At 40.4% G+C, this 576,716-nt stretch overlaps 1 non-coding gene across 1 annotated transcript; it reads left to right on the top strand.

Moving 5' to 3' along the window:
* Positions 1–152,019: 152,019 nt before the first annotated feature.
* On the top strand, positions 152,020–152,138 carry LOC137500692 (5S ribosomal RNA). The gene has a single exon (XR_011018201.1). It is a non-coding gene; the product is annotated as a 5S ribosomal RNA (ribosomal RNA).
* Positions 152,139–576,716: the final 424,578 nt, after the last annotated feature.

Raw genomic sequence — 576,716 nt, forward strand, 5'->3', positions numbered from 1 at the left:
TCCCACCTCAGCCATCCTGGAAGTGGTTTTCCGTGGTTTCCCACTTCTCCTAACTGAAGGCCACGGCCGCTTCCTTCCCTCTTCCTTGCCTGTCCCATCCAATCTTCCCATCCTTCCACTAGGCCCCTGTTCAGCATAGCAGGTGAGGCCGCCTGGGCGAGTTACTGGTCATTCTCCCCAGTTGTATCCCCGACCCAAAGTCTGAATCTCCAGGACACTGCCCTTGAGGCGGTAGAAGTGGGATCCCTCGCTGAGTCCGAGGGAAAAACCGACCCTGGAGGGTAAACAGATTACGAACGAACGAACCAAGGGAGAAACGTAGAACTATAATTCCAAGCAGTTCCGACAATAGTTGTTAGATAGCGTTAGTGCATCAGTGGAGTCGACACTGGAGTCGAGAGTGTCGGTTGCAGAGGTAGCAGTCTGGACTCTTCGCTACTCCGTTCGCACCCCATTCCTACATGAACGTCATATTCAACTGACAATAACATTCAGAACTACTTTTAATACGTTTGCATACTGAAAATTTCAGGTGGATCTGATAAGAGGGAGATTTTATACGTGACAAAGATCTGAAAAAGGTTTCAGCTAGAAAAAAAAAATTGAAAATTTTAAGAAACATACTCGCCTTAAAATTACCCTGTACTATAAGTTTGTCCTGTTAGGCATAGCGTAGGCCTACTTCAGCGTAAATATATTCCAGCGGGATTATGGAAATCGTAGTCTGAAAGAACCTTGAAGGTAATACTGTCTGATATAGCGAGAGAAAACTATTCCTTTTCGTTCAATAGACAACAATTTCATATTCACCTTACTTTTGGTATGATGGTTACCAAAGCACAAGGAAAAACCTTAGATCACTTTGGAAACAGAATTACGTTGCAATATCTCGAATGCATTCCTTGAATAATTTGAAAGTATAAACAGTACCTAAATGTCATACAACTATCAACATACTAGATAAAGAAGTTCTTTAAAAAAATCATTCAGTGCTATGAATACGAAGTCCGTGGCTTATCATTTACAGGAAACTAACTGTTATAAATTATTTCTATCATTGTAAGTTTTCTGTTTATTTCTTCAACATTTAAAAAAACGAATTTGTTTAAAGTGACACTGACACAGGCAGGTTTTGCGGTGATGGTGGTATGAGAGCGGGATAAGACTGGGAGAGAAGCAACCGTGGCCTGAATTAAGGTACATCCACAGTTTTGGCCTGGTGGGAGCATGGGAAACCACTGCAAACTATTTTCAGAACTGCCAACTGCCATCACTATCTCCGGAATTCAAGTTGAAAACTGAAACATTGTTGCTGAAATAGCACGTAGCCTATTCCCTCGTACAATTCATGTTTTTCTAGTAATCGTGGGTTTACAAAACCTATAAAGCTATGTACTCTTATGTAAGCTGGAAAATATAGAGTGTACAGAAGCACGGAACTGTGTGGTGGGTAGAGTTTTATGTCAGAGTAAATTATACGATCGTCCACCTTGCGTGTAGGTCGTATGTCAGTATAACACCAATGACCATATTTGTGTTCGGTCGACCGCAGCTTTTACCTGTTCGTAAACTCCACTCCGTTGACCAGCGTGGGATGAAGTGTGGGACAGAAGCATTTGAATATCCTGGCAGACATTGTTTCGTATTAGGAAAAATAATGCCAGTGTCTCTTAGAGACTAATAATTATCCGTTCCTCTAATACATTGAAACGAGATCGGAGCTAATGCACATTTCACTCCATCTATCTTTCAGTCGTCATACATCATTCCATCCCAGAATTTCTTTGCCGTACGCTGTTTATTTAACAAAGCTGTAAAGCGTAACTTCGATGGCATTTGACCTTTATATATTTTGCTCTCATTTGATATTGAAATTACATTCATCTCGCCCATCACCAGCATAATTCTTTTTTCAAACAAATTTACTTAATTGACAATCATGTAATCATAATAATGAGTATTATTATTATTATTATTATTATTATTATTATTATTATTATTATTATTATTATTATTTTGCTAGGGGCTTTACGTCGCACCGACACAGATAGGTCTTATGGCGACGATGGGATAGGAAAGGCCTAGGAGTTGGAAGGAAGCGGCCGTGGCCTTAATTAAGGTACAGCCCCAGCATTTGCCTGGTGTGAAAATGGGAAACCACGGAAAACCGTCTTCAGGGCTGCCGATAGTGGGATTCGAACCTACTATCTCCCGGATGCAATCTCACAACCGCGCGCCTCTACGCGCACGGCCCACTCGCCCGGTATATTATTATTATTATTATTATTATTATTATTATTATTATTATTATTATTATTATTATTATTATTATTATTATTATACAGTAATAATAATCACCTCCGATTTGCAAAGAACAATAGCCACGATGATAAAATACACAAAACTGGCAATAGAAATACATCGCCTGTGGAAACCAGAATCAGTCATCGCAGTTCCACTAATGATACCATGTACAGTACTCCTGTTATCCCGAAAAGCTTGCACAGCTCTCTGGCCGCATTAAAGCTGCATCATCACACCTGCCTGGAACTGCATGAAGCCCTCGTCCTGAGTACCTGCCACATTGTGAGGAAGTTTCTAGGAATGACTTTTGCTCTGAGATACACCAAACAGAATGAAGATCCAGACCGCAGTTTCAGTGATAATGAATAACAGATTCCCAAAAGGAGTAGATAAAAACGTGTTCAGGAACATAATTTGTGCACATTTGTTGTATAGATGTATGTTTAAATTATTTCTGTTGTAAATATTTGTAGATAATATCTGTACAGTTTCATAATCAAGAGGGTGAGTTCTTGGTTAGGCCGAGTCAGCCCACTATGTTACCGGCATAAGCCGAGCCTTCCTAAATGGATCATAATAATAATAATAATAATAATAATAATAATAATAATAATAATAATAATAATAATTGTACCAGAAGTACACCTTCGCCGGCTACTTAAACTGCGAGCCTTCTCTATGGCCATCTATGTCAGTGAACACGAACTTTTAAAAAACGTTCTTCTCCGATGGTGAGATGGCTCTACTTTCTGGTGATATCTGAAAAACTAAACTCAAACTAATTGCTGAAGGTATTTTTGTTATCGTAGTTGGTAAACCTTTTCTTCTGAAGATTGCTTTTTTATGTACCGAAGTTGTCAAAACTTCACCTGGTTCCTCCTCTAATGTAACCTGCCTATCACTATGTTCTCTAGCCAATAAAACCAGGGTGTGTGTATGGAAATTTAGCCTATCAGCTCTATGTATTTCAATTTAATCTGGAATTTTCCCCTAAGGAACTATTTAAGGAGAGCACTTGAGGACCATCTTGCCTGACTTCCTCCGGTTATTGAGAGTGCGACTTGACAGAGTTTAGAGAGGGCAGGAAGCAGGGGGTGCGGCCGGCTTTAAGAAGATCCAGCGCTATAAGGTAATGGCAGAATTTATCTAAACATGTGATTGTGCCTGCAGGTATTTCGGGAAGAAAGTTTCAGCAGTTTTCTTAATATCTAATATGTACTACTTTTCTTTGGGCTGCGCAGTCTTCAGGTTCTATTTATATTCCCTACTGGGAAAACTTTTAATGTAAGAGAGCACGAGTGGTGAACCTCGGATCTCTCCCCTTCAACTTTGGATCTGAGTGGCTAAAATTTTCAACTTGTAAATTTTGGAAATCTTGTCCAGGCTTTCAGATGTTCTCCCCCTTTAGTCAACCTTTCTAGTATGAAATTATCCTCTGTATCATTGGCCCTTAAGCTCACTTACGTTCTTGTTTTTTCCAGAATGTTCGTTAAGGAGTGCAAGTGTTTCGCCTCCTTGACTTTGGTTAATGGCCTGTTATGTGTAACTTTTTTCATCCCTAAGGCCCTGTAGTATGAGTAATTATGCCCTGTTTATTTTTTTATAGTTCTTAGGGTAAGCGTTTCTACGTTTTGGTTCCCTTTTGGAACAGTACTTCAACCAAATGTGCAACTGTGTAATAGATTAGCCCACCGTGCGGCAACCAGTGTATGAACACTTTGAAGTGGGGTCACTCTACCGAGTATAACTGAGTTTGTAAATAGCAACTGATTGCTTGATTTTTGGAGCTGAGATACCTATAATATTTTACCTGCTCGGAGCAACTATGCTGTTTCATAACATTGTACCTGTCAGGAGCAAATTATGCTATTTCATATGTAAGTTAACGGCAGGGAGTTCTCGCAATTATTTTGTACCTGATTAAGGACTTCTAAGTCCAATGCATTGTTGGAGCAGACGAGCTCTTCGTTATGTAAATACGCCAAAAACTATATTTCAACTATTCTTTATTATGTCATTGAATTGCTCCATCTGAATTTTAAGAAAAATAAGAAAAAAGTTTCCAAATTTTGTCAAAGTAAAAGTTTTCTCTAAGTGATCCCCTGTCCAGTCATTCAACCCAGGCGCTTCCTATTCCGCTGTGAGCCACGGAATCGCGGTAATAATAATAGTTGGCCGTGCGGTTAGGGGCGCGCAGCTGTGAACTCGCATCTGGGAGATAGTGTGTTCGAACCCCACTATCGGCAGCCCTGAATATGGTTTTCCGTGGTTTCCCATTTCCACGCCATGCAAATGCTGGGACTGTACCGTAATTAAGGCCACGACCGCTTCCTTTACATTCCTAGGCCTTTCCTGTCCCATCGTCGCCATAAGACGTATCTGTGTCGGTGCGACGTAAAGCAAATAGTATAATAATAATAATAATAATAATAATAATAATAATAATAATAATAATAATAATAATAATAATAATAATGGTCTCCGGAGAGTACTGGTGTACGTCTGTCGAGTTACCTTTAGAGTATAGATTCTTTGGTTATTCCCCTCATATTAGCTTCTTACGTAATACAGGGGGTCCATATAATGCATCCTTTCAGTTCATTCACAGGGGAAATAAAGAGTTTCAATCAATCCAAAGAAGTATGCAGCAGGTGTTATACGTCCAATAATATGGCAGCTGATCAAGCACACAGCAATCTCTTGCCATTTCACAAGACATCCCCTCCTAATAGTCGCTGATTTAGCACGCAATTTTATGGCCATAAATATTCGCAAGACACGCATAATGAAAAGAATTCTGCTCCTAAATTAAAACTTGCAAGAGATATGAAAAGTGGTGCGGATGATACCCTATCTGCGATGATTTCTAATAAAGAAACGGCACACACACCCACCTCCGAGCAATCGGAATTAACCTTCGATTTATTGGAGCACTTTATCTCCCCTGTGAATGCATTACCTGTACAGTATACCATGCAGGTCGTAACAGGCTATTTATAGAGGAACATCCAAACAATATGTACCAGCTCCTTCGTCTTCTGAGCGCAAAAGCATATCTGTAATTCTATGCTTTTCCGTGTAGCAGAAAAGAAATTCCCTCATTTTTCGAGCGATCATTCCTTCAGATTTTCCTTCTCATTTATAGTGTCATCTTCACGATTATTCTGAAGAATGTAGGCTAATGACCATGCGAAATTTCAGCTTATAAATCATGACAATAACCTCAACCTCCACTATTTCCAGTAAGCCATTGCTATGACCTTTGAACAAAATTTCGCTGTGCCGTATGTCTCGGACGGTTGAGGCGTTAGCCTTCAGAAGCTAACTTGCCAGGTTCGATTCTGGTCTCAAATACGTCAGATTTGTGACGGTAGATTTACTGGCACGTAAATTAACTCCTGTGAAACTGAATTCTAGAACCTCAGCGTCTCTTAAAACAGAACAAAAAGTAGTTAGCAGGACGCAAAGAAAATAACCATTATTATATTATTGAAGAAAATTTTCACGTGTGATTTCGTAGTTGTTAAACGTGCAAATAACTCTTGAATATCTTCCCTATTATAACCCTTACAGTAACAGTGTTTGAAATACACTTTTTATATAGAACAGACTAATATTTCTGGAGATATTTCGAAATGTGTGCGAACAATGTCATAAAGTAAAAATTCCACGAAACATGAAAATGGGAGAAACAACGTTTCGATGCAGATAAAATCAATGTCGCAATTTTGACACATCTTATTTAGACCCCCTTAATATTGGTACCGCAAATCTATACTAACCCGGCTACCCCGAAACTGATATAGGTACCGCGTTTCGAGAAGTTCTGTTAAGTCGCTTTAGCATGATATTGCAACCAATCAACCAAACAGCAAACAAAGAAAAAATCGAACTTGATTTATTTCGAATTGTTTTGCCTAATTTGAGATAAGGACGAAGTATGGGGCATAGGCCTATATTTTTACTCTGAAGACAAACTAGTTTTCTTAATATGGATATTGTTCATATGCCGCTACTTAGCTCAAACTATGCTATCATATGTTCTTACATTTCTCACGACCAGTTCAATAATTGTGATCCTTCACTCACCGATGAATGGCGTGGGTCGATATTTTCGACAATCTAGAATGCTCGATTTTACTAGTGTCAAAATATTCTATGTCTTTCTAAACAGCGATTTTATGACATTTTCCTGAAATACATTTTGAAGACAACATATGAATATGTAAATCCCGAACATTTGTGTTCCTATGATTTGGAATTCTAAAGATGTAAACGCTATGAAACAGTGACCGTGGCCTCACTGTCAGTTAGACCTGATAATTTGGAGATACTCTCCTTTTCTACTCAGAACCAACATATATTTTCTTTGGGAATAATGTAAAATTTCACCACAGTTCAACGTGTTTTGCAATAAAGTAAGTTGTATTCTTCAACTTAGAATATCCTGAAGGCTCGATGTCTTTTATCCTTTCGGTAACCTGAAGAGTTGTATTAGATTTCTCTTTCCAGCGTTAACTTCTCTTTACGTGTATAGCAACATTCATTATTTCTTTATTCTTTAAATTTATTTAATTTACCAGTTTGAGAAATGCACTTAGTTTTGGTGCATGAAGATACTGTTCATTACACGATACTTGGATTGGAAAGGCTCTACCAACTTTCATTATCCCTGTCCTTCTGAGTTTCTGCAACAATATGGTTTTCTTAGTTTCCTACTTGATCTCAATGCAAGAGTTCTTTATCATTGGTGTTATGGTCATTTAAGGCGTTGTTATATTTGGTGCATGTTTATGATGTTCGACAGTAACTCTTAATATCTTACGTGGCTATTCTATGTGGGTTCTTATTAATTTTTAGTCACGTGTTGCGTTTAATTGACCACTGTTTGTGTATCTTGTACCTTCTATTGACATTGCTTTACTATAATTAAAGCTTACACTTCAGTTGGTGCTGTTATTTGGTAATCCACAGTATGTTCACGGTTAGTAACACGCAGTGGATGTTTCTATTCTCGTAAACTGACTCCCACACGTATGTGCGCTGCAACAGTACATCATCATGCTTCAGTTTTCAGTGTTTACTCCCCTGTTTTTTGAACCTACATACATGAAGATAAAATGAAGTAGGACTGATTCCTGATGGTGTGAACATCTGTGCCTCTATTCCCACTTTATTTTACACTCATTGGATACACTGTGTTGTAACGGCACCTTACGTCCTATCACTAATATAATTATATCATTTTATCCCAATACTAATGCATAATCTTTTTAATATTTTCAAGTAATTGTGTTTGTGTATTCTTTGTCTTATGCAGTCTCAAAGTGAAGGAAAATATTGAAAATAAAAAACAAATTGACACATACTAATTAAAAATATGTTCATGTCCACTAGATTGTATATTTGAAATTATTATTTCCAAAACCGTGTCACCTTTTTTTCCATTTTCTTTTATGTGAGAATATTTAAGTTACAGCGTAGACTCATAGTTCTTTGTAGAAATTCCGCAAGTGTGGTGTATGCAATGGATGTAAATTTGAGAAAGTGATTGAAGGATACTACCCAATGGGGAGGAATTTCAACGTTTCTTGAAAAATGCGTTTAATTGGTATATTACAGACAGGGAGATGAAGTGGAAATGAGGTTCATTTCACAAACATTTATTTTGAACTTTACAGCACCAACTAAAGTTGAATTACCTGAGGAGATGAACAATACAACTTAATATATTATTGCGATAAAAATGTGTTTTTTATGAACGGACCTAAATGTATTGTATAATGAAAATTAATATTCTTCAATGGCTTTTGAAATCCCATAAGCCATGAACTTACGAACAAGGCTACCAAAATAATGCGAGTAACCATATCACTTCTCGTCTACGCCAATTATAACTCCGCTTTTCTCAGTAGGAATGTCTCTCGCCCCTGTTCTTGACTGCACTGATACTCTGAATTAGCTACTGAACATTAAGGCTAAGTACTGAGGCTCGCAGGAGAGGTCGTAACCACCCCTATAAGAAAGATTAATTTAAAAATCGTGCCACATATGCCTTTTATCACACATAATGTATCATAAACCTCATATGGTAAATAACACTGACTCAGTGGAACTCATGTAAAAGTTTTATGCTTATAACACAGGGAGCGGAGGGGGGAACGTCCGATATCTGACAGAATTTTAATACAACCCACATTGTCCAAGTGTAATTTAGTTACCTAAAGCCAACTGTGAAAGTTATGAACTGAATGTATTGACTCAGTAGTAGTCATCCATCTGATGTCTTAGACCAACAACTGACTGACTCCCGCAGCAAATGTGTTAGCATAGAAAACTATAATACTTCACTCCCTTTTGCCCGTTGGGGAATCCACCCCTAAACCCCGAGTTCCTCCTCATTAGAAGTGGTCATTTAGAAAATTACTGTGACAAAACGGTACGTCGTATCGACCAACGGATTATGCTATCATACGGTCCTTACAGTGGCCTACATGTTTGGTCCTATGAAACGTTCACGTCTATTGGCGATTTGTAGCATAGATATAGGTAATAATTTCGATCTGGCGCAAATTCCGTACGTTTTTCGCAAGTTGAGAAATTATTTTCCTCACCTAATGGACATCTACAGTCTAAAACATAGGTGGCGTATCGAGCTACGTTTCAGGTTCGTTGACGTTTTATCGTATCTCCATCGGGTACACCTTAGATTAGTTTAGAAACTTGGATCAGGCTAAAACGTGAGCAGTTTCCACAATTCCTCTCGTTTCATCATACTTTATCAGCAGCTAGAATCATGCAATTTGGCTTGTGAACGGCCCACAGAATTGATAATGAGTCTGCCTAATTTCATGTTTCTATTAGATTTTTAAGTGTGCCAAGCAGTAAAATTAATTATGGAAAATACAGGTAAGTAACGTAAAATCGGAAAATGCAGCTCTATCTAAGGCATAAAGGATCGAAATACGATTAAAAGCCATAAGGCCATAGTTGTAGATCTCTTCACGATGGGTGCCGAATGTCTTCAACGTTTTGCGATATGACCTACCGTTTAGCCATAAAATACCTCGAAACGATGGTCTGCACCGTCATGAAAACTGAATCCATATTTCGAAATTTTTCGGAGGTAAAAATTTAAACATTCAGAATATTTGGACTTTCTCCGTTGGTTGCAGGCCAAGAGCTATAACTTTGCCATCTTCCAATTTTCTAGCGCACATGGGAGGGGGAGAGTAAAATGTAACACTTGAAATTCTTGGAATTATTTCTTAGGTTACGGTATAATAGCTATGAGTTTGCCGAACTTCAAGTTTCTAGCTCATTTGGAAGTGGGTAAACTTCTATGTAAGTGAGTGAGTGAATGAGTGAGTTAGCCTTCTGGCTTTATTTGACAGAGATATTCTTACCAGTGATAGCAAAATAATAATAATAATAATAATAATAATAATAATAATAATAATAATAATAATAATAATAATAATAATAATAATAATAATAATTGCTACCGTGGTTCTGTGGCTCGCAGAGGAATAGGAAGCGCTTGGGTTGAATGGCTGGACAGGGAATCACTTACAGCAAACATTTACTTTACCAAGAAATGTAGATGCCATTTATTTCCTTTCCTAAATTCAGAGAGAGTAATTTGACGGCATAACAAGGAAAAGTTGAAATATTATTTGAGAATATTCACGTTAACAACGATCTCGTCAGCTCCAACAATGCATTGGACTTAGAAATCCTCAATCAAGCACAAGATTCAATGGGAGAAACTCCTAGTCTTTAATTTACTTATGAATGAGCATAATTGCTCCTGACAGGCACGATATTATGAAAGAGCACAGTTGTTTCCGAACAGGTACAGTATTATATGAGTCTAAGCTCCAAGATAGAATAGAGACTAGCCTCAATCAAGTACTTACTGTACATTTTCAATTGCATTAGTAAAGATTCGGTGACCCCAAGTTTGTCTTGTTAATGTACACAAATGGTGCGCTTATCCATTACAAGGTTTCACACTCAGGTTAAGTACTGTTCCTCAAGGGAACTTAAACGTCGACACAGTTACCTGTAGAACCATAAAGAATACTCAGGGGGCATAATTACCCATCCGACAGGCCATTAACAAAAGGTAATGAGGCCACCAACACTCCTTAGAAGAATGTTCTGGAAAATACAACCTAAGTGGGCTTAAGGCCCAATGAAACAGAGGCTAATCCTATACTGAAAAGGGTGATTATAGGGGGGAAATTTAAAACCGAGACAAGATTTCCGAAATTTATAAGTTGAAAACTCTAGTCGCCCAATTCAAAAGTAGAAGGGCAGAGTTTCGAGGATCATCACTCGTACTCCCTCACATTAAAAGTTTTCCCAGTAGGGAATATAAATAGAGTCCGAAGACTGTGCGGAAGGTCCTACATTTCATCCCAGAAAGAAAAGATTACATATTAGATATTAAGAAAACTGCTGAAATCTCCCTCTGTAAACACACGCTGGCACAATTACATGTTTAGGTACATTTTGCCATTGCCTTTTAGCGCTGTATCTTCTTGAAGTCAGCCGCGCCCTGACTCCTGCCCTCTGTAACCTGCGTCAAGTCGCACTCCCAAACACCGGGGCAAATCAGTCAAAACGGCCCTAAAATGCTCTCCTTAAATAGCTCTGTGGGGAAAAGTCCGAGATTTAATTCAAGTCTAGAGCACTGATAAGCTAAATTACCATTCACTCTATCGGGTTCGACTGGCCGGAGAACTCGGTTACAGACATGTGATAGGCAGATTATATTAGAGGTGGAACCAGGTGAAGTGTTGAAACTTCGGCAAATTAAAAGTACAATAACCTGAAAAATGTTTACCACCTACAAGATCTGAAATACATTCAGAAATTAATTTGTGTTTATTCCACTAGAAGTCGATAGAAATTAGATGGCAGAGCCATTTAACCATCGGAGAAGGAAGTTTTAGAAATTTTGAAAAGTTCGAGTTCACTGACATAGATGGCCATAGAGTAGGCGCGCAGATTAAATAGCCGGGGAAGGTGTACCCCTGGTAAAATAATAATAATAATAATAATAATAATAATAATAATAATAATATATTATTATTATTATTATTATTATTATTATTATTATTATTATTATTATTATTATTATACTGTCTCAAATAACATGTGAAGGCATTTCGGCTACCTAGGTGTCAGTCTTGCCGGCCCTGCAGTGTAGGAATAGCGTGCTTACCTCTTATCCGGAGGTCGCGGTTTCAAATCCCGGTCAGGTCAGGGATTTTTCCTTGATCTGGCTGCTGATTCGAGGTCCAGTCAGCCTACGTTATCAAAATGGAGGAGCTGTCTAACGGTGAGTTGGTGGCCGTGGTCTAGAATGCCAATAATAATGGCCCAGAGTTTTCTTCGTGCTGACCAGCAACACCTGATAATCTGCAGGCCTTCGGGCTGACCAGCAGTCGCTTGGTAGCCCATAACCTTTCGAGGCTTTTGCGACATAGTTTTGGGGGTCTTTGGGTGTCAATCCTGTCGTTCTATTTCACTGTACTTTAAACATGGCACAAATCATGGAAATCTATTGGGAGAGTTTCTCCTGCGCTTTAACTTACTACATTGTCGCGTAAACTTTGAACGTGACACTAGAAATCTTTTGCGTTCTGACGTTACGTGATATAGTGTACCAATTAAATTTTCTTTCTTTCGAAATCCGACTAATCCTACCATGTTTGAACTAACAATTTCGAAATACGGACATAAACACTACTACAGATTCACAAGATGGCATCTATTCTAATAAATTACATCATATTTTTAAATCAGTACTTTGAAAAAAACATAATATTATTGGCACACTATGTTTGATAGAGAAATTAACACTGAATCACATTCATAAATATTGTTATTTTATACGCCACATCCATAGTCTTAGGATTAAATCCGAATTATTGGTGTGCATTACTAGAATATTGGTCATGAAAGGCCTAAAAGCCAAAAATGATATTCTTGTGATAGCTGGTAGATACTTCAAAACATGAGGCATCCTTTTAATATCATTTTGTTCACACAACTATTTAACAAAACCTCATCGGGACGTCTGATTTTCTTATTTATGATATCACTAATCAATATACCCGTGCTTCGCTGCGTAATTTTACATTTCCTACAGAATTCTAGGTGAAGTAATGTGCTGGGTTTAGGTAGTTTTCATTGCGATGGCAAACACTCACTCTCCACCTGTCTTTCTTTATCCTCAGAAGTGCTGCCTCTGTGGTTTTCCTAAAGTCTTAAAGAATCTGCAAATGGACATTAGACCAACATGATAATAATGTTAATGTATAAAAGCATTTTTTATTTCTTATTTTTGAAGATACTAATTAAAAGGAAATGATTAATATTTTATTATTGGAATATATGTGGGATAATTGACCTGCGAATAGATATTGTTTGAAATGGTTCCCGAAAGAGCACTTTGTTTCCAAGACCTATCGCTAAAATTTGTCATAACAACTTGCAGAATCCTCAGAATCCTAAGAATGAGGAAGGCTGTGGGTGAACGAGATGCAAAACGATCTCTGTTGTGCAGTGAACCTCCATGTCGTGATAGCTGACCTAGTTTGTTTCGGTTTTTATTTAGTTATTTGTTTAATCTATTCATGTTCCTCACAAATCAAAGGCATTTAAAATAAGATAGTCTTAACGTGGGGCTAGTGTACGGTCCTCATATTGAAGTGGAGTCAGTTGTACACGGTTAACTAATTCGAAACTGAAAATAAATGGCTTTATATAACACAAACATTATTTCGGTACAGGTTCCGCTTAAGAGATAGTGTGACAGTAAAACACAGAAAAGCATACTTTTCTGGAACACTGTAATAATTACGAATAAAATGCTTATAAAAGTTTTCTAGGAAATCCAAACTTTGGTACACTCGCTACTCCATTATTAATAGGACTAATAATACTGAAAGGTATTCCTCTAACTTGCGTAACCTATCAAGCTAACTTTCAGAACTATAAACCAAAAAATTGCTGCACCTGTGACATTTCGCAAATGGGCCTATTTCTTTAAATATTACCGTAATTTAGGAGATATTTGTTCTAATTACGAACTGTTTAACGCCTTATTAATTAGGATGAAATTAGCTTTGCCAGCCGCAAGTCTTTCTACACACCTGTTAGCGTGTGGACAAGCAAAGAGAAGAGACATCGAACGAGACTTTTATATTACTGACGCCATGATAGAAAGAATGTGGACCACTGAGAATCAGACTCAAAGGCTCATAATAACGAGACTTACTACCCAAGGTTTCCAACGTAAGATATGTTCAATTAGAACATTCCACAATCCGAGTGACAAAAATGTGTATGTGTTCTATGTTATCAAAGGTGTACCAAGTATCACCTAACGACGAGCCACATAAACAAAATCTTTTATTGAATACAGTAAGATTTAGTGCCCATTCGTTTTTCCTTTGTGATTCAATAAATGGTGTATATTATTATTATTATTATTATTATTATTATTATTATTATTATTATTATTATTATTATTATTATTATTATTAATAGCGTCATGACAACTATCTACTAAAATTTCGTGCCGAATGGGCTAAGTTACATAAAATTTAACTTTCAGTGGGGACTCCCTTTAAGAATGAAAATTGATAGTTGACTATCCTGTCTCCTAATAAAGTAATTTCAATATAAGTAGGTCGCGTTATTTCCATAAGAAATAAAAACGCAGAACCAGAGTAGTCCAGTAACTTACCTTATAGTACAGTGGCCGCGTTGTTGTCAGTCCAAGCCAGGGAGAACAGTATATCACTGCAAATACCCAAACACCAGTTGTGATTTTCTTCGCTCTTGATACGGTGGAGTCACACTGAGCTCTTATTGGATGGCAGATGGCAATGTAGCGCTCGACAGTAAACGCTATCAGACTGAGGGAAGAGGCATTTATTCCAAGATTTTGGCAGAATACGAAGCCGGCACATCCCACTTCGCCCCAAACCCATTGGTTCCCAACAAGATAATAGCTGAGGATTTCGTTGGGTACTGAGGCCAACAGCACTACGCAGTCCGCCACTGCGAGACTAACCTGAAACGAAAAGAGAGAACGCCTATAGTTATACAACCCCCTTAGCACCAGCAAGTGGTTGAGTATATCGTCGCTGCGCCTGCGAAAACCACTACGTGATAATACTGACCTGCAGCACATAAATCATTAATAGCGAGAATTCCTTGACATCGCTCGCACAGTATTGAATATTAAATGACAGAAGCTCAGCATCTAAAGGTCTCAGCTGAAAATATTCACATAGCGGTTTTCGCAAGCACAATTATTACGATATCATCGGATATTGAAGTCAACAGTCCGCTTCTGCCAGTCTAACAGAAAGAGAGAAAAGCTTACAGTTATGCAACCCACATAACATCCGCTAGTAGATTAGGATCTCTTTTGACACTAACGAGAAGCATGTTCACGTCAGGAAAGCACAGCATTGTTGATATCGGTTAAATTGAATAATGTCTACGAGACACAGCGTAGTCACCGTCATAGTTTATAGAATGACCGAAGCAGAAGATATTCATTATATTTAATTATTTATTTAATGTAGAATCAGAAACAGCATAGCCCGAATTACAAGGATCCGTAATAAATCTCTTGCGTGTAATAGTTACAAGAATTAATCTAACATAGGACATGTACAAAAGGACGCAAATGTAACGAAAATAAATCGCACGGGCCTAATAAAAAGAAAATATTATATTTTGAATATCTGCATAAACGACTTGAAGAAACGAAAATTCTCAAAAATAAAATAGAAGACGCAAAGAATGGAAGATCATGAGTAGAAAATGAGGAACAAGTCACTGCATTGATTACAAAAGTTCTAAATATAACGCTATTTGCTTTACGTCTCAAGGACACGGTTAGGTCTTACGGTGACGATGGGACAGGAACGGCCTAGGAATGAGAAGGACGTGCCCGTGGCCTTCATTCAGGTACAGCCCCAGCATTTGCCTGGTGTGAAAATGGGAAACCACGGAAAAACCATCTTTAGGGCTGCAAACAGTGGGGTTCGAACCCACTATCTCCCGGATGCGAGCCTGTAGCTGCGTGCCCCTAACCGCACGGCAAACTCACCAAGTCTAATAGAACATGAAATCCTTTGATGTACTAATCCAGCTTAGGACGATCTCTTATTTTATATAGTGTGGTGATTCAATATGAGTTCTTCGATAACCATTATATTTCACTAATTTCAGGAAATAACAAGATAAGACAATAAAATTAAATATCTCAGATGAATCTTTTTTTTTAGACAATACGAAATCACCGATTCAGCAAATGTTGTCAAACTATTCTACGTTGTATTAAACAGCATTTTAAATGGATTTGGTAAGATTTTTTCACACAAAAAATGATTTAAATATTTGCTTTGGATCTTGAATGAAACTGACTTGTATATATTGACCATGCATTGTTTTCTTATGTGGACCAGTAAAAACCAAAGCTTGTAAATCACATTTTTGCATTGCTAGCTATGGAGATGTAAAAGTTCTCTTCAACAGGGGCTGCTGTGCAAACTCACTGTCCATAATTCATTTACAGGTTGATAATGTCCATGTCCACAGTAACCTCAGGAAATGTTTTTTCCATAAGACAAACTTACTTATCTGGTAGAAGCCACTTTTATCAGTTCCATTCAGAATATTATCAAGATAACACAGCTCGTGTCGTTCTTGCCAGGATTGCTTGGTATTTTTGAATAATCTGGAAGTATAATTTGGCTATTTCTTCAATATTATGACAAAATGGCTAATCTTGTTCGTGTCAAAGGGTAGAGAGCATTGACCTTAGAAAGTTACTAGAAAAATAAAAAAAAAAAAACGAAAATTTTCCTGGGCTGAGTGATGATATACGACCGTCCCGAAGAAATTCCCTTTTGTTTAAAATACCTGGGACTTTTGAGACGGCCTAGCATCTCTTAAAATAACGATAATCATGAACTGCACAGAAAAACCACTAGGTATGCTTGAGTAGTAAGGAAACTACTATTTACATTTTCATTGGAAAATGGGAACAAAATGTTATCGTCTCAGTGCTGCCTCAACGAGGTGGTAAACCTATGTGCGTTTAACCAGAAGGACAAGAGTTCCGTTTCCAGTCAACAGGTCGAGACATTTTGAAACGAGGCTCCTACTACTCTAGAAGCACATAGACATGAGGCTTAGTCAGCCCGCCACAGAAATGAGTATCAGGTCCATTTATCAAATCTTGTGAATGACGGAAGACACTACCTTCCACTCTCATAGAAGCCCTCATGTTCCATATTTCAGAAGATCTCACTATCCATATTCCCGAGACCCTCATGATCCATATTCCAGAGGTCTTCATGATCCATATGGAGTTAGCTTTGTTTGTTGAATGTTCTCTACCACAGATCAAGATACGGGTGACGTGCACTTCCAGCAAAAAAACCGATCCTCCACACTGTCCTCAAAATGAAAAATTCAGTGAAACCGTCTTTTATTCTGCAGAATTCAGTGCTGCCTTAATGAGATCGAAAATAACTGCATATAGCAATATCGACAAAATTTAATCGATAGTGGAACACGCAACCTCTCTGATATATTTTTTTAAACTTTTAAGAATCCTGATAACCCGTAACATTATCAAAATGTCCAGTTAGTATTATTTATGTTCTGAAATTAACAACAACCATGAACTCCACCGTCATCGTATGCTCACTTAATGACCACAATTATTATAAGCCAGTTCTATTATATATCACACTAGTTTATAAGAAATCTCTGAAATTTTGTATTTTAGAAAGTGCAATGTGTATAGCACTACTGTGAATGGGAGAAATAAGATGTCCAATGGTAATGATTACAAATGGCGGTACCGGACGAGTTGGCCATGCGATTAGGGGCGCACAGCTGTGAGCTTGCATACGGGAGATAGTGGGTTCGAAACCCTGAAGATGGTTTTCCATGGTTTCCCATTTGCACACTAGGCAAATCCTGGGGCTGTACCTTAATTGAGGCCACGGACGCTTCCTTCCCACTCCTAGGCCTTTCCTACCCCATCGTCGCCATAAGACATACCTGTGTCGGTGCGATGTAAAGGAAATAGCAAAATAAACAAGTGACAGAGAGACGTAGGCTATAGTAGTAATGACTTGAGCTCAAATTCACATGACCTGGTACAACCTCACAATATTTGTCTCAGGATTTATGTTTCTTCCGTGCATATATTCTCATTATCTGCGGTTAATCAATAAAAGCCGATCAGTTTCACGATATACTGCACGAGAATTTAGTTTTTGTCTTCATTCCATCACCTCCAATGAGTCCTCACCAACACGCTATAAGAGTACAATTTCATTGACTATTATTCGAAAGTGGCTACACATCTGCTCGTCCTGCTTTTTTTTACTATATACCCATAATATTAAAAGAAGCGTTTAGACAGTTTTGACTGGAGGGAGGAGCATTTGCACGGTGTTGTCATATTCCCGCATTCCTTTCTCTTTCCCCTCTCTTTCGGCTCACTTTTTCATTCGTTCAGACCGCTGTGTTCTGTTGTACGTAACTCGGACTCCAAGCAGCACGAGCCAGCCAGCAGGCTCCTCTCCATGGCAACATCAGTGGGGACGTGCATGTTTCCATGGCAACCATACCCCCTACTCCCTTCTCCCCAACCAGGCAGGCAGTAAACGGACCGCCCTCTAAGAACTGTCAGAACTCATCTTTCAATATGACTACCATGGATATTTGCAAGCTTTTGATATTGTTGTAAGAATAGTTTATCCTTCCTCTGACAATGAGTTTCGCTCCTAAGGAGAGAGATGTAAATTACGGGAGAGCAACATCGATTCCACTGTTACGAATAAAACACTGTTTGCGTTATCGGTCTAAATTCAGAATGGCCCAATAGATGCACACACACGCGCGCCCGCGCACAGTTCTATTCATCCATGAATGAACAAACTCACTAATTGCTGTCTGTTTACAAGTCTCTGCCCTCTTAACAGCAGGAAGTCCAGCTCGTTGGTATTACCTGTGATGGCTGTTATCTTTATTGATAGGGGCTCGCCTTAGTGTCACATTTGCCCCTGCAAGCTCAGCCCCTTCACACACACAGATGTTTGAAAATAGGGCCGCTAACCTCAAACTACAGACGATGACTGTTCCTTGGTTAGACTCTGGACAAACTCCGGTAAATCACACAGTCAAACGCAGTCAACTACTTAATAGTGCCAACTAAACAGAAAAAGCACTACAGTAATCCTCATAGCAACTACAGTTAACACTGCCCCAATTCCGCTCACGCCATCTGTTCTATCCGCTGACTCCGAGACGGTCTAAAGTCCACACACATATGCGCACACACACGAACGCACAGTACTCCAAGGCTGTTTTCACAGTATTCCAGTCCGTACGTGACGATATTCTGACTCCGGCGGGCAACGAAGACAACCAGTACTGCTACCATCAAGGTTCAGTCACTTTCCCCACGTCGGTACACAGACAGTACTCCAAGGCAGTACTCCAACACGACGTTCGATACTCTGACACAACAACAAATCCTCATTCAGACTACTGTGGGACACTGATGACAGCCATCACCGCTGTTGCCCCAGTCTGACGAATGAACTCCAACATTGACTGACCACTCGCGGCTAGCCTCAATTTTACAGCTCGGGATATTCACGATGTGTCATTCATGACAACGCCTAGGTTTTTTACAGACTTCTGAAAAGGTATAGCTTCATCACAGAGCATGAGGTTAGGCTGTTGTATGATGTTTAGCGTATTTAAAAGTCTAGATTGTCCTATTATGATTGCTTGCGTTTTCTTCGGGTTAATTAATAGGCAGTTCTCTTTAGCATACGAGCTAATTGAATTTAAAGTGCAGTTCATATGGTGGATTGCTGTGTTTCAGAAGGACGCACATGTGTAATTGAGTTACAAGATCAGCTCGACAAAAATTGGCTACGAACTCATGTACAGTAAAGTAAGCCTGCACACATCTCCGTGCGTGTTTTCAACAACAGAAATTATGCCGGTAACATAAGTACGCTTCTAACTGGTCTCGTATACGCAAGAAACGGCGTATGTATGACTATTGTGCTGCACGGTAAATAACTCAGTATTCCATTCCAATAATTCCGGACCCGAGTTTCAAGACCGTGTGGACGAGAGCTTCAAGCGGAGCCTCAAGAAGATGCCTGTGATGGACATTCCTGGAGATATCATTTCGAGAGGATCGGGTATAGACAACGTCTTCATCATGCTTGGCTAAATGGCATAGCCGACTGGGTCGCCTAAAATAAGCTAAGTGAACCAAAGTTGTTAGCATGTGATAGGATTAGGGACAGTTACGCAGGAAGTAGCGATTATGTAAATAATAGTTAAGCCCTTTGATAATTAGGGTAAGATTAAGATGACGATGTATGAGCCCATCAGGCCATTGGTCAAGATGATTTTGAAGTCATTGACGTTGTTAAGGTATATAACATATCATTTAGGGATTTGTACTGTGTGTTATAATGGTTTGCGGGTGATTGGGAGCTAGGAGTAACTTAAGGTTGTTTTCTTTTTTATAGTGTTAGGTCAGAATATTCCATACGTATTGTGACTTAGATTCTTGCTGAAAATAGAATCATTTAAAGAAAGCTTATCAGTCTCAGACATGCGGTAGGATAGAAAGATAATGGTAGTGTAGTATCTGCGTGCTGCAAGCGCAGGATTTATCTGCATGTTTTCACTATGATTAAAGTCTGTTGAGATTAGTACCTCGTTGTGAGCGATGTCGTCAAAATTTCTGGCCGAGTTTCACACTGCCAAAGAATAGACTCGAACATGGGTCTCGAGGGCATGAGGTTGCGTCATATGTGTAGAGCGCAGTGTTTTTATGAGAAGGTAGTACGTGATAGTACTTTGGATATTAATTAGACCCAAGAAGCGGTCTGGTAACTGAGACTGATATTTAGAAAGAGAATTGGTTCCTTACTTGTCGTAAGAAGTTGTGTGAAGTCTCAAATATTCGTCAAGATAAGACGGAAGTAAAAGCCCTTGTTTGGTTTCGAGTGCAGAAAGGCGGCTGAGACTAGATCAGTCTCGCGGTTTATTTACGATTTTTTGTGAGTCTGGGAGTCACCCACCCTCCCGTCGGCTGTATCTTTGACATGGTTTCCTCACCCCAGGGGGTGGACAGTCATTTTTAAAAGACGCATGCAACACCATTTCGTTCCTTTACTTTCCTGATAAGATTTATTTATATGACCGAGATTTTTCTTTTCTTTTGCTGTCTATATTTGTGTGTACAGAACGTGTGATATATTTGTGTATTATTTGATTCTATGTTTGATCGTTAGATGGTCTGGTAACCGTGAAGATTACCCAGGGCTTGTGAATTAACGCTCATAAAATTTTAGTGGAATCGTGACACAAGTAACTTCTGTGTTTTTCTTGGTTAGGATTTAAGTGTGATTATTTCTTTATAATTATTTGGTAAATATACCCGAACGCAAGAGAATTTTAGTGGTAAATTTATTTCTGCGGAACGTCACTAATCCTAGCATAACAATTGATGTTTTAGGTCCAAGGGTGTTGCGCACTTAAGGACCAGTTCACTAATTCATCCGTCAGCACATCGACATCGTCACTCAAATTTCTAATGTACGCCGTCTTTGGCACTTTTTCTCGCACCATGAGTGCACCAGATTGTAAGTTACATTATCTTTGATTGTGATTGAAGAATTGACTATGCTTTCATCAATTAAATAGTTCAAATTTCGCAAAGTTTCTCATTTATAATAATACAGTAGTATACCTGTCCTATCAACACTCTCGTCGCATGAATCGGATAGAATTCTCTCCGGCTGCTAGTTCGGTGTATTTCTATTCCTTCGGACAGCTAAGCAGGTAAGTTATGAACCCATTATTTTTTCTGTGATTTATCCATTTACTCATGCCCAAATGGTATAATACCGCGCGCTCGACGGGCTACTGTAAGCCAGATCACCACCCAGTTGAATGTTGGTAGTCAGGAACCCATTTCTACTAGGACTGTATGTAGGCAACCGCACCGCACAGGCTTCACCAGCCGACGACCAACTCGTGTCCCTTTGCTGACACCTCGACACAGAGCTCAATGACGTGCACAGGCCCAAGAACGTCGTCAATGGATCATGGAACAGTGACGGCGTATTGTATTGTCCGATGAATCCCGGTTCCAGTTCTTTCGAGCTGATGGACGTGTGAGAGGCTGACGTATGTCCCATGAAGCTATGGATCCTACGGGTCAATAAGGTTGGGTCCAGGCGGGAGGTGGCTCAGTTCTGGTTTGGGCGGCGTTCTTATGGTCGCAATTTGGTCCCATTGTCCGACTGAAGGGAGCGCTGACAGGTGCGCGTTATGTGGACATTCCTTCAGACCATCTGTATCCCTTTCTGGCCCTAGAGTACCCTGATGGGTATGCAATGCAATTGCGCCATGTCACCGCACTGTGGTGGTAAGCAGGTGGTTGGAGGAGTAATCCAGTGAAGTTACGACCATGGACCTTCTATATCCTCCGATCTTAATCCAATCGAGCATTTATGGAATGCTGTCGATACTGGTGTATGCTCCATGAACCCCGCACTAAGTACACAAGACCAGTTGTGGGTAGCATTGCAAGATGCGTGGGTCCAAATCCCTCCAGAACGTTTCCAACACTTTGTAGAGTCGACGCCTCGCCGTTTTGGGGGTTTGTAGAGGAGCAACGCGTTATTAACATAACGTTCAGTGTCTACCCATGACTTTTGGGCACTCAGTGTGTAAGAAGTTTTATCAGGCTCTATTTACCATTTCCTTCGTTTTACGAGAGTTAAGACCTCACCAAATTTCCCGGCACAACGAAGTGCCTCCTCGTTGGTGACGTGGTCTACCTATGGGATCCTAAATATGCCATATTTTATCATTCAAAGCCCTGCTGTTGGTTCATTGACGGAGCCTTTAGTGCCCTCATTTAAACAACGTAAATAAGTAACATTAACACATCGCGTACATACCGGTAATTCACTTGTTGTGACTGTTATTAAATTAGTAATCATTATATGAATGTATATTTTACTTTTGGGCGCAACTAATGCGATTTTATTGAAATAAGTCACCAAGCCGTCCAGAAAATATGAAGGTCTATCGAAGATTCAGAGTCACATATTAGCCAGAACTGGACTTTAGAGCTTCACGGGCATCTTAAGGAACCAGTTTAATAAACTCAAACATTACTAAAGTGTATGTCATATATTTTTTCTTTCCTTTGATTGCGTAACAATACCTTATCGAACATTCAAGACTACGCTCTATGAGAGAAGATTAGAATATGGTAATTTCTTGCAGGATGTACTCGGTATTTTACCTGTTACAATAGTTTAGCATACAAACCTTTGTCAAGAATTTGTGAAATAAGAAAGACGAAGAATTATTATTGGGTTATTGATAATCGAAAATTAATCTAGTATGATTAAATTTCTGCTTGACGTAAGTATGCCGACTTACATATTTCATTAAATATCTCCATTTTCTTTCATAATATTGAGATCCCCTGAGAATTTCTGGAGAATCTTAGACATGTGAGAAAGTCGTATGCCTGCCAATGATTTATGATACGGTACTGTATGTTATTTTAAATCTCCATTCACTTTTGTAAACAGTTGGCTTGTTTATAGTCTGAATATGTACATCATTTACCGCATATGTGATTCTTCAACAAAATCATTTGGTCAGCGGATGAAAATAAACATACTTAACACAAAGGGAATGGAATCAGTTATTTGAAGTTCGGTAATGAAGGAAATATTAGATTAATGTAGAAGAAGTCATAAAAGTAATGCTTATAAAGGAGATTATTATTTTAAGGGTAAGTACATCTTGATAACCATCCAGCTTTTACTCTAATTACGTAAAAAGGGAATATTCCAAACCCACAGGAAATGAAAGTATAGGAAGGAGGTAGGGTAGAGCCATGAAGGGTGTTAAAATATTGGACTCCCGTGGCTCGTAAATATAATGTATCCCGACCGTAAAAAGGAATATTGAACGGAGGAAGGTCGGTTAGGAGGAAATGAATATAAGAAGCCTTTCGCTAGTAAATAAGAGCTGGCCGTGCGGTTAGAGGCGTGCGGCGGTGAGCTTGCATCCGGGAGATAGTGGGTTGGAATCCCACTGTCCGCAGCTCTAAATATGGTTTTCCGTGGTTTCCCATTTTCACACCAGGTAAATGCTGGGGCTGTACCTTAATTAAGGCCACGACCGCTTCCTTCCCACTCCTAGGTCTTTCCTATTCCATCGTCGCCATACTACCTATCCGTGTCGGTGCGACGTATAGCCACTAGCAAGAAAAAAGGTAAATAAGAGCAAAATCGGACTCTGGTAGGGACTCCATTTTCGCAGTTCGGTGCTACACATTTGAAATCTCATGGTAAATTCCCCCATTAGGTGATCTGTTAGGACAACTAGGGAATAGCGTGGACGTATCGCACTCCTCCAACCTCATGGTTGGTTTTGAGAGAAGTATACAGTATCTGCGTTGCCATTTGGATAATACGGTAGAATAACCAATAATAGAAGTAGAAACGAGCGACTCCTTAAGATTTGAATTTGCTTATCTCGAATATAGATACGCAAAGTAGACCGATGTTTCTCAAGATGTCAGTGTCGAGCGTAGCACTGATTGAAAGTGAAAATTTGTATACACTGGCGGAAAAAATATCCTAACACCATGAAATAAGGAATGTAGAATTTGGATGTTTTGGTAATTAATTTGTCGAGGTAACATATTTAATTGATTAAAGGTACAAGACTACAGGTTAACATTCGCGCGAGAAAAGCCATCGCAAATGTGCCATGCTGCTCCATTAATAACCGGTGTAATCGCCTGACTGTTGAATGCAGGCATGCAAACGTGCATGCATTGTGTCATACAGATGCCGGACGTCAGCTTGTAGGATGGAGTTCCATGCGTGTTGCACTTGCTCGGTCAATGCGGGGACGGTTGATGTCAGTTGTGGATGACGCTGGAATTGTCGTGCAATGATGTCCCATACGGGCTCGATGGGGGACAGATCGTGGAATCGAGCAGGCCAAGGCAACATGTCGACACTCTGTAGAGCACGTTGGATTACAACAGCGGCATGGGGGCGTGCATTATCCTGTTGGAAAACACCCCCGTTAATGCTGTTCATGAATGGCAGCACAACAGATCGAATCACCAGACAGACGTACACATCTGCAGTCAGGGTGCGTTGGATAACCACGAGAGTGCACCTGCTGTCATAATAAATTGCACTCCAGTCCTGAACTCCCGGTGTAGGCCCAGTGTGTCGATGTCGCAGAAGGTAGAATGCAGGCACTCACCTGGCCTCCTTCTAACCAACAAACGGCCGTCACTGGCACCAAGGCAGAACCGACTTTCATCGGGAAACACAACTGACCTCCACTCCATCCTCCAATGAGCTCTCGCTTGACACCACGGAAGTCACAGACGACAGTGGTTTGTGGTAAGTGGAATGCACGCCGCAGGGCGTCTGGTTTGGAGCCATCCTTCAAGTAACCGATTTCGAACAGTTTGTTGCGTCACTGTGGTGCCAGCTGCCGCTAAAATTTCTGCTGCAGACACAGTAATACTCCGAATACGACGATCTTCCCTCTCGGTGGTGCCACGGGGACGTCCGGAGCCCGAATTTCTTGCGAGCGTACCTTCTCGTGATCACTGCTGCCAGCACGCATGCACAGTGGAGACATTCCTGCCAAGTCGTTCTGCAATAGCGCGGAGGGAAAATCCACCTTCATGAAGCCCTATTATACGGCCACGTTACACCGCAGTGAGCTGTTGATGCTGGCCTCTTCATCGCCGTGAAAGCATTCTTCACCCACTCACAACCACTCCGCCCAAGCTCACAGGTAACTAACGCTCTCGCCCAGTACAGCTCCTATTTAAGGCAAACCTGATGTGTAACGTCATAGGGCCGCTACCAGCGCCACGCTAATGCGATTTGCGGAAATTTGAATCAACATCATTCAGATGTATAAACACTCGTACCAAATTTCGTTAATTTAGCACAACACCCTCTTAGTGTTTGGATATTTCTTTCCGCCATTGTATTCATTAATTGAATTTACTTCTTTCTTTCTATCTTTCATTCTTTCTTTCGTTCTTTCTTGCTTCGATGTGCTCAATTACAGAGCGCATTTGAACTTGTTAGCTTGGTCTGACGACTTCCCCTTCTTCCAAAATCTCTTCATGAATTTGCTGTGGTGTTTTCCCTTCTTAGCTTTTTCCACGAATGTGTGATTTGCAGCCAGAATTCCAAAGACTTTGCGATTTTTATGGCGTCGTCTGTGGTGTTATGTATTTATTTATTTATTTATTTATTTATTTATTTATTTATTTATTTATTTATTTATTTATTTATTTATTTATTTATTTATTCTTGTCTTCATGACGTGGTGAAATTAGGGCACCTGGCCTTCTCTTACACTTAACCACACACAATTCTTGATATTTTCAGATACCATGGTAATCAATTACAATTAATGAAAACATGTGTAAGTCAAATAGCGAGTTAGTAATAATTAATTGAAATGGAAAATATACACTAGTGTCCAAAAGTTAAGTAAACGAGGCCATACCGCCTGATAGGAATGTCAGACGGTTGGCTAAATAAACGGAAGCTGACTCACACACACCATAGTCACACAACTTATCCAAAGAAAACAGTGTCAGAAAGGTTCTGAGAGCTAAGGTACACCTTTGACAACAACTAACAAAACTTGGCAATGTCTTCCACAACAAAATATGCTTAATAAGTTGTATGATTACCCCTAACGGCCACACATGCTTCGCAGTGACCTGGAATGCTCTCTATCAGATGTTCCAAGAGGTCTTGTGGCAGTCGATCCCACTCCTCCGAAAGGGCAATGCGAAGGTCTTGGAGGGTCCTTGGTGGAGGCTGACGGGATGCAATTCGCTTCCCCAATGCATCCCTGGCATGTTCTATAGGATTCAGATCTACAGACCTCGCTGGCCAGACCACGCGATGAATGTCTTCCCCAGCCGGAAATTCATCCACCAGAGCAGCGCGGTGCGGTCGGGCATTATCGTCCATTACGAGGAAGTCTGGACCAACCGCACCTCTGAAGAGTCGAACATGTGGTCTCAGTACCTCATCCCTGTATCTCCGAACTTTAACAGTGTTCCTCGTACCATTCATGAAGATGTGTAGGTCCGTACGGTCATTCAACATAATGCCGCCCCACACAATGATGCCACCACCACCATACTGGTTCCGTTCCACGATGTTCCTGTGGTTTTATCGGCTACCCGGTTCTCTACAGATTAATGTTTTGACGGGAATCGTTCTGCAAACTGAAGCGGGATTCATCTATGCAGAGCACATATGGGGCGCAGGCACTGGCTGTGTTTACCTTGCGGTCACGCCGCTAGTCAAACCATTCCTATTCAGAGCGAACACGTAAGGTTGATAGGTGCATATGTCGTGCGATTTGCGGTCTATTTCCTTTTGCCCTGCTTACTCGTAACTTATGCTTAATGTTTGGACACTATTGTATATGTCATGTAGGAAACAAACAATAATAGAAAGATATCTAAATTAAAACCCATAACATTCTGTCGTATTTCCGGGAGGATGAACAACGTTAGAATGAAATGCAATTACATTATCTTCGGACATATTTGACTGGTAGTAGGATTTGTTTGTTTCAACAATGCGACAGGCATAGTGATCCGTATCCGATTCATGACAAATACAGGTGTGACTTTTTGAAAATATACTTAAAGATTATATCGGTTAATAACTAAAGAATACTAGGGAAAGCTATATTTTTCATCTGCATAAAGTGAGAACTGTGGCTCGGCCAAACTCGTGGCTCCTGAGGGTACTAACATCACTGAAAGAGTTGGGTGAATCAGTGGATCTTTTCCACTCACCCCCGTCTAAAATCAGACGTGCCCTTACGACCTCATGAATGTAAGGCAATCTCTGTAAAATATGTAAATATGTGTATGTAAATGTTTCTAGATGTAGTTTAATCATGACAAGTATTTAAGGAGATTCTGTTTTATTTATTTATTTATTTATTTATTTATTTATTTATTTATTTATTTATTTATTTATTTATTCTTGTCCGTTTCACCCACTTTGGGATACGATAGATAAACGATAGTTAGTGAGCCGTGTTTTCCTGTCCTCCCAGTTATTTTTCATCCTTTCATATCTTGTCTTCCTCTCTTCTTCAGATATTCTGGATAGTCGTTTGGGCTTCACCCTGTCCTTAAAACTCTTTACTTTATCTTTGATTATTTTCTTCGCGGATCCATCTACAAGCATCTCTTCTGTAATTTGGAACTCTCATAGGTCCTTCTCAATATCCTTGAACCAGTTCGGCTTAGTTTTCTTATTGCGGAAATAGTGGAAGTATCTTTTAATAATCCTTTTCGGGTCCGTTCTTAGGATGTGGCCATAGAAGTCAATTCTCCTTTTCTTTATTGTGTCGGAAATCCTTTCTATTTTCCTATACTGAGTTTCATTGCTGATGTGTGAAAGATCGTTCTTATGGAATTCGGGGCCTAGAATTTTTCGTAGTATTTTCCTTTACGTAATCTCATATTTTCCATTGGACATAGGTAGTTATAGACAGTGTTTCTGCAGCATAAAGGGCTTCAGGATTGAGTACTGTATTATAATACCTGACCTTGGATTTCCAGGAGAGAGATATTTTGTTATAGGTGTTTTTCGTAAGCTGGAAGGCTGTTTCTATTGTGATTCGTCGAGATTCCATTGCTTTCTTCTCAAGACCATTCTGACTCATCCATTCATCAATGTACTTTTAATCCGTGAAGTTCTCTATTTTTTGTTCCCGCACTTTTAAATATTTTGGAGGATTCTTAATGTTGGTTTTTTTGGCCTTTCCAAAGGCGATTTTGAGACCTTTCTTCTCTGCTTGCTTCAGCAGTTCGAAGGACTGCTCCTTGGTTTACTGCCACGTCTCAGCTAGTGAGGCCATGTCGTCTGGAAAGCTAAACATTTGATCTAGATACCCTCGTTTACCGATCCCAATACAATTCCACCACTGGTTGTCTTATCCAATTCTCTATCTCCTTCAAGGCACAATTGAACAGTATGGAGGACAGTCCGTCACCCTGTTGGGCACCAGTTTGATCTCAAAAGGAGCCGACAGTTCTCCCATGAATTTCACTTTGTAAAATGTATTAGTGAGAGCTTCCCTAATTGAGCTTTGTTGTTTTGTTGTCTAGACCAAATTCTTTGAGTACAGAAAGGATACTTTCGCGTTCTAGTGAGTCATACGCCTTTTGGAAGTCAATAAAGGTGATGAGTGTGAGTACGTTTGTTTTTGCTCTAGATTTCTGGTATGCTATGAGATTTTTAAGGTTCAAGATGTGTTCCGGACAGGATATCCCCTTTCTGAATCCGGCTTGATATTCTCCCGATTGATGATCTAACTGTGGTTCTGTTCTGTTAAGTAAGGCCTTTGATAATATCTTATATGTAATATCCAAACGTGATATGTCTCTATAGTTGTTGGGCTTCATTTTATCCTACTTCTTGTAGATTGGGTACATAAGGGCCATTTTCCATTCTTCTGGAATCCTTTCCTTCACCCAGATTTCTTCAAAAACTTTCTGTAGGGATTCTATTGCTTCCTTGCTGGCATTTTTTCAAGGTTCGGCTGTGATCTGGTTTTCCCCCGATGCTTTGTTGCTTTTACGGCTTGAAATGATATTTTCTAGTTCCTCGAAGGTTGGGCTGTGAGTCGGGATTGGTATTTGATGGGACGTTAAATGTCATTTTCTCGATTGGCGTTTCCATATTCAACCTTCCTTGGTCTACTCTTGTTCTCTTCCGACCTCGACGGTATAAATTTTTAAAGCGTGAGATGTCTTTGAATTTCAAGCCCCTCGTAGCCTTTCGTTTTATATTGCCGATATCTTCATTCTTCGAATTGTTGAAGCTCCTCCACTTTACTTATGTTTAATGTAAAGAGAGGACGACTGCCGAGCTATACTTTCATTCTTTCTTCTTTCTCGGACTCGGACTCAGCGAGGAATCTCACCTCTACCGCCTCAAGGGCTTCTCCTGGAGCGTGAGACTTCAGGTTGGGGGATACAACCGGGCAGGAGGACCAACACCTCACCTGGTCTGCTGAACAGATGCTTTGTGGGAGATGGGACGATCGGAAGGGATAGACCAGAAAGAGGGATGGAAGCGGCCGTCACCTTAAGTTACATACCATCCCAGCATTTGCCTGGAGGAGAAGTGAGGAAACCTCGGAAAACCACTTCGAGAATGGCTGAGGTGGGAAACGAATCCCCCTGTACTCGATAGATCTCCCGAGGCTGAGTGGACTTCATACCATTTTTCAAATTTCATCGCAGAACTGGGAATCGAACCTGGGCCTCCGGGGGTGGCAGCTAATCACATTATTCACCACACTACAGAGGAGGACTGTACTTTCTTTTAAAGCAATAATCACAGCCACCACTCATCCATCCATCTTGCACAACGCAGATAATGTTATGATTACTGATACAAGTACAGAAACAATGAAATCTGGCTTCAAAGGATTTTATCAAGTGCCAAAATCTTTGAATTGCAGACCAGTGGACCAGTGTAAGTACTAGGTAACAAGTTGAAGGGTACAACTTTGAAGCAGTAGACATCTTTTCATATCTTTGCTCAGTTGTTTGTTCAGAAAGTCCATCTCCTTGACTGAATGGTCGGTCTACTGGACTTCGGTTTAAAGTGCTCCGGTTCGATTTCCGGTTGGGTCGGGGATTGTAACTTTGTCTGGTTAACCGTTAACTTGTAAGGTTGTATTCCTGAGACATACATTGTGAGATGAAGTCTCCGAGATCGCTGATGCATCTCCATTACACATATTCACACGTAAGGAACTTAAAACTGCTTGTATTGGTACTTTACTCATCTAATCATCATCATCATCATCTGTTTACCCTCCAGGTTCGGTTTTTCCCTCGGACTCAGCGAGGGATCCCACCTCTACCGCCTCAAGGGCAGTGTCCTGGAGCTTCAGACTCTTCGTCGGGCGATACAACTGGGGAGAATGACCAGTACCTCGCCCAGGCGGCCTCACCTGCTATGCTGAACAGGGGCCTTGCGGGGGATGGGGAAGATTGGAAGGGATAGACAAGGAAGAGGGAAGGAAGCGGCCGTGGCCTTAAGTTAGGTACCATCCCGGCATTTGCCTGGAGGAGAAGTGGGAAACCACGGAAAACCACTTCCAGGATGGCTGAGGTGGGAATCGAACCCATCTCTACTCAGTTGACCTCCCGAGGCTGAGTGGACCCCGTTCCAGCCCTCGTACCACTTTTCAAATTTCGTGGCAGAGCCGGGAAGCGAACCCGGACCTCCGGGGGTGGCAGCTAATCACGCTAACCACTACACCACAGAGGCGGCTACTCATCTAATATGGGTTAAAAATGCAAATAGGCCTACTCTATAAAATCAAAGTGTACGTCTATTATCCTTCCTTTAACTCCTAAGGGAGAATGGCAGAATCTTTTCACTGATCATTAGTATTAAATTCATTTTAGACCAGGCGAGTTGGCCGTGCGCGTAGAGGCGCGCGGCTGTGAGCTTGCATCCGGGAGATAGTAGGTTCGAATCCCACTATCGGCAGCCCTGAAGATGGTTTTCCGTGGTTTCCCATTTTCACACCAGGCAAATGCTGGGGCTGTACCTTAATTAAGGCCACGGCCGCTTCCTTCCAACTCCTAGGCCTTTCCCATCCCATCGTCGCCATAAGATCTATCTGTGTCGGTGCGACGTAAAGCCCCTAGCAAAAAAAAAAAAAAATTTTAGAAAAAGGAACGTTTGCAAAATATCATTATACGGCTAGTATTCAGCAACGAATACGTAATCAACAAATTCATGCCACTAATTGAGTGAAATAGTTAAACACGTTAGATTACTTCATCTTATCAAAAATCACGGTAAGTACAGCATATATATGAATATTGAATTTTCACGACCGCATTGTAATCGAAACAGACTTTCAACGTATTAGGTCGTGTTACGTGCGTGTAGTACGTGTTGAAGAGATGTTAAGTACAGAACAAAAATGGCCAGCCGGACACCAGTGGGATCCGAACCCACAACCTCCCGATTTCGCGTCGGTTGCTCTACCAATTGAGCTATGGTGGCCTAGACCATCTTTGTTCTGTTTGAAAGGATCTGAGCTACAGGTCTGGCACTGCTGCTAGCACACTGTAGAGTGCGTTTAAGTCGTTTAAGTGCCAGACCTGTAGCTCAGATCCTTTCAAACAGAACAAAGTATGGCCTAGGCCACCATAGCTCAATTGGTAGAGCAACCGACGCGAAATCGGGAGGTTGTGGGTTCGGATCCCACTGGTGTCCGGCTGGCCATTTTTGTTCTGTACTTAACTTCTCTTCAACACGTACTACATGTACGTAACACGACCTAATACTTTGAAAGTCTGTTTCGATTACAATGCGGTCGTGAAAATTCAATATTCATTGACATGCCACACAACGGGCGACTTAAACGCACTCTACAGTGTGCTAGCAGCAGTGCCAGACCTGTAGCTCAGATCCTTTCAAACAGAACAAACATGGCCTAGGCCACCATAGCTCAATTGGTAGAGCAACCGACGCGAAATCGGGAGGTTGTGGGTTCGGATCCTACTGGTGTCCGGCTGGCCATTTTTGTTCTGTACTTAACTTCTCTTCAGCCGCCTCTGTGGTGTAGTGGTTAGCGTGATTAGCTGCCACCCCCGGAGGTCCGGGTTCGATTCCCGGCTCTGCCACGAAATTTGAAAAGTGGTACGAGGGCTGGAACGGGGTCCACTCAGCCTCGGGAGGTCAACTGAGTAGAGGTGGGTTCGATTCCCACCTCAGCCATCCTGGAAGTGGTTTTCCGTGGTTTCCCACTTCTCCTCCAGGCGAATGCCGGGATGGTACCTAACTTAAGGCCACGGCCGCTTCCTTCCCTCTTCCTTGCCTATCCCTTCCAATCTTCCCATCCCTCCACAAGGCCCCTGTTCAGCATAACAGGTGAGGCCGCCTGGGCGAGGTACTGGTCATACTCCCCAGTTGTATCCCCCGACCAAGAGTCTGAAGCTCCAGGACACTGCCCTTGAGGCGGTAGAGGTGGGATCCCTCGCTAAGTCCGAGGGAAAAACCGAACCTGGAGGGTAAACAGATGATGATGATGATGATGATGACTTAACTTCTCTTCAACACGTACTACATGTACGTAACACGACCTAATACTTTGAAAGTCTGTTTCGATTACAATGCGGTCGTGAAAATTCAATATTCATTGACATGCCCCACAACGGGCGACTTAAACGCACTCTACAGTGTGCTAGCAGCAGTGCCAGACCTGTAGCTCAGATCCTTTCAAACAGAACAAAGATGGCCTAGGCCACCATAGCTCAATTGGTACAGCAACCGACGCGAAATCGGGAGGTTGTGGGTTCGGTTCCCACTGGTGTCCGTCTGGCCATTTTTGTTCTGTACTTAACATCTCTTCAACACGTACTACATGTACGTAACACGACCTAATACGTTGAAAGTCTGTTTCGATTACAATGCGGTCGTGAAAATTCAATATTCATTGACATGCCCCACAACGGGCGACTTAAACGCACTCTACAGTGTGCTAGCAGCAGTGCCAGACCTGTAGCTCAGATCCTTTCAAACAGAACAAAGATGGCCTAGGCCACCATAGCTCAATTGGTACAGCAACCGACGCGAAATCGGGAGGTTGTGGGTTCGGATCCCACTGGTGTCTGGTTGGCCATTTTTGTTCTGTACTTAACATCTCTTCAACACGTACTACATGTACGTAACACGACCTAATACGTTGAAAGTCTGTTTCGATTACAGCATATATACATTTTTGGCAAAATGTTATGCTTTTGTGTCTTACTTCTTTTTAACGAATGCCTCACGTGATTATTTATATCTATTTCCTCGGTGGTCATGCTCTACTAGAAGTGTTATCTTCACAATTCCCTACCTCATGCTCCTCTTCTTTCCCTGTCGTACCATCACTGATTCACTTTCTGAAATATTGTCACTTCTTGTAATGTGAAATCGTCATCACACTTAATTTCAATATCACCTGGAACATTCTCAAGCCACAGTCTCATATTCGAGATAATATAAACAATTCATGCATGGTCACGGTAGAACGTAAACAGCGCGGTGCGGTCTGTGGAACCGCTCAAAAACTTAATAACAATGGGCTGTGCAATGACGCAATGGCACACGCAAAGAAGGTAGACGAGATAAAAGATAGGACCCAACAACAAAAGGGAATAAATTCGAACCTCACGAGTTGAGGATTAATTCATCTTGCTCGAGGACTAAGTATTTTCCGTTCTTCTTAGTACACATCCCCCATTTACATCGCACTACCAACTAGAAGTGTGCAGCAGTGAATACTTCGCTACACATAGAGTTAGCTCCAGGAAAGGTATCTTGTCGTATAACTTGGCTGAATCCATACAATTTGCCGATCCCGTTAAAGTTGAAAAGGTCCATGAAGGAGTTAAAGTTGTTTCATCAGAAAACAAAGGGTAAACAGATGTAGAAAATCGTATTAAAGTTCGATTCCCGGCCAGATGAGGGATTCTTTACCTGGATCCTAGGGCTGATTCGATGTCCAGTCAGCCTACGTGATTACAATTGCATTCGGGGAGATAGTGACACCAGTCTAGAAAGCCAAGGATAACGAACGACAGAATTAGTCGCGCTGACCATTAGCCACCTCATAATCTGCAGGCCTCCGGACGGAGCAGCGGTCGTTTGGTTGGTCATGGCCCCTTTGGGGCAGTTGCGCCATGGGGTTTAGTTTGTTTTAATAAAGCGTGCACAGCATTGAACTCATTCTTGAGAAGTTAAACTTCATCTCTCAAAACAACGATAAAACAAGTTCTATTGCATCGTAGTGAAACATGTGTACAGACTAAGTGTATTGACCCCCCCGTACGTGGAGGCAGCAGAATAACACCCACGGTACCATCTGCCTGTCGTAAGAGGCGACTAAAAGGGACTCCATGCTCTCTTAACTTGGGAGCGTAGGTTAGAGACCACGGGGTCCTTAGCTGAGTCCTAGCATTGCTTCCACTTACTTATGCCAGACTCCTCACTTTTATCTAACCTATACGACCTCCCTTAGCCAATTCTTGTTATTTTCCAACCCCATGGTACTGGAGCACTCGAGGTCTAGGGACTCTTTCATTTTCACGCCCGTATTGGCCTTTTCCTTTCTATGGCCGATATCTTCATTTTTCGAGGTGTCGGATCTTGTCATTTTTTTCTCTCTTATTAGTGTTATATCGGGAATGGTCGTCTAGTTGTACTTCCTCTTAAAACAATAATCACCACCACCACCACCACCTGAGGCTATGGAGAAGAAACTGTTCAGGAAGGTATTCGTCCCAGTAGAAGGAGAGATGTGGTATAGTGAGAACCAATAAGGACTAAACGTTATTGCTGTTACCTCCCACTAACTACTTTGACGGTTTTGGGTGAATAAAGAAATATATCCGTGTATAAAGTGCCTGATAACTGTAGCGCAGTTTAAATGAAAGATTAAGAATATGAGGACATTTTTTTAAACGATGGAAGAAGGCTCTACCGGAATGTCTCGGTGGTAGAAAAATGAAAAGGCAGATCTGAGGGTTATAGGAGTGAGTAAATTAACGTAGACATGCAGAAGACCGAGTCGCCTGGAGGCCTGTGATCTAGCAAGCCAAGGTCTTCAGAGGACCGTAGTGTCATGGAGTAAGTAAGCAAGTAAGTATTGAAAAATTAACAGGAATTTGTCGGAACGTACCTCACATGGATAGATATATTTACTTGGCCAGTCTCTTCTCTTGCGAATATAATAAAACCACACTATTTCCAATTTCCGTCGATTCGATTACATTTTGACGTGTGTTTTCAGGCCTGTGTATCTCTATAAGCTAGACGTACTCGGTTGATGCTTGTGATGTAAAAAATTAAAAATTTAAGTATCTACTTCACATAAATAGGGGAGAACTTAGCTCGATATGTACCACCATGCAATAAAGAGTTTATATTTTCTCAAAATAGAATCGGTAAATCACTCTTTTTTTTTTCCTTGCACGCCTCAAGAAGTTTACAAGGTAATAATTATGGCTAATAAAACTAGTTCCTCCTGCGATGGTATCTTCTCGAAGCGTCTTTAGAATATCCACTTCCTTCATGTGCTACTATTTCGTTACATCTTTAACCACTGGTGTTGCCCATGATAAATTAAACCCTGCTGATGATCTAGGAAACTTCCAACAAGTATTCACTCGACCAGAAATATAAAATATTTTGGAAAACCTTGTAAAAGTATACATAAATTTCTTCTTAAAATGAGTCATTCTTTTCATTCCAAACAATAACTGTTTCACGGAAAGTCAAATGTTGATATTTTAGGTAACACCCAGGAAGCCCTCGATTCAGACAGAGTTGCATTTGATATTTCCATACACTTGAGTAAATCATTCCTCACGGGTGCTCACTCAGTTATAGAGAACAAATTACACGCCCTACAGTGGTTTATCAGTTAAATAATTCATAGATACTGTTCCAGTTTTCTACCATCAATCTTTGACTACGGTGACAGTTTATTGACTGACCTAACCTGTGAACAAGCAGCAAAACTACAACGTGTACAGAACTCTTGCATTAGATATGCCTTCCAGCTCCGACATGATGCTCATATAACACCATACTACAAAAAGTTGGGATGGCTACATTTAAACGACCGTAGAAAAATGCTCCAAATGACCCTCTCTATCAGTTGCTTTTTTCAAACAGCCCCACCTCTCTATCGTCCAATTTTAGGCTTCTTTCTTCATTCCACGTAATTAACACTCGTTCCGTATCACTACTTGAAATAGCACCGCACGGAACAAATACCTACAGCCATTCATTCCTGGTCTCTGCTTCGAGGTTATGGAATACGATCCCCGAAGATATTAAAAAGTCTTGCTCATCTAGGACATTTAAAACAGCCTACCGTAAATTCCTCCAGAGTACATACAGTTGACTCGAATGAATGAAAGAGTGAATGACGTGTGAATGAAACCAAAAATTACGTGCTAGATTTAAGTTCTTAGGTTGTCCCATTTACTTCTCTCATTTTAGGCTATAGACTGTCCGTAGAAATAGACTACATATTAAAATCGATTTTAGTATACTCAGATTGTAACATACTAATATTAAGTTAATTTATTGTAGCCATATATTTGAATAAGTTTTCCTTTAATCTAGTTGTAGATATATTCTTTAGGTTATAAGTTGATATTTTTTGTTATTATCCACTCTCTATTTATCCTATAATTTTCCATCAGTAGTAATCTTTATTAATTGTATTATTGTTATTCCTTATCTAACTTATCTCAATAACAGAAATTGATTACAATTATATTTTAGATTAATTCTGTAAAAATAAAAGTGTAAGAGAGGGCCAAGAGCCCTAACTTCGCCACTTAATAAATAAATAAATAAATAAATAAATAAATAAATAAATAAATAAATAAATAAATAAATAAATAAATAAATAAATAAATAAATAAATAAATAAATAAATAATCTTCCCCAGACTAGTCAGCCGCTCCCAGGCGTGCTCAGTTCGAACTATGAAAATAACTTTAAAATTACATTCTGGATTTCATTGGGAATATATATCTACTATGGACAAGACAGGGTCAACTAATAGCTATAAATAATACAAGATGAGGCTTAACGTCAGTTTAGAGAAAATCATGTTTATTAAAATAAGGAAGGAAATACGAAAAATGAGGCAAAATCATCAAATATGATAAAATGTACATGACTCAGACCTTTTACAATGCTTGTAGAGTTCATCTTGACGATCAAATATAATTTCCGTACGAGTGTCTTAATTACCATTATAGGCGAGTCGCATTCGGCTGTTTATGCTGGATGATAATTTAACTATATTTTTAAAATATTCATAAATTTCTGTCGAAATGTCGCTTGACAGTTGAGTTTGCCGAACAGAACGCAGATCACATGCGCTGGGTTATTGATTTTCCGTGAGACCTCGACAATGTCATATGTTTTCAAAGCTTTGATAGAAGGTTATCATAGCCTAGCTTTATTTCAAATAAAAGAATAATCGTTTATTGTACAGTTAGTGAAGTGAATTTGCGGGAATGTGCCGCGTGGTTGTGGAATATTGGAAGTAGAAGGTGCATTGATGATAATATGTGTGTCCGACATGTTCGATTTTGGAAACAAGTGCGAATCTAGTGCGATGCTATCCTTACGTAATTGGTCAAACAGTTGTATCATAATGAAAATCTGAATTCTGATTGGTCGAGAACCTGTATCATAATGAAAATCTGAACTTTAATTGGTGGAGAACCTGTATCATAACGAAACTTGAACTATAATGAGCCTTATTAAGATTCAGTTTTCTGGCATATAATATTATATTTCGGCATTGTCGAGCATGAAGTATATTATAATTTAACAAGTGTACGCCGACACACATACGTAACACTAGGGAGATAAATTCTTAAATTTTAGCACTTTAACACTTTGACTTGCGTGCCCGCACAACGCTTCTGGCTGGTTTGTTAATTCTTTCCACTTTGGACGAGTATTTCCCCTTTCCTGCACACTTTACATTCCAGTGGGGGTCCCTAACCTAACGCTTTAATGCGCGTTGGGGCGAAAATAACCAATCTAAGTATACACAAATAAATCTACGCTGAGTGGTGAAACATCCTACTAACATATACACCTTGATAATAAGTAAACTCGTGAACACAAAAGGCTGTGGATCGGAACCACACACTAATAAAAAACACATAAATGGCTAAATATACACAAATCAAAGAACAATAGGCATTACCAAGGAAAAGCATGCCGCATTTGTGCTACTCTGACTCAAACACAGCCTCGATTCAAATAATAATGTGATAAATTTTACGCTTTAAGCAATCACTTCCTATTGAACGTAAGTTCCTGAAATAAATTATATGACACAAAATTCAAGAGAATAACAGAGTAGACTCTTACCATCAACACATAACTCAACGTTGGTCTCTGAAAAGGATTACATGGCACAAATAATCCTGAGCACGGTAATATCATGAAGGACAAGTCAAAACTAAACGTCGCAATATAGAAGTATCGTATACAGCATCAACCGTAGTGACATGGACAAACACCAATAAATTCAACACAAATAGGCCGCTAAAATGAAACTCTCCTCGGTAGAAACACACATCATCCTCGCCTACCACACGACGGAATGACTCAAAAGTGGAGATTAAGTCCCCAAAAATTGCAGCAAATATCAAAATATCCGGGGTCCAACCCTTAACACATGCAGCTCACAAGTCTACCCGAGGCAAGTTACACAAACAAGAAAATCCAGGCCTTTCATAATTAGAAACGCGTCCCCTTACTCATCATCAAACAAAAATACACATATCCTAAAGTTGCCAAAACTGATACAAATATAAATGACGTTGTCTAACTTTCGCTCTGAAGCTACATTTGAAATTTGAAGTCAGTAATTGCAAATTTATCAAAGTTAAATTATGGGCAATTAAATGAAGTCTGAGAGTATTGAGCGACTGTTAGAAGTCCCCACATTATCCAGATACATAATACCTGACTCCGCACCTCCGTATGTACACTTCTTCTCACGACGTTACTACTTCGAAGACTCCTACCGAATAAGTGTGTCTATCGCACGCGCTGGTCACTTTTATTAATTCGCCTCCACAGACGCTGTTATATGCTCATTTAGAACCACCTCTCACTTTAGCAATGCATAGCCAATATCGGAATGATGCTACCTATTCATTGGTTCCAAACATCGCGTGCTCGACGTTTACTTCAAACTCATGTCGTATGGGTTCCTAGCCTCTCGCCGGGCTTCCGAAATTTGGTCCGTTGGTCTAAGCCGTTCACTTACATTATTCCCTTGTTCTAAACCAAAAACGCGCATGTCGGGATGCGTCTTTATTAGGTAATATAGCTTGCAAACAAATATACCCTCGGCTCCAAGCTTCCTGTTGAAACCCATGTGTTGATATGTGCAAGTTACTAAGACTCAATAAAACGAAATATCCACTGTCCTCTCAATAAATGAATGATCAACTAAATGAACATTTCAATAAGGGATCAATACCAACTCCTCCGCCTTTGTGTTGTAGTAGATTAGCTGCCACCCCCCCGAAGCCCGTGTTCGATTCCCGGTTCTGCCGCGAAATTTTAAAAGTGGTACGAGGGCAGGAACGGGGTCCACTCAGCACTCGGGAGGTCAACTGATTAGAGGGTGTTTGATTCCCACCTTAGCCATCCTCGAAGTGGTTTTCCATGGTTTACCACTTAAAGCCACGGCTGTTTCATTCTGCCTTCATTGTCTATCCCTTCCAATTTTACCATACCCCCCAGAAAGACCCTGTTCAGCATATCAGGTTTTTTGACAGTGATTTGAATTACGACTTTCGTGTGCATTCAAATATCACAAGACTTGTTATTTCAATAGTGTATTCTACAGAATTAGACATTATATTCCACTTGTTTCACGTAAGAAGTTATATTGTTCTATATGTATCACATTGAACTGACTTACTTCTTATTTGTGGCGACTGTACATCACATTTAATCAAGGAGCTCCTGCTTTTACTCAATAGGGTGCTGAAAGCTCGTTATGGCATAAATTGCTTCACTAGCTCAAAATGTAATTACACTTCTTCTCCAGTACTCTCTTTGACATTCACCATTAATAATACTGTGTTTTATTACATGTATTTTCAATAACTGTATAAAATTAATCCACCACAGTACTTTAAACATACATAATAGTAGATATTACTACAATATTCATGTTCGCTCTTACAATTAAAAAAATATGGTCTCGTTGGTATAATATATCTGAAGCTACCGTGACCCAGGCGGCAACATGCTGGCCACTCACCTATCGGTTCCATGGTTCAAATCTCGGTCACTCCATGTGAGATATGCACTGGACAAAGAGGAGGCGGGACAGGCTTTTCACAGAGTATTAGCGTTTTCTCTGCCATCTTTCATTCCAGCGACACTCTCTAATATCATTTCATGTCATCTATCAGTCATTAATCATTGTCCCAAGGGGAGTGCGACAGGCTTCGGCAGGCGGCACAATTCCTATCCTCACCGCTAGATGGGGCGTCATTCATTCCATTCCTTATCTGGTCGAATGACTGGAAACAGACTGAGGAAATTTAGTATAATATCTCAGACTTATGTAAATGTAATGCTCTTCCGTTATTGATAAAGAATTGTGTTTCTGTAAGAATATTCAAAATTGTTGCTGTTGTTATTGTTTTTGATGTTGTTGTGGTTCTTTGGGTCATCAGTCCATACGTTGGTTTGTTGCAGCCCTCCACGCACCCTGTCCTGTGCTAATATTTTCACTCCAACTTAACAACTACAGCCTACATCTGCCCTAATCTGCTTTTCATAGTTATACCTTGTTCTACCCCTGCCGTTTTCACCACCTACACTTCCCTTAAAAACTAACTGAACAAGTCCTGGGTCTCTTAAGATGTGCCCTATCATTCTGTCAATTATTCTGGTGAAATTTCATCAAATCGTTCTTCTCTCTCCAAATCGATTAAGTATCTCTTCATTTGTGATTCATTCTACCCATCTCGCCTTCAGAATTATTCTGTAACACCACATTCCAAAAGCTTGTATTATCTTTCTTTCTGAACTTGATATCGTCGAGGAGAACCCACGACCATTGAATTACTAGTCCAAGCTCTTACCGCTACGCCAACAACTGCTCGGCGTGCGCACTAACGTCAGTGGCTTATACGGTGCGTGAGCCGGGTCAACATTTTTATTTTTATTTTTATTTTTATTTTTATTTTTATTTTTATTTTTATTTTTATTTTTATTTTTATTTTTATTTTTATTTTTATTTTTATTTTTATTTTTATTTTTATTTTTATTTTTATTTTTATTTTTATTTTTATTTTTATTTTTAAGGAAGTTGATATTTATGTATATGTGAGTTTTCACCGAGAGACCCAGTGCTGGAACAAAACGATGGATGCACTTTATTCCATGGCAAAAGAAAGGTCATGAATATGCTGGAATACAAGGCTCTCAAGGACATATACAGTGTGTATCATAACCACACCGACAAAAGAGAACAGGTATGCTCTTAGAACAGGTATGCAATCGGATTGGAGAAGAAATTTTTTTCTTTTTCAAGAGAATGAGGTTATTTTATTACTTCCAGGTGCACGATTCAAATTGACGAACGCACCGTATTTGCTGTGCCAGAGCACAAGCCGGTGCCTTGCTTGAGGGAAGAGAAAGGGAGGGAGGGGAGTGGGGGATATGATGGAGACAGACATAATGCTCCGCGCGTATGCACAAGTTTCCTCGTTCGATTTGGACAGGATTTGTCTTGTCTCTTGGAGGCAATATCCACAGTTCTTTTACTAAACAGCCGCAACCGCTCACACACTACAAGAACACACTGTAATTAAGACATAGTTGTCAATCAAGGCATCCACCAGATCGTTTCTCCTCTCATCTGTTTGTCGCAGTAACGTTCTTTATTATTAACATGCTCGAAGATGTTACGCTACCTCCCCACGATTGTGTATTGCTTCACGCACAGCATTGTGTCCGACTCGTTGGCTGAATGGTCAGCGCACTGGTCTTCGGTTCAGAGGGTCCCGGGTTCGATTCCCGGCCGAGTCGGGGATTTTAACCTTTAACCTTAATTGGTTTATTCCTACGAAAATGTTGTGAGATGGACAGCAGGCAATGGTATGTTGATAAACGGGGTTAAAAGTCAGGTTGTGAGTTTTACAAGTAGGAAAAGTCCTCTCAGTTTTAATTACTGCGTTGATGGGGTGAAAGTTCCTTTTGGGGATCATTGTAAGTATCTAGGTGTTGATATAAGGAAAGATCTTCATTGGGGTAATCACATAAATGGATTGTAAATAAAGGGTACAGATCTCTGCACATGGTTATGAGAGTGTTTAGGGGTTGTAGTAAGGATGTAAAGGAGAGGGCATATAAGTCTCTGGTAAGACCCCAACTAGAGTATGGTTCCAGTGTATGGGACCCTCACCAGGATTACCTGATTCAAGAACTGGAAAAAATCCAAAGAAAAGCAGCTCGATTTGTTCTGGGCGATTTCCGACAAAAGAGTAGCGTTACAAAAATGTTGCAATGTTTTGTTGGGAAGAATTGAGAGAAAGAAGAAGAGCTGCTCGACTAAGTGGTATGTTCCGGGCTGTCAGCGGAGAGATGGCGTGGAATGACATTAGTAGACGAATAAGTTTGAATGGCGTTTATAAAAGTAGGAAAGATCACAATATGAAGATAAAGTTGGAATTCAAGAGGACAAACTGGGGCAAATATTCATTTATAGGAAGGGGAGTTAGGGATTGGAATAACTTACCAAGAGAGATGTTCAATAAATTTCCAATTTCTTTGAAATCATTTAGGAAAAGGCTAGGAAAACAACAAATAGGGAATCTGCCACCTGGGCGACTGCCCTAAATGCAGATCAGTATTGACTGATTGATATGTGTTGTGTTTATCATCATTTCATCCTCATCACGACGCAAGGAAACAAGTTCACAACGGTGTAGTAGTGACCTTTGAACTCTGTACAGGACGTGTGGTGTATCGCGCATTACTCTATAACCCACTTCCCACTTCCCCTCCCTTCCATTCCCTCTTCTGACGCATAACAATAGGCAGTGGCTAGCTCTCTGGCATAGCACATACGTCAAGTTCGCCAATTTGAATCGCGTGCCTTGAAGCAACAAAGTAATCTCGGTTCTTAAAAGAAGAATCTCCGAAAATCCGATTGTATCATCGTTCTTAACATAACACTAAGAGCAACCCTGATATTTTGTCGGTACAGTTGTGATCCCCCTGTATGTGAAGATGTGATGCACATACCAATGAGGAGACCGGAGTGCGCGGAACATAAAATATTATATGGCGATGAACCTACCCATAATGAGAATCGAAATAAGAATATTGCTCTGAAAAGGGAGGTAATAATTATTCTCAATGGAAAAAGTATTTGCATACATATAATGAACGTTTTTCACAGGATATATTTATAGGGATTTATTCCAGAATTAGTATAAATTAGAAAGGGAATTTCTGAAGCGAACATTAATTACCTAGCAACAGAAGTGCATCACTACTAGTGAAAGAGAATTATATTTTAGAAAATATTCCATAAAAACCGGCAATGAAGCAAACTATTGTCAGGAAAATTGTTTCGCTCCGACCGTAGCAGAACTTTCGAACATAAAGACTAATCCTAATAATGTGCGCGAGTAATTGTCTGCCCTGCTCATCCATTTGTATTAATCTCCCGGCAGACTAATATTGCACGCATTCACCGTGAGCACAACACACAAATTGAGTTAGTGAAGGACGCTACCTGGACCACCTGTGATCTCATCGAAAAATAAATGGGTTTCTCTCTCGTTCAAGTAAATCAATACGCACTTCATTTCCGAGTTCAGTGAAGTATATTCAGTTACAAGAAAAGTTCCAAATTATACCAGAGGGATAATAATTGAGAATATAAATTAGGACGTGCTATTTTGTTTTACTGCCAATTCAATACCATTAATACTCTTTAAAACTGTACGTTTCATGGCGATCTGGGATGAGCTTCCACAGGAAATATATTACTGGAGCAAAACCCGGCAAACGTTGTCCATCCTGAGTATATTTATTTACTTCAGCATAAATAAAAATGGATGATCTGTGTGTAATTTCGGATCTATCATTCGTTGAACAGAAATGTGGAAAAATGAAAGATAGCTATAAGATGCCGCTTTTGATAGAAATTCATGATATACTATACGCATTTTTAATTAATAATTCACGTGAATGAAGAATATTTTTGACTATTCCATTCGCTATATAATTGAACCAACCTAAATAATTTAAATTCGTGCTAATTTTTAGCGTAACGCGAGTGAATAAACAATATTTTTGGATTTCTGATTTGGTGTACAGATGTACAGATATTTTGGAGTTCCTACACTGGAGCAAGCAACACGTAGTTGACCATGCGAAAAATATGAATTTTCTACATTTAATCTTGCAACGTGCAGTGACTTCACTTCAGCTTTGTTGATTTTCATCGCGAAAGCAAGATGCACAGGAAACTGTAGTCGATTGAATGTGAAGGGAAAATCAGTGGCAATCATTGGAATGAAGGAATCGGCACATACTCTCCTTTACATTTGCCGTTAATTATTGTTGCTTCAATCGCATTCGGCATCGGCCTTTTCACGGAAAGTCTGGTTCCGTTGCAAAACTTCGGTGTGTTGAGATTCTGAAGGAGGAACATTGGTGAACCAACTTTCAACGTCAATATATTCGGTGGCAGTCCAACAGGCTCCAATGAATTGGAAAATTCTACTAGATAATTAACAGCTTGATCCTCCTCTGTAACTTTTTATTTCGTAATTTTCAATTGAATGTTATTATTGATTCGATTGACTTCATCATTATTTGAAGCTAAGATAGCTCGTTCGCATATCCAATCATAATTCGTGAATTTGTTGGCTATGTTTGTATAAATCTTATTTTCAAGACCTTCAACTGTTGAATGAAACTGAGAGAAATTCAGTGGGAATTCATGGTGGCTCAGCCAATGGTGGCAAATGGACTTTGCGTTTGGAGCAACACGTGCCAGGCATTTTCAAAATTCAAAGACGGATGATGGAAGCACAAATTAGACATTGGGCCTATGACAACATCGCGATGCATTCTATAATCGTAGTCCTTATCGTAACTGAACGCCGCTTTCTTGAGATCGATTCTCGTTCTTGATCGACTCTGTCGTGAGCTTTCAGCTTCACGTCATGTGCCGTGCTCTTCGAGTGTTGCAGTAGTTCTTGAAGAAGAAGCTCGCACTCGCAGATTTTCAACTAGTGCGCCTCGCCTTTCAGATGCTTCAGCGGCTCTTGAATTAGAGGCTCTGACCCGTTCAGTTTCCTGGAGTGCGTCACGCTCTTCAGGTGTTTCAGCAGCTCGACTGGCTGACAGGTGTCGCGCACGTCTGGTTGATCTTCCAATGTTGCATTTTCAGTAATTAATGTTTGATGACAGATGAGGCGTCCAAAGATAGTTTAGTTGTATGTGACACAAATCTCATTCGCCAAAGGAAGAATGGAATGTCATTCGCCTATGAACAAAAACAAGAAGAGTTATTCATATCGACGTCCAGCACAGAGTCCTGCAGCGAGGCCCAGCCCATGAGCTGCTTCAGCAGTACACTGCAATGGGCTTTGAAAGGCTCGAACAAACGAAGCCCGTGACGTCATCGCACGGGCCGGTCTGGGCCAGCGCTCTGTCATTCGTACGCTGTGAGCCAAGGACAGCGCTGTGGTAGTTCTATGGGCTGACTGCTTCAATGTGTACACTGTACTGCGTGTCACCGGAGTGCGTTGCAATACGGTCGAGTGGAGCCGATCAAATTTGCTGTGGTTTTTGTTTGACTTCTCCGTCTATCCTGTTATCGGAAACGAATGTGGACTGTAATTCCAAAAGAAAAGAAACCGTGGCAAAAAGTCGTGAAGTAAAAAAAAAAAGAAGCAACAAACGAACTAAAAACCGCACAATACAAGACTTCTGAACCGGATCCTAAACTTAAAAGTCGTATTTGGTTGGTATTCAAGCCTGCAGTTGACGGTGATGGGAAAGACGTTAATTTTGTGTGCTGTACGAACTGCGGTGAACTTTATGTACACACTAGCAGTTACTCGCGGCTTCTCCCGTGGATTTCGTGATTTGATAAAGTAATCGTTCCTCGGTACTGTACTAAAACATTATCTGAAAATCCCTGAAGTATAAAACCTCACTGAAAAACTGAGTTTCATTTACCCCAGAAACTCTTTGTAAACAAAGTTTGTCGTATTGCCTTTTGGGGCTGAGATGACCATGCGACATAGAACTGTACACGTGAGAACGTCTTCTCTCAAGTAAAAAAACCACGTTTCTTTATTTTTAAAGGAGATTACAAATACGTATTTCCACATCTGTATCATCTTCAGGTTTTGAGATATAAGTATCCGCATAAAAATAATCCAACCCCTTTATCAGCCCTTCCTCCACCCCCTCCTACGTGTGTTTTCCAAAAACAAAAAAGACAGACATGTCTCTTTATTTTTAAAATAGATTATAAATACCACTTCACATCTGTAACATGTTCATTTTTGGAGATGTATTGTAGATATGCTCAGGGATTATGTACCGGTATACAAATTTTGGTTGGCAGCTATGCCCAAACGTACACACATAATCGCGCTGCTGTAGAACCCTGGAGCTGGCGTTGCCATGGTTACGGCAGTTCATTTCCTTATCCGATTCCGAGAGCAGGGGTAGTGTGGTGCCAATATCTCCATAACGGTCGGTTTCAGGGCCGTAAAACAACGCACTCCGGTGACACGCAGTACCCTGTACACATTAAAGCAGTTAGCCCATAAAACTACCACAGCCCATAGGGCTTACCGAGATTTGTTCTTTGGGTCAAGGGGCTTAAAATGAGCTTAATGTTGTCCTTGCACGACAAATTCGATATTTCGCCTATATTAGCCTATTCTTTTTATGCCTTCCCTGTCGCCCCCACCTCGAATTGTTTTGAAAATAAAATTCAGCCCATGTCCCTCAGGGATAGTGTATATTTACATTAGTAAAAGGATTTTTAGAATCGGTCCAGTAGTTTCTGAGATTACCCTCCAGATATACACAAACTAACACAATTCGCGCTCTCTCTTTATTATATTAGTGTAGATTAAAGGACTCGGACTGATTTTGTCTTTTTTATGATTAGATAAAAAACGATGAACGAGGTGTGCTTGAATGACGAGCATTCTAATGTTTCCGTGTCCGGCTCCATGGCTAAATGGTTAGCGTGCTGGCCTTTTGTCACAGGGGTCCCGGGTTCGATTCCTGGCAGGGTCGGGAATTTTAACCTTAATTGGTTAATTTCGCTGGCACGGGGGCTGGGTGCATGTGTCGTCTTCATCATCATTTCATCCTCATCACGACGCGCAGGTCGCCTTCAGGAGTCAAATCAAAAGACCTGCATCCGGCGAGCCGAACATGTCCTCGGACACTCCCGGCACTAAAAGCCATACGCCATTTCATCAGACTCCACGACTATGCCACAACCTGCCAAAGTAATGAAATTTTCTTCGTGGACTGACGTTCATGATGCTCCTATTCCAACAGATGAGCTGGAAAGATATTTAAAGCAAAATTGTGGAATGCAAGAAGATAGATATAGCATCCTATTGGAGAACAAATGGACAAAACTATCCAAAATTTCACCAGTTCGCTAAGAAAGTAATATGTATGCAAGCATAATGTTCAGCTTCAGAGATAAATTGCAGTTCAGCGGGCTTCATTATTAACGCACGACAATGCTGATGCTCTTCTTTTCATTCACAGTAATTCCATTCCACCATATTAACAATGACCAATAAACTACGCACGCTAAGTAAAAGCTATGTTCAGGATTGTTTTTGTTGTTGGCAAATTGCACGTCATTTCTGTTTATATTTTATTTTGAGAATGAAGTCCTATGAATATGCTTCGTGTTATTTAGATTCATTTTCAGTTAACTTGATGTCAATTGCAAACGAATATTAGTTTATAATAAATTTTCTGTTTGTTTTCAACTATTATTATTATTATTATTATTATTATTATTATTATTATTATTATTATTATTATTATTATTATTATTATAGTGCAGGAGAAATATCTACCGTTTAATTTCAAAATGCGATTAGCCTACTTTGCAATATGTTAGTAGCGTACGGAATTCGTAGAGTGAATGATCCGAATAGTAGTGTGACGTGAACATTTCGTTGTGCACAGCGCACATGTTATTGTGGAGAACTACTCAAGGTTATTCCACGGAGCCCGCCCAGTGCGGTGGACTGCGGTGGGCCGTATGAGCCCAGTGCTGTGGGCCAGTACGCTGCCGCGTCAGAAAGAGAAAGGCACTGCACGGGCTGGGCTGCCGGAGCCCGTGGGTTCGAAGTGCTGCGCGGTGGGTCTGGCTGCAGGAGTCTGGTCCAGCACTCAACATAATGGAAATGTTATTCCATGTCAAACTCACTCACCAACGTACTAATCATAGTCACAATCACTGTTTGTTATTATTGAGGACTGAGGCATCGATATAAGTCTTGGGATCGATTGAACGGTATAGTTGATGATATGTTGCAGTGCCATCTAGTGGCGAGTTACAACAACATGAATAGAGCGAAAATATTATCCGTGCTCAAATACCTATGCATATTAATTTTCATGGCGGTCGTTTTAATGGTATAGAAGCCTTTTTAGCCGTCTAGTGGATAGTATAAAAACCTCCTCCATGAAAAAATAGATATACACCGGTATGCCAACTTTCATGGTCATCGGTCAAACACTTGATTCTTCTTACAGTGCAATTGCTCTTACACATCGACCCGTACACAACAAAGCATTCTTCAAGGAGCACAAGGTGTGCACTCGCCATGGCCTTCTAGGAACATAGCTGATTACTTTAAGAGTGGAGTTCATACATGATTTGGGAGCCATTTTTGTTGTTAAGTTTTCAGTGGATCATCTGCCTGCTGGCGATACAATAGCGGGTCATCTCTTCGGCCTGTACAGTCACAACCACTATTTCTTATTATTGAGGATTGGGAAGTCGATATGACTTTTACGATCAATTGAACGGTATAGAAGTTGATATGCTGCAGTGCCATTTACTGGCGAGTTACAACAAAGTGGGACGAAAATATTCTCCGTGCTTCATCACTTGTTGCTCCCATGCCGAGGACATCTGGAGGGTCACTATTCCCCTCAGCACTGCGAAATCTATGCATTGGGTACCAATATCGACTTCTTTCGTATTATTTTAGATGGTACTCCCTCCCCTAAGGCTGCTAGTGTGGTCTAGCCCCAACGGTCATTTTTCCATATAGTAACTCATATGTGCATCAAGTTTGATTGAGAGCTATGCTGGAAAATACACACATTCTTCCGTAACCTCGGTCATTTTGCATATTTTCTTTCGCACCCCTCCTCAATTCCATGTTCCCCTGCGGGTGCGGGTGGTGGAATAACACCCACGGTATCCCCTGCTTGACGTGAGAGGCGAATGAAAGGTTCCAGAGGTTCTTAACGTTGGAGCGTGGGTTGGCGACCACGGGTCCCTTAACTCAGTCCTCGCATGGCTTAAACTTACTTGTGTCAAGTTCCTCAATTTTATGTATCCTATCCGTCCTCACTTGGTCGACTCTTGTTCTTTTCTTTCTGTGGCCCTTACCTTAATTTCTCGAAATGTCAGATCTCTTTCATGTTCATTCTGGTTAGTTAATAGAGAATGGTTGCTTAGTTGTACTTTCTCTTGAAACAATAATAACCACCACCAGTACCTCCACCATCATCTCTCAACCCCCCCCCCCCATGCTATTGGGGATAAACTTTGACTTAAACGTAATCTTGAGTGTCATAGTTCATCTCAGTGACCCCGAAACTATGGATACGACGCTAATATCGGTCATTTTCGGTTATATTTACATTTCGCCCTCTCCCCTGTGGGTGGTAGGGACGTCTTGCCCCCACACTATTCATTCCAAGTAGAAAATCATATTTGTACCAAGTTTTGCCCATAAAACATGGCGGCACCTTCCCATCTATCTATATATATATATAATAAGAGTTTTGTATGTACATTGCCCTGAATTTGAAAAGAATGGTATTTCTGTATCGGTCATATCCATAGTAACAAGGAAATGCAGTTTTTACTTTTTCGTAATTTCTGTCTGTCTATATGTATTTATGTACACGCATCACGAGAAAACGGCTGAAGAGAATTTAATGAAAATCGGTATGTGAAGCCGGAGGATGACCCACTACAATCTAGGCTATAAATAATTTTACTCACGCTGAATGAAATGGTAGTTTAGGTGAAGGCCTAAAATTGAATTCTCAAATATTTACATCATTAGTGGTCCTATCGACAAATACTACATAACTAAAGTTATATAGAATTAAATTTCCAATCATTTATATTATACATTGTTACCGTACCGGCTTTGATAACACAGATATTCATGAATTTGTATTTTTGTTTCAAAGTCCATATCAAGGCCGAGCTACGAGAAAATGGGTAAACAGAATTTCATGAAAGTCGGTATATAGAGTCGGGGAATTTGAAACTACTGTCTAAGTTATAAACAATTTTATTCGCCCGGTATGAAATTGTAGTTTAGGGGAAGGCGCCTAAAATTTGATTTTTAAATATCTATGTTATTGGTCCTATCGAAAAGTTCTACATAACAAAAGTTATAGAGAATTCAACATCCTACCATTTATGTTTTATTCAATGTTACCGTACCGACTATGATAAGAGTGGTATTCCAGAGTCAAAGGGAAACGAAATGTGAAGCCCACAATATTGAAAGCGCATAACATTGATAAACAATTTCATTACATTGACCATTGTTTGTGGTTATGTTCTTTGTCTCTTATGCTGCCGCTCAACTCCGATAGATGGGATTACTGCCGCGTACCGAGTATAACAGCCTGACTGAATATTGGCGGGAAATAGCTGGAGAGTTAGAAAACTTTCTTCTTTAGCATGTCATTCCTCTGGTTCATACAGTTTTGATACCGTACTGCTGGTACGTAACTCACTGGTTCATCATAGTATTCCAGCTATTCGATCCCTACTCAGACGCGCTGTTTTGAATGAGCATTGTGCACTCTTAAGGCAGAGGCTTACTTAGTAGTAGCTGTTGTAGTAGTAGTGGTAGTAGTAGTGGTATGACGTGGTCTATAATTACAATTCATAGCACCACAATTCAACAAATAACTCAAAATTCAACTGTGAAAAGAGCCGCTTCTTAAGAAAAGCTTCTTCCATTTCAATTTTATTAAATTCTACATTCATATTATTCCAAATTAACAGTTAAGAGGGATTTCTCCTCTGGCTTGAAGGAAATAGTTGCCTCCAAGTCAGAGAGAATTTTTTCGCCCCCAGTGTAGTGAATTGAGATTTTCTGGCTTACCGGGTACTCCTAGGAAACAGATTAGCAAAAGGGCATAGTTTTTGCCCGGGTACTCTCCACTATTAGACCCCGTCCTGCTGAAAAAAGACAAATAGTGCTCGCGGATCACAGCTGTCTGCGGCCTGGTCATTCGAGCTCTGGAACTTTGTACTGTTAGATCGGCAGCGTAGTACTGTTCGTTAAAAGTGAGAAAATGTGTGGTTTTTCATTCGATCAAGTATTTCATGTGAAATCATTGCTTTAACTCGCGCCATTCCTACTGACATCGTTGTAATGACCTATGTTCATTTCAATTGGGAAAACCACTAAGACAGTCTTTCTGAGGATGTAAAAACACAGGTGGAGAGTGAGTGTCTGCCATTATAATGCAATTCCCCAACCTGAGTGTGACTGATGGTGGACAAGCAGTGTACCATTACAATGAAAATACCCTAACGCGGTCTTCATATGAGAAAAGACGTTTGGTGATTTCTCCGTCGCATTTACAGGGTAACGTTAAGAGCTGTGCAACTTAATACAGCCTTGCTCACAACGTGTACTCTACCTAACCTACAATTCTGTATAGAATGTATAATTCCGTAGCGAAGCACGGGTACAGCAGCTAATCTTCCTATATAAGTTATATCAGTTCTTACCGTACTATGATGATACAGAATAAGTCGTTGTCGCCTAGCGATAGTCTGTCCATCAAGTTCGATCCAGTCTTGGTGCGGCTTTGTAAATAAATTAATACTTAAAATTACTCATTATAACAAAAATACCTATCCGATTTCGTTCAACCTATTTTTTTGAACACTCTCGGAAGTAATAAGAACAATTTGTGAACTTTTCAGCGAAATAGGTCGAGTAGTTTTTGAGTCTATTAATCTCAAATATACCAACATCCACTTTTATAAATATATACAAGATTTTTCTAACAGTACTCTGAGGGTCTTATTGTCCAGAAATAATGAATCGGAGCTCGCTGTAACGTATGTAGTTTCACGAATATGTGTTGCACAGATGCTCAAGTTCATGAAATTGAGCGTTGGTTCAGCGACAGTCGTGGTGATATCAGACGAAAAAAGTTATGCCACGAAAATGTTGCAAACATTGGGCCAGGAAGACTTCAGAGTAGAGATATAAGATGCTCGAATAAGTGGTGTGTTCCCAGCTTTCAGTGAAATTACATTAGAATAATCTTCGTGGGAGCTTTTGAAAGTAGAAAATATAATATGACGATAAAGTTGGAATTCAAGAGGACAAATGGGGGCATATATTCATTTATAAGATGACGAGTAAGGGATTGGAACAATTTATCAAGGGAAATGTTCGACATATTTCCAAGTTCTTTGTAAACATTTATGAAAGGACTAGATAAACAACAGATAGGGAATTTATCACGTCGCTGGCAGCCATAAATACAGATCATGGTTGATTGATTGTTACAAAATAGTGAACAAGTGGCGACGGGAAGAGGTCTACAACATGTTCTGTTTTCTGTGAACAGAAAGCATGGAGGCTTTGAATATTCACTGGAGAATTGTGTCTGTATACGAAGAGCAAGTTAAGTCTGTCAAAACAAGTATGGAAGTAGTGCCGTGAATTTATAGAGAGTCAAAGACAATGAGCAGAATGGCTGCCCATCAACACCGAACGATTCAGTAACGCTACTGATGTGAGAGAAGAGTTGTGTGACGCTGAATAAGCTGAAGGAGTTCAACGAGCAGGGCGCCATTTGATATCGACAAGGAAGGTAAACACTCATTTTGAGTGGCAACAAATTCTTCAACAACTTTGGCGTTTTTCATAAATAAAGAGAGTCGAAACAAAACAATATTCTCTTCTTCAGCCTACATTTACCTGCTAACCTAAAGATATTAGGAAGCCTTATTCTCTTACCCTGGTATACGAGCTGCTCAACTGAGGCAGTATATGCGTGCTTGATTCACCTGAAAGAACGTGATTAGAATGACTCGAAAAAAAATTGTGAAATTCAGAAGCAAGTTTTGAGGGACCCATGGCCCAGGATTCATTCAGACAACTAATACAATTAGCACTGGATAGATTGGAACAGATTGCCGGACTGTAGAGCATTAATCTTCTGGGCTCAACTTGTGGTTTCAATACCAGATCACTACGATGGTATTGAACGTATTCGAAACGCAGCCAGTTGTAAAAGAACTCCTGCGGGACACAATTACGGCTCTTTGTCTTCTCTGGGAACCGTGAAAACCGTAAAAGTAGTTAGCGTTTATAATACTAATAGTAGCATTACTGTATTACTTGCATGCAGCTGTCCACTCTAACCAATTTGTTGCACAGGTTACGGGAAATGAAATCCCTGAACTTCCACTCCTCAATGAAATTACATGGCCTGTAATAGAGGTTAGTTTGGCTTTAGACCATATCATCATAAATATAAAATATTGTTTTCATTACACTCTTCTATATCTTACAATATTCAGTGTGCAAACACCTCTATAACTCTCTACTTACAACTAGATCCCTGGCTTGACATAGTTCTCCACCACTTTCTTTATATCATTAAATACGTAGTCTAATCATAGTCACCTACATTTTCCGCTACTCCTCTTACTCTCCACAGTTGAATCCAATGTTTTTCATGATAACATTCCGTCCTCTATTTTATCTCGTATGACCTGACAATCAAAGTTAAATTACATACGCGCATCTTCATCCATATAATTCATTCCCTAAATTTGGCTTGATCTCTTCATTATGAGTGCCTTCCTGTCATTGTTCGCACCTCTTTATACCATCAAAATGTCCTGTTACTCTCATGTCTGTTACCTGCAGCTCCGTGTACAAGAACCATTACTGGAAATATTAACTGTAATATAAGGAGTGAGCTGCACTTCAGTGAAGTATTTCCGTGTGAACAACGTTGGCCGTTAATACTGGGGCACCCAATTATCTTGGAACCGGATGGGTGGCCACGAGTGACTAAGTCTACAGCTGCGTGGGGGAAGGAAGGAAGGGGAGCCTGTGGAGACTACGTGCTCTGGTGTCTCGCAACGCACTTTGTATAGTGCTTCACTGAGGGGAACAAATATGTGCAAAGTGAAGTGAGAATAAATGGAAAAAATCGGTCTAATTATTCTATTCGTTATCAAATATTTATTTTCGACTCGTATGTCCATACAGAATCCGCTCGTGCTGTTAGGAGATTATTTCAAGAGAAATTCCCAGGTGTTCGATTCCAAATCGTGGGACAATTCCAGATTAGTTAGTAAATTTCATGAGGCTGGAAATATTAATGATGAGAATCGACGAAGGCTACGTACAGTGCCAACAGAAAGTATTTTGAAGACATTGAAAAACGTCTGAGGAATTCTCCTAATATATCTCTTAACCGTAATCATCTTTATTTAGTAATACTATGGTGGGACCTTTATCATCTTTAGTGACTATGATATTATTATTATTAATTTTATTTCTTACATCATGTATTTGTTTGCTAAGGGTCAGATTCGAGGTAGTTTTCAGTTCCTTCGCCAGAAAAGGGAGCTTTTTCTTTATTTCATATTTATGTCTTTATGCACTTCTACGGGGAGTTTTTGAATGTTAGATTCAATTTCCGCGACTGTAGTAATCAGATCGTCGGTTTTTTTCGGGTTAGGCCAATTAAATTTCAGGCCTTTATCAAGGAGGGATAGTTCATTATTTGAAAAGTCGGTATTAGATAAGTTCACCGTTGTAGGAAAATGATTTAAGTCGGTGGAAGGGAGGTTAGTTTTCCAACTGCAAAAGCCTTGCCAAAAATCCATAAAAAGACGTACCTATACGCACTATTATCAACTGCATGAACAGCCCTTCTTACAAAGTTTCAAAATTTTTGCATAATTTTCTCAGTAAACACTTTAAATTCAATAATACAGCCTGTATAAGAAATTCCGTTGCATTTTGTGAAAAATTATCGAAAATTATCGAAATTCAATCTTGAGCATAATCATGTAATGGTATCCTATGATATTACCAATATGTATTCCAATATTCCGGTGAGCAAAACTGTCAAGATTATTAAATCAAACCTTTTAAAACACAGTAACCTTAGCAAATGCGAAATAGAAAATTTCATCAGTCTGTTAGAATTTGTACTTAATAATAACTATTTCACCTTCAATAATAGAATATATCATCAAAAGGGCCTAGCAATGGGTGACCCAATCTCGGGCATTCTAGCTAATATCTTTATGGATGATTTGGAAAATAACAAAATAATCAATAATATTAATGGTCTTCAATTATGGTTAAGGTATGTTGATGACACTTTTGGCATTATAGATACACAAACAAACGATAGTCACAGTGTGCTAACATCCCTTAATGAGCTTGACAATGATGTCAAATTCACTAAGGAAGACGAGATTAATGGTTCTCTAAACTTTTTGGATTTAAACGTTTCAAGAGAGAATAATTTCATTTTTCAAATATTTAGAAAGCCTTCTTGTGCCCCCATCACTATAAGAAAGGATTCCTTACATCCGCAATCTCATAAACAGGCTGTATTTTTTTGTCATGTCTACAGAGCATTAAAAATCCCGCTGACAACTGAAAATCGCAAAAAAAGAACTAAACTATATTAAGGATTTGGCCAGAATTAACGGCTATAATCCCTTAATGATTAATAAAATCATTAACAAGATAAAATTAAAAACCCCAACGAAATTGATTCCGGACAAGCCTAAAAAAAACAAATATGCTCCCTTCACCTACACGAAACAAGGCCTATTTCAAGTTACTAACCCTCTAAAGAAATACGATATTAATATCGCTTATAGAACCCGATATACGAACCGTAATATATTCTTCAATTCAAATATAGTTAAAATTAATCACAATAAATTCTCCAACTCTGGTATCTATAGGCTTAAATGCACCCATTGGGGATTCTCCTATATCGGACAGACTGGACGTAGCTTTTTGACCAGATACCTTGAACACTACAACGCTTCGAAACATAAAACGTATTCCACCATGAGCACCCATATGGAAGAGACTGGCCACAGTTTTACTACAATTGAAAAAGACCTTCAAATCTTGAAATACGTCAATAAAAGTAAACTTATGACAGAGTTTGAGAACATTTACATATTCCTAGACCAGCATTTTAACGGAAATCAAAATTTAAATGATACTTCAGAAATTAAAAGTCCAATAATCGAGAAAATTCCAGAACTACTCTCTCTTTTCAATATAAATAATAATAACTTTACGAGAATCTTTAATTATACAACTGTTAATAATACAACAACTACTACTCTACTACCCTCTCGTGCGACACCCCCTTCACAAATACCCGACCCGCCCAAGGAATCGGTCACCCCTCCTCCTCACATGACTCACTCCCCGCCTCTACGTATACATACATACAACACTAGAAGCAGCAATAAGGTTACTCGCCAGTTTGCTTCACGCAGCCAACGCTAGCGAACACCTCACACTAGTCCTAAGAGTAAGCGTCATTTTTCAACTTTTTTTCCGTTATAACATAACTTCAATTTTCCTCCCTTTTCTTTCATACCAGATTTCTAACTCCAATTGTGCCATAATCTGCTCCATCCATCTCTGGTTTGCTGGAACTCTCCCTACTTTCAAGATTATAGTTACTCTTTAACGAGTCCACCATTAGTGCCCTACGTTGTATACGATTAATTTTACTGCTAGCCTGTAAATACGGACTAGTTCAACTTGTATTTCCTTCTGGCATTGTGTTTGGCTCTCCTACAGAATTCCTAACTACTGGAGTTCACGTCATATCAACCTTAGTTTCGTCGCCATGCGCCTTTTAACTGGTTCAGTTTGACTCGTACTATTCAATAAACTCTATTTCAACTTTTGTTTTTGCTCAATTTAAAGAACTCCATCGTCAATAATTAATCCACGCTTCACGCCGCTTCACGCATTGACATATATTTTAAGGTCCACTATATCTATTTCTTTTTTACTTTAACAACCTCATGATTGTTTTAACTTTACAGACTACCATCGTTCAATGTATTCCACTACAAATACTTGCTGTTAATCTGTACATATTGTTACAATTTCAAGTCTAATGTTATCATTTTACTTTCTATTACGGCATTGTCACTCTTTTAACATTTTTTATCATTTCAGCTCAGGGCCCTGACCTAATCTTTGTAAATTAACGGCTGATGATGTTCGCTATGTCGAACGAAATATGTTCCATTATTTAAGACACCTCATGATTATTTTATAATTCAATGAGTAATGTATTGTGTTGAGTAGGTGGTTGTTAATAAAAGGATTTTATAATTTTAATGAACAAAGATGTTCATAACAATTTTCCTGTAAATTTTGTAATATGAATTGTCTCGAAAAATTTTACTTTACTTTACCATTGTGGAAACATACATATATGGACACGTAAGACACCCCAGAAAACACCCATTTCAACCATTTGTAACCTAGCTCCCTGTGAAACATTGTTCCTACACAATTATCACCTTTTATGTCATTCACTCCTATACATTTCACTAGACAAAAACTGCTATTAAATGTTGTCGTAAGTAACAGAGATAAAAACAAAGTACTATCCAAATATTCGAAATGTAGAGAAGATGAGGAAAGCCATTTACGCACAGGTCATAAAGACCCTTGGAGGAAAGCAAAGGAAAACTTTCACTACCCGCAATCTCGGCATTAAATGGGGTAGAGGTCGTTAGCTGTATGCCTGGTGCCGGGTTGAATTGCTCGTACGGTAGAAGCGCTGTCTTTCTGAGCTCAAACAAGCAGGTTCAGATCCGGTTCCATCCCGTAGTATTTCAAAGTGCTCAAATACGCCAGTCTCGCGTCGCCCTGGATTTAACTGAAAATAAAATAAATCCTGCGGAGTAAAGTTCTGGCACCTCGGCATCTCTATAAATCGTCAAAGTGAGACGTATTTTTATTAACCCGGCCACCGATGACCCCGACAATTATACTGGTACTCATATATTGTGCTGTCTAAATAAAATATCGGAGACATATGCCTCTCCATGAAGATAAATTTTATTTCTAAAATTTCGACTACGTTTTGACGAGGAACCGAACCTACGTCCTCCCTGGTTAATCGAGCACGTCAAATTATCCTTGAAGTATACAACCGCTATAACGTCACAATAATAAAACAGCAGTCTCGAAGACCGAATCTCTCGTCTAGGTCTGTCAACTGCTATTTGGTTAAAACTTCCTTCTCTTCGTGAATGGTGCCCTTTAAATAACTTCTGCCGTGCTGTCAATAGCATAACAATAAAGGATCGTTGCTCACGTCCGTAAATGCGAGGAAACAGAAGCAAGAGACTTAGTGTACACCGAACGTTACACAAAATGTATTCTGATGATGAAGCCAAAGAAAAGACGTACGCCCCAATATATTTCTGTCTACACTGGAGTTACGAGAAACCAGATGGATCCGTTTCTATTGTCAACTCTAAGACGTGCCGCACTTGTAGGATATTGTTGTTTACATCCGAATACGCGAGGAAATGGCAGGCAGACTTAGCTGAGCAACATTCGTAAATATGTGCTATGTACCTCCAAACTTTATCTAGTTGAACTTTAAACATAACGATAGACGAAGTTTTTGTAATATACTGTACTTAGAATGACCATCTCTGTCCCCTCCTTGACAAAGAAAGCATATTTCAAAACCATTAACGAAGAGATCATTACCAAACACGAAGTTATTTCCCTGTCCAAGTTCTTCCATTTATTTCAAAAATAGATATTGGCAATGGGCCTGAAGTCTGTACCCGCATTTCTCTCAAAAGACACATTTGTCCCTAATCCAGACATAATCCGGTACCCAAAGAAGCCTCCTTCTCTGAGCCCTCGATCTTAGATCCTTTGAATTTGTGAAAGACAAAGGCTTCAAGTAATCTGCCAAACGATTTGCTCAAACTGGGAGATTTGTACGGAGTTGTATCTGCTAAGGAAATAGTACCATGAAAATGTACAGTTCCGCGTAGAAACTAATTTGGTAAAGCTCAACATTCATCAGAACGAAACCAAGGAGCGGATGTGAAATCAGTACTCTCCGATACAGAAGGCTGGCCTATTCTTCCCTTTGCATCAGTATCATTCTGAAACAGAAAAAAGGAAAGAGATTAACTATATGGACGCAACTTGACTCATTAAAAAAGAGAGCGAATTGGTAACAGAAATCAAATCGACTGTCTTTCACATACAGAGACATATGGAATAGCCGTGTTGTGAAGATGGAGCCTTTTAATGATGTGCCGATATACAAATGTTACTAGACAAAGAAAGGGGGGATTCATAATGGAAGACTTCAAACAAGGCCTTACCGAACACGTGATATGTTTTTCGAGTTCTTTCAAAGAAGAGACACTGGAAAGTTACAACTGTCCAGCTCTTGATTTGGTTCCCATTTCCCAACAGAAGCTCTTGAAATATTCAAAGGAAACAGAATGCGATTGTGACGCGTTTCTCTGCTTAAACAGAAAAATTCTGATATACATGACATTTTATATGTATAGCTATTAATTCTACTATGTGATGTTTCAGGCTGTCAGAACACTCAAAAGAAGAAGACGTTATCTCATACACCTCAAGCTGGAGGTAAAAATGATCCACAGAACAGTAACATTTCTGTGGGCTCCTAATTTAATTGTACTGTCATCTTAGGAGAAAGTTTCGTTTGCTGTCAAAAGAGATATTTCATAAAGTAACTGTCAATTCACATAGCCTAAATTATAATTAAAGCAATTATAGAACTTTAAGTCATATATTGATGGTAATTTTCAGAAGATAAGACAGAAGGGTCGTCCAAGGAAGGCTGATTATTGACAGTGACTTTGGTGAACGGCTTCCGGTTCTTATAGGAAGAAATGAAATTAGCAGATGTATTTCTGCAGCCATCAGCGCTAATGTTGCAGAAAAACGAGTTATTTTCTTGTGGAGAAAAAACAACAAAAAATTAGAACGATCCTGGCCAAAGAGTTCTTCGTATTCCATCCACCAATACTTCCAGCAAAGAAAATTTATTAAGGCAGACATTGCTATACAAGAGAAAAAAACGATTATCTCCAGAAACAGTGGAACCTTTCTCACTGTGCACAGCCACTGAGTCTAGAATCAAAGTGCGTCTGTACCATTGCTCTTCGTATTTTGCCGGGCTAAATAGCTCAGAGGATAAAGACTGGACTTCTGAGTCAATCTTCAAGGGTTCGATCCCAGCTCACTCCGGTAGCATACGCCATCGTCCGGTCGGTATATTTACTGGTGCGTGAAAGAATTCCTGTGGGACAAAATTCCGACACCTCGGTATCTCTGTAAACCACAAAAGTAGTTAGTGAGACCTAAAACTATTATTATAATATTATTTTTACCTTTACGTTTCGGTAGCTATGAGTTGTCCACCGTATTGTTGTTTACGGTAGCTGTAATATATTCAAGTGGAAGCAGATTTTAAATTTCATAGGAAATAAATTATAATTATATTTCCTGTACGCTATTTCTCAACGATGTACAGTGATAATATTATGTCTATGATTCTCTCCTCAGGTTTATGTATTCGTTAGTTCGTCTTATACGGTCCTGTGCAAAGCTGCAAAAATATATTCCATTTTTGTTCTGCTTTTCTTTATAATTCCAAATGCGAAAAGTGTATTATATCATTTTTTGTTCTTACAATTCTGTGGATCATATTATTGCTCACGATACTTGCAACATATTGAGATGTATATTTCTCAGAATTGTATTCGTTAGCCTCCTCCAGTTAATAAAAACCTACAATGCTGAAATATTCTTTACTATTCAGTTTTCATATTCACAAGTTCCTTTTCAACGTTTGTGTATATCGGAGTAGTTACGAACAACAAGTGCAATTTATCGTTTATGGCGTAAGGTGGGCAATGAGAGAGCCCCGCTACTTTAGCTAACGTTGTGAGTGTGGGTAGAGCCGAGGAGAGCTAACTTCTAATAATTAGTGCTGCAAAGACTAGATAGTGATATGCGGAGTTCAGACGCAAGCAAAGCCAAAGTATGTACCTGGCTGAGTACAATACGTTTACGCAATACAGCCATGTAGTTCGTTTGTCGTTAATTGTTTACGCTGTATTCCTAAACAAGCTTTTATGTTGGCCAACAAAATTTCTCTGAGTATAAGTAAAATGATTACTTAGTTACCACATGCCACATTAAGTAATTTTATTTCCTAAGCATAACCTAATGAAATGGATATAGTAAAACGCATTTACTTAGCACAAGGCATTTGTATACAAAATGACTTATATTGTTTCCTCACCAGTACACTAGTACACTGAATAGAACTAGATATTAGTCATAATAAAACTTTTAAAAGTTTACATTTGTTCTGATAATCGTCCCTTCACTGATTGTAACTTAGAGCCGTACAAGAAGCTGCTAGGCTGTAACCTCCGTCAGAGTGCATACACTGCTCCTTTACCTGCCTGAGCTTGATCACTGCTCACTGAGCCGAATTATGTCCACCTTTGTTTTACTGTTTTGCACAGGGGCGTGAAGTTGCAGTTAAGTATAAGAAAACAAGATGCTTATGTAGGCAGCCACGTTAACGCCGTCAGTGTAGGCTACCGGTGCGCCTTACTAGGGTTGTCGTGTGGCCAGTCCCTGCCCCTTTACGAGAGTCGTTTAGCAACCCGCAAAGTACAGAATGTATTGCGGGTTAGGGTAAGCCTTCGCCTGCAATTCTTGGAGTGATTTTTTTAATGACATGATTTTATTATTACTCAAAGTTGGCTGAACCTTAGAGACCTATCACTGTATTATGATTCACCAATTGGTAATTGCGGAGAGAATAAAAAATGAAGCAAATTGGTCCATTAGAATGGACGGACGGATTTGCCAAACCTGTATTTAGTAAACCCTTAAATATATGGATAATAAGTCCGAAATTATAATCAATAGAGTATCTCGAGATTCGGCTTACATGCCACTTTCCACTGAAGTATATTAACTCGTAATTCTGTCCATTTTTAAAATGCTATGCTATACGAATTGGGGACACATTATTTATATATCAGTCGCTAAGGGGCTACGTGTACTTTTGGGAGATCAGAAGAAATGTGGCTGCAGGCACGAAATATATGTTCTACTTCAATTTGTACGAGTCTTGTTGTCTCATCAGATAATTATTTCTTGTATTTTCTTTTAATGTTAAAAAAATGTTTATCGGAAATACCTACAAGATGTCGTTCGTCGCGGCTAACCGAGTTATATAGCGCCACAGCAAGTAGAGGAGACTTTTCATGTACTGTGAGGAAGGTAGCAGGGGTATATTTTTTGCCAAGGTCATGGACACTGAGGTATTATTCACCCGCTTGCCGAGCGCATTCGTCAGTCCGGCAGTCTCTATAATGTCTGTACGTTTCTTTTTTCTTGCTAGTTGTTTTACGTCGCACTGACACAGATAGGTCTTACGGCGACGATGGGACAGGAAAGGGCTAGGAGTGGGAAGGAAGCGGCCGTGGTCTTAATTAAGGTACAGCCCCAGCATTTGCCTGGTGTGAAAATGGGAAACCACGGAAAACCATTTTCAGGGCTGCCGACAGTGGGGTTCGAACCTACTATCTCCCGAATACTGGATACTGGCCGCACTTAAGCGACTGCAGCTATCGAGCTTGGTGTACGTTTCATAGTCGGAAGTTAAATGCTAAAAGAGTTTTACTTGTGTAATCACACGGTACTTCTTTTTAATTGTTCACGTAGCTCTCAGCTTACAATTGTGAGATAGTGGGTTCTAACCCGACTGTCGACAGTCCTGAAGATGTTTCTCCGGGGCTTCCCGTTTTCACACCAGGTAAATGCTGGGGATGTACCTTATTGAATGCCACGGTCGCTTCCTTTTTACTCCTAAGCCTTTCTTATCCCATCGTCACCATAAGATCTATCTGCATCGATACGCTGAAAGCAAATTTTAAATGGTAAAATTCCCTATCTTTATATATATTCAGTTCTAATATCTGAAAATCGCTCCACTGATTTTCACATTTTGGTGGATATTTATTACCTGTTGTCGATAGTTTGTAACCGTTTAACCTACTTTTATTTACAGCATTGCGATAGTTCGCAATTCGTTTACACATATATACCGTATTACAGTATTGTACATATGTTCAAGGCAATTTGATTTATCAATCAATACTGATCTGCATTTAGGGCAGTCGCCCAGGTGGCAGATCCCCTATCTGTTGCTTTCCTAGCCTTTTTCGAAATGATTTCAAAGAAATTGGAAATTTATTGAACATCTCCCTTGGTAAATTATTCCAATCCCTAACTCCCCTTCCTATAAATGAATATTTGCCCCAGTTTGTCCTCTTGAATTCCAACTTTACCTTCATATTATGATCTTTCCTACTTTTATAAACGCCATTCAAACTTATTCGTCTACTAATGTCATTCCACGCCATCTCTCCGCTGACAGCTCGGAACTTACCACTTAGTCGAGCAGCTCTTCTTCTTTCCCTCAATTCTTCCCAACCCAAACATTGCAACATTTTTGTAACGCTACTCTTTTGTCGGAAATCACTCAGAACAAATCGAGCTGCCATTCTTTGGATTTTTTCCAGTTCTTGAATCAGGTAATCCTGGTGAGGGTCCCATACACTGGAACCATACTCTAGTTGGGGTCTTACCAGAGACTTATACGCACTTTCCTTTACATCCTTACTACAACCCCTAAACACCCTCACAACCATGTGCAGAGATCGGTACCCTTTATTTACAATCCCATTTATGTGATTACCCTAGTGAAGATCTTTTCTTATATTAACACCTAGATACTTACAATGATCCCCAAAAGGAACTTTCACCCCATCAATGCAGTAATTAAAACTGAGAGGACTTTTCCTATTTGTGAAACTCACAACCTGACTTTTAGCCCCGTTTATCAACATACCATTGCCTGCTGTCCATCTCACAACATTTTCGAGGTCACGTTGCAGTTGCTCACAATCTTGTAACTTATTTATCACTCTATAGAGAATAACATCATCCGCAAAAAGCCTTACCTCCGATTCCACTCCTTTATTCATATCATTTATATATATAAGAAAACATAAAGGTCCGATAACACTGCCCTGAGGAACTACCCTCTCAACTATTACAGGGTCAGACAAACCTTCATCTACTCTAACTCTCTGAGATCTATTTCCTAGAAATATAGCAACCCATTCAGTCACTCTTTTGTCTAGTCCAATTTCACTCATTTTTGCCAGTAGTCTCCCATGATCCACCCTATCAAATGCTTTAGACATGTCAATCGCGATACAGTCCATTTGACCTCCAGAATCCAAGATATCTGCTATATCTTGCTGGAATCCTACAAGTTGAGCTTCAGTGGAATAGCCTTTCCTAAAACCGAATTGCCTTCTATCGAACCAGTTATTAATTTCACAAATATGTCTAATATAATCAGAAAGAATGCCTTCCCGAAGCTTACATACAACGCATGTCAAACTTACTGGCCTGTAATTTTCAGCTTTATGTCTATCACCCTTTCCTTTATACACAGGGGCTACTATAGCAACTCTCCATTCATCTGGTATAGCTCCTTCGACCAAACAATAATCAAATAAGTACTTCAGATATGGTACTATATCCCAACCCATTGTCTTTAGTATATCCCCAGAAATCTGATCAATTCCAGCCGCTTTTCTAGTTTTCAACTTTTGTATCTTATTGTAAATGTCATTGTTATCATATGTAAATTTTATTACTTCTTTGGCCCTAGTCTCTTCCTCTATCTCGACATTATCCTTGTAACCAACAATCTTTACATACTGCTGACTGAATACTTCTGCCTTTTGAAGATCCTCACATACACACTCCCCTTGTTCATTAATTATTCCTGGAATGTCCTTCTTGGAACCTGTTTCTGCCTTAAAATACCTATACATACCCTTCCATTTTTCACTAAAATTTGTATGACTGCCAATTATGCTTGCCATCATGTTATCCTTAGCTGCCTTCTTTGCTGGATTCAATTTTCTAGTAAGTTCCTTCAATTTCTCCTTACTTCCACAGCCATTTCTAACTCTATTTCTTTCCAGTCTGCACCTCCTTCTTAGTCTCTTCATTTCTCTATTATAATAAGGTGGGTCTTTACCATTCCTTACCACCCTTAAAGGTACAAACCTGTTTTCGCATTCCTCAACAATTTCTTTAAACCCATCCCAGAGTCTGTTTATATTTTTATTTACCGTTTTCCACCGATCATAGTTACTTTTTAGAAACTGCCTCATACCTGCCTTATCAGCCACATGGTACTACCTAAGAGTCCTACTTTAAAGACCTTCCTTTCTATCACATTTATTTTTAACTACCACAAAAACAGCTTCATGATCACTAATACCATCTATTACTTCAGTTTCCCTATAGAGCTCATCTGGTTTTATCAGCACCACATCCAGGATATTTTTCCCTCTGGTTGGTTCCATCACTTTCTGAATCAGCTGTCCTTCCCATATTAACTTATTTGCCATTTGTTGGTCATGCTTCCTGTCGTTCGCATTTCCTTCCCAATTTACATCTGGCAAATTCAGATCTCCCGCTACAATCACATTTCTTTCCATGTCGTTTCCCACATAGCTGACTATCCTATCAAATAATTCCGAATCCGCATCAGTGCTACCCTTTCCCGATCTGTACACTCCAAATATATCAAGTTGCATATTATCTTTAGAAATGAGCCTTACACCTAGAATTTCATGTGTCTCATCTTTAACTTTTTCGTAGCTTACAAATTCTTCTTTCACCAGAATGAAAACTCCCCCTCCCACCATTCCTATCCTATCTCTACGATACACACTCCAGTGCCGTGAGAAAATTTCTGCATCCATTATATCATTTGTCAGCCATGATTCAACTTCCATTACAATATCTGGTAAATATATATCTATTAAATTAATTCTATTCCTTTCTTTACAATACTTCTACAGTTCAACACTAACAATTTTATGTCATCCCTACTTGATTTCCAGTTCCCTGTTCCCTTATCACCGCTCCCTAGGCCATCCCGTTTCCCTGAATGTACCCCCCTATTAACCTTCCAAACAAATTTCCTAACTTATACGTACCACTGCGGTTTAAATGAAGGCCATCCGAGCGCAGATCCCTATCTCCTACCCACCCATTAGGATCTAGAAATTTCACTCCCAGTTTCCCACATACCCACTCCATAGTCTCATTTAAATCCTCAATCACCCTCCAGTCAGTATCCCTCCTACACAGTATTCCACTAATAACAATCTCCGCTTTCTTAAACTTCACCCGTGCTGCATTTACCGGATCCCACACATCTTCAACTATGTTGGTACTTATATCAGCTTGCCTTACGTTGTTGGTACCAACGTGAAACACTACCACCTTCTCCTTCCCCTCCTCCCTCTCTTCTACTTTCCTCAACATCTGCCTCAACCTAATTCCTGGATAAATTCTACCCTGGTTCCCTTTCCTCCACACACTTTCCCCACGTGTCTAACGATGGAATCCCCCATGACCAGAGCCTCAACCCTACCCACCTCATTTGATCCCCTCCCCACCTGGTCAGCCCTATCTTTCCTGATAGCTGCAGAAGCCACTTCCTCCTCCCTTTTCTCCTTCCCATGACCCTGTTCCACCTGTCTTTTCCTATCCTCTGCTCTACAATTCCCTTTCGTACCTTTTCCCTTCCTCCAACTTCCACGCATCTCAGCAACAGTTCCCTGACCCTCATCTTCCCTCTGTTGTTCTACCTGGAGTGAGTCGTACCGATTTCGCACAGACACCTGTCCTGAATTCTGATCCTGAATAGAGCCCTTGGCCTGCAATCTCCTTCCCCTTGGAACATTAGACCACCTGTCTTCTACAACTCCTCCCTTTCCTTCCCCTCCCTCTTGTACACCTACTGTAACCTGTACATTGTTTGAGGGAGTCCTATCTTCCTTCCTGTCTTCTGTGAGAATCCTAATTATCTCCCTTAAACTTTCCAACTCCTCCCTCATACCCCTCAATGCCTCACCACACCCACAATAAGTACACTCGCGCTCCTTAGCCATTCTTTACGGGGGGGGGGAAATTTTAAATTAAAAAATAAAATAACTTATTTGCAAAAAAAATGAACGGAGGGATATATTGTCTGGGATAGTACACAACAATAAGGTAATTAATATACGACTACACTACAATACTACTTAGTCGTGCTCTATTTTTTTAACTCCTACAACCCCTAACAGGATGAAAACTGCTGTTAATTACTGAATATCGAAAGTAATACGCAAGAACTACACAATTCCAAACTGCAATTAAGCCTATCCTAATTTCAACAATATTTTAGTAAGAGTTTCTACGGATACCTCTACTACACCAGTAGGCCTACTACACAAATATTTTACAATAATAAAATAAGCACACTAAATTCTAATAGGATATTACTCGTATACTACTGTACAGTACACTACAGTAATTTTTAAACTACGTTCAATTGATAGCAATCTGTGACTAGCAGAGTGCTTTCCTGAGCAGTTGAAGGGAATTTCTGGTATTTTTAAATGGCTGATCGATATCTAGCGCCTTCTTATATGCTTCATTCGGATAATTAACGGGAGAAATGTAATTCTAATTGTAACGATATGCTCGGGCTGTATGTTTGTTTATGGGTGATTCTTAAAAACTATAAAGCCAGTCTTGCTTGCCATATACTGTACGTTATGATTACTTGTCTTTCCCCACATAGTGTCTACGCGAAATAACGAAAGGTGTGCAAGAGTGCCACCGCGTTCTTACGCTACATTATTTACTGTCCCCAGAATTTGCCTGGTAGGAGTGAAAGTGGGAAACCACGTAAGTCCATCTACAGGACAGCCGAAGGTGGGATTCAAACCCACGACCTCTCGAATGTAAGTCCACAGCTGGGCTATCCTAACCACATGGCCAACTTGTTCGATGCCTTCTTGTGAATTCAGTGATTCAAATTGACATTATTATTATTATTATTATTATTATTATTATTATTATTATCATTCCGAGGTTTCTGTGGAACAGCAGAGGTGAAATAATGTGCCGGGGTGAATGGATCTAACTACAAAGCAGAGATATGAATTAAAATTTCATTAAAGGTTATATTTTCCAAAATAGCAAAACTTAACAATTTTCACATAGAATTTCAAAATTTAACAAATAACAAGTCAACAGATAATCGACACTCAGGTAAAAGACCAGGAAAAGCAAAGATTTAGAGACAATTTAACAATCTGCGCTTGAAGCCCCAAGTTTTACCATTTCTGAGCTCTCAGCTCACAAACACATATTTACCAAAGGGCAGAAATCCCCTAATAACATGGAGCACTTGCTCCCACCTAGCAATGTCAAGCCTCCTAGAGGCACATTTCCAATACTTAAAAGAGCTGGCCCGCTCTCAGTTTTCCAAGCCTATTAAAGGCAATACCAGGCTTTACACTAAATTGCCATCAAGGCACAACTTACACAAAATGAAACGGGGGTATCTTGTACCCAGCCCACTGGGCCTTAGTAGAAAAATAACAGGTCAAGTAAATGGCCAAAATGCAAAATGAATGAAGGCGTGAATTTGCCCTCCTACATGAAACTTCTTAAAACCTAAGAGGCACTAGGCCGATGAAACAAGGGCTATTCCCAAACTATGGAGGTGACTCGTATAATGAATAAATTTAACACATTAAGGAAGAGTAGAATATCAGTTACCAAAACGTAGTCACCTCAAGACAAAATGAAGGGGAGCTCGAGAGGGTAAAGCACTCTCTATCCCCGATTTACAGTTACAGACATATGCAGTTTTTACATAAAACTGGAAGAAATTTACATGTTTATAGAGATCGGTTAAATGGTAAAGGTTTCGGACCTTCCCCGCGGGTTAAACTGCTGAGCTAGCAAGAAATAAAGATGTTAAGCGGCCATTACCTTACTGAAGAACTGCTGCCTGAAGAAAGAGGCGCTTCCCGCCTCCTGCTACACGTCCATACACTAAGTTAGACGTTGATGAAGTGGCCGAGAGACAAGAAAATCAGCATTTTTTATACCCTCGGGGAAGATTCGAGACCTTTCATGAATAATTAAGACACACCCACAGGCTTTTATTGGCTACAGTACACAGTTACACACAAAATCGAAGAAGAAACACACGATTGGTCAAAAATTAATTACACAAATTCTGGATTGGCTAAGTTCAAAACTGGCGGAAGGAAAGATTAATATTGCCAACCCACAAATGTAAGAACGAAATTTAGTAAGGACAAAAACTTATGAGTACAAAATTTCTTCAAATAAAGTTCCTCCACTTCGCACCAGGGTGCATGATCATAGTTTTTTTTGGTAGAGACATCTATGAGAGAATGTCCACACTTCTTGATAAATAGTAAACAAAAGCAAGTCGAAATTCACACAGTGACATCTTCAGAGCAAAAGTTTAAGTAGGTCCAGTTTTAAGTTCAGTGTTTCTCCTGTAGAGGAGTACTTTAGGGCGGAAAATTCAAATGTGCGGCGTAGAGGTGTACCAGCCGGTACATTTATTATTATTATTAACATTACATTACATACATTATCATTATAGACTGTTATGCCTTTCAGCGTTCAGTCTGCAAGCCTCTGAGAATTTACTAAACGTCGCCACAATCCTCGATTTGCAACTAGTCTTGTGGCCTCATTTAGTTCTATACCTCTCATCTTTAAATCGTTAGAAACCGAGTGTAACCATCGTCGTCTTGGTCTCCCTCTACTTCTCTTACCCTCCATAACAGAGTCCATTATTCTCCTAGGTAACCTATCCTCCTCCATTCGTTTCACATGACCCCACCACCGAAGCCGGTTTATGCGTACAGCTTCATCCATCGAGTTCATTCCTAAATTAGCCTTTAACTCCTCATTTCGAGTATCCTCCTGCCATTGTTCCCACCTGTTTGTACCAGCAATCATTCTTGATACTCTCATGTCTGTTACTTCTAACTTCTGAATAAGATATCCTGAGTCCACCCAGCTTTCGCTCCCGTAAAGCAAAGTTGGTCTGAAAACAGACCGATGTAAAGATAGTTTCGTCTGGGAGCTGACTTCCTTCTTACAGAATACTGTTGATCGCAACTGCGAGCTCACTGCATTAGCTTTACTACACCTTGATTCAATCTCACTTACTATATTACCATCCTGGGAGAACACACAACCTAAATACTTGAAATTATCGACCTGTTCTAGCTTTGTATCACCAATCTGACATTCAATTCTGTTGAATTTCTTACCTACTGACATCAATTTAGTCTTCGAGAGGCTAATTTTCATACCATACTTATTGCACCTATTTTCAAGTTCCAAGATATTAGACTGCAGGCTTTCGGCACAGTCTGCCATTAAGACCAAGTCGTCAGCATAGGCCAAACTGCTTGCTACATTTCCACCTAACTGAATCCCTCCCTGCCATTTTATACCTTTCAGCAGATGATCCATGTAAACTATGAACAGCAAAGGTGAAAGATTACAGCTTTGTCTAACTCCTTTAAGCACCCAGAACCAAGAACTCATTCTACCATCAATTCTCACTGAAGCCCAATTGTCAACATAAATGCCTTTGATTGATTTTAATAATCTACCTTTAATTCCATAGTCCCCCAGTATGGCGAACATCTTTTCCCTCGGTACCCTGTCATATGCTTTCTCTAGATGTACGAAACATAAACACAACTGCCTATTCCTCTCGTAGCATTTTTCAATTACCTGGCGCATACTGAAAATCTGATCCTGACAGCCTCTCTGTGGTCTGAAACTACACTGGTTTCATCCAACTTCCTCTCAACGACTGATCGCACCCTCCCTTCCAAGATGCCAGTGAATACTTTGCCTGGTATACTAATCAATGAGACACCTCGATAGTTGTTGCAATCCTTCCTGTTTCCTTGCTTGTAAATAGGTGCAATTACTGCTTTTGTCCAATCTGAAGGTACCTTACCAACACTCCACGCTAATTTTACTACTCTATGAAGCCATTTCATCCCTGCCTTCCCACTATACTTCACCATTTCAGGTCTAATTTCATCTATTCCTGCTGCCTTATGACAATGGAATTTATTTACTATCCTTTCCACTTCCTCAAGCATAATTTCACCAACATCCCTTTCCTCCTCCCTATGAGCTTGGCTGTTTGCAACACCACCATGATGATTTCCTTTTATATTGAGAAGATGTTCAAAATATTCCCTCCACCTCTCCAGTGATTCCCTGGGATCTATTATGAGTTCACCTGAATTACTCAAAACACTGTTCATTTCCTTTTTCCCACCCTTCCTAAGATTTTTTATTACTGTCCTGAAAGGTTTCCCTGCTGCTTGACCTAACCTTCCCAGGTTATTACCACAATCTTCCCATGACTTCTTTTTGGATTCTACAACTATTTTTTTCGCTCTGTTTCTTTCATCTACGTACCAATCCCTGTCTGCCTCGGCCCTTGTTTGGAGCCATTTCTGATAAGCCTTCTTTTTACGTTTACAGACTGCTCTCACTTCATCATTCCACCAAGATGTTCGCCTTTTCCCATCTTTACACACAGTTGTTCCTAGGCATTCCCTTGCTGTTTCTACTACAGCATCCCTGTATGCCACCCATTCACTTTCTATAACCTAAAGCTGCTTACTGTCTTCTGTTCGAAACTTCTCACTAATCATATCCATGTACTTCTGCCTAATTTCCTCGTCCTGGAGATTTTTTACCCTTATTCATTTGCAGACAGATTTCACTTTCTCTACCCTAGGCCTAGAGATACTTAGTTCACTACAGATCAGATAGTGGTCTGTATCATCGAAAAATCCCCGAAAAACTCTTACATTCCTAACAGATTTCCTGAATTCAAAGTCTGTTAAGATATAGTCTATTATGGATCTGGTACCCCTAGCCTCCCATGTGTAGCGGTGAATAGCCTTATGCTTGAAGAATGTATTCGTAACAGCTAAACCCATACTAGCACAGAAGGGGCTGTACCTTAATTAAGGCCACGACCGTTTCCTTCCAACTCCTAGGCCTTTCCTATCCCATCGTCGCCATAAGACCTATCTGTGTCGGTGCGACGTAAAGCCCCTAGCAAAAAAAAAAAAAAGCTAGCACAGAAGTCCAGCAAACGCTTCCCATTCCCATTAGCTTCCATATCTTCCCCACATTTACCAATCACCCTTTCGTATCCTTCAGTTCTATTCCCAACTCTCGCATTGAAATCGCCCATTAGCACTATTCTATCCTTGCTGTTGACCCTGACCACGATGTCACTCAATGCTTCATAAAACTTGCCAACTTCATCCTCATCTGCACCCTCACACGGTGAATACACGGACACAATTCTTGTCTTAATTCCTCCCACTGACAAATCTATCCACATCATTCGCTCATTTACGTGCCTAACAGAAACTATGTTGCGTGCAATGGTATTCCTGATAAAGAGCCCTACTCCAGACTCTGCCCTTCCCTCTCTAACACCCGTCAAGTACACCTTATAATCTCCTATCTCTTCCTCATTATCTCCCCTTACCCGAATATCACGTACTCCTAGCACATCCAGATGCATCCTCTTTGCTGACTCAGCCAGTTCTACCTTCTTTCTTCCATAAGCCCCATTAATATTGATAGCTCCCCATCGAATTCCATTTCGTTCGCCAAGTTGTTTCCAAGGAGTCCCTCGCCTGTCAAATGGGAGTGGGACTCCATTACTCCCATAGGTCCGAGGCTTGCTTAAGGTGTTCTAAGCTCGGTAAATTCATGAAGCAGGATGCTGCCCTACTTGCACATAGTCCAAGTGAGGATCTCTCCTCTAACGGGTTATGGACCACCGGTGAATTGTATAGTCCTAGCCGCCTGAGCACAAGGAGGGCCACGACTCAGAATATGTCCGAGATGCCCACTCCCATTCCATAGCAACTGGTATCCCGACTCTCAGGACCACTTACTAGGCCACTCAGCCGTTGCCCATGGTTCACGAACTAGGACGTGACTACAGTAACCCACAAACATGAACCATATTATTATTATTATTATTATTATTATTATTATTATTATTATTATTATTATTATTATTATTATTACTTAGAATTAACATACATACATATTCACTATAGACTGTTATGCCTTAAAGCGTGCAGCCTGTAAGCCTCTAATAATTAAGTAAATGTGTCCACAACCCTTTATTTTTGTAACTACACTACTGTAGTTCCATGGCGTCGTTTAGTTCCATTAGAAACTCAATCTAACCATCAACGTTTTGTCTCCCTCTACTTCTCTTACCCTCCTTGACCGTGTCCATTATCCTTCTAGGTAACCTATTATCCTTCATTCGCCTCGCATAGCTCCACCACCAAAGCCGGTTTAAGCATACCGATGCATCCATCGAGTTCATTCCGAACTTACCCTTTATCTCCGATCATGCTCGCCTCATTCAGATCTGTTACTTCTAACTTATTCAGATATCATGAGTCCGCCCAGCATTCACTTCCGTATAGCAGAGATCGTTTGGTTCGCAACTTCACCGATATAAAAACTAATTTCTCCAGAAAAGACTTAATTCTTACAGAATACTATTGATGGCAACAGCGAGATCATTGCATTAACTTTGATTTACATTGATTCAATCTCGTAAATACTTGAAATGATCTAACTGTTTCAGTTTTCATCCCGACATTCAATTCTCTTAGGTTTCTTCCCTACCGACATCATTTTCGTCTTGGAAATGCTGATTTTTCGAAGGATACTCACTGCACATATTTTCAAGTTCCAATATATTAAATTGCAGGCTTTCAGCACATTCAGCCAATAAGATCAAATCTTCGGCATAAGTAAAATTTCTTACTATATGCCACACCTCGACAATAATAATAATAATAATAATAATAATAATAATAATAATAATAATAATAATAAGTGTACCGGGGTACACCATCTCTGGCCTGTTATACTGCGTGCCTTCTATAAGGTCATCTATGTAATCGAACTACCGGGCGAGTTGGCCGTGTGGTTAGGGGCGCGCAGCTGTGAACTCGCATCCGGGAGATAGTGGGTTTGAACCCCACTGTCGGAAGCCCTGAAGAAGGTTTCCCGTGGTTTCCCATTTTCACACCAGACAAATGCTGGGGCTGTACCTTAATTAAGACCACGACCTCTTCCTTCCCATTCCTAGGCCTTTCCTGTCCCATCGTCGCCATAACACCTATCTGCGTCGGTGTGACATAAAGCAAATTGCTAACAACAAGCTGTAATCGAACTTGAACTGTTGTTTTGCAAGATACTTGGATTTTCAACTGCGAGATGTCTCTACCATCGGTCTAAGTGCCCCCTCTGGCGGGATCAACGATAATTAATTCTTACTATTTTTACTATTGGCTAACCTTAAATTTGAAGGTTGTTTTGTTCATGTATTTAAGTTGTCAATCCTTCTGCTGGTTGCTTCTCCAATATCAATCAACCTATCAGAATTTTGTAAATATTTTCTCTAATCAATTAATCAATTATAAACGGGAGTGTGTACAGGAACCTAGTCCATCAGTAAAGAGTTCTAGAATCTTCCCCTCAAAAATACTACAAAAGCTGGGCACTTTAGAGCCGTATTGTCTTTCTTCTTGCTCCATGTAATTGCGTGCGGCGTGTTCTACGGAGGCAGGGGCCGCGAGCGGCGTTTTGGAAGGCCCAGAAACTCAAGTTAATGACAGAATTTTCATAAACATGTGATAGCTCCTGCAGATAGCTTGAGGGGAAGATTTCAACCTCTTTTATTTCGTCTAAATTTCTAAATCTTGTGATTTAAATGTAGATCTTTTAGCCAGTCTGAGGTCTCTGTTCTATTTCCTACAGGGAAATATGTAATGTAAGGGAACATAGAGTTGTTACCCTCTGTTGATACTCATTCTACTTGTATGGGGTGACCAAAGTTTCTAAACCTTTAAAATTCATAACACACTTTTGGTATTAATGTTTCTCATTTAGTCACCCTACTGTAGAATAGGCTTAGCCTCTGTATCATTGGGCCATAAGCCCACTTAGAGTTTTAAGCATTTCTAGAAGGAGTTCAGGTGTTTCGCCACCTTGCATTTTGTTTATGGCTGGTTTTAACCAACCTTTACCTTTTGCAGTAAGGCCACATAGCATGGGCTCTTTTACTCCTGTTTATCTGGCAATTGTTTCTGGCGTGAGGTTCCCTTGAGGAACAGAAAGTGGTAAACGGTTGAGCAATAGATAAACCCACGTCGGGGCTGCCTTATGTAAGTACCTTACATCCTACCACATTGGTGCCTGATTCTTCTGATGTCCTCTCTGTTACTCCTCACGCACACACGGTGCGATGAACATCTTAATTGTAGCTTAAAGTTATCGTTAGCTCCCGCTTGGAGCGCTGTGCCGGCATACAGCGAGCCACCTGGTGACGAACGAGCGTACCACTACAGCCCAACGGCAAAACAACTTTAAATTCAAACCCTCATTATTGTAGAAGAAGTGCTAGGGAACAGTCGAGATTTTCTTCTGAAGACGCGGAGCAAAGTTCTCTGCGAAAAGTAAAGAGTTTCACCTTGTTTTCTCGACACGGCATAAGCGCAAAATCCCATGCCATATCTACAAGTATGGGCTGTGTAAGCATCAATGTTAGCAATATTTTTTGTCTTTGCTCTTAGAGCTCGGATATTTATTTGTTCATTATTTACCATATATACGCGAATACTACCCGCATATTTTTAAAAAAATCGAGGCACGAAATTGTGGTGCGGGTTTTATTTGCGTCAATATTGGATTTCTTTTCAAAATCAGCCTTCCTAAAGTTAGGGTGCGGGGATTATTCGCGTAAATACGGTATTTATTTATTTAGCTCTTCATAAAATTGTGAACTTATTTGTGGCGTTAGGGCTCTTGGCCATCTGAATGAATCTCAGAGCCACGATCCTCTTCAAAATTGTATCTAAATTTTCGATTTCCTAACGGGGATCGAATAGGTGGTATTCCGACAGAACTGAATATAGCTTTATTGCTAATTTCAGCAATTAATCATCAAATTGATTGTGTGACTGTGACTCCCACGTTATCAAGTTTCACGTCTGCTAACTTGATTAATAATATTGTTCAATTTTGCTGGGAATTCCTGTAATAACCTCCGAATCACTGAATATTGATGCAAAATTTCACACAGCTATGATGATCACGATGATCGGACGCTGATCGTAAAAGTGAAATAATCTGATTAAACTTGATACAGTGTACCAAGTATTTGTCAGAGACATACAGTCTTAGTTCAATAATAATCATAATCATTATGATGATAACCGTGTAATAATAATATTATTATTAATGATCTTAATAATAATAATTTTCTGTAGAAAAAAGGATACACAAGATGAAAAGAGCAGACGGTATAACTATAATATCTACAACAAAAAATGTTTATCTATAAACCTCATAATACAACACTACAACACAGTAGTCAAACCGGAATGCCTATACGCGAGTGAATGTCTAGTGCTGAATTACAAGCTAAGCAATTTAGAAATACTGGAAAGGAATATCATACGGAAAATACTCGGTCCGCTAAGAACTACAGAACTCTGGAAATCAAGAAGTAATGATGAAATATAACGGAACATATAAAACATAACAGATACAATGGGGAAGAGGCGATTGATATTTTTTGGACATTTATACAGAATGTATGACAACAGATTAACCAAACAGATCTTCAAATATATTTGGAACAAGAAGTCAACAACAACCTGGATTCATGAAGTCAAGAAAGATTTGCAAAGGAGTAACATAAGGGAAGAAGAAGCAGCAGAGAAGGAGAGAGATTTTTAGAAAGAAATTGTTAAAAATAGAAGGATTCCAACGTCGGGAAGGAAACAGGCTCAAAATGGTCTGAGCAGAGGAAAATGAGGCATTGTGGGCTGATGAATGAGTATTGAAGAAAGAAAAAGAAACAGCAAAGGATGAAAGAATGAAACTGCCACGTGGTCTCTAGAAGACCCTAACGGAGAAATAAATAAATAAATAAATAAATAAATAAATAAATAAATAAATAAATAAATAAATCAACCTGGGAGGAGTCATTATGACTCTGGCAAATGGGAGTGAAATGCGTTGTTGCCAATCATCTGCAACATGAAAATATTGGATTCAGCAAGAGAATCCAACTAGCCTCTTTCACTCCAACTCCAGCACAAAACCTGCAAGAGGTGCCCCTGCTAAGCCGAGCAACCTAGTGGAAGGTTGGGTACCAATCCTAGCGGGAAGTTGGGTCGGCGAACAGATCAGTGCTGGGGGCGTCAAGGCTTACAACCTTGACAGTTAACAAATTGTTACCTGCGGATAACCACACAAAACTTTTTTCTTAACTCTCGCAACATGGAGAAAACGACCAACGGAAAAAGTACCCCAGGTCGTATAAAATCCACCCCCAGTTTTGATGGAGCAAGCAAGCCTTTGGATTCGGGGGAGCTTGCACCTGAGACGAAGAAACGTTTTAAGTTCTTGGCGACCATCAACATTAACTCCCTCCTAGAGACAGGAAAACTAAAACATAGACTAGATGTTTTAACTGAACACAACATCCTGATAACAGCTGTACAAGAGACCAGATTCCTCGATCAAGAAGTGATAGAATCACAAGGTTATCGGATCTACAAAGGGCAGCCTGGTGAAAGAGTGATGAAGAATGTGCCTCACTTGGGGACAGGCTTCATAGTTAGCAACAAAATGATCAACTCCATCATCTCCTTTTCATCTCCAAATGGAAGAACGTCCACTATAGCTTTTAAAACTCCCAACAAAGCATACACAGTTGTTAACTTCCATGCACCTACTAATGACACCAACAGGAAAGAGATTGAAAATGTGGAAACCTTTTGGAGGGTACTCGAAGATACAATGGACCGGATCCCAATGCACCACATAACTATTTTAATGGGCGACTTTAACCCCCAGATTGGCAAAGAGAGAAATTTCAAGAACATAGTTGGAGATTACCCAGCCCACAAGAGGACCAACAGGAATGGAGAAAGGCTGATTGACCTGTGCAGAAATTACAACTTAGTCCTCAAATCTACAGCTTTCAAACACTTCCTAGGAAAGCTATGACTTGGAGATGCCCAAACCCAATGCTTGGGGAATTCCAACTGGACCCTGTAGCCATCAGTAAAATCAACAGCAAAGAAGTGCTGAATGTCAAAGAATTGAGAAGTGCAAACATTGATTCAGACCACTATCATTCTTTGATCAAAAACAATTTCATCCCTCTTAAAAGAAGCAGAGAAAACCACTGCATCAAGTCGCGAATCCCAAGGTTCAACAAGCTGAGACCCTGGCTAAAAACAAAGAAAAAAAAATGATTGGCCCCAACTACAGAAGGCACTAATAGATGCAACGACAACCACCAAATCATTTGCAATTGTTTAAGAAAACAGTAGATATACAAAGATAGGGTATCTGCCACCTAGGCGAATGCCCTAAACATTGATTGATTGATTGATTGATTGATTGATTGATTGATTGATTGATTGATTGATTGATTGATTGATTGATTGATCGATTGATTGATCGATCGATTGATTGATCGATTGATCGATTGATTGATTGATCGATTGATTGATTGATTGATTGATTGATTGATTGATTGATTGATTGATTGATTGATTGATTGATTGATTGATTGATTGATTGATTGATTGATTGATTGATTGATTGATTGATTGATTGATTGATTGATTGATTGATTGATTGATTGATTGATTGATTGATTGATTGATTGATTGATTGATTGATTGATTGATTGATTGATTGATTGATTGATTGTAAATGTCAAGGTTACGAATGGTGTAAGCCCTTACCTTCCATTCATCAAAGAGCCTTTATTGTCTGTAAGGAGATGACTTTCATTAGCTTGTGAATCATGATGACCCATACCGTACAATTTAGGACAAATTAAAGGTTACACATACTGACTGATGTTTATTTTCCTTACTTTCTAAGGGGAAATTTATTATGGTCGCATAAATATCCACAGAATAATCGAAATAATTATCAGTAAACTGCTCAGTTCAATAGACATGTATGACGAAAGTGTACTGAAGGCTGAGTAGATATATCTCGAGGACTTGTGCGCAAGCCTTCGGTAGATGTAATAACGCCACCCCCGCAAAGAGAACAAAGTATTCTATAATAGCGAGAGAATGCTTGTGTATTCTTCCAACGGGAATTTTCCTATTTGTTTGAAAGAGAAGAGTCAATTACTCTAGTATGGCTTCTTACAACAAAGAGAAAGCGTGTGGTGTGTAACACATCATGCCTGTTTATTTCAGATGTGTTCGATAGCATACAGCTTTCAGTAAATAATGTGATCCAAGTTACTTGTAAACATATTGAGCTGCGAGCTTCCATCCGGGAGACAGTGGGTTCAAACTCCATTGTCGGCATCCCTCAAGATGATTTTCCGTGGTTTCCCATTTTCACACCAATCAAATGCTGGGGTTGTATCTGAATTAAAGCCACGGCCACTTCCTTCCCACTCCTAGGCCTCTCCTATCCCATCGTCGCCGTAAGACCTACCTGTGTCGGTGCGACGTAAAGCAAAATTTAAGTTTATTCAGTATAATTGTTCACAAATCAATAATAGCAACCAAATTAGTTCATGACGTCTTGTATACACAAAATGCAGATGTGTCTATACAGATAAAATAGCTGGACGTGAAGTGGATTATTTTTTGCTAGGGGCTTTACGTCGCACCGACACAGTTAGGTCTTATGGCGACGATGGGGCAGTAAAGGGCTAGAAGTCGGAAGGAAGCGTCCGTGGGCTCATTTAAGGTACAGCCCCAGCATTTGCCTGGTGTGGATTAAAACTGTCCGGGTTCATCCAAGCTAATGAACTACTGTCAGCTTTCGCACACACCATTCAAAAAGACAGCACAGTTTCCCTAAATATGTATTCGTTTAGTTTAGGTAAACTAAGTAAGAATCTAAGAGGTCCATACCTCATTTCATTCGATCTTGGCCAAGTTCAACACTAATTATGTTAGATATTCAAAGTTAACATATCTAAGCTACACAATTTAAACATAAAGTCCGAATGAAAATGAAAATAAAAATCCACATCCCGCTTTCAGTAATTCGACCGGGTCAGGAATGAAATGAATGAAGCCTCCAACTAACGGCTGCCGAAGCCTCTAGCACTCCACTGGGGCAATGATTAATGACTGACAGATGAAACGAAAATATATTGGATAGAGCTGCTGGAATATAAGATGACAGAGAAAACTGGAGTACCTGGGAAAAAACCTATCCCGCCTACACTTTGTCCAGCACAAATCTCACATGGAGTGACTAGGATTTGAACTATGGAACCCAGTGATGAGAGACCGATGGGCTGCCACTTGAGCCACGGAGGTTCGTAAAGTCCCAATTTACTTATTTAATTATTCTAATTTACCTCATGTTCAAGGACCCTGAATATCACACACTGACCTCACAACCTGTCTACATCTATTGCAATTTTGTGGTGCTTGGATCCTGTTCTCATGGATTCCAAATTGGCGGAAGCCATTAATTAGCCAAACTTACCAACGCTTTCTGGGTCTCATTGGTGGACATGTTCCTTCGGCTCTCCCTAGCGATCGTGTTTCATACCGGATGTGGTAGAACATGCCAACGACATGTTGAAACTACCGGAGACTTCCAGCTTTCATTCTGTGAATGATATTAGTTTCGTTCAAGAAATAAGACATCTCTCCTATGTCTCCAGCCTCCCTCAGGGCATTTTCTTCGTAGCTTCTCGCCGTGCAAAGGGTCTCGACTTCATATAGTCAAACAGGAACTATATCGGCGTTGTATGCTTTGAGTTTGGTCTTGACCGAATGGTCGATAACGTGCACAATGTCCAGATCTCGTTAAAGCTGTAATATAATGTGGACGTAATTATAACCTGTTGAAACGAATGGAGAATTACAGATAAGTAATAATAATCGGCTGCTACGATGGGCTGTAGGTGTGACCAGGATGGACAGACTCTTAACTGATGTTATTCGCCTATCTAGAGAGTATTAGCTCTCTCGGAACGATTAAAAGAAAGCAGGCATATGGTTCAATCCTGTTGAAGAAAGACCAGACGGGGTTGAAAGGATTTCACTAGAGGGTGATACAGCATCTGGACGACCAAAATTTAGATAGAAAGCTAGAATTCTCAAGGACTTAGAAAAATTCAATGTTGATTTGCTAGGGCCCAAGACAGAAATTTCTAGACTGGAAAATAGCGACCAGAAAAGCCAACCCCACCTGAAAAAGGCGTAGAAGTAGAAGAAGATTTTAATAAGTTGTTTTACGTTTCACCGACACAGATAAGTCTTACGGCGACTGTGGTATAGGAAAGGGCTAGGAGTGGGAAAGAAGCGGCCGTGGCCTTAATTCCAGCAATTGACTGGTGTAAAATGGGAAGCCACAGATTTCCATATTCAGGACTGCCGTCAGCAGGGGTCGAGCGTACTATCTCCCGAGTGCAAGCTCACAGCTCCGCGATCCTGAACATCATGAACTCGCTTAGTAGAAGAATTTTTAAAGTTGCTTTTTACGTCGGACTTGGGACAGAAAAGGGCTAGGAGTAGGAAGGAAGCGACCGTGGCCTTCATTAAGGTACAGCCTCAGCATTTTCCTGGTGTAAAAATTGGAAACCATGGAAACCATCCTCAGGGCTGCCTCCAGTGTGGTTCGAACCCACTATCCCCTGAAAACTGGATACTGGGTGTACTTAAGCGACTGCAGCTATCGAGCTCGGTAGTAGGAGGAGAGAAAGAATATTAATTTTAATATAAAATAAATCAAAGGATATTGTATATGAATATAAAGGCTCCCTTCATGAGCATTGAACACGAAAAGCTATTCAGTGAAGAAATGTAAAGAAACAAAAATGATTAAGTAAGCCACGATTATATCAATCCAACAATTGATGTGGAGAAAGACACTAACGAAACGTCTCGAATGGATAGCAATGAAAGGGCCTTGTGTTAAAACTGTATCACTTTCCTCTGAGAAAATGATAACACCCCACCCCAATCGGTTATTAACACGGTTCATCATCAATATTCACGCATGATTTCGTGGAATCTATTTATATTTCACTTTCATACATTGAATGGTTCAAAACCACGGTGGCAAAATTGCCAATTCTTTTAAATGAAGGAAGTTGTTAATTAAATTTTAATTACTATTATTTACAAAAATGTGTGTTAACAAGAACACAATGTATGCACATTGCAGTTAAGATATCCTTTATTAAATACGGAACAAAATATAAAAGTTATCTAGTTTGTTAATCTTCTTTCTTAATCTGCTTACCCTCCAGGGATGGTTTTTCCCTCGGACTCAGCGAGGGATCCTACCTCTACAGCCTCAAGCACAGTGTCCTTGAGCATGAGACTTTGGGCCAGGGGATACAACTGGTAAGGAGGACCAGTATTTCGCCCACACGGCCTCACCTGCCATGTTGAACAGGGGCCTTCTCGGGGGATGGGAAGATTGGAAGGGATAGGCAAGGAAGAGGGAAGGAAGCGGCCGTGGCCTTAAGTTAGGTAGCGTCCCGGCATTTGATAGGAGGAGAAGTGGGAAACCACGGTAAACCACTTCCAGGATGGCTGAGATGGGAATCTAACCCACCTCTACTCAGTTGACCTCCCGAGGCTGAGTCGACCCCCTTCCAGCCCTCGTACCACTTTTCAAATTTCGTGGCAGAGCCGGGAATCGAACCGGGGCCTCCCGGGGTGGCAGCTAATCACACTAACCACTACACCACAGAGGCGGACTAGTTTGTTAATTCTAATTTAAAAAAGATAGATACCATCACTTCCCACCAAAGTGGATATGGCCCAGTTAGGCTCTAAACGAAAAGTACATATTTATTTATTTATTTATTTATTTATTTATTTATTTATTTATTTATTTATTTATTTATTTATTTATTTATTTATTTATTTATTTATTAGATACAGTCCAAGGAGGGCCATTTTACACTAATAGTTATAATAATAAGTTTAAATAAGTACAAAAGGTAACAAAGATACTGTGACCGTGAGGCCACAAATGAGTGAACAGGTGTTGGTGCGGCTTGTGTCTGCTTGTCGGCGAGATGGGGTGCGCACGACCTTGGCAGGGGCGAGAACGAGTTTTTTTTGTGCAGAGAGCGGCCGACTGGCTAACGGAATAAAAATAAAAAAATGAAGGTTGGTGACTGGAAGAAGGTGGCCAGCGCGTGTCACTCGTAATTGCGAGGGATGATAGGAATGAAATATTTGTAATATCTTTGGTGGCGACGTGCATAATTACGGAAGGCTCAAGGACTAAAGTAAAATAAACTGGATAAAAGAATAGCACATTTGGAGGATATAAATTAAAAACTGAAATTTTGGAATAATTTGCACGACCTTGTGGCTAAGATGGTGATGAAGTTGTAGATTCGTACAGTAGAAGAATTTAGCCCCTCAATTGACTTTACTTCCGTGTATGTGCACCAGACATGACATTTAAGTCATGTGATACGAAGACTCGTTCTCACACACCCTCTGGCGTGTCTTGGATTATCACCTTCAGTCGCTCAGCGTGGAACGTCGCTTCACTCCTGTGCTCTACACGTCTGAAAAGTGGATATAATTTAGAACAGTGCTGTGATCAGACGTCGGATGTGCAGACATTAATCCCTTAAAGTACGTGTCATTTCCAGAATACTGTTACGTGTGTGCTTGGAGCCTACTCTAAAATATTTTGTGTAAGTTTCAGCTTTCTTACGAGTGGACTCGGAAGACGTGGACGTGAATAAATTCCAGAAGAGGACGGAATCTCACATCATGGATTATCAGTGCTTCACCATGAGGTTCTAAACCTTTGACCATCGTTGGCGGCGCCGGGATGCAGATTCTTTCTTCCTGGCATGGCTGATTGAGAACCCAGACTTCCAGACATGAAGATTCATCTATAAGTTAAGTCGATTACGTCTCATTTATATCTGTTCTATGTAGTTTTGTTCTATCCTTTTCTTTTCTTAGTAAGCTATTTTGACACTTTTTTATGGCAGTTTATTTGCTCGAATACGTCATAAAACTGACACATGTGATTATTTAATGACCATGTGGCCATGAATTTGACAGTGAGGGTTCTGACAGAGTTATCCATGTGTTATCGACACCATCTCTGCTTATTGAGTAAATTTCGTCACGAATATGAATTAGTTTATGTTTGATGGATTTAATGGTAGGATATTTCGTCTGTATTTTCTATATTTTCCTTGTATTTTGAACTTCTACTTGTACCTCGTGTCTGAGACCACGTGTCATCGGGATATTGAGTCCGAATTCTATGTGAGAATTTAATGTGAACATGTGCATTGGAAGCATGTGATAATTAATTGGATGTAATTAATCATCGAGACACTTTTAAGTGGATATTATGTATTTGTAGGACGATGGTAGGTCCTGATATTTCACGGCTATATATTTGAGATTAAGATGCGACAGGTTAAAGTCGTTATTGTGGTATATTGTACGTATAGAGTATATGGAATAATTGGCATGAATCTTCGCGAAACTGAGCTTTTCGCATGTTTATGGATTATTCGCGATAAATGCAGTGTAGCCCAATATTAGTGTCTTCGGATGAAGAAAATGAAAGTCCATGTTTATCGATGTACTTTTCATTCGTGGGAATATCCCAAATTTTCTCAAGTAATCCAGTAATTTCAATCTCAAGGTACAGATGAATGTTCGAGAAGGCCTTAGGTCTAAAGAACAAGTCTTCGACGAAATATCTAAATAATGTCTGATTCGTGATTATACCAGCTCATTCGTTGATGTTATTTTTACTCTCATGTGATAACTCAATCTTGCTGTAACTCAATAAATTTGTTAATAGGAGAGTAAAACGGTTGATCGACACTCGTCGACATGTACATAGTGTAGATATTTTCTTCTTAGTACTCACAGTCTTCTCACCAATTTCCGTAGTTAGCTGTAGAAGTAGTGATTTATTAGTATTTAGAGGGTTATTTTTTATGTGTTCTATTCTGAAACATGTGACACTGATATTATCGATTGATAGTGGACAGGATATCCACATGGTTGGCATTATCCCCATTTATTTACGTTTGCAAGCCCGAGAGGCGTTTTATTTAGTTTAATCATTGGTCAAATACTTAACGTTCAATGTAAATTCTCACGAAAGGAGATGTGAGATGACGTGAACAGGTATATCCGACGTCTCGGATTAACTTAGAGAAAACCAAGGCAAATTCAACTTTTCATTTTATCGTTAAGATAACGATTGTAAATTTTATTATTTTGTCATAAGTGTTAACTTTTTGAATCTTGGTTATTTCTTTATTAAATTCGTTCTTACAATTATTGCATTTTTTCCAGATTATCGATGAAGGCTTGGCCCAGACCTCATTTTTCTGAATGAAAATTTTTAATTCAACTTTAAACAAATAACTTAATAACTTTGAAGACGATAAAAAAAAAAATTTTTACAATGTAAATACTCTGTTAGAATGTCAGGGAAACAACTGCCGTGTACCATCCCATTTGTGTGTGCGCCTAGGTTTGTTACATCAAGAGCCAGATTAAATTCCTTAACGTAACGATCATAATCACAATCATAGATTTCAGGATGGCCAATACTGCATTTAATTGAATAAAAGTGTCATATTTGTTTTCTACTTGGAACGCACTCATTTGATGAACCCTATGATAATCCTGCCACATTCATTTATTTTATAAGCCTACAGCCACCGAACTGAGCACCCCTGGGGTGTCTCGTGTTCGATGACTGACTAGGACGGGCACATCTTAGTGGCTTTTCCCATCCGTGGGGCTCGATTTGTGGCTTAAAAATGTGGCTTAATCCATCGTGGAACTTGATTAATTGCTTCTCCACGTGGTTTAAATTGACTTGCTCAAATTATTAATTATTCACGGTTCGGCAGGTTCATTTCAGATATAATGCCATCCCAGTTAGGTAGAATTCTAACAGAGTACGCGGAATTTTCAGAGTATTTTACTTAAGATTATGTGTTTCACATGGAAAAATGAGGGTTAGGAATTTTCTTCGTGAAACTTGAATTTGCCTTATTACAATCAACATGTCTGGGGGAAAGTTTCTGCATTTCGGCGTTTGCTGACACAGGTCACTTTCTGAATAATAGAATGGATCTCGAGGAGATTAGGAAGTTATTAGAGACTCTGACAGTAGAGAGTAGGGGAGCACAGGAAGAGAGTAGGAGAGCACAAGAGGAGAATAAAGAGGAATTTAGGAAGATGCTGGAAGAGAGTAGGAGAGCACAAGACGAGAATAAGGAGGAATTCAGAAAAATGCAGGAAGAAAATAAAGAGGAATTTAGGAAAATTCAGGAAGATAGTAATGAACGATTGAGTCAGAAAATGAACATTATGGGTGCTGCGATACAGGAAGAGGCGAAAAAAGGTCGTGACGAACTATATGCAAAACTGGAGGAAACTAGTTGTCGGATTGACAATATCGTGTTAGAGTGCAGGGAAAATCAGAAAAAAACCCTGGAACAAGTTGTTACTTTGACGAGCCAGATTAAAGAGGATAATAAGGTTATCACCGGGAAGGTCACCGCTCTTCAAAGTGACGTAGTCCTAGTCAGAAACAACATTGAATCTGTGAGGAAGGAGATAGATGTTATAAAGGTAGAGATTTCTACGGCACAAGAAGAGATGTCAGAACAAGTGAAAAATCTTAGAGGAGAGGTCGCAGAAGACTTGAAGAAAATAAAAGAGAAGGTCGACGATGATCTCCGTTCCGTAAAGGACAGTATCTCAGTCAACCAAATGGAGATACAAGATATTTCACTCCAGTTCGATGATATCAAGAGCATGATTGACAAAGACAAGTCGGAAATACTCGAGCAAATTATTAATCTTGCCGGAGATGTCAAGTCCGGGAAACAGAAGATGGAGGAAAATATGGACGCCCTCCAAAAATTAGAAAAGGAAGTAGGATTCTTGAAGTTGCAGGATAGGAGCACTAGGGTCTTAGTGACATCATTAATGGACCGACAGAGTAATGTCGAAGAGGTCGTACAGGCTAAATCTACTGTAACAGAAGGAATATCGCCCATAGCTGAATCGTCTCAGAATATTACCCACATTGAACAACCCACAGTAAATCCCAGTACTACACCGGCACAAAGCGTACCTCAAATCATTAATTTTATCCGAATGAGCGAGGACAGGCCTAGAAAATTCAACAACTTAAACGGGGTCACGCCTAAAAATTTCATTAGGGACCTTGATGAATATATTCGTGAACAGAAGATCCCTACTGAAAAACATCTGCGAACAGCGGAGAAATTTTTAGAGGGAGACGTGCTCAACTGGTACCATGCTTTCCGTTATACGTTTGAAGACTATGAAAGTTTCAAGCGCTTATTCCTACAGAGATACTGGGGAGCGGATCTGCAACAAGCACTACGGTTGGATTTGTATTCACGAAAATATTCCACAGATGGGCAAACGCAGTACGCTAATTACTTCTGTAATCAAGTACGACGAATGAAAGACCTCGACACTCCACCATCTGAAAATGAGTTGGTCCAGGCGATAACAAAGCAGTTTCCTGTGGAAGTACAGCGCTTACTCATTGCTGCTAATGTTCAGACCGCCGTGCAGGCTGAGGCTATTCTCAGACAGCTCGACCACACCATGAATGTCTCAACAGTACCGAAAACTCAAAGGAGCAATACTTATCAGGTCAACGTAATAGACATTCCGAAAAACCGGAATTCGCTTTCAATGCCTGAAAACGGAAATCAGAGTGGACCTAAAGAGTACAAAAACTATCCCAGAGCGTACGATCGTCGATGGGAAGAGAGAAGAATAAGACCCAGAGAGGACAGGATGGAAGATCCGAAGAATGTCCGAAGAAGGGGAAATTACAGGACACGGGACCGACCACAGGACTATAGACGGAATAGGCCCTATGATAGACCTAGATATTATTCAGATCGTAACTACCGGGATTTCAGAGATGAAATGGAGAACCTTCATCGAGAAAGCATGAGGTACATTGAAGAATTAAGGAAGGAAACTGAAAAAGGCTCAAAATGGAAGGACGCCATTCATAATCAAGACACCGATCCAGATGTGATGGGAGCCGAGAGCCCACAGTTCCAGCGACATCGGAATTCACCCCATGATGATAGATTAAATCCTTCGGCACCACAATATCAACCTGAAAATCAGGGCGCCAGAAGAAAGACTCCAATGTGAAGAGATCAAACCATTACTCTCCTATGAACATTTATATTCAATGCCTCGAACCTAAGACTCTACCGTAAAGCAGAAGAGTGAAGAAAAAAAAAAAAGAAAAGACCCAGGTCGGCTATCGAAGAAATACCAGTTTGTGCCGTGCAGAATGATTACCGTTCAGACAGCTGACAGATGCCTGAAATTATAAATATCATGGAAAATTAAACAGTGAAGTGGACAGCATACGGACCACATTTTAAGGAATGAACACGATTGTAAAAATTTTTAACCTTGCTTAAAAATTTTTGTCCCAGTAAGAGGTGGATGTGACCGTGAGGCCACAAATGAGTGAACAGGTGTTGGTGCGGCTTGTGTCTGCTTGTCGGCGAGATGGGGTGCGCACGACCTTGGCAGGGGCGAGAACGAGTTTTTTTTTGTGCAGAGAGCGGCCGACTGGCTAACGGAATAAAAATAAAAAAATGAAGGTTGGTGACTGGAAGAAGGTGGCCAGCGCGTGTCACTCGTAATTGCGAGGGATGATAGGAATGAAATATTTGTAATATCTTTGGTGGCGACGTGCATAATTACGGAAGGCTCAAGGACTAAAGTAAAATAAACTGGATAAAAGAATAGCACATTTGGAGGATATAAATTAAAAACTGAAATTTTGGAATAATTTGCACGACCTTGTGGCTAAGATGGTGATGAAGTTGTAGATTCGTACAGTAGAAGAATTTAGCCCCTCAATTGACTTTACTTCCGTGTATGTGCACCAGACATGACATTTAAGTCATGTGATACGAAGACTCGTTCTCACACACCCTCTGGCGTGTCTTGGATTATCACCTTCAGTCGCTCAGCGTGGAACGTCGCTTCACTCCTGTGCTCTACACGTCTGAAAAGTGGATATAATTTAGAACAGTGCTGTGATCAGACGTCGGATGTGCAGACATTAATCCCTTAAAGTACGTGTCATTTCCAGAATACTGTTACGTGTGTGCTTGGAGCCTACTCTAAAATATTTTGTGTAAGTTTCAGCTTTCTTACGAGTGGACTCGGAAGACGTGGACGTGAATAAATTCCAGAAGAGGACGGAATCTCACATCATGGATTATCAGTGCTTCACCATGAGGTTCTAAACCTTTGACCATCGTTGGCGGCGCCGGGATGCAGATTCTTTCTTCCTGGCATGGCTGATTGAGAACCCAGACTTCCAGACATGAAGATTCATCTATAAGTTAAGTCGATTACGTCTCATTTATATCTGTTCTATGTAGTTTTGTTCTATCCTTTTCTTTTCTTAGTAAGCTATTTTGACACTTTTTTATGGCAGTTTATTTGCTCGAATACGTCATAAAACTGACACATGTGATTATTTAATGACCATGTGGCCATGAATTTGACAGTGAGGGTTCTGACAGAGTTATCCATGTGTTATCGACACCATCTCTGCTTATTGAGTAAATTTCGTCACGAATATGAATTAGTTTATGTTTGATGGATTTAATGGTAGGATATTTCGTCTGTATTTTCTATATTTTCCTTGTATTTTGAACTTCTACTTGTACCTCGTGTCTGAGACCACGTGTCATCGGGATATTGAGTCCGAATTCTATGTGAGAATTTAATGTGAACATGTGCATTGGAAGCATGTGATAATTAATTGGATGTAATTAATCATCGAGACACTTTTAAGTGGATATTATGTATTTGTAGGACGATGGTAGGTCCTGATATTTCACGGCTATATATTTGAGATTAAGATGCGACAGGTTAAAGTCGTTATTGTGGTATATTGTACGTATAGAGTATATGGAATAATTGGCATGAATCTTCGCGAAACTGAGCTTTTCGCATGTTTATGGATTATTCGCGATAAATGCAGTGTAGCCCAATATTAGTGTCTTCGGATGAAGAAAATGAAAGTCCATGTTTATCGATGTACTTTTCATTCGTGGGAATATCCCAAATTTTCTCAAGTAATCCAGTAATTTCAATCTCAAGGTACAGATGAATGTTCGAGAAGGCCTTAGGTCTAAAGAACAAGTCTTCGACGAAATATCTAAATAATGTCTGATTCGTGATTATACCAGCTCATTCGTTGATGTTATTTTTACTCTCATGTGATAACTCAATCTTGCTGTAACTCAATAAATTTGTTAATAGGAGAGTAAAACGGTTGATCGACACTCGTCGACATGTACATAGTGTAGATATTTTCTTCTTAGTACTCACAGTCTTCTCACCAATTTCCGTAGTTAGCTGTAGAAGTAGTGATTTATTAGTATTTAGAGGGTTATTTTTTATGTGTTCTATTCTGAAACATGTGACACTGATATTATCGATTGATAGTGGACAGGATATCCACATGGTTGGCATTATCCCCATTTATTTACGTTTGCAAGCCCGAGAGGCGTTTTATTTAGTTTAATCATTGGTCAAATACTTAACGTTCAATGTAAATTCTCACGAAAGGAGATGTGAGATGACGTGAACAGGTATATCCGACGTCTCGGATTAACTTAGAGAAAACCAAGGCAAATTCAACTTTTCATTTTATCGTTAAGATAACGATTGTAAATTTTATTATTTTGTCATAAGTGTTAACTTTTTGAATCTTGGTTATTTCTTTATTAAATTCGTTCTTACAATTATTGCATTTTTTCCAGATTATCGATGAAGGCTTGGCCCAGACCTCATTTTTCTGAATGAAAATTTTTAATTCAACTTTAAACAAATAACTTAATAACTTTGAAGACGATAAAAAAAAAAATTTTTACAATGTAAATACTCTGTTAGAATGTCAGGGAAACAACTGCCGTGTACCATCCCATTTGTGTGTGCGCCTAGGTTTGTTACATCAAGAGCCAGATTAAATTCCTTAACGTAACGATCATAATCACAATCATAGATTTCAGGATGGCCAATACTGCATTTAATTGAATAAAAGTGTCATATTTGTTTTCTACTTGGAACGCACTCATTTGATGAACCCTATGATAATCCTGCCACATTCATTTATTTTATAAGCCTACAGCCACCGAACTGAGCACCCCTGGGGTGTCTCGTGTTCGATGACTGACTAGGACGGGCACAATACAAACAACAATATTAAGTAACAACAATAAATTAACTATATTAACAGTAACAATGTAGCAACTAGAACATGCTAGCAAACCAGCTCCAGACGATACTGTATTATTCTTCATTTCGCCTACACCACAGCACAAAAATCTACACCACAAATAGGAAAAGTCCTCTCAGTTTTAATTACTGCGTTGATAGTGTGAAAGTTCCTTTTGGTGATCATTGTAAGTACCTAGTGTTAATATAAGGAAAAATATCCATTGGGGTAATCACATAAATGGGATTTTAAATAAAAGGTACACATCTCTGCACATGGTTATAGGGGTTTCTAGAGGTTGCAGTAAGGATAAAAAGGAGACCAGTTCAGACCTCGACTGAGAGTCAACTGGTCTGAAGACGGGGGTAACAATCCGCAAAGCTACGTTTTCAAATCGGAAGATTCAATAATATTGCAAGGCGAAAAAAATTTAACCAATAAATATTTGCATAGGGATTTTTTTTGCTATTTGCTTTACGTTGCATCGACACAGATAGAAAGAAGCGGCCGTGGCCTTAATTAAGGTACAGCCCCGTAATTTGTCTGGTGTGAAAATGGGAAACCACGGAAAACCATCTTCTGGGCTGCTGACAGTGGGACTCGAACCCACTGTCTCCCGGTCACTGGATACTGGCCGCACTTAAGCGACTGCAGCTATCGAGCTCGGTATAGGGAATATTAACCAACTAGGAGTGGTAATTCATGGACACACATACCACGTAAACTTTTATAAGCAGCAGGAGGGGCTGTACGAGCTCTCTGATCTACAAAACTCTTAATTGGACAAGCTGTGGATAGAGGTTCACCGGGGCAACGTTTATTCCCTTTCGTGATGGTGAAACTATTCAAGTTAGAACTCTCTTGCAGTAAATTTCTCGTACTTTCGAAATGGATGTCTGTATAGTTGTACCAAGGCCAGTTCTACCCAAGCAACGATTACAATTCTGTGGAGCACCGAATGAAGAAAGCCGTGTTTAACTCACGATATCAGCAAGGACAGCCTAGGCAGAGATCGAACTCAGCTCCATTTGTCAGCTGAAAGTTTTCTAGTCTATGCAGATAGTAACCTGGAAGTCTGCGTAGTGAGAAATATAAGGCGTAAATGCAGTGTTATGTAATATCTTTCTTGGAATTCAAGTTAAGTACCGTATTTCGTTAACTTGAAACTGAACTAGGGTCAATTCTGGTGTGCAACTTACTAATAACTGTGTTATTTTCCAGTAACAATCTTCGAGTAAGCTGGTACCATGATGAAAATTCAACAAGGTATATACTGAACTCAACTAGCCCAGTATTGACGCCTGAGAGATACAGTGAGGTAATTTGTAGTCTACATGGTCAACTAAATCGGATGCGTAGCCCATGCAGTGAAGCAGACTATCTAAGTCCAACGACGAGGTCATCTGCCAACCTGATAATCTAGGCAAATAGAATCCAGCTCAGACAAACCAAAATTAAGTACCATTTTGTAATTTATTTACATCCTTTCCGTTGATAAAAGTACGATTTCTATAATTTGTATTAAAATAGAAGTACTATTTATTCTTTTCTTACTCTATTTTAGTATTGGTTAAACAGTTTATTTGTGTACGGCGTAGTTGAACAGTCTGTCACAGACACCAGGGTTGGGAAGATGGCAGCACGTCACGAGTTAACCGACTCTGAACGTGGGATGTTCACCAGCGCACGGCGCATGGGTCATAGCATTGCGGAGATTAAACGCGATGTCGGGTTTCCAAGGTCAACAGTGTCAGGGTGGATCTCTCAGCTCAAATCTAGCTTCAGCCATGATCCCAGTAGCTTGCTCCACAAATGTCTTCAGTTCCTCTACTGAATCAACTGACGTGACGCAGTTGTCTACATAAAATGAATTACTCAGTTTCTCCGCCACCTCTCTCTGAGATGGTTTACATTGATACAAATGGTGCTGTATGACAGCCCCCAGAATAAATGGGCTGCAGTTCACCCCCAAAACCACTGTACAGTGTTTCATAACCCTCATCTTCCTCCCCTCGAGATTCTCCCACCAAAGGAACCTCAGAAAATCTCTATCCCGATCATGAACAGAGATCGAACCGATGTTTTTAATGCTAATTGTTGATGCATATAAATGCGATATTTTAATGGTGGATCTGAAGAAAATCCTTCCTAATATCAGAGATCACGCCAATTCTCCCTCGACGGAACTGTAGAAGGACTGGGGGGATTAAATTTAATAGATTCGGCCCTTTAGCCAGACAGTCATTTAATGAAGGTCTTCCCTTCACCTTTCAAGAATCATCAAGCACTGGTCTTATACTTGTTCTCGAGTTCTCTTTGAACACCCCGTGATGAGGTAGATAATGTCCAGGTCCTTGTACTTCGTCTTCTGGAACGATTTGTGTTACTCCTTCCATTAGCCACGTTTGTAACACTTCATAATAGCATTTAAGTTCCTCAATAGCACTGAGTTTTGATGTCGTTGAGATAAATCTCTTCTCTGCTATCCATCAATTATCCAGTAACTCTTCAACGCTATTTATGTAAGGGAACTTCACTTCATACCTTCACCCAGGATCACTTTTCACAGTTTCCTTGAAATGGTTTCGCATGGCGATTTCTACTTCTTCCTTTGTTCTACTTTCACAGGGGTCTGTGACATCCAAGACATCCAAATTCCAAAGATCCGCTAATCGATAGGTGTGGGTTAAAAGCGTAGTTAGCATAGTCTCATGGGTCATAGACTCAGTTTCAGTAATACACTTGCCCATCACAACCCATCCCAGTCTCGTTTACACGGCAGTAAGACCACACTGCAGTTCCTTTATGGTGCCAGTGTACAGTTTTCCAAATGCATCCGCTCCTAGCAGTACTTCAACAGGTGGCTGTCCAACTTCCAGGTCAGTAAGATGAATCCCCTTCGCCTTTAGTTCTTTAAGCCAGCAACCACCTTTAGGGCGGGCGATGCCACCACATATTAGAAGTTGATCCAACATCTGTACCTTACATGAAAAGTCTCCTGTCAAACTCTTCAATCTAATGTTGTAGCGCTTGTGTTTTATTTCTTTCGTCGAACCTCCGCCAAACAGTGCGTGTATCACTGTTTCAGAGTCAACAGCTATACATCCCATCTCCTCCGCAGTTCTCTTCCATATATAGGATCTTTGAGAACCAGTGTCAATGAGTGCTCTTACAGTGCGCAATGTTCCATTGGTCTCAAGGTTCACTAGAAGTGTCTGAAGCACTACTTCTGAACTCGACTGATTTGAGAGCGAAACATTCAGCACTTTTTCTGCTGTCTCTTCTGATGCTCGCTTCTGCTTGGTCTCCAGTTGGGGGCACGCAATCGTATGATGTGTCTTGTAACAAACAATGCAACTTATTTTGTGTTTACAGTCCCTTGCTCAATGCCCTGACTTCAAGCAGACGAAACATCCTTTCTTCTTTCTCAAGATATCTCTCTTTATCTCCAGTGATAATCTCTGTGCCTGGAAGCACTCCTTACTTTCATGAGACTTGTCACAAAATATACAGACAACTCTAGTGTTCTTGTGTTCACAGGAGAGTAGATCCATTGCAGTTGCTGGGGCTTCATCAAGGGGCTTCTCTTTTCTTCTGTTTCTTTGGTCATTGTCTTCACTTAATTTAAATCCAGCATTTGGCAGCCAGATTCTTTCTCCATTTTCTACTTCCTTCCTCAGAAAAAACATCAAATGTTTTAACCGATCTCCATAGACTTGGCTTCCATCATCCTCACGAATTGTTGGCTGATTTCTTAACCAGATCTTCAGACAATCTTCTGGTATGGAGGATTCTACAAGTGAAAATAGCATGGCTGCATACTTGCCCGATGAAATGCCAATAGATCCCAACGCATGCAAGTGAGTTTCTAAGTTATCATACAGCCGAGATAGGTCCCGAGCGTTCTTGTTTTCTGCACCAGCAGCCTTCTTAATTACTAATGACAACAGCTCCCTTATATAACATTCCGTTAAAAGTTCCTCTCTACCAAATCTATTTCGCAGACTTTCAATGGCTTTCTCACAGTTTTTCGCGGTGGCAGGGAAACTATCCACAATCTCTCGTGCTATTGAACCCTCGACAGTTGCTTGAATCTGATACTGGAACTTGCCTTCGTTTTCCATCTCATCGTCCTCATGTATTCTCTTAAACTGGCTCCAAAAGCTTGGAGAGTCCTTAATCTCGCCGCTAAATGTCTTTAATTCTATTTTCGGGAGCTTTAATTTGAGCATTTGGTTGCACCACATTCACAAATTACACCTGATTAGCCTCAGTAAAATTCTCCATCTTCACTCTTGCAGGGACCGTCTTTTCTCTATATTCTTCAACAGTTAAATACTCGGCCTCAAAGTTGGCATTTTCATCCTCTAGCATCAACGAAACGACGTTATCATCTAGGTTTTGTAGGTCAGCTCCTAACCTCTCAACAGTCGTAAACTTCGTCTTCACAACTTCTCTATCGGGAATGTCGCTGTCTATTTCTTCAATAAACTTGTCATAAGTCTTAGTAAAAATTTCTCTTACTGCCTTGCGTCTTTTCACGTCTGTTAACATCTTGCAACTTCCACGTTGTTATAATAATAATGTAAAGATAATTAGACTTGCCGATATCGGCTAAATATCACGTCGGGGTCACCAATAATGTTAGGACAGAAACAAAACTACCCGTTTTATTCTTCCACTGGGTATTTATTGACACTTATTTCACATGTCTTGTCGATTTCTTTTTATAAACAACAGAACAGGGGTTTGTATAAAAAGATCTTAGAATTCCCAGATCCACAGAATAAACACAGCCTGTCATCTAATATCCTAACACCTGCGTTGTTCACAGACGAGTCCGTATTTCCCCTGAGACAGCGTGATGGACGTCACAGTGTATGGAGACGGCGTGGTGAGCAGTACATGTCAAATTTTGTCCAGGAAGGCGACGGATTCGGACAAGGTTCTGTGATGGTGTGGGGTGGTATCAGTATGGATGGCGGTACGGATCTTGTCGTCACCCGTGGTAATCTTACCGCTGCGGGTACATCGAGCAGATACTGCTACAGCATTTGTTGGTTGCTGCGTACGGTGTTGGCCCTTAATTCGTACTCATGCTCGACAATGCCAGGGCTCGTATAGCGCGCATCACCAGAACTGTCTTGCGAGAACTGGACATTCAATATCTTGCCACATATCCCCATGATTTTATAAATTTGATTAAATGTAATAAAATAGTAAAATCGGCCTCACGTATGTACCACGCCCAAGGTACCTCGTGTTTACCTGACTGAACGTACCCGGTAACATATATGTAGAACTTACTACTAAATATCAAACAATACCTCACACGATGTGCTACCTTCCCGGAAACCAGATCTACACTAATTCATAGCTGCACGGCAATTTTGTGCCCGAAGATAGCGGCCGTATTGCATCGCCCAATACCGGGCGAGTTGGCCGTGCGCGTAGAGGCACGCGGTTGTGAGCTTGCATCCGGGAGATAGTAGGTTCGAATCCCACTATCGGCAGCCCTGAAAATGGTTTTCCGTGGTTTCCCATTTTCACACCAGGCAAATGCTGGGGCTGTACCTTAAATAAGGCCACGGCCGCTTCCTTCCTACTCCTAGGCCTTTCCTATCCCATCGTCGCCATAAGACCTATCTGTGTCGGTGCGACGTAAAGCCCATAGGAAAAAAAAAGCATCGCCCAATGACGTAATGCCGGGGTCACAGCCTTGGTGCTACAGATCACTCCATGTTAAGAAAACAGTACTGTTCTTCCCGACCCGCCAGAAGTTCACACACCTCGTCTTACACACCTATAACTCCTCGCTATTAAGAAATATTGTAATGTACTTTCTATTGTATTACGTAAGAAATAAACAAAGATGGGGCATTTATTGCCCGTGCATTATTAAAATAACTACTGAAGCTTTTCTGTTTCATAAATACGTCCGGAGGGAGGAGGCACAAATGCAGGAACAACCATTACTTCGTTGCCTCTCTTCATTTTTCTTCTGTGTCGCTCTGGTACCTGTAATGCGTAATCCGTCACTCTGGTTGTCATTGTTGTCAAGAAGTTGTCTGTGTTGCGTGTGTTTTTACTCTTTATATCATTGCAAACTTGTCTTGTATTGAGTTAGTGTTATGTGATTAATTTAACCTACGTATGCGATTTATTCTTTAACATTAATACAGTGACGTTTTTACATTGTGGATGAGGCCGAGCATGAAACACTAGTAAACTGTGTTTCATTTGCAGCTTATTTCCCACCCGTTTTTTCTTCAATTTAAAAAATTGAGTTTCACAAATTTATATTCCGCTGTTGCCATTAATTCTTTCACGGCCTGTACTTATAGACATGATAGTGTCAAGAAAATAAGTTGAAATTCTTTACGTTTTGCAGAGAACTGTGCTCTGCGTCATCAGAAGAAAATGGCGACTGTCCATGGGAAAGTCTTCTTAAACAATGACTTTTTATAAATTTAGACGTTATAATAGAGGTGGAAATGGTACGTTCACTCGTCACGAGATGGCACCCCGGACGTGGCACAGCACTAGCGTTCGAAGCGGAAGCTGGCCGAACCATAAGAATCAGTCTAAGAGGGTCACGTAACATGTGTACGTAACATATGATATTGACAGGTGTATGACATTGACACAAGCCTGGAATGAAACATCTGGCGATGAGGAACGTAAGTATTTGGAAAACACCGAGACGACAGGAATTACCAGGTATTACACTGGCTATCAATTAAGTAATACCTGGTTGGCAGCCCTTAAGGATTTACCTAAGTAGTTCCAAGGATTTACGTAGATAGTTCCCTTCCCTGTTCCTTCACTATTGTTATTTCATTACGGTGTTTTTCCAAATTCGTACGTTCCTCATCGCCAGATGTTTCATTCCAGGCTTGTGTCAATGTCATACACCTGTCAATATCATATGTTACGTACACATGTTATGTGACCCTCTTAGACTGATTCTGATGGTTCGGTCAGCTTCCGCTTCGAACGTTAGCGTTGTGCCACGTCCGGGGAACCATCTGGTAACGAATGAACGAACCATTTCCACTTCTATTATAACGTCTAAATTTTCAAAAGGTCATTGTTTAAGAAGCCTTTCTCGTGGACAGTCGAGATTTTCTTCTGATGACGCAGAGCACAGTTCTCTGTTTCACCTTATTTTCTTGATGCGGCATAAGCCCAAAAGCCTATACAGTATCACGTTTATGTTCCACAGTTTTCCCATTATGCTGTGAACATCAAAATGATCCCCTATAACATCCTCCCCCAATCACATAGAGTTCATGAATATAAATTTCGGCTTAGTTTCTCCCACCTTTTATCTTGAACTTAAAAATGAGTTTCACCGATGTATGTGCCACTGCTGCTTGTGATGCTGTTGATTAGAGCTGTTCGAGATGTCAACTCTGTTGTAATAAGAGCAATACTAATGATCTACACATACAATGGGACTTCCTCTTTACAGTGAGATGGGTGGTGGTGGTTATTGTTTTAAGAGGAAATACAACTAGATATTGAACACTATTGTCACAGATGTTATCTAGAAATTATTTTGATTTTATTATTGTCATTTTTTTCTAACGATCACCCACTCTAGTACATTTCTAAAATAATAGGCATATTCTACTTTAAAGGAAACAATTTTCGAGGAACTGAAATATCACCTTGCTAGTTGCTAGTTGCTTTACGTCGCACCGACACAGATAGGTCATGGCGACGATGGGACAGGGAAGGGCTAGGAGTGGGAAGGAAGCGGCCGTGGCCTTAATTAAGGTACAGCCCCAGCATTTGCTTGGTGTGAAAATAGGAAATCACGGAAAACCATTTTCAGGGCTGCCGACAGTGGAGTTCAAACCTACTATCTCCCGAATACAGGATACTAATATCACCTTCAATACAGAGATGAAAAGAAGGAAAATTAAGAAGAGCAAGAATTTGATCCACAAATAGAACTGGGAAATTCTGACGAGTGGAAACTAGAAGAAAGAATAGGACATTAATGGTCACATTTAAATTACTTATTCAGGTTTTCCTATTAAATCCAGACCAAGTGATATATTCTGAACTGAGTGCTAACCTACAATTGATAATTAGCCTTGTAATTGTTGCAAACTAAAACCCTACTAGAATAAATAAAACAAGTCTATATTTGTTCGCTCGAATCGCTGCTTTACTTCAGACCGCATTAGCAAGCTAAAGGATTACGTCTCTACCATTGCTGATAATGAAATTACAGTACATCTGCTCGCGAATCTCAAAGAAGACGATAATACCGGAAACGGGATAAATTACAACTTGTTAAAGACAAGTGGCTTCTACCCAATGCGATAACAGATTACGGAGATCCTTTATGGGAGAATTACTAATTACTTCCTTCAGTAATTTGCTAAGTGTTGTATTATGACGACGAGCTCGTATAATCTAAAGTACTAAGAATGTCCTGGGTGCCTTAATTATCATAACGGAGTTCTTCCCCTACAAAGAAGTCTGGATTATTCGTAGATTGTGAGCCAACGCCAAACGGTATGTACAAAGTAAAAATTTCCTAAATCATCATGATGGCCTTCACGCTAATATGAACTAACACATAATCACAACAATCCTTAAAAATGGGTATTCAGGCCATCCTTGAGTACCTAAATACATACTGATGATCATTGTTTAACTACTGTTCTATTGGGCAGAGGAACGCTATACAATTACATTGAATGCAGCAAGTGGTAAACTTGCACAGTTAAGAGTGACCCACTGCCTGCGCGGTAGCAATTTGCGCACGGCGTAGTTGAACAGTCTGTCACAGACACCAGTGTTGGGAAGACGGCAACACGTCGCGGGTTAACCGACTCTGAACGTGGGATGTTCACCGGCGCACGGCGCATGGGTCATAGCATTGCAGAGATTAAACGCGATTTCAGGTTTCCGAGGTCAACAGTGTCAGGGTGGATCTTCAACGTCTCAGAGAGAATGTTACCACCCGCGTAAACCGCTGCAGGCGAAGACCTACGTGTGTTTAACGAACGGACATCACGTCACTTCTGCAGAACCATACTGCGCCCTCGAGGGGCTACTGTGAGTCACAATACCGCCCAGTTGAATGTTGAGGGTCAGGAATCCATTTCCACCAGGACTGTAAGGAGGCAACTGCACCGCATAGGTTTCATCAGCCGACGACCAACTAGTGTCCCTTTTCTGACATCGCGATACAGAGCTCAACGACGTGCATGGTCCCGTGAACATCGGCAATGACTCATGAAACAGTTGCGGCGTATGGTATGGTCCGATGAATCACGGTTCGTGTTGTATCGACCTGAAGGGTGCGTGAGAGTGTGGTGTATGCTGCATGAAGCTAAGGATCCTGTATGTCAACAAGGTTGTGTCCATGTGGGAGGTGGTCTCATGGTCGCAGTTAGGCCCTATTTTTCAGATGCAGGGAGTGCTGACAGGTGCACGTTATGTGATCATTCCTTCCGATCATCTGCATCCCTGCCTGGCCCTAGAGTACCCTGATGGAGATCCCATGTTTCAACAGGACAAGGTGCCATGGAGCACTCTGTGGTTGCAGGAGCACTCCAGTGAAGTTACGACTATGGATTGTTCCTCCAGATCCCCCACTCTTAATCCAAACGAGCATTTATGGGATGCCGTCGATGCTGGTGAAACCCGAACCAAATACAGAAGACCGATTATGAGTAGCAGTGCAAGATAATGAGTCCAGATCCCTGAAGAACGATTCTAACACCTTGTAGAGTCGATACCTCGCCGTACTGCTGCCTTTTTGAGGACTCGCGGAAGAGCAACTCGTTTTTCCATGACGATTGGCCACTCAATGTATTTCCTATCTAATAACGTATCCCTAAACACTCACAAAGTAGTATACTCCAAGTAATTCCCCATTAAAATCGATAAGTACCCTCTTCCGGTTTAATAAGAAGTGCTGGAACTTTATCCACTTGGTTAAATTGATTAGTAAAGCTCATTTCGAATGACAACAAGTTATTACCTTCGGTGGACGATCCCAACCCGATACGAGAGGTTTGAGTGGACTGCATGTCTAACTTTGCACAAACAAATTGCCTGAATGTTGTCCACCTAGATCGTTGTGTAACGAAGTACTGTGCATCATATACACTGAAAATCAGAAAAGCATACAAGTTGCTCTATGTCCCACCGCACAGATAGGTCTTATAGCGATGATGGGATGGGAGAGGACTAGGAGTGGGAAGGAAGCGACCATGGCCTTAATTAAGGTACATCTGCTTGTTGTGAAAATGGGAAACCACGGAAAACCATCTTTAGGACTACCGACAGTCGGGTTCAAACCCACTATCTCCCGAATTCAAGCTCACAGCTGCGCGCTCCTAACCGCAAGGCCAACTCGCTTACAAGAGGATTTGGTCAGCCAGTTTATTGTATATTATTACTCTCGCAATTCTTGTTCCCGTAGATCAGTGCTCCTCAATATTTTGTTGTTCGTGGCATCTTCCCAAGGCACACTAACGTACGAGTTGGCAACAATGCAGGAAACTCTCTTACCCACGCACATCTTTCCTTCAGCAGTAATTTGCTTGTAGACTTTCGGTCGTAATGCCACTTAATCCGTGTATTGAAATGTTTTCTGGTCTAGAAAACCAAAACTAACAGCCGAGAGGATACGTCGCGCTGACCACACGAGACCGCATAATCTTTAGGCATGCCAACTGAACAGCAGTTGCTTGAAAGGACAAGGTCCATCGGAATTGTTGCGCCATGGGGTTAGATTTTGGTTTCTGAAATGTTTTGTGGTCGTTAATTTGGCACGTGATATATGCATTATTGTGTTAGTTGTGTTTCTTGCATCTAGGTTCACTCTGTATGTATGTACGGTATGTATGTATGTATGTATGTATGTATGTATGTATGTATGTACGGTATGTATGAGTCCTCAGCCCAAAGGCTGTTGGGTCCTCAGCAACTCCAGCATCACCTCTCATGTAGCCTATGTGTCATTGAAGAATCTTTCTGTAGAAATGAGAAGTGAGGTAGTTCCCGTTGCTTTCCCCACTGAGTCATAATATGCTATTATACCGAGTGGTACAGCTTTTCCCTCGGACTCAGCGAGGGATCCCACCTCTACCGATTCAAGGGCAGTGCCCTGGAGCTTCAGACTCTGGGTCAGGGATACAACTGGGGAGGATGACCATTACCTCGCCCAGGCGGCCTCACGTGCTATGCTGAACAGGGACCTTGCGGGGGGATGGAAAGATAGGAAGGGATAGACAAGGAAGAGGGAAGGAAGCGACCGTGGCCTTAAGTCAGGTACCATCCCGGCATGTGCCTGGAGGAGAAGAGGGAAACCACGGAAAACCACTTCCAGGATGGCTGAGGTGGGAATCGAACCCACTTCTACTCAGTTGACCTCCCGAGGCTGAGTGGACCCCGTTCCAGCCCTCGTACCAGCTTTCAAATTTCGTGGCAGAGCCGGGAATCGAACCTGGACCTCCGGGGGTGGCAGCTAATCACACTAACCACTACACCACAGAGGCGGACATCATTGTAAACAATCGTGAAAATTCTGTATCGGAGAATGTTATGTACAGAGAATATGATGGCTGAATGACGGGAAGTAGTGTTGATATAAAGCGGGCAAACGACGGCTCTTGATAGCCGAGCGTGCTCGATGTTACAGAAGGAAAGCGGTGCCCTTAGTCGGAGGTTCAAGTCGGATATAGGACGTTTTTATTGTTTCGTTGGTAAATGTTCGCGTGAGTTGCGTTGTTGAAGACAAATCTAAATCATGATCAGTTCACATGTTCCAGGTGCTCTGTTATGTTAATTTGTAAGTAGTTCCTTAAAGAGCTATTTGCAGTGTAATAAGACATTACTGATAGAGGTGCAATGGGGTTGTGTGTGGCAATTCGATTAATGAAGGAAATGTGTCCTCCTCTGTGATGTAGTGTTTAGTATGATTAGCTGCCAACCCCGGAGGCCCGGGTTCGATTCCCGGCTCTGCCACGAAATTTGAAAAAGTGGTATGAGGGCTGGAACCGGGTCCACTCAGCCTCAAAAGGTCAAGAGGTGGGTTCGATTCCCACCCCAGCCATCGTGGAAGCGGTTTTCCGTGGTTTTCCAATTCTCCTCCAGCAAATGCCGGATGGTACCTAACTTAAGGCCACAGCCGCTTCCTTCCCTCTTCCTTGTCTATCCCTTCCAAACTTCCCATCCCCCTCAAGGCCCCTGTTCAACATAGCAGGTGAGGCCACCTGGGTGAGTTACTGGTCCTCCTTCCCAGTTGGATCCCCCGACCCATTGTCTGACGCTCCAGGTCACTGCTCTTGAGGTGGTAGAGATGGGATCCCTCGATGAGTCCTAGGGAAAAACCAACCCTTGAGGGTAAACAGATTAAGAAAGAATGAAAGAAAGAAGGAAATGTTCAAAATGACCACGCCCTTCGTTAATGCATATCTGAGGACGATAGAGGTGAGTCATTCTTGCTTGCTGTAGCGTACGTGGTGGAACCTGCCTGCACTTTGCTGTAATGTGTCCTACGTATGAAGTCCAGTCGTTCTTCGAGTCGAACGTGAGCAGTTGTTTGGTTGACTGGATTTGTCATAATGCTGACAGTAAATGCAGTGCGCTTCATTCGTTGTAGCCGTTTGCCGTATACAAATCGCACTATGTATTCTTTCTTTCTAAATGTGAAAAGTGACTTCAGGGACTTAAGGAAGTTAAACTTTAATAAGTTAAACCTTAAGTACGAATGCCTTAAGAGTATAAAAGTAAAACTAAAAACCTTGTATCTATATTCAAACTCAGAGTCCGTCGGAAAAATCACATTATGGCTGCGATTAGAACCATATAGCCACTCCAGGCGACGAAGAATAGGTCTCGTATCTCTGTGCTAATGGAATAATCTACGCCATCGCTTCGAAACTGATCATGTATGCTACAAGTTCTGAAATCGAATGTGCAGACAGGTTTACCTTGATAAAACACCACAGCGAGCTAAAGAATCATGTCTCTCTTAGCCCAGATAGTTGCAACCATTCCCTACAAGTAGAGTATGTACTTATTCATCATCATCATCATCATCATCATCATCTGTTTACCCTCCAGGTTCGGTTTTTCCCTCGGACTGAGCGAGGGATCCCACCTCTACCGCCCCAAGGGCAGTGTCCTGGAGCTTCAGACTCTTGGTCGGGGGATACAACTGGGGAGTATGACCAGTACCTCGCCCAGGCGGCCTCACCTGCTATGCTGAACAGGGGCCTTGTGGAGGGATGGGAATATTGGATGGGATAGGCAAGGAGGAGGGAAGGAAGCGGCCGTGGCCTTAAGTTAGGTACCATCCCGGCATTCGCCTGGAGGGGAAGTGGGAAACCACGGAAAATCACTTCCAGGATGGCTGAGGTGGGAATCGAACCCACCTCTACTCAGTTGACCTCCGGAGGCTGAGTGGACCCCGTTCCAGCCCTCGTACCACTTTTTCAAATTTCGTGGCAGAGCCGGGAATCGAACCCGGGCCTCCGGGGGTGGCAGCTAATCACGCTAACCACTACACCACAGAGGCGGACATGTACTTATTACTTAGTTAAATGAGTCCAGCATTATGTTTCAGGTGGTAATCACAATGAATTTGTCCGTAGTCTGTGCTTACGTGGCGATAATTATGCCTGTTTATTATAACTACCTTAGAAGAATATCTGAGACTTCAGAAAAGCCAAGTCTTCGTAAAGGATGCCCAGAGGCGTACAAAATAAAAGTTTTAAAAGGCGTGAGTCAGTAAGGTTTCACACCCTCACTGCTCCCTGTAGCTTATCATCGTCCTTCTAAAATGCCTAATTCCGCACAACTACTTGCAGCTTGAACGTCTGTCTCTTACAACTCTGTATTCACGAGGAGAGGGGACGTTCTCGCTTCCTGAAGTTACTGATGTGTTACAGCCTAATGGTCCAGTGTTATGAATTTATTGAACGCTGTAACGGTAGTAATTACATGGAGTAAGCTATCACATGCTCTGCACAGCATTTGTGTGCCATAAATTATAAGTACTGTGAAAAAACGCGTTTCTACCAATTTCGATATGATGAGACTATACAAAGTGGCGGTGAATTGACATGTCTGTAATCGGTCCTAACCTATCAAGTTTTCTATGATACCGTAACAACCATTTTCTGTCGAAAGAAAATGGCGTCTTGAACCAATCAGATCGCAATTCTCTACCGACAGCTAAAGGAGTGGCTATGGTTTCTAGAGTACAGTAACATTTCGCAAAAATGACTGGAGTATTGAACTCCGCTCTACATAAAACAGTACAGTGTTTTTGGGATCGGCCTCACTTATTGCCTCTTGTACCGTTTTCGCATTGTGCGGGGAAGTCTATATCGGACTAACTGTACATAAAATTGCTGTAAGATGTTGCGCAAGATGGGACTAAGAAACATTACATCCGAGCTGGTTGCATACGTTTGGGAAAAAATAGGACTAGCTGTACCACCCGGTGTATCAATTCGACGAGCTCACCGACACTGACACACCAACCAACACATTAACACCATAAACCACAGGGACTGGTTGCTTAAAGAATTGATTTTCGGAGATATGACTGAAGTAGCTGCATCGATAACACAACATCGAATGATGTCTAAAATAAAGACGAAGCAACCATTGTATTCATCTGCTGGCCTCCAATGTACATCAGTCCGTCACCAAGAAAGACGAAGCCACGGTTTTGTTCACCTGTAGACTTTCATTACAGATACACCAGTACATCTCCAACACCGGGCAAGTTGACCGTGCGGTTAGGGGCGCGCAGCTTTGAGTTTGCATTCAGGAGATAGGGGGTTTGTGCCCCACTGTCGACAGCCATGAAGATGGTTTTTCGTGGTTTCCCATTTTCACACCAGGCAAATACTGGGGCTGTACCTCAATTAAGGCCACTTTCGCTTCCTTCCCACTCCTAGTCCTATCCCATCGTCGCCAAAAGAACTATCTGTGTCGGTGCGACGTAAATCCAATTAAAAACCAACAAAGACAAAATCCACGGCTTTGTTTATATTTTGGTCTCCGAATCAGATACAACCACGGTTTTGTTCATTAGTCCATGTCTGTCAAAGAGAAAGCCATAGTTTACTTGCCTCTGTTGGCCTCCAAAGAAAACTTACGTTAATGTGTTGGCCTCCAAAGAAAATAAAGCTACGAATTTCCTTATCAGTTCGTCTTCAACAAAGATGAAGGCATGGTTGTATTTAACCTTTCGTTCCCACCATTCCCGGCTGCAATGCGATACAGGTAATAATAACATGAAAATCGGTGTTATATCTAACCGCGGAAGAAAATATTGACTAACAAACACATCATCAAATAGGAAACTTATAAATTCGGTTCTCAGAAAACTTATTTAAACCGATTCCTACAATTGTTAACATTCCTCCACAAATCAAAGCAACGTCAACAATTAAAGAGAAAATATTGATTAGTTTCGTGGGGTAGACTTTCGTGGTCTTCGCCTAAATGCTTCTAATAGTTCTGTAATTTTTACAGTTTTGCCATAAGCTAAATAAGAAATATGCGAGGGCAGTTTTGGAGATATGCCTGCTCGTTCGTTTGGGTTTAGAATACGTCACGTGGGTGTTAGAAACATGTGAATGCACAGAATTTAAATTTAAAAACATAATCTAGCCTAGGCTGTCCTTTGGTGAATGTTGTTAAATCTCTTTATTTCCAAACTCCATCGATTCGATTACTGCTCTCTGTGTTCTTCAGACTCATCTAAAGTTGGTGCCATGAGAGTTGGAGTCTTGACATTTGAGCGGCGAAAGCAGTAATTACGAAGTAGGCTGCGTTGTCATAGTTACCTCCATTTTCGGCATATCAGCCTTTCATACACGTAGGCCTAATGCAATTCAATGTACTCTGACCCGTTCCTAAGCTTGTGCTAAATACAGCATTTAAGACAGAGCACGCCATTGCCAACGAGATCACTTTCTGAAAATAACCTCAACAAATTCACATGTTAAATACAGAATAGAACTGTACAATTAGTCACTGATTATAACTTATAAGACAAAGAAAGTAACAACAACAATATTCAGAAATAACACGTAAATACCGTACATAAAGCAGCAACGACTAACATATTACCACCCCGGATAATGTCACAAAAGCGACTGAGAGCGAGCCAACACACGTGGCGATCTCTTGTTTAAATTTGACATAGCTGCTATCGTTGCCATAGCAACAGACCGTTTTCGAGCAGCGTTAGTCAACTTTTTCTCGCTAACGGTCAGACTGCAACACTCGTGGGCTTAGTATACGTCCTAGGCTCAACGGGAACAGTAGACGAGGTATTGTTCCCTAAAAGGAATTAGGGATAGAGGTGAGCATGGAAATCTCGGATCGATTCCGGTCAGTATGGAATAAGGAGTGCAGTAGGATGGCTGGACACACAGAGAGAAAGTCATGGTTAAATGAAAACTAATATTCAAGAATATATCACCAAAAATAAACTAAAATATGGAAAATAAAACAATATCACAAATCCCGCATTCATGTAAACATCCATGTAACTATGAGGTTTGGTATGGGGTGACATCTTTCATTTCGAATTATTTGCTCTCACTGTGGCAACTGTTATGACTTATTGTAGAGTTCCTTACCGTCTCCTCTTAACATGAATTTGGAAAGTGATACACAAGTGTTGCGTCGTTAGCATACTGTATTATATAAATTCATACTGCAAATTATATTAACACACAGTCACCTGATGCCATTACATTGACACAAGCACCTCACTTCCTACCCTGTCAAGCGAGTTTATAGTTCTTTCCTACCTGACAGTGAGTAAGCATTGGCCTTGATCATACACTACAAGTGAACAACGGAACATAACCTTCACATTCAGCTTCAACTTTACTTCCTCACCTTTTTTCTTTTAAATAGTACATTCTTCGCCTTCATTAATTCTCGTAATCAGGTAAATGTCCTTTGCCATTTAATTTAAATATATATTAGCCATCAGATCATACATTTTAACAATTCACAATTATTTGAATACAGTTATATCAAAGAATCCTAAATCACAAATACCAATCATCAAAGTCAATGATACTGTAATAGCCTGCATTGAAGTAATACAGAGTTCTGGATGTAATATGACTATTACTCATTTATTATCTAACTTTGTGTCACGACTCTTTTTATATTACCTCACTTGATCTTCGAAAAGGAATGATACTTAACAATATAACTCCACAACGATACTCTGTCATGAGGAAAATATACACATTTGAAAATTCCTGACTTCAACATTAACCAATCATTCCAAGATGAACTGAGAACTAAGCTTAATAAAAATGTTCTGAGGATAAATTTCCACACGTCATCAAACACACGTCATTGATATGCATTCATAAACTATTTATGTACCTTAAATGTATTGAAATAAATGTTTTCAGTATCTCCAATTTTACACTAAATAGTTAAACAGGAAACGACCTTAGCGATATGAATTTTAAGCTGGAATTGCGACAATCTCTTTCGACGTGATTTCACTTGGAATGAAAATTACTTAGATTGACGGATGATCCGTCGCACCACTTGGCCATGGCGGTTCCCACAGTTAAAGCCTCATCTTGGCCGTTGTTGCAGAGTCTTTCACGACATCAATACTACCCCTTAGCTCGCCTCCATGGATTTAAGCTCCCGTTCTGGTGTTGAAAGGAGATGCTGGAGGGTTAGCGGCCAACTTCATGTTCAGGTCAGGTTCAGGCGATAAAGTAGATGGGTCTCCGCGAAGCCTTGTAGGTCTTAATATTATACTTTATCCATGATGAACACTTACACGACGAAATAATCTTGTAGACTCGCATTTCACTTTGAAAAATAATAACTCCTGCTTAGACTTACTTGATATTTAGCACAATGAGTAGAACAAAATAAATGTAACAGAATTTGCATCACCATGCAAAATAACGACCCTTCCGACGAAATAAACACGTAGATCTGCTTTCTACTTTGCAATACAGGATAATCATGCTTAAATGTTATCAAATTTTAATACGATGAACAACGTATGAATCGATATAACCTGACCATGCCCCACGTAATCATGTCCACCTGCCACTCTTTGCCAAATACAACAACACTGCTTTATTAATAGAAAACACCGGATATTTTCACTGATTTGCATGATCTCTCAGCGTTTGACAGTTCATCTCACTTACATTTAAATAACTCACATTTACTAATGTACTGGAACACACTGTCAAAAATGTATTACTCGCAAAACGTTTAATGATGCATCTTTGTACGGGGGTGAGGATTAAGGATTAAGCTAGCCCATTTCCGGTAATACTGCCAACTAAATGGAAATGAAATCTGAATTGAATCGATAGTATGATCCATCGATAGGAATTTTGTAAACCTTTATTATCTTAAGCCAACAACTGTGTTACACACACATTATATAACATTTCTCGATGTGAATCTTGTTCCTATCACGAATATATTGTATATTTTGTCTTTGCTGTGTAAACAACAACAGCACTAGTACGTAAAGCGTACGCCAGATGTCTCACGGCGATTCGTAGTTTGTGTTCAAAGGTTGCCAATACGATTCTCGAAGATTGCCGAGGTCTACCGATTCAGCACTAGGGGGTCCAGGTATCACTAAAAGTTTCGTGAGTAATACATGGGCTTCTACTAGCTTGTAGTACTGTGCTTCGAAATCGCTGTTCAACTTAATTTAACAAATACTTGAAATGGTACTTTACAACACAATGCCACACTTTGTAACCTTTGCGATGTACTACTGTTGTAACGATGATATTCCGGAATGAAGTCCGGCTCCGTGGCTAAATGGTTAGCGTGCTGGCCTTTGGTCACAGGGGTCCCGGGTTCGATTCCCGGAAGGTCGTCTACGGGCGTCAAATCAAAAGACCTGCATCTGGCGAGCCGAATTTATCCTCGGACACTCCCGGCACTAAAAGCCATACGTCATTTCATTTCATTTCCGGAATGAAAAGAGAACTAAGTTCTCCTCTGCGTCCGGTTTATTCCCCTCCATGTTGTCCAAAGACGTCAGGCTGAAATATATACCACTTCCCAGTATTACCGTGTGGTAATACAACGGGATGGAATCATAAATGTGACCATTTCAGTACAGTATGGAGTCAGAAAGGTCTAGGAACACATCCTGCGGAATTGTGATCCGTGTCTCCTGCGCCGTCAGGATTAGTTCGTACACTGTTTGGGGTGAGTGAGAGGGGGTGTTCAGGCATCTACGCACCATGCTCCACACTTGTTCAATACGGCCTAGGTCCTGGGACATGGCGAGTCAATAAAAGTATAACGCCTTGGAGAGCTTCCCTGAAGATGCCGACAGTGCCGGGGTGAGCATTGTCTTGCTGAAATGTCCCATTTCCAATGGTCACCATTAGTGCGACAACCACTCGAATGGCAACTCCGTCCACATACTGCAGGGGAGCCATTGTGCCCTCAACCTTCACTAATGGTGATTTAATGTGAAAGCCAACAGCTACCCAAATTGTAATGTCTGAGACTGGCTCCGTGTATCTCTCGACAACAAGATCGGCGTTGTTCATCTATCCCATACGCCGTCGGATGCGAATGCGACGATCATTACTTGCAAGACAAAAGAACGGTTCTTCACTGATAACGACACTGTGCCATTCATCGGTCCAACCTGACCGTTCCCGACAGCAGAGAGCCTCACACGTCATGTCATAGGTTATCCGGAAACCAGCTTCAAGTACACGAGATCGTAAGGCATCTATATGCAAATGATAATAGAATGCTTGTCGTGCAAAGTACGGTGACACAGTAGCTCGAATTTCCACTGCTGCTGCTCTGGGGTCTGTCCTACCGAGCGTATGTCCCTTCGTTTTACCACTGTAACCTCACGCGTTGGACCGTAGATACAGTATACTTTAGCCAACACGCGTAAGTGCAGCCTCAACTAAGTATCAGTCTCACTCAAACCACCTATTCTGGCCATTTCAGCAGATAACAGTTGTTGATACCCTGCTCCTGCTCGGTCACTAACGAACAATTCTCGTCACTGCACCCCACAGTCTACAGGTCAACTAAGCTCCGCTGTGCTTCTCATACAGGAGGTGGATCGTCCGTTGCCGTTGGGAAGAGCCGTATGAAAAACCCGATTGGCTCAAAACTGGTATCGCCTACATACCTAAGTGGTACCAATCCATATCCAGAAAATCAACATGAATAAGTCATTCCTTTGTGTTGTTGCTATTTCTAATTTTTTAAAATTTATCTCATTATTTTACAAGTGAAATTTTACCTTCCCTTTCAACATCTAAAAGTCCGCATGCGTGACTAGTATACGCAGTCCATTCTGATAAGTAAACTGGTTTCCATCATTTAGTTCTAAGATAGAACAAGAAGAACAGGAACGGAAGCGCTAAACATAAAGCACCTAAAATTATGTAGAGCGTGGCATGATGGAAGGTCAACGGTCTGCCTAGCCAGCTGTTCTCGCGCCAACGATAAAGCAATGGCATTGCAACAAATTGCTAGGAGGGATAGAATTGAGGACTGCATTACGGTAAGTTCCAAATTTCAAGTTTATAAGGATTTAAACGGAAATAAATAGCAATGTTTATACATTTGTAAATATGTTATAATCTGATTTGATATAATCTAATGATGTTCTTTCAGGATCGAAACATTTCATTCTATTGGGAGTGATACACCTGGAATGCATGCATTTTGTAAATTACTCTATATCTATGGAACCATAGCAGGGATTTGAATTAAACTTTGTACACTTATATTAAAAATTCTAGACTTTCATTAAATGTAAAAAGTTTTAAAATTCATTATATACAAGTCTAATAAAATTTGGATATTAAACTATTTTAAAAATATTTCTTCAATGTTACAAATAACAGCATTTCTTCAAAACGTTAAGGGTGATTGGAATAAACTATTTTTTCCTTAAAAATCAACACAAAATTACCCAGGATAGACACCTATAAACTTAGTGGAAGAATAAGTTACCCTTTTATAGATAGGTATTTCAATTGAATAATCTTAACCTGCGAGGACTGGCGCATGGGTGTTTTTGACCCGAGACTTAAATATTAGCCTATAATTCTGATTTGGTCACCCCTCGTTTCATGTCGCCTTCAGGACCTTCCTTCCCGACCTTGAATTAAATCCTGAGAAAGTTCATATGTTATAGCTTTGTCATCACCCGAGTTTTAGTGTGTTACTCTCTGGCGGGTCAGATTTACCCATGGCGCCAGTCCTCGCGTGACTTCACGGTCAAATCAGTGCTTGTCTTCATAGCTGTGTCCATGGACAGGAATAAGGAACAAGAACGTTTAAAACGACTAATTGACGAAGTTTTTAAAGAAGATGAAGAGGAGGAAGAAATCAGTGGACAGGCAAGTGAAAGTGAAGATGACTGTGTGTCAGACAGTGAGCTTAGCAAAAGATTTGCTGAACAATCATCGGCTTACTTTAGTCGGAACGATACGTAAGAATAAAAAAGTAACTCCTCTTAATTTTTTACAAGACAAACACAGACCACAGTATTCAAGTAAATTTGCATTTGATAATCAAGTGACTCTGGTATCACATGTTCCGAGGAAAGGAAAGACCGTGCTGCTCCTATCAACAATGCACCGTGACGCAGCCATTGATGGAGAAACCGGTGACGAATATAAGCCGGAGATGAACACATTTCACAACTGCACAAAGTCGGGCATTGATGTTGTTGACGAGCTTTGTGCAACATACAACGTTGGACGTGTGAGTAACCGCTGGCCACTAATGGTATTTTATGCCAAGCTCATTGTCTACCAATCAAAGAGACCTGATAAGGTAGTTAGACGTGCTTTTCTCAAGCAACTGTCTCAGTAAATGGTCCACGAAAACATGAAAGACCCAGCCGTAATGGAGAACCTTCTTCGTTCACTGAGGTCGAAGATAGCTGGATATGTAGGCATTGAAACTCCGATTACGGGAACTCCAGCTACGAAAGGCCGAACAAAATTTGGGTGTTGCCCTTCCATTGCTGAGAGGAAGGCGAAAACTGAGTGCAACAACTGTGGAATAATGATTTGCAGTCAACACAGTGCTCCCATGTGTCTCCAGTGTGCGGGTATCGCTACCAGCGGGCCTAAATAAAAAGGCACATTTTGGACAGCCATGAATTCTTGAAGAATAATCGTAACGATTTTTAAGCGATTGGAAACGTTCATTGAGACGTGTGCTAAATATTTATGTGAATATTTATTCAAATTGTTGATCCTAAGTGACTGAAATTTAAGATAAATACTTCCTTGCTGATATTAAGGCCTATTTTACTATTCATTAAATTACTGTGGTTATTTCGTATGTTATGTTGAACATATTTTTAAAAATCACATAAAACGATATAAAATAGTTCATTAGAATAGTCTACGTGCAAATCCATTTCTTACGTAATGCATGATGGCTAAAAATAGATTTTAAAAATCCGGGTCAAATACACGCTTTCGCCAGTTTTTTGTGCTATATTTCTTCGCGCCAGTCCTCAAGGGTTAAAATTTAAGAATGTCACATGATATTTTAGATGCACTGAGCATATTTAGCAAAGAGGTTCATCCTCTATAACGTAGAGCCAATAAGGGTAATTTCAAATTTCATGCATTTTGGATTATTAGTTCTTGAATTATTGCGGTTTTTTGCAAAACATTTTAACTTTTGCGAAAATGGATCTAAAAATAGGATATACATTTCCACATACACGTAAAACTAGAAGGCACCTGCTGCATATGAAGTACCCTCTATCTCCATGTTCTTGCCATGTTCTTCCATCCTCAACCTCCCCCATGCCCTTTGTTCCTCCTTTGAAGACTCTCAAAGCCGTTTTTCAGCAAATTTGGCCCGAAGAACATCACATTCAGACAGAGCAGATGTTGCATATTTCCCAACTTTCGTGCCTAAACATTCTAGCACTTCCAGTTTTCTATTACCATCATTAAAAATGACACAGCTTCAGCAGCTGTAATTTTCACAACTTTCCGCCATGAATTTGAATTTTTAGGGCAAATAGTCCATACTTTGTTGTTAAAGAACTCATTACCATTCTGAGTCCGACCTTTCAGATATCTCCTTAGGAGGTCAGTAGCAGCAAAGACTTGGAACATTGGCTTAATTGCCTTCATTACAGCCATTGGAATTGGGTGAGGGTGTTTATATTCCTTCTCAATTCCATTTGCCTGGGCTCGACACCCTCACCATGATCCTGAACTTTTCCGACAACAATAATGTTGAGGGTCAATGTCAGTAAAGTTTTCATATAGACCTCCTCATGTCTTCCAAGTTGTCTTTTATTTTTCCCTGATGCCATTGCCGTTATAACACTGTAGCTTGTCTATGATAGCATCAGTGAGACGACCTGCACCACCAATACCCTTACCATCTTCTAATTTTATGCCAGCCATGTTGTTCTTCTTTTGTCTGAGTCTTACAAACTTGACATGATTTAAAACAAAACCTCGTGGTTGGGGTACAGGCAAATAAAAAACAAGCAAGCCAAGCCCAGACTATCATTCTGTTTCAAAGGATAATTATTAAATGATCCTGATGCCTTGAAGAGTAAGCCATTTTTTTCCAAACCATTATTCCCAAAACAATGAAAATTGGTGAAACGTACACATGCCACGCCCATACAGTTGAGTAAATGCATGAATTTAAATCGAAATATCCCGATGAAAATTGGAAATTTCGCTGTAAAACAGATTTAGGTAAAGAAATTTGTATTCTTTTATTCAAGATCAAAAAAATTAAAAATATTATTATTTCCAGGTTATCAGCCCCATTTATTAAGTTATTTATATGACTTCATTTTCAGGTAGTTTATAAATTTATTTATTCAAAATTAGTTTCGGCAGACTGAAGAACCGATCAGTTGTAAAAGAAATGAAAATACAATTCGCCAAGCAGAACCTGACATGCTTTTCAAGTCTACCGTTTCAAAGTAATTTTCACCCATAAGAATATTAGGAAACTTCATAACAACGTTCGCTTTAACAACAACTCGTAGTCAAAGGCTAGTGAATTACCGATCAGTGTATGAACCTATATTTACTTATAAATAATGTACACAGAAACAACACTCTATGAAATCTTGGACACACATTGAGCTACGGAGCAGCTTTATTTGTAGATATGGCCGGCTGAACTCTGCCAAGCCGCTATAGTAGAACGGTTCGTGGTAGTACGAGGTTTTCAATGAACTGGTGTTGTGCTCGTATAAACAAACAGCAAGCTCACTGAATATTTTTAACATTTGCAGTCAATGATAATAATTATAGTTTTCTTCTGGGAACTTAATTTTTACTAGAAAAGATATAGACAATCATTAATACTCGTATAAGTGGAAAAGCATATTTCCCCTAGAGCACCGTCACCGCGTTGTCCTGCAGAGGAAGCTTGCAGTGGTGCGTCAAGGCCTGAGAGACGGTGTCACCATCCGGGAGGCCCGCCTCCTCCTTCAGGGAAGGAATGGAAACAGTTAAGCTGCCAGTGTCTTGAAAATGTGTGGAAATCCAACTAACGAGCCCACTGCCACACTGGGAAGAAACGCTGGTAATTTCACAATTGAAAATACCTGAGGAGCTTGAGTTTTTTAACAGTTAAAATATTTTGTCGTTGCGCGTAGAAAATCTGCTATGTGATAATATTTTATCCTAGAACTCTGACCAGAAAGGTTCTGTCGTCTGAATAAACTACATCAACGAATTTTCGTTTTAAGTGATATATGTGCTGCGGGATAGTATTTATCTTCTCATTATTGTCACATATCGGTACTTCGAGCGGTACCATGTGCGTTCTTATTCACAAGCATGATATTATGTACTCATCTGTACATGCAGTCTATTATTTAACAGGAGAGGAAAGAAAGATAAGATTAGCCAATGTCCTGCCCCTTGACTGAACAGTCAGCGTAATGGCCACCGGTTCTGACGGATCCGGGTTCGATTCCCACCGGGTCGGGGAATTTACCTTCGTATGGTTCATTACTCCGGACTGGGTGCAAGTGTTCATATTAATACATTTTACTTCATATTGACACAACACACCACATAAGCACGCAATAGTCAATACATTCCACCATAGAAGGTCCACGTCAAGAGGATATCCGGTCGCAAAGCTGAGCTAAATCCGCAACAAATGCTGGCCCCAATAAATTAGGAAAAGATCAGGAAGAAGAATAAGTACAGGAAGAAAAAAGGCGTTTGATAAATATCACTGCTATATATCAGGTGTATGTATCAGACTTCTCAGGTTTCGCTAAGGCTTCGATCACATTGGAGGCACGCTTGTGCAAGTAATTTGGAGGCGCGCGCGTGCGCAAGCGTGCACATATAAACAAAATCTGCAGGACAACGTCAGAAACAAGTGGTGACTTGTCCATCGCCGCTCACACTGCCCGCCATATGCAAGTGCACGCTTGCGCAAGCTTGTTCCGACTCCACTTCGAAACAAAAATATTTGTTTTGTAGTTGCAAGCGTGCGTGATCTCAGTTGATTTCTGACCATCGAGGCTTCTCTTCAGGTGATACACACTTTCGGAAATTAGATTGCCTCTTTATTCTAGGTGTGATTTTGTCCAGTATATAGTAGAAAGTGTCTGGAATCATTCTGAAGTATTCAAAAGACATATCAGGCTCTCTAAGCAAATAGTTGAATATTCGTGCATACTCTCCATCTTCCTCTCTGTCCAAAAAATACTCGTTCACCCACACTTCCCTGATTTCCTGCTCATCCAAAAATAAAAACTTTAAAACACCATTTTCCAAAACAATGTCCTCATCGTCTGACATCTCCATTTCGACTGACATGTTTAGAATAATTAACTTGCACCAAATACTGTGTTTGCTTGCACCTACTAGCATTTAGTGTGAGCACAATGCTGTTCACGGCAGCTTGCGCACGCGCGCGCCAGCAAATTACTTGCACAAGCGTTCCTCCAATGTGATCGAAGACTAAGGGATGACGCCAGCGAACAGTACGCAACGAATTTTCGTTCTATGTGATATATGTGCTGCGGGTCAGTATTTATCCTCTCAACATTGTCGCATAGCGGTATTTCGAGCGGTTCTTGTTTACAAGCATGATATTATGTACTCATCTGTACATGCAGTCTATTATTTAACATATACGTCGGTTTGTTCGTCTGACATTAACCTACTAACACACACAAGATGAGTCCGCTAAACACTAGCGTCTGTCTTGTATCGTTCAGTGACCATGTCGGCGTTTGTGCCTTAACAGGAACATTTGAGGCATGCATTGCATTTCTGATGATGATGATGCTTGTTGTTTAAAGGGGCCTAACATCGAAGGTCATCGGCCCCATTTCATTTCTTATTTAATCAAAAGGAAAATGCTGTGGAATTCATCGTTTTCTGGTAGAAACATATGTCAATACGCTCCATCAATTAGAACATACGAGACATGGTTTAGACAATTTGAAAATGGTGATTTCAATGTGAATGACAGTGCGCGTTCTGGTAGACCACAAAAGTGCGAAGACGAGCAATTGCAGGCTAAACCGTTAATGCACAACGCTATCGCCAACAAAGGATTAATTTAAATCATGCATTAATCGAAAGACGACCGGAATGGGCCAGAAGACACGACATTGTGCCGTCTACCACATCAGAACCAGTGAAGAACACCTTGAAATAGCTCGGATGGGTCATTTTTCCGCACCCGCCGTACTGCCCCGAGCTGCCGCCATGTGACTATCACCTCTTCGCATCAATGGGGAATACGCGCAGGCAGAACAACACTTGAGCAATTTTTAGGATGTTGAAAAATGGCTCGACGAATGATTTGCTGCAAAAAACAAGCAGTTTTTCTGTCGTGCTATTCATAACTTACCTGAAAGATGGGCGAAGTGTGAAGAAGCCGATGGCCAATACTTTTAATAAACAAAAAATGAATTTCACTTGAAAATTACAAGTTTTTTAGCACAAAAACCGGCAAAGATTTATGCATACAACTGGTAGGTCGTGAATGATAGCTAGTTCTTATCAACCGACGTATTAATACAAAACAACACAACAACTGAGCTCTTTACATTAGGCCGTGTGTGAATTCAATATTTCGCCCACAGCTTGCCAGTGGGCCCGTCAGTTGGACTGGCACGTATTTTCATGACCCTATCCAGTAGTGCAGACCGTCTCCATAGTCCGACCTAGTTAGCAAATAAGGTCTAAGGACTGTTAACGCAATAGATAGAAATCATTTTCCACTATCATGTAATTGTATTCTCCACTGAAAAAGCCAAACAAGACTTTCACTGCGACATATCAAAACAGTGGTAACAAAGTGTTTAATATCTCCCTGTGAGAGAATATCGACAACCAGTCTCTGAGTAAACGAATTATCTGTAATTACTTGTTAACAATGAGGAGGGGAAAGCTCGACCACCCTCCAATAACAATAAAAAACAGACTCTTTACAATAACTTGTTAACATTCAGATGAGGGAAGCTGGAATATCTGCCAGTGAGAGAACAGATAGTTCACTTGTTAACTTTCAGATGAGGGAAAGTCGAACATCTTGCACTGAAGGAACATACATTTCACAATAACTTGTTAAAATTCACGTGAGAGAAGCTCAAACATCTGCCGTTAAGAGGACAAACTGTTCACAATTATTAACTTTCAGATGAGGGAATTTATTTATTTATCGTATGATGAATCTATGTACACACATGCATATAGTTCAGGATAAATGTGCGTAGTCACAAGTCCGTACAATACTATAACTCTAGGTCTAGCATTTTGACCCAATCAACTGCTTCATCCGATGTGCGGTGAATGTCCATTAGCGTTCCTTTGAAAGATCGAAATTGGGCAGTCAGCAACAATGTGGTGGATTGACTGAGAAGAGACACCACAATCACAATCTGCAGAGCTAGTCCAACCCCATTTGCACAACAGATAACCACATCTGCCTTGTCCAGTTCTTATTCGATTGATGATTCTCCACTGTCGTCTTGGAAGATCAAATCCTTGTACTCGTTTGGAAGGATTCTCAACTAGATGTTTGTTCACTACTGAAGACAGATGAGGGAAGGTCGAACATCTTACATTGAAAGAACAGACATTTCACAATAACTTGTTAACTTTCAGGTAAGAGAATCTCAAATATCTGGCGTTAAGAGAACAGACTGTTCACGATGACTTGTTAACTTTCATGTGAGGGAAGCTCGAACATCTGCCGTTAGAACAGACTGTTCGCAATAACTTGTTAACTTTCTGATGAGAGAAGCTCAAACATCTGCCGTTAAGAGAACAGACATTTCACAATAACTTGTTAACTTTCAGATGAGGGAAGATCGACCATCTGCCGTTCAGAGAGAAGACTGTTCACAATAACGTGTTAACTATCAGGTGAGGGAAGCTCGAACATCTGCCGTTAAGAGAACAGACAGTTCACAATAACTTGTTAACTATCAGGTGAGGAAAGCTCGAACATCTGCCGTTAAGAGAACAGACATTTCACAATAACTTGTTAACTATCAGGTGAGGAAAGGTCGAACATCTGCCGTTAAGAGAACAGACATTTCACAATAACTTGTTAACTTTCAGATGAGGGAAGAACGAACATCTGCCGTTCAGAGAGAAGACTGTTCACAACAACTTGTTAACTTTCAGATGAGGGAAGAACGAACATCTGCCGTTCAGAGAGAAGACTGTTCACAATAACTTGTTAACTTTCAGATGAGGGAAGAACGAACATCTGCCGTTCAGAGAGAAGACTGTTCACAATAACTTGTTAACTTTTAGATGAGGGAAGATCGAACATCTTACATTGAAAGAGCAGACATTTCACAATAACTTAGTAACTTTCAAGTGAGAGAATCTCAAACATCTGCCGTTAAGAGAACAGAAATTTCACAATAACTTGTTAACTTTCAGATGAGGGAAGATCGAACATATTACATTGAAAGAAGAGACATTTCACAATAACGTGTTAGCTATCAGGTGAGGGAAGCTCGAACATCTTACATTGGAAGAACAGACATTTCAACAATAACTTGTTAACTATCATGTGAGGGAAGCTCGAACATCTGCCGTTAAGAGAACAAAATGTTCACAATAGCTTGTTAACTTTCAGGTGAGGGAAGTTAGAACATCTACCGTTGAGAGAACAGACAGTTCCCAGTAACTCGTTAATATTCAGGTGTATGAAGCTGCCAATGAGAGAACAGATGGTTCGCAAAGTAGTTGTTAACATTCAGGTTAGAGAAGCTCGAACGTCTGACATTGAGAGAACAGACAGTTCACAATAACTTGTCATAACTCAGGTGAGGGAATCTGCAGCATTGGTATTGAGAGAAAAGACAGTTCACAATAACTTATTAATATTCAGTGATGAGCGAAGCTCAAACAATTACCATTGAAAGGACAGACAGTTTACAATAACTCGATATGCTGCCTACCATAGTGCTTTACAAACTACTTGTATGTGACTTAATGTAAGTGTAATGCTCCTAAAAGGAGAGGCAAAAATTGCTGTTAAGGACACGAAGAACTATTTCGCGGGACTGGCTTCTGTGGTGAGGTACATCGCGACGTCCTCTTAATGAGTTCTAAGTTATTTTCACGAGCAACGTTGGTCGGACAAGAAACTATCAATCAATCAATCAATCAATACTGATCTGCATTTAGGGCAGTCGACCAGGTGGCAGATTCCCTATCTGTTGCTTTCCTAGCCTTTTCCGAAATGATTTCAAAGAAATTGGAAATTTATTGAACATCTCCCTTGGTAAGTTATTCCAATCCCTAACTCCCCTTCCTATAAATGAATATTTGCCCCAGTTTGTCCTCTTGAATTCCAACTTTATCTTCATATTGTGATCTTTCCTACTTTTATAGACGCCATTCAAACCTATTCGTCTACTAATGTCATTCCACGCCATCTCTCCGCTGACAGCTCGGAACATACCACTTAGTCGAGCAGCTCTTCTTCTTTCTCTCAATTCTTCCCAACCCAAACATTGCAACATTTTTGTAACGCTACTCTTTTGTCGGAAATCACCAGAGAACAAATCGAGCTGCTTTTCTTTGGATTTTTTCCAGTTCTTGAATCAGGTAATCCTCGTGAGGGTCCCATACACTGGAACCATACTCTAGTTGGGGTCTTACCAGAGACTTATATGCACTCTCCTTTACATCCTTACTACAACCCCTAAACACCCTCATAACCATGTGCAGAGATCGGTACCCTTTATTTACAATCCCATTTATGTGATTACCCCAGTGAAGATCTTTCCTTATATTAACACCTAGATACTTACAATGATCCCCAAAAGGAACTTTCACCCCATCAACGCAGTAATTAAAACTGAGAGGACTTTTCCTATTTGTAAAACTCACAACCTGACTTTTAGCCCCGTTTATCAACATACCATTGCCTGCTGTCCATCTCACAATATTTTCGAGGTCACGTTGCAGTTGCTCACAATCTTGTAACTTATCACTCTATAGACAATAACATCATCCGCAAAAAGCCTTACCTCCGATTCCACTCCTTTACTCATATCATTTATATATATAAGAAAACATAAAGGTCCGATAACACTGCCCTGAGGAACTCCCCTCTCAACTATTACAGGGTCAGACAAAGCTTCACCTACTCTAACTCTCTGAGATCTATTTTCTAGAAATGTAGCAACCCATTCAGTCACTCTTTTGTCTAGTCCAATTGCACTCATTTTTGCCAGTAGTCTCCCATGATCCACCCTATCAAATGCTTTAGACATGTCAATCGCGATACAGTCCATTTGACCTCCAGAATCCAAGATATCTGCTATATCTTGCTGGAATCCTACAAGTTGAGCTTCAGTGGAATAACCTTTCCTAAAACCGAATTGCCTTCTATCGAACTAGTTATTAATTTCACAAACATGTCTAATATAATCAGAAAGAATGCCTTCCCAAAGCTTACAAACAATGCATGTCAAACTTACTGGCCTTTAATTTTCAGCTTTATGTCTATCACCCTTTCCTTTATACACAGGGGCTATTATAGCAACTCTCCATTCATCTGGTATAGCTCCTTCGACCAAACAGTAATCAAATAAGTACTTCAGATATGGTATTATATCCCACCCCATTGTCTTTAGTGTATCCCCAGAAATCTGATCAATTCCAGCCGCTTTTCTAGTTTTCAACTTTTGTATCTTATTGTAAATGTCATTGTTATCATACGTAAATGTTATTACTTCTTTGGCCTTAGTCTCTTCCTCTATCTCGACATTATCCTTGTAACCAACAATCTTTACATACTGCTGACTGAATACTTCTGCCTTTTGAAGATCCTCACATACACACTCCCCTCGTTCATTAATTATTCCTGGAATGTCCTTCTTGGAACCTGTTTCTGCCTTAAAATACCTATACATACCCTTCCATTTTTCACTAAAATTCGTATGACTGCCAATTATGCTTGCCATCATGTTATCCTTAGCTGCCTTCTTTGCTAGATTCAATTTTCTAGTAAGTTCCTTCAATTTCTCCTTACTTCCACAGCCATTTCTAACTCTATTTCTTTCCAGTCTGCACCTCATTCTTAGTCTCTTTCTCCATTATAATAAGGTGGGTCTTTACCATTCATTACCACCCTTAAAGGTACAAACCTGTTTTCGCATTACTCAACAATTTCTTTAAACCCATCCCAGAGTCTGTTTACATTTTTATTTACCGTTTTCCACCGATCATAGTTACTTTTTAGAAACTGCCTCATACCTGCTTTATCAGCCATATGGCACTGCCTAACAGTCCTACTTTTAAGACCTTCCTTTCTATCACATTTATTTTTAACTACCACAAAAACAGCTTCATGATCACTAATACCATCTATTACTTCAGTTTCCCTATAGAGCTCATCTGGTTTTATCAGCACCACATCCAAAATATTTTTCCCTCTGGTTGGTTCCATAACTTTCTGAATCAGCTGTCCTTCCCATATTAACTTATTTGCCATTTGTTGGTCATGCTTCCTGTCGTTCTCATTTCCTTCCCAACTGACATCTGGCAAATTCAGATCTCCCGCTACAATCACATTTCTTTCCATGTCGTTTCCCACATAGCTGACTATCCTATCAAATAATTCCGAATCCGCATCAGTGCTACCCTTTCCCGATCTGTACACTCCAAATATATCAAGTTGCCAATTATCCTTAGAAATGAGCCTTACACCTAGAATTTCATGTGTCTCATCTTTAACTTTTTCGTAGCTTACAAATTCTTCTTTCACCAGAATGAAAACTCCCCCTCCCACCTTTCCTATCCTATCTCTACGATACACACTCCAGTGCCGTAAGAAAATTTCTGCATCCATTATATCATTTCTCAGCCATGATTCAACTCCTATTTCAATATCTGGTAAATATATATCTATTAAATTACTTAATTCTATTCCTTTCTTTACAATACTTCTACAGTTCAACACTAACAATTTTATGTCATCCCTACTTGATTTCCAGTTCCCTGTTCCCTTATCACCGCTCCCTAGGCCAGCCCGTTTCCCTGAATGTACCTCCCTATTACCCTTCCAAACAAATTTCCTAACTTATACGTACCACTGCGGTTTAAATGAAGGCCATCCGAGCGCAGAACCCTTTCTCCTACCCACCCATTAGGATCTAGAAATTTCACTCCCAGTTTCCCACATACCCACTCCATAGTCTCATTTAAATCCCCAATCACCCTCCAGTCAGTATCCCTCCTGCACAGTATTCCACTAATAACAATCTCCGCTTTCTTAAACTTCACCCGTGCTGCATTTACCAGATCCCACACATCTCCAACGATGTTGGTACTTATATCAGCTTGCCTTACGTTGTTGGTACCAACGTGAAACACTACCACCTTCTCCTTCCCCTCCTCCCTCTCTTCTACTTTCCTCAACATTTACCTCAACCTAATTCCTGGATAACATTCTACCCTGGTTCCCTTTCATCCACACACTTTCCCCACGTGTCTAACGATGGAATCCCCCATGACCAGAGCCTCAACCCTACCCACCTCACTTGATCCCCTCTCCTCCTGGTCAGCCCTATCTTTCCTGATAGCTGCAGAAGCTACTTCCTCCTCCCTTTTCTCCTTCCCATGACCCTGTTCCACCTGTCTTTTCCTATCCCCTACTCTACATTTCCCTTTCCTACCTTTTCCCTTCCTCCTACTTCCACGCATCTCAGCAACAGTTCCCTGTCCCTCATCTTCCCTCTGTTGTTCTACTTGGAGTGAGTCGTACCGATTTCGCACAGACACCTGTCCTGAATTCTGATCCTGAATAGAGCCCTTGGCCTGCAATCTCCTTCCCCTTAGAACATTAGACCACCTGTCTTCTACAGCTCCTCCCTTTCCTTCCCCTCCCTCTTGTACACCTACTGTAACCTGTACATTGTTTGAGGGAGTCCTATCTTCCTTCCCGTCTTCTGTGAGAATCCTAATTATCTCCCTCAAACTTTCCAACTCCTCCCTCATACCCCTCAATGCCTCACCACACCCACAATAAGTACACTCGCGCTCCTTAGCCATTCTTTACGGGTGAAAAATTTTAAATTAAAAAAATAAAATAACTTATTTGCAAAACAATAAATGAACGGAGGGATATATTGTCTGGGATAGTACACAACAATAAGGTAATTAATATACGACTACACTACAATACTACTTAGTCGTGCTCTATTATTTTTTTTATTTTTTTATCCTACAACCCCTAACAGGATAAAAGCTGCTGTTAATTACTGAATATCGAAAGTAATACACAAGAACTACACAATTCCAAACTGCAATTAAGCCTATCCTAATTTCAACAATATTTTAGTAAGAGTTTCTACGGATACCTCTACCACACCAGTACTACACAAATATTTTACAATAATAAAATAAGCACACTAAATTCTAATAGGATATTACTCGTATACTACTGTACAGTACACTACAGTAATTTTTAAACTACTTTCAGACGTATCCTAATTACGATACCGGTACCGTACCGTATGTCACTACTAAGCACAACAGAAATGAAATTTGCAAGAACTACTGTACTCAAAGATTACCAACGAAGCTACATGCTTAGACAAATTATTATTAGTATTACGGTCTAATAGATATACACGAAAGATAACACACGAATATAGCACGCAAGATACGGCACTATCTAAATGTACTGTATCTATACTACAATGTATCTACACTACACTACACTGCGTTTGGTTAAATGCTTAAGTATCAAAAGGATTGCCGTACACGAAGAAAAACACGAATATAACTGGCAAGATACTATCTAATATATTATACCTTATCTTCACTACAATTCTACTGAAATGTGGTTATGTGATTATTACAGCTGGTGGATTACTATTATTTTCCCTACTCCACGGGACGGAGAAAAAAAAGTGTCCTTAATTAGGCCTACTGAAAAATACTAATTACTTAGTCTAAGGTTAATTAGAGTTGGGGCATTTACCTTCTACTCCTCCACAGGTTTTAACGGGCTCCGCTTGTCATTTCTTTGTTACGACGTCGATGACAACAAAACAGGGAGTTGTGGCTGTGGTAAGTATTGTTTTAAGACTAAGAAGGGTGAGAAAATCATCGACTTTTAACTCAAATTATAGGAAAATGATTAATGGTAAGACTTTTGGAGGATTAAAGCGTCTTGGTCGTGGAGGACATGAAATAGAAAAACTATGTGGACCTGATAAACCTAACATTATATTGACTCTTAAAAATGAACATAGATTATACGTGCAACATTGAGGTATCAGTGACCGCTTAGTAATAATACTCGTATTACCGGGTGAATTGGCCGTGCGGTTATGGGCACGCAGCTGTGAGCTTGCATCCGGAAGATAGTGGGTTCGAATCCTACTCTCCGCAACCCTGAAGATGGTTTCCCATTTTCGCACCAGGCAAATGATTGGGCTGTACCTTAAATACGGCCACGGTCGCTTCCTTATCACATCGTCGTCATCTGATAAAAGCAAAATGTTAAAAAAAGGATTAGTAATAATTTCGTGTGGCTAATTCTAGCCAAGTACAGTCCTTGTAAAGCAGACCCTCCGATGAGGGTGTGCGGCATCTGCCATATGTAGGTAACTGCGTATTATTTTGGTGGAGGATAGTGTTATGTGTGGTGTGTGAGTTGCAGGGATGTTGGGGACAGCACAAACACCCAGACCCCGAGTTATTGGAATTAACCAATTAAAGTTAAAATCCCCGACCCGGCCGGGAATCGAACCCGCGACCTTGTGAACCGAAGGCCAGTACGCTGATCATTCAGCCAACGAATCGGACAAAAAAAAAAGAAGAAATAATATTATTCTAACCAAACTAAACAAATCCCATGACTTTTATGAGCCTTGGCCAATCAAGTAACCGCTGCTCAGTCCGAAGGCCTGCAGATTACGAGGTAGAGCGTGTTTAGCGTAACAAACACTCTCATTCGTTATTCTTTGCCTTCTAGGCTGGGACTGTTACGGTCCCTCGCCGTCAGACGACTTCTCAGTTGTTCTCATGTAGGCAAAGTAAAATTATAATCAGCCCACAGATCCAGGTGAAAATTCCTGACTTGGCTGGGAATCGAATCCGGGAACACCGGATGAGAGGATGGCACGCTACCTCTAGACCACGTCGCATAAAATGTTATTCCTGAGGATAAAATTAACAACAGGAGTCGAAGCCATTTTTTATTTTTAGAAAAATCAAACCCCATGGTGCAACAGCCCCGAAGGGCCATGGCCTACCAAGCGACCGCTGCTCAGCCCGGACGCTGCAGATTACGAGGTGTCTCGGCCATTATTCTTGGCTTTCTAGACCGGGGCCGCCATCCCACCGTCAGGTGGTTCCTCAATTGTAATCATGTAGGCTGAGTGGACCCCAAACCAGCCCTCAGATCCTGGTAGAAATACCTGACCTGGTCGGGAATCGAACACCAGGCCTCCAGGTAAGAGGCAGGCACGCTACACCTACACTCCGAGGCAGGCATTTAATTTATGAACCTCATTTAAATGATTAAAATCGCATTTTCATTTTACATTTAGCAGAGACTTTATGCTAGTAAATTCTAACACTGCACACCTGCATGTTCAAACTCTGGCTTTGGGAGAAAAAACTGATTTCCATCACTCTGACTCGAATAGTCGTTCATCCAATGTTGAATTTGTGCCTACAGAATTACACGATCTCATGTTGTCAATCAAACGATAACTGTTCGGTATAGGTGCTATAAGGTCGGTCTGTACTTTGTGTCTCTGGACATTCGGTCCACGTAACTGATCATTATCACGGTCACACTGATACTAATGGCGGCCAGACCAACATGGGTGATGGAGCTGCAATAATAATCGCAGCGTGTGACCTTAAGTCCTTCGAGCTGACGGCCCATAGGCGACCTGCATGTCTTTGTGGATGTGGCCCTGTCTTTGATGAATTTTAATGCTAAATACGGACACAAATTCAGCCCCCGAGCCTGAGCATTTAACCAATGAAGGTTAAAACAACCAACACGGCCGGGAATCGTACCCGGGATTCCTAGAACCTAGGGACAACACGCTAACTATTTATGTATGCAGCCGGACAGTGACAGACCTGTTCAAACTACGTAGGCAGAAGTATGTAAGGAAATGGATTAGACTTTAATGTTGAATACATTTCTTAGCAATCAAAGTAGGGGTCTCCATACTAAGAAAAACGTTAAATTAATCAATTTCCTCAATTCTGCCGAAATTTGAAGGGCTGAAGGGCCAGGAAAGGTTTCATATTGTGAGTCTTGGATAGCTCTATCAAATTTTTAAAAAATTGAAAATCCCTTCCGGCCTGAATGCAGTTCTGGAAAAACCGCCTAAAATCGCTTGTTTCTTCAGTAGTAATGAAATGAAATGGCGTATGGCTTTTAGTGCCGGGAGTGTCCGAGGACATGTTCGGCTCGCCAGGTGCAGGTCTATCGATTTGACACCCGTAGGCGACCTGCGCGTCATGATGAGGATGAAATGATGATGAAGACGACACACACACCCAGCCCCCGTGCCAGAGAAATTAACCAATTAAGGTTAAAATTCCCGACCCTGCCGGGAATCGAACCCGGGACCCCTGGGACCAAAGGCCAGCACGCTAACCATTTAGCCATGGAGCCGAACTCTTCAGTAGTTTTCTTTCTATTCAAATCCTAGCCAAATGCCAACGGCCGTAGCCGTGTTGAAACACCGGATCCCGTGAGATCTCCGAAGTTAAGCAACATTGGGCGTGGTCAGGAGTTGGATGGGTTGCCACGCGCTGTTGGTTGGGGGTAAGCGAATGGAGGAGCGGAAAGGAACTGGCCACCGTACCGTACGTAAACTCCGGCTCAGGAACACCTCTGCGGAGGTTCGGACCTGCCTTCGGGCAGAATAACCCTTACCTTACCTAGCCAAATTACCTTATTTACATAATTGTTTCTTTAATCTTTTCCTTGGTTCAGTATCCTCAGGCGTAGTTTGAATTTTAAAATTATCCACACCGACTGTAGTTACAAGGGCTTAAGTGAAACAATGCATTGACTCGCATTCGCGTTTTTAGTGGTAGGAGAAGGCTAACTGCTAATCTAATCGACCGGATAACGATGATTAAGAAAAGGATTGTGTCCGCCTCTGTGGTGTAGTGGTTAGCGTGATTAGCTGCCACCCCCGGAGGTCCGGGTTCGATTCCCGGCTCTGCCACGAAATTTGAAAAGAGGTACGGGGGTTGTAACGGAGTCCACTGAGCCTCGAGTGGTCAACTGAGTAGAGGGGGAATTCGATTCCCATCTCAGCCATCCTCGAAATGGTTTTCCGTAGTTTCCCACTTCTCTTCCAGGCAAATGCTGAGATGGTACCTAACTTAAGACCACGGCCACCTCCTTACATCTTCCTTGTCTATACCTTCCAATCTTCCCAACCTCTCACAACGCCCCTGTTTAGCATAGTATGTGAGGCCGCCTGGGCGAGGTACTGGTTCTCCTTCCCAGTTGTATCCCCGACCTAAGGTATCACCCGCCAGGTCACTGCCCCTGAGGCGGTAGAGGTGGGATCCCGCGCCGAGGGATAAACCAATCCTGGAGGATAAACTTATTAAGAAAGAAAGAACAACGTATGGATACTTTTAAAGCAAGAACCATATACTATGTTTTAAAGTATAGATGTTTCTCACGCACGCGCCTTATAACGTACACATTATTATGTTTTACAATTTGCTCTACGTCGCACCGCCACTGATAGGTTTTTATGGCAACGATGGTATAGGAAAGGACTAGGAATGGGGAGGAAGCGATGGTGGCCTTAATTAAGGTAAAGTCGCAGCATTTTCCTGGTGTTAAAGTGGGAAACCAGGAAAAATCATCTTCAGGGCTAATGAAGGCAAGCTGATACTTACGTGACACAAACCGAGCAGCCACTTCCTCGGTCAGACATTATTCACGCGTGGAGTTTATAACATGGATAGCATTCAAAGCTACAGAATTACATGGACATTTTGAAGTTGACCAAGTGCCCGGATGGACGTTTTATACAGAAAAACCCGGCGAGTTGGCCGTGCGCTTAGGGGCGCGCAGCTGTGATCTTGCATCCGGAAAATAGTGAGTTCGAATCCCACTGTTGGCAACCCCGAAGATGGTTTTCCGTGGTTTCCCGTTTTCACACCAGGCAAATACTGGGACTGTACGTTGCTTAAGTCCACGGCCGCTTCCTTCCCACTCCCAGGCCTTTTCTCTCCCATCGTCGCCGTAAGACCTATCTGTACCGGTGCGGCGTAAAATGAAATGAAATGTATGGCTTTCAGTGCCGGGACATCCCAGGGTGGGTTCGGCTCGCCAGGTGCAGGTCTTTCTATTTGACTCCCGTAGGCGACCTGCGCGTCGTGATGAGGATGAAATGATGATGACAACACCATACACACAGCCCCCGTGCCATTGGAATTAACCAATTAAGGTTAAAATCCCCGACTCGGACGGGAATCGAACCCGGGACCCTCTGAACCGAAGGCCAGGACGCTGACCGTTTAGCCAACGAGTCGGACACCGGTGCGGCGTAAAACGCATTGAAACAAAAGTAAGATGTGAAACGAGGGATTTCAAAAAAAGAATAGGCCTATTAGTCTTCATGTAGAAGCGACCAGAATTTTTTTTATTGAAAGTTGCTTTACGTCGCACCGACACAGATAGGTCTTACGGCGACGATGGACAGGAAAGGGCTAAGAGTTGGAAGGAAGTGGCCGTGGCCGTGGCCTTCGACCAGAAATTACACTGACTGACAGAGCAAATGCAACACCAAGAAGGAGTGGTTCGAAAGGGATGAAAGTTGGGAAAAAAACAGAGACGGCACGGACGAATAATTGATGTTTATTTCAAACCGATATGCAGGTTACACAATGCGCACGGCATCGACTCAGTAGGATGTAGGACCACCGCGATGCACGCAGAAACACGTCGAGGTACAGAGTCAATAAGAGTGCGGATGGTGTCCTGAGGGATGGTTCTCCATTCTCTGTCAACCATTTGCCACAGTTGGTCGTCCGTACGAGGCTGGGGCAGAGTTTGCAAACGGCGTCCAATGAGATCCCACACGTGTTCGATTGGTGAGAGATCCGGAGAGTACGCTGGCCACGGAAGCATCTGTACACCTGGTAGAGCCTGTTGGGAGATGCGAGCAGTGTGTGGGCGGGCATTATCCTGCTGAAACAGAGCATTGGGCAGCCCCTGAAGGTACGGGAGTGCCACCGGCCGCAGCACATGCTGCACGTAGCGGTGGGCATTTAACGTGCCTTGAATACGCACTAGAGGTGACGTGGAATCATACGCAATAGCGCCCCAAACCATGATGCCGCGTTGTCTAGCGGTAGGGCGCTCCACAGTTACTGCCGGATTTGACCTTTCTCCACGCCGACGCCACACTCGTCTGCGGTGACTATCACTGACAGAACAGAAGCGTGACTCATCGGAGAACACGACGTTCCGCCATTCCCTCATCCAAGTCGCTCTAGCCCGGCACCATGCCAGGCGTGCACGTCTATGCTGTGGAGTCAATGGTAGTCTTCTGAGCGGACGCACGCCGGGAGTGCAGGCCTCCTTCAACCAATCGACGGGAAATTGTTCTGGTCGATATTGGAACAGCCAGGGTGTCTTGGACATGCTGAAGAATGGCGGTTGACGTGGCGTGCGGGGCTGCCACCGCTTGGCGGCGGATGCGCCGATCCTCGCGTGCTGACGTCACTCGGGCTGCGCCTGGACCCTTCGCACGTGCCACATGTCCCTGCGCCAACCATCTTCGCCACAGGCGCTGCACCGTGGACACATCCCTATGGGTATCGGCTGCGATTTGACGAAGCGACCAACCTGCCCTTCTCAGCCCGATCACCATACCCCTCGTAAAGTCGTCTGTCTGCTGGAAATGCCTCCGTTGACGGCGGCCTGGCATTCTTAGCTATACACGTGTCCTGTGGCACACGACAACACGTTCTATAACGACTGTCGGCTGAGAAATCACGGTACGAAGTGGGCCATTCGCCAACGCCGTGTCCCATTTATCGTTCGCTACGTGCGCAACACAGCGGCGCATTTCACATCATGAGCATACCTCAGTGACGTCAGTCTACCCTGCAATTGGCATAAAGTTCTGACCACTCCTTCTTGGTGTTGCATTTGCTCTGTCAGTCAGTGTATTTTGAGGCACACTTACTTTTGATTTCCAGATGTAAGCATTTTTCTCCACTCAATAGGCAGTTGCGATCTACTGTTTGGTCAGCCCTGACACAGATGATTAATATAGGGGCCCTTCAGTCTCTGTGGTGTAGCCTATAAACTGTCGATCCCTTCTGACAAAAGGTGAGTGTCAGTTAAGCTGATGAGCTAACGTGCACCAGCTAATAAGATCGGGAAATTCCTTGAGTGCCGATGACATAGAGCACGTTAATTAGATATTGAGTGAAAGGTGACATTCTGTATCACGCTAAAATAGGGAGGAATATTAACATGCTTCAAAAATTTAGCTACGCAATGTATTAAAGTGTTTCATTCTCGTTAATTTGCTCGTTAAAGAATCTAGCTTCAATGTGAGTGACATCGAGAAAGCAGCTCCTAATAGCCGACTGGTCTAGCTCGTTGGTTTTCAGTAGTTCGGTAATAATAATAATAATAATAATAATAATAATAATAATAATAATAATAATAATAATAATAATAATAATAATAGCCGGGCTGAGTGGCTCAGACAGTTGAGGCGCTGGCCTTATGAGCTCAACTTCTCAGGTTCTATCCTGGCTCAGTCCGATGGTATTTGAAAGTGCTTAAATACATCAGCTTCGTGTCGGTAGATGTACTGGCACGTAAAATAACTCTTGTGGGACAAAATTCTGGTACCTCAGCGTCTCCTAAAACCTTCAGAAGTAGCTGGTCGGGCGTAAAAACAAGAACATGTGTCTTCTTCTTCTTCTTCTTCTTCTTCTTCTACTACTACTTCTTCTTATTCTTCTTCTTCTTCTTTACCTGTTTGCCCAACAGGGTCGGTTTTTCCCTCAGCCAGGGATCCCACCTCTACCGCCTCAAGGGCAGTGTCTTGGAGCGTGAGACAATGGGTCGGGGGATACAACTGGGGAGGATGACCAGTACCTCGCCCAGGCGGCCTCACCTGCTGTGCTGAACAGGGGCCTTATGGGGATTGGAAGACTGGAAGGGATAGACAAGGAAGAGGGAAGGAAGTGGCCGTGGCCTTAAGTTAGTTACCATCCCGACATTTGCCTGGAGGAGAAGTGGGAAACCACGGAAATCCACTTCCAGGATGGCTGAGATGAGAATCGAACACACCTCTACTCAGGTGACCTCCCGAGGCTGAGTGGACCCCGTTCCAGAACTCGTACCACTTTTCATATTTCGTGGTAGAGCCGGGAATCGAACCCGGGCCTCCGCGGGTGGCGGCTAATCCGACTAACTACTACACCACAGAGGAGGACAATATTATTAATTATAATAATAACCCAGTGAGTGGCTACGCTGGTTAAGTCGTTTGACAGTCAGCTTGAATTTGCGAGATAGCGAGTTCGAATCTGTCGCGAACCTTGAAGAATGTTTCCCATGGTTTCCCATTTCCACAGCAGGAAAATGCTGTACCGTAAAAAAGGCCACGGCCACTTCCTTCCCTGGCCTAGACCTTTTATATCCTATCGTCACCACAACATCTATATGTATCAGTGCGGCGTAAAACATTATTATTTATATTATAATTAATAATAATAATAATAATAATAATAATATTGTGACCGTTCACCGTTATGCCATGGAGATGTTAGGAGGTCTGGCTAATTATATATGCCGTTTTCCGCAACATCCTGTGACATATAACGCAGTAGTTAGCATTCTGTATGCTTAACCGGGGTATGATCCGCGACGCGCCAGTCCGGAGGGAGCAGTTTCCTTACGCTGTATTGTTAACCTTGAAACCGCGCTCTCTTTCCGAGCGAGTGAGAAGAGATGATAACGCTACGCACGGAGATGGAGGTTTTTTGAGACAGGGCCAAATTAAGGTGTGTTAACCGTTGAAAAATAAATGCCCACTATAAATTCAACACCGCATTCATTAGTACCACTTCACCATAATATACGAAAAAGATGAAGAAGAAGAATACTTCTATATGAGATAATTTTTCTAAATTTATAAATCAGGTCTCATTCGAGCAAATGTATTTTATGCTGACTGTCAATGCATATAAACACAATACTTTAAATATGGATCAGTAATGACGCCTATCATACAGTAGTACGCAGATCAAAGGCGACTACTGAAATCTAACAACATGTGGAAAAAAGTGGGAGATATTGCATGATGAAATATGACGCATGATTTTCCAAAAGGACGCTTTGGAAATTATGAATAACCTACTGATCGCTTTGGTTTCACAGATGTTCAGTAGAAAGTAGAGGTCATGAGCTTTAATTCGATTATTATCACGTCGTTCAAAAACTTCGATTACCGGACAGTCATTTCCAACAGGGGCATATTTCACTTCCCCCCCTGACCATTTTTCCGAAGATTATAAATATAGCCTGGACCGAGACTCTGTATCTCATTCTCATCCGTGTAGCTGCAGTGGTAACACGTTACTTAATTGTCGTCTGTATAGTGGCAGCCCAACATATCAGAAGCGGACTTGGATATCAGTGTATCAAGTGTTGTGCCATTGAAGAAACACATCAATGTGATTTAATATTTTTACGGAATAAGCCGTGTGGTACAAGTTAATGTACATAATTGCCGAATAGAAGCCTTAATTTGGCATTTTAACATCACAATCGTCGAAGATAGTTAATTATGACTGATGGTGCAATCACCAACGGAGGGCAAACGCTTCAGGTTATTTAGCGTGGTGAGACAGTTAATTAATATATGCAGGGGCTAATTATCACTGCTCTTGAGCATTTAAGAACGAGTGACATTTAGCAAAAATTAAATAACTGTTCTTGACAAAATTAATATTCGCATCCTCCAGGGACATTCGTTGTGATAGTCTGTGTGACGGTCAGGGAATGAACAGTGATTTTTACAAACGTATCACTACTTATGTTAATCTGTTTTAACTTAAGAGTGGATCTTGTTACAAGTAGACCCCCTTTGAAAGTGCATAAAACAGTATTTGATAACTCATTCTCCATTTTTCTGTATGTTCGTGAGTGGTCGTCGAACCCAAGACTCGGAGCCTGCAAGAGTCGCGCCTCAGTGCCTGCAATCAGCTTTACAAGGATCGTCCCGAAATTCAACTGAGAAAACAGCCGTTCGAGTCATGGATCGTCGTATGAAGAAGAACCAAGGACTACTAGGAACAATAATATTCATCATGTTCATGTAAAGATCTAAGATGTACCCTAGATGACAGCAAGTCTTACTCACCAAATGTTAAGTACATACTTTAATATACCCTAAACACGAGAGATGCATGCCAGTAATAATAATATTTGTAAATATTATAATGTCATAATTAAATATTAAATATATAGGGAACATTATGCGCGTATGATTGGGAAAGATTTATTGTTATTAGTTAGGATCATCAAGTGATTTTTAAGATAATCATTGATATTTAACAAAATTTATTTGCATAAATTATTATATAGACTTCAAAGTTCTTAGCTTATATGAACTATCTTTGGGAAGAACGGCAAGTTAGCTAGATTTATATTTCTTCGTCTAGTAAAGATCTTCAGAGTAGTTTGGATATAAATGATACTTTGAGATTCGGGTATTTGTAATCCCGGATAATATTAGATAATCATTGGAGTTGATCCAACTCGAGGTGTAATTAATTTATAATTATATATGAAATTGTGAGAATAAAATAACCTGAAATAATGGGGTTTTCTCTGTTAATTAAATGAACGGATTGAGATACGATGCCAAGACATGAGAGGGCAAAGCTGTAACATGTTTTGTTGTTGGAGTGATAAGGAAGAATAAATAATTATAGCTGTTGTGAGACATAAAATTGTGCTGAATATATAGCCAGATAACGAGTAATAAGAAATAATGGCTTTCAAGTCAGTGCATACTTGACAATGAGCCGAGATGATACGTAAGAGAAATGAAAGGGAGAGTGACGGACGATTTATGGTATCCACAACCCAGGACTAGTCACAGCTGTTATTGTGATGAACATGTATATGCTGGTCGACCGTAGGCCGAGCAAACTTTGCAGTCTCTAGCAAAGCGATGTTAACGGGCCAAGCTCTTTTCATTTACCAAAGTAATCTCAATCCCATTCTAATTATACGTTGCAAGTAACACGTATAATTTCCGGATTTTGTGAAGGATAGATCCCTTCTCGTGCTAAGCATTAATTTAGCCTCTGATTGGAGTCAAAAAAAATTACCTTGGAAGCCGAAGCCTGTTGGTTCGAATGATGTTGGAGCGAAGATTTAACCAGATATTATGGCAAGATGTGTTTTGTAAATATATTCGATTTTTTATATATATATGTTTCTATGTGTTTATTATTTCCCATAATGATATGGTGATGGGTTTGATTCCAGCTTTGACTGAGTTTCTTTAATATATAATTTGTTAGGTAAACCCAGGATACGCACATATATGTTCAGCGTGTATGTTCATCGTAAGTGTTCAATGTAAATATACATTTGTCGTGGTCAAATGGATCACATGTTCGATACTCGGCAATGCAATCTCGTGTGTATATCAGATGTGCTTATATTGTGTTATAATTTCTTTTCTTTTCTCCAAATCATGACCGGTAGACAAAGGACACTATTTAATATCCAGTTATGACTAACACATGAAGGATATCTGGTTCTTACCCAGGAGTCTCGAGTTCGATCCTCGGTACCGGAACCATATTTAATATCCATTTGTGACGAGAGTTTAACAAATAAATTCAATATCCATTTTTTAAATATCATGTATCAGTGTATGTTGATCGAATGAATTGGTGTACATCAAGAATTAATTATGCCAAGACAATTTCAAGAAAAGAAGGCATATAATGTATATAATTGTATCAGTTTAATTGTTTCTTTACTCATATGTTGAGATACAACATTATTTGTGTGGTTCATATCAGTATAATAAATATGTTTAGAATATATACTTGAACGGAGATTCTTCTCATTTAACAAATATTAGCATATTCCTCTCATATTATAGAATCCTACTTTCATTATTTTAGATAGTGCCTATTTTGTTTCTTTATCGGACATTTCATTACCCATATTGCTCTACAAATTCAGCCGGTGATCTTATGAAAGTAGGGAGGATGAGACTTCAAGCCTAGTAAGTAACTTCTGGCGGTTCTCATCGAAATGTTCCATCTGTACATCTGTTTGTGAAAACAAATTAAGTAATATTGCCTTGATATACCTAATGTAAGCCTTGTTTTATTGCCCAATTTTTGGGGCCAGTTTCATTTGTCGCCCGATGTGTTCAGAGCTGGTTCATACTTAATTTGGTGCGACGATTAAAGCCCTAACGGTTGCAATATATAAAGTCAACTTTCCCTCACACCTTTATACAGGCATAATCCTTATTAAAACACTGCCATTTCTAACCACATTGGACGATCTCAGCTCTAAGAATTTGTAAAATTATACACCACTCACATAAATACCCTTTTCACTGAAATTCAAAAATCCTCTTGTTAGAAGTAAAGCACTTGAGTGATTGGACAGCTGCGCGGATGAGACATCAGCCCAACCTTACGGGGCAATATATAGAGCCTGAGGACAGAATTGCGTGGCAGGAGGTGGAATGCTGCGATGGCAACCGATCCGTGCCGCTCTACAACACCACTAACAAATGGTCCACTTGCTTGGCATCTCAAACATCGGAGAACATGAGTTAGCTGCAGAGAGTACAGCGCCGTGGGAGGGAAAAGAATCAACTTCCCATTCGCAAGGCTACGTGCCTCTGAAACAATGGCCAAAAAAACTGGCCTCATTTTCTCCCTCTGTGGTTCTACAGATATTGATTCTTCTACCGCTTATAACATGCAAACTGTTAAGCTCAGAGATGTGGAAGAGTCAATTTTTTCAATTGTTCAATTTTTCTACCCTGCCTTCCTTCCATAAGAGATACTGTATTTTGGCGCTTAGATAAGCTATTGATTTTGCTGTCAGAGGATGTCAACACAATTTTCTTCTTCCAAAATGTGAATTGTACATTAAAAAGTCAATTATCTGTATGTAAGGGAATGAATGAATGACAGACCGATAAAATGAAAGGAAATATAAGTATATTAATGAGTAAATTAATGGGTGATAAAAAATTAGTTGTCAACTGGTTGATTGAGAGAATAAACGAGCAGCGAGAAATTATTATGGGTATTTCACACATAACATCTTTATGTATTTATTTATCAAAAAACGTGTATAAGTATATCGTAAATTATATCTAATTTTAACCATAAGTTAAGGAAATGTTTTATTTGTACGAAAGACTCGCCCTTTTTCACGAGTTGATCTGTATTTCTGTTATAACTGATATGAATAACAATAATAATAATACAAACAAAACCAAACCCGATGGCGCAACAGCCCCGAATGGCCATGGCCTACCAAGCGACCGCTGCTCAGCCCGAAGGCATGCAGATTACGAGGTGTTGTGTGGTCATCACGACGAAGCCTCCGACTGTTATTCTCGACTTTCTAGACCGGAGTCGCCATATCACCGTCAGATTGGTCCTCAATTGTAATCAAATACGCTGAATGGACTTCAAACGAGCACTCAGATCCAGGTAAAGATCACTGGCCTGACTGGGAATCGAACCCGGGTACCCGGGAAGGAGGCAGGCACGTCTCCCCTATACCGCAGAGTGGGCAATAATAATAAACATACATACATACATACATCCATACATACGTACATACATCATCATTATACACCGTTATGCCTTTCAGCGTTCAGTCTGCAAGACTCTGTGACTTTACTAAACGTCGCCACAATCCTCTATTTGCAACTAGTGGTGTGGCCTCATTTAGTTCTACAGACCTACCTCTTATCTTTAAATTGTTAGAAACTGAGCCTTGGTCTCCCTCCACTACTCTTATCCTCCATAACAGAGGCCATTATTCTCCTAGATGACCTATCCTCCTCCATTCGCCGCACATGACTACACCACCGAAGCCCGTTTATGGTGTACAACTTCATCTATCGAGTTCATTCTAAATTAGCCTTTATCTCCTCATTCCGAGTACCCTCCTGCCATTGTTTCCACCTGTTTGTACAGCAATCATTCTCGTTGTTTTCATGTCTGTTACTTCTAACTTATGAATAAGATATCCTCAGTCCACCCACCTTTTGCTCCCGTAAAGCAAACTTGGTTGAAAACAAACCGATGTAAAGATATTTTCGTCCGGGAGCAGACTTCCTTCTTACAGAATACTGTTGGTCGCAACTGCGAGCTCACTGCATTAGCTTTAATACACCTTGATTCAATCTCACTTAATATATTACCATCCTGGAAAAACACACATCCTAAATACTTGAAATTACCTATCCGTTCCAGCTTTGTATCACCAATCTGACATTCACTTCTCTTGGATTACTTACCTACTGACATCAATTTAGTCTTCGAAAGGATAATATTCATACCATACTGATTGCACCTATTTTCAAGTTGCAGGATATTAGACTGCAGGCTTTCGGCACAGTCTGCCACTAAGACCAAGTCGTCAGCAGAGGCCAAACTGCTTACTACATTTTCATCTAAATGAATCCCTCCCTGCCACAACAAAGGTGAAAAAGATTACAGCCTTGTCTAACCCCTGTAAGTACCCTGAACCAAGAACTCATTATACCATCAATTCTCACTGCAGCCCAATATTCAAAATAAATGTCTTTGATAGATTTTTAATAATCTACCCTTAATCCCATAGTTCCCCAGTATAGCGAACAGCTTTTCCCTCGGTACCCTGACATATGCTTTCTCTAGATCTACGAAACATTAACACAACTGTCTATTCCTCTCGTGGTATTTTTTAATTGTCTGATGCATACTGAAAATCCCATTCTGACAGTCCCACTGTGATCTGGTTTTCATCCAACTTCCTCTTACCAATGGTCGCACCTCCCCTTCCAAGATCAGTGAATACTTTTCCTGGTATACTAATCAATGAGATACCTCGATAGTTGTTACAATCCTTCCTGTTCCCTTTCTCATAGATAGGTGCATTACTGCTTTTGTTCAATCCGAAGGTACCTTCCCAACATTCCATGCTAATCTTACTACTCTATGAAGCCATTTCGTCCCTGCCTTCCCACTATACTTCGACATTTTAGATCACATTTCATCTATTCCTGCTGCTTTATGGCAATGGAGTTTATTTACCATCTTTTCCCCTTCCTCAACTGTAATTTCACCAACATAACCTTTCTCCTCTCCATAACCTTAGTTGTTCACGATACAACAATGAAGATTTGCTTTCACGTTAAGAAGATGTTCAAAATATTCCCTCCACCTGTACAGTGACTCCCTGGTATCTATTATGAGTTCATCTGAATTACCCAAACACTGTTCATTTCCTTTTTCCTCCCCCTTCCTAAGATTCTTTATTGCTGTCCAGAAATGTTTCCCTGCTGCTTGTCCTCGCCTTTCCAGTTTATTACCAAAATCTTCCCACGACTTCATTTTGGATTCAACAACTATTTCCTTCGCTCTGTTCCTTTCATCTACGTACAATTCCCTGTCTTCATCGGCCCGTGTTTTGAGCCATTTCAGATAGGCCTTCTTTTTACGTTTACAAGCTGCTCTCACTTCATCATTCCACCAAGATGTTAACCTTTCCCCGTCTTTACACACAGTTGTTCCTAGTCATTCCCTTTATGTTTTTTTACTACAGCATCCCTGTATGCCACCCATTCTATTTCTATGTCCTGAAACTGATTACTGTCCACTGTTCGAAATTGCTCACTAATTATATCCATGTACTTCTGTCTAATTTCTTCGTCTTGGATATTTTCTACCCTTATTCGATTGCAGACAGATTTCACTCACTCTACCCTAGGCCTAGAGATACTTAGTTCACTGCAGATCATCTGTTTAGATATAGTTTATTATGGATCTGGTACCCCTAGCCTCCGATGTGTAGAGGTGAATAGCCTTATGCTTGAAGAATATATTCGTACCTGCTAAACCCATACTAGCACAGTAGTCCAGCAAAAACTTCCCATTCCTATTAGCTTCCATATCTTCCCCACATTTACCAATCACCCGTTCGTATCATTCAGTTCTATTTCCAACATTCGCATTAATAATTTCTTGCGGCTATTTCTAGCCGGGTTCAGCCCTTGTAAGGCAGACCTTCCGATGAGGGTGGGCGGCATCTGCCATGTTTAGGTAACTGCGTGTTATTGTTGTGGAGGATAGTGTTATGTGTGGTGTGTGAGTTGCAGGGATGTTGGGGACAACACAAACACCCAGCCCCCGAGCCACTGGAATTGACCAATGAAGGTAAAAATCCCCGAACCAGCCGGGAATCGAACCTGGGACCCTCTGAACCGAAGGTCAGTACGCTGATCATTCATCCAACGAGTCGGACGACTTTTGCATTGAAATCGCCCATTAGAACTCTCCCATTCTTGATGCTGACCCTGACTACGACGTCACTCAAAGCTTCATAAAACTTGTCAACTTTATCCTCATCTGCAACATCACATGGTGAATACACTGATACATATCTCTCTCTAACTACTCCAACTGCCAAATCTACGCACATCATACACCCATTTACGTGGCTAACAGAAAATCTGTTGAATGCAATATTATTCCTGATGTACAGCCCTACTCCAGACTCTGCCCTTCCCTTTTTAACACCCGTCAAGTGCACTTTATAATCTCCTAACTCTTCCTCGTTATCTCCCCTTACCCAAATACCACTTGCACCTAGCACATGAAGGTGCATCGTTTTTGCTGATTCAGCCAGTTCTGCTTTCTTTGTTCCATGAGCCCCATTAACATTAATAGCTCCCCATCGAATTCAATTTCGTTCGCCAAGTTGTTTGCAAGGTGTACCTCGCCTGTCAAATGGGAGTGGGACTCCGTTACTCCCATAGGTCTGAGGCTTGCTTAAAATGTTCTGAGCTCGATAAGTTCATGAAGCATGATGCTAACCTACTTACACATAGTCCAAGTCTAACAGTTTAGGGACAATCGGTGGATTATACAGACCCAGCCGCCTGAACACAAGGAGGGCCATGACTCAGACCATGTCCGAGATGCCCACTCCCATTCCGTAGCAACTGGTATCCGAACTCCCAGGACCACTTACTAGGCCACTTAGCCGTTGGCCATGGTTCACGAACTAGGACGTGACTTCAGTAACTCACACCATGAACGATTAATAATAATAATAATAATAATAATAATAATAATAATAATAATAATAATAATAATAATAATAATAATAATAATAATAATTTCAATACTGATAATAATAATGAATTGAATTGGAATTGATTCAGTTTGATTTTTATACGCAAGGAATCTATCCAATTATAAATATTACGTCTTTTTTTCTTTCTTTCTTTTTCTTTCTTTCTTTTTCTTTCTTAATCTGTTTACTCTCCAGTTTTGGTCTTTTCCTTGGACTCGGCGAGGGCTTCCACCTCTACCGCCTCAAGGACAGTATCCTGGAGCGTGAGACTTTGGTTCGGGGGATAAAATTGGGAAGGAAGATCAGTACCTCGCCCAGGCAGCCTCACCTGCTATGCTGAACAGGGGCCTTGTGAAGGGATGGGTAGTTTGGAAGGGATGGACAAGGAAGAGGGAAGGAAGCGGCCGTGGCCTTAAGTTAGGTATCATCACGGCATTTGCTTGGAGGAGAAGTGAGAAACCACGGAAAACCACTTCGAGGATTGCTGAGGTGGGAATCGAACCCATCTCTACTCAGTTGACCTCCGAGGCTGAGTGGACGCCGTTCCAGCCCTCGTACCACGTTTCATATTTCGTGGCATGGCCGGGAATGGAACCCAGGCCTCCGGGGATGGTAGCTAATCACGCTGACCACTACGCCACAGAGGCGGCATAGATATTACGTCCTGGCGTAAATTTCATTCTGTCACGTAAAATAATTTAACTAAACATTCTGTAACGGTTGAGCGGTTCCTGGCTTTGGAATGTAAAACTAATCTGTGAGCGCTTTTAACTGAAACGACTTCAGTTTCAATGTTACACATAGAATTTCATAACGTCTGGCGTAATTGTATACTGCAGTAATGTGTTTTATGTCCAAGTGTATCACACTTCAGGTAGCGCTTAATAGAGACGGTGTCTGCATCCGTTTTATAGAGTTCAAAGCCCGAGTAACATAAAGAGAACTGCCAACAAAATGTCAAATGAGTGAGCACTTTGAATTAGAGAACGAACTGAAAGCTATCAAAGCATTATTGACGTTGTGTTCCCATCATTCACCTTCCTCCGAAGAACTGAACTTAGCGGATGTTCAGCAGAGAGAAATATCTGATAGCTGTATTTTCCAGGAAGTTTTAAGTATCTAGTTAAAATTTTACAAATGGTGCAGTGCCTTCGTGGCTCAGGCGGCAGCGCAACGGCCTGACACCCCTGAATTCCGTGCTTCAATTCCCAGTCACTCAATGTGAGATTTGTGCATGTCTTAACGGAAGTGGGACAGGTTTTTCTCCGAGTACTCCTGTTTTCCCTGTCATCTTTTATTCCAGCAACACTCTCCAAAATCAGTTCATTTCATCTGGCAGTCATTAATAATTGCCTCAGAAGAGTGCGACAGGCTTCGGCAGCCGGCACATTTATTATCCTCGCCGCTAGATGGGGGCTTCATTCATTCCATTCCTGACCCGGTCGAATGACTGGAGACAGGCTGTGGATTTTCAGTTTCATTATGAAGGGTGTCTGTGTTATTATACATAATATTGTTTTTGGTAGGACAGTAGACAAATAGATTGATATGGTTTAATTTAAGTGGCAAAATTAGGGACACGTGTGCTTGTCTTACACTTGGCCAGGGAAAAAACAAGTAACATAATAGTACATTATGCAACAATAATGACAATAATAAGACACGAGTATGTTTATAAAATTAGCAAAGCTAGTTTTATAATTTCCACACGAGTGTCTAAATTACCATTATAGGCGAGTTGCATACGACTGTTTATGCTCGACAATAATTACAACTCTGTTTTTAAATATTCATAATTTTTTGTCGAGATGTCGCTTGACAGTTGAGTTTACTGAACAGAGCGCAGAGCGCAAGCCCTGGGTTCTTGATTTTCCGTGAGTGGATCAGAGACCTCGACAATGTCATATGCTTTCAAAGCTTTTATAGAAAATTATCATAACCCAGCTTTATTTCAAACACAAATTGTTTATAGTACAGTTGGTGAAGTGAATTTTCGGGAATGTACTGCGTGAATTGTGGAATATTCGAAGTAGAAAGTGCATTGATATTAATATGTGTGTCCAACATGTCTGAATTTGGAAACAAGTGCGAAGCTAGTGCGTTGAGCGCAGGTGCGATGCTATCCTTATCTAATTGGTCAAACAGTTGTCGGAGAACCGGTATGTTAATGAAAATCTGTACTCTGATTGGTGGAGAACCTGTATCATAATTAAACTTGAACTATAATGAGGCTCGTTTAGATTCAGTTTTGTAACATATAATACTTATATTTCGGCATCGTCGAACATTAAATAAAAAATATAAATAAACGGAAAGACGCTGAAACATATTGTTAAAAATTATAATTCATTATGGTGTTAATTTTATATTTTCCCATACTTGCAATGGGCATAATAAATTTATTTCTGACATTAATTTCGCGGTCTTTCTTCAGAGATGACCTCGACACGTGTCGCAAATCTGCCAGTATGACGCCAACTTTTCTCCAGGCTTAATTGCATTTAAATTCACCCTGGGGATTCTATCTTCATGTAATGTTTATTAATAATTTCGATCCTTTATTCCTGGATTAACCATGTCGCCAAAATCTCTCGTTAAGAAGGATTTTCAAAAACTGATAAATTAGTCAGTACTCGATGTCAACCGAAATATCTCGGCATTTCACGAGATGGTGGCTCGCTTGGCACGGTCAGTTCTGTTCCCACGGGAGAGCGAAACTCTTGAAATAAAAAATGGCTACTCTCAAAAAAGTTATTTGTAGCTGAAATAAATATCTGCAATTATTTTTCATCGTAGAATGATGGGTTCAGTATCCCTGATCCGGAATAGCTCTGTCATGCGTGACTGCTACCCTCTGTCGTTTACGTCACAGCACGCAACTGCTTCGAGATCTGTCAAGATGTTTTCTCTCTCTACTGCTTATATCGGCTCATGGACTTACGAGGTCATCACATACCCTGCTCCCGCTTTCCGCCTTTGTTTCCTTCTATTTGTGGTCAGACCTAAGGGAATGGACGAACTGCGTGGTTAAGTGTTTCTCTTCCCTTTATGGGATATCATTTTATTCTAGAGTGTTCCTCAGCGAGTTGGATTTTGCGCAGCCCTCACATATCTTATATGTGCCAACTTTATATTGGATCAATCGTTATTTGAGTGAGCTAAATCATGTGAGACCACGGATTCCTACTCTTCAGGAACATTGGAGAAAGCGTGCCAATGGTTCTTCTTCTTATTAATGAATTAATCTTCACCAAACTAACTACTTTAAAATTCTAGACACATGAATATTGCAGCGAAGTTCCAAACTGATCATATTCTGAATCACCATAAAGTATTTTACCTTTGTACAGCTATCTCTAATAACTACCTACCGATTTGTAAAGAATGTGATTTCGTTCCGTTTCCTGCCGCCTTATATCCACACTTTCCCTATTTTTTAATCTTAGTGTTATTACCTTGCTTGTAATGTATATATATACAGCCATTTCAAACGTAAAATCTTATGCTAAGTCTCGAATAACATTAATTGTTTGAACCCCCGTTATATTCTAAAGCTTACTTCTCTTCAAAGGATTTGGTGAACGGAAGACCTCAACGCTGACCATTCAGCCAAGGAGTCGGTCATAATATAGATCAACTATGAAATGATTTTCCTGCCTGCCTTCTCCAGAACACATGTGTTGGGTAAGTGTTTGATAACTGGGTGCTCATGTAAAGGACTTGGTAACATACAATATACATCAGTAGAAGAGGTTGCACAGTTGAAATTACCACAGAGTTACAATATTAACAGACACGATAATGTGGTAGCCTACATAACAAAGCACTAATTCGCAGAATGCGATACAATCAAAGGTACAATCAGACAGTAACGTGCGTCATCAGAGTCCAAGCTCGACCAATAAACCAAGACAATGATAGCTGGTACGGCAAAATTATGTGAACGAGTCGTTTAGAAAAAGAAATTCAATTTTAAGCCACAATATATTGAATAAAAAGCAAAACAAATACAAGAGGAGCGATACAAAGTAAGCATTTCAATTATACGTACGATAAATAACATGCTGGCTAAAAAAGAAAGAAACCGAAGGACAAATGAATGGGTTATTTTTTTTAAACGCCGTAAGTCAAGAATTGTACGGTTGTGCAAAAAATAATTAAAACTGAATAATTAATTACGTTGAGAACTTATAAATGCTTTTATTGCTTCTAAAATGTAAACCTTGATTCACCATGCCATGTAGATATGTAATTTTCATGTGTAAATTATACAGTTGGTGCATTAAATGTTCATGAATTACGGTATTTCAAAAACTAATGAATATTTTATCAGAACACGGCACGTGTCTCTTTAAATAATATGTTGAATCACAACCTTCATCTACAAAATAATTCCAATCAGTCACTACTGATCTGCATCTAGGGTAGTCGCTCAGGTGGGCAATTCCTTATCTGTTGTTTTCCTAGCCTTTTCTTAAATGTTTGCAAAGAAATTGAGAATTAATTGAACATCTCCCTCGGTAAGTTATTCCAATCCCTAACTCTCCTTTCTATAAATGAATATTTGTCCCGATTTGTCTTCTTGAATTTCAACGTTATCTTTACATGTATTTATTTATTTATTTACTTATTTATTTAATTTATTTCTTTATTTATTTATGAAAATTTATGAAAATTAGCCTCTCGAAGACTAAATTGATGCCAGTAGGTAAGAAATTCAACAGAATTGAATGTCAGATTGGTGATACAAAGCTAGAACAGGTCGATAATTTCAAGTATTTAGGTTGTGTGTTCTCCCAGGATGGTAATATAGTAAGTGAGATTGAATCAAGGTGTAGTAAAGCTAATGCAGTGAGCTCGCAGTTGCGATCAGCAGTATTCTGTAAGAGGGAAGTCAGCTCCCAGACGAAACTATCTTTACATCGGTCTGTTTTCAGACCAACTTTGCTTTACGGGAGCGAAAGCTGGGTGGACTCAGGATATCTTATTCATAAGTTAGAAGTAACAGACATGAACGTAGCAAGAATGATTGTTGGTACAAACAGGTGGGAACAATGGCAGGAGGGTACTCGGAATGAGGAGATAAAGGCTAACTTAGGAATGGACTCGATGGATGAAGCTGTACGCATAAACCGGCTTCGGTGGTGGGGTCATGTGAGGCGAATGGAGGAGGATAGGTTACCTAGGAGAATAATGGACTCTGTTATGGAGGGTAAGAGAAGTAGAGGGAGACCAAGACGACGATGGTTAGACTCGGTTTCTAACGATTTAAAGATAAGAGGTATAGAACTAAATGAGGCCACAACACTAGTTGCAAATCGAGGATTGTGACGACGTTTAGTAAATTCTCAGAGGCTTGCAGACTTAACGCTGAAAGGCATAACAGTCTATAATGATAATGTATGTATGTATGTATTTATTTATTCAGAAGCACAATATACAGCTACACTGAGCAAATTTCACTTGCACTGTCAACATACTATTTAACAACCGTAAAATTTCATAATAAAATACAACAAACATAACAAAATATAACAAGATTAGGTACACAACTTACTAATAACAACTGTCCAAATCGAAAACCATGAGAATGTCCATGTTCACAGCCAAGTCGTCGTGGGTCACGATGACGGTATAATCCCTTCACATCAACTTATTTTTAAGAGACTATTTACACCCCTCGCGAATAGGCTTTTCTTTGATGCTGTATCAAGCTTTTGTCTCCTATTAATATTGTTAAAGAGTGTTGGGAGGCGGATTGGGAAAGATCGTTGAAGTATTGAGTGCCGAGTGTGGGGAATGTGGAGAAGAAATCTTTCAGAGACTATTTACACCCCTCTCGAATATGCTTTTCTTTGATGCTGTATCAAGCTCTTGTATCCTATTAATATTGTTAAAGAGTGTTGGGAGGCTGATTAGGAAAGATCGTTGAAGTATTGAGTGATGAGTGTGGGGAATGGGGAGAAGGTCTTTGGTTCTGGTGGAGCGGGAAGGAACACGGAGAGAGAAGAGTGAGACAAGATATTCCGAGCGGTAATGCCAATTTAAGATCCCGTGGAGGAAACTGAGATCAGCTACCTGTCGCCTGATGTGCAGCGGTGACATATTGATTGCCATCAATACCTGCTGCGTAGACAGATTTCTGAGCTTGGGGTATCTGTTCCTTACAATTGCAGCAAAGAAGGACACTGCTCTGTCTAACTGCTTAGTATTGGAGGAGGAGGCTGTTGTCCAAATCGGAGAGCAGTAGTTTAAGAGAGGTTGAATGATCGTGAGGAAGATGTAAAGAAGAGCAATGGGGTCAGAAATGTCTGTGAGCGATAGAGAATACCTAGTAATTTGATAGCCTTGGTAGTATATGTTTCTATGTGGGTCTTAAATTGTAATTTTTTATCGAATATTATACCTAGGGCACGCTGTTGCGTAACTACGGTGATGGGCTTGTCGAGTAGGTAATATGATGTCGGTAGAGGAGATTTACGTAGTGTTATGGTCATGTGGCTGTATTTTTGTGGATTGAGGATAAGTTTCCAAGTACGGCACCAGTTCGAGAGGGCATTAAGTGAGGACTGTAGCAGAGCTGCATCTGCTGGATTCCTGATTTCCCTAAATATCTTGCAGTCGTCAGCAAAGAGTAGGGTATTCGCTGTTTCGTTGAGTTCGGACGGCAGATCGTCCATAAACAAAGAAAACAGCAAGGGGCTAAGAATAATGCCTTGTGGGACACCGGAGGTGACTGGTAACCATGAGGATGAAGTGCCTGATATCACCACTCCCTGCCAACGATTATGTAAGAAGCCAGCAAGAAGGATCAGAAGACTGCCATGTATATTAAATCGTTCGGAGAATTTATGGAGCAACAGAGTATGGTCTGCAGAATCGAAAGCTTTCGAAATGTCTACGTAGCAGATGTTCAGCTGTGATTTAGCTGCAATGGCGTGTGATGCAAAGCTATGCAGAGTGGCCAGGTTTATGGGCATTGTGATCCTTCCTACTTTTAAAGACACCACTCAAACTTATTCGTCTACTAATGTCATTCCACGCCATCTCTCCGTTGACAGCTCGGAACATACAACTTAGTCGAGCAGCTCGTCTCCTTTGTCCAAAGTCTTCCCAGCTCAAACACTACAACATGTTTATAACGCTACTCTTTTGTCATAAATCACCCAGAACACATCGAGCTGCTTTTCTTTGGATTAATTCGAGTTCTTGGATCAAGTAATCCTGGTGAGGGTCCCATACAATGAACCATACTCTAGTTGGGGTCTTACTAGAGACTTATATGCCCTATCCTTTAAATCCTTACTACAACCCCTAAATACCCTCATGACCATGTACAGAAATCTGTACCCTTTATTTGCATTGCCATTGATATGATTACCCCAATGAAGATATTTCCTTATAATTACACGAAGGTACTTATAGTGATCCCCATTAAGAACTTTCACCCCATCAACGCAGTAATTAAAACTGAGAGGACTTTTCCTATTTGTGAAACAACCTAACTTTTAACCCCGTTTATCATCATACCAATGCCTGCTTTCCATTTCACAACATGGTCGAGATCATTTTGCAGTTTCTCACAATCTTGTAACTTATTTATTACTCTACATAGAATAACATCACCCGAAGAAAGCTTCATCTCTGATTCCACTTCTTTATTCATATCACTTATATATATAATAAAATATAATGGTCCAATATTCCTGCCTTGAGGAATTCCCGTCTTAACTATTACAGGGTTAGATGAAGCTTCGCCTACTCTAATACTATGAGATCTATTTTCTAGAAATATAGCAACCCATTGGGTCACTCTTTGTCTCGTGCAATTGCGCTCATTTTTCCCAGTAGTCTCCCATGATCCACCCTATCAAATGCCATAGACAGGTCAATCGCGATACAGTCCATTTGACCTCCTGAATCCAAGATATCTGCTATATCTTACTGGAATCCTACAAGTTGAGCTTCAGTGGAATAACCTTTCCTAAACCCGAACTGCCTTATATCGAACCAGTTATTAATTTTGCAAACATATCTAATATAATCAGAAAGAAGATTTTCCCAAATTTTACATGCAATCCTATGTCATTTATTAAAAACATCGCTAGAATCTTAAGGAAAATGTTTTTTTTTTATCAATGTACACACAGTAAAGATGATTTTGAAATGAACAAAAAATTTTACCAGTCTCTCTCTCTCTCAGAGATATCTCAGTCATACCGGTTTTCCAGAAACTTTTAATTTCCACTTCATTTGGTATATATCCTTCCGATTTTTTCAAATCCTCCTTTTTCTGTATGATACTTGGAAAATTCTGCTTGCAAGCTCTTTTTTCTTGCATCACAATGGCACTAGGAGTTCTGTTAAGAAGCCTGATGTTTTAGCTTATAAGGCCATCAAAGTACTGGGTAGTATTAACTATACCAAAGTGGTCCCTAGAATACACGAAATAGTTATTTGTAACACCTGAAACTTTACTTTCAAATCCCGAGCCTCTCCCTTCCCACGGAATTCAATGGAGTGGGCAGACTTATAGAACGGTAGAGATCTCCAGAAGTTGTAGTCAAGAATAGTTACGTTCAGAAACCCCGAAAATCAATTGTTTACAGAGTTTCGAAACCATATCAAAAGTTCCCAGTGTCCTCTATTCATTAGACTTGTGGGATTTCTGTATAGAATGATGCAACTTTTTGGCAGCTTTCATTTTCTCTCATAACATGACAGTTACGAAATGAGATACTTAAGAGATTTTACAAATAACCGACTCAAATATTGAAAACTCTTACATCAGACTCGAACACATGATGAATTTTAGCAGTACTTCGTCGTACTTCAAATGAGAAACGAACTGATCGTTCTCACCCCCGAAAACCTGATTGACCCAATTTCCAGATAAGACGAAGTAGATTAGAAGAGTGAACTGCAGGCAAGTATTTGAAGACTACGTTCTGCAGTATGCCATCCTGCAACCACCATGCCGACGTGATGAGGTGATTGTTGAAGATTGATGAATGCCTTAAGCGTCCTCAGGACAGCGGCTTATAAAGCATAGAATTATCTGTCCAAAACATAATTATCTCGACAACACAGCTTCAGGAAATTCCAACCCGAACCATACTCCAAATACTCTTCCAGGGTATCCTACTTTTAACTCGTACTTTCCACTAGCAGGCTGCTAACAATAAGGGATAACAGCCAACGGCCATACCATGTTGAATACACCGGTTCTCGTCCGATCACCGCAGTTAAGCAACATTGGGCGTGGTCAGTACTTGGATGGGTGACCGCTTGGGAACACCACGTGCCGTTGGCTCAATTCCCTTTGTCCGACTCGTTGACTGAACGGTCAGCGTCCTGGCCTTCGGTTCAGAGGGTCCCGGGTTCGATTCCCGGCCGGGTCGGGGATTTTAACCTTAATTGGTTAATTCCAGTGGCACGGGGGCTGGGTGTATGTGTTGTCTTCATCATCATTTCATCCTCATCACGACGCGCAGGTCGCCTACGGGAGTCAAATAGAAAGACCTGCACCTAGCGAGCCGAACCCGTCCTGGGATATCCCGGCACCAATAAGGGATAACACTTTACACAACATTCACTATCCTTGTCCTTCACAGCACAACAAACTACTGAACACCAACACAATACACACAAACTTACACCTAAATTCTACAAATAAATTGTATATATCAGTGATTACTACAAATTAATACAAAAATAGACATTATATGCATATGGTACCCGTTAATTGTAGAAGTATCATGCAGTTACAACACTTACTTATGGTGTGTCTTAGACTGAAGCAGTGAATCAAAAATTCATTAGTTAGAGAGACCGTCTACAGTCTGTACAGTAATAGACGTAGAAAGTACTGCACCCTATTTCCCTTAAAACTTCACGAAATGATCTCAAATTAATTGATCATTTTACAAACCTGAATTGATTTGTCTTTTACGCATAGAACACTCCTTCTTTAGCATCCAAAAACCAGGGTGCCTTAATACGGGTAGAATTTCCTTTCGCGGCTATACAGCAGTGATACGATAATAAATTCTGTCATCCAGCATCTGGATAGCATTCTAAGGCACATTCTACAATTTTCCCTGCAAATGAATGCGTTTATTGTTTAGTGCCTGCGCAAATGTTTGAGTGGGGCGCAAACATCGTCCCATCACATCTCAATGGTATTCAAGTAGTGATACAACAAGTGCTTTAGCAAGGCAGGAAATGATATCCACATCTTCAATGCCTGGTCAGTGCACAGCACCAACTCAATCAAACGACTATGTCTGGAGAGATAAACCGGTGCTGGAGGGTTAAGGGATGAAATAATATTATTAATAATAATGTTATTTGCTTTACGTCTCACTAACTACCTATTCTTATGGTTTTTGGAGACGCCGAGGTGCTGGGATCTATTTCCACAGGAGATTTCTATGTGCCAGTAAATCTACCGACACGAGGCTGACGTATTTGGGCATTTTCAAATACCATTGGATTGAGCCAGGATCGAACCTGCCAAGTTGGGACCAGAAGGCCAGCCCTACAATCGTCTAAGGCACTCAGCTCGACTTGAAACATAATAATAACAATAATAATAATAATAATAATAATAATAATAATAATAATAATAATAATAATAATAATAATAATAAATGATAGATAGTAATAATAACGTTATTTTCTTCACGCCCCACTAACTACTTTTAAGGTTGCTGGAGATGCCAATGTGCCGGAATTTTGTTCCACTGATATTATTTTACGTACCAGTAAATCTATCAATACAAAGCTGGCGTGCCTTAAAATACCATCGGACTGAGCCAGGAGTGAATGCGTTAATTTGAGCTCGAGCGTCTGAGCTACTCAGTCCGCCCACTGCTCTTGAGTGAAGTCATTTAAATTCGGCATCTTTTAGAATACCTGTAAAGTTCTGTTTTAGTCTAGCAGATGACACAGGATCAGCGAATTATTGCTGACTGTTATTTTCGCGTGTAATCAGTGATGACGTGATGCGACATGGAGTCGATCTTACTATCGAAGAGCTGACGCAGTAGCGACTGTCACTGATCCGCAGACGGGGCTGTTTTAAACAACTCCAATAAATTTCGAACATTAAATTTCAGTTAGAATTAATGATAAAACACTACAATACAGTGGTGAAAGCGGAAGGTCCGTACGCAAATGAACATCTAGATTTCAACTATAGTTTAGATAAACTGGAAGTAACAGAAAGGAGAAACATGAAAAAGATCTTCGGACCAATGAATTCGACAGAACAAGGAAAAACAAGAAGTAATAAGGAAATATACCAGAATATAGAAAATTTAATAGAAACAATAATAAAAAAGAGACTGCTATTCTTTGGCCATATCTATAGAATGGATGATAACAGGTAGACAAAATAGATATTCAAGAACACCTGGAAGAAGAAGTCAACCACGGGCTGGATACAAAAGAAGAGGAAACTATAGAAAAAGAGATTTAAAAAAAGAAAATTTAAAGAATGGAAGAATTAAAAAGTCCTTTTCTATTGTGTAGAAGCTAAAGTGTGATAAGCTGCCACCACCCGGAGGCCAGAGCTCGATTCCTGGCTCTGCCGCGAAATTTGAAAAGTTGTACGAGGGCTGGAACGGGGTCCATTCAGTCTCGGGAGGTCAACTGAGTAGAGGGGCTTTCGATTCCCTCGAAGTAGTTTCCCACTTCTCCTGTAGGCAAATGCCAGGATGGTACCTAACTTAAGGTCACGACCGCTTCCTTGTGTATCCCTTCCAATCTTCCCATTCCCCCACAAAGCCCCTCTTCAACTTAGCAGGTTAGGCTGCCTGGGCGATGTACTGGTGCTCCACCCCACTTATATCCCCCGATCCAAATTCTCGTGCTCCAGGACACTACCCTTGAAGCGGTAGCGGTGACGTCCCTCGCTGATTTCGAAGGAAAAGCCAACCCTGGAGGGTAAACGGATTAAGAAAAAAAGAAAGAGAGAACTAAAAGGAAACCCGATCCAAAGTGGTCTGAGGAGAGAAGAATAAAGCATGCTAGAATGAACGGAAGAGGAAGTAACAACAGAAGAGAAGAAGAAGAAGCATTATAATAATTACGAAGAGATAACAACGTATTTTCAGAAGAATATCCCAACTTAAATACGATGAAATGTCGTATGGCTTTTAGTGCCGGGATATCCCAGGACGGGTTTCGCTCGCCAGGTGCAGGTCTTTCTATTTGACACCTATAGGCGACCTGCGCGTCGTGATGAGGATGAAATGATGATGAAGACAACACATACACCCAGCCCCCGTGCCATTGGAATTAACCAATTAAGGTTAAAATCACGGACCCGGCCGGGAATCGAACCTGGGACCCTCTGAACCGAAGGCCAGTACGCTGACCGTTCAGCTAACGAGTCGGACACTTAAATACGATGAATAAAATTCTCTATCCACTCCAATTTAGAATTCCTAATCAAATTTTAAATATTCCTGACATTTATCTAACGATATTATTTTCAAGATGGATAGTGCACCTCAGTCTTGAAATTCCTTGGCAGAATCGTCAGCACCGTGCTCGATAGCTGCAGTGTGGCCAGTATCCAGTATTCGGGAGATAATGGGTTCGAACCCCACTGTCGGCAGCCCTGAAGATGGTTTTCCGTGGTTTACCATCTTCGCACCAAGCAAATTAAGGCCACGGACGCTTCCTTCCCACTCCTAGCTCTTTCATTTCTCATCGTCGCCATAAAACCAATCTGTGTCGGTGCGACGTAAAGCGATTTGGAAAAAAAGAAAAGAATCGTCAGCATAGTGCTCTTCGGTTCAGAAGGCCTCGGGTTCAATTCCTGGCCTGGTCTGAGATCTTAACCATATGATGGTTAATTCCGTTGACTCGGGGACTGAACATTTGTTCTGTTCACAACATCACCTCATTTCACACATAACACTACTGTCCACTACAATAACACAGAGGTTCCTATTCACTGCAGAAGTCGCCCGCCTCCAAGAGCTGCACCTGGCTAGAAATAGGCAATAAAAACTTATATTTTATTACCGTCTTGGACAGATGTGGCATTATAAATGGTGTGTCCACTGCCATAGAGAGACAAAACGCTGGAAATTTTAATGCGAAAGCGTCAAGAGATACAATAATTTCCATACTTTTTGATATTCATTGGCAATTGACAAAATTATTATTATGGTTCCTTGTTGAGCTTGATATTTGAGATACTTTGTTGCCTTGATATTGGTTTTAATTCACATGCACTCATATAGATTTTACGACGACGATGAGACAAGAAAGAATAGGAAGCTTTGTTGTTGTTGTTTTTCAACAAGTTGCTGTACGTCGCACCAACACAGATGTAGGTTTTGTGGCGACGATGGGAGATGAAAGGGCTAGGAGTTGGAAGAAAGAGGCCGCTGCCTTAATGAAGGTACAGCCTCTGCATTTGTCTGGTATGAAAATGGGAAACCACGGAAAACCATCTCCATGGCTGCGACAGTGAGGTTCGAACCCACTATCTCCCCAATACTCGATACTGGCTTCACATACGGGACTGCAGCTATCGAGCTTGGTAGAATAGGAATAGGCCCAACATTTGCTTCGAGTGGAAATAAGGAAGCACGAAAGTGCTTCTTCAGGACTGCCGACAGTAGGGTTAAAACCCGACATCTCTCTTATAACAGCTACACGGATTGAACCGCGCAGCCAATTTACTCGGTGTGTTATTGCTTGAAAACTCTTCAATATCTTTCAGATTACAGTGAAATTCTTAACAAGTTTTGACTTCATGTTTGACACAAATTCTGGCTTCCTTGATGCCACATCTTCTACAGACAATTTAGAAAATTACCCTTTAAAATATAATACAATACTCTGAAATACAATAGTGTGATAAAATTGTTAGTAAAAAGAACTGGTTTGACTTACCAGGTAACAGTTCGTGGAAGTGTGCATATTGCGCGTCCTCTTGACTACGACCACCACCATGATGTTCCCTAGGACACCGATGATCAAAACAACGCCTTGAAAGAAGGTACCTACTATGCGGTATCGGTAAGAGTAATATTCGGGATCTTGCTCCAGAATGGGATAGTCTGAATAAACGTCCAGTGTCACATCAATGCTCGTGTTGGAGCTAGTAATTAGCTCGGAGTTATTCATAGTTCAGACCCGTGCACTAACCACTGTCACACGCTCACCAACTCATTCACCCATTGGAAGTAATAAACTCTAGTCCAAGTAAATTCCGAAACGTAAATATAATTTCATATGAACACCATTACATAAAATTACACATTCCTGTTCACAGAAAGCCTCAATATGGGAATTTTACACTTCCAAATATAAGTCAAAATTATCCATTGAAGGCTCGCAGAATTTTAACCACAAGAGTTCAAGCGTTAATGTAATGATGTTTAACTCAACTCCACTCCTATGTTTCCATGAATCATCAACAATTAGTTTGTTATATAATTTATATTCGATATCGAAAGTTTCTCTCATGAAAAACACTATCCTAAAATTGAAGGACGAAGCACACTCACAGTGTTCGGAGCAAACATTGTTATAAATCTAGAAAATACGTTTCAAGGTGTATGTACTTATTTTAACAAATTAGTAGACTGTAGATTGCTTAGATTGAAATGCCATTGAGAGAAAAGATATGAAGTATAGTTCAGACTCATATTCCTTTGCAATGGTGAGACTTCTTTCTCCACCAAAATACTATCACCCAATATAAGTTCATTAATTCCTGTAGATCACTCTTGAAAGTATTGATCTTTAAATAATTGTCTTGTAGTAATGATCTCAAGTGATTTAACGTACCTGAAATTAGAAACGTTAATTAGTAATTAGTTCATTAGTTAACGAATTTTAAGAGCATTTTTAACTCTAAAACGAAAATTTATTCAGTTTCACACAAATGCCACTAGGCCCACAAAAGTATGAAAGTATGATTTGCTCATTTAAGAACATATGATTTTTAATTCAAAAATTTCGTTCTCTCCAGCATGGTCGCCTCACTTAAGAGGATATAGAAAATCATTAGGCCCGAAATAATAACGATTTGTTAATTAATGAGTTAATTAATTTTTCTTTCTTTCTTTATTAATCTGTTTACCCTCCAGAGTTGCTTTTTTCCCTTGGAGTCAGCGAGGGATCACACCTCTGCCGCCTCACGCACAGTGTCCTGGAGAGTGAGACTTTGGGCCCGGGTATACAACTGGGAAGTAGGACCAGTATCTCGCCCAGGCGGCCTCACCTTCTATGCTGAACAGGGGTCCTGTGGGGGATGGGAAGATTGGAAGTGATAGACAAGGAAGAGGGAAGGACGCGGTCGTGGCCTTGAGTTAGGTACCGTCCCGGCATTTGCCTAGAGGAGAAGTGGGAAACCACGGAAAACCACTTCCAGGATGGCTGAGATGGGAATCGAACCCACCTCTACTCAGTTGACCTCCCGAGGCTGAGTGGACCCCGCTGCAGCCCTCGTACCACTTTTCAAATTTGGTGGCAGAGCCAGGAATCAAACCCGGGCCCACAGGTGTGACAGCTAATCACGCTACCCACTACACCACAGAGGCGGACTATTTATTTATTTATTTATTTATTTATTTATTTATTTATTTATTTATTTATTTATTTATTTTCAAGTCGTGTGGTGGTATAAGGAATGCGTTTCTGCCTTTTAAGCGGAGGACCGAGTTCCATCCCCAGTTCGTCTAAAGATTCTGATTTCCCATTTTCACACCAGGCAAATGCTGGGGCTGTACCTTAATTAAGGCCACGGCCGCTTCCTTCCAACTCCTAGGCCTTTCCTATCCCATCGTCGTCATAAGACCTATCTGTGTCGGTGCGACGTAAAGTCCCTAGCAAAAAAAAAAAATCTGATTCGCGACAGAGGCCTGAGAACCTATTCACTCTGACTTGTGTCCGATAGGAGGGAAAATTCGGTCTAGTGAACGAAATCAAGCAATACGGCTGAAAAATGTCATGCAGACCATACATTTTAAATGCATTTATTTATTTATTGATTTATTTATTTATTTATTTATTTATTTATTTATTTATTTATTTATTTATTTATTTATTTATTTATTTATTTATTTATTTATTTATTCCATGTTTCCACTTATGTGCATGAACTTAAGTGTGTATGTTCGAGTGATTCTATGTACGTGTGTGCATGTATGTTGCATCCTCTAATGTCCTCTAATGGAAAGATGGTCAGATATCCAACACTTTTAGCATCAGTTATTAGTGCAATGGAGCCTCCATGGCCCTGGCGACAGCACGCCGGCCTCTCATCACTGGGTTTCGTGGTTCAAATCCCTGTCACTTCATGTGGAATTTGTGCTGTATAAAACGGAGGTGCGACAGATTTTTCTCCAAGTATTCCAGTTTTCCCTATCATCTTTGATTCCAGCAACACTCTCCAATATAATTTCATTTCATATCTCTCAGTCATTAATCATTGCCCCGTACGATTGCGATAGGCACAGTTCCTATCCTCGCTGCTAGATGGGGGCTTCATTCATTCCATTCCAGACCCTGTCTAATCACTGGAAAGAGGCTGTGGATTTCAAATGAGTGAAATGAGGTTGTGTCCCCCGCTTCTGGTTTCGTAACCGAGCCAGTAGGTATCAGTCTGCCAAACTCACTGACATACATTTACACATTGATCCCCCAAGCTATATTTACATTATCACCTCAGAGATTGGATTCAATTATATTATTGCCGTTGCTCATACGTCAGTCACATTCACATTGTAAAAAATCAGAATGGAACAGGTTGTCGAAGGTAAATGTATTGATCTAGCCCCTATCAGAAGTTCTATACTAATAAAGTGCATCTCTCCACGGTCGAATATTGTCTATTTGTTAATAACTATTTAGTCACCACCGTCAGTTAATTGAAACATTACACTTCTATTTATGGTAAGGATGGAGATTCTATATGTATGAGTTATATCCAGCAGCACATTTGTTATTTTGCACTTTAGTGTAAGGTGTGGAATGAGCAGGATAAATTATTTTTGTTTACGGAATAAGCATCATTCTTTCCTAATCCGCTTATTGTCCAGGGTTGGTTTTTTCCCTGGGACTCAGCGAGGAATCCCACTTCCACCGCCTCAAGGGCGGTGAGCGTGAGACTTTGGGTCGGGGGGATATCCTGGGAAGAAGGACAAGTACCTCACCCAGTTGTCCTAATCTATTATGCTAAACACGGACCTTGGGGGTGGGGATAGGAAGATTGGAAGGGATAGACAAGGAAGAGAGAAAGAAGCAGCCGTGGCCTTAAGTTAGGTGCCATCCCGGCTTTTGACTGGAGTAGAAGAGGGAAACCACGAAAAAAACCCACTTCGAGGATATGGCTGAGGAGGGTATCAAACCACCCACCGCCTCTACTCAGTTGAGCTCCCGAGGCAGAGTGGACCCAGTTCCAGCCGTCGTACCACTTTTCAAATTTCGTGGCACAGCCGGGAATCGAACCCGGGCCTCTGGGGGTGGCAGCTAATCACGCTAACCACTACACCACAGAGGTGGCCACATTTTGATTTCAAATTATTTAATTGTATTAAGTGGCTCATAAAACACTGCCCATTTTGTCGCAGTTACCGAAAAATCGGTAGCAACATTGTTTCTTTAAAAATGGGAATATACTTATGGAACGACTAAGAATCGGGCGATAATTTAGTGATGTGCTTATATCACATAACTGACGAGTAGTTTTGGAGGTATTAAAGGGTTTCATATGTGAAGGCATTAGACAGAAAAGTACTCATCAGATTTGCAAAATATGCATGTCACTGAACTTGTTACTGGATTCTTAATTGTTCTATTGGCTGAAATTAGTATGCGTATGAAATGAAGACGAAATAGACAATGATTTATCAGCCCGTTAATACAATTGAATAATTTCGAAACAGGATGTATATATTATCAACAGATCAGAAAATATTTGAGGTGGATAACATAGCTGAATAACGCTGTATATGCCTTTAGCGTTCAACTGCCTCTGTGGACCAGTCGTACAGCGTCGTCCTCCGAGTCCCAACTCGGCAGAGGTAGTCGGATTTTTCAAGGGTGGCAAAAAGCCCTTTCGACATGCATGTCGTACAATGTCGACATGTAAAAGATCTCTGGTGATACATTTGGTGTTTGCCGGACAAATTGCATTAAAACTAAACCATAGACGCCCAAGAGTGATTCGATTTCCTCTCCCATCTAGTAAGACTAGAGTAAAACGGAACGTCGAAATTGGCGAGTCGACAGCGAAATGGAGTAGAATTAAAATGTCTGCACACGGTAGCTGAGATCATGCGATTTTATTATTATTATTATTATTATTATTATTATTATTATTATTATTATTATTATTATTATTATTATTATTATTATTAGCATTAGCATTCAGTCTGCACTCCTCTACACATTTTTTAACGAATCCACAATCCTCGATTTGTACGAGTAACTCTAGCACTGGGGTCTCGTTTAGTTCCATACCGCTTATCTTTAAATAATTAGAAACCCAGTCTAACCATCGTCGTCTTGGCTTCCCTCAACTTCCCTTACCATCCATCACCGAGGCAATTATTTTCCTAGGTAACCCATCCCACACCATTCGTCTTACATGACCCCAACGCTGAAGCCGGTTGATGCGTACGCTTTCATCCATAGATTTCATTCCTTAGCCTTTATCCACTAATTTCGTGAACCCTCTTGCATTGTTCCCACCTGTTCGTGCAATCTATAACTCTCTCTACTTTCATTTCCGTTACTTCTAACTTATAATTAAGACATCCTGAGTCCACCTAGATTTCACCCCCGGACAGCGAAATTAGTCTGAAAACAGACCGGTGCAAAGAAAGTTTCGTCTGAGAGCTGAATTCTTTCTTTCACAATAGTGTTCATCAGAAATTCGAGCTCACTGCATTAGTTTTAGTGCACATTGAATCAATATCACTTTCAAAACTACCATAGGATAAACAGTCTAAATACTTGAACTCTAGCTGTTTCATTTTTGTATTCTCAACCTGACATTCCATTGTCAGAAGATTGTTTTCGTACTGACATCACTTTAGTCTTGTAGAGGCTAACTTTCATATCAAACTCACTATACCTATGTTCAAGCTCCAAAATATTCAACTGCAGGCTTTCAGCACAGTCTGCCATTAAGGATAAGTCGTCGAATAGGCCAGACTGCTTACTATATTTCCACCTATCTGAATCTTTCCTTGCCACTTTATATCATCCAGTTGACGATTATATCTAACTGCTGTATTGTGTATATGTTGGGTATTCAGCCAGAAGGCTGGTTTGATTTTCCACAGCTCCGCCAACTGCTATAATAGATAGCCTAGGTGACATTGAAGAGGCATTATGGGGAAATGAGGAGTGAGATAGTTTCCCGTTGCCTTTCTCACTGCGCCAGATGTTGCTAATACATATTAGACTGCCAAACCCACTGAAATGCATGCATCAACCGACCCTATGAGCGATATTTTCACACCATTCATAACAGGGACTGGCTGCATAAGGAATCGTATTACTAGAATCGCTCATACCTCAGTCACTTCCATATCGTCTAAGTCAACGATAAGACTGAGAGAGATCAATGAAAGTGAGAAACTTAATCTAGCCCATAGCAGAAGACATAGTGCACATCTCGTCAGCAAAGGCATAAGTTGTTTTAATTTATTTTCTCTCACATACGGTACCGGTATGTATGTTGAGATTGTCACCAGAATTATTTATTACTAAAAATGTAATGTTTATAATCTCGCCATAAGACCTATCTGTGTCAGTGCGACGTAAAGCCCATAGCAAAATAATAATAATAATAATAATAATAATAATAATAATAATAATAATAATAATAATAATAATAACAATAATAATAATAATAATAATAATAATAATGTTTATAATCTGCGAAGTGAATTTTTTTAATGTTCTAGCATATATAGACATTTAATAGCTCCTTTGCTGATCAGTGGTTGATGATGTCAGCCTCTGAATTCCAAGGAGAAGTAGTCGAATTTTTGAAGGGTAGCTAAAAGTTCCTTCGACACTCGATGTCGTAAGATGACGGTGTATAAAAGATGTCTTAACTCATAACTAGAACCCGGATTTTGCTGCAGAAATTCCTGAAACGAATAACATGTATTCTCGAGCCCGCACAAGAGTTATGCTATGAGGTCTGAAGAAACATTAGGGGTACGCATTTCGGAACACCTAGAAGTTATGTTACGCCCACTACATTATGAAAGACCGAGTTGGGCGACACATCCTGCTTACCAAATTAGTTTGCATTCTTACTGTTACAGTAACAAACTCCGAGGTCTACAGATAAAAATGATCATAATATTTCAGGTTCGTCCTAAACTCTAGTTTTTTTAAATGTTGACACACATGAAGGGTTAAATGTATCATAGGTTTCTTATATAATGTGTCTGAAAATTACAGTACTGATTTTTATTGTTCTTTCCCATATCTGTTCTCTAAATTAGTAACATTTTAAAATGTTCTTTTTTTATTTATAATTACGTAGTAATAATTTGGTAAATTTAGAAAAACTTGATACTGCCCTTACAACTAAGAGAAAGGTAGATGCTCATGTTCTTCACTTTCCGACAAACCTTCGGTTTGATAACTGGAAAACATAGTAAATGCGCCGTTATTGAATGATAGCTTGACAAGAAATGCCTTATAACCTTATAAAACATTTTTTGCATTATCGCCTGTCACTAATAGGGTTCTCCTAAAAGCGTGAAAGTAGTTAACGGGGCGTAAAATCAATAGCATTAAGAGGGTTAATGCAACTGTCAATCTCATGGTTCATTTTCTGGAAGGAAATATCTGCTTTAAAGAAGAGTGAAGGAATTTTCCCTACTTGCTTTACTTGTGGGGGTATTTTGATTTTTGGAAAATAAGTATACCCAAGTTTGAAAAGCCGATATAACCAATCGTATCATACAAATACTTTTTTGTAACTACAAACGCTCGATAATAAAGCACAAATGGAATAAATTTCAAGAAACTTCATTAAGTAGTTGGTGAGATATTGAACAAATCCGAAATGTGCATTCGCTGCGTGTATGAAACCACTCTTCAAAATTTCCACATGCATTACCTGAGATTCGAATCGCAGTCGCCTTTATGAGAAGCTAGCACTGGGCTGAGTGACAATGATGATAGGAATGCTGATATTTTGAGCTCCAATTGGTGGGTTCGATTCCAGGTTTTTGAAGGTGACAAAATAAGCCATGCTAGTTTCAGTAGATTTGCAACACTTAAATGAACTCCTGCAGGACAAAATTCCAGTACCTCGGCATCTTCAAAAAAAATATTTAGAGGAATGTAAAAGTTTAATAATAATAATAATAATAATAATAATAATAATAATAATAAATTATATTATTATTAGTATGAGAAGCCAGCTGAACCTGTGGTGTGGGGGTAGCGTGGCTGTCTCTTACCCGAAAGGCCCGAGTTGAATTCCCGGCCAGGTCAAGAAATATTTTCCTGTATCTGAGGGCTGGTTCAGAGGTCCACTCAGCCTACGTGATTACACCTGAGGAGCTATCTGATGTTGATAATGCGGCCCCGGTCTAGAAAGCCAAGAATAACACCCGAGAAGACTTGTCCTGCTGACCACATGACACCTCATAATCTGCAGGCCTTCGCTCTCAGCAGCGGTCGCTCTTTAGGCGATAACCCTTCGGGACATTGCGCCATTAGGTGTGGTTTTGTTTTTTATCATGAGAAGCCAGCGATGGTGTCACTCAAAATAATAATAATAATTTGGGTATTGATTTGACGTCCCACTGACTACTTTTATGGTTTTCGCAGTCCCCGAGGTGCCAGAATTTTGTCCCACAGGAAGTCTCTATCGTGCCAGTAAATCTACCGACATGAGGGTGACGTTTATTAGCACCTTCAAATACCACCGGACTGAGACAGGATCAAACCTGCCAAGCTGGGCTCAGGATGCCAGCGTTCTACCGTCCCAGCTACTCACCCCGGCGGTTTCATACAGGTTTCATTTTAGTGCATTCATCGAAGAGAGTGCGTAGTTTTAGCAACAATTCATGTGGTTCTCTGAGTAACTAAGTTATGTTTCGTCCAAACATAAGTGAAGCTAATTGTTAGCTACCATATAATGTCATTTTCTTCGACAATCCACAAATATTTCACCCTCTAACTATTATATAAATGCATCTATAGAAATTCCGGTCTAGAAATCCAAGAATAACGGCCGAGAGGTTTCGTCGTGCTGACCAAACGACACCTTGTAATATGCAGGCCCTCCAGCTGAGCAGCGGTCGCTTGGTAGCCCAAGGCCCTTCAAGGGCTGTAGTACCATGGGGTTTGGTTTGGTTTTATATATAGAAGTTATAGTGTAGAAATTAATCCAAACAACATTCAAGCACTTCAAGGAGCAATCTTCTCTTCTCAGCTTTGGCATACAATGAGGTAAGTGATTGCCAAAGAAAGTGCTTACTTGCTGTCCTTATAAAATTCCACATTATTCATACTGCTACTTTTGTAATACCGAGTCCAGGTCCATCTTAAAAGACATAGTGTTAGCAGTGCGATGTGTCTTCTTGTATGGATAAAAGTGAGATTTTTCCTTTCCGAACACCTATCTCAGTATTATTCTTAACGTTCGCAATAAATGTGAATGAGGTATGAGCAATCAATGTGAGGAAGTAATTTAGGGGAAACGTTTCATAATTATTCTCAAAACGTGTAATAGTTGCCTTGAATATTATAACTGGAACTCATGACATTTTATGTTCACAATAAATAACTAAAGTCACTGTAACACCATATTTTATTCGGTTGCTCTTTCTTTCTTTCTTTCTTTCTTTCTTTCTTTCTTTCTTTCTTTCCTTAAATCGTTTATCGTCCAGGGTTGGTTTTCCCTCGGACACAGCGAGAGATCTCATCTCTAACGTTCAAGTAAACTGTCCGGGAGTAAGACTTTTGGTCGGGGAATACAACTAGAAAAGAGGACCAGTACCTCCCACAGGTGGCCTCATCTGGTATGCAGAACAGGGGACTTGTGGGGGGATGGGGTGAAGAAGAGGGAAGGCAGTTGTAGTGGCCTTAAGTTAGGTACCATCCCTACATTTTCCTGGAGGAGAAATGGGAAACCACGGAAAACAGCTTCCAGGATGGTTGAGGAGGGAAGAAAACCCCCATCTACTCAGTTTCCCTCTTTAGGCTTAACTGACCCCGTTCCAGACCTCCGTAATATTTTTCAAATTCGTGGCAGAGCCAGGAATCGAACCCGGGCCTCCTGGTGTGGCAGTTAATTACACTAACCACTACACGGCACAGGTAGACTATTCGGTCACTCCCAGTGATAAATTGCGTCAAAGAATGGCTTGCAAGTTTCACTGATAATTTCAAAATATTTGGATTTGCGCAGATTACGAACTGCATGGATGTCAGTTTTGACTTCAGAAATCCCACGTGTATTGACAGAGATTCGATTCGCAGCCATCGTGGTGAAAATCCAGTGACAATGTTACTCGGTTAGGGTATGCATTTCGGGGTCACATTGATTAAGTACAGCGCCTTGCCGGACGAGGAGCGCAACGAAACATGCCTTCGCTCCTCACTTCTAGTACACATCTACTGTGAAACTTGGGCTTTCTATGACACATGTGCTGTAGATCTAATGAGACTTCGAGCTGGGAGCTCAACATACAATACACTACTGTTAACATGTATATATTTCTCACACAGTAAATAGAGAAGTACTGGGTGAATTGGCCGTGCGGTTAGGGGCACGCAGATGTGAACTTGCATCCAGGAGATAGTGGGTTCGAACCCCACTGTCGACAGCCTTGAGTATGGTTTTCCGTGTTTTCCCATTTTCACACCAGGCAAATTCTGGGGCTGTACATTAATTAAGGCCACGAGCGCTTCCTTCTAACTCCTACGCCTTTCCTATCCCATTGTCGCCATAATACCTGTCTGTGTTGGTGCGACGTAAAGCAAAGAGAATAAAATTAGAGAAGTGAAGTACGCCCAGATATGGTTTACGCTAAAGATGAGGAGCGTGTGATATGTGTTTCCAAATCAGGTCACAGCGCTAACTTTTGTGGCTACATTGAGTTTCGTATTTCGTTATCTTTTCCCAACAACCCTAGGGAAATTCTAAATCAATAACTTGCATTGAAATCCTGAGGCATTATAAACGATCTTAGGCCAAGAACCAAGACTTACACATTCACTGACTTCAGAAGATATTAGTCAATTTACACACGAGGCTATTGATCAAACATATTAGCAGCTGTGAAAGGAAACAATAATTAATCAGCTTGCCTCAACTCGCTTCACAAATAATTATAGATAGAGGCCAATGCCTAGCAAATCACATGGTATTTACTACACTCGATATCATCGACAATGCAGAAATTATATTCGAACTCGAAATAGATTTAAAGTTAAATTATGAAAAGAAAAATGAAATTTCGTGGAGAGATTTATTTATTACGAACAGCTAACACGATATGATTAAAAATAAATTAATACTTTAAGTACGGTTTAATTCTTTGAGAAACCAATCGACGTCATTTTGCACTTGATTTTGTCGTTTCACTTGAATTACTTCTAATTATAATCTTTGTGATTTTAAAATATATTTAGACTTGTTTAGTAAAATATATATTTCGATACTTTTGAAAATATATTAACTTCATATTCATAAAAAGTTTAAGTAAAGCTTAACCTTGTCAATGTTTATCTACACCAGTAATATTCCTATTGAATTTCTCACAACATTGCCACAAGTAATAATCGAGCACGCTGTCACAAGTGGGGGCGTAACTGCTTAAATAAAATATTTTACGCAATTTCATTTACGAACATTTCATCTTTCACTTTATTTATTTATTTATTTATTTATTTATTTATTTATTTATTTATTTATTTATTTATTTATTTATTTATTTGATATAAAGAGCTTCTTTGAATTATTTTAGGTATAAAACTGGAATATGTGACTTGTGCCCACTGTTTCCTAACGACTAGGGCGCGGCACAATTATCGTTTCTTATACTTTCGATGTAATGAAACACTCGCATAATGTTGGTGAAGGAAGATATTTCACACACAGTGTATTACTGTACACCCGTTGTTGCTTAATAAATAGCTACAGTGCACTTTCGATATTCAAATATTTAATTCGATTTTTCTCGCACTTGATTATTTACGTGTAAGCACTAGGAAGAACGTACGCTAAAATCAGTAGCGACGGGGAGGGTAGCGTGTGCTCGCGCGGTGGATAGTCGCGGTACACTGACGCCGAGAGGGTTGCGCGCCTGCTAGGAGCGGGCGACGCTGCCTGCAGGTGGTACTACTGAGGTTGGTGCAAACCACACACTGCCCTACATAATCTGTAATTTACGTCCGTCCACAGAACTGCGGGGTGCATTTTCTATGGTCACGAATTGATCTTTTGAGGATGTGCTTCCTTATGTATCAAAGCAAAACAAAGTCACCTCCGTACAGGCCATGAAGGCCCTTGGAGGAGTGGAAGGTAAAGGCTTCCGCCATTGTTAACCTCGGCACGTGATGTGGTAGAGTGGTTAGCTCTACGCCCGGTCGCCTTTGCTCCCGGGAATTAACCTGGTACTCATTTTTGGTGTAGGCTGAGTGAATCTCAGGGCCATATGCACCTCCGGAAGTGGAAAACTCGTTTCTTAAACTTTACGACTTCCTGACGTGGATTCGAACCCACGTCCTTTCGCGCGAACCGAGCACGCCTTTACCGCCTCGGCCAGGCAGCCCCCCTCATATTGCACAAAAGATGGAAATAATTTAAATTACACTTGGAATGTACATATTTTCAAAAGACATCAGTTCACAAACCGCGAATGACGAAAGGAAACCTAAATTTTTACAATTTAGACGATGATTACCGAAAACATGAAAAAGATTGAAGAAAGAGAATACTAAACGATTATCAATTAGAATCAGTAAAAATGATGATTTAAAATGGCTATTGAATCCGTTCAATTGTCCACTATTTTTTTTCCAATGTCGTGTGTTTGATTCGAAGGTTTATTAGGATTTCCGACTTACGCTTGGGAACACTGCTTCTGCTCTAAACAGCAGAAGAATAGCGGACCAGTTTTCTGGGCGAATGTTGTGTCTCTCACTCAGATATGGCATGCTCGGTTCATAAATCCTCTTCCTTTCCTGGTCAACTTCCTTGACCTGGAATAAGTCTCTTTCAAACCGGCTGGTTAGATCAATATTAATAATAGCTGTCCGAGTCTGATAGTGGATGGCAACGATATCTTCTCTTCTATTGGAACCCGTGGAAGAGGTACAGTGTAATTCTTCATAAACACTTCAAATCTCTCAGTGCAGATGGTAAGGTTGCTCTCATTCTGTGATGGCGGGTGTTCCTTAGCAGTTTTCCTTTGTGGCAATATCCTAACACACGACCGAGAGTTTCATTCTCGTCACAGTCCAGATGACAGCAGCCTTATTTTGCTTATAAGACCTATCAGGAACTGAGATTTCCACTTCCGGAGGTGCATATGGCCCTGAGGTTCACTCAGCCTACATCAAAAAATGAGTACCAGGTCAATTCCTGGGGGGCAAAGGCGGCCGGGCGTAGAGCTAACCACTCTACCTCATCACGTGCCACGGTTAACAATGGTGGAAGCCTTTACCTTCCACTCCTCCAAAGGCCTTCATGGCCTGTACGGGGATATATTTGTCTTTGTCTTGTGCAATATGAGTTTCACCAGATTCCGTGAAAATTTACTGAAATATACTAGTGGACACCTCAGAACTCTTAAGCACGAAAATATGAAAACCTCGTTGGCGTATTAAGAAAATACTTCTTAGTTTGTCAATACATGCGCGTCTCTTAAGATGTTATACATTGTGTATGTTGGGTATTCAGCCCTCAATTCTGGTTTAATCCTCCACAGCTCCGTCAAAAGCTGTCATAAATATCTTACGCGTCACTGAAGAGGCGTACTAGGGAAATGAGGAGTGTGATAGTTTCCCGTTGCTTTCTTCACCGAACCACAAATTGCTATTACATATCAGTCTGTCAAGCCCACTGAAATGCATGCACCAACCGACCCTATGAGTGATATTTTCACACCATTCATAACAAGGACTGACTGTATAAGGAATGGTATTACTAGCATCACTCATACCCCAGTCACTTTCATATTGTCAAAGCCAAGGATGAGACTGAGACAGGTCAATGAAAGTAATACATTTATTCTAGCCCATACCACAAGACATAGAGCACTGTAAACACTACATCCTGCCCGCTATCAAGAGAAACTTTGAAATCTAAAGTAAAACAGTTTTTACCTTCTCCTGTAATATTATTTAAACCGGACACATAAGGTTTTCATTTTTAGGTGACGCCATGTCTGCGACATTGGAAATCTGTCTACGTCAGGCCATTATTAAACAGGTAACAAAGTGCTTCGGCAATTGTATTCCAGTACGCATTGAAACTATAGTACGCCTGGGAACAGTTGTCACTCAATCCTTCAAGTTTTACTTGGATAACTTGACGCTGACAATAACACAGTAATCCGCATTGTAATGCAAGACTAAATGGAGGGAGCTTAGGCTAAGGAATAATTAATGTAAGCCATGCTAATGAATCTTAAGTGTTAATTCAGTTCTCAGTGATTTAAGTGCTAAAATTACATCTTTCACCCCCTACATTACTTTGACAATTAGTTACCATAGGAATAACCTCTAGTGACGAATAACTTTCAGCGATTAAATCAGCTTGTATATTTCTTGCAGAAATGTCGGAGTTATCGTGAGTATCTTTGGAAAATTATCAATTACTAGCTGAAACCCGTCAAGACATGACGGTCAAGGGGGTAAATATTTATTGAAGGATTTCCATTTATACGACATTCCTCGTACTTTATATTTTTTTACAATTTTCCTTACGTCACACCGACACATGTAGGTCTTACAGCGACGATGGGATAGGAAATTTTCTATAAGTGATAAGGAAGCGACCGTGGTCTTAATTAAGGTAGAGCCCGAGTATCTGTCTGGTGCGAAAATGGGAAACCACGAAAAACCATCTCAAAGGCTGCCGACAGTGGGGTTCGAACCCACTATCTTCGGAATGCAGGCTCATAGCTACGCAATCCAAACCACGCAGCCACTTGCTCGGCGCATTCCTTGTACAATTAGATTTTTGAACAATTATAAATTTAAAATTTTGCTCTCTTGACATTGCAACATTTAACTGGCCATGGTTGAAAACTGGCTGAGGTAAATGGAGACCACCACGTCCCTTGAGGTTTATTGACCGCGATACACAACGCCAAGCGAACTGGAAATTGATACCTCGTGAAATAAATTGGAAGAGTTTGATCGGATGTTGTTACGTCAATTCGAGGGATTAGATCTCTCTGTCCAGCTTCATCTCCACTTATTATATAAACAACTTTCGTACACACTTCTTAGAATTGGCTTCTATTCTGTTTCTGTTTAGAAGCCATTCGGAAACGTTCTGATTTCTAAGAAGCATAACTACGGCTCCAATTTTTAGAATGGGAACAATTGGAGACAAACCATTAATTCTACGTAATTGAAGAATTATGTAGGAAAATGAAGTAGCTAGCTTTCACCTTCAGTATTTATCTTTTTGCGCTAGTGTATGGTTTTGAACTATCGGATATAAGCCCAATGACTGCGCATGCATGCCTATCCCCTTTCACTTCCCCTATCGTGCCACCTGCTCAGAGCTCTGATGGTTCAGACAGACATGAGGTACTTAAGATCTCATTCGCCAATCAGAATACTACATTTTTCTTTAATAATTTAAAAATGTAGTGAAAGAAATCCTTATACTTTTCAAAGCACTCTGCAGATCTACAGGCCAAGAGCTTTCGTCAGAATGCTTTACGATATCAATCGGTCCTGCCTTTCCATCAAAATCGCTGTAACAAGTAGTGTTTTAAATATAAAGATTCCAATGTTTCGCGCACATGAATCTTCATAACTTGAGGGTAACCTTTTAAAAAATCCAGCTCTTCTTCTTCTAACACTTCTACCCACACTGTTTGGGTCCAGCTGTGAACTGAACTTTTCAAAGAGTCCAATTGGAATTATGTCCATAAAAATACAGATCCACATTATAGTTATATTCATTGTAATCATTTCCATAACGTCCATTTTACACAATTGCCCACTTCACTTTTTGTGATGTCCATTATGCCATTTTTGATTAAGCCTATTAGCTCTGTACTGTAAGTACCAATTGCGTTTACGACATTTTATTTTTCTTAAAGTATACCTTAAAATTGAGACAAGTTGAGCGAATTGTTCCAAAATATGTTACCTATAGAGAAAAAAGGCGAACTTGAGCGACATCTGAAAGGCTTGTCTTATTGGCTGAAGCTTTATCCTAAAGAGTTTGCCAGTGGAAAAAGAAATTTTTGATAATTTGTCTCCGTAACTTGGAACTAATTTACAGTTTTGGTTAATTTTGTACTTTATCTAAATTATATGATTTATCTAAAAAATAATGAATCTTCTATAATGAAACCGTTCATATTTTCAAAGATATAAAATTAACGTATTTCAGTAGCTTTAGGTCTCTGGACATACATTAACTTGACCTGAAAAATCCTGGGTAACAGTGTTACGTATTAGCCGCCTCCTAATTCCTTTCAGTAGTTCCTGGAAGGGATGACTAAGCCAAGCCGAGGTCTACACAGCCTGCCCGATGATATGCTGCGGTCTCGATTCTGTTGTTCCCTTAGTCTGGTTTCACCGTGTACCTTCTGGGGACGGGAATTGTTCCATCTCTAGCCACACCGTGAAATTACTTCATCACTGAGATATAATTATCTGGTGCGGACGTAAGTAAGTTCGCATTGTGATCCATTGAGCAGGAATATTCAGCCTGGGAAGGTCACAATCCGGCATACAGCAGCTAAGGCAGCAAGTTGTCCGTCCATGCCGTAAGTGGCTATGCATATATTTCAGGCGTTCTAAATGGTGACACGAACGGACCGTTGTACCCACAAGATAAATATCAGGCCGCCGCGAACGAAGAGTTGTTGTTTTGGTACTGGATGGTCGAGTGTTTGTGGCTACCGTCAACGTCCCACCGGTGTCCGAGTATCATTGTGTTGGAGTATCGAATACAGAGTACTGTGTGTGTACTGCCTTAGAGTACTGTCTCTGTACCAACGTGGATTGAGTGACTGGAGCTGGAGCTTGAGGGCAGTAGTGCTGGTTGCTCTCTGTGTCCCGCCGGTGTCCGAGTATCGTCGTGTTGGAGTTCGGAGTCCAGTGTACTGTGTGTGTGTGTGTGTGTGTGTGTGTGTGTGTGTGTGTGTGTGTGTGTGTGTGTGTGTGTGTGTGTGTGTGTGTGTGTGTGTGTGTGTGTGTGTGTACTGCCTTGGAGTACTGACTAGAGTACTGTCTATGTACTGGCGTGGGGTGAGTGACTGGATCATGACGGCAATACTGCTGGCTGCTGTCAGTGTCCCAACGATGTCAGAGTATCGTCGTGTTGGAGTACAGATTACAGAGTACTGTGTGTGTGTGTGTACTACCGACGACTGTAGACCGTCGTGGGGTCAGCGTTTGGAACAGTTGATGTGACTAGAATTGGAGCAGTGTTGACTGCCCTTTTAAGAAGTATTGTACCAGTAGCTGTTTAGCTGTCACTGTTAATTAGTTCCCTGTGTAGAGTGGCCACGTTAGCTACTGTGTTGACCGACTTTCTCTGCAGTCGAACCAAGGAACAGTCACCGTGTGTTTTAGGGTTCAACAGCTTTGTGTTCAAATATCTGCGTGCTGCTGAGTTAGGTGAAGGAGTGGAGCGTGCGAGAGAAAATGAAAGATAGTCTGACAATAAGAATTGTCGTCCGTCCAGGTAGACCACCTAACTGTGAGGAGGACAGAGCCTTGTAAATAGACAGCAATAAGTGGAGTTTAGACTTTCATGGTTAAATAGAATGGTGTCGTTATTGGATCTTCCTAGAATTAAAGTAGATATGTAAAACAGTGTTTTATTCGTAACAATATAAATGTCGTCACACGTGCTTGTGGACATAAGTCCTATGGAGTATTAAAAAAGCTGTGAATTTAGTCTACGGACATAAAACTGTGGACTTAACATCTGTGAACAGTAAATTGTCGGTCAGATGCCTTTTCTGACGCCAGTCCTTTGTGGTGGTGTTTACTCGTTAAAGAGGAGGTACACCCGGGCAACCATATTCTATTAACACTAATCAGATAGGAAAAAGGAAGACGTCCAATCCTCCGAAAAATGAAAATATCGGCCAAAGAAAGGCAATAGCCACGAAGGGCGTGAAAATTAAAGATCCCCAAGGCCTCGCAAACCTAATACCGTCTGGATCGGAAAAGAACAAGAGTTGATCAAGGCAGTTCGGGTAGGAAAAGCTGAAGTGAGGAGACCGGCACATGTAAGTGGAACAAAAAGCCTCGCACCGCCAGGGCCCCCATGGTTGTCAACCACGCTCCCAAGCAGAGAATTCTGAGGTCACTTTTAATCAACTGTTACACGAGGCAGGGAATACCGTCGGTGTATTCTGCAGCCCTCACCCACAGGGAGGTGTGTATTCACTGTTGCGTCACTCAGTCACATTCGACTTCCTTTGGGTAATGAAAGGCAAGACCACCGACCTACCATCCTACGTCCCATATCAACGGTTTGGTGTAATTGTTTTCTTCAACTTGCTGTATAATTCGTTCGAAACGTTATCGTCGTTGTGACATGAATTTCCAGTACTTCCGGGGTGAGAAATGGTGGAGTGACTGAGGTGGATATTGAGAGTTTTTGGAAAGTAGTTGTGGCGAAGTGAAGAGCGCCAAAGCACGGGCGTGGGCAGAAGGGAGGATTTTGGGGCTCCTGGAGGGGGAGCGGTGCTTTCTCTTGCATTGTTTAAGGGGGGACTACTACTACTACTAAATGTTTTCATTCCTCGTCTGGAGGGGAGGCGGGCCTCCTAAACGTTGACGCCGTCTCTCAGGCCAGGAGATTTGTATGGGAGACGGAAATGTGCGAATAAGGTGTAAGGGATGTCGGCCGTGGTCTATACTAGCACACTGACGGCGGGCGCCGAACGGAGCCTGCTACGCCATGCAGACCGCATAGTTGAAGCCTCCAACAAAGAAATTACGCTGCTGCACTCAAACCACTGTAACTCGAAATGTATTCAAGTTATCGACCTCAAACTTGGAACATGTACTCACTAGGTTGCTTCGTAGTTTGTACGTTGTGATACTTTTCAAAGCAGTACCGTCTGTGGCTCCATTCAATAGTCTTTCTAAGCACAGTGTAGTATGAATGGCGTATTTGTGTCATTCGTATACTCATTGCTTTCAAGTACGTAAGGATTTCTCTTTACGGCTATTCCTCGTTTCCTGCTAGCCGTTAATCATTAGAAATATTTAATCCATTGTCACTCAGTACCTATTATAACCGGTCTGTACATAATAATTACAATTATCGGTAGCCGTCAGATACTGAATACGGCGTGCCATGTTGACATCAGCACGAGTGCTCCAGGGAATAGCTCTACATATCTGACATTATTTTGATAAATACATGAAAGTTTAAGAAAGAAATATGCGTCTCAATTATTTATATTTCCAAGACTACACCATTTGGAACTCATAACCTCGCCCACAATTTCATCAATAATCAAGAAAGTACAAGGTGCATAAAAGCGAGAGTTCTCATAGCCCGTCACCTACTGTCAGCTGGAAACTACAAGAACTCTCAGTGCTCATCACCCATGTAGCACATCATTTAATGAATCTGCATATAAATATTGAAATAGTTTAGTGGCATATAGGGCACGTTGCCATGGGCGCGCCAGCTTGTACGATGATCCTCGGCACGTAAGAATACCAGTGTATATACGAAGTTACCATGGCTACAACGATCGTACAATTAAAAAAAAGTACATCGACACTAAAATCTACGATCCCTCTACTCCATGATATGATTAAAAGTAGAGCCAACAGGTAGCACAACAAGCTACAAACAATACCCGTGCGTAAAAACAGAGATCTCCAGGGCCCATCGTCAACCGCTGGCCGCTGTATGACGGAGATCTCCAGGGCCGGTCGTCATGTCCTAGAAACTGTTCCGGCATTAGCTTTCGTGCAGGAGGATGGAAAACCATTCTCAGGACAATCTACGATGAGCACCAGCCCTCTCAGTCTCCAGAATACAGAGGCTTAGAGCCACGGTAGAGCCATGTGAACACTTCCTCTGCTCGGTTGGCTGGTCGGAGTGCAGGGCCAGACGAGGCCACTGGTGGGCCGAGACCTTCTCTGTATCTACCGATCTTTAAGGGGAAACTTGGATTGCTGGGCAGGGTAAGTGGGGAAATGGAACTCTATGTTGAGGGTTTACTTCTTGGTTGCAAGGATCTCAGCTACTCAAACCACCGAGTGACCCTGGCTTCTGGGCTGTTGTTTTAGGTCAATTAGATTTGGGGGAGGGGGGAAGGTCGGATCGGGCGAGTATATGACTTGGTTAGTACTGGGGATGAATTTGGCTAGCAATGCTAGCAGTTTTGCTCGTAGGAAGCTGTGACCTTGGAAAGTTTGCGGCTGGTTGGTGATTGTCGGTTTGGCATTATTTAAGGTGTGGTAGATGCGGAGACTTGAAAGGTGGAGGGGTGTTTTACCGGCTGCCTGAAATGCTGCTTTTACTGTGCGGTTATTGCCTTCTTTACGTAGGAACACCCAGGGAAAGAGGCAGCAGTTTTCACACTTTGACTGGTCCCCAGGCAGTGTGCAAACAGTCTGGCTATGGTTTACACAACGTATGTTCTAAAAGATTTACAATAGGTTTCTGAATGGTTCATTTGAAACATTAAATGATTAATGTTGTACTGGGTCGTCACAGGCGTGGTCGGGGGCGTGTTTGAGGAGGTAATATAAGGGTATGTCAGGCCTTGAATATTTTGCTGGCCGAGGAATTTGAAAGCACGTGTTCCGTTTGTGTGGGGACTTTTGTCATTTGAACCTTTGTGGGGTTTGTTTGTTCTTCGGCAGTGTTTAGATATTGTGGCTAGTGGAACTTTGGTAGGTGGTATTTGTAATGGATTGCTTGTTGTTTGAGAGAATTTAGATAAGATCACCGGGTTTGAATACATTTTCTGAGTGTAATGCCATTGCAAGGATGGTGAACTGCCGGTACCGTAAAGGGCAGGCCGGTTTTGATGAGATCTTGGGTTAATTTTTGGATACGCTATTTTTATTTGGAAAAATAAAAGTCTTGATTTTTCTGTTTCGTCAATAAAATTGAGATATATGCGCTGTTCGTAGATGACGTTGCTCAAGTATTTCTTGTTGGTTTCTGATAGCAGGAGGGAATACGGTAATGATGTCGACATTGTATACAACGAGTTGAGATGCTTCGGATGAGACCTTGAAGTGAAGGGAGTTTTCTTATGATTTGGGCTTTGTGGGAGAGGGAGAGCTGGGGTTGTTAGGGGCAGGGTTCTTCGTCTACTCAATTTACCTATGTGATCCTGACTTCTGGGTATGGATGGGTTAATGTGAGATGAGTGGCGGAGTTTGGGAGTAGTAGGTGGTTGGGAGGAATGCGTTTGAAGTATTGGATGGTCAAACGCATTTGCGAGCCGGGCATTATGTTGCCTATGTCGTGACAGGGCTAGTTTTTTGATTGTTTAACGCCACAGACTATCCCAGGACACTAAGCAGTCAGATAAAATTTGCCTTGTCGCCATTGTAGTGGCAGTTGAAGTCGCAGTACCTTTGTAGTAGTGTTGGAGTGGAAGCGGAGGGCGTTCCGGTATTCAGGGCTGCTTGCTCTGGCTGCTCGGGGCTGGACATATCTTAACTGGGTGCGGATCTCTCTCCGAGGTGCTTTATGGACTGGGTGGTCGGCAAGTGATGGTACTACTGCAAGTATGCGTGTTTCTGTGGTATGGCAGTGCGCTGTGTTGAGTGAATATGACGAGGAATTTATTTAGACAACCACTAACACCCAGTTCCCATGCCCCAAGCCGTAGGAATTAACCATTTGCAGTTAAAATCTCCAGTTCGATCGGGAATTGAACCCGGGGCCCTCTATACTGAAAAACAGGGCGCTAACCATTCAGCCAAGTAGTAGTATGCCTCTCGAAACCCAATAATTCATGTTTATTCTTCAGAAAAAAGGATTTGTTCACTGACCGGCTCCTTATTGTGCGAAGTTATCAATGACGTCGATGCTATGAAGGAATATTGAGGAGCAATTTAACACGAATGTAAAACATATCAAACGACAGTTTTGGAAGAGTAACAGGTGTTTCCCCCTATAACACCTATGCTTAAGCAAGAAAAAAGGTGAATAAGGTTTGAAAACTGGATTGAAAGTTAAATAATTGAATTTTAAATTACTTTTCCTGTAAGTTAGGCTTTGATCCAACTTCGTTTCCTTATTGTCTGTAGCGTTCAATTGTGAGATAAGGTCTTCATTTAACTTTCAAATTAGAACTGTTTCTTAATTAAGCAGCAAGAATGCACCGTCCGACCTTATTACACAGGAGTAATTATAAATAACTTCATACTGTCGAGAGCCCACTTCTTTGGTATTATAAGTTTCATCTCGGTGGCAAAATTCTTACAAGAAATAAAGTAAACATTATTCTGGAAAACTTTACTATGAAATGCCTAATCCGGGTTATAAAGAGTACAACCTTGGGGACATCGAGGTCATAGGGCCCATGCTGGGTGCAACTACCGGTCACCTACTTACGACGCTTTGGTGTGCCGAATTTGATCACTGTGAGCTGGAGCATACAAATGTTGAAAGCCTCGATATCGAGCATGAGACATCACCTCTATGCCTTAATTAAATTCATTAAAGTAATTTTGCTGCTGCTTCTTTGTGACCAAGTATTATTTCCTCTATATTATCAATAGAATTCTTGTTCTTTTTTCCTCTGTATTTTAATTAGATTAGATACTAAATTTATATTGTATGATATTCTTTCTCGTTTAGGTAACCTCAGCCATTCGATGAAGAATGAATATTATTATTATTAAACTACAATGGGTCGATTGGAGAAACGATGGCTAGTTTTAAGCCTTAGACAACGTCTACCTAAACAAAGTCTGAGTTGAGCACGGGCTTCCATTGCATAAACATTGTTCAGCAGGTGTTTAACTAGACATCGTTTGAAGTTTCAATATTGGTTCGAAAATGGAGACAGAAGTATCCTTCACGTAACTCTTTGCTTGTCGCAACCAATGAAATTCGTCGGTGCGCGCACCGAACGCTAGTCAGCTGCTGTCTTCCTACACATTACTCAAATATGGCTAAGCATGAGCATAACTTGCCCGCAGATAAGAATATCGCTTTCGGTGGAAATTAAATCTCATAATATTATCGACACTAAAGCAGCACGTCACCGCACGAGGAAATGTAGCTTTGATTATAGTTACGGTGAGTGTAATGAACTCGTAAATAGCTTCGGCGAAGGGAAGAAGAAACAATACTACTGTGTAAGTGAATACGTTATACGGGCCATATAGATGGAGATCATAGGTTCAAAACGTATCATCGGCAGCCCTGAAGATTTTTTCCATAGTTTCCTTATTTTTACACCAGGCAAATACTAGGGCTGCTATTTTGGCCAAGGCTCTTCTTCTGCAGTTCTCCTCTTTAATCAATAATCACCACTATCACCACCATTTCCCTTTTCCTATCTCATAGTTGCCGAAAGCTTATCTGAATAATCGCGACGATTGTAGAAACCCACATACAACCTACTTTCTAGTTGTCACTATTATGTGTGCTTACTTGGCATTAAATATAAGTGAATCTCTCCCGTTTGATATATGTGACAGCCCTCTGACGATTGAGACAAGTAATTCTGACATGTAGCCTATGTAGTCGAAGTGATTTATAATTCCATGGAAATGATCCCATGTATAAGAACATATATCGATTGGCAAGAATTGTATTGAAGTTACCGGACTGCCCGTTTGTCAGTCTCAAGAAACAAGTCTCTTGAATAGCGAAATCGTATTTTAAGCTGAACCCCCTCGTAAAGAGGCCGTCGAACTAAACTTTCTTCCTGGAATCGCCTCAACATGATAATACAAATTACATGTTTCACAGTACATAAGCTCTGATTGTGATTCACTTCTCACATTTGTGGTTAAACAGTGTTCTCGGCAGTGTTTAAACTTGGCCGGTTGAACATCGGTTTTAGACAGTGTCTAAGTAATAAATAACGTATCTGTAATGCGATGGCCATACCTAGACATTGTTTAACCGTAGACATCGTCTAAACACAGTTTCTGCAATCGGCCCAATATATCCTGGTTACCTAGCAACCGTGCAGGCTATGTCTTATAGCTGGCGGTCATCTGAAGTTGACAGCCGGTGATGGATGACCGAGACCGAGAGAACATATTTATGGTCATTTGACTTTCGTAAAGGGAAAAGTGTGTTGCTCTTTATGGAAATGTACGTAATGTAATACGTTCCATGAGAACTACGGTAGGTATAGATAAATTAATTCTGCTAAACAAATATTTTATTTTATTTTCAAAATCTTCCTCCACTCGGAGGCTGCCAAAGACAAAGAATACACAAACAATTTCATTCAAAAATGAAAAAGTAAGTAAATTATGTCTTAGTCTGGGGAATATATGTGGTGTCTGAGTATCAACAGAGAACCCCTGAGCGCTTTCAGCCCCTGGTCGATGAACTCCTTGGTACTGATGTTAAAGGTCTTCATCAGTTCTATCGTCTTCTTAGGGACTGTCCCTCTCGCACCGATTATGAGACCTCATCATGTAGGTAACCACAAGATTTATCAAAATACATTTCAAGTAGGTTTATAAATACCCTGCTATTTTCTCATTTTTAAGTATTTCACTACCTCCTAATGAAGCGAAAAGCGACATCCTGTGATAAATAGCCACGGTTAAACAGAATACGTTTGTTTAACAATCTCACTCAGATCTTGTGGCCTATAAAATCAACAATATAACTGCAAACTTTTGTAATAATGAAATAGAAATAGAACACTTCACAACAAAATTTTGTAGGCAGCACATCATCTCCATCAGCACGGGCCAAACAAAGAATGCCTCAGGTAACTCTTTTTTACTCTCATAGATTACTCTTTTTCCATACATCTGAGCAGCAAGAGTTACGAGTATGATATCAGGGGAAATCAAGTTGACACTTGCCGACGTAGATCATAGCAGTAGTTGTATCATAACATGCTTAGCTCCTTCACAGATATCTGTGGGCAGCTGGCATCGTTAAGGGCAGGATGCAGACAATAATAAAGGTTTCAGAACGAAACCAATATTACAGTCTAGTGAGGGAAAAAGAGTAACTGTTCAGGTTAGCTTTGAAAAATCAGACGTAGTATGAAAACATTCGGTCTGAGTGATCGTTAAGGTAGCTGAGTGACATCTTGGCCAGCTTCTGATCAAAGAATTTTTGGTTCGAATCCCGGCCATTGTATATGATATTTTGAAATTAAAAACCACGTCCCTGTTGTTCGTATTCCTCGTAAAAGAGTAGAAACAATAGCTATGCTCTAAGGAGGTGGTGGTGGTGATTTTTGTTTCAAGAGGAAGTATAACTGGGCAACCATAATGTATTAACATTAATCAGAATGGAAAAATTCGAATGGGTCTGACACTTCAAAAAAGGAAGGCATCGGCTATAGAAAGACAGGGGCGACGAAAGGCGTGAAAGTGAAAGACTCCCTAGGCTTCGAAATCCTAAAATGAACAAGAGTTTCCTAAGGGAGGTCAGATACGATAGATAAAAATGAGAAGCCTGGCACAAGTAAGTGGAAGCAATGATAGGACTCAGCTAAGGGCCCCATGGTCGATAACACACACACACACACACACACACACACACACACACACACACACACTCAAGTTAAGAGCCGCTGCGGCTCCTCTTAGTCTCCTCGGACGACACGCAGGGGATACTGTGGGTATTATTCTACCGCCCCCACCCACAGGTTCTTGACTATGCTCAGATTAAGCTATAAACTCCCATACGTTTGAATTAAAATCTAGAGCAAAGTAACATTAAAAATCTGTCACATCTATATCCACTACGGTCAGTCAATTTTGAAATGGTTTTCTGAAATTTTCGGTTTTTACTCCAGTATGCCTGTTTAGGACTGCTGATAAAATTACCCAGTGATTTGATTCATAACTCTGTAGTGTATGGGACCCTAAACAGGATTACTTGATTCGAGAAGTGGAATGGATTGAAAGGAAAACAATACGATTCGTTCTGATTTCCGAGAAAAGGAGTAATGTTACGAAAATATTGCGAGACTCTGAAGTAAGGAGAAGAGCTGCTCGATTAAGTGGTATGTTCCGAGATACTAGTGGAGAGATGGCATGGATTGGCATTATTAGACGAATAAAATTGAGATCTAATTGGAATTCAAGAGCACAAATTTGGACAAATACGACTTTATAGGAAGAGAGAAGAATTACCGAACTGGAATTATGTTCGATAAATTTTCAAGTTCTTTAAGAAAAGTCAAGCTAAACAATTTGATAGGAAACCTGCCACCAGAATGACTGCCCTAAATGCAGATCAATGATTGATTGATTGATTGATTGATTGATTGATTGATTGATTGATTGATTGATTGATTGATTGATTGATTGATTGATTGATTGATTGATTGATTGATTGATTGATTGACATTTCAAATTTTCTATTTGAATATTGTTAAATATAGAAGAGGAAACACATAAGAAAAAAATGTTCATATTTTGCATGGCATATAAGACGAAGCGTCCGCCTCTGTGGTGTAGTGGTTAGCGTGATTAGCTGCCACCCCCGGAGGCCCGGGTTCGATTCCCGGCTCTGCCACGAAATTTGAAAAGTGGTACGCGGGCTGGAACGGGGTCCACTCAGCCTCGGGAGGTCAACTGAGTAGAGGTGGGTTCGATTCCCACCTCAGCCATCCTGGAAGTGGTTTTCCGTGGTTTCCCACTTCTCCTCCAGGCGAATGCCGGGATGGTACCTAACTTAAGGCCACGGCCGCTTCCTTCCCTCTTCCTTGTCTATCCCTTCCAATCTTCCCATCCCTCCACAAGGCCCCTGTTCAGCATAGCAGGTGAGGCCGCCTGGGCGAGGTACTGGTCATACTCCCCAGTTGTATCCCCCGACCAAGAGTCTGAAGCTCCAGGACACTGCCCTTGGGGCGGTAGAGGTGGGATCCCTCGCTCAGTCCGAGGGAAAAACCGAATCTGGAGGGTAAACAGATGATGATGATGATGATGATGATATAAGACGAAGCAGGTATTTTGCACAGTGGAAAGAAGCGAGAAAATACTCGAAAATTCTTCATTGAATAATACGTAACTCATCAGCTCCAAACACCATGAAGGGACAAATCGATCTAATAGGTGTCACGGAAGTCAAGGCTGCTGTGAAGGAAATGAAGGTATGAAATGCTACTGGTCAACTCCACCTTGAGACAGAGCTGTGGTTCCCAGTATGCTAGTTAATATTCCTGTTGAACCGAATTTTGAAAGACTAGAAACAGAGCATCGCTATGCCATCTTCAACCACCTAGTGCCCGATCTGACTTGAAAGCGAAATGACGGAAAATGACCAAAAATCGTGTTCAATTTGTAAAGTTCAGCAGCACAATTACTGCTCATAGCAGTGAAACACCGTGAAAAATAAGTTCCCTTGATGTAAAAGAAGCAAAGCGAAGTCTTCTCCATGCAGGCCATGAAGTCCCTAGGATGGGTGGAAGGTAAAGGCTTCCACTATCCGTAACCTCATCACTTGATGGGGTAGAGTGGTTAGCTCTACGCTGGCCACCTTTGCCCCCAGGAATGAACCTGGTATTCAGTTTTGAGTGTAGACTGAGTGAATCTCAGAGCCATGCGCACCTCCTGAAGTGGAAATCTCGTTTCTTAAATTTTACGACTTCCTGATGGGGATTCGAACCCACGCCCTTCCGGGCGAAAATAGCAAGCCTTTACCACCTCGTCCAGGCAGCCCCTAGTTCCCTTTCTGTACGAGTTGTAAAGTCTCGGCCTGCGGGTCTCATGGTAGTGGGTTTGAAGCCAGCAGTGACAGTCGGATTTTTGAAGGATGGGAAAAAGTCCATTGTACCGGGTGTATCCGTGATGATGTTACAAATGTTCAGGGATGATGAAGGAATGCTAATGGATCAATTTGAGATAAGGAACCGTAGTCCAAGGTCCGCCTCTGTGGTGTAGTGGTTAGCGTGATTAGCTGCCACCCCCGGAGGTCCGGGTTCGTTTCCCGGCTCCGCCACGAAATTTGCAAAGTGGTATGAGGGCTGGAACGGGGTCCATTCAGCCTCGGGAGGTCAAATAAGTAAACTTGGGTTCGATTCCCACCTCAGCAATCCTGTAAGTTGTTTTCCGTGGTTTCCCACTTCTCCTCCAGACAAATTCCGGGATGGTACCTAACTTAAACCCACGGCCGCTACCTTCCCTCTTCCTTGCCTATCCCTTCCTATCTTCTCAGACCCCACCAAGGCCCTTGTTCAGCATAGGAGGTGAGGCCGCCTGGGCGAGGTACTGATCATCTTCCCAGTTGTATCCCTCGACCCTATGTCTCACGCTCCAGGATACTGCCCTTGAGGCGGTAGAGGTGGGATCCTTCACTGAGTCCGAGGAAAAAACAAACCCTGGAGGGTAAGTAGATTAAGAAAGAAAGAAAGAAACAAAGAAAGAAAGTCCGGAAACCTTCGAGTCAAAAGTTATTAATAATCGAAGTTGTTTAACGTCCGTCCACTCTTAACAGAAGCCGGGGTGTCGGAATATCGTCTCACAATATTTCTTTAACGTGTGGGTCCATGTGAAAAGTCTTGTAAGTGTACACTTGCCGAGACTGAAGAGGATCACTTGGTAAGAATTCTCGCTGCCTGCGACGCTGTTCCAACGACGACGGGGATATTCGAACGGGCACGACAGAACTTTGTGTGACGATGCCATGCCTGCATTGACGTAGGGGGACGCCAGTTCGAACACTGGTTGTAAATGGAGCAGCTTGTGAAACTTGTGCAGGTAAACGAACATAAATGAGTAGAATTTTGTTTAAATTTTTCCTTGATCGTTTCCGGAATATGGTTCCTCGTCTCAAAGTGATCCATTTTCCGCCCTACATCATCTCTGAAAGTTTGTAACTGAATCACCTATACACTCTGTATACAGGGTGAAGCGTAATTCGCGCACTTGGGCGTCGCAGCGCGACTCCTCACATGCCAGCAATAAAAAAATGTCTCTTACAAAATTTCGTCTTGCGAGTATATCCGGTAGAAAACGGACGTTGAAAAGTAGCAATCTGGCAACACTGTAACCATATGTAGGGTAACTACCGCTCTCAGCACATGCTTGTCGTGCTGTACAGTTGATGCAGTGGGTAGAGTTTTTGGTTGGCATGCAGGAGGTCGATGGTTCGATCCTGGGTTGAGGCGCATTTTTTATTTGCTGATTTCCATCTGACATTACCTACTGTAATACAGTAAGACACCGTTTCTGAGGTGACATGTATCCTACATTTACAACATTTTGTAACGCTGAAACAACAAATACCTGGTTAGACTAATAAGAAATAGACAGCTGAAACAAACAGGTTTCACATCTAGTAGATGAAGTGGTGCGAATAAATTCACGCTCAGGACGTGGAAAGGGCGCCTTTCAAAGCTGACCAATGAAAACGATTGTTCGTCCATTTCAAGGATCGTAGTATGTAAGTGCAAATGGTTTCTAGAGGACCCACTGCAATCGCTGTTGACGATTAAGATGCCAGATACCATACCACCTGGACTATATTTACGAAAGAAAAAACATACGCCTGAACCCAGAATCGACCACTCGACCTCCTGCATGGTAACCCAAAACTCTATCCACTGCACCAACTGTACAGTACGACTAACTCCTGTTGACAGAGGTAGTTACCATACATGTGGTTACAGTGTTGCCAGATTACTACTCTTCAACGTCGTTTTTCTGCCGGATATACTCGCAAGATGAAATTTTGTAAGAGACATTTTTTTATTGCTGGCATGTGAGGAGTCGCGCTGCGACGCCCAAGTGCGCGAATTACGCTTCACCCTGTATATCACATCGTTCAATGTCTGCAAGTTAAAGCTCTCTGGTGACACTTTTAGTGTTTTCCCAAAAAGTGAAGTATAATTCTCAGCCATAGATCACCCCGCCCAGTTTGTACAGCATGGATGGTATCAAATCAAAATTAAGGAGGCTGATCCCATACGTCGACTATTCAGCCCGAAGGCTGGTTCGATCATCAACAGCTCTGCCATCACTTGTTGCAGATGGCCCGTCCCTGAAGTGGCATACTAGGGAAATGAGAAGTAACCTAGTTTCCCGTTGCTTTCCTCACCAAGCCAGCACTTGCTATTACATATCAGTCAGCCAAGCCCACAGAATTGATTTATTCCATATTATCTCCTGACCGAGATAAAATGTTGGTATGACAGAGGGAAATCATCATCGTTGTCATCAGAGTTTATCTCACCTAGTGACAGGGTCCAGCATTTCGCTTCGCTATCTCCTTTACATTCTGTCGTGGACATAAGATTTATCTGTATCGGTGCTACGTACAGCAAGTTGTATTATTTTAACGCTGCATGTCCTCGGAATAATAATTATAATTTCGTGTGGCTATTTCTAGCCGAGTGCAGCCCTTGTAAGGCAGACCCTCCAATGAGGGTGGGCGGCATCTGCCATGTGTAGGGAACTGCATGCTATTGTGGTGGAGGATAGTGTTAAGTACGGTGTGTGAGTTGCAGGGATGTTGGGGACAGCACAAACACCCAGCTCCCGGGCCACTGGAATTAACCAATGAAGGTTAAAATCCCCGACCCGGCCGGGAATCGAACCCGGGATCCTCTAAACCGAAGGCCAGTACGCTGACCTTTCAGCCAACGAGTCATGTCCTCGGAATGAAACCTAAGAAACGATATAAGTAGCTATGGGTTGATACATCACACAACGGCATGAAGGAAATAAATATACATCATGAAATGACCCACGACAGAGTGAAAAAGGAGATAGTGAAGTCACATACTGGGCTCTGTCACTAAGCAGGATAAACGCTGATGACAACGATGATGATTTCTCTCTGCCATACCAGCATTCATCCCGGTCGGGAGACAATATGGAAATTTTGATCCTCGATAATGCTCTAAGTGAATTCTTACAAACCAAAGAACGAAGATTTTTTCTATCTGTTGCTATCTAACCTAAAAATGAATGGATTGAGAACTAATAGATATGGGTGACGGAAGGTTTCCTTAAAGCATTGTCTTATAAATTATTATAGTTTTGCTTATACAAGTGTGGTAACTCCATACCTAGGTTGATGCTTTCATGGCCGGTGTTGATAAACATGATAATTTTTTGAGCCTTTTGCGCGTCGAACGAAACAAACAGGGATTCTATAAAACAAAAATAATATCTTTAAAACGGCAAAAATCCACGAGATTATCATGTCTACCTTCATAACTCTTAATGAGAATAAACAGCTTTCTTGTAGAACGTCTAGATCTCCCAGAGAAATGAAATGTCTGACAGGAATCTCATGAGAAAGATGAGTGTTGCAGCGGCACTGAAGTTCACCACAAGTTCCTTCAAATCTCTGCTGCATATCTTAGCACATTTTGTCAAAAGTAACAGATATGGTTCAGCAACACATAATACTAAAAGCTGAAATCGTTACACTTAAATAAAGCGTCCAGTAATATTTTGCATATTCTAATTTAAAGGCCTTTTATTTTGCTATGTGTATGTACGTACGTTATATCAGGGGCGATCTAAAAGTTTCCATTCGACGGCCTATATTCCTGAATCGGAATGCCAAGTAGGAAAAACCGCCGTAAGCATAGAGGCACTCATCACACCGACGCATCAGGCTGAATATCCCGGTGTGGTAAAACACCACGTCCTGCTGCGAGAAGAACTCCGTAACCGCCTGCTGCACATCCTCATCCGAGAGGAAGCGTCGACCATTCAGGGCCGTTTTGAGGGGACTGAAGGCGTGATAATCGCATGGGTAGAGATCAGGAATATAGACATCATCCACCACCTGCTAGTTGTTGTCCATAATGGATGAGTCTGGCCTCACAGATCGACCAGCGTCTTGTGAGAAAAACGCGACAGACATGCTGCCTCACACACAGTCTGCATTCTCTGATGGATGTCCACCGGTGTTTGTCCTTCGGCAGCCAAGAACAGAATAAGAGCACGTTGGTCCTGTTTGGACGCATTTGGTAATAACGTCGCCATATTTCACGAGGCAACATTTAACGCAGGTAATTCGGAATAACACGACTGACACAAGCCCTTTGACGACATGTCCGTGCTTATATACCCGCATGGGAGTCACGCTTCGTTGCATGTCCGCTGCAGCAACACTCTCAGACGGAAACACCTTATACATTAAGAAGTGTACATAGAGAGAAAAACAACGTCCAGTTACAAATACAAAAGAAACAGAATTGGTTTGAATACAAAATCATCGCTCATTGCGTGGCAGATTGATAACGCGTATAGCCACCTCAAGCCCTGAGGTATGCTTGAATACGACGAGGCATACTCTGCACCAAAGATTCGGACATGTTTTGAGACAGATTATCCCTTGAACTGTCAGTTACTGGGAGTTAGGAGGAGGATTAGGATGGTGCACAACATTTCTCTTCAGTTCATGACATGCATATTTAGTACAGTTCATGCCTGAAGAATTCGCCATTCGCTGTATGCCATGGGCTTCAACGACATCATTGATCACTCTGGCTTGATGGACACCAGCGTTACCTTCCACCAGTGATAACCCTTCGGCCACAGTGGCGGCAAATCCTTTAACTAGAGATTGAGGGATTTTATCTCTGTGCACCAAATCAGTCATGTTTAAGAATTAGAGACGTACGTCAACTAAATATGATCCCAACTCACAACATAACGGAATCCCCTTGTTGCTGATGGTGCTCCAGGATGAAAGGCTCGTTCCATTTCAGATTCCAGATTCTAATGCTCCTGTTGTATGGGTGCGAGCTTAATGGTGATATCATCAGAATAGAACGTACACTTCCACTGTTTCTCATATCATGTGACCTGAGAGTGGTTGCCCATCTTTCACGAGCTTCCCTGTGATGTGATTCAAGAGGAGCTTTTGGCAAAAGTGTTTAAAACAATACCAATCCTCTCTGTGAGTTGATTTGAGTGGGTATTCCGACCATTGTCGACCGGAACCGTTCATGTCTCCCTGAACAGTTTCCAAACTCTGGATACATCACTCTAACTAACACTGCAACATGAGCGGTGACATCCACTTCTTGCCATCCTTCTTGCAGCATTCCCACACTCCTTTGAATGTCGTCAGTAGCAGGAATGAGTACTCTTGCCATGTTTCCTTCAGTCCTACACATGTTCTCCGTATACCACCAACATTATAAGTATCCATTTTTAAACGTATTTTACCAAATCAGCCTCTTACAATACATATGTATAACGTATACTGTTGAGATACACTCTAAAATTCATCGTCATGGTTCCTTACGATAAAATATGACAAGCACTGTTCATATTTTAACTTTATTTTTTATATTGTCAGTTCATTAAGCATTCCTTATCACATTAGCACCTTAGACTGCTGGGGATGTACTTTAATTAATCCCACGGCCATACCCTTCCCACTCCTAGGCCTTTCCTATCCCAACGTCGCCATAAAACCTATCTGTGTTGGTGCGACGTGAAGCAAATAGCACCTTATACTGATTTAATAATTACAATATTCAAACACTTTTACGCCATGATTTAAAACTGGTATAAGAATGAACCAAAAACTGTTGACATCCTCTGATTACACGTACAGTATATACCCATCTTCCCATCCGTATATTTTGCTGAAATGTTTTTAAGTTCAATTGTCTTGGTTTCCGTCGGTGTTCCAAAAGGAAGTGAATGATTGCTGCAGTTAGCCAGACAACTTGGTAGTTGACCATGGCCGGGATGAATGCATATTCTAAGATGTGATTTGGAGTCATTTGAAGTATTTTACATATTTTTGCGAACGAATCCCGCACTTACACAAGACAACACGATGTTTTAATGTATCTCAACCTTAAACTGACAGAAGAGATAAATGCCTGCTAAGAGACAGGTATCGAACTTCAACTGGCTTTACCGTCACATTTGAGGTACCATGACAGATACTGTGTGAAAACTTAATATTCAGAATTTATTTTGAGCACTGTGAAAGAGCCCATAGGTATATGTAGGGTAGGGGCTTCCACCCTCGTTTCCCACGTTTAGACAATGGTAAGTACACGGTGTCATCAATTTGAGCTACAATACATTCCTGAATTATTTTATGCACGGAGTCAATAATGCTAGCTAGCCACGTCGTGTAACGGTAGAGTGAATGCGTCTTAGTACTGTAGACTGCTCCGGGTCCGATTCCCAACCAGTCCGGGAATTTTAATTCAGGACTGAGAGCTTGAACGGGGATGACTCAGGCTCGTTAAATTAACTGAGGAGTTGTCTAATTCGAGAGACAACGGAGCGGATTCTTGCTTGCTGCTTGTTGTTTAAAGGGGCTAACATCTAAGGTCATCGACCCGTGGATTCTTGAACGCCAGTAGTACAACTGAGCTGCTGGCAAACTAACTGGAGGCAGTCTTGTTTGGCAGCAGACGTCTCAGCAAGCCAATGCTCTCAATGGACCATTGTGCCACGGTTATTTTTTTGTTTTCTGTTTTTGGTTCGTATAAACTCAATAAGATTTTGTATCACTACCTGCAGAATTTCAGTCCGTGCTTGTTGTAGTCGCTCTTCAGTAGAGGGTGTTCGGGGAGGATCGGGCGAGTCATTTACCCTTTACGTTCCACAAGTACTCAACAAGGTTTATTTCCGGTGAATGAGTAGGATATTGTGCAATGTAATAACAAGAATTAAACTGAAGAAAAATTAAAATCCACAGCCTGTTTCCAGTCATTCTACTGGGTCAGGAATGGAATGAATGAACCCCTCATCTAACGGCAAGGATAGGAATTGTGCAGGCTGCCGAAGCCTGTCCCACTCCTCTGAAATGAAATGATATTGGAGAGTGTTGCTGGAAAGAATTGTGTCAGAGAAAACCGGAGTACCCGGAGAAAAACCTCTCCCGACTCCACTTTTTCCAGCACAATTCTCACATGGAGTGACCGGGATATGAACCAAGGAACCCAGCGGTGAGAGGCCGGCATGCTACCGCCTGAACCACGGAGGCTCAATTGTATTGAAGAACGCTGTCAATATGCTATCGAGTAGCTATATTGTCCTTAATCACCAATTGTGACTTAATATTAAAGCACGTAGCTTCCCACATCATAATGCCTAATTTTGGTTTCGTGTGCCTTTCAACAATAAGATCGAATCTCCTCCCCATTCTTTTACACGCTCGGAAGAATATATCGATCGTGGCTAAAATATCAAAGGACGAGTGACCGTTAATATCACATTGACTTATTGCTGTCCTTTTTCTCACGGAACTACGATTCTACTTCCTTTGAAGAATAAATTGAATTACAGGATGAATTATTCTTTAAATATCTAAACCACTAGATGTCGACGCACAAACCGCATATCTAAGTGCTGTTATGTCTTTTATGCTTTTATGATTTGGGGCTGATCTGTCATCACTAAAAGCTAAACTATGCTCTTCATTGGCCAGCAAAATGTTTCTCGACATCAAGCTGACGCGTCGATCTTGTAGGGTCGATCGAACACTTACTGCAGGAACACGCGCTTGTAAGTCAACTGCACGGTTAAGAATAGTTCTCTCATCTGACGTTGCTGAAATGTGCGCTGATGTTGTTCGGAAGTCTTTAGTCCGACTCATTGGCTGAATAGTCAGTGTTGAGGCCTTCGGTTCAGAGGGTCCCGGGTTCGATTCCCGGCCGGTTCGTGGATTTTAATCGTGTCTGATTAATTCTTCTGACCCGGGGACTGAATGTGTGTGTTTGTCCCAACACTTTCCCCTTCATATTCAGACAGCATACTACAATATCAACCCCCACAGAAACACGCAATTGTGATTACATCCTAATCCACAGGGCCAAGTCCACTTTTGCGGCACAGTTCACGAATGCCAGTGAGAAAAGCAGTAGAAGGAAAAGAAGAAGTTGTTCGGAAGTCTTTCCAGTCCATTCGAATTATGTATCGATCCTTGCAACTCTTGTTTGCTAGATTTGTCCTGTACCATGTCTACAAGCAAGTGTGACAGCATATGTCACAACTACCATTCGCGTTGTTCCGTAGACACATGAAAATCGATGCTCTCGGAAGACATGATTATATGCACTGCAGCTAAAGTGCCCGTTCTTATTTATATAATGAACTGTCGGCATACTGTTGAGAAAATAAATGCAGCTGGTTTCTGTATTATAATATTTGTAGGTCTGCATAGTTCAAGTCTCCGGCGCACCCTTCATCTGTCAGAATTTAAGAGCAGGTATAATTTTGGTTCGCTTGTTGAAATAAAAATAAAATGAATACGTATTTACTTTGAATTACATTCCATTGTAATGAAGATACATCTAAGAGCAGTATAGAATTGCAGTGTAGTTCTTTCAGTAGAAAGTATATTGCTTGCATTTTTTGTGTAATTATATCGTAGTAAGGGAAGATTTCTCTAGTAATTTGATTCTAAATAAATTCCTATTGTTTCAGTTAAACTGCCGTTATTAGTACAGGCTTAAGAGCAGTTCAGAATTGTAGAGTAGCTATTTTATTAGATATTATCTCGCTTTCTTTATTGTTGTAAAGTCCATGTGAAGTCCTCTTGATAAGCTCACCGGACAAAACATTAGTCACACGTGGAGAAATCATTACAAGCATGATAATACCATTTAACTCCATCTCTGGCTTCGATAACCACCTGGAAGTGAGTTCACAAGGTTATTAAGATACGCTACATCCAGTTTAGTCACTCGTTGAGGATTTGATAGCGCAAATCTACGAAATTGGCGGGGGGGGGGGGGTGTTGATATCGGCGTTTTACCCGCTGTTCCAACATGTACCACAGATTTTCGATGGGGTTCAACTCAGGTGATTTTGCAGTCCAATCGAGATGTAATAGGATGGGGGAGTGTTCATAAATCCAGTCACATATGCGTCTAGCCCGATCAACTTTACTGTTGTCACCTTGAAAAATCGGGGTATCAATAGCATACTCACCATGCATATGTTGGCTAAAAGAATGTTTAAATAAACATGCTGGTTCGTGTTAGTGGTCACCTCAGTGAAATGGGCCCAATCCATGATACGAAAAACATCCCCAGAATATCGTAGACCCACCTCCGGCTTGTACCTGACTTTGCACACACCCAGGATCAAATGCTTCCTTTGGCCTTCGGTAAACTCGGCGACGTGCGTCATTGGAATACAGGCAAAACAGTGATTCGTTAGACCATACTACGTTCCACCAGTCCGTTACCGTCCACGTTTGATGATTTCTAGCCCATTGAAAACGTGCACGTTTTAGTGTCTGTGTGAGCAATGGCGTTTAGCAAGGTGATCGACTCCAAATGTTCCCGTCACAATTTTCTCTCGCTAACAGGACCCCCACTCACTGACTGCAACAATTCCTGTCGAGTTTGGAAGAGATTTTGATTCACAAGTCGTGAAACGCGTCTCCGATTCCGCTTAGTCAAGATCTTTCTCCGACCAGAAATCTGACGTACTTGTATTTCGTGGCCACGTGTATTGCACCACTGCTTGTAGACACGTTAAACAGTCCACTGCGAAACACCAACAAATCCAGCAACTTCACGCAGACCCAACCCCAAACATGATTGCCACACTGTCACATTCTTACATCTACCCAAGTTGACGAACATTGTCTCACTGATCCCTACTGCCTTATGCTCACGAAGAGCCAGTGCGCGTGCGCCACCTGTACAGGCTTAACGTTTCATCAATCATCAATCAATCAATCAATACTGATCTGCATTTAGGGCAGTCGCCCAGGTGGCAGATTCCCTATCTGTTGCTTTCCTAGCCTTTTCCGAAATGATTTCAAAGAAATTGGAAATTTATTGAACGTCTCCCTTGGTAAGTTATTCCAATCCCTAACTCCCCTTCCTATAAATGAATATTTGCCCCAGTTTGTCCTCTTGAATTCCAACTTTATCTTCATATTGTGATCTTTCCTACTTTTATAGACGCCATTCAAACTTATTCGTCTACTAATGTCATTCCACGCCATCTCTCCGCTGACAGCTCCGAACATACCACTTAGTCGAGCAGCTCTTCTTCTTTCTCTCAATTCTTCCCAACCCAAATATTGCAACATTTTTGTAACGCTACTCTTTTGTCGGAAATCACCCAGAACAAATCGAGCTGCTTTTCTTTGGATCTTTTCATCTGTGCTTGTGCACTAGAGTTTCGTCCAGTGAGTTTCTTTCAACATTTAACGGTAGATTTCGACTTCTGTTTGCGCGTTGTATTAATAACAATCTGTCTATATTTAGACTGATACTTTCACAGCCCGTAATTGTAGCCCTAGTAACAAGATTTTGGAGTTTTGCCATGTCAAAAAAAAAGCACTGTGAAATTCTTTACGTCTTTCAGTTTTTTACCTTCTTTTCTGACACGGCTAAAGCCCAAAAGCTGAATAGTCTACAATCTGCCTGTATATTTACGAATTTGGTGTAATTACACATTTCTATAGTTAGCGTCCGGCTCCATGCTGGCCTTTGGTAACAGGGTTCCCGGGTTCGATTCCCCGCAGGGTCAGGAATTTTAACCATAATCGGTTAATTTCGCTGGCATGGGGGCTGGGTGTATGTGTCGTCTTCATCATCATTTCATCCTCATCATGAGACGCAGGTCGCCTACGGGGGTAAAATCAAAAGACCTGCACCTGGCGAGCCGAACATGTCCTCGGACACTCCCACACTAAAATCCATACGCCATTTCATTTCTATAGTTAACCTTCTGTCCTTTATTTTATACAGGGAGTATAATTTAAGACTTCGTAGCGAAGTACCGAGGCATAGGAGGGCAGAGAAGCGGTGACAGCGAGCGCAGTGCCCGCAATGACGAGCGGACGTAGTCGTCTCTAAGAAGCGGCATGTTTATGCCAATAGAAACCAAACGAAACTGAACTTACCAGCTACACACATGCCCAGGACTAGTAAATGTGTACATAAATACATACATAAACCAGTAAATGAAACTGAACTCGCCACTGAATGAGTCCGGTAAGATCATAAATGTAATAATATTTTTGTAGTACGTGCAGACGAATCCGAAATACCAGTTTCCTGACCTACTCTCCGAAGTAACCTATGCCAGTAGTAGTATAATACAGGGATTCGGCGGCCTCCTCCTCCTCCCGCGGGAAATTTGAATTCTGGCGAGAAATTTGAATTTTGGCGGGAAATTTGAATTTTGGCGCGAGATTTGAATTTGTAAACAAAGCCACGTGCTTTTTGACAGCTGTCATCGACAACAACGCATCGCTAACCTCACTGCTGCCATCTTGACGGGCCTAAACCTCAGTAGTGCCAACTTAACCTAACTACCGTGAGGTAAACAAAGCCACATGTTTTTTGACAGCCACGTGCTTTTTGACAGCTGTCATCGACAACAACGCATCGCTAACCTCAGTACTGCCATCTTGACGGGCCTAAACCTCAGTAGTACAAACTTGACCTAACTAGCGCGAGGTAAACAAAGCCACGTGTTTTTTAACAGCCACGTGCTTTTTAACAGACAACAACGCATCGCTAACCTCAGTACTGCATCTTGACGGGCCTAAACCTCAGTAGTACCAACTTAACCTAACTAGCGCGTGGTAAACAAAGCCACGTGCTTTTTGACAGCCACGTGCTTTCTTGACAGCTGTCATCCGCCATCTTTAAACCACAGAGCACTGTGCTGCCCTCTTTATCGTAGTAGATGTAAATTCGTCACCTGTCATCGGCAGTGCTGCCATCTTGGCGGGCCTAAACCTTAGTGCTACCAACTTAACCTCACTAGCGTGAGATAAACAAATCCACGTACAGCTGTCATCCTCCATCTTTAATCCATAGAGCACAGTGCTGCCCTCTTTAGCTACTTACCTTTGAAATGTGGTGGCGGATAATTTGAAAAATGCTTTTTTGACAGCAGCCATCTTTGAGCACCGTGCTGCCCTCTTTAGCTACTTACCTTTGAAATGTGGTGGCGGTAAATTCCACGTGCTTTACAAACCTATATGCTTTTCTGACAGCTGTCATCCGCCATCTTTAATCCGGAGAGAACAGTGCTGCAATCTTTAGTTGAAATGTGGTGGCGACAAATTCCACGTGCTCTTGTTTGGAAACAAATCAACATGCTTTTTTGACAGCTGTCAACCGCCATCTTTAATCACCGTGCTGCCCTCTTTAGCTACTTACCTTTGAAATGTGGTGGCGGTAAATTCCACGTGCTTTACAAACCTATATGCTTTTCTGACAGCTGTCATCCGCCATCTTTAATCCGGAGAGACCTGGCGAGTTGGCCGTGCGCGTAGAGGCTTGCGGCTGTGAGCTTGCATCCGGGAGATAGTAGGTTCGAATCCCACTATCGGCAGCCCTGAAAATGGTTTTCCGTGATTTCCCATTTTCACACCAGGCAAATGCTGGGGCTGTACCTTAATTAAGGCCACGGCCGCTTCCTTCCAACTCCTAGGCCTTTCCTGTCCCATCGTCGCCATAAGACCTATCTGTGTCGGCGCGACGTAAAGCCCCTAGCAAAAAAAATAATAATCCGGAGAGAACAGTGCAGCCCTCTATGTGGTGGCGGTAAATTCCACGTGCTCTTGTTTGGAAACAAATCAACATGCTTTTTGACAGCTGTCAACCACCATCTTTAATCACCGTGCTGCCCTCTTTAGCTACTTACCTTTAAAATGTGGTGGTGGTAAATTGTATGCGCTCTTGTTTTGAAACAAACCGGCAATTTTGTTAGCTGTCATCCGCTCGCATACCCGCAGTGATGCATGTTTAGACTTGAACACACACATACTACTGTTCAAAACTTATTACAACTTGAACTGCATACTAGTGTTCGATGTTGTTGAACACTGCATTGTATAACTAGAATCGAGCACTGTTTAGAAAGAAAAACAAAATATCTTCTCAACATACTTACTAACTGCTCTTCTACCTCTATCAAGCTACATCTCTATCGAGCGTGCATTGCAAAAGCAAGAGTATTGCAAGTTTAGACTTGAACACATACTACCGTTTATAGTTCGATGTTGTTGAACACTGTATTGCAATCAGACACTGTTTAGAAAAAGAAAAAGAATTCTCTTCTCAACATGAGCTAGACAATAACATACTTACGAATCTGCTCAACACCTTCATTCTTGCTTTTCTTCTTTGAGTAATAAACAAAAACTCTATCTTGCAAATAAGGAGCGGGAGAAAGGTAATACCTAATCTAAAATAAGAGAATATGCCAATTCTACATTATTTATTTACATCTTGTATGTACAAATTTTATCTCGAATCATTTTACCCTAGTGATGTTTGCGTACTTCTCGATGCAATTCTTGTATGTACAAGTTTAAACTTGCCGTACTACGCTCTCAGCGTACCTCTCCCTACAATATGTACAGTGAATTGTGATGTAAGACAGCGTAACGTAAGTACACACCTCTAGCATAATGTTTACACACACATCTGCTTTATGTAAAATAGTACCTATCAATACTACTATGCCCCCAGGCTAGGTTGGTAGAATTGGAATGGCAAACCGTTTGCAATCATCACTATTAAGGGCTACCTTACTAATTAAATGAGTGTACAACTGGTGCTTCTTGCTTCTAATGACGGACATTTGCTTATGCAAAACAGGTGGATTACTTTTAATGCAATTGTTATAGTTTTCAAAACTTAGCTGATTCTGAACGACATTCTTTTTAACCCCCTTCAATCGCTTTATTTGTAATTCATTTAAGAGTTTTATGCAATATGACTTGGATTTAGTACCTACAAATGAATCGATAATATTCCCAGCACATTCATCTTTCATTTTACCTAGAACCTTTTTGTTCACTAGCGGTAGATGATATTGATTATTTGCAGGATAGTTACTTGTATCAAACCTACCCAAGTCTGGCTTTATATCATTGTAATAGTCATCAGTTTTGATTTGATAAATATACGAATCGGTATCTGTGTAGAGCAATTGCGCATTATGCGCGTACTTCTTCATCATATAATCGTAATGGAATTCATACATGAGTGTTTTAGCCAATTCAAGTACTGCAAAGCCGACGTAGGTAGGTTTGTCATACTTAACCTTAACACGATTCATCTGTATAATAACTAAATTCTCATGTATGATGGTGCAGCTGTGGAAATTTGGTTTACTTATTAAATAGTTAGCACCATACCTTTTCTTAATATTTTCCCAGTTTGTAATCAATTTCACATCAACGCGTTTGTCAACATTTTCCATAGTCTTACCAAACACACTGTTATTCATGAGCTTGTAGAAATCTTTTTCAAACTCGTTAACCGCATTCGTTCTTAAATTATTGTTCAGATCGATATATGGCTTTAGCCATGGTGACTGATTAAATTCTAGTACGCGATGAATTTTGGATAACTTCAAACCTTGCTGCAAACACTGTTTTAAATTTCGGTAATGAATGATATACTTAGATTTATCGCACAAATTAGCAATGAGCATTTTCGTCGTTGATGCGATGTACGGGGGCTTCATATTTTCAGGGCAGAACGGTAAGTCATTATGAGAAGTGTGTAACTCTTTAGGATACTGTAAGTCAACTTCTAGGAAATAGCCTTTATCAGCTTCATCGCCTAGGGCGTGTAGCTGTAAACCATCAATTTCGCACTGCGTTAGCCAGCGGAAACCACTCACCGGTAGATGCTGACTCATCGCCCACCCATACTAATTATTAGCATCGAGATAAACGATATACTGAGATTCCTGACTAGAATCGAAACTCGGCATGTACTTATTATTTGCCTTGGAATACCGCCCGCTGCACTGACTTAGACCGCCTGGAATAGATGATTTTATAAAGTGCACCATATCAATATCGGTTGGCAGTTCCAAATTCACCTGCGTGTATTTTAACATCGCGTCCCAACTTAACCCAGGTGCGGTGAAATACTGACATGGGTCAAGGCTGTAGGTTTTCTTGCAAACACAGCGAAAATTTTCAAAAACATCAGCTAACAAAAGTACATCTGTCTTTAAATATAAATCGGAGTATTCACCCAGCGTTTGAATGTGGAACTGCTCCCAGATATGTTGTGCATGTAAATAGTCATCATCACTAATATCTGCTGAATTCAGCGAGCTGTAAAAGGATTGTTTCGATGGTAAGGCACGTTCTTCGAGGCGTTCTAAGCAGTCAAGATATTCATAACAAAAAACACCCTTACGCCGAAGTAAATTAAACTACGCTTCTTCGGGAAAAAGGCGTCGAATTTCCGTAAATTGTTCAGGCTGTAAATGACTAGAAAGTTTATCGAGTCTACTCGCCATAAAGCGAAAAGAGTCAAGGAATCTCAGTTTTATAGAATGCTCAGCATCTACTTTTACAGACTTTGCAAACGCAATGTACCGCTCTTTATTCTGAGGGATTATATCTACTTTTTCATCTGAAGCTCCAAATTGTGAAATGATGAAATGAGAGTCGTAACCAGATAAGTTATGAAAAATTACAGGGATAAATTTAGGAACTCTATACTTAAGATTACAGCTATAATGAGCGGCACATCTGTAGAAACCAGTTAAATGATCATGATCAAAAACTTTAGGGTCATTTTCGGAAAATTCCCCATCACAAATGCTACACTTTGTAGCACGTTCATGATCATTTAACTGAATTTCGGTGAGTGACTTCATAGGAATATTACTATTTAGAATACGACCAAGACGAACTGCATCACTTTCAAGTCTTTCTAAAAATACTTTAGCAGCATCATGTCCTCGATACAGCTCTAACTTGTTAAGCGTACTATCGTAACTACACTTGATGTAATACGCGAAGCTATACGGGACATGCATGTGCGTAGTATTAGTGAAAGAGTTGTCAGGATTAGGTAAGCATGTGTTGCATGGCGTGAGGATGGCTTCAAAGTCTGCATAAATCACGAACGGTACCCACGTCTGCTTGTGAAAATTTGTAAATTTTAAAACATTATTGCCTGTAGTAGGTATCTCTGTACGTACATGATTGCAGTCATTCTTGGAATGCTTCGTTAACTGATCTTCAGTTCTAAAAAAAGCAAGCATCCATCACATAGCCACTTTTTACACCTTTCTTTGGATAACTGACTACCAACAAGTCTACTCAGATTTTTAATCCAGCAAAAGTGGCTATTTTCACTGTTTTCAATATAGAGTAAGTTAACATGAGTACTCTTCTTATGACATGTATAATACAGAGGACCTACTACAGACTTTTCTCTACACCATACACATTAATGCTAATGTTATTTAGTTCCTCAAAGCGCTTAATATCCTTTATCTGCACAGGAAATTCTATACTATCGAAATTTAGTTGCGTTGAATAGTGTGGATACGATGATGTTCTCTTAGCTACGTCTGATTTCGCAGGATTTAAAGCCGACATCACCGCCCATGCAAAACATGCTTCATCATTGTTTTGGATGTTTACAACAGCTTCTTTTCGCTGAATCCATGTCGGCAGCTCGATGTACGATGAACCTCGCATGGGATTGTACTTATTGATGTTAACTTCTAGATACATTATTTCAACTAAAGCCCACCCTGATTCCTTTTCCTGAAATTCCTCGCTCTTAGTTGAAATAATGTTAGAGACATCCCTAAGTACATCACCAAAATTAGTCGACTCACTTATGACAAAATTCTTCGTATTAAATGATTTAATGTCCGTTATTTCGGATTCATCCGTGCTTTTAATGTACAAGGCGAAAAGTTCAAAATTAACTTTAAATAAATTATGATTGGACAAAGATTTAGCAAGAAGCTGTTGTACATCCGGTTGAAGGCAATTTAAAAAGTTTGAAGTGCTCTGAAACTTTTGGCTTGTGCGAATTCTGTAACTAGCAATCCTACTTTTAAATGCTGTATTAATTTCCTCGATGTTTGCGTTACTACCACTTCTACACGCATTATTTTTATGTGCATTACTCCGTAAGTGTCCCTGAAAATGCGAAGATGGTACATCAGTGTTACAGTGCTCGCAGTGAATAGTTTGAAGTTCATGATTTTTCCTAGGTTTTTACTACTAGTACTTTCTACAGCTACATCAGTAGCTGCACGCTTTTTCCCTACTACTACCTGAGGGCAAGTAGATATTTGATGTACCTCTACTAAGTGAGCCTCGTATCGCTCTACGTTAGCGAAATACACACTACAAACTTTACATAAAGCAGATGTTATGCTAGGGTGTTTTGATTTCATATGGCGCATGAAGTTATCTCGCCTTGTAAACGTTACATTACATTCCTCACAGCAGGGGAACATCTGAAAAGAGAACAACCAATAGAGATTAGGCGAAAGTTACGATGTTCGGAAGAAACCAAGTTTCAACGTATAGAGGTCGGACATGGCTGTGAGTTTGAAATTATAAGATTAACCTCTTCTATAGCATGAGGATTTAAGAGAACGACTATTTATCAATAGACTAAAGTTACGATGTTCGGAAGAAACCAAGTTTCAATGTATAGAGGTCGGACAATGCTGTGAGTTTGAAATTATAAGATTAATCTCGTCTATAGCATGAGGATTGAAGAGAATAGCTATTTATGATTAGCTTAAAGTTAAAATGTTTGGAAGAAACCAAGTTTCAACGTATAGAGGTCGGACATGGCTCTGAGTTTGAAATTATAAGATTAACCTCTTCTATAGCATGAGGATTGAAGAGAACGACTATTTATAAATAGACTAAAGTTACGATGTTCGGAAGAAACCAAGTTTCAGCCTGTTGAGGTCAGACATAGCTATGTGTGTGTTTGAAATTATAAAATTAACCTCGTCTATAGCATGAGGATTGAAGAGAACGACTATTTATCAATAGTCTAAAGTTACGATGTTTTAGAAGAAACCAAGTTTCAGCCTGTTGAGGTCAGACATAGCTATGTGTGTGTTTGAAATTATAAAATTAACCTCGTCTATAGTATGAGGATTGAAGAGTACGACTATTTATCAATAGATCAAAGTTACGATGTTTTAGAAGAAACCAAGTTTCGCCCTGTTGAGGACAGACATAGCTATGTGTGTGTTTGAAATTATAAAATTAACCTCGTCTATAGTATGAGGATTGAAGAGAACGACTATTTATCAATAGATCAAAGTTACGATGTTTTAGAAGAAACCAAGTTTCGGCCTGTTGAGGTCAGACATAGCTATGTGTGTGTTTGAAATTATAAAATTAACCTCGTCTATAGCATGAGGATTGAAGAGAACGACTATTTATCAATAGACTAAAGTTACGATGTTTTAGAAGAAACCAAGTTGCGGCCTGTTGAGGTCAGACATAGCTATGTGTGTGTTTGAAATTATAAAATTAACCTCGTCTATAGCATGAGGATTGAAGAGAACGACGATTTATCAATAGACTAAAGTTACGATGTTTTAGAAGAAACCATGTTTCAGCCTGCTGAGGTCAGACATAGCTATGTGTGTGTTTGAAATTATAAAATTAACCTCGTCTATAGCATGAGGATTGAAGAGAACGACGATTTATCAATAGACTAAAGTTACGATGTTTTAGAAGAAACCAAGTTTCAGCCTGCTGAGGTCAGACATAGCTATGTGTGTGTTTGAAATTATAAAATTAACCTCGTCTATAGCATGAGGATTGAAGAGAACGACTATTTATCAATAGACTAAAGTTACGATGTTTTAGAAGAAACCAAGTTTCAGCCTGCTGAGGTCAGACATAGCTATGTGTGTGTTTGAAATTATAAAATTAACCTCGTCTATAGCATGAGGATTGAAGAGAACGACTATTTATCAATAGACTAAAGTTACGATGTTTTAGAAGAAACCAAGTTTCAGCCTGCTGAGGTCAGACAGAGCTATGTGCGTGTTTGAAATTATAAAATTAACCTCGTCTATAGCATGAGGATTAAAGAAAATGACTATTTATCAATAGACTAAAGTTACGATGTTTTAGAAGAAACCAAGTTTCAACGAATAGAGGTCAGACATACCTTAAAATCTTCGCGCTGCAAACTGTTACTCGGATGAATAAAATGCGTGCGTTCAAGCCTGAAACTCGAATGATAATATTCTTGTCGCACCTAAAAAAGAAGAAACATATATGAATGTAGTGTAGGGTACATCAGCTAGCCTAGCTATCTTTACAACTCAAAGTTCGAAAACATACCTTAAAAATGTACGTGTTGCAGACTGTTACTCGGATGAATAAAATGCGTACTTTCAAGCCTGAAACTCGAATGTTAATATTCTGGTCGTACCTAAAAAGAAAAGAACAAACATATATGAATGTAGTGTAGGGTACATCAGCTAACCTAGCTATCTTTACAACTCAAAGTTCGAAAACATACCTTAAAAATGCATGTGCTGCAGACTGTTACTCGGATAAATAAAATGCGTACGTTCAAGCCTGAAACTCGAATGATAATATTCTGGTCGTACCTAAAAAGAAAAGAACAAACATATATGAATGTAGTGTAGGGTACATCTGCTAACCTAGCTATCTTTACAACTCAAAGTTCGAAAACATACCTTAAAAATGCACGTGCTGCAGACTGTTACTCGGATGAATAAAATGCGTACTTTCAAGCCTGTAACTCGAACGGTACCTAAAAAAAAGAAAAGAACAAACATATATGAATGTAGATGTCTATTACCTAGCGTAGAAGTTGCTTTGCAAACAGTAACTAACAGTTCTAGCTTACCTTAAGATAAAGGCTGAAGAATAATATTCACAGCAGACAGTACTTAGACGGGAGATGTGTACGTGATAAACGCATACAGAGAACTGTGAGCGCTTCACGCAGACTGCAGCGAGTCAATATGCTGCTTGTTACCAAGCGGATGTGAAAGTCGCTGACAACTGCAGTACAGTTGGAACTAAATGTTTATGCAACAAGAGCTCTCCTGAAGGTCTTACACTGAGTCCTGCAGGCTGACATATTTAAGCCGGGATCGAACCTGCTGTTGATGCCGAGGGGTCAGAATTTAAGAGTTCTGCAGCGGATCGAGCCTTGGAAAGTTAGCGCGCGATCCTCGACCTCTGGACTTAAACGGGAGGGTACTAAGCTACATCCGCGGTATTCCTTACCTGTAGGCACTTAAAAGTATTGAACTAAAACTACATTTAGCTAGAACATGTAATTACACGTTATGACGATCGCGCAGACCCCCCGCCTAGCATTTGCTATTTTTACGGCTTCCAACAGTAGGAGTTCGAACCCGCTATCTTCCGAAGTAGCGAGAATGATTGAAGAGTGTTGAGGGTGATTCATTTGTCGGATGGAGGTGATAAGCCTTGTGCAGGCTTCTTCGGTAGGAGTAGGCTATGTGCCGGTACCGGGACGTCTAGTTATAAAACCCGCTACAACTGATTTGTCGCGTATACTGCGATTTAAAATCCTAGTCAGGAAGGGTAACCGGTCGTAAAACTATGGTGTATGATCTAAGAGGCGGGGTGTGCAAAAAAGCCAGCATTAAGTAAGGGCTGTTGATGGGGGCGTTAAACCTTGTGCAGACTCCTTCGAAAATGATTGTGAGTACAAGAGTGTTGAGAGTGATTCATCTGTCGGATGGAGGTGTTAAGCCTTGTGCGGGCTTCTTCGGTAGGAGTAGGCTATGTGCCGGTACTAGGATATCTAGTTATAAAACCCGCTATAACAAATTTATCGCGTATACTGCGATTTAAAATCCTAGTCAGGAAGGGTAACCGGTCGTAAAACTATGGTGTATGATCTAAGAGGCGGGGTGTGCAAAAAGCCAACATTAAGTAAGGGCCGTTGATGGGGGTGTTAAACCTTGTGCAAGCTTCCCCGAAACTGATTGTGAGTACAAGAGTGTTGAGGGTGATTCATTTGTCGGATGGAGGCGTTAAGCTGTGTGCAGGCTTCTTCGGTAGGAGTAGGCTATGTGCTGGCACCGAGTTTTACCCTCTCCCTACGGTAGTATATTACATTCTTAGGTAGTTTCGAGGTTGTGCGAAAAAAAGCCAGTATTAAGTAAGGGCTGTTGATGGAGGGGTGTTAAACCTTGTACAGGCTCCTTCAGCAGGAGTAGCCTGCATACCGGCACCGTGCATGTTCTTTCGATAGGGGTAGGCTATATGCTGGTACTGTGTTTTAACCTCTCTGTACAATCATGATATTTTATGTTAGGAACTTACACGGGCTAAATGCTACTCAGCTAAGAAGACGTTCCGTGAGTTACAAGTCGCTCATCAGCACACCGTGTCTTCGTTCAAGGTTAGTGCAGCCGGAAGATGCGTGTACAATTTCAGCCAACACATGCATTCCGCCCCTCGCTCTGAATGACTGCGCCGATACAACTTCAAAGACTGTAGAACAAAAAAATGTAACCCATAGCCTACAGTTTGGTTTAGTGTGCTTGCCTCTCACCCGGCAGTCTCGGGTTCGATTCTCTTGGGAATAAAAATATGTTTTACAGATTTTAAATCGCAAGAATTTGTTTTTAAGACTAGTTTCCCTTCCTTCCTGACGCAAAACTGGCAGTATCTAGCCTCTTACATCATACACTATTGTTATCGACCGGTTGCCCTTCCTGACGTCAAAGAACTCGGATTAAGAATCTGTTTACCGGGCGAGTTGGCCGTGCGCGTAGAGGCGCGCGGCTTTGAGCTTGCATCCGGGAGATAGTAGGTTCGAATCCCACTATCGGCAGCCCTGAAAATGGTTTTTCGTGGTTTCTCATTTTCACACCAGACAAATGCTGGGGCTGTACCTTAATTAAGGCCACGGCCGCTTCCTTCCAACTCCTAGGCCTTTCCTATCCCATCGTCGTCATAAGACCTATCTGTGTCGGTGCGACGTAAAGCCCCTAGCAAAAAAAAAAAGAATCTGTTTTACAACTACTTGCCCTTTCTAACACGAGAATCGGGGTTTTACAGCTAGATGCCCTTCTTAGATTTTAAATCGCTGTATCATGAACTATTGTTTTACAGCCGGATGCCCTTCCTGACGCAAAACTAAGATTTTAAATCGCAAGAATTTGTTTTAAGACTAGTTGCCCTTCCTGACGCAAAACTGGCAATATCTAGCCTCTTACATCATACACTATTGTTTTCGACCGGTTGCCCTTCCTGACGTCAAAGAACTGGGTTTAAGAATCTGTTTTACAACTAGTTACCCTTTCTAACACGAGAATCGGGGATTTACAGCTAGATGCTCTTCTTAGTGCTGGAACTAAGATTTTAAATCGCTGTATCACGAACTATTGTTTTACAGCCGGATGCCCTTCCTGACGCAAAACTAAGATTTTAAATCGCAAGAATTGGTTTTATGACTAGTTGTCCTTCCTGGCGCAAAACTGGCAGTATCTAGCCTCTTACATCATACACTATTGTTTTCGACCGGTTGCCCTTCCTGACGTCAAAGAACTCGGATTAAGAATCTGTTTTACAACTAGATGCTCTTCTTAACATGAGAATCGGGGTTTTACAGCTAGATGCACTTCTTAGATTTTAAATCGCTGTATCACGAACTATTGTTTTACAGCCGTATGCCCTTCCTGACGCAAAACTAAGATTTTAAATCGCAAGAATTTGTTTTAAGACTAGTTGCCCCTCCTGATGCAAAACTGGCAGTATCTAGCCTCTTACATCATACACTATTGTTTTCGACCGGTTGCCCTTCCTGACGTCAAAGAACTCGGATTAAGAATCTGTTTTACAACTACTTGCCCTTTCTAACACGAGAATCGGGGTTTTACAGCTAGATGCTCTTCTTAGATTTTAAAAAGCAGTATCTAGCCTCTTACATCATACACTATTGTTTCACGGTATGGCCGGTTGCCCTTCCTGACGCTGAAAGACCGGGATTTAGCCAGTTACCCTTCCTGATGTAACAAGACTAGGATTTATTTTTTTAGACTGCACGTAGCTAGAAATAGCCACACGAAATTATTATATAGAAAGAGAATTGCTAGGCGGATGACAGCTGTCAGAAAAAAGCACGTGAGTTTGTAAAGCACGTGGAATTTGCCACCGCCACAAAGAGGGCAGCACGGTGATTAAAGATGGCGGTTGACAGCTGTCAAAAAAGCATGTTGATTTGTTTCCAAACAAGAGCACGTGGAAATTGCCACCACCACATTTCAACTAAAGATTGCAGCACTGTTCTCTCTGGATTAAAGATGGCGGATGACAGCTGTCAGAAAAGCATATAGGTTTGTAAAGCACGTGGAATTTACCTCTACCACATTTAAAAGGCAAGTAGCTAAAGAGGGCAGCACGGTGATTAAAGATGGCTGCTGTCAAAAAAGCATGTTGATTTGTTTCCAAACAAGAGCACGTGGAATTTGCCGCCACCACATAGAGGGCAGCACTGTTCTCTCCGGATTAAAGATGGCGGATGACAGCTGTCAGAAAAGCATATAGGTTTGTAAAGCACGTGGAATTTACACCACCACCATTCCAAAGGTAAGTAGCTAAAGAGGGCAGCACGGTGATTAAAGATGGCGGTTGACAGCTGTCCAAAAAGCATGTTGATTTGTTTCCAAACAAGAGCACGTTGAATTTGCCGCCACCACATTTCAACTAAAGATTGCAGCACTGTTCTCTCCGGATTAAAGATGGCGGATGACAGCTGTCAGAAAAGCACATAGGTTTGTAAAGCACGTGGAATTTACCGCCACCACATTTCAAAGGTAAGTAGCTAAAGAGGGCAGCACGGTGCTCAAAGATGGCTGCTGTCAAAAAGCATTTTTCAAATTATCCGCCACCACATTTCAAAGGTAAGTAGCTAAAGAGGGCAGCACTGTGCTCTATGGATTAAAGATGGCGGATGACAGTTGCACGTGGATTTGTTTATCTCACGCTAGTGAGGTTAAGTTGGTAGCACTAAGGTTTAGGCCCGCCAAGATGGCAGCACTGCCGATGACAGGTGACGAATTTACATCTACTACGATAAAGAGGGCAGCACAGTGCTCTGTGGTTTAAAGATGGCGGATGACAGCTGTCAAAAAAGCACGTGGCTTTGATTACCACGCGCTAGTTAGGTTAAGTTGGTACTACTGAGGTTTAGGCCCGTCAAGATGGCAGTACTGAGGTTAGCGATGCGTTGTTGTCTGTCAAGAAGCACGTGGCTGTCAAAAAACACGTGGCTTTGTTTACCTCACGCTAGTTAGGTTAAGTTGGCACTACTGAGGTTTAGGCCCGTCAAGATGGCAGCAGTGAGGTTAGCGATGCGTAACGTTTTTATGGTAATCTGGGACCTGGAAACTGTCACGGAATTTCCGAAAGCACTCTTGAACTTGTTCATCCTTTTGTGCCAATAACAGTCGTACAGCAATATCTTCTGCACTTTAGAATACATAACCATCGCGATGATACCTTCATAACACCCATTTAAAGTCCAATAGTTACTAATGAAATGCTGCGTCAGCTGTCAAGAATTCTCATCACGCCGATCTTGACACAAGCCATATGGCGCTCGCTTAGGGATTCCCGCGGCCTGCGACCAGAAGAGCGAAGTCTTAAATTATACATCTGCCTGTAGTTATGATACAACTAAGTAGCATTGCAGTGTAGTTAATTTATCAGTTAGTATCTTCCTTGCTTCACTGTCGTGAAATCCTTTTTAAATATTTCTTTTCTTTGATATATATTCACAGAGTGTGGTATTTTATTTCTGTTGACATTTTCATATTATCTCATATTACGGTGACGAAGAGAAAAGAATTGCTGAGATAGATGTAGGGACTGCGGGTGTGAGTGGGCTTAAAGGAACATGAGAGAAGAAACCGCGTGTTGGAAAGAGGTAATAAGACTTTTAACAGAGGACAGGAATGAAGGTAGGTATTCCTCTGTCAATGTACAGGGTACGATAGGAAAATAAGAGGGGATAAGTTGTGGAAGATAGGTGATCTAGTGTTATATTGGGAAGGAAAATTAGGGCTAAGAGTTCTCAACAGGGAGGCGACTAACAGGGGCCTCATGGTCTCTCAACTTGGGAGCGTGGGTTGGTGACCATGGGGCCCTTAGCTGAGTCCTTGCATTGCTTCCGCTTACTTGTGCCAGGCTCCTCACTTTCATCTATCCGACTTCCCTTGGTCAACTCTTGTTCTATTCTGGCCCCGACGGAATAAGACCATTCGAATTCTAGGGAGTCTTTCATTTTCTCGCCCTTCGTTGCCCTTGCCCTTCTTTGGCCGATACCTTCATTTTTGAAGTGCCGGATCCTTTCAATTTTTTTCTCTGATTAGTGTTCTTTAGAGGATGGTTGCCCATTTGCACTTCCTCTTAAAACAACAATCACTACCTACACCACCATAGGGATGTGTTCAGGTAAATTATCGGAGAAGAATCGGTATGAGTCACTATTAATAGTAAAGCAGAGAGAACGTGGGGAACAGAGAGGTGTTAGAGAGGAGGAGCGAAGCAAGAAGAAACAGAACGGTAGGAAAGGGAAACGGAGCGTAGATAATAGGAAGAGGGAGGCGAAGAAGGGTCATGAGAGGGGCGAAAGGTAGGAGGACGTACGTTCTGCAACCGTCAGGGAAGTTAAAGGAGAAGCGGAGAGGAAGGGATCTAATGGGATATTGGGGTTTCGAGTCTGGTCATGAGCGACTTTATTATTAGGCCTGTGGGAAAAAGGTGTGGAGAAAAGAGAAGTAGGGTAGAGGAATTAAGTTAAAGCAGATGTATAGGAAGGTTGAAGGGAAGGATGAGGGTAAGGAAACGGTGGTAGTTTTTCACATTGGAACAAACAACATTAGACAAGCAACATAGTTTGGAATGTATGGGATCTGGTTATGACAGCATGGGAGAAGTATAATGATGATCATGATGATGCTTGTCGTTTAAATGGCTCTAAATTGTAGGTTATCGGTCCCAGATAAGTTTAAAGGAGCCCCCGATCTTACCGAGGTATTTTCATTCTGTTACACAAAGGACGTCAAAAATACATTTGTAATAATAATGTTATGGTTTTACGTTCCACTAACTACTTTGAACGGTTTTCGGAGACGCCGAGGTGCCAGAAATTTGCCTTGTAGAAGTTCTTTTACGTGCCAGTAAAACTACCAACACGAGGCGGACGTATTTGAGCACCTTCAAATACCACCGGACTGAGGAAGGATCCAACCTGCCAAGTTGGGGTTAGAAGGCCAGCGCCTCAACCGTCTGAGCCACTCAGACCGGCAAAATATATTTTTAATACGCGTATCTTCAGCTGAAGTTTTCGAAGGAAAGCCTCCCTTACTTGGGCTGGTATGAATTCAGTCCAGATTTATTTGTCGTTGCCTTGAGCTCCTTCTCCAGGGCTACATTCGTATTATTTAGAAATGTTTAGATCTTCTTCAGATTCAAATAAAATAACAAAACTCTCTGACCCTGTAAATTTGTAAATGTGTTTCCTGTCGAGCCTTTATAACGTATCCTGTATGAGGATATATTTTTAGTGTCATTATTATGTTTACAGCTTTTCCCCAGTTACGCTTCTCCTTCAATTTTAACAACTGCTCTAAATTTATCTTTCATTGCCAATTATCATCTGTTCTATATAAAACTTTAAAACGAAGGAAACAAGAAGGAACAATATTCTACTCAAACTATTCGGTATACAAGTTCAGGGAATGTAACCCGAGATTGTGAGAACATCTGCTGTTATATCGATCTGCTATTAACTTGCAGGGTGTGCATGCCCCGACTGATGAAGTTTTTATCACAATACGCACATAAACACTCTCCAAAATGATATTATAGCAACTACCACCATCGCGTTAGAAATCAAAGCATCCGCTCTAGAAGTAAGCGACAGTCATACAATCTGAGAAGATCTCCTTACAAGCATTACGATGGAAAGAGAAATGGTCATCTCATGTTCAAACAGGCGGTGCCGGAGAACCCTGCTCAAGCTCTACCTGGAATGTAATTTCCAAGGAATGTCTGCAGCGAACTAAACCATGTTAAAATTAGTGTTGGAAGAGGTAAAAGTGAACTACGTTCGTGGAGAATTTCAGACATTCCAGAGTGTGACCGTGAATCTGCGAAACAAACTGTGAGTCCCAACATTATAGAGTGTCTCCCAACTAGTTTCACTAGAGAATGGGAAAAAAGTATTGCGTGCCATTCCTACAACAATTAAAAAGTTAAACCACCCAACTGTAAATATCTAGTCTTCCTGAGTATTCTATGCCTATACATTTGTAGATACGTTTCCTCCGAACTTTTTTAATCACTTGCCGACGTATCCTTTATGGAAATTGACTATGTTTATAACGTTTTCATTATTTTTACTGCAGTCTTCCAGCTAGGTTCTAGCGTCTTCTTAATTTTTGTTTTGCCATTTTTTGCATGTATAACTATTTTCTTCATTGTTAGTTATTTTGTGATCAGTTGTAAAAATATATTGTTTATTCACCTACAATCATGCTGATTGCCATACGGTAAATAAATAATAATTAAACAATTAACCAACCAATCAACCAAACAATCACTGTGAGCTTGCATCCGGAAGATAGTGGGTTCGAGCCCCACTGTCGACAGGCCTGAAGATGATTTTCTGTATTTTCCCATGTTCACACCAGGCAAATGCTAGGACTGTACATTAATTAAGGCCATGGCCACTTCCTTCCTATTGCATCCGGGAGATAGTAGGTTCGAATCCCACTATCGGCAGCCCTGAAGATGTTTTTCCGTGGTTTCCCATTTTCACACCAGGCAAATGCTGGGGCTGTACCTTAATTAAGGCCACGACCGCTTCCTTCCAACTCCTAGGCCTTTCCTATCCCATCGTCGCCATAAGACCTATCTGTGTCGGTGCGACGTAAAGCCCCTAGCAAAAAAAAAACTTCCTTCCTAGTCCTAGCCCTTTCCTATCCTTTCGTCGCCATAAGACCTATCTGTGTCGGTGTGACGTAAAGCAAATAGAAAGGATCAATCAATCAATCAATCAATCAATCAATCAATAATCAGTGATCCGCATTTAGGGCTGTCACCCGGGTGGAAAATTTCCTATCAATTGCTTTCCTAGTCTTTTGTTAAAGGTTTTCGAAGAACTTGGAAATTTATCGACCATTTCCTTTGATAAATTATTCCAATCCATTATTCCTGGTGTGAAAATCGGAAAACTACGGAAGACCATCTTCAGGGCTGCCAACTGTCGAATTCTAACACACTCTCCAAAATTCAAGCTCATAGCTGCGTGACCCTAACTGCACGGCCAACTCGCTAGGTTATGTATGTATTATTATTTTATTTAAATTGTACATGTGTAATCCAGGGGTGGTAGATGGAGAAAGGGCAAGCTCCCCCACATATACAGAAGAGCCTCCATTCTGACATATATATGTTTATCTTAACTCTACTGAATATTTAACAATTTTAAATAAAAATATTTATACTTCAAACACTGTAACCTTAGTGTAATAATTATTTTAATTTATTCGATAGGTATTAAAAATCCGGGCTAAGTTGCTTCTGACCTCAATTTGGCAGGTTCGGTCCGGGCTCAGACCGGTGATATTTGAAGTTGCTCAAATACATCACTCTCGTGTCGGCAGATTCACTGGAACGTAAAAAAACTCTTGCGGGACAAAATTCCGGCATCTCGGTGTCTCTGAAAATGGTAAAAATAGTTTGTGGGACGTAAAGCTAATAAGCATTAAATTATTAAAAGTAACAAGACCCAGTCATTCGTACACACTCTAGCTCGTTCAATACATCTCCCACACGCGCACGTATCCACATTCAGCTATACTTGCACACGCCATTTTTTAAATACAAGTTATGTAAATCATACATGGATGTCTATTCACACATCCTTTTTATTTACTGCCTGGCTGAAGTGAGAAATAAAAAGCCGTTTTACTTCAGGTAGTAGAAGGCTCCATAGCCAAGCATTACGTGAGTAAAGTCCACTTAAATATGAGGTTATTCTGGAGAAGTGGGGAACAATGGTAACGCCGTAGCCTCTCTTAACACCGTGGTGATTAACCGCAACAGGAGCCACAATGGAGCACAATTGCTGCCATAAATCTGAAAAATGTCAAACCCACATTGACTAAATTGTTATAATAATGTTATGGGCTTTTCGTCCCACTAACTACTTTTACGATTTTTCGGAGACGCCGAGGTGCTGGAAGTTTGTCCCAAAGGGGCTTTCTTTCTTTCTTTCTTTCTTTCTTTCTTTCTTTCTTTCTTTCTTTCCTTCTTTTTTAATCCGTTTATCCGCCAGGGTTGGTTTTCCTAGGGATTCAGCGAGGGATCCCACCTCTACCGCCTCAAGGGCAGTGTCGTGGAGCGTAAGACTTTGTGTCGGTGGGATACAACTGCGGAGGAGTACCAGTGCCCCGTCCAGGCTGCCTCAGCTGCTACACTGAACAAGGGCATTGTGGGGGGATGGGAAAATTGGAAGGGATAGACAAAGAAGAGTGAAAAAATCGGCCGTGGCCTTAAGTGGAGGAGAAGCGGGAAATCACGGGAAACCACTTCGAGGGTGGCTGAGGTGGGAATCGAACCCCCTCACTACTCATTTGACCTCCCGAGGCTGAGTCGATCCCTTTCCAGCACTCCTATCACTTTTCAAATTACGTGGCAGAGCCGGGAATCGAACCCAGACCTCCGGAGGTGGCAGCCAATCACACTAACCCCAACACCACAGATTCGGACAGGAGTTCCTTTGCGTGCCAGTAAATTACCGACACGAGGCTGACGTGTTTGAGCACCTTCAAATAAAATCGGTTTGAGCCAGGATCGAACCTGCCATATTAGAGTCAGAAAGCCACCGCCTCATCCGCCTGAGTCACTCAGCACGGCTCACTAGATAATTCATTTCGACAATACGTATTGTACATCAACACTTGCAGTCGTGACCCCTATACACACACCCATTCGACAATTTTGAAACAAACATTGAAATTGATAACCCTATAATGCTCACCGGGGTGGTATGACACCTCGGACGAAACCATCTTATTCCTTACAGTTTTTAGTAAAGTAGATTTGTGTCCTCCCCCCAAGGTGGTGGGACTCTTTTCAGACACACCCCCAATGGAGGTACCATTTTAACTATATACCAGCCCTCCAGCCATTCTCAAATCTCTGAAAGTGCCGGGAAAAGAACCGGAGCCACCGAGGTCGGCAGCTAATAGTGCTAACCATTACGCTACGGAGGCAGCCTGTACTTAAATGAAACAGAAGCACGTAGCCCTCATCATGCTGCTATTCTCTCAAAAATGACTGATCTTTGCATCAATTAGGAACCAAATAGAACTTGCCTGGTGCTGGCCACTGTGTGAGGCTGTTGGGCATCGCTCCCTGGTGAGTATAAGCGTGTGCTAAGTGTGTGTTGTCCGAATGCATGGCTAAGCCGTCAACTTGCTGACGTTTAGTTCAAGGGGCGAGTTTGATTCCCGTCCAAGTCGGGGATTTTAACTTTCATTAGTTAATTCTCTGGCTTGGCCGCTTTAGCATTAGATTTTATCTTAGGTAGGGACCCATTCTCACAGACACGCAGATACGGCGTCAACTCCAAGGACCTGGACCATGTCTCTCCTGAGGCCACACACCATTAATTAGTGATGATTGAATTTTAGAACATGGCCATTTCTGAAGTGGATGTGTGGGTTAATGATTTTGTTAATAAAATTCTGTCTACAGACAATGAGAATGAGAGTACCGGGCGACTTAGCCGTGTGGTTATGGGCACGCAGCTGTGAGCTTCAGCGCGGGAGATAGTGGGTTTTCCGTGGTTTCGCATTTTTACACCAGAAAATGCCGGAACTGTACCTTAATTAAGGCCATGGCAGCTACATTCGCACTCCTAGCCCTTTCCTCGACCTATCTGCGTCGGTGCGACGTAAAGCAAGTTGTAAAAAAAATTAAGAATGATGATAATGCAAAAGAACACGTTGAGCTCGTATCGGATTTCACATCTGAAGATAGTGCTTCAGAAGATGGTTGTGATGATATGTTTGGCCCTGGACCAGTAAACAGAGGAAAAAGTGCTCAAATATCATCGCTTAAACCCCATTCTCCTCACTCCGTCAGGTGTAAGAACGCCTGCTTTTATATGCGTTTGCAACTTTCTGGAGAAAAAGGTGAAGAAAGATTGATTAAAATTGAAAACGAGACGTGGTAGGTTGTGTTCTGTCCGATGCATATATGTTTTTCTTAGATTTTTCGTTATTATATCTTTATGTGTCCGCCTCTGTGTGTAGTGGTTAGCGTGATTAGCTGCCACCCCCGGAGGCCCGGGTTCGATTCCCGGCTCTGCCACGAAATTTGAAAAGTGGTACGAGGGCTGGAACGGGGTCCACTCAGCCTCGGGAGGTCAACTGAGTAGAGGTGGGTTCGATTCCCACCTCAGCCATCCTCGAAGTGGTTTTCCGTGGTTTCCCACTTCTCCTCCAGGCGAATGCCGGGATGGTACCTAACTTAAGGCCACGGCCGCTTCCTTCCCTCTTCCTTGCCTATCCCTTCCAATCTTCCCATCCCTCCACAAGGCCCCTGTTCAGCATAGCAGGTGAGGCCACCTGGGCGAGGTACGGGTCATTCTCCCCAGTTGTATCCCCCGACCAAGAGTATGAAGCTCCAGGACACTGCCCTTGAGGCGGTAGAGGTGGGATCCCTCGCTGAGTCCGAGGGAAAAACCGAACCTGGAGGGTAAACAGATGATGATGATGATGATGATGATGATGATATCTTTATGTACTTAAATTATGCACCATTAAGGATTTTTCCAAATAAAAATGTATTTTTATTTTCCTGACCAGTTGTTGATACGAATACTCATTGCTCCTACTACCCATAAAAGTGAACTTTATATCTTCTTCTTTTGGGCAGTGTTTTAACTTGTTACACATTGAGATATCCGATTACCTAAAAACACTACAGCAAGAATTAATTGCAGCATAGTGGGAGTTGTGGATGGGGTAAAGTAACGAGAAGAATCCGTGGGGTGAAGCGAACAGTGTTGATCTCCAAAATAAGGTGAGCTGTCTAGCGTTAAGTTTGTAAAATATTGTACATACACAGCAACGCCATGTGATAAATAGGGTCTTAATAACCTGTGTGATGGACAGGCAGCTGTAGCATAAATAGAACATTGTTCTGGTCTCTCGAAATGCATTAGCATTGCCCGACTCTAAGCGGAAGGAGTTCACCAAAACACAATAGAGAACCTCCTGCGTCTGCTATATGTATTGTTCCAGAGGACGGGACTGTCAGCTGAACAATGCTAGTGACCGAGCTCAGCACACAGTTTCATAGCCTTACTCGTCTACGTTTTACAGTACTTTCTCTTCGAGAATAAACGACGTATATTTGTATATTGATCATAGCAGTGAACAACACACATATATACATAGGGCGTACATAGATCCATACATAAATACCACTGCTACTACCAATAATAATAATAATAATAATAATAATAATAATAATAATAATAATAATAATAATAATAATAATAATATTAAAAGAAACCTTTACGAACCCTTAAGGATTTGGGACCAAAAAAAAAGAAAAAACGGAGTGGAAATAGATTGCTTAGCATTCGCTGATAATATAGCCTGGATGACAGAAAATTTCGAAAGTGCAAGAGAACAGATCAATGTGTTGAAGGAAGTAGCAGAACAAACAGGATTACAAATTTCCTTTCAAAAGAAAGAAGTAATGTCGAACATCAAAGATGATACGGCACAACTAAACACCAAATATGCAACGATAAACTGTATGAATAAATTTAAATACCTTGGGAAATGGATCCAAAAAAAATGGACTTGACGAAGAGGCCATAGCAGCAAGAATCAATAAAATAGAAGTCACTTTCCAAACCACCCGCACATATAAAACAAAAAGTACTTTTCTCTGAACACAAAAATTCGTCACTACAACACTGTCATCAAACCAGTATCGCTGTATGCATCTAAATGCCTTATCCCGTCCGACAAATGTTTGCTTGCGGATTTAGAGAGGAAAGAAAGAAAGATCCTACACACCATACTGGGCCCAAACTACGAAAATGGCATCTACATTAGAAAATCCAGGCAATAAATGTACTCTAAAATAGAGAAGATCACGGACACAATGCGTAAAGGCAGATTTTGCTTCTGCGGTCATATACGACGAATGATAGACTGTCGATGGACGAAACCAATCTTCAGTATATTTTACTCAAAAGCAAAAACGGCAATGCCATGGTACGTTAATGTCATGAAGGAGCTTTAATAAGTGGGCATACAAGCAGAAGATGCACAAGACCGAAATCTTTTCAGAGCAGCCATCAAGACTTTTGGGACTTTCCGGGACGAAAAACGGGCAAGTGGTGCGAAATGGACAGAAAAATGTCTTGCTAAACACAGTGAGCTAATGAAGACGATGTGGATCAAGTAAAAAAAAAAAAAAAATGGACAAATGCCAGAATGTAAAGTGAGGCTTATCGTGGTCCCTAGTTGCCCGATTAGTGAAGTTGAATAATAATAATAATAATAATAATAATAATAATAATAATAATAATAATAAAAATAATAATAATTGTACCGGGTGGTACACCACCACGCCGCTAATTCAAATATTGCACCAGTGGAAACTCCTCTACAGGAGAAAGCCTGAACTTTAACAAACTGAATTAACTCAACGGTTTTTCGGAAGATGTCACTACTGTAAATTTGGTAATTTTGAAGTGTTCTGAACTGTGTCTATTTTGATTTCTGTTTGTTTGCTCCGTATCAAGAAGTTTGGACATTCTCTAACAGATGTCTCTACCAAAACTTTGATAACGCACTCTGGTGTAAAGGAATGAACTTTCTTGAAGAAATTTAGCATTCATAAGTTTTGTTTTTACTAAATTTTGTTCTGTGGTTGGCAACAGTTATCCTTCTTTCCGCCTGTTTTGAATTTAACCAATAACTAATTTTTGTAATTAATTTCTGACCAATAGTGTCTTTCCTTCTCGATGTTGATGTGTAACTTTTGGCGACCCAATAAAATTGAGGGGGTGTGTCTACTCATTCTTGAAAGGTTTCGAATTCTCCACGAGGGTATAAAACTGCTGATTTTCTTGTCTCGGTGCCACTTCTGTAACATCTTTCTTAGTGTGTGGATATGTATAAGGGGGCGGGAAGAGCCTCTTTCTCCAAGCAGCAGTTCATCTACAAGGTAATGGCCTGTTAACATCTTCATTTCTTGCTAGCTCAGCAGTTTAACTCTCGGGGAGGGTTCGAAACCTTTAGTATGTAACCTACCCTTTTAAAATGTAAATTATTTTCTGTCTATCTACAAATTACAAATCTATAAAGCGGGGATAGAGAGTGCTTCTCCCTCTCGAACTCCTCTTCATTTTGAATTTGAGGTGACTATGTTTTCGTAACCGTTTTTCTCTTCCTTCTTAAAGTCTTAAACTTATTTTGCCGACTAGTCACCTCCATAGATTGGGATTAGCCCCTGTATCATCGGCCTAGCGCCACATAGGTTTTTAGACAAAAACGTGGTGTAGAAGTGCAAGTTATCGCCTCCATTCATTTTGTATTTTAGGCCATTTTTCTTAACCTATTTATTTTCTTCATGCGAAGGCCCCGTAGGTTGGGTATTAATTACCCCTGTTTCCTCGTGTGCCTTAAGGGCAGATATAGATGAAGTTTTTGGTAGCCTTTGATAGGCTTGTAAAATCGAGAGCGGGACAGCTCTTTATAGTGTTGTGGTAATAGTGCCTTAGAGAGGCTTGAGATGTAAAATTGGGAGCTAATGCTCCATGTAATTACGGGTGTTCTGCCCTTTGGTATCTTGTTATCGTGAGCTGAGAGCTCAGAAATTATTATTGGGGCTCGAAGCCCAGATCTTGTAATTACCCCCTAAATCTTGTGATTTCTTTGTATCTAATTTTGGCTTGTTGTTGACTTGTTAAGTTTACAAATTCTATGTCATCATTGTTAAGTTTTGAAAATATAACCTTTGTTAAAGTTTTAAATTAACTTTAATTTTGTAGTTGAGACCTATTCCCGCCCGCACCTTCTTTCACCTCTAACTACCACGGATAACTCCGTAACAATAATAATAATAATAATAATAATAATAATAATAATAATAATAATAATAATAATAATAATAATAATAATAATAATAATAATAATAATAATAGGCGAGACTCAGCAAAATCGACAGCACTGCTAAATCCAGAGTAACTTAAGTAAGTCTTTATTGTGGATATACGCGAGCGTGAAGACAAGGGCTCAACGGCATACTGCCTAAATTAAACATGTTGTACTCTGATGGTAAAGGTTGTAAATTGTTAAGGAGATCTAATTAGGATTCCTTCATTTTTTTATTTTGCTCGAGTACTTATACAGTCTACTTAGAGAGAGACTGGTCCCCACCGTCGGCTGTTCTGACAGTGGGTTTTCCGTTGTTTTCCATTCTCTTCCGCCAACCCTCTTGCCTTCTCCGTACATCCCCTTCACCGCTCCATATCTGCTTGCCCTGAGAGAAGCCGTCACATGAGAGACCCACCGTATCCCTTCAGTGAAGATAATGGAAACAATTTGTAGTATTCGTAGTAGTCCTCGTAATTATTATTATTATTATTATTATTATTATTATTATTATTATTATTATTATTATTATTATTATTATTATTATTATTATTATTATTATTATTATTATTATTATTATTATTTCGTGTGCCTATTTCTAGTCTGGTGCAACCACCGTAATGCAGACTGTGCAGCGAGGGTGGGCAGCATCTGTCGTGTATGGGAACTCCGTGATTTTATAATGGTGGATATTTTTGTGAATGGTGTGCGAGTTACAGGAATGTTGGGGAAAATGATCCAGTCTCCGAGCCAGGAAAAATAACTATTTCCGACCCGGTCCGGACTCGAACTCGGGACCCTCTAAACTGAAGGTGACTAAGCTGGCCATTCAGCCAAGGAGGCGGCGAACAGTATTATTAGTAGTGTCCGGTTATAACTCGAGAATCGCTGAACGAATCTTAATGCAGTTTTTGCTCTTGCCCAGAAGGTACCCCGACGAAGTTTCCTGTACAGGCCTATACAGTTCTGAACTTTGATGAAAGAAAGCTGAGCAGTACTATTTTTACGAAATAACCTTAAAAAAATACTCCAGGTGAAAAAGGTACCCACTTACGCTCCTTACGCTCTTAGCGTTTTTTTAAAGCAGAAACCTTACGCTTGGTACGGAAATATCATTTCTTAATTCGAGAACCGTTAAATAGATTTTTATGCAGTTTCCGTTGTTGCCAAGAATATCTCTCGAGGAAGGCTTCTGTATATTGAACAATGAACTCTATTGAAAGGAAACTAAGCACAATTTATGCGAAAGAACCGTAAGCACCCGATACAATTTCTTGACTAATGCCACCTAAGCCGCTTGAGATATCCGCAAATTATAGACGTAAGAACTAAGAGCATAGAAAGTTCTGCGAGGAAGTCCCGGGGACCATGTACTGTACCTAACACTGAAAGGTATCCACTATAAGAGGTTTAATATATTTTATTAATAGAAACCGGCTTACCTCGAAAACTACTGGAAAGACTTTTATGCGGTTTTCACTGTTGCCTACAAGATCTTCCAACTGCACCTGTCCGCGGCCTATACTAGGAACTGTCGGGACATTCTCCTTCAGCTCCACCCTTACCAATGCTTCACTCATACAAAACACACTGTGGGGCGTTGGACACTAATTCATGCACAATTCCACGGAATAAATTCGTGATTAACCCTTCATCACAGAAGACAAAAGTAAATCAAACTATTAAAAAACTTCACCACATTGAAACACGCATATTGCGTCACCTACACGTTATCACAGATATCAAAATACATGCTGAAAAATTATAGTTACAAAGTTAAGTTTTGTATATTACTGTGATACTTCTGATTTTCATACTTAGGAATATCATGGAATGTACTTATCATTTGCTGTGTGTAACCATGCTGTCATTTGTGGATACCCATATGGATTTAGACCTCCATCACTCGTTAGCAGGTAGTCCTAGGTTCATCTTCGGGGTTGAATCCATGGAGTCTTGATCTGCAATCTCCTACTGTTGGAAGTTTTGTGTGGACCTTGACTGGAATAATTCAGGCACACTGGCGCGTTCTGGTTGAGTGGAATCCTGGGTTCGACGAGCACTCACACACATGTGAACAAGGGAGGAATTGGTTATTGAGGCACTGTCTATATGTCTTCGAATAACATGATATTGATAGACCCACTCATACACTCAAATGGAATACCCGAGTAGCGGCTGCAGTCCATGAAGATCACTACTCGATTCCCTTACATTACAAAGCGACACAGTTACTGGATTTATTTGTTCCTACGTGAGCGTCACTTTTTCATTAAGGAGAACTTTCTGGCTAGTCTAACAACTTTTACTTGTTAGGATTATTGTCTCCTATACTACACATGCCTTAATCCAGGTACAATAATTATTTGTATCCTATAGTGTATACGTCGTGACGATAACTGAAATATTACCCGTTCTTCGAAACATGACCATGTGAGCCGTAACTGATATTGCCTCTCTGCCTTCCCTTGATATATTGGGATTAGAACTGCATGTATCAAGACACCGCAGTTATTATTTTACAGAAGAAAAATGTGATTGTATTAGGAACGTGTATCGGGTTAACGAAGAGTAGACTTCCGTCTAACACAATATCGAACGACAATGATTAACACTTGATAGCAATGAGTAGCACTGGTTAGCAATGAACGAATGAGTAACACTGTTTGACACACTGGATACTGGACGAATGAGATAACCAATGAGTAACTAAGGGCTATCCTGGTATCCTTTTATAGGAAATGCGGGTCGCCGACGATGGAGATGGTAAGCTCCGCACACAGAGGACAAATCGTTCCGCTGATGATGATCCTTCAGGGTCGTATAAATATTCATTTTGTAGATCTTGACTCCCTGTTTTCACTGATCTACTTGTAAATCGCATCGCCGAATCTCTGGTAATCTCAAAAGTTTTCTTTCGGATTTCAGCGCGCGAAGAGGTTGAGGCCGGGGAATCCCATATTTCTGTCAAGATAAGCCCTCCCGACAGATGGTTCCCATAACGGATATCTGTCTAATGTGCGTCATTAGTACTGCGCTCGTTAAGTCATACCTTGCCTTACATCATCAAATATTGTAAATCGTGCTGATTTCAATGAGTCCTTACTTGTAAATTTTTAACGTTTGTACCGAAATCGTATTATAATAATAATTATTATTATTATTATTATTATTATTATTATTATTATTATTATTATTATTATTATTATTATTATTATTATAACTTGACGTGAAGAATTTGTGAGTTGATATTCATGAATATGCAGGAAAATCGCTGTTAATATCTAGTTCTCAAGTAAGGACCCTATAAAGTTAACTTCGCCTCCTGACATAGGCAGTATCTCGGATCGGGCATAAAATGCTTGTTACAATTAAATATGTCGTAGATTGACGCGGAAAACGGCATATACGTCTTGCTGGACCTAACAATATGCCTATTAACTAGGTGTTGAATGGTTACACAACAAAGGATTTCATGTTTTAAATTTTGAGTTGTGTTTAAAGCAAGCTGTGTATGCACACTTTCTGCAAAACAACTCGATAAAAGTGACGGAACGCGAACATTTCCTCGGCTCATGCTGCCTAAAGCGTTGATGATATCCACAAACTATATGGGCAGGAATTCACAGCATAAAGTGTTCTACAGAGAAGTCACGGAAACCACATACCCATCTACAGTACAAAAGGTCGCTCACAATAACCGTTTTCAACATTACCGTGTATCACCTTAACGCTGGTTAAACCGTGAAGAGTATCCTATCTGTATGTTGAGAATACGATGTTTGGCAGCACTGATTTAACGCCACATGAGAACTTATTGACATTCAAAGTTTTTCAGTTGGCATTACACTCCCTCTGTACCTTGAAAGAATCAAGATTGCTTTTCGAAGGAGCAGACGTGTTTCTCACACTTCCAAAAAAACAAGTTGTAAACTATGTACTTGTAAAGTGTGTGTAAATTACACGTATTTAAATGTTTTGTGCAAGTACTGTTAAAGTGTATCAATGTCGTTGATTCAGTGTTTTGTGTCTGTCCATGTAGGGCAGTCTGGTACTCCAATTAATTGACACTTGTGCAAATGCTCCTATGGAAATAATACTTCGTGCGTGTTCGGGTATAGTTTGTTTCATCGGTAGCTACGTAACACTGTGTGAATCAGAATTATCGAGTACGAAATATTCTACGTAAAATTCCGTGAGATCACATATTTATCAGGAAGCTTCGAACTAAATAGCTACTTGTGAATCTAATTAGCTTGCTAATCTCTTTCTCAAAACGATAATAGGAGCTGAATCATTGTTTACATTCAAGTGAAGTTGAGAAGAAAACCAAACCTAGAGTACTCGTTCATTCTAATCATGTATGGTATTCGAATTTTTGCCTTAATACTGAGGATTTAGTCGAGTGTCTCTACATGTGGAGTCACTCAAAAACAAGGAATGAGCGCATGGTAGTGTATAAGTTCCTCGCAAGTGCACCTTTCTCAGAAGCAGGAGAACCAGTAGATACAAGGGGCGTACTATATTATTTTACACTTTAATCTTTGGACGTCTGGGTATGGTTCACATTTCACTTTTGAAAGTGGTGACGTATAACTTGTGTCTCATTCCGCCGTTTGGTAGCAGCACACGCACAGAGGCCAACGAATGCATTCGTCATAGCCATTTCATATAAACACTGTCAGCGTAGAAACAGACAACATGGAAACAACCGTCCGGGACAGCGCTATATGACTTGGTTCCTATGGAAGGAAGGCGTGTCCACTGCAGAAATTCATCGGTGCTTGGTGGCAGTCTGTGGAGAACATGTGCTGTCGCGAAAAACAGTTTACAACTGGGTGGAAGGTTGGAAATCAGTGCGCACATAGGTGGACAGGGGAACCAGTTCTGTAAAGAATGTGACAGTGTCAACACCAGCCAACATTGCCCGGGTCAAACAGGCCATTCAAGGAAACAAATGCACCACATTTACCGAAATGGAGGTAGCCACAGGAATTAGCCGAAACACCTTGCAGTGGATCGTGCACGGCCACTTACAGTTGAGGAAGGTGTCATCCACCTGGGATCCTAGACTCTTGTCTGCAGACGAAAAGCAGAGGCGTGTGGACGTGTGCAGAGAACTTCTGCAACGCCATGATCAAGATCCAGCTGACTTCATGGCTAGACTTGTGACTGGCGATGAAACATGGCTCCATTACCGAAAGCCGAGAGACCACCGCTGCCATTGATCAAATAGTATTCACGGTGCTGACACACCCACCATACTCTCCCGACTTGGCACCAAGTGATCATCACCTGTTCGGGAATATGAAGAAACCTCTGCGTGGTCGCCGTTTTTCGGATTTTGTAGAACTGGACACAGTTGTCAAAGCATGTGTACGCACCAGTCCGAAAGAATGGCTTCAGTAACGCCTGGAGAGACTGACATATCGATGCAAAGTGCATACAGTTACAAGGAGATTATGTTAAGAAGATAGACGTAACAACTGATGTGTAATGAACTTCATTTAGGTAGAAAAAATAAAGTGTAAATAAATATAGTACGTCCCTTCGTATAATGTTTGTTGTGAAGATCGACGGGGTTTGTAGAATATCTGGTGGGGACATAGGTCCGTTGTCATTATAATCCATAGTGCAGGCATATTGAGCCTCGGGAGGCCACAACCCGTCCTACAGCAGTGATGACTCAGGTGTCCTTACACTGGAATGGTTGAGAGTAAAGCCGGCAACTTATCCGTCCAAACCGTTAAGTGGCCATTAATAGCCATGCATACCTTCCAGGCATTCTAAATGGTAATACGAGCGGACTTTTATCACCGCCTGATAATAAAAATTAAGTCTGATATAATATTAAACGCGAGGAACAAACAATGTCATGTGATCATTCTTGTTTAAAGCGACTATACATACTTACATATTATATAGCCTACACAAAATTGTATTTCCGTCAGCACAGGCAGGACATTCCAGAAATACTTTTCTTAAATCTTAAGTTAAGTGTATAATAATAAAATTCTTTTCACCACTAGTTTTATATTTCGATTTTATTTTTTTATTTTTTGCAATTTTGCTTTACGTCGCACCGACACAGATATGTCTTATGGCGACTATGGGATAGGGAAGGCCGAGGAATTGGAAGGAAGCGGCCGTGGCCTTAATTAAGGCACAGCCCCGGCATTTGCCTGGTGTGAAAATGGGAAACCACGGAAAACCATCTTCAGGGCTGCCGACAGTGGGGCTCGAACCCATTTCGATTTGTAGAAGTATTACGCCGAATTTACGGACGTGGAATGAATTATGTGTGTTTTATTTATTAATGATTTAAGCTAACTAGGAAGTGCTTAAAGTTACTATTTTTTAGATACTTGCCTTGCCCCCAATACCTCTTGAGTCCTTTGAAAGAGATTTGCAAGATATAAAAACCTTTGGTAGAGGAGAATTAACCATTTTACAACATTTAGGGTACTGGAACATCAGTATCACAAATCCCAGAGGAAGTTATGTCTTTTTTCTTTATTTCATTGAGCCACATGCTTCCAGTCCTGTAACTTTTGATGAGTGAGAGATCATCATTGTAAGCCTGCTGCTATCCAATATCAGAAGGTGCCCGTAAAACTACGTTCCATTCTAGTGTTAGCCGTTTCCTACTGTTGGTACAATTCATAGTTCGTTTTTGGTGGGGTAGGTTCCACCCTAGAGCACTTTTGACCCATGAATATTCCGGATGATACGTCTTTCGACTGTTTCCAGGTCGTCCGTGGTGCCTTTCCTGTTAATCAGTAAGATTTCTATAGCGTATAAGTGCAGTTCTTCGAAATACACTTCTTGTTGCGGTTTTAGGACAGTTGGTATGCTGGGTTGAGTTTGACACATCTGTCTAAGAAGGAGGCTACGTCTGTACCATTCGCTAATATACTGAAGTAGATTTACTTTTCGAATCTTTCCATAGATGGTCGTCAAAGGGGCTTTCCCGGAGTGCTTACTCTCGAAGATTTTAAAATGGATGAACGAGAAGACTACGTTCGAAATTAAGATATTATTCAGTAAAAATGGAAAATACACAACACACGAGTAAGATCATGAAATTTATGAAGGTAGTGCTGTCTGTGTTTGAAACATACTCAGAACAGAAATTTATATTGCTCATTTAATACTTAGGGGACTTTTTCTCCTCCAGGCTGAGATAGAGTATTCAGATGCGTATTGATACTTCCTAAAAATTATTTAAGTCATACTCCATATTGACTTGCCAAAATACCGAAATAGAGAAGGACGTTTCAACACGACCCTGTAAGACCAGGTCTATTGCAGACTTTGAAGTTTTTAATCTACTTCCTACCACTGCAGCTTATCATCTCGTGATGAATTTCTGCTCCTTAAAATTGTTTTCTGATCTTTCACTTTCATGTGCTATATTTTGTTAAGAGTGAAGCGCTTCTTTTTCATTGTCGACTCAGTTAATACAACTTTTATGTTTTCCAGTCTGTACAATCACGAATTATACCGAGACTGAGTTGCAAAGGGCAAAAAGGAATGTCATTTCACGCTACAACGCATGTCTGAAGACTAATGGAGAATATTTCTAGCGTTTGGTGTAATGTAGTAAGTAGTTTGATATATTATTTTAAACTTAATTATTCCCTAGCATTTGATGGCTTTACTACAGAAAGGTGCACAGTTAGGAAGTTTACGATACCCGGCAGGTGTCGTGTGTGACAGCCCCGAATTCGTTAGCAAACATCACCCTGTATATGAGAAAACTTTTCTAGGCTTGTAGGCATTCGTCAAATTGAAAATTTATTTCCTAAACGAACCAAATCCAAAAGTCAAATTTTATAAAAAGAGATGAAAAACTCTGTAAGATTTCATCTGAAAATTCATTTCAAGGCTTTTATTATGTTCAGATAGATTAACTGCGTTAGTATGCAAAGTATCCATGTTCGACCCCTTGGCTGAATGGTCAGCGTTGAGGCCTACGATTCAGAGGGTACCGGGTTCGATTCCCTGCCGCGTTGGGGCTTTTAATATCGTCTGATTAATTATTTCCGCCCGGGGACTGGTGTTCGCGTTTGTTCCAAAAGCACATCCTCATATTCAGACAACACACCACACTATCAATCAAAAGGGGGACACATGGGGACAAGATTTTTCTAACGTTATAAGTAAGTGAAAATTAATGAAATCTTACTTGGAATGCATTTCAGAGGATAGATGTGTTCATTGCGATATCCAAGATTCCACCATCTCACTCTCAGAAGTATATTTACTTTTATAACCTAATGAAGAGTATTACACGTCATTTTCATTGCTGAAGTAGCTACTTGCATTTCTATTGGCCAACGTAAAGAGGTACGTGATCTCATTCCCGTCAATTTTGATAATCATAATCCGTTACCAACCCCAGCTTAATAAAAGCGCAAGGAAATGACCCCAGATCCCCCTTGCTTGTCCCTGTATAACTGGAATTGTCCAGGTCCTATCGTAACCGTCCGCACGAATACAATAGACCAATGGTGTAACAATAATCATCACTACCACCTATCGAAGCACCACTCACTCTCATTAGTTCCTAAGTAGAGAGGTTGGCAGCACTGAGCACCACTTGATAACATCCTTCCCGAGAAGAGCGTGTAAACAAACGACAGTCGTTCCGCGCGTGTGAAAGTCTTGTCTCCAGGGATAAAGTATTGATCAATCAAAGGAACACGCAAGAGTAATTACATCCCTCCATAAAAGACTGGCATCAGAAAGGGCATCTTACTGTAAAACAGGGCCCAATACACATATATGTGTGTAACATAGTCTCACCCGCGACCCCACAGATGTGGGAAAAGCGGCAGAAGATGAAGTATGAAAAGTAATTCTGGTAAAATGTTTGCTCTGTAACGAGAGGATTGTACGAAGGTGAATTTCGATTTGATTTTTGTATATTCGCGAAGGTCATTTTAAGCTGACAAAGTTAGTGGAGGTCTACTTTTCCGCTGGCCCTTTTTAAGGGGGCATTTGGAAGCCCCAAATTGGCGGTGCGCGCCCTGAATTGTATGCACAGTAACAGCGCTCACAGTCAGCGGCTGTCTTGCCTCGCCTTCCCTCTCCACTGGTTCGCTTCTCCATTGTCCCCACCACATACGGCTACCTACAGTTGTGTACACGGGATAATGGTTAAGAGTGACGTTAGTTGGGATAGTTTAGTTACAAAGATGAATTCATTATGGAATAAATAAAAAGTAAAAATGATTTACAAGTCACTACTTAACATAAAATAATACATAATAAAATATCATCTGCATCATGACATTCAAAATGTTCAAGAAATGGCTTCATTCTAACACAGCCTGGCGTTGGTTCATTGTTAATGCCATGATAGTGAAAATCTAACACAAAATTTGAATAACAAAGCACAAGAAAACAATGTGCGCACCTTATAAACGAACAATTGGTACAATCATTTCCAGCACACATTTTATCAGACAAATCATTAAAATTAGTTTCTAAACAGTATGAAATTGCGGTATATTAACAATAATGTAATAACCTAGCATATTTCAGTATTGGTACAAAACAATCAGCTTGTAATTGGTTATGGGCTAGCATTTGAATAGTTATAATGAAAAGTCTGTTTTTGGGTCTTAATTTTGACTGGCCGTGTAAATTCCTTATTCGGCAAATGTTTTCTATTCGACGGACTATACATTTTAGTTGTCGGAAGAGTCCAAGATCACACGGCTGACAAATATGCGTAGTTCCTTTCGAAATGTATTCAATTTGTACATGTTTGTTCGTCAGAGGTTCAAGCTGTGCATTTCTTCCCTGGCCACTAAATGACTCTACCAGAAGAAGATTTCTTCCGTATGCCTGCAATTGAGGATGTAAAATGTTTTGGAACCAGTCACCTACATGCTCTCTCCCCATTTTTCCGGAAGATGAACAATCAATGAAAACATATTTAAAGGCATCCATATAGGCTTTGACACTTTCTTGTACCCTATGCCCAAACTTTCTATTAATTTCTTGGGAAAAGGTCAAGAACAAACGTCCTATTTCTCCGGCTTTGGAAATATGAATTGCACTGTGTGGCAGTACGTAAAACTATTTCGGCAAACAAGCCTAGCAAGAACGTCCTTAGCACCACGAAAATCACGACTTCTCTCTGTTGCCATTTCGTACTCGATTCGGGACTAGTACAAATTCCAAATATTGGCATCCGGGATCTCATTCTCTTCTTGAAATTCATTAATGAATGTTAGAAACATTTTAGCTACCACATGTCGTGCTTTTTCGTCTGTTTTAAACGTTTTACTGACTAGTTTGGTTACTTTTGGGAACCGAATTTTCAAACGCCTTTTAAGGTTTGTCAAGTAGGATTCGGTCTGGAGAGTGTTTGGTGCAATACAACTCTCTACCCTCACAAATCCAACGCTCATTGTCCGATTTTGTGACATTTAAATAACGCATCCTTGCCTTGGTGAACTCTTCTTTCACATAAGCTCGAACCATTGCACATTTCCTTATTTCTCTATTGCGTTCAACGTGGTTGACGGTTCCATAATTTTTTCCCCGAATCTTCTTGTACTTCCGTAAAGCGTACATACTGTAGGTCTTCGTTCCTTTATTTTTTGATACATTTCCAACAATATTTCGGAACCATAATATTCCACTGACTTGCAGGCACTTCCTCGGTCATCACAAGATATGTTATCTTCATTAAACTCATCACCATGTTTGCGTTTTGTCAGTAATGTTGTCCCCTCCTCAACACCATCTTTGTCTTTTGAATCGACGAAAACGGCTTCTTCCTCCTGAATAATTTCGCATTTTTCCTCCAAAATTGCACAACCCTTGCCTTTATTTGTATGTACATGATTTGCTCTTTATCAGAAAGCTATGTAGCTTCGTGAATATTAACAGCGTAGGCATTAGTAACAGCTGCAATAATGTTGCAAGCGGTCATAACAAAGCAAAGAATCCAGTGTGATCGCCTGTATGTGGAATAGCCATCAGTCGTGGAGAACTTGACCGTATGGAAAAGGACTCGCAATCCCATATATACATCTGTAGATAGTAGGGATAGTGGAGAACCGAACGAGTGGAGAGGGAAGGCGAGGCAAGATAGCCGCTTGCTGTGAGCACTGACGTGTACAGGCATGTACTCTACAATTCATGGCGCGCACCGCCAACTTTGAGCTCCCAAATGCCCCCTTAAAAAGGACCAGCGAAAAATTAGACCTCTACTACCTAACCTTCACGAATATGTAAAAATAAAATGGAAATCCATCGTCCGATTTCGTACCGTTCCCTCGTAAGCAATATTTATTTATTTATTTATTTATTTATTTATTTATTTATTTATTTATTTATTTACTTATTTATTTATTTATTTTTCAAATGGAGAATTTAGGGCGCGTGCCCCTCTCTTACATTTAACCGAGAAAACAGAAAATAGGATGGATTTAGTGCTTTTTGGCACTGAAACCCTAAATACTCCCACTGCAGTAATAAAAAAGTAACTTTACTTAAATATACATTGATCAAAATTAAGTTACATAGAGTGAAGACACAGATTAGTTCAATATGATTAAATGAACATAAGAATTTAAATTAAAGAAAGTGTTCAGTTGCTGCAGGTCAAGGGCCCTGGAATTGGTTCCTCATTGGCTGAAAGAACACATTATGTTTTGACCAATGCACCCCGTGGCACTTGCTACATACGACATGGATTCGAACCGTTTTGACATTTTCTTATTATGGAGCTTCCTACCAACGTATAGAGTGGGTACCAATTCTGTGCGTGTTCTACTTCACCAAGGTGGCGTCCAAGTTCGCGACCAAGACGGCCGCCGAGATTGCAAAATTTTCTATCGTTCCTAACCTAACGGAACAAAAATTCCCCTCGCACGTGAATAGTATATTCTTGCCATCAAGATGGTGAAGTTGGGGCACTAATACAGTGGAAATTCTGAAACACAAGATGACGTCAGTGGCATACCGCCCCTCCGGGATCCTTAACTGCTCCGTACCCTACACCTCTTCTCTTGGTAAACGTGATACTATTCTAAAGTGGATGGAACTAAGTTTTACGGTTGGATGCATTTCCCTGTTTGGGTTAATGAATCCTAACTAGCTTGGTCTCTGTATCCAGGAAGAAATAAATCCGTACATAGAGGGGAAAAAGCTCTAGGACGCGCTGTTTCCCAGATATTTACCCCTTGGCCACACTTAACACAAAAATATGTATAGCTCTAAAACCGATGAACGTACGAACATGATTATTTTACCTAAAATTAAGTCTGGAGGTGCTCTTTCAGATGAGGGAGTAATAGGGATTGCAGGGAGTGAGAACCACTTAAGAGGGGGAAATTATGTCAATATATGAGATTTAGTATGTACAAGCATAAAAATCGTATTGAGAACCGAAATTTGATGTTTTTCGGCTATAGCACATTGTTCTACTGTTAACACACAGATAGTTATAGCTCTTAAACTGTTTAACCTATTGAATTTGGAGACAGAGTGACTGTTCGGTGCGATTGCATATCGTTTCGCATTGTCGCCTCCCTGCCCCAGTAGGCAGTGTACAGTTTGTTCTGCAAGAATTGACTACTATGGGAACCCCGTAGAAAGAGAAGATGAAATTGTACCAAGAATACAAGCAGCTGTCCAGGTCGCTCGTGACAAACCACACATCCTGAACAGTGTCCAACGGCCACTACTACACAGTTGTGAACTGCGCATCGAGGTAGGAGGAGGTGCACATTTAACATCTACTGTAATCAAACCATTAGGTGCACTGTTTCCTTCGTTCAGTATTTCATTCCATTTGCAATGTAGTCAGTGAAGGAGTACACAATCGTGGGGAGGTAGCGTTACATCTTCGAGCAGGTTAATAATAAGGAACGATACTGCGACAAACAGACGAGAGGAGAAACGATCTAGTGCATGGCTCGGCTGTCACGTGTATTGCACACTGCCTACTGGGCTGCGAAACTTGTGCCTTCGCACCGTTAAACAGTTTTTATGATTAAAATACAAATCCCTACGTTTTGACGTATTGTTTCCAATCAAGCTATTTTCACTCTCTCGCACCCTTTTCACCCCCCTCTAATAAAAGAGCACCTCGAGACTTAATTTTAACTAAAAGAAACATGTTTGTACGTTCAACAGTAATTATAAATATTTTTGTGTTAAGGGTGGGAAAATAGTAAATATCTCGGAAACATTACGGTCTAGAGCTGTTTTCGCCTCTCTGTACGGAATTATTTCTTCATGAACACGAACAGACACCAATAAACAACCCTCAAGCTAATCAGTATCCATGAACCGAAACCGGGAATGGCATCCAACAGTAAAACTGAGCTTCATCCACCTTAGAACGTTTGCCAGTGTATCGGAGGGAGCAGTTAAGGGACACAGAGTGGTCGGGATGCGACTGTCATCTTGTGGTTTATAACTCGCACTGTGTTAGTGCCCCAACGTGCCACCAGGTGCCACCATCATCGCCACCTTGGTGGCAAGAAATTGTTATTCACGTGCGAGGGGAATGTTTCTCCCGTCGGATTATGAGCGAGAGAAATTTTTGCAGTCATATTGGCAGCGCTGGTCCTCCATATTGGTCCTCACACTATATGTCTACTTATGTTTTCCATCACCGTCTCAATTTTGTTTTCGTTTTTTGATTTTTTGATTTGGTACCTTTTGGAAATAACTTTCTCAATTGTGTTCCTAACTATCAACATTTCACAGGACACTGTTCGCGGGGTTTTAAGTTCCATGCTCTCCGAAGGTCAGTAGTAGAATGCAATTGCCACAGCGAGGTCGAAATCTTACCTCATATCCTTGGCTTCTGCTCACACAGTATGTGTGTGTATGTATGTTCAGTCCTCAGCCCTAAGGCTGGTTGGATCCTCAACAGCCCCGCCATCAGCTGTCATAGATGGCCTAGGCATCACTGAAGAGGCGTACTAGGTATATGAGGAGTGAGGTAGTCTCCCGTTGCTTTCCTCACCGAGCCAGAAGTTGCTATTACATATCAGTCTGCCAAGCCCACTGAAATGCATGCACCAACCGACCCTATGAACAACATTTTCAAACCACGCATAGCAGTCTCTGGCTGCATAATGTATGGCATTACTAGCGTCGCTCATACCTCAGTCACTTTCATATTGTCAAAGCCAAGGATAAGACAGAGACAGACCAAGGAAAGTAACAAAATCTCTAAATAATGTACGACATCTCACCATACTTCATATGTATTATAAGAAGGACAACGCGAATTTGGACATGTCGCTCAGGAAGCACGAGGCGGGTAGACATATCGCCTGCAAGCCTGGATCGGGAAAAGAAAACATATTTTATTAGATCAAACGGTCCGTTTCGAAGTCGGCTGTATCCAGCCCTACGAAGACGTTCAACAGAAGAAAGTATAAGTTTGAAGAAATTGAGGTTGTCGGCCTGATGATCGGAGCCTGCAGAACGACAATATTCCATTTCGTGAACTTCTGTCGTGCCTTTAGTCGGCCCCGCAGTGTAGTGGTAGCATTCCTGCCTCTTACCCGGAGGCACCGGGTTCGATTCCCGGCCAGGTCAGGAATATTCACCTGGACCTGAGGGCAGGTTCGAGGTCCACTCAGACCTCGTGAGTACAATTGAGGAGCTATCTGACAGTGAGATGGCGGCCCTGGAAAAGAAAGCCAAGAATAACGGCCGAGAGGATTCGTCGTGCTGACCACACGACACATAATAATCTGCAGGCCTTCGTGCTGAGCAGCGGTCGCTTTGTAGGCCACGGCCCTTCGGGGCTGTATTACTATGGAGTTTGTCGCGCCTTTGGGTTCTTTAAACAAGTGATAATGAATATTTTCTCATCCGCCATTAGGGAATCAGTAGCCATCTTGCGTAACAATCTCTAAAGATTACAAGTAGTCTGTATCATATCCCTGTTTAATATATACTATTTTTGGCACTTCAGCTCCTAGGTAAATATTCCTTTAGATTTTCGGATTTCGACTCTTTAAACTGTCCTTTGTATGTGTATTTAATTTATCTATTTCCAATTATATTTAGGAAAAATAAGTTCTCCAAAAATCATTTCTATTCTTATTCATTTTTATAATTACATATTGTATGTGTTATGTTTAAGTTTTGTCAAATTGGCAGCAAGGAAGCAAGAAACGAATGAATGAATGAATGAATGAATGAATGAATGAATGAATGAATTAAGAAAGAAAGAAAGATATCGTCCGCCTCTGTGGTGTAGTGGTTAGTGTTATTAACTGCCACCCCCGGGGACTCGGGTTCGATTCTCGGCTCTGCAACGAAATTTGAAAAGTGGAGGGCTGGAACGGGGTCCACTCAGCCTCGGGAGTTGAAAAGAGTATAGGTGGGTTCGATTCCCACCTCAGTCATCCTGGAAGTGGTTTTCAGTGGTTTCCCACTTCTCCTCCAGGCAAATGCCGGGATGGTACCTAACTTAGGACCACGGCCGCTTCCTTCCCTCTTCCTTGTCTATCCCTTCCAATCTTCCCATTCCCCTGCAAGGCCCCTGTTCAGCATAACAGGCGAAGCCGCCTGGGCGAGGTACTGGTTATCCTCCCCAGTTGTTTCCCCCGACCCAGAGTCTGAAGCTCCAGGACACTGTCCTTGAGGCGGTAGAGGTGGGATCCCTCGCTGAGTCCGAGGGAGAAATCAACCCTGGAGGGTAAGCAGATAAGGGAGAAGAATAAAGATATCAACAAATAAATAATAGGCTGTGCACTCCTAGCGCGCAGTGTGTCCCCAAAAAATGTGTTAAGTTGGGAGGTGAATAGTAAACCCCAGAACGACATGAAACATCCCTATGTATATACGTCCTATAGTCGGTCATTATCGAGTTATACCTGTTTATTTTGCCAGCTTGAATGAAGGGGATATTTCATATTCCGTCTGTCCCAAAATCATAGTCGCTTTTCTTCAACGGGTGTATTTGTTCCAGAAACATAGGGGAGGGAAAACGTAAATACAGGCCTTGATCTGAGAAAGGTTACGGAACATATTAAATGCAACGTGAACTGTGGGTTGCATCCAGGTCATTAACTAGGCTCATTTACTTATCGGGATGCTCAGTGCGGAACGTGCTTTAGTCAAGTACATTGGTTATATGAGCGATCTATGTTCACTTGTCTACGGCTTACTACTTTGTTATATTTTTGTCATTGGAGTAGAGTGGTGTTTACACAATGGGAAAAACAACGAATATTATAGGAGACGATAAACAGCGGACTTGCTTCGTTCTAGCAAACATGGTGCCTGCCAAAGAAGTCTGATAAAAGAAAATGTTTTGAAATTTTCTGTGAGTAGAAGGTCAATTATTGAGCGAATTTGGAGGCAAGGCGAAAATTCCTTATCGGGACGCCATCGTTGTTGATGTTCCCTCTAAAATTAAAGAAAAAGTGGGCAGGAAGAAAAGTGTATAAACTAGGACAAACTGCAGAAAATTCCACTCCATAGAAGGAAACCTATCAGATCTCTGGCCAGCGGTTTGGGCATACAAGATCAAGGAAGGAGAAATAAGACATTTATCGGCTCTGAAACAAACACTCAACATACTGTGTGAACATAAACATCTGCTGTTATGGTTGCCAATGCTGTAACCAATAGTATCTGCACGTAGGGTAAGATTCCAGGACATGCTTGATTGGATTTACATTGGTGGAAAGTGTACTTATACGACGGAGGCGACAGGAAGATTATTTCCAAGTGGAGTGCGGTAGAAGAAGTGAACAGCATGATCTAAAGACGAACTGAAGCAACATTTATAAAACAATCCCGAAATTGAAAACTTAATAAACTGTGCTAATTTAAAATTCAAGACAAAAATTATTCACCGCTGTTTTCAGTTGATGTTAAGTAGTCATGTGTTTATGAAGGGATTCTGTATTCACAGGGAGAGAATATAAAGTTTAAACACGAACACGTTGAAATATTCAATGTTATTAAATAAACTTTCCGCATGTTCTGAAGTGATAAATGTAAGATAATTTGTGCCATTTGTGTATGTATGAATGTGCTGATATTTATTTTGAATTAGAATAGCGCTCTTTTGATGGAGTAATATAGTTCTTTTGCAATTCCTTCTTTCTTTACCTATGACTTCCCATTTTTTTTATTCTTTCATGATGAAAAATGTTCCCTTTAAAACCGGTCTCCAGTAAGTTTGCATGTACTGAACAGGATAAATGTGCTATTCAGTATAACATGTACATATCCAGCTTCATATGTTATTGAGAGACCTCCTACGCAAATGTATTGTATACATATACGTATATATAAATGTGTGTACAATTTTCTTTTTTTTAACATTTTATTCACAGGGTTCTACGTCACATGACAGTGACAAGGCATGCAAAGACCAGTCATAAAATTAACTTTAATGAACCTTCCTAACTACATGAAGAACACCTCCAGAATTCGATTTCTCGAACTCCTCTGTGGCTACTTCCTGATGGACGCAGTGTTTTACGTCTGTAGCTTGGCTGAGACCGAAGTCTCAGTCTTATTTATGGCTGGGACAGTGTCATTCATAGTATTAATTTGCATAAGTCTATACAGAGATTCCTCCACGTGATAGACCCAATGATAAAAGTGAGTAAGTAACGAAAACCAAGCAAAAGAAGGAAAACAAACAAGAAATGAAAGACGTACAATGGTAACTCGCACACCTAGAACAAAGCAATGTTGAACTCAAAATTAGAAATTTAGAAAATGACAACACTGCAACCCAAAAGAAAGGCTAACAACCTGCCTCTCCTATCCTGATTGAATAAAGAAGACTTAAGCTACTTAGATTCCATACTCGCTCATCAAGCGTCAGAGCAGCGCAGCCCTTGTCCTTGAGCACTCCATTGTTTCTCGACAAGACTGCTCCCTCCTTATCGTGGCCTGTCACACTATACAAAGACTTGCTGAATCAATCTTATCATTCCTCCATTCTGCTGAGTTCGTGCCTTCATTCCCTTCAACTTTCAATTTACTGCCTTCGACAACTTAAGATATTACACACACTGTACTAACTACCTATGTCTACAAATCTCTGGTTCTCTCGGTTACATTTTATTATTCTCCCTTTCACCTCTTTATACAGCGTTTACTCACTGCCTCTAAAAACTTACATATATTCCAAGGTTTTTTCCCACCAAGATTTTTTCCCACTCTTTCACTATCCAATTTATGATCTTCTATTCGTTACCCGGCTGTTTCATGGCTTTCAGTTGTTCCTCACTCATGTATTTCTCTCTCTCCAATCGAGTTCCCTTGCACACTATTAACAAGTGAAACATTTTTCACCGCACAAGATATATATCGAATTGTCTTTCAATCTTGTCCATCCCTTATTCATATATATACCCGTCATTCACCAAATTAGTCCTCATCTCACTAACCTATTCACATTTCCTACTCTTATATTAACTACTACTGCCACTGGTTTTTGTGGTTTGCTTATAACTGCATAGCCTTTGGTGGTGCTATTTGAGGATTCAACCAGCCTCTGGGCTGATGACGTAAGAGACAGAAACATGGTTATGGTCGCTCTTCTCCTGCAGTCATCCTCCAGCTCCTGTGCTTGAACATTTTTAATCCTTTTTAAGTATTCCTCGAACACACTGCATTCCTCCTTTTCCACTCCTTCTCCCAATATTTCCCTAAACCCAACCTCTCAATAACACTTTTAACCTCATCAATCCAGTAATTACCATACGTACTCTTAATGTGGTATTGGTAAGCCGTCTGCAGGAGTAAGCCACCCCCACCCATTTTCAATCTTCTCCAATAACTCAACACTCTCTTTATAATATAGACCTCTATGTACTCATTATACATGAGTCTAGCCGCTATATTAGAAGGGTAATTGGGAAGGCCCATCACAACTTTACTAAATCTACTGACTATCTGCTTTAGTGTAATACGATCCTTTTTAACTCCCCAAATTTCTACTCCATATAACACCTTACTTAATATCACTGATTTAATCGCCATTCTCTGGATATTATAATCTATACCCGGGAATTTATTTTCCAATTCTCTTATAGCTGAAACAGATGCCAACCCCCTCCACTTTGCTTGTTTAATTTGATGGGATCGTTTACCATTCCCGCTTATACCACGCCCAAATACTCTACTTTATCAGTCTCGTCTATTACCTCTCCATTTATCACCCATTCCTCCTTTGTCCTCCTTTTCCTATTTTTCCTGCATACCACCACCTTTGTCTTAATACTATTTACTCTCAGAGACCATTTACTGGCATACTCCGAAACCTCATTTATACTGCTTGAAACCCACCCCCCGTCAGCGTCATCAATAAGACGTCATCTGTAAATATCAAACCTGAAATTTCTAGTTCTCCTAATACAGGACAAGCCCACGCCTCCTTCACACGCCCGTCTAATATGTCATTTATAAATAAAAACAAAGAATTGGAGATAGTTTAAACCTTGTTTTAACCTATATTTGATTCAATTAAACCACTTACAACTCCTTCCTCTATTCTAATGCTACAATACACTTCCTCATATATGGCCTCAATCGCGCGTCTCATCTTGTTTGAAATTCCCACCCTACCCAACCTCTCAACCAGCACCTTCCTACTCAGTGTGTCAAAAGCCTTTTCAAAATCCACCGCTGCTATGTACACATTTCTTCCTTCCTTCCTTCCTTCCTTCCTTCCTTCCTTCCTTCCTTCCTTCCTTCCTTCCTCACATATTTATCAATTATTAAGTGTCATTACATTATCCATCGTCCTCCGTCCTTTCCTAAAACTACTCTGGTAAATCGATAAAACTCTTCCGCCCAGTTTTTCAACCTGTTCACTAATATTCTCGCATACACCTTACTCAACGCATCTAGTAAAGTCATGCCTATGTAGTTACTAGGATTGTTCCTTATTCCTTTCTTTTTATAAATAGTACATATAATAACTTTTTGCCACTCCTTCGGGAATTTGGTACCTTCGAACACCTTGTTAAAAAAATTCACTCTCCCTCATAAGGCTATTTTTGGCGCTTCTTTCCAAAAGACATTTTGTTATTCCGTTCCCACCCCCTGCTGTCCTATTTTTCGCTTTGCCTAACACTTCCAACACCTCTTCCGTTGTTATTTCTTTATCCAATTCAAAACTCCCTACTGTTATCTCCCTCACGATTACCTCAGCTCCTCTCTCTTCCTTCCACCCATCCTTCCCTCCTAACAATTTACGAAAATATTCCACCCATGTTTCATAGTCAATTTTGGGTTTTACATAATTCTTCTCTCCCCTGTTAATTTTGTTGATTCACTCCCATACCATTTCTCCTTGCTTGTTTTACACTCCCTGTTAATCGCCTGTGTTTGTTCCTTCTTCCATAACTTTTCACTTTGTATTATTTTCCCTTGTACTCCCTCCCCAGTATACAAAAAATTCCCTCTCTTCCCTCCCTCCATGCTTCTTGATCTCCCTTAGCACCCTCATGGCTACTTTCCTTAATTCTTCCTTTTCCGCTCTGTATCTTTTAACGTATGGTACCCTCTTGATGGGGTATACTAGTAGCTCTACGGCACTGTCAACATTATTACATCTCAAGGCTACTTCACACTCTACATTTTTTATTTTTTAAATGCTATTTTCGAGGCGTCGACCTATAGAGATCTTTTGATCCTACCTGCACCATGTGATATGCGTGTAATTGGAATGAAGGAAGTGTAGAGTGTTGAATATCAGGAAAGGAACCTTAGGGACGACACAAACACTCAGTCCTCAGGCCAGGGATATTAATCATTTGCAATTAAAAACCCTGAACTAGCCGGGAATCGAACCCAGGGCCGCTGGGTGACAGGCGGATGCGTTGCCCCTACACCGCGGGGCCGGACCACACTCGACATTAATAATTTTGAATTCCTTTTGTAAATACTTATGTAGTTTCACTTTCACCTCCTCTGTCCATTTATATTTCGTGATTCTCATACCCTTTTCTCTACCCCTCATTCCTTGTCCCAACCTATCCCCATGCTCCATTTTCCTCAAGTTTATAAATACCGGGGATGGTGCGATTGAGCCCAGTCCACAACCTCAATATTATTTATTCCTTTCAACATATCCTCTGAGCTGATTACAAAGTCAATCACACTCCCTCCTTGCCTCGTAATGTAGGTCAACTTCCCCTCCCTATCCCCAGTCCACCATCCATTCAGAATGTACATATTACCTACCGAGCATAGTTCCAGCAGTTTCTGCCCATAACCATTTCTTCCTATACATTCACTCCGTCTCTCACCCCTTACTATTTCCTTCCCCTTTTGCAATATATTAAACTTAAGCCTCCTACTCTTGCATTCCAGTCATCCATCAATATCATCCCAGCTTCTTCGTAATTCTCACTGATCCCACTAATTTCCTCTATCAGCTCCTCGAAGAAACAATCATTTGCATATACCGATCCTCGAGGGTGGTTATATAAAAATCCTTTTTCCTCTCCACCACTTAGCTTAAACCTAATCCAAATCACCTCCTCCATCTCATTTTCTAATACTTCAATCATATCGCATATTTCTTCTTTTATTAGTAATGCTATTCCGCCTGGATTTCTTCCCCTCAACCCCTGTTTTCTTTTCGTCATGTTCCTTACCACAAACCGCTTCCACGATAAACTCTTCCCTACGTCCAGCCATGTCTCCAAAAGGACCACAATATCAAAACTCTCCACTACTTCTACCACCTCTCCGTTACCCAATTTACTTATCACCCCTTCAATATTTACAAAACCTATTTTCCAACTTAGCTATTTATTGCCCTCTCCGTCCTCTCCCCTCCCTCCCTTATACTTGGATCCTTCTGTTATATGGGCCGCTTTACTTCTTGCTACCCTCTCTCCTTCTCTTTCGGCTCCCATATCCTCTTTTCTGACCATGTTAGCACTCTCTTTACCAGCTTTCTCGTCCTGCCCTTTATTTTTCTTACCCCACAAGTCTTTGGACTTAGGCTTCTTCCCTTCCCCTACCCAGTCTTTCCCGGCGTCTTCTTTCTTCTCCTTCCACTGCTCCGCTTTCCTGCGTCAGCACCATACCCTCCTCACTCGGTTTTTTCCCCTTTACCCCTTCCTCCTCTGTGCACTGGACTTCGGTCACTTAGTCACTATTACTCACTGCTTCGTCAACACAATCTGCACTTGTCTCGACATTCCTTTCACATTCACCAGCCGATTGTTTGCCAACCTGCTGATGTTTGTCGTCCATTTCCTGTAGCTTGTTCAACGCTCACACACGTGACCACCTACTGTTTCCAGCTACCAACTGCTGACATCTAATATATACTCTCAGGTCTTGCTGTCCAGCTGCCCATAAATGTTTCCATAACATTCTAAATTCTTCACTTGCTTCACTACCAATATCGCTCTTCAACCACATTTCTTCCCATTTTAACTTTTCTGCATTCCTGAGCACAATATCCACCATCAGGGTGTATAATAGCGACACTTTAATAGGCATATTTCCCTTCCTTCTCTCTCCACCGAGCTCGATAGCTGCAGTCGCTTAAGTGCGGCCAGTATCCAGTAATCGGGAGATAGTGGGTTCGAGCCCCACTGTCGGCAGCCCTGAAGATAGTTTTCCGTGGTTTCCCATTTTCACACCAGGCAAATGCCGGGGCTGTACCTTAATTAAGACCACGGCCGCTTCCTTCCAATTCCTAGGCCTTCCCTACCCCATCGTCGCCATAAGACATATCTGTGTCGGTGCGACGTAAAGCAAATAGCAAAAAAAGAGAAAAAGGCCTTCCTTCTCCATACTCTATACACATCGTCTATGTCCCCCTCACTTATTCCTTCTTTCCTGATTACCATTAGCTCCTTCCCTCTTCAGCTTTACCAGCTCCTCTTCAAGGTTTTTCATCATCTTCCTCAGTATTTCTATCTCTTGTTCATTGCTCTCCGCCTCCAACTTTAGTTCTTTCATCTCCTCTTTGATACACTGTTTATATTCTTAGCCTGGTTCATTATAAACTCCCTTACTTGCTCGGTCTGACATGCCTCCTTCACCACCTCCTTTATTGCCTCAATTTCTTCCCATCCAAGAGCGCCCACAGGGCCTGGACTTAGATTTGTCTCCACTCCCCCTATCGTTAGCAACACTACCACAAGCAGCGCTGCCAATATCCCCTCCTTCATATCTTTCGTCTTGGTAATCTTTACCTGTTTACTCCTCCGTCTGTTCTGCCAACTTCCTATCCGCAGCCCTATGTTGTTGCAAGGTGTTCCCCATTCCTCAGCATTCACTCAGCACATCCGTTCTCTCTGCCTGCTCAATCAAGACTGCTGCTGCGACAGTACGTAAGCTTCTGAGTTATGGACCGAGTAAGGAAATTAAGAGCAAGATTACTGCCGACCAAAACATTATGTATAATCGAGTTTGGAGGTTATTCGTGGAATACCAATGTAGACTTCAAATTTTTCATTTATATTTTGATATTTATTATCGCAGGTGAAATGCAAAATAGTGCCCGTGTTTAAGCGTGTGTCACCACGTGTCAAATTAACAACATTGTTTCTCAGAAACACCTCATCTGATCGAATCCAAATTTAACATAATATACATTGGGGTATTTTAAATATTTGTTATGAAAATCCTCATCCTGCTTCCAGTCATTCGACCGGCTCAGGAATGGAGGAACTGTGCCAGCTGCTGAAGCCTGTCATACTGCTCTGAGAAAATGATTATGACTGGCAGATGAAATGAAATGCTATTGGAGAATATTTCTGGAATGAAAGATGGCAGGGACAACTGGAGTACCCGGAGAAAAGCCAGTCCCGCCTCCGCTTGGTCCAGCACAAATCTCGCATGGAGTGAGCGGGATTTGAAACATGGACCCCTGTGATGAGAGGCTGCCGCCTGAGCCACGAAGGTTCGTTTAATGGCTTATAAATTCCAGAATTTTACGTTTCCAAGGAAATATTTGTTATCATTTGTGTAAGATAATTTCTTCTCCGCTCTGAGCGGTTGGAAAAATGCGTTTCTGGTCGCGTTGGTATCTTTATACATCCAATGGTTATGCTGTATGACTGTGAAATACGTAAAAGTATTCACCCATGTTTATATCAGTATGCGTTCGTATTGTGTAGAACAGGGCCTCTCACACGCCCAAACTCTCACGCGTGCAGAGCACGGTGCATAGGCTCTGTGCACTGTGCATCGGTACGCTTCGCCTCAACTCGGCTTGACTCGGATGGTGTAGTGTGCTGAGAGCGACGAAGCGTTTGCTGGTAGACGACGTGTTTATCAGTGAAATAGATAAGCGCACGACAACAACATAATAATGGAGCAACCTGTTTCGAAGAAAGCAAAGACTTCCGAAAGTCCATTTCAATCGAACTGGGAACTTCCGTATTTTTTTTGTTTGTTTGTCGTGACGATAACGCCAAATGCTTAATCTGTGGGACGATAATTACGTGCGTAAGAAAATCGTCTATTGAAAGACACTACAACAGACTACATTCGGAAAATTATTGTGAAATCATAGGAGACGTCAGAGAGAAAGAATTAAGGAAGTTGAAACAGCTTGAAGAAGAGCATTCTACATCCACAAATGAGGTTTGTTCTGGTTACGGGTTCTGCATTTCTTAAAAATTATGTTTACATTCCTCTCAAACATGTATGTGTATTTCTAATTCACTTTTTTAATTTTTTTAATAACACTGGTAACCTTGTCCCATACAACTGTGCGTCTCCGCTCACCACACGTAAACATTTCGCAGTGGGGGAGAAACAGCAGTGAAGGTGAGGAACGCGGAGACGGGCCGAACGGGGAGACAGGTGTAGGGAGAGAGGAGTGGGGGGGTCTGCACTCTGGTCAACCAAGCGAAGTCGTCTTTTGCACCGTGCACAGTGCATGCACCACGCGCATGCACCCTGAGAGGCCCTGGTGTAGAATGATACGGATCAGTGGCTGGCCGGTGCAGGGAAAGTCATGCTACGTTGCCGCGATGGCGCGGGGCACCGTGCCGTGCCACACTTCGCTCGGAGTTGTACTACCCATTACAAGTTTCAAGTACTGTGAAATTTCCTTTGCCGATTGCTTAAAAGTAGTTTTCCCGGTGTTTAATCATTACTTGTGATTAACGCTCAAACACAGCCTTTCCTATGAGGGCTTTGGGCACCTAATAGTAGCTTTAAAAATAACTTATTTTACATTTTATATTTTTAATTTACATTTGAATTTTGTTGTTTTATGTTGTGATTCTGAAAGCGATTGGCATGAACTGTAAGTTGACTAAAACCACTGTACAGGATGGTCGGAAACAACTCAAACCGGACATATGAGCGTTACAGTGTTGGTCATCATCATCATCATCACTTCCCTTTATCCAGCTGTAGCCGGGTAGGGGCAAATATGGTTCCTCTCCACTTTCTTCGGTCTTTCCACCACTCCTCCTCCAACACTGTGTCCCAGTCCAGGTTTCTTTCTATAATGCTGCGTTGGATGGTATCCTTCCATCTCAATCGTGGTCGTCCACGGCCTCTCCTTCCTTGGATTTGCATTTTCATCACCTTTTTTTGGCACTCTTTCGTCGCTCATTCGCTTTATGTGCCCAAACCATCTTAGTCGGCTCTTCTCTATTCTATCATTCATTTTTTTCCACTCCAATTGCTTCCCGGATTTTCTCATTCCTTATTTTGTCTCTTCTACTCTTCTGTATCATACTCCTCAAAAACTTCATTTCGGCTGCCTGTATTCGACTCTCATCCTTCCTTATCATTGTCCAAGTTTCTGCCCCGTAAGTTGTTATGGGTACGTAATACATCTTGTACATAGTATCCTTTGCTTCCATTGTCACATCTTTGTCCCATAACATGTTTCTTACACTATGACAGAAACAACTTCCAGCTTGAATCCTTTTACTAATCTCAGCATCCAGTCGAGCATTCTCCATTAATTTACTCCTCAAATATTTAAACGTTTCCACTACTTCCAGGGGCTTGTCTGCAAGTCTAATCTGACCTTTCCCTTCTTTCTCCCCTCTAGTCATAACAAGAGTTTTACTCTTTTCTACACTTATTTTCAATCCACATTCTTCGATCTTCCCATTCACCACATTCAACTGTTCTTGAACCTTCCTGTCGTCTTCTCCCCAAATCACAATATCATCTGCAAATAACATCATGTTCCTTTCTCTTCCTCCATATGCTGCTTTTGCAGTTCTCATGATGTCATCCTTGACTATTGTAAACAGGATTGGCGACAGAACACTTCCCTGTCTCAGCCCACTAGTTATTTTGAACCAACTTGTCCTGCCAACTTGTGTTTGCACGCAAATACAACATTCCTTATACAATGCCATGATCATTTTTATTAATCCCTGTCCAATTCCTTTTTGCACCAGACTGTCCCAAACTTTCGTCCTGGGGACACTGTCATATGCCTTTTCAAAGTCAATGAATGTCATCACCATATCATTTCCGTACTCCCAATGCTTTTCCATTAGTTGTCTCATAATGAAAATGGGCTCTATGGTTGACTTTCCACTTCTGAAACCAAACGGATTTTCCTGTATCTGATTCTCAACTCTCAACCTTATTCTACTTTCCAGTATACTTTCCATTATCTTAGCAACATGGGATATTAGAGTAATTCGCCTTTTGGACATACTGATGAATAATTTGAAGAAAATAATTCGGTGTCATGCACAGTTCTTATTTTATCTGCTGCTGAATTTAGCCAATCAGATCGCTTCGCGGGCGAATTCCAATGGGCTCTGCGAGGCGGTGTTGCTAAATCTGCACGTGGATTAACACCGGATTGAGAGCTATGCCGAGAAATCAGCCTCCAATACGAACACACCACACTTGCTATGACACGATCCGGTCAGCTCGGAGCTACGTATTTAAATCCCTCCCATGGCAAAGGTTTAGTTTCTTCCGCTGGATATACTCCTTCACTAGAAAAATGAAAATCCACAGCCTGTTTCCAGTAATCTGACCGGGTCAGGAATGGAATGAATGAAGCCCCATCTAGCGGCTACGATAGGAAATGTGCCGACTGCCGAAGCCTGTCACATTCCTCTGGGACAGTGATGAAATGTGTTAATAGAGAGTGCTGCTGAAATGAAAGATGGCAGGGAAAACCGGAGTACCCGGAGAAAAACCTGTCCTGCCCCCGCTTTGTCCAGCACAAATCTCACATGAAGCAACATGGATTTGAACCACGGTATCCAGCGCTGAGAGGCTGGCGCGCTGCCGCCTGAGCCATGGAGGCTATTCCTTCGCTAGCTGTGTTGTTCCAGCTATTCTGATGGATTATTTGAGTATATTTTATCCGGATGTTAACTGCTGGGTAAGTTTAATTTAACCAAATATAGCTACATATGAACGAAATACGTTGTCACTGTACCTTCTGTCTGTGAATAATTATAGGCAAGAACTTTTTAAAATAATTTTATTAAACTTGCTGACTGCAAATATTTCTATTCCCATTTCAAGGTTCGGCAATGTCTCGTATCATTTCGCGGTCTCTTCTGCTTTAATAATAACAATAGGTTCTATTACCGTTAGGATGCACAGCGCTTCATTGGACATAGTTTGAAAACCTTAAAAGCAGCATGGAGATGTGCTGTTTTCGCAGACTAATCTCTTTACGAGTTGTAATGGAAGAAATAAAATTTAGTTTGAAGCACATAGACAGAAAAGTGCTTTCCTGTATGCATAGCTCCTGCCGTCCAACAGGGTAGAGAGGTGATTATTATAAGGGAAGTTTAAAATTGTTCACGGGTTTTACGACTGTGCGCAGTATTGTCAAACGCTAGAAGTGCTGCTCGCTCCGTCACTGACAAAGCATACTTGGTAAAAAATTTATTCTTCAGCAAGATAACGCGCCGACACAGATGAGAAACCACTTTAAAAAGGGTTTGACCATGGTATCGAAACTCTTTCCTTGCCACCACCCAATCCAGAGTTAAGCTCAATAGAGTACAATTACTACAATTTGAGCGAAATTGTAACCAAAGGACCTGGTTGAATTGAAGTACCATAACACCCTGCTATGAAAAGAAAGAAAAATGGCTAAAACTCACTGACTCCATGTGTGACCTTTTAAATCCCGGCTCCATGGATAAATGGTTAGCGTGCTGGCCTTTGGTCACAGCAGTCCCGGGTTCGATTACCGGCAGAGTCGGGAATTTTAACTGTAATTGGTTAATTCCCTGGCACGGGGACTGGGTGTATGTGTCGTCTTCATCATCATCATCATCATCATGCGCAGGTCGCCTACGGGAGTAAAACCAAAAGGCCTGCACCTGGTGAGCGGAGGTCCTCGACACATCCTGGCACTAAAAGCCATACGCCATTTCATTTCATCTTTTAAATTAGTGCAGAAAGGCCAAAGCTGGACCTGTTGACTACTGATAAGTAACTTGTTAAGGAGGTCATATGACGCTGTTGATGATGATTCGCCGTGGATGGTATTAGACTGGAATGGTTAGGCACCGGCCCCGCTTTTCTCCTTCTCCCTTCCTACTACCGTATATAACATCATTAATTTCATCTCACTCACTACTGTTATGAGGTTGACGTCAGGGAGAGCATTCGATCATAAAGGCAGATACAAAGATTAATCGCAATTAATACACGACCCAGTGGAGAAACAGGTTAAGGGTTGGACATACATTATTTTTAGCACTCTCAGACTTCTGTAGAACTGTCATTGTTAAATTCGTGCGTCGCCTCGCCGGTGGCAAGTTTGTACGTATCGTTGAATGGATTATGTTAAGTTACAGTGTTTCCACAAATTAATTTCTCGTGGTTTGAATTTCGACTGATATTTTGTATTTTCTTCACAGTACTGATGTTTTCAAATTCCTCTAATTTCCATGTAATCTTTCGTTTATAGATGCCTTCTCCTAAATGCATTTGTTCTTTTCCTCATACTGATGATGTCTTCAGAGACCCAGAAAACGGAGAGCGTATGAATCTCTTTACCTGGTAATCTTCTTAATTTGAAGGAGAGACTGCATACTGTCCTTAATGACGCACAACATTTATATGCAGCACCTTCACTGTCGTTATGTGTTAATGAAGATAGGGATCTATTCAGATATTCTTTGTCAACTCCCACATCTTCATTATGAAATTCTTTTGCAATCGTTTGTGTTAGTTTATCATCAAAGGTTTTATAAATCTCTTACTTCTCAACGCGCAGTATCTAATACCGTAATATTCAACGTCTTTCTTGTTGCAACCACCTTGACTTATATAAAAAATATCGTGATCACAGCAGCATTGATCCTCACCGCTTCATTAAGGTAGTAAGCAACTGAGTGACGGAGGACTGTACCGCTATTGACCTCATGCAAGGCTTTTGATAAGGTAGATCATGGGAGACATGGGAGACTAGACAAATGAGTGCCTGAATGGGTGACAAAATTCTTTGAAAGTATAACTCAGAGAATTAGGGTGCGTGAAGCATTATCTGAATCTGTAATAATTGACAAGAGAGGTGGGGCCACAGGGCAGTATTATTTGACCTTTATGTTTTCTTATATATACGAGAAAAACTAGTAAAGAACTGGAAAGACCAGATAAGGCTATATGCGGGTGATGTCATGAGTAGCAGGATTGTGAGTGACTGCAGGGGGGCCAAGAGATTCTTGTGAGCTGGACAGTGGTTCATGTTTTTGGGTTACTGTAGTCACGTCCTAGTTCGTGAACCATGGGCAACGGCTGAGTGGCCTAGTAAGTGGTCCTGAGAGTCGGGATACCAGTTGCTATGGAATGGGAGTGGGCATCTCGGACATATTCTGAGTCATGGCCCTCCTTGTGCTCAGGCGGCTAGGACTATATAATTCACCGCTGGTCCATAACCCGTTAGAGGAGAGATCCTCAATTGGACTATGCGCAAGTAGGGTAGCATTCTGCTTCATGAATTTACCGAGCACAGAACACTTTTTTTGCTAGGGGCTTTACGTCGCACCGACACAGATAGGTCTTATGGCGACGATGGGATAGGAAAGGCCTAGGAGTTGGAAGGAAGCGGCCGTGGCCTTAATTAAGGTACAGCCCCAGTATTTGCCTGGTGTGAAAATGGGAAACCACGGAAAACCATCTTCAGGGCTGCCGATAGTGGGATTCGAACCTACTATCTCCCGGATGCAAGCTCACAGCCGCGCGCCTCTACGCGCACGGCCAACTCGCCCGGTCAGAACATTGTAAGCAAGCCTCGGACCTCTGGGAGTAATGGAGTCCCACTCCCATTTGACAGGCGAGGGACTCCTTGGAAACAACTTGGCGAACGAAATGGAATTCAATGGGGAGCTATCAATAATAATGGGACTTATGGAAGAAAGAAAGTAGAACTGGCTGAGTCAGCAAAGAGGATGCATCTGGAAGTGCTAGGAGTAAGTGATATTCGGGTAAGGGGAGATAACTAGGAAGAGATAGGACATTATAAAGTGTACTTGACGGGTGTTAGAAAGGGAAGGGCAGAGTCTGGGGTAGGGCTTTTTATCAGGAATACCATTGCACGCAACATAGTCATAGTTTCTGTTATCACGTAAATGAGCGAATGATGTGGGTAGATTTGTCAGTTGGAGGAATCAGGACTAGAATTGTGTCCGTGTATTCACCATGTGAGGGTGAAGATGAGGATGAGGTTGACAAGTTTTATGAAGCATTGAGTGACATCGTGGTCAAGGTCAACAGCAAGGATAGAATAGTGCGAATGGGCAATTTCAATGCGAGAGTTGGGAATAGAACTGAAGGATACGAAAGGGTGATTGGTAAATGTGGGGAAGATATGGAAGCTAATGGGAATGGGAAGCGTCTGCTGGAATTCTGTGCTAGTATGGGTTTAGCTGTTACGAATACATTCTTCAAGCGTAAGGCTATTCACCGCTACACTTGGGAGGCTAGGGGTACCAGATCCATAATAGACTATATCTTAACAGACTTTGAATTCAGGAAATCTGTTACGAATGTACGAGTTTTTCGCGGATTTTTCGATGATACAGACCATTATCTGATCTGTAGTGAACTAAGTATCTCTAGGCCTATGGTAGAGAAAGTGAAATCTGTCTGCAAACGAATAAGGGTTGAAAATATCCAGGACGAGAAAATTAGACAGAAGTACATGGATATGATTAGTGAGAAGTTTCAAACAGTAGACAGTAAGCAGGTTCAGGATATAGAAAGTGAATGGGTGGCATACAGGGATGCTATAGTAGAAACAGCAAGGCAATGCCTAGGAACAACTGTGTGTAAAGATGGGAAAAGGCGAACATCTTGGTGGATGAAGTGAGAGCAGCCTGTAAACGTAAAAAGAAGGCTTATCAGAAATGGCTCCAAACAAGGGCCGAGGCAGACAGGGATTTGTACGTAGATGAAAGAAACAGCGAAACAAATAGTTATTGAATCCAAAAAGAAGTCATGGGAAGATTTTGGTAATAACCTGGAAAGGCTAGGTCAAGCAGCAGGGAAACCTTACTGGACAGAAATAAAGAATTTTAGGAAGGGAGGGAAAAAGGAAATGAACAGTGTTTTGAGTAGTTCATGTGAACTCATAATAGATCCCAGGGAATCACTGGAGAAGTGGAGAGAATATTTTGAACATCATCTCAATGTAAAAGGAAATCATCCTGGTGGTGTTGCAAACAGCCAAGCTCATGGGGAGGAGGAAAATGATGTTGGTGAAGGTATGCTTGAGGAAGTGGAAAGGATGGTGAATAAACTCCATTGTCATAAGGCAGCAGGAATAGATGAAATTAGACCTGAAATGGTGAAGTATAGTGGGAAGGCAGGGATGAAATGGCTTCATAGAGTAGTAACATTAGCGTGGAGTGTTGGTAAGGTACCTTCAGATTGGACAAAAGCAGTAATTGCACCTAGGTATCTATAAGCAAGGGAACAGGAAGGATTGCAACAACTATCGAGGTATCTCATTGATTAGTATACCAGACAAAGTATTCACTGGCATCTTGGAAGGGAGGGTGCGATCAGTCGTTGAGAGGAAGTTGGATGAAAACCAGTGTGGTTTCAGACCACAAAGAGGCTGTCAGGATCATATTTTCAGTATGCGGCAGGTAATTGAAAAATGCTACGAGAGGAATAGGCAGTTGTGTTTATGTTTCGTAGATCTAGAGAAAGCATATGACAGGGTACCGAGGGAAAAGATGTTCACTGTACTGGAGGACTATGGAATTAAAGGTAGATTATTAAAATCAATCAAAGGCATTTATGTTGACAATCGGGCTTCAGTGAGAATTGATGGTAGAATGAGTTCTTGGTTCAGGGTACTTACAGGAGTTAGACAAGGCTGTAATCTTTCACCTTTGCTGTTCGTAGTTTACATGGATCATCTGCTGAAAGGTATAAAATGCCAGGGAGGGATTCAGTTAGGTGGAAATGTAGTAAGCAGTTTGGCCTATGCTGACGACTTGGTCTTAATGGCAGACTGTGCCGAAAGCCTGCAGTCTAATATCTTGGAACTTGAAAATATGTGCAATGAGTATGGTATGAAAATTAGCCTCTCGAAGATTAAATTGATGTCAGTAGGTAAGAAATTCAAGAGAATTGAATGTCAGATTGGTGATACAAAGCTAGAAGAGGTCGATAATTTCAAGTATTTAGGTTGTGTGTTCTCCCAGGATGGTAATATAGTAAGTGAGATTGAATCAAGGTGTAGTAAAGCTAATGCAGTGAACTCGAAGTTGCGATCAGAAGTATTCTGTAAGAAGGAAGTCAGCTCCCAGACGAAGCTATCTTTACATCGGTCTGTTTCATTATGAAATTCTTTTGCAATCGTTTGTGTTAGTTTATCATTAAAGTTTTTATAAATCTCTTACTTCTCAATTCGCAGTATCTAATACTGTAATATTCAACGCCTTTCTTGTTGCAACCACCTTGACTTACGGGAGTGAAAGCTGGGCGGACTCAGGATATCTTATTCATAAGTTATAAGTAACAGACATGAAAGTAGCAAGAATGATTGCTGGTACAAATAGGTGGAAACAATGGCAGGAGGGTACTCGGATTGAGGAGATAAAGGCTAATTTAGAAATGAACTAATGAACTCTATGGATGAAGCTGTACGCATGAACCGGCTTCGGTGGTAGGGTCATGTGAGGTGAATGGAGGAGGATAGGTTACCTAGGAGAATAATGGACTCTGTTATAGAGGTTAAGAGAAGTAGAGGGAGGTCAAGACGACGATGGCTAGACTCGGTTTCTAACGATTTAAATATAAGAGGTATAGAACTAAATGAGGCCACAACACTAGTTGCAAATCGAGGATTGTGTCGATGTTTAGTAAATTCACAGAGGCTTGCAGACTGAACGCTGAATGGCATCACAGTCTATAATGATAATGTATGTATGTATGTATGTATGTATGTATGTATGTATGTATGTATGTATGTATGTATGTATGTATGTATGTATGTATGTATGTATGTATGTATGTATTGCACCCATAAGCGAATTTACGGAATTAATTTATGAATTAAAAGTTGAATATTTCGCATATTGGAATACTACAGTAGGCTGTGAGAGCTAGCAGTCACAAAGCAACATTCTGGCGCCAGTCAGTCGGCAAGGAAATCCTCGAAACTCTTCTGAGAGCACGAACAGCTTATAGACCGACCTGAGTGCTAACGTCCAATAAATTTTATGGTACCGCCTAGGAGTGGCAACTTTCTACTTGGTTCTCACGAGAAAATCACGCGTTGAGGCCTGACCCACTTAGAAGGACAAAGAGACAACGATAACACCCACCAACCCTTGGGAGAAAATGGAAGCATCCATGCTGCGAAGAGCGCGAAAGTCTCAGCCAATCACAAAATTCCAAATTTGAATGTCCTGTCATAGCGGGAATCTACAGTCAGTATTTCGCTATTTGGAGCCCGGAGTAGTTGTGGAAAAACAGTGTCCTGACTTCCTAATAATATTTGAAAATTTATCGGTGCGAAGGTGTGGTTAATTATTGGCTAATTAATAAAATTTTAACTTCACACGGAAGAGTAGTATCGCCCAGGAATTGAACTGTCATGGCGGGAAGAAGCCATTCGCTGGAAGAAAATAACGCCGGTGACGCGCGTCGTCGTGTGGATTACCCTGTGATCGTTTCCCACGGCGCAATATAACAAGTAAGTCAGACCGAAATTAGGAAGATTTTGTACATAATTTTTGAACTTTAACCTACGGATGTATGATAAAGCGCTCCCAAGTGCTAGATTATTACTACGCCACATCCCTTCCACAGAACTATTTTCAAGGTGGGGGGAGAACTGATTACAAAAACAGCGAGCAGAGTGGTGATTCTTCAGTGTGTGTTCACTGTGGGTTAGTGTGTTCAGTGTGTTTAGAGTGTGTCAACTAATTCAGTTAGTCAGCTTTCAAATTCAGTCTGGTTTGAACTGTATTTTTATGAATTCTGAGTCTGGTAGGAACGCGATCAGAGACACTTGTTGGCATTCCGAGTGAGCCATGTATTTTTACTTGGGAGAGTAACATTTCAGGAGAAATGAACACTTTAACAAACTTTATTTTATTTTGAATTCATGCAGAGATAACAGGCAATAGCTATATTTTTCAACACTTGCCTTAAATGAACTTACGTTAACAGCCGAGAGGGACAATGTAACAGGTCGCAACACGTGACAGCATAAAGTTTTTCTGATCCACGTGTAGTTTGGACTTTTGTGGAAAGCTACTTTATTCTTTCACTTTTGGGAGGACGATCAGTATAAATTTCTCCACACATCATTGGAAACTGTAATTTTAGCTTGCTTTTCATCACTTACAATAAGCTGTTATGGCAAGCGAGATGTTTTCGGAGAGAAATTAGTTAAAGCAGACAGGGAGGAGAATGACTTTTCATTAATGGAAGGCCACGATGTTAAAGACCTTGAGTAAACTGTTATGTTCCGAAGAGGTGAACAACCGGTAAGCTGTGAGTAAACAAACTGAGAGGGGTGTGGGGACCAGCAGGAGGCATCAGGCAGGTAGCGGAGAGAAAAATTTCGACTTCACGTCAGATGTTATGCACTGCTGTTGTATAATCTTCACCGAAGTGCTTGAAATGCGAGTGTTTATGTAAATGTGAACGTATGTAACGCCATGATAAAAATGTATCAAGTTTGCGTGTGTGAAAATTTGGAATACCACATCAGCTTCAAGATGGAATTCTAATTCACCATGACGGAGCCCGGAGGGTGATCCAACATGCCTCCAGCACCCAGGTATGAGCAACAACAAAAATAATGTGTAAATAAATATGTAGGACTGTGACTAATCGATGATCAAGTGTAGCTTAGACTGTTAGATAGGATTGTAAATAATTCACATAATAATAATAATAATAATAATAATAATAATAATAATAATAATAATAATATAATTTTTGCAATTTTAGCTGGGGTTATTTTGCGCACTTTCTTTACGTAGATGTGTTTGCATAATTATTATGGATCATTTGTAGTAAGTCACTCTGACAGTTTAAGATGCTATATTATTAGATCTCAATGAGTGTAATGCCGATTTTTATAATAATAATAATAATAATAATAATAATAATAATAATAATAATCATGTTATTATAATGTTGGTTATGTGCGATATTTCTGTTGGAGTTTTGATTTTTGTAGACGCCGCCTTGTTGATTTTTAATGCTTTTCCTACTTGCACATTTAGCTTGTTTTATGTTGTAGAATCATCATTCAGATGACCGTTTCCGGTAGTCGTTATACCGTGTATTTTGCGACGATTTTGGTGGACGCGAGTACTTATTTCTGTGTGTAGTTGCCGTTACACATTTTTCAATAGCCGTGTTTTTTTTTTGAGAGGCAATCTCGTCATTTTAGTAAACAGTTAGTGACAGGAAGCCATTGATGAGTCAGCTCTGATATTTTGTAACAAGTGAAGCAGAGAATGATCTAGAGATCGAGCTAAGTGAATAATATCCCTGATGATCTACGTTAATAATGGAAATGTGATATTTGGACCATGTCATGAACTGTCGTAAGAAATAGAGATGTGCACGACAGATATTTCGCCCGCCGGATACGACCGAGGCCGTATTATGAGGTACTACGTCGAGAATAATGATGGGTAAATAGAATTGAGAGATGAATAATTTAACCAAGAGTGTTAAATACGTAACGACATGGATTATGGATGTAGGCAGAAGCCTGTATTTTGTTTCAAATGATTCCAGGGAAAGTAGATGCTCGGCATATATGCTAATTAAAGTACGAGGTACATGTGAGCAGAGGGACGAATCAATGTGTATTTTGATAGTCATGTAGAGTCATGGATGACATGGAATAGCAGTAATTATTGTCCATAAAGGTTAAATAGTGTCATGGCCAGACATTTGTCGTCTGAGGTTAGAGATTGCCGTCAAATTCACAATAGTCTTTTTACTCGTAGCGGGGAAAGAGTTCTTTAGACTCCGATATTTGCGCAGTTATTCTTATTAATTTTCAGCAGGAAGCGATGTTGGGATCTAGATTTGTTTATTTATTATTCTTTCTTCATGTACCTTTGTGTTACCGTTTATTTGTGGGATCATACGTGAATTATTTGCATTTGATTTGATGTAAATAGATAGGTGTAGTTAGGCTAGTTTGATTTCTGTATTTCTTTTGTTGGAGCAGTGTTTCTCCATTAACAAGTTTAATTATGTAAATAAGATTTCATGTGTTAGGATAAGAGATCATCGATTAGTTCATAGTAGTAGTGGTATGCTCATACCAGACATTCAGTAATTACCAAACCTTTAAAATCCACTACATTTTAAATTAGGAAATGAAGCGATCTTTAATCAACCAGTTGTATAAAAACTGCCGCAATGAAGGAGGTAAATGAGATGGGGTCTGCCTCCATCTAGTGGTGGTACCACAAGATATGAGTTCGTAATGAAATGCAGTCAGCGGCAAATTAAGTAAAATTTAAATGTACAAGGATCGCTTTCATTTGAAATGTAAACATGGGGCACTTGGCCTGATTATTTATATTTTAAAGAGGTCCAGGCTATCACAGTCATGCAAGTGAAGTTTAAATAATTAGATGAGTAAATGTAACACTCAGGTTCATGTTTCAATAATTTCCTTTTCAACCATGAGTAGTTTTGAATGTGGCAGTGGTTACGTGGTAAATGAAGTACGATGTTCATGGCTGTTTTCTTTGAATTTTGTCTTATTTTTGTTACACATGGTTAGTGCAGTCCACGATTATTTTAAAGTTGGGCGTTTTCCCAACTAAGTCACATGTGTTAAATGTTTGATAAACACCTCTGAGTCAGTGTTGATTTGATGACGTAACTAATTAATTAATTAATTATTCAACTACACTAATTTATTTTGAGAGACATTCTTCTATGTAGTACAATTCTGTATTTCAAGTGAGGTGGTATTTACTGACCAGAGTTTTGAATTTATTCACGTCATCGTCTTGAAGACAGTGTCAACATAACCTGGAATATTTTTTTAAAATTTGATCGACTTTCAGTCAGTTTTATTAGGCAGATAATTGAGTTATTGTAAGGTAGATCTTAAATCTTTCTTTTAAATTTTAATTTCATTTCACCTTGCTTATTTTTCACCAGTTTATTTTTCAATTTTTGGCACTTTGCACTTTGTTCAATAAATCAGTTTGTTATTTAAATTTTAATTCAGTCTTTGGGTACCGTCATTTATAGTTAGTTTACCCCATCTTTTCATTTCCTCACTCCCTGATCGACGTGTGGCCTATCTTCGGGGATATCATCGGACGGTCCGCGACTGAGGAAGAAGAGCCTACATGCAGCGATGAGTATCATTTAAATGTCATTTATTACAGGAGCAGCCGGCGCACAGAAGAAGGAAGAAGTTCACCGCATTTGTTGCCTTGAGAAGGGCACAGTATGTATGTATGTATGTATGTATGTATGGACAGTGGATAATGGTACGATGGTAGAGACGGGATGAAAAGTTAAGTTGTGTCACCAAGAGCAGAAGTCCTCCCAGTTTCAATTGCTGTGTAAATGGGGTGATAGTATCTCATGGGGAGCACTGTAAGTACCTGTGTTAATAAATTAATGATATTCATTTGGGTAATCATAGCTCATTAACTGTTGTTGCCGGTCCCAATCCCGGATAAAGGAGGAGGGTTGATTTCAGGAAGGACATCCGGTCATAAAAAACAACTGTCAAAAACAAAATGGATGGATATTTCTCAAAGTAAATGTTTCAGAGTAATAATCTTCCAATCGGATCTCCGGGGAAGATGTCTTGTGAGGAATTCAACGAAAGAACAGGAAGGTTAGAAAGTAGGAGTGAAGTGCAAAATCGAAATTAGAGTTGGAATTTTAAATAGAGGGGCTATGAAGGGAAAGAGCAGAGAGAAAGTAGATATGATGCAATGAAGGAAGGTGAATGTCCTGTGCATACAAGAGACTAGGTGAAAGGGCGATAAAGAAAAACCATTGGCAGAAGATTGTAAGTTGTTCTACAGCAGTGCGGACAAAGAATCAAGAAATGGAGTGAGGATTATCTTGGATAAAGTTTTGAAGGAGGAAGTCTATGAAGTTAGCAGAATCAATGACAGAATTATGAGTGTAAAGCTGGTTATTGGAGGAGGCCTTGTCACAGTTTTGATTGTATATGCTCCTCAGTCAGGATGTTCTGAGCAAGAGAAGGACGAATTTTGGAAGATCCTACATAGCGTAACAATGGAAATACCAGACAATGAAAGGGTGATAATTGGTGGAGATTTGAATGGACATGTTGGTGAGAGGAAAAGTGGTGAAGTAGAGTTCATGGTGGATGGAGTTACGGAGAAAGGAATGCAGAAGTGGACAGGATTGTGGAATATGCAGTAACTTTAGACCTAACGATTGCTAATACCAACTTCAGTCGGTTAAGAGAACGACTTGTAAGAGTGAAGAGCATAAAGTCAGTTAGATTACTTATTGTACAGAAGGAAACACTGCAAGAAAATGAGGAACACCAAGGTCATATCCAGTGAAAGTGTGGCAGTTCAACACAAAGTTGTAGTGGCCGATTATGAGATGATAGTGGGAAAAGGACGTAAATATGTCAAGCAAGGAGAAGAAATATTCAAGTGGTGGAAACTGAAAGAAGAGGGGCTACGTGAATAATTCAAGGAAAAGTGTTAATGGAACTGAGAGTATCAGAGGATGTTCAGGAGTGGTGGAGTATCAATAGCAGTGTTATAAAGAAAGCTAGAGAATACGTTTTAGATGTAGCATCAGGAAAGGGACCGCCAGAAGGTAAGGAGGCATGGTGGTGGAATGAGGAGGTTCAGAAAGTGATGAGATTGAAGAAGGATGGTAGGAAACAACGGGAAGACAGGAAGACTGGGAAGCCTATCAGACTGCAAAGAAGAAAAACGAAAGAGCTGTGGCAAAAGCTAAGGCGGAGGCAGTGAAGGAGGCGTATGTAGAGCTGGAAAGAAGTCATGATAATAGGCAACTAATAAGGATTGCCACGGCAAGATATAAAGCGTCCAAGGACGCAGATGAAGGTTGAGTTAGGAGTAGTAATACACGATCAGGAGAAAATACTGAAAAGATGGCTGGAGCACTTTGAAAGACTATTGAATGAGGAAAATGTGAGAGAGATGCACGGGAATGGAGAGGAAAATGACTGAGTGATCCAAGGTATAAGTAGGGAAGAAGTGGAAAACGCAGTAAAGAAAATGAAAAATAGAAAGGCATTCGGGGCTGATCAACTTCCAATAGAAGTATTGAAAAACCTGGGAGAACAGGGCATTGATATTCTCTGGGATTTAATGGAGGCGATATGGGAAAGATAAATAATGCCACATGAATGGAGAAATAGTATACTTGTTCTCATATATAAGGGAAAGGTGATATTCAAAACTGTGGCAGTTACAGAGGGGTAAAGCTGATGTCACACACAATGAAGACTTGGGAAAGGAACATTGAGGCGAGGTTAAGTTTAGAAACCGAAGTTTGTGAAGAACAGTTTGGATTTATGCCAGGAAGAGGAATGAACGACGTAATATTTTCACTAAGGCAACTGATAGAGAAACACAGAGAGGTATAGGCTGATCTAAATATGGCTTTCATTGATCTGGAGAAGGCGTATGACAGAGTGACCAGACAAGAGCTATGGAGAAGTATGAGAAGTAAAGGCCTACCAGAAAAGTATGTGAAAGTGGTGAAAGAGATATATGAAGGTGTGACGACAGAAGTTAGGAGCAGTGTAGGTACAACGAACGAATTTCCAGTGAGAGTAGGACTACATCACGGATCTGATGATCTGATATCAGCCCATATCTCTTTGACCTGGTAATGGATGTGTTGGTTAAAGATGTAAAGAAGGCGGCGCCATGGAGCATCATGTGTGCCGACGATGTACTTTGCAAACCGACCCGAGGGAAGCTACAAGAGGAGCTTGAAGAGTGGAGGAAAGCTCCAGAAGGAAGAGGAATGAGGATCAGCAGGGTGTAAACGGAATATATGTGTACTAAAGAAGCACAAGGTCTATGTATTAACTAGCAAGAAGAAGAGCTAACATTCGTCAGGAAGTTTAGATATCTTGATTCATACGTATAAAGTGATGGAGGTCTGGAGACTGAAATACAACAAAGGGTAAATAATGGATGGATGAATTGAAAGAAATTGAGTCGAGTACTGTGTGATAAGGAGGTCACTTGCAGGACGAAAGGAAAGCTCTATAAATCTGTGGTGAGACCTGCGTTGCTTTAGTGTAGAAACTTGGCCGATCACCAAAGCTCAAGAGAGAAAGATGGAAGTGGCAGAAATGAGAATGTTAAGATGGATGAGTGGAGTTACAAGATAGAGTAAGGAATGATTACATCAGAGGATCAGTGACAGTGGGACCCATAGGAAAGAATGTTCAAGAAGGTAGGATAAGGTGGTGTGGACATGTGCAGAGAAGAGGGGAGGAGTGCGTGGGGAAAATAATTGGAAACCTGGATATTGAAGGGCCAAGGAAGAGAGGAATACCAAACATGAGATGGAAAGACAAGGTAGAAGGGGATCTAAGAGAAAAGGGTTGGAAGAAGCATTGGATAGATATTTATGGAAGAGAAGAATCCACCAAAGCAACGCTGATGCTACGTGATGTGGGAAAAGGCTGAGGTAAAGAAGGAGATTAATTGGGGTAATCATATTAACGAGGTTGATAAGAAAGGTTATAGATCTACTGACATGGTTAAAAGGGTATTGAGGGGTTGTAGTAAGGATGTCAAGGAGAGGGCGTATAAATTTCTGGTAAGACCCCAATTAGAGCATGGTTCCAGTGTATGGACGCAGCTAGGACTATTTGATCCAAGAATTAGAAAGGAAAGCAGGAAGATTTGTTCTGGGTGATTTCCAACATAGGAGTAGAGTTAAGAAAATATTGCCAGCTTTGAGTTGCGAAGACTTGGGAGTAAGGAGATCGACTAATTGGTATGTTCCGAGTTGTCAGTGGAGAAAACGCGCGGAATTACGTTAGTAGACGAATAAACATTAGTGGAGCTTTTGAAAGTTCAAATATCCAATTGCACCCGTCATTCCTGGCATGCTCAGCTGGAGAGCGAGAGTCTCAAGGGTGGACCGTTCTCTGTCTGGCTTTGCATAGTTTTGAAGGAAGGGAAAGAGACAAGGACTAGCGACAATAATACAAAATGATTTAAACAACAGGTTTTGACAATTATTTACAACTAGCACTCAGTAACAATCAACAAATTAACATTAAATAAATCTTGATGGTAGTTTAAGATTAAAAATCTTCTCATCCAGTTCCCTTAGATACAGCATTTAACTTCTCCGACTCTTTTGAAGTTGAATTACGCTGTAAGTATACACATTTATATTAGCCTACTTCTGGCTCAACGAAACAAAAAAAATCTATATTGGGAGGACCTCCTCTTAATAATACCGTAATTAGTTACAAGTTGGAAACAAAACAAATCTCAATGAGCTATCTGACTCATAAATGATTTTAAGCATTTAAATTATTAGATCTATTCCTTCAAAATGAAATTTTAAATTTTCTAAGTAATTGAAATAAATTATCGCGTCAAGATTTTACAAGAAAAAATATTTAAACACGTTGTTTTACTCGTGGATAATCTTACATTACATCGTCTCATTCCTCAAACGTGAGATCCATTGAACTAGACTTGAAAATTTATTCTGTCTCTGTCAGACTTATTTCCATCAAATTGTACTCGTACAATAATTATTTCCATGAAACTTCCTTCAATATTTGACTGAAAAACACGTGAAGTTAAGTTTTAACATCTGACGCCTTGAGAAAATTAACATTGCAAGCTTTACAATAACAGTGAACTTTGTCCAGACGCATGAAATAATCCCTCCTTATTCACTGGTGTCGGATTGACCTTATCTCAATTTTAAAATAAAATTTACCAAAGATTTAACTTCCAATAAATCAAATCAACACAAACAACGATGTTGATAACCTAGACCCAACAAGCTGAACATGTGGCCAGGTCCAAACCACATTTCAAAGAAATATCACAAGTCACTGAGATTCCTACAACACGCACACACACAACACACAAAGACACACGAGAATTATTTACATTATTTACAACAAATTCCAGACTTTGGATTTTATATTTTGATTTTAACCCTAAGCACATGGAATATCACGATGACGGTATCGGTAAAAAAATCCATTCACAATTCTCAGAATTGTGATGCAATCTGGGTGATCACTTAGTCAAAGATGATGAAAATTTCACAACGTTGATCATAACAACATCAGCGGTTGATATCTGGAAGAATTTTTGTCTACAGATACGCACATAATACAGGTCAAACATTAGCATTCGCATTCATAGTTCATGAGTCACGACATTATTATTACTCACATCTACAATACATTCATCAATCAACACGTGGTCCACATTTGAAGAAATTGCGTTTCACCACATAGGTACTCTTCAAATAAAAATTCAATAAATGAATTCAATAATTCAATAAATACAGTAAACTACCCGTCGGGATTCTGCCATATTCCAGACTCACAAATTTTCCTAATTGAGCGCACATTAACATCTTACAACAAGATCAAGCAATATTTAAACTCATGACCCTTATTCATTCATTTAACCCAAGCTGGAATTTTTTAATTATTATTATTATTAGATATGCTAGATATTAAATTTACGTAATCCAGAGTTCGACAATAAGCCAGATGAAACTAACACGCGTCAAATCCAACAAGAAAATTTATATTGAAATTCAGCGTAAAAAACATGCCGTAAATCTGTCCCACATGGTTTCCACATTGAAAATATTTTCAAAATTAAATTATTCTTTATCGATGAGGACAGTGATTTTTAAATAATACTGGACTACTAAATGGGACATTTAGAGTAATCACAGAAGACACACACGCATCCTAGCTACTCTAATAGAATCCAATATAATCATTCACACACAACGTGACAACACTACCATATCCCATGTGAAAGAAGAATGAAAATATTAACTACTTCTGCAAATCTGGAAGAAATACTACCACTAATGCTTAGTAGGCATTATTTCTACAAATATGAACAGATAAAACATTAGAAAAGGGTAATTAAATGTGTGATTAAACTGGATCTCTGCCGATGATCTGGAATTACTGGATCACATGTTGTTGGTTATTTTATTCCGTCGTTGTCTCCCCATGGTAGATGTCGCCTACATTTTAGTACATCATCGCAGCAGCGAAGTCCAATGCAGAAATACTGTAGGTTTCCTCTTCAGATCGCTGAAACATCTGGACAAGCTCCAATAACCACGTGGCGATCCTCTTCTTTCTTCTAGTACGGTGAAGGCTGAAACTGACACAAATTTTTAGGAGATATTCTACACACAAATACGTCAAGTTTTAGAGATGAACACGTAACTTAGCTTGCAAAAATCTGCCAGACTCGTTAACTATTGTACTATAAGAAGGTAGTTGATTTGTAGTGCCGTCGAGTAGAACTATTGCAGAGCCCAGTGACAGAGTGCCTGCGTCGTAAAATCCCAGAAGAATGTACGTAAGAGCAGATAAGTACGAGAGCGAATAATTAAGAGACGAATAATATAGAGAGCGTTCCTTCTGAAAACTTGAGTATTTAAGCATTTCTCAAGGTGGGTGTGTCTTCATATCGACTCGTAATTGACCGTTGTCTTACACCTGATAGGTCATTACAATTCTCGAAAGTACTCTCACTCGAAGATTCTGGCACGCATAATTCACCTTGCGGTGGCCTTGAAAGATTCCACTGGGTCATGTGACACAACTGAATGGTCGATCAGGAAAACAATACTTCGCTCTCCGCTGGTGAGAACCGGTTCCGTACATGCGAACACGTCTCTGTAACCCAGGGCTGGAAATATATCACCGGTGCTATTGAAATAATAGCATAATAAAAATCTCCCGGTCTATTATGCCATGGTCCACTCCTCTCGTTTCTTCCAGACGTTTCGACTACTGCTGCGGTAGTCATCTTCTGTGGCGCTTCCTCCATTCGCCTCACATGACCCCACCACCGAAGCCGGTTTATGCGTACAGCTTTATCCATCGAGATAATTCGTAAATTAGCCTTTATTTCGTCAATTCAATTTCCCCCAATCATTTGTCTCTTGGTTCCTAAACCAAACCAGCAAGAGTTACTTTGATATAATATTTTCGTTTTATACTGTAAATCTGAAATATTTAATTCCAACTGTAGGTTATGAATAATAACCGCATTTAAATTTGTCGTCATGGGAGTATCCTAATGGCACTCCAGTTTGTACCTATCCAGAGAGGACGACCAGTTTAGAACATCAACCCGATGAAATAACGTGTCTCTCAGGATCAATGTCTCGTCGTTTAACTCCAGGAGTGCTCATTCTCTCGATTCAATTTCCTTTCCCGTCCATTCCAATTTCCAGCGGTCACAGGCAGTGTAGTCACAAATCAACGTTTCCAATCTGTTTGGGCCCCAGTAATGACACCTTCAATTATGTTCTCAACACTAACAGTCTCTACCTTCATCGTATTAGTGTTTTGTTGTATACAGAGTTTGATGTGTAAAGAATGACAAATTCAATCACCATGTTACGTGATTTTAGTATACCGACCTACATTTTCCAGATATAGGTGAAGCGGGAGAAATACACTGAGTGGCCAAAAGTAACGGGAAAGCGTGTCCAATTAGAAAATGTACCGTGTATGAGTCCTGAGCTTTGAGACTACCTGCGGCGGACCTGAGCAATCTGTCACGGATACCAGTGTCACGAAGATGACAAAAAGTCGCGAGTTAACCGACTATGAACGCGGGATTGCGAATTTGGGTTTCCGAAGTCAACAGTGTCGAAGGTGCATCTTCAATATCGCAGAGAGAATGTTACAACCCGCGTAAACCACCACACGGGAATACCATCACGTCTCTTCTGCAGAACCATACAGGGCGCTCGACGGGCTACTGTGAGTCAGATCACCGCCCAGTTGAATTTGGGAATCAGGAACCCATTTCTGCTAGAACTGTAAGGAGGCAACTGCACCTCATGAGCTTCACCAGCCGACGACCAACTCGTGTCCCTTTGCTGATAACTCGACACAGAGCTCAATGACGTGTATGGGCCCGCGAACATCGGCAATGGACCCTGGAACAGCGTGTGATATGGTGCGATGAATTTCGGTTCCAGTTGTATCGATCTGATGAGAGCGTGGCGTATGACCCATGAAGCTATGGATCCTGCGTATCAACAAGGCTGTGTCCAAGAGGGAGGTGGCGCAGTTATGGTCTGGGCGGCGTTCTCATGGTCGCAATTAGGCCCCATTGTCCGGCTGCAGGGAGCGTTGACAGGTGCACGTTATGTGGACGTTCATTCAGACCATCTGCATCCCTTTCTGGTCCTATAGTACCCTGATGGAGATGCCAAGTTTCAACAGTACAATGCGCCACGTCACCGCTCCGTGGTGGCACGCAGGTTGTTGGAGGGGCACTCCAGTGAAGTTGCGACCATGGATTGGCACTCCACATCCCCCGATCTTAATCCAATCGAGCATTCAAGGGATGTTTTCGATGCTGGTGTAAGCCCACACCAACTACACAAGACCAACTGTAGGTAGCACTGCTAGATGCGTGGGTCCAGATAACGATTCCAACACCTTGTAGAGTCGATGTCTCGCAGTACTGCTGCCGTTTTGAGGCTCGCGGAGTTCAACTCGTTATTAACATCACAGTCAGTGTCTTCCCATTACGTTTGGCCCCTCAGTGCATATATCCCATAGGACTGTCTCCCAGGACGAACCATTAAATATCATTAAAGTTGAGATCTGCCTAACTGAGGAAGTAACAGCATGTTTGGCTTACCTGTAAGGTCAGGCCTTCACTTCTGGGGAGATATATGACCTTGAAATTCATTCAGTGTTCAACAGTAGAAAGAAACACTTTCATTATTTCTCACCTAGAGCCGAGGTTACAAACAACGGAAACAGTTACCTTCTACACTTTCGTTAACATTAATGGCCTGTACGGAGAGATTTTCCTTAAGCATGTTATATTCATTCACTTACATGTCCTACAGGAAAATTATAAATGCTATATTAAAAAAGCAAGGAAATCCAAAGTGGAAGAACTTTCTATGTTGGTACGTTTTATACCCGTCTCCTACAACCACGGAGACTGTAGCTCCGGGGGAGGCTATTGTTTATCGTAATATTACTTTTCGATACATGTAGTTTACGAGCAGTAGTATTCTATAGCATAATTTAAAATTTGCAGTAAAAGCACAAATAAAGAATAAAGAGCCCGGAAAACATCATTAATCAAAATTTAACACTTGTAAGTGATTTACAAATTGAACAGAGGAAGAAAGGCCTAAAAAGGAGTGTTAAAAACACTATTGTAAGAACTGAAATATCTTGGACATGCTATAGGGGTTCGTCAGATTGCCCGGAAACATGACCCTTCCAAAAGGTCAACACAGTATACAGCTGATTTACGTTACCTGTTTTTCTCATATCCTTTTCATCTATAACATTTATCTCTGATTTCACGTGTCTCTAACCTGTCTTTAATAAGGTTTACCCATCCCATTTCTTCGGAACATTTTACATTTATTTTCATGTCTACTTTGTCTGTATGCTTTACTTTTGTGTACTCCCATTAAGAAATCACAGAAACCTTGTCCTTCACTTCTCTTTTTGTTACATTTTCTACATTTGTCCTCATTTTCCCAATTACATTAAAATTCCCCGAATGATCTTTTATTTTTACACTGTGAAGCAATTTGTTGCTTTTCAATATCCTTAACTCTTAGAACTTGCTTTTATAAATTCCTTCCCAGTAGTACCCCATTCCTACCGTTTCTAAAGTGGTCCATACACCATCCACCCAGCACCCTTGGTTCTGATATCTCATTTGTTGTTGGTAGGCTGTCTGTAACACGTCTCCACCTGATCCCAGCTTCAGTCCTAGCGAATTCATGATTATGTGTTTAACAATATCTGCCTGTAGTTTTACATCATTGTACATCATTCCCACTCCACAGTTAGCCGTACAACTGAGTATTCTCATCAGTATTTTAGCTTTGTTGCTGGCAACATCCCACACCTCAGGAATATCAGCAGCTGTTGCAGTCTTCTTTAGTTCAAATGAGAAACTGCTAGTAAGGTGTTTAAATATCTTGGAGATATGAACTCTGTTTTATTCTGATCAATAAATAAATGTCGTGTGGCTACTTCTAGCCGGGTGCAGCCCTTGTAAGGCAGACCCTGCGATGAGTGTGGGCGACATCTGCCATGCGTAGGTAACTGCGTGTTATTATGGTGGAAGGTAGTGTTATGTGTGGTGTGTGAGTTTCAGGGATGTTGGACAGCATACACACCCAGCCCCCGTTCCATTGGAATTAACCAATGAAGGTTACAATCCCCGACCCGGCCGGGAATCGAACCCTGGACCCGCTGAACGAAGGCCAGTACGCTGACCATTCAGCCAACGAGTCGGACATTCTGATCAATGAGTTGTTTCCTTTAACGTAGGACACTCATACGTTGATTTCAATGGGACAACATAGGCTTCTGTAGAATCTTGTCACGTTAAAGTCAGTCACGTTAATAACTGTTGCTCGAAGTTCTGATCTTCTCAGAATGTAAATTTCTGAACTTGTCTGGTTTTGTTTATCAACCCTTCAATTATTAATCGTGAATAGGCAGTAATAGGTTAGAGTTCAAACTAATTCGTCCCTTAGGTGGTGTTATCTAGGCCTTTTTTTCATAGTGTAACGAGCGCAACATAACCTTCAGGAGTTTCTAAGAGGATGAGCCCCTAATGTTTATGCAAGCCTCCTAACACGATTGTTAACCGGGTTAGTATATACTTGTAACATTCAGGAGTAAGTTTGCTTTCTAACATATTATTGGCTAAACTTCTGGTCTCTAATCATAAATATATTACGTCTATTATGTATTAGAAATATACGTTAGTCCTAATAGAACGTACAGTAGATATAAGCTTGTTAAGTCCAAGTAAAGAAGAGTATCGGGTTATATTCTACTGTATAGCTCTCCCACAGGAACCGGCTATCCCTCGCGTTACAGAAGTGAATCAGATCTTAGTAGTAAATAAGGATAGTCATTTGTTTCGATTGTAGCACTGTTAACGACGAGTTGGCCGTGCGGCTACAGCCACTTTCTTCCCACCGTCGCCATAAGACCTATCTGCGCCGGTGCGACGTAAAGCAACTTGTAAGAAAATACTGTTAACCATTGCGAGTGTAAAGTATACCGGTATAATAGCGTGCACCTCCATTGCAATCCTAAGTCTACAAAAATGAGAAGAAAATCGGAGGAAAAATATTCGCAATCAGTTGACTTATATCCAAAACTGGCGACCGCATGCATTCAGGATTCACCGGGCTTATCGGGGAACTACTAGGGCGTCAGCGACACATGGTGGACATCGTTACCATTAGCCGTATAGCGTATGCGAGCACTCTGACATGATCGTAGCTACCATAAACAATTGCTAACTCAGAGTGCGCGAAATAAGTCAACTGATAAGCTACCTTTCGTTTATCTACAGCATTAGTCCATTCTAAACACGGTCAGGACAAATAATAAGTGTCTGTGAAAATAAAACAGCAATACGAGTAATGATTATGTAATAGTAATTTAAACATCATACTAGCTTAACCCCTGGTAGGTAGTTGATATATCCTAAATGACAAGTGAAAGTTCTTCTCAAAAGGAGCTAGTAAAGTCGAACAATAAATTATTATAAATAAATATTTTCATTTCCTTTTTTTTGCTATAGGCTTTACGTCGCACCGACACAGATAGGTCTTATGGCGACGATGGGATAGGAAAGGCCTAGGAGCTGGAAGGAAGCGGCCGTGGCCTTAATTAAGGTACAGCCCCAGCATTTGCCTGGTGTGAAAATGGGAAACCACAGAAAACCATCTTCAGGGCTGCCGATAGTGGGATTCGAACTTACTATCTCCCGGATGCAAGCTCACAGCCGCGCGCCTCTACGCGCACGGCCAACTCGCCCGGTATTTTTATTTCAATGCTTGTGTATTTCCATCGTTATAAAAAACTGTTCAAAATATTATGAAATTTTCATTCTTAATAATTAATAATGTTGCAAATTGTCAGAGACCTTAAAACTCCTCAGAGATGTAGCGCATTTTTCCACTGACTAAATTCATTTAAACTAGTCCTCGCAGATATCTACAATTAATTTTTATTTATTTATTTATTTATTTATTTATTTATTTATTTATTCATTTATTTATTTATTTATTTATTTATTACAATAATTTAACGTCATCAAGCCCGCCATCATCCGACATACTGTGAAATGTATGAGACTCCTGTTGTTCATGCCACTCGTTAGCTCTCGCTCCCCTTATTGTTCTAGTATCCACGGATAAAGGCTGTCTTTTATCATTTTGTCTTGTTGCCTCATTTTATACAACCTTCCAGTCCTTTCTGAACAACCTACTCACATGTGTAGGACAGGAACATACTTCCTTCTTGTTTTATATTTCCCACTAGACAGCTCAAAATTCTACAATACATTTTGTGTAGGCTTTGCTCTCTCAGTTTAAATAACTGCCAAGGAGCTGTAGAATATAGTTGTGAAATAATGATGAATCGGGTGGCTGTCTACTTAAATCCCCCTAGAGAGTAAACTATTTATAGTACGCGTACCAAAGTCGGTACGAATTATGTGCAGATTATTGGCTACAAGACTGGGTTGATCAGGGGAATGTTCGCACATGTGCTGATATTAAGAGAAGCATATCAATGGAGATATCAGGCATACCCATGGAGAGGCTCCGTGTAGCCATGCAGCAAGCTATCGCACATTTTCAGACTACCCTGGGCACAGATGGGTGTCACTTCGTGCGCATTTTACAGTGTAGAATATAGGTCCATACAAACCAGGCACATTGTACGATATGGCAACGCATTAAAAGTGTTCAATTCGAATTGCTCACTCATTTTTCTTCCCACATTTCCTGTTCATGCGAAATACCAGGGAAATGTTTGACCTGTATCTTAATTAAGCCACGGTCACTTCCTTTCCACTCCTAGCCCAACGTCACCATAAAACCTATCTGTGTCGGTGCGACGTAAAGCAGACTGAAAGAATGTAAAAAGTTGAATAAATGAAGTAGAGAATATGATGTAATTTAACAGTTAATTAAGCTATATAATCGTAGTGTACGTCTTCTTACACCGTCAACAGGGTGTACTTTCACTTTCTGTTCGAATCCCTGTTAATGGGTAATGCTGTGTAAATTATATCAGGCATGCAGCCCCACAAGAAGAAATCTTTCTACTCGAATTTCTCCACACACTAACAGCATACCTACCAACTCAACATTACCATAATGTCCCTCCTAGACTCAGCAAACAATAACATGCAACTAGAACTTTAACTGATACTCTACTATGAACGAAGCAAGAAAATTTACAAATGCTCCTCTCCTTGCATGCAACGCTTTAATCTTCACCTCAATAGTCGTAAACAGATTTGCTTTCTTCGAATATGAATCTACAGCATTCGGATTAAATAAAAAGTAGACCGTCCCACTGCAGAAGTAAAGCAGAGAACTCTCCAACACATCGGGAGATTGGACTGAAAATCTACTTTTCCGGAGCATTTGTCACTTTAGGCCACCCCAATAACCGAGCTGTATGTATCTAAAACACGCCGTTCAGAGTTCATTCACATTCTTCTGATGGCTAAGTATTCGCTCTAATGCGCCCGTAAATACACTAAAAATGGTGACATAGTATGATTTCAGACTTTCAATAAAATCACAGGTCACTAATAAAGAATATGAAGTTCAATATTCATTATAATAGGGTGGCCTACGACTAGGCAATGAAGCGTGTTTGAAAAAATTCCATTCACTCGAGAAATACTTGCGGATTTTGAATATAATTACGAGTGTCTGCTGCTGGTATCTGAATCTAGGTGTAGCGCCAAATTTTTCAGTGTCTCATTTTCATATGAGAAGCTTACAGAAATAACAAGAAACTCTATTATCGTTAGCTAATGAACTACACTGACTGAGCAAATGTCATGGAATAGCGGAGCACTGATGCGCAGGTGTGATGACTGCGCACCACATGCCCCTTGTGCCAGCGGCAGTTGTATAGGAGACCTTGTAAGCAGTGGCTGTGCATGTGACAGGTGTAACATGGAAAGTCGTCGTGAGCTAACACCGTTCGAACGGGGTATGGTGGTCGGTGCCCGACGGATGGGAAATGCGATTTCGGAAGTGGTGCGGGAATTCGGCTTCACACGATCAACCGTGTCCAGAGTGTATCGTGCATAGTTGAAGCGGGTATCACCGTCCACAACAGACGAACGACCGGCCGTCCAGCCACCCTCGATGACCGTGATCGGCGACATCTGAGACGGATTGTCAATAGTGACAGACGGGCAACCGTGCAATAAATCACGGCTCAATTCAACACAGGCCGAGCTAGTCACGTCTCCCAGAGGACAATCCGCAGGAACATGGGTTCTATGGGGTACGGGAGCCGGCGCCGCACACGGGTGGCACTGTTAACCCAACGTCATCGGGCAAACCGACGCGCATTTGTCGCCAGTCACCAGAGATGGACACCGGAACAATGGCGTAACGTGATATGGTCGGACGAATCACGATTTCAACTGCATCATGCCGATGGGAGGCACCGTGTATGGCGCAGACCACTTGAAGCGAGGGATCCCGCCTGCCTCGAAGGTGTGGTCCAGGGCGTTGGTGTCTCTGTTATGGTCTGGGGTGCATTTTCCTGGTATGGAATGGGCCCCCTAGTTATTCTGGAAGAGAATTTGAATGGCACGCGGTATGTTCAACTGCTCGGAGACCATCTGCACCCATTTTTGTCCTTCCAGCGCCCTGACGGTTCTGCGGTGTTTCAAGATGATAATGCGCCACCACATCGCTCCCACGTCGCCCGGGAATGGTTCCAGGAACATGCAGCGGAGGTCCAACGACTGCCATGGCCACCCAGAAGCCCCGATATGAACCCTATCGAGCATATCTGGGATGTTCTGGAACGCAGGCTCCGTGTCTTGGATCCTGCACCCACGAACAGACCTGCATTGGCGGCCGCTCTGCAAACGGTTTGATGTCAGCTGCGTCCAGAGGACTACCAGGGACTTGTCGACTCACTTCCACGGCATCTCACTGCAGTTCGCAGGGCCAGAGGAGGCCCCACACGCTATTAGATGACTATCCCATGGCATTTGCTACGTCAGTGTACATTACTATTAAAACTGAAATATATCCTGCCATTAAAGCGCAGGAAATAAGAGATTAATTATACAGTACTGTCCCCTTTTCCGGGGTCGCTCAGTCGGCGGAGCGAGAGTCCCAAAATGGTGGACCGTTCGCAGGGCCAACTTTACTATTGCGGGACCGACCTTCAGAAAATTTATTTTTACAGGGCCATAAGTGACTGGATAGGTGACATAACGTATAACGTGGAATAAAAATCAGAACAAAATAACAACACTATTTATTAAAATATAGAAAAAAAGAACCCAGTCTGGACAATGCAGGGAAAAAATATATATAATATCTCCATAAACATAATTCAAATCAACTGCTTCTCGTTAGCAAAAATGAATGTAAGTCCTCGGCATGCTTAGAGGTTCCATTAGATTCAGTTACATCTTCAATGAAACTTTTTTTTTTTTTTTGCTATTTGCTATTTGCTTTACGTCGCACCGACACAGATATGTCTTATGGCGACGATAGGAAAGGCCTAGGAAGTGGAAGGAAGCGGCCGTGGCCTTCATTAAGGTACAGCCCCGACATTTGCCTGGTGTGAAAATGGGAAACCACGGAAAACCATCTTCAGGGCTGTCGACAGCGGGGCTCGAACCCACTATCTCCCGATTACTGGATACTGACCGCACTTAAGCGACTGCAGCTATCGAGCTCGGTCAATGAAACTCCACCCGAAGTCATGCTCTGTAACATTTGACCATTCACAAAATTAGTGATAATGTCGTAATGAACAAGATCAAAATGCTACATTAAACATGAAATTATCGTATTCCCTTATTTCATTAATCTTTATAAATTATTATTCCTCATCATAAGAGCTTGGATAGCTTTCCATTAATTAATTCTTTCCAAATTCACTTGGAATTTATCTTTACAAATTTCATTTTGGCACCTTTTGGAAATTCATTACAAAATTCTGTAACACATTTGGAAATTCTTCTATAAATTATTTTAGCACATTTTTGGAAAATTCTTCTATAAATTTCATTGGCATATTTTTGGATAATTGTTTGGCATATTTCCCCTCTCTCGCAGATTTCGCTCGACGGTATTCTTTTTATACATCATATGAAACGATTTCTCACTGACTAATACACTGTGGATAGACAGAGCATCACGTAGCACCACGCGCAATCAACAATAACATCATTGGATAATAAATCACAAAAAATCACTAAAAGAATAAACATTCATGGAAATACAGGGATAAACTGTCGCGCAATAACATAATCTCCCCCAACTGACTATCAGCAGATTTTATCACACTGTCTAAAATAGTATATTTTTTTATTATTATTTTATTTATTTTTTATTATTATTATTATGTCTCCCTTTTGAATTTGGTTGAAGACACTCACAGTATTAACCGATCATAGTAAAGATTCACCATGATTAGTGTTAAACGACAATATAGGATGAGTAATAGACTAATCTCGAAGAAATAATCATCATCACCATCGGTTAAAAACTTCGAAGAACGCGCTCATAACCCTCAGGGAAAAGAAAATAGTAATCGAGTCATACGTTACACAATACCAGTTGTTGAGCGAAGAAAAACAATTATTATTCCCTAAACACTATTTTATCACCATAAATCACTATAATCATCACGACTGACATGCACCCTAGTGGTCCCATATCGTCAATTATCATCATAAAAATCCATCATCACAATACTCGCTCATTTTTAATCCTCAACAACCATTCATAATTTCCGACTCTTCATTATTATTATTATTTCCCCGATCATTGCTCCTGGAAGCGTCTTCTCGAAGAGCTGCCTACTGTTCACAGCAATCACAATCCCTTCTAAGATCAAATTTTATTTCACAAACCAGTTATTCATTAAAACTTCGATTTAATTGTAGTTTTAATTTTATATATTTAATTTCATCCTCGTCGTCATGATTATTATGAAGCCACATTTTATTCTTATTATTATTACTATGATTATTATTAGGCTTCATTCCCCCATAATTCCTTTTGAAGACCTTAATTGTTCGTGACCTTGTGAATTTCGCCGGCTACTGGGGTTATTCCTCACTGAATCAAATATCAGTATTCCAAGAGAATGCAAAAGAAGAAAAAAAATTGAAACTAATGAATCAATGAATCCATGACTACTCGACCATCACCACCACTTAAATACAGACATTTCTAAAGAAACTACATTTCATTAAATAAGAATACAATCTAACTAGCCATCTACGGAAAGAGAAGAAATGTGACAAAAGTACTTATTTTTCCGATGTAAATTTCCGGCGTCTGGACGTAGCTATAGATGTCGGTTCCTCTTCTTCACTATGGTAGCTTGTAGACGAACAAATTCATCGTGCTGGCGTACACACGTTGGCTTAACACATCATGACCCTGGAGAAGTACAATAGCGTTGCATCACTCCAGCAATGTTTCAGAAAATTCCAGGATTTCCTTCTGGTTCGCTCCGTGATCACGGCTGGTCTTCGCGGAGACCGCTGAAACTGAAATTGTGTATTAAAAATAGGATCCACACTTGTTGTATATCACTAGATTGTCTTACGGCACTTAACTGGCGCAATGATGTACACTTAGGTTCAGTTCTACCAAAAGCTTCGAATTTCGAGCATATTTACCAGTCTACAGTACATCTTTGAGCTGACGGAACATTATATTACTGGTAAAACGGTGTTCATAGGCCAGGTTTATTCTCGAATGTTCTCTTTAGATGGTCATCCCCCCTTGTAGTTCTTACTGGAACATTCTACAAGTTTCTGCCGCAACACTCGGCATAATGAGCGCACTGACTGTCCGTAGTTTAGAAAGTTCCACCCGGGAAAATGTGCGGCTGTAATAATATCGCACTATACTGAGTTGAGTTTACGAAAGGTTGAATTAGCACTCATTAATAACAGTCGTCGTGCAATACAAGAAATAGACAGTTATTACCACTGTTTGCTAACTCTTCTGGAGAATACTGTTCGCTGCCCTTCCTGTAACTATGCAAACATTCGTCTTCTCTCTAGAGGCTAAACTGTTCGATTTTTTTTCTAAAGACTGTACTGTTCGACTTTCTTCCAGAGACCGTACTGTTCGACTTTTTTTCAGAAACTCGGCTTCGACTTCTTTCTATAAAGATCCTCCGACCATCCAACACCTTCATTGATTTTCATTGGCTGTCGACTATCCTGCAACGTGATTCGTCCTTCAAACTTGCGAGTGGATTTCTCGGCAATGTCGCTCCCCTCTTGGCTATCGGCGCGCTAGGTGACGTAACCTCGTGACGTGGCGACCTTCACCGGCCTGCTGACCCAGTTCTCACTCGCCCGCAGCAGAACGGCACGTTAATCAGCTGATGCTCGCTCGCTCGTAAACCAATATTTCATTACAAAATTTCACCAACTTCCCCAAATTCAATAAAACACCATTTGAACGGGTACAGTACAAATAAAGTTACTCTTTTCTTTCTTGAAATGAAAATTTGCCCTGATATTTTCTTCATTGATGCAAAATGTTGGAAACATTGTAGGTGGTCCGGTATGGCGTTCCCTAGTAGTGTGGAAAAGAAATTAACGTTGCGAGAGGAGAGAAAAAATGAATGAAGTCATCTCCGCAGAGTGGTGCAATTTAGCGGGGACATTTAGAGTTGTTACGAGATAGGGGGTTTGCTGATCCTGTACAACACCCAAGCTGGTGGTGATTACTGTTTTAAGAGGAAGTACAACTAGGCAACCATCCTCTATATAACGCTAATGGGAGAGAGAAAAATGGAAGGGATCCGACACTTCGAAAAATGAAGTTATCGGTCAAAGGAAAACAAGGGCAAGGAAGGGCGTGAAAATGAAAGACGGGCCGATGACTTTCGATGTTAGGCCCCTTTAAACAACAAGCATCAATAAGCAATATGAACGACTCCCTAGGCCTCGAGAACCTAATAAGGACCGATACTGGTGAGCGGGCTACTTCAGGCTACGTATGAGCTTAGGCCTACCGCTTGGGAGTTGCCATAGGAAAGCAAACCCCCTGAGTTTGATTGGAAGCCGGTAGCGTTTGTTGGTCCATTACGAAGCATTAGTACGTCGAACGACCAAAGATGGTCGTTTTTGTTACATATTTTAGAATATGTGTTAGGTTTTTGTCCGACTCATTTGCTGAATGGTCAGCGTTGAGGCCTTCGGTTCAGAGGGCCTCAGGTTCGAGTCCCGGCCGGCTCGGGGATTTTAATCGCCTTTGATAAATTCTATTGGCCCGAGGACTGGGTGTTTGTGTTTGTCACAACACTTTCCTCTTCATATTCAGACAATACACTACACTACCAACCACCACAGAAATAAGTAATAGTAATTACATCCCACCATAAGGTTGGAGTCAGGAAGGGCACCCGGCTGTAAAATGGGGCCAAATCCACACGAGTGACACAGATCGCACCGCCGACCCCACAGGTGTGGGAAAAATCTCTAGAAAAGTAAGAAGGAGGAAAATATGTGTTAGGTTTATTAAATTATATAATTAGAAGAGAAGACGACAAAAGAAGTGTAAAGTTAAAGGGACTTGTGCTACACTGCAACAATAACCACGCACTGGCCCTGATAATTACACACCTAAAGTTTCCACGCCTATATCTCTAATGCTAAACGTAGGAAATAGTGTAGTTACACTTAAAGAAAGAATGTTAGTGCTGTTATCTCGAAGACACTGATACATTGTAAATATACTGCAAGTTCGATTATGAGCCCTGGTAACATTACTGAACGTTAAATCAGAGTCTTAACATGTTTAGCGGCTTACGAGAAATGTTAGATGAACATGACTCACCCTGCTAATAACCCACTGATTTCTACTTTAACTGAAAACACCATCTGACGTCAGCTGAAGTAGTTAAACTGATCGTTGATGCAGGAAATAAAACACTTTAACGTGTTTTTGTTATTACAAGGATGATGCTGTAGGCATAAAACGGTTTCGATCGTGGGGTCATGTGAGATGAATGAAGGAGGAGAGTTTACCTAGTAAAATAATGGATTCTGTTATGGAAAATAAGAGAAGTAGAGCAAGACCAAGACGACGATGGTTAGATTATTTCTAACGATTTAACCCGCCAATGCACGGGTTGGGTCTGTGAGACCCATGGACTGGTATTTCCAACATTTTCTGATAGACGGTGATAGCTGCATGCTTCCGGCTTCTGCTACCTTCCTTTTATCACCGGTGTAGTATTCCTGCAGACGAACATGGAATTGGTTGCTTTAGTACGTGAGCAGTGGTAAGTTAAAGTGCTCTGTGGGCCTGTGAGACCCAACCCGTGCAGTCGTGTAAGTTTTTTTATCATAAGCATTTTAGTCCTTCCATGTTAACCGTGTACATAAAGAAGATTATAGGGTGATTATATCTTAGCGTTTTGTCCAAATCCGTGGTTTAGCTAGCCTGGCTGTCTTTCACCTTAGTTCCTAGGGTTTTAAGTACAGAGATGAGACTGAAAATGGGTTGACCTGTTCTAATCAGTTCGTTTCTTCGTAGGTCTAAGAAAAAGGAGAGTTATGATGTCAGCAGTCCACGTGATATGGAACGAGTTGCCGCATTATTGGAAGAACCATTATCAGATGATGAAATTTACTGTGGTTTTCCTCTCGTCGATGCACAGCGATGATAAAAATGAGTAAAGTATAGAAGGAAAGAGGAAGCCTGTAATAGTCACATTCTATAATACAGCTAAGGGTGGTGTATGCTGTGTAGACGAAAGGACAGCTCGAAACACCAGACGTTGGACAATGGTGGTCTTTTATGCATTGCTGAATATTACAGGCTTTAACGCATATTTAATATTCAGAGTCAACAACCCTAACTCTCCAGACGCAAGGAACGGAATATTTTTTTTGAAGAAACTCTTGTTTCTTCTAACTGAAGAACAAATAAGAGAAAGAGCTGTCTCAAGATATCTTCCTAAGAGCATTCGCGATACTGCAAGAAGGATATCTGGGTTGACGGCAGAAGCAGGATGTGAAAATATAGAAAATAAAAGAGGACGTCGTGCATACTGTAAAGTCAGAAAAGACCCGCTACTCGTGCTGTTTGTGCAGAAAGTTAATGTATCTTGAACTCTCCGTATTTGTGTGCAGTGAATGTAAAGCTGAAATGTGAATGTTCCAGTGAACATTCTGGATCGTGAAGATTAGGTTATGATGATTTGATAAATTTTGACTTGATAAGTTCTGAATTTTGTGATCAAATATAATATTGTGTGTAAATTTGCAGTGGTTAGAGAATTGCTTTGTAAGTGTTAATCATCAATGGTTTTGTGACAGTAATGTGTTTATAATGTTTGGGGAATAGGAGAGAATGAATATTGAAAATAAAAATATATTAGCATACTATAAAAAAAAGAAATATGATGATGGGTCTGTGAGACCCAACCCGTTCACTCATGTAACTTTTTGTGACCCGTGCACTGGCGGGTTAAAGATAAGAGGTATAGAACTAATAGAGGCCACAGAACTGTCTACAAAAACAGGATTGTGACTGCGGTTAGTAAATTCACAGAGCCTTGCAGACTGAACGCTGAAAAGTATAACAGTCTATAATGAAGATATATGTATTTCTAGTAAATTCAATGTAGTTAAATCGCTTGTAACCATAAGGGCTCTTAACTGTAGTTGAAAGTTCTCCATCAGAATTTCAGTTATGATTTATAGACTCTTCAAAATTATAGATTTTCTTTATGTTACTAGTTGAGTAATTGAATATCAAAGACGTTCATATGTATTCTTAGTAAATTGCAGGAAGGTAATTTTCCCGTTCTAATATAAATAATGATTACTGCTCTTCCGTATGACCAATGATCGACTAAGAAAATCTGGATTTTCACAAATTCAAAGACAACAAAGTAGAGATAGGTAGTTCAAAATAAATTGAAATAAATGTATGCAAGGGAAGAAACAACGAAAGGGATAAATTTAGACAGATGGTGAAAAGGTACCCTGCTGACCAATATTCTGATGGTGATTTCTTTTCGACCAACGGGATTCGAACTAGCTAAGCACGGTGTCAGATCATACAGACGACCATCCCTATCAGGTCCGGATGAAATTAAATAAATAAGTGTAAAATTATCTACTTTACAATCCATCTTAGACGTTGCTTGTTTCTACATCCTATGGTTTATCCAAGAGAATCTTCATTAAGTGGTGGTGATTGTTGCTTCAAGAGGAAGTACAACTAGGCAAGCATCCTCTATATAACACTAATCAGAGGGAAAGAATGGAAGGGATCCGACTCTTTGAAAATGAAGTTATCGCCCAAAGAAAGACAAGGGCCACAAGGGGCGCGAAAATGAGACCCCATAGGCTTCGCAAACATAATACCGTCGGGGTCGGATAAGAACAAGGGTTGACGAAGGGAAGTCGGAAAGGATAGATGAAACTGAGGAGCCTGGCACAAGTAAGCGGAATCAATGCCAAGACTCAGTTAAGTGCACAGCGGTCGCCAATCCACGCTCCAGAGTTCAGAGCCCCTGAGGCCCTTTTTAGTCGCCTCTTACGACAGGCAAAGGATACAGTGTGTGTTATTCTAAAACCTCCACCCACAGGAGATAATCTCCATTGATCGTTATGAAATTTCGAAACAGTACTACTACTCCCCTGTCCGCTGAACGGACTTATTACTGCTTACAGCATCACCTCAACCCCCTTCATAGCATCCACGTTCGGAGCAAAGGAACAGGGTTCAGCCCAAACGTAGCCACCGGAGGTAACGGACGATTAGCAGCTAAGGTTAAGTACAGAAAACTTTCCCAAAGTTTAAGGTGACAGTAGAGCACTACTAAAATCATAATTTGTCTCACTCGTTCATAATATCGACAGTAAAAAAAAACAAAAAAATGTTGACACGTTTACGCAACGTAAACAATATGGTACATATATAGCCTACACATGATTTACAGCGATTTAGAATCTGAGGTTTCTTGTAGAACGAAATATGGTATTCTTTATTTATTAGTGTGTTTCTACAGGTATGCTACACTGTTACCATCTGCGTCTGAAGAGAAGTGACGGCATCTTGTGGGTACGGCACGAGTACTACAATCTAAGCTACAAACATTAGTCGTGAAGACTGTGCGAGCTCTCTAAAACAGATGCATGTTCATAACTAAACTATTCATTATCTAGTACTTATATTAAATGTGTAACTAAAGCACAGTTGCGTTAGCCTACCACTTTGAAACTTCACAACAGCAACTCAGTTCGCAAGAGTCATCGCGGACGGTACAGATGTTTATTTTCAGGCCTTGAGACTTGAGACAGGCGCATGCGCAGCAGCCCCTTACCCCGCAACCACGCGACTTCTCGTCAGACGACCAGGTATAATTAGTATTTCCTACAGACTAAAGTAATGATATCTACAAGTTCACTCGAGGTCGAATCCTCACCTTGTCCGGTAGGAGGTGTTGTCTAGCCCGTTCTTCCGTAATGTAACGAGAGCAACATAACATTCAGGAGTTCGTAAGAGGATGAGCCCTTTAATGTTTATGCAAGCCTCATAACATGGTTGTTAACCGGGTTAGTAAATGTTTGTTACACTCATGAGTAACTTTGCTTTCTAACATATTATTCGGTCAACATCCGGGCTCCAATCATACATATATGCCATGGATTTACCCAAGATTACAGCCCTCTTTGTACACAAGTAGGCCGAGTTGAAATGTTCCAGAAAAGATTGTCTAATTCTTACCACTAATTCAGGGTGTCCTTTCAATATTGACAGAGGAGACAGCACGCAATAAATGTGTTTATTTTCAGGCCTATAAACATTGATCGCAAACACAATATTTTCGGAATTATGGTCCGCTACCACTGCTATCAATGATCACGGTGTTCCAATCATTTACAGTGGGCCGTACGCAACAAAAGTTGGAAATACGTTCTTACCTAAACATTGGCCGTAAACTTACTAGCGCGTTGTGTATTGGTCTTATGATTGGGACAGGCTCATTTTATTCATAGGTTTAGGTGACACCTAACATGAGCTATTGATTGGTTGGGGAGGACCAATGCCTTGGCCTTCCCGTTCGACTGACCTTAACCCTTTAGATTGTTGTCTTTGGGGACTTGTACAGACCATGGTATATGCGGTTCCCGTGAGTAACATGGATGCACTACGAGAACGCGTGTTCAATGCCTGCGGTGCAATCTGGCAACAGCCAGGGATCATTGATGATAGTGGCGGTGGATCATAACTCCGAAGATATTGGGTTTGCGACCAATGTTTACAGGACCCTTTTCCGTCATTGGTTGCTGCTGCCTGTTCTGGGAATATTGAAACCTTTTTCACGTACACCGGTATAGATCATTTTGACAAACAAATACCCTAAATGAATAACGTATTATAACCCAGATGGTGGTGGTGGCGATTATGTTTTAAGAGGAAGTACAAGTAGGCAACCATCCTCTTTATTACACTAATCGTAGATAAAAAAATTGAAGGGATCCGACACTTCGAAAAATGAAGGTATCTGTCAAATAAGACAAGGTCACGAAAGGCGTCAAAATGAAAGACTTCCTAGGCCTCAAATTCTCTAATACTATCGGGGTCGGAAAAGAACAAGAGTTGACCAAGGAAGGTCGGATAGGATAGGAGCCTGGCACAAGTAAGTGGAAGAAATGCCAGGACTCAGCTGAGAGCCGCGTGATCGATAACCCACGCTCCCAGGTTAAGAGCCCATGTGTCCCCTTTTAGTCGCCTCTTACGACAAGCAGGGGACACCGCCGGTGGCAATCTACCGCCCCCACCCACAGGAGGATTATAACCCAGACTTGTACATTAAAAGTTTAATCTGGCATACTAATAACACGATTACCCGATAATTACTTACATAATACACTGTTACATATTAATACTATAAACCATCCTAGATTGCCGTGCGTGTAAAATAGTACGTGTAACTGTATTAGTTTATGGCAGACTTCATAGTCGTAGCTTTATGTGACGGTTGTTAGAATAATATAATGACGTATGGCTTTTTTTAGTGCAGGGATGTGTCCGAGGACTTCGGCTCGCCAGGTGCAAGTCTTGTGATTTGATTCCCGTAGGCGACCTGCGCGTCGTGATGGGGATGGAATGATGATGAAGAAGACACACACAGCCAGTCCACGAGCCAGGGGAATAAACCAATTATGGACTCCTGTGACCCAAGGCCAGCATGCTAACTATTTAGCCATGCAGCCGGACACGGATATTACTTATAGATATCCATCGATTTTAAACTCACGAAGGTGGATCTAACAGCCAAAAAATTGAGCACCCTGTTCTAGTTAGACAAAGAATTCTATTAACTAAATATCCATCCGTGTTTTCAAATTACAACTTTCAGCGTGACATGCAATCCAAGAATACAACCTTGCAGCTTTGTGAGACGAAGTTAAAGATGCTGTTATTATAGTGATGGACGTTTCGATCTTATGTGGAATTTGATCCATAAGGATATGACATTTCACTTCATAAAGTCCATATGTGATGGCCGGGTTTCGAAGAGAGACCACCTTGGTGAGAAGCTTGTGGCAATGCAGTAAATTAGCACATCCGCAAATGACATCAAGCTCAAACTGATTTTTAAATGTTAGAAATTCTTTAGTAAAAACAATAAAATGAAAATAAAAATCAAATTCATTAAATTAATATAATAGCCATTCCAATTGCATCTATGAATATTTCGTTAAAAATGTTATGAAGGATCGATATTATTTTTAAATTTCTCTATCAGCAATTCCATACAAAGTACGTCTAGACTCGCCGCACGCTTGAACTACTCCCACCACTGCCCTCGTACATCACACTTCGCTCACAGAACTCGGAATATTTGATTCAGGGTTGAGTGCCCGTTGTAGCACCAATTTCACTAATTGCATTCAACTACATAAAGTTACACCTACCTGGTTTGCTCATCATGTGGACTGTGTTCCGGTCGACAATAGATCGTGTGTGAAATACTAAACTTCTCCCAGAGTTACACAACATTCTCATGTGAGGTAAACACCAGCTGCTCTGAAAACCGTACAAAAAATGTATGAATTTTCTCTTGCAAAACGAAAGTTTTAGTTTCTAAACTTGTATCTAGGAGATCCGAAATGAAACTGTTAGAATCTGAGTGTTCACTTTATTTGCAGAAAATTACGTAAAAAGGTAATACATCTTCTGTTCTTCTCTGGAGATCATTTGCAAAAATTTTAAATTCTATAAATGCTCTTATCCTGACTTCAAACTAGAAGAGAGTATTTATGATCCCAGTTTCTTATGGGAGGCAGTTCCCTTGTAAATCTTCGGAGAAGACATTGAATGTAGCCATCCGAATAATTGCACTTTTGAAATATTCCCTTTTAAATGTTTCAGTGGTTTTCCATGTGCAGTTGGTAACATCGACAGAATGAACATGCGTAATTAACAGGATTCCTTGACAGAGGTATGAGAACCGCCGACTTTAGTGAAAAAATATTCAGTTGTTCGTCAATTATTGAGGAAAGTTGAGGGTGAGGACACACAAATACAAATAACTTGTCATTCACGTGATGAAAGTACGCTACAATAGCACGTAACATTGAGTAATTATACAAGGTGGTCAGAAACAACGTAAACGAGCGTTAGAGGGTTGGTCATACTGATAAATAATTTGAAAAATCGATATCCTGCCCAATTAATATTTTATAATCTGCTGAGGTTGGCCAGTCGGATCGCTTCGCAGGCGAATTCGAATGAGCTTTGAAAGGCAGTGTTCATAAATCTGCATGCGGTTTCGGACGAGCAGAATCCACTTGAACTCTCTGGATATCGAAAGCTCTGGTTACACTTCGAGCTGCCGGGCTGAGTGGCTCAGACGGTTAAGGCGCTGGCCTTCTAACCCCAACTTGGCAGGTTCGATCCTGGCTTAGTCCGGTGGTATTTGAAGGTGCTCAAATACGACAGCCCCGTGTCGGTAGATTTACTGGCACGTTAAAGAACTCCTGCGGGACTAAATTCCGGCACCTCGGCGTCTCCGAAGACCTTAAAAAAGTAGTTAGTGGGACGTAAAACAAATAACATTATTATTATTACACTTCGAGCTACTTTCTACACCGCCCAGAGGCCTCCAGTGACGTAACGGGCTATGGGAGTGTTGGTAGCAAATGTGCTAGCCAATCCACGCCTGACTAGTCTCTGACTAGTTGCCAACTCAAGCGAGTGGGCGGGCACTGCTAGGTGACGTCATTAACGAGTTGGGGGCTAAGCTCGATCGCTCCTCTAAATCCTTACATACAAAATGGCTACAATACACGTCACACTATCAACCAGTAACGGCGGTTACGGAGGGGGTGGTGAGTAGATTGCCGCCCCATCCACACGCCCCCCCTCTTTGTGGAGAAAACATTACATTTTTAATCCAATTTAGCCAACTAAACCTAAGAATTATAGGAGTTACTTTTTTTTAAAAAAATGTACAATCGCGAACACAAGAATTTCGGGTGGAAAAGGAAGCAGGTAACGTTTGGGCGAAGATTTTGATCAACCCTGAGGATGCAGGAGAAGTAACCAAGACAACGTCACAGTGTTCGTCTTCCAGAAGGTGTGGCTTGCAACATTGCGCACTCAGAGGCCACTCCCAACTCCATTTTTGCGGGAATGGATTAAGATGTTTCTATGGTTAAACATTCTAGCTATACTAGCCTTTCCTAATGAAAGAAAACAATTAATTAACTGTAATTTAATTGCGATGACGTATGTACGATGTAATCCCACCCCAACATATGGCATTTAATTGTTTGATCAGCACAGGCAATAACTTCATAGGAACGGTTTTCCAAACGTCCTTGTGACTCTGATAATCATAATTATTTCATGCCAGGTTAATTTTATTATGGTTTCTGAGGATAACAATTATTATTATTATTATTATTAGTAGTAGTAGTAGTAGTAGTAGTAGTAGTAGTAGTAGTAGTAGTAGTAGTAGTAGTATTTAACATGGCCTATATTGACGAAAATAAGGGTCATTCTTTCTTACAGTGGTTGAGCGCGATGCCATTTGATAATTAAGTCATAGTCGAGACCGCTAACATTTCAGCCAGACCTCGCACACAACAATTACAAAGAAGCTGGAGAATTCGACCCTCAGTGAGTTGACATACACATTACATCTGGTGCCTTGAAGGACGTGTGTGGTTCTTTGCTCCATTCCCCTCTCCCTTCATTGTCGAGCCAGTGGGACGTGTGGGCAGGCGGAGAAGCAAGTACTTCCCCTCCGCGTGTGTTTCGTTCATGCTATATATCCTCGTACTTCCATTTCCTCCACCTCCCTTCACTCTTGAGATGTGTGCATGTGTTAACGCGTCTGGTGGATGTGACCAATGAGAGAGTGTATGTAAGCAGGTGCTGGGTGGTTCTAAGGGCAGTTCTGGTTTATTACCTAAAATGAATATTTCTGGCCACGAGATGCTAAATATTACGAGTATACCAGCCCTGTTGTCTTATCAGCTAATCCTTTCCTTTATTTATATCAACAACTAAAGAAATTAGCGAAAATACGCATAAAACATCGTTCGTCGCGGCTAACCAATTTGTATGGCGCCACAGCAAGTAGTGGACACTTTGTATGTGCTGTGAGGAAGGGTAGCAGGGGCATAATTTTTGCCAAGGTCATGGACACTGAGGTATGATTCACCCGTTTGACGCGCGTATTCTTTCTTTTTACGACACACAGATCTACAGTATTTTCTACCTTAGTGATCCTTAATGGGGAGAAATAACATTGCCCAACCTAGGCGAACATATTCAACTATACTCTAGATAAAATAATAATGTGATAATAATAAGCATAAGCATAAGAGTACTCTAATAACCAAAACCACAACTAAGTTAACTAAAAGTAAGTGAATGAAATAGTGGGCCCTCCCCACAGTGATCACTGAGCGGAGGGTCGTGGTATTCACCCGCTATTCGACGATTAGCAGAGATTCACGAGGCTACTCGCGAATATAATAGGGGTAACGTTTGACGGGCGTATTCGTCAGTCTGGCCGTCTTTTTAGTGTCTGTTAGTTTCTAAGTGTGTAGACAAATACTAAAGGATTTATAATTGTATAATCACATCGTAATTCCATTTAATTGTAATACATGTGTAGTATTGTTCCTTTGGTGAAAGTTTTATTGTATGGTATTTGTCACGTTGGTGACGAGTTTTAGCTCTCCCTAACCATATTTCGAAACTGCATTCGTGCTATAGAAATTGGTGTTATTCGGAAATTATTTCCGTCTTGTATTCAACTAGTACTTTCTACGTGGCCCTGCCCACTTTATTTATTTGATACCATCTTCGTCATTGTCACCATGAGATTATATTACTTTAATGTTTTCTCTTAGAATCCTTAAACTTGGTCTGGTAAAATTACGTGCCCTAAGTTGTAGTGTCTTCTTGTGAGCGAGTCTATTACTTTCCCTTTCCGCTCGGTGGGGCCATGCTCATTATTGTGTGTGTGCAGCTTTGAGTCGTGCCCTGTGTAAGATGGAAGAAGGACGTGTGTTTACTCCGCTCCGGCATTTGGTTTCCAAATGCGATATGAAGCCTGGATAGGTAGAATTTGTGTGAGGGCTTGTCCTCAAAAATCTTCGTAACCGTTTTTAAAACTGACCGTCCTCTGATCTATTTACTTTTCTTCTGGATGTGGTAAAGTACTTGAGCCTCTACGTAAGTAACGTGTTTCTGCAGCTTGAACCAGCATGTAAGTCTCTTCACAATTCTATCCCTTTTGGCTTCTGAATTCTATGGGAGATGGTGTACAAAACTTCGTGTCTCAAGATTTCGGGTGTGTGAACTTCTAAAAGTGTCCATCTTCGCATTCTTTTAATTTAAGTTAGGGTATTCATTAAATCGGGTTCCTTTATTGTATCTTGATAATATCGCATAACTGTTTCTGAAAAGTGTGGGTAGTGAATTTTAAGAATGTTACTTCCAAAAAGGTATTATAATTTCGCATTTCTTCTTGTTTTGAAAAGGCAAATTGGTTTATACTTATCTAACGTTATCGGTATGTGTAACTGGAAAGGTAACTACACTGTTTATTAATTTTTTAGCACAAGAGGTTTTGCCTGAATTTCAGTGAAATATTTTCTGCCACATTCTATTCAGGTTAATTAATTTTATCTTGTAGTATTAATTTTTAATTATGTCTTTGGGGTTTCTTTTCCTCCTGTATTTGTACCATTGTTGTACTTGTTTTGATATGGGTGGTTGCTATGGACGCATGGCATGTTTACGTTACCATAGCAACCGGGTGGGTTGATCTTTATGATGATTATTATTATTATTATTATTATTATTATTATTATTATTTTTCTGGGGTTGATTTTATTCTACCCTCCGGTTGGGTTGTATGTTTAACTACGTTTTCTGGCAGTAAGATACGAACTGAATTCTGGTGGAATCTCTGTGATGGATGTTGGTGTTGTTCAAGTATTATAATAATAATAATGAAATAAAATTATTTTGCTTGAAACAATGGAAGAGAATAACTTCAGCAAAGAAATGGTTTCTGGTGGATTGTAAAATTTCTTGGAGGATTTTAAAAATATAAAAATATATTAATTCCTTTTTCCTTTCCGTTCGGCCGAACATTTTACATTTATACTCCACTATTTTGGGTTTAAGTACATTAGAGTTTCATCTCGAGGGCGTTCATTTCCTTAATTTTATACTAATTTTGTCTTCCTTTACCCTTAGTTACTGAATAAATATTATGTACCATGTTTTCAATGAACATCTTGTTTTCTTTGGTAGTGTTAAAACAACTTATTCCATGCCAAGGGTTATTTTGGCTTCATGGTCTCTGGGTAACTGTTGGATTTAACCTATGTAACGGCAAGTGTTTGTCGTTAATGATTTCTTTTTGGTGTTGCCTTTAATTTTCTTGCCTATGTTTAACTTCTGCTGCTGATAGTCGGTAAGGCGGTAGAGTATTGCATCAGGAAGAAAGAAACTATTTTATTACTGTACTTAAGTTGGTAAATTGTCAACCTTTACCTCTCTGTCGAAATTTGCTCAGAGAGCATTAACAGCTAACAATTGTGTAGTTTCCTCAGCATCGATGTACATGCCCCCTCCCCCTCCCCGGCACCATATCCCGCAAACTCGGTTTATTTTGGCTTCATGGTCTCTGGGTAACTGTTTGTTGCCTGTACATTTTCCGCCACCCACCCCACTTCAAATTTCCGATGCCGCTACTGCTATCAACGACCACAGAAACGCGTGATAGTGAATACATCCTTGCACATAGGGTTGGCGTCAGAAAAGGCCTCCGGCCGCGAAAGAGGAAAGTCCAGATGTTCGCTCTCACACCACCAGGGTGTGGGCAGCCGGTAGAAGAAGAAGTAGAGTGCGCAAAAGACGTATCTTCCTTTCCCACATCTTCCGTCATAATAGGCAAGATGGGCAGGTCCTCGGGGCCTCATGAGCATAGCAGCCCGATCAAAATCTGTCCATAAACCAGAATTTAACACTGATTTTCTAATCGCCCGTCTCAACATTCACATTACTACGTTTTACACGGCTTGCAGTGCTATGGAAACGGAATATTGAAATGCAATTAACGTCTGCGAACTACAATGCATTTCCATTATCGGAAACAGTCTCCGCTGTGTTATCCAATAATAGTATACAATGCCTGCTCAAAAGTTATCCGGACACCTATCTGAAATTTCACTTAGAATTTACCTGTGTCACGTTCCCTATAATTGAACATTCACTCCTGGCCTTTATTACGGCTTTAACTCTCCTGATGACACTTTGAATGAGGTGTCTGAACGCCGGAGGAATGGCAGTCCATTCTTCCTCAATATCCGAAACCAGATAAGGTTGGATGCTGCGGTCTGGAGCAAAGCCGACGTTGTAACTCATCCCAAAGGTGTTCCAATGGGATCACGTTTGGACTCTGGACAGGATAGTCCATTTTAGGACTCACAGATGTAGCTTTATGAGAGGGAACATTGTCATGCTGATACAAACAATCATCATCTCCGAGCTGGTCCTCTACTCTGTGCAGTACAGAATGGTTGAAAATGTGTTCATATCCCGCCGCATTTACAGTTTTCGTAAGCGCAATCAGGAGACCAAATCCTAACCATGAAAAACACCACCGTGCCATAACACCACCTCCTCCATGCTTCATTGTGCAGGTGAAGTTCCCTAGGCATTCGTCAAACATAAACCCTCCCATTGGATTGCCACAGGGCATAGCGTGATTCATCACTCCAAATCACTCGTTCCCAGTCATCCACTGTCCAGTGGCGTCACTCTTTTTACCACCTCAAGAGTCGCTTAACATTGATTACAGAAATGTTTGGCTTATGAGCAGTAGCTCGACCATCGTATTCCATTATTTTTAACTCTCGAGGCACAGTCGTTGTGCTAGCTGCACTGCTGGTAGCACTTTGGAACTCACACGCCATTCCTCCGAAATATTCCACCGTTCCTGTCAATCAATCAATCAATCAATCAATCAATCAATCAATCAATCAATCAATCAATCAATCAATCATTTAAGAATTTAAGTCGACTTTAAATTACTAAATAAATAATTTTAAAACGAAGAAATACAATGTTATGTTAAAACACTCTGTTAGAATGGTAGGGAAGATTAGTTATGTGTACCATCCCATTCGTTTGCATATTCTTTGTTACATCAAGAGCCACAGTAATCACGTAAAGTAGCGATCATTTCCATTATCGTAGCTGTCAGGATGGCTAATATTTCATTTTATCAATAAATATGTAATATTTGTTCTACATTTTGAACATGCTTATTTCCGAACCCTATGTAAATCCTGCCACTTTTCACATATTTTTCTGAGCCTACGGCCATCGAACTGAACACCCCTCTAGCTCGCTGGCAGATCTAGTCGGGGACAGTAAATTATTCCAATTACTTACTCCCCTTCCTACAAACGAATATTCGTCCGAATTTGTCCTCTTGCATTCGAAACTTATCTTCATATTGTGACCTTCCGAACTTCTAAAAACACTACTCCAACGTATTCGTCTACTAACGTTATTCCACGCCATCTCTCCACTGAGAGTTTGGAACATGTCACTTAGTCGAGCAACACGCTGTCCGTCACTAAATGAGGTCTGCCGAGCCTTGTTTTAGCTGTGGTTGTTTCTTCGCGTTTCCGCTTCACAATCACATTACCAACAGTCGACTTGGGCAGTTTTAGAAAGGCTGAAATATCCCTGATATATTTGTTATTCAGGTGACAGTCACAGACTAGTCCACGTTCGAATTCACTGAGCTCTCCTGGCCGATCAATTTTGCTGTTACTGCTTCTCTACTGACATTTCAGTACTTCCTGCCTCATTTTATACGGGCGGGTCCACCTCTCGGGTCATTTAGGATTCAATTCTCTATTGAACAGATGTCCGGATACTTTTGATAAGACAGTATATGTGTGCAGTGAAGGGTTAGAAGAACTGAGAAAAACAGTTTTATTACGTGTTAACGATATTTCAGTTAGCCAGTTAACAGAAATGAAACGTAATATTTTCGGCGAAACGCAAACGAGGAAAGGAACTGTAGCTGTGAAAGAGAAAATGAGTAAACTTTCTAAGTGCAATGTCAGCCACTAATATGGCTCCTTCAATTATACTATCCCCATCATCCAGTTTTAGCAGACATACCAATAAATTGTACCAACTGCAAAGGAGTTCGCGATCCAAGACACAGATCCGGAGTGTTGGGGCATCAGTAATGCTAACGTTCTGGATTCGAATTGAGCCGACTTTGTGTCGGAATCATGAATGAAACACAGGGTTATTCAAAAAAGAAGGAACAGATTTGAAACATTTACTTCTTCCAAAGTAGAAAAGGCAGAACCACAATTCCAACGTTCCTGGACAGACAGGTATAAAATCTGAACAATCCATGTAGAAGCCCCGCTGTTGCAAGTTCCAATCCCGGCCGCATTGGCGCTGGTGCTTGTCAGTTGGAATGTAAGCAAACAGAAAAAGCATTTTTTGTGCTGCAATTAGCAAAACTAGAGTCCATTATTTGAGTTCAACGTGCTTTTCGCCGTCAGTTTTAATAAACAACCGCCTCGGTCGGCATAAGCAGATTCACCAGTGGCATCGAAAGTTCGTAGAAGATCTTTCCATCTGCAAAGGGAAAAGCACGGGACGTCCACGCACATCAAATGAAAGTGTCGATCGTATTTGTGCAGTTTACGAAAGGAGCCCAGAGAAATCCACAACACGAGGAAGCAAGGAATTCAACTTTCCTCAACCAACAGTATGGTGAGTTCTCAAACACCGTCTGCACCTGAAAGCGTACAAACTGCAGTTATTGCAGAAATTGCATCCAGACGACTACAACAAAAGGTACGACGAAGACAATTTTTTCTGAGCGCTTAATTATTTCAGAAGAATACACTTTTAATCTTTCCGGTAAAGTCAATCGGCATAACGTTAGAATTTGGGCAAGTGAAAATCCTACGGCAGTTTTGAACATGAAAGAGATTCACCGAATGTGAACGTCTTCTGTGCCATATATCTAAAGAAAGTTTATGGACACTTCTTTTTCATGGAGAAAACTGTGACAAGACAAGCCTATCTAGACATGCATAAAAATTGTTATTTCCTAGCTAGCTTTTTCATTGAATTGTTTTCCTTGTATTAATGATGTAAATATGTATATACTGGATCGAATACTAGCGTGATTAACTCTCTACCGCGGATATGTAAGGACACTTTCTCAAGCGAATCCCAACGGGATTAGGACATAAAAGCGAAGTTTGCGTCGATCTAATTTCTTAATGTTACCATCCGAAGTCACTCGCAAGTCGAGTGTTTCCTTATGCGGGCCGTGACCCGTTTTGTAATTAATTTGTGAGTAAATATTATGGACATGTGCGTGGCATATTTTTTTTATTTTACTGGCCTTTTGGCTTCTTATCTTGTTATTTTTGTTGTTTATTATGAATGATATCAATGTCTCAGTTTAATAAATCCATTTTACTCGATTTCTTTCTCTTATTCACGAGATTTATGTACCCGTGTTCCTGTCAATGTACCTATGGTATTTACCTCATGGAGAGGTTACATTAGTTAGCTCAGCCCATATAACTTCGAACGGTAACCACGCGCTTTTCCGCATTAGCCCGGCATATTTTGAAGACAAGTACGGCACATAAATTAATGGCGTTCCCAACGTCAGGAGTGTTGTTGTTGTTGGGCAGAGCTCATATCCATGTTCGGTAATTAACCCACGGATTCCAAACGTGAGGCAAGTGCCATTTGAGCAGTGTCTACACCCTCACTAGCGCCATATTTGTCGCCCAGCTATGTTGTTGGGCAGTTTTGCAACCATGTTGTAAGCACTTTCGTTTCTTTTCTTTGGCTTCGCAACATGTAAAAATTACGTTATACAGGCTTTGATAGGAACTATTGGTTCGAAATTTTGCGGTAACCATTTGATACCCGGTCTCAAAACATTTTCAAATTAAAGTAAGAGGAGACAATTTCAAACGGACGAACGATAGATGATGATGTCTGAGATTCTTATTCGATACCCAGACAGAGTCGTGTTAACTGGCAACCTAGCGTGCAAGGCAATTTGAGTCTATAGTCCTGTATTCGGCATTACTTGTGTTGGTATTCGAATACGAGATTTCGATGGAAATCGCACATTTAAGGGAAATCTGAAAGTGCTAAATATGTGAGATCACGACAGGTATTTATCGGCATTAAAGTAATTTGTTATAGATCAGGTTGGATGTGAATAAGAGAAAAGTGGGCGATGATTAAGGCATGTCTAATAATTAAGTAATTCCAATAGGAATTCGAGAACAATAAAATGGCTTCTCACTTGAGGTAAAATAGCCTATGCAATATCCTTAGGGTATTAATCGACTACAGACATAGCCGAAGTTTGCTTCGTGAGTTGAGCGTTGTATGCGTTCTTCAACTCTCTTCTACAATGTTTGCATTGAAAAAATGTCCTACATGGTATCTCATGACGTCTCTTGTGATAGCCTCAGGAAAGTACTTTTCCACACTCTTTGCAAATATAGCTAGAAATAGATTTTTCCAAAACGGACTTCATCTTCAGCTAACAGATTCTTCCTTAAAAGATACCAAGTTAAATATACTAGACACTTGTTACTCTCTTCGATGATGCGAACAGCTTAACGATTAACAGTAATCTAACAATAAAACGGTATAACCAAGGTGGCAACAGTGAGGTTTAGGCCCGTCAAGATGGCAGCAGTGAGGTTAGCGCTGTTCTGTTGTTTAAAATTCCGCGCCCACGTGGTTAAGGATGGCAGCTCTAATCTTGACAGGTGTCAAAAAAGCACGAGGATTTTAAATTACGCGCCACTACCTGCATAAGGTGGCAGCAATGAAGTTTAGCGCCGTGAACATGGAAACAGTGGGTTTAGCGATACTGTATTGTCCTAAAAAGTGCGGTTAGGGTCCGTCAAGATGACAGCTGTCACCTTGACAGTGTCAAAAGAGCACGTGGCCAAGCACGTGGTTTGTTTAAAAAAGAGCACGTGATCGTGACGTCACGGCCACGTGGTATGCTGCGCCAGCATCCGAAGTTCAAAATACACGCCCATGTCATAAAGCACGTAGATTTTAAATTTCGTGCGCCTACGTCGTTAAAATGGTAGCTACTATCTTAGCATGACCTATCTATGTGCACTATCTTAACTACGTAGAGCGCGGAATTTTAAATCCACATGCTTTTGGCAAGTTCTAACTAACCACGTGGGCGTAGATTTTGAACTTCGCGTGCTGACGCAGCATACCACATGACCCTGAGGTCACGACCACGTGCTCTTGTTTGTAATCAAATCCGCGTGCTTGGCCAAGTGCATTTTTGACACCTGTCAAAATAACAGCTGCCATCCTTAACCACAAGGGCACGGAATTGTATACAACAGAACACCGCTAACCTCACTGTTGCCATCTTGACGGGCCTAAACCTCACTGTTGCCACATTGGTTATACGCTTTTGTGTTAGTTTACTGTTAATCGTTAAGCTGTTCGCATCATCGAAGTAGAGACTAACAAGAGTCTAGTAGATTTAACTTGTACCATTTAAAGAAGAATCTGTTAGCAGAAAATAATATCCGTCATGGAAAAACCTATTTCTAGCTATATTTGCAAGGAGTGTGGAAAAATATTTTCCCGAGGCTATCACAAGAGACGTCATGAGATATCATGTAGGACAATTTTTCAATGCAAACATTGTAGAATGTAGAAGAGAGTTCAAGAACGCATACAACGCTCAACGTCACGAAGCCACGTGTAATGTAGCTTCATCGAGAAGAAAATACAAAGAGTTCAACCGTTGTCAAGCAAACACCGATTTATTTTTTAAAAGTAGATAGATAGATATGGTTTATTTTCACTGGCAAAGTTAGGGACACGTGTCCATGTCTTACACTTGATCAGTACACCTCTGCGGGAGATTTTTAATTCTCTCTTGTTGTCAAGGCCTGCTACAAGTTTTGTTACTAAGAACACATTTCGAAATAAAGAGAGGCAAAATCATGATGATGATGATGATGATAATAAGGTTAACGATGCTCATAATAATAGTGATAATAAAGGAAAAGGAGAAGAAGAAGAAAAAGAAGCTCTCATTGCTTCATTGCCATTAGTACTTTATGATTTTACTTCATTTTCTAAGCCTCCTACACGTTCTGTCACCGTTCAAAATGGTCAAGAATAGATGCAATAGTAGTGCATAATAGTAGTGATTATTGATTTAAGAGGAAGTTCACGTCTATTCCTGTCCCTTGTAAACAAAGTCTCAATCCTATAATTTTTATTGTTGCAACACCCCAAAAAAGGTAAGGTAAATGACGCTAGGCTAGAGTAGCGTCATTGTGGAGTGCGCACATAAGACAATTTAAAAAGAAATAAATCTGAATAAATCATACAATAATAAATCAAATACACAAGGAAGCAAGGAAGGGTACTGGAACCTGCCCATTTAAAAGGAGAGAGGAGGGGATCCAAGGAATTACCAAGCAATTCACCAAGATATTCAAGAAATTTGAAATAAAAAATATAATTTATAAATAATATTTACACTACAATTTAAATTTGAAAAATTAAATAAAACTCTGAGAAATAATAACAATAATAATAACAATAAAAATAATTTCGTGTGGCTATTACTAGCCGAGTGCAGCCCTCGTAAGGCAGACCCTCCGATGAGGGTGGGCGGCATCTGCCATGTGTAGGAAACTGCGTTTTATTGTGGTGGAGGGTAGTGTTATGTGTGGTGTGTGAGTTGCAGGAATGTTCGGGACAGCACAAACACCCAGTCCCCGGGCCACTGGAATTAACCAATGTAGGTTAAAATCCCCGACCCGGCCGGGAATAGAACTCGGGACCTTCTGAACCGAAGGCCAGTGCGCTGACAATTCAGCCAACGAGTCGGACTGAGAAATAATGAAACTTGCAAATAACACAACATTAGGGAGTATAATAAATATTCATTAAATAAATGACTTAGATGTAAATAAATTCATATCAATAGTAAATAATTCCTTTCTATCCCCCCCCCCCCAAAATAGATATACTGATGCATCAGCCTACTTTAATTCTTACCCTTGATAAACACATATTTGAAATATTTGAAACTAACACAGAACACAATAAAAACGGACCATAATGTCACCACACCAGAAATACAGCCCAAATTTAAAATAATTTAAAATCGCAAAAGCCATGGTAAGCAAAGGCAATAAGTTAAACACCGGAACATATTTGAAAGGAACGAGCCAGTTCACATCACATCACATCACATCACCGAGACCGAAAAATGAACGCGGTTTCAGAAGAAAACAATTTATTGTAGTATTCACGGAGCAATACACAACATACTCTTATCGCGGCAGAGACAATTCACAATAATAATCAGGTTACATAACTGCCAAGCACAAGAGATAAGCAATAATTGGCAGAAGAGATAACAACAGAACCCCATATAACTCGCACTAGGGTTTTCCAAGCCCCTCCATTAAAGTTAAAGATGTTACAAGTACATTGTGGAAAAGTTAAGATAATGTTAATGCGGTATTACACGGATAATTTGAGTTAAAATTCCATTAAACGCTCGCAATAGAAATGAAAATAAAGCATTCCAACCCAAATAAAATATACTCCAAGAGATATAAAATGTAGATCCTCACGAAAGTAATAATAATAATAATAATAATAATAATAATAATAATAATAATAATAATAATAATAATAATAATAAAGATGCTAGTGTAAGCGCATTATTAACTCGAAACACGGGGAAAGCCTGAAGAATAATTAGTGAAGTATGTGGTTTAAATAACATATTTAATGAACAATCTATAAGCTACTATTCCAGTTGTGAAGAATTCAATAATTCAACGATTAATTTTTATTATTTTGTTTTTTACAAGTTTATTTATGTCACACCGACAGACAGGTTTTATGGCGATGGTGGGATAGTAAAGGGCTAGGAGTGGGAAGGAAGTGGTCGTGGCCTTAATTAAGGTACATTTGCCTGTGTGAAAAATGGGAAACCACAGAGAAACCATCTTCGGGGCTGCTAACAGTGGGGTTCGAACCCACTATCTCTCGAATGCAAGCTCACAGCTGCATGCCCCTAACTGCACGGCCAACTCACTCGGTAATTAAACTTCTAAATGAATACTTGCGCTAAGATAGAAAGTAACAGACCACTGGACAAAGTCCACAATAAAACAATGCTATATAAGGGTAAAGGTTGTACAGTAGAGCCCAACTCGTACAGAAGGATTGCAACAGAGTGCACACTCCTAAAGCGTGCATCTTAGAAATCACATAGAAGATAAAGTTCCTCACTCCCAATTTGGTTTCAGGAGAGGGAGATCAGCTACTCAAACAGACTAATGTCTTCAATAGGATAGAGGTAAAATGCATGCCATCTTTATATCTATTACACTGTCCGACTCGTTGGCTGAATGGTTAGCGTACTGGTTTTCGGTTCAGAGGGTCCCGGGTTCGATTCCCGGCCGGGTCGGGGATTTTAACCTTCATTGGTTAATTCCAGTGGCCCGGGGGCTGGGTGTTTGTACTGTCCCCAACATTCCTGCAATTCACACACCACACATAACACTATCCTCCACCACAATAACACGCAGTTACCTACACATGGCAGATGCAGCCCACCCTCATCGGAGGGTCTGCCTTACAAGGGCTGCACTCGGCTAGAAATAGCCACACGAAAAAAAAAACTGTCTGCATATAGGCTCAAACTTTACAACCAGCCTCTGTTACCCTATGTAGACGTAAGATACTGTAAAGACCCCAACGTACTCGTAAAACGTTTGCAACTGCTAAGAGCCTATCAAGATGTTGGTTACACAGAGTATAAAGCAGACATTTTTGAAATACAGCAAGAATTACGTCTTGTAGGTATTATTGAGTAATAGCTCTCTCTCTCTCTCTCTCTCTCTCTCTCTCTCTCTCTCGACAGTACAACAGTCTAAACACCTTTCTACATTCCCAGCGCTTACCCTCACCTGTCATCCTTCTGTAGTATATAGTCGATCGAGTAGCTATATTAGTGTAGATTATTTTCCAACATTCTCCCTCCCTTAGGGTGTTAACACCGCCTCTAGACGTAGAGCCAGTATCAAGCTCGGATAAAGAGAGGAAAGGCACCCTAGTCCATTAGCCCTTTATCATTAGGAGGAGCGTGCGGTGAGGAGGAGGAGGAAGAGTCCTTTCGTCCTTTTGCCCTTTTCTAGTCTTGTGAACATTACAGTAGACCATGAAATAACTCTAGAGTTTAAATCTATATTCAAAAAATGTTTCAATCACACAATCAGTGTTCAAAACACAAAAACACCTGTTGTAAGTGTCAGAATTCTGTCCTACTATGTGGTAGCTTTTAAGGCCGAGGGTTCGATTCGTAGAAGTAAATCCTTCGAGGTTATATCAATTCAAAACTCCTGTCGACTTATAAAGAGTGTCGTGTAAGTAGTCGTCCCTAAAATCAAGGTAAGATTACAGTATATATTTCCGATCCCTCTTACAGCTCATTTTATCTGCATAATAGTAGTGATTATTGATTTAAGGGGAAGTACACTTCTATTCCTGTCCCTTGTAAACAAAGTTTCAATCCTATGATTTTTATTTTGTTAGAACAGGGTTTGAATCCATAATTTTTCTTCTTAACACAATATGATGTAGAAAAAAGCTTTCCCTGCTAATTAGTAAAATCATATTATCTGCACTGTAGTATGTTTTTTATTCTGTTACGGTATCTAAACAGATTTCTTTCCGTTGCATGAGTTCGATACCCGCAAAATCCATCTCCTTAGGACAAAGGTATCCTCTACTAAGTAGTAACTAAAATCATTTTACCTTCAGTGATTAAGAAGTAGTATGTCGGATAGAGATATACAATATTTGCAATTCTAGGTGTGCATGCTGATTGCATAGAAGTGCGATTGTATCAACAGAGAGATTAATCTTATAATGTTTTGCGTTATTTGTTTTTCTGCTTTAAACACTAATAGCCAACATGTTTTGTCTTGTTCTACAATCAATTCTAGTGTGTGTAATTGTAACTTGTCTTGACGAATAGAGACATACGGCACAGTAACGTTGAAACTTTTGCTGTTCTAAACGCTAATAGTCAACATGTTTCTTCTTGTCGCCTAAATACATATAGCATTAGCTTATTCTACAATCAATTCTAGTGTGTGCTAATATTGTAACAAGATTGAACCTGTTTCGTCGTGTCGAATAGAGACATACAGCACAGTAGCGATAAAAGTTTTCTGTTTAATAGCCAACATGTTTTGTCTTGTCGGATAAAGACATACAGCATGTGGATTCTATGATTTTTCAGTTGCATTCAGTAACTAGATTGAACCTGTTTTGTCTTGCCAGATACAATATTTGCTTATCCTACAATATTTTTGCATGCTGATAAAAGTATTACCTTCTCCTTACCGCCTCCTCAACCTACTGCTCCCTACTCAATAGAAAAACTTATGCGATGAGGGCAACGCAACACAACGTAAGTATATTTGTTTGTAATGTGACGTTCATTTCAGGAAGGCATCTGTCCGTAGGAGAAGAGATTGAGCTAACATCAGTAACTGTAAGAAGGCGTCCTTTTGCCCTTTTGCCAGGAGTAGGAGCCCTTTTGCCAGAAAGAGGAGCCCTTTTGCTATTTTGCCAGGAGAAAGAGCCCTTTTGCCATACGGATAAGGGGGATCCATTTTGCCCTTTTGCCCGGAAGCGGAGCCCTTTGCCCTTTTGCTGGGAAAAGGTGCCCTTTAGCCAAACGAATAAGGGGAGCCCTTTTGCCCTTTTGCTATATGTATAAGGAGGAGGAGGAGGGCGGCTGTGTTCCGTCAGAGGAGGAAGAGGCCATGAGAGCCTATGTAAATCCTATGTCTCCTGTAGACCATATTTCCCCATAAGAGCTTTTGTATAGCTGCCATCTTGCGCAAGCGCCCCTAGTCCGTCTCTTAAGAGCTTATGTATAGCCACCATCTTGCACAGCAACCTCTGACCCAGGTTCTAGGACTTAATCTCATGAGAGCCAGTGTATAGCCGCCATCTTGTGCAATCGCCATTACCCGTAATCTTTCTCCGTAAGAGCCCGTGTATAGACGCCATTTTGTGCAATCGCGCATAGCCGTCATCTTTCTCTATAAGAGTCTGTGTATACCGCCATTTTGCGTAATCGCCCATGGCCGTCATCTTTTTCTATAAGAGTCTATGTATAGCCGCCATCTTGTGCAATTGCCCATGGCCGGTATCTTCCTCCATAAGAGCCTGCGTATAGCCACCATCTTGCGCAAGCACCCCTAGACCGTCTCATAAGAGCCTGTGTATAGCCGCCATCTTGCGCAGTAGTCTCCTCGGCTAGCTTTATCCATAAGAGCTTGTGTATAGACGCCATATTGCGCAGTAGGCCCCTGGGCCAGCTTTCTCCATAAGAACCTGTGTATAGCCGCCATCTTGCGCAAGCGCTCTTAGGCCGTCTCGTGAGAGCCTGTGTATTGCCGCCATCTTGCGCAGTAGGCTGATGGGCCATCTCACAATAGCGTATGTATAGCCGCCTTCTTACGCAAGTGCCCCTGGGCCGTCTCATAAGAGCCTATGTATAGCCACCATCTTGCGCAAGCTACCCTAGACCGTCTCATAAGGAGCTGTGTATAGCCGCTATCTTGTACAATTGGCGTCGGGAAGGGCATCTTGCCGTAAAACTAAGGATAGGCCTTAAAATCTGACGTCTGTAAGGTTGGGCTCGCTCTCTTACGCGTCAGGAAGGGTATCTATGCGTTAAAGTAAGGTTAGGCCCCTCAAGATGGCGACTGTATGCAAATGCGCAAAATCGCCATTGTACACCTACTATATTAGGGGTCAATGACCTGAGGTCATTGACCCCTGGGTCAGAACCCGTCTAGATATACTACTAGGGGTCAATGACCTCTAGTCGTGACGTCACAGTAGGCAGACCCTCCGTGGCTGTGGGACTCTCTCAGCTCCTCTACTACTGTGGCAAAGGAAAATTAAAATTTCGCTAACCAAAAGTGGGCAGATTAATTCTGAGAGATTGAAATAAGTTGGAAAACTTGTAGCGGGCGATTTTAATAACCGGAGAGTCGTAACTCATAGTTTAAATATAACATTTTTTTTTTCTAAGAGCATATTTAGTTTGGAAAGTTTATTTTAACTATAATACAAATCATGTACTTGTAGGTTTCCATTTTTGATCCTTTTTATTTTTACTTGTTGATATTGTCTGCCGAAAGTTGAAAAATGTCCTCTCCAAAATACGATGAAAAGTAGTCGAACACACTTGATCCTACCAGTAAATTGTGGAAAACACCTTGATATTCAGTGAAGGGATCGGGTGCGATATAATCCAAATTATTGTACCATTGTATAGAACCAAACCAAACCCCATGGCTCTACAGCCACGAAGGTCCATGGCCTACCAAGCGCCGCTGCTCAACCTGAAGGTCTGCAGATTACGAGTTGTCTTGGCTTTCTAGACCGGGGCCGACATCTCACCGTCAGAAAGCTCCTCAATTGTAATCACATAGGCTGAGTGGACTTCGAACCAGCCCTCAGGTAGAGGTAAAAATCTCTGACCTGGCGGGGTACCGAACACGGGGCTTCCGGGTAGAGACAGGAATGCTACCCCTACACCGCGGGGCTGGCACTATTGTACACGCGTAGGCCTAATTCTTTGAGATATCTTCGCCGGCGGAGATCTATCAGTAACACAACCCACCGCTCACCGTGGCGCCATTTCTGTTTACATCGAGTGCGACCTTTCCGCGATACACGCGCCACATACTTTCAAAAGCATTTAAACTGCTATCCAAAGATCACTAGACATAACGATACATAGTAATCGTTTCTAAAGGCTCGTGCTAAGAGTGCCAATAGTTAATTCTAAAATTCACCAAGACATGGGAGAGATATACGCTCATAAAACACAATGACGGAATGCGATTCTTCCTTCGCTACGGCTTAGTACGATATATTAGGGAGGGAGTTGTTTATATAAAAAAAAACAGATGTGCTTACACACTGGAAAGCTGGGGGTTACGTCAGCAACTTGTCCGTCCACACTGTTAAGTGGGTATGCATACCTTCCAGGCGTTCTAAATAGTGAAACAAATTGAATTTTGCTCCCACCAGATATGAAAATGACAAAACCATCTTCTAAGTAGCCGACAACGGGAACAGAACCAACCAACTCGCGAATGTAAGTTTACAGCTCCACAACGGTACACCAAATGGTAGTTATCATATAATAAAGAATATCCAATTCCTGTCATGAAAGAGTTCAAGTCTAGTTTTACATGTTCAGAAAGTACTGTTCACGGAACAATAGACAAAGTGGAACTGCAAACATTTGACACTGTGCTCATATGCAGCTTCCTGGAATTAATATCACACAATTGCTCTCACTTGTCTCTTGAACCATACGAGTACAAACAGAGGACTCTTATTAAATTTCAGGTTCAGCGAACAGCGTAACAATCGAAATAGAATATTCACACCGTAGATTGAAAGCTATTACGTCTAAATGAAATATAATATAGCCAAGTAAAATAACTGAGGAGCTGTATCTGATAAAATGCATTATCTTGTGGTGTAAAGCTAAGAAAAGGGACGGCAAATAAGTTATACGCCATATACTGCAAGTACACAAAGAAAGGCGAAGTTCGGTGCCTCGGGGTCTGCCTGAGACTTGTTCTCACACGAAACTGTCACTTCGGCGACAATCTTACCGATGAAATGCTAAAGCAAATTCATATTCAGAAACCCACTTCAGTGGTAAACAACGCATCACTGCGAACTTATTAGGTTCACAAAAATAAGTATTGTTTTTCTTAGTATAGCAAATTTGATTACACACAAGAAACATTGTGTTTACAGATCTGACACTTATTATGTTCCAAAAGCGGAAGGATAAATCTCTAGTCTATAAAAATGGTATGTTTCACAAGTAACGTCCAGAATTTTTAATAATTCCTATAAAGCGCACTTAATATCTCTAAAACGGTCATCGGTCCGGGAGCATCATATGTTTCTCCGCAAATGGAAACTATTTCTTTAAAATCTGCTTTAAGTCGCATCGACACAGGTATGGTGAAGATGGAATAGGGAAGGCAGAGGAGTGGAAAGGAAGCCACCGTGCCCTTAATTAAAGTACACCTCCAGCATTTGCTTGGTGTGAGAAACCACAGTAAAACTATCTTCAGGGCTTCCGACAGGGGTGTTCGAACCCACTACCTCCCGCATGCAAGCTCAGAGCGGCTCGTCTCTAACCGCACGGCCAATTCACCCAGTAAAGGGGGATCTTGATTGCGCCGATGAACATACAGACAATTCGACATGTTATCTGATAGAGAAAACAGCAAAATAACAGAAAAAGGAAAGAAGGAAATTGTTGAGTATGAAGAAGAGGGAGAGAAAAAGAACGTCCTTTCATCGTTCCTTCCTTCCTTCCTTCCTTCCTTCCTTCCTTCCTTCCTTCCTTCCTTCTTTTCCTCTCCATTTTCCCTTACTTCCTTGGTCAGACGAGGAAGAAAGAGAAATACCTGAACCTAAATTAATATATAACAATTCCTTTTCACCGGGCGATTTGGCCGTGCAGTTAGGGTCGCGCAGCCGTGAACTCGCATCCGGGAGATAGTGGGTTCGAACCCCACTGCCGGCAACCCTGAAGATAGTTTGACTGTGGTTTCTCACACCAAGCAAATGCTGGGGGTGTACTTTAATTAAGGTCACGGTCACTTCCTTTCCAGTCCTCTCCCTTCCCTATTTTATCTTCACCATAAGACATATCTGTGTCGGTGCGACGTAAAGCAAATAGAAAAAATCATTCCTTTTCAGGTGTAATGCTGTTACCATATGTTTCCAACTTTCAGGTAGTTTATAAAATGTAGGCTACTCAAAACTAGTCTTGGTAGACGGAAGAACCTAACAGTTAAAACTTAACTGAGACGAAACTGAAAAGGGATGGCTTTAGATATTATTTAAAATGTCCTTCCGTTTTTTCCTTTAATACTTTATTTCATTTTCTTCTTCTTTGAGTTCTCCTTTGTCGGAGATACGTGGGAGGGAAAGGAAAGGAGAATTCCAGAAATATAACGGTTTCAGAATCCATTCAATACGTTTGAGATTTGTCAACGTGAACATCACGTCTCAGTGGTTCGCATTCTTCGTGAAACAGAAGATTCCTTGGTAATAGTCCGTTAAAACTTCAGACTAGTTTTACTCCTTTAACCCTAGCATACTAAATGTATTCGCAAGTTGCCCAATACTAGCATACGTAAAATTTGCGTGCATATCCATATCTACGCTAAAACAATAAGCAAACACCACATTGTTGCCAGAACTAATATATTATTTAAGAATAAAATTGTAGTTTGCATTATATTATTAGTAAAGAATAATTCAAAACACCTGAGTGGATCAGCTTTTACGTTGTGACGGTATATAGTGTAGCGAACCTCCCCAGATAACCTTTTGGACTGGTATCTGCACCATTAGAAATTCGTATCGATGAACTGTGAGAATGAACATTATCGCATCACAATTTTATGTGTAATATCTTGCCATTCTTGTTCAAATTTGTTTATCATATCCAGTCGCTCTATGAAGTGCTACGCTCTGGTGACTAAGCTTTGACCCTTCGCGACTGCCTGAGTGATTCTGCGCGCGAGCGAGCAGCAGCAGGGTAAGCCACGCCGCTTGGCTCGAGACGCTACCAGTTTGAGTTGAATCGCCATGAGAGTAGTTGTGTGTGTTGCAGCGGCGATATGCTTTGGGTCAGCGGCTTTGACCCGGGATAAAACCAGGTCTCTGTGGGCATGTGGAGCCCTCATAACCTGGTAATGGCCTCGATAACTTCTACATGTGTGCGACGAGCAGTTAATCTGTATTTTCTTCTTCTTTTGGCCTGGTTGTGTAAGGTAACGTTATGTAGCCCTCAGCGTTGCTTCGTTGTTCATGGATCAAAACCGGGCGAGTTGGCCGTGCGCGGCTGTGAGCTTGCATCCGGGAGATAGTAGGTTCGAATCCCACTATCGGCAGCCCTGAAGATGGTTTTCCATGGTTTCCCATTTTCACACCAGGAAAATGCTGGGGCTGTACCTTAATTAAGGCCACGGCCGCTTCCTTCCAACTCCTAGGCCGTTCCTATCCCATCGTCGCCATAAGACCTATCTGTGTCGGTGCGACGTAAAGCCCCTAGCAAGAAAAAAGCATGGATCAAAAAATGTAAGTTTCATCTTTAATCTACTCATGGAAATTCTACCTTCAAAAGAACTGTGAAAAATTCCAAGAAATAATTTTGGTCAGGTGTTCAAAAGTGGTCTCTATCGGGCATCATAACAATAATAATAATAATAATAATAATAATAATAATAATAATAATAATAATAATAATAATAATAACAATAATCTTCGACTCGACTGCATGTTCGTCACGTTACCGGCTGTTCACAAGGAAGTCTCATCTCGATGTTTTAGTAGAAAAGCGCGGTGTGGACTGTTTATCAAAATTAATTTTAAGTTCAAGTATGATTTTAGCTGGTAAATATTTCGAACTTTATGTAAATGGGGAGCCACCGCAAGGTCCTGTTTGATTCTGGTTAACCTTTCTAAATTTCCTTTCTGGGTTGGGTTTTTGGGTTAATTTATCGTTTTCTGTCCTGTTTATTCTGGCTCTTATAATTTATTATTCCTTTTGGGGCTATTCCTGTATCGGTTTTAGGTCTTTGGAGACATAACGTTTGTATTTGTTGCCTTGGCAACGTGCTGTTGATTTGAATGTTAGGCTAACTTGTTTTTGATCGGTCCGTGGTGACTTAATTTTACCTTCCTTAATGTGGATGTGTTTGATTTTCATGTGCACTAAGTGAAATGTGATCCAAAATTTTATTTGCCATTTATTTTTCTCGGTTTAGTAATTTTTGAAAAGGGATTCGCGTTTTTTTTGGTGGTATTATATACTATCCTTGCGTAGGCTCGCCGTGGTGTAAAAGAGATACTTAATTGTAAAATTTTACTGCAACCTAGGGCTAATAATTTTCTAGATACTAAGTTTAATTTATTTTAAGGTAGGCGACCGGTCGCGTAGGTAAGCTTTAATCCAGCTTGTTTTATTAGTTTTCTTATCGAGGTCAGCATTTTATCTTTTCTCAACCAATTCTAATTGACTTTTATTTTATTGTTCCTGTAAATTTTGTCAATTTAAATAATATTTTATTTTATTTTATTTTAACTTAATTGTTTTTCAACTTGTTTGCTTTTTATGCATTCCGAAACTGATTGATTTTTATAGTTTCCAAAAGTTATCCAGAAGGTTTTAATGGCTTTCAAGAATTTTGATTTTAAGCAGAATTTTAATTTTCTCTTTCAAGTTATTGCCACATTCTTTCTTAAGTAAATTAAAGTCATTTGTGTTATAAATCGTGGATTTTCATTTCACTAAATCAATGAAGCACTGCTACTGGCACTATTTCTTATTCTATTTGTGACCGCGGCCTTTTTCTGCTTCCTTCAAACTTCTAAGGTAAATGTGCATTTTCGTCTTGTCCTATGGATTATTGTGTGTTGTTGTTTTACATGACTATTTTTGGCCTCTCTATTGTGTTCTCTTTAACTCTCTTTTTGGGGCGGACACGCTACCAACCTTCTTACCTCGGGGCATCGCTCCTAGACGTGTAAGGTTATAAGCCCACCGTCCGAAGGGTTGTTCGGGGACCTTGAGGACGGTGCCGGTTTGAACGTTCGACGTAGATCTTGGTCGGAAATGAACTATGATTTTTGTGGGAGAGGGGGTATTTTCCTATGTTCCAATATGTTGTGTTACTTATATAATCATCTCTACCAAAGAGTTTATCCACTTCACAGACAACAAAAAGCTGTTCTGGAGGTTGGGAGGCGGAAGCCTAGTTCCTTCTTGATATTTCCCTTTCCATGGCAGCTGAATTCGCTGAATTTCAACTGAAGCTCGTAAGTATGGATCACAGTCGAGATTACCTTCGGACCCATCGTCACTGGATGAATAGTTCAGTTCGTTATTGGAGAGTCTTCGTGCTCCGTTCAGTTTTATACGGTTGTCTTCCTCACACTCATCTTCATCCAGCTCGTCAACAATATGGCATATGAACTCCTCTGTCTCTCTCTCTCTCTTCTTTTTTCCATTGTGTCCTGAAAATCTACATGCCTAATAATTATAAAGCAACCATCCGGAACGTGCAACCTATCCATATACGACAACATCAGTGTACCTGTTATATACTAATAATACATAAGTTATACGTACCAACGATAATGCTTCAATACTAACAATACCTAAAAATCGCACTGACTTGCCGAAAATGAACTCTCCCGGCATTCGCCCCTCACGCATGGATCTAAATGCTATGGTGACATCATCCACATTGATCAGTGGAAGCACTGCACAGAGGTAGACATTTGGGCGTAACGCGAGAAGAAGCAGTGCGCAGTTATATGAAGTTAGTATTAATTTCTTTCTTGGATATCACACTAAAATTAATTTGAAGGCTAATAAAAAAACGTTGAAACTTGATATCCTATCTCCGTGCACGGTACTGAACAATAAACCACCCATCCTGTTCGGCTCGTTCCACATACTATTCAATTGTGTGGGTAACAATTGGTAACATGATATGTATTTCAGCGCTAGACGTATGCGTCTGTGAATAATGGGTATACACAGTGCAGTTAGAGAGGAAGATGTGATAACTCATGGGGTTTAGCTGCTGGCATTCAATCTTGGAGGAGCGGGTTCCATTTTGGTGTTTATTCACGTTATCTAATACTGATAGTAATGCTATTGGCTTTACGTAACTCTAACTACGTTTATGGCTTTCGAAGACGCCGAGGTGCCGAAATTTTGTACCGCAGGAGTTCTTTTACGTGCCAGTAAATCTACCAACACGAGTCTGACGTATTTGAGCACCTTCAAATACCATCGAACTGAGCCAGGATCGAACCTGCCAAGTTGGAGTCAAAGGCCAGCGCCTCAACCGTCTGAGCCACTGATCTTGGCTCACATTACCCTACATGACGTCTGGAAGTGTACAAGTTCTTCAATTCTCACCCACTAAATTACACCCGAGAAGCTCAACAGCTAGTAGAACAAGAGACTGACATTCTGATCAGTATAGAGCTCAACAGCTACCAAGAGATTTCAATGAGCAAGCGAGTGGTTTGGGGTATGCATAGTGGCGGTGATAAGGACCATGCAGACCCCATGGCCCATGGCTTGTGAGGGTCTCATGAGTGTTTCTTAATTCAATAACTGAAGAGTGATTTGTTACGACCGCTCTACTACATCTTACCTTCTGCCTTCTGTCGCATTCTACCGTCCATCTGCTTGCTCGCCCAGCTGTTCACTGACTGGCCTGTTCTCCGGCACTGTTGCTGCTCCCTCGTTGTGACGTCACACCTACGTATTTTTCATCGAGTAACTTCTCGAATCTCTTCACCACGTATATAAGCAAGCTATTCCTTAGTTTCCCCGGTCAGACATTGAGTTCGAAAACAACACGAGTGGAGAGAGCGGAACTGTTCGCTAGCGGCTGGCCCGTTGCGACGTTTTACCTACTTTTAATTTGTGAATAGCTGCATTGTTTATCAACAGACTGGGTGAGCAAAATGTTACAACTTTTTATATCTTTCGTGGTTTATATCAAGATTTGAACTTTGAATGTTAAATTATTTGGTGGCTTCATGGTCTCCATTCTAACTGAGTCCTTCAGACTGATACCTTTATCTATCTCATACACCAAAATAAACTGTGCTTGGACAAGTAATAGAAGTGTTGCCACATCCTGGACTTTTTCTACAGGCCCGAGTGGTCGCTTACATTGCCAACGTGATAGCGTTTAAGCAGCCTGGAAGGATTTCCCCCCCTCCTTTTCCTCTTTTCTTCCCTTCTCACTCAGTTTTCTTTTTCTTTCCCTTTTTTCTTTTCCGGTATTGAGTGGTAAAAATTTTGCCTCCCGACGTGCTTTAATTCTCTTACCCTCTTTTGGGTTTCAAATGAAGATTGTAAGGGTGGCCTTAAATCATTATTTTCAGATATACTAATGTACCCCCCTTTAATTCTTAACCAATGTGTTTAAAAAAAAAGGTAGTAGTAAATTTAAATAGGTGCTAATTCTGGTTTTTTCTGTCGAACTCTGGTCTTGGGCTTTTCTTGAAAATCATAATCGTTATTCCCAAGAATTCTTAATTATTATTCATATTGATTGTATTTTGGTTGTCAAACAGGCTGAGCCCTTGCTAAATGTTTGTAATTCCCATTCTTTGTTTGTTATACACTGCCTATTCTAGTCATTTGAAGTTTAAATGCAATTTGTTTTAAATCAATTCACTTTTCTTACATTTGGTTCGTTGTACGTTCTCTCTCACTCTTTATCTTTCCCTTCTCTTTTTTTTTACATTGTACTTATCACGGACAGCCCTCTCGGTTAGCCCGCCGTGGCGTCCACTGGCTCTGCTGATTGATGAATAATAAGTCTGATATACTAGGTTTGACCCAACGAGGCATCAAGGGCATGCCTTTCCGTGGTCCGACAAGTCACCACCAGTGAAATAACATTTGCTTGCTTCTAGCGTTATGGTGTCCTAATGATTACCGTTTGACGATCTTTGATGTTGTGGGTCGACCATCCTATCATTATCTATGCCAAGATTTTCGTCCTTTTAGCCATTTGTATGAACTTAATATTTATTAGCACCTCACATTGACAAATACGCCACAGATTTTAAATGTTGATAAAGGTGCAGCACACAAGACAGAATTATTTGCATTACAGACGGTTATTGCAAACCTAGGCCGTCGTAGTGCAGAGCTTATTTCGTCAATAGGAGTACAGTATATATCTCAGAAATAATGTGGGATTCTCAACCTGTTCCAATAATAATCATCCCTTGCTGCCACTCACAACAATCAACAAGGCTTTTGAAGTAATTAGCCAGATCTGAGAACCCAGTAGTCAGCGAAGATGCGATAACAAAAACATCCTCCTTATCTAAACTCTAAATACTGAAGTTTCGAGCTTGTTTATAAGTCTTTGCAGTTAGTGTAGCGAAGAGGGCTTACGATGGGCTGTTGAGTTGCAAATAGCAGTAATTATTTGGTCCTAGGAACGAGAGTATTTATTAATATCGTGGAGGTCAGCGTGTTTTAGTTACTATAATTGTAATATGCATTTCTTGTCTGTGTGTTCGTACCATATGAGTGTATTATTTTAATTCCTTCGGATTGGAAAGCTAAATTATGTAATTATTATTATTATCGTCTTTGCGTCGTTGTTGTTCATTATAATAATATACAACCCTGCACTACGAACTAAACTTTTAACTTTCCTTATCAGGAAACGAAGGGTCCATTTTCAATTATTGCGTGGTGTTGGGGGGGGGGGGGGGAGGGCGAGCTTCTTAGCACCCGCTACTGGGCACGTAGCTATCAGCTTGCATTCGAGTGACAGGGGGTTCTAGCCCCACTGTTGGCAGCCCTGAAGCTGGCTTTTCTTTGTTCCCCATTTTCAAACCAGGCAAATGCAGCGGGTGTACCTTAATCAAGGCCACGGTCACTTCCTTCTCACTCCTAGTCTTTTCCTATTCTATCGTTGCCGTAGGACCTAAAGGACGTAAAGCAAATAGTAAAAACGAAACAAGATTTCAACGAGTACGCGCATCGTCTTCTATCTCTGAGATTAGTTGTCAACGACACTCTGAGACGCAAGAGTCTTCTTGGTTCACTGTGCTCAAGAACCGGCACGTCCTCCTAATAGCGCGTTGTCTTGACGCTTCAGTTCAGAATTTTGTTATTTTAGCGTTGCACATTGCTCAGCAATAACTTTTTGTGAAGAAATCGGAGAAATTAACTGGTTAAGTCTAGGCAGTCTTCTGTATCTTGCGCAAGAAACGTAGATTTTGGAATGGCCTGTACACATTCGACAGCAATCAGTGAAACAGAAAAGTATGCTTTCTCCCTCGAACAGTCCGATCTGTCTGTATTATACTTTATCACTGCTAAACACTCATATAACGTAGCCTGGACACTTCATGACCCACCTCTGCCATTATCCGACACATACATTCATCGACAGTTAATGATCAACTTACTGTATTTAAACTGAAATATCGTACCCTCTAGTGAAATGAATTGATTATTCTGATAAACTGCTGCATTTAAGTTTTCACATGTATTTATTGATTAACTTATTAATTCTATACTTACGTTTAATGAAATTGTAGGATTCTTCCTATGTTCGTGTAAGAATGTACTGTATTACAATTTTGAATGGAAAAAGCTGAATGTTCTGGCGTGTTTTTACGTGTTCTTTGTATGTGCTATGAAAGCCAGTGCCCCTTTGTTGGACTTAATTGACATCGATATCCACTTGCTATCAGCTTTACAAATGTAAGCTCTCTCACACTGCAGGCCTACCTGCAAGCAAAAATGGCGTTCTGTTGAGTTTCACGGTGTACAAAATGTATTGAAACATATGCTTTGTCCGACTCCTTGGCTGAATGGTCAGCGTTGAGGCCTTCCGTTCAAGGCGTCCCGGGTTCAATTTCCGTCCGGGTCGGGGATTTTAACCTCTTCTTCTCGCTCGGGGACTGGGTGTTTGTGTCTTTATATTCAGACAACATACCACACTGCCAACCACCTCAGGAACACGCAATGTTGCGATAGGAAGGGCATTCGGACGTAAAACAGGGACAGCTCCCCTTATGTATGACGCAGTTTGCACCAGCGACCTCAGAGGTGCAGGAAAAGCGGACAGAGAAGAGGAAGAAGAATTGAGACACATGCTCGTACTATCTGATTAGCCATCCGCGTCGCTGAGATAAGTTCATCGTCATCGCATTCCAAATGTCTTTACAGATTTGCGGTGGCTACAATACTCTATTGCGGTTATGGTACTTTCGCACGTTGCGCTCCTCGTCTTCGGTAACCGTGTTCAGCCAGCTGGGCTGCTTCCTGCAGCTTCGTCCTGAGCAGGGATTCTTCGAGGTCAGTCCAGCGGGTTGGCGCTCTACCACCTCGTCACTACCCGTTGGATTTCTCCTGGACAACCAACATTTCCAAATGGGAGTGCGCAAGATATGCCCAAACAACGTAAGGATCCTGTTGTAAACCAGGGTAGCCAATCTCTGTTAAGGACGGATTCCATGAATACGGATGCGATAGTTCTTTGAGCTGTCCACAGAAACTAAAGCATACGTCGCCAGCACCATATCTCAAATGCATCCCCTCTGTCAAAATGAGCTGTGAGAAAAGTCCATGCCTCATGCATAGGACATAAGAGGGAAAACCAGGGTATTAAATAAGATTTTATTTTGTCGGTTTTGTTAACCCGCGAGTGGTCGCTAGCCGAAATGTAACGTGAGTGGTCGCGCGTGAGACTTTCTCTCACATTAAAATAAATATGACATTTTTCACAGTTTTGTGGGGTGTAAGGGTGAAATTTACTACTGAAATGAAACGCAAGTTTTAACTTATATATTTCAGACAAAAATGAAATGATTAGCTGTGTGTGAGAGAGAGAGAGAGAGATGGCGTATGGCTTTTAGCGCCGGGAGTGTCAGAGGACAAGTTTGGCTCACCAGATGCAGGTCTTTTGATTTGACTCCCGAAGGCGACCTGCGCGTCATGATGAGGATGAAATGATGATGAAGACGACACATACACCCAGCCTCGTGTCAGCGAAATTAACAAATTAAGGTTAAAATTCCCGACCCCGCCGAGAATCGAACCCGGGACTTCTATGACCAAAGACCAGCACGCTAACCATTTAACCATGGCGCCGGACATAATTAGCTGTTTATTAAAGACACGAATTACTACTTAAAATAACATAAGCAATGTACATCAAAATAACATCCGTCCTGAAGTTGTAAAAAATAAAATCTCACACATGCATTATATCTAGTAATATTCACGTATAAAGCAAGGTTTCTGAACACTATAATATTTGCAAAACAAGAAGTGCTCATAATACAAAACTAACGCGTACAACAGGAGTAAGTTTCCCGCTCCACTTCAAAATAACACCAACGTCATTAGTCGCGCGATGAGGGAAACTCTCACGTAGCTCGCACGGACACATAGGAACCTTTGTTCTGACTAGGGGAGGGGGAGCTTACCCATCAATAATGTGAATCGCTCTACTCACGACAGTTATAAACTCAGCTAGAAGAGGGAACAGTCACTTCCCTTTCATCACTGTGAAGTAATATTACAATAAAAAATAATGTGAGAGAAAATCTCATATAGCGACCACTCGCGGGTTAATGAAATATCACACCAAATATTAGTCAGCTGCATCACGAGAATGCGTTCGCAGATACTATTATTGTTCACGATAGTTCCCTGATATATGACTAGATTTTCCACCTCATATCTGCCAATCCCATGGACATTTCGCAGATTCAATTCAGTTTCACGGAAGTCCTGCACTCCAGTAGGAGTAACAATAAATAAGCCACGTAATTTTTGTCACTTTATACCCAGACTTTTTAAAATAATAATAATGTTATTCCTTTTACGTCTCACTATCTACTTTTACGGTGCTGAGATGCCGGAATTTCGTCCCGTAAGAGTTTTTTAACGTGCCAGTAAATCTACCGACACGAGGCTGACGTATTTGAGCACCTTCAAATAACACCGGCCTGAGCCAGAATCGAACCTGTCAAGTTGGACTCAGAAGGTCAGCGATCTGCCATCTGAGCTATTCAGCCGGACTCAGAATGCTTCTCAAGTAACCAAGTAATTATGATTTTCACCCATGGGGAGGCACGTTGCACTAGAGTTCATGTAACTAACACCACAAATGAGTGATAACAGGTTACTTTCTGCTGTACAAAACCGCCTGGCAGTATACCTAAGGTCGCCGATAATAAAGGTCTCTCACCTCTGCCAGGGATTGCATGACGTACGGAACTGGATGTAAAATCTTTATAAATATAAAAAGTTTTTTTCTATTCTAATGCTATTTCTGTCGTGTCCACAGTAACAAAGATAGGCACTTTTTAATTTTCCGTCATGTCTGTCTGTCTGTCTGTCTGTCTGTCTGTCTGTCTGTCTGTCTGTCTGTCTGTCTGTCTGTCTGTCTGTCTGTCTGTCTGTCTGTCTGTATGTATGTATGTATGTATGTATGTATGTATGTATGTATGTATGTATGTATGTATGTATGTATGTATGTATGTATGTATGTATGTATGTATTGCCCCCATCATGCCGGGCTCAGCTCGCCGGTGAGCGAGAGTCTCAGAGGTAGACCATTCGCTTATCGGCTGTGCAGAAAATTTTAAAGGCAGGAATAGACGAAGGACTAGCGACAAATGAAAAGAAGCTAAAATATGTTTATACATTTATTAAAAACTATCACTCTTCCAATAAACAATTAAATTTACAAAATCTGGGACTAATTCTTGAAAATCTCTTCTCCTCGTGCTATAGTCTATAAGGAATCTTCATCAAATTAAAGCTCAACGAATGTTCTTGTCTGCAATAATAATAATAATAGGGATCATTAATTTAGTATAAACGGGATTGAAAATCAAAATACTATCTGGTATCACTCTCTCCAATAATGATAATTAAATTGCTTAAATTAAAATATTCCTTCTGGATCTCACTTAATTCTACAAGAAAATGATCATTTTCTTTCCCTTATTAAAATTATTGAAAAATGTTTAATTCAAGAAATTGTGGTTAATAAGTCTTCCTTAGACTTCCCCTTCATCAATCCATTCATTTTTATAATTATTAAGTGACTGAACTTCTCATAATTAATTCTTATTTGATCTCATATCAACCTAAACGTTACTCGCTGTTATGCAATAAGTGACTGTACAATAACTAAAAATTCAGCCTCGTGACATCAATCCACGGACGTTGCCTTCTCTTATTCAATTTATTTTAGTGAATTAGATCCTAATATACCTTAAATTATAATAAAATCTTCTAAAGATTCATAATTCATCAAATCACGGACACGCGAAAATAACGTAAATCGGTCAAAATTTGACGCGCGCAGTGGAGAACATCATCATAAAACCATTCAAGAAAATTCAAAAACACAGAATATAATCAAATCACACATCACACATTCACACATAGGTACACGACAATATTACAATATTATTTACACGAACACTAACCCATTATTATTAAATTTTGGATGTATTCCAAATTAGGGAAATCATTCTCTAGATGACAATATCATGTATATTCCAGGTATCGATCTAGGATGTGATAGATTTGAGGTTATCACTTTTATGCAGAAATGAATTATACAACGATGTTCAAGGGAATCCTTTAAATAGAAATCACTCAAAATAAGCAAGTAAAATACCTACAGCACAGGTCAAAATATTAGAAAACGCGCTTACGGTACATGAGTTGCGGCATTTATTCTTATTCTCCTACTATATCGTGGCTCTCGATTAATCTGCACTCAAGCTCCAAGATATCATGTCCAGTGACACATTTCTTCCAAAAATGACTCTAATGGATGCATAAATTATCACACAAAATATAATGTCCATCTGCAAGTCATAATCAAATTAATAGCACAGTAAAATATACGTATAATTCATCATTACTCCGTCCGGAGGATGCCATGTTCCAGGCCTACTTTACATAAAGTGAGCACACGATAATTCTTTCCAAGAACAAACCAACGTTAAACCCATGACCTTATTCAAATTTTAGCCCTAATTAGGTTTAATTATTTTTACTCATTATTATTATTATATTTATTGACCGTGCCTAATCACACTTGCAAAGCTATCGTACGAAATTATTCAGATGACTCTAAACGAACTAAAGTCCACAGAAATGTCGTATAATCGTAGAATGAAGTTTGACACTTAGAAAAACACTAGAACACTGTTCTAATCTGTCTCAATTAATTTTCAAACTATTTCAAAATCATTCAAGATTAACGCGGAGGTCATTTACTTTTATTTCTCCTGCCGTCTTAAATTTTTAGGACAGTTGAGGTCTCTCTCGATGACATTCACTCTCATCTCTAACTAATAGAACCGAATACACATTCATTCCAGAGCACAAACTACCTCCCACCGAGGAAAGAAGAATGAAAAGTCAAACTACTGCTAAACTAATAGAACATCTGAATGAATAAGGTAAGGATACGTTTTACAGACATTTTACAGAAAGATAGAAAGATGAATTCTTAAAGAATACTCATGTGGCTGGTGTTAACTGGGTTCTGGCTGATGACCTAGTGCGTGGTCACATCACCTTCCATCGAACAAAGTCTTGCCCATGTCCGACGCCTTACATAATTAGTGACTCATGGAGGAGATGAAGGTGCACAGGAAACAGTAGGATTCATCTCGGAAAGGGATAGCCATCTTGAAGCGAGCTCGAACCAACGACCTTCCTTCTTCTGAGTTCTCGTAGGAAAGCTGAAACTAATAAAAGTCTTAGCAATAGTCCAGGATACACACGCGATGTTTAATAATTTGGAGATGGACACTTATCTTATGACAGTCATAAATAAATCGTAGAGAAGTTTTTCAAATGCCTGAATTGCAGTTTATTCAGTCCTCAGTGCGTTCTCTAATGCAAAGTCTCCCAGTAAAGCAAACGACGTCCAGTCTCGACCGTAGCTGCATTCAGAGTAACGCTCAAATCAAGTGTTTAGAAGTAAAAACCCTATATAAAATTTCCTTTGGAATTACCATAAATTCACTGTCTTAAGACGGAGGTGTGCCTCTTGATTATATCTGATTGGTGGATCTGTTGCATTCCTGTGAAGGTTGTCATTTTTATTGGCTGCCCTAGTTTCACGTCACACGACCTTGCAATTATTGATCGATTATAATCACGCTGCCCACCCGATCACGTGGCACCCACACACATGTGTCTGAAGGACACCTAACAGGAATTTCACCCTGCTTCCTCGTTCTCTTGGTAGGTTGGGAAAACCGGTTCGTAGGCGGCTTGTTCACGCTAGCACGGGAGTGTAAAATCTCACCCTCGCGTGATCGAAATAATGTTTCAACTCACTGATGAAATAAATCATTCTCCCTTAACAAATTATTTCCACTTTTGAAGGTGACAGTATGTATGTATGTATGTATGTATGTATGTATGTATGTATGTATGTACGCATATTATGAGAAAATGACTGAAGATAATTTAATAAAATTCGTTATGTAAAGTTGAAGAATGAGCCACTACACTCTAGGCTATAAATCATTTCATTCACGCTGAGTGAAATGGTAGTTTAGGGAGAGGCCTAAATTTAATTCTCAAATATTTGTGTTATTAGTGGTCCTGTCGATAAATACTGCATAACGTAAGTTATATATCATTAAATTTACGATCATTTATGCCATTACGTTTTATTGGTACCGGCTATGATAACTTGTATTTTTGTTGTTAAGTCCATTTCAACGCCGAGCCACGAGAAAATGGGTAAGCAGAATTTAATGAAAATCGGCATGTAGAGTCGGGGAATAAGAAACCACAGCCTAGGTTATAAATCATTTTATTCACCCTGGATGAAATGGTAGTTTAGGGGAAGTGGCCTACAACTTAATTTTTAAATACCTATGTTATTGGTCCTATCAAAAAGTACTACATAACAACATTAATACAGATTACAATTTCCGATCATTTATGTTTTATTCAGTTTAACCATACCGACTATGATAAGAGTAGTATTCCAGAGTCGGAAGGAAACTAAATATCTACAATGTCGAAAGCTGATAAAATTGACCAAAAATAACATAGCATTGAGCGTTGTTTGTTGTGATGTGCTTTGTCTCTTCTGTTGTCACTTACCTCCGATAGATGGGATTACTGCTGCGTATCAAGTATAACAGCCTGCCTGAATACTGACGGGAAATAGCTGGGAAGTTAGATGACTTTCTTCTTTAGCATGCCATTCCTCTGGTTCATACATTTTCTGATAGTGCTGGTACGTAAGACACTGGTCCGTCATAGTATTCCAGCTATTCGATACCTAATCTGAGGGACTGATTGGAATGAACAGTGTGCACACGTAACGGAATAATGGCAGAGAAGTGTTCACAGCTGTCTGCGGCATGGTCATTCCAGCTCTGGAACTTTGGACTATTAGAGCGGCAGCATGATATTGTTTGTGGAAAGTGACAAAATGTTTGTTTTTTATTTTATCGAGTATTTCATATGATAGCATTGCTTTTAATAGCGACATTCCTACTGACGTCATTGTAATGACCTACGTTTATTTCAGTTGGGAAAACCACTAAAACAGTCTTTCTGGGAATGTAAAAATGCAGGTGAAAAGTGAGTGCCTGACATTATAATGAAAACTCCCCAACTTGACTTTGACTGATGGTAGGAAAGAAGGCCTACCATTACAATGAATGTTCCCTATCCCAGTCTTCACATGACAAAAGATGTACGGTGACTTCCCCGTCGAGTTTCTGTGGTAAAACGTTAAAAGCTACGCAATTTAATACAATCTTACAACGTGTACACTACCTAACATAGAATTATGTATGCAATTTTCAATTCCATAGCAAAGCACGGGTACACCAACTAGTAATTTATAAACACACCCGGTATTTCCTGCAAGTAATATTGTTTTAATATACGAGATAAACGGTTGTAGACGAGGACATAGGCACCCACTTGTCAACAGAGGTGGGAAGATGCATGGTTTGATATTATCGAGCTTAAAAGATGAATAATAAATGTTTCTTACGGATATTCACTATATTTTATATATGAGATATGCAGTCTAGCCCTCAGGTACTGTTCTGATGTCCCAAAACAGAATTCCCCAGAGAGGAGACTGCCTGTCCCTTGACAGTTCAATATCTCCTACGGCAGGTAATCAATGGACACCCCCCGGCCAAGTGTTTAGTCTCATCGTCCATAAACCCGCTGGCAAATCTCACCAGCTGCTATAAACCACCTACCAAGCAGATACATCTTGTGAAGTAATTAGTAATGGCATGATCTTCAACATCATACAAGTAGAAAATATAGTGTGAATTTCTGTTAAATAATTTCCCTTCTTCTTCTTAAGCCGTCATCCCCAAACGGAGGTAGACGATCCACACGGCCAGCTCCGATCTTGACGTTGCAGCCATACCATGTAGATTTACTAGAATATCTCTCGGGATCCTTAATGCAGTGGTTTCCCGTCACCTTCTGCATCCTAATGCCGTTGACCAAACTGGTTCCTCCGCCTTTGGAAACAATTCCTTGTCCCCAGGACAATAGAGTGCCCTTACCCATACCCGCTCATCCACTCTCAAAGAGACTGTTGGCACTTGGTATAGGGGATCTCCTTATACCGGGAGATAATCGGTCCCTTCATTCGTTAGCCGTCTGCATATAAAATATTATTGTTATACGCAGTCGTTGCCCCCTCTCTACCGCGGGGAGGTGAATGTCAGGATTTCACCGTCATTGGAACAAGGACCAAATGGCATTTCCTTGTTTCTTTGGTTCTTTAGAGAGGTAATTTCCCTTACGCCACGTTTTTGGTGTTATTTATGCATTTACTCTATTTATTTACATGAATTAGCGCATGGATCGCATCATATCACAAACTTGTAACTAAATTAATTATGTCCATATAACACTACGTACATAAGAAGATCACACATAGTTTTATTAACTGCATCACACAGATCTTCCCAGAGGGCATCGGCAGCCTGTTTCATCACTGCGTTATCTATGGAGCAAACAGAGGAGGTTTTACGAGTAGTCGAATAAGTCCAGTAACTGGGAACTTTTCGTAGAAAAGTTCAAGCAGATGGCTCTCAAGACTGCATTCCACAAACCTAAAGAATGGTTACGGCATGTGATGACACGTCTATAGTCTTGAGCCATTGAAACCCAACGCAGAAACGGTTCCTGAACCTCAACCCCAATGTTCAGTTCACTATGGAGAGCGAGGAAGAAAATCGTCTTTCTCAATGTACTGATCACAAGAACGGCCGAGAAACATCGTATATTGGGAACAACCCCATACTGACGGCTATCTGTATGAGACATCCACAGCTATGACAGAAAGACGGACTGGTTAGGACACAGTTGGACCGCGTCAGAAAACTGCGTGAGCTACCCCGTTTCATCGAGCAGCTCCGAACGGTTCAGATATAAGAGAGATATGACGAGTATGTCACCCTAGGCACTAGAAAGCGAGGGACAAGGAAGAGGAGAAACAGCTGGCCACAGCTTTCCTGCCGTATGTGAAAAAAAGACAGCCCTTAGCGGGAAGAAACTGAAGGCACACGGCGTGAAGACCATTTATAGACCAAAAACTAAAATCCGCGACGTAAGGTACGAATCAGATCTGATGGCCTTTAGAGACGACAGGTTATCATAATGTTGTCCGTCAGCAGTTCGGTAACGATCTGGAAGCCGTCGCATTAAAATACCCTCAAGTAACACCAAACTCGTACCGAGACGGAAGTCACCATCTTGGGACAATAGATTGATCCCACGTTATGTATTAACTGGTCTTTGCCATCGCCCTCAACATCGATCTTGAAATATATGACGATAATTTCAGTAATTAACCACTGTTAACGGTCAGGTGTAGTTGTTTATTTCCCCGGGATTGTAGTGAACCATATCATCACATGCTTCATTGGCAAATTTTAATCGTGATAGAACACTGTGGACTTATTACGCCACATGGCTTTGTATGGGAGTCTGTTTGGGAGACGATTAGATACCTGACCACGCTAGCATAAGGGGAGCGGCCCGAGGATGGCTTCAGACAACGAACTTTCTTTAAATTTGAACGTGGTTGCTGGAAACCGCCGCAGTACTCTTTGTCAAGCCAGTTTCGAAATCCGCCAATCACGAGCTAGTATGAGGACTTTGCGAACGGCCGAACCGCAATAGCAGAATAACCAACCATCTAACTGCACCTTTGAACCAATTTTAATTTATGATAATAATCTGTCATTGCGCCGATATTCCACAGTTCTGATGTGTCCAGATAGATAAGTGTAATTTTTCTGATGCCTGAGAACATATTTGGTGCCTACTTAAGGCATAGGTGTTATTTCGCATTTATCAACAGCTTCTCGTTCAAACTAAACCGCCGCTCAACAGACTTTCTATTCTTCAGAAGGGAGTTCCGTTATTCGAAAAACTCGAAGAGTCTTTATAACTGCTAGTAACAAGGGAGCGTCTCTTCATTCTCTGTCTGAATTTCGTGCTGGAAAGTCGCTTGCACTCCGAGACTATATTTACCGGAGGACTCTCTTTTCTTATGTTTGAGAACTAAGCCAGTGACACGGGTGCGAGTTAATACAATTAATAACTGTGATCAACTGTGGCACAATGTGTGTGCAGTATGTTAATTCGATCCGGGAGTGATCCGTATATAGGCAATAATAACAATTCGCGGGCGCGATCGGGAAGTCTCGTAATCGTGTGTTGCGTTGCCGCGCCAAGGACTCTTCACGTCCGGGCCGAATTGCCCTTAAATTAATGGTGAGCTGGACGAACTAATTTTTGTTTGCAGGTCGTAGTCAATTAACGGCCAAGCATTAAGGGCGTGATCTCACACACGTGTGTGACTAGCGGCGAAGAAACGGTGCCTAATTCAACTGTTACAGGTGCAACATCAATCAGCGCTATGGAGCCCACGCCGAGCATCGATGGACTGACCTCCCACATCCGGAAGACTGGGATGACCATGGCCTAAGTTCGTGATGACGCCAGTGGCCATATAAACATCATGGGTGATGAAGCCGGCGCAAGATAAGCACTTTGTCATTTTTTAGCATGCCTGGGTAATAGTTGCACACTAGCTTAGATCAGATGTAAATAAATAAATTTCAAGTTAATTCTCAGCCAGAGGGCACAGTGGTTTTTCAATTCAAGTTACAGTTACATACGTCCTGGGCTGATGCATGCTTTTATTTTCCTTTATCCTTTTCTAAGTTAGTTTAGATGGGTTTAAGGGTGTGCCAGTGTAGATATAGGAGTGTTTTCATGTGTTTTGTTTTCCAGTGTATTCCAATATGTGGTCGATATGCAAGCTCTGATCGTCATTTACAGAGGCTATACGCCGGTGATGATGTATGGGAGATCAGTTTACAGCTGTAGTTTTTCTCTTTTATTTTTATTTTCATGCATGGGAATTTCAGCTGTGGTCAGGAAGCAGAATAGCGGAGATTCAACGTTGTTAGGTAGAGTCATTACTACACAAGGGAAGGGCGATTAACGGTTCTTATCGAACAACCGACCGGCCATGTAAGACGCCGGAAGTGCATGTTATAGATGAATGTTAACCTGGGGCTGGTTATGTGAGCCGAGTGGAATCACGAGTATATTGATGAGTAATTCAGGGGTTGATAGATTGAGACATGTGATGGAGGCTAGAACTGCCGTAGTCATGACATAAGGAGGGCAAGAACCCGTGTACTGCAAAATAAAAGACCCGAGTATGGTCTCAGGATTTACAGTATGTGATGTGGGTATTCATATGAGAGAGGCTGCCGCCCGTATTGATGTAAAATCTGCGAATTGAGATCGCAGGTGATTATAAGTAAGAAGCAGTAATAGTGCTGCTAATGTTGTGAATTTACCCTTGTCTCCGAACGAGAGTTAGTAGGTAGAGACCAACCCTTTTCCTGAGAAGTTAAGTGTACCGCCCCGAGGCCGTGTTTTCGTAGAGGACTAGGTGGACCGTTATTCGCATTCTCTCCCGACAAGTCAGGAAGTTACAGGTAACAGCTGTTTGCGACAGTGAAAGTGATCCTTGAGGAATTGCCCTTGCGTCTGACTTATGGACGTAACCCATGTACCTGCCTGCGGAGGAGGAACCCGCTGACCACATGTGGAACATTTATGCATATTTCATGTTGTTATTTTTCAGATTCCATACTCCTACTTTATTTACATATGTTACCATGCTTATCTGATTTGATCCATGATTTGTATGAGATGGTAACGACTGGTTTGATTTGTTTGTGTTTATTTGTTTCCTTTGTATTAGGTGTCGGCGTGATCAGCGTTGCATTAGATTATTTTGTGTGTTTTATTAGCTCGTTTGCTAAATAGATGGTCGCTGGCATTCATGCCAATCAATTGCTATGTGGCCGGCCACATATTTAGAATCTGTGTAATCATAAGTTGCAGCTCAGGGCTAGTGTTGAATTGAATTGAATTGATTTTGTTATTGATATGTAAATATGTATAGTTTGGATCGGTTACTAGTGTGTTTAACTATTTACCGCGGTCATGTATAGACACTTTCCGAAGCGCATCCCAGAAGGGAATCATGACATTGAGGCGAATCTTGCGTCGACTTAAATTAAAAATGTATTCATCCGAAGGCAGTTCCAAGTCGTGTTTTTCTTCATAGGGCAGAGTCCCTAGTGTATAAATTGTGTGTTTTAACATGGACATGTGCGGGGCACATATTTTACCTTGGTTTTATGAGGCCATCAGGCTTAATGTATATATATAGATATTTCATGTCGAAATGAATGGGTTAATGTCTTTAATAAATCCATTTTACCCCCCATTTCTCTGTCTTATTCACGTGGTCTATGTACCCGACTTCTTGTCATGTACCTTTGGTATATTGCTCGTGACGAGTTTTGAATTTAGTTTGCCCATATCATTTTTTTCGAACGGTAACCACGTCTTTGCCGCGACTAGCCCGGGATATTATGAAGACGGGTACGGTACAGTAGCTCAGATTGTACGGAATCTTTCTCGTACTTAAATAATATCAGTGTCCAGATAAGGTCAAAATGTGCCACAATTCAACAGCCGCGATGATGTAGTTTTTGGATTTGAATAGATCTTGAGTAATCCAGGCTTCACCTGCTCCTGTACGGACAAATATATTTTCCGTATTCTGGATGTTATTGCTTTCGCACAGTGCGTTGGTTCTCACAGGTACCAGTACCTACATGCGAAGGCTTTTCTTACATCGTTGAATTCCTGCTCTCAGAGTAAGTTCAGTGACCTGCATACTGCTTAATGGAGGTACAGTTTTTCCCATGGATAAATTCCTCTTATCGATACTCCATTGAACAGAAATTTTGGTAATGGCAACAGAAATTCAAAACTACACAGTTAAAATTTACTTTTGCGGCTCTTCATTTATGTGCAGGTTACAAACTTGGTTTCGTTTCCTATGATAAGCATTGTAGATACGCATACGGACAAGGGATTAACTCAGCCTCCACCAGAAATGAGTACCATGTTAATTTCTGGAGGCAATGGCTGCTGACTAATCAGGCATGTGCAATATCACATAATGCCATCACGAACCACAGTTAGAGTGTGTTTGGCACGATATGACATCAGACATTACATTCGAACGCCCTACCTTCATAAGCTTTGTAATAAGGGTTGCGGGTGATGGTGAAATGCTACAGTTCACGCCAGCTACTTTGGTGCCTTGTTAGTGCCGAAGTTAAGAATAATAAAAGCACTTGATTTCCACTCCTCTGGTGAGGGTGTATGGCATTTAACAGTAAGAAGGCTTTTGGAATTATTTAACAAACCAAATCCTGATAATAGTGACACTGTGTACGAATAGTGTCTGAAAGATCCTATTGTAACTCAAAGGGAATGATGTACATACTTCCGATGATCACGATATAACGATTACTGGAACTGAGCTCCTAGACGAGCTTTTTAGGATCCCGTATCATTTTCAATTAGAAAGTGACTCTTGTAAAGGATGTGGTTACTAGTTGACTATCCGTAGAATCCACGGGGACACTGGTGCATGAGGGGCACCAATGTTATATTTGTTATGACGGTTTATGAACAGATTGTCAGTGTTCTGGAAATTAAATATTATTAATCATCATCATCATCATCTAAGGCATGTACTTTGACCAAAGATATTTGGGAGTACTTGGATATGAAGGGGTGATAAATACATATATAGAGAAGCTGAAAAATTATCAGATGCCCTCAGGGAATGGAGAATGTGTCACAACAGACAACCGCATCGAGGACACTTCAGATTTCGTAGTCAAACTTCGCCAACAAAGGAGTCGACTGCATCATTTGCCAGCATCACGACATGATCAGCACTCCACATTCATCTTCAGGGACTTGAACACTTGTACTCACGTCTATCTATGTGATGACACGGTCCGCGACGCCCTACAGCCACCATACACCGGCCCACATCGAATGTTAGACCGAGGTGATAGAACACTGACTGTGCAGATACGAGGCAAGCCTGAACGCAATAGCATTGATCGGATAAAACCTGACTTCCTCCTGGCTGATATCACATCCTTACCCGCACAACATGCCAGTCAGGATAATCACATCAGCCCAGATAACACTCTCCATTATGACACAGCCTCAGCATCTACGTCACCTAAAAGTATTCCACCATCCCGCGGCTTGGGACCTACAACTCGCTCCAGCCGAAGAGTTAGATTTCCGCACTCCGTTCAACCGTAACTATCTCGATTTCATGGAGTGCAGGTGTGGCGAAACCACGTTACCCCTCCGCCATTCGAACCTAGAGAGCAGCAGCTTCCATTCAACGGCCAGGAGGGTGGAAAGAAAGCCACACTGGGTGGCGAAAAATCCTTCTATCCGAAGGTGGCTGGATGCAGCAACTCCCAACTAGCCAGCACGAGGAAAGGAAGCAGGTAGCCGCGCCGAGCCAACTCCAAACGGTGAGTGAAGGCTAGTGGAGCTCGCCACATGTGTATATGCTTGCCTGTGACTGTGTAAAATGCCGTAAAAAATAAATGTAGTTCTATTTAATGTTGTGCTTACTGTAGCTATCAAGTTAATAAGTGTAGTGATAACCACAGTTACCTGGTCCTAATCAATCCAGGAGGAACGATAAAAATATATTTGACCATTTTGACAAAAATGCTAAAACACACATACATTGGTTGGTGAAAAGGGATTAACAGAAATTATGATTACAAAAGCAGGAACTCTAGACAGGCTTCTATTTCTTAATAGGATTAGAAAGTTTGTGGGTTTGCAGAAAAGAGTCAGAATTCGCGCTACTGTTTGGACGGATAAAAGAGAAAAGAAACACATTAAAATGTTAAGAAATACTGGAGAGACCAGAAAAATATCAGGAAGTTATTGTATGTGGTCCACAGATGGATAAATCGAGTAAAGAGGATATTAATAAAAATAATCTATATCCTCAGTTACAATGTGCAGCCAATTCTTTGATGTTCCTCGAGTGCCCACGTGTCAGTTTTGATGTTCCGGTTTATTCTATCATATGGCAGAGACTCTATAAGACTCTTGAACAGTATAGGCTTCATTTTAAATAATTTTGTAGAGTAAACCTGCGAACATTTACGAGTACATATTAACATCACACGACATTGCGTTGATGAATAAACTTTTATGCCCTTCTAATTTCTGACAGCTTCTACCAAGTTTGCATTCATGATCTTGGGATCCGAAGGCGGACTCTCTACCACTAATCCACAGTCATAAGAAAATAATAACACAAAACCACACTTTACACACATATTAAAAAAGAAGACTCATAACAAAAATGTGTCGGTAGTTATAATACAGGGTGATTAATTTAAAAGTTCAGAGTGGAGCGCCGAGGATTTGGCGCGCTAGGAAGCGGAGACAGCGAGCGCAGTGCCCGCAACGACATGCAAGCATAGTCGGCTCAAAGGAGCGGCATGACTATGCTTATAGAAACTAAACGAAACTGAACTCACCGGCTACATAGATGCTCTGGACAGATAAGTAAATGAATAAACAAATAAATAAATCAACTAGGAAATTAAACTGAATTCGCCAGTGATAAATAAATAAATAAAGTAGGAAATTAAACTGAACTCACCAGTATTTACAGACGATGCTGAAAGTGATCTCCTTCAGCTGCAATGCAAGCTTCACATCTTGTAATGAGATTTTGAAATACATTTTGCAGTTCATGGACACCGATAGAACGCACAATATCCCTAATTTCAATTTTTAATTCTGTTGCAGTTCGAGGATTATTCCTGTAAACTTTTCCTTTAAAATTTCCCCATATATAAAAATCGCATGTGGTTAAATCATGCGAACGAGGGGGCCATAAGCCTTTACTGATGATCTGATCACCATCGAACACTTCCCGTAACCGTCGCATAGAGCTGCGCGCCGTATGGGCCGTTACACGATCCTGCTGGAAATAGCCGTATCTTTTCTATTCTTCAGTCAGTTCAGCAAAAAATGGTTCCAGAATGTTGTGATTATAACGGTCAGAAGTAATTGAGTCGCGAAAAAATATCGGACCGATAATTCGTCGGGCACTGATAGCGCACCACACACCCACCTTCACATTGTGCAGAGGTCTCGGCTGTAAAATGTGCGGGTTGTCTGTATCCCAGATTCTATTGTTCTGTGAACTGACATACCCACTCAAATAAAACCAGGCTTCGTCGCTCATAAAAAGAAAGTTGGGATCCACAATACCGTCGTGGACACTATTCATTAGCAAACTGCAAAATCGTATTCTTGCATTGAAACCTGTAGGCAGTATGTTATGGACTGAATGAATCCGATAAGATCGTAAATGTAACAATTTTGTTGCATAACGTGCTAAAGAAGGTGAAATACCACTTTCCTGAGCTACTCTCTGAAGCGAATTATGTGGACTGACTTGGGATCTTGCCTGTATATCTTCTAACCTCTCCCGTGTGAGAGCTGTTCTCCTTCGGTTCTTTTTCTTCTTGATTGATTACGGAACCAGTACTACACCACTTGATGCACGTAACGTTTTGATGGTACTGTCGTACCAGGAAATTGTCTGCGGAACTTTCGAAGGCACCTTTTAACTTGTTTCTTTTTCTTGTGCAAATAACACTCGACCAAAAGTATTCTTTGCTCTATAGTGTATTTAACCATCGTGATAATAACCTCACAACACACCTTAAAAGTCCAATATTTTCTAGCGAACTGACGGATAGAGTGCTAAACAGCTGCGCGCTGGCAGTGAACACTTCTTATCTCGCCAATGTTGACACAAGCCATATGGCGCTCGCTCGAGAATTCCCACGGCGTGCGAGCAGAAGTCTGAACTCTTAAATTATTATCCTGTACAAAGTGTAATGTTGAAAGTGAGACTCCACACAGAGTCATTTTATAAATGGCTGTGACGTTAATAATCTAGTCTAGAAAAAACTACTCGGAAACAAAATGATTCTCACACAAATACATACGAAACGCTCGAAAAGGATGTACCCGTGTTGCACTTGTGAGTTCTATACGATGGGATATTGTGAACAGGAGAAGTAGCCCAGAGCAGGTTCTGTTACTCTCCCCATCCCCAAACGGGTCGTATTGCGCTCATCGTATCATACCTGTAATTAGGTCCGCTTATTGTAACTTTGACTGTAACACGTTCTCCACCTGGTTGGATCTTATGTCTATAATGGCCAGAATACCGTGAGTTTCCTCCGCATTTTTAGGCAGAGTGGTAAGGTTCTTCGTTTCTCGGCCGCAAAATTTCGTTTAATTCTTGCATATATCTTTACTCAGTAAACTCGACGCGATCTGTTTATGAGATTGCAGTATTTCCTTTGGCGTTATCTTCCAAGGATGTTCGTAGGTATCGTCGCACAGTTTCCTCTTTACACCGATAGAAATAAAGGAGGTGGTGGTGGTGATTATTGTTTTAAAACGAAGTGCAACTGGGCAACCAACCTCTATTAATACTAATCAGAGGGATAAAATGGAAAGGGTCCGACACTTCGAAAAATGTATGTATCGGACAAGGAAAGACAAGGGCAATCAAAGGCGTGAAAATGAAAGACACCTTAGGCCTCGCAAACCTAAAACCGTGGGGACGGAAAATAACAAGAGTTGACCAAGGAAGGAGCCTGACACAAGCAATGCCAGGACTCAGCTAAGGGTTCCGTGGTCGCCAACCCACGCTCCTAAGTTAAGAGCCCCATCGGCCTCTTTTAGTCGTCTATTACAACAAGCAGCGGATATTGTGGATGTTATTCTATCACCCCCACCCAGAACAGAACATTAGAAAGAAATCATCTGTGGGTCGTGGCACCTGGTCATTGATATGAGGCACACATAACACAGTTATTCTCACTGTTCGTGTATACATGCGCAGAACAAGTCTCACCTGCGCACCTCCACTTTTGGCTACGCTGTCTTAGCAGTCCCTTACGAAATTAGTGCTTGCCTGCAACTCGCAGTTCTGTACGGACAAATAGATTTTACGTATTCTGGATGTTATTGCTCGTTGATATCAACGATCCGGAAGCCGTCGCATTCAAATACCCTCAAGTAACACCAAACATCGCATCCTTCTCACTTTACATCGATTATACAGTATCCGTCTTACTAATAAAAAGTCCTTATTCAGTTGTTTAACACTTGTAATATTTTATGACGATAACAAAGCTTATGCAGGGTTTATTCACTGTGAAGCCTGGATTACTCAAGATCTATTCGAATCCAAAAACTACATCATCGCGGCTGTTGAATTGTGGTACATTTTGACCTTATCTGGACACTGATAATATTTAAGTACGATAAAGATTAACGGTCAGATGTAGTTGTTTATTTCCCCGGGAGAATTGGCTTATATTGAGGGCGATGGCAAAGACCAGTTAATACATAACGTGGGATCAATCAACTGTATATTTTTCTTACTAATAAACGTGGTATACGCATTGTATTACTATACAGCACGTATACACTCGTTCCAAGTCGTAGGAATCCCTTCCTGAGTTCACTGATGTATTTCGCAAGTTCACCGCCTTTATGATCGCTTCTGCTTGTTATCTACGAGCAAACCTTTCCGGAAAGTCGCGCAGTAGCACGGCATATCGAAACGGCAGTGGCAACACAATGTGAGACAGCTAGAAATTGGCTAGTTGAAAAGGGTACACATTCCAAAATCCTTACTTTTCAGGAGAAAGGAAAAACTGTTTTGTAGCTAAAAGAAAGGCTTGATCAAAAAAGTTTATATTAGACATTTATACATCATATATCTGAGTATTCAGCTACAAAGTATGGAAATCATATTACCAACGGTTTTCAAGTTATACCATTTTTATGTCAAGTAATATGTCCCTTTTTATACTCAAATTTGAGAAAGATCTTTGTAGAGGCAGATAATATATAATAACCTCGCAATTGCAAAAGTCTATTAAGCATTAACACATTATTACACAAAAATACGACCAACCATAATTTCTTTTATAGTCATTCCGTCTCTTTAAAGTGTTTTACTTTACGAAGATGTCTAGCCTCCATAACCTCTGAATGGTGTATGTCTTCTATGTTTAAAATATCGTGAAGATCATAAACGTTATCGTCCATTCAATGTGCGTTCAATGTTAAATGGATAAGTCTAATATTTCACCACGATTATATTACTGCAGACAGTAAATACCAGATAGTGTTGACAGGTGTCGCTAACAGAAGTATTTTCGATATTAGACCAAAAACTTCCAGAAGACCTGTCAACACTAGCTAAAGAATGCTTTAACGCCACTTATTTCAAATCCAATGGGGAGTTCTACGAACAGACAGAAGGGGCCGCGATGGGGTCGCCACTCTCTCCAATAATAGCAAACATATACCAGGCGGCTCACGGACGCCGTACTTTCTACTTATAAATGTCCCGCATGCAAAAGTGATGTGTGGGGTGTCTACCAACTGATTTTAACAGGGGAACTAGTGCCAGCGGGCAGGTTACGTCAGAATATGAAGAGATAAGGAACAGAGTCACAATCTCAGCATGTTACTCAGCGCAAAATAGTAGAATATTTCTTTACAATTGGTTTTACGTTGCACCGACACAGATAGGAATTATGGCTACGATGAGACAGGGAAGGGCTACGCGTGGAAAGGAAGCGGCCATGGCCTTACATACGGTACATCCCCAGCACTTGCCTGGTGTGAAAATGGGAAACCACGGATAACCATCTTCAGGGCTGCCGACAGTGGGATTCGAAACCACTATCTCCCGGGTGCGAGCTCGCAGCTGCGCGGCCCTAACTCCACGGCTAGCTCAGCCGGTAAATTAAATAGAAGTACGGCACGATCATGCAATTGAAAGTTATTTAGTATTTTAATACACACTAAGGAACTACCAGACACTAAAGAGGCTGCCAGACTGACGAATGCGTGCGGCATACCGGTGAATTATAACTCAGTGTCCACGACCTTGGCAACAACATTATACCCCTACTACCCTTCCCCACAGCACATAAAAAGTCTCCACTACTTGCCGTAGCGCTATACAAATCGGTTAGGCGCGACAAGCGGCATTTGGTGCTTATTTCCGCCAAAAATTATGTTAATAATTAAGGAAAATAAAGGAAAGAATTACAGATAAGACACAAAGGCTTGCACAGATAACGTTTCTTTTACAAATAATTCGCTGTGAGCTTGCATCCGGGAGATCGTGGGTTCGAATCCCACTGTGGGCAGCCCTGAAGATGGTTTTCCGTGGTTTCCCATTTTCACACCACGCAAATGCTGTTGCTGTACCTTAGTTAAGGCCACGGCCGCTTCCTTCCAACTCCTAGGCCTTTCCTATCCCATCGTCGCCATAAGACCTATCTGTGTTGGTGCGACGTAAAGCAATTAGCAAAACAAATAATAATAATTCCTAGTTCCAGGTGGCTAAATTGAATACGTAACTAAGTGGCGAGGGGCGGGGGCGACTTTCCCTTCACGCCCCACTGTTTGTTACTGTTTGCTACTGTTTGTTAAGACGCCAAAGATGCAGAAAAGAACATTTAATCACTTGTTAATTTATACATGTGTAGGCATTCCACTCGACAAAAGAGTTGCTTGTATGAAACAAAAACTATACTGTTCGGTGAAATACTTGTGTAGAAGGCATACGTCTGTTTGGAGCTTCGGTTGCATTCCGACCGGGTTGTCCAGATCAAAATAATGTCTATGTATTCGTCGTTGCTGAACACACTAGCCATTGGCGATAAGCAGGCAGTAAATATAGTGCGGCTGTACCATACACCAGCCTAGAACTATGCGGTCGAAAACGATGTTTACTAATGCAAGGGGTACATTCGACCGCCAGCACTGAGTAACATGCTGCGAGTGTTACTCTGTTCCTTATCTCTTCATATTCTGACGTAACCTGCCCGCTAGTAGTAATTCCCCCGTTAAAATCAGTTGGTAGACACCCCACACATGACTTATGCATGCGGGACATTTATAAGTAGAAAGTACGGCGTCCGTTAGCCACCTGGTATATGGAACACTTCGAACAGAAAGCCTTAGCTACATATACTCTGAAACCGAAAAGTTTTCTCCGTTTTGTGGACGACACATTCGTAATATGGCCTCAGGGGAGCAATAACCTACAGCTATTTCTCGACCATCTCAACTGTATACACGTAAATATTCAGTTCACCATGGAAACAGAAGTAGACGGAAAACTACCGTTCCTGGATGTCCTAGTAAAACGCAACTCCAATGCGACTCTGAGTCGCGCAGTATACAGGAAACCCACTCACACAGACAGGTACCTACCACACCTCGTTTCATCATCACCCATCACAAAAGCAGGCTGTCCTAACATCACTGGTGAACAGGGCCATAGCGATATCTGACGCAGAGCACCTCGAGGAAGAGAAAGAACACCTCACGAGAACCCTCAAGAAAAATGGCTACTCGCTCAATAACATCCGACGAGTCCTTAAAAAATCAGAAGAGAACAAAGAAAGGGCCGCCGTAGGAGAAAACATCGGGAAAGAAGAACTGACCCGCCCGAAAATAGCGATACTGCCATACATTAAAAATACTACAGACAGTATCGGCAAGATACTGGACAAATACGACTTAAAAACTATCTATAAACCTCACCGGAAGCTAGCCCGTTTTGTACCACCAGTAAAAGACACAATAGAATTACAGGCCCCTGGAGTATATCACATTGAATATAGCTGCGGAGCTTGTTACGTTGGGGAAACAAAACGTCTGATCTCCACCCGCCTAAAAGAACATATCCGTCACACCAAGAACCAGAACACAGATATTTCAGCGGTAGCCAAGCATTCCTACGAAACATGGCACGGAATGTCATTTGACAAGACCAAGATCCTAGCAGCTATCCCTTGGAATCTGGAAAGGAAAATCCGCGGGGCTATCGAAATCAAGAAACATCCAAACAACAAGTAATTCTTGGATGCCTATCATTCATAGTTTAAGACATACAGACCACAACACAAACACACGGGCCGACACCCCATTACATAACAGCGCGGGCAAGCTCCCACTACCTGGCTGTGACACATACCTTCCAGAATACTCACGAGACAGCCAGGGCTTACGATATAAAAGGCCAAGGTCAGGGCCACTCTAGTAGTGTAAATTTCTGCCTGGGAGACTGATTACCTCGGATCGAGTAGGGTTATTTTCAGTCGCCTTGACAAAGAATACTGCAATGTATACGACACGTCGGCAAACTGTACGTGATGTGCAGACAAGTACAGCACGGTTCAACTAGGAAATTAAATTAAATAATGAATGTCTTCATTGATTTCAAGTTCCCCTTTTCTAAAGATAATGTGATACGAGACCGAACCGTTTGATAGCGAGTGTTCTCATCTGTTTGGCGTTTCGGGACAGTAACCCAAGAGATGTTCCGGCGCGCGGCGTTTCAAACTCTCCATACGGTGGGAAACGGCGGTGATTAATAACCGATGTTCTTTCTGAAACAGATCGCAGAGCAGCAGTGCAGCAGGACATCTTGATCACAGTTGTTCATTCCGAAGAAAATACACCTTGTCTATTTCTAATCCAAGAATTGCTCGAAGGATCATCTCCGTATACATCATTTACCATCATTGGTACGACTCCACGAGTCACAGGCTTGTCGCTGGACTTGATTTCGTAGTCGGCAGTGTAGCAGGGAGCTCCGAAGTTGGTTAAAGACTATTCAAGACTGAGCAAGTGGACGCGCGGTTTTGGTCACGTAGCTAACACCTTACATTCGGGAGATAGTGGGTTAGTAATGTTTAATTTTACCCCGCAAGATTAAGGACCTCAGACCTTCTCTTCCAACTAAGCAGGCACTTAAGTATCCATATATTACATTGCATTACTTTGCAATAATTAGATTAAATACAAAATTGAATTCTTTCTTAACCCGCGGTTACTCGCATGGTGAGCGCGGCGCTCACCTTCGTACTATATTGCTTCTTGTTGGAATGTTACAAGACCTCCAACTTTGAAACTCCCTGTACCTTTCTAACAGATTGTTATGAAGGGGATGTGCCAGTCACTTTCATTATCTTTGAAAACAAATACCCGCAATTCATTATTAGGCACAGTAGTGTATGTTTGGTGAGCGGTGCGCTCAGTAGCGAGTAACTGTGCTACTTACATTTCGCGCCTTGTAATACGTCAGGGTTTGTTTCATGCTTGTGTTTAAGGTGAAATCTTTATACTGTGACTGTTGTTAGACGATATATACAACTTACAATGCCATCCACTAATCAGATACTTTCGTGGTTGGCTGAAACGGAGGAAAAAGTGCTCTTGAACAACGAAACTGAAAGTAATGAAACAGACGAGGTTTACGAAACTGATCATAACTGTGTTTCAGAGTGTCTGCAAGTTTTGGGAAGGAGAGGAAATTTCGTTTATTGAATTCTGTGAGATCAGTTTAAATGGCTTGTTTTACGGCCAGATGCCCTTCCTGACGCCAACCTTAGTTGAGGAGCTAATAAAGATGAAATAAATTATGGTGAATGAAGTTGGCTAAATAGGTGGAAGGAATCGGCTGTAGTTTATGAATAGAATCTGCCCCGGCATTTGCCTGGACGCGTTGACAGAAAACTATTCTCAGAACAGCTAACAGTGGGGATCGAACTCGCGCGTCTCCCAAATGTAGAGCTGCCTCCATAGCCATTCCACTCGGCCGTGTTCCTAAATAAATAACTATCTCAAATTGACATATTAAAAATACCTCCAACTTTATATGGGCATATTATAGCCTTTAAACGTAAAGGTGAGCGCTCCGCTCACTAGCGAGTAACGACGCACGTAAAGACCTAGCGAGTACTGCCGGGTTAATCTGTTTACCCTCCAGGGTTGGTTCTTCCCTCGGACTCAGCGAGATATCCCACCTTTACCGCCTCAAGGGCAGTGTCCTGGAACGCGAGACTTTGGGTCAGGAGATACAATTGGGGATAATGACCAGTACCTCGCCCATGCGGCCTCACCTGGTTTGCTGAACAGGGGCCTTGTCGGGGGATGGGGAGATTGGAAGGGATAGACAAGGAAGAAAGAAGGAAGCGGCCGTGGCTTTAAGTTAAGTACCATCCTGGTATTTGCCTTCAGGAGAAGTGGGAAACCACGGAAAACCACTTCAAGGATGGCTGAGGAGGGAATCGAACCCCCTCTACTCAGTTGACTTCCCGAGGCTGAGTGAACTCCGCTCCAGCCCTCGTACTACTTTTCAAATTTCGTGGCGGAGCCGGGAATCCAACCCGGGCCTCTGGGGGTGGCAGCTAATGGCACTAACCACTACACCACAGACGGGGACCAAAATTGAATTACATTCATAATAATAAAAATGATCAGTAATGAAGTTAAGTTCAAATACATTAAAATGTAATAAAAGGAAAATTCTTAAAAGAAATATCCTACATGTAAAAAGGAGGCAGTGCATAAAATTTAACAATGTTTGAAAAATAAATTTTACACGTCCGCCTCTGTGGTAGCCTATAGTGGTTAGTCTGATTAGCTGCCATCCCCTGAGGCCCGGGTTCGATTCCAGGTTCTGCCACGAAATTTGAAAGTGGCACGAGGGCTGGAACGGGGTCCACTCAGCCTCGGGAGGTCAACTGAGTAGAGGTGGGTTCGATTCCCACATCAGCCATCCTGGAAGTGGTTTTCCGTGGTTTTCCACTTCCCTCCAGGAAAATGCCGGGGTGGTACCCAACTTAAGGCCACGGCCGCTTCCTTCCCTATTCCTTGTCTATCCCTTCCAATATTCCCATCCCCCCGCAAGGCCCCCTGTTCAGCATAGCAGGTGAGGCCGCCTGGGCGATGTACTGGTCATCCACCCGAGTTGTATCCCCGACCCAGAGTCTGAAGCTTCAGGACACTGCCCTTGAGGCGGTAGAGGTGGGATCCCTCGCTGAGTCCGAGGGAGAAACCGACCCTGGAGGGTAAACAGATGAAGAAGAAGAATTTTGAACGAATCTTCTAGCAAGGCATCGATGACAACAGAATGGTTGTGAGTAACAGCATCAAGTTTACATATAATCGTTATTGGTGCATAAAATGTCCCCAAAGTGCTTCTTTGAAAGTGCGAATAGTTCGATCCCCACCATCGGCAGCCTTCAAGATGATTTCCCGTGATTTTCCAATTTTGCATCTTAATTAAGGCCACGGTCGTTTTCTTCCCACTCCTAGCCCTTTCCAATCCCATCGTCACCATAAGAACTTTCTGTGTCGGTGCGACGTAAAGCTAACTGTAAAAAAAAAGGAATCACCACGCAAATACCAACCTCAGTGCAAAAGATTATCCTCTGTTTTCAACAATATCTTAGGAGTATTATAATGTTGCCTAATCCTTTTATATTTCTGAACGCATACAGCGTGTTATTAGAGCGATGCAAATAGAATCTTCATGAGGCAATGTGAAAGAATCGTTCGTAAAAATACCATTTATAATGTTAATAATTGTATATTTTGAAGGAATTTACTTTTAAATCCGCTGAAGCCAAGCTATTAATGGCAAGATTAATAAGCATCTGAACCAATCCTCCATCTCTTCGAATAACTATAATATCGTCAGCGAAGTCTGAAGCTGACATGCCTTCTAATTCAGAATAAATTAGTAAATCCATCTCTTGCGTTATTTGCGGCTCGGTTAACTCCTTAATTGTATCATCAATTGCGAGACTGAAGAGAGCTGGAGATTGAATTTACCCTTGTGCTAGTCCTTTCTGGAGAAGAATATGTCATAATTTGCCATTTCCAGATTAGATGTGAATAATATTGCCTTGTATAAGATTGTATTCTCGAAAATTAGGAGCCATATCTGTACGGAGCAAATATTATCTAGAGTGTACCCATGACCCACGTTTTCAAAACATCTCTCCTGTCATGCTTCCCAGTTTGTAGATAGCCATTAACAAGAAAGGTGTAAATGTAAGTACCAGAAAGCGAAACACTGTGCTGGTTAGGCGAAACCGAGGAATTGTTACAACCGCCCATCAAGAACGGTTTCACTTGACCTACTAATAATAGAAAATATAATTATTGGTCTCTCCAATATATAGTCTATATCATATGGATTCTCCACCCTTGTGCGAGCTATCTTCAAGCTTTGAGGACATCTGTCGAACTTCAGCATTACGCTCGCAATCAAGGCTAAAACAGTAGCGGATTTTAAGAGCAATAATTGACCTGACATATATATGATCTGGCCAAGGGAATGTATAAACTTTGATGCGTTGGAGGGTGAAAGTTATTTCTTCTTCACCTATGAAAATATCCTCCACTTAATTAGCAGCTTCTGTTGGTTTAATTGGACGTAAGGCTATTTTCTACACCGAACTTTAAAAATGGTCAAGATCTGTTGATATGAATTTCACATCTAGTATCAGTTTGTTTTTAAGTATATTTCGTGCTACATTACGCCTCTGGTTGCAATGGTGATACTGAACGAGTTCATAATGGTACATTTTCTTTTTTCTCTCTTTTCATAGGTGAGGGAAGGACCTACGGAACATGTAGTATGCAAAATAGCATTCTGCAGATTACATGGGATTGACGAAAGCAGAGTTGAACGTCTTGTGAAACAAATAGCGCAGAATATAACAAGCCCACCTGACTTGGAGGAAAGTACGGCAATCATACACACCTGTTTCAGAGACCTGCATAGAAGTTGACCAACATATCAGAAGTTTCCCTAGGAGGTGGTCCCATTACAGTCGTACGGATAATGTAAAAAAGTGCTATTTGGCAGCAGACCTCAATGTGTAGTAGATGTATTTCTTGTATTTACAAAAGCATCCGCCAAATTTGAAGTTGCAATCAGGTTTGGCAATGAAACCCAAAATATCGTTCGACTTTTACTACAGATATGTTGTCTCTAATATTAACATGTCATTTGGAAAACCGCGTACGGATACTTGTCGAACGTGTGACCAGTTATATAAAAAAGTAATGTCTGCAGAGTCCGAAGGGAAAAAAGAAAAGAGAAAAGGGGCTGCATCTCCGAAAAAATGAGTATCATAAAGTAAAAGTCAAAACTAGCTAAAGAGAATGATCGTATTGAAACAATATGTTTTGAATACCAACAAAATCTTGAACATCAAAAGTTCCTACAAGTGATGTCTTTTATAGTCGTCAACTGTAGAAGTACAGTTTATGCATTCATGTCGAAAGTTCTCAAGAAAAGCTATTTTTATATGTATAATGAAGGTATTGGAGAAAAGAGTGAGAATGAATTTGTAAGTTTTATTTATCATGTTGTATACAATGCACTGGACGATAACGTCACTGACCTGGTAATTTGTGACAACCGTACTGCTCATAATAAAGACCATACGCTCATGCAGTTCTGTTTGACGCAATTACAACAGGGAAATTAAAGGAACATACAGCATTATTACCCTGAACTAAGAGATAGTTTTCTGACCTGTGACCGCTCTTTTGGATTGGTCGAAGTACAGAAAAGGAAACATGAGAGAGTGTACGTGCCCAGTGATTGTCACAAAATTGCACAGGAATCCTCCAAGGTATTTATTGTGATTCCGGTTAACCAGAACATGATTTTTTATTTCGCAGGAACCTTCAAACCCTTTTTCAGGGGGATTGCCCTCAAGAAGTACAAAGATAAGCTTCTGTCTCCCAGTACAGACTTCTTAAATATTCTCAAGAAAAGCTAGAAATGGTTCAATGTAGCAAAACATTAAATAGTCTAATAATGTCAGAGTTTGCCATAAAACGCCCAAATACCCAAATTTCATTCCCTTCGGAATACCTTCACAAGGGAACCTTTCCAATCAAGGCAGCCAAGTTTTTTGACGTGATGAAGTTAGCAATGCAATATGATCCTCCATCTTACATGTGGTTTTGCAATGCCTTGGTATCTGAAAACTTGCACAGGGGAGCAACACCTTGCCTGAGTCGGGTGAGTAGTGAAGTGCATTAGGATCTGCGCAAGAGATACTTGATGTGCTTATTATAGAATTTTTAAACTTAACATTTTATATTTAAGACTTTAGAAGTTATATACTTTGTTTTGGTTACTCTATTCTCCTCATATCTTACCAATATATTTAACTGAGAGATTGTTAGGCATATATACAGTGGTATGCTGAAACACCGGATATTCTGTCATTGAATATAGTATTTTATGAAACGGAAATATTGTGGATCACAGAAGTGTAAGAAGATGCTGAGGTGAATGGGCGGGCAAGGAATTGACGAAAAGTTAATGCACTAAATTTTCATGGACTGCAACTATCGAGCTCGGTAGTTTCGCTATACAAGAACATCCTCAGATTCTATCAAATTACTTTAAACATGCTAATATATGTACAGTATTGTTTACGTTGCATAAACTTGTCAATGATAGAGTGTTTAGTGATAATTTGAACCAGTAATTACAAAAAATAAATGTATACGTATAAATATAATAAAAAGTCCACGGGCGTTCCTTGCCACTCCTAGCCATTTTCTGTCCCATCGTCGCCATAAGACTTATCTGTGTCGGTGCGACGTAAAGCATTTTGTACTTATTACGTACTTATCTAGACTGCCGATGCTAAGTCCGTTGTCACCAAGCACTATTTCAGGATAGTGTTATCCGAGGACTTCCCCGGAAATCAGTAATTCCTCAGGAGAGAGGAAAATTAATTTCGGAGTCTATTTCATGGTATACACTACTTGAACCAATTGCATATGTAAGTGTACAACTGAGTTTCATCTATTAAAAACAATAGTTCATTATTATAACTTAAGTTTCTTAAAACTGTATGAATTGGAAGCTGTAAAATGGAAAATAATCTGCAAGTATGTCTTACATTTGTATGTAACAGAAGAGAAATCCTGTACATGCCCTTGGAACACAAATGATAGCAAATAATATTAGTTTAATAATGAAAATAACAACAATAAGAAAAAATGTCAAGAAAATATTTCAAAATATACATGTGATTTCGTCTATGGCCTTTACTTAAATGATCTATTACACCTGATGATGAACCAACACGAGCACTGTCCATCATCTTGACTGATGTACCATCCTTACACCACGGAGGACGAAGTTGCACCACCCCCCTTCCCTACCGATGACGTGGGACGTAAAATGACACGCACGTAGGGGAAAATTAGGCGTGGACCATGAGTAGGAAAGGCCAGGATAACACAGCCTTGAGTTGAAAACGTCCCTCATTACTGATGAATAAGGATATCAATCTAATACTACAGCAATAACATCCGAATGAAACTTAAATGGGGGTTTATTGATAAAGTAAAATTGAAACAGATAACCAAAATAGTGATGGCAATAACTTAAAAAAGGAAAAGGATTGTAACATAAGCATACTTCGTTCAATGGATGTCAAAACATTATAGCGTGAGCGCGGCGTTATTACACTCCAAGATACAGATAACTATTATCAGAAGCTCGCCGCTTCAAATACAACCTCGTTATATCATGTGCAGGTATCAAACAGCTCACACGGCCCAGTTAGGTCGTTCTTTTTACAAGATTGACTTCTTTCAAGCATATATATACTTTTTTGCTCATTATCCACACAACAACAATAGCCATATCTCTACGATAAAACCTCTTCGCATCATGGAGAAGAAAAGGGAGGTAAAACAAATATGAAAGACAATAGCACGCCAGAGAGAGGAATGTCTCTGGACCAAAGAAGTGTATATAAATCAAAGGAGGAAACACAGGCACGCGCATCGCCCACAAGAATTAAAGTAAACAAACATGGCTGCCTTACGGACAAGAAAGCGCCCGAGACAGAGACCAAGGCAAAATAAGTAAAACTGTACTGAGAACAAAAATAAGATACAGAAACTATATTAAAAACGAAAATAGAACTGACTGGTACATCATCTTTCCGCTCCCCTCACTCACACACACACTCCCGAACTCACACACATATGCCAGTACGGCGGACAATACGAGCGTCGCTCCAATTAATAAAGTCCAACACCAATCCACATAGGGTGACTCACCTGGTCACGAACTGCAGGTCTCTCGTACACCAGACATCAGTGTGCACGACGCAAACATTATAACAACGAGATCGGAAGAATTCCGTACTCAAAACCACCATGTCACGTGCCCCGTACGACGAGGATGGAGCTTCAAGTCGACACGGGGAGCACAGATATATTTGATGGCGAAATACCATACGATGCAGTGCACATAAACAGAATCACTTTGAGTCTCCGTTATCATCATGGCATAGTCACAAACATACTAACAGACACACGTCCCATACATGCTGTTTGGGGCGAAATACGCATATCGATCAGCCATAATCAATAGGGCCAATAGTAATACTAAAGAACTGCAGAACCAAAGTTAAACAAGAATTAACTTACCTGCGATATGAATAATCAAAGTAATAAGATGCGTGTTAATATGAGCTAGGTTTGAATAAACACCCATTTATAAGATAGGAATGCAACTCTGCTCTGTGCGGGCTCCATTGTTAATTCATCTCCCATAAACAAAGCAAAGATACCCTTTAGAGAGATAATACTTCTCGTCTTGCAAAAGGAACGATCTTCCGTGTTTATATCACACAGTGCTGCCCTCTCTAGTGCATTGTCAGAAACACATAAGCTATTCGAATTGAGACCATAGGAAGCCATTTACACATTGAAAAAACGTCACATTTATGAACATGCCATCAGGCATGGCTCAAAGTTCTGCTGGCTGTAGACAAGATTGTACTTCAAATGTAAGACATAATGACACCACAGCATAGAAGAATAATGATACATCCTATATCCACTGAAATCTCTTTTCTTAATCCGCTTACCCCCGAGAGTTGGTTTTTCCCTCCCATCTCTGCGACCTCCAGGGCATTGTAAGCGCAGGACTAATACCTCGCCCAGGCGATCTCACCTGCCATGCTGAACAGGAGCCTTGTGGGGGATAGGGAGATTGGAAAGGATAGACAAGGAAGGGAGTAGGAAGCAGCCGCGGCCTAAAGTTAGACACCATCCCGGTATGTGCCTGGAGGAGAAGTGGGAAACCACGGGAAACGACTTCGAGGATAGCTGAAGCAGGAACCGAACCTCCCTCTATCTCCCGAGGCTGGGCAGACCCCGTTCAAGCCCTCGTACCACATTCCAAATTTCGTGGCAGATACAAGAATCGAAGAATCGGGAAGGTCTTAAATTAATACACATCGGAACCAGAGAGGTTTATTTTATCGCTCGTCTCATTCTTGAAAGGAAACTGGAAATAAATCTGGTGTGAACATGGAACACAACGGAAAATCGTCTTGAGGGTTGTTTAAGTTGAGGTTGGAACCTCTAATCTCCCAAATACGAGCTCACGGTTACGTGACCCGAACTGCGGAACTAAGCCGCTCGCTATCTCGATTAATATTGCGATAAGTAATTCCAAGCTAACTATACCTACCACAGTTTATGGGAGTGATTTTATCACTATAATCTATAAGTAATCCTCATTTCTATCCATACCAAACCAAACCCCATGGCGTAATATCCCGGCTGGACCATGGCCTACAACGCGACCGCGGCTCAGCCCGAAGGCCTGCAGATTACGAGGTGTAGTGTGGTCTGCAAGCCCAATCCTCTCGGCCGTTATTTTTCGCTTTCTAGATTGGGGTCGCTATCTCACCCTCAGATAACTCCTTAATTGTAATCACGCAGGCTGAGTGGACCTCGAACCAGCCCTTCAAACAACGTAAAAATTCCAGATCTGGGCGGGAATCGAACCCGGGGCACGTTACCCCTACACCGCACAGTCGGCTCTTAATTCCTATCATTAAACATTTTTGAACAACATGTAAGTTAACCGGTGTTTAGGAAAAGTCCAGTTTGGCTTGACAGTTAACGTTGTAACTAGAGAGGTTATTTTCTACTTAGGACTCCCACTTGAAAGGAGACAGAGTGTAAGTAAACCGGGGCACGTTTATCACGTTTATTGACTGTGAGAGAGCATTTGAAGAGGTCGATTGGAAACTCTTGTTTCATGTAATAAAGAAAATTGTCCTCGACTGGAAGGATAGACACTAGATATTAAGTTTGCACAGTCAAAAGAAAGAGAGTTAAGAAAACAGCAAGAATAGGAACAGCAGTGAGCCAATCCTCACTTATGCAAACAGTTCAAAGTGGAACCTGGAGGGATAGTGAAGGAAGCGACCAGCGGAGAACATGTGCACGGAAACTGATACACTGCATTAGATCGCAGATGACGCTACCATCATTGCAGATAGAGAAAAGGACACGAATAGGATTTTTCTAGATGCTGACAGAGGTTAGGAATAATGGAAGTTTGAATTCCAAACACAGAAGTCTAAGGCCGTAATCATGGTAAAAAGAAACAGTAGGAGATATTCTCGAATAATAACTGATGAAACGCAGGTGGGACAAATACGTGGCATACATTTTCTTGAAATCAAATACCAACGAAAGTGAATGAAAAAAAAAGTAAATCAAGATGATGTTACTGATTAATTCGAAATGGACTGTTTAAGCTGAGATATACCCAATTGTGCTCTATATTATAGGCTTATATTATTCACTAGTATTCGGGAGGAGGTGGTTTCAAATCCCACCGGCGGCAGACCTGCAGATAGCTTTCCATGGTTTCACCGAGCAAATACTGAGGCTGTACAGCAGCTCAGGCCATGGCTGCCTCATTCCCATTCCCAGCCCCTTGTCATCAATAAGTCGCCGAAAACTTTGGATGTGTTAGTGTGATTTTAAATAATAATAATAATAATAATAATAATAATAATAATAATAATAATAATAATATGTGCTTTACGTCCCACTAAATACTTATACGGTTTTCATAGGCGCCGAGGTGCCAGACTTTAATCGCGCACGAGTTATTTTATGTGCCAGTAAATCTACGGACACGAGGCTGACATATTTGAGCACCTTCAAATAGTCCGCCTCCGCAGTGTAACGGTTAGTGTAATTAGCTGCCGTCCTCGGGGGTCCGGGTTCGATTCCCAGTACTGCCAGAAATTTAAGAATGGCAGGAGGGCTGGTATATGGTTGAAATGGTACATGCAGCTCACCTCCATTGGGGGTGTACCTGATGAGACCTTCAACACCTCGGGATGAGGACACGAGTTTACTTTACTTTACCTTCAAATACCATCGGACTGAGCCAGGATCGAACCTGCCAAGTTAGGATCGGAAGACCAGCGCCTCAACCGCCTGAGCCACTCGGCCCAACGACATTAAACCACTAGCAGTAAAATAATAATTGTACCGGTGGTACACCCGCCCCGCACATTTAAATTAAGTGTTAAATTAAGATACCATCTGAAATATAAACCTTGCAACAACTAGTATAAGAAGTTTGAACATTTCTCAACAGATGTCGCCACTATAAACTTATGTCGTACCCTCTGGTGTAAAGATGAACTATTAAAATTCTATATACATTTTATATGTAAAGGTTTCCTAAATTGGAATGTTTAGTGTTTGTTTGTTGAGGTTCAAAAGTTAGCAACACTTTTGTCTCGTCCTGCCAAATTAAGGCGTTGGCCAATCAGAAATTTTATATATTTACTTATTCACCAATGGCAAAATTTTGATATTTATTTGATTATGCAATGAGAATTGGGGGTGTGTCGGGCACTTGGCCCAGAGTTTTCTGGAACCTTCCCGTCTGCTATAAAAGCTGGCACTTTTCGGACCAGGTTGTCTTAGTGGTCGCTTCAGTCTAAAGTGTGTTCGTAACGTTGGCGGGAGGCCGCCTCTTCCATCTTCGTGAGGTCCAGCAGCTCAAGGTAATGTCAGATCCAGTTTAAAATCTGATAGTCTTTCAAAGTTAGCTCGAGGGGAAGGTTTGAAATTTTTAATAACGTAACTTTATTTTCTAAAATGTAAATTTCTAACTATCCGAAAGAGCTTAATCGAAATCACGGAATAGAGAGTGAGGTACCCTCTCGTATTTCCTCTCAACTTGATTTTTGAGGTGACTATGATTTAGTAACCTTTTTCTATCTTGTAATTTCTGTAACTGAAATATTTTTCTCCATCTAGTCACCTCCGTAGTATAGGCTTGGCCTCTGTAACGGCGGCCCATAAGCCCAAATAGGATTTAGATATTTAATGCAAAATTTTCAGGAGCGCATGTGTTCGCCTCCTCACCATTTTGGTTTTTGGGCCAGTAAATTTAACCTTTTGTTTTTATCAAAGGCCTTGTAGAATGGGTACCGGTAACCCCGGTTAAACTTTATTTCAATCTTTTCATGTTAAATATGTCAGACTGTTGAACAGTAAAGACACTGTATACTGTTTAATTTTGTTAAATATAGGTTGTGCCTTTGATAGGGCTAAAAAGTGTGAATTTTCGAAAATAGATTCCTAAGTGTAAATTGATAAAGGAAAGATGCTCTTACTCTTGATGTAAAAGAAATGTGAAGATCCGCCTCCTTGACTATTGATTTCAAGGAGCAGCAGTCATCAGGTGAAAATTCTAATTGGGAACTTCAAGCTCAGACTGTAAAATTCTTATCTGATTATGTTTGACCTGTCTAAAACTGTTTTCCAAGCTAAATTTATGTAACTGATCGTTAATTACCTGGAAAATAATTAAGATTTGGAAAGAAAAAAGGGAGAGGTTAAGAAAAGAAACAAAACTGCCAATTTTAAAAGTTTTTTTTGTGCTATTTGCTTTACGTCGCACCGACACAGATATGTCCTATAGCGACGATCAGACAGGAAAGGGCTAGGACTGGGAAGGAAGCGGCCGTGGTCTTAATTAAGGTACAGCCCCAGCATTTGCCTGGTGTAAAAATGGGAAACCACGGAAAACCATCTTCAGGGCTGCCGACAGTAGGGTTCGAACCTACTATCTCCCGAATACTGGATACCGGCCGCACTTAAGCGACTGCAGCTATCGAGCTCGGTTTTAAAAGTTTTGAATCAGTCTTTCAATTTTCGTATGTTCACCCATTCATGCCCGCTCCATCTTTCACCTCCGTGATCCACAAGAAAACGGTAATAATAATAATAATAATAATAATAATAATAATAATAATAATAATAATAATAATAATAATAATAATAATAATAATAATAATAATAATATTTTATTCATTTTACCTCCCACTAAATACAATTCTTATGGTTTTGGGAGACGCCGAGGTGCCGGAATTTTGTCCCGCATAAGTTATTTTACGCACCAGTAAATCTACCGACACGAGGCAGACGTATTTGAGCATCTTCAAATATCACCGGACTGAGCAAGGATCGAACCTGCCAAGTAGGGGCCAGAAAGCCAGCGCCTCAACCGTCTGAGCCACTCAGCCCGGCTTGAGAAATACCGGGTTGTGCTCTAGCGTATATATGATTTCCTTAGTACACACAGGCGCAGTAATATTGCAGAGAAGTCCCAAAACAGGAACTGTAGAATATCTCCGTCGATATTAATTGTATTGAAAAAAGTAGAATATTTGCAAAAATATAATTTAACATAATTTACATTTTATAAGTTCACTGTTTTGACCATCCGACTTGATGGCTAAATGTTTAGCGTGCTGGTTTTTGGTCCAGCGAGCCCCGGGTTCCATTTACGCCCGGGTCGGGGATTTTAAACTTAATTGGTTAATTCCGATGGCACGGAGGCTGAGTGTGTGTGCTGTCTTCATCATTAGAATCTTCATAGGTAGGGCCCCATCCTTATAGATGCGCAGGTCGCCTATACGGTGTCATCTCGAAAGACCTCTACCGTGTCCCTTCGTAGGCCACTATTATTATTATTATTATTATTATTATTATTATTATTATTATTATTATTGTCCGACTCGTTGTCTGAATGGTCAGCGTACTGGCCTTCGGTTCAGAGGGTCTCGGGTTCAATTCCCGGCCGGGTCGGGGATTTTAACCTTCTTTGGTTAATTCCATTGGCTCAGGGGCTGGGTGTTTGTGCTGTCCCCAATATCCCTGCAATTCTCACACCACACACAGCACTATCCTCCACCACAATAACACACAGTTACCTATACATGGCAGATTCCGCCCACCCTCATCGGAGGGTGTGCCTTACAAGGGCTGCACCATGCTAGAAATAGCCATTCGAAGTTATTATTATTAGTATAATTAATTAATATAATAATTAGTATTATTTATGAAGATATTAGTGATTATTACATTTCTCTCAAGCCTCCCAACATTTCTTCGAAAATTAACTCGGTCTAAAAAACACAACCACGAGGAATTCAATTGATATAAAGCCACCGTGAGCGATAGCTGACCATCCGTTCCCTAGAAAAGAGTTGTATATTTTCACGTAATACTTCTGGACACATGGTTTGTATCGGGTACTGCATTCTGTGACAGCCTGTTGGGATCGCCAGCCACATCATACTGCAGCACACGTCCAGCACGTTCGACGACTGCAGTGCTCAAGACAGGCTAAAAATTGGCATTAAATCCATCTGGGAGAGGAGTTACACATGTAATCACGTCCCTCCCATTTGTCATAACCCAACGGCTGACACTTTCACTGTGTATTTGCTGGGGACATTTCAAGCACTCCAGCATCACACAAATAACAAAACCTGCATTGGACCTCAATATTAAAGGAAATGTTTGAGGGATTTTTGCACTGTAACAGTCAATTTCTAAATAACACTTTTATATTTCATATTCACCAGACAAACATTAAATAAATTATTTTTGACATCTGATGTTGATATAAAATTTCTTTCTTTCTTTCTTTCTTTCTTTCTTTCTTTCTTTCTTTCTTTCTGCCGTTCTTACTTCTTTTCGTTTTTCTTCATCCATTTACCCTCCACGGTCGGTTTTCTCTTGGATTCAGCGAGGGATCCCACCTCTACCATCTCAAGGGAAGTGTCCTCGAACTTGAGACTTTGGGTCGGGGGTATACAAGTGGAAAGGAGGACGAGTACCTCGCCCAGACGGCTTCACCTGCTATGCTGAACAGTAGCCTTGTGGGGGTGTGGGAAAATTGGAAGGGGTAGACAAATAAGAAGGAAGGATACGGTCATGGCCGTAAGTTAGGTACCATCCTGGCATTTGCTAAGAGGGGAAGTGGGAAAACACGATAAAAGGCTTTGAGAATGGCTGAGGTGGAAATCGAACTCGCCCCCCCCTCCCCCACTCTACCTTGTTGACCACCGAGGGCTGAGTGGGCCTCGGTCCAGTCGTTGTACCACTTTTCAAAATTCGTGGTAGAGGGGGGCCGGCGGCTAATTACACTAACCACTACACCACACAGGCGGACGTAGGTTGAAATTAAGTTCCAAAAATGTTAATTGCGTTTCAAATATTGTGACGGGAACCTTTTTGAATTTCGAGATGTAAACAACGAAGGATGCACGGATTTGCGCCTTTGTTTTACACTTGCTGCTGTCCTCTCTAGCCTAAACTGTCTCCCCTTGCATTACGATGGTATTGGATCCATGAGAACTAAAAAATCTTCCACATTTTCATATTTCCTGACCCTTCCTATCCCTTAGCCAATACCTGTATTTTTCAAACTATCAAATCTCTTCATGATGGAGTGTATGATGGAGTGTAACCACAGCAGCCGCGCACGCTGTGATGTAAGGTATGGACTATGGATGGACTGTTAGACAATGTTACCTAGCAACCAAGCAGGCAATGTCTTATGGCAGTTTGACATCTGAAATACTAGCTATGACCGGGAGACCTATTTATGATCATTTAATTTTCGCAAAGAGAAAAATGTAGGGGCCGATGACCTTCGATGTTAGGCCCCTTTAAACAACAAGCATCGTCACCAAGAGAAAAATGGTTTCGTTTTAACTGGCATTCGCATGGCATTTTGCATTGGAATATTTATCTCCACGAATTTTTGTAAAGTTCTGTGGCCCAATTCAAACGTTAATACGATAGGCCTTCTTTAAAATGATATTTATCTCTGAAAGTATGTGGCAGTCCGCCTATGTGGTGTAGTGGTTAGCGTGATTAGCAACCACCCCCGGAGGCCCGGGTTCGATTTTCGGCTCTGGCACGAAATTTGAAAACTGGTACGAGGTCTGGAGCCTCAGGATGTCAACTGAGTAGAGGGATGTTCGATTCCCACCTCAGCCATCCTCAAAGTGATTTCCCGTGGTTTCCCACTTCCCCTCAAGGCAAATGCCGGGGTAGTACCTAATTTAAGACCACGGTCGCTTCCTGCCCTCTTCCTTACCTATCCCTTCCAATCTTCCCATCCACCCACAAAGCCCTGTTCAGCATAGAAGGTGAGAACACCTAGGCGAGGTACTGGTGCTCCTTCCCAATTCTATCCCCAACCCAAAGTCTCACGCTCTAGGACACTACCCTTGTGGCGGTAGTGGTGGGATCCCTCGCTGATTCCCAGATAAAAACCAACCTTGGAGGGTAAACGGATTAAGAAAGAAAGGAGAAAAAGCAGGGGGCAGCTGACAGAAGCAGGAAACATTTACATCACACAGCTTTGAGCTTGTATTCGGGGGATAGTGTGTCCGAAATGCAGCCCTGAAGATTGTTCTCCGTGGTTTCCTATTTTACACCATACAAATTAATTAGGCCACGGCCGCTTCCTTACAACTCCTATCCCTTTCCTACCACACAGTTGCCATAAGACCTATCTGAGTCAGTGCGACATAGAGCAAGTTGTAAGACAACGTAAAACAGCATTTACTGGACTTCTGTACTAACATGGAATTATAAGTTGCGGATGAAAGAGCTACAACGGTGCAAATCCTTTATTAAAGAAAACGAAAACGATGAACGGCAGTGGCGTATAATGAGGGCTACGAAGTCTATCAAACCTCAAATGCGAACGATAGAAATACAAAGCACATTATAATGTAAACATCTGACACATTGTTCCATTTACAAACCTTGAAAGCAATGGGAAAAAACACGTCGCACATATTTCTGAGAACAAGGATTCGGAGACTGACATTGAAGCCCAGACTCTCGTCCCTCTCCCCTCGACTCACCTCACGCGGCTTGCTGCTGTATACCTGATAGGCCTGAGGACCGGCGGAGACAGGTGTGCTAGGCTTCGGTCCGTCACATCGCCACTGCTATCAACCATGCGTTACTCATCGTATATACAGTGCTTCCTCACCTCATACTTTTGACTTAATTACATACTGTAGATAACAGGGCGCTGGTATTTCACCCCCGTTTACTTCTACATCCTTGTAGGAAGACACTGCAGGGCTGCTGTTATAGGAGTAAATAGAATTTTATTTTTATAGTTAGATCTACTAAAATTAAATGCAATCTTTCAGTTTTAGCGTTCTCTTTTGTTGATTGGAATCGAACCCGTGATTATGAATCGGACACCACCACTGATTTCCCGTGGAAGCGAATTAATCAGTGAACGATGGGTACGACCGCTGTAAAATTCAACATTTTTATTTAGTGATGCTGATGGTGGTGATGATGATGATGATGATGACAATAATAATAATAATAATAATAATAATAATAATAATAATAATAATAATGATAATAATAATAATAGTGCATGGCATCTGTGTAGGGTTGGTGGTGACCTAATGAGGATAAAATGAATGGCGAAGACGTCATAAACACCCAGTCCACAAGCCAGGGGAATTGACAGCATGACGGGGTTGATTCTGAAAATTGAACCGGGGCCATCGGAGCAAAGGCAAGCACTCTATCCATTTAGCCACAAAGCCGGATTTCAATTTGCTAGACCTTAGGCTACTATCTCGACTGATCAGGTGTTGAGTATTGGCAGTGCAGAGGCCAGGGCAGTAGCGCGTGAAGCAGCCTTGAATACACAGCAGGCTTCTCCGTTGGCTATTGGCTGCAGCTCAAAACGCTTAAGGCTTCACGTTCACTAAACCAACTATCGAAAAGGGTAACCTAAGGCTAGTAGTAGCCCATGACTTGATCACAGCATACGCCACTGATGAATGGAAACTTTAAAGACTATAGCGACTTAATTCTGAGACATTAAATTAACGACCTTAACGGAATTAATCACAGAAGCAGTAATAATAGCATGTTAAAATACAAGTAAAGTAGTATATGTTAAGACCATAACTTGATATGAAAATATAGTCACACTGGAGGCGTCTCTCGATATTAAAAACAATATTGTACCTATGCTCATTAAATGGGTAACATAATGGCAGTTATTATCTATTGCATACGAACGTGAGATTGCCATACTAGTTTTATTTCTCCTTTATTAGAATAAGGTATGGTGCATGGTATGGGTTACTGTAGTCACATCCTAGTTCGTGAACCATGGGCAACTGCTGAGTGGCCTAGTAAGTGGTCCTTACCACTCAATGCTTCATCCTCATCTGGACCCTCACATGGTGAATACACTGAGACAATTCTCGACCTAATTCCTCCAAATGCCAAATCTGCCCACAACATTCGTTCATTTATGTGCCTAACAGAAACTATGTAGCATGCAATAGTATTCCTGATAAACAGTCCTACCCCATACTCTGCCTTTCTTTTTAACACCCGTCAAGTACACTTAACAATCTGACATCTCGGATATATGCTGAGTCATGGCCTTCCTTGTGCTCAGGCGGCTAGGACTACACAATCCACCGGTGGTTCCTAACCCCTTAGAGGAGAGATCCTCACTTGGACTATGTGTAAGTAGGGTAGCATCCTGCTTCATGAATTTAACGAACTCAGAACTCGGACCTATGGGAGTAACGGAGTCCCTCTCTCATTTGACAGGCGAGGGACTCCTTGGAAACAACTTGGTGAACGAAATGGAATTCGATGGGGAGTTATTATTATCAATGGGGCTTTTCTCTAGATCTACGAAAGATAAACACAACTGTCTATTCATCTTGTAACATTTCTCGATTGCCTGCCGCATACTGAAAATCTGATCCTGACAACCCCTCTGTGGTCTTAAACTACACTGGTTTTCAACCAACTTCCTCTCAACCGCTGATCGCAGTAGCACATGGAAAGAAGAAAGTAGAACTGGCTCAGTCAGCAAAGAGGATGCATCTGGATGTGCTAGGAGTAAGTGATATTTGGGTAAGGGGAGATAACGGGCAAGAGATAGCAGATTATAAAGTGTACTTGACGGGTGTTAAAAAGAAAAGACAGAGTATGGGGTAGGACTGTTTATCAGGAATACTATTGCATGCTACATAGTTTCTGTTAGGCACATAAATGAACGAATGTTGTGGGCAGATTTGGCATTTGGAAGAATTAGGACGAGAATTGTCTCAGTGTATTCACCATGTGAGGGTCCAGATGAGGATGAAGTTGGCAAGTTTTATGAAGCATTGAGTGACATCGTAGTCAGGGTCAACAGCAAGGATAGGATAGTGCTAATGGGCGATTTCAATGCGAGAGCTGGAAATAGAACTGCAGGATACGAAAGAGAGATTGGTAAACGTGGGGAGGATATGGAAGCTAATGGCAATGGGAACCTTTTTGCTGGACTTCTGAGCCAGTATTGGTGTAGCAGTTGAATATATTCTTCAAGCATAAGGCTATCCACCACTATACATGGGAGGCTAGGGGTACCAGATCCATAATTGATTATTTCTTAACCGACTTCGAATTCAGGAAGTCTGTTAGGAATGTACCGGGTTTTCGGGGATTTTTCGATGATACAGACCACTCTCTGATCTGTAGTGAACTAAGTATCTCTATGCCTAGGAAAGAGAAAGTGAAATCTGTCTCCAAACGAATAAGGGTAGAAAATCGCAGGACGAGGAAATTAGACAAAAGTATACGGATATGATTAGTGAGAAGTTTCGAACAGTTGGCAGTAATCAGCTTCAGTACATAGTAAGAGAATGGGTGGCATACAGGGATGCTGTAGTGGAAACAGCAAGGGAATGCCTCGGAACGACTGTGTGCAAAGATGGGATAAAGAGAACATCTTGGCGGAATGATGCATGAGAGTAGCATGTAAACGTAAAAAGGAGGCTTATCAGAAATGGCTCCAAACAAGGGCTGATGCAGACAGGGAATTGTGCGTAGACGAAAGAAACAGAGCGAAACAAATACGAGGTAGTTGTTGAATCCAAAAAGAATTCGTGGGAAGATATTGGTAATAACCCGGTTAGGCTAGGTAAACACGCAGGGAAACTTTTCTGGACAGTAATAAGAATCTTAGGAAGGAAGGGTAAAAGGAAATGAACAGTGCTTTGGGTAATTCAGGTGAACTCATAATATATCACTGGAAATCACTGGACAGGTGGCAGGAATATTTTGAAGATCTTCTCAATGTAAAAGGAAATCTTCCTGGTGGTGTTGCGAACAACCAAGCTCATGGAGAGGAAGAAAATGATGTTGGTAAAATTACGCTTGAGGAAGTGGAAAGGTTGTTATATAAACCCCATTATCATAAAGCAGCAGCAATAGATGAAATTATACCTGAAATGGTGTAGTATAATGGGAGGGCAGGGGCGAAATGGCATCATATATTAACATGGAATGTTGGTAAGGTACCTTCAGATTGGACAAAATCAGTAAATGCACCTATCTATAAGCAAGGGAACATGATGGACTGCAACAACTATCGACGTATCTTATTTATTAGTATACCAGGCAAAGTATGCACTGGAATCTTGGAAGGGAGTGTGCGATCAGTGGTTGAGAGGAAGTTGGATGAAAATCAGTGCGATTTAAGACCACAGAGGGGTTGTCAGCATCAGATTTTCAGTATGCAGCAGGTAATAGAGAAATGTTACAAGAGGAATAGACAGTTGTGTTTATCTTTCGTAGATCTAGAGAAAATATATGACAGGGTAGGAACGGAAAAGGTGTTCGCCATACTGGAGGACTATGGAATTGAGGGCAGATAATTAAAATCAATCAAAAGTATTTATACTGACAATTGGGCTGCAGTGAGAATTGATGGTAGAATGAGTTCTTGGTTCAAGGTACTTACAGGGGTTAGACAAGGCTGCAATCTTTCACCTTTGCTGCTCGTAGTTTACATGGATCATCTGCTGAAAGATATAAAGTGGCAGGGAGGGAATCAGTTAGGTGGAAATGTAGTAAGCAGTCTGCCCTATGCTGATGACTTGGTCTTAATGGCAGATTGTGCCGAAAGCCTGCAGTCTAATATCTTGGAACTTGAAAATAGGTGCAATGAGTATGGTATGAAAATTAGCCTCTCAAAGACTAAATTGATGTCAGTAGGTAAGAAATTCAACAATAATGAATGTTATATTGGTGAGACAAAGCTGGAACAGGTAGATAATTTTAGGTATTTAGGTTGTGTGTTCTCCCAGGATGGTAATATAGTAAGTGAGATTGAATCAAGGTGTAGTAAAGCTAATGCACTGAGCTCACAGTTGCGATCAACAGTATTGTGTAAGAAGGAAGCCCGCTCCCGGACGAAACTATATTTACATCGGTCTGTTTTCAGACCAACTTTGCTTTACGGGAGCGAAAGCTGGGTGAACTCAGTATATATCTTATTCATATATGAAAGTAGCGAGCATGATTGCTGGTACAAACAGGTGGGAACAATGGCAGGACGGTACTCGGAACGAGGAGATAAAGGCCAAGTTAGGAATGAACTCGATGGATGAATCTGTACGGATAAACCGGCTTCGGTGGTGGAGTCATGTAAGACGAATGGAGGAGGATAGGGTACCTATGAGAATAATGGACTATTATGGAGGGTAAAATGAGTAGAGGGAGACTAAGACGACGATGGTTAGGCTCAGTTTCTAACGGCTTAAAGATAAGAGGTATAGAACTAAATGAGGTCACAGCATTAGTTGCAAATAGAGAATTGTGGCGACGTTTAGTAAAGTCACAGAGGCTTACAGACTGAACGCTGAAAAACTGAAAGTATGTATGTATGTATGTAGAATAAAGTTTGACATATTTTCAGTCAGCTGCCAAAGATGAAGGGGCTAAACTGAAGTCCTATTTTCACTTCCTAAATTTCAAATTGCTTAATATTCGTCAGATTATTCTTCCTTTAACTCTACAGGCAAGTAGTGGTAAGTCATGATTATAGTCACATGACTTGAAAACAAGGATTACTCTCAAATTACCACAGCAAATGCGCCATCTGATTACCGGCCTACTTCAATTCTTTCCCCTCTCTCGAAATTTCTTGAACGAGTTGTACACAAGCAGCTAGTAGAATTCTTAACCAGTCATCCTTTTTTAATTGCAATCTTGCTTCAGAAAGGGCCATAGTACTACGACTGCCCTTCTTCGGGTAACAGATGACATAAGACTAGCAATAGACAAACGGCAAGTGCCGATACTGACACTCCTTGACTTTAGTAGTGTGTTTTGACACGGTAAATACAGACATGCTATTATCCGAGCTCCGCTCTCTGCATTTCGGTCCGATAGGATTAATTTTTTAAATTCTTACTTTAAAAATCATCGCCAGTTCTTAGTAGTAAACAATCAAATATCCCAATGGGCTGTAAAATCATCCGGTGTCCCTCAAGGGTCTGTTCTAGGGCCCTTATTGTTCCTTTCGCATATTAATGACATATCCTCCACTTATATGCCGATGATCTGCAGATATACAAACACGCCGCTACGGAGTATAAGCAATTTACATGAAAAAATTCAGCATATTAATTCAGATATTGAAAGTCCTATTCTAAAAACAACAATTTAATCTTAAATCCTCGTAAAACGCAAAGTATTATAGTAGTAAACTCTAAGTTATTACATGTAATAGGCCATATCAATCCTTCCCCAACCATCATCAATGACATTGCTGTAGCACATCATAAAAATGTAACTAACCTTGGAATCTCCATAAATAATAATCTGACCTGTAATGAACACGTAACTATTATATGTAAAATGGTGCATGCAGCTCTAGTTCCCTTGAGTTGTCACAAGAATGTTTTCTCCTCAAAACCTTAAATTAAAAATATTCCAAGCACTACTATTCCCAATTTTATACTACTGTGATATGGTAATACTCAATCTAAATGCTTTCAGCATTGAAATGGCTACGCATAAATGAACGAAGGAATTTTCACCTAATGACACTTGTTTACCAAGTAATCTCGACGAACACTGCTGCTTACCCGTCATCTAATTTTCGTTTCCTTTCCTCATTCCATGAGATTAGTACCCGTTCTGGTTCACTACTTGAAATTACACTAAATCGAACGAATTCCTACAACATTCCTTTTTTGTTACTGAATCGAGACTCCGGAATACACTCCCAATGGATATTCGGCACGTTATTTACTCTCAAAAACTCAAATCTGCCTGCCAAAAGTGTTTCCTGGGAACATATAACTGAGTTGTATGAGTCATTGTGTGTACGTTGTGTGAATGGGTTTTCTTTTATCTATTATGCACTTCAATAATATTATTATTATTAATAGTAGTAGTAGTAGTAGTAGTAGTAGTAATATGTTTCCTCTTTATATTATTAGTATTTTCGCACTAATTTCCGTAATTATTTGTAACCTAGTCTTAGTGTATCTGTCCGTAGTTTATTTATTTGTGGAATTAATATATCTTACTTTTATGTTTACATTTTTAAATGTTATTTTTTAAAGTGGTTATGTGGTAAGAGAGGGAGGTCATCCTTAACTTCGCCACAAATGTAAGTTCGGAATAAATAAATAAATAATTTCCTTTCGTAAACAGGATCGTAAGAGAAGAGAGAGTACGGATCAGAATGGAAGCTGTATCCACCTATCCAGGTTGTGAGTTTCACCAAGAGGAAATTTGAATTACTGTGTTGAGTATGGGGTCAAGATACCTCACGGAGAACACAGTAAGTACTTAGGCAAAGATCTTCATTGAGAAGTTCACATAAACTTGGTTTTAAATAAGGGTTACAGATCTCTTCGTATGATTGTGAACGTATTTAGGGGTTGTAGTAAACGAGAGGGTGTTTAATTTCCTGGTAAGATCCGAATTAGAGTACGGTTCCCGATTAAGGGAACCACACCAGGATTACTTGATACGAGAACTGGAAATGGTCCAAAGGAAAGCAAAACGAATTGTTGTGGGTGATTTCCGAGAAAAGAGTTTTGTTACAAAAATGTTGTAAACTTTGGGCTGGAAAGACTAGTAAGGAGACGAGCTGACTGACTAAGCGGTATGTTCTTAAATGGAAATGGAAAATAGCGTGGAATGACGTTAGTAAACGAAACATCGTGAGTGTAGCTTTCAAATGTAGAAAAGATCATAATATGAAGATAAAATTGGATTTCAAAGGGTGAAATCGTTTCAGGAAGCGGAATAAGGGATTGGAATAATTTATCCAGGGAAATGTTCGATTTGGAAGTTCTTTGAAATAATTTAACAGAAGACTGTGTAAACAATTGATAGGGAATATACTGTTTGGGCAAGAGCCCTAAATACAGGTGATTGATTGATTGATTGATTGATTGATTGATTGATTGATTGATTGATTGATTGATTGATTGATTGATTGATTGATTGATTGATTGATTGATTGATTGATTGATTGATTGATTGATTGATTGATTGATTGATTGATTGATTGATTGATTGATTGATTGATTGATTGATTGATTGATTGATTGATTGATTGATTGATTGATTGATTGATTGATTGATTGATTGATTGATTGATTGATTGATTGATTGATTGATTGATTGATTGATTGATTGATTGATTGATTCCATTTCACATCATGCTTTCACCACTGGGTTGCATGTTTCGAATCCCGATCACTCCATGTAAGATTTGTGCTGGGCGAAACGGAAGCAGGACAGGTTTTTCCCGGCATCTGTCATTCGAGCAGCAATATATTCATTTCATCTGTCAGTCATTAATCATTGCCCCAGCGGAGTGCGACAGGGCTTCGAGAGCCGCCACAACTCCTATCCTCGCCGCCAGATGGAGTCTTCTTGCATTCCATTCCTAACCCGGTCAAATCACTCGAAACAGGCAGTGGATTTTCATTTAAATGCAATAAACAATTTTTTTATTATGACCATCATTTTGTCTATAACCTGTCGTAACATTATGATAGTCTTCCTCGTACATCTTTTCCACCTAAATTCAAACTAGGTAACCCAAGTTATATTAAAATCCAGTCCACTCCAACTGCTAAAATTGTTTTCTTCCACTCAGTGATTGCTTTACATAACTCAAAGGACACAATCGGTAGGATTCGCAAAACCTCAGTGACGTGGACAGAGCCGTGGGTAAAAACTAGTTCGTAATAAATCACATCCAAAACATAAAGTATTGAAACATGAAATCAGATAATCTGTTTCTGTTCAATTTACTGTAATTTATTTGTTAACTTGAAAATGGCCCACTACCATGCCATTCGTCTCTTGCTACCGGGCGAGTTGGCCGTGCGCGTAGAGGCGCGCCTCTGAGCTTGCATCCGGGAGATATTAGGTTCGAATCCCACTATCGGCAGCCCTGAAAATGGCTTTCCGTGGTTTCCCATTTTCACACCAGGCAAATGCGGGGGCTGTACCTTAATTAAGGCCACGGCCGCTTCCTTCCAACTCCTAGGCCTTTCCTATCCCATCGTCGCCATAAGATCTATCTGGGTCGGTGCGACGTAAAGCTCCTAGCAAAAAAAAAGCGTCTCTTGCTGTAGTTATTTTTCTTCGTCTACTTCTACCGCTTTTCCCACACCTGTGACGTCGCGGGTGCGAACTATGTCGTACATGTGGATTTGATCATGTTTTACGGCCGAATGCTCTTCCTGACGCCAATTCTATGTGGAGGGATGTAATCACTATTGCGTGTTTCTGTGGTGGTTGTTAGTGTAGTGTGTTGTCTGAATATGAAGGGAAGAATGTTGGGAAAAACAAAAACAACCAGTCTCCGGGCCAGAAGAATGAATTACACGCGATTAAATCCCAACCCGGCCGGGGATCAAACGCAGAACCCTCTGAACCAAAGGCCTCAATGCTGACCATTCAGCCAGGGAGTCGGACTGTAGTTATCATCGGCCTTTTTTAAACTAAAATTGTATTATACTGGATTGACTAACTAACCTGTCACTAATTTCACCCAAAGTCACACTTGCTTAGGGCGAGTTGTCAGTGTAATCCAGCGGAACAGTCCGTTCTATACCTGTTTTTAATTTCACCCAAAGTCACACTTGTCACACTTGGGTAGGGCGAGTTGTGTAACCAAGCGGAACAGTCCGTTCTATACCTGTTTTTAATTTCACCCAAAAGTCACGCATGTCACACTTGCGTAGGGCGAGTTTTCAGTGTAATCCAGAGGAACACTCCTTTATATATATAGTGATAGGAAAAGTACAAGAGAAAGTAATTGGGTTGAATCACACTTACCTAAGATACAATTTTACTCAATTACATGTCTTTGAGTTATCAGTCTATAGGCTGGCTTGATGACTCACTCCATGTCACCCTATCCAGTGCCATGTAATGACTACATCCTGCATATGCTCTAATCTGCTGAACAAGTCCTGGATGTATTAAGATGTGTTCTGTCATTCTATCTCTTCTTCTGGTCAAATTTAGCCAAATCGATATCCTTTCACCAATTCGATGTTTATCTCTCCAGTCATGATTCTACCTACCCATTCTAACTTCACCATTCTTCTGTAACACTACATTTCAAAAGTTTCTACTCTCTTTCTTTTTGAGATAGTTATCATACATTTTTCACTTCCATACAATGTCACGCTTCAAAAATTCTTTCTAATTCCCGTATCAATGTTCGAAGTAAGTACATTTATTTTCTTAAAAAAGGACTCCCTTGCTTGTGCTAGTCTATATTTTATGTCCTCCTTACTTCTGTCATCGTTAGCTATTTTATTACCCAAGTTATTACCAAAGTATAAGACTTCATTTCCTAATCTAATAGTTCCTGCATCACCTGACTTCATTTTCTAATCTAATAGTTCTTGCATCACCTGACTTCATTTTCTAATCTAAAAGTTCCTGCATCACCTGACTCCGTTCGACTGCACTCCATTACTTTTGTTTTGGACATTTATTTTCATCTTATACTCCTTCTTCAAGATTGTCCGAACCATTCAGTAATTTCTCCAAATCTTTTCGAAACTCGGATAAAATAACAATATCATGGGAAAATCTCAAAATTTTGATTTCCTGTCCTTGGATTATGATTCCTTTACCAATTTCATCTTTGATTTCCTTTAATGCCTGTTCTATACAAAACACTGGAAATGAAAGGGGATATATTGCAGCCTTGTTTCGCTCTTTTATGCACTGCTGTTTTTTTTTCAAAGCCCTGGATTCTTATTACCGCAAACTAATGTTTGTACAGATTATTCGCCTTTCTTGCTATTTGATCACGATCACTTTCAGAAGCTCAAATAGTTTGGTCCAATGAACATTATCGATGTAGATCTATAAACTCCATGTGCGTGAGCTTGTCCTCCTTAATTCTATCCTCTGAGACGTGAATTCAGGTTTGCTTCGCGTGTTCCTGCATTTCTTCTGAAACCGAACTGATCTTGTCCCAACTCAGCTTCAACTTGTCCTTCCATTAGGATAATTACAAATTAGTTTCCAACACGCAACCAGTAAAATTACAATTACATCACAGAATGCCATTCCCACGGATAATGCTGACTTTCTTTTCGCATAGGGCTGGAATGATATAAACGTTTGCAATAAATACGATAATACATGATTTTGAGTTTTATTTTAGCATAGAGATAATGAGTGGCTATCAACACTAAATGTATCTTGGAACTTTCTGTAATTTTAATTTTGTTAGTGACTTTCCACATTTCAAATTATGTACCATTTGGTTTTAAAATTTCTCGTTACTAATCCTCTCCCTCTTGGGAGTGATGAAATGACCATCGCATGACCATTTCTATTGAATTAAAAGATTTTATACCTCATAAACTATATGTTGTAAAGAAATAAAAATTGGCGGGATTATTAAACACAGTTAGCTCATTATTATGCATGAAATAAGTAATATGCTTGCAGCTATACGTCATTACACCATCAAACCTCCAGCTGAATTTTTTTGGACAGTAAGTACCCCACAATTTTAATTTTTTCATGAATTTGTTTTTCTGATGTTGGCAGGATTCAAGGCTACAACATACAGTAAAATTATTGACCTACAGGTTCAGGGAATTTTCTTTCATTATTTCTGGGTAAAAATTATTTTTTAAAAGAGTGTACTTGCTACGCAAAATATTTTAGTGCTTGTTGTTAATATTAGTGCAATACACTCTCATGCAGATTTCCATTTATATATCTTGAAGAAATAGACTTTTAGATATCATGCAAACGCTGTGTGAAAATAACGTTTTCTGGAAACGAGCTTCCAACATGCCAAAGGATTGAATTTTATACACTAATCCCTCCTCCTGGCTGTTTTCTTGATTCTCCTAGTCTCAGTGTTCTTTTGCATTCTCTTTCTTCTTTTTTGGCTGTGTGTGCACGTTTATTTCCTGACCGTAGCCGTTCATCATCTTCTTCATGAAGCATCTTAACACAAACTTTCCCACCCTTTAGCTCTAGCTTCTCTATGGCTTGTCCTCTAACCCTCATTCCATCATTGAAGGTCATTGTAGCATCATTAACTGCTATCTCAACAGTTTTTCTCCCCAAAAGAGTATTTGGAAATATCTTTCAAATTTTGGAGGTGTACGGTTCATTTATTATTATTATTATTATTATTATTATTATTATTATTATTATTATTATTATTATTATTATTATTATTATGGATGTGACCTCTGACACATCCTCTTAGCAACTCTGTCTGGACGAGATTCGTGTACACTGGCTCAATTGTCTTCGTGATAGCATGGTCAAGAGTATATGAGTATACTGGTGTACAGATCACTCAGCCGCAGCTTTCTTACATGGGAACAATGATTCAACACCCTTTATACAAAAATAATACACTTAGAGCAGAAGGTGACAACTAATATGATTGTGGTGGTCTGAATTTGAAAGAGACAACTTAGATGACAGCAACTTACATTTAGGGGGATATCTCTGGAAACACTGAAAATATTTTATTTTTCCTTCCCACCAAATGAAAGAGGAAAGATTATTCATTCATTACAAAATGTAATTTTTTGACCCTGACATGTGTACCTCTCCCATTCTCATAATTAATTCTCGACCTCTTGGAGGAGACAAAACTTTATAAACTGTATCTGTAATTGATGAAAATACCCTTTACAGAGGCACTTAAAGGAATATCTGTGTTTAATTTTAAGTACATCCCCAGCAGAGATAGATATTTTAAAATTATTTTTTGAAGTGCAACTTTCATGCACGTTATGCTTTAATATTTTAAAATTAACACATATCTTAACGAAGAGCTCCAGTAGTACGTCCTCTCTCCTTGCTAGTCCAATAAAGAGTGCGAGATAACGCAATGTTCTGTACCTGGTGTGCGTCCAGCTGGCTAGTTTGTCGGTAACTATCCGTTACGTCATGCTGCGGTGATGTCAACGGCTACGTTGAAATATTATTCTTAATTTCATTATTATTGTCAAGTATTAAGGGATAGAAACAGAATTTCAATATAATTTGTTTCTAAATGTCTAAACAATTACCACCAATTTGTAAACATGTTATTTGACAGATTGAAACATGTCATTCTTTGTTTAATAGTGTCTTTTTACTGGTATGTTATACAGTGTTAAATTTAGTGTTCGACATACTGAAATGTTTTAAAGTGGCATTAACTGGGTCGACACTAGAAAAGTGTGGATACCTTCTTAACAAAGCAAATTACTTTTGAAGTGCTTCAGAGATAAAATGTACCTCTCCTTGCACTGGTGAAGTTACTGGTTCTGATGAGGTCGAACTGAAAAAGTTACCTCCATTATGACCTAAGTTTTTCGCGTTTCTGTTCAATCCGATTTATAACGGTTACTAGAATGTAACGATTACAACTTTATTTCAAGAACTAAATTACATTTTGTAATAAATAGCGATTACAAGTAAAATTACTAAAAAAGTATTAGTTACAAGTAATTCAATTACTCTCACTTTCTATTTCTTTTTTTTACAATTTGCCTTACGTCTAACTGCCACAAATAAGCCTCATGGCGACGATAGTAGAGGAAAGGGCTAGAAGTGAGATGGAAACAACCGTGGCCTTAATTAAGGTACAGCTGCAGCATTTGTCTGGTGTGAAATTGGGAAATCATGGGCTGCCGACAGTGAGATTAGAATCCGCTATCTCCCGAATGCAAGCTCACAGCTGCGTGACCCCAACCGCACCGCCAACTCGCTCGAAACTTTCACTCAATTACTTCCCTACTCTGCTCGTATGTCTCCTTCCATATTTTTGTTCTACGTCGACATAATTGTAATCCATGTTAGAAGGAGCTGCTAATAAGGATGTTCTGTCTCATAAAACAACGATCACCTCGTCCGTAGAACCTAACATGTGAGTTCTTGGCTCGTGTGCTCGTTCAGTGCTACTATATCACGTAATGCAGATTGTAATTCTCAACAAGCAGCAGCCTCCACTCATGTAATTAAATTTTCTAGAGCTAACGACGTTACTTCTCCCTTAATGTCCCCATTTATTTCTGCCTCTTTGCGAATGTGTTTGTAGAGATAACGTCTTATACCATTACAAACTCTCTTTGGTTCCCAATCGAAGTGAACTACATACATGTATACATACTATTATCTCAGTAATCAGTTGAGGCAAAACTTACTGCCAAATACACGGCAGTCATTGTGATTTCTATCTTCAGTATACATACGTACATACATACATACATACCAAACGCCACGGCACAACAGCCCCGAAGGGCTATGGCCTTCCAAGCGACCGCTGCTCAACCCGTAAAGTCTTTCATGTGGTCGACTCGACGAATCCTCTCGACAGTAACTTTTGGATTTCTAGACTGGGGCCACTATCTCATCGTCAGATAGCTCCTCAACTGTAATCAGTATTAATCACAATGGTAACTTTAATATAAATTCTATATCTCGTACATCGCATATTATTTTAATCGAGACAGCCGTTGTAAAAGCAAGGGCATTGACAATTTGCCTTTTAACAAACTAACTATACTCTTGCTGGAGAAATGTAATAGTAAGTAGCTTACTAATAAATCTATTATTATTATTATTATTATTATCAATAAGCAGACTAATTGTTTGCAAACTATGCAAGAGGTGCTACCGAATGTAATTAGGGGCATCGTTGTATTCTGTCATTTTTTATTGTCAGTTTTTAAGTGGTATTATTACAGGGTCAGATAATGTTTCACTTACACTTATTATCTGTATTACGTTTTCTAGAAATTTATCCACCCATTCAATCACTATTTTCTCCAGTCTAATAACCTCATTTTCGTCAGTAATCTACCGTTATCTATCCTATCAAAAGCCTTGGACAGGTAAATAGCGATCCAGTCAATTTAATATCCTGAATCTATCTTAATGCATCTTGCTGGATTTTTGCACACACTGCCTGCTATCAAACCAGTTAATAATTTTTCAGTCGTGCCTAATATAATCAGAAATAATGCTTTCCCAGAGTTTACATCAGACGCATGCCAAGCTGACTGACCATACCTTTACAATATTCCCGAAAATATTATCAATTCCAGCTGCCCCGTTAGATTTCTACTTTTGTACCATTTCGCAAATATATTTATTCATAGGTAAATTTACTTCATTAGTGTCAGTCACCTATTCTATCTGGACATTATCTTAATCTCCAACGTTTTATATACTGCGAACAAATTACTTCTGCCTTTTGTAAATCTTCACATATACTTTCTCCTTGTTCCTAAATGATTCGTGGAATCTTTAGCTTTCTACTTTTCTATCTTTTCGTAATTATCTTTATTATCACAGCTACATTAATTTCACTAGTGTTAGTTACTTCCTTAACGTGGACATTACCCTTATGCCCAATTACCTTTACATATTGATGATCAAACTTCTGCTTCTGTAAATCCTCACATATACTTTTCCCCTTATTCTTTAATGATTTGTGGAAAGTCCTTCCTGGAACAGACTTATGCCGTAAAGTATCTATACATACCCTTCCATTTTTCATTAAAACTCATATGACCGTCAACCATGCTTGGCATCATGTTATCCTTAGCTGACATTTTTGCTAAATTCAATTTCCTGGTAAGTTCATTCAGACCATTCCTGACTCTATCCCTTTCTAGTTTGCGCCTCCTGTTTTGACACTCTCAACAATAGCTTTAAATTCATCCCATTGGCTGTTTACATTTTACCTACAATTTTTCACTGACCACAATTACATTTTGAAAACTACCCCATGCCTCTCTTATCAACCATATGGTGCTGCTTAGTAGTCCTAATTTTACAACCTGCCTTTCCATCATATTCATCTTATCTCTGACTGAAACAGGTTCATGACTTATACAATGCATCACTTCCGTTTCTATATAGAGTTCGTCTACTTTTATAAGCAGCGCATCTAGTTGATTTCATCACTTTCTGATTCATCTGTCTTTCTCAGATTAGCGTGTTTACCATTTCTGGTCACATTCTTCCTGTCATTAGCATTACCTTTCCAGTTAATATTCAGAACACCGCTACAATCACGTTCCTTTCTGTATCCTTCCGTTAATAGATTTTTCAAATAATCAGCATAAAGCACATATTTCGTTGAATAAATTAGTGATCTTTTATCATTTACAAATAGGCCAAAACAGAGGCCTTTGTAGTGATCCTTATCCTCCAGACTTGAGTGTTTAAAGTTGATAAATGAGTCACTTTGATTGAGCACCTCTTATTATGAATATAGCATTTAAAGCAATTACGCATTTTTCCATGAATATCGTATCTTGACCCCTTAGTCACTCAAGCATAATTCTGCTTGCCAAAGTCGATGTAATATCGACCTTCTTACAAGCGCCAGATAAGTCGTGCGAGTAAACAGAAATTTTATTACTGTCAGTTTTACGGATAAACTGGTTAATGTTGAGTAAATGGCTGTAAACATTTTATATTGCGTTATACGTGACTATTTTGTCGCTTTAGAAATGAAGGACTACTGTCTATAATTGACAAATAAAAGCCTGTCACCTTTCTTATACACTGTATAACCTCCTCTCAGCCTTTCGGACGGGATATTGCTAGTACTAAAAGACCAGTACATTTCCTTTATCTGTTGAATTACTACTTCTTCAGCACGCTCACGTAACAATGTAGTCTGGACAGCATGATTTATTCGTATCCGTCGACTTCAAACATTTTTCGGAATACAATGCCATAGTTGCTACCAACGATTAGGTGAGATTTTCAGAAAACAATTAATTAGATTTGAAAAATGTCAGAGAAACTCTCGTATGTCTTGTATCCAATGCTAAAATAAAAGGAACGAAACACTATTACAACAGTAAATAATAATACAAAACACTAATTCGTGAGCCCATTATATGACTAACAATATCTCATGATTTATTTTCCCTAATCGTCATTGGAAGTAACCGCTAAGACGTTCATCTATATATTTAAAAAGGTTACTAAAAACCTCTTTGTCCAGTCCGTCCGCCCGTTCTACGAGACCAATTTTCTTCATTTTTATTTTAGTCTCTCCGGCATTACCTGCCATTTAAACATGAGGCATTAATAGGTCTCGAAATTCAGTCAACTGTGAGAAACTATAAAATCAAATCATTAAATTATCACTCCAATAATTGCATACGATGACTCACGCTTGCCCGCAGCACATACATTACTTAGTGGGCTGCATACAGTTAAGGAGTAATATCTTTACGTAAAGATATCAGTGAAGCTAAACTATTAAAAATGATGGCATCTAGAGGCAAACCTGTAATTTCATGCAAACTTGGTACACGTATGATTTAGTACTCTATGAAGAGAAGTGCCGTGGGTGTGGACACACCTATGACCCCTAGGGTTGGAGTGGGAAGGGAGTCGCTTGTAAAAATAATCGAAAACTGTTGAATCCATAGTTCTCGGGATTGCTGAGATGAATTGTGACACTCTGGATGCCGTTTAAGTCCAAGTTCAGCCTCCATCGACATGCTGGTCAGAAAGGGTGAGGAAGAAAATGTCCGCAATGACCGAGATTAGTGTTGAATTCACAGTTTTTCGTTCACTAGCCTGGTAGGGGACAGTCCCAGTGACAGTAGCAATCGTTTACAACATATCCATAGCGCTACGTGTAAATATATACAATCAGTTATTTTTCTTATTTATTTGAAAGGATCAACTGGGTTGCCACAAGGACAAACTTCCACGCGAAATAAAATAATCTAAAACGTAACTTTAAATTAAACACTCAACAATAACTCTAAAACTACAAGAAAGTTTACAAAATATCAATCAACATCACAATAAACACATCTACAAGAATTCACTTCACACATAATTAAACAGGTAACAAAAATTCTAAAATTAAACGTTCAAAAAGTACCCGGTGATCGCATGAAGCAATTTTATATCAGGACACGTTACCTGACCTGCAGATCAGCACGCGTTCTCTAGTTTATAATTAATACTGTATATTCCGAAGTATCCGGCAATATGCACTAAAGTCATCAAAGGATAGGTAATCTCTTGCTGCGTTCGCCTGTTTTCCTGTTTTAGTTTATTAACTTCGATGTAGTAGGGCCGATGTGAAGTCTCATTGGCATATCTGATGTAACAGGAGCGATGCATCATTGGCATTTTCTTGCCCTTCCTATTGCATGTATTGTATCGATGAGTTTGATATTTTGTCAACAGGGAATATGTCTAGTCTTTTTATACGGTAAGTTACGCTCTCCTAAAGAACACTGTTTATTAAACTGCAAAAGAGTCCAACAACAAACACGACTCGAGTAAGTTCCACAAACAGCTCAATAAGAAATGTCTTAAGTGCAGAAAGTCATCTTTTATATTGAAGAGAGCGAAATGAAACAAGTGAACAATTATACTTTCTAGAATCTACTCTACAGATTCTGTACAGTAATCACAAAAAGTAGTCTTAGCCAGAAGAGAATTTGTAGACAAACATTTACTGAAAGCTAAACCTTTAAACATTGCAAATAATAACAATAATAAGCTATTCTAAGACATCAATTTCTATAATGTAATATAAATTAAAAGGGAGAAAGCTAAAAGAAAGGATACGGGGCACCTGACAACAATTATAAATAATATAACATGTCATGTTCAAGAAAACATGATATAAAATAGCTATATTTCATCAATATGTTTGAAGACAGTAAGGGTAAGAACGGAGCTTGTGCAGGTCGTAGGATACCAAACCTGCAAAGAAGTCGAAATGTATGCCAAGCGAAGAGGCAAATAGTTGCGGGTTGATCGCAAATAGCGGTATTCCGCAAGGTACTATTTTTGGACCTTTTCTCTTATCTCCTGCATGTTAATGAACTGCCAGAACTTGTAAACTCTACTATTGCATCATACGCTGATGAAACACCTGTTATTATTTAGGGAAAAAGATAGGCATCTAATGGTACAAAATCTTAATGCCTCCTTAAGACATATGAACAGATAGTTCAGTTCCAGTTTCTTTATGGTAAATCCTAATGTGGTAAACTTTGTTTCTAAAAATGGATTGCAATGATGATATGATTATTCAGCTAAATGACATACCTTCAAACAACAGATTTTACTAAATTCTTACCTATTGTACTAGGTAGGCTTTGTCACATACCTTGGAAGAATCATGCTAAGTATGTTTGTGAAAAGTTAACATCTGGAATACTTTTATTACATAGCCTATCAAAAATTGTGGACACAAATGTATTACTAAAAGTGTACTATGGATTAACATATCCTCACTTGAGGTATGAGATAGTTGTCTGGGATTGTGTAGAAAATCAATATTTTGAACGACGTTTTATTCTACAAAGGAAAGCTCTAAGGATAATCTTTTGCATTCCCAATCGAGGTACTTGCAAAGAGTCTTTCATAACTCACATTATTATGGCACTTTCTTCCATATATGCCTATAAACATATTCTGTTTATTAAGCACAACAAAGCATTGACTAATTAACGGTGAGGTCCACAGTTATAACACAAGAATTAGGAATGACTACCACATGAGTTTCTACGGCACTAAACTGTGTGCCATATATGAAGAATATGTTACTCTATAACTAGCTACCTAAGGATATACAAATTCTGAATGGTAAAAAGTTTCAAAAGTCATTAAATGATCTCTCTACTAACAGGTGCCTGTATTCCATAAATGAACTGTAAATGTGTATATTTGTATATGGCTTGACGTTTTAAGACAACTATAAAGTTCTGTGGACAATAAATAAAAATTGAATTGAATTGAATTGAATTGAATTGAATTGAATTGAATTGAATTGAATTGAATTGAATTGAATTGAATTGAATTGAATTGAATTGAATTGAATTGAATTGAATTGAATTGAATTGAATTGAATTGAATTGAAAAATGAAGATGATGATGATGATGATGATGATGATGATGATGATGATGATGATGATGATGATGATGATGATATAATATGCACCACTTTCATACACTGTCTTACAAACCTGAAGATGAAAATAACTTTGCCTCACGATTTTTCTTAAATTTAAAAGATGACTCACAGTCATTGATGCTGTTCTGACATAGCTAATCTTGAAACGATAGTGACGTATGTTGTTTGGAAAAATCAAAGAAATAAATTACGGACACTGATTTTATTTTAACCAAACGTTTGTGTCTGGGGATACAACGTAACTTTGGCCAAAGTACGCTATGCGCGCCCCAGAATACCGTCCCTAGTACAATTTTCGTCTATTGTATGTCCGTGAATTTCTTTCGTGGCAGAGAGTCGGAATGATTCCATGGAGTCAGCGGTTAACGCGATATCTTGATTGAAAAGAAGCATCGACGAAGAATAAGAATGATAATAAGAATTACACACTGTAGGAGACATTTTGGAAATGTAGGAACAACGCACAGGAATACAATACAACCACTGATCCACGTATAAGACGATTCTGCCTAAACTACTAAACATCAACTGGTACCCATGCCATGTATGTGCGGCTCTTTGTTTTAAATAATAATAATAATGTTATTTTCTTTACGTCCCACTAACTACTTTTTAAGGTCTTCGGAGACGCCGAGGTGCCGGAATTTAGTCCTGCAGGAGATCTTTTACGTGCCAGTAAATCTACCGACACGGGGCTGTCGTATTTGAGCACCTTCAAATACCACCGGACTGAGCCAGGGTCGAACCTGCCAAGTTGGGGTTAGAAGGCCAGCGCCTTAACCGTCTGAGCCACTCAGCCCGGCGCTCTTTGTTTTAATGGTCGGTGCACTGGCATTTATTTCAGAAGTCTTGATGTTCAGTTCCCACCCTGGCCATGAATTTTAAATGTTCTTGGCTAATTCCACAACTCCGGGGCTTGTGACTGTTATGTGTTACATTTGTTATCCGGATACAGGGATATATAAACTCATTGGATATAATTACCAGGAAGTTTGAATTGTAAATAATTTTATTCTAGTTTAATGTTAAATGTATTCCTATTTGTGTAATCCTGGAGTAAATACAAGTAAGGAAACCAGCATTCATAAATATGCACTTAGATTCAACATTTACAGTTCGTATAATGACCAGTAATTCTTAGTAACGAATGGTAAAAGATTACCACAAAACATTTATTGGTGAGTTTTAAATAGGACGAAAATTTTAGAAGTTAACACAGTCGAAACAGACATACATTGCACTACAACGAATAAGGAATCACCTATAAAATTAGATAGATATGATTTGTTTGTGTTGGTGGTGGTAGTTGTTGTCACTGTACTAAGAGGAAGTACCAACTTTGATGCAGTGCAGGTATAAGTTACATGGTAAGAGAAAGCCGAACGCTACGGTGTGCCAGTCTTATATATGATTTATTTATTTATTTATTTATTTATTTATTTATTTATTTATTTATTTATTTATTTATTTATTTATTTATTTATTTATTTATTTATTTATTTATTTATTTATTTATTTATTTATTTATTTATTTATTTATTTATTTATTTATTTATTTATTTATTTATTTATTTATTTATTTATTTATTTATTGTGCTTCTAACAGATACAAATCCAATACTTATAAACAAATTCATATGATGTGTACCGATGTACACACGTTCATTATAATACTGGTGATACTTAACTTCATAATTACACTCACTATATGATTAATTTACATTCGTGGGAATGACATCAAATAACCTTAATGTACAGTAACTGTACTGACGAGGTTAACCCACCAAGTGTAACAACTGGATTTCCCAGAAACTTCGCTCGGTGAAGGACGGCCAGGAATAATCGAACACATGTTTCGGCTTATCCGTAGACACTCTACCGTTTCCGAGGAAATGAAGGTTAACTTTCCGACGTGCTTTACGCGCCTAATAGTGAACAAGAAGTTCAAATGACGCTCTGTGGGGCAGCGGCTATTACCGCGGCTTCATAGTTTTGCGTCCCGTGTTCAAATCCAGATTATTTGGGTTTTATTTATGTCCACGTCGTATAATTTGACCGTTATTATGGTCGAGTGTCTAAGGATAAGCCGAAACATGTGTTCGCTTCCCTTTTTCACTGTGCAAAGTTTTGTAACAAATCGGGTTGTTACACTTCGTAGGTTCCCCTCGTAAGTATTGTTTAAGCGTAATAATAATCTGTGAACGTCAGTGCTACAGGTGAATTTGGGAAAGACAAAAATATCATTAAACCTAGAATAGAAAACATACTGCGCCCTGGTGGGGGTGTGATAAGCGTCATGCAATTATAATTAGTTATGGAGGAATATATATTTCATTTTCAGAAGCAAGAAGATCGTAGTGTACATACAGTAAGAACAGGCCAGGCCGAGATGGTATGGTGAAACATGCACAGAATATTGTCTCCACTGAGATTAACCAACACAATGAACAGCAGAATTAGAATTCTCAGAAATCGTGACGAGGGGGAAAGAGAAAGGCACGAGTTGTTGACTAGTTGCGGAAGGTTTTCATAGCCCCGGGCAGTCTAGGTAGTGGAAAGAGCGCAGAGAGCCGGGTGCAAATTTCTGAGAAATGATGGCCGGGTATCTCCATGTAACTAGCGGGAGTTGAACGCGGTGTTGGCACTGGAAGAAAAAAATATGAGCCTTCCCGGTCACGTGGTTTAGGTGGACCAATGGAAAAATTCACTTGACCAAAGCAAGGCAACAACTTCGTATTGTAAGAAGCACTAGCGAGGCTAACTCCGTGGATTAAACTGATAGAAGGAAGTGAATTATCAATTCAGAATAATGTGGAATTTAGGAGCCTTACTATATCATAAAACTTATAAAAAGTTAATAATTGCGGGAGATTGCATGGTGTAATTCTGAGAATTCATGGACGCTATTCGTTGATTGGCTGAAGGCAAAGGAAGCCACAAAAGAGCGCGAAACCCCGAGCCGGGATACGGCAGCTAAATTCGCAAATATAACGATTACCAGCGAACGATAATAGTTGAGAATTGGTATAGAGCATTTCAGAACATAATTACATCATTAGATCATACATTTAAGCCACGGGCCAAACCGCAAAGTGTCGTATGAAGATATCGGGACTGCGCGTCCCAAGATGAACTCCGGTGAACTCGGAAGAGAGGGGGATACAAGTATAAATATGAGGTCGTGGACAAGGACTGACAACTACTTTTTGACAAAGCGGTCGGAGCGGATACCACGCCTGGGGTGCATAACTACTTTTGACAAAGCGTTCGAGCGGTCACCACGCCAGGGGTGCGTGACAACTTCTGATATTTTGTTCGAGCCGTGATTACGCCAGGGGTGCGAGTGTGTACTTACTCGTGGAGTAGGGTTCGAAGTATTATATTGTTACATAGTACAGTGATTCATAACGTGATGTAGCTCATATTACAGTCTTGAGCAGTATGCCAGTATAAAGTGTTTCAAATAGACAGGACTCAGTAAAGCATAACTTACGGAGTGTGAGATTCTACCAACAGATTAGGAAGTGCGTTACATGAGAACGGTCACGAGTGTTTATGTCACCTAGTAAACAGTCGATTCTAAACTAATACCTGGTCAGCTACACGAACGTGAGACGGGAAATTCAAGTGCGCGCACGGGCTGTTGTAAAGGGAATCCCGAGGTATCCCATGTTCCTAGTGTCCGGGAAAGGAATGAAGAATGTATATCTACATTAAGTGGGCTAGATACAAGGCCGAGAGTGTAAAATTTGTGAATAGAATTTAGGGTGGAAATTATTCCAAAGTGCAACAGTTAATTTATTTGTTTTTATTCAAAATGTGTAAAGTTGAAAAGGGTCAAGGATTAATTCTTCAAGCTGGCATGAATACCAGTGGAATGCAGGGCTAAAGACTGGACGAGGCCTGTGCTTCTCGTCCAGTTTTTGCAGACTACAATGGCAGAGATGAGTAACCTTTTAAAATATTTGTAGATTGCTATCGTTAGGGGGAGGAAATCATATTATTTTATCATGGTAACTTGATTGTGAAACGAGCCGTTTCCGGCTCGTATAAATTCAAAGATAGATAGACAAAGGGACAAATTAATATGTACATGATTAGATCGAGCACTCATCATAATTTTGATTATTAAATAGAGTATAGTAGGGTTGAGTTGTTCATTCAAGTGCTTGAGTTGTTTGATATGATATGGAACACGTTTCATGTAAAGATAATGTTAATATTCATTTAGAAGTGCTTCCAAAGTGTTTTTCCGTTATCGGAACTTTTATAGATATTAAGGCATGTTGTTAAGATAATCCAGAGGTAGGATTGCCAAGTGATTTAAATTGTTGTGGGACGGAATGAAGTCCATTGATTTGTTTGTAAATATCGCGAAGTTCGCCAGTGGACAAAATAATAATAATCTGTACAAGTGTCGAAGTGGTACATTAAAATTTGGAAATTTGTAAAGGCGTGTTTAATAATAATCTTTGAGAATAAAGGCACGGGCCTAGTTGGATAGAATGATTGCAAATTAAAGTAATTTAAATGTGGAGATCGCATGTGTCATGAATAATTATAATTTGTGCAGTGAATCCGGTTTTAACACTAATTTTTGATTTAACGTTTTTGAACTCCATAATAATCATAAAATAATTTGGTAGAAACGACATAGGCACTTTTATAATATGGTCACGTTATGTTTGAGGCCCAGAGTGATTTGAGCCAAAGGTGGAGATTTGGAGTTTTGTGGGACAGAAATCCGGCCCGAAATGAAAGTGAATTGTACTGATGTTGATGAAGAAATAGACGGATCTTAAGGCCTGCATAGAGGTTGTATTTCTATACCGGTGTATTGAGTGGCAGAATAGAGTCCACACACCGAGGGTTAATTAGTGAAAATGTTTTGAAGAGTTCCGATGGATAAATGGACTTCAAAATGGAAAAGGGAGGAATAATTTAACATTTGCAGAGATAGGAGGTATTTGCCCAACTGCGAGGTGTTATGGGATTTGAGAATAGTCTTAGGAGCATATGGTCTCCATAAATTAACGACAGTACGAAAATAAGGTTGCGGGTTTGAACACTATTATGTCCCACCGATGTGAATTCGGATCTTGGTGATTTCTGTTTGGGAGAGAACGTATGTGACTAAATTATAAAGATGGGGAATAAAAATAAAGATTCTCGAAAGAATAATAATAATAATAATAATAATAATAATAATAATAATAATAATAATAATAATATTCCAAGTAAATCATATCTGGATTGATTAGTGCCAAAATAAATCGGAATTGTGAAAGGGGTTATGCGTTAAACATATTAAGAGTGGACTACCGTGTAACAGGCGAAATTAATTTTTTAAATTAATAATAATAAATATATATTTTAAAAACTACTTTTTTGAAGAATAATTTATTTTTTATATGTTTTGGACATAATAATGATGTTGGGAGTTGAAATGAAAAATCTGAGATTTTAACTAATAATAATAATAATAATAATAATAATAATAATGAGAATATTTGAAGAAGGAGAAGAAGAATAATCAAAGAAGCTACTTTTATTTATTTCAGATGAAAATAAAAATCGCGAAAAGTTGAAATACCATTCCGAGGATGATTACGGGTTACGATAATCATGATCCCCACAGATAATAATAATAATAATAATAATAATAATAATAATAATAATAATAGTAATAATAATAATAATAATATTTTTTTTTTATTTATTTTTCTTATTATTTCGGATGATGATGATGGATGATACTAGGGAAGTCAGCTGGCGAATTAACGTAATAATGTCAATTGGTTGTAAATAATAAGTTGAGTTAATATGTGTAAAATGAAGGCAAATCCCTACATCTGGACCATTAGGTTAGAGTCCCTTTGTCGTATTCCTTCTACTAACGATTAGCATATCTTGGTTAGGAACCCGGGGAGAGTTTGTAGTTTCCCGGGTTGGTCTCATCTCAATCAAAGTGGAGGCGATAACATGGTCCATGTGATCGCGCCTACTTAGCCAACAAGTAATTGGTCCATGATCAAATATGGTCATGGTGTTAACGAAGGTAAATCTGATACCTTCAGATATCAACGGTTCTACCACCCAAATGGAAGGGTGGTCAAAAGTGATAAATATTATGTAATCATTTCTCAGGAATAATTTGCCAAATTACCGGCAAATCAAGGGTCAACAGATTTTGTTGTGTGTAAAAATTATTTTTTTACTTAAATAAAATGCTCCTTTAGCATTTGCAAGGAAACAGTTCCAGGTTCTTGTTCTTGTAGAATAGTAAACCTTTGGTGACCGTTTAAATATCCGTCCCCATCCCTAGGATGGAGCCTTCATAATTTCCCTTTGATCTGAATATATATAATTTGTGTGTTTTATGATGAGCCTTAAAGATAAAGATTAGAGTGTCCCGTTCAACCCTGTAGTACTGATTGGATGGCGCCCTTACATTTAGTTTGAGATCTTATATCTCAAAATATTTTTTATTGTTTATGAGTTGCGATAGATTCGGACCGTAACACTCCCTGAGATAAATGCTGGTTGGGACTCAGGCTTTGAGCGGGTACAATACATAAAACAGTCTAATTGAACTTAGATTCTAGTAAGTATTTTTGATGTATTTGCTTGTTACTGTCTCTTAACGCACATGAAATATCCACTTTCATGCACATTACCAGTGAATTAAAGAATGCATGTCCCTAAGAAGGACCGATGTGTCATCAAGGTTGGACGAAGAACGGATAGGAAGTGGATCGTGCGTGGCATTTGTATTAGCAATGCTTAGAGAACGTTACTTCTCCAGTTCGCTGTTTCGTCCGCTCTCCACGTCAAGCGTCTATGCGTTAATTTTGCGCTTTGCTGTACACAGTTACTTGGCACGATATTTTAACATAGTTAAATGCTAGACTATCGTACGCTAAAGGATTGGAAGGACGTCGTATTTTTCAAACGGTCTGCAGTATCATGGCTGAACAATAATAGTGTTCAGAATCATTCACAGGATGTGCTTAGAGGGCATTAGTACCATACGGTATACTAACAGAGAAATAACAACCTCACGACGATCTGACATGTTTGCAGGGCTACAGATCTAAATAATGGTAGGGGTAGCCGTTTCATCTGGTATCTTTCAACATTGTGTCACTTTTGAGCGTGAGGTAATTGGCATTATGATATTTAAATGAGTAAGGGGGCTCGGGTGCGGGTGGGTAGTGAAATTTCAAATGGTGTTTTGTTGATATTTTGAAAATGGTCAGATTCACTTAGAAATATTCGGAAATTTAATTTTAATTCTGATCATTTTATTTTAGGATTTCCTGTTTTGATACAAACAACTGTTTCTTTTTCATCTTCCTCCGCTTTTTTTACACTCTGGTGGGGCTGCGGGTTCAAACTGTGTTTCAATGTAAACTTGGTCCTGTTTTAAGACCAGATGCCCTTTCTGACGACAACCGTTTTTGGAGGGAGTTATTCACTGTTCCATGTTTCCGTGGTGGTTGATAGTGTAGCGTGTTGTGTGAATATGAATGGGAGTGTGTTAGGACAAACACAGCCCTGAGTCAGAGGAATTGACCACACGTGATTCCAATCCACGACCCGATCGGGAATCGAACCCGGGACCCACTGGGCTAAAGGCTTCGATATTGACCATTTAGCCAAGGAGCTGGGTTTTGCTGCAACCAATCTTGACTGACATCAATGAAATGGTCTCATAACTTGAAAACATAATTTGAATAGTTTTAAAAGTTACGTAATGGCGAGCGCAAGCTCACATGGTTGTCAAGCAGCTGAACAACAGCCAATAGTATGAGCATTTGAGTGCACCACAGCGCGATGCGGGTAAAAAGAAGTTTCAGGTCTCTCACGTTCACGCCACGGCACCCCTTTTCACTCCTTGCCAGGGTTACGTGCAGTCCAGTCATAGTCTCGGTTAAATATGCCCCTGAAATGATGCATTCTTGCAACCCCGAAAACCTTCGGTGTGCTCGTGCGACTATTTGTAATGATAATAATAATAATAATAATAATAATAATAATAATAATAATAATAATAATAATAATAATAATAATAATAACGAGCAAGCGGCCGTGTGGTTCGGGTCACACAACTATTAACTAGCATTCGGGAGATACTGGGTTCGAACCCCACTGTCGGCAGCCCTGAAGATGGTTTTTTTCTTTGGTTTCCCAATTTCACACCAGGTAAATGCTGATGATGTACGTTAATCACGGCCACGGCCGCTTCCTACCAACTCCCAGCCCTTTCCTATTTCACTGTCACCATAAAACCTTTTTTTTCTCGGTGCGAGATACAGCAAAATTTGTAAAAGAATAATGTTTGTAATTATGCAGAACTGAAAAGTTCAGCACAGGATGGAATTGAATGGAGATCTTCATCAAATCAGTCTATGGAACGATGACTCAAAGAACAACAAAAAATACAATAATAATTTATTCTCAAAGTGCACTCAAAGTAAAGTATAACAGTATAAAATCTATGCGTGTATCCTCTCACACACAGCATTCCCCTGTGCCGTGCTTACTCTACTATTTAACAGACACTCTTTAGGCTATGCAATTCAATATTTCCTCAACAGAATGACTCCATCCGAATCTGATGGGGATTTGACGATGATTGCTAGACAGTGAAATAATGTATTCCCTCTCCCTCTTGAGCCAACGGCCGTAGCCGTGTTGAAACACCGGATGCCGTGAGATCTCCGAAGTTAAGCAACATTGGGCGTGGTCAGGAGTTGGATGGGTTACCACGCGCTGTTGGTGGGGGGTAAGGGAATGGAGGAGCGGAAAGGAACTGGCCACTCTACCGCACGTAACCTCCGGCTCAGGAACACCTCTGCGGAGGTTTGGACCTGCCTTCGGGCAGAATAACCCTTACCTTACCTCCCTCTTGAGAGAAATTGTAGCCTACTTCTTCCAATAATGGTCGTCATTTTGCAGGTCTTCTTCATCTTCCTGTTAGTTATTCATATACAAACGATATTTGGTGGAGCAGTCAGTTAGCTCGCGTCTTTCTGTTCCCAGGTTAGTGGTCGATAACATCAGAGTGTCTTGTCATGTTGCAACTCCGTATCTTTGGCTTCCCGCACGGTAACCCTATGTGACAGTGTATTAGAGCTCTTCCGACATTCGTTTATTCTAAGAAAAGCACGCGTTAGCGGCAGCATTTAAGCACAAAACTAGGCTTCACCTTAAAATATGACGTGCCACTAAACAAAAGCCACACCTCATCTAACCTCCGAACAGACAGAACAAAGAAGGAGAAGAGAATCTCACCTCTTTTCATCACCTTTACAATGAACCCTGTACGGCCCTCGTCGAAGTGTCTTACTTTGAGACATGGTGTACAGAGAAGAGAAGCAGACATCTTATAATGCATAGGTTCTCAAACTATTTTGAGATTGTACTCCTCACTCATGGATAAAAGTTCAATGTACCCCCACGAAAAAATTCCTTAATGACAGGTTTTAAAATATTAGTACCGGGGTTATTATAAGGCATTTTTATAAATAAACTAAATAAACTTCGTATAAAAGACGATATTGTGATATAAAATAAATGTTTATAACGCATCACAGGAAATTTAAGAGTTTGTGTCTGTACCAAGTAGAATATAATACAATGGTAATAAAATAACACACGATACCCTGTTTGTATGAAATTTTCACAAAACAAAATAAACAGCAACAGAGAAAAGAAATGAAATGTTAGCGAGCATTCGACCAGTGCAGGTTATTGTAAATAAAAACTTTTTGTGAATAACTTAATTTCATCCCCTGGTCTATGGAGATTGGACAGCCGAAGTAGGGGACTGCCTGTAGGGGTGAAGTAGAGTGGGGACTTTGAGGGCCCTGGGACCGCTACCGTACCTATGAAGACCTTTCAGGAACTCTGAAAAGCGGTGGCAAAAGGGGCTCTGGTTAAGACGCAGCAGGTCGTTATGCTACTTAGGTTCCAAAATGGGTAAAAATAAATAAATAAATAAATAAATAAATAAATAAATAAATAAATAAATAAATAAATAAATAAATAAATAAATGCAATGTAAATTTGAATCTTATAGCAGTTGTATAGTATTATTTGAAATAATTCCACATACTGTGTATGAGTTTGTTTTTAAGTACAGGAGGTATTATAAGTAGAATTATGTAAACATTATCAATTTATTTAGGATGAGCTGTGTGTTTAATAGAAAAAATTGTTAGTGTAAATTGTATGATATTGTATTCTAGGTAAATGTCTTTTCCTCTTGTTAATTTAAAATTTAGTGCTTGATAATAATGCATTTTCATGTACCATTTTCGACCGATGTAGACACCTCATTTGCAAATAAAGTGGGTTCTTTTTAAAACGATAGATCATAGCCTCAGTATCAAATTGATAAATAAATATGAACAATTTTCTATCTGAATTATGGAATTCAGACATTGTGAACCATCAAAATTTAAATTGGATGTGTGTTAGTGCATAGCATGATACAGGTTTCTGTTGTGTAGAAAAGGTGAAACTTTCAAGTGAAGCGTAGCTCCATTATACATATTTAACTTTCTTCTTAGTTATATCAGTTTTTCCTCATTTTTCCTGAAGGCTGTTCGCGTATCCCACTAAACGTTTCAGGTCTACCCGTAGGGATACGTATACCACAGTTTGAGTACCATCGATATAAAGTATTCTATTTCAGTATGAGAATGGCTCAAAATGCGTTTAAGAATATATAGCACTATACCCATACTTTACCATTAAAATAGATTTGCGTAAAGCTATCTAACTAGCCAAAGCTATTCCACGGTTGAAGGTTAAGGAATTCCTACTGTACAACAATTAATTTCACCATCCTATCTTTAAACGTGTGCTAAAAGAATATACGTTAAATAAATAGTATTACGATTTGTTCTACGTAGCACCGACACAGACAGGTCTTATGGCGGTGATGGGATAGGAAATGGATAAGAGTGGGAAGGAGGTACATCCCCAGAGTTTGTGTGAAAATGGGAAACCGCAAGAAATCATCTTCAGGGCTGCCGACAGTGGGGTTGGAACAAGCTAATAAGGGTCTTTCAAACGCCCAAAATCTCACGCGTGCAAACAGCGGTGCAAAGTTCCTTGCAAAGTGCATCGGTCCCACTCGGCTCGGATCGGATCAACGCTACGTCTCTGGACTACTCGGCTAAGCTCGGCTCAACTCGGCTCGGATTTGGAGCGCTACGGAGCAAGTGAGGAAGAGGGCGACAGGGGGAGCTAGCGAGACAGGCGTGAGGAGAGAGAGAGACAGCGCTATTGCTCCAAATCAAGGAGTGGGAGTCTGCACTCCGGTCAACCAAGCGAATTCGTCTTTTGCACCGTGCACAGTGCATGCAGCCTGAGAGGCCCTGAGCTAATAGATGCGCGCCCCTAACAGCACAGTCAGCTCGCTCGGTAAATAAATATTATTATTCTTTACGACGAGGCCTGCTAGGGACAACGTGTCAATTTCACTCTTTCCTTGTTGTTTCCTCCTCCGTTCTTCCCAGTATTCTTTATCATTGCATTTCTTCTCTCCTCAGACCATTTTGTACCGGATTTCTTTCTCATTCTTCTTTGGAGTCCTTCCATTCTTAAAACTTTCTTTTTATAAATCTCTCTTTCTATAGTTTACTCTTCTCTTATTTTATTCCTTTCTAAATCTTTCTTGATTTCTTGTATTCAGCTTGTCGTTGACTTTTTCTCACAAAGAACATCTGTTTTCCAATCTGTTATCATCCGTTCTATAGATGCGAACAAGCCCATTATTAAGATGCAAAGTACTTAGAAGCGTGCATTTTCCTTCCTCTGTGCCCATATTATTATTATCATTATTATTATTGCTGTTGTATGTATGTCTCACTGTGGTGGAATTTTATTTCAGTTATATTTTGATTGTGTTTAAATTGTGTCTTCTAGTATTAATTACGGTAGTATTACTTATGACTTTAATTTATACTAATTGGTTTAGTGTAAGAGAAGGCCCAATGGCCTTAACTACGCCAATAAAGACATTTATCTATTTATCTATCTATTTCCTTCATTATTTTCCTGTCCATTTCCTTTCTTTCTTCAGACCAGGTTGTTCCAGTCTTCTTCTTTGGTCTTTACTCTTGGTCAACTTGCCATTTGAGAATTTTGGATCTGAGGTTTACCCTGTTTTTAACGTCTGCTGGTGTAATTCCTACCTGTTTCAAATCGGTTTTAATTTCGCCAATCCATTGCATTGTGTCTGTTTTAGCTTTACTCCTATTTTCATGGAATTCATCTATTTGTTTGATAAGTCTGTCTGGATACATACATGTCCATAGAGGTAGTCGGGTTTTTAAAGGGCGGAAAAAAGTCCATTCGACACTCCATGTCGTACGATGTCGGCATGTAAAAGATCTCTGGTGATACATTTGGTATTTACCCGACAAAATTAATTAAAAAACTCAGCCATAGACGCCCATAGACGGTTTACTCTGTCTGCTATCTAGCGGACCTAGAGTAAAACGGAACGTCGAAATTGACGAGCAGACAGCCAGATGGCGTCAAATCGAAATGTCTGCAAACGGTAGCTGAGGCCATACGATTATTATTATTATTATTATTATTATTATTATTATTATTATTATTATTATTATATTATTATTATTATTATTATAGAATCTTAGCCAGCGTTTTCTAATGTCACTGTGAATATTTGTGTATTGTTTGATTTCCTGTCTTCCTCTAAGTTGGTATTGTCCGTTGGTAAGTTTCGAGCCTAGAATTTTTCTAATGATTTCGCGTTCCTTTTTCTCAGTATTTTCAATATCTGCATTCCTGTTCAAAATTAGCGTCTCTGATCCATAAAGACATTCTGGTTTAATGTCTGTATTGTAATGTCTTTGTTTTGTGTGCTTGGAGATACCTTTTTGTCATAGATATTTTGGGTTAGTCGACGTGCAGCTTCCATAATTTAGCATCTAATTTTATTGGTTTTTGTTTCGGGTTCATTTTCCTGAATTGTTTCACCAAGGTACTTAAATTGTGATATTTCTTTAATTTTGCAATATTTTTGTTTCCTTGAATGTTGGTGCATGTTTGTTGCAGATCATTTATTCTATCTTTTCAAAAGATATCTGAAGGTCGACTTTTCCCGCAATTTCTTTCAGGAGTGCAATCTTATTTTGGGCTGTTGAAATGTCTCGGGTGGTATTGCTAGTCGTCCGCAAATGCTAAGCTATCTATCGCTAGTTTCCCTCTGCTTAACCTGATTGGCTGGTGAATTTTGAGGACAAATTTCTGTTTGCGCCATTCTTGAATCGCATTTCCAAGAACGCAGTTGAAGAGTAAGGGCGAGAGTCCATCTCGTCTCTCATTTTTATTTCAAAGAGATCTGATTTTTCTCCCATGATTTTAACCTTAGACTTGTGTCTTTCAGTGTCTGTTTTATCACTGAAAGTGTCTTCATGTCTAAAACTTGTTCTTTCAATATTTGAAAGAGTGATTTGTGATCAACTGAATCATATGCTTTTTCAAAATCAAATGTACAGACTAATTTTTCTACAAATCCTCTGATGTCTTAGTATCAGCTTTAGGTTCAAGATTTGCTCTGGACACGACCGGTCTGGTCTGAATTCTGCCTGATATTTATCCGATTTGTGGTTCTAGTTGTTGTTGTGCTCTATCAAGAAGACTTCGGAATAGAATTTTGTGTGGAACCGACACTAATGGGAACCCTCTGCAGTTGTTTACATCTTTTCTGTCTCCCTTCTTGTGTATCAGATGAATTAATGTATTTTTCCAGTCTTCTGGGATTTGTTCTGTTTTCCAAATGTCTTGCACGATTTTTGAGATTCATTTTACGGCGTTTTGGCTTGCTGATTTTAGAAATTCCGGTATTATTCCATCTTCACCCGATGCCTCGTTGTTTTTAAGTCTTTTGAACTATCTTGTGATTTCTTCTTCATCTGATGGTAATGAATTTGGATTAGTATTTTGAGGTTCTTGCGGAGACAATCTTTTTGTTGGCTCTGGACAGTTCAGTAATTCTTTAAAGTACCTGGCGAGTTCGCAGTTTTCTTTGTTGTTTAGCGCCAAGTGCCTATTTTATTTCTTGAAGCATAGATTTTATTGTTGATATCCTACAAGCTTAGTTTTGAAGTTCTTGTAGAAATTTCGTGTGTTATTTCTCTCAAAGTCTTTCTCGATTTCAAGTACAGTAGTTGATCCTTTTAAAATGTCCTCCTGGTCTCTCTGATCAATTGAGCTGTCTCTTTCCTCACTGCCAGGAATGTTTTGCAGGTATTCTCCGTCTTTTTTTTCTGTTCCATTTGTTCTATGCCTACTGTCGAGATTGTATTGCTTTCTTCACACTTCTCATTCCATCAAGGGTGTCTCTTCCTTTTCTACAGTGGAATTAGTGTTTGTGTTGTTGCAATCAGTTTGCTTTTGAGTTGTTACCAATTTTTTGCCTCCTTTGTCCCTAATTCTTTTGTGGGAGATGGTTGGATCCTAGTGGGGTCAAATTTTGGGATGAGTGGTTTCTTCTTTGTGAATGAGGTTTCAACAGTAGTTTAATTCTTATCAGGTAATTATCTGAATCTATGTTTGCACCCTTTCTGACTTGGACATTCATAATTTCTCTGTGGTTTGGATAAGAGATTCCTACATGGTCAATTTGGAATTCGCCGATGAGTGTGTTCGGTGACCTCCACGTCATTTGTTTTGATGGTTTCTTTTGTTGACATGATTTTAAGGCTGAATATCCTGCAGAGTTCGGCTAATCTTTGTCCATTTTGTTTGGTCCATTTATGTGCTCTGAATTTTTCTATTGTTTTTCTGTGTTTTGTTTCCTCTGCCTAATTGTGCATTGAAATCGCCAGGTAAGATTTTGACGTAGTTTAGAAGAATGTTGTGTATTACTTCTTCTAGAGCATGGGTTCCGAACCTGGGGGTAATTACCGCCCCCCCCCCCTGTGGGGAAAAACAGCTATTCTGTAGGGGTAAACATGCAGGTAATTTTTGGTATGTAGATAATAAATGACAGATCATTGCCATGTGGCTTGCGCTCCCTCGCACTGCAAGTACACTAATAAAAAGCATGGCGATGTGTGTTTGTGTAGGTAGGTAGCTTCTCACTGTGTTCTATCCTATTCTGGAAGCTGCAGCCGGCATGCCTGCTTTCTTGCACATGAAGGAGAGGAACGAGGACGACTCAGTTTGAGTATACACGAACACTAACTCGCACGTTCCGAGTGTTTTGCATTGTACTTAGTATCAAGCTGTACGAGTGTTTATGAAGCAGTATTTCCCACACATGGACAATCGTCAGTCCAATTCTTCGATATTAAGACCATTTTCTACGGTTGATGAAGTTTTTGAAAACGAAGATGTGACAGCCGAAGTAGAACTCCTCAGACTATGCGAGGATAGCCCTTTGAAAGTGGAATTTCGAAATTATAACCTCGCTACATTTTGGCAAATAGTAGGTGGTGAATATTCCATTATAGCTGACAGAGCTCTAGGAATGATAACACCTTTCGCTACCACTCATAGATGTGATAGTGGTTTATCAATTTTATTATCAGTAAAAACAAATGCTGCAAACAGTCCCAATGTGGAACATGACTTGAGATGCTCGTTAATTAAAACTAACATAAAACTACTTGCGAGTGTGAAACTATTTCAATTTTCACATTAACTGGCATTAATTAATTAAGAAAATACATTGAAATTGTAATTACGCATATTTTTGTTCAGTTTTATGAATAATACAGGCTATTTGCATGCATGTGTTGTTTTCGTCAGTAACGTTTTAGAGGGGGGGGGGGGTAAGATCAGTTTCCCTGATATATCATAGGGGTAGCAAGACTGAAAAGGTTAGTAACCGCCGTTCTAGAGTTTACCAGGATTTGTCTACCTTTTCTCGGTCTGTTTTATTGTCCTCTTTGATTAGTATATGTGTGTATTAATTAATGTTTTATTTGCACAGTTTACGGTAATTGTCATTAGTCTATAGTTTAGAAGCTTCACATTTGATATTGAGTTGAGTATGTTTTTCTTGACTGCAAAAGCGACTCCTAAAAGTGGTGTGTTTTTGAGAATTCGTTTGTCTGTTTTACTTTTGAAGAGTCTAGTTCGCGAAACCCATTTGTGTTTTCGTCAGTCAGTCTTTGTTTTTGTAGTGCCAATATATGTATTTTTTGTTCGTTTAAGGTTTGCTCTAGTTCACACAATTTTCCTGCTCGTACAATAGTATTTATGTCTAGTGCTCCGAAAAAGGTTTTGCTGTTTGGGTGAAAATGGCCAGAGGTCTCCAATTCCCTCTGTTTGCGTGTCAGTCCAGACTCCCCAGAATCTCACAGTCTGGTTATATTGTTCTTGACAGCAGTGGATTGCTTACCACCTGGGGTTAAAGTTTGATTTCTAACACTTCTCATGGTACTTGATTATCACAAATTTGGACCTAGGTCCAGTTCTTAAGACTGGAGTGGTGAATTCCAGAACATGAATTGACAGCCGCATCTCCGTTTGCCGCTTGCTGCAAGTCAGACGCGAATTGGATTTGAGTTGGCTCTTCATAATCTCTGCCATTGGGATATGTCGTCTTCTGCCTTCGAGGCCATTGACCGTTATTCTTGTCATCTCAGTTGATACTCAGGTGCTGATTTGGCTATGCCTTATTCACACCTGCCCTGCATATCTACAGGAACTTCCCCTATCAGCCACTGGAACGCGCCGTGTCGGGGTTGAGGGCCCCCACCCCAGTGTCTCACGCAGGGTTATGCCTAGCCCTTACTTAATTCAGATCCAAATCCCCAAGCGTATTATTATTATTGTTGTTATTATTATTATTATTATTATTATTATTATTATTATTATTATTATTATTATTATTATTATTATTATTATTATCTACAAACCCATTTTGGATTCTTTCTTTCGTTATTAGTTTCTTAAACCTTTGTTCCTATCAAATAATTCTGTATTGTTTAATTTGAAAACCCACTCCAAGTAATTTTGAAGTTAAATCATCTGGTGATTAATTGTAAATTCTAAGTTACTATTAAGGCGGATCAAATGAAAACGGAACAGCAGACACAAAATTAAATCAACAAGGTTTATTTCCAAAGTAATCTCCAAAGTTACGCAATCACTTGTCTCATTGTTTCACAATGGACCAAATATATGAAGTCGCATGGCGATAGATCAGGACTATGCGGTGGGAAGTCCGATGGAAAAATATATTGAAGGGTCACGGACAATGTTCACAACTAGTTAGAACCTCAGTCAAAGGAGTCCTACGAGCAGGGTATTCGCCGCTTGGTGAAAGAGTGGACAGGTGTGATTAATTTTGAAATAACTTGTTGATTTCATTGTGTCGGCCGCTTTCAGTTGTTCCGGCCTTATATTTCCAATGTTTTGATTTCATCTTCTCCTCGCATTATATTCTCAGTATGGCGTATAAAGTATGTTATGCCAGCAGGGATCCAATTCTCTCCCTGTTTATGTTAGTAAAATAACGTAGTACAGTATCTCCTTGTTGCAGTCTGAATGACGAAGAGCCCCGGAGCGCTGACTGGCATCCGCAGAGGTAAGAATCCGTTATGTTGTATTAATTGTGGCACAGGAGCACTAGAACGGCTTGATATTTCCCGAGATGATATTGTGTCCACATTTATCCACGGAATGGAAAGAATTTCTCTAATAGAAACTAACTACAGAGGAAGGAAGGAAGGTCCGCTTGTTCGTTTTTCGTTATCATAGAGAAATTACAAGATAGACAGATACCTAGTGAATACGACTCAAAAGATCAATATTGCATTATTTCATGTGTAATAGCGATAAACCTTTCTTACAATAGCAAATACATTTTGAGTAACCGGGAGAGTTGGCCTTGAAGTTAGGGGCGCACAAGTGTGAGTTTGAATCCGGGAGATAGTGGGTTCGAACCCCACTGTCGGCAGCCCTGAAAATGGTTTTCCGTGGTTTATCATTTTCACACCAGGCAAATTCCTGTACCTTATTTAAGGGCACGGCTACAACCGTCCCACTCCGAGGCGTTTCCTCTCCCATCGTCGCCATAAGACCTATCTCTGTCGGTGCGACGTAGAGCTAATTTAAAAAAATAGTATATTGAAGAACTTTAATTGAAGTTTTTTAACTGTCAAAAATTCTTTCTGAAATTTAGAAATTAAGCGGAAAGCACGATATCTCCAGTTGAAATTATTTATTCCGGTTTCTTGTGTCATTTACCTTCATGAAATCCTCATTCATTGGTCAGAATGGAACCCCCGCCGCCTTGGGAATTAGTCAGCTATCTCGCTCCTGACACCTCTTGGTGATCTTCTGTCATATTCGAACCCAGTCGGTAGTAATTTTACGAGGCCTAGGTAATGTCTTATTTCCGCATTTATTATTACCCTTTCTTCAATTTTGTCAGTGCAGTAATTCTTCCTAAGGTCGAACACTTTTCTATTCGTTCCTTCCTTCCTTCCTTCCTTCCTTCCTTCCTTCCTTCCTTCTATGATAAAGAGGGGGTATAGTTATGTCGTTATTCTTCTCTCTTCCTTCTTAATCCGTTTACCCATCAGGGTTGATTTTTTCCCGCGGACTCAGCGAAGGATCCCACCTCTACCGCCTCAAGGGAAGTGTCCCAGAGCATGAGACTTTGGGTCAGGGGATACAACTTGAGAGGTGGACCAGTACCTCACCCGGGTGGCCTTATCTGTTATGCTGAGCAGGAGTCTTGCTGGGGATGAGAAGATTGGAAGGGATAGGCGAGGAAGAGGGAAGGAAGCAGTCGTGGCCTTAAGTTAGGTACCATCCCGGTATTTGCCTGGAGGAGAAGTGGGAAAGCACAGAAAACCACTTCTAGGATGGCTGAGGAGGGAATCGAACATCCCTCTACTCAGTTGACCTCTCGAGGCTGAGTAAACTCGTTTCCAGCCATCGTACCACTTTTCGAATTTCGTGGTACAGCCGGGAATCGAACCTGTGCTTCCGGGGGTGGCAGCTAATCACACTAACCACTACACCACAGAAGGTAATTATGTCGTTATACGTTATACGTCCCTTAATACAACAATGAACACCACTACGTGCCATAAATTTTGCTGACGTTACAGTTTCGCGTAGTCATTAATCGTCAACATTTTACTGGTTACTACCGGGAATAAATCGAGTATGTCATAATAGTTAATAACAAGCATTGATAAACCCTCATCACTTACGTACGAAAATACAAAAAATAAAATACAAATCATATTACCACAATATGAATGTAATAAAGGGGATGCGAGAGGATTTCCTTTCCCAAGTATGAGAGTTATTTGTTCCGGTACATCACTATCACTGTTACCACCAGTAGCAAAATAATATTAACTTTAGATATAGGCTTAACTGACATCGCAGTGTTCATCTGTTATTGCAAGTATATTTATAGTTTAATAGTGCACTGGTTGGAGCCATCTTGTTTACTGGGTGTGCAGTACGATTGTTTAACTTCATATATTTCTTTGGGGGCCAGAAAGTGCCGGCAATTTGACCATTGGCCTTTTATATTGCCGTGAGTTGGAACCTGATTCCGACCATGTTTGTATAGTGACGGGAACTCTGAAGTCATCAAGTTATTTTTCATAAATTCGCTCATGTTCCACTCAAGAAAACTTAATCGTTTGCCACTCTGAATATATCTCTTGGTAATCAAATCAGTGAAACGGATGAAGATCATAAGTACGAGAAAGAAGGAATGATGACCTCTAGGAGAATGAGGATTTCGGGTAAGTATGTAATAATATGATAAATTTCTCACAATGTGCATTTAGTTCTAACAGAAACTTATCAAAGAGTTTTGTCTTTTGTTGCACAGTTTCAGATGATATTGGCCACAGTAGGCTCCGCATAATTTACACTTGCAGTTATCGTCTGGGTCATGGAATTTATCCGTTACGCATATCCGATAATGGAATCCATGTACGGCAAATCTTGTCAAAACATGACGTAGGTCATATCTGGCTTGTGTCCATTCCCTATATATCATCGCATCCGTTGAATAAAACTCTGTCCACATATTTTGTCTCTTCTAATTGAGTTCCTGCAGTACATCCAAGTAGGCTTTGGTAGCTGGTAGAAGCAGGTCGAGGCGGAGGTCTTCGATGAAAAATTGTTCTCTTGCTAGTAAGTCGGGATAATGTGTACTTTGACAGACATAGTGCTCTTTTGAGGAAATTGGCTTTGACTTTTTCTATTTCTTCGAAACTTTTCTTCTTTAGGTGTGTCCAGATGGTTTCCAGTCCATATGTTATGATGGGAACATTTTTAAACGAAGGAGTGTGGTAGCTGTGGGCATGGATAGTTGTCCTAGGTTCTTTATGCTATTAATTGCCGTCTTTGCTGCGATGGTTCGTTCTTTAATGTGAAGGTCATAGATATCTCCACTCGTCTGAAGTGTGATTCCTAAGTATTTGAAATACGGTACGTTCTTTACCGGAGTATTCATATACATGATGACGTCATTTGCTGATAGTCTGCCTCCTCTTCTGAATGTCAATTTTACCGTTTTGCTACTATTTGTAGTAAGCTCATTCTTTTCTGCCCATGTTGTAAGTTTGCTGAAGGCTGTTCGAATGTTTTACAAATTGTGTGATACAATGACCGTGTCGTCTGCGTAAGCGTCGATTTTCACATTTTCTGTATCTATTTCTTTAGGTACTTCTGCGGTGGCTATTATGAAATGTAGAGGACTCAATGGATCGCCTTGTAGCACTCCATTTGCTTGGTTCATAGGGTCTGTTGTCGATACTCTATTGTCTATTACTATTTGATTGTTTGACAGGATATTTTGTATCAGTCTTGTTACTCGGTTCTTTCCGACGATTTTTTCTAACCTCTCCATTATAAGTTTTCAATTGAAGAAGTCAAAGGCTTTTGTGAATTCTATAAATATTGCATGAAGTGTCCCTCTTGGGAGTTCCAACGCTGTTTCTATGTCTTCCTGCAAGCAAGTTACTGCTTGGATTGTGGATTTCTGTTGGGTGAAACCAAATTGTTGTTCATGGATTGCGTGAGATGTCATTTTGCTAACTCTTTGGCCAGGAAGCCTGTCAGAGTTTTCAGTGGAGAGCATTCCAGAGCTATCCCTCTGTAGGAGTTCGGGTCCCTGGAATCCGCTTTTCCTTTGTATAATGCCTTTGCTGGCAGGACCTAGTGTTTACAGTGCACTATGTCTTCTGGTATAGGCTAGAGCAATTTTGTTACTTTCATAGATCTGTCTCTGTCTTACCCTTGGCTTTGACAATATGAAAGTGACTGAGGTATGAGCGATGCTAGTAATGCCATTCCTTATGCAGCCAGTCCCTGCTATGAATGGTGTGAAAATGTTCCTCATAGTGTCGGTTGGTGAATGCATTTCAGTGGGCTTGGGATACTGATACGTAATAACAACTCTGGCTCGGTGAGGAAAGCAACAGGAAACTACCTCACTCCTCATTTCCCTAGTACGCCTCTTCAGTGATGTCTAGGCCATCTATGACAGCTGATGGCAGAGCGGTTGAGGATCCCACTAGCGGAATTGCTGACGGACTGAACATACATACATACATACATACAATACCTTCAATGTAGATATCCTCCATTTATCCGGGAATTTTCCTTGTCGCAGACATTCATTGAAGAGCTCTGTCCATGTTTTCGCGAGTTCAGGTGCTGTTTCTTTTAGATGCTCGTAAAAAATATCATCTGGTCCGCATGCTTTACCATTCCTTGAGTCGGTGATTTGTTTCCGTACTTCGTCTATTGCAAATGGAGGCACTGTCTCTACTTCTTCTTCCTGGTCTTCATTTGCTGGACGTGTTTCTCTGTCCTGAAGGATTTTTTTGAAGTGTTCTTCCCAAGTTTCGAGTGGGAGTTCCTTGGGGAAATAGGGTTGCTTCGGCATTAAGGCCTTGTACCATTTTTGTTCGGCTTGTAGGATAAGTTTCTTTTCTTCTTCTGCCTGGTAGTTGTTTCTATGCCTGATTAGTGTTTGTTTGTAGCATCTTCTGGCCTTATTATATTCCTCTAAGTCCTTTTGTGTTTGTGAGTTTATTGCTTTATGCAGTGCTTTTAACGAGTCTTTTCTTACCTTGTAGCACTCTTGGTTGAAGCAAGGTTTTGCCCTACTTTATTTCCTACCTGTCTTTACTACTGCATGCATTAACTGTTCTTCGATTATGTTTAATGCTTCGTTTAATTTTCCTTCCTTGATTTCTCTCGATGCCAGGATCATCATTTCCATGTTTAGTTTGTCTTTATCGATTTCTCGCGATAGAATGTTTGTTTCCTTGCACGTTTTCCCTTGGAGCGTGTTTTCCACATTTATGATAGTATGTACTGGTAGATGCTTTCTTGCTGGGATGTCTCTTCAAACCTGCTGATAGGATTTGTCGCTATTTGTGAATACTAAGTCGATAGTGCTGGTTCCATTTGGACTGAGGTAAGTTTTTTCTTTTCTGTCCTTCAGCAGCGTTAGGCCTTCCTTTTCTAGGTGGCTGATCACGATCTTCGTCTTTTGTGTTGGTGTATCTATCCTGCAGTTTAAATCTCCCATTATAATCATCTGTTTGTCAAGCCATTAAAATTAGAGTCGGCGTGTTTTCTGGACCTCGCAGATTCAATTCTGTTAGAGTCTTAACCGAATGCAAGTTCTCGAAGAAGGTCAGTCGGGAAGAAGAAGAAACGGCCCCTGTATGTGGTATTTCTGGAAAGGATGTTCACGTCCCTATCCGTCAGATTCCACGTACAAATGGAGGCCCCGTGGCTATCAAAAGAAAATAAACTTGCATCCTGACTTTGAATACGCCTGTTCGGAGGACATACCGAAGATCCTCGCAGAATGTGGCCTACGGCTGAATATTTGATAACAGATCTAAATGATCTGTATACGATTCAAATTAATCGAGTTAAACTTCCAAGGACAACGTCATTTAAATATACTGGCTCGACATTTACTACAGATGGAACACTGAATACCGAAATATCAAAACGCGTGAGCCGTACATGGCTGAAGTGGCACTCAGTGGCTGGTGTTCTGTGTGATAAGAAGGTCCCTGACCGCCTAAAGTTTGAAGTTTATCGATCTGTTAAACGTCCAGTCACTCTGTATGGTGCCGAATGCTGACCTTCCAATAAGGGGATTGAACAGCGACTGGTGTGATGGAAACAAAGATGATCCGATGGACATCTCGCTTGATACTTCATGCTCATGTCAGCAACAATGAAATTCGCAAGCTGTATGTAGTGGCACCAATCACTGGTATTGGCATGTACTTCGATCTGCTGACACAAGAATTGCAAAGACTGGATTTACATTGTTGATCGATGGGAGAAGGCCAGTAGGACGACCGAGATATCGTTGGCTTGACATCATACGTGAATATCTAATTACAGGTCTTCATCCTGACATGGCACACAGTCGTGTAAATTGTGGTCAGAGAGCCAAGAGAGAGAGACCTCGGTAGTATGTGAGACAAATGCTAAGGAAGAAGAAGAAGAAGAAGAAGTAGCATCAGTTTATATCCGACTGAATGCGTAATGCTATTGCCACCTTTGGAGCTACTGGTCAGCAGGTGTCAGCAGTATTGAATCTGACTTTGCAGATGCAAGAATGTCATTCGTAAATGTTGCGAAATAATGCCGAAGATCAACCGTTATTGTGGAGGGTACGTTATGGCCCTTTTATATGCACATTTTCCGTACTCACGCGTAGTGAATCACTGTCAGGAGAATGGGTTAACTCTCGGGGTGAATACTGTGGCACGTCACACACAACAGGAACCGTGAGCGAAACATACGCCCAAGTAATCCAGCAAAAGAGTGCTCCAAGGAAAGTGCCACGCGTGTTGCTTTGGAGGATTCTCATCGATTGACGAGCCAAGAAAATCCACGGACCCAATCTAGTAATCAGATGATATGCAAGGTTGAAAGAAACGTGAAAGTGAATGCGAGAGACTTCCAGGAATCCATTTAACACTTATATGTTGGGCAGACTTCCCATAGTTGTGTGGGTCGGACTCAAATCAGATGGGATCCATATGAAAAAGGAGTTAAGTAGTACCATCTCAACACCCCTATGTTTTAACAGGAAATGGAACGAGAATTAATTATTTCGATACATTCATATGAAGAGCACTGATTCCAATCCAATGTATTTCTGCACATTTTAGACTGTTGAAAAGACATCTCCAACATCGCTGTCCATACTTCCTGGATGGTCTACTGAAATCTTTCAGGGAGGAATGAGACAGAATTCCCATGTCTGTGCTTCTCAGGAGTTTGCCTCACTGCAGACTTCCACGTCGGGAGAATGTAGTGCCCGGTGCTGGGGGAGCAATATATGGCGGTCATGGGGTTTCTCGTAGGTTGATTACTCTTGAAAATCGGTCTGATACAAACCGAGCGACCTTCTGTGACGCGCGCACGGTGTTATCAACAGCCGGACAACGCATGCGTGCACTGTTCTCTGGCGTGGTCGTAGTTATCATGAACCATTGTTAAATATATCTGCCTCCGTAGCGTACCGGCTATTCTTATTAGCTGCCGTCCCCGGTGACCAGGTTTGGATTCCTGGCACTGCCAGAAATGTAAGAATGGTAGGAGGTCTGGTATGTGGTTATAAAATTGTACATGCAGCTCATCTCCAATGGGGATGTGCCAGAAAAGAGTTGCACCACTTCGGTATGAGGATACGAGTTGACTTGGCTTGGTTGTTATGCATAACTTCAGAATGTGGAAAACACGCCTATTTTAGTATCACGTGTTTTTCTTTCTCATTTGTATATTCAGTTACTGATAGGTTAAAAATATTTGTCCATTACAACGAAATTACAATAAATACATTGTAAGTATTAATGTCATATTAATTAAATAATATTTTGGCTCAACGTCACTGCCGATGGGACCCCAGTACCGAAACAGCCAAGCGCGTCAGTAATGCTTGATTGAAGTGGCGATCTATGACTGGTGTGCTCTGTGACACGATCATTCCAGAGCGGTTAAAGTCAAAAATATATTTGACTGTCATCCATCCAGTTGCACTATTTGGTGCAGAAGGTTGGCCTGCCACAAAGGATAGAGCATCCACTTGTCGTTATGGAAACCAGAACGCTTCGCTGACATCGAGCCTGACACTCTACGATCATTTCACCAATTATGACATCTACTATTTGCTTTACGTCGCACCGACACAGATAGGTCTTGTGGCGACGATGGGTTAGGAAAGGCCTAGGAATGGGAAGGAAGCAGCCGTGGCCTTAATTAAGGTACAACACCAGCATTTGCCTGGTGTGAAAATGGGAAACCACTGAAAACCATCTTCAGGGCTGCCGACAGTGGGGTTCGAACTCATTATCTCCCGATTACTGGATACTGGCCGCACTTGAGCGACTGCAGCTATCGAGCTCGGTAATTATGACATCCGCAGTAGATATGGAGTTGCATCATTCATAAACAAGATGAGGGAATGTCGGCTGCGATGCTACGGACACGTGCTTCGAGCAGAAAGCACATTTGTCACAGAAAGAGGTTTGGCCTTGGAAGTAGCGGGAAGACGATCAGCAGGAAGACCAAAACAGCGATGGTTCGACATCCTTCATAACGACTTGAAGATCTATACCGCGACCAGGCTTTGTTATCGTGCCAAGTGGGAAACAAACCCAAGAAAGCGGACCCCAGAACACTGCAGGACGAACGCTGACGAAAAAGATGTTAATTAAATAATAACGCTCGAGCTTGTAATTGATACATGGGACAAGTGAAAACTCCTCTGAAAAGGAGTGAGTAAAGTAGGACGATTGAAAAGGAAAACCCACAGCCCGTTTTGAGTCATTCGACCGGGTCAGGAATGCAATAAATGAAGCCTCATCTAGTGGTTAGGATAGGAACTGTGCCACTGCCGAAGCCTCCCACACTCCTCTGAGGCAATGATTAGTGACTGACAGATGAAAAGTTAATGGAAAGCTTTGCTGGAATAAAAAATGGCACGGAAAACCGAAGTACCGGGAGATAAACAGTTTTGTCTCTGCATTGTCCGGCACAAATCTCACAAGGAATGACTGGAATATGAACCACGGAAACCTGGGTTGAGCGGCCAGCGTGCTGCCTCTTGAATAGGATGATTAAATATTAACTATTAAAAGTAAAATGTTTCACATGCACGTCTGTGTCGTTTCATAGCTTTTCTTTCTTTCTAGTGTTTTCATAGTTATAAAAATCCTGGCGTTCTCATGAAAACATTTAAGCTTTCTCATAATCCCATTTCAATTAAATGAAAAAAATGCCTGAATTAGTTTGTTTTGTTGTATTCCCATATGTGGCCCATAATAAGTAAGTAACTGATGGTGACATGCTTACCTAGTTCGACCTTGTTGGAAACCAAACAAGACTGTGTGATCCCTATATGGATGTATGGGTGCCACTAATTACCTGGAATACATTTTTATTTAATTATTATGTGTTGACGTCTATTTTACGAGGAAGTTGAGGTTTCAGTGAAGTGAAGTTTGATCTGGCAGTAATTAATAAGTAATTGATCTTCTCGTCCCGAAGGCAGTAACCCTGTCTGGAAACAGTGTAACCAGATAAAACCATAGGGGAGTTATTTTAATATAGAACAATACCGGTGTTCAAAAGTTTATATACGTGTTATGACACTAATACAGGTGCATCTTATCGAAATGTATAGAGCAGGATTGCAACAATAACTAGACCGCGGTTAGAATTCAAAGTAACTTGGTCATTAGGAGGTGTCGTCTAGGCTGCTTCTCCGTGAATCACCACTGATCTGCATTTAGGGCAGTCGCCCAGATGGCAGTTTCCCTATCTGTTTTTTTTTTATCTTTTCTTAAAAATTGTAAAGAATTTGGAAATTTATTGAACATCTCCCTTGGTAAATTTTTCCAATCTCTAACTCTCCTTCCTATAAATAAATATTTTCACCAACTTGTCCTCTTGAATTCTAACTTTATACTGTGAACCTTCCTAATTTTAAAAACACCACTCAAACTTATTCGTCTACTAATATCATTCCACGCCATCTCTCCACTGACAGCTCGGAACATACCACTTAGTCGAGCAGTTCGTCTCCTTTCTCCCAAGTCTTCCCAGCTCAAACTTTGCAACGCTACTATTTTATCGGAAATCATCGAAAACAAATCGAGCTGCTTTTCTTTGATTTGTTTTCCAGTTCTCGAATCAAGTAATCCTGGTGAGGCTCCCATAGACTGGAACCATACTCTAGTTGGTGTTTTACCAGAGACATACATGTCTTCTCTTTTACATCGTTACTACAACCGCTAAATGCCCCCACAACCATGTGCTGAGATTTGTACCGTTTACGCACAGTCCCATTTAAATGAATAACCCAATAAAAATATTTTTCTAGCACACATCCGTGGATACACTTCCGGATAACCACGCCATTACCCAGGAATTAAAACTTTTAGCCTCGTTTATCATCGTACCATCTCCTGCTATCTCATACATTGCCGATGTATTTTTGCAGTAGTTCACAAGCATTTATTACTCTATACAGTATTCTAGTGAGAGTAACATAAATTCAATGCGTTCTGACGAGCCTAACCCCTAATGTTTATGCAAAACTCATCGCATAATCGTTGTGCAGATTAGGCTATACTTATTATTCGCTTCAGTGAATACAGTATTAATCCGGGATTTAGCTGTAACAGTACAGCATTTCATGAATGGCTAATCAAAATCACTCATTTAATTCGAAATAATATTAACTCTTATAGTGCCAGGTGACCGATCTATTGGCCCTGCGAGCTGCTGCTAAAAGTTTCGGGGGCCGATCAGTCGGTCACGGCTTTCTTTCGCCTGTGTCTTCAATTCCTGCTCCACGATGTCAGTATAAGAAATGCTGCCCGAAAGATTGAAGCTTTTACTCTCTGGAAATACCATTAACACACGATATCGATCTTAGTGAAGTTTTATAAAAGCTCTCTTCAGACATATTGTATGTTTCTCGCATGGTAGCTCTGGTCCTATGAAATATTGGCGTATCTCGATCCCTTATAATTTAGATAGAGCTACATTTCTTAATTTTAAGTTAATTTTATACTTTTTCAGGTTTATCTTACCGTTTGGCACACCTATACCAAAGATAGAATCAACAATCGGTATGCAACTTGACACGACCAGTGGTCATATGTTAGCTGAATTTTATGGTTCCAGCTGCCAAATAAGTGTCCGAAAGATAAAGGAATGTCTGAAAACTGTACTCAAATTTCAACCTATTTAATGCTTCTAACTCATCCTAGTCCATAAATATAGGAGATACGAGAAAGTATCATAGGACCAACGATGTAGAACATTAAAAGAGGCGTCTGATGGAGGAATCTGTTTGTTGATATAACGTATTGTTTAAAAGCAATACACATCGAAATGAAGAATTAACTTACAAACCTGCCCATGCTTATCTATGTAAATACATTTGTAGGGGTCCGATATCTGTAATTTAAATTTTTATTTAAATTCAGATATTTATCCGATTTCGGTCAACTCAAGGGCGTATCAGTGGCTTTTAGCTTTCGTGTCTGTCCGTGTGTCTGTTTTATCGTCCTCTTCAATATCACGGCAAAAGGGCTTGATATATCTCGACCAAACTTCATATATAGAGTATACTCATCCAGGGAAAGGTTTAGGTGTGAATATGATTTAAAATTCACTGAACAGAATGGGGGTTTATAGGAAACCACAACAGGTTTCTTCCATTTACTGTTATATTATTGTTTTTCTGTAACATCCGTGGACTACATTTGAAACGCCCCTTCATTTAAAGAGCTTTTATTATGAACATAATTTCGCTTACTCTTCAAATGACGGAGAAAATTAGTACTTTCTGAGGGTTGCATGCCCCGCATTGGTGGCCGACAGACCGACAACGAACCTACCGGTTAACATGGCAACGTCTCTGGCTGCTTGTCAATAGGGAAGTAAAACACGGTAATGTCATTTTCGTCGACATTCTTGTAAACACGTGGTTTTTCCTTGCGTAGAAGGCGAGAGAGACGCCAAGCTGCCATTCTGAGAGATATTAGCGGAATACCGTTCGACGATACAATCCTCTTCGAATAGCCTTGAAAGAGCTCTTCTGCCATTTGTTATAAGTTTTACTGCATATCCCTTCTACTACCGTTCTCCGCTTTAATTTCTTGCCTGTTTAGGCTTAAGTAATAATACCATAAGGCATCTTCGTATCTGTTTGCCTAAGGGTCCTTGCGCCTAAATTTCTCCTCTGATGCTGCCTTCTTATATCCGTAACTCATGTCATCGCAGGTTAATGAGGAATATTTCATTTTACAATATGTCCACTTGGTATTTACTTACTTGTCCTATCCGCCTGTCCTTAGTTATAATCCTATTTGCTATTAATTTCAACTTTCTGTAATACTTTCTTCCTCAATTGCCCTTTCGTTTGAGAAAAACTTCCAGGCTGTTCAAATGTACAGCTTTCTGGCCCCGGAATATATCGAAATATGGAGGCAATTTCAGTGACGGTGCAGACCTCCGTTTCAGGGTAATTAGCGGCTAAACGGTACGCAAAAGAGATAGTACAATCGATTTTCAATTTGGAGAAATCTACATCTTTGGTCCTATGATATACTGTCGTGTCTCGATCCGTTATGCGTTAGATAGAGTTGCATTTCTCAATTTTAAGTTAATTTTGTACTTTGTACACGTATGTCTTATCGTTTGGCACACTTATAAGAAAGATAGGATCATCAAATTCGGTACGCACATTGACACGACCAGTGATCATATGTCAGCCGAATTTTATTTTTCCTGCTACCATATAAGTATCCAAAAAATAAAGGAATGTGTGAAAATTGTAAAATATTTCATTCTATTTTATCTTTCTAACTCAATATAACCCATAAATTTAGAAGATACGACAAAATATCACAGGACCAAACATATAGAACAGTAGCTGAGGCGTCTGAGGGCGGAATCCGTTTGTTGATATGACGTAACGTGTAATGGCAGCAAATCTCGAAATGAAGGTCTGCACCTATAAACGTGTCCATGCTTATTCATACAAATTAAGTTCTATGGGTCTGCTGACTGTAATTTCGGTTTTTATAAAAAAATCAGATATTTATCCGATTATGGTAAACTCAAGACCGTATCAGTGTTTTTAGCTTTCGTGTCTGTTTATCCGTCGGTTCCACCATCACGGTGAGACGTCTGGATAGATCTCGATCAAACTTCATATATATAGTATACTCATCCAGGGGAAGGTTTAGGTACGCATATGATTTAAAATCGCTGTACAGAATGGGGGTTTATTGGGAAACCACAAGAGTTCTTTCCTATGTTCTCTTATACAATTGATTTTCTGTCAAATCCGTGCACTATATGTGAAACTTCGCTTGATATTAAACAACTTTTGTTATGTAAATAGATCAGTTTGGGATCGGACACTTCTTCATTTGAGGGAAATTTCCAGGCTGTTCATATGTATTGTGTTTAGTCCCCGGAAAGTATAGATGTATGGAGACAATTTCAATGATTTGCAGTCCTTCGCTTCGTGGTAACTACTTTCTAAACGATGTCATTTCACAAAGCAGATCGCTGCTCAATTCGGGGAGATCTTCAACTTTGATCCTATGCCTTATTGTCGTACCTTGATTCGTTATACTTTAGATAGCGAAGCATTTCTCGTTTATAATGAAATATCTCCAACTCGTTGTGACAGGCATTAGGAAATGGGCCTGCCATTATAATAATAACTATCAATTCCTATTGTGAATGGCAGATGGCAAGTGAGCCTGCCGTTATTGTAGAAACTCCCGAACTCGATTGTGAATGGAAGTAGGAATGTGGACTGCTATTTTCATCAAGATTTCCCCAACGTGCACCTTTCATCGGAAACAACGTACGGGGTCCTTCCAGTGGTGTTTCTCGGATAGCGCTAAGAGACATGCAATTTAATATTCCCTTACTCACTGCGTATACAGTAACTTACATGGAACACCGTATATAAGGTGGAGTACCGTAGCAAAGCAGAAGTACATTTGCTAGTAACTAAATAAGTAAACAAATAGTTTTTAGTTAGTTAGATCTCGGGAGTTTTCATTTTCACATTCTTGGTCTATGTTACGACATAACAGCTCCCAAATTTGCGTAGCCCGTAAATAAAAATATATAAGTTTAACTGTGTTTACTGTGCGTACCGGAACGACAGATGTTTTCAGGAAGCAAATGAAACTGAGGTTTGCATTCAACAATATTAGTAGCAGCAGCCGATTGACCTGGTATATACCGAGTTTAATAAAAGTTTATCACATGAAATCCGAGCATGCGCACATACATAATGTACATATAGTACATACATACATACATACATACATACATACATACATACATACGTACGTACATACATACATACATATATACATACATACATACATACATACATACATACATACATACATAGAGATAGACAAACAAACAGATAAATTGAACCGGTAGTCCCAAAGATCTTGAGCCGTACGGTCAGGGGCATACGGGTGCGAGCTTGCATCCGGGAGATAGTGGGTTCGAGTCCCACTGTCGGCAGCCCTGAAGATGGTCTTCGGTAATTTCCCATTTTCACACCCGGAAAATGTTCGGGCTGTACCTTAATTAAGGCCAAGGCAACTTCCTTCCAACTCCTAGGCCTTTTCTATCCCATCGTCGCCATAAGACCCATCTGTGTTGGTGTGACGTCAAGAAAATAGCAAAGGTCTTGATATGGCATTTAACGGTTTTTACTTCAGTAAAATTATTCTGTTAATAATTAACATAACCTAATTATTATTTACAAAGATGACAATGATATATCTTTACTTATAAACAGCCATGTAATCAGAACGGTAACTTTAAAATGGTGAAACGTCCGATGTTTGGCGTCTATCTTCGTCTTAGGTACGAAGCAAGTAGTTACTGGCTTTACGTGCTTCTCAAAAGAAGTTCAGTGAAGTGAACACTGTTTTGTAATCATTGATTCCAAGGAGTCTGCGTGCATCGGCTTTCGCCTCTCGTTCCAGAACGTGACCTCACTGCTGAACGACGACCAGAGGTCACAGAACAACAAGTACTTTGCACAAGTATCAAATACGCACGTGCTTCCTATATCCGTAAACAATTCTAAACGAATACATTGGACATAATCCGAGTATTAAACACGTATTTATTTAAAGATTATCTTCTGTTATTAAAATTATATACTATGACGGGCAAGAAAAGGGAAAATTAGAAACGTCAAGTGTTCAGATATTAGTCACACCGTTAGTGGCTAACAACATGTGAAGAGGGGACCTCGTGATGTCAGCTGATTCCCTCTCAAGTCCTTTCACTTCTTTCGCCGTCATTCTTCGAAAACAGTGAATATATTCATCTAATTCTAACTGATCTAACTAGTAGATGAACCCATTTTTGACGGGTTAGGTTTTATACAACGGCTGCGGTAATCTGGTGGAGATGAGTGGTAGGCGAAGAGAGCCCATCTCAGTTAACAACAATCTGTATTATGTTACTGTTGATCAGTTCTATGAGCTTAGGACGTCGTAAGCAACCCCAGTTACTTTTCTTCCAGCTCCACGATAAAAAAGCATATGAGAACAAGGGACTCTTTCAGTTTCACTTCCTTTTAAGACTCACTTTTCTCGTATTATATTTTTATCTCATTTACAATGTTACCTTAATCGCTTTCCTGATCAATATGGGCTGACGATCACGCGATTTTGTATATTATAAAATAATCACTATACGAATGACAATCATCACTATTTAAATCATTATAATGATGATTGAACAATGGAAACGAAGAATTGGAACTCACTAACAGAATACAGGCAATCTGGAAGAAGTGAAAAGAAACAACAGGGATACTCTGTGAAAGAAGGTTGCCAGCCAAGCTTAAAGGAGAAATGTATAAAACAGTGGTGAAGTCAACAACGATGCATGGCGACGAAAGCTAGCCTGTGAATAAAGGAAATACCAACAGAATGAAAGTAACAGAAATGAAGATGTTGATACTGATGTGTCGAGTAACCAGATTGGACTGCGTCTGAAAGGAACACATGAGTGGAACAGCGAAAACTGCAAAAACAGCAGGAAAAATTCAAGGGGCATGATTATGTGGAGAAGAGAAGGATTAAGATGGAGATTGAGGGTAAACGAAAGAGAGGGAGGTACACAGGAAGGCAGATGGGACTAATTTCTGAAGACCTGAAAGAGAACCTACGTGAGCAGTGGGCACTGGACAGAGAGAAATGGAGGAAACCCATCAGTGACTCTCTATAAAGTCAGAAAAGTTGGAAGAAGCAGTGAATGTAACCATCCTATTGGGTGTTGTGTCCTGAAAGGAAGTAGGTGTGTGGACCCTCGTTTTCCATTTCAATATTTTGACTTTTTGCGACGTAACCGTATCTTCCAATTTCCGGCTGTTCGTTTCCTTCACTTCTAGTCACAGGGTAGTATATCCTTTTTTTACTGGACTTCGTGTTCCATTAGGTTTTATGCTTATCTAACGTCATAGGATCACTTGGATTGTTTCAGCATACTCTTTTCTTTGTACGGCCCTATTTTCTAAATGTTCTTTCTGATCTTTCAGGAATGTAACTTCTTCCTGGCCTACATTTGCAGCAGGAGCTTAGCTCTTGATTAATTGGGATTCTTCCCATTCTTGTGTGCATTATCATTGGCTTCCCTAATAAATAAAAAGGGCAGCGAGTGCTCAGTTGACTTATAATGGTATGTGAAGGCCCGTAGGCTTTTAAAATTGGGAGTAAAATCCTCTCTTCTTATTCATGAAGCTCTGAGAGCATTTGGTTAGTTATAAAGTTACGGATCTCGTTGTCAATTGTTATTTAATGTAATCGATCTCTCACCATTGTGATCCAATATATTGTTTTTTCTAAAGCAAAGAGACAGGTCCTTCTCAGGGTACTCCGGTTTTTCCTGTCATCTTTCATTCCAGCAACACTCTCCAATGTTATTTCATTTCATCTGTCAGTCATTAATCATGACCCTGAGTAGTGCGACAGGTTTCGGCAGCCGACACAGTTCCTACCCTCGCCGCTAGACGGGGGCTTCGTTCATTCCATTCCTGACCCGGCTGAAACTGGAAACAGGTTTTGGATTTTCAAAGAGAAAGGGAGGGGGGGGGGAGAGAAAATATATTAGTGCTTTCCTTTATGTGGTCATTCATTTGTCCAGCCCTACGGCCCTTCCGCCTCTTCCCCCACCCTCATGTGGACCACCGTAATAGTAATAATAATAATAATAATAGATACATAGAGGTCTTATGCGACGATGAGATAGGAAATGCTTATGAGTGGGAAAGAAGCGGCCGTGGCTAGTGTGAAAATGGGAAACCACGGAAAACCATCCTCAGGGTTGCCGACAGTGGGGTTCAAACCCCGGATGCAAGCTCACAGCTGCGCACCCCTAATCGCATGGCTGACTCTTCTGGAATACCAAATCATTTTCTACATTTCCGTTATTTAGACTTCAATCATTTACAGTTGAATCAAGACTGTTCTCATATTTTTCTAACCATCCATGCGCCTTACGATACCAGTGCCTTCCAAATGAATTCTTGATGTCATCTGAGGTCTTCAGGTCATCCTCTTTCATTCCCATAGTCTCCAGTGAATAATCCTAGTGATCTACTGTATATATTCAAATCTTGTCGAGCTATATGTCCAGCCCACTGTCACTTTAACTTGGCAACTCTATACAGGTTGTCTCTTATATGGTTATTAACGTATCTACTGTTCTTGCACCTCGCACCCGCTCGTATGGGAGGAGTAGTAGAACATCCAAACTATCACTTACCTACCGCAAGACGTGTCTAACAGGAGTATTTCCAAGGAATCTCAAATTGGACAAGTGGGTCGGCGATCACAGGGCCTCTAATGGAGTTCGGTATTGCTTCTACTTAGATATACTAGACTTCTCAATTTCGTCTTCCCTATTTCACCTAGCTTGGTCAATTCCTGTTCCCCATGAACTCAGCGGCGTTAGGTTTGCAAAGTCGATGAACTCCCTGATTTTCACGCCCATTGACACCATTCTCTCTCCTTTTCAGATACCGTCGGACCTCTGTCTTTTTCCCTTCGAATAAAGAGTAGGTGGTTGCTTAGTTTAATCTCCCCTTATTACCCCTCCATTGATTGTTTTTTATAATCTGCTTTACGTCGCACCGACACAGGCGACGGTGGGAGAGGAAAGGGCTAGGAGTGGGAAGGAAGCAACCGTGAGTGCCCTTAATTAAGGTACAGCCCCCAGCATTTGCCTTCTGTAAAAAAGGGTAATCACGGAAAACCATCTTCAGGATTGCCGAAAGTTGGGTTCGAACCCACTTTCCCCAGAATGCAAGCTGATAACTACGTGACCCAAACCTCACATCCACTTGCTCGGTTCCATTGCTTGTTATGTGATGTGGATTGTACTAAATAAATATAGTATATTAAATGGTCTGTTCTTCCACGAAATCTCAGTATTGTTGCGAGATAATCCAGGTAGCTTACCATCCACAGTACGTGCTTTTGAACCCTGGCTGAGCCTTGAATTTCTGAGAAGTCTTAGGGACTAGAAAGAGGTAGATTCAGCCAAAAGTAGCATAGTTCATTAGAAAGAATACTTAGAACCCGTACTCTGGTGTCTACTATTCCGTGATGAGCGCATCAGGACAATATAAAATAAACATCTCCCTTTCAGATTCTAGTTGGGATTTATTGCCAGTATAGATATCACAATGACATATTATCAAGCTTACTTCATATCCACTTAATACACGAAGTTCTTGACGGCAGTGCACCAAATCCTTCTCCTTCTACTTCTTCTTCTTCTTCTTTCCTTCTCTACATTTCTTCCTTTCTTCTAAGTCTTCCACTTTACTTTTATACTGTACATCCTATTGATTTTCTTCTCTTCAACTTCCCCTTTTTTATTCTTCTATTTCCTTCTTGTTCCTCTTCTCAGCTTCTTTCACTTATTTTCATATTCCTATTCTTTTCCTCCTTGTTTTTGGATTCTATTCCTTTTCTTACTTTTCGATTTTTCTACTTCCCAGCTTTCTGTAATTGATATTCCTATTTACCTCCTCCTTTCCTCCTATTATTTTTTCGTTTGTTTCTTCTTGCCGGCCTGAGTAGCTCAGGCAGTAGCATCCTGGCCTTATGAACTCACGTTGGCGGGGTCGATTCTGGCGGTATTTGAAGATGCTCAAATAAGTCGGCTTCGTGTCAGTAGATTTAGTGACACGTTAATGAACTCCTGCGGGATTAAATTCGAACAACTCGGCGTCTCTTAAAACCATAAATAAAGACTATTTTATGGGACAAAAAACGAGTATTATTATAATTATTATTATTGTTAGTAGTAACTTGTCATATTTTTTCTTCTATAACTTTGTAGAACGTTGGTGAACAGTGTCGTTCTTTATCCTTGTTCTGAAGAACTTGAATGTTTCGTACCAAACTACTGACTCAAGCACTTCAGCCGTAATATTCTAAGGCGACCACAGCTATTCTTTTTGCCAAAGCCTTGCCTTGAATTATTGCTTACTCATCTTACCCATCATCAGAGCAAAGTGTTCAGGTTTTCTTTCCTTCAGTTCTATTGTTCAAGATGGTAACCATGCCCGTCCAAGGTATCATCGGGATCCATCCCCAAACCTATATCTCAAGTTTGTAAAAATTTGGACAAATTATTAGCCAAACCTAAACTCCCTCTATGAATCTGTGGTCCAGTGCCAGTCTCTAAATCCCAAGATCATGGGTTCACGCTGTTTACATACTGTTTACCCGTCAAAATTCATTAAAAATGCAACCACGGATTCCCAACAAAGATTCAGTTTACCCTGTCATGTACAGTAATAAGCCCAGAGTGCAACGAAAGGTCAGAATTGACGATCAGGCAGCCTGTTGACCAGTTGCCTATACATGGTAGCTGAGGTAATACAATATTATTATTGTGACTTGCAATATTATTTCCCTCGAAATCAGGCAACGCCTTTTTGGCCTTGCTCTTTTGACAAGTCGTGTAGCTCACTTGACCAAGAGCTTCCGTGATTTATTATTATTATTATTATTATTATTATTATTATTATTATTATTATTATTATTATTATTATTATTATTATTATTATTATTGTTGTTGTTATTGGCGTTTTTTACCAGGGGTACACCTTTTCCGGCTAGTTAAACTGCGCGACCTCTCTAAGGTCATCTATATAAACAAACTTAAACAAGTGAACTACAACATACTTTTGGTCTTCAACTGTTAGATGTCTCTACCATCGGTTTATTTGCTCCCTCTTGCGGGCTAAACACTAATTACTTCATAGAGAAATGTTTTTTTTATGTTTGTAAACCTGGTTCTGAGGGTTGTTTTTTTATATACCGAAGTTTTTAACACTTCTGCTGGTTCCTCCTCGATTGTAATCAACCTATCAAAAAATTGGAAGTATTTTCTCTAGCTAATTAAAATTGGGGGTGTGCATAGGAATCGAGCCTATCAGTAAAGAGTTCCGTAATCTTCCCCGTGTGATACTATAAAAGCAGAGCACTGTAGGGTCCTCAGGTCTGAATTGCCCTAGTACTTAGGTGTGCATTGTATCCGAAGAGAGACAGGGGCGAGGCCGGCGTGAGGAAGATCCAGCGGCACAATGTAATGGCAGAATTTACTTCTGGTGATAGCTTGAGGGGAAGGTTTCAGCCGTTCTCCTTTTAATGTAATTTTTTAAACTGGTGGTTTCAGTGTATGAATATCGACAAAGTCTAAGGACTTTGTTTCTATTCCCTTCTGGGAAATATGTAATGTAAGGGAACAAAGAGTGATGACCCTCTGTCGTTTCTGATTCAACTTTGCATTGGGTGACTAAAGCTTTCAACCTCAAAATCTTTTAAATCTTGTCTTGCCTTTAAATGTTCCTCCTTTAGTCACACCTTGTAGTATAGGATTATCCTCTGTATTATTGGGCCATAAGTCCACTTGAGTTTCAAATTTCTTGAATGAGCGCATTTTGTTTTTGGCCGGTCATATGTAACTTTTTATTTTACTATTAAGGCCACTTAGTACGGACTATTATTCCCCTGTACTGTATCATCATTTCAAAGTTTAAAATTTTCCTTGTGTTAGTTCCATTTGGGAACAGTGACCAGTGTGCAATGGATAAGGCCACATTGGGGAACGGCGCATGTACACTTAATGTGAGGTAAAATTTGTATTGCGCCATAAGAAACTGATGCCTCCGAGAGGCTAGACCATGGAATTGTGGAGCTCAGACTCCTGAGTAATGTAACTTATGAGAGCAAATCCTGCTCTTATAGAATAGTTGATACCTGTCAAGAGGAATAATGCTATTTTCTATGTAAATTAACAATGTATTATTCTCGCAAGTTTTATACCCGATTTCTAAGTCCCTGATATTGTTAGAGCTGATTAGATCATTAAACACCTGTTATATTATTGGTTAGTAATTCATATTTTCTATCAATTTTAAACTAGAAAAAGAAAAGGAAGGAAATAAAATGTCCAAAATTGTTGTGTTAAGTTTTGCTCTAGTTAATTCCTTGTCCAGCCATTCAACACACGCGCTTTCTAATCCTCTGTGAGCCACGGAATCCCCATGCTTATTATTATTAATATTAATATTAGTACTAGTAGTATTAGTATTATGCATAATTTTGTACAGCTCTTGCAGTCAGACGAGGCCTTGTAACACAGTTCCTCCAATGAAGGCGGGTGGTGTCTGCTGTGTAAGGGAAAACCAAACCCCATGGCACTACAGCCCTTGAAGGGCCTTGGCCTACCAAGCGACCGCTGCCCAGCCCGAAGACCTGTAAATTACGAGGTGTTGTGTAGTCAGGACGACGATTCCTCTCGGCCGTTATTCTTGGCTTTCTAGACCGGGGCCGCTATCTCACCGTCAGATAGCTACTCAATTCTAATCACGTAGGCTGAGTGGACCTCGATCCAGCCCTCAGGTCCAGGTAAAAATCCCTAACCTGGCCGGGAATCGAACCCGGGACCTCCGGATAAGAGGCAGGCACGCTACCCCTACACCACGGGACCGGCTTTGTAAGGGAAAGTGCATGTTATTTTGGTGAAAGGTGTAGTGGTTTCCCTACCTGTTCTGTTCTTGAGTTTTATTTTACAAGCGAAATCTTAATTTCCATTGATGAAGATGATCATTAATCAAGATTAATAAGGAATTTTAATAACGATTACGTTATGGAACATCTCTTCTAAAGCAATACGTGGTACATCATTTGAAAAGCGCTGATCTACAGACTTAGTTTTTGAACAGTTGTGACTCTAGCCTCTCAAATCTAATAATGTCACACAACAACGTTCCGTTCCTCTGGCGGCTAACGTGAAGTCGGCTAGGGAGAAACTTGTGGCAAACTTCAGGCTTCTCTGGCAGGCAATTTGTAACAAGGGACACACAATATTGCTCAAATTCTTGTTATAGAGGGGAACAGACTCGCGAGTATTTTTACGCGGTTTGTAATTCGTTGTGGAACAAGGACCAAGGATATTCATTCTATCTCTAGTTCACATGAACACTACAATATATCACGTAGCCCTCCAGCCCCATACTTTCTACTTATAAGTGTCTCGCATGCACTAATGATGAACGGGATGCCTATTCGCTGGATTACAAAGGAGTGTTACAACGTCCTATATTTCGGATGTGAAACAAATAGCTACAATTTTACCACACACGTTCCCTAACAGGATGCAGTTGTAAATACGCAAAATATGCATAAATTAAAGGTTAATTAATAATTTATACACATACCGACATTACACTCTGCCAAAGAGTTGCTTGTATGTAGCTCTTCTGCAACTCTGTTCGGCTAAATACGCGTATAGAAGGCAGGCGGCTATGTGGAAACTCCTGCGCATACCAATGTTTATTTGTCGCTGCTAACCATAGCAATCAGTGTCAATGTGTCGACTGCAACTTTAGTGCTCCTGTAACAAATACCAGCCTACTACTCTAAGTTCGGAAACGAGGTTCATTAACGCAAGGGGGTACATTCGACGGGTAGCGCTGAGGAGCATGCAGCGAGCATCCGGCCGGTTTTTTTCTCTTCGTATTCTGGCGTAACTTTCCTGCAGGCAAAGTACCCCTTTGAAAATCAGATATTAGACATCACATTCATCACTAGTGAATGCGGGATACTTGTAACTAGGAAGTCCGGCGCTGGCAAGCCACCTTATATAATATAATAAGCTACTTACTATTACTACTCGAGATATTAGGCATTTGGTGACTATAGTGAACTTAGACTTGTAGCTTTCACAGTCCTCTAAACTACTGGAATGTTCTTCGCCCGGGTTGGACTATATTTTTGTTCGTGTGTTGGATGCTCTCATTGATCTATGGTCACCTTGGTCAGTGGTATTCAAACTGTGGTATGCGTACCACTAGGGGCACGTGGGTTCGTCTTAAGGGGTATGCAAATTTATCGTAGCTCCTAACTGTCTTCGGTTATAGTGTTTTTGTCTACCACTACACAGAGTCCACCTTCTGAAGTATTAATTGACTAGGTATGTTAAACTGATTCTTCATGATATATTGCTCCTATTTGAATACATTTTTTTTCGAAATCCACTAATTCACCTCCATTTTTCTTCAGTGCTGTTGCATAAATAATAATACTTGTATATACAGCCTGTGACAATAAAGTTCGGTGAATAGTCCTGAACTATCAATATAGATGAACAATGCACGACAGTGACCTTACTGTCCTTCGAAATAGTCCTCTCACATAACTATGCACTGCTGAGATCGGCGATACATGTCCTGGAAACTTTGCAAGAAGGCTTGCTTCGGGATGGTGTTCAAAGGCCTCGTCACGTTTCGGTGAATGTCAGGAATATCGTCAAATCTCTTTCCTTTCAAAGCGAGTTTGATGGGTGACTTTTCGGCTTTGACCTTTTTCGGACGAGGGAATTCCGGAGAACGCCATTCCATGCTTTTGCCGTTTCGCTTCAGGGTCGTACCTGAGGCACCAGGTTTCATCCTCAGTGACAATACAGCTCAAGAAATTTGGTGTCGCATCCGCCGTTTCGACAAAATCCTGTGAAGCCTCTAAACGTGCCTGCTTCTGATCGTCAGTCAAGTGATGTGGCAGAAGACGAGAACACGTTTTCCTCTTCCCTAACTTCTGGGTAACGATTTGCCGCACGGATTCACGGTTAATCTGCAGTTCATCCGCTATCCTGCGCACAGTTAATTGCCGATCGTTCGTGATTAATGTCCTCACCTTCTCAATGTTTTCGTCCCTGACGGCGGTCGCCGGTCTTCCGCTACGGGGGTTATCAGAAACACTTTCCCGGCCTCCTCGAAAACGGGTGAACCACTCGTGCACACACTTCAAGGACAGTGTACCAGAACGTACCAGCATCGTATACGTTTCTTTCGGTGTCTTGCCAAGCTTAAAACAAAACTGTACATTGATCTTTTATTTAGTCGTTCATGTTCCTGTTCGCAGTTCAGAACCATCGCACTAAACACGCACTGTGTCAAACAGGTCTTACACGGCACATACACGACGCTCAACTGAACAACGTTGGGAGCAGGTGGTCAACACCTGCTGCTACGCAGGTGGAGCGTTGTGTGTCGCCAGTGTTGCCGGATCGACCGTTTTGACTTCATTCACGGAACATTATTCTCACAGGTTGTATATCGTTGCTAGGTAATTAAAACTCCTCAGAAAATCACTTTACTCCATCAGCCTTGTGAAGGTTTTCTGCGTTGTCTGAGAAGGGAACGGAACACTCCAATGGTCTAAAAATTGAGTTATCATTAATCACTAACAATGGTAGGAATAGTTGTCCATCCATTGACCGCCGCTCAGTTTTGGACTTCTTCTGTAAAGTTTACTCCAAAGGAGTTACGAGGTTTCCTTGGCCCAGCGAAAATATACGTATATGCAGTACATTACTGTTATTATTGTGGAACAGGGTGGTGTAGCGGCTTAGCTGCTTGCCTGTCATCCGGCGACCGTGGTTTGATTCCCGGTTTTGCTGGGGTGTAAATCTCAATTGAAAATTCTGTAGTATCAGGAAGGGCATGCGATGTTAAATCCCCGGTCACAACTCTTTCATTCTTCAGTGCATGATGGGACCATGCTCAAGCGGATAAGCTGCGGAGAATGATGGTTATAGTTATTATTTGGCATGCAGCAACAATAATTTGTTTCGTCTGGTATAATAGTCGTACTTCCGGGGCACGAAGATAAAACAATTAGATTTTGGGGGTACGCCAACCAAAAGGTTCGAATTGCACTGGCCTAGATCATATTTGTTCTACCGGGTTGAGTGGCTCAGACGGTTAAGGCGCTGCCCTTCTGACCCCAACTTGGCAGGTTCGATCCTGACTTAGTCCGGTGGTATTTGAAGGTGCTCAGGTACGTCAGCCTCGTGTCAGTAGATTTACTGACATGTAACAGAACTCGTGCGGGACTAAATTCCGCCACCTCGGCGTCTCCGAAAACCATAGGAGTAGTTAGTGGGACGTAAAAACAATAACATTAATTAATTACCACATATTTGTTCTGTTAAAAATAGTCTAAGTTAGAGGTCTGCAGTGAGTGCAAGTCGCCCCTTGTGGTCCAATTCAATTCGGAAGGTCATGGATTCGTATCCCATTTTGATATACATCATACAGAAATCGGAACCGCGTCACAATGCTTGGGGAGCCTTTCTTTGTTACACGATTGAGCGCTATCCTCCTGAGCTCACCTTGGCGAGTTTGGTTCCGGCTCACCCACGCTCCCCCTACCATTACTCAATTATTTTTCCATTGTTCTTTACATAACATCCCTTAAATATGTACACTCTGTAGTGAAGACGATCTAATACTTTGAAGGTATATTTCGAGTAAAATGCAGTCTTGAAAATTAAAGATTAATATAATTAATTTCTACAAAAGCGCATTTTTTTGGATGTTCATGTTCCTGCACTTACATTTCAATGTTTTTCAACTAAGCTATTTATTATTAAACATATATTATAGTTACAATAATTAAGGGAATTTTATTAAGCTCTGTGGAAATGTTTCATTGCTGTTACGTTCGAAAGTAAACAATAGGCCTATGATAAAATATGGAACACGTCTGTCTGTCTGTCTGTCTGTCTGTCTGTCTGTCTGTCTGTCTGTCTGTCTGTCTGTCTGTCTGTCTGTCTGTCTGTCTGTCTGTCTGTCTGTCTGTCTGTCTGTCTGTCTGTCTGTCTGTCTGTCTGTCTGTCTGTCTGTCTGTCTGTCTGTCTGTCTGATTCAGCCCGGAGGCTGACTGACCCCTTAACATTTAGTTGTACGAAATAAGTTTCTACGTTCCATTGACTATATTTATGGTTTTCAGAGAAGCCGAGGTGCCAGAATGTTGTCCCACAGGTGTTCTTTTACATGTCAGTAAATGTACTGACACGAGGCTGGTGTATTTGAGCACCTTCACTGTATTGAGCCAGGATCAAACCCGCCAAGGTGGGCTCAGGCGGATACCGCTCAACCCCCTGACAACGAAAGGGTCGCAAGCGTAGTCATATGGTTCCGATTTCTGTATGATGTCTATCAACATATCCATACCAGGAGACTTACAGCTACTATGAACAATAAGCAGAGGTTTAAGCCTCGAAGTATGAAATCAAAGTTTAATGACGAGAAAGGTATCTGCATCATTTTTTATGAGGCTTTGGATTCAATCATTATAAAAACACAAGAATGAATACGCTAATGAATACCCATAGCCCATTGTAAGCTTAAGATCTGAAAACATGAAGTCAGATAATGAAGGAGTGCTACAGGAGCATTTCTCGCAATCAGCACATCGGATGAAGGCAAGCTGGCCACATTCGTCCACTCTCGTCACAGCAGGGGAAATGACCATCCAATATCGACATCTGAAAAAAAGCAAATAGGTTGACATTTTTTCAATACATTGGTCAAAAACTGGAAATGTACAAAGAAACTAAGAAAAAATGATCCTCCCAAGTTCTACCCTCCTGGTATGTACATTGACAAGTCACCTCGTACAAAATTCACATCTATAACGGCACAAAAGTACTGACAAATTATAATACAATAAAAATTTGAAAATACACTTAAAACTCTACGGAGAGAGGAAAATCCTGCACGAAATATTTAATAACAGAGTTTGTAATTATTTCATCGTAATAAGAAAACAAAATTCAATCGTCATAACCGAAAGATAAGAATCTGGAAGATATACTGTATATTAAGAAACAAATTCTTTAAAGCATCTAAACCATGGGTCAAAAGATTCAAGAGAAAAATCGCACGAGTACATTTTCTTCACGGAAAATCTTAGAATATGAGAGAGGGAGTAAGTATTATTTGCTTGTCCCCCCCCCCTCTTAGTAGCCTCTTTCGACAGGAGAGATAAAGATTTCCGGTAAATCGAAAGAAAAATGAGTGTATCCATAAAAGTTTCGTGAATTGTAAGAAAATGAAGACATTCTGGAACTCGTAAATATAATAAAATCATTTTTATTATTATTATTATTATTATTATTATTATTATTATTATTATTATTATTATTATTATTATTATTATTATTATTATTATTATTATCATTATTATTATTATTATCTGCCAGTAGCCTACAAGATCCTGTCACTATCCATCCTTGAAGGACTAGAACAGCAAATTGAGCACAAACTCGGGGAATACCAAGCAGGTTTTCGGAAAGGCCGATCAAGTGCAGAACAAATACTTAACCTAAAAACCATAATAAGATACCATATGCTGAGAGGTCGAACCTATGTATCTACATTTGTAGACTTCAGGAAAGCATACGACTCCATCGACCGTGATGTGTTGTTTAACATCCTTGCAGAAATGGGAGTCGATAAGAAACTGCTGGCGATAATAAGGGCAACACTAACCAATACCAAATCCAAAGTAAAATTCCAAGGATGTCTCTCTGAACCCTTTGAGATCAAGACAGGCGTTCGACAGGGAGATGGGCTGTCACCTCTTTTGTTCAACTGCGTACTTGAGAAGGTAATACAGGAGTGGCGAAAGACGTTAAAAGAAAGAAACCTTTACAAACCCGTAAGGATTGGGACAAATAAAAATGGAGTGGAAATAGATTGCTTAGCGTTCGCTGATGATATAGCCCTTATGGCAGAAAATTTCGAAAGTGCAACAGAACAGATCAATGTGTTGAAGGAAGTAGCAGAACAAACAGGTTTACAAATTTCCTTTCAAAAGACAGAAGTAATGTCAAATATCAAAGATGATACGGCACAACTAAACACCAAATATGGAACGATAAACCGTGTTAGTAAATTTAAATACCTTGGGGAATGGATTCAGAAAAATGGACTTGACAAAGAGGCCATAGCAGCAAGAAGCAAGAAAATGGAAGTCACTTTCCAAACCACCCGCAACATTTACAACAAAAAGTGCTTTTCCCTGAACACAAAAATGCGTCACTACAACACTGTCATCAAACCAGTATCACTGTATGCATCTGAATGCCTTATCCTGTCCGAGAAATGTTTGCTTGCGGATTTAGAGAGGAAAGAAAGAAAGATCTTACACACCATACTTGGTCCAAACTACAAAAATGGCATCTACATTAGAAAATCCAGGCAAGAAGTATACTCTAAGATAGAGAAGATCACGGACACAATGCGTAAAGGCAGAGTTCGCTTCTACGGTCATATACGACGGATGATCGACTCTCGATGGACGAAACGTATCTTCAGTATATTTGACGCAAAACCAAAAACGGCAATGCCATGGTACGTTAATGTCAAGAACGATCTTAAAGAACTGGGCCTACAAGCAGAAGATGCACAAGACCGTAATATTTTCAGAGCAGCCATCAAGACGTTTGGGACTTTCCGGGACGAAAAACGGGCAACTGGTGCTAAATGGACAGAAGAACGTCGTGCTAAACACAGTGAGCTAATGAAGACGATGTGGATCATGCGAAAGATGAACAAATGCCAGAATGTAAAGTGAGGCTTATCGTGGTCCCTAGTTGGCCGATTAGCGAAGTTGAATGAATGAATGAATTATTATTATTATTATTATTATTATTATTATTATTATTATTATTATTATTATTATTATTATTTCTGAAACTAACTGCCGAAAATGGATGTCTTCATGACTAATGCCCATTCTCTCCATATCAGCATGTATCTCCATAAACCAACTGTGAACAATTTTTTTCCTCTTCGAAATGTGTAACGAGTTTTCGAGTCAGCCTTTTTTGATTCATACGTAGGGCATGTCCATGAAACTGTATTCGTCTCTTCTTCATCGACTCTGTAATTCCCTCACTCTCTTTGTGTAACTCTTTGTTAGGTCTTGATCTTCGTTGTCCACCAACATATATAGGTCCTAGAATCTTCCGTAGGATATTTCTATTATTATTATTATGAGCCAGCCCTATGATAGACGTTGCGTGGCTGTCTCTTATTGCAAGGTCCTGGGCTCAGTTTATGTCCAGTTTAAGAATTTAAATTCTGGACTGAGGAGTAAAACACTTTCTTTTTTTCTTTTTTTGCTTTACGTCGCACCGACACAGATATGTCTTATGGCGACGATGGGATGGGAAAGGCCTAGGAAGTGGAAGGAAGCGGCCGTGGCCTTAATTAAGGTACAGCCCCGGCATTTGCCTGGTGTGAAAATGGGAAAACAAGGAAAAACATCTTCAGGGCTGCCGACAGTGAGGCTCGAACCCACGATCTCCCGATTACTGGATACTGGCCGCACTTAAGCGACTGCAGCTATCGAGCTCGGAAGGAGTAAAACGAAGTTCACTTGATAGAGAGATCTTCTCAAACTCTTAGTTACAGGAAGAAGAAAGCTCACAGTGAGAAGACGCTACTTATTATTATCATCATTATTTCGTGCCAGACGTTGACACAATGCAAATATACTGTACATAAATCAAATTACACAAAATAAATAACACACCAAGGTACAGATATAATAAGTTCTGTCACACTGAATCGTTATAGATATTGATTACCGAGTCATTAGGTTGTCCTTAATTAACACTATTTTTTAACTATCAGTCACACTGATTCCATCCAAAAATCAGCGACAGAAGTTCCCTCTTCGGTCGCTTGAACGAGGTCTTGAAGTGTACACTGGACAGGGCATAGTTGAGAGTTATACATGTGTGGGGTAGCTTGTATTTCCGTTCAACCGCAAAGATCTCTCTTAAACACGCCCACTTCTGGAAATTATCCCTGTATCTCCCAGCACCTCACCTCAAAAGTTTAAGTGCCCTCCAAGGAGCCCAGCTGAGCTGTTGTCCACTCTGAAAAGTGTGTATTCTACTTCGCTGCAAGTCTCGACGTCTTGTTGCTGGTGGTTTGTTTAAAGACCTTCTGACGTGATGTACGTAGACGAAGAGTGAGTGTCATGGTTACAGTTATGACTTATGACACTAATTCCAAATAGACCCCCATCCCAAAAACATATCCGAGTTAAAACAAAACAAAAAGGCGGACTATCACACACGATGTGTGTTGTTTCATTAGCAACGTATTTGTTGTTGAAGCTGCTGATGTACAAGTAAACGCCGAAGAATGTGTTGATAATTGATGAGCAGATACTAAATGTGGATCAATCTAGATTCAGTAAAGAGTTACACTGTGAGGCGTAGTAAACAAACTGGTCAATAACCCAAAAGAAAGTAAAGGGTAATCAACACACAAGTTAACGTAAAAATCACAGGAGAAACGCTCTAGAGAAATACAATAAGTTACACTTAAAAGAAGAAATACTTACCTTCGTCTCAGTAACATAAAGGAAGCAATCACATGGTATACTGGAACGATTAAAAATAATTAAAAGGGGTGAATGCACTATATTCACTCAAAATGAAATCATTACTGTACCTTGGTTAAAAAACGGAATCAAATAAATAACACAATTTAATAAGAACTAGATAGATGCCATTGAAAGAACAAATCAAATATTTAAAAAAACTCTAGGTAGTTTGTTATTAGTCGACAACATATTAGATAAAATATAAAGGTACAAAATCAAATTAAGTTAAGGAAAAGAAATAATTGAATTTAAGATTATCATCTTTTACAGAAGTGTGCGGAAGGTGGATAAAACATTATTTTTTTTGCTAGGGGCTTTACGACGCACCGACACAGATAGGTCTTATGGCGACGATGGGATAGGAAAGGCCTAGGAGTTGGAAGGAAGCGGCCGTGGCCTTAATTAAGGTACAGCCCCAGCATTTGCCTGGTGTGAAAATGGGAAACCACGGAAAACCATCTTCAGGTCTGCCGATAGTGGGATTCGAACCTACTATCTCCCGGATGCAAGCTCACAGCCGCGCGCCTCTACGCGCACGGCCAACTCGCCCGGTAAAACATATTTTAATCATGAACATAAAAAGATAGTTTTAAATAGATAGGGCTCATTATCATACAGGAATTAATTACAACTATTTGAATGTTCGTAACATACAACCAAAGACGAGGTCAAATGACTAAGATCATAATTTAATTATTAGGAATAGAATTCTTCACGACCTTATAGTAGTAATATATTTTACCTTTAATTCGTTGACGAGCAGTGTAAATGAGGAATTCCAAGGTGCACACTCCATGAGGGAATAATGCAAGACATGAATTCTAACTATATGATATGATGCCAAGTAGGCTCTGAGTCGCCATTAAGAGGTTAACATAATTAGTTCCTTGAACTACAATTCTGCACTTGATACGAATATATCTTCTTGAATGTCACAACCAGGAGAGGTTTATTAGGAAAAAATTGGTCGAGAATAAAACGTAACTTACTTCATAGGCTCCATTACGTTTGTAATTAAATGTATACAGTACGCGAAACTTTTAGTGATTTTTAATGCTATTTGTTCGGGGCGTCGACCTATAGATATCTTTTGCCCCTACTTGCACCATATGATATGAACCTGTGAAGTTCCTCCCAGTTCTCACATATGGTATGAAACTTATTTAGGAAATACTAACGGTGTCCGACCTTCGGACTATTGGAAATGTAAAGGCTAGATTTCTGAAACGAACACTGGGCATCTCCAAAATGTCACCATCACGACTTGTGTATGAATATCCAAAGAAACTTTTTACTGAAAGATTTGAAAATGAGAATGCAGCTTCCACATACGCAGCAAGAAGAGGAAGTTCTCCAAGAGAGAAAGAGGAAACAAGCAGAAATCAGCCTGGACTTTTACTCAACTGATGCTATGATTGACCGCAGCTGGACCGGTCCAAATAATGACATTTTTAAAAATTTCGTGTGGCTGTTTCTAGCCGAGTGCAGCCCTTGTATAGCAGACCCTCCAATGAGGGTGGGCGGCATCTGCCATGTGTAGGTAACTGCGTGTTATTGTGGTGGAGAATAGTGTTATGTGTGGTGTGTGAGTTGCAGGGATGTTGTGGACAGCAAAAACACCCAGCCCCGGGCCATTGGAATAAACCAATGAAGGTTAAAATCCCCGACCCGGCTGGGAATCGAACGCGGGACCCTCTGAACCGAAGGCCAATACGCTGACCATTCATCCAACGAGTCGGACAAATAATGACATGGGAAGTGCTTTTAATAGGCTGGCGGTACATGGGTTTCACCATCGTCTATGCCAGCGATCAGGTTTTCATGAACCGTCCCTACATTGTGTGTGTATGTTGTGTGGAAAACATTGCGATCGCTATCATTTCAGCAAGTGCAACAAGAGAACAAAATCTTTACTAGAATATGAGGAAAGATTAATGTATTTTAATGCACATTTGTGCGCTATTAAATAAATAATAATAGGAATTGCAGAAGTGTATAGTGTTGAATGTGAGGAAAGGAACGTTAGGACGACACAAACACCCAGTCCCCACGCCAGGGATATTAATCATTTTACAATTAAAAACCCCTGACTCGGCCTGGAATCGAACCCGGAGCCGCCGGGTGACAGGCGGACGCGTTGCCCCCTACACCGTGGGGCCGGACAAACTTTTAGTGATACTTCGGTTCCCTAGTGCTGAATCGGTAGACCTTGGTTATCTTCGAAATTCGCATTGGCAACCTCTGACAAAAAATATGGAAAGATTATGCACCCGTGAGACATCTGGCAGTATAATTGCAACATTTTAAATACTGTTGTTGTTTACACAGCAATCAATCAGTCAATCAATCAATCAATCAATCAATCAGTCAATCAGTCAATACTGATCTGCATTTAGGACAGTCGCCCAGGTGGCCCATTCCCTATCGGTTGTTTTGCTAGGCTTTCCTTAAATGATTTCAATGACATTGTATATTTATTGAACATCTCCCATGGTAAATTGTTCCAATCTCTATCTCCCCTTCCTAAACGAATATTTGCCCCAATTCGTCCCCTTGAATTCTAACATTATCTTCATATTGTGATCTTCCCTACTTTTAAAGACACCACTCACAACTTATTCGTCTACTAATGTCATTCCACGCCATCTCTCCGCTGACAGCTCGGAACATACCACTTAGTCGTCTTCTTACTCCCAATTCTTCCCAGCCCAAACTTTGCAACATTTTTGTAACGCTACTCTTTTGTCGGAAATCACCCAGAACAAATCGAGCTGCTTTTATTGGATTTTTTCCAGTTCTTGAATCAAGTAATCCTGGTGAGTGTCCCATACACTGGAACCATACTCTAGTTGGGCTTTTACCAGAGACTTATATGCCCTCTCCTTTACATCTTTACTACAACCCCTAAACACCCCCATAACCATGTGCAGAGATCTGTATCCTTTATTTACAATCCCATTTATGTCCGACTCGTTGGCTGAATGATCAGCGTACTGGCCTTCGGTTCAGAGGGTCCCGGGTTCGATTCCCGGCCGGGTCGGGGATTTTAACCTTCATTGGTTAATTCCAGTGGCCCGGGGGCTGGGTGTATGTGCTGTCCCCAACATCCCTGCAACTCACACACCACACATAACACTATCCTCCACCACAATAACACGCAGTTACCTACAAATGGCAGATGCCGCCCACCTTCATCGGAGGGTCTGCCTTACAAGGGCTGCACTCGGCTAGAAATAGCCACACGAAATTATTATTATTATTATAATCCCATTTATGTGATTACCCCAATGAAGATCTTTCCTTATATTAACACCTAGATACTTACAGTGATCCCCATAAGGAATTTTCACCCCATCAACGCAGTAATTAAAATTGAGAGGATTTTCCTATTTGTGAAACACACAACCTGACTTTTAACCCCGTTTATCGTCATACCATTGCCTGCTGTCCATCTCACGACACTATCTTGCTCACAATCTTGTAACTTATTTATTACTCTATACAGAATAACATCATCCACAAAAAGCCTGATCCCTGATTCCACTTCTTTACTCATATCCTTTATTTATATAAGAAAACATAAAGGTCCTATAATACTGCCTTCAGGAATTTCCCTCTTAATTATTACAGGGTCAGATAAAGCTTCCCCTACTCTAATTCTCTGAGTTCTATTTTCTAGAAACATAGACACCCATTCAGTCACGCTTTTGCTATATCTTGCCGGAATCCTACAAGTTGAGCTTGAGTGGAATAACATTTCCTAAACCCCAGGTGTCTTCTATCGAACCAGTTATTAATTTCGCAAAGATGTCTAATATTATCAGAAAGAATGCCTTTGCAAAGCTTACATGCACCCATTTCAAACTTACTGGCCTGTAATTTTCAGCTTTATGTCTATCACCCTTTCCTTTATACCCAGGAGCTACTATAGCAAAGTCAAAATATAGGGTAAGCTTGAATATCATTGAGGAAAATCAAGGTACATCATAGAACTCTTACACGGAAACGACGGTTGAGAAAGTTCATATCGATCGATCATACTATCGATTCAATGCAGATTTCATTCCCACTCACCGGCAGTATTACCGGAACCGGAGTAGCTCCCTCCCTACTCCTCACCCCCGTAAAACGAAGTATCACTAAATGTTTCGTGGACTGTACATACACTGCAAAGGCTGAAGATGACGGCATAGCAGCCTCACAAGTAAAATAATGAGGTCACCATAATGTAGAAACCATATTCACTACATAATGCAATTCACGTTGTCCAAATTCAGAGATGTAGATATCAGGTGTGCAAGGTAAATATTCAGTGCCTGCAAGTCACATATATTGGAATAGATAACCGATCTTGAACAGCTAATTCGTCAGGCAGCAAGCCTCGGGCGTGCGCACATCAATATATAAGCTTCGTGTAGAGCCAGTGCAACATTTAAATGGAATAAAAATTCCAATTTAACTATGTGTCGATTCACATATAGTTTACAGTAATCGTAATAGGAAAAGAACTCAGTTCAGGGAATGACGTAGAAAAAAGATTCGTGAGAAAATTAACGCAAAATCCTAAAGTATTCCAAAATGATCAATTAATTGTTATTCATATCACAAGTGCGGAATAACTCTTGCCATTTGCTATTTGTTGTCGTAGAAATAACGCATCATTCCTAATAAATCCGGTTCTTTTCATGGATGGTACACTTTCTTTCTTTCTTTCTTTCTTTTTTAATCTGCTTACCCTTCAGGGTTGGTTTATCCCTCGGACTTAGCGAGGGATCCCACCTCTACCGCCTCAAGGGCAGTATCCTGGAGAGTGAGACATTGGGTCGGGAGATACAACTGGGGAGAAAGAACAGTTACAACGCCATGCCGGCCTCACCTGCTATGCTGAACAGGGGTCTTGGTGGGGGATGGGAAGATTGGAAGGGATAGACTAGGAAGAGGGAAGGAAGCGGCCGTGGCCTTAAGTTACGTACCATCCCGGCATTTGCCTGGAGAACAATTGGGAAACCACGGAAAACCACTTCCAGGATGGCTGAGGTGGGAATCGAACCCACCTCTACTCAGTTCACCTCCCGAGACTGAGTGGACCCCGTTCCAGCCCTCGTACCACTTTTCAAATTTCGTGGCAGAGCCGGGAATCGAACCCGGGCCTCCGGGGGTAGCAGCTAATCACACTAACCACTACACCACAGAGGTGGACGGATGGTACACTACTCCCACATATGTTTGTTCCTGTCTAGAAACCCAATGGACAGTTTTCAGCTAGCACAACATTTTTTTTCTCCTAATATGGAAGCATATGAAAGAAAATCAGCAAAAATGACTTAACGTGATTCAAAACTGTTCCTTGAGAAGATACTATGACCAGATTTTCTGGGTAGAGATCGCGTCACCTTTTTGTTGACTCTTTGGCATCAAACAAGGATAAATTTGTATGTGAATGCGTTGTATTTACAATGTTAAAATGTTAAGTCATTGTATCTCTCAATCTACAGTACTGTGAGTTGCAGTGTTCAGGCAAAAAGCAAAACAGCAAAGTCATCTCCGTACAGGCCATGAAGGCCCTCGGAAGGGTGGAAGGTAAAGGCTTCCACTATCCGCAACCGCGGCACTTGATGGGGTAGAGTGCTTAGCTCTACGCCCGGCTGCCTTTGCCCCCAGGAATTAACCTGGTACTCATTTTTGGTGTAGGCTGAGTGAACCTCAGTGCCATGTGCACCTTCGGAAGTAGAAATCTCATTTCTTAAATCCTGAAGGGGATTCGAACCCACGTCCTTCCGGGCGAACCGAGAACGCCTTTACCGCCTCGGCAAGGCAGTCCCTGCAGTGTTAGGGCACTGAGAACATTTTTAGTGTCTGAATTTGTATGTGAGTCCCTTGTAATTACTATTATGGTACACATGGAATATTTTGTGAATGTTCGATGCAATTTCTAAATAACTGCGTTGCAATTACGTTACACTACACCTAAAGGAATATTTTAAGTTATTCTTCCCAAATTTCGTATCAGTTCCTTTTCGAGTTAACTTACAATACTTGTACGTCACTTTAATTGTCAGGTCATTTCTTTTTTGTTTCTTGCTTTAATGTACTTCCTTTTTATTCTACATGTGTTATCATGAAATTGGTTTCCAGAGAGAAAATCCAAAAACGATAACTGTCATTATATAAGGATTGCCGTGAATACACAGCTGGAGGCCTTTGAAACAAGGCTTTATAGGCGGATCCTCAGAATATCTTGGACCCAGAGAATTACAAACGTGGAAGTAATGAGAAGGATGAACACAACACCTCAGTTGATCAAGATAGTGAAATGCCGAAAGCTGCAGTATCTGGGACATATAATGCGCAACACAGATAGATACAACCTACTCCAAAAAATACTCCAGGGGAAAATCAACAGCAAAAGAGGTCCTGGAAGGAGAAGAATATCTTGCTTGACAATCTTAGAGGCTGGTGCAATATGTCATCAGTTGAACTGTTCCGCGCTGCCACAAACAAGACGAAAATAGCCATCATGATCGCCAACATCCGAAACGGATAGGCACCGAAAGAAGAAGAAGACACAGCCTCGCAATTAATTGGTTTTTTAATATGATTTAAGAACCTGTGAGCAGCTAATGAGGGGCCGCCTGTCAATACGATCTGGTAAACAAGGCATTATATTACTCATGGCCTATCCAGCCCACTTGACGCTCAGTTATCCCGCTTAGTTACGCTTCTGACACTGATAAGAAGACACTTTGGGGCTGGCAAAACATAACATTGAGCTTCACCGTATCGGTTTCCTTAAATAAGAAGAAGGGTTCCGTGCGCCAAGCAAAATATAGACACTTCCTATTTGCTTTTGAATAAATTTGAATACGTCACTCAATACTTTTAGAATAACGCATTCAATACAGTTCAAGAATTGGAATGTTATGCGCAACAAACTGCACTGCACTTTTCTTCAAGAGAGAATATAAAATATATTTTAAACAGTAACATGAAACAGAATTGTTATACATTTTAATGTGTGTTTTTATATTGGATATTTCATGGTCTTATTTATTGTAATTTTAAGAATCTCATGGGAAATTTTGACTGGCTCCTTCTATTATCGCTGAAGAAGGGTAACAATAATTTTCTCGAATTATGTACGATGTTGAAGTGAATTAAATTAGTTATCACCCCATACTAATTGTGTAAACCAATTGTGTTGACAGGCGGGCCCTTATTATCCTTGTTTTCTCACAGGTTGTTAAATCGTTTGTAGTCAACACGGATCTAACAGAAAACGAAGATGGTCGAGCTCATTAATACTTCTTCTTAAATATTTCCATAGTATTTTGAAAATATGTCTGTTATTTATTGATTTCATACTTTTCAAAACTTCCTACTATACAAATGCTTATTTACAATTTGGAGAGAGTCCTTCACGATATTTGTAGCAGTTTCTTCTAATTCCAAAAAACTAATTCCGAAACTCCGGAAGAAGTTAATGCATAACTTAGGTACAATATCACTAAACAGTACTAAACATCAACCCAATTACCCCCTAATTTCAAAACCGGGTGGTGTATTTCATAGAACAATTTGTGCTATTTTTGTTGTTATGTAGTTAATGTTTGCTTCGTTGCCATAGGAAACTGCCACCGGGATATCTCCCAGTTGTAATGAAGTCGTTCACAAAAATAATAAAAATGATAATAGTGATGATCTATACGAATAAACAAGTCCAGGCAGCGTAGAGTTCTTTAACACTATTATTCCTCTAATGTGTACAGGACTCGCTCGACCAGTTTACGTTTCTTTCCTTCGTCCATTCAAGAACATGGCAAAGTTCATAACCTATACCTTAATGTCTGGCACAGGTGCGTAACCAGGATCGACCGACGGGGGGGGGGATTGTGTTATAGTTTAAAAATTATAGAAGAATATAATGAAGGTGCTTGTGTACGTGTGTAGTGCGCACATGCATGCTTTTTTAAGGACACTGATACAATTGAATTATGTTCATTCTCAGACAGCGGTACACTACAAAATCTTACATTATACAGAGCAAGAACAATACGAATGGTATGTTCAGATTACAATCTAATATCCAACTTTCGAGGCTTCTTAGAAAATAGATTCAAGCCATCTCTTGGTTTTACAATTACGTCTCTGTGAATGTTAAAATAGGCCAACACATTGTAAAAGGTCCACTCGGGGGTTCTGACCACCAGTAATCGCCCCTTGGTTACGCCCGTGCTCTGGCATAGTGATAAGTAAAATATTCCTAAATTTTCATCTAATACCTGGTCCTGCGGTTAGGGTCACGCAGCTGTGTTCTTACATTCTGGAGATAGAGGGTTCGAACTCCACTGTCGGCAACCCTGAAGATGGTTTTCCATGGGTTCCCATTTTCATACTGCAACCGTTAGGGCGTTAAAAAAATATGATGCAACCGTGCCATGGGCATTAGTCGTCGCACCAAATTAAGTATGAACCAGCTCTGAACACATTGGGCGACAAAATGAAACTGGCCCCAAAAATTGGGCAACAAAAATAAGGCTTACATTAGGTATATCAAGGCAATATTACTTAATTTGGTTTCACAAACAGACGTACAAATGGAACATTCCGATGAGAACCGCCAGAAGTCACTTACCAGGCTTGAAGTCTCATCCTCCCTACTTTCATAAGATCACCGGCTGAATTCGTAGAGCAATATGGGTAATGGAATGTCCGATAAAGAAATAAAATAGGCACTATCTAAAATAATGAAAGTAGGATTCTATAATATGAGAGGAATATGCTAATATTTGTTAAATGAGAAGAATCTCCGTTCAAGTTTATATTCTAAACATATTTATTATAATGATACGAACCACACAAATAATGTTGTATCTCAACATATGAATAAAAGAAACAAATAAACTGATAACATTATATACACTGTATACCTTCTTTTCTTGAAATTGTCTTGGCATACTTAATTCTTGATGTACACCATTCGATCAACATACACTGATACATGATATTAAAAAGAATGGATACTGAATTCACTTATTAAGCTCTCGTCACAAATGGATATTAAATATGGTTCCGGTACCGAGGATCGAACTCGAGACTCCTGGGTAAGAACCAGATATCCTTCATATGTTAATCATAACTGGATATTAAATAGTGTCCTTTGTCTACCGTCATGATTTGGAGAAAAGAAGTTATAACACAATATAAGCACATCTGATATACACACGAGATTGCATTGCCGTGTATCGAACATGTGATCCATTTGACCACGACAAATGTATATTTACATTGAACACTACGATGAACATACACTCTGAACATATATGTGCGTATCCTGGGTTTACCTAACAAGTTAACATTTAAAGAAAATCAGTCAAAGCTGGAATCAAACCCATCACCATATCACTGGGAAATAATAAAACACACAGAAACATATATATATAAATATCAAATATATTTACACAACACATCTTGAAGATATGGCTTAACCAAGCCATAATATCTGGTTAAATCTTCGCTCCAGCATCATTCGAACCGACAGGCTTCGGATTCCAAGGTACAACTTTTTGGACTCCAATCAGAGGCTAAATTAATACTTAGTACGAGAAGGGATCTATCCTTCACAAAATCCGGAAATTATCCGTGTCACTTGCAACGTATAATTAGAATGGGATTGAGATTACTCTGGTAAATGAAAAGAGCTTGGCACATTAACATCGTTTGCTAGAGACTGCAGATTTCGCTTGGCGTACGGTCGGCCAGCATTTACCTTTTCATCACAATAACAGCTGTGACTAGTCCTGGGTAAGATACCATAAATCAATCACCCATCACTCTCCCTTTCAATTCTCTTACATATCCTCTCGGCTCATTGTCAAGTATGCATTCACTTGAAGGCCATTATTTCTTATTACTCGTTATCTGGCTATATATTCAGCCCAATTTTATATCTCTCAACAGCTATAATTATTTATTCTTCCTTATCACTCCAACAACAAAACATGTTATAGCTTCGCCCTCTCATGTCTTGGCATCGTATCTCAATCCGTTCAATTAATTCACAGAGAAAACCCATTATTTCAGGTTAATTATTCTCACAATTTCATATATGATTATAAATTAATTACGCCTCGATTTGGATCAACTCCAATCATTATCTAATATTATCCGGGATTACAACTACCCGAATCTCCAAGTATCATTTATATCCAAACTACTCTGAAGATCTTTACCAGACGAAGAAATATAAATCTAGCTAACTTGCCGTTCTTCCCAAAGATAGTTCATATAAGCTAAGAACTTTGAAATCTATATAATAATTCATGCAAATGAATTTTGTTAAATATCAATGATTATCTTAAAAATCATTTGATGATCCTAACTAATAGTAATAAATCTTTCCCCATCATACGCGCATAATGTTCCCTACATATTTAATATTTCATTATGACATTCTAATATTTACAAATATTATACTTGTTGGCATGCATATCTCGTGTTTAGGGTATATTGAAGTATGTACTTAACATTTGGTGAGTAAGGCTTGCTGTCATCTGGGGTACATCTTAGATCTTTATACGAACATGATGAATATTATTGTTCCTAGTACTGCTTGGTTCTTCTCCATACGACGATCCATGATTCGAACTGCTGTTTTCTCAGTTGAATTTCGGGATGATCCTTGTAAAGCTGATTGCAGGCACTGAGGCGCGACTCTTGTAGGCTCCGAGTCTTGGGTTCGACGACCACTCACGAACATACAGAAAATGGAGAATAAGTTATCAAATACTGTAACAAGATCCACTCTTAAGTTCAAACAGATTAACATAAGTAGTGATACGTTTGTAAAAATCACTATTCATTCCCTGACCGTCAGACCGACTATCACAACGAATGTCCCTGGAGGATGCGAATATTAATGTTGTCAAGAACAGTTATTTAATTTTTGCTAAATGTCACTCGTTCTTAAATGCTCAGGAGCTATAATAATTAGCCCTTGCATATATTAGTTAACTGTCTCACCACGCTAAATAACCTGAAGTGTTTGTCTTCCGTTGGTGATTGCACCATAAGTCATAATTAACTAACTTCGACGATTGTGATGTTGAAAATGCCAAATTAAGGCTTCTATTCGGCAATTGTGTACATTAACTTGTACCACACGGCTTATTCCGTAAAAATATTAAATCACATCGATGTGTTTCTTCAATGGCACAACACTTGATACACTGATATCCAAGTAACTGATATCCAAGTCCGCTTCTGATATGTTGAGCTGCCACTATACAGACCACAATTAAGTAACGTGTTACCACTGCAGCTACATGGATGAGAATGAGATACAGTGTCTCGGTCTAGGCTATATTTATAACCTTCGGAAAAATGGTCAGGGGGGGAAGTGAAATATGTCGCTGCTGAAAATATGGGTCCGGTAATCGAAGCTTTTGAGCGACGTGATAACAATCGAATTAAAGCTCATGACCTCTACTTTCTACTGAACATCTGTGAAACCAAAGCGATCAGTAGGTTATTCATAATTTCCAAAGCGTCCTTTTGGAAAATCATGCGTCATGTTTCATCATGCAATATCTCCCACTTTTTTCCACATGTTGCCGGATTTCAGTAGTCGCCTCTGATCTGCGTACTACTGTATAATAGGCGTCATTACTGATCCATATTTAAAGTATTGTGTTTATATGCATTGACAGTCAGCATAAAATACACTGGTTCGAATAGGACCTGATTTATAAATTTAGGAAAATTATTTCATGTAGAAGTATTCTTCTTCTTCCTCTTTTTCATAAATTATGGTGAAGTGGTACTAATGAATGCGGTGTTGAATTTATAGTGGGCATTTATTTTTCAACGGTTAACACACCTTAATTCGGCCCGGTCTCAACAAACCTCCATCTCCGTGCGTAGCGTCATCATCTCTCCTCACTCGCTCAGAAAGAGAGCGCGGTTTCAAAGTTAACCATACTGCGCTGTCTTCTTCTCGTCACAGCGTAGGGAAACTGCTCCCTCCGGACTGGCGCGTCGCGGATCATACCCCGGTTAAGCATACAGAATGCTAACTACTGCGTTATATGTCATAGGATGTTGCGGAAAACGGCATATATAATTAGCCAGACCTCCTAACATCTCCATGGCATGATGGTGAACGGTCACAATACCAGGAAAATGTTGGACTGTCCCTTAAGACCACGGCCGCATCCGTTCCACTCCCGGCCCTTTCCCATCGTCGCCATAAGATCTATCTGTGTCGGTGTGAAGTAAAGCAAACTGAGAAAAAATCAATGTAATACCTCATCTAAATTTAACTTTAAACCGGCCAACCGTTTGTGCGCCGATATGTTGCAACGAAACGTCACAGGCAGGATACGGACATAAAACCACCACAACGTTCTTAATTAATGCGCCGTGTGATCCCTTTGAGCCGCTTTTATATACATATATACGAAAGAGAGATACTAGCCATCTGGCGCAGATTATCGGAAATGATCATAAAGGGAAATGAATATATCAGTCAGGTAAAATGCACTGTGGCACCCGCTGATACCAAACCTCGCCGTCCGCTAGTTAGCGTGCGGAACTGACAACGAGAGTGCCCCTAGAAGGCCTTGTTACTAGTCCTGGCGAGCCAGTAAGATTGATGGACAGTCCCTCCCAGCTCATTATGGGAAGTTTATTTTGAATGAAATATATTTTCAAATACCGTATTCCTTTCGAAGTGGCCGATTGGATTTCGAATAGGGTCAATGACTTCAAACTAATAATAATTTCGTATGGCTATTTCTAGCCGAGTGCAGCCCTTGTAAGGTAGACCCTCCGATGAGGGTGGGCGGCATCTGCCAAGTGTAGGGTAACTGCGTGTTATTGTGGTGGAGGTAGTGTTATGTGTGGTTATAAATGAATGTACTCTAATGTTAAAACTACCATGGGAAGTACTACGGGAATATACCGAGCGAATTGGCCGTGAGGTTAGGGGCGAGCAGCTGGTGAGCTTGCATTCGAAAGATAGTGGGTTCGACCCCCACTGTCGGCAGCCCTCAAAATGGTTTTCCGTAATTTTCCATTTTCAAACCATGCAAATGCTGGTTCTGTGCCTTAATTCAGGCCACGGCCGCTTCTTTCCAACTCCCATCGTCGCCATAAGACCTATCTGTGTCGGTGCGACGTAAAGCCAATTGTGAGAAAAAGGAGACTTATGGGAATATTTACTGTTCTGTTGGAAATTTTCCACCTAGAAACTAGATTTTATTCCATTTTTCTCTCTCTGTGAACAATTCTCTAACCATATTATGTAAAGGATCCTTATTTGTTATTAAGAAATGTATTTTCTTTAAGATATTTTTCAGTCCCTTTAAGGCAATGTACTTCTTGACTGTTCTTTTGCTTAATTGATTTATAGTTCCACAGGGAACACCAGTCCTCGTACCTTTATAGTTTGTATTGAAACGATTAGAAGTATCATTCATCCAGGAACGTTAGCTGTTCGTCTAGCCGCTAATATAGTTGCAGGTCTCCTTCTCTTAACTCTTCTGGGGAACACCGGACCTTCTTTAATACTCTCAACACTCTCTACCGGGCGAGTTGGCCGTGCGCGTAGAGGCGCGCGGCTGTGAGCTTGCATCCGGGAGATAGTAGGTTCGAATCCCACTATCGGCAGCCCTGAAGATGGTTTTCCGTGGTTTCCCATTTTCACACCAGGCAAATGCTGGGGCTGTACCTTAATTAAGGCCACGGCCGCTTCCTTCCAACTCCTAGGCCTTTCCTATCCCATCGTCGCCATAAGACCTATCTGTGTCGGTGCGACGTAAAGCCCCTAGCAACACTCTCTATCATGCTTATTGCTCAAATAATTTTAATGACATTAGAATCAGCTGTAGCAATTATTCATTAATATATTATAACCTTCCAATGTATGTCAGGATGAGATTGGTGAACACATTGGAAGTTTATGTTGAGAAATAACGTCAATGAAATCTTATGTTCGGTTATCACACCTCCAGGTGAATTTGAGTTCAGTTGACTTGTCTAATTATGTGAACGGCATCGCTGAATTGAAGATAGCGGCGGATTGATAACAAGCTCTAAACCCCGTGGTGCCTTGGAAATATTGGTAGACGATTAAACATCGTGGAAGATAGGGCAGGATTAAATACACATTCCTCAAGTAAAGTTTCTGAAATGCATGAACGGCAGAAAATATCAATGACAGAACGTTACTGAGGGCCATGAAATGTGCGAATAATAAGTTTATATGAGAGGGCTATACCTTGTACATCTAGTCTCGCACGATTCGACGATCGAGATGAATAAATGAAACGGTCGATTACTAACATAAATACGAGGCGGCAATTATTAAATAAGTTCCTTTGCTAGTACAGCTGATTTATACGAGATCATTACGCATTATGTGTCAAATGTTTCCAATTGTCAAGAACATATGGGAGCTGGAAGCAGAGAAGAATTCTAAAAGCAAACCGTCTGCGATTGTTATGTTGTTGTAGAATTTGTTTTTTTTTTTTTTTTTTTTGTCTCTGAGGAAGCTGACTTTCAATCTGTATCTCAGAAGGATCGGAAGCAAAAATTCGTAGCGAAAAGATTGTGTTAAAGAGATATATTAGCGTGATATTGGCATATTATAAACACTTATATTGTAAAACAAGATATCTTGTTATTGAAAGTGCAAAGGCAAGTGTATCAATTGAACTGTAAAATTGTATCAGGCTATATAACTCTGTCCTAATTGATATCTCTGAGTTTCAGGTAACATGGAACCGTCAGTTATTGGTTATACATATGAGATGACTGCACGTATTAACATGAGCAACTAAAAATAGAGGGACCTCGAAGGATCTGGCCAGGAATGTGATGGACGTTAATGAATAATAGTTATGATTGAGAGCTGAACACGGAAGGTGATACTGTCGTGGAGCAACAACCCAGGATGAGTACTTGAATATCTTTTAAATGTTCCGCCACGTAGTTGCTTATTTTAGATGTAGAGTAGTATTTATTTTAATGTCGATTTAAGACATGTTCAATTTTCAACTTGAAGGCGACCGTTATTTGTTTATCATTGCGTTGTATTAATTATGATCGTTGCGTCCAGTGCAGTGAGTCAATCTACGTTGTGATAATATGCGATGGGTCGTGTAAGTTTTCTTTCAATATCTGCTAGCAAGGTTTTACGGAATGGTTTTTCGGCATCGATGTTATTGGTACCGTAATGGTGTTATGGTGATGAGCATTAACCTAACTCATGGCTCAAAATACCCCGGAGGAGCTTAGTATTTGCGACATGCGATTCTGTGGTCTTCAAATATTATGTGCTTGTGCAGAAATACGGTGTTTGATAATGGAAGTGTGATATCCTTGTGGTGATATGGTGTTAATACGGCAACGTATTTAGTAGTTTGACGTAATTGCCTGAATAGATTATTCCTAAGTATTGTGAATTCATTGTGCATGACTATTTGTGCGACGTGATAAGGTGTTTGATACGGTAGGATCTTTGAAAATATGTACGTGGATGGTGAGATGTGGATGGTTATAGACGTGTCATTAGGATTGCGTATTTTATGATGATGTAATGTGAAGGTCCTGATGATGGCATTGGCGTTAGGAATTGTGTTGGTCATGCGTGAATTTTGATGTTGTTGTGATGAATGATTTATTTAGGCACGAGGCCGTATTTTAGAGTAATGTTATAGGATTTTGCACTCACGAACACTAATAGATGGTCGTCACATTTATCCTATTTAAACACAAGATTGACCAGAGCGCACGGTATTAAGGGGATGTTTAGGATCTTCAAAAATAAACGGTAACGTAAAGATACTGGATCATGTCGTAAAGGGAATACGATCTCCTATGGTAAGTAAATCGTTTCTTTGCTAGTTGGATATTTTGTAGATCATTTGAGTTGATGCCTAGTGCTGATGTAGTTATTTCAGGCCAAACGCCGCAGTGGAATACGGAGGCGCAGAATCAACGTAGTTAGAGAAGGTTATCGTAGATATTGCAATGTCTATTGATGTTCTTTATCTAGGTGCAGTCTTCGATGAATGTTCGAGAGGATCGAGTCTGTCTTTTAAATGCATGATTTTGGTGGATGACATATTATGTTACGATCCTGTCTTTCAAACATTTCTCTTGCATTTATGATGATTTATGAATTTAGAATAACGGTGTTTTCAAGTTGCTAGGTAGACAGTTTACCGATAAATAGTGCGATGATTTAAATGAGAATGACGGAATATTATGAGATATTTGAGTAGGAACAGCATCCTAAAATGGACGATTCAATAACTCCCAATTATTTACTTCGAAATGCGCGATGGATAATAGATCTTTCACTGTAAGCCTTCAGCAGAGGGACACTTTGTCTCTTTTGTTTTTCGATTTTCTCTTGATTGACGATGTTATAATTTCTTTGTAACAAGAGCAAGAAGTTAGGTGTTTATTTCAATTTTAACGTAACATTTATTCTTTCTATTTCCGTTTGTGTTGCTAATAATTTGATCATTATGTAACTGACATTCGAAGTTATTTTGAATCATTAAACGGAAAATCCTTCCATAAATGAAACATTTCACAGAGTTCTCATTTGATGTAGCGTAGGAATACTAGGATAGTTATTTAATTTAGGATAAAATGAAATGATGGTCAATGTATCTTGATGAATATGCCAATATCCTAGATCTTTTAGCATTCTGTTGCGGAATATTCACGTAATTTTTGGGCAGGAAATGATGATTACTTTCTACGTTTAAACCACACTGATAACAGTCCACTATATGAACCTGTGACCCGACTCGTCGGACTTGCACGTCCCTAGAGTGGAGGCTTCATGGATCTCCGACTGCTTTGCTTTGCCGCGGCGCTACCCAACACTGAGATACAGAAATTAATATGTACAAAAAGGTCACAGGGATGCTGTCAGGGCTCATATAGGGTATAATATTACTTGGCGCCCAACGTGGGGCTAGAGTTGAATTATTTTATCACCCAACGGCTAGAGTCGAATTATTTATCGCCTGGCAGTGGACTTGAGCTGTATACATCATCGTTTAATGCTTATTAGTGGAATCCAAGATGAAGAGAACAGAGAAGAGATTATTTCACTAAGAAAAAAAAGAAAACTCGAGACGACATTGGTAATCAGGGAGAACATTGAATTTATGACGTCGTTGGTGAAGGATGTTTGAAATATTTATTTAATCGTAAATTTTATGAATAATATTGGAAGGATTTGTCCGTTAATCAGTACTACGATTTTACTTAATTTTATTTTATGACATTATGGAAGGATATTCCGTAAAACTTCAGCTCTTGTTAATCGAGATAGTGAGTCATTTAACTTGTATAGCACGATATGTTGTTCCGTGTCACTTATTGTTGGATGTCCGTCATATTTCGGGTCAGATCCGGAGAGACCCATACGTTCAATTCATTGAATTTTATTTGTCAGGTTGTTAGGCAGGTATAGGTGTTGTGGAAACACTGGATAAGGACTGTATAGAGAGATTGAGAGTTATATATTCTTAATAAGGAACGATATAGGAAGTTAGGATGGCGTCTCTTGCACAAGTAAAGTTATTATTGGAGGAGCTCGCTGGAAAAATGAATAAAATGCAGGAATCGCAAGAAAGTACAGAAAAGAGAATTCAAGAAGTACGAGAATCGCAAGAAAGTACAGAAAAGAGAATTCAAGAAGTACGAGAATCGCAAAAAAATACTGAGAGAAAGATTCAGGAGGCACAAGAAAATACGGAGAAGAAAATTCAGGAATCACAGGAGAATACGGAGAAGAAAATTCAGGAATCACAGGATACTACTAGAGCAGAAATCCACGAATCACAGGAGAAAATGCAAGGAACTTTTGACAGAATCACTGATATGGTGCAAGAAAACATGAAGGTAATGCAAGAAGAGATTGTATCGTTAGGATCGAAAGTCGCTGAAGTACAAGGAGAAGTATTAAATTTAAAAGAAGAAGTGAATGCGGCAATGAATGAGAATAAGAGAAATTTTCAAGAAAAATTTGAAGAATTGAAGGATGATTTTAAGTCGAGCATCCAAGAGTTGCGAGTCCAAGTTGACCATGACCTTAAAGAGCTCAAAGAAGAAGTAGATGTGATGCAAGAGAAGATGAAAGAGTCTGATAATAATTGGGACGGAAAACTGAAGAAAGTAACGGATGAAGTCAATATCACCAATGAGAATATACGGAAGGAGATAGCCCAAGCAAGAGAACAAATCAATGACAGATTCAATTTGATAACGGAAGAATCCGACGAGAATAAAGCTTCGATGAATCAGCAAATAAAAGGATTAAAAGACGATTTGAACGCTATTCAAAAGGACGTACAGAACTTGAGGATTGAAAGTGAAACAAGCAGAAATTTGGTATCATCTTTGACCGACCGACAGACAATAATTGAGGATGGAAGGAAAACTGAAGTAAACAGTCAATTTGAGATACCGCAGCTTAGCGTTGATATTAACGACAACGGGACAGTTCATACAGGAAGCGGAACCCAGATTGTTAACATTATACGTACTTATGAGGATAGGCCTAAGAAATTTAACGGGAATATAGGATCCAGTATGACTCCTCGTGGTTTTCTCAGAGAGATAGAAGAGTATTTTAGGGAAGCGAAGGTATCCACGGAGCGTCAGTTAAAGACAGTGGAGAAACACCTAGAAGGTGCACCACTCATTTGGTTTAAGGCTTTCCGCTACGTTTTTGAGGACTATGCAGGCTTCAAACAAGCTTTCTTGGACAAATTCTGGGGGGTCGACGTTCAACAAGGAATCAGACTCGAATTATACTCAAAGAAATATTCTCTATCGGGGCCGAGTAGATTTGCAGAGTACTGCACGATGCAATTTCATCGGTTGAAAGAGCTTGATTCTCCACCCGCAGAGACAGAAATGGTACGGGCAATAGTCAAACAATTCCCCGCGGATATACAGAGGTTATTGACGGCGGCGAACATTCAATCGGCTGTGCAAGCAGAGTCAATACTACGACAAATTGACAGCACGACAACGCATACTAATAGCCGCATAGTAAGACACGTCGATCAGACGGTAAATGTTGTAACACCAGCAGGAGACGAAGGTGGAGAAAGGAACGAGAGATATAACAGTCATGGTCAAGGAAATAGACCTGCGGCGAATGAAGGCTACAGAAGAATGGAACATAGGGATGAGAAGAGTGATAAGACACGCCAGAAGTGGACACCGTTTCGAAACGAAGAACGAAGATATCCTAGGTACTACAGAAATACAAGGTGGAATCGGAACAGAGACAAATGGCCGTATCGCAGAAACAGGTATCGAGAAAATTTGAGACAGTCAGATATTCGACAGGACGAGGAGATAAATAAAGAAAGAGAGAGGTACCTTAGCGAATTAAGAAAACAGCAGGAAGGCAAACAATGGGAACGAGCAATATTAAATCAAGATATGAACGCTGATTGCGTGGGCGCGACTAGTCTGTTGTATCAGCAGGAGCAAAGAAAAGAAAGCGCCGATAAAACGTTAAATCCGCAGCCACACCATTTGACAAGAATAATCAAGACAATGACGGGGTGAAAAAAAACTTCATTTTGGAATCAGCAATAGATGATAGAATTAGTAAATTAAATCCAAATTACAAGCAACACGAATGGGTTATAGCTGGAATCGAATCGTGGGAATTTGAACCGGAGGAATTGCTGCACGATGGGCCCGAAGATCAAATAAATGATTATATACTGGCGAATAATATCTTGTATAAATACATAGATAAAGATCGGAAGAAATTAAGAGTGGTGGTACCACGCAAATTAAGATGTAAGCTCATATGGTACATCCATAGGATGATTGGTCACGGTGGACTAGATAAATTAGCAGCTACAATAGGAGAGACATTCACATGGACTGGGTTCCGGAGAACCATAGGTAGAATAGTAAAAACCTGTGATATATGTCAGAGGGTGAAATACAACTCCGTATTATTATATCAACCACCGATAGCTGTAATACCAGACCGTCCTAGGGAAGTATACGCCATGGACTTGTATGGGAGTTTACCCGTAGGTAAACGTGGAAACCGTTTTGTTTTGGTAGTCCTTGACGTAATGTCAAAATTCGTATCACTTCAGCCCATTAGGAAGGCCAACTCTAAGTCCATTATTAGGAGTTTAGAAAGAGTAACGATACCAAAAATGGGTAAACCGAAATGCATAATAACGGACCATGGAACGCAGTTTACATCAAACGAATTTGCGGAAGCTTTAAGGAAAATGAACATTCAACACCGGTTTAGTTCTATAAGACACCCTGAATCCAATGCGGCTGAGAGGGTCATGAAAGAAATTGCGAAAAATTGTAGAATTTTCTGCCATGAACGTCATTGGACATGGACTTCATGTTTACCGACAATAGCCGATTGTATAAATTTTACATGGCACGAGTCTATCGGCAATATTCCAAGCATTCTTCACATGAATGAACAACCAAGACGCCCCTGGAACGAGATCATTGCTAGACCAGTCGAAGAAAGTCCTAGCATCGAAGAGAACATAAAGCGAGCTCAGGCGTGTATGAAAAGGCAGGCCGAAAAACGTCTCAAGAAACTAAGGCATAAGAAATTTCGAGAACCTTTGGAGGTTGGAGCCTATGTTCTCGTAAGAAAACCAGCCATATCCTGTCCTACGGAAAAATTCTATTCCAAATTTGCACATTTGTACATCGGGCCATTCAAAGTTATTGAAGCGTTGGGCAATAACGCATATAAAATACAGAGTTTGGATTCCAACAACATTTCTATTTTCAATGCTTCGAGTCTTAAGCAGTACAGTTTCCCTATCGTTGATGAGGAAGAAGTTAATATCATCGTGGAAGACGAAGGAAACGGAGATGCCTTGGACGTCTATTCGCTGACCGACGGATCAGATGACGAATGATGAAGTTCAAACAAGACTAGAAGGCAGGATATTGTATAGCGATATATCAAGAACAGAGTTATTTTCGATCGTTTCAGACGTGATAAAAGACGATTTCATTGAAGAAGAGAATAATGAATAGACCTTGCATAAACATGAAATTTCTCCTTTCATACGAAATTTCATTTTTGAGTAGAGGGGGAATATAACCTTCCAATGTATGTCAGGATGAGATTGATGAACACATTGGAAGTTTATGTTGAGAAATAACGTCAATGAAATCTTATGTTCGGTTATCACACCTCCAGGTGAATTTGAGTTCAGTTGACTTGTCTAATTATGTGAACGGCATCGCTGAATTGAAGATAGCGGCGGATTGATAACAAGCTCTAAACCCCGTGGTGCCTTGGAAATATTGGTAGACGATTAAACATCGTGGAAGATAGGGCAGGATTAAATACACATTCCTCAAGTAAAGTTTCTGAAATGCATGAACGGCAGAAAATATCAATGACAGAACGTTACTGAGGGCCATGAAATGTGCGAATAATAAGTTTATATGAGAGGGCTATACCTTGTACATCTAGTCTCGCACGATTCGACGATCGAGATGAATAAATGAAACGGTCGATTACTAACATAAATACGAGGCGGCAATTATTAAATAAGTTCCTTTGCTAGTACAGCTGATTTATACGAGATCATTACGCATTATGTGTCAAATGTTTCCAATTGTCAAGAACATATGGGAGCTGGAAGCAGAGAAGAATTCTAAAAGCAAACCGTCTGCGATTGTTATGTTGTTGTAGAATTTGTTTTTTGTTTTTTTTTTGTCTCTGAGGAAGCTGACTTTCAATCTGTATCTCAGAAGGATCGGAAGCAAAAATTCGTAGCGAAAAGATTGTGTTAAAGAGATATATTAGCGTGATATTGGCATATTATAAACACTTATATTGTAAAACAAGATATCTTGTTATTGAAAGTGCAAAGGCAAGTGTATCAATTGAACTGTAAAATTGTATCAGGCTATATAACTCTGTCCTAATTGATATCTCTGAGTTTCAGGTAACATGGAACCGTCAGTTATTGGTTATACATATGAGATGACTGCACGTATTAACATGAGCAACTAAAAATAGAGGGACCTCGAAGGATCTGGCCAGGAATGTGATGGACGTTAATGAATAATAGTTATGATTGAGAGCTGAACACGGAAGGTGATACTGTCGTGGAGCAACAACCCAGGATGAGTACTTGAATATCTTTTAAATGTTCCGCCACGTAGTTGCTTATTTTAGATGTAGAGTAGTATTTATTTTAATGTCGATTTAAGACATGTTCAATTTTCAACTTGAAGGCGACCGTTATTTGTTTATCATTGCGTTGTATTAATTATGATCGTTGCGTCCAGTGCAGTGAGTCAATCTACGTTGTGATAATATGCGATGGGTCGTGTAAGTTTTCTTTTAATATCTGCTAGCAAGGTTTTACGGAATGGTTTTTCGGCATCGATGTTATTGGTACCGTAATGGTGTTATGGTGATGAGCATTAACCTAACTCATGGCTCAAAATACCCCGGAGGAGCTTAGTATTTGCGACATGCGATTCTGTGGTCTTCAAATATTATGTGCTTGTGCAGAAATACGGTGTTTGATAATGGAAGTGTGATATCCTTGTGGTGATATGGTGTTAATACGGCAACGTATTTAGTAGTTTGACGTAATTGCCTGAATAGATTATTCCTAAGTATTGTGAATTCATTGTGCATGACTATTTGTGCGACGTGATAAGGTGTTTGATACGGTAGGATCTTTGAAAATATGTACGTGGATAGTGAGATGTGGATGGTTATAGACGTGTCATTAGGATTGCGTATTTTATGATGATGTAATGTGAAGGTCCTGATGATGGCATTGGCGTTAGGAATTGTGTTGGTCATGCGTGAATTTTGATGTTGTTGTGATGAATGATTTATTTAGGCACGAGGCCGTATTTTAGAGTAATGTTATAGGATTTTGCACTCACGAACACTAATAGATGGTCGTCACATTTATCCTATTTAAACACAAGATTGACCAGAGCGCACGGTATTAAGGGGATGTTTAGGATCTTCAAAAATAAACGGTAACGTAAATATACTGGATCATGTCGTAAAGGGAATACGATCTCCTATGGTAAGTAAATCGTTTCTTTGCTAGTTGGATATTTTGTAGATCATTTGAGTTGATGCCTAGTGCTGATGTAGTTATTTCAGGCCAAACGCCGCAGTGGAATACGGAGGCGCAGAATCAACGTAGTTAGAGAAGGTTATCGTAGATATTGCAATGTCTATTGATGTTCTTTATCTAGGTGCAGTCTTCGATGAATGTTCGAGAGGATCGAGTCTGTCTTTTAAATGCATGATTTTGGTGGATGACATATTATGTTACGATCCTGTCTTTCAAACATTTCTCTTGCATTTATGATGATTTATGAATTTAGAATAACGGTGTTTTCAAGTTGCTAGGTAGACAGTTTACCGATAAATAGTGCGATGATTTAAATGAGAATGACGGAATATTATGAGATATTTGAGTAGGAACAGCATCCTAAAATGGACGATTCAATAACTCCCAATTATTTACTTCGAAATGCGCGATGGATAATAGATCTTTCACTGTAAGCCTTCAGCAGAGGGACACTTTGTCTCTTTTGTTTTTCGATTTTCTCTTGATTGACGATGTTATAATTTCTTTGTAACAAGAGCAAGAAGTTAGGTGTTTATTTCAATTTTAACGTAACATTTATTCTTTCTATTTCCGTTTGTGTTGCTAATAATTTGATCATTATGTAACTGACATTCGAAGTTATTTTGAATCATTAAACGGAAAATCCTTCCATAAATGAAACATTTCACAGAGTTCTCATTTGATGTAGCGTAGGAATACTAGGATAGTTATTTAATTTAGGATAAAATGAAATGATGGTCAATGTATCTTGATGAATATGCCAATATCCTAGATCTTTTAGCATTCTGTTGCGGAATATTCACGTAATTTTTGGGCAGGAAATGATGATTACTTTCTACGTTTAAACCACACTGATAACAGTCCACTATATGAACCTGTGACCCGACTCGTCGGACTTGCACGTCCCTAGAGTGGAGGCTTCATGGATCTCCGACTGCTTTGCTTTGCCGCGGCGCTACCCAACACTGAGATACAGAAATTAATATGTACAAAAAGGTCACAGGGATGCTGTCAGGGCTCAATATCTTTGCTATCTTAGCTACCCTTTATTCTAAAGTTAATCCTGTAAATAAAGGATATCATTGAATAAATCCAGATATGATTGCGAACAGGCCTACTGCACCTATGGATAGAACATAATGGATATTGCACCGATCCTGGGGGACTTATTTTCTGTACCATGTTGGGCGATCAATCAAATGCTCCGGCCATTTCCCCTACTACGTCTATCACGCCATTGGATCGATTAAATAGATCAATGCAATAAAATGTGTGATGCCAAATGTCTGTAGCTATTCATGTAACTACCCGTCATATAGTGCTTAATTAAGTCACAATGAACTTAAATTGACGGAATTAATTCTATCTTCGCGTCCCTGTAAAACCATCAAAATATTCCTCACATGGCTACTAGTTACGCATCACTAAAACAAAATATATTTTTTAACGTGGGGTCAACCGGGAACCCATTTCTCCAAATGTAAGATTTGCCAGCAGTATTATTCATTTATCAACCTCAATTCTCAATTACTATCCAAAAATCATTCATTCAAAAGGCCGATTACTATGCAAGTTCAACATAAACATATCTACTACAATCAAATAAGTTTACCTCAATAATATTTTTTATAAATCTCTAATTTATTCACGATCGTGAATTAACGAAAGAAAAGAAAATACAACTTTCAACAACAAATATTCATCATGCTTTTCTTAAAATACACTATATCGTTTTTTTCTGGATTCGATCGGTTTTCTATCTGAATAAATATCTTATTTACCTCAAAAAAACAAAGAAACGTTAACCTACTTTCATAAACTGTGATCGTTAAATGAATTAAATGAGTTAAACAGATCAAATAATTGAATAAATGAAATCAACCAAACGAATTAAATACATTGGATAAGTTATACAAAATCACTTATTTTCAGTTCCGTTTTTATATCATTTCAAATCATCTTGAAAGAAATATTTCTGTAAAATCGGCAAATGTCAGAAAAGTTCCAAAGTAATAGCTTTCTACAGCTATACAAATTATATTTCATTAAAAAAATATATATCAATAATTTCTATCACGTCATTATTATGTAAATATGATCATCTTATATCCTGAGATTTCATGTAAATATTATATAATAGCAAGTCCTTAATGTTATACTATCAGTAGATGTGTATGTCAGGACTCAAAATCGCATCTAAGTCGGAATAATATTTCAATAACATTCCTAGGAATACAGCTGTTGACGTATTTCATTTACTTATGGCAGAGAATAAACATTAAGAAGACATTTCTCCCTTTAAAGGTATGGCTTCATCAATAAATATCACATTGCGTTCATTACCCCCATTTGAAATTCTCCAAGAGGACATCAAGTTATAGCCTTACTAATATCTCATTCAGAAATTGTATTTTGAAGATAGTTTACGGTTACCCAACTACTATTCTGTGACGCATGTCGTAGTATGAACACACATATCTAACCCAAAAGTAACTCAACTTACTAAAACAATCGTGCCGTACACGTCAAATAAAATTAATGGTTAGTAAAAAAATCAAAATTACTACCAACACCTCTCAATTATGGATATAACCTTCCATATATCATTTGAAAATATTCAAATATCGCGCCATTCTTAAATTCAAATGCATTTCGATGAATACTCGTATGTATATTCTCATCAACACGTTTCTCATAACCTTATCTAATAAATAGCTTCTCCCGCGGCATCATATTTCAACATTCCACACTGAAACTACGACGTTGCATAATTGGGTTAGTTTTCAGTCATATCACCAAACAATTACATTACTCTGAAAAATAAATACATATTTGAATAACGTAAATTCACATTTACTCACATGTAGTTGTGGTGAAGCAGTAACCAAGTCTTAATAACTCATAAACTATTACGTTCTTTCATTTTTACAGTTAAAGTTTACCGTATTAAATACGTCGTTTCATTTTAGCACGAAAGGAAAATCATCTTAAATCTCTGCAGATATGATTGTAAACATTCCTACGTAATGGCATTGATTATGCATTATTGAAGAATACCTACGTCCACGCGCATCAATGAACCACATTAAAATCTTTTCGAAGATACTGCCAATTGGAATTGATCTCGAAGATGTGAATAACAACCTTCGCACTACAAATTCACAGCTAAATTTATACATTACTTCTAACATTTATAAATACTATTAATAAGTAATAAATCTCGGAACTTAGCTTTCTCTTGCCGATGTTACTAGACAGGGCTAGGTTTCCATGTGGTCATCCATGGTCTACTGGCTGGCACTGGACATCTACAGCGTCATGACTAGGCACTGGAATGCATGTTCGGGATAGCAGGTTCGGGCTAGCAGAATCAGCTGGGCGGCTTCAGTCGGTTGCCAGATCCATTCCAAGTTTAGCTCCTCATGTTGACAGCGACGAGTACATGTGATAAAATATCCAACATCGTTATTAGGATCATGTACATAGTCTTCTGAAATATATTAAGCAGAATCTAATTTGTAGCTCTTTCTACAGGTAATTCAATCAGAATTTCTATGATTGATTTTGGTAACAAGATTTTAAGGATGTAATCTAGTCGGCTCTAAATTTTACTGTCCACACTATTTTCAGTATATCTGAACTCTTATTTCGTCTAATACACTGCGCGAAGTTTCAGTTTGAGTCTCGGCTACCGACGAGGTGTTTATTTTTCTCCTTTCTTGATTCTAATTACTTGATCACTTCGGAATTACGCTAGATATTGGCGTAATCTTTTAAAATCCGCTTGATGTAGTGATTCTTCAGCTTATTCTTCTCTGTCCTATATATGACAGTTTCTTCTTCGTAGATAGTTCCGTTGCAGTAAAAAAAAATGTATTGTCCATCTGTCTATCTTTTAACAATCCCAAAAGCATTCTATTTTTTTTCTCGTCACGGCCGCACGGATTCTACCGGTCCGTATATTCAACTCCGGGACCATGACCTATGTGCATTGCCAAATTAGTATTTTTTTTTTCGTTGTATTACGGCTTCTTTGACTTTCTATGCCCGTATTTTATTATTATGATAATCACGGCTCGTTTGATTCATTATGTCCGTATATATTTTTTTTAATGTATAGCCCAACCAAGTCGATCTTCTCGCGTGCATGGCAACTTCAAATGCCGTATGACCTCGTTTATCTCGTTATCAGGCCGATGAAACGGTACAATATGTTGTTGGTATTTTCCTTTTGAGGGTTTTTTTGGTCGGGGAGGCCTTATTTCTATTTATTTGTAAGGATGCCTCTGTTTGGCTCACCTTAATTTTGTAAAATATTTGTCTTTTGGTATATTACGCTTTGTTATTTAATCAGCTCACTCATACTTATCGCCTCTACCTTCTTTCCTGCTATAATTCAGATTGAAAACATTTGTACGGGGATCTCAATCATGAACCAACAGAGCCAGTCAACTGACTTACCAGTACAAAAATCTCATTTACATTGATTGTAATTCGAACCAAATTCTTCTTGGGGAGAAACTAACAACGAATTCACTCAGTTATGCCGGCTGCGTAAACATCTTTCAATCTCTTACAAAGTGATTAGTTCAATAAACTTCGTATTACAGGGAGTGTGTGTGTTCATTGATAGAGTTCCGAACTCTATTGGCGATAATGTGTTACCATCACGCGATGAATATCTAACAAAGACTCAAAAATGTCTGCTGGACTGGAAAAAGTAATCAAATTAAAAGACAACAGGGGTAGCAAATGAATAAAGATGAGCGTCACATTATCTAATTACTCCCTTGCTGATTTCACGCGCCCGCTGCGTATGAATGAAATTGAAAAGTTCTCGAAAAACATTCGAGCCTGATGGAGTTTATCTATATGATGATGATTGTTGTTTTAAGGTACAAAACAATGGCATTGCTCTTCACCGTGACAGAAAGAAGAACTATAGTTCCGAACTTTCTGTGTTGCGAGTATCAGGTAGATAGGGAAAAAAAGAACATGATTGCAGTTGTAGTGGTGATGGCTATCTTAATAATAGTTTTATTGGCTTTAAGTCTCACTAATTACATTTACTGCTCTAGAGACCCCCAGATGCCTGAAATTAAGTCTCGCAACACTTATTTTACGAGTGTTATTTATTTACTACAGGAGCCTCCGTGGCTCAGGCGGCAGCGCACCGCCTCTCACCACGGGTTCCGTGGTTCAAATCATGTGAGATTTGTTCTGGACAAAGCGGAGGCGAGACAGGTTTTAATCCGGAGACGCCGGTTTTCCCTGTCATATTTCATTCCAACAACACTCTCCAATATCATTTCATTCCATCTGTCATTCATTAATCATTGCCCCAGAGGAGTGCGACAGGCTTCGGCAGCCGGCACAATTCCTATCCTTGTCACTAGATGCAGGCTTCATTCATTCCCTTCCTGACCCGCTCGAATGACTGGAAACAGGCTGTGGATTTACATTTCATTTTCATTTATGTATTACAATTTGCTTCAAGTCGAACCGACACAGAGCTAGGGGTGGGAAGGAAGCAACCGTAGCCCCAGCATTTGGCTCGTGTTAAAATAGGAAACCACGGAAAACCATATCCAGGGCTGCCGATAGTGGGGTTCGAACCTACTATCTCCCGAATGCAAGCTCATATTTGCGTGATCCAAACCGTACAGTCACTTGTTCGGTTTATTTTACGAGACAGCACCTTCAAATACCACTATACTGACCCACGGTCGATCCCACAAACTTGGCATTAGGGTGCTAGTACTAAATCACTTGAACCACTCAGGAGAATTAAAGGGTAATTACAACAAAATAATAATCGCCTCTGTAAATCAGATAATGTAAAGGATCCTTATTTGTGACTAAGAAATATACTATTCTTATTTTGTACGCCCCTTTAAGACTATACTTCTTGACGGTTCCTATGTTCAATTGATTTATGATGAGAAAATCTGACATTTCGAAGAATTAAGTTAATCGTATCTTCTGCACCTGTGTATATATTATCCATAATCTAGTAGTGTTATGATTATATTTATTTTTCTTCTAGGTGCAACATTTCTTGTAACAATTTCCTCATTTTTCTTCATAATTATTAAACTTCTATTACTTTGGTTAGTCAATTATATTAGCGGTCTACAAGTATTTAAGTTATTGTTATTTTGTAATATCTGAAGGTTGTCATGCAAGCATCATATGCTAAATAAATAAATTGTCGAAACAGAGAGAAGAGGTGTAAAAAAGCGCGGAAAAGAAATACTCCACGGGCCTTGCATACGTACTACTATAGAGATCGAAACAGGAGAGAAGTTAAACAAAGGAGATTCAATAGGAAAATTGAAATTGTGAATAATATCACAACTGAAAGGATTCAAAGCTAGGATCAACTAAGGGTCCAGTGTTCACCACACCGCTTGTTTAAATCGATAACTTTAGAAGCGTGACTTCCACGTCTGGTGCATGGATTTGAGGCTCAAGCGACCTATATCCAAAATGAGTACCAGACCTAATCCTTTGGACAAACGCAACCACACACAGGTTTAACACCTCCCACTGTTCGACGCCGTCTGTTTTCGGAGAGTACTGGTTGCACGCAGTCCTCTGAACGGGGACCAGCAACGCCTCAACTTGTAAAGGCCTCGTGAAAACATACAGTGGTGAGAATATTGGCAATATGTTATATTTCTTTACGAGTCATACTTTAATGTTGTTGGACGAACACACATTAGACATCATCATAGTCAACAGTATCATTCAGCATGCACTGGTATGGAGCGTCAACGTCTTGGATGCTATTTACTGAGGATAACCTCGATAGCTACCAGTACATCAAAAAGTTGTAAATGCAGTCCACTCCTGACGCTGTATTCCAGAAAAACAACGCCAGAACTCATGTTCTGAGGAATTTTTATGCTCTCTTTGAAGCACAGCAGATACGGTTTCTTCCGGTACATACCCGTTCGTCAGTCAGGTGTATTGCACCGGGTGCTTTAGATATAATTATACTGGAACTATACCACCTACGCCATTGCCCCATAGAACCATACGACAGCACCATTGTCCGCATAATGTCGGGCTACCGTCATATAGCACCATACGCCTAGGCATTCGATGGTATAGGACCTTTTAAGTCTAGAGTCAAATGCCAGCTCATCTAGAAAGCGAAGGAAAACAAAATTCACAGTGATGGGTGAACAAAAGCTCCTTCGACCGTGCAAGGATCAACTGCACTCCTCCGTTCCAAAGAATCAAACCAACGACCTCCCAGGGCCATGGTGCGATCGCGGCATAAGATCAAATATAACACTAAAATAACTTAAAGGCATAAATAAACGGAGGAAATTCATGATGCAATCTTCTTCCGGCAAAATGACAAGCAAAGAAAAGTGTTAAAACCTATTTATTATTCCTTGATAAAATCACGATTAAATGAAATCAAACCTGAATAATTCTACAATGATGAAAACAAAATATACAATGTCCAATGGACTAAATATGAATTAGGAGATGTCACTCCTTTCATTAAAAATTTTTTAACAATTTATTTTATTTAACAATTAAATACTGTAGTTAATCGTTCCTTTCCTTTTTTGACATGACAATAACTACTTATATCATTACTGATTGGATTCCTTTTAAAGAACAGAAATATCCTTGTAAATGCGACGGTTCTCATTACAAGCTTTCTTCATTATTAGAAGAAACACATTATCTGTGCGAAAATTGGAGACAACTCGGAGTGGTCACCTAACTAATTAATTAATTAGACAACCGATTAAATAAAAAGAATAAGCGAACACTAGTGCACAAAATCACAATCATCAAAATAAAATTAGACTGATGTCGGGTCCAGAAATCGAACTTACATCGCAATTAATCCAATGACAAATAACGAAACAAAACCTGTTTCGGAATTCAAACAAAATAGTTAAACACAACTCAAGGAGCATATTCAAAAATTATGTACACATACTTTAAAACAAAGTATAAGCAATATATGCATGCAACTGGCTGTACAACACGAAAAAATTGTTTGTGACAAAAAATCCATGGTCTGCCTTGGAGTTCGAACCGATGGTCGCCAGGATGCCATCGACAAACGGGTCTCTAAAAACTCGCTATCTCAATTCATGAGGTCAACATTTCATACAATACTGGCATTCCAGTTATTTAATTTCTTTATAGAAATAAACATGAACGAGTTAAAAAGAAATCCTTTGAATGTAATCGGGTTTATGCGAAACCCCAAACATTCCGTCTTAGTGGACAGGCATGAGCATTACACTTGGCAGTTTCCTTTCTAACAAGGGATTGCTAAGGCTCCCTCTTTCTAAAATCATAAATCATACAACGCAGAACCGCACTTAATAATGGGTGGCCGCAGATCACTTCTTGTCAAGAAACTCAAGGCGAGACCAACAGTCTCCCTGAAAATACATCATGGTAAATAATATCATTTTAACGGATATCCTCATATCATATTCCAAAGCTCCACTTTCTTATTAATTCTCTGCCCGCTTACAATTTTTTAATTCAATATCAAGCCACTATTCATCTTTTCAATTTCACATCCATGGACTTAGAATGTCCAGGCTCACATCCATACGACTACACAATATATCTCAGCCTATGTTTTCCTACAGTTTCAACTCAGACAAAAATCAAATATGTATAACATATCCATAACATTATTCTAATATTAAATAAAAGCAAATACATTACATAAAAGAAAAATGTTATCTAAAAATGGGAGGGCGTTCGTTCGTGTCCAGGCTTGTCACAACTACCACAAATAATTAATAGAGCCATCTACATATTATTTTCATGCAAAATTACATTAAAACAAGAGTGCCTTCCTATCCCCATGAGTATTATGACACTAGTGGTATTTGAAGACACTGTCACCATGCATTACCAAAATACGTTTAATATTCCATAAAATAAATATATACATATCACGGATTGAAATCATCAATAATACAAATCTATATTTTGCCCTCCTAATCTAAAGCACTCTCAAACTTACTGTTATTTCATCGTTAAATCATCTACATGCATTATATTAAATTTGTATTTTATAGGCCCGAAATTTTAGCCCATATAATAGAATTTCCATTCCCATCTAAACGAATATATTTTAAATATGAAGACCACTCATAAGTTTCTCTATAATTCAAGAATACATGCAATTTACATTACTAACCTCATTTATGTGATCTACATATTACATAACCGCGCATTTATTTGAATAATATTTAGATTTCTAGATTATGTCGTGAAATCCATGGTTCGGGCCCAGGAAAGCCCTTATCGTCGTTTAGCCTCTCATGGCGCTGACGTGGATCACAGGTTCGATTCCTATTCTAGTCCTGCTGAGCACGTTGATAATCCCAGGGTCCTCTTCTTCACTGTAACAAGTCTAATGACGTTGAAATTAGTTGCGTCATTCACAAACACAATTTTTCAAAACTGTAACACAGTTCTCGTGGTCACGTTATTTAAATAATTTCAATACTATCACTTGGACAAATTTTTCACACCGCAAAAATATATATTATCACTCCCTAATACAGGTAAGGCCAGAACACCAACGGACCGTGTGTCTGCCTTCGATCCTTCGCGTCAAGTGGATATTGTCTCAACATGGCTGCCCCTTATATAATATTGCCCCTAAACAAACAATAGACGGCAATCAGTCACCACCACATTTTTTCATATTAGTGGTTGTACGGGTTGTATGACATCGGTAATGCGCTCACATGTGTGACTCAAACTCTTAAGTACTCTTGTTATGTGCGGAACACGCATCGATCGGCGGTTTATTTAAAATTTATTATAAAAGTGATGCCTTTACGGGGATTCCCCGTCCGGAGTCTGAGTAGTCAGTTGGCGTGGGGACGCTACTAGTGATTATATAACCAAATGGTAGCGTGATTTTCCAAACTTTAAAATTTTATAAACAATTCATATTTTGGCAGAGGGCTTTTATGAAAATATATGACATGCCGAGGTTTCCCTTACTAACTGTTGTACATATCTCGAAATTTTACCATATAAATCAAGCATGCACGTTGGCATTGCCGTGTTTCGGCCATTTTTAGTAGGCGGAGTTATTAGTATAGATTTTCTTTCCTTGTCATTTTTCATAGCTCGCTTCCTTTCTGGAGATTCTTCCAGCTATGACGGATTCGTGTTTACCACACCAAGTCGGAGACGTTGTGCAAACTGATGCAACCTAATTCAACTTTTTGTAATATGGACAAGGGAACTTGGCAAAAGATTTCACCGCCTAAATTAATAATTAAATAAATATGTGTATGTCCGATACGTTCACAATACACCACAGAAAAATGGGTGGTCTACTTGGTCCGCTGTAGGTGCTCGCACTGTGACGCACAAAAGAGTTACATGCAGCATTATTAAGTTGGAAAAGTTGCTTTATGTTTCAGGGACTGCAGAGTAACAGGGAACTCAATTTGATGAAACTCTGCGTGATGGCTTTGTGCACTGCTCAAAATACAAACAGATGAGTTCGTAGACATTAAATTTAGTCAAATTTATAGCTGTCGAGCGGCCACGTCATAGTAATGACATGAACGACAAGTAGATGCTGTTTATGCACATCAGTATTCAAACAGAGGACATCCAGAACGCAGTATATTCCGGAATGTAGAGAAGATAGTATACGCTTGCATGGTACGTTTCATTTGACAACTCGTCCATTGAGGACAGGGCAAAGGGATCCGGAGGAAGCTAAGCTGCAGAACCTCATATAACTACAAGAGCTAAGGCACATCACAAAATGATCAAACATAATCTGCACTCACACCTCTTGAAATGGCAAACAATTCAATCGCTGCAATCGGACGTTCAAGCCCTTCGTGAGGCTTTCTGCGAATGGATCGTACCAAGTGAGGAGAACCCACCTCAGCAGAAACCACGTTGTTATTTAAATGTAGAAAAATATACGTATTTAGTTTACAAAAGTACGCCTCCAAAATCGCCTGATTTAGCCCGTGTACAATTTTTGGTGGGGTTATTTGTGCGACCAGATTTATTCAATACTGGCTGAAAATAGAGTGAACTTGTGCGTAATCTTCATGCAGTAAAAACAGCTATGAATCGTCAATATTAGCAAGAGTGTGAGAGAATAACATTGTGTGCAGAATGTTTGTTGTGATAAAACACGCAACAATGTTCATAAACATTATGATTTTCTTCACTTCTCTCTCCTTATAAAAGCTTCTGCCAGGTGCGTCAACCCAGCATACTGCGCAGTATGCCCCTGCCATGTGCGGCAACACAACATACTTGCGAGTATGTATCGGAAACATTAGAAGAAGAAGAAGAAGATTGATATGGACAGTCGACAATTCCGTCAAAATCATCCAGGAGTCAGCATCAACGAATTGTGGACTGGCGAGTAGGCAGCCCTGTAGGCAATTCTCCATTCAAGGCCTCTGTGAATCATTGTCACGACATATAATAGTTCCCATCGCAGATCGTAGAAGTTTAACAAACACTGTCTTCTTACGTATTAGTCAGTATGTAGTCCACCCCTTAGTACCGTTTCTCTATATGAGGATGGAGATGAGAAAGAAGAATTTATATGGTGTATTTTACGGCCGGATACCCTTCCTGCAGCGAACCATAGTTAAGGAGCTGATAAAGATGAAATGAATGTCAATGAATGAAGTTGGGTAAGGAGATGGAAGGAATAGACTGTGGCCTATGAATAGGAACTGTCCCGGCATTCGCCTGCAAGTGAAAATGGGAAACAACTGAATACCATTTTCAGGACATCCGACGGTAGGGTTCGAACCCACGTTACTCCCGAAAGCAGAGCGTGGCCCCAAAGCCATAGTGCGTTAAACGCGCAGCCACTCCGCTCGATCGTATGTATTAGTCTGTAAATATTATTAGTAATATTTAAGACCGCCTCTGTGGTGCAGTGGTTAGTGTGATTAGCTGCCAATCCCCGGAGGCCCTTTCCGATTCCCGGCTCTGCCACGAAATTTGAAAAGTGGTACGAGGGCTGGAACGGGGTCCAATCAGCCTCGGGAGGTCAACTGAGTAGAGGGAGGTTCGATTCCCTTCTCAGCCATTCTGGAAGTGGTTTTCCGTGGTTTCCCACTTCTCCCGGTGCCTAACTTAAGGCCACGGCCGCTTCCTTCCCTCTTCCTTGTCTATCCCTTCCAAACTTCCCTTCCCCCCACAATGCCCCTGCTTAGCATAGCAGGTGAGGCCGCCTGGGCAAGGTACTGGTCATCCTTCCCAGGTGTATCCCCGACCCAGAGTCTGAAGCTCCAGGACACGGTCCTTGAGGCGGTAGAGGTGGGATCCCTCGCTGAGTCCGAGGGAAAAACTGACCCTGGAAACTGATCCAAGAAAAATATGAGTCCGTTCTAATAACCCTTTCATGGCGTTGCCATTTTCAATGAAATTAGTGTACGTACATATTCATTATAGACTTAAAACTTTCAGTGTGCAGCTTCTATAAGTCAACCAAGTGCCTCTACAACCCTTTATTTGCAAATAACGATGTGGTCTATGTCATACTTCTTTTAAACTCTTTATACTTTTTTATGTATTAGTAATTTAAGCCGACTAGAGAGAGCTTATAACTAGTTCTTTCCGGAAGCTCCTTTTCATTCCCAATACCTCTTGAGTCCCGCTATTAGTTTTCATTTCTTTCCTGTGAAAGAGGTTTGCGAAATTTAATAACTTTTGCTGGAGGAGACCACGAGTTTACCATTTTACAAAATTTGGGGCAGTCTGAGATATCAGTATCATAAATCCCAGAGGAAGCTAAGTAGTTTTTGTTTTTACTTCATTGAGTCACATGCTTCCAGTCTTGTAGCTTTTGGTGACTGAGAAGATCTTCGTAAGCCTGTCGTTGTCTATTCTCAGAAGGTATCCGTAAAATTTCAGCCGTAGGTTCCATCCAGGAGCATTCTTCGCCCATGAATTTTCCGAAGGATACGTCTTTCGACTTTTTCCAGGTCGTCCATGGTGCCTTTCCTGTTCATCAGTGAGGTCTCCGCAGCATATAAAAACTGGGGTCTGACAACAGTTTTGTAATGGCATATCTTGGCGTTCTTCAACATGCACTTCTCGTTGTAAGGTTTTGCGACAGTTGGTATGCTGCATTGAGTTTGGCACATCTAAGATGGAGATTCTGTCTCTACCATTGGGGCGGACCCATTCACTAGGATACTGGAATCGACTAATTTTTCAAATATTTCCGTAGATTATCGTTAAAGGGGCTTTCCCGAGGTGTTTTCTCTCCAAGTACTTGCTCTTCTCGTTGTACTTTGAAATCATACAATATCTTAGTTCTGTTTCTACTTCGTTGCATTCTCCATAACCGATTCGATTATTCGCTTACGCTTCATACAGCATGACCACTCCTAATTTAGTGTGTCTGTTTGTTGTCAGTAATGTGGTTCTGTCACATCCTGGTTCGTGAACCATGAGTAACGTCTAAGTGGCATAATAAGTGGTGATGAAAGTCGGGATACCAGTTACTTTGCAATAACAGGGGAATCTTTGAATATTCTGAGTCGTAGAGGTTTTATCTCTGTTGGCTACAACTACTACCCCTTTCCCCGTTGGTGGTCCTTAAACCATTACGAGTATTGTATTTATGAGCATTGAAGTCCAGGATTTTGTTCCACAGGTTTTTACTGCGCATAATTACAGTAATTTTAAAACACCATTTGTAATCCTGTAATATTGTCAGAATAACCTGTAGTAACCATAAGGCAGAGAATACATATCTGGTTTGTACACGGACGCTGTGGTCAATAACGGTCTACGGAAGCCTGAACCTCTTGCCTTTCTGCTAATCTCTCCTCCTCCTTCACTTTTAAATAAAGCGAATCACTTCCTGCTTTATTGATTTGTTGTATTTACTTCCAAGTATTTACGCACAGATCGTCTGTTTGCGGACAAGTGAGGAGCGAATATCGTTAACTTAATCCCAGCTCATTACCAACTTGTTCGTATTCTCGTCGTTAAACACGTACGAAAAATACGTTCTTCGTAGTATAATTGTTTCACAGCTGCTGTAACACGTGCGGTTAAGCGTACGCATACGAGAACACTCTGATATGTATATACTTATATTTTACCATATAACATTTGTTCTACAGCACTCATTTCTCTAAAATTGTTACACATATTTTAACACCTCTTACGAATTAAAGTTGAAAATTCATGCTTACATCTTCTTACAGCTGTAAATTACGACTTAGAAAATAGGCTGCTCAAACACCTGTACATATTTAGCCCACGTTGGCTTTAGTTATGTGATCAATAATTACAATTAAATTTGGATTGTTATGAAATAATATGACAGATGAAAGTGGGCATATACTAAGGTAATTATACTGCACAAGTTCATGCAATTCGTAAGACAAGACACACCCTTATAAACACGGTCAAGTAAAATAAAAAAGGGAGTTAGAAAGTGGACTTACAGATAAAAGAAGGGGTGAGCTATTTTTTTTTTTTTTTTTTTTTTTGCTAGTTGCTTTACGTCGCACCGACACAGATAGGTCTTGTGGCGACGATGGGACAGGAAAGGGCTAGGAGTGGGAAGGAAGCGGCCGTGGCCTTAATTAAGCTACAGCCCCGGCATTTGCCTGGTGTGAAAATGGGAAACCACGGAAAACCATTTTCAGGGCTGCCGACAGTGGGATTGGAACCTACTATCTTCCGAATACTGGATACTGGCCGCACTTAAGCGACTGCAGCTATCGAGCTCGGTATGTGAGCTATTTTAGTGACAAAGAAATTATAAAGAAGAGTAGGTGCAGAGAAACTGTGGCGTGCCCGAAAGACAAAGCACATCCTTGGGACCCTTTACAAAGACATCATAAAAGGAGCACAAGCAGAGAAATTCTTACGTTCCCAAAAATAATGTATTGAACCCTTTACAAAGAAATTGGAACACAAGGGACTTCGAAACAGCTTTTATGGACTGTTCTAGATTAAAAAGGCAAGTTGTTACGCTAACTTGAGAGGAAAAAACGCGTGCCTTTACGTCCAATGAATCCTAGCGTCATTCTGAGAGCTAAGCAGTGATTGGTTTAGAAACCAAACACAAGCCCAACTGACCATTCAGCAGGGCAGGAAATAAAAACAATAAATAGGCATTAATTACAAAGGATAATGTCTAATCATCGCTGAAGTTGAGGTGAGAAAAGTTGTGTCGCACGATCAGGGAAGTTGAGGACAGTCTAAATTACGGAGAGTATTTCACCGATAGAACAAGATTACTAGTCAGGAAAATAATAGTTAGTGTTATTGCGGAGATTGTAAAAATACGTGTTTTATCTGCGTACCGTATTCCGATTACATTGAGATCAGGACATTAACAATGAACAGTTGGGGAAATATCTCAATCACGACGACCGCGTCGGGCATCAAACCGTGGAATTCTGAATTTTAAAACACACTTAGTGTACCTTGAGAGACTGGAAATATATACGTTAAACTGAGCATTAATAGAACTTTGTGACTATTAAATTAAATGATTCAGTGATCAAAGTGAAAGTCAAATGTAACTTGTACGAGAAAAATTATGGCAGATATTGAAAATTTAATTTGTTTTTGGGCAACGATCAACAGTACGTGAGCTGAATCAGTCGATATTATAGTGCGGGAGTGCAGTACCAGAGCAGGCAAGAAAGAAGATGGTGAACAACTGGATACGAGGGAGCTGAATGGATTGCAGACTTTATACCGAGATGTACCAAGGACCAGCAACGGCTGTATCATTTCGTGATAGCAGGTTGGCAGAGTAAAATGAGAGGGACCATGGTCTAATGCAACTAGCGTAGGATTCTGAAAATAATATTGTGCTTGCGTAAATATCTAGTATAGGGATGGCAAACCTTGCAACATCCCCAAACAATCATAGTAAATGACGCTAGGCTAGTGTAGCGTCATTGTGGAGTGCGCACACAAGAAAAGTTAAAAAAGAGCAAACAGATCCAAAAATTCAGGGAAATAACACATCAAACATACTAGGAAGCTCGGAAGAGAACTGGAACCTACCCATAAATAGAAAAGGAAAGGTAGGGATCCCAAGGAATTACGAAACAATTCACCCAAAGAAAGACACCGAGATTTTCAAAAAATAAAAGTATTATTATTAGGTAAATGTTAGATACAATAAAATTAAATTTGAAAATCAATGTTTGGTAAAATAATACTGAAGAAAAATGTGCAACGAACAGAAAAATAAGTAACATAATTAATTTTTAGTAAATAAATAATTTAAGTGTAAATAACATAGTCTTATAGTAAATGGTACCATTTTAACGAATAATAAAAGTTCTGGTGCACCACCCAACTTCTAACATTACAAATAATTAGACTACAGATATGTTCAATAAAATTTAAAATTTAAATGAAAGCGGAACAATGGGTTGGACAGAAAAATAGAGGGCCTCTTCACAGGTCCTAGTGGAGGATAGATTCCAACAAAACCCACATAAACGAAGGTCCCATGTGATTTCACATAAAACAAACAGTACCCAAATACCGACCATAATGTCACCACAGGCTCGCCCAGAATTAGAAATATTAGCCCAAATTAATAATAAATTTAAATCACAAAAGCCAAAGTAAGCTAGGGCAATAAATAAACACCAGAAACATATTTAAAATGGAACGAGCCAGTTCACTTCACAAGACAGAGACCGAGAAACGAACACGGCTTAAGAAGAAAAATTCATAATAATATTTACGGAGCCACACACAAGATGCTGTTATCGCGACCAAGACAATCCTCAATAATAAGTTACATAACTGCCAAGCACGAAGAGATAATCAACAATGGAAAATAAGATAATTACCAGACCCCATATCTCTCGCACTAGGGTTGTCCAAGACCCTCGATTAAACATACGTTACCAGTACATTGTTGAAATGTTAAATTAATATTAATGCGGGTTTACACGAATAATTAGAGTTAGAATTACATTAAACGCCCCCAATAGAAATGAAAATAAAGCATTCCAAACCCAATAAAATATTCCCCAAGGGATATAAAATTTACAACCTTACGAAAGTAATAGTAATATTTTTTTTAAAAATTTTAAAATGGATACTAGTGTAAGCGCAGTATTAACTCGAAACACGGTCAAACGAAGGCCGAAACACACGAAAGGATTCAGAAATAATAAGATGAAATACCCAACGCAAAATAAGCACAAATCCTTGCACAAAACACGCCCACGATAGCAATAATAAAAAGTTTAAATATACATATATTTTAAGATAGAAACCGCACACGCATCCAAGACAAGGCACAGAAAAACACTCGCAAATGCACAGGAAAATAGAAATAATCCAAGTGAAAAACAAATTTAGATCAAAGCAACGGAGAATGTTGGCGGTTACCTAAGCATGAAACTGGCCTTCAGCATAGCACACAATACTCACTTGAAGCAAGACGCTACACCGGAAAACTTAGATACAATTCACATTCAAATTAAAATACAAATGGAATCTACATGCTACACACCAATAAAATAATATTAACACAAATAATTCATAAGGCGTACTTACAGGAATAGCATTCATGCCTACGTAACTCACTCGAATTAACTACTGCACTTAACTTTAAGAAACTAAAATTAAAAACTACATATTTACACTCAAACAAGAATAATAAAATAAAGAAAATGGTTTAAAGAACACAATTCCCCAGGATGGGGTAGATCTAGGTCCTATATTATGCTCGCAGGCAAATTCATTGTGTTAGCAGCGGCAACACACGCCATAGTTCCAGTTCAACGTCTGCTTCCAAACAGTTTCAAGCGTAGACAGGCGCACTTCACTATCCGCCGCTAGAGGTGACACAGTCTAGTCTTGGTACACGCCCAGGCGGGCACTGTCAAAACACACACTACAGTAGTAATATACGCACACAGATAGCGTAAGAGTTCGTGTTGCAGTACACAGTACGATTAAACCCACTGGATATAACGTGTAGGATAATTAGGTGCTGCCATATCCTAATAGCCATACATGCAATGAGCAGTTTACAAGTAGATCAAATGTTCAGTGCGCCTACGCACTAAAATTATCAGAGTCCGCCAGATACGTATTTTAGACATCCAATTCGTCAAATAGTGCTGGATTCCAGTCTCAAATAGATTATGGCAATATCACAGCTCAGTATACAGGTACCTGGCCCAGAATGCAAAGTTCAATAGCAGAATGCACAATTCACAAAGATTACTTGTGCCGATAATTCACACAATTTAAACATGTGTCACGTTATGAATGTAATTTGCATAATAACGCCTCAACCTTTTCCGACTTGCGTGTCAGTCTTGCTTATTACCTTTTGCTGTCTAGTGTGCCATGATCCTTTAAGATCATTATGAAACATCCTCACTTGACTTCGTTTAGTTATGAGATTACATTACATAAAAATCCATTCGACTGGATATTTCATGATTTTGTTTTGCAAACATCACTGAAAATTACAATTTTTAAACAGGAAAATTCTAGGAATAAGATACGTTTTTGCTTTAACCTAACAAAATGTGTAAAAATATGGCCAAAGAATTAATTGTGACATACTTCTTTACTAAAGCGTAATGCTGAAATTTGCTAGGTTGCAAGATTTTCGACCACTTTATTACATGTTAAAAACATTTAAAATGTTTGTATGTTGAGTGGCGTATCACAGAAGTTGTGTCATAGGTTCGCCATCCCTGGTCTAGTAGAAACGTTCACAGTGAACTAATTACAGGGCAATTGAAAGTGCGTTCTGTACTTTGTGCATTTCAAGTGATGTTAAAAGTTATTAACCCTTGCATAACAGTACTTACACTCCTAATCAGATTAACACAGTCAGTTTGAAAAATATTTATGTGTTGTGCAATTATAAAACACTCAGTAAGTGAAAATATCTACTTTTTTCAAATGCACTTCAAATCATTTCATGACATCATTTTTACGTATTCCACAATCAACAGCTCTGTCCACATCGCTCCAAAATAAAGTTATTCTCTGGAAAAATTTGACTACCTCTTCCACCCTCAGTTTCAATCATAAAAGCCCTCCCGTAAACTGCACTTGTGAAGTGACGTTATGCAGTGAGGTAGCGTGAGCTGAATGATGCTGCTATCCTAGTGGCGCTGGCCCGTCGGATTAACACAGGCAGAGTAAGAGAAATGTCAAGCACTGTCTGTCTCACGGTGAGCTATTATTCAAGACTCCGATTTGAACTCGTACTTCCTAGTTAGCAGCTCATTAGCCCCTAATAGTGATTTTGCCACAACTGAAAATTACAGATACAAGATAATTACTGACCAGAGTAGTGGTTAGTTAGTTAGATAGATAGATAGATAGATAGATAGATAGATAGATAGATAGATAGATTTATCACCAACAGGTTATTTGCCCAATTATAGATGATTCAATAAAACAGGATGCGCAACAAATATACCTTAAATAAATAAGACTAATTTTCTAAAACCATAACCAAATTTAAACTAAACCTATAGACATTTATATATACAACACCTTAAATTTAAAAAAATGAATCTCCTTAAATAATTGTCATGATTAAACTACATCTAGAGACATTTACATACATTCTTACATATTTTACCTTACATTCATGAGGTCGTTAGGGCACGTCTAATTTTAGAAGGGGCTGAGGGAAAAAGCTCCACTGATTCACCCACCTCATTAAGTGACTTAAGTGCCCTCAGCAGCCATGAGTTTTGCCTAGCCACAGTTCGCACTTTAGGCAGATGGAGAGTATACCTTTGCCTAGTTTTGTGACGAGGAACATGTAATGGTATCAACTCCAATATTGAACAGTCAGCCAAAAAGAATCCATTTATTGTCTGAGTACCCACTGTTGGCCGCTCTTTTTTTATCGAACGCTTGTGGGCTAGAGGGAAAGGAACAACGATATAAAAAATAACAGAGCATTATATTGAAAAAGTCAATTTACAAAATTAAAAAATAGCATGACAAACCATTGTCCCATTGCTTTACAGGGTCGGAATAAAGTGAGATGAATCTTCATAGCGAGTTTTCGTGACCGGATTCCCTTTCTTCGTCAACCTCATCAGAGGAGTAAATAAGAATAAATGAATAGCGTGATAAATAGCAAGGGGGACGGTAAAGCCAAGTGTCAGGACATAGTATACTCCTGCCGATTAGTACCAAGGGGTCTGCTTGAGGCTTAACGTTTCCCTAAGACGGACATTCTGATGGTGAACATTTTCTCGACCAGTAGAACTCGATCCCACCAACCACGGTGTAGGACCATATAAGATACCAGACAAAAACTTAGTCACCCCCGGAGAAATCATTTCAAGTATCATTTAATATCATTTGAACTCCACCTCTGGACTTGATAACCGCCAGGATTTGGTTAGGAAGTAAGTCCACATCCAACTTAAGCCACTCACTGAGGATTTGATCGCGCAATACCATAAAATTTCGGGGATGCTGATGGCGGCGTTTTACCCGCTTTTTGAACATGTGCACAGATCTTCAATGGGGTTCAAGTCAGGTGACCTTGCAGGCCAATCGAGATGTAATAGGGTGGAGGCTTGTTCATAAAACCAGTCACATATGCGTCCAGCCCGATGAAATTTGCCATTGTCATCTTGAAAAATAGAGGTATCAATAGCATTCTGATCATGCAGATGTTGACAAAAAGGCAACATGCTGATTAGTGTTACTAGTCACCTCAGTGAGCAGACCCAATACATGATACGAAAAACACCCCCAAAACATCACAGACACACCACCGGCTTCAATCTGACTTGCACACATCCAGGTTGAAATGCTTCATTTGGCCTTCGGTGTACTCGACGACGTGCTTCATTGGAATACATGCAAAAACGTGATTCGTCAGACCACATTACGTTCCGCAAGTCAGCTACTGTCCATGTTCGATTATTCATAGCACACTGAAGACGCGCAGTTTATGTGCCTGTGTGAGCACTGGCCTCTTGCGCGGTGACCGACTCAAAATATTTGTTGCATGCTTTTCCCGTCGGAATGTTCTTTCGCTAACAGGACTGTAGCAATTCCTGTCGGGTATGGAAGCAATTTTGATTCACAAGCCGTGAAACACGTCTCAGATCCCTCTCAGTCAGGATCTTTTCCCAACTAGAATTCTGACGTTTGTATATACATTACCCACATCCATACACACATCCGTACACGCTCCTCGGGATAGTTATCATCGTGAAGCGTTGGTGCGAGAAGATTAAGTTTGGAATATTGAAACAAGTAAACCGAATTCTATGCTAATCGATGCAACCTCACCCTGCCCAGAAGGGGTGCGTTAGGATTGATTTACCGAACAGTATTTCTTGTGAACCAATGGAAATCATGTGCACAAAGTTTCTTCAAAATTGCACCATATGCTAAATATATTTCAAGGAAGCAATTCTACTCTTCCTTAAAGGGATGAGTTAGAATTAATTTAACCCTACAATATTTTAGTCGACCAATGAGAATAATGTGTATCGATTTTTATCAAAATCACTCTAGCAGTTCGAAAGTAATTAAATAAGCTTTTGACATCAGAAATTACTGATGGCCTAAGGGATGAATGCTAGATAAAGGTTACTTCTAAAAATATTTAATTCATATAATTCATGTGTAAGAAATTCTGTCCTGATATCTGGCATGAGGTTAGTCTTAGGAAATGTGGGAGGCGATATCCAATTCCCGCCCTTCGAATGAAATACGATGTACCCAGACCAGATGAAAAGAATAAAGTTGCGAACATCTTGCCTCTCTCAGATGTTGTTCAATAGTGGTATGTGACAGTGGCAAACTATGTTTTGGCTAACAAAATGGCATTTCAACTACAGTCCTACTTTATTTTTCGATTTGTTTCATGTGTAATACTTTCTGTTTTATTTCGGTTATCTCCGTACGAAGTCAAGTGATGTTAAAAACCTTACACAACAAATTGGGCGTTAGAATAAATGTATTTAGATTTTGGGATCACTCGTAACTTTGCTTTCACTGTATCCTAAAACTTCAGTTTTGGTGCTTATCATTCTGCCCCCTGGCAGCTCATAGGTAGCTCTTTAGAATGGTTTTAGAGCTTCATCAAATGAATAATTCGGGATGGACATTCGGACAACGAACGTATTAAAATTACTAGGTCGCGTGTTATACAAACATAGTTGTTTTCTTCAACAGAGAGTAGCACACTGACTTGTACAGAACACTGCTATGCTTCATAAAAATATTGGTCTGTGTATTTGGGTGACTAAAATAATTAGGGTACGGTCTAACACATTTTTACGAAAAAGTGACATCTCATTAGCTATTTTTTAAAAATGGTGATATTTCATATAAAAATGATGGAGTATAAGCATTTGTTTTGCAATACACTACTGTTTTCATGAAACTTACAATGAACAGAGCTTCCTTCACGTGATGATTTTCATTTTGTTTATGAGACTGTAGGTACATTAGTAACATAAACAACTAAGGTCTTCCTAAAATCAGCATTCCTTAAACCCGTAGCCGTCAGTAGGGAATGTTTTTTGAGTCCATACTTCATTCCGTAGTAATGACATGTGGCAAGGAAAGTAGAATTTATTCTGTTTCTTGAACACGTGTGAGAACTTGTGAATGAACTATATATTAATACAGACTTTTTATCTTTACTAAGCCACCATCACTGTTATTTCTATTAACATCATCCTCTCTCTCTCTCCAACTTGGAGGTCATGTATGGCAAACACACCGTTCCAGCCTGATATTGCTGCTACACAATTGTGCCAGGCTCCTCTTACCGTACTTTCCGTCTGACCTCCATTGAACAATTTTAGTTCTTTTACCGACTTGATTATCTTCGCTTTCTGAGGTCTAGAATGTCTTTCATTTCATGTCATTCATAGTTCTTTCTCTAGTAATATCTTTAAATTTCAAGGTTTCAAAACTGTTCCACTTTCTTATACTTTCGAAATTCAGAGTTCTGGAGCAGTTAAAGTGTCTTAAATCTGCAAAATTGAAAAATGTAGGTTGCTTTCCCTCGCTGAGTTCTGTGGTCGAGGTAGACGGCTAGAGAGGGGCGTTCTACCTCCTTCCGTCAGCGTGAATGCGCGCTGTTCGGAAGACATCATGCTGGAGTGTGGTCACGTATATGGTGTATTACTGGTGAACACTCAGGTGATGTTTTGTGTTTGAGTAGTACCACGCTGTCACTATAGCTTAGCGGTCTGCTCATCACCATTGTTTACCTTTCTGCGCCGCCAAAGATCCAAACAACTGAAGGGTACACGGAAAGAAGGGGCTCACCAACATTTGACTAACTTTTTAGTAGAAGCATTTTAAACTTCAAAATCTCATAAAACCTGTTCTTTTACTAATTTTACAGTCCAGAAATTCACTATTCTTGGTAAAAATAATTATAAATGTGCAACATATTTTCATTCTGGAATTTTAACATACAACAGTGCAAAATAAATTAAAATATTATCTGATACGTACATGTGTAGAAAAAAGGGCTCATTGCACTGAACTATTAAATCCCAGTATTATTGTTTGTTATCACCAGTAAAAAACAAGAGCGATATATAAACCAAAAACATTTTTTTCAAGCCTCTAACAAGCACCATATTCAGTTTTACAATGTTTATGAGAATTTACCAATTACTTTAGTAGCTAGCACGTCTATCACATCCCGTAACAGAGACTACAGTTAATTTTCCGTGAAGAAATTTCGAGAAATAATCACTTGCCTTATTACCACAGAATCTCGTTAACTCTTGTAAATCTATGAACTTCTGGGTAGATAAAGGCAAAGCGTCTAGGAAAGAAAAGCATTGTGCTATATTGGGGAAATTAAGTGAAGGCGAGAATTACACCATGAAGGGAATGATACACTTACGTTCAGAAGCTTCCTCTGGCAGGTCAAATTGGTCATGAGGATGATGGAAAGCATCATGGCTCTTCCGTTTCGCTGCTATTCTCAAGCTTCGTTGTAAGTGGTCCGGAAGCTCAACAACAGACCGCTCTGAATCTTGATCTCTGCTAATGACAGGGATGGAAATGGTGATTTCTTTGCATACCACTTATCCAAGAAGTTCTTCCAACTCCTAAACATCCTGTGGTTAACTGTTACACCGTCAAGCTAAGAGGGCTTCTATCAAGCGGTTTTGATGATAGAGATCCAGTCACTAGGAACACTGCCTGGGCTTTTGAATCCACCGAACCCAAGTGCTTATCGTTCTCAAGATAGAAATGGTCCCTTGCTGGGAAAGTTACTGCTTTTTCTCAACGTTCACCATGTTGAAGAGGAACCGAAAGAAAGTTAAGTACTTCTGTTGTCCACTACATGAGTCACAGAACTTACACAGGTGATTTACTTTACAAGATGAAGTGATGCAATAAGGAGCATACATCGCCAATTCCCTCTTAGATTTCATGCTCCGGATACACTTGAAAAACACTTCGGGAAATGGACAGTACATGAACGTTAAATGCAGCAGACATGTAGCAGACATTATTCGTGGAGATGTTAAGAACAGCCGAAATCGAAGAAAATCCCCTCAAATTCATATTGACTTCTTGATTTCTCCTTATGTCTCCTTTTCTCAGACAAAATGATTGTTCTGCTTCGCTAACACCTGCGGCTTGTACACTGAGTGCAAAAAGAATACAATTAGCTCCTTCTTTCCCTGCAGGCATGTCGATGATCCCCATCTTTCTCTGTGTACTCCTTCTTTCACAGATGCAGTTGCCCGCTAGGAAGTTCAAATGAACATCAGCAGACAAAGTGAAGATCGCCATTTTTTCAATAAATGCAATGAGCCACTTCTTTCCCTGTATCCTTCAACTAACAGTACACCATGTAATCTTTAAATGTTCAGTTAGTCCTCCATAGTACAAATGGGTGGTTTACGTTAAAGATAACCAAGTGACATTAATATTAATTCTAGAAAAACTAAGAGAACATTGCTACAACTTATTTGCTCAGAGTATGAGCCCACTTATTAGCTGCAGTTATAAAAGAAACATTACCTTGTATTACCCAGAACGGAACATGTGAAGCACTACGTTAATAATTAGAAAAAGTGCTTGATCTGATTTATTTTCATGACTAATTAATGTTGGCCTTGAGTACTTCACACTTACACAATACTGTAATATTTATCTACACAATAGTCACGGGAAGTGATCTATTACGTTACGAGTGAGATGTTTCGGAATTTCGAAATGAGTGACGAAAATTTATCACTTTAATGACTGTTGTCTACAATATTTTATTCCATACTGCGGTGAATGTAGTTATTTAAAATGAAATAATTATAAATCACTTTGACACTTTGTCGCTCAAATCATCCATGATTGACTCATGGAGCGACCTTCTTTGTTTTGTTGCGGGAGTAATTTACTAAGACAGATATGTACATGGAGTTATGCGGTAATAAAAAATCAAATTTAATGTTATTTAAAGGAGTGAACAGTCCACTAAACTACCGGAGTCGTAAACATGGCCATCCAGTCCTGGATTAATGAAGGTAAAATTAAATGTATAATATATCGTAATACATGCTGTATTTATCTGCTCGAAATGGATTAACCTATACATTAGTCACCATAGTTATGGCAGATTAGTTGGGATGGAAATGTAGAGACGCCTTTTTGCTGTGGATGGGTACGGAACTACAGTGCTGCCGTCAGGCGTAGAAACAATTCAACAAGTTTGTTATGAGTTCTCTGATTTATAATCTCTCTCCGGCTATCAGCGTTTGCATTGCTTTGATAAGGAGTTTAACCAATCAGAGAAGATGTCTGAACAAAAGAGTGTGGAAAGTAATTGCAGTACAGTGAAGTGTCTTTTGAGTGTAGAAAGAAGGCTATTACGTCATACTATGAAATAATTTAAACTGTGCAACAATTCCGTGTCAGATAATGTTCATCAAAATGTACGTATTTACTATTATTATAAGTCTGCGCGTCTGTCAATGCAAAGAATATTGCAAATGATTACTAAGGGTAAGTTAATGAAGATGATCGAATTAGGATCGGAACATTTATAGATGGGACAAATTTGAAATTTAAGGTTTTTTAAATACACATTGATCATAATGTATTAAATAAGGAGGATATTATTTAACAATCAATCATTGTTATAATGATTTGAATATCATTAGTTTAGCTGGAAACTTGAAATCTATATTTTGCAGGAAGGGGGGCCACGACTGAAATTTGTAACTTCAACAATTTACCACTTATTACAACCACATTTGAAATACAAGCATATGTCAATAAGATATATCATCACACAAAATTTGGAGTTAATTAGTTAATCTTTTGCTCAGTTACTAATGAATGATGTTTATATGTTAAATGGAAAATGAATTTGTTGAAGTTACTAATAAACAATGTTTATGTTTTAAATGCTGCATGGAAAGTGGTCGTTAAGGCACAGTTTTCATTAAGTTTGGGCTATAACTTCGCACACTTGTCAAAAATACTCATATATTTAATAATAATTCTGGGTTTTGCAGCCTGGTATAAACTATTGGTGATATAAGTTTTCCAACTTTTCATTATTCATACAATAGGCAAAAATTTATTTTGGTGTTATTTTAGGAGTAAAAATATGACGTTAATTTTCAACAGATAATAAAAATGCAGAACTGCTTTTAGTTCCAATAAATATTGAAACATTATCTGAAAATGTCAGGTGAATCTGATACGAACTCTGTAGCAAGGAGAATTTTATATATGGCAATGAACTGGTAATATTTTAAGCTAGAAAAATTGAAAGTTTTAGGAAACATATTCTAACTTCTGTGGACTGTAAGTTACTCCCTCAGATTTATTATTCGTTTTACGCACAGAGGTAAGCCTACTACAAGGTAAATACATTCCAATTATTGAAACTGTAGTCCGAAAGAACGTTGAGGCCAATATTGTCTGACAACGTGTGATAGAGGTGTGTGGGCATCTTTTATATACGCCGTCCCGCTACCCTTAAAATCTGGCATTTAGAGCTTTATAAATGGCGTTAGGGAAATACTGACAACGAGAATTGAAAGATGAAGAATTGGGGCATTTTTAAGATTTAAACTAAAAATTCGATTCTGTAGTAAAAATCGTAACACCTCAATCATGAATCCCGTTAAACAAAAATGAAGAAGTCCTTCTTAGAGTTACTGAATTATGTTTCGTAATGTAACTGAACATTGTAAAGTAACCTTTCTTCCGTCAGTGAGCGTTACGAGTAGGTCATCACCTTCCATTTGCAATTCACTTACTTCTAATGGAATACAATTACCGCATGGATATATCTGACATTAGTGTATCTTTTTTAAATTTCAAAAGATCATCAAAACTTAAACAAGCTCCACACAACAGTTGATCAAAGGAAGTCCTTCATAGAAAGCTTGAAGACATTCACTAGTTCTGACAAGAAGCATATTGATTGTTCCGTTCGCAATTGTGCTGATATAGACCAGGCTCTGAATGTAATCGTGTTAATAGCAGTCTGTTACATGGCCAGGAACTTTGTACCAGGTACTTCACGATCTCAACAATGTGAAAGAGACAGTCAGTGTATCGATCTAGTGGCAGCCTTAAAAGGAAGGACGGACTACGTTACATTCCACTGGATTCTTGGATTTCTTACCGTCACGTCTCTGGACTGTAACTCAGAACTACACACCTCCACAGATGTTAAAATATTTCACTCTCATTCGAATGCAGAAGTTTGATCATCCAACATCATAGGAAGCCATATCGTAACAATTTACTTGTCTATTTATTTTGACACTAAGCTTTTAACATAACATTACTGCCAACTGGCCATGGGTACGTACTGCAAGGCACAAGTACAGCTTGCACGGCCATAGGTCGGTAATGTCTTTGAGGTTGAGCCAGAGGTACTCCTGAAGCCAGTGGTAATGTGATGGGGAGGGCCCACGTAAAATAAACGGTGGTTAGTACGCGGGGATGTTCATGGGGTGGAAGGAGTACCTTTGGTTGTAGGGCTGTTTTGGCTTATATCATGTAAAAACACAAGGCATCACTGGTATATTTCTTTAAATTACTGTACAGTTAAAAGTGTGCCGTAAAACTACCTCTGTTCACACTCTGTATCCATTTATACAGGTGAAGAGTTGTATGTTGCCTGAGGGCAACAGTATGCAGTAAAGGGTTACAATATTTCACTCTTATTCGAATGCAGAAGTTTGATGATCCAACATCAGCGGAACCCATATCGTAACAATTTACTCGACTACTTATTTTGACACTTGGGAATAAAGGATTTACAGAGTAACTAAAATCAGATCGTTATTGCTGAACCAATTCAAAATACTACCGTACTGTATCATTTTATTGACATATAAAAACTGTTATCTTGTGTCATGATGGTGATGATGATGATGCTTGTTGTTTAGAGGGGCCTAACATCTACGAGGGGCGCCTGGCCGAGGCGGTAAAAGCGTGCTCGGTCCGCTCGGAACGACGTGGTTTCGAATCCCCGTCAGAAAGTCGTAAAATTTAAGAAACGAGATTTCCACTTCCGGAGGTGCATATGGCCCTGAGGTTCACTCAGCCTACACCAAAAATGAGTACCAGGTTAATTCCTGGGTGCAAAGGCGGCCGGGAGTAGAGGTAACCACTCTACCCCATCACGTGCCGCGGTTAACAATGGTAGAAGCCTTTACCTTCCACTCCTCCAAGGGCCTTCATGGCCTGTACGGAGGTGTCTTTGTCTTTGTCCTAACATCTAGGTCACTGGCCCGGTGGTTGGGGACGGTAGAATAACACCGACGGTAAGTAACACCTGCCTCTCGTAAGAGAAGGCCCGCCAACATTGAGTAATTATTGCGGGGGGGAGGGGGCGGCATGAATATCATGAACACAGGCACCGGAAATGAGGAACAACGTTTAATGCAAACATTCGCAGAAAATAACAATATTCACAAACAAACAGAAAAACAGAATATATTTTCGAACCTTATGTACGTAGTTTTCAATAATATCCACAAGTAAACAGAACATGATTCATAAATAATTTGAATGAATGTTCTATGTACGGAAATATCAAAAAATCACAAGCAAAGAAATGAGAACTTGCTTCATGAATACATTTCCTTAATAAATGTCCTATTACTGTATACTATAGGGGCAAAAGATCCACATGGGTCGATGCCCCCCAATAAATAGCATTTTTTAAACTGTATAGTACCGCCTGAACAGTCTCCACTGGGAAATGTTCTCTGAAAGAATACCCGCTTTCTAATCTCATTTCTTGATATAAAATCATCTACCACCTTCCCAAGATTTAACGCCTAAGCAGCCTCCGAAGACAACCAAACCCCACGCTTCAAGGGGACTTAACATCGACAGAATATTTTTTGTGGCCGGGGGGGGGGGGGGCAAAATGGCACTCTGGCCCCTAAGAAAATTTTGGGGGCTGGGGAAGTAAACGCCTTGCCCACAAAGTCCGCGCCACTGCGTAAGAGGCTACTAAAAGGGTGTCCAGGGGCTTTTAACTTTCGAATGTGGGTTGGCGAACGCTGGGCCCTTGGCTGAGTCCTGACATTGCTTCCACTTACTTGTGCCAGGCTCCTCTCTTTCATCTATCCTTTCCGACCTCCCTTGGTCAACTACATTACGTTGCGATGCCTATTCTCCGGACCACCTTTTGAGCAGACTAAAGCGGAAGTGACGTCATTGGCTCGTCACACTCGCCGTGGTTGCCAAATGAGCCGGCGCGCGATTCAAAGTTGTACTCCACCACTGTAATACAGCACAGCTCACGGACTGAACCTCGAATGAATTTAAAATAATACATTAACGTATGCGTGTTAGAATTACATACAGTTTTTTAACGGCTTACATCTTTAAACAATTAATTTACTGAATTACATTTTAAATGTGAAAACCTACAGTCTGTTTTCCAGTCAATGACCGGGTCAGGGATGGAATAAATGAAGCTCCATCTTGCGGCGATGACAGGACTTCAGCCGGCTGCCGAAGCCTGTTTCACTCCTCTGGGGCAATGATTAAGGACTGACAGATGAAATTAAATGATACTGGAGAGTGGTGCTGGAATGAAAGATGACAGGGAAAACCGGAGTACCCGGAGAAAAACCTGTCCAGCCTCCGTTTTGTCCAGCAAAAATCTCACGTGGAGTGACCAGGATTTGAGCCACGGAACCCAGCGTTGAGAGGCCGACGCGCTGCCACCTGAGCCACGGAGGCTTTCACAATTTTAATGTACTAACTACAATTTCACAGTACAATTTCAATAAATTAGTTATTACAATTTTTTTTTAATATTCATCTTCTTCTTAATCTGTTTAACCTCCAGGGTTGGCTTTTCCCTCGGACTCAGCGAGGGATCTCACCTCTACCGCCTCAAGCGCAGTGTTCTGGAGTTTCAGACTTTGGGTCGGAGGATACAACTGGGGAGAATGACCAGTATCTCGCCCTGGCGGCCTCTCCTGCTATGCTGAACAGGGGCCTTGTGGAGAGATGGGAAGATTGGATGGGACAGACAAGGAAGAGGGAAGGAAGCGGCCGTGGCCTTAAGTGAGGTACCATCCCGGCATTTGCCTGGAGGAGAAGTGGGAAACCACGGAAAACCACTTCGAGGATGGCTGAGGTGGGAATCGAATCCACCTCTACTCAGTTGACCTCCCGAGGCTGAGTGGACCCCGTTCCAGCCCTCGTACCATATTTCAAATTTCGTGGCAGAGCCGGGAATCGAACCCGGACCTCCGGGTGTGGCAGCTAATCACGCTAACCACTACACCACAGAGGCGGACTATAAAAATATTATTACATATTATTATTATTATTGATATTATTATCAATATACAGTATAAATATTATATATATATTATTTGTGGTTAGCGTGATTAGCTGCCACCCCCGGAGGCTGGGGTTAGATTCCCGGCTCTGCCACGAAATTTGAAAAAGTGGTATGAGGGCTGGAACGGGGTCCACTCAGCCTCGGGAGGTCAACTGAGTAGGGGTGGGTTCGATTCCCACCTCAGCCATCCTGGAAGTGGTTTTCCGTGGTTTCCCACTTCTCCAGGCGATTGCCGGGATGGTACCTAACATAAGGCCACGGCCGCTTCCTTCCCTCTTCCTTGCCTATCCCTTCCATTCTTCCCATCCCTCCACAAGGGCCCTGTTCAGCATAGCAGGTGAGGCCGCCTGGGCGAGGTACTGGTCATTCTCCCCAGTTGTATCCCCGACCAAGAGTCTGAAGCTCCAGGACACTGCCCTTGAGGCGGTAGAGGTGGGATCCCTCGCTGTGTCCGAGGGAAAAGCCGACCCTGGATGGTAAACAGATGATGATGATGATGATGATGATGATGATGATGATATATATTATTTATTATTCACTATTATTATCTAAATATATGGCCTGATTTCTGATTGAAATGAGTTGCTACTCACGAGCGATTTATGAAAAAGGGAGAGAAGTGAGAATTATATATGGGCCTACTCATACTGGAACTAACTTGGAACTGACAGATGAAATTGGGGATCCAGGTAAAAACCTGTCCCACCTCCGCTTTGTCCAGTACAATTTCAATAAATTAGTTATTACAAATATATTTTTATAAAAATATTATTATTATTATTATTAGTAGTAGTAGTAGTAGTAGTAGTAGTAGTAGTAGTAGTAGTAGTAGTAGTAGTAGTAGTAGTAGTAGTAGTAGTAGTAGTATCATGCAGGAGGTTTCAGCGTCAGCTTACCTTGTGCCGCAGTAATTAATCTGTGTCACTATCGAGTGGCTGCAAATCCAAGTCAGAATCAGAACCGGGGTCAGCACACGAGGTAAACTAATCGCGCCGTCAATACTATTCGCTCGGAAATGCTTATAAACAGACAGAATCACATGTCTCTCGCCGGAAGTAAAAACCTTGCGTTTCTTCTTCAAATGATAACAGTCTGGTGAATTTTTGTTCGGATCCATTGCACAATAATATCCAATAACGAGTAAGAAGAAACCTACAAACGTACAAGAGACTACAAGAATTATGAATTAACACACAATACGCACATTCACTGTTTTTGTAAAAGCGAAGCACACTGATAAAATTCTCTCAATGATTTTTTAAACAGACTGTGATTGAAACTGCGCTCACGTGTTCAGGACATCCACTGAGTGAGTAAGTATGGCAGCTCCGCATTAACTGCAACATTGCCAAAACTCGCTCTAGTAGCGCACCCCGCTTGCCCCCTCACCTATCGTGTGACAACACCGAGGGTGCTGCCCCTGTCGCTCGCGCCATCCCCTGGTCTATACACTCACTTCCGCTTTAGTCTGCTCAAAAGGTGGTCCGGAGAATAGGGATTCATTCATTTTCACACCCTTCGTGGCCCTTGTCTTCCTTTGGCTGATACGTTCATTTTTCGAATTGTCGGATCCCTTCCATTTTTTATCTCTCATCAGTGTTATATAGAGGAAGGTTGCCTAGTTGTACTTTCTCTTAAAACAATAATCACCACCACCACCACCCTATCTTATGTGAGAGGAGAATTATTATTATTAAGATTATTATTATTATTATTATTATTATTATTATTATTATTATTATTATTATTATTATTATCGGTGAAGGCGGGGTGACAAATTAACACGCAACTGGTAGTGTTTACTTAACTAAACTTAACTAAACTTAACTAAATGATTGCGTATACAACTACACATGCACATAATTACGCTAGTTCGCGATCTCTCTCTGTTCCCACTGTTCAGTTACATTACTTATTTCTGACAATTACACTATATCCTTCTGCAGCTGTCACTTGGACCCTAGGACAGTTCACGATTAAACTCGCTAAGAAACTATCGTGGCCACATAGTTCACAGTTTGCGCACGCGCAAGACAGTCCCACATTCTGAGCATGATACACAGTACGTACACTCGGGGCTGTCTTAGTTCACAGTCCCTCGTCACTCAGCTGCACTGTTCCACATTCCCCGTCAGTTCACATATAAGTTACATCACTAACAGCACTCAACCGGCATTGTCACTGGGTGATCCAGTACTCCACGAGCTGAACCCAGAACTGAACCATCTCAATCGCTAGCGGAACTGAACCCAAACTGAACCGTCTGGATCTCTAACAGAATGGAATCGTGAAGTTCGTCCAGCCTGCCTTAAATAAGGAGGCCGGCCCTTCCAGATACTTCGCGAGAGTATAAGGTCTCTGAAAAAAGAATTATATAGTTACACCTTCGAATCCTATCAGGTGCCGTCAAGGAAGCCTGAAAGATCACGGAAGGGTGGTAGTGTGGACTGGCCTTCCACGCTTAGCCCCATCCTAACTGGCTGCTACAGAGGCGAGAGGGCGAGACCCTAACTGGTGATATCGATCGCGGTTGAAGCCAGGCTAGCTTGCTCCTCACACGTCCTTCATTATTATTATTATATTATTATTATTATTATTATTATTATTAGAGACGTTTACTCTCCTGCACAATTTTACGCGCTTTATTGTCATTTTCCATTGTTTATTCAGGGATATTACTACCCACTTCACTGTATTCTACGCTTAACCCTTAGAAGTGTTGTACTCAGTTGTTTTAAAGAGAAGTACAATTAGGCAATCAATCTCTCTTTAACGTAAGGAAGAGGACATACCCTTCGAAAATGAAGATATCGACGACAGAAAGAGAACAGTGTGAAAATGAAGGACTTCAGTCCTCGCAATCTACCGTAATAATGACAGGGTTGGAAGAGAGCAAGATTTCACCCAGTGACATCTGATAGGACAGATGAAACTGATGAGATTGTCACAAGTAAGTGACGCAATGTCACATTCAGCTACAGGCCCACGGGTCACCAATACACACTCATAAAATGGGAGACATGCTCATTGAGTGTAGGGAGAGCCAGGGAATGCAGTGGGTATATTTTATGTCCCCACCGACACGAGGGATTATGAGGGACACTAGATCAGAATGGATTAAGTGACATTACTTTACTGAAAAGAGGTTGTCTGCTTGAGGGAGATTCCAGCTTCATAAGAAATTTAACACTAGGGCATTTTCATGCAACCAGATATTGTACCGTATATTTTCTTCATTTAAAATGATAATAAAACTTTAATACATTTTACTGTTTTAGGGGTACTAATCCTGCATAAAAAGTAATTGCTTTCTTAGAATATGAAGTACCTCGAACACCAGGCCTGTATTATAAACCCTTGAGCTGACGTTGCGATGGTTACGGCCGGTTATTCATTCATCTGATTCCTACAGCGGGGGGGGGGGTGTCAATACCTCAAAAAGATTGGTTTTAGAGGCCTTAAAACGTGATTTTGTTCTTCGCGTCGTGAGGCTTAAAAAGAGTTTTGTCTCATCCTTGCACGACAAAATTCGATATTTCGCTTTGCTAATGTGCCAAAAAGCCCAAATCACAGTTACCCACGGGAACCCTGAATTCTTATATCTTTCAAATGGTGAAAGAAATTTCAAAATTTTTCAAGTAGTTTCTGCGATACATAGACACAAACTCACACGCTTTATATATTAGTATAGATTTGGTATTAGGGAGAGAGAAAATCCACAAGGGATAGCTGCTCTAGAACAAGAGACACAGTACGGTAACAGCATCAAATTTATAGTAATTTTCACACTGTTTATCTTGGGATAAAATGAGCTTACATGTGATTTTTTATTTTGAAATTCCCCTGTTGTACAGCTATCCCCGGTATTTACATACACCGTATAAATGTTGATTTACCAATGACAGTGAATCACGTAAAACATCTAAACAAATATAACTTAAAAACGAAACAGGAATACCAAAACGAAGGAAGGAAATAACTGAAAATTTTGTGACAGATCCTCGCGCACCGAAGAGTAACCCGGTCACCTCCCAGCAACTGGCGGGTACGTGATACTTTTCTTCGAAGTATTTAAAACAGGTTCGTAGTGTCCCTTCTTTTCAGAATCAACTTTTCTTTTGCCTGTGAAATATTACTCTTAAACATTATTTTTGATTAATCGTGATAATGCCTGCTCGTTCACAGGATCCATCGCTAGAGATACAGTCCACTTCTTTGAATACTTCAAACTTTTTTAGACGTTCTGCAATACTACTCCTGACCCTATGGTCCCTGATATTTCTCAATAGCTCCCCTATCGGGCAGAAACCAAGAATATGAGAGAAAGTTTCTATCTCGTAGCAGTGACGGCAACGATTTTGGTTTTTACCAGGAACGCATCGGACTGCTCTGTTATCACATTACAGCTCATTTTAATGGCATTAGGCCATTGAGAAGTTGAAAGTCCTCTCTTCCTTGTAATCCAGGTGTTTGATTGTGTCATTTCTTAAAAATTCGAGACACTTTTTCCGCGGTGGGGTTGGTTTTTCCATGTTTCAAACTGTAGATTTCATTTTTGTTTGTACCAAAATTTTGAAACCTCTAATCAAAAATTCCATAGGCCAGCACAGATTTTCTAACATAACTAAGAAACATATAGCACAAAGGTTTTGTAAATTTTAACGGAATATTACAGAAGAACAATGAAGTTCAATATTTAAAACTAGAATAGAAAAATCAAAAACTAATCTAATGGTTGCAAAAAATGTATGTTTTCACCGAACTAACCAAAATAACTCTAGACTGTTTCTTATCATTCTAACAAATTTTAGTTCTACCTATCTAAGCCACTTACTTTGAGTAAGATACAACTAGAGGTTGATTCACAACGACTTCTCTATTTGTCCCCTTGGGCTCTCAGAATATTACTGTAATGTTGCAGGGCGGAAACAATTTTACCGTTCGGTGCCCGCTATTCAGTAGCTCATGACCCACATGTAAATGACCTTAAGGGGTTTTACTGAAAGACATCTTGCCCATTGAACCCATTTTCCCTTTGAGATAGCAGCTTCATTGTTTCGCTGTCATATCGCTGCTCCATTATAACTGAGAACACAGCTCAAATAGCAGGGTAAGCCGTAGGGTCTAATTTGACTGTCTTGTTACGAGCAGCAGATTAAGCAAATAGAGCGCTCTCTCTCTCTCTCTCTCTCTCTCTCTCTCTCTCTCTCTCTCTCTCTATCTCTATCTCTACCTCTCTCTTTCTCTCACACACACACAGACACAAGTGGTGTGGTGTTTTCTCTGGTGTATAAGTTGTGTGTTAACGTCCAAATAAATTCGAAAGAAAAATTATTATTATTATTATTATTATTATTATTATTATTATTATTATTATTATTATTATTATTATTATTATTATTATTATTATCCGGTTTCAAGCGGGGTGGATGTTTCTGGCAAGTCTTTTCCGCTTTATCCTATCCCACACATCTTCCCCTAATGTCTTCTCCCATCCACAGTCATATCCATCACTCTCTTCCCTACATAGCTTTCACCCCTTCGAATAATGTGTCCATAACATAGCAGTCTTCTCTCCTGTACTTTCTTAGATACTTCTGTCACTTTAACTGTTCCTCTGATTTTCTCATTTTTGATGCGGTCCATTCTAGTGACACCACTCATCCATCTTAGCATCTTCATCTCTGCAACATTTAATTTATTGCATTGTGCCCTTGTTGTTGCCCAAGTCTCTGCACTATACAACATGGCTGGCCTCACTACTGTCTTGTAGGCTTTCCCTTTAACCCTTATGCCAAATCTTTTCTCACACAGGATGCCAGACATTCTCTTCCAGTACATCCAAGCAGACTGAACACTGTGGTTAATCTCCGTGTTTAGGTTGCCATCCTTAGACACAAAAGATCCTAAATACTTGAAACCATCCACTGTTTTTAAGCATGTACAATCCATCCCTAACAATGCATTCCCGTCACCTCTGAGGCACAGGTATTCGATTTTCTTTCTATTAATGTTTAGGCCTCTGTCTCTCAAGGATTCTCTCAAGCTTTCCAGCCTCTCGTCCAATTCTATCCTACTGATGCTACAAAAAAAAAACAATATCATCAGCTTTAGTTCGTACACCATCAGATAAGACATCCATCACAAGGCTGAATATGTATGGACTCAGGAAGGACGCCTGATGCAGCCCAACTCGAACTGGTATCCTAATCGAAGGAGAAATAATAAATATTTCATTAATTTAAATGTAATGTTACATTATAGTGTGTTTCTCTTTGATTATCGTTCGTTGCTCCGCTCCACATAATGTAGTTGCTCTCAGCACCGTCCGCAACCTTCTGCCGGTCTGCCAACCCGCTAGGCATTGGTTCTGTTTCCAACGACCCGGCAGCTTCACTCCATGGATTCGCGCATGCGCACATACGCTCTCAGTACACTTGCCTGATGCTTGCTGAACCTGACCAAGGCGTTGTTTCAGTTTCCAGCGCTTTGTGTTGGTTTTTATTTTGAGTGTATTATTGCGTACGCAATCAAGTCGGAGGTTTAAATATTTGAATATGGGTAGTGGAAGCATAATAGAACAATTAGACGGTGTTATGCAACAAGGAACCAACCCTCAAAAAACTCGATTTTGATGTTTATACCTCTTTGACACCAGGAAGGATAGATATTTCTTTTATTTAAAATCTCTGGGTGTAATTAACACTGTGCTGCCATCTATAACCAACGAACCAGCCAACTTCCATATCAAGTGGTATTTATAATTTTGCAACAAAGACCCAAGCCTCGGTCTGGTAAGCTTAGAGTACGTTTATGCTGCAGCCTGGCTGCTGGCACATCACCAAGCCTCGCTGCCCGATGTTAGGCGATGATGAAACAAACCAATGGATCCCAATCGGTGCTTTTACCCTGAAGCCCGGCTCATAGCTGCTGGCTGCTATCCTCGCCACATCCATGGTCTCAAGCCTGGCACATCGCAGGCTATCCTGTAACTTGGACTGTGATTGGTTATTTCAAGGTCACCCACTCTCCCACTCTTCCTCTCTTCGCACTCTATACACACGTTCAGTTATGACTTTGCTCACTTGCTATGTGAACCTGTCTTCGAACGCAATCCGACTTGGAACCAGCGACATGCGAATCGTCATCATAAGAGGTTTACTATGGGATAAAAGGAGTGACGAGATGACGAGCGGCCAGTAGACCTTTTTCTACGTTTTATGAGGGAGAGTGGCTTGTTTTATCATGCTTAAAAGTGAAGTTCCTATTTGTGTTTTAATTGTTTTATTGTTAAATACTATTTTACTCTACCGGGCGAGTTGGCCATGCGATTAGGGGCGTGCAGCTGTGAGCTTGCATCCTGGAGACAGTGGGTTCGAACCCCATTGTCGGCGGTCCTGAAGATGGTTTTCTGTGGTTTCCCATTTTCATATCAGGAAAATGCTGGGGCTGTACATTAATTAAGACCATGGCCACTTCCTTCCTATTCCCAGGCCTCTCATATCCCATCGCCGCCATCGTGTCGGTGCGTATAACAAATAGCAAAGAAAACAATTTTTTCTATTGACTATATGTTTATCTTTGTGTATTTTTAATTTGAATTAAATATATTATTTTACTTCTATATCAGTACCTTATTCAATTTTATTACGTTTTACTCATTTTAATTTTAGAGGAAAATAAGGCATTGCGAATTAGATCCACTACTTATTTTAAATTCATAATAATTTTCCTCATCATTATCATTTTTCTAATCATAGTCAGTGGGTTAATTATAACTTTTAATCCATTCCGTCTCATCTCCTACCATCAGGGGCCGATGACCTACATGTTAGCCCACTTTAAACAACAAGCATCATCATCATCATCATCATCATCAAACTACGGAATGACGTGGAAAAAGAATGCGGAACGATTGCGTCAAATTTGTTCTTTTATTCTTGCCATTTAGGGGACCTCTATCATTACAAGCAGGTGATTTACACGAATTACCTCGTTTTTCATGGAAAGTTCGACACTTATTTTTTCAAACTGTAAACACATTTTGTTTAGAAGACCTAATTAAAGTCAAAATGAAATACTCCATAACCCCTTATTTTACATTATACAAAAGTACACTATTAAATTACGAAATGAAGCATGTGTAGCTTCATTCTTCAATCAACTCCCGCAGTAGAAATGCACTGAAAAATCCAGGCGAAGCATTTTACACTTTTTATTTCACATTCAGTACAGCAAATTATTGTAAGATATACTCGCCAACAGAACTGCGACTCACTCGTAAAAAAATCTCTGAATTTATTCCGCACTTCAAAAGCTTTAGCTGGAGCTGTGTTGTTTCTGCTCGACGGGGTAGCTCTTGGAAGTACGTCTTCGTAGTCTAAGTGTTCATCCCCTCTATATCTATAATCGAATTATGCTAAATACAAACCGCCTTAACTATCAGTTCCTCTGTTTTGAATTTTCGACTACAACTGAGAGCTGCCAGCAGCGTGCGCGCGGGGCTGCTGCAGGGTAAAAGTTCCATGGCGAGCAGCCTGGCTATAGTCAGCAGCCAGATGCTCGGGCGAGCATCCATGTGCCAGCAGCAACCCACAAAAGCTGCAGAGTTCAGGAGGTTGGTTCTTTGTTGCAGTTCATTGTTTGACGACAGAATATTTCTTGTGCATTTGGTCCTGTTTACACTAGTCGGAAGTGCACTGCAGTTGAAACTACGAAGGTTGCTAATTGATGTTATTTTTTTCAATTTCAGCGGGCATTCTTAGCCTTGTAAGCCTGTTAGCAGATAATCTAGTCTCTATGTGATGGTCGAAGACATAGAACCCAAGAACACAAGAAATATTCTGGTGTCCAGAGACGAAACGGTCATTGTGAATGTAATGGATGAAGGACATCCAGTTAAGTTATATAACAACAGTAACACCAGCAGTGAAATTCAGGAGGGGGAAAATACAAGAGTATGAATGACCAATCACATGCTTCGACAAATGGATCTGATTGGCAGTCTCAGGTGTATGAAGTGGATGCAGCCACTGGAATTCTTATTCCTTTCAAGAGCAAATCGAAACAACAAGAGACCGGGCGAGTTGGCCGTGCGGTTAGGAGCGCGCAGCTTTGGGCTCGCATCCGGAAGATAGTGGGTTCGAACCCCAATGTCGGTAGCCCTGAAGATTGTTTTCCGTGGTTTCCCATTTTCACGCCAGACAAATGCTGGGGCTGTATCTTAATTAATGCCATGGCCAATTCCTTCCCATTCCTAGGCCTTTCCTGTCCCATCGTCGCCATAAGACCTATCTGTGTCGGTACGATGTAAAGCAACTACCAAAAAAAACGAAACAACAAGAATCGCTTATATGCAAATTTTCTGAGGAGCAGGTTGTATTAAACGTACGATCTCTGGCCGAAGACATTGTGAACATGGAAAGCACAGAAAATACTTCGGAAGGTGGAAACATTATTGCGTCTTCAGATGGAAATAGAAGAAATGACGTAAGTATTCTTGATGAAACAGGCAGCAACAAAAGTGTTTAAACTAAAGATGCGGAAGGAAGAAAAACAGGGGAAGAAGAAGAAAATATGAAGAACAGTCTCGCGAAGATCGCAAGACAAGCTGTATATATCATGTCGAGGACAACAAATATAACTTAATGTAAATCAGTTTGTCACACTAAATTGCCCACTGAAACCCGTAGAGCAATATTTAAAAATACTGGGAGATTGGGAATTATAGTACTCAGACAACATTTTTATGAAACTGGATGCATGAATATCCCATTAAAAGGAAATACGCCAAGAACAGCGATGCTCGAAGTTATTATAGGGAATACATACTTAATGGAGTAAAAGTTTGTAGAATTATGTTTGTACATACCATAGGAATTTCAAACAAAAGAGTGGATACAGCTTTGAAGAAAGTGCGATCAATTGACATAGTAGATAAAAGAGGCCTAAGTGGAGGTCGGAATAAAATTAGTAACGATATATTGAACGAGATCGTGATATTTTTCAAAAATTTCCAAAGTTCGCGTCCCACTATAGAAGAGAGGATAGTTCAAAGGAATTTTTATCAACGCACCTTACTCTACGTGCAATGTGTGAACAACAAAAACAGGAAGTGAATAAGCCAGTAGCTCTACCTACTTTCAAGATGATTTTCTACTCAAAATGTAGTCTATGTAGAAACTAAAAGCTGATTGCTGCAATCAATGTGAAGCATTTGAGTTAAAATTAAAGAAGAAGTGGATGAAACAAAAAAGAGTTAAAATCACAACAAGAGGACCACTGGAATGAGGCAGAAAATGCAAGAAGCATAATGAAAGAAGACATTGGCAGGTCAGTATTAGATCTTAAACTAGAAGTTCTGACATATGACTTGGGGAAGACTTTTTCACTCCCAAGACTGCCTACAAACATAGCTTTCTATAAGAGGCAGCTTTGGCTCTATAAGCTTGGTGTTAACATAGGAAAAATAATGAAACACTCTGTTGCCTCTGGATAATGAACCACGCTGAGAGGGTAGCACAGGAGGTTGGTTCATTCTTGAAGAAATTCTGTGAAGAACGTTTACCGCCCAATTTAGAAGAACTTATAGCTTGATCAGATTCATGTAGTGGCCAGAATCGTAATATGAAAATGGTTCTGTTTTTGAGATCTATAATGGAATCTCGTAACACCTTGAAAGAGATTTCAGTGAAGTTTCTAATGTCAGGTCACTCATTCCTATCAAACAATTCAGACGCCTCAGGTATTGAGTCAGCATTAAAACTACAACAGGATCTGTTCAATGTTGAAGGTTACATTTTGTCATTGAAAACTGCAGGAATAAGAAAATGAAGGTGTATCGCATGGAAAAGACGACTTCTATTCCTCAAGGGTGAGCCATGTCTGCATGGCAAATTCATAAATGTAACTATTCTGTTATTGCTAATGGCCTCTTCCAGCCTCACCATGAGTGACTTAACTATTTCCATGATTGTACTAGAGAGGGCAGCTCCCTCGATGGTGAACACGGATGATCGATCTTTCCCACGAGATACTAATTTTACCTCTTTGACTCGAATCTTTGTTTTGATTTAGAGAGAAGAATAAAAATGGACCCCACGCAGATCGGAGTGGCGTTTTTGAGTTACAGAAGGGTTTTAAAAGATTCAAACTTAGCCTATACTACCATCCTCCTTCTTACTTTTCTGGTTAATATATTCCAGGTATGGTAATTCTTTCCAAGTTATTATTTGTTCGACTGTTCTTTCGTAATATTTGTTCTATTATTCATAGCTGATTGATATGCGTCTTTTCGCTCCGCAGTATAAATGGGCTGCATGTTTTCTTGTGGTTATTGTGATTATGATATATGGGTCTCATATTACTCCTTTACATATGCACCGCATTCTAATGTAGTCCGCCATCTAATGACTGTTTTCCCTTCGTGTCGACGCAAGCTTCCACTCGTGTCGTACGAAGTGCGAACCCTGATGGGTTTGTGCATGACTACGGGATTTCTCTAATCCCGCAACTAATTCCTTTGTGCTGTGCACGCAACTTCTGACATTAATGAGACCTCATTTGTGACCTTGGAGTCATGCTATATGAAATTGAGATCGCCTTTTAACCGGCGCTGTGCTCGTATTGGTTGCCAATCCCGGCTGTGTCTGAATGTGTGCACGTATGTTGGTGTGAGAGGGGAGTGAAAGAATGACGTATCGGTCAGCTAAATTTACATTTTAATCTTGTTTCTGTATCACGGTGCTCTTTCTTTTGCCTTCGCACCTGTCTTGGCCGCTCGCTTACCCATGGGGCCGCCATGTTTATGTTTCTTAAATTTAGGCTAAGCGCATGCCTGGGTTTATCCTTTCGGTCATTTTATATTGTTTCCTTGGTCCAGAGATGTTTCTCTCTGTGCCACGGTGACATTTTACATATTTTATTTTTTCCTGCTAGGGGTTTTTCTCCTTGATGCGTGAGAGTTGGACGATCTATAGTGATTGTTGATATGAGGGTGGAGTTGAAACGTGTGTGAGAAAGATGATACGATAAAAAAAACTCGTGGAAGGAACGATCCGCTGTATCTGTAAAACAAATATTTATACTGGCATATTCAATAATGATTTTCGATTTAACTGAGTGAGGTCGTTGAAAGTTTAATTTTATCTTGGAGTTTGATAACGTCATGTTTACGTACCAATGTTATGCCACCAACTGGACCAAGTCTACTCATGTTTGTGCCCATTCTTATCCTTTTAATTAATTCCTTTTATTCTCTCCTTCTACCTTTATTTTACGATATTAATAAACCCTCATTACGTGTACTTGAATTTTATTACTGGTAGAATTAGTCTCTTACTTTTTTATTGGTAATCAGGCTCCTTTCCAGTTAAAGGCTGTGTTCTTTGGCCTTTCTTAGTCGCGATCTACGCCTCAAATCTTTTTCACGGTATTTATTTGTGCTGGATTGTGTCCGCGAAGGGAAGGGGTGTGGTTCAAATGGTAGCAGATGCGAGGTTCGACTAGGATATCCCCTTCGAAAAAGGATCGGACGATGTAGAACTGGATATGATGATTTATGCTGGGTATATCAAATCGGCCCTAATTGTCCCTCGATTTAGTCTTGTGAAGCCATTATGTTCTGATTTTAATCCTGGGTGTTATTCGTAATTTATGTATTCTTATGATAATTTGCATGTGTGTTGTGTTTGCTGTCGTTGAAATGTGAAATCACCTTCTCACGTTGGCTCTACTGTGAGTCGGTATTTGTTTTAGGGCGGAGTCAGCTAGAGATATTTTTCTTCCTTGTCTTCCATCATCGTGTGCTCTCGCTCTGGCGGTTTTGTCACCTACGAAAAGCGTGAGTACGGCGTCAGCCAGTCGGGGATGTTGCGTAATACGGTGCAACTTACCACTCGTACGGACAAAAAAGCTCGAAGCATGTATACTTCCCACATATGAATTTCATACTAAATATTCATAGTGCTGATGCGGTCACAATACCTCTTTTTTGCTCCATTGGTCCAGTCATTTTGACGACAATGAGCAAGAAAGAAACCGATAGAATATCATTTTAATCAGACGCGCAGGTCACCCATGGGATTCAAATAAGACCAGTATTATGCTCCTTCGGAGGCCACACGCAATCAATGATTTTAAATTATTACACAATGTCTGAAGCTAATAATTTATTGACAGATCAATATATTGCAATAGGAAGTAAACTCGTGTCCTCGTCCGGAGGTGGTACAACTCTTTTCAGGCATACGCTTCAGTTGAGGTGAGCTGCATGTACCATTTTAAGCACATAACAGTCCTCCGCCATTCTTAAATTTCTGGCAGTACCGGAAACCAAACCCGGGCCTCCGACGACGGCAGCTAATAGTGCTAACCGTTATGCTACGGAGGCGGACAAACTCGTGTCCTCATTCTGAGGTGGTGCAGCTCTTTCAGGCGCACCCCTGATGAAGGTGAGCTACATATACCGTCTTAAGCAACATATCAGCATTCCGCCAGGCTTAAATTTCTTCTATTACCGGGAATCGAACCCAAGACTCCGAGGACGGCGGCTAATAGTGCAAACCGTTGAAATATTTTGAAATAAAACACAGCCATGTTGTGACAGTTCCATCCGAAAAAGTTTGTACTAAACTTCCTGAATTTCCGCCGAGCGGGTCAGACTTGATGTCGTTTCGGGAGTTACACAGACCGAAGTCATTTCATTTATTTATATAAGAGAGGCCTATTCACGTACGAAATGATACTCAGTAGCGCTCAGCAGCTGGATTCCACATATTTCCCTTCCAATGAGCACTGTCAAATTGTCGCATGGTTTCACGCAGCCCGGCAGACTGTGTTTATGCAGGTAATGGATGATTATATTCTCCCGGTGACGTCAAACAGCTGATCTTGAATGAATAACCGCGCAGTTGGCTGTCAAGTGGATGGTGATTAAGGCCGCTCTGAACACCTAAATCCTAGCCGCATCGTAATTAGCGATTTCCTTTCGCTTTGCTAATTATCGTGATTAGTTGGGAGGATTACTTCCCCAGACATACATTAAACCTCAGACTCAAGATAACACTGATTTATCCAACCAAGAATCTGTATATGCATCTGAATCGATTTTAAATTAGTAGGTGTTCAGATATCCGCCTCTGTAGTGTAGCGATTAGTGTGATTAGCTGCCACTTCCGGAGGACCGGGTTTGATTCCCGGCTCTACCACGAAATTTGAAAAGCAGTACGAGGGTTAGAACGGGGTCCACTCAGCCTCGGGAGGTCAACTGAGTAGAGGGAGTTCGATTCCCGCCTCAGCCATCATCGAAATGGTTTTCCATGGTTTCCGACATTTTCACCGGGCAAATGCCGAGATGGTACCTAACTTACGACCACAGCCCCTTCCTTCCCTCTTCCTTGCCTATCCCTCCGCTAGGCCCCTATTCAGCATAGCAGGTGAGACCGCCCGGGCGAAATACAGGTCCTTCTCCTCAGTTGTATCTCCGACCCAATGTCTCACTGTCCTTGATGCGGTGGAGTGGGATCTCTCACAGATTTCGAGGGAAAAATCACCCTGGAAGGTAAACGGACTAAGAGAGGAAGACGGGTTTCCGTGGTTCCCCATTTTCACACCAGGAAAATGCTTGGACTGTACCTTAGTTAAGGCCAGGGCCGTATCTTTCCCACTCCTAGACCTTTCCTATCCCATCGTCACCATAAGACGTATCTGTATCGGTGTGACGTAAAACAAATTGTAAGAAAAAAAGAATGCGCGAAACAACATGCTTTGTAATCACCGTCTATTTCCTGCATCACCTGTCTTTGTTCGACTGCACTACATTACTTTTGTTTTGGACTTATTTATTTTCATCTTGTACTCCTCACCCAAGACTTCGTCCATACCATTCAGCAGCTTCTCAAGATCTTCTGCAGTCTCAGATAAAATAACAATATCATCGGCAAATCTCAAGGTTTTGATTTCCTCTCCTTGGATTGTGATGCCCTTTCCAAATTCCTCTTTGATTTCCTTTACTGCCTGTTCTATGAAAACATTGAAAAGGAGAGGGGACAAACTGCAGCCTTGCCTCACTCCTTTCTGGATTGCTGTTTCTTTTTCAAAGCCCTCCATTCTTATTACTGCAGACTGATTTTTATACAGATTTTAGATAATTCTTCGTTCTCGGTATCTGATCCCAATCACCTTCAGAATCGTAAATAGCTTGGTCCAATCAATATTATCGAATGCCTTTTCTAGATCTACGAATGCCATGTACGTGGGCTTGTCCTTCTTGATTGGATCCTCTAAGATCAGACGTAAAGTCAGGATTGCTTCACGTGTTCCTACATTTCTTCTGAAGCCAAACTGATCTTTTCCCAACTCAGCTTCAACTTGTTTTTCCATTCTTCTGCAAATAATACGTGTTAACATTTTGCAGGCATGAGATACTAAACTAATGGTGCGGTAGTTTTCACACCTGTCAGCACCGGCTTTTTTGGGAATAGGTATAACAACATTCTACCGAAAATCGGATGGGACTTCTCCTGTCTCATACATCTTACGCACTAAATGGAATAGCCTTGCCATGCTGGTTTCTCCTAAGGCAGTCAGTAATTCAGAGGGAATGTCATCAATTTCAGGTGCATTTTTCCTATTTAGGTCGCTCACAGCTCTGTCAAACTCTGACCTCAAAATTGGGTCTCCCATTTCATCAGCATTAACAGCCTCTTCTTGTTCCAGAACCAAATTATCTACATCTTTACCTTCATACAACTGTTGGATATGTTCCTTCCATCTTTCTGCTCTGCTTTCTTTCCCTAGAAGTGGCTTTCCATCTGACCTCTTAATATTCATACACCTAGATTTCCTTTCTCCAAAGGTTTCCTTGATTTTCCTGTATGCAGCATCTACCTTTCCTACGACCATACAACCTTCGACATCCTTGCACTTTTCCTTCAGCCATTCTTCCTTAGCTACCTTGCACTTTCTATCCACTTCATTCTTTAATCGCCTGTATTCTTTTCTTCCCTCTTCATTTCTAGCATTCTTGTATTTTCGTCGTTCATCAATCAGGTCTAGTATCTCCTGAGTTATCCACTGATTCTTAGTTGATCTTTTCTTCCTTCCTAACATTTCTTCAGCAGCCCTACTGACTTCATTTTTCATGACTATCCACTCTTCCTCTATTGTGTTTCCTTCAGCTTTTTCATTTAGTCCTTTTGTAACATATTCCTTGAAACAATCCCTCACACTCTTTTCTTTCAACTTGTCTAGATCCCATCTTTTTTCATTCTTTCCTTTCTTCAATTTCTTCAGCTTCAGATGGCATTTCATGACCAACAAGTTGTGGTCAGAGTCCACGTCTGCTCCTGGGAAAGTTTTGCAATAGAACACCTGGTTTCTGAATCTCTGCCTAATCATAATGAAGTCTATTTGATACTTTCCAGTGTCTCCAGGTCTCGTCCACGTATACAGCCGTCGTTTGTAGTGTGTGAACCAAGTATTGGCAAGGACTAAATTATGATCAGTGCAGAATTCAACCAGCCGACTTCCTCTTTCGTTCCTTTTTCCCAATCCGAATTCTCCTACTGTATTACCTTATATTCCTTGGCCTACCACTGCATTCCAGTCTCCCATCACAATTAGATTCTCGTCACCTTTTACATATTGTCTTAAATCTTCTATCTCTTCATATATTCTTTCGACTTCCTCATCATCCGCTGAGCTAGTAGTCATATAGACCTGCACTATTGTGGTTGGCATTGGTTTGGTGTCTATCTTGACGACAATAATTCTTTCACTATGCTGGACGTAGTAGCTTACCCACTGCTCTAGTTTCTTATTCATTATTAAACCAACTCCTGCATTTCCCCGGTTTGATTTTGAGTTGATAATTCGATAGTCGCCTGACCAAAAATCCTGTTCTTCCTGCCAACGTACTTCACTTATACCAACTACATCTAACTTTAGTCTATCCATCTCCCTTTTTAGATTCTCTAATCTACCACAACGATTCAAACTTCTAACATTCCACGCTCCGACTCGCAGAATGTCAGTATCCATCTTCCTGATGATCGCCGCCTCTCGTGTAGTCCCCACCCGGAGATCCGAATGGGGGACTAGTTTACCTCCGGAATGTTTTACCCGGGAGGAAGCCATCATCAGTACATCATTCATACAGAGAGAGCTGCATGTCCTCGGGAGTTAGATACGGCTGTAGTTTCCCGTTGCTTTCAGCCATGTAGCAGTATCAACAGAGCTAAGCCATGTTGAGTGTTATTACAAGGCCATATCAGTCAATCATCTAGACTGCCGCCCTTGCAACTTCCCAAAGGCTGCTACCCTCCTTTCGATTATTATTATTATTATTATTATTATTATTATTATTATTATTATCATTATTATTATTGTTATTATTATTATTATTATTATTATTATTATTATTATTATTATTATTACTTAAGCCGCGAAATTTGTGAGTTGGTATCCAAGAGTATACACGGAAACCGGTAGGATTATCCAGTAAACTTAACCCCGCCTTCTGACACAGGCAGCAGTTGAACATAGCATCCTCTTGCTTGCTTCTACGATAGAGAGCGCAATACCAAGGCCACACCGTACTTAGACCTTCACCCGCTCTGTGCGCGCAACGAGAGTCCCTGCATCGAAAGACGCGCGGCGTCGTTCGTATTCCGGACCGGGAATAAAATTATGTTAAAACCAAATATTTCATAGAATGAAGTGGAAAAAGGCACATGTGACTTACTGGGTTTCATGACATGTCTATTAGTGTGGTATTGAACGGTTTCACTACCAATTTAGCTATGGTGACCCGGGTGAAAGTCTAATGGGGCTTTTGGTTCCAATCTGTAGCTAGCTTAAGGTAGTTCCAGTCCCTATTTTTAGATGGCGCTGGAGGCAATTCACAACGTGTAGATAGTTGTAGAAAGGTTCTGTAGATTGCAGACAAGTAGGCATGAAAAGAAAGATTTTAATAATCAAAGGCCGTTTGCCTCGAAGTGAAGTATTTCAAGTCTAACCTCAATCAGTGGGTCCTTCTGAAAAGAATTAGTCGTATAACGTCAAGTGTTGGAGATAATATTGCTAGATTGCATTGAATCCAACTTTACCCAATCGACTAACCTTGTTCCAACTAATATCGATTTTAAGCGATAGTTCCCATGATGCTATATGTGTTGTTTGAATTCCAAGTGCCCATGTACCTGTGTTGTAAGTCCTTTTTCCTTGTGCTTCTTTATTGGAAATGTATCTTTGCCAGTCCTCCTGAAGTCCTGTATTTCCTGTTTGAGTACACCTCAGGGGCTGGAAGCTGAATGGTCCTATTAATGTATTTCTACATATTTCCTGTCTCAGTGCACTTAATTCTGTTACTTATATTTTTATGTGGTACTTGGATACTGATGTGATACCGATTTCTTGCGTATGGTGTGCTATGTTGTCTTGCTTTTGAAGGTTTTTTTGCCATAATATCAGCTGTGTGACAATGTGTCAATCATTCATTTCAGGGTAAAGCTACCTTGTGGTGTGAAGTCATGCTCTCAACAACATAGTATGCTGTACGAACTAGGGGTATCAGATCATTATTTAGGACATAGCAAGTACTTGAAAATAAAAATATAATTATAATGTACTGGGAATGGAAATAGTAGAACTGCGTTATAGTCGTCGTAGTGGGTGATGGAGTGGGGGTAGGACGGGTAGAGGGGAGGAACAGGATGGAAGGTAGAGGGAGTGTGGTGTTGTAGTGAGCATAACCGGATGTGCGACCCTACGGTGGGAGTTACTTTTCTGCGCTATCTGTTATTATAATTGTCAAGTATTGCACACATTGCGCATTGCGGACTGAAACTACAAGGGGTCTTCTGTCTTGGAACCGAAATTTATTACTGAGTTTCATCTCTATCCTATTATATCCTCTTTGGTCAGGATCTGGAGGCCAAAACTTCCTTGATATTGCTGTGAATCTTTACCCCGTGAAGATTTACTCTGCTCCTCTAAAAGTACACCACGTATTTCATAATACGGATTAGGTTAAGTTTAGGTTATAGGCTTAGTCATGTAAAGGATGAACACTGATTATACAAGAATCACATACTTTCTAATGTCCACCACTTGGCACCACCTGTACAAAAGTATCTATTACAATAACAGTCATAAATATAACCAACTTACAGAAACCATAATTACTAGAATAGAATAGAATAGAATAGAATACTCCCGTCTCCCAGTTCCGGATCGCCTGAAACTGGGGAGAGAGCATTCGTTAATTGCAATTCATTAAATTCGATACATGACTTAGATTTTCCTCTCACAATTATTTGACTATTACTAAGCTAAATATAATTTATTCTGTCCTAGACGTTGACAATATTATACAGTCTAGGACAACATGTATCTTCCCTTCCTTAGCTTACTTAATACAGCAATTTCTATATTACTACATTTAAAATAAAAAGGTAAAGTTAAAATGGCAAAATTAAAATGAAATAAGGCAGTACGGCGCACTGGCACCCTGGCGCAAGGCCAGCCATATGGAGGACAGTACCCTCCTTCACCTCAACTGACTGACACAGCAAGTCATAATATTCCACATCTACCTCTCCTCGCACGATCCACTACCACTTTCTGCACAGTCATCATGTTACATCACTGCTGAGATTGTGTCTTACATTATCTTCATGTTTCTACTTTGTGCATTGTTCTGCTTTCATGTTACCTCTCAATACTCACTATACCATCATTATCTAACTTCTTGTCATATTACCAAACCCGTAGTTTAGCTTCCTTCTGTCCCCCACTTTCCAAACGTACATTAAATTATTTAATCATCTTTGGCCACACTCACTCTCAGCAACAATCACTCAAAGTACTGACACACACCAACAGATCAACCTCTTATACCAATAACAACTCCACTCCGTCACCTTCCAACTTATATATGATTTACAAACACTTCCACTTATAGTTCAAATCTACTTAAGTATAATCAGACCTCAAAATCATCCTTAATCATTAGATTCACTACACATCTCAAAAAATCCATTAACAAGCACACTCCACCACCTACTAATTTCTACATACTCTTTACAAACCAGACCATCTTTCATAATTTATAATCACTCCAGATAACACCCGGCCAACTCCACTCTCCTTGCAGCTTAATCCTTAAATCTGCTTAGCTATTAATCTCTTTTCATTTCTTTCTGCCACATGCTTCTTAAAATACAGAGAAACTTAGCTATTTTTCCTGGGATGCTCCATTCTTTATTTAACAATTTTGCTATTGTATAAAATTCACTTTCTACTTTTTATTTATATTCATCACCAAAATATTTAGTTCTCAGTGCATTAGTTCCCTTAAATGTTCTCAATAGATGAGCCTCTTCCATTATTTCTCCACAAAATAAACATTTTTTTGCTAGTTGCTTTACGTCGCACTGACACAGATAGGTCTTATGGCGACGATGGGACAGAGAAGGGCTGGGAGTGGGAAGGAAGCGGCCGTGGCCTTAATTAAGGTACAGCCCCAGCATTTGCCTGGTGTGAAAATGGGAAACCACGGAAAGCCATCTTCAGGGCTGCCGACAGTGGGGTTCGAACCTACTATCTCCCGAATACTGGATACTGGCCGCACTTAAGCGACTGCAGTTATCGAGCTCGGTACAAGATAAACAAAGATTTTCATTATGGTTCTCTCTCAGTCCCTTATTTTTATATATAACCCCATTAGCCACCACACCACACCTCTTAGTTCTCTATTTGGGAGTCTTTCTTTTCTTATCGACATATTTTGAATAATTCCGCAAAATTGTGTTAGTGTTCTTTTGGTTTCACCTTCTGCCCTAATCATCTGTTTTTCTATGTCCCTCACTCTGATCGTTAATTTCTAGATGAATCTCTTTTCTTTACTGTTCATTTCTTTATCCCAGTATTCTCCCATTCCTGTTCTGTCTAGCATATTTTTCACTTTCGACACCAAATAATCCTCATCTAGGTGTTTCATCTGGTGTTAGTATGCTAGGTTCAATATTTCCCTCCCCACTCCCCATCTTAATATTAACCAATATTTTACTACTTTCCTACTTACATCTGCAAGGATGCGGATATCTTCATATAAACTTCTAGCTCCACTATTTGCTGTACATTCTGGGAGACCCATTATTATTTTACAGAATTTATTACTTATTACATCTAATTCTTTTTTATCTATGTCAATACCTCATATTTCTGCACCATACAGTGATCTTGATATCACAAGAGCATTAAAAACATTTTTGTGCAGCTTGTATTCCAAATTTGGCATCTTCCTCTCGAAGGACCTTATACTTGATAGGGCGGCCAGTCCTTTCAATTTGGCACGTCTTACTTGTTCCTTTCACATCCCGTTCGATGCTATTATGATACCTAGATATTCTAATTTATTTACAACTTCTAATTCTACACCTTCTAACCACCAGCGCCTTTCGTTTCTCTTTAATTTATTTCCTCTTTTAAAGACCATTACTTTTGTGTTCTTAATATTTATTTTCAAATTCCATGTACTGAAGTATTCGACCGTTTTCTTGAGACTATTTTGTATAACGACTGTCGTTAGTGAGAGCAGAAGCATGTCGTCTGCGAAGTTTTTGGTCTGCAACACGCTCTCTTTGATATCCTTCAGTTCTGTTTGTATGAAGGTCATCAAATCCTTGAATTCATTTTTTTCTTCCGTTAACATTTCCTTGGTCTTCTCCGCTTGGCATTCTTGCATGACCTCCTTGAGCTTCTCAACATCTCCCATGAGAGCCCAGGGCCAGGATTTAGCTCCACTCCACCGATCACTAGTAGCGCCATCACCACCACTAATGAAAATACTATTTGCGTGATGTTGAAACTGTTTTTCACCATTTGAGTTGATTTCACTTTCCATCTGCCCTGCTATCTGCCAATAGCACACCTGTATTGTTCAACTGAAACTCCCATGTTCGCACACTCCTATACTTTTCACGCGCTCAGCAGTACGTCCTTTCACCTCGCAAGCTGAATTGCAACTGCCATAATTACTACATATCACATATTATAAAAACATAATCACCACATATTGTACATATCCCCATCGAGATGTTCATATCACACATCTTCCTTTGCTTTTTAGACTCCCGCCCCAACAGTTTTGTCATGTTACTCCTCTGTCGCTCCTACTACAAGCATATCGTCTCTGCATATAGTCACATTTGGAATTTGGCTGAAGAATTCCTCTGCTTTTTCATTGAATAAGTCTCCTGAGCAATTTAATCCAAAGGGAATAGCAAAACAACACAACCAAGAAGAGTCATTATCAAGGATGATGGAATCCTTCCGAAAATCAAATTTTGTGAAATGTTTTTTAACCCATGCACCTAGCAGCTATATCTCCCAATTTAATGGTTATTGTTGGCTTTCTAAGTATTATTTCATCTAGATCTGCTGGTTCAAGACACGATCTTATTTTTTGTTTGATTTTTAAATTATTTGTGCATGTTTTGCTATCTACTTCTGTGACTTAAACAATTGCACCTCTGCTTTTCAACCTGCCCAATTCGTTTTTCAGCGGCTGGTGTAATTCAGCAGCAATTCTTTGAGATGGCCATGCAATTAGAGAGATATGTTTTGTGGTGATTCTGAAAAAGACAACACCCTAGCCCATATTTTGAGACATCACAATGCATGATAATTTGCTTTTGGGGTTCAAATGGTACCACTGATAGAGTATTTGGCACTTTTTCTTTTATTTGCATCAATGCTTCATCATGCACCGGCAACCTTCTAAAACTAACCATTACATTGGAATATATAGCTGCTAGGTGCATGGGTAAAAAAAACGTTTCACTATATTTGATTTGTCTGAAGGATTCCATCATTTAACCCTTGATTATGACTCTTCTTGCTTGTGATGTTTTGCAATTTATAAGCATTAAATTTTACATTAACTTCCTTCCTTCCTCTGTCATTGGTATTGTTTCCAATATTTTCTGAGAGATCGGGAGGTAATTTCGCATGACCGGCACCTTCATGATTATTTCACTAAATGCGATTTCAGTAAAACACGTGTTTCAGCTAGTACTGTAATACATTACGCCCACATGCCATTAGTACTCCACCACTTCAGTCATTCTCTCCGACTGCGCCATGTTTCATTTTTTTGGATTAGGTTAAGTTTAGGTTATAGGAGTTAGTCATGTAAAGGATGAACACCACTTATACAAGAATCACAAACCTTTTAATGTCCACCATCTCGGCACCACCTTTACACAAGTATGCATTATAAGTCATGTATGTAGCCAACTTATATAAACCATTATTACACATCATAAAAAACATAATTACCACATACTATACACCACGATGTACCATGACTATTTTAAAATTCGTCCCGTGATCTTCGGTTCTAAAAATTCCTAACAGTTTGAATTCAATTTTTAACATTGCTCTATGAATGAAAATGTATCTTCATTCATAATCAGATGCCTTACTACAACGGAGAACTTGTCATGTTATCATATTTCACAGACGTCTGATGTATTCTTGGTAGCGAATTAAAAAATAACGAGGTCTTACAAACGAGGAGAAATATTTCATGAAAAGAAAACACGAGTATTGAAAGGTAGAAGGATAAATATGAAAAAGAACTGAATCGGAGTGAGATGAAGAGAGAGGAAATACATATACTCAGTGTTTATAAAAATTGCAGCATCATGAAGGAGTCTTGAGAAGATATTGAAATTTATTCTTTATGTTGCATATGCCAATCCCAGATTCATCTCTGGCAATAGAAAGTTCTGTGTGGACAAGAACAAATTTGTTACCTTTATTGACCTGTTTCAGTCTCATCCTTGGCTTTGACAAAATGAAAGGGACTCGGGTATGTTGCAACCGGCCCCTGTGATGATTGGTGTAAAAGTGGTGCTAACACGGTCGGTTGGTGAGTATCTTGCAATGGCTTTGGCAGACTGATATGCACTAGCATATTCTGGCTCAGTCAGGAAAGCAACAGGAATCTATCTCACCACTGATTTCCCTATAACCCGTCTTCATTGACGCCCAGGTTATAATAATAATAAGAAGAAGAAGAAGAAAATACACACGAACGTGAATGAATTCTCGGTTCTTTGTCGTACACTTAAAGTAAATTTGTTATGTTTTTGTATTTTTTAATATATTAGTGGTCACAGGTTTCACCACAGTGCGAACGCTCAACATGTTTCATTGATTTGGTGGTATACTTGGGGACGAAACATGACGGCTTCAGTTCCTGAAAGAGAGCTGGAAGCCAGCAGTCGATCACACTCTGCACCCTGCTGAGTTAACGAGTTCTAAGTGAGCCTTGTTTGGTGTAGAGAGGTTGCCAAATAACTTTCTTCCACACTCTCTTCTTTGTGTCGAGTGCAGTAGACGATTTGGTAACTGCGGCTACAGTAGATGTAGTAAAATCTACAAGCCGTGGTGTGAGGTGAGGTCGTCATGTTTTGTCCACAAGTATATTGTTGAGTAGCCCACAGTTCATGACTGAAAACGTAGGCAGCGAGTTTGGTGATCAGATGAAACATGTATTGGTTCATTTCTGTCTATTTGCTACCCATCATAGCGTCCGTGGCGTAGATGTACACCTGTATCTCTTCACTTTTCCTTCTTATCTCTTCCAGTGTTTGTGCGTAATGTGTGATGTGTGGTGGTGTGAGATCATCTAAGACGAAAGGTTCGCTAGCCTAATCTAGACGGTGGGCTAATGAGTAAGCATTAGGATATTTCAAGAATCGAGCTTTGGTCCTTTCGACAGTCCTCCGGTTGCCACTACGAGTTCCTCCCAGGTAATCATTCTGCCGTAGGTATAATGGATCTTATCGACGATTAACAATTTCTCATTGGTGCTTTTATTGAGATTTTGCGGAGGTCTCTTATATTATTATACGGATTGATGGTGCTCGTTGCGTTTTCCGATATATATATATATATATTGTATGGATTGTTTGTGGTCCTCAGAGACATTTACTGGTATTTGAAAGTGTGTGCAGTTTCTACGGGCTTCCTTTATTCAAACTCTTTTCGTTGGCTGTGTCCCTACCTTTCTGAAGGTCATTCCAACAGTATCGATGCAAATCGTATTATGTCCAGCCATGGACAAAATAGGGTTTGACCGAGCTTGATAGCTGCAGTCGCTTAAGTGCGGCCAGTATCCAGTAATCGGGAGATCGTGGGTTCGAGCCCCACTATCGGCAGCCCTGAAGATGGTTTTCCGTGGTTTCCCATTTTCACACCAGGCAAATGCCGGGACTGTACCTTAATTAAGGCCACGGCCGCTTCCTTCCACTTCCTAGGCCTTTCCTATCCCACCGTCTCCAAAAGAATAATCTGTGTCGGTGCGGTGTAAAGCAAGTAGCAAAAAAAATAGATTTGGTGCGATTTCATGTGCTCGTTAATGCTCCGAAATTAAATTGTGTGAAAATGTGTGCTATCCTAGCATAAATGACGCTTAAAATTGCATTTTGTTCACCGAATTGAACTGAACGACCATGCCCCCGGACATATTTTGTTCCGTTCGGTAGAATGGAAGTTCGTTGCATTATTATTGTGGATATCCTGCATATTGGTAGCCATTAACTTACAGCAACACTGGACCAAATGAGGGCTAACTAACTTACCCCATGGCACTGCAGCCCTGAAGGGCCTTGGCCTACCAAGCGACCGCTGCTCAGCCCAAAGGTCTGCAGATTACAAGGTGTCGTGTGGTCAGTGACAATCACTACTGATCTGCATTTAGGGCAGTCGCCCAGGTGGCAGATTCCCTATCTGTTGTTTTCCTAGCCTTTTCTTAAATGATTTCAAAGAAATTGGAAATTTATGGAACATCTCCCTTGGTAAGTTATTCCAATCCCTAACTCCCCTTCCTATAAAAGAATATTTGCCCCAATTTGTCCTCTTGAATTCCAACTTTTATCTTCATATTGCGATCTTTCCTACTTTTAAAGACACCACTCAAACTTATTCCTCTACTGATGTCCTCCCATGCCATCTCTCCACTGACAGCTCGGTACATACCACTTAGTCGAGCAGCTCTTCTCCTTTCTCCCAAGTCTACCCACCCCAAACTTTGCAACATTTTGGTGACGCTACTCTTTTGTCGGAAATCGCCCAGAACAACTCGAGCTGCAGTTTTTGGATTTTTTCCAGTTCCTGAATCAAGTAATCCTGGTGAGGGTACCATACACTGGAACTACACTCTAGTTGGGGTCTCACCAGAGACAAATATGCTCTCTCCTTTACATCCTTACTACAACCCCTAAATGTCCTCATAACCATGTGCAGATATATGCATCCTTTATTTACAATCATATTTACGTTATTACCCCAATGAAAATCTTTCCTTATATTAATACCCAGGCATTTCCAATGATCCCCAAACGGAACTTCCACCCCATCAACGCAGTAATTAAAACTGACAGGACTTTTCCTATTTGTGAAACTCACAACCTGACTTTTATCCCGGTTTATCATCATACCATTGCCTACTGTCCATCTCACAACATTATCGAGGTCATTTTGCAGTTGCTCACAATCTTGTAACTTATTTATTACTCTGTACAGAATAACATCATCTGCAAAAAGCCTTATATCTGATTAAACTTCTTTACCGAGCTCGATAGCTGCAGTCGCTTAAGTGCGGCCAGTATCCAGTATTCGGGAGATAGTAGGTTCGAGCCCCACTGTCGGCAGCCGTGAAAATGGTTTTCCATGGTTTCCCATTTTCTCACCAGAAAAATGCTGGGGCTGTACCTTAATTAAGGCCACGGCCGCTTCCTTCCCAATCCTAGCCCTTTCCTGTCCCATCGTCGCCGTAAGACCTATCTGTGTCGGTGCGACGTAAAACAACTAGCAAAAAAAACTTCTTTACACCTATCATTGAGATATATATATAAGAAAACATAAAGGTCCAATAATACTGCCTTGAGGAATACCCCTCTTAATTATTACAGGGACAGATAAAGCTTCACCTACTCTAATTCTCTGAGATCTATTTTCTAGAAACAGAGCCACCCATTCAGTCATTCTTTTTTTTTTCAAGTCCAATTGCACTCATTTTTGCCAGTATTCTCCCATGCTCTACCCTATCAAATGCCTTAGACAAATCAATCGCGATACAGTCCATTTGACCTCCTGAATCCAGGATATCTGCTATATCTTGCTGGAATCCTACAAGTTGGGCTTCAGTGGAATAACCTTTCTTAAAAACAAACTGCCTTCTATCAAACCAGTTATTAATTTCGCAAACATGTCTTATATAATCAGAATGCTTTCCAAAGCTTACATGCAATGCATGTAATTTTCAGCTTTATGTCTATCACCCTTTCCTTCATATACAGGGGCTACTATAGCAACTCTCCATTCATTTGGTAAAGTTCCTTCATGCAAACAATAATCAAAATAAGTACTTCAGATATGATACTATATCCCAACCCATTTCCTTTAGTTAATCCCCCGAAACCGTATCAATTCCATCTGCTTTTCTAGTTCTCAAATTTGTATCTTACTGTAAATGTATTTGCTGTCATAGGTAAATTTGAATACTTCTTTAGTATTAGTCACCTTTCCTATTTGGACATTATCCTTGTAACCAACAATCTTTACATACTGCTGACTGAATGCTTCTGCCTTTTGAAGATCCTAGCATACACACTCCCCTTGTTCATTAATGATTCCTGGAATGTCCTTCTTGGAACCTGTTTCTGCCTTACTCTTCCATTTTTCACTAAAATTTTATGGCCGCCAATTATGCTTGCCATCATGTTATCCTTAGCTGACTTCTTTGCTAGATTCAATTTCCTAGTAAGTTCCTTCAATTTCTCCTTACATCCACAGCCATTTCTAACTTTATTTCGTTCCAACCTGCACCTCCTTTTTAGTCTCTTTACTTCTCTGTTAAAATATAGTGGATCTTTACGATTCCTTACCACCTTTAAAGGTACAAACCTATTTTCACATTCCTCAACAATTACTTTAAACCCATCCCAGAGTCTGTTTACATCTTTATTTAACGTTTTACACCGATCATAGTTACTTATTAAAACCTCCCTCATGCCTGTTTTATCAGCCAATTGGTACTGCCTAATAGTCCTAATTTTAATACCTTTCTTACCACAAAAACAGCTTCGTGATCACTAATACCATCTATTACTTCGGTTTCTGTATAGAGCTCATCTGGTTTTACCAGCACCACATCCAGAATATTCTTCCCTCTAGTTGGTTCCATCACTTTCTGAATCAGGTGACCTTCCCATATTAACTTATTTGCCATTTGTTGGTCATGCTTCCTGTCATTCGTATTACCTTCCCAATTGACATTTGGTAAATTGAGATCACCCGCTGCAATCGCGTTCCTTTCCGTATCGTTTCCCACGTAGCTGATTATCTTATCAAATAATTCTGAATCAGCATCTGCGCTACCCTTTACAGGTCTGTACACTCCAAAGACATCAAGCTGCCTATTATCTTTAGAGATGAGCCTTACCCCTCGAATTTCGTGTTTGTCATCTTTAACTTTTTCGTAGCTTACAAATTCTTCTTTCACCAGAATGAATACTCTCCCTCCTGCCATTCATATCCTACGATACACCCTCCAGTTCCCTGGGAAAATTTCTGCATTTATTATATCATTTCTCAGCCATGATTCAACTCCTATCACAATATCTGGTAAGTTACTTAATTCTATTCCTTTCTTTACAATACTTCTACAGTTGAGCACTAACATCTTTATGTCATCCCTACTTGATTTCCAGTTCCCTGTTCCCTTAATACCGCTCCCTAGGCCACCCTGTTTCGCTGAATGTATTTCCCTATAACCCTTCTAAACAAATTTCCTAACTTATATGTATCACTGCGGTTTCAGTGAAGGCCATCTGAACGCAGATCCCTATCTCCTACCCACCCATTAGGATCTAGAAATCTCACTCCCAATTTCCCACATACCCACTCCATAGTATCATTTAAATCCCCAATCACCTTCCAGTCAGTATCCTTGCTACACAGTATTCCACTGATTACAACCTCCGCTTCCTTAAACTTCACCCGTGCAGCATTTACCAGGTCCCACACATCCCCAACTATGTTGGTATTTATACCTGCTTGTCTTACGTTGTTAATACCAACGTGAAACACTACCACCTTCTCCTTTCCCTCCTCCTTCTCTTCTACTTTCCTCAACATCTGCCTTAACCTAATTCCTGGATAACATTCTACCCTGGTACCCTTTCCCCCACACACTTTCCCCACATATCTAACGATGGAATCCCCCAAGATCAGAGCCTCAACCCTACCCACCTCATTTGATCCCTCCCCTCCTGGTCAATCCTATCTTTCCTGACAGCTGCAGAAGCTTCTTCCTCCTCCCTTTTCTCCATTCCATGACCCTGCTCCACCTGTCTTTTCTTATCCACTACTCCACATTTCCCTTTCCTACCTCTTCCCTTTCTCCTACTTACACACTTTGTGGCAACAGTTCCCTGTTCCTTATCTTCCCTCGGTTGTTCTACCTGCAGTGACTCGTACCGATTTCTCACCGACAGCTGTCCTAAATTCTGATCCTGAATGTAGGCCTTAGCCTGCAATCTCCTTCCCCTTAAAACATTAGACTACCTGTCTTCTACAATTGGCCCCTTTCCTTCCCATCCCTCTATTGCGCCTACTGTATCCTGTACATTGTTTGAGGGAGGCCTACTTTCCTTCCTGTCCTCTGAGAGAATCCTAATTATCTCCCTCAAGCTCCCCAACTCCTCCCTCATTCTCCTTAATGCTGGCCACACCCACAGTTCCTATACTCATACTGCTTAGCCATTCTTTACTAAATAATGAAAAGAAAAGGAAAAATAAGGTGACTTATTCTATGCAAAATAAAAAGGACAGGAAAGAAATAATCTAGGTTCGTTCACAAAGATCACACGACAATAAGTTAATTAATATAGGCTACTACTACACTACAATACCTCTTAATTGTATGATTTTTTTATTCCTACAACACGCTAACAGGATGAAAATTGCTGCTAATTACTGGAATCAGAGAATAATACACAATAATTACACAAATCTTAACTGCAGTTAATTACAAGAGAATTCTAGTAAGAGAGTTACTACAGATACCAAAGAAACGGTACTATACTACACAAACATTTCACAGTAATAGAATAAACACACTATTTTCTAATTAGATACTATAATACACTACAATAATTTTAAACTACGGTCAGCACGAGGATTCTTCTCGGCCGTTATTTTGGCTTTCTAAACCGGGGCCGCTATCTCACCGTCAGATAGTTCCTCAATTCTCATCACGTAGACGAGTGGACCTACCAAATGAAATCTTCAGTGTGATAACGGTTTCCCGCAGAGAGAGCACTCAAACTGTTAATTGATTTAGTGGTATTGTTCTAGTGTATGGAAACAACGAATATGAAAAATTGTCATTTTCACATGTTTTAACTATAATCTTGTGAGTTCATAACATGCCTTCAGTTACAATAAAGTTCGTAATTTAAGAAATTCAATGTAATTGTAAAACAACCGCATTACCTTACCGTGCAGGTTTTGTCCGAAGTAATTTTTTTCAATTGTCATAAAATCCAATCCTGAAATGATTTCATTTTTCATGGTTCCTGGATTCATGCATAACCTATGACAACTACCCTTTTATTGTTTCGTATTACTTTCATTGTTTGGCAAAATCAATTTTCTGTTTTACTTGTAAAATGTCGTTTATGGGGACGTAATACGCTTGGCAACGATATTCCTCATTTGAACTGGTTTGTTCTCGTTTGTATGAAAGTCGCTTTCCTACGCCCATAATTCTACGTAGGCCATCCATAAATTAAGATTGCCAATTCCTTTCCTTGTAAAGTAAAAGTACACTGACTGACAGAGCAAATGCAACACCAAGAAGGAGTGGTCAGAACTTTATGCCAATTGCAGGGTAGACTGACGTCACTGAGGTATGCTCATGATGTGAAATGCGCCGCTGTGCTGCGCACGTAGCGAACGATAAATGGGACACGGCGTTGGCAAATGGCCCACTTCGTACCGTGATTTCTCAGCCGACAGTCATTGTAGAACGTGTTGTCGTGTGCCACAGGACACGTGTATAGCTAAGAATGCCAGGCCGCCGTCAACGGAGGCATTTCCAGCAGACAGACGACTTTACGAGGGGTATGGTGATCGGGCTGAGAAGGGCAGGTTGGTCGCTTCGTCAAATCGCAGCCGATACCCATAGGGATGTGTCCACGGTGCAGCGCCTGTGGCGAAGATGGTTGGCGCAGGGACATGTGGCACGTGCGAGGGCTCCAGGCGCAGCCCGAGTGACGTCAGCACGCGAGGATCGGCGCATCCGCCGCCAAGCGGTGGCAGCCCCGCACGCCACGTCAACCGCCATTCTTCAGCATGTGCAAGACACCCTGGCTGTTCCAATATCGACCAGAACAATTTCCCGTCGATTGGTTGAAGGAGGCCTGCACTCCCGGCGTCCGCTCAGAAGACTACCATTGACTCCACAGCATAGACGTGCACGCCTGGCATGGTGCCGGGCTAGAGCGACTTGGATGAGGGAATGGCGGAACGACGTGTTCTCGAATGAGTCACGCTTCTGTTCTGTCAGTGATAGTCACCGCAGACGAGTGTGGCGTCGGCGTGGAGAAAGGTCAAATCCGGCAGTAACTGTGGAGCGCCCTACCGCTAGACAACGCGGCATCATGGTTTGGGGCGCTATTGCGTATGATTCCACGTCACCTCTAGTGCGTATTCAAGGCACGTTAAATGCCCACCGCTACGTGCAGCATGTGCTGCGGCCGGTGGCACTCCCGTACCTTCAGGGGCTGCCCAATGCTCTGTTTCAGCAGGATAATACCCGCCCACACACTGCTCGCATCTCCCAACAGGCTCTACGAGGTGTACAGATGCTTCCGTGGCCAGCGTACTCTCCGGATCTCTCACCAATCGAACACGTGTGGGATCTCATTGGACGCCGTTTGCAAACTCTGCCCCAGCCTCGTACGGGCGACCAACTGTGGCAAATGGTTGACAGAGAATGGAGAACCATCCCTCAGGACACCATCCACACTCTTATTGACTCTGTACCTCGACGTGTTTCTGCGTGCATCGCCGCTCGCGGTGGTCCTACATCCTACTGAGTCGATGCCGTGCGCATTGTGTAACCTGCATATCGGTTTGAAATAAACACCAATTATTCGTCCGTGCCGTCTCTGTTTTCTTCCCAACTTTCATCCCTTTCGAACCACTCCTCCTTGGTGTTGCATTGTCACTGTCAGTCAGTGTATTTAGCCGTGAAATATGACCATGCGGAACAGATCTATGACGTAGCAATCATATAGCAGACGGATAAGTCCCGTCTGGTGTCAGTAGCGCAGCAGCAGTGGCTCGAAATCGCTGCTCGTATTCTTTCTCCCGCCGCCTGCGAGGTTCGGTCTGTGATAAAGCTCTACGAAAATTGCGATGGGCCATTCGCAGAAAGAGGCGTGTGCTGATCCATGGCAATGCTCGCCCACCTATGGCTCGGCGCTCAGCAACTGTTCTGTAGGAGTTCGGCTGGGATGTGTTTGATCATCCACCGTACAGTCCTGATCTTGCCCCAAGGATTTTCATCTTTTCTTGCACATCAAGAAATTCCTGTCCTCCTCTCAGCATTTTCACACGGATGCAGAGCTGAAGACGAATTTCACACGCCGGTGAACGACACCGGCATTAAAAAGCTGATCCCACGATATGAGAAGTGTCTCAGTTCTGGTAGTGATTATGTTGAAAAATATCTCAAATGTCTTACCGGGTGCCAATAAAAAATGTCATGTAACTACGTTGTTTTTATTATTATAGGGAAACTTAATTGCTGGATCATCCTCGTAGTATGTTGATGGTCTTCTGGTATGCGTGTAGGTGGCTGGCTGGATTCCAGCAACTGCATGAGGGACTTTTGAAATGAAAACTCATGTGCCATTGGTTCTGATTCCACCTATCATGGTATCAGCAATCCAGAAAAACTATAAGAGATCCCAGCAAGGCGACGTATCAAACGATAAAGTTTAATCTTAAGAAGTTAGATAATAATAATAATAATAATAATAATAATAATAATAATAATAATAATAATAATAATAATAATAATAATAATAATAACGCTTGCGCAAGACATAGAAAACGTTATATTACAGTCAGACTGAAGCCTTACTAGACATCTTGAAAGACTCTAAAACATTATAAGAGATCATTTTAAGAAGCGGTAGTCACAAATTAGTAATAGATCATAGCAGGCTGTGTGTCCGTAAGGTGACGAAAATGACCATGTTGACGTACTTTCTGTTTCAACTGCGCAAGAAACCAGAGACATCATGTGCTAAAGTAGCAGAGGCAGGAGCTAGCTGGGCTATGGCAATACGAGCTGACAAATCCAGCCCATGACGACCGGCGATGACCTAAGACCGTCCCAGATGTTTCCGAAAGGATGAGTGGATGCCGTGAACACAAAACACAGCATGTCCTAGCCAACAGGACATGTGACAACAACGATGGAGCAGGAGGAAAGATAAGTCATTACAGTCAGTCCTTACGTGAGTAATGCAAATGATATTTGTTTTGAAAAGTGCCGTTCTATATTTTATGTTTCTTTATTGAAAGAGATATATCAAGTGCTATCCTAAATTTTCCAGAGGAGTAGTGTTACGTGAAAAGACAACCGGAGCAATGACGTTAGAGGTTATTAGGTAATTATATACCATGAATGACAAATCCATTGATGTAGGAAGTGGTTATCCAGTGAAAATTTAATTTTCCGTTCGCAATGCTGTCAATGTTGAATGAGAAGAGGTTAAGTTAGCTTTAATGCGAATATAATGCGACATTATGGTGAACATTAGGCTTACGTTAGGACATGTACTGTCAAGCTGAGATGAAATGAGATCGTATATAGGATATAAGAACGTCGTAGCAAGATCTGTCTGTCTGTTAGGTCATCAGCCCAGAGGCTGATTGGATCCTCAATTAGCACCACCAAAGGTTATGCGGTTATAAGGAAACCCCAAAAACCAATGGCAGCACCAAAATGAGGCGTACTAGGCAAGATGAGGAGTGAGGTAGTTTGCCATTGCTTTCCTCACTGGGTCAGAAAGTGCTATTGCAGCACGACTGACCCTATGAGCAGCACCTTTCATAACACTCAGATGCACTAGTCATGCTCTGAATGTCATTACTCAGCACTACCCATACCCCAGCAACTTCCATGTTGTCACAGCCGTGGATGTTGACTGGGACTTCGGTGGAAGCTACACTTTACTCTGGCCTGTGCCAAGAGATGGATACAAAAGTACCGTATCCATCAAGAAATGACAGCAGGCAGCGTAGCAAGATATATGGAGATATTTTATGGAACTTTAAAAGGATTGAGAACAGAATGGAATAATCAGACGGATTGCTAATGATGACAGAGTAGCAGGCGTCAGGTTGAGATGAATTAAAATGTTTATTGAAATGTAGAGTGAAACATGAGATGTGTAATGTGAAATGAATAATTTATATGTGAAGAATAGTAGAAGGTTATGATGAATAGTGTTGGTGATGATTATTGTTTCGTCGTAAATGAAGGTGTAGATTATTTTAGCGACGATATTAGTTCAATTTACGTAATTTGAGATAGAGAATGGTTATAATTGGTTCTCAAATGTTTGTTAATTCTTCAACAAGCCAAATATAGCAATAATTACGATCTAGATAACGTCCCTATGTTGACACCTACCTATTGGATCATCAAATAATTCCGGATAGGAAGAGTAGCACAAACGTAGCCTATATCTATACGATTTTTTTAACCACAAATATTCTCATTCAGATGGGGAAAGCTGGGAAGCTTATTTAACTGCATTAATCGATATCACTGGTAACTTTTCTCCATAATTGAAGGCTAATAGTAATTGGTAGAGTCTTCTCACAAGATAGATCACTTGATATCCAGCAGAATCTAGTTAAGTAATTGTCAGATATGAATGATAGCACAGCAACAGATCGCATATGATTACTATATGGGCACTTTAATTAATTTTTGAGATTAATAATTGTTCTAAATGAACAATTTGAGTAAATATAGGTCATGATATTTCGATCATGTTATTTTAAATACCAAGAGTTTTGAAGTGATTGAATTGTTTGAAGTGTTTGAGATATTTGAAATATGTGAAATGTTTGAAATATTTATAATAAATGAGAAAACATTTTCTTATAACAAATGATGCTGCTGATAATTGAGTAAGAACAGCTATTATCAGCTGAATCTATCGCGCTGTGATGTGATTAGGGAAAATTTTAGTAAAAGCAAGTACGAGTTTTGGAAGCATTTCATGCAACGTTTGAGGAAAGATGATGATGTGATTTTAATTTTATTCTTGACTTATTCAACACAAAGAATTTGCGTCAGACACTTTTTTATAGCTCCCAATCAAGATTGTAAATACTGTAAACATATTTATTCTTTTTATTTAGTTGGAGGCCTCTAATTTGAAAACATTTTAAGATTAATTGATGAGACACGAAGTCAGTTGTTTACTATTTGTTTCTTCAACATAACATTCAAAATATTTAAACTATGTACTTCTTAAGATTTTTCCTTATTTTTAATTAACAGTATTATATAAAACTTAATTATTCTTTTAATGAGTTTCTAGGATAAGTATTGTTTTAAGTGATTGTTAGTTAAGACTTATAGTAAGTTTTGCGGAAACTAACCAGATATCGAACGGGAGACTTCCGTTACGTAGGTTAGGTGTATCTGACAGCGTACGCCGGTGATCTTCTCTCGATGCGGAACCCATAGCCCAGAAATCCGATTTACTTAGAAACTGATATTGTATTCGAGCTAGCCTGGATCTTACGCGACTAGAGCTGGACGCGGGAACGGCGCAGTATATATATCTGTCTGTCTGCCCCTTAGTCCTATTTCTTGATACGGGGCCGGGCATGAATTTATATGACATGTTTTACGGCTGGATGCCCTTCCTGACACTCTTCAGTTGAGGAGCTAATGAAGATGAAACAAATTATGATGAATGAAATTGGGTAATGAGATCGAAGGAACTGGAAGTGAAAATGTGAAACCACAGAAAACCATTCTCAGGACAGCCGACAGTGGGTCTCGAACCAAGGCGTCTTCCGAATGCAGAACTTGGCTCCATATCCGTAGCTTCTTAAGACATGCGGCCACTCCGCTAGGTAATAATAATAATAATAATAATAATAATAATAATAATAATAATAATAATAATAATAATAATAATAATATTAATAATAATAATAATAATAATAATAATAATAATAACAGTAGTCGATATTTGATACTCCCCATTCACTTCCTACTGGAAGCTAATTTATATAAACGTTGTATGTTTTTCAATAATTTCTTCTAAAATAACTAAATACAACTACAAGAAATACTTTTGTAAGCTTTCTCCCCGAGTTCTATCATTCCTTTTCTAAAATTTTACCTTGTTTTCACGTACTTAATAACTGAGCTCAGTAATGACTGTTCTCATCTCTTTCTCGAAAATGAGTATTGAGGACCTGTGCTCAAGTTGCCTCATTATTCAGCAATTACAAGCGTACTAGTGCGAATAATGGATGTGATGGCTGTTGTGTGAGGTATGGTAATGTGTTGTACCAGTTGGGTGCGATAGTGGATCCTGGTTGCGCTACATTGCAATATTACTGCAAGAAGGTACACCATTATGTGAGCATGTTGTCCATAACTCCGGGATTATAACATCTGTCAGCATGAATAATTCATACTAATTTACGATCTTGTAAAGTTCGGAGTTCTATGCAATTAAATTTTATTTTCCTTTTCCCCTTATGTCTCTCTGAAAAGCGAAATTTAGGCGAACGAGAGTCTCCGTGGCTCAGGTGGCAGCGCGTCGGCCTCTCACCGCTGGGTTCCGTGGTTCAAATTCCGGTCACTCCTTGTGAGATTTGTGCTGGAGAAAGGGGAGGCGGGACAGGTTTTTCTCCGGATACTCCGGTTTTCCCTGTCATGTTACGTTCCAGCAACACTCTCCAATATCATTTCATCTGTCAGTCATTAATCATTGCCCCCAAAAGAAGTGCGACAGGTTTCGGCAGCCGGCACAATTCATATCCTCGCCGCTAGATGGGGGCTTCATTCATTCCATTCCTGACCCGCGCGAATGACTGGAAACAGGCTGTGAATTTTCATTTCTTCAGATTATTAAGATCATTATATCTAACACAACATTACTTGTCGTCCTATTCTAAGTTTTGAGGTAATTACATGTTTTTACATAAAATTTACATCAACACCAATGTTGTTTAATTAAACACCGTGTAGAAGGAATTATAAAAATTGCAATACAATCAAAACCGGTTATAATGGTTATAACGACTTCGAACGGACCGCCAATTAACGACGGTAGTCGCACAGTTCGTTCTTTTTTTGTTGTTGTTAAAAAGTCGTATCTGTAAGTTTTTATTTACTTTACGTCGCACCGACACTTATAGATCTTATGCTGACGATGGGATATGAAAGGCCTAGGATTGGGAAGAAAGCGACCGTGGCCTTCAGTAAGGTAAGCCCCAGCATTCGCCTGGTGTGAAAATGGGAAACCACGAAAACCATCTTCAGGGCTGCCGACAGTAGGGTTCGAACCCACTATCTCCTGTATGCAAGCTCACAGCCGCGCGCCCCTAAGCGCACGGCCAACTCGCCCAGTATCGGTAAGTTATAGGCTGCACACTTAGACCTGAATGGTTGATTAACAGAATAAGTTAAAACTTGAAGTAAACGCAAGTGAAGTAAGTACTGTGTTTGCATTACAATATTTGTGGAGTTGGACTGAAGAATTTGTCCTCTAATGTTTACACAGTCCGTATAGCAATAATATGTCAGCAAAATATAAAATATAAATATTCTAGAAATGAAGCAGTGCATCCGAGCCACCTTCCTAAACATCACCGCTGACATGTTGGGGCGTGTGTGTTGAAAGAGATGGACTATCCAACAGATGTGTCTAGAATGACAAAGGAGCACATATTGAGCAATTGTAATGTACTAAAACACTTTATGAGTTACAGTATACAATAAAATAAGATTCGTATTCCTACGTCAATTGCACTGTGTAACCTCGGCAATCATTTTGAATAACTCTGTAAAATAATATGGAAGCAAATAAAGAAACAATAAAGTACCGAAGAAGAGGAAAGACGTGACGATGTTATACCTGTCACTTTTTATTATTCAGAATGTAATAACAGTCTGAATTCTGTATCTGAAGTCATAAGAACTACATTTAATTTTTTTAAAACAGAATGTATACCCTGAAAGGATGTCAAAGTGGCTTGAAACTTAGCACAAACACACAACATGATAAAATAAGGAACTGTTTTTTTACAATATCATGCCTTAAAACCCATATATTGTAAGGAAACGGAGATTTAGAAATTCATGGGCAGGAATTCAAACATCCGTTCCAGTGGCTCATTTATCATTTGCACTTGAATGAGCTTTCAATGCGTTACACCTTTGAAATCCTCCATGGAAGGGCTGGATAGTGAGTGTGCCCAAACGCCAGGCCAGCATATTGAATGTTCATTGTCACAAAACATACATATTAATGATAATGCACACTTTGACATACCTGCCCTATTATCTTCTACCCTGACACACAACTATCGCTGAATTCAAATGTTGTGTTGTAAATCTAACCTAACTAACCCTTTGCCCTTTTGCAAGAGCGTAAAAAATCTCGGAGTAACCATTGACCAGCACCTCTCGTGGACGGATCAGATAATATCTGTGAGTAGACGAGTTTTTGCTACGTTGCACACATTAAACAATTTCAAATTTACTTTTCCGTTCAGTTTAAAGAAGAAACTAGTTGAAACCCTCGTTCTTCCAATATTCGATTATTGTGACGTAGTTTACAAAGATGTGAAAACCGAGCTTCGAGATAAACTACAACGTGCACAGAATGCCTGTGTAAGATTTATATGTAATCTGAAATTTTCAGATCATGTTACCCAGTCTTACGTCGACCTCGGATGGCTACGCCTTGAAGACAGACGCAAGCTGCATACCCTGACTTCATTGCACCGAATCCTTACCTTACAATCCCCATCTTACCTGTATGAACGATTTCATAGCCTTTCTGAACACCACGATAAAAACACCAGAGCGCTGAGCTCGACATTGCTCGCTATTCCTAAGCATAAATCCTCAACCTACAACAATTCCTTCACTGTTGTGGCCAGCCGTGAATGGAACTTCCTTCCGCAGGATATCAAACCACGGAAGATTTAAAAGTATGTGTTCAAAATATCTCTATGAAACGAGCTCGTAGTGCGACAGTCTTCTTCTTCTTCTTCTTCTTCTTCTTCTTCTTCTTCTTCTTCTTCTTCTTCTTCTTCTTCCCATGGTCCTTCTTCTTCCTCTTTTTATTATCATTATTATTATTATTATTATTATTATTATTATTATTATTATTATTATTATTATTATTATTATTATTATTATTAGTATTATTAGTATTATTCATCAGTAGTGTTAGAAAGTACTCAGCTGTGGTTTTCCTGCATAGTTATCCTTATCCCTATCCCCATTTTGCAATGTTTTTCACCCACAGTAAACTCATGAAAACTGAACATTTCGTCAATGCGATATACTTCTGGAATGGACAAATTAATTGTAAATATTAGTAGGTTTATCTATATTATTATTATTATTATTATTATTATTATTATTATTATTATTATTATTGAAATTGTAATTCGTTCTTTGTTGTATGTTAATTTCTTCGCAGGAAGCAAAATGTTAATTTATACTGTGTATTATAATAGTTATTTTTATGTGCAGCAGGATAGCATAGTACCGTAGTAATTTGTTTCATTCTCTTTTTTCATTTATTCAGTATGTTATATATTTTTATGTTAATTATGTATTTCACTGGTTAAGTGTAAGACAGGGACACGTGTCCCTAACTTTGCCAGTTAAAATAAATCATGTCTAAATCATGTCTATCTACAAGTCTAGGACAAGCGGTTCATCGCGGCAAGAACGCAGGATAGTGTTCCTTTTCCATTTTTAAGGTAAGCTGCTGCACATATCTCAATGTGTTTACCGCACTTCATTGTAATTTTTGTCCGACTCGTTGGCTGAATGGTCAGCGTACTGGCCTTCGGTTCAGAGGGTCCCGGATTCGATTCCCGGCCGGGTCGAGAAATTTAACCTTCATTGGTTAATTCCAGTGGCTCGGGGGCTGAGTATTTGTGCTTTCCCCCAAATCCCTGCAACTCACACATCACACATAACGCTATCCTCCACAACAATAACAAGCAGTTACTTACACATGGCAGATGCCGCCCACCCTCATCGGAGGGTCTGCCTTACAAGGGCTCCACTCGGCTAGAAATAGCCACACGAAATTAATTATTGTAATTTGGCTATAAATTTATGCACTCATTTGCGGTTACGAAAACATGAGTTGCGGTAAAGTCATGCCGTTTACCGCAAAAGCAATCCCCCGGATGAAAGCACAGCGAGTCGAAAGAAATGCTCGGTAAATATTGAAAAGGCATCAGAATATTTTAGCTATGGAATACGTTTCAACGGCGTAACAAGGTCATAAATTGGAAAAGAATCGATAGCTGTAATCGCTTCAAATTCACTTTTCCCTTTTAAACTAAAGAAAATCCTTGTGGAATCACTCGCATTACCTCATTTTGATTATTGCGATATAGTTTACAACAACCTAGGAGCAGACTGGGGAAGGAAATTACAGTGTGCTCAGAATGCTTGTGTAAGATGTATCTGTGGACTTCGTTACGCTGACCATGTCACACCGTCTTACAAACGGCTCGGGTGGCTTCGCCTGCAAGAACGATGCACACTTCAGACTCTTTGCTTTTTGCATAATATTCTTAAAACTTCTCAACAAGCCTATCTCCGGGATCACATCAAGCTCCTCTCCACAGACCATAACAAAAATACCCGATCCTGCAGCACCATGTGTTTCTGTACACAGAACAGCAATCTACACGAAATCATTTACCGTTACCGCAGCCCGACAATGGAATCTCCTACCAGTGGACGTCAGAAGCATGTCCCGCAGCTCAGCTTTTAAACATGCCTGTGTCGAAATACTAGGTAAACGTGATGAATCATTTAATTAAGACCTGAAAACACTTCCTCCTTCCGCCTCTTTATCATTATCCTTTCAAAGACATTCTTCCTCTTCTTCTTCTTCCTACTAATCCTTCTCTTCACCTCTCCATTGACGACGATTTTTCGGTGTACTGTAGAAATGTACACATTTTCTAAATTTCCTCTTAAATAGTAGTTATAGCACTCATTATTCATACATTTTTAAAGTACTCTACGTACGATGGAATTACTAGATGATGTGATTTTTTTTTTAGTGTAGTTACTTTTATTAATACTATTACTGTTTCTATTGTTAAGATTATCATATTATGATCATCAGTAGTTATTATCAAGTGTTGAAGGTTAAGACTGGTTAAGTATAAGAAAGGGAGTACATCCCTACCTTTGCCAAAATAAATAAAACATAATTTTATTATTATTATTATTATTATTATTATTATTATTAATGCCCAGTATTCGGGAGATAGCGGGTTTGAACCCCACTGTCAGCAGCGCTGAAGATGGCTTTCCGTGGTTTCCCATTTTCACACGAGGCAAATTCTCAGGATGTACCTTAATTAAGGCCACGATTGCCTCCTTCCCACTCCTAACCCTTCCCTGTCCCATCGTCACCATCATACCTATATGTGTCGATTCGACGTAAAACAACTTGTAAAAAACAAAGAAAAGGAAAGGCCCATGATCTTTATAATGACCAAATATATATATGGATGAAAACTGTTACGCGGCTTCTTTCTGAGAGTTAACCATCAGCAGAAACGTGGTTTTCTCTAGCCATTACGAAGCCAAATTCGGTATAACAACTGTGATACCGGAAGTGCAAGAGAGGAATAATGCGCTATATATCACGATCGAACCACCCTTCTTTGAAGAGATGGCCTCATGGTTAGCAATTTCAATCTGATACAAATTCCTAGGTACGTGGACGATAAACTGAAAGCATTCATTCATTCCATTGTACCGGGAGATACACCTCTAAGCCGCACATTTAAATCTTGCGCCTAAAAGAACTCCTCTACTGGAGAAATCGTGAACTTGAAACTAGACCGACTTCAGCCTTTACTCAGAAGATGTCACTACAGTAATTGGACGTAATTTTCTTATTGTGAAGTTTCATGTACTGTATGAAATTCTATATGTTTTGTTTACCAGTCATCAAGAAGTTTGGACCTTCTTCAACAGAGGTCACTGCTAAGCAAACCATCATGCACCCTGGTGCGAAGTGGAAGAACCTTGATTTGAAGAAGTTTTGTATTCATAGGTTAGATTTTTTTTACTAAATTATGTTCATTCATTTTTGGGTTGGCATTATTGACTTTTCTTTCCGAAAGTTTTGAATTTAGCCAATCATGAATTTCTGTAATTAATTTTCTGCTGAAGTCGGTCTAGTTTCAAGTTCACGATTACTCCAGTAGAGGAGTTCTTTTAGGCGCAAGATTTAAATGTGCGGCTTAGAGGTGTACCTCCCGGTACAATGGAATGAATGAATGCTTTCAGTTTATCGTCCACGTACCTAGAATCTTCCTCGATTCTGAGTGTCACTGTTCATGTTATCCAATAAAATTGAGAGGGTGTGGCTGGTTTATTCGTAAAAGGTCTCGAACTTTCCCCGATGGTTTATAAACTGCGGATTTTCTCGTCTCTTGGCCATTTCATCGTCGTCTAACTAAGTGTGGGTGTCAAGCAGGAAGCGGGAGGCGCCTCTTCCATCAGGCAGCAGTTCTTCAGCAAGGTAATGGCCATCTAACACCTTACTTTTGCTTGTTCCGCAGCTTAACCTGAGGGAAAGGTCCGAAACTTTAACTATGTAACCAACTTCTCCAAAATGTAAGTTCTGCCGGCTAATGTAAAAATTTCATAAAATCTCTAACTGTAACTCGGGGATAGAGAGTGATATACCCTCTCGAGCTCCCCTTCATATTGGTTTGAGGTGACTACGTTTTGTAACTGGTTTTCTTCCTTTCCGCAATGTCTTAATTTATTCTTATACGAGTCACCTCAGTAGTTTGGGAATAGCCCTTGTTTCATCGGCCTAGCGCCCCTTTAGTTTTAAGAAATCATATTATCTAGGAGTGCAAGTACTCGCCTCCATTCAATTTGTGTTTCGGGCCATTTACTTAACCTGTTCTTTTCTGCTACGGCCCAATATGTTGGGTACTAGATACCCCTATATCAAATTTTGTAAGTTGTGCCTTGATGGCAAGTAATTAAAATTTTCTGATATTGCCTTGTGTAGGCTTGAGAACAGAGAGCACGTTAGCTCTTTTTCAAATGTTGTAAAAGTGCCTCTGGGAGGCCAGATTCTGTAATTGCTGGAGCAAGGGCTCCATGTATTAGGGGATTTCTGCCCTTAAGTAAAGTTGTGATCTTTGTAAATTTGAGCGTGTAGCTCAGGAAATGTAAGCGAGGGGCTTGAAGCCCAGGACTTGTAGAGTTTACTACCTTGTATTTTACTTTACTCATTTCTAACTTGCCTATGAGACCTGTTATATTGTTATTTGTTGATTTTTTGAAATTATAAAAAGAAAATAAAATATAACCTTTGTTAAAGTTTTAAATTCCACTCTTGACCTTGTAGTTAGACCCATTCACCCCGGCACCTTCTTTCACCTCTGCGTCCACGGGTAACCCCGTAACACCATAATTGGAAGTGATACCTTCCACTGCCACCCAAAATTAATGATGTACGGTAGTCATCAAAATGTAAGAGAACTTGGTTCAAGAAGACTTTTGAAGCCAAGGAAGGGTTAACCAAATAAAAACATGCACTCAAGCTTGTAGTTTTAAGTGGGTACTGACATCTTGATCACAACCACAGATTATCGACTTCCACGCGAAATACAAAAAGGGAGAAGCTAATGCCTTTGCCACTTGGATATCACGCACTTAAGAGCCACAAAAAGAAGATATACTAATGAAGGCTACGATAGACAGAAAATATGTCCCTATAACTATTTTCTAAAGTAAATAAACTCAAAACTACTGTCAGGAATCATTCATTCAGAGTTAGTACTGTACCAGTAAATAGCCCGTACGAGCTGATAATTTATTTGAGAGCATGAAATAAATAACTCAGAGCTTATAACGGAGAAAACTAGTGCACGGTACAAATGGAGAGTTTCTATCTACAAGAATTCTAAGTTTCTTTAAAACTTAAATTAATTCAATGTTGACAAAATGAATTTATGTCACTTCTATACATTTATGACGATCGTCTTCCGAGTTGGTCCTCCAGGCGTCGTCCAACTGTGCAACCTCGATCCCATGTACGCTGCTCACCACCATAGTACCATGTTCCAACGACGATCTAGAAGATCTGGTTGATTTGGATGATACCACTCGTAAGTTTTAATGTAACACTAGTGTCCATTTTTAGATCCCCCCGAGCACGTTCACTGTTTACTTCATGCACGACGATAAACAGTTTGAACTTAACACTCACGTAGAGAAAGTCAGTGGTTTCTTGCCACTTTGAATGGACGGAAATAACTAAGTTCGAATGGCATTGACCGCTAAATAAAGAAGCTATGAGAAAGTTTATCTGTCACACGAACACTGCAGGACACGTAAGAGTTTATTCGTGTGGTTCTCACACTGCAATTAGCATACAAAAATCACAAGTTCGAAGTAATTATGTAATAATAACAACTGTTTGTCAGTTGGCATTTGTGCTATTCAAACTTAAATACTGTAGAAGAGGACGGTTATGTCCATGAATGATGTGAGACTCTTGATATTTTATACAAGTTCGCAGAACGGGGCAATTACGTGCACCTAGTTGTGATGAAGTGAATGTTTTAAACACTTGGCAGTTAATACAATTAAACACAGTTCCTCTTACATGGAGTGAGTTAAAGTTTACTGACTAACTTGAAATATTAATAAGTCCTAACATTTCACTCGGCACAATTTGTAAGACTCAAGACATCTGACGGTGCAGATTCTAAGTGTCACTGAAAATTTCTAAGTTCTCATTCACACGAGGTTGCAAGTATTACCGTAGCAAAATAGTTTAAAGACTTGCACAAATTCTAAGTTCTCATCTACACACGATATTTATAAGTTCCATTTCTACTCACGGAATATAACGTTCACTTTTAACTAAGATACTCGGTGCGACGTAAAGCCCCTAGCAAAAAAAAAAAATTAACTAAGATACCGGCAGATATTCAGGATTTCGAGCAGTATCGGCTTAATATGGTGAGCCTCACATGTCAGAACTCCGAACGATGAACGCTGCATGCACCTGACTGGCTGTCTTTTTTAAACGAGTTCTTGCATTGACGACACCCACTGGTACGATTACATTATCGTGGATTATCTCCGGATTCCCTGGATGGATTTTGCTCAAACCTGTTCACTGAGACGTTTATGTCATTACGCTCACATTGACTAACTGTATCTCTCATATCGCTGGGTTTATTAACAAAGAAGTTCTTGATTTTTTCGACAAGGGAAGGGTCTGGACTGTGTGACGTAATTAGTCATTGGCTGCAGTCAGCGCTACAAGTTGCTTGGCAGAAGTTTGGAGTGGGCTGCCTAACTAGCCCCAGCCGGAAATTTTAACAAACACAGCTGAGGCGAGTTGAAGCGAGTTGAAGTGTATTACTAATTTATATCGTATAATACAGTCCGCCTCCATGGCTAAATGGTTAGCGTGCTGGCCTTTGGTCCAGAGGGTCCCGGGTTCGATTCCTGGCCGGATTGGCGATTTTAACCGTAATTGGTTAATGTCAATGGCTCGGGGGCTGGGTGTGTGTGGCGTATCCTAGGTAGGGCTCTCATCTTCACAGACACGCAGGTCGCCTAATAGGCCGACTATTAGAAAAAGACCCGCACCAGACCTCTCCGGAGGCCATACGCCATTATTATTATCGCATAACACTCAATAAATATTTCATGAGATACTATGTGTTCGCGGTACAGAACAAAACCTTCTCTGAAAATGCCAGAACCGAGAGAGTTGGCCATGCGGTTAGGGTGGCGCAGCTGTAAGCTTCATTCAGGGGATAGTGGGTTCGAATCCCACTGTCGACATCCCCGAAGATATTTTCCGTTGTTTCACATTTTCACACCAGGCGAATACTGGAGCTGTTCCTTAACTAAGGCCACTGCCGCTTCCTTTCTACTCCTAGCCTCTTCCTATCCCATCGTCGTGTAGGTGCGACGTAAAGAAACTTGTAAAAAAATAGAAATACCAGCCGCTGTTGTGTGGAGAAACGTCCGTTAATATTAAATATGGACAAGGCCCAACAACCAGAAAACCTGCTCTAGAAGGTACAAAGAAAGCCCCCGTATAGGAACCAACCAGATCCACTTTCTTTTTACTGCAAGCTATTGTGGAAAAAAATTCTCTAACTGTCGATGCAAGAACCAAACCGCTTCTCCGATTTTGTGAGGATTAGTGATACAAAAGGATCATCCTGGGTTTTTTCAGTGTTTCTGCCAGTGCATTACTGTGGACAGCTCCTAGAACAGTCAGGTTGATGCAGCACACTGTCACGCAGTTGCGGATGACATTGATCTTTATACGGGAGAGACCAAGGGATAGAAAAGGTTGATGTAGTGTTAACAGACTAGTTTTAATTTAAAAGAATCACTAATCAGTATTGTGTAAGAGTATCTTAAAGTTGAATGTGTTGGGAATTAGTGACTTTTGATGTAATCGAAAAGGATGAAAACGATAGTGAGAGAGAATATACCGAGTGCTCGTCTAGAATGCAAGTGTCCAGTTGCGATATTAAATAAAGTAACTTTTTGAACTAAACAATTCACTACCAGAACTTGTTGAAAACGTACATCTGTACTCGTAAAGGTACGGGTGTTTTCGAATTGGTCCGATGGTTAGCACAGGGGGTGGGGTCGAACTGGTCCGACGCTAAAATATCAAAACTAAGGATCGAAGAAGCCTTATCGTCTGCTGATATATTATACCTACTGTCCCAGTAAAATGACACAGAAAAATATAGTAAATATGTGTAGCGGCCTTTCGTCCTTGTCATATCTTTAGGTTAGGTTAGGTTAGGTTGGGTTAGGCTAGGTATGACTTTTAGTGCCGGGAGTGTCCGGGGACAAGTTCGGCTTGCCAGACGCAGGTCTTTTGAATTGACGCCCGTAGGCGATCTGCGTGTTGTAATGGGGGTGAAATTAAGACGACACATACACCCAGCCTCCGTGCCAGCGGAATTAACCAATTATGGTTAAATTTCTGACCCTGACGGAATTGGAACCCACTACCCCTATGATCAAAGGCCAGCACGCTAACCATTTAGGTTACCCACTTTTGACCTGATTTTTTCTTGTCGCCTTTTGAATATTTAAATCCCTCAAAATCGACTTAAGGCTCCTTCCACTGAGCAAGGAGAACATCAGACACTTCTACTAGTATTGTACTGCTCTGAGACTATCTGAGAACTGACACTTAGTCTTGTGAAATGAGGCATTTTTGCGGTTTAGTTTAGTAACCAATTCCTGTCTCCAACTGACAACTACCCGTTGGACCACTTCAACCGCGAACTTTCCTTATGGAAGAAATATATCCTCGGAATATTTTGACCTTTGGACCAGTTCGGTACTGCCCTAAACGTATTGAGTATAACAGCAATGAAAATATCATGCACTTTCACTGCGAGTACCTTGATAAAATACTCCTTCCCTTACCAAACGCATTCAGTATCTCACATCACACTGTGTTAAAACTTAACTCAAAAACGGTTAAATGTGTTAAATACAGACTGAGCTCAAAAATAAAAATTGGTCACATTTGTAGATGTTCCTAACTACATTTTGCGAACGCATAGGAGGATGGCGATTGTACTATTACGGCAATAACATGTCCTGTTTACAAAACAGGGTTCCAATATTTGGGTAGTACCAATGTTAACTGAAAGGTATTAGTGCCTCGATTCAAAGTGTGTGATAAATCTGATCTTGTGGAGTTTAATGTTTAAAAGGCATATCCGATCGAGTGGACCGAGATAGCCAACGAGGGAAGCTGTTGTCGAATGACTCCACTCGTGCACTTAAACTACTTCAAGAAGGCTACTCGCAGAGATATGTTGTCAGAATGCTAGGGGTTGCTGATATCAGAATACAATTTGGTGTCTGTAGAAACGTTTCTAGCAGCCTGGAAGCTGGACAGTTTTCCAAGTGCCCTGGCACGGGCCACCAAAGTAAAATCACCCCAGGGAAGGATCGTTTTGTGCGCCTACACGCCCTCCGAACCCAGTAAGTTACAGCACGAGCACCTACAGCAGACTTCTGGAGTACTAGTTAGCGACCAAACAGTCAGAAATAGGCTTCGAGAGGCTAATTTAAAATCCCGACGACCCACACATGAACCTACATTGGACAGAGGACATCGTAGTACGAGTCTGCAGTTTATTAGCATCTCAGACACTACCATCCTATGGAAATGGAACTGCTATGCTGTGGACAGGCATAAGTCTTGACTCAAAAACTGATCTCTTGATCATTGGGAACTGATCCTTAACTGTTCGATGATATATTCTTCAATCTAAGTACCATAAATGATTCTTCACGTGCGAAAACTTGGAGAAAGCGTAGTATTCATGCATGATAATGCTAGAATACACGATGCCAATATAATTCGTAATTCCTGCAAGGACACCATGCGCCTGACTTCAATGCGTTCGAACAAGTCTGAGACCATCTGCATCAATGCCACCGAGCAAGAAATCCACCACCTCAAACACTACAAGTCATTGAAGACGCCCTTTTTGAAGAGTGGGGATGTCTGCCTCAAATGAACGTGCGGCGCCTTGTTAGGAGCACGAGAAGGCGGTGAGAAGCTATTAGCCAAGCGAGGGGTGGCAATATTCCTTATGAAGGTGTTTAATTACTACGTGGGGACCTCTTTGTTTATGACATGTTGTACAATTATGTGTACTGAGTGCCAAAAGAACGCTTTTTATTTCAATTTTTAACTGTTGCAAAGAAGATGGTTTGCTTTTATTGCGTGCCTGTTTTCATTTCATTATCTAAGTGTATAATGGTGGTTTGAGCACATCAAAAGTTATCAAATTTCCTTTTTGAGCAGTGTAGCATGAAGATGCGTTTAATTCCACTATTTGTGGTCCTACAATCAGGTAGTTTTAACTGGGAATGATGTCGTAACCGATACGGTTGTTGATGCTAAATAATGAAGAATTTCTTGTGGACGTATTATACTTCTCACATAGAAATATTGTTTCAATGTAATATGGTTTATTCTCTTGGTATTTTTTCTATACAATAACGTATGTCGCAAATGTCGGATATGTGGTAAATAGTGCCTTTTTGTTATGAACATCCTACGCCGGGAGAAGAAACACGACAGTTCCAACGGGTATATGCATAACTGCGAGGAGTAAACTAAAGTAAAAATATAATATCTACTTGTTTATATATATATATTACTACTGTTTTCAGTTATTGTACGTAGAATAACAATACTTTTTAGAAATGTAATAATGTTATTCGGCTTCTTTTTTGTTTCTTGTAAACTTTCATAATCTAAAGCTGTCTATTTTTTGCACCAGGCTCATCAATTCGTAAATTAATGTTTCCAGAATTAGAATTGAATGCTTGTATGTGCAATTTTGGAGCTCACTGACTGGCAATAAACTCTTCTACTCGTTTTTAAATGTTATGTCAGATTAGGACATCAAATAGGTCTATGTAACAGTGGTTCAGGAACCTCAATGCAGGAAGTCCCTTAGTTTCTTTAACACACTCAGACAGCTAAGAGCTGCGTCAGTTTTGTGAGACTTCTGGTTCCTTAGTAAGTAAAAAAGCCAGAGATGGATTAATTAATACAATTGCCAAAATTAGAGACAAATGGAAATAACAACATATTTTGCAATTTTAGTATCTGAAGCTACATGATATTATTATTATTATTATTATTATTATTATTATTATTATTATTATTATTATTATTATTATTATTATTATTATTATTATTATTATTATTGCAATATTGTTTATTTTCATAGCATATATTTTATACAGTAACGTATTTAACAACAGTTAAGTTTAAACTCTTCAGGATTTGCTGGTGACCTTGCTCGAATGTCTAACGATATCAGAAGACTCGACATCAAGCTCAATCTCTACAAGAAACAGCACAAAAAAAAGGTCTTAGAATATCCTTTGAAAACTGAGATCATGTTTACAGATCAACCACTGGTAAATTAAATAATAATTGATGGACAAGAAATAAAAATTGTTGCTCAATTTAAGTATTTACGACAAAATCTAGCTTTTAATCTTAATGAGAAAGCAGCTTGGCATAATAGAAAAAATAAATTAAGAAAAGCAAATGATATTACCACACAACAAAAAGAGCTTATCGATAGCAGCAAAATTAAGACATTATAAAACAGTCACACAGCCAGAAATAACTTATGCTAGTGTAACCATTTTTAAAACTACCGGTACTAATGCAGCTGAAATAGACAAAATACTTAGGACACAAATAGGAATTATAACATGCATAAATAAACAGTATCAAGTTCATGGGCAACGTATAATAGCATCAAATAAAACAGTTTAGAAGGAAACTGAATCGGTATTGAGCACGATTATGAAAACACCAGAATTAGCAGCAGAAGAAGAATTGAAAAAATTATTGAATAGCAAGACCAAGATTAACTGAATTGTGGAAATTAAGGATGACATAAAAGAGCTACAAATAACAATAGACGATCATAAAAACAAAGCGGACAAAATGAATATGCCTCAAGACACACACACCAGACTACACACCAAAATCAATAAAATGTTCAATAGGAGGGTGTTTTCAGTTCAAGAAAAGATGGCAGCATCTCTCTACGGGGTCGGGCATGAAGTGAGATAAAACTTCGTAGTGAGTTTTACGACCGGATGCCCTTCCTAACTTGAACCTCATCAGATGAGCTAATGAGATAAAATGAATGATGTGATATGTGGAAACTCGTTGCCGTCAATTCTGTCAAATAATACCATCTGATGGACGAATTACCATCAACAGTTTCATATGTTCTGACTCCATAGGAAACCTGCAGAGAGGTTTGGAAAAATCCTGGCTTTTGGCACGTAATTAATTAATTGGATATTGTATACTACTGCCTCCCCTGCGTCACGGTCAACATTCTGATGGTGAAAACGTTTTGGGGGAGTTGGCACGTCTGGACTGTTACATTCTGTTTGAACTTGTGTGTTTGACAGACTGGAAATCTTCTGAGTTACATTTAACTAAGTCGACACTGGAAAGTATGGATTCCTTCTTAGCAAACCCTCCTATTTTGTACATTTGAACTTTGTCATGAACATTTGCTTTCTTTTCTCTCTTCTGTATTTTCGTAAAACAACCTGAGACACTCTCAATCTCTTGTAAATTAAATTCCTGGAGTGATATTCAGCATAAATTTCTTTTCAAGCATCCCCTTTCCTTTTGGTAGTGACGCTATCGGTTTTCTTATTTTCAATTTCTGTTTTATGTTTGAGAAAAAGATCGATTAACGACTCACTCTCTCATTTCTTTTTAAATTTGCTGTGCGCTACCTTTCCTTCACACCATTCATTATTGTTTTCGTTTATGCAACAGTACATATCAAGATATATGAAGATCAAAGAAAATCGAGGACTGACGATCGGTCTGACATAATTAATTACTCTTTACTCTTACATTTCACTCCTGCTTTGCGCTGTTGTCAAACGTCTTTCTGTGTTCTCAGGTCAGCACTAAACCAAGTTCGCATGGTATAAGATTAGAGTTACGCACTACAACGCAGATAGAGAATAAAACTAAGTTCGTTTCTGAATGTCGATAAAAATTGAACGACAGTTAACAACTTTTTATGCAACCGGCCCTCACACACTTAGACTATAAGTAGTACAGTTATTAAGTTCTGAGACTGACCGCATGATGGGGCTGTGATGCACTATAGCGCATAGGTGGCGCCGTGGCATGGTACCATGTCAGTTAGTCTCTCGTCCCTGCAAGAGACAGTTGAGTGCATGCACTGGAAGCAGACGTACGGTCGTTATTGTGACGGTGATTTGAATGCGCCAGTCGGACCTTGGCATGTCACAGTTTGAGCAACGAGCAAACATCAAGTTCTGCCAGAAATTAGGCAAAACCTCTGCCGAAACGTTTGAAATGATGCAGCAAGTTTACGGCGAGTACGCGTAGAGTCGCAGTGTTGTGTTTAGGTGGCACCGACGTTCTGTACAAGGACGGGACAGTTTGGAAGATGATGTGCGTACTGGTTGGCCACAAACAGGTCGAACGGAACGCAAGGTCCAAGAAGTTGCAACGTTGATGCGTGCTAACCGTTCCCAATCGGGGTCAGCCATGGTACTTGCCACAAAATTCTGACGGATGACCTCAACATGTCTCGTGTTACCCAGCACAGTGTGCCACGAATCCTGTCGCAAGACCAACGTGATGATCGCATGACGATTTGTGGTGACCTCATCTGCAGTGCTGATGATGATCCGAGGTTTCTCAACCGGATATTACCTGGAGGCGAAACATGGTGTTTCCTTACAGCGGTGCTTCCAGCAGCTATACCAACGTTGGCAAACGTGCATAACGGCCAACGGCGACTATTTTGAGGGTCGATGTGGTTCTGTGTAGGCGTACGCCGTGTAATGCGGCATCGTGTGCAACACATAGAGTCGACTGGGTGCCTGTCCTCCAGGCGTCAAGTCTCAGAACTTAATGATTGTACTACGTATTTTCAATTGATCAAATGTATTACAATATTCTTGCATTACTTCTGAATGTCCGTATCATAGGCTGAATGGTCAGCGTACTGACCTTCGGTTCAAAGGGTCCCAGGTTCGATTCCCGGCCGGGTCGGAAATTTTAACCTTCATTGGTTAATTCCAATAGCCCGGGGGCTGAGATTTTGTACTGTCCCCAACATCCCTGTAACTCACATACTACACATAACACTATCCTCCACCACAATAACACGCAGTTACCTACACATGGCAGATGCCACCCACCCTCGTCGGAGGGTCTGCCTTACATGGGCTGCACTCGGCTAGAAATAGCCACACGAAATAATAAAAATACTTCTGAATGATTTAATGTGTATGTAATATATAGTCTATGATTTATTTTCCAATATTCAGGACAAATGCACCCATAGCAATGTTACCAGTATCATAATACCCACGTAAGCAAATGAATGGGAAATACTGAAGCGAAATTTACATCAGAATGTTCCGTTTTTAATCCAGCTTTCAGAAAAAAACACAAAATTCTTGTAGGGGACGCTGAAGAAACTTACACTTTCTGATGGAATCGGTCGATATCAGAATGTAAACAATGGGAACCTTGTGAAATGTTATAGTTGTTTCGTGGAATTAGTTTGGGAGGCGTCATTATCCAATGGGTCCAATAGCCTCGGCGTTAGTTTTCTTCAGCCAAAAATCATCATAATCATATTTATTCATGTTCCTTATGACAATCACTGATCAATTATATCATCGGTAGCTCACCACCAAGAACTCCGCTGTCTGATTCTCCAATATGTTCGTAACGTAAAAATCGCTCCCATGTAATAATAATAATAATAATAATAATAATAATAATAATAATAATAATAATAATAATAATAATAATACGGTTCCCGTGATCTACGATTATACCTATCATGCACAGTATGTTAACTCCGGTCGGTTGTTTCATGACATCTGTGATTACAAACTGCCTGATAATCTGTGTTATTGTGGAGTGTGGGGTAGTGTGGTAGTTGTGCTCTCGAAGAGGAAAAGAAAATGAGAAGAAACGGAGGGCATAGTTGTGTCTTGTAAATAACCTACAACCTACCAACTTCCGGACTGAAAATATATCGCGCATTGTTGGTGTACCGGGAGGTACACCTCAATGCCACGCATTTAAAACTAGCGCCTAAATGAACTCCTCTATTGGTGAAACTGTGAAACTGAAACTACACCAACTTGGATCTTTAATCAGAAGATGTCACCACCTAAATATTGAGTAATTTTTGTTATTGTGAAGTTTCCTGAACTGACTGAATTTCTACTAGTTTTGTTTGCTATCCATCAAGAAGTTTGGACATTCTTCCACAGATGACACTACTAAAAACTATGATCATGCACCCTGGTGCGAGGTGTAAGAACTTATAATTCAAAGAAGTTTTGTATTCATACGTTGTTTTTACTGATTGATGTTCATTTATTTTTGGGTTGGCAATATTTCCTTTTTATTTCCACCGCTTTGAATCTAGCTAATCCCTAATTTCTGTAATTAATTTTCCACCTATCACCGCCTTCTTCTTCGATTCTGAGTGTAACTTTGAAAGTAACCAATAAACTTGATAGGGTGTGGCTAGTTTAATCTTGAATGGTCTCGAACCTTCCCTGAGGGTTTATAAACTGCGGATTTTCACGTTTCTTGGCCAATTGATCTTCATCTTACGGAGTGTATGTGTGTCAAAGCAGGAGGCAGGCGGCATTTTCGTCGGCAAATAGAACTGCTACCAGGTATGGCCACATAATTCCATCTTTCTTGTTGTAGCTACCTCCGCAGTTTAACTCGAGGGAAAGGTCCGAATCGTTAACTATGTAACCTCCTTTCCTATGTAACTTTCTGCCGGCAAATGTAAAAACAACATAAATTTCAACTGTAAATCGGGGATAGAGAGTGATGCACCCTCTCGAGCTCCCCTTCATCTTGGTTTGAGGTGACTACGTTTTGTAACTGTTTTTCTTCCTTCCGGTAATGCATTAATTTATCCTTATACGAGTCACCTCAGTAGTTTGGGAATAGCCCCTGTTTCATCGGCCTAGTGCCCTTTAAGTTTTAAGTGTTCATATCTAGGAGAGTAAGTATTCGCCTCCATTCATTTTGTGTTCGGGCCATTAATTTAACTGTTATTCTTATCCCACGAAGGCCCAGTAGGTTGGGTATTTAATACCCCTGTAAAAACACGTTCCATTTGTAAATAGTGCCTTGAGAGGCCTTTAATTGTAAGATGAGGTTGCCTCGAGTAGGCTGGGAAAGCTGAGAGCCTGTTCGCTCTGTTTTCAAAGTTTTGTGAGATTTATGAATGACTCTTGAACGCTAGATATTGTAATTTTGGGAACAAGTGCTCTTTGAATTAGGGGATTTCTGCCCGTGTATAAATTTGTGCTAGGAACTCAGGAAATGTAAAGCGAGGGCTTGAACCCCAGCATTTGTTAAGACCACTAATCTTGTCTTTTCCTAGACTTTTTTATGATTATCACTGTACCTGATGTGCATTTTTATGATGAAAAATAGTTAAGTTTGAAATTCTGAAAATATAATCATCAGTTTAAGTTTTGAATTAAATTTGATTTTGTAGTTAGACCCATTCCAGCCCGCACCTCCTTTAACCTCTTTCTGCTCCACGAGTAAACCCGTAACAGTTCGTTAAGAAATTTGGTGGGTATCACACCGGTACATTGTTGACATCCACACTCCTAATTGTAGAAATCTTGAGATTATTAGATTATTTGTCATACCATGAGAATATATCCGCCAAATTTACTATTAGCTTTACGTCGCACCGACACAGATTTTTGGCGTCGATGGGACAGGAAAGCGGTAGGAATGGAAAGGAAGCGGACGTGGCCTTGATTAAGGTACATCCCCAGCATTTGCCTGGTGTGAAAACGGGAAACGACGAAAAACCATCTTCAGGGCTGCCGACAGTAGGGTTCGAACCCACTATCTCCCGAATGCAAGCTCGCACCTGCGCGCCTCTAACCGCATGGCCAACTGACTCATAAAGAGTGTGTGGCGGGGGTTCTATTCATAATTCAAGGTAACTCTGTTATATATTCCGATAGAACAGCAGTGAATATAAACCCACTTTATAGGTTTGAACGCGACTAACATGTGCTTCGGAATATTAGCACCGAATTGGGTCCGGATACAGGAGCTAAAGACAAGGAGTGATGGAAAGAGAAAAAAATGAAATTCTTTGTTCTGCTATGGACACAGATCTTGCGCCCAGCAAGACCTGTCTTTTGTAAAGTTCAGAACATTGGCGATACAGAAATGCCCATATATGTTGATAATTTCTGCTCAGCCAACGCCTGTCATCTGTCAACGGTCACAGAGACTTCTGCATGAGCGAACACAAAACATCCACTCAAACAGTTCAACGTTTCTTACGCATCTACGTTTGAAGACGTCAAAAGTTTTATCACAGAATGCTTCGCTTATATCCACATGACACTAACGTAAACTTCTGGAACGAACAACTGCAGGTGTCATTGTTCAACTTTACTTACTGTACATGCATCTTCGAAAATGTCAAGTAGCATACTAACGTACAGTATTCGTGCGTTCTTACACACAAACACGATCAGTCAGACGCAATCAGCAGAGTGTGACACCAATTTTCAAACGTTCTGTAAACTGACTTGTTAAAGTCATGGGATAGCAGTATTTAAAGGTAATAATCGGTGGTGCCATACGTGATTATACGTAGTATCTTGGAAGTGTCGAGATCTGCATCAGGTGTGATCTGACATCTCGATAGTCAGTAAACACCGTTTGTGCTGATCGTGGTAACGTGAAGTCTTTCGAACTGGGCATGATAGTGGAGGCTAGATGAATGGAACATTTCATTTTCGAAGCCGTGTGGATATTTAACATCCTGTTTATCGCCTGTTTATCGGGAATACCTCATGGAAGGCGTTACCACCCACTGTGGATAGCGCAGTGGCTGACCACAGAAGCGTAATGATCGCCATTAGCGGCGTCTGGCTAGAATTGTCCTTGGTAACAGACAAACCACACTGACTCACATCACATCTATATTCAATGTAGGAGGTATCAGATGCGTATCCAATATTTAAATAGCACCTTAACTGATGCGGTCTGATTCCAATACAGGATGGCAATAATTCCGATATCTCTACCGTCCATGCCAATATCATGTAGGATATGCAGCAATGATGTTTCACATGGTTGTAAGCTTTTTCATAACCGATAAAACAAGTATATACATATATACATCCATAGACATATTTATGCGTTAGAAGTATGATACAAATGGTATGTAATTGACATCAATGCTTCTTGCAAGGATTCGACCCATGTCTGTCTAAGGTAGTCAGCAAAGTAGTTGGGAAGTGACTCAGTTTGAAATTCGGTCAGTGCACACTTTTTTAACGGCAGTAGGATATGGGAGCATAAGACCTACCAGAGTACCTGACACCGGGGAACAACGTATCATTGTGCGCGTGACGTTGCTAATTTGAGCCTAGAGAACTGGCGAGAAGCAGATTGGTCAGATGAGTCACTATTTCAGTTTTTTCGAGCTTATGGTAGGGTTTGAAATGGTACAGGCTCCATGAAGCCATGGACTCCAGTTGACAACAAGGAAGGGCACCATACGGGCTGGTGGTAGCTCCATAATGGTGTGGAGCGTACTCAAGTAGCATGAGCTGGATCCTCTGATCGACCTGAATTGATCGTTGACTCGTGACAGCTACGTTGAACTGCTTGGTGACTACTTGCAGACAGGAGCGGCCGAAGTGTTGCAGCATATTGTCTATTTGAAAATTAAATTATTTTAATAATATTACCTACAATCAAGTACAGTGCATTGAAAAAGACGTCAGACAAAGAATAGGAAATTATTCAACTTCCCTCATAACCAGGCAACTAGTCGTGCGTTCCACGCCGGGTGCTGTGCAGATCACAGCTCAGTGAGATTCTCTATATTTTTTGCAAGAAAGCAGGAACTCTGCCTTTTGCACATGCGCGCCCAACTTACCCGATGTGCTGTGGAAACAACAACCAAGACATCACTTCATAGCGATTCTTCGTTCGACTGTAGAGAGGCAGCACTGGTCGCATTTGCATTTCGACCGAAATGAGAACGTGACTCAGCGGTAATATTTAAGAGGGGATCGCTCAAAACAAACGGCAAAACAAAATACTGTAGAGGAAAGCCATCAGCTGTTCCAGCCAGGTCCATTAATACTCCTAACTTACGTATTCCATAGCCACATTGTAATTTTATTTTTTACGTTGTCAAAATATTGTGATATTGTGATTTCCTTTAATTACAAAATGTGCAGTTTATAAATTTCACTATAACAATATAACATGTAATTCTGCATTACGACGTTGCTCGTTTTATTTCAATGATTTTGGTAACAAAGAGAAGTTCTATGTTTTCGCGCTCATACCAAGTGTTTCTGCGTTCGTGAATGTTTTGTCATTGCAGGTGTTATTGTGTGTTTAATTAGTTTTGTATGAAGAATGTGTATATGTGTTGGGGCGTATTTGTTCAGTATGGAACACTTAGTGGAGAGCCTCTTGAAAACCGTGTATGTTTCTAAATATTTGTTTGGAGGGACGATGGGTTACAGCGCACAACTGATTTTCTTCACCAGCTGCCACTGCTTGCAGTCCTTCATACTCTTCACGGACCCCTACAACGATGACACATTCCAGCAGGAAAATGCACGGAGTCATCAGGCCCAAGTTGTCCATAATTGGCTCGAAGAACGTTCTGGAGGGTTGCAACGACGGCTGTTGCCTCCTCATTCCCGTGATATAAGCCCTGTCTGGCATGTATGGCACGTGGTGGTGAGGTCCATTCTCACCCAAGACCCTGCACCTACAAACAGCAGGAAGCTATGGGTACGTGTTCAAACGTCATTGGTCAAAATTTCTCCAGAGGTGTTCCTTCCAGTTGTGAAATCGATGGTACGACGAATACTGTACTTGGCCGAGCTAGAGGAGGGACTACACAACATTATACCTGTATCCCATGATTTTGGCATGTCAGTGTATATGCTGGTTTTACCGTGCTCCCGCGCGTTCCAAAGATTTAACACAGTTACTACGACTTACGAATACCTCTGTACGGTGAAATCTGACATATTCAAACACATTTATCATATTAGCCGGTTTCATTACTGATAATTATTCATATCCGGCTATTATGTACAGTATAATGTGCAGATATATCAAGCTTACAGTAATACGTATATGATCTCCCAATCTGTCATTTTTTATCTGCCACTATGTTAATTTTTGTGGCGTATATTCCATACTCTACCAAACTTGAAATGTATTTTACACAGTAAGTTGGTCGCGCAGCTGTGAGCTTTTATTTGGAGGATGGCGGCTTCGATTCCCACCGTCGGCAGCCCTGAAGATAATTCTCACAACAGAGAAATGCTGGGGCTATACCTTACTTAAGGCCAAGTACGCTACCTTTCCAATCCTCGTCATTTCCCGTCCTTGCGTCGCCGGAAACCTTGGATGTGTTAGTGCGACGTTAAACCACTAGTAAATAAAATACTGAATTCTCATGTCTGGAATTAATAAAAATTCATCTTTGTAATCACAACATATGCACATCTACCCCTTATTTCCATTGCCTGATACATTTTTTTATTAACAAATACATTGCAAATGGGAAATATCCTGGTGGCAACGGTCACTTACAGTAATGTAATAATAAAGTAAAGTTAACATAATTACCCGACAACAACAAACACACAAACAAACAAACAAACAAACAACAAGAGTACAACAAGCAAATTCATGGAAAGTAAATATTACAAGAATTAGTACTAGTTTAAGATTCTAAATGCAGCATCATCATATACACATTCACACACAACTTAAGTATTTCCAGTGCTTAACCCTACGGCTTACAATACTATAGGTTGAGCTTAACATTACAAGTGATAATAAAGTGAAGTTAAACCATAATTATCTTACAACAACAACAAGAGTATAACAAGCAAGAAATGTTACTAGTGTAACTTTCTAAATCCAGCGTCATTATATACAAATTCGCACACAACTGAAGTATTTCCAGTAAGTTACTTAACACTGCGAATTACAATACTACAGGTTGAACTTACTACTAGCTTAACACTACAAGTGATAATAAAGTCAAGTTAAAAACATAACTACCCAACAAGTACAACAACTCGAGAAAAAAAGAAATTCTATGGAAAAAAATTACAAGAAATACTACGAGTTTAACATTCTAAATCCAGCATCATGTACAGTTTAATACACAAATTAATTATTTCCAATACTTAACAATATGGCTTACAAAACTATAGGTGAGCTTACTACTAGCCTAACGTTACGAGTTATATTAAAATAAGGTTAAAACATAATTATCCAACAACAACTACAACAACAAGAGTACAACAAGCAAGAAATACTACTAGTTTAATTTTCTAAATCCAGTATCATATACAAATTCACACACAACTGAAGTATTTCCAGTACTTAACACTACGGCTTACAGTAGGGGCCTACTGTACGTGAGCTTACTACTAGTTTAACACTACAAGAGATAATAAAGTAAAACATAACTACCCAACAACAACAACAACAACAACTGGAGTACAACAATCAATTCCACGAAAAAAATTACAAGAAATACTACTAGTTTAACATTCTAAATCCAGCCTCATCGTATAAAATTTCATACACAACTTAAGTATTTCCGGTGCTTAACACTGCGGGGTCGGGTATGAGGTGAAGTTAAATTACATGGCATGTATTTACTGCTGGATGTCCTACCGGATTGCAGCTTCATTTGAGGAGCTAATGAAGATGAAATGAATGATGGTGAATGAAACTGGATGAGAAAGTGGCCTAACTGTCCCGGCATTGCCTAAGAGTGAAAATGGGAAACCATTCTCAGGACAGCCGACGGTAGGATTCGAACCCACTCACCTCTCGAATTCAGCGCTTGGCCCCATAGCCGTAGCACCGTCACTCCGCTGGCTCATCATTATAATAATCATAATAATTGAATATTTGGCTGTCATGACCACATCGTACTTGAAATAGTTATTTACGCTATCATTAATACACACTCTTTCGATTAGATCAATATCGAGAAATATTACCACCAAGCAAGTAGCCGTGCAGTAAACAGGAGTAATGTGGCTCTCATAAGTCAGGCGATATTTTTAGGATATCGAAAAGTTCTAGACGGAATGTTAGCAAATAGGAGAAATCACTGAGAAAATAGATGTTTACAGGTATGACATGAGGCGGTCACGTACGCGATATGAGCAGTATAAAAGGGACTAGCCGAGAGTTTAGTCAGCAGACAGTACCTCAGAAGAGATGTAGTGATAGCGGAAGCTCTGCCGCACCGCACTCTAAAGGAGACTCATCCGTGAAACTGCGCCACCGTGTAAGTAAGGTTGATCCGTTCTTCAAGTTCTATAAGACCCGTAACAAAGTAGTAAATTGTAAGGCGTCAAGCAGAACGCGAGTAAGAGGACAGTCACCCGTGACTTTTCCGTGCTTAAAAAAACAGGTATATTTCAATTGTACATGTCTGTAAATATTTCACGGAGAAGACAATATATCGATAAACCTACCCTCCAGCTCGTAAACGATGGTCTACCCACTAAGCGCCATCCGCTCGGCCCCACGACAGAAGGACCTGGAAGAAATGGGAATGCAAGGGACGGAAATTAGCAACAAGGATACTTACAAGTCAAGGATCAAAGCTACGAAGAGATTTCAAGGAAAAAATAGATCCCGTACCCAAGCGCCGTGGACAGAAGAAAGTAGGAGATTACAGAATGAAAGGATGAACGAGTACTGGACGAGGTTTATAGCCCAGAAACAGATGAATATGAATTCGAATCAATCATCGGAGGGTCTGCCTTACAACGGTTGCACTCGGCTAGAAATAGCCGCACGAAATTATTATACCCTTGAAGAATGACCAATCAGTCAATTCTTTTCTAGATCAAGAAAACTTCAACGCGCTGGTCTCAGGAGGTGAAGACGTGTTCTATCGGAGATACGAACCGTAGCCCATAATTGTGAAATTATATGAAGTTATATTGTAAAGGCACGGACAGGCACACTGCTGTAACTGGCAGCAATATTACTATTTATTCATGATTGCAGTAATCATCAGCAATAGGGATAGCGAAACCAAAATAAAATTAGAAAGTCACGCGGTTCTGTATGGTGCGTGGAATCTTACCAGCGTCAAAACCTATCTGAAAACAGTTGACTGCTTAACACTCACCCTCAATCGTGCCATAAAGCTGCGGCTCCCGAAACTTCAGCGGACCTTCTTCACCGTCACTTCCGTGATTTGCTTGAATATGAAAAATAATTCTTGTCACGCTCAACGACATTGTACTTAAGAAATTGTCGCCAACGTTTTCATAAACATTTCATAAAAAGTAAACTGACAAATAGAATGTGGGAATTACAAAGGAGAGCTAGGAGGAAGGCTGATAAGAGTGTGCAAAGTGTAGCACCGGTCCCATTCAACAGCTAAGCAGACGGCAGGCGCAGGGAGAAGGGAAACGTGCGGCGGAACCAGAAGTAGGGGTGAGGGGAGGAGGTGCACAGGTGTGGCACGAGGCAGGCTTAGCATTGGCCAGCAGGTATTCATCGCTGTTCGCGCGGAACTTGAAATGTCGCAACTTTTAGGCCCAATAGTTAACGCCCTAATGAATGTCGGCACCAAAAATTGATGCTGACATCTTTCTTGCCTGTACCTCAATGTGTTTGCCAAGTTTCATCGCGATCGGAGACTCAACCATTGGCGATGTTCCCTCATTAGAGAAATCTGGCATTGCTAAGACTGGGACATTACAAAGAGCTAACTTCAAGTCCTCGAACGCAGCTTGCTGCGATGACGTACATTGACACCTTGACACCTTTCCTACGGAGGAGGTTTAGGGATGTCGTCATATTAGCAAAATTGGATGAATTCTCTAAATAAATTCACCATGCCGATGAATCTTTAACATCTTTGGAAGACTTAAAGTTACGAATTGCCAGCATTCTGGAATGATCTATTAAAACTCTGTCAGGTGACCCAATATGCCCTAAGAAGGACATAGATGACTTCGCAAAAAATACCTTTGATAAGTTCACTGTCAATCCTGCCTTGCGAAGACGATTTAGGGCTTACTCTAGATGAGCTAAGTGTTCTTCAAAGGTTTCAGAGAAATAACGACATAATCTAGATAATGGTACAGATATTCAAATTTGATGTCGGAGAAGACCCTATCTAGCAGCCTAGTAACAATAGCCGCGCCCGTGGGGAGTACAAAAGGCACGCAGTTGTATTCGTACAGGTTCCAGTCTGTAGTGAAAGCAGTCAGATATTTCGATTCTTCCACCGGAGGTATCTGGTTATATGCTTGGTTAAGATCTAAGATGGTGAAGAACTTAACCTTACGAAACCAAGGAAAACATGAATGCAAGCCAGGAAGAGGTACTGATTGTAATACAATTTTACGGTTTAACGCCCTGTAATCAATTACTGGTCTGAAGTCACATTGAGGTTTCGGTACTAGAAAACAGGGAGATGAATATGCCGAATTTAAAGGGAGAATAATACCAACATTTGATAATAATTTCCTTCAGGGTCTTCATTTCAGGTGAAGATAGCCTATACGGAGGGAACCTTACAGGAACAGAATCTGTCACCTCGATCTTATATTCGATTAACTCAGTCACACAAAGCGTTTCCGAAAATACATCGGGAAATAACTGATTTAACTTGTGAATACTATTAGCCTGATCCTCAGGTAGATGTCTAAGGTCTAACGACATCTCACTCTGGGTAGGCGAAATCACAGAAGATTATGCAGAGTTACATTTTAAGAGGGGTATATGGAAATTACTCTCAAATTTGAATGTGCAAGATTTACTTTGAAGATCGAGCACAAGACCAGACTATGACATGAAAACTGACCCTAATATCAGAAGGCATGACAGATATCCTGGATTCAGGAGGTCAAATGGACTGAATTGCGATTGACGTATCTAAGGCATTTGATAGGGTACATCATGGGAGATTACTGGCAAAAAATGAGTGCTATTGGATTAGGAAAAGAGTGACTGAATGGGTGGCTATATTTCTAGAAAAGAGAACTTAGAGAATTAGAGTAGGCGAAGCTTTATCTGAGGGGAATTCCTCAAGGCAGTATTATTGGACATTTATATTTTATATATATCAACGATATGTGTAAAGAAGTGGAATTAGAGATAGGGATTTTTGCAGATGATGTTATTCTGTACAGAGTAATAAATACGTTACAAGATTGTGAGCAACTGCAAAATGACCTCGGTAATATTGTGAGATGGACAGTAAGCAATGGTATGATGATAAACAGGGTTAAAAGTCAGGTTGTGAGTTTCACAAATAGGAAAAGTCCTCTCAGTTTTAATTACTGCGTTGATGGGGGTGAAAGTTCCTTTTGGGGATCATTGTAAGTACCTACGTGTTAATATAAGGAAAGATTTTTATTGGGGAGATCACATAAATATGATTGTTAATAAAGGGTACAGATCTCTGCACATAGATATGAGGGTATTTAGGGGTTGTAGTAAGGATGTAAAGGAGAGGGCATATAATTCTCTGGTAAGACCCCAACTAATGTATGGTTTCAGTGTATAGGACGCTCACCAGGATTACTTGATTCAAGGACGAGAAAAAATCCAAAGAAAAGCATCTCGATTTGTTCTGGGTGATTTCCGACAAGACAGTAGCGTTACAAAAATGTTGCAAAGTTTGGGCTGGGAAGACTCGGGAGAAAGGAGACGAGCTGCTAGACTAAGTGGTACGTTCCGAGCTGTCAGTGGAGAGATGGCGTGGAATGACATCAGTAGACGAATATGTCTGAGTGATATCTTTAAAAATAGGAAAGACCACAATGAGAAGATAAAGCTGGAATTCAAGAGGACAAATTGGGGCAAATATTCGTTTATAGGTAGGGGAGTTAGGGATTGGAATAACTTACCAAGGGAGATGTTCAATAAATTTCCAATTTCTTTGCGATTATTTAAGAAAAGGCAGAAAACAACAGATGGGTAATCTGTCACCTGGGCGACTGTCCTAAATGCAGATCAGTATTGATTGATTGATTGATTGATTGATTGATTGATTGATTGATTGATTGATTGATTGATTGATTGATTGATTGATTGATTGATTGATTGATTGATTGATTGATTGATCGATCGATCGATTGATTGATTGATTGATTGATTGATTGATTGATTGATTGATTGATTGATTGATTGATTGATTGATTGATTGATTGATTGATTGATTGATTGATTGATTGATTGATTGATTGATTGATTGATTGATTGATTGATTGATTGATTGATTGATTGATTGATTGATTGATTGATTGATGTTAGGTAAGAAACAACTTAAACTTTCAAGTAAATTTAGAAATACGAATTTTAGCATGAATAAATCCTGAGATTTCTGAAGGAGAATTCGTCGAAACACATTTAACAGAAGAAAAACTATATTCAGGAAATTTACAACAAACTTTCAATTTGCAATACCAATTGTCAGAATTAATATAGTCTAACAGTGCCGTGACCGGTTCATTATTTATTTCAATTTTGAGGAAAGGCACAAATCCTGGAGTCTCGGAGGCGATTTTAAGACATTCCCTACGACCTTCTAAAGATGTATTAGAGGGTCTTCCCTCCTCAGAAAATTCGATGCCTGAACTGAACTGGGCTGAGCCTCGAGAAGCTGAAAGTGGCGACTCAGCTGGGCACACTAGTCACTTTCTATATCCTAGATTAGCGGAGGCAACACCAGGGGTAGAATAAGGTGTGCTGTTAGATGAAGTACAGTTTTCAGCAAGGTGTGAGAATGATCCGCACTTATAACATCCTCGGGACGACCCTGCTCGATTTCTAGGTCCATTAAATTTTACAAGAGAACATTTATTTCGAAGATGGTTCGCCGATCCACACGCATAGCATGTGCGGGCCGAGAAGGTTCGGCGAGCTGGTGGCTGAGAAGGTTCGGCGAGTTGGTGCCGAGAACTATTATACGATGGTAGAGGTTCCCTAGCGACTCGCAGAGTATCTGCGTACCTGGCTCCCTCCGCAGTTACTAACATAACTTCGAGTTCAGGAAATGTTTGCGGCTGGGAAGCAAAACACAAATAAGGCCTGTAAGATGGAGAAATCCCTTCAAGAATGGGCTGTACAATTTGACCTTCAGAGTAGTGTAAGGAAAACACTCTTGTATAAAATTTGATCTCCTGGATGAAATCTCCTAGATTCTGGTCTAGCCTTTGGACTCGGAAGTAGTACTTTTGCACTAATGATGACAAAGCTCTTGCAGGGATGAAATTAGCTAAGAAATGAGCGTGAAAGATTTCTGTAGACTTCTTTCCGCTATGGCTTTAACGATTTCGTCTGAGAGGACACCAACAGAGAAGGGGGTAAATGATCTGTAATATTTGTGAATGCGAAAGGGCAAACACTAAGGCATGGTCCTGAAATTCCACAAGAAAACTTATAAAAGCTATTACGTCATTAGTAGCATTAACTGAGAATTTCGAAATGCCATTAAGCAACACGGCTAAGGAGTGAGGCAAACTACTGAAACCATGTGATATGACCGGAGACGGCGCTGGAGATTGAGGAGGTCCGAAAGCTGCGTTACTGATGAAGAAGGGATGAAGTTGTTATGGATTACTAACAACTTGTTCGGATGGGGCTGAAGCTTGTTGTGGTTCTATTGATTCCCCACTTTCAGAAGACTTATTAGGGTCTCCTTCAGTCTGTATATTTAATGGGGCAGAATCGTCATTCAATTGATTAACCTTATTCGATAACTCAGAAATGTGTTCAACCAGAGTGTTAGCAACACCAGAATGTTCATCATTAATTTTCAGAGACAATAGGTCCCACACTCTTTTATAAAAATGGAATAACCTAGCTTGAACACGCTTAAGTTAATATCCGGAGGCTTTACCTCCTTCAAAGAAACTAAGAACAGAGGCAAGTTCAGTAATATTAGCAGTGATTATGGGTAGAGCATCATCAAGTTCTTTCTCCCCATACATCGGAATACTGACGGGTAACTCTGAAGAATATTTAAGCCTGCAGACGTCTGTTGCAACAGTGCCACCAGACTGGACCTTTCTAATAGACAGTACATAAACTAGTGCTTCCTTGCGCAGATACCACGTAACAAGGAATTCTCTAGGACCAGAAATAATGACAGAAAATTTCAACAAAATTTGGAAAAAAATCAGGAAATTGAAACATTTTTAGAGTTCGATTCCAAATTCTACGAAAAGCCGTCAAAGGGGGCTTTTTTCCAGACCCATTCAACCACGCTCTGCTGCAACTTGTTACGCTAATATTGTGGTCTTCAGAGGTGTAAGAAGGTGCGGGGGTGAATGGGTGGACAGACAAAAGATGGGAGCATAATTTAAAACACTAAATTCTGAAATTTTATTTGCTTCCTCTTTTTGAGTTTAGACTGTGATATGTAATCTGAAAGAACAACAAAAACAGTTAAATGGAATAATTATGAGCTCGTCAGCTCTTATAACAATAATGATTTAAAGTCATAAAATAATCAGGTGCCATAGAGAAAATTGTTGACACAATAAGTTCAAAGAGATGTGCTTGGAGCTATATAGTTACACTATGAAAAAGTACATTTGCTCCAAAATTTACTACCGTCCAGCCTCTCAAAAGTACAAGTTTCTTATCCAAATTTTACACTAGATAAACCTTGAAAATAGTGTTTACTGTCATTTCAGCTCGACAGTCTATTACACACTCACCCATAATTAGTAACCCTTTAAACAGAGGCAATAAGTGCCCATTCTAAATGGCCTTAGTGTACAAAGAAAAGGTCTAAGAAATCGGCCATGGACAAAATGCTAGGAGGCGAAGCACTTGCACTCCTTATGAAATACTCTTTGAAAAATACTTAAAATCCTACATGGGCTTATGGCAAAATATTAGGTTCCAAAATGGTTTGGAGACTTTAAAGTTTTAGAAAATCATAGTCACCCCCATACCAAGTTGAATGGAAATTAATAGAGGGTGAACACTCTTTATTCCTTAAACTACATATTTCCCAACAGGGATTTGAATAGAGTTCTTAGACTTATTTGAAAAGTTACATTTAAAAGTGATGTTAAACTTTAGAAATTTACATTTAGAAACGATTTTGAAACCTTCCCCTCAAGTTAATCTTCTATCGCATTTTTAAAAGATGTCTGCCATTACCTTGAGCTGGTGGGCCTTCCGAGGACGAACAAGGCTGCCCCTGTCTCCACTAACACCGTATGCACTCTAGACGGGAGGGATGAAGAAGACAAAATGGCCCAAAAGCGCCCAGCTTGTATAGCAGAGGGTAAAGTTGCAGAACTCTCTAGGCAGAATGCCTGTACACACCCCAATTTTAATTGGCTACAAAAATATATACAAAAATTTATGATTGGTTCATAACATAAGGAAGAAAGAAGCCTGCAATCCTCTGTGAATGAAATTAGTGTCTCAACAATTCTCTGTTTTAATTACCTTTGTGGCTTTGTCTAATTCCACGCCTCGTATTTTTGGATCGTTAAAAACTGAATCTGGCATCGTCATCTTGGTCTCCCTCGGCTTCTGTTATCCTGTACGACCGAATCCATTATTCACTCCATTCGCCTCACATGACTCCACTGCTGAAGTCGGTTTCTCTGTTTCAATTAGCTTTGTGGCTTTGTCTTATTCCACACCTCGAGATCGTTAAAAACTGAATCTGTCATCGTCATCTTGGTCTCCCTCAGCTTCTGTTATCCTGTACGGCCGAATACATTATTCACTCCATTCGCCTCACATGACTCCACTGCTGAAGTCGGTTTATACGCACAACCTTATCCACTGAATTCATTCCTAGCGTAGCCTTTAAATCCTCAGCACATATAAAAAAGCAATTTACAAACTCTTAAGGTTTACCAACTTAAACAATATTAAATTCCCTTCAAAATTAATTGTCCGTTCTCCCGCCAGAGAGGACACATAAGTCCATTGTAGAGACATCTAAAGATTAAAGTTCCAAACTTCTTCAGATACAAAGTTCAGAGTTTATATCACAGATGGCCTTCTAGAAGGCGCACAGTTCAAATGCACGGAGAAGGTGTACCTCCGGTACAGTAGTAATAATAATAATAATAATATTAATATAGAAGAAGAAGTAGAAAAAAGAGAAGAAAAATACACACCTCCGTAAGTCACGTATCTTTAAATAGGATCAAGATTTACTAACATCTCCAGACTGTGATATAGAACATTTCAATGTCTGCTCTTTAAGAATCGTTCGCGATCTTGTGGAATCAACTTTATATTCCTTATAATGTCGCATAAATTCTATGTTATTTTCTCCATGATATTATGATCAATATATGTACAAAAAAACACAAAGGCCCTGATTGGCCTTGGCCTTCCAAGCGACTGGCGCTTGGCCTGTAGAGCAGTAGATCACGAGGTGCCATGTGGTCAGCGCGATGAATTCCGTCGGCCGTTATTCTTGGCTACCTATGCCGAGGCCGCTATCTTACCGTCAAATAACTCCTCAATTGTAATCTCTTACACTGAGTGGACCTCGAACCAGCCTTCAGATCACGGTAAAAATTCTGAACCCGGGGCCTCCGGGTAAGAGGCAACGATCTATATAACCTACTTCCGCATTCATAGTACTGGTAACTTTTGTCTCAAGAGGCAAGCTTAGAATCAAGGAAGCATCGAAATTACATACATACATACATACATACATACATACATACATACATACATACATACATACATACATACATACATACATACATACATACATACATACATACACAAATAATAATAATAATAATAATAATGTTATTAGCTTTACATCCCATTAACTACTTTTATGGTTCACGGAGACGCCAAGGTGCCGGAATTTAGTCTCGCAAGAGTTCTTTTACGTGCCAATAAATCTTCCAACACGAGGCTGACGTATTTGAGCACCTTCAAATACTCCCGGACTGAGCAAGTTGGGGTCTAAAGGCTAGCGCCTCAACCGTCTGAGCCACTCAGCCCCATTACGTACATACATCTTCATTATAGACTGTTATACCTTCCAGCGTCAATTTGCAATCCTCTGTTTCAACTAGCTTTGTGGCTTTGTCTAATTCCACGCCTCGTATTTTTAGATCGTTAAAAACTGAATCTGTCATCATCATCATCTTGGTCTCCTTCAGCTTCTGTTATCCTGTACGGCCGAATCCATTATTCACTCCAGTCGCCTCACATGACTCCACTGCTGAAGTCGGTTTATACGCTCAACCTTATCCACTGAATTCATTCCTAGCGTAGCCTTTATCTCTTCATTATGACACCCTCCTGTCATAGTTTTCAACTGTTGTAATAGCACTGAGCAAATGATTATACAGTTTGGGTCACTAACTGTCAGCTTGAAGTCGGGAGATAGTGGATAGTGAGTTTACCATTTTCACACCAGCGCTGTACCTTAATTAAGGCCTCGGTCACTTCCTTCCCATTCCTAACCCTATACTATCCCATTGTCGACATAATAGGCCTACCTATCTGTGTCGGTGCTACGTAAAGCAATTGTAAAAATAAATTATGTAATAGCAACCATTCCTGCTACTTTTATGCCTACCACTTCCAACCTACGCATAAGATATCCTGAGTGTATCCAGCCTTCATTCCCTTACAGTATAGTTGGTCTGAAAGCAGATTGTCCGAGAACTCACGTCTTTCCTTCAAAATGCCGATGATACCCACTACGAGCTCACTGTTATTAGATTAGCTACACCTTGATTCAATTTCACTTAGTCTACTGCCAACCTGGAAGTACTGTATACACACTCTAAATACTTGAAATGGCCCTCCTGTTCCCGATCTGACATTAAGTTCGCTTAAGTTTCTTCCAATCTGGCATCACTTTAGCCTTAGAAATTCTGATTTTTATACATTACATTTTTTAAAAATGATTATGATGTTCTCAAGTCTTGGAGAAACGAAGTAATAAACCCCCCATACTGTGAGAATCGTATTTTATGCAGTAATGACCTCGTTATCTTGTTGGTCACGATGAATAGAACCTAATGTGTTTAGAGGGGAAGGACTTCTCTGTAGAACGAAAGTGGTGTCTACATGTAAGATGCACGACCATCCTCTAGACCACGACGAAAGCTATTTGTTATGCACGACAGTCTGCTGCTTCGGGAAGACCCCAACTGGTCGGCTCGTAACCCGCAGGGCCACAGAAAATCACATTAGGAGGGACGTATGTAGGTTCCAAATAGAGTACTCCCTTATACAAAGCGTGCTTTGACAATGGAAGCAAAGGAGCGGTAAATTCCGAGCCCAATTTTTCTTTCATTTGATTGTATGTCTGTGTTATTGTCCAAAATTATTACGGGAATTTATAAGAATACATAAGTAGTCAACAACGATTATTATTATTTGTTATTATTATTATTATTATTATTATTAAGATGGATCTATTTTCGGTTGGGTCTATCTAGAATTAGCACCATCAAATTCCCGACACCATTGTAACCATGGCAACCAGGCACAGGACAGTACCGTACTCAAAGAATAGGCTACCGGTATTGCAACAACATGTATTCTATGTTAGAGCGGAGAGAAGTGAGGACTGCATTAACATAAGTTTCGGGGCCGATGACCTTAGATGTTAGGCCCCTTTAAACAACAAGCATCATCATCATCATCATCATCATCAAGATAACTTCCAAATTTCAAGTTTTTAAGGATTTTATCAGAAATAAACGTAAATATTTATACACTCATGTTCATAAAAAAAACAGAACACCTTGAAAGACTAGAGAAAGGAAGTTCATATTCACAGGACATGTTCATTAGTATGTTCTGCAGAAACGATTAGCATTTCAGTCACCTACAGTAGGTTCAGCATGTGTCCTGTTGCCTAGTAGGCACTGGGCCCTTCATGGGCACTGATAACTTGTTCCATGTGTGAGAGCATCGACGCGTATAAGGCGTGAATGGCGTCCTGGGGTATAGCCATCCATGCTGTATTCACCTTGTTCCACAGTTCATCTTTGGTCGTTGGCATTGGGTCACAGCGCCGCACGCGTCATTTCACCATATCCCATATATTTTCGATTACCGACAAGTCCGATGATCGGGTCGGCCAGGGCATCAGTCTGACATCCTGTGACAAAAGAAGGCACGTGTTCGTGCAGTAGCATGTGGTCGCGCATTGTCCTGCTGAAATATTATGGCGTGTGGGATGTCATGCAGAAAAGGTATGGCTACGGGTCGCAGGATGTCAACGTAGGTCAAACTGGTCACAGTGCCCTAGACACGCACCAACTGTGATTTGCGGTTGTACCCAATAGCATCCCACACCGTAAGGCCTTGAGTTGGTGCTGTATGTCTTGTGCGAATGCAGTTAATGTGATGTCTTTCCCCCTGTCTGCGGCGAACCAAACTACGGCCATCATTTTCAAACAAACAGAACCTGGATTCGGCCGAAAACACTACCTACTGTCATTCCTGTCCCCAGTGACGTCGTTCCATACATCATTGCAGTCTAGCACGTTTATGCACATTAGTCAAAGTTAGGCGGAGAAGTGGACGACGCGCCGGTTATCCAGATCGTAATAAACGGCGACGGACTGTCACTCCTTATAGTGTACAATGTGTTACACTGTTCCACTGCTGCGCCAGAGCCGAAAAGGACCCAGTTCTGTCCTGCAATACCATTCGGATGAAGTGTCGATCTTCTCGGGGGTGGTCTGCGTGGTGCGACCAGACCAGTCTCGTAATGTTCTACGGCCTTCTGTGAACCATTGTATACACACCCGTTGCACTGCCGACACACTTCGTCCCACACGAGCAGCAATTTCCCGGAAGGATGCATCACGTTCTCTCATGCCCATAATGCGCCCTCTTTCAAACTCACTCATAGGACGGTACGGTTCTCGCTTACGTCTGCGAAGCATTCTGCACGTCTGCTCAAGTCACACTGATCCATTACCTTCGGTTTATAGTGACAACAAGAGAGTCGCAGGCACATTTTACCAGTCGGTGGTGGTCCGCCGAGATATCGATGTGAACCTTGAACCTGAGGGCTGACATGGTCCAGATTCTAACCATTTCTTCAGAACATATTAATGCATATGTTCTGTGAATATGAACTTTCTATCTCTAGTCTTTCGAGGTGTTCTGGTTTTTATGAATATGGGAGTACATTTCCAAATATTTTTGAATGTGATTTGATAGAATCTGATGATGTTCTTTCAAGAACGGAACATGTCCTTCTATTTTAATTAAGTTGTTTCTTTTTCAGGTAGTTTATACATTTGTGTATTCAAAATTAGTGCCGGCTGACTGAGGAACCTAACAGTTATAAATTAATATCTTACTAACACAGATTTTCAGTTTCGAACATTAATATCTCACTTACGCAGATTTTCAGTTTCGAACATTAATATCTCACTAACACAGATTTTCAGTTTCGAACATTAATATCACACTAACACAGATTTTCAGTTTCGAACATTAATATCACACTAACACAGATTTTCAGTTTCGAACATTAATATCACACTAAACACAGATTTTCAGTTTCGAACCTTAATATCCCACTAACACAGATTTCGACTCAGTTAATTTAGCATATAACTGTTAGGTCCTTCAGCCTGCCAAAACTAATTTTGAATTAATAAATTTATAAACTACCTGGAAAAGAAAACGTATCGTAACAGAATTGCACCTGAAAAAGAAACAAATTCATTATCACTTAATTAATTAGCACTCCCAATGGACAATCGGTACTTTACCTCCTCTCATAAATTCAAATATGTCTGCCTAAAGTTTTTCCTAGGAATATATAACTGAGTTGTGTGAGTCATCGTGTGTATGTTGTGTGAATGGGTTTTCTTTTATCTATTATTATTATTATTATTATTATTATTATTATTATTATTATTATTATTATTATTATTATTATTATTATTATTATTATTATTATTATGTTCGCTTACGGTCATGTGAGATCACGTTAAGCAACAATCACACGTTACTGGAAGCCTTCTTTGTAGCCCAAAATCATTGCATTCTTTATATGACAGACTGTCTTCTGTCTTCTTTCCCCTGTCCATTCCATATTCACTTTCAGTTCGTCATGGAAGTCTCTGACGCCGTCAATCACTGATCTATAGTTTGTTCGGTTTAGGATGTCTTCTCGATTTAATCCAGACTGCTCAAGATCCCTTCTTACCTCCCTGAACCATTTGTCGAAAACTTTAGGTCTACTGTCAAGTGTTTCAAAAATTTGTTCTGTCAGCCTCTTCTCGTCCATTCTAAACAGATGTCCGTAAAATATGAGTCTTCTTTTCTTCACTGACTCAATCAGTCTTTCACTTTCTTGGTATATTTTTCCCTTTCCTTGTAACCGATACTGGCCATCCAGGATTTTTGAACCCATTATTTTGTGGAGTATATTTCTCTCAAATTTCTCGGCTTCTCTTTGTCCCGACATTCCTGTCATTCGGAGGCATTCACTAGCATACAGACTCTCTGTTTCGATTACCGTATTGTAGTGTCTTAGTTTAGCTCGCCATGAGATGTCTTTCCTCTTATATGGAGCATGTGTCCTACGAAAAGCAGCAGCTATCTCGTCTGTCGCCTAGTATAGTCGGCTCTCGCTAGTTTTCAGCTGTATGATTTCTATGAGGTGTTTGAAGTTGTCAACTTTTTTATCTTACCATGCTCTGTCTTCAATTGATAGGGGGCTCTTTTGATTTTGGTCGTATATGTGGTACCTTTTAAGGAAATTTGGAGTCCTGCTTTATCTCCTTCCTGTTTTAGTATATGAATCTGTTCTGTAGCTGTGTTAGCGTTTCTAAACAGGATCGCGAGTTCATCTGCGAATGCATGGCAATTGAGCTTGATGCCAGTTTTGATCCTCCAATATATACTTGTTTGAGCAGTCCTTTCTTGTCCAGTTCTTTTTACCATTCGTGGATGATCTCCAAAACACAGTTGAAGAGAACCGGAGTAGCCCATCACCTTGTCTGACCCCTGTTTTGATTTCAAACTCCTTCAAGAGCTCCCCCTTGGATTTTACTTTTGAACGTGTGTCCGTTAATGTCTGCTTAATAATTTCAGTTGTTTTGGCGTCTACTCCGAAGTCTACCAATATGTCGATAATCACTTCCCTGTCAACCGTATCATGTGCTTTGTTTTAGTCTCCAAAGACCACTACCAAATCTTTGAAGATGTAATTTTCCAGTACTCTTTTTCAGGCTCCTGATCTGTTTCACGCGTGATCTTCCTTTTCTAAAGCTCGCTTGATATTCTCCAAGCTGATGATCTATTTGCTCCACTAGCCTTGTCTGCAGGACTTTGGATAGTGCCTTATACGTTACGGGGACAATGGAAATGCCACGATAGTCATTAGGATCCGTTCTATCACCTTTCTTAAGTAAAGGATGAATCAGAGCAGTTTTCCAATCAACAAGGATTACTTCAGATTCCCAGATATTTTCTGTTTCTTGCCTTAAAGTTTTAATTGTGATTTCTCCACCATTTTTCAGCATCTCTGCTATGACCGAGTCTTCACCTGCGGCTTTGTTATTCTTCAGTTCCGCAATTATTTTACGACGTTCTGTTTCGTCTGCTGGGACTGAAACTTTGTTCTTTTGTTTCGGATTTTCCCTAGGCCATTCATCTTTGGGCTCTTCACAATTTAGCAGTTTCTCAAAGTAACTGGCCAAGATCTCACAATTTTGATCCTTGTTCATTGCCAGTTTTCCATCTTCCCTTCGAAACTCATGCTTGATATTTGATACCCATTTGAGTGTTGCTTGACAATCCGTTAAAAGGTTCTAATATTGTTTTTCTTAAATTCTGTCTCAATGCTGCGGAACTCCTCCGAAATTTCTTTTGTTTTGGCTTGCTGGAGGGTCTTTGCCGTCTGTTTGCGCACCACTTTGTACGTCTCGAATTTGTCATTCGTTTTGTCCACATACCGTGCTTTGTAAGCCTCTGCTCTTCTGTCAATTGGCTTGTCGCAGTTTTTGGTCCATCATCGGTGTCTGCGTGTACATTGTAATGGCGCAATTTCCTAGGCTGCATTTGCCATGCTTTCTCGGATATCTGCCCAGAACTCCGCTTTCCTTTCCCGAAGTCCCCGTAACGTATAAGGCACTATCCAAAGTCCTGCAGACAAGGCTAGTGGAGCAAATAGATCATCAGCTTGGAGAATATCAAGCGGGCTTTAGAAAAGGTAGATCACGTGTGGAACAGATCAGGAGCCTGAAAAAGAGTACTGGGAAATTACTCGTTTATGTTATCATGCAGCTTTTCATGGTTTTCCTTTATGACGCAGTCTTTTTTTTTTTTTATGTAATGGAAGAGGCCTGAATTTTATGCGTGTCAAGAAGTGATCCGAGTCTAGATTGGCTCCTTTCCGAACTTCTACATTCATATTTTCTCTAGTGTTTCGTCCTGAGATGACAACATGGTCCAACTTATATTCACCTAGGTCTTTTCTTGGAGAGCACCACGTTTTCTTTTTCCTTGGAAGTCTCTTGGAGTAAGTGGACAAGAGTTTAAAGTCAAACGTTTCACACAGTTCAATAAGCCTTTTACCATTTGTGTTTGTTCAATTATTAACCAGGTAGAAGCCAACTATTTTCCTAAACTTCCGACTTGTGCACTGAAATCACCCATAGGAATTTTTACATTGTTGCTTGGAGTTTTCTGTAGTCCGCTCTATGACTGGTCCCAAAATGCTTCCACTTTCTCAGTTTTTCTTCGGTTTTCCTCGTTTATAGGGGTGTGTGCATTGAACAACGTATAACATATCTTGTTTGCACATTTCAATGTTATGATGGAGTGTCTTCCAGAAGGAGAACTAAAGTCCGTTATAGATTCAGTTATTTGCATATTTACAAAAAATGCTGTGCCAAGTTGCTGCAGATTTCTTCTAATTTTCCGACCAGGTTTTCCTTTGAAGATCCTGCATTTCTAATAATCGAAGATGTTAATGTCTGTGAAACACGTCTCTTGTAATACTAGTATTAAGATAGTTTGCTTTTCCATCTCATCCAGGGTCCGTTTTAATTTTCCCGTCTGTTCCAGAGTCTGTATGTTGATAGTTCCAAAATTGACTTGGCTACCAGGTGGCTCCGACTCCGTCTTGCATGCTGATACAGTCTCACCAGAATCCGAAGTCCTGTGTGCCCATAGAGTTGGTAAATAATACACTAGAAACAGCAATGGCGCCACCGTCTACGAGAGAATCTCTGTAGCTAGCGGAGCATGTTGAAATCTCAGCTGTTTGGCAAAAAGCTCACTCTGCTGTACTCATCAATGTAAATAAAGGACTTTTAAAGCTGTGTGGATAATAGATATGGTTTAAATTCTTACATGTAAACATTCTCAGATCCTACAGTACACTTGCGATGCTTCTCTCCAGTAAAAAAGAAAGCCCTAAAAGCACAAATACAAGAGAAATGCGCGATAAAAGAGGACGGTGTTCAGGTGCAAGTGAGTAACACAAAATCTATTTCTGTTCATATTAAGTCTTCAAACAGCATACGTTTAGAAGGAGGGCACGTATATTTCGCTATTTTTTGTGTAAATGGCCAGGACTTTGCTATAATTCTTCCCAACGACTGAAATGCCCCATCTCGTGCCAAGCGAATGAGCTATATTTTAGGCTACAAGCGTTGGCGAGATTTTGGGGTAAAGTAGATAAAATATTGTCATCGCCGGTTTAGACGCTGGCTTTCTCAGCCTAAGTTGGCAGGTCCGAGCCTGGCTCCTACCGGTGATACTTGAAGGTGCTCAAATATGTCAGCCTCTTGAAAGAACTCCCATGGGAAAAAATTCCGACACTTCAGTGTCTCCAAAAACCGCGTAAGTAGTTAGTGGGACGTAAAGCCATTATTATTATTATTATTATTATTATTATTATTATTATTATTATTATTATTATTATTATTATTATTATTATTATCGATGTTTCTCAACGCGATTACAAGTGGAAATATGACACTCGGTTGTGGTTTCAGCCTATTATGGAGTTTTTATTTAGCTTTTCCTGAAATGTATTATTTGCTTTAAGATTTTAACTTGTTGATATCCGTGGGTGAAAAGGGAGAGTGGTAAATTATATGATTGAAGAGAACTTAAAAAACACTTACAATATTTTTTACAATTTGCTTTTCATGGGATAGGGAAGGACTAGGAGTGGGAAGGAAGCGTCCGTGGGCTTAATTAAGGTACATCCCCAGCATTTGCCTGGTGTGAAAATGGGAAACCACGGAAAGCCATCTTCGGGGCTGCTGACAGTGGGGTTTGAACCCACTATTTCCAGGAAGCAAGCTTACAGCTGCATGGTCCTAACCGCACGGCCAACTCGTTCGGTCAATAATTCATTATGCTTGTATATAGTCTTATATGGCATTTAAGGGAATAATATTGCCGAAAGTAAAGTACTCAGATGTTCACACGGTGTTGCACATCTAGTCTCTAAATTGTAAAATCTGATAAGGTATGAATGGGGACTGCTACACGTATTGTATAAAGGGAAAGCAACAAACTGTACATACAGAAAATACATTCAGTAGCTTTTAATACTTTAAATGCACACAAAAAGTGAAAAACGGAGCACAGTTCCAGGCTATCATGCACATCTTTTCTTATTTTCTTTTTTGTACCAATTTGCGTTACGTCGCACCGACACACAGAGGTCTTACGGCGACTACGGGAGAGAAAAGGGATTGGAGTGGAAAGAAAACGACTGTGGCCTTAATTAAGGTACAGCCTGGTGTAAAAATATGAAACCATCTTCAGGGCTGCCGACAGTAGGGTTCAAACCCACTATCTCCTGGTTGCAAGCTGACAGCTACGTGACCTAAAGCTTGCAGCCACTCGTTCGGTATCACGCACATGATTTTTGTGGATTTTCGCTTTTAAAGGCATTGCCATTCATTGAAAGGAAAATGTCATCCCTTATATTTCCTAAAACATTAATTTGTCTTCAAAGGAAAGATCCAAAGAATTTCATTCGCGCCGACAGGGGAATCAGTCGCGAAGTCAATTCACATAACAATAAGTGTCACGCAAAGTATTATTTTATACGCACGGAAATGAATTTCAAGGAAACATACCTGTGAAATGATACGCCACTGCCCTTTATGAACCTCTCTATGTAGCCGTAAGCTGCACAGGAGACTGGCATTTTCCTTCAGAAAAGTATACAGTATACTTCAATTTATAGGGAAGCTCCAGTAATGACAGCGCCAAACAATCCAGCTTTTGCCAAACAGCGCGCTCGTTCAACTTAGCACGCGACTGCAGCGCCAGTGCTACCTCTAGTGTATTATTTACTAACTCTATGTGTGTGCCCCGCCTGAAGCGACGGTGGATTTCTGTTGCCGGGTAACACCTGGGGTAGTTCTTTCCGAAAGCGTTTCCATCATGCATAATGTCACTGCATGGTAAAATTGGAGAACAGATCTCTCCATCCGTTGTTAGAAGTACGGTTGTGAGCCGTAGAGCCAGTTCGTCCATACTCTTAGCCGTTAGGAAACATCGTCTTATGTCGTTGAGTCCGTTGACTGCATTTCTTTTTGCCTCAGTTGATCCGCGTGTGTTTATTTGGCTAAGCCTTACTCACACTTGTCCTGTATATCTACACCCCATCTGGATCCATGGCTAAATGGTTAGCATGCTGGCCTTTGGTCCGAGGGGCCTCGGGTTAGATTCCCGGTCGGGTCAGGGATTTTAACCTTCATTGGTTAATTCCAATAGTTCGGGGATTGGGTGTGTGGGCTGTCTTCATAATTAGAATTCATCATAGGTAGGGCCTCATTCTCACTGAGAAGCGTCAGCTTGAAAAACCTGCACCAGGCCTCCCCAGAGGCCACACGCCATGAATCAATTGGGACGTGCCGTGTCAGAGTTAAGCCCCCCACCCCAGTGTCTCACGCAGCGTTATGTCCTGCCTTTACTCAATAAAGAGCTTAAACCCCGTGCAAGCTAACTAGACACGGATTATTATTATTATCATTATTATTATTATTATTATTATTATTATTATTATTATTATTATTATTATTATTATTATTATTATTATTATTCCGAGGTATCTGTAGAACAGCAGAGATGAAAGAAGGTGCGCGCTGGAATAGGTCTCAACTACAAAATTAAAGTTAATTTAAAACTTTAAAAAAGGTCATATTTTCTTTTCAAAATCAACAAATGACAACAAATAACAAAAGTGTAACAGGTACCAAGTAGCAAATCAACACACTAAGAAATTATAGATTACAGTCGTTACAAATTTTGGGGCTTCGAGCCCCGTTTTACATTCCTTGAGCCCTCAGCTCACAACCAAAGGGCAGAAAACCCCTTCATACCAAGGAGCAATTGCCCCTAATTAGAATGTCAAGCCTCCTAGAGGCACGCAGAGATCAAATTTGGAAAGAGCAGTCTCGCTCTCAAGTTTACAAACCTATCAAAGGCCACAACAAACTTCACTCCTAACTGCCCTCAAGGCACACATACAGTGAAACAGGGGTATCTTGTACCCAACCTACAGGGCCTTCACATGAAGAAAACAAAACTTTGGGTTAATTAAATGGCCCAAAAAACCAAATTGACTGGAGGCGTAGCTTGCACTCCTACTTGAAACTTCTTAAAACCTAGGTGGCACTCGGCCAGTTATACAGGGGCTAATCCCATACTAGGGAGGTGACTCGTAGAAGAATAATTTATTACATTAAGAAGAGAAGAAAATCGCTTATGAAAACGTAGTCACCTCAAAACAACATGAGTGGGAGCTCGAGAGGGTTAAGCACTCTCTATCCCAAATTGCGGTTAATTTACATGAATATAGTAAGGTTTCTACATTGAAAAGGATTCGAACCTTCCCCCGCGGGTTAAAACTGATGAGCTAGCAAGAAATAAAGTTCTTAAACGGCCGTTACCTTGTTGATGAACTGGTGCCCGAAGAAAGAGGCGCTTCCCGCCCCCTGCTACATAATCACACACTAAGCAAGTTGGCGATGAAGTGGCGACGAGCCATGAACCTCAGCAGTTTTATATGCTCGGGGAAAGTTCGAGACCTTTCGTGAATAAAACAGTCCCGCCCACTACCTTTTATTGGTCGGCTAAAGATTACATGTCAAAACTGAAGAAGAAATCTAGGATTGGTGGAAAATTAATTTAGAAAATTTAGGATAGGCTGAATTTAAAACTGGCGGAAACAGAGATCAATATTGCCAACCCAAAAAAATGAAAGAAAGAAATTTAACAAAGAACAAACTTATGCATACAAAATTACTTCAAAAACAGTTCGTTCACTTCGCACCAGGGTGCACAGTTATAGTTTTTATGTAGTGACATCTAGAAGAGAATATCCACACTTCTTGCTACAGAGCTAACAAACACAAATCGAAATAGACACAGTTCAGAACACTTCAAAATTTACAGTAGTGACATCTTCCAAGAAACCTTTGATTTAATACAGATTTTAAAGTTCAGAGTTTCTCCTGTAGGGAATACTTTTTAGGCGCACAATTTAAATTTGCGAGGTCGGGGTGTACCAACCGGTACAAACCTCCCCCCCCCCCAAAAAAAATTTCCTTCCCAGGTGTGACACAGAAGAATGTTCAAGAAAATCTTTTCCCAAAACAAAGTCCATGTTTGTTGTAGATAATTTGAAATTAATTGAATTGCAGCTTCCTTTGAAATAGATTTGTAGGAGTATATGGTGGAGTTATTAAAAATTTTCAGAGTCTGTAGCAGCATTTAAACAGGAACCATTTAAAGCATCAAGACATGTTTCAACATAGTTAGGAGTTAGTTGAACTCCGGCTAGAGAGGGTTTTTGTTGTAGTTGGATTTAGATGTGAAATTTTTTGAGTACGGTAGTGGTTTGATTCCGAAACAAAACTTGAAGGAATATATTTTAAAGTTCAGCACGGTTGATGTTGGAGTCAAAATATATTAAATGTAGGTATAGAATGTCTATGTGACAGTTACATGCTGCTTGGTCTTGAAGGAAAGTCCTGCCGCCGCTGCCGATATTTCACCGATGTCGCTCGGACCCCTCAAGTACCCTGAGATACCCTTTCTCCCGCACTATGAGAGGGGTAGAGGTGCTGCACGCCGCAGATGAGAGGCGAAGTTTAAGCCTCCCGCTGAGTTGATGGAAGGGCCGCCGCACAACAGCCCGTGCCGAGAGATGGACTCCAGCGCGCCGTACTCAAATAGCCATCACGGGAGTGGGGTGGGCCCGTACCCCACCTCAATGGGAGTACGGCGCCGAGCAGCTGCCGGGCACTGAAACATTAAAATTTCTGCGGCAGAAAGATGTTGTTGGAGACAACTTATTTAGTGGGTACGGAATACACGTTGAGGCTGAGGGGTTAACGGCGTGACTTTGTTTTTTCAAGCCACTGGTGTGTTTGAGCAGGAGAAGGGAGCATGGTAATGGCCTCGGTGGGCGGGATAGCAGTTTAACTGACAGGGGAGGTTGTACAATGAATATTTACATACAAAGAACATAATTCAAAGGGCAGAAGGCCTAAAAATGAAACCAAAAATATAACCTTTACGCCGTTGCAGCCAAACTTTCAAGACTAAGTTATTAGACATTACACAGGCTTTACCTGCGACAGATGTACATTAAAGATCCTCTCGGTGGCTGGATTACTCACTAACAAAGTGACCGGCGTAAGAAAATCTAAAATTATGCACGGCCAATGAAATCTGGGGGCAAGCTTGCCCGCGGGAACAAAATTCTTGACCATAACTTGGTCTCCTACCTTTAAATTGGTGGGCCTCCGTCCACGATCATATCTCTCCCTAACCTTTTCATGAGAAATTTTAAGATTGGCCTTGGCCTACTTCCAAAGATCTTTAATGTTATCAGGATCTATTTGTCTCAGGTAGAATATCACTAAGAGACCAAAGGTTAGAAAGCGGCGTGTTGGGAACAAACTTGAACATCAAAGAAGCTGGAGTAAATTTATGAGATTCATGAACCGCCGAATTCAAAGCAAAAGCTAACCAATGCAGGGACGTGTCCGACCTAGAATGATCTTCATGATGATCTGCAATCAGCGCCGACCTCAGATTACGATTGACCCGTTCGGCCAGAGATGGTTGAGGATAGTAAGCAGAAGTTGTTACATGTGAGATAGATAGATCAAAACAGAATTTACGAAAGAGATTAGAGGTAAAGGCTTTAGCATTACCAGACACAATATATTGACACGGACCAAACGAAGCAAAAATGGAATTTAAACAAGAAATAGTGGACTGAGCGGTAGCCAGCTTAGTCGGAAATAACCAGGAAAATCTTGTGAAACCGTCTACACACACAAAAATGAATTTGTTGGCGTTCCCCTTTGACTGGGGGAAGGGTCCTACGTAGTCGATATAAAGACGTTCCATGGGGCGCGACGCCTGATGAGAAGACAAGAGCCCTTGCTTAGTGGACATGGAGGGTTTACTAAGCCAACAAGTTTTACAAGCTTTTACTAATTCACGGATTTCTCCGTCCATACCCTTCCAAATGAACATTTCTCTGATCTTTTCACGGGTTTTGAAGATACCTAAATGCCCCCCTAATGGGGTCTCATGATATTACTTGAAGATCATGGGCACGAGAACAGCTGGAACCACAACTTTCATCTTATTATCATGCCTCGACGGGCAACATAAAACCCCATTCCGCAGTACATAAGGGACGACGTGTTCCCCAGAAGAAAGTGTTTCCATTATCGGGGCCAGCGTCGGATCTTCACGTTGATATTTTTCAATATCCCTAAAGAGCATGGGAGCATCTGTTAGAATAGCATTGACCTCAGGTAGTATGGACTCGGGAGGTGAAGAACGATCAACCTGTTCAGGGGGCTCTACCTCATTAGAAAACATACGGCTTAGTCCGTGTGCCACAACATTTTCAGTACCTCTTATATGCCTAACGTCAAATTGGAAGGCAGAAATTCGGATGGCCCACTGGGCTATACGACCCGTACGACGCGGCCTACCTAAGACCCAACTTAAGTCTTGGTTATCAGTTTCCAAGTCGAACTTGACATGTTCCAGATAAAGGTGGAACTTTTCTAGCGCAAATAAGACAGCCAAACCCTCAAATTCATAGATGGAATACTTGGCTTCTTGAACCGATAGAGTCCTAGATGCATAGGCGATGGGTCGCCTCCCTAGTTCGGTCTCTTGAAGAAGGACCGCAGCCACTGCCGACGACGCGTCGGTTTGGACGATGAATTTCTTAGAGAAATCGGGCATGGCAAGAACAGGGGCATTACACAGAGCTAATTTAAGATCTTCAAAAACGGCTTGTTGAGAAGGTCCCCACTCAAATTTGATGCCTTTCCTACGAAGTAAGTTCAAGGGCGCCGCTCTATTGGCGAAATTTGGAATAAATTTCCTGAAAACATTCACCATACCTATGAACCTGGCAATACCTTTGATGTCCTTGGGAGGCTTGAAATCACGGATGGCCTGTGTTCTAGAGTGATCGACTGCGACCCCATCGGGCGACACAATATGCCCCAGAAACGACATGGAGGGCTTAGCGAATGCAACCTTGGACAACTTCACCGTTAACCCTGCCTTACGAAGGCGGCTTAGGACCTCTTTCAGATGATCAAGGTGTTCTTCAAAGGTCTCAGAAAATACGACGACATCATCCAGATAATGATACAAGTACTCAAATTTGATGTCTGAGAAGACCCTGTCTAGCAGTCTCGTAAGCACAGCCGCCCCCGTGGGGAGCCCAAAAGGCACGCGGTTGTATTCATACAAATTCCAATCCGTGGCAAACGCTCTCAGGTGTTTGGATTCCTCAGGTAACGGTATCTGGTTATAAGCCAGGTTGAGGTCCAAGATGGTGAAGAACTTATCTTTACGAAACCAGGAAAAGCAAGAATGAAGGTCAGGAAGGGGCACAGATTGTAACACCACCTTCTGATTGAGAGCCCTATAATCAATCACAGGCCTGAAGACACCTTGGGGTTTCGGGACTAGAAAAATAGGCGAAGAATACGCCGACTTAGGGGGCCGAATAATACCATCCTTCAGCATCTGATCTATGATTTCCTTCAAAGCTTTCATTTTAGGAGGAGACAGCCTATAAGGTGGAAAACGGACATGAATCGAATCCGTAACCTCAATCTTGTATTCAATAAGGTCAGTAACACCAAGAGTATCAGAGAACACCTCTGGAAACGACTGACACGAATTACGAACACTATCAGCCTGCTCCTCAGGTAGATGTCTAAGATCTAACAACATCTCATCCTGGGCAGGCGAAACAGATGAACAGGACACAGAACTACATTTCAATAAGGGGATTTTACAAGTCGAAGCAAATTTGAACGTGCACGACTTGCTCTGAAGGTCGAGCACTAGACCGGTGTGAGACATGAAATCAGCTCCCAATATAATGGGGCAAGACAAGTGCTTGGCCACAAACAGTTTTATTTTCCAAGTGAACTTCGAAATGCGGATTTTAGCATACAGAAAACCTAAAATATCTAATGGGGATGAGTTTGCCGAAACATAATGAACCGAAGTCGAACAAAAATCAGGAAGATTACAAACAGTTTTCAATTTGGAGTACCATTCAGCCGAAATAATAGAACAAACACTGCCAGAATCTAATAGAGCTGTTACAGGTTCATTATTTAATTCAATTTTGAGAAAAGGAACAGGTGCGGGGGTATCCGCCGCAATCCTAAGACATTCTTTGGGACCTTCAAAAGATAAATTTGAAGACTGAGTTTTCCCTGAAATTTCGACAGGTCTACTTGGGGCTGAGCCTCGGGAAGGTGGGTTAGCCGACTCAGCCGAAGCCACTAGTCACTTATGATTATTGGTGGAAGTTGCACCCGTAGTTGAGCAGGACGGGATGCTGTTAGCATTAGGGCAGTTCTTGGCAATATGGGAAAACGCGCCGCATTTAAAACAGCCTTGAGATGACCCTGCTCCATTCCTTGTCCAACTAGACTTGGTCAATGGACATTTGTTGCGAAGATGGTCAGGCGACCCGCAAGCATAACATTTACGGGGTGTGACGGGTCGGCGAGGGGGAGGCCGAAAACTACTAGAGGATGGAGGGGGTTCTTTCGCGACACGCAAGGTATCGGCGTATCTAACACCTTCGGCTGAGACAGTCATAGCCTCTAACTCGGCAAAAGATTGCGGACGCGACGCAAAACACGAGTATGTTCTGTAGGGTGATGAAATTCCTTCCACAATGGCTTGAACGATTTGATCTTCGGGAAAATGAAGGGCAAATACCCTAGTATAGAATTTGATGTCTTGTATGAAGTCTGCAAGGTTTTCATCAAGTCGCTGCACTCTATAATAGTACTTCTGAATTAGAGATGACCTAGCTCGAGCCGGAATAAAATTAGTTAACAGATGGGCGTGGAAGTCTTCTATGGGTGACTGTTCAGCAATTGCCCTAACTATCTTGTCGGAGAGAACACCAATTGCATAGGGATAAATGTCCTGCAAAATTTGACACGGAGAAAGAGAAAAAACAAGGGCGTGATCCTGAAACTCAACTAAAAACCTTAAGAATGAAATTACGTCACTGGTAGAGTTAACAGAAAACTTAGAAATACCCCTGAGCAACATTGCTAATGGATGAGGCAAACTGCTGAACCCTGTTTACATAGTATGTAGAGGTCTAAGTGGAAGAAGCTAATTCAGAACGTGCATTATTCAAAGAGGTACGGCGTTCAGGCTCATTGTCTAATGGGGAAGAGGATGGTTGAGCTCCTACAGATTTCCTATTTGCTTCTCCTTTAGCAGACTCTTCCTCGCTAACTACGTTTACCGTTGCAGGTTGATCAGTTTTGGGAGGTACTGCCCCAGTTAACAATAGGCTAATCTTACTGGACAAATCAGAAAGGTTTTCGAGGACAGCACTAGCCTCCTTCCCTTGAGTATCATTCAATTTAAGAGACAACAGATCACTAACCCTTCTGGAAAAATGGTACAATCTAGCTTGTACACGTTTAAGTTGATTAGGTGATGGATCACCCCCTTCAAAAAAACTAACTACCGATGCTAGCTCAGTAGCATTATCAGTGATCGTGGATAGAGCGTCGTCAATCTCTTTTTCTCCCAAGGTTGGGATAGTAATAGGCAAATCAAGGGAATCTTTAAGCTTATTGGTGTCTATCGCAACCGTGCCTCCAGATTGAACATTCCTAACCGTTAATTCATAGATCAATTCCTCCTTGCGCAAATAGCCGGGATGGAGGACGTAGCGAGGGCCGGACATGATGGCAGAACTTTACAAATTTAGAAGAAAAAATTAAAAAACCAGCGACTGAGAAAATTGTTAGAGTTCAAACAAAAGCATATTTAGCCGTCAAAAGGGGCTACATTGAGACCCATTCAACCACGCTCTGCTACCACTTGTTCCGAGGTATCTGTGGAAAAGCAGAGGTGAAAGAAGGTGCGGGCTGGAATAGGTCTCAACTACAAAATTAAAGTTAATTTAAAACTTTAAAAAAGGTTATATTTTATTTTCAAAATCAACAAATGACAACAAATAACAAAAGTGTAACAGGTACCAAGTAGCAAATCAACACACTAAGAAATTATAGATTACAGTCGTTACAAATTTTGGGGCTTCGAGCCCCGTTTTACATTCCTTGAGCCCTCAGCTCACAACCAAAGGGCAGAAAACCCCTTCATACCAAGGAGCAATTGCCCCTAATTAGAATGTCAAGCCTCCTAGAGGCACGCAGAGATCAAATTTGGAAAGAGCAGTCTCGCTCTCAAGTTTACAAACCTATCAAAGGCCACAACAAACTTCACTCCTAACTGCCCTCAAGGCACACATACAGTGAAACAGGGGTATCTTGTACCCAACCTACAGGGCCTTCACATGAAGAAAACAAAACTTTGGGTTAATTAAATGGCCCAAAAAACCAAATTGACTGGAGGCGTAGCTTGCACTCCTACTTGAAACTTCTTAAAACCTAGGTGGCACTCGGCCAGTTATACAGGGGCTAATCCCATACTAGGGAGGTGACTCGTAGAAGAATAATTTATTACATTAAGAAGAGAAGAAAATCGCTTATGAAAACGTAGTCACCTCAAAACAACATGAGTGGGAGCTCGAGAGGGTTAAGCACTCTCTATCCCAAATTGCGGTTAATTTACATGAATATAGTAAGGTTTCTACATTGAAAAGGATTCGAACCTTCCCCCGCGGGTTAAAACTGATGAGCTAGCAAGAAATAAAGTTCTTAAACGGCCATTACCTTGTTGATGAACTGGTGCCCGAAGAAAGAGGCGCTTCCCGCCCCCTGCTACATAATCACACACTAAGCAAGTTGGCGATGAAGTGGCGACGAGCCATGAACCTCAGCAGTTTTATATGCTCGGGGAAAGTTCGAGACCTTTCGTGAATAAAACAGTCCCGCCCACTACCTTTTATTGGTCGGCTAAAGATTACATGTCAAAACTGAAGAAGAAATCTAGGATTGGTGGAAAATTAATTTAGAAAATTTAGGATAGGCTGAATTTAAAACTGGCGGAAACAGAGATCAATATTGCCAACCCAAAAAAATGAAAGAAAGAAATTTAACAAAGAACAAACTTATGCATACAAAATTACTTCAAAAACAGTTCGTTCACTTCGCACCAGGGTGCACAGTTATAGTTTTTATGTAGTGACATCTAGAAGAGAATATCCACACTTCTTGCTACAGAGCTAACAAACACAAATCGAAATAGACACAGTTCAGAACACTTCAAAATTTACAGTAGTGACATCTTCCAAGAAACCTTTGATTTAATACAGATTTTAAAGTTCAGAGTTTCTCCTGTAGGGAATACTTTTTAGGCGCACAATTTAAATTTGCGAGGTCGGGGTGTACCAACCGGTACAAACCTCCCCCCCCCCCCCAAAAAAAGTCCTTCCCAGGTGTGACACAGAAGAATGTTCAAGAAAATCGTTTCCCAAAACAAAGTCCAAGTTTGTTGTAGATAATTTGAAATTAATTGAATTGCAGCTTCCTTTGAAATAGATTTGTAGGAGTATATGGTGGAGTTATAAAAAATTTTCAGAGTCTGTAGCAGCATTTAAACAGGAACCATTTAAAGCATCAAGACATGTTTCAACATAGTTAGGAGTTAGTTGAACTCCGGCTAGAGAGGGTTTTTGTTGTAGTTGGATTTAGATGTGAAATATTTTGAGTACGGTAGTGGTTTGATTCCGAAACAAAACTTGAAGGAATATATTTTAAAGTTCAGCACGGTTGATGTTGGAGTCAAAATATATTAAATGTAGGTATAGAATGTCTATGTGACAGTTACATGCTGCTTGGTCTTGAAGGAAAGTCCTGCCGCCGCTGCCGATATTTCACCGATGTCGCTCGGACCCCTCAAGTACCCTGAGATACCCTTTCTCCCGCACTATGAGAGGGGTAGAGGTGCTGCACGCCGCAGATGAGAGGCGAAGTTTAAGCCTCCCGCTGAGTTGATGGAAGGGCCGCCGCACAACAGCCCGTGCCGAGAGATGGACTCCAGCGCGCCGTACTCAAATAGCCATCACGGGAGTGGGGTGGGCCCGTACCCCACCTCAATGGGAGTACGGCGCCGAGCAGCTGCCGGGCACTGAAACATTAAAATTTCTGCGGCAGAAAGATGTTGTTGGAAACAACTTATTTAGTGGGTACGGTATACACGTTGAGGCTGAGGGGTTAACGGCGTGACTTTGTTTTTTCAAGCCACTGGTGTGTTTGAGCAGGAGAAGGGAGCATGGTAATGGCCTCGGTGGGCGGGATAGCAGTTTAACTGACAGGGGAGGTTGTACAATGAATATTTACATACAAAGAACATAATTCAAAGGGCAGAAGGCCTAAAAATGAAACCAAAAATATAACCTTTACGCCGTTGCAGCCAAACTTTCAAGACTAAGTTATTAGACATTACACAGGCTTTACCTGCGACAGATGTACCCTAAAGATCCTCTCGGTGGCTGGATTACTCACTAACAAAGTGACCGGCGTAAGAAAATCTAAAATTACGCACGGCCCATGAAATCTGGGGGCAAGCTTGCCCGCGGGAACAAAATTCTTGACCATAACTTGGTCTCCTACCTTTAAATTGGTGGGCCTCCGTCCACGATCATATCTCTCCCTAACCTTTTCATGAGAAATTTTAAGATTGGCCTTGGCCTACTTCCAAAGATCTTTAATGTTATCAGGATCTATTTGTCTCAGGTAGAATATCACTAAGAGACCAAAGGTTAGAAAGCGGCGTGTTGGGAACAAACTTGAACATCAAAGAAGCTGGAGTAAATTTATGAGATTCATGAACCGCCGAATTCAAAGCAAAAGCTAACCAATGCAGGGACGTGTTCGACCTAGAATGATCTTCATGATGATCTGCAATCAGCGCCGACCTCAGATTACGATTGACCCGTTCGGCCAGAGATGGTTGAGGATAGTAAGCAGAAGTTGTTACATGTGAGATAGATAGATCAAAACAGAATTTACGAAAGAGATTGGAGGTAAAGGCTTTAGCATTATCAGACACAATATATTGACACGGACCAAACGAAGCAAAAATGGAATTTAAACAAGAAATAATGGACTGAGCGGTAGCCAGCTTAGTCGGAAATAACCAGGAAAATCTTGTGAAACCGTCTACACACACAAAAATGAATTTGTTGGCGTTCCCCTTTGACTGGGGGAAGGGTCCTACGTAGTCGATATAAAGACGTTCCATGGGGCGCGACGCCTGATGAGAAGACAAGAGCCCTTGCTTAGTGGACATGGAGGGTTTACTAAGCCAACAAGTTTTACAAGCTTTTACTAATTCACGGATTTCTCCGTCCATACCCTTCCAAATGAACATTTCTCTGATCTTTTCACGGGTTTTGAAGATACCTAAATGCCGCCCTAATGGGGTCTCATGATATTACTTGAAGATCATGGGCACGAGAACAGCTGGAACCACAACTTTCATCTTATTATCATGCCTCGACGGGCAACATAAAACCCCATTCCGCAGTACATAAGGGACGACGTGTTCCCCAGAAGAAAGTGTTTCCATTATCGGGGCCAGCGTCGGATCTTCACGTTGATATTTTTCAATATCCCTAAAGAGCATGGGAGCATCTGTTAGAATAGCATTGACCTCAGGTAGTATGGACTCGGGAGGTGAAGAACGATCAACCTGTTCAGGGGGCTCTACCTCATTAGAAAACATACGGCTTAGTCCGTGTGCCACAACATTTTCAGTACCTCTTATATGCCTAACGTCAAATTGGAAGGCAGAAATTCGGATGGCCCACTGGGCTATACGACCCGTACGACGCGGCCTACCTAAAACCCAACTTAAGTCTTGGTTATCAGTTTCCAAGTCGAACTTGACATGTTCCAGATAAAGGTGGAACTTTTCTAGCGCAAATAAGACAGCCAAACCCTCAAATTCATGGATGGAATACTTGGCTTCTTGAACCGATAGAGTCCTAGATGCATAGGCGATGGGTCGCCTCCCTAGTTCGGTCTCTTGAAGAAGGACCGCAGCCACTGCCGACGACTCGTCGGTTTGGACGATGAATTTCTTAGAGAAATCGGGCATGGCAAGAACAGGGGCATTACACAGAGCTAATTTAAGATCTTCAAAAACGGCTTGTTGAGAAGGTCCCCACTCAAATTTGATGCCTTTCCTACGAAGTAAGTTCAAGGGCGCCGCTCTATTGGCGAAATTTGGAATAAATTTCCTGAAAACATTCACCATACCTATGAACCTGGCAATACCTTTGATGTCCTTGGGAGGCTTGAAATCACGGATGGCCTGTGTTCTAGAGTGATCGACTGCGACCCCATCGGGCGACACAATATGCCCCAGAAACGACATGGAGGGCTTAGCGAATGCAACCTTGGACAACTTCACCGTTAACCCTGCCTTACGAAGGCGGCTTAGGACCTCTTTCAGATGATCAAGGTGTTCTTCAAAGGTCTCAGAAAATACGACGACATCATCCAGATAATGATACAAGTACTCAAATTTGATGTCTGAGAAGACCCTGTCTAGCAGTCTCGTAAGCACAGCCGTCCCCGTGGGGAGCCCAAAAGGCACGCGGTTGTATTCATACAAATTCCAATCCGTGGCAAACGCTCTCAGGTGTTTGGATTCCTCAGCTAACGGTATCTGGTTATAAGCCAGGTTGAGGTCCAAGATGGTGAAGAACTTAGCTTTACCAAACCAGGAAAAGCAAGAATGAAGGTCAGGAAGGGGCACAGATTGTAACACCACCTTCTGATTGAGAGCCCTATAATCAATCACAGGCCTGAAGACACCTTGGGGTTTCGGGACTAGAAAAATAGGCGAAGAATACGCCGACTTAGGGGGCCGAATAATACCATCCTTCAGCATCTGATCTATGATTTCCTTCAAAGCTTTCATTTTAGGAGGAGACAGCCTATAAGGTGGAAAACGGACAGGAATCGAATCCGTAACCTCAATCTTGTATTCAATAAGGTCAGTAACACCAAGAGTATCAGAGAACACCTCTGGAAACGACTGACACGAATTACGAACACTATCAGCCTGCTCCTCAGGTAGATGTCTAAGATCTAACAACATCTCATCCTGGGCAGGCGAAACAGATGAACAGGACACAGAACTACATTTCAATAAGGGGATTTTACAATTCGAAGCAAATTTGAACGTGCACGACTTGCTCGGAAGGTCGAGCACTAGACAGGTGTGAGACATGAAATCAGCTCCCAATAAATGGGGCAAGACAAGTGCTTGGCCACAAACAGTTTTATTTTCCAAGTGAACTTCGAAATGCGGATTTTAGCATACAGAAAACCTAAAATATCTAATGGGGATGAGTTTGCCGAAACATAATGAACCGAAGTCGAACAAAAATCAGGAAGATTACAAACAGTTTTCAATTTGGAGTACCATTCAGCCGAAATAATAGAACAAACACTGCCAGAATCTAATAGAGCTGTTACAGGTTCATTATTTAATTCAATTTTGAGAAAAGGAACAGGTGCGGGGGTATCCGCCGCAATCCTAAGACATTCTTTGGGACCTTCAAAAGATAAATTTGAAGACTGAGTTTTCCCTGAAATTTCGACAGGTCTACTTGGGGCTGAGCCTCGGGAAGGTGGGTTAGCCGACTCAGCCGAAGCCACTAGTCACTTATGATTATTGGTGGAAGTTGCACCCGTAGTTGAGCAGGACGGGATGCTGTTAGCATTAGGGCAGTTCTTGGCAATATGGGAAAACGCGCCGCATTTAAAACAGCCTTGAGATGACCCTGCTCCATTCCTTGTCCAACTAGACTTGGTCAATGGACATTTGTTGCGAAGATGGTCAGGCGACCCGCAAGCATAACATTTACGGGGTGTGACGGGTCGGCGAGGGGGAGGCCGAAAACTACTAGAGGATGGAGGGGGTTCTTTCGCGACACGCAAGGTATCGGCGTATCTAACACCTTCGGCTGAGACAGTCATAGCCTCTAACTCGGCAAAAGTTTGCGGACGCGACGCAAAACACGAGTATGTTCTGTAGGGTGATGAAATTCCTTCCACAATGGCTTGAACGATTTGATCTTCGGGAAAATGAAGGGCAAATACCCTAGTATAGAATTTGATGTCTTGTATGAAGTCTGCAAGGTTTTCATCAAGTCGCTGCACTCTATAATAGTACTTCTGAATTAGAGATGACCTAGCTCGAGCCGGAATAAAATTAGTTAACAGATGGGCGTGGAAGTCTTCTATGGGTGACTGTTCAGCAATTGCCCTAACTATCTTGTCGGAGAGAACACCAATTGCATAGGGATAAATGACCTGCAAAATTTGACACGGAGAAAGAGAAAAAACAAGGGCGTGATCCTGAAACTCAACTAAAAACCTTAAGAATGAAATTACGTCACTGGTAGAGTCTAACCGATCACCACCCTCTAGGACCCCGGTAACACCCTAGCGGTGATGAGGTTAATAACCTTACCCACCAGTTGAGGGAAAAGAAGGAGATAGGAAAAGAGAGAGAGAGAGGGAGAGAAAAAAGAGAGAGAGAGAGAGAGAGAGAGAGAGAGAGAGAGAGAGAGACTGGTGAGAAGGTTGCTATGGTGTCCGCCCCATAAGGGTAGATTAAGCGAACACAAGAGAGAACAAGGGCGAAAAAGAAGCAACAAGTAACAGTACATCAAAAAATTCCAAGGATAAAAACGGCACCAGCCAACAACATGATACTAAAATTACCCAAAAGGAAGAAAAGAGAGACACTTACCCAAAACGTGGAGGAAATGCGACTTAAGGTCCGTGGACAACCAAACAAAGAAATAGTTGCAGCGCTGCACCAAATGTGGCAAATGAAAACCAACTTTCAAGTGATATGAAAGAAAACTTTAATAGACATTTAAATGAGAGGTAACATTTCAAGATAATATCAGGAGTGGAGCTAGGTTCATTATTAATTCAGATAACACCTTGAACCATATTGTTTAAAAGAATGTAAATACTCGATTAACAATAATTGGATTAACCTGCAAGAAATTAATGTGATTAATAAATAAATACCCAATGAGGCAGCTTTAAATAAGAAAATGCAGACTTCATTTAACAAAATAAAGGAACTAAATCGTAAAAATCAACAAGAAAAAAACAACAGTGACCTCCATACCGTCAAACAAGATAATTAAATATTGAATTAAATGTGATCGATCACGCGTTTAAGAGAAAAAACAAATACCATGTTTAGAAGCAAACCGTAGTTCCATGACCTTTAGGCCGGTTGCCTTTTAACTTTACCACAATTCGTTCCAATTTCTACCAAGGGCAATTTCTAAGGGCACACGAAAATAAAGGAAGAAGTTACACTTTTCGCCCAGCCAAAAAACGAGACGAAACGACCAAAGGTAGGCCGAAATAAATCACTTTATAAGAAAGAAATGCCAACGATACCAGGGAACAAAAATATATTCATCCCACAAGAACACACCAACCAACAACAATCACGGTAAAACAAAAGCCACCACCATTACCCAAACACACGTTGCCATAGTAACGGACAAGCAAGCACGGTCTACAAATGAGAAGTAAAACCAACGGTTTTAAGTCAAAAATAAAACAGAGATCCCAGAAACAATGCAAAAAGAACAAAAGGAGAAATAAATCCCAGAAGGCAAGGAACCCGAAGGAAAGCTAACCCCGCTACCTTGGAAACTGCGCCTTGGTTCACACCTTATTGTACAATCAAGTGCAAAAAAAAACTTTTACAGAATTTTACAATAATCATACTAATTTTTTCCACCGTGCGAACTGCATTCTAAAATGATTAATTGCCGAAACCGTTTCCTAAGGTTCACAGACGCACACGATATCCAGCACAATTTTCGAAGAGGAAGTCTTAATCCAAATATTATTATTATTATCATCGTTACAGTTATCTTGAAGTACGCCGAAACACATAAATCTTCTTGCTTCCCCAGAATTACTTTAATCCAAAACAGTTACATACCTTTGAGTCCAGAAAAATTGAGAAGTTCAAACCTTGGCCATTGTTATTGAAGACCGGCAACCACGAGGCCGTGAACTAAAGTTGTTCACCAAGGATCCTGGAGGATTATCGTAGCAAAAACATAATCCAATGAAACAGTAGGAGGCCAGCAACTAATAGAATAAGGGATAATCCCTCTTAAGTTGGTTTCATGGGGGTTTTAGCACCACCACCCGCCGCATAGCGGAACACTCACATACACGTCTATCCATGGCGGCTACAGCACGCCGACTCACTCGGAAGTAGTTGCTAGGGGTCAAGACTAGACTCGCCTCACCACTCGCTCACGCGCAGTAGGCGCAGACCAAAACTCCGTTCAACAGCGCGCGGCATATCATAACAAAGGAGATATTGGCGAAAGCCGATTGACATAGAATTTCCAAATGGCAACACACATGCCAGTTCGAAAAGGTTATGGGGGGGGGTCACAAACTACATAATACTGTCTCAGTCCTCCCGCCCCGAAAGACGACAAATCTGGAGCATAACACGATGATGATGTGATGGTCACATATATACTAAATTTGGGCGAAGTAGTCCAACAGGAAACGACCACCAAGATTAACTAATTTCAGTCAGGAGTACACATGACCAGGTTAATAGTCCAAGATACAGTTCCATATCACATAGTTTTTAGAAATAATTGGCGGGCTGCGATCAACATCAGTGTCCAGAAACGTTAACCGAGCACACGGAAAGCCACCAGAGTAAAGTTTGTCATCAAATAGAGAGCACAATGACCAGAGTTCGCCAAATATTCAGTTTCACCCAATACACATTGTTTCAATGCATCAGACAATGATATAGTTTATGACACATGACGCAGTTCACCTTGAGGTTCGGCAACTCTCACACTAATCACAGATGTACTGACCAAAATTAAACAAAAACCACATGATTATAAGTCCACGCATCCAGGTTATTTTCTCAAGCACGGTGGTAAATTAATTTTTAATGCATGAATACCTTTACAAGTCTCCTTTGATATTAAGGAAATGCATGATCTCGTGTTGCAAAAGGTTACAACAGGGGAAATGAAACGCACCGGAAAACCCGAATGGGGGCAAAACCACAAGAAGAGGGAGAAACAAAAAAACAAACCAGGAAACTTAAAGTAGGTGAGTATTCAGTTACAGGATCCATAGATCCGCCAATTAACTTTACATAGGCTAGTTACCAACAAACTAGCTGAAGCCCAGAGCTCTCCACTTGGTCCAATATAGTACAGAAGGAAAAGGAGGGCCCATTCAACAACAATTAAGAAATCAAAGGGAAACTACGTAAAATATACCATGTTACTCTGCCACGAAGAACACTTAGCCATGACACGAAGAGAAACAATTAACAAGAACACATAGAAACATAGGGTACAATCCAACACATAATACCAACTAGGACAAAGACAGATATCCCTAAGGATCAAGAACATAACGGAAGGGTAAGCAGTAATATTATTCAAGCACAAATCACCCACAAGAAAAAATATATAAGTAAAGGTACAGGACCACACCAAAGAATAGACGTCCTTGGAACATATGGTTTAGAATAGCAGGAGTTAAACTAAGAGGACACATGAAAGACCTATCAAATTACACTTTTAGATATTGGAGTGACACACACACAACCACAGAGTGGCGAACTCGTCAATCGGTCCAAGGTTCAAGAACGAGGGGTAGAGCAAGATACAAACCACACTGGGATCGGCAACTCATCCTAGTTCACCAACAAAACACAGGTAAGGACTCAAGCATAGAAAACTAATTTTGAAGAGACCAACGGAAAACCATCAGAGAGAAGGGACGCAGAAACCACACGAGTTACAGATAGGTAAGACACGCAACAGTAGCATCGACGGGCAATCAGGAGACTCCTATAGGTTACCAGATGGAAAAATCGCGATCAGTCAGTCATCCAAAACGGCCACATCAAGGTACAACTACCAAAAATAAATGCACGGGGCAACGTGGTACAGAATAGTAACCACAAACCTAATTCTGCGTGAGGAAGAACAAGTCGAAAATCCCAGAGCCAACAGATAACTAAGAATTGCCCACCCGAAGGTGTACTTCCTCGGAGTAGTGGATACCAAACCAACAGCCAGATCTACCGCGACACAGAGGTAAATTAAAGGACAAATCACATCCCAACCAAGGTGTCTTGACAGCCAAACAACGTAATCCAAAACACGATTACCTAAATAATGACAAGGTAGCAGCACGGGTTATTCATAGAGAGATAAAGGATAGCTATCCTCCACGCGTGCTCACAGACCACACAAAACAGCACAATACAAAGCAGAAATTACAACAGCAAACCAGGTACAGATTAAGGACTAGGTCCATCCCACAGAAGCACCAAAGGAGAAATATCCTCAGGAAGGAAGTCCGACCGTACCACCGAAACTCCACACGCCAACCGGTAGATAAGGAAAATTACACTACGTTACCAACCGTCCACAATTCAAAAGGGTCCAAACAACCCACAACATCATTACCAAGTTACAACACAGGAGATACAACCATAATGCTGGCAGGAGTGCACCAACCGAACGCCCACAGAAAAAAAAATCGCAGACAGATTTTCTACATAACCCCCGAAACGACCCCCAAAATCAAAGGTTAGGAAGATAAATTCAGCCCAAAAACCCATTACAGGAAAAATAATATAGAGGGTTCACGCATAGAAAACCACTTTTAGAACAGCCGCGAAGGGTGCCCAAAGGAGGAGTGTCAGATCACTCGATCATGGATGAATACAAACATCAGTATCCGGAAAAGGAACACCTTTAAGACACGCGGTCCATGCAGAAGGCAAGCAGGGAACCTTTCCGACACCAATAGATCGAAACACACCACAATCAGAAATCGTACAATACTAAAATGGCACAAATAGTAACCCAATCATGACTAAGCACCACACATCTTCAAACACCCGCACACAATGAAAGGATGACAAAATGGTAAACGCTCAGGCACCAGACACATTCCCTTACATTCCATCCCAGGCACACCATAGCTCAGCAATGATTAAGTCACAAGATGATCGAAGGGTTCAGCGGAAGGAATCCTATGCGGAGCCACAGAAGAAACAAGTCTTTGAAATTACATACTAAAAGCCTAGAGAAAACAGAGGGACAACAAAGCACAATTTAAGTTAGATGTCATTAGATTTCCCCAATGGAACTTCGGTAGCGCACCACATAAGCATAAGGCTATATAACGAGGATATCTATTGCAAGGTATTAATACCACCATCACAGGACAATTAAGGAAAGACAATTTCTAACTACAAGGATCCACACCTAGAAACAGTAACATACAAGAAGTACTAAATCAGAGTCACCAACACGAGGCACAGAAGGACCAGATTGACTCGCTCGCCATCCCACAGTATGTGTGCTAAATTCACTAACAATACAGGTCAGTTACCAAAGGTGCATCCATCCAGCGGAAGATGCGGTACAATTTGCCAGATCAACCGGGTTTAATTTGAGAAACATGAACGCGCCTAATACGCTTGGCTACAGGGTCACTTACCAAAATTGAAACGGGAGACAAGAACTCCAACACAGTGCACGGGCCTTGGTACCTAGGGGCAAGTTTTGCCGAAAACTTATTCACAGCCTTACTCATTGGGTAGCACTTAACATACACGAGATCACCAACGTTGAATTTTGACGGTTTCCTACCTTTATTGTACTGCCTTTTGACCTTTTCGTATGACACAGCTAGATTCCTTTTTGCTTCGTTCCAGATCTTTTGAACATCATTAGGTCTAGATAGGTCTGGGAGAAGATCCTCAATACATAGCAGGTTAGACATAGGGGAGTACGGAGTATAGCCAAACATTAAAGACATAGGCGTCTTACCATGGGACTCATGAGTAGCGGAATTGAAAGCATGGGCCAACCAATGCAGACAGGAGTCCCATTTGGACTGGTTGCCATGATGATACGCTATCAACGCAGATTTTAAGTTCCGATTCAACCTCTCTGCATAAGAAGGATTTGGATAGTATGGAATAGTGGTGACATGTGAAATGCCCAACTCAAACAGATACCTTTTGAAGGAGTTACTGGTGAAAGAACTAGCGTTGTCAGATACTAAGAACTTAGGTGGGCCAAAGGATGCAAAGATGGAATTTAGACAGGAGATAGAGGTACGTGAATTAGTGGACCTGGTGGGAAAGATCCAACAGAACCGGGAGAAGGCATCAATACAGACAAAAATGTGGGTGTTTCCCAAGGAAGATCGGGGGAGGGGTCCTACGAAATCTATGAACAGTCGTTCCATGGGGCGCGAAGCTTGTGATGAAGACATTAATCCTACCCGGTTATTCAAATTAGGTTTGCTGATGGCGCAAGATTTACAAGATTTGACCATGTTCCTGATATCACTATCCATTTTCTTCCAAACAAAGAATTGCCTGATTTTCAACCGAGTTTTGAAATTTCCTAGATGACCGCCAAGGGGTGAACAGTGGTAATACTTGAAAATGACAGGTACCAAAACCTTAGGAACGACAATTTTGGAATTATGGTCCTTGCGACCCTTACAACAGAGAACACCCTTAGATAAGGAGTAAGGTTTCACTTCGATCCCGCTACTGATTGTATCAATGATCCTTTTCAGATCCGGATCAGTTTTTTGATGATCTCCAATTTCTTGATACAGCAATGGGGAGTCGGTGAGGATGGCACTAACTCCAACCGTATTGACAGCAAGCTCATCGACACATGGGTTGGCTTCCGCACAAGGATGACCTTCAAACATCCTGCTCAAGCCATCGGCAATGACGTTCTCAGACCCACGAATGTGGCGAACATTGAAATTATAGGATGAGATCCGTAATGCCCATCTAGTTATCCTACCGGTCCTTTTGGGTCGGTTCAACACCCAAGAAAGAGCCTGATTGTCGGTTTCCAGATCAAAGTTGACGTGTTCAATGAATGATCGAAATTTTTCCAGAGCAAACAGCACAGCTAGACACTCTAGTTCATAAATGGAGTACTTAGACTCCAGATCATTGAGGACCCTAGATACGTAGGCCACGGGCCTACGCCCATCTTCATGTTCTTGTAACAGAACGCCAGCAATAGCACGCCCAGAGGCATCAGTTTGGACAATGAAACGTTTCTCGAAATCAGGAATAGCTAACAAAGGTGCATTAATCAGGGCGACCTTCAATGAATTGAAAGCTTCCTCCTGGGCTTTACCCCAAGTAAATTTTACATTCTTTTTCCTAAGGTCGTTCAACGGGGCAGCCACTTCAGCAAAGTTAGGGATGAATTTTCTAAAGAAATTGACCATACCAATGAATCGAGCAACGCCCTTGACATCTTTGGGAGGTGGAAAATCCCTAATGGCTTGAGTTCTGGAATGATCTATGGAAACGCCTTCAGAAGAAACTACATGTCCCAAGAAAGACATGCTGGGTCTGGCGAAAGCTACCTTTGATAACTTCACTGTAAGGCCGGCTTTCCTTAACCGTAGCAATACTTCCCTAACGTGCACCATATGTTCCTCGAAGGTCTTTGAATAAATTAATAAATCGTCCAGATAATTAAAGACATAGCTGAACTTAATGTCAGAGAGAATGGAATTTAACAACCTTGACAACACAGCTGCTCCACAGCTTAGCCCGAACGGGAGTCTGAGGAACTCATACAAGTTCCAGTCGGTGATGAAGGCAGTGAGGGGAATTGATCTCTTCGATAAAGGCACTTGGTAATAAGCCTGGTTCAAATCCAGGACAGTGAAAAATTTCGCACCTGAGAACCATCCAAAACAAGTATGAAGGTCGGGTAGGGGAATAGATTGGAGTACAATCTTACTATTTAGAGACCTATAGTCAATCACAGCACGATAACCACCAGAAGGTTTGGGTACCAAGAACACAGGGGACGCATACGGAGAAGTCGAAGGTCTGATCACTCCGTCTCTTTCCATTTGCTCAATGATTTTCTTTAATTCCAACATACGGGGTGGGGAAAGGCGATAAGGAGGGGATCGAACAGGCTGCAGGTCAGACAACTCAATGTCATACTCGAGTACGTTGGTCAAGCCTAACTTGCTAGTGAACACATCGGGAAATTTTCTGCAAAGATCACGAACTCGCCGTGCTTCGGCATCTCCTAAATGATTCAGGTCAAGCCGATCGATGTCACTAGACTCATCTGGCTCAGGGTAACCCGCACACAAAACTTGAGGCATTTTCAAGGGAACGTTAATCAATTCAAATTTCAGGTCAGGAGAAAATTTAAAAAAGAAATTTCGACACTGAGGATCCAAAACGACACCAGCCCAAGATAGAAAATTGGTACCCAGAATGATGTTACATGATAAATTGGATGTCACCAGGCACTTGACCTTCCAAGTGAAATTCCCAATCCTCAACTTGACCTTCACAGTCCCCAAAATATTTAAAAACTGACAATTAGCCGAAACGCATCTTAGATTAGTGGGTTTTACTTCCGGAAGTTTACACGAGGATTTCTTTTGACAATACCAGGCATAATTCATCAAGCATACTACGCTTCCAGTATCAAGAAGGGCATCTACAGGTTCATTGTTGACCTCGACAAAAGTGCACGTGCCAGAGGAGGGGGCATGAGCAGAAATACTATTGCACCTTGGGGGACACACCGGTTTCTTACGAGATTCAGGGTTTACAAACTTAGAATTGGCAGACTTTGCCCTTTCCCTTTCTAGTCATTGAGTACCATTTCTGTCTACCAAGGGGCAATTTCTTTTAACATGCTGTCTAGAGCCACAGGAATAGCAAGCGCCTGGACCACGTCTAACGTCAGGGCAGGAATTTCTTAGATGACTTCGGGACCCACAGTTGTAACATTTACGGGCATTCACTACTTTAGGTGTTGACGGAAGGACGGGACAATTGGTAGTAGTAGGGGGAGGGAAATTCACAGGTCTGGAGGCATCCCCATGTTTGACATCTTCAGCAAAGGAACAGGCCTCTTCCAATTCTTGAAAGGTAGTAGGGCAACGGGTTAAGGAAAGATAGGAGCGGTACGCAGGAGATATTCCTTTTAAAATTCTAGAGACCATTTCACATTCTGGCACAGAAATTCTAAAAACCTTGCAAAAGAATCGCAGATCCAGCACATAAGTTAGCAAGTTCTCATGCAGGAACTGGGTCCGAAAACAGTGTTGGGGCACAAGACTTTGGAGAGCAAGAGAGGGAATAAATTTGGAAAGGACAAGTTCATGAAAGGTACTAATCGATAAATTTTTCGAGATAGCTTCAGAAATTTCTCTCTTTAGAATCCCTTCACAATGAGGGAAGAGGGCGCGGAAGATCCCCAAATCATCGACTGAGTACACATTACCAGTCTCGGTCAACTCCACCAGAAACCGTAAGAATCGAATACACTCATCGATAGAATTTACAGAAAAGGACTTCACTCCCCGAAAAACTTCCTTTAAACAGTTAGGCGATGACGCCGAATTTAGCTTAGAGACTAAGGTTTCCAGTAAAGGAGCAGTCACACAACACGGACCTTGGGCATGGGTCGAGGACGCAATTTGGTGGGAAGAGACACTCTGGGTAGGTACAGAAGGGTTAAGTGCAGTCGCAATAGAACAATTCTCCATATCTCTGTTAATCAACAGCAAATCTAAATCAGAGGTGATGCCAGAAACCACCGTTAACAATCTAGCACATTCTGACACAAAAACAGAATCAGGCTTAATAGATAATATATCCTGAATTCGGCCCGAGTAGTGGTCAGCTCTGGCCCTCAGCCGGTTTACTTGGGCTTTGGACGGAGGCAATTCAATAAACTCTTCACGAATAATATTAATTTCGTTAAGATTGTCACAGATCAGGTTAAGGTACTCACCCACTCGACTCCTGTCAATAGAAAATACATTAATGGGGACCTGGGAGTTGGCTGATAGCAAGGCAGCGCACTCAACAACAGTACGGGCAGGTTCAAGGCCACGAATGGATAACTCGTACTCCAATTCGGCACGACGCAGGAAGGAGGGGTTCGTAACGGCACGCGCCATGGTAGCAAACATGGAACAAAATAATCAAAAAATTACACAAGATCCTTGCACTCCCTTTTACAATAGTTATTGACAACAACACTTTTAGTTTTTTAATTTTTGATTTCCATCCGCCAACATTCGCCACAGCACTGCACCGAGCAAGGGTAGGAGGGGAGGAAAGTTAGGCTGCACAAGGCAGAAACAACAGAGATTAGGCAGCAGAGCAACAACAGTGGAACAACAAACAACCACCGCTCTGATACCACTCTGACCGATCACCACCCTCTAGGACCCCGGTAACACCCTAGCGGTGATGAGGTTAATAACCTTACCCACCAGTTGAGGGAAAAGAAGGAGATAGGAAAAGAGAGAGAGAGAGGGAGAGAAAAAAGAGAGAGAGAGAGAGAGAGAGAGAGAGAGAGACTGGTGAGAAGGTTGCTATGGTGTCCGCCCCATAAGGGTAGATTAAGCGAACACAAGAGAGAACAAGGGCGAAAAAGAAGCAACAAGTAACAGTACATCAAAAAATTCCAAGGATAAAAACGGCACCAGCCAACAACATGATACTAAAATTACCCAAAAGGAAGAAAAGAGAGACACTTACCCAAAACGTGGAGGAAATGCGACTTAAGGTCCGTGGACAACCAAACAAAGAAATAGTTGCAGCGCTGCACCAAATGTGGCAAATGAAAACCAACTTTCAAGTGATATGAAAGAAAACTTTAATAGACATTTAAATGAGAGGTAACATTTCAAGATAATATCAGGAGTGGAGCTAGGTTCATTATTAATTCAGATAACACCTTGAACCATATTGTTTAAAAGAATGTAAATACTCGATTAACAATAATTGGATTAACCTGCAAGAAATTAATGTGATTAATAAATAAATACCCAATGAGGCAGCTTTAAATAAGAAAATGCAGACTTCATTTAACAAAATAAAGGAACTAAATCGTAAAAATCAACAAGAAAAAAACAACAGTGACCTCCATACCGTCAAACAAGATAATTAAATATTGAATTAAATGTGATCGATCACGCGTTTAAGAGAAAAAACAAATACCATGTTTAGAAGCAAACCGTAGTTCCATGACCTTTAGGCCGGTTGCCTTTTAACTTTACCACAATTCGTTCCAATTTCTACCAAGGGCAATTTCTAAGGGCACACGAAAATAAAGGAAGAAGTTACACTTTTCGCCCAGCCAAAAAACGAGACGAAACGACCAAAGGTAGGCCGAAATAAATCACTTTATAAGAAAGAAATGCCAACGATACCAGGGAACAAAAATATATTCATCCCACAAGAACACACCAACCAACAACAATCACGGTAAAACAAAAGCCACCACCATTACCCAAACACACGTTGCCATAGTAACGGACAAGCAAGCACGGTCTACAAATGAGAAGTAAAACCAACGGTTTTAAGTCAAAAATAAAACAGAGATCCCAGAAACAATGCAAAAAGAACAAAAGGAGAAATAAATCCCAGAAGGCAAGGAACCCGAAGGAAAGCTAACCCCGCTACCTTGGAAACTGCGCCTTGGTTCACACCTTATTGTACAATCAAGTGCAAAAAAAAACTTTTACAGAATTTTACAATAATCATATTAATTTTTTCCACCGTGCGAACTGCATTCTAAAATGATTAATTGCCGAAACCGTTTCCTAAGGTTCACAGACGCACACGATATCCAGCACAATTTTCGAAGAGGAAGTCTTAATCCAAATATTATTATTATTATCATCGTTACAGTTATCTTGAAGTACGCCGAAACACATAAATCTTCTTGCTTCCCCAGAATTACTTTAATCCAAAACAGTTACATACCTTTGAGTCCAGAAAAATTGAGAAGTTCAAACCTTGGCCATTGTTATTGAAGACCGGCAACCACGAGGCCGTGAACTAAAGTTGTTCACCAAGGATCCTGGAGGATTATCGTAGCAAAAACATAATCCAATGAAACAGTAGGAGGCCAGCAACTAATAGAATAAGGGATAATCCCTCTTAAGTTGGTTTCATGGGGGTTTTAGCACCACCACCCGCCGCATAGCGGAACACTCACATACACGTCTATCCATGGCGGCTACAGCACGCCGACTCACTCGGAAGTAGTTGCTAGGGGTCAAGACTAGACTCGCCTCACCACTCGCTCACGCGCAGTAGGCGCAGACCAAAACTCCGTTCAACA

The sequence above is a fragment of the Anabrus simplex genome, chromosome 4 (genome assembly GCF_040414725.1).
Source record: "Anabrus simplex isolate iqAnaSimp1 chromosome 4, ASM4041472v1, whole genome shotgun sequence".
Classification (NCBI taxonomy): domain Eukaryota; kingdom Metazoa; phylum Arthropoda; class Insecta; order Orthoptera; family Tettigoniidae; genus Anabrus; species Anabrus simplex.